General features: G+C 45.6%; 2 protein-coding genes and 1 long non-coding RNA gene across 8 annotated transcripts; 2 read left to right on the forward strand and 1 right to left on the reverse strand.

The window, feature by feature from the left end:
• The first annotated feature begins 7,011 nt into the window (after window positions 1–7,011).
• Window positions 7,012–340,806, forward strand: LOC117005044 (BDNF/NT-3 growth factors receptor-like). 6 transcript variants are annotated; one of them, XM_033076269.1, is made up of 19 exons: window positions 7,012–7,385; window positions 7,474–7,862; window positions 47,861–48,004; window positions 49,006–49,080; window positions 49,292–49,363; window positions 54,792–54,860; window positions 60,295–60,449; window positions 86,399–86,535; window positions 90,273–90,405; window positions 91,760–92,059; window positions 96,419–96,451; window positions 126,587–126,687; window positions 132,048–132,147; window positions 152,196–152,384; window positions 175,888–176,018; window positions 245,211–245,383; window positions 287,306–287,540; window positions 331,712–331,870; window positions 339,516–340,806. In XM_033076269.1, the coding sequence occupies exons 2-19, from the start codon at window positions 7,540–7,542 to the stop codon at window positions 339,699–339,701; spliced, it is 2,715 nt and encodes a 904-aa protein (XP_032932160.1). In that variant the 5' UTR covers window positions 7,012–7,385; window positions 7,474–7,539; the 3' UTR covers window positions 339,702–340,806. The 6 variants fall into 6 exon arrangements, with proteins under 6 accessions (XP_032932160.1, XP_032932161.1, XP_032932162.1 ...); XM_033076270.1 differs by having other exon boundaries at window positions 7,012–7,274; XM_033076271.1 differs by having other exon boundaries at window positions 7,012–7,274; window positions 7,477–7,862.
• On the reverse strand, window positions 316,578–322,068 carry LOC122149479. The gene is made up of 2 exons (XR_006163146.1): window positions 321,844–322,068; window positions 316,578–316,663 (listed from the first exon to the last, which is right to left on the reverse strand). It is a non-coding gene; the product is annotated as an uncharacterized LOC122149479 (long non-coding RNA).
• Window positions 340,807–433,977: 93,171 nt separating the features above from the next.
• Window positions 433,978–450,012, forward strand: LOC117005036 (ras guanine nucleotide exchange factor K-like). Its single transcript, XM_033076259.1, has 3 exons — window positions 433,978–434,438; window positions 448,955–449,072; window positions 449,503–450,012. Exons 1-3 carry the CDS (start codon window positions 433,978–433,980, stop codon window positions 449,548–449,550), a joined length of 627 nt encoding a protein of 208 aa, XP_032932150.1. The 3' UTR covers window positions 449,551–450,012.
• Window positions 450,013–576,716: the final 126,704 nt, after the last annotated feature.

The raw sequence follows: 576,716 nt of genomic DNA on the forward strand, positions 1-576,716 counted from the left end.
CCTTCCCTTTGGTCCTGGGGCTCCCTGCATTTTTTCCCATCGGGGGTTGTAAAAACTCATTATTCTTGCCTGTACTTTCACCTTTTCTTCATCCCTTCTTTCATATCTTTTTAACCAATTCATCCAGGGACTTATTCTGCCCTTCCTCTAGTCCCCTTGCTATTGCCTGTGGGTACTCATTCTCCCACAGCTAAAAATCACTCATTTCTCCAGTGACCTAAACAAATGCCTTCGTGTATCAGGCCAGGCTTTGGTGACACATTGTCTCTTACACCATATACCAAAGTTGGTCACAGTACCTTACAGTGCACTTCAAAGCCACTCCCTGTCCAGTCGCAGCGTCCAGACACCCCTGCAGCACACCAGTCTGGGCCCTGGGCCACTCTTGCAGCACCACAAGCTCTGAAAAGCACCAGGTCCTGATGGGTTGGCACAGGCGACAGTGCTACAGGGACAGGCAGGCGGCTGGGGCGTCCTGCAACCTCATGGGGTCAGGGAGTCACTGCAGCCTCTGCCCGCGGGGGTGGTGTCATTGGGCACCACCCAGCACCCATCCCCCGGGTGTCCCAGAACCTCGGCTCGGTCCTGCATCTCCCCCACTGGTCCCCAGCCCGTGCTACCAGTCGCACCTGGCCTCGGACAGAAACCCCTTTTAAGTCCCGAATGGCAAGTGGACAAACCCAAATCCTCCACCTTGGCTAATGACCTGGGGAAGGGTGGGGGTGTAGGAGCAATACTTCCCTGTTTTTCCCTATCCTGGAAGCCAGGAATACAAAAGACTTGCAGCTGGCCCTGTATTAGACTGCAGATTTTGAAGATAACGCAGAGAACTTCCCAATCTTTCCTTATCACATAGCCTCCTGCTGCTATCTGCCTCAGCCATATTTCTCCACGCTCCCCTTTGACCAATCCTTTCCCAAACCAACACCACATTGCCCTCTCTGGGCTTGGGTTGCCGAGACCCTTTCTCAGTTCCTCTCTCTTATTGCCCGCTCTGGACGTCCATGTCCTTGTAACTACCTCTGGGAGAATGTGCAAACCCGCTCAACATTCTCCTAAAGGACCCTTTGGCGGTATTTTGGGAGTGTCGTCCATATAGTTGAGACCCTTTTTTCGACTTTTTTTGTTGCCCACCCTGAGTGTCCTGCCATGTTTTACTCCCCGAAGTTGTACTCACCAGTGAGATTTGCCAAGACCCTTCCTGACTTTCCCTTACTGCCCCCTCTGGGCATCCATGTCCAGTGGTCCTTTCCTATGGACTCTTCATGGAACCCTCTGGTCCACCTCTCCCTGTGGACCCCTTCATGGACACCCCTGGTCCACCTCTTGTCTGTCTCTCGGAGAGTCTCGGGTACCCAATCAAACACCCGGTGCCGGCCAGCACTGAAGGGAGCTGATCACCAAATCTGGGTGAGGCACACCTCCAGCTCCTCTTGCTGCACACCAGACCTAGACGGTCGAAGGATACCAGATGGAATCCCCAACTGTCAGGAAAATCCACCAACACCAGAGGTTTATGTCCAAAAGGGAGATAGAGGAGTCCTTCAACTTTATTCAAATAAGGGGAGAGAGTTCACCGGGTATCCTGGTTTAGGGGAAAAAACTGTTTATTTAACAAGCAAGTACTCACAAGCATAAAAAAATTAGTAATATTAAGCAATAAAACTGAGAGGAATGTTGGATTTGTCTTTACAAACAAGCTGTGAGTCTGCTGGTAGATAAGACTTGCACTGAGAGATAAAAGAAACAATGGGATGGATTCCACTGATTGATGAATGGAAAAAGATATTTGCCTTTACAAACAAACTGTAGGTTTACTGATAAATGAAATTGGATATTGAAAGATGAAAGAAGCAATGGGGAAAAACCATGAATTCTATAAGAATTAAAAATTAAAAGGGAGGGTTATATTTTAGAGGGGAATCTCAGGTATCAGGTATTCCGGGAAGTCTATACCTCTCAAGTACCTCAGCCAATGAGGAAAGACAGAGGGAAATTCAGCCAGGAAATTAGGATAAAAGGAGGCTGCGTCCTCCAAAAATTTGAGAGATCCCAGGGGAATGCCCCATGACCTCTCCCTTTATTCGAATAAAGCAAAAAGGACTCCTCTGTCTCCTTTTTGGACATAAACCTCTAGTGTTTGTGGATTAATTTTCCTGAAAAAACGTCTTGCTATTCTGAAGAGATGGCAAATTCAGAAAGAGTCCTTCTGTGGGTGTGGCTCAGTCTCTCTGGGACTCGGGCCCAGCGTGCCAGGCTTGGCATGGAGCTTGGGGGGCCCCCAGGTGATTCTCCTGATGTCCTGGACTGGAGTGTGAGAAACAACACTCACTTTTAGAATTTCAAAGGTTTAGTAAACCTTAACAAAACTACAATAAAAGACTGAATAAGGAGCAAGCGCAGCGCTAGGAGTCCCTGTGACTGGCAGCCACATGGTCATTTACAAAATGAATGCTGTGCTTTTTATACCCTTAGCCCCTCCCAAAGTCTTGTCAGTCAACTCTTTCTCTGCTGTCCATTGGTGGATATTACTTTCTTATATCTTGATTGGAGGTCAGGTGTCATTTTGCCATGCCTCCTAGTAACAAGCCAGCCCTCCCCAAATGCCCCAATTACCAAGGCTATTACAAGGGGGAGGGGAAAGAGGACTATGGGAGGACATATTATAATAACATAACTATACATTTACAAAACTTCTCTTAATATATACATAATATTCATCTCTTAATTGTGAGGGCCAACCATCACGTCACACATCTATAACAGGAGAGAAGCTGAACAGTCCTAGAAAAAGAAGGCACAGTCCAGGGAAAACCTTTCTTGCCATAGCTAAGGAGGAAAACCAGCAAAAAAAGCAAAGAAAAACTCCCTGTCTCTCTCTCTCTGCAAAAGCTGAGCACTCGGAGATCACTGCTGCCAGCTCAGAGAGAGCTGAAATCTTATCTGTGTGTTTTGAATACAGCACGAAAAAAATTCCACCGTTACCCCCTTAGTCTTCACCCTACACCCTCTTGGAGTTTATATCTGGACGCCACTGGTAACCAGGAGTTGGTAGCTATATGTGTGCTTTTCTATATATTTTCTGTCTCTCTCTCCTTCTTCTAATTCCCTCTTGGAACATTTTGAGTAACTTAATATCAAATGTGTTTAAAGTTTGCTAAGTTGAATAGGCCAAATTAATGCTGTGAGAAGAGTTTTATGTTGATTGGATGTTGTACTAAATATTTTGCCAATTTTCCCTGATTTTCTATAGTTTACCAGTACTTTTGTGTTTTTTTGACCTCTTGAGAATATCTGGTCGGTATTTCTCCCATGCATTTAACCCAGAGTACATGAACCACTGTAAAGCTCTTTCAGTGAGTTGATTGGGGCCTTACAGAGAGGGAGACTTGATGCTGTGCCACCGCTACTCAGCAGTAGCTAAAATATCAGTGTGTTATCAACACTTATCTAGCTACAACTACAAAGCATAACAATATGAAGGCTAACTCCATCCCAACCGGACTCAATATAGTCAAGCATGACTTCCCTTGGGTTAATCCATGCTGACTACTCCTGATGATTCTGGAACCTTTGGTTGGAGCTAGATGATCTTTAAGGTCCCTTCCAACCCAAACCATTCTATGATTATATGATTCCATAATTAAAGATTATCAAGAGTGGTCTTGCAATGACATCTGCTAGCTCCCTCAGCACTTGTGGGTGCATCCCATCAGGGCCTCTGGACTTGTCTGCATCCAGTTAGCATTACAGTAATTTCACGAATACAAGCCGCACTGAGTACAGTAAATTCACGAATACAAGCCGCACTGAGTATAAGCCGCATCGCCGGGTGTTGGCAAACATTTCGGTTTTTGTCCATAAATAAGCTGCACCCGAGTATAAGCCGCTCTGTGTTCGCAGCGAGGACCCGCGTGCAACAAAGTTGCCAATTAGTAACAGAATCGCGGCAGGGCGGGGTTTACTGGCTCGGCTCGGGCCATGAGGGCTCAGGGCTGCCGACAGGGCTGGGTGGCCCAGCTCGGCGCTGCCGCTCAGCAGGGATGCTCGGGGCCGGCCGCCGCTGCCACTGGGTTTGGTCACCCCGGCCCGGCGCTACCCCACGGCGGCAGGGGGGGCACAGAGCCCGCCGGCACCTGCAGCGGCCATGGGAGCCGGGGATGGAGCCTGCCTGTTCCTGCGGCGGCGGCACGCGGGGACGGGAGCCCCCCGAGCCGCGGGGCCAAGCGGAGAAAGTTGCCCGCCTTCCCCCCAGCCGCGGGGCCAAGCGGAGAGAGCTGCCCGCCTTCCCCCGAGCTGCGGGGCCAAGCGGAGAGAGCCCCTGCCTCCTCCGAGCCGCGGGGCCAAGCAGGAGAGAACCCCGCCTTCCCCCGAGCCGCGGGGCCAGCAGGAGAGAGCTGCCCGCCTTCCCCCGAGCCGCGGGGCCAAGCGGAGAGAGCTGCCCGCCTTCCCCCGAGCCACGGGGCCAAGCAGGAGAGAGCCCCTGCCTCCTCCGAGCTGCGGGGTCAAGCAGGAGAGAGCTGCCCCTGCTTTCCCCGAGCTGTGGGGCCAAGCAGAGAGAGCTGTCCCTGCCTCCCCCGAGCCGTGGGGCCAGCAGGAGGGAGCTGTCCCTGCCTTCCCCACCCCCTGTGCTGCCTGCACAGAGCAGCTCCACCTGCCGCGCAACAGAGTATCAATTTGTAACAACCGCGTAAATGCAGGGTTTTACTGGCAGGAGCTCGACTTTGCAGTTTGCACTGACTTGGTTTGCACTCCCAGGGTTGAAAATGTCAGAAAATTATTCACATATTGGCCGCACCTGAATATTAGCCACTTTCACGGTATGAGAGCAAAATTTTGGTCAAAACAGTGCGGCTTGTATTCGTGAAATTACTGTATAAGCCGCATCTCTGGGTGTTGGTAAATATTTCGTTCTTTGTCCATAAATAAGCCGCACCTGAGTATAAGCCGCTCTGTCGTTCGCAGTGAGGACCCGCATGCAACAAAGTTGCCAAATAGTAACAGAACCGTGGCATGGCGGGGGGTTTACTGGCTCAGCTAAGGCTGTGCAGGCTCGGCCCGCTCGGGGCTGCTGACGGGGCCAGGTGGCCCAGCTCGGTGGGGCCGCTCGGGGCTGGCCGCTGCCTCTGGGCTCGCTCGCCCCGGCCCTGCTCCTGCCGCGGCGGCGAAGGGCGGGGGCGGAGCCCTCCGCCTCCTCCCCGAGCCGTGGGGATGTCAGCACAGAGCCCCCTGCCTCTCCCCTGCCTGAAGTAGGGAACTCCCCTGCCTTCCTCCCTCCCCCCACGCTGCCAGCGCTGAGCTGGCCCCACCCGCCATGCAACACAGTAACCAATTTGTAACAATAGCGAAATCCTGGATTTTACTGGCAGGTGCTCGGCTCGGCACCCTGGCTGGCACTTCTGGGGTTGTAAATGTCAGAAAATTATTCACATATTAGCCGCTCCTGAGTATAAGCCGCATTTCCGGTTTGGGAGCAAAATCTTAGTCAAAATGGTGCGGTTTGTATTCGTGAAATTACTGTAGTCTTCCATTACCTGATCCTGTTCCACCAAGGGTACATCTGCCTTGCCCCAACCTTTTCCCCCTGGCCTCAGGGGCCTGGTATTCTTGAAGGTTGGTCTTGCTAGTAAAGACTGAGGGCAAAGTAGACATTCAGTATTTCAATCTTTCCATATCCTGTAGAACCAGAACATGTAACATTAGACAAGCCTTTTTTGTTTTCTTTCACATCCCTGGCCAGACTAGATTCCATTTTGGCTTTAATTTTCTTGACTTCATCACTGGAGGATAGGACAATGTCTCTGTATTCCTCTTAGGTTACCTCTCTCTGCTTCCACCCTCAGGTTGTGAACCTGCTTTTTACCCTGGTTCCTCCTATCAGGATCCTGAACTCCACCATCTCATGGACACTGCAGCCAAGACTGCCTTCAGCCTCCAAATTCTCAATGAGCCCCTCCTTTTTTTGCCAGTATGAGGTTCTGCAGAGCATCTCTCTGTCTTAACCCTTCTATCATTTGTGTCAGAGTACGGTCATTGATGCTCTTCAGGAAACTCCTTGATTGTTTCTGCCCTGCTGTGTTGTCCCTTCACTTTTAGGGATCCTGACTGGGAGACCACTGTACATGGAGGAGTTAATGATCACCATAACAGTTAACCTGAATAGACCCAGACCTGTGTTGTACTCCATGTATAGTGTGGCCATCAGGTTAGCATTTTTCTATAGATTCCTTGGCCAAATGACAAACATAGCCAACTTGTTTTAACAGAGAAACCTTCAGTGAGTTCCCACTTGGTACTGGTAATTGCACTACATGCATGGTTTTGTGTTTATCTAAAAATGTAGTAAAAAGTTATCATGCAAACATTATTTTATGAATAGAGTTGTTTTCTTGTTAGAAAATTATATGATAACTGGAATGACCAAAAAGGAAGAACCTCTCTCCATGGACAGAATTTGCCCATGTCATGTGAGAAATCCATACAGAGTCTGTCCAACTCTGCATGAACATGGAGTTCCATGTGTTATTTATATTCCTCTTCTTATTCTGTCTTATTTAAACAACTATTTTATTAAGCCATTTATTGTTGGGACTTTCTTATTGAGACAGAGAAAGAACTCCTCACCATCTGTCTTTCTCTCACCCTCCCCCAGTGTAGAACACCAGCAAATATTGGGGTGGCTGAAGTTCCTCATGAGGAACAGGGCCTGCAAATATGAGGTTACTTCTAGTTGTTTGTAGAAGGCCTCATCTACTTGTTCTTACTGATCAGTCAGTCTAAAGCAGACATCCACTACAATATTGACTGTATTGGTTTGCTTTTTAATCCTTAGTCATAAATTCTCAGTTGGTTCATCATCCATCCCTAGACAGAACTCCATACATTCCAGCAGCTCTTTCACATAAAGGATAACTCTCCTTCTTGCTCCTCACTTCTGCCTCTATCTCTCCCTGTCTCCCTCTCTCACGTGTGTTCTCCTCAGTCTGTCCCCATCTCTCTCGCGCGCTCTCTAGGTCTCTGTCTCTCTCTGTCATTGCTTTCCCTGTGTTTCACTTTCTCTTTCCCCGTCTGTTCGCCCCTCTATTCTCCCCCTTTCTGCCCCTGTGTCTCTCCTGGTCTATATTCTTCTTTGTCTCTCTTGTCATCTGGAGGAAGGAGGATACAGTGTGCTTAAAGTGACAAGCACAGCTCTCTGTCTTCCGCTTCCGCCGTGACTTGCATTGTTTCTTCCATTTCTTCTCTACTGCGGACAGCGGTCGGCTGAGCCCTCGCAGGTAGAAGCGTTGCCTCTGCCACCTGTCTCGGCCGCTCCGCGCGTTTTGCAGCATCATCAGGGACCGCCACGAGTCAGGCGCCGTCGCTGCCCGCCAACGGGGCCAGGGCAGGTACTAGGGAGGGCCGCGCCATGACGTGCCGTGCGGTGTCGGCGTTCCCTCTCGCTTCTCATCACCCTTTTCTGTCTCTGTTCCACAGCAGCACCTGATCCTGCCCCCCCGCAAAGCCTCCCAGGCGGCTGCGGTGCGTCCATGAGAACCCTGGATGCGGGGTACTCGTCCGCGGTTCCGAAAGCTGCGCACCCTCCAATCGTGCTTCTCGGCAGTGGCAGTAGGTGGAAGACGTCGAGGCAGCGCTGGAGTGAGTGGGGGCGGCATGGCGTCCTGGCGGCGAAGATGGCCGGGGCCCGACTTGCCCTGGCTGTGGGGCTTGTGCTGCCTGGTTCTGGGGTCCTGGTGGAGCGCGCTGGGCTGCCCCGTGTCCTGCCGCTGCAGCTCCTTTCGGATGTGGTGCACGGAGCCGGCGCCAGGTATTATCTCCTTCCCTGTCCCGCAGCGGAACGCCGAGGGCTTAAATGTCACCGAAATGTGAGTACGACTTGGACCCAGCCCCGGGAGAGTGGGTGGCGGGGATGGAGCCGCCGGAGCGACTTGGGGACGACCGGCAGAGGGGAAGTTCACTGCACTGAAATTCACTTGCTCCGCAAACTGATGTTCTAGCTGGAAGCTTAAAAGTCCGATGTGATTTAATTAGGACTTGACTTCCCAGATATATAATTTCGAACCCATTTAGATGATAATGCTAGTTGCTCGCGGTACGATTTCCTGGGAAAGTCGGCGTGGAGGTCGGGGGTCCGCGGAAATATCTGGGATTGCAAAAGCACGCAGTCAAGTACCGTCCCCGGCTCTTGTATCTGCTGGGGCGTGGTGTGTGGGTGGGTGAAGTGTGCATCATCCAAAACTCCCTTCTGCGTCCGTGGCAGTTTTGGAACTGTTTTACATTTCTCTTTTTAAAATATTTGTCCCCTCCGTTTATTCCTGTGAATGGAGAGTACAGTGAATGCTCTGTCCATAGGCACGTGAACCTTCTTTGCCCGTCCCTATAAGGTCGCTGAAAGGAGAAAAGACTGTCTGCAGGAGAATGAGCATTGCAATGTCTCTCAGCAAGTGTTGGAGCAGTAGGAAACCCTCATTAATAGTGAAGAAAGTGGAAGGGTTTTTTTGATTGTTTTTTCCCCTTTTACCCATGTGTCATTACTTTGACTGCAAATGATTTCAGTAAAGGAACCCAGTAGCTTTTAGTGTTCAGTCCTTCACCCTCTTTACAGATCTGTGAAATCTACATACATTGTCTGAGAAAAGCTGCAGAAACATGCTAAGCAAAAGTTTTGCATACCATATTTTAGATGATAGACATGGTGAAAAAAACCCTCTGTTTTGTCCATTTTCATCTTCCTCAGCACCTGCTGTTTCTGCATTATTTCCTATGACACTTTCAATAAAAAAAGATAACAGAACATTTCCCTCCAAAATATATTCAGATTTCTAACTTTCCCTTCTCTTTATTTCTCCTCTTTTTCAGTTTTCTTTAGAAACAATGTGAAAATGCCATTAAATTTGGTGGGACTTCAGATTAGTTCTAGCTCTTGGGCTACCTTTCTGCAGTTTCTTATAGTCAGTTTACTGCATTTCTTTATGTATGTGCGGTACATGGGGGAAAAACTGGAGACATTAATTTCTTCTACTCATATAGGGCCTACCTTGGGTAAATTTTTAGGACCTAAGAGAGTGAAGTAATATTTTTAAGTTGTTGCAACAGTTATTGTTTCAGATTTTGTTTAATATTCTGTGAATTGCTTAATTAAAAGAAAATCTTGTTATGCATGATTGCTCATTTTTATAACTTTTGCTGGCATGGTTATTCAATTTGCAGGTAACTCAGCAATTTCCCCCTAGAACTTAAGCTCTGTTTAAAAGATCAGAGAAGAAATGCATATGTAAATATATATGCTAGATGTGACCAACTGTCCAGGTTTAAAGGGACAGTATTGTCAGGAAAAGAAAAAGGCGAGAGTTTTTTTCTTTCAAAAATGGATAGTGAAAAATTCCCTCCCTCCCAGTTTACTACAATTTGGAAATTCAGGAACTCTCAGGCAAAAGGTATGGGTTTGGAATAACAGTTCTTTACTGATAGATCTACAAGACAAACAAAAAACAACATCAGCTATGAAAAAAAAAAAAATCAGTGACAGAACAGAACGAAACTCAGTCTCAGTCCCTTTTTTCAGTCACAGATGCCCTCCTCCGCACAGTCCCGATGGAGCAGGGCAGGGCAGCCTCTCATTCGCGGCTACTGCAGGAGCAGGGGATCGAGGTGACAGAGCCATCCCAGGTGGGAGAAAAGGTGCAGGAAAAGAACTCCGCTCACCGTCGGCGTTCCAGTTCTCAGCACTGTTCTCAGAAGCAGGAAGCTGTAGCAGTCGGAGTGCAGGGGCCTGGTCCCACCACGGAGAGCAACCTCTCTTCCCGAGTTTGGGCCGGTGAACTTCGAGTGTCCCCCCACCCCCAGAAGGACAAAACAGCACTCCACCATCCACCCCCACCCCTCAAACCCCCCTCCGCAATTGAGCAAATCGGGCCAGCCCAGCTATTCCTTTTGTCTTGAGCACTTAACAGCTAAAGGGGAGCCGCCCTGGCCAGCTTAACATAATAATGGGAAAAATTTCTAAAACTCCCCCAACCCCCAACACCAACTTAAAACATGTCCAGTCATTTTCCATTGATATTTTTTGGTTTCATTATTTTCTGTGTTTTTTTTCAGCATCACTGTTAAATTTCATATTTCTTTGCAATTTTTACCATATCATTCTGTAACACTACATGTTGTATTTGGTGAGCTAAAAATAATTGGGACTACTGAATTTATCAGGAGATGCTATTGCCCGTATCAAAGATGCTATTGTTTTAACATAAATCATGAACACCCTTTAATTCATTTGTAGTGTCCTAGTTTGGAGGACAGGTGTCTGCTAAGAAAGGCAGGAGCCTCTCTTTGAAAATGGAGAATGTAAACCCCCTCCCTCCAAATTATTATAATTTTGAAATCAAACAGCTCTCAGGCAAAGATATGGGAATTAGGAATAACAGTTCTTTACTAGGGAAATTAAAACAGAAATACAATACTACAAAGAAAACAGACCCCAAACCCTGATAAAGTCAGAGTACAACCTGACACCCCGTCAGGCAGGGTGTTGGTAGCAGTTCGATTAAATGATGACTGCAGTCCTTTTGTAGTGACAGATGTGATTCAGTTGAAGCAGTGGTCCTGTAGAAGGTGCAGTTTCCTTTCAGAAGTCCAATAGTGATGTGGAGAAATCCAGCTTCCCTCTGGAGTCCAGTGGAGAAGGGGGCTACCTTAGTGTCCCAAAACCTCTGTTTTATCTTGGTAAGAAATGTTGAGCCCTTCCCCCTGGCTGGAGCCACTTCCAGTGGGATGAAGTAATTTTATCAGTCACACAGTGGGACTCAATGGGACATTAGCAGAAAATGACTTGCTGGAGGTAGGATGGGTTGTGAAAAGATAAAGAACAATGCCCTGCCTGGTTTCAATGGATGGCCCATTAGCAGAACATCTCCCACAGAGATAAGCATCAACAGATGGTGATAGAATAGACCTTTTATCACACCCTGTATTGTAACACAAGACATGTAGACATAAATTAAAAGTTGAACTTCCTATCCTCAAGCAGATGAACACTCCCTCCCAACTTGGTGCCATCTGCAGACTTGCTGAGAATGCGTTCAGTCCTCTAAAGTAGATCACTGATAAAGATATACTGAGCTCTGGGGTGTTATGAATGGATGTGAGGGTTTAGATAAGTTCTTGCCTTTTGCCCAGGCCTCCGACAGGAGACAGTAGCTTTATTGAGTTAGTCAGCACCCTAAAAGCCACTCTAATTTGCAAGTTCTTTAATAATGGCTTATCCAGTCTATTATAGAATGAATTATTTATTTAATAGACATAAAACTAACAGATATAAGACTTAAAAAACTACACAGGAATAAAGACAAAAAGAGACTATTAGTAGGTATATACAGCATGAGGTTAAAGGTACCTATTAATGTTTCAACTAGCGAAGAAATAATATAACCTGGGATTCAATGTATCTTACCATCCAATGGTTGGTGGGGCACACATCAAGATCCTTTCCCTCAATCCCCAGGAAAATAACAATGGAATTTGAGTCCAAACTGGGGAGAAGTCCTGAATGCTTGTCAGGGTGTGTGTCAGAGATTTCTGCCTTTGTGATAATTTATGTGTCCTTTATAGTTTGTAAAATAGTGTCTTTCAGTCAAGAATATTTCTTTTATCTCTTCCCACATCTGCTGTCCAGACTAAGATATTGATTCTTAGCTGAGACCTGAGCCCTTTTGGTACCAGAGATGACCCTGTGCTAGGCCTTTCATCCCCTGGGTTATTTCTTTATGCACCAACTATCTGTGGTGTGGGGGTAGACATCCTACCATATGGGGAACACCACTAGTGACCATCTGCCAGCTGGCTTTAACTCTATTCACCACCACTCTCTGGGCCCGGTCATCCAGACAGTTTTTTACCAAGCCAACAGCATATCTGTCCAAGCCACGAGCAACCAATAAGAGTAGATTTTTGTCTTGTTGCTTAAGGTGCTGACATATGCTGATCTTAGTCTGGAAAGCATGTGCCCATGCCAAAATTGTTTTATCATAGCACAGCTTCATCATAATAATTGTTTTGTAGAATTGATTTATTAGAGATAAAATGAATTCCAAAGTGAGACCTGAATTAAAATAATAAAATCAGCAACTGAAGCTCAAATGAAGAACTAAGGAGCACGAATGCTGAGAGTAAAATTAATATATAAATATTATTAAATCCATACACTATAGGTACAATGGCACACAAGTAATTCTTGACCAGATCACTTGAACAAAAATATTAATATGATAATGAGTCACTTTAAAAGTTTCAATGATTTTTTGTAAAAAACCTGATTTAATATTTTCTCTTTAAGTAAAATGTACTGTTAATATATATCAGTATACATGACTCTTTATAGTTCTTGCTATCAAAGTATCTTCTTGCAGTGCAAGTATGTTCCTGGTCTAGTTTAGGAGCTGTAGTATGATATCATTAATATGTTGCCTTATGATTATTCAGATGAATGAGGTTTGAAATTATTTGGTGCATTTCAGGAAGAACTACTCAACAAAACACTAGGTGACTTTAGCATTTCCCCTGTAAAAGAGATGTGATTGTGTAGTGTATACATTTCAAAACCACAAAGTAAATTTCTTATGCAGCTCTACAAAACAGTCTAGAATTGCTAATAAATAAGAGAGGATAATTTATAGAGGTAATTATTTAACAAGTCATATGCCTGTGGTAAAGATACTTATGTCTGTGAAGGATGGCATGGCTTGACTTGATTTAATGTTTATTTCTGCTGTTTTGAAATGATAAAGTAAAATGCAAAGCATTAGGCTGCAAACTATTGAAGGGATTTTGGACAGTTGAGATATAATAGGTCCTTTTAGTAATTTTGCTAATTAGTAATTTTAGTAAGTGTTTTTTCATCTTCCTTTAAAATTCTTGCTTATGGTGAGTTGAAAGTAAGCATTATGAAAATCAGTTTTGTAATTTCCAGGCTCCAAAAATACCCGAACTATCACAAACCCTAAGGTTTTATATATGCCGGGTTTTTTTTGCTCTCAGGTAACCTTTTGCATCCCTTGTTTTAAACCTTGTTCTTCCAGTCAGTGAGGGTCTCCTTGGGAACTTATCTGGGGTTGTCTCTGGCATGCTGAGACAGTACAAGCTGGATTTTTCTGGAGGATGGCAACATTCTTCAGGTGTTCAATGTTGTGCAGGATTGGGCTAGCAAGATACTACCTTTAGTTCTGTTGCGTTGGCCCGGGCACCCAAAACAGAGACACGGGCACTCCGTGATTCTTGCAACAAAAGCCCTTTATTATTCAGAACTGCTCTTTTAATAACCTCTTAAATGTTTCTCAGCAAGCACTCCTGATTGGTCCAAAGTTCAGGCTGTCCAGCCCCCTGAAACCAGGCAGAAACCCATCGGGCCAACCCCCTGTCTGGTTCTAGATCTTTCCCCTGGTGGGCTGTCTGTCCCACCAGAGTGCATTTTCCATATATGGCAAATTTAAATGCCCAGTACAAGCCAGCTTGTACTGCCACATAGTTCTATGGCCTCAGTCGCTGGAGTTTTAAGACAGTTTGGGATTATATACAAAAATGAAAGTACAGTACAGTAATTTCACGATTATAAGCTGCACCCTTTTGACTAAAATTTTGGTCCCAACCCAGAAGTGCGGCTTATACTCCCGAGCAGCCAATATATGGATGAGGTTTAGAAATCTGCCAACCCAGAAGTGCGAACCCGCAGCAGCCCTGAGCCAAGCTGGAGGCCGCCTGGCTCCGGCAGGACTGGGGCCGCCCCCAGCGGCCATGGGGGAGCGGGACCAGGGACACCGCCTGCAGAGGAGCCGGGCTGGGGCCACTCTCTGGCGGGGGTACCGGGTCAGGGCCGCTCCTCGGCGGCGGTGGGGCAGCGCTGAGCCGAGCCAGTAAACCCCGCGATCCTGCGATTCTGTTACTAATTGGCAACTTTGTGAAAGTTGCACGCAGATCCTCACTGCGAACAAAAGTGCGGTTTACAATCAGGTGCGGCTTATAATTGTGAAGTTACTGTAATTTCACAATTATAAGCCGCACCATTTTTACTAAAATTTTGGTCTTAACACGGAAGTGTGGCATATACTCCGGAGCGGCCAATATACGAACAAAGTTCAGAAATTTGCCAACCTGGAAGTGCGAGTCTGCAGCAGCCCCGAACTGAACCGGAGGCCGCCTGGCCCTGGCAGCAGCGGGGCAATGCCAAGCCGAGTCCGCCTGGCCCCGAACCGAGCCAGTAAACTCCGTGATCCCACGATTCTGTTACTAATTGGCAACTTTGTGAAAGTTGCACGTGGATCCTCGCTGCGAATGAAAGTGCGGCTTATAATCCAGTGCGGCTTATATATGGTAAAAGAACGAAACGTTGCCGACACCCAGAAGTGCGGCTTATAATCAGGTGTGGCTTATAATCGTGAAATTACTGTAATTTGCATAAATTTGAGGCCATGGTCTAGACGATGTTTTCATGAAGCTTCCCCTTCTTTCCAAACTAATGAGAAAAGAGAAGGCCCAGGAATCCAGCTTCCAATATCTTTAGAAAAAATTTACCAGATGTTTTCTATTCTATTTTTCCTTTATGATTTTTATGTTGAAAATATAAGATCTCAAATCACTTTAATATGAAAACTTTTTCATAAGTACAGTAATTTCACGAATACAAGCCGCACCAATTTGACCAAAATTTTGGTGGAAACCTGGAAGTGCGGCTAATATTCGAGGGCGGCTAATACATGAACAATATTCTAAAAGCTGCCAAAATGGAAGTGAGAGCCCGCGGCAGCCCCAAGCCAAACTGGAGCCCGGCCGGCCCCGGCTGAGGTGGGAAAGCCTGGCAGAGGCGGGGCCAGCAGTGTGGGGGGCGGGCGGCTGAGCCTGAACCAGCAGGGCGGGGCAGGGGGGGCGGCAGAGCCCGGGCCAGCAGGGCGGGGGAGCCCGGGAGAACTGGGGTTAGCAGTGCAGGGGAGCATGGCAGAAGCAGGAAGGCCGGCGGGTGGGGCTGCCTGGCAGCGGGGGAAGCCCAGCAGGATCGGGGCCAGCAGCGTGGGGGAGCCCGGCGGTGCGGGGGCCTGCAGTGCCGGCCAGGGCGAGCAAACGCGGCGGCGGTGCAGACGGGAGGGGGCGGCCGGCGAGCCTGGCGGCGGCGGCTGCCCCGCCAGCAGGGCGAGCAAACGTGGCGCAGGGCGGCCGGCGTGCCTGGCAGCAGCGGCGGCGGCAGCCCTCCGACCGGGCGAGCAAATGCGGCAGCGGGGCGGCCGGCGTGTCTGGCAGCGGCGGCGGTGGCTGGCCCGCCGGCAGGGCGAGCAAACGCGGCAGCGGGGTGGCCAGAGCGAGCCTGGCAGCGGCGGCGGCGGCTGGCCCACCGGCAGGGCGAGCAAACGCGGCAGCGGGACGGTGCTGACGGGAGAGGGGGGCCAGCGAGCCCGGCGGTGGCGGCAGCCCTCCGGCCGGGCGAGCAAACGCGGCAGCGGGGCAGCCGGCGTGCCTGGCAGCGGCGGCGGCGGCTGGCCCGCTGGCAGGGCGAGCAAACGCGGCAGCGGGGCGGCCGGTGTGCCTGGCAGCGGTGTCGGCGGCTGGCCCGCCGGCAGGGTGAGCAAACGCGGCAGCGGGGCGGTGCTGACGGGAGAGGGGGGCCAGTGAGCCCGGCGGCAGCTGCAGCACCACCCGGCCGGCCCCGTTGGCAACCATGAGCGGGCCGAGCCTTCCTGGCCCCGCCCCGAGCCAGTAAACCCCGCTATGCCGCAATCCTGTTACTAATTGGCCAATTTGTGAAAGCTGCGCACGGATTCTCGCTACGAACGAAAGTGCGGCTAATATTCGGGGTGCGGCTTATCTATTGACAAAGACACCAACATTGTCGAGGCACCGGAAGTGCGGCTTATACTCCGTGCGGCTTGTATTCATGAAACTACTGTAAATAAAGGTTTTATTTCTCCATTTTTAATTACAGTAATTTCACGATTGCAAACCACACCTGATTATAAGCTGCAGCTCCGGGTGTCGGCAACGTTTAGGTCTTTGTTCATATATAAGCTGCAGTGGATTATCAGCCGCACTTTCGTTCGCAGAGAGGATCCACGTGCAACTTTCACAAAGTTACCAATTAGTAACAGAATTGCGGGATCACAGGGTTTACTGGCTCGGTCCCGCTCGGGGTGGCCACCAGGGAGCGGCCCCGGCCCCGCTTGCTGCGGCCACCAGGAAATGGGAGTGCAGCGTGCCCAGCCGCTGCTGCCAGGAAGAGGGAGAGCGGCATGCCCGGCTGCTGCCGCCGGGAAGAGGGAGAGGGGCGTGCTCGGCCGCTGCTGCTGGGAAGCGGGGGTACGGCGTGCCGGGCCGCTGCCACGCTTCCTGGGGCTGCAGAGCGCTGCCGCACTTCCCGGGGCCGCGGAGTGCCGCCACAATTGCTGGGGTCGGGCGGCGCCGCCGCGATTTCCGGGGCTGGGTGACACCGCCATGCCCCCCTGGGCCCTGGCAGCACTGCCACTGCGCCACCGCTGCCCCACTGCCCGGGGCCAGGCGGGCTCCGGCTCGGCTCGGGGCTGCTGTGGGTTCGTACTTCCGGGTTGGGAAATTTCCAAAATTTGTTCATATATTGGCTGCTCCTGAATGTAATCCGCACTTTCGGTTTGGGAGCAAAATTTTAGTCAAAATAGTGCAGCTTATAATCATGAAATTACTGTAGTTTTAAAGTAAGAGGGGAAAAATAATGTACTTTTTGGATTGCAGTTCTCTCTCTAGTGTTTCTCAGCTGTCACTGCAGCAACTTCTAACATGTCAATACAGGTGGCTAGTAGAATTTCTTTGCCCAAGTTGGATGAATACAGTAAGTAGTGAATATTAAAAATATGAAAAACTAAGCAGAGAACTTCAAAAACCCTCTCAATACCTTATTGATTTTAAATGCATCTTTAGCTTACTCTATTTGGAAAATCTCTCATTGAAAACTGTCCTTTAAGAAATGAAACACTCCTAAGTTATAATTTATGTGAATTTAAAATGGAGAAATAAATTCTTAGGTTTGAAAACCATATGCCTATGCTGCATGGGATGAAAATATAATCTATTACTGGACATTGTTTGCATTTGCAAAGATCTACTTATATAAATGCATGTAGACACATAGCTCCTGTTGAAATGTAATATATTGGGGATGCACTTTAATTTTTTTTTGATTGTGAGCCTAAGTTTTCAGAAACTGCATAAAACCAATCAAACCAAACTAACATCCCCTGAAATATGCATATAGAGATCTTGTTTCTTGTATAGCTATTATTAAACATATGTAGTGGTTTTACCTTGGCTGGATGCCAGGTGCTCACCAAAGCTGCTTTATCACTCCCCTCCTCAACTGGAAAGGGGGAGAAAATATAATGAAAGGATCATGAGTTGAGATAACAAGGAGAGGTCATTCACCAATTACCGTCATAGGCAAAACAGGCTTGACTTGGGGATAATTATTGAATTTATTGCCAATCATATCAGAGCAGGATAATGAGAAGTAAACCCAAATCTTAAAAAATCCTTCCCTCACCCCTCCCTCCTTCCTGGGCTTAACTTCATTCCTTGTTCTCTACCTCCTTCCCCAGCAGTGCAGGGAGATGGGAATTGGGGTTATGGTCAGCTCATCACGGTTCTGTCACTGCTTTCTCCTCATGGGGAGGACTCCTTCCCCTGCTTCAGCGTGGAGTCCCTCCCACAGAAGACAGTCCTCCACAAACTTCTCCAATATGAAACCTCACAGGCTACATTTTGTCATAAACTGCTCCCATATGTGTCCCTTCCATGAGGCACAGTCCTTCAGGAACAGACTGCTTCAGCATGGATCCCCCATGGGGTCATAAGTCCTACTAGGAAAGCTGCTCCAGCATGGACTCCTCTCTCCATGGGACCATAGGTCCTGCCAGGATTCTGCTCCGCTGTGGGCTTCACACGGGGTCATAGACTCCTTCAGACACTGACCTGCTCCAGTGTGGGACCCTCCACAGGCTGTTGGAGGATCTCTGTACCCCCCGTGGTCCTCCATGGGCTGCAGGGACACAGCTGCCTCACCATGGTCTTCACTACAGGCTGCAGGGAAATCTCAGCTCCAGTGCCTGGAGCACCTCCTACTCCTCCTTCACCACTGACCTTGCTGCCTGCATAAGTGTTTCTCTCACATATTCTCACTCCTCTGGCTGTAATTTGCTTCTTCCCAATACCTTTTTTTCCTTCTTAAATATCACATAAGTGTTACTACTGTGTTAATTGGCTCAGACTTGGCCAGCAGTGGGTCCATCCTGGAGCCGCCTGGCATTGGATCTGTCAGACATAGGGGAATCTTTCAGCAACTTCTTACAGAAGCCACCCCTGTAGCCCCTGCTGCTACCTAAAACCTTGCCAATGCAAACCAAATACACCATAACATTACAGAATCATAATACACTTATGGGAAAGGAGCCATGCCATGAAAATTCTTTTGCAAATATGTATATTTTAAATTTTTTTCCTGGAAGAAAATGACCTGTATTGACTGATGATTATCAACAGCTCATATAGCTGAAATTATTAAATATATTTAATACCTGGTCAACTACTTTTGTTTCTGACATTCTTGAAGATATTTCAGATCAAAATTCCTTAGTTCTAAGCAGGACCTGAAGAAAGAATTTTTTTCTATAGAACTAAGAGAAAGTAGAACAAGGCAGACACAAGACCTAAGACATTTGAAAAGCAGTTTAAAAGATTGCAATGTCTAAATGGTGTCACTTGATCGAGCTTTTTGCTAAGCCTACTGGTCCTGATCCAGCAATATACATAGATGCCTTTTATTATAAAGGGAAGCCATGGCTCAGATTCTGGCCTTGTTAAAATTGGTATCAAAACATCAATGCAAGTGAAACATTTCAACAATGTAGAGTAGTTTAGAGGGCATATGCTAAGGATGAAAATAACTTTTGTTCAAACATTTTTTTTGCTTTTAATAAATTTCAAAATGAGATTTTTTAAATAAATTTGGAAGAGAAGGGATATTCTTGTAGCTTATTAGCCCTTCGTGACTTTTTTTTGGATGGGGGTTTCTTGGATACCAAGTGTTTTCCTACTGTGTAAAGACTGAATATGCTGAACTAAGAGGAAGTAGAGATTGAGTATTTTAGAGGGGTGTTTTACAAATTTTCAAATACCACATTTAAATGAACCTGCACAGTAGTTTCATGAGCAAAACAGTGGCAGTTGCACTACCTACAGAAGCTTGTACTAGATTTGCTAGTTCACTATATACATTTGCCCGATGTATGAAGAAGGACAAGCAATTAATCAAAGTTTGTTCATTGCCAAAGCATAGTGAAATGGTAGTGCTTCTAAGCTTCTTATGGGAGAATCTCTTAATAGACCATTAACTGGGGCTAGATAATTTATTTATTTTTCATCTTGGTTTGGCAGTTAAGACAACAGAAATCTTTTGCATTTAGAGTTAAACAAAATAATTATCTTTTTCATTTCTGAAGCACACATAAAAATAATTAGGACTGTATTAAGCAGATATCCTTTGTAACATGGATAGCCTCTTGTAGTGGGCTGACCTTGGCTGGATGCCAGGTACCCACTAAGCTGCTCTATTACTCCCTTTCCCAATGGGACAGGGGAGAGGATAAGATGGAGAACAACCAGCAGGTGAGAGATAAGGCAGTTTTATTACAGTGAAAGAAATAAATAAGCGAGAGTCTATGCACTTATAAGTAAAGGGAAAAAAAGTCAATCTCTAGTTCCCATCAGCGAGAGATGTTCAGATGCTTCCTGGGAAACAGGGCTTCAGCATGCGTAATGGTTCCTCTGGGAGGCAAACACTGAAGAATCACAAATAGCCTTCCTCCCCTTCCCCCTCTCTCCCTTAGCTTTTATATCTGAACTGACATCATATGGTATGGAATATCCCTTGGTTAATTTGGGTCAGCTGGCCTGGTTGTGTCCCTTCCCAGGATCTTGCCCACTCCTGTCCTTTTGGTGGGGGAAGGAACGTCAGAGGGATAGCGCTGCTCGGCAGTAGCCAAAACACTGGTGTGTTATCAACAGCCCTCCAGATACTGTCTCTGGAGACAAATCTAAAGACAAGGTCTCCAGTAATCCCTTCTTTCTAATGAAATAAATGAATACTAGTGGGTAAGAGTGAAAAAAACCAAAACTGTTTTTATTAACAAATAAATGGGGTGCCCGCAACGCACATAAAAAGATTGAATAAATGCTAGATATTGAACTTTCATAACCTTACCTCACACACCTCCACACACCCACCCACAGTAGAACACAAAAAAACTGGCTGGCCACATGGCAGGGAAGCAAAAAATGTCAGCTGGCCCCTTTGTCTCAGGGAAGGGAAAAAAAGAGTTCATGCACCAGCTCAGGCAAAGTAGATGGGAACCTATTGAACTTCTGGAGTTGTTCTCCTCCTCACAGCAGATGAAGCTGGTGGATTTTTGCTGTCCTTTCTCTTGCTGGTTCAGTTTTTTTCCGAGGTCTCGGGCTCAGAGCGGCCCTCCCACTGGTCCCCACAGGCTCTCAGTCTGCCGCCTCGGTGACTGTCTGATCTCAGACCAAAAAAAAGAAACCTAAACAGTTCGAGGAAAAAAAACATGACATAAAAACCCTGAAGGATCTCTGCTGCAGTCCAGGGGGAAAAAAAATAAGAAAAAAGAAACTTCTTACTTTAACTACCAAAACCCCTGAGTTAGTTAAGCAACAAAGTAACCGCCAATCTCCAGGCACCTGAGCATGCCTTGGAGTGAGTCTTTGAATAATACCTGTGCAGGAGCCCGAGGGTCCCCATCCCTTCCCTGTGAAGCATGGAAAAACACTCTATAACCTACAAAATACAGTAATTTCACGATTATAAACCGCACCATTTTGACTAAAATTTTGGTCCAAACCCGAAGTGGAGCTTATAATCAGGTGCGGCTTATATATGGGCAAAGAACAAGAAGTTGCTGTTTTAGTTTGGAGGACAGGTGTCTGCTAAGAAAGGCAGGAGCTTCTCTTTGAAATGGAGAATGTAAACCCCCTCCCTCCAAATTATTATAATTTTGAAATCAAGGGGCTTTCAGGTAAAAATATGGGAATTAGGAATAACAGTTCTTTTCTAGGGAAATTTAAATAGAAATACAGTACTAAAAAGAAACAAACTCCAAACCCTGAAAAAGTCAGAGTACAACCTGACACCCTGTCAGACAGGGTGTTGGTAGCAGTCCCATTAAATGATGGTTGCAGTCCTCTTGCAGTGACAGATGTGATTCAGTTGAAGCAGTGGTCCTGTAGAAGGTGCAGTTTCCCTCCAGAGGTCCAGTGGTGGTGTGGAGAAATCCGGTTTTCCTCTGGAGTCCAGTGGAGAAAGGGGCTCCCTTAGTGTCCCAAAACCTCTGTTTTATTTTGGTAAGAAATGTTGGGCTCTTCCCCCTGGCTGGAGCAACTTCCAATGGGATGAAGTAATTTTATCAGTCCCACAGTGGGACTCAATGGGCCATTAGCAGAAAATGACTTGCTGAAGGAAGGATGGGTTGTGAAAAGATAAAAAACAATGCCCCACCTGGTTTCAATGGATGGCCCATTAGCAGATAATATCTCCCATGGAGATAAGGATCACTGCCCCCACCCTCAACAGATGGTGACAGAATAGATACCTTTTATCACACTCTGTATTGTAACCTGCGGCTTATAATCAGGTGCGGCTTATATATGGACAAAGAACGAAAAGTTGCCAACACCTGGAGATGCGGCTTATAGTCAGTGCGGCTTATAATCGTGAAATTACTGTAAGTTATAAGAGTAGGTATGTATTTATTCAGTGCTGAGGTGCAAAAACATGCACACCTTTGGCGACCTGCGCCTCTCTTTTTATTCTCTACAAACTAGGAATAAACAATTTGCCTAATACATATTCATTGCCTATCCCCATTTCATATTGAAATTAGTTTCACGCCTCTTTTTGACTGTGCATTGTTCCTTTTAGGTTGCTCTGGTGGTCTCCGGGGGTCTTTGGGATGAAGTAAATAGTCTTCCTCTCAGTTTGAACTTTTCACCTTGCCTCCTTGCGCATGCTCTCTCTTTAGTCCTTTGGTCATTTTCCGGACATTGATATCCGTTTTCCTGGTCTCAGGGGACTGAGGACCCCCTTATCCTGTGGTGTCTTTGTCCTTGCATCCTGTTTGAACATTCTAGCCCTTGACTGCACCTTGTAGCCTTGCTCTCCTCCTGTTATTGTAAGCACCATAAATTATAACAAACGTTGCAGTTTTGTCAGTCCCCCTTTTAGTCAAAGCATTTATTGATGCTTGATTCTTAATTCTCAATTTCTCTCTTTCACCCGGGTCCATCTTTAAGCTACAGGAGCCATTTCTGGGCATAAAGAAGACTATGAGGGAATAGAGTATCATCGTAAAATCACCCCAAGACCACTACAAATGCAAAACACAACACTGTGAGAGCTGTGAACTTTACCTCAGTTAGAGCCAATACACCTATATTACAGTCAGATGTTGTATTCTGTATGAAGAGCATATAAGATGCAAATTTTCCCCATACTTCTGCAATAACTGATTTTTCAAGTGCCAGACTGCGCAGCAAACATATGTAGATAAATCATGTGTGCATACTGGGCATATCAGACTTACTGGACATGTATGGGGGACTTTTAACAGCATATGCTGTTAGTGTCATATGCTGAACTTGCTAAGCGTGTCTGTGACTATCCCAAACTTCATATTTTAAAATCTGTCAGGTCTCTGTGAACTGCATAGGAAAGACAACTCAGTTGGTTACTCTTCAGCCAGCAATGGTGTCCTGGTTTGGAGGACAGGTGTCTGCTAAGAAAGGCAGGAGCTTCTCTTTGAAATGGAGAATGTAAACCCCCTCCCTCCAAATTATTATAATTTTGAAATTAAGGGGCTCTCAGGCAAAGATATGGGAAATAGGAATAACAGTTCTTTACTAGGAAAATTAAAATAGAAATACAGTACTACAAAGAACAAACCCCAAACACTGACAAAGTTGGAATACAACCTGATACCCCGTCAGTCAGGGTATTGATAGCAGTCCAATCAAATGGTGGCTGCAGTCCTCCTGGAGCGACAGATGTGGTTCAGTTGAAGCTGTGGTCCTGTAGAAGGGTGCAGTTTTCCTGCGAAGGTCCAGTGATGATGTGGAAAAGTCCAGTTTTCCTCTGGCATCCAATGGAGAAAAGGCTACCCTGATGTTTCAAATCTCAGTTTTTATCTTGGTAGGAAAGGCTTGGCTCTTCCCCCTGGCTGGAGCATCTCCCAATGGGATGATGTAATTTTATCAGCCATACAGTGGGACTCAATGGGCCATTAGCAGAAGATGACTCCCTGGGGGAAGGATGGGTTTTAAAAAGATAAAGAGCAATGCCCCACCTGGTTTCAATGGATGACCTATTAGCAGAATATCTCCCATGGAGATAAGGATCACTGCCCCATCTGGTCTCAACAGATGGTGATAGAATAGATACTTTGATCACACTTTTGGTCACATCCTGTATTGCAACCCAAGACAAATGGAGAGTCTGCCTCTTCCAGGAAAGGATTCAGAAGGCCTTCATTAGATTAGTACTGCAAATCTACTTACTTGTCTCATATAAGCATTCCCTTCTCTCCACTGACTACAAGAAAAATTTGTTCACTTAGTTCAATGAGTGGAAAAAGCAAGACCTCCTAGAAAACAGCGTCATGCTGTGGAATAAGATGTTCGTGTGGTCCAAACCAAATCATTTCCTCAGAGTATTATATAGGGTTGCTCTGCTTGATTCAGAGCATGGGTTTGAACCAAGGTCTTGCATGTCAGCATCTTAACTGCCATTCTGTATGGCATACAGATGTGGATTTGTCTTGATTCTTCCTGTCAGTATTGCCTAAGTTTATGCGGAATACTTAAACATGCTTTTGGGACAGAAAGCAGAACTGTCTGTTTAGCATAGTGACTGTGATCACTATTTGTATAGTGAGACAGCCGAATCTTGTTCCTGCTCCACTGAATGTCCAATTATGACAAAAAATATCGCAACATGAACAGGTAAGGCTGAGGGTCATCTCTGATTGCTTTATAGTATGAAATCTTTTGGGAGACTGGGATTGCATTCCTTCAGGAAAATGGAAGATTTGAACCTGATATTCCTGGATAATAGTTGAAAATTATTTTCAACATTTCCTCCAAAACTGTGGTCTTCTATTCTACCTCACTTTTCTCACTTTTTTTCCTTCTTTTTTTTTTTTTTTTTTCATCTGAATCTTTTTTGGTGAATATGGGTCTGTTTTAGGAAAGTAAAATTCCCTTTGTGGATAGGGACGTGAATAATCTGTAGCTTTTTAATTTCTTACTCTCTCTTCAAGTCTTGTTTTCTCCTAATTTTTTAAAAATTATGTTTGGAATACAGTATGCATGTAGTGATCTTCAACTTGTAAACACATATATTAAACTCTCCTAGTAGGAACAGTTCTGTTAACTTCTCTGTGGCTAATCATTCAGTATACTTAAGTGTATGCCAAAGTATTTTCAATTTTAGGGTGGTAGCAATGTAAATATATTTTGAATACTCTATATGCCTCATGTATTTATATGTGTACAAAAAAGTTTTAACTTTTCACCTTAGGTTCATATAGATTTGCAAACATTTTGAATTGGCACAAATACATATGTGACATGAAGATACCAAAGCACCAACAAATACTGATACCCCCCTTTTCTCAGAAATTTTGAAAAATCAATTTGCTATTATTGGCCAGGCTCTTGGCTTTTTCCAGTTTTGCTAAGTTTTGGTTTGGGGATGTTTTTGGGTTTAGTCTGGAGGCAAAGATCACACTTCTGAGTCACTTGAGTGACAGTGGCATATAATTTCTTAGTAACAATTTTTAAAATTAAGTAGTTATATAAGACTTTATTCTTTAGTGTGTTTTTTTATGTTCTTTTTTTACTAGTGACTACAATAAATTAGAGGGGATGACTAGCCTGTTTTTTCTTTTTTTGGTAACAGCCTATCCTTTTTGGTTATATTTTCATTTTTGATTTTTAATTAGTTTCTTATCTTCTTTATTATATGCTGGCTTACTTTTAAGGGAAATTTGTCCATTTGGAATCAAGGCTTCCTTAGTTGCTACTTGCCTTTTGTTGCTTCTTTTGCCTTTCTGTTCGCTAGTTTGTTTCCTTCCTTAAATTCTGAGCTCACCTTCTGGTGTGCCTTAATATGCATGATTGCTACCTTTTTAGGTAGCTGAACTGCTTTTAATAGTTGTATTATTTTTTGTGCTTGTTTGATGCTTTTTCTTTGCGAATTCAACAGTCCTCTTTCCTTCTCAATGGCTTTATGTGTGTGTACAATCCCAAATGCATATTTTGAGTTTGTATAAATGTTTATTTTCTTTTTTTCTTTTTTTTTTTTCTATTTGCAAGGCACCAGTTAGAGCAATTAGTTTCGCCTTTTGTGTAGAGGTATTTACTGGTAAAGGCCTGATTCTATTACCTCTTTGCAGGTGGTAACTGCATACTCGGCATGTTGCTTTCCACTTATGACATAACTGCTCCTATTAGTAAGCTAGGTTTTTGCATTACTAAGGGGGGTGTTCTTCAGGTTTGGACGGTTGGAGTAGGTGACTTCGATGGTTTCTAGGTAGTCATGGTGTACTAGTTTTCTTTGGTTTTTACTGAGGAAAGAAGCTGGGTTGACAATGTTAGTTACTACTATTTCTACATCATCTAGTTTTGCTATAATGGTTTGGTATTTCAGGAATCTTTGCGGGGAAAGCCAATGGTCACCTTTCACCTTTAGTACTCAGGATACTGTGTGAGACACTAGCACAGTCATTTTTTAGCCCAAGGTGAATTTGCATGTTTCTTGGATGTTTAGCACAATTGCTGCTATTGCTCGGAGGCATCTTGGCCAGCCCTTGGCTTTTGTGTTTAGCTGCTTAGAAAAGTAAACAACTGCTCTTCAATATGGGCCTAAATCTTGGGCTAGTATCCTTAGGGCAATTCCTTGTTTTTTATGGGAAAATAGGAAGAATGGTTTACTTACATTTGGCAGTCCCAGAGCTGGAGCCAGTATAAGAGCCTTAAGTTGGTTGAAGGCTTGTGTGGCCTCGTTTGTCTACTGAAGGTCCTTGTTCCTAGTTGCAATGAGAGCATACAGTGGTTTTACAAGTAGTCTATAATTATAGATTTACAATTTGCACCACTTTGTCATTTTTAAAAAGGTTCACAGTTTTTTGATTATCTTAGGTTTTGGAGTTTGGCATATCGCTTCTTTATGATTTTGCCCTAAGGTTTGTTGTCTAGCAGTGATTTTGTATCCTAGGTAGATCACTTTTTGTTTCACTACTTGAACATTCTTCTTTGATACTTTGTACCTCTGGAGTCCTAGAAGATTTAGGAGGCTTATCTTTAGGCCACACATGGTTCTTTTGTTTGGGTGTCTATTAGGAGGTCATTTGTGTATTGCAACAGCCTTCCTTTTTTTGGTGGGGCTTCCTAAGCCTCTAGGTTTTTTGCAAGTTGTTCTCTCTACAAGGTAGGTGAGTTTTTAAAACCTTGAGGCAACTGTGTCTAAGTGAGCTTTGTTTTGCTATCGCTCTTAGGGCTTTACCATTGAAAGGTAAAAATTTTTTGGCTGACTTCATGGAGAGGGAGGCAAAAGAAGGCATCTTTCAAATCTAAAATGGTAAACTAGGTTAGTTTAGGTGCCAAGCATGTTAATAGAGTATATGGTTTGGCCACTACAGAGTAAAGACCTTCAGTTATCTTATTGATAGCTTATAGATCTTGTACTATTCGATATGAGCCATCAGGTTTTTGAACAGGTAGAATGGGAGTGTTAAAATTAGATTGACAGTCTTTTAACAATCCTAATTGCAGAAACTTTACAATTGTTTAGCTAATTATTTTTCTATCTTACTTTTTCAAGGGGTACTGTTTAACTTTGACTTACTGTTTTCCTTCCTTTAGTTTGATTAATATAGGAGGTACATTTTTCGTCTTCTTTGGAATATCAGAGGCCCATACTCCAGGAAATACTTGGCTCTTTATTTCTTCACTAATTTCTTTTTCAGTTTCAATCATTGTTAGTATTAAACTTAACACTTCTACATATTTTTGATAATTTACTTTCAGAGTAATTTCCCCCTTTTCTTTAAATGTAATGGTTGCTTGTAATTGTGCCAATAAATTCTTCCCCAGGAATGGATTTGGGGAGTTGGGCATATATAGAAACGTATGACTGCCCCATTGTTTTCTATATTTATACTTTAAAGGCTTACAGAAATATGCTTTTTTTAGTTTGGCCAGTTACCCTTTTTACCACTACATACTTATCTTTTACAGGCATTAAAACTTCATTTGAAACTGAATATGTAGCCTTCGTGTCAACCAAAAATTCCACTTCTTTTCTTCTTCCCCTGGCTTCGTTTTTATAGCTAGTGGATCTGCTGGGGAATGATTTAACAGTTTTCTTCAGTCTTTTTCCACATGCGTGACTACCACCCACTTATTTCCCTGGTTCCCCTTTCCTTGGTGCCTTCGTTTTGGGCAGTGACTTTTTTAGTGACCAAATTTTTTGCAAATTGCACACTGGTCTCTGTCCAGCTGGGGCAGCCCCTGCCTGCGTTTTTTGTTCACCTTTCCTTTTTTCCTATTTTACAATTGCTACTAGTTTTTTCACTCTTTGCTTATATTCTTCTTCTTGGTCACTAAAAACTCTCCATGCTTCATCTAAGAGGGCTTCTAAATTCCTCTCATTTGGTGCTCGGAGCTTTTAAAGTTTATGTCTGATGTCTCTTGTAGACTGTCCTAAAAACAAATTTACCAGCTATTGTATTTCTACCTCCGACTTAGGGTCCAATGATGTATGGTGACACATCGCATCTCTTAAGCGATCTAGTAATTCGGATGGAGACTCAGAAGGACCCCATTTGATTGCATATATAGCTGACCAATTTACTGTTTTACTGTTTACTCTATTACTTGTACTATCCACTCTTGGTAACTTTCTAGTTTCTTTATTTTTGCTGTTCTATCTGGGTTCCATTTTGGATCTTGGAGTGGAAAGTACAGTAATTTCACGATTATAAGCCGCACTTTTGGGTGTCGGCAACGTTTCGTTCTTAGTCCATATATAAGCCACACCGGATTATAAGCTGCACTTTCGGTCACAACGAGGAAACTCGCGCAACAAAGTAACCAATTTGTAACAATCACACGATTGCGAGTTTTACTGGCAGGTTCTCAGTTCACGAACTCCACTCCTCCCGTGCTGCCGGCGGGAGAGGAAGCCCAGCCCGCTGCTGGCAGCAGGGGGAGCCCAACCCACTGCTGGCGGGAGCCCGCCTCCCTCCGCCACGCAACAGAGTAACCAATTTTTAACAATTGCACAATCGCGGGTTTTACTGGCAGGTGCTCAATTCCTGAGCTTGGCTCGGCCCGAGGCTCGCATTTCTGGGTTGGCAAATTTCAGAACTTCATCCATATATCGGCCGCTCCGGAGTATAAGCTGCACTTCTGTGTTGGGACCAAAATTTTAGTCAAAAGGGTGCGGCTTATATTCGTGAAATTACTGTACTCTTTTACATCTTCTTGTTGGGCCCTATAGAATTTTTTGCTAAATTTTTAGCCTTTTTCAAAACTAGTTGTTTCTCTGTTTCAATTAGAGTATCTAACAGTAACTGCATATTACTCCAGTCAGGGTTATGCTGTTTTATTATGTATTGTAAATATTTGGCAGTGTTAACTGAATCACTGTGATAATTCTTAGCAACCTTTTCCCATGCCTTCAGATCGATAGTTGGGAAGAGTACCTTAACTAGCATTTTTTCCCCTTTTGGCCCTAATGTTTGCAACAGAGGTGCTTGCACTGTTTGTTTTCTAGTTTTGGATTAAATTGGGCTACTAGGGGGTGTTTTAGGGGGCATTCTTTCTGAGCTCCCATCCTCTTTCTGTCTCCTAGAGGGAGATTTAAATTGATCTGTTAGATCTTGTTCTTGTGCGGCTGTGAGATAGACTTTATTAGATTTTGTGCATCTCTGGTCGATGCTGCAGGTGGAGCAGCACCATTTTAGTTTACCTTTATTAGCCCCCTTATAATCCTTTTCAAGGGCTAATACTAGAGGATCAGAGGAGGGTATAATCCCACAGTCTCTGTCATTCAGGGTGATCCCCAAAAGTAAAGAACATATTTGCATAGGAAACTTCTTCCCACTTCCCTTCTCTTCTTAAAAACAACATTAACTGTAGCAAGGTGTTATAATTCAAAGTTCTAGTAGGTGACCACCTTACTCCATCATCCAATTTATATAGTGGCCACCACTGGCCACAGTATTTTAAGCGTTTTTTTTGTCCTTCGTACTTCTTATACTTGCTATCTTTCCCCAATGGGCTAAAACACACCCTAGTGGACTAGTTTAGATATCTCTTTACAGTTTCTCATCCCCATATCGGGACTTTCAATATTTTCTCTTTTTTTTTTTTTAAACCACTTTTTTTCCCTTATCTAGGGATGTCCCGGGATCCGAGTAGATCGGGCACACTAAGTCCTAGTTATTTCTGGAGGTTTTTCTGACACAGCCAATGTGAGGGTAACCTCCTCCATAACGCAGCACCCTAAGTTCACGAATTCCCAGGAGTCAAGCCCAAACCACTCAAGAAGGACTTCTTTTTCTCATTTAGGCAAAATATACACACACACGCGCAGCATCCCTCATACAGCATCCCTCACACCCTAGCCAATTAGCATTCACTGCACGCGACACTCACTTTGGGCATAATGCTTTTACAGTAATTTCACTACTATAAGGTGCACTGGATTATAACGCGCACCTCCAGGAGTCGGCAAATTTCCGAACTTTGTCCATACATAAGGCACACCAGACTATAAGGCGCTCTTTTTTTTGTGCAACGAGGATCCGCGCGCAACAAAGTAATGAATTAGTAACAATCGTGCCAACCGTGCTGTCTTCGGTTACAATACAGGATGTGATCAAAGTATCTATTCTATCACCATTTGGGTACGTCAGTCTATAAGGCAATTTATTACACCTATCCTCCAAACTAAAACAGCAACTTTTCATTCTTTTTCCATATATAAGCCGCACTTCTGGGTTCAGACCAAAATTTTAGTCAAAATGGCTTATAATCCTGAAATTACTGTAATAAATTGCCTTATAGACTGACGTACCCATTTGCGTGGAGTAATTTATTAGACCTTGTTATATGTACTACTAAAGAATTGTTATTCCCTTTTCCATATCTTTGCCTGAAGGCCCCTTAATTTCAAAGTTATAATTATTCAGAGTGAAGGGGGTCATATTCTCTATTCCAAGGGAGGTTCCTGCCTTCCTTGGCAGACACCTCTTTCCAACCAAAACATGGTGAAATATGGATATATATGTGTTATTATTCAATCATTAATTTGTTGAAGTTTGTTAAGATTAACATGTTATTGTAGGTTACAATGTGCAGTTGGTAGGTGTACGATTCTGAATGCTTTTACAAGGGAGTCAGTAATTTTTGGAGGGGACATTAAAGGCATGAAAAAAGTTTTCTGATGACTCATTGAATGAGACACAAAATGATACAGCATAATCAAGTGATTAGTACTGTATATAGCTGAGGGGTTGGGTTAGACGCAATAATTGGTATTTGTGAGCTGATAAATGTGATTAGTTTTTGTAATATCCTGACAGATTTTAGTGGTGCTGCACTGTGTGGTGTGTAGTGGGAGCTTCTCATGTGTGTTCAGCCAGACATGAGTCAGGATGTTTTTCTTCTGTGCTACAGTAAAAAAATGTTCAAGTAAAGAACAGGATGGATATTTTTAAGGACAGGCATGCAAATTGCATTTGGCATCACCCACTGCAAGTTTGAGCTTTTAGAGTATTACAGTAATTTCATTACTATAAGGCGCACTCTTTTGACTAAAATTTTTGTCCAAACCCGGAAGTGCGCTTTATAGTCTGGTGCGCCTTATATAATTTACAAAGTTGCGACATTTGCCAATCCGGAAGAGTGAGCTGCAAGCTGAACTGGGACTCGTGGGAACCGCGGCCGCGGGGACGAACCGGGACGAACCGGGAGGGAGCCGGGACCCGCTGGGAGACAGTTGGCAGAGAACCAGGACACAACCGGCAAAGAGACGGCAGAGAACCGTCAGAGAGCAGGGACAGAGCAGGGACAGAGCTGGCAGAGAGTCGGGACAGAGCCGGGAGACAGCCAGGAGACAACCGGGACAGAGTGGGGACAGAGTCGACAGAGAACCGGCAGAGAGCTGGGAAACAACTGGGACACAGTCGGGAGCTGCAGCCGCGGGGAGGGACCCAGACTGCCCATGGTTTGGGACTGCTCGCCCACGGCTGGGATCTGTTGTGGTCGTCCTTCTCAGCATGTCCTCTGGTATTGTTCTTTCTCTGTAGTCTCCTGGGAACTGCTCTTCGTTTACTCAGCAGGAAGACGTGCTAACAAGTATTGCATTCAGCGTCTGTAAGCACTTAATTAGCAGGATTAGATAACAAAGGACATTTCATTACACGCACAGACCCCTCAGGCATAGCAGCCACTGGAGTAGTGAAGCAAGATGGCAACGCCAGGTTAGAGAAGGGTTTATCGTGGTCAGAAACGCGGGAATTCTCTAAATCTCCACGCCCAAATAATCCCAGGGGGAAGCCAGGACCCGTGTTTCTGACCACGATAAACCAATCAGAGAAAAACTTCTTGCCTACCCGTGGGTGAAGGCGTTACTGAGGGTGGTCTGTCCCGACTCTCTGTCCCGGCTCTGTCCCTGCTCTCTGCCGGCTCTGTTCCCGCTCTGTCCCTGTTCTCTGCCGGCTCTCTGCCGACTGTGTCCCGGTTCCCGCCCGGCGGCCACGGGCAGTCCCCAACCACGCCAACCGGTGTCAGCGGCGTGCAGGAGTGCCGGGGCCCGCCCGCGCACTGGGAGGGTGCCTGGGGCTGCATTTAAAGGCTACACCAATCTGTTAAAATGTTTCCAATTTGAGCACGTACCAGTAAACCTGCAATCGCACGATTCTGTTACTAATTCGTTACTTTGTTGCGCGCGGCATGGATCTTTGCTGCAAAAATAAAGTGCACCTTATAGTCCAGTGCGCCTTATATAATGTACAAAGTTGCGAAATTTGCTGACTCCCGGAGGTGCGCCTTATAGTCCAGTGCACCTTATGGTAGTGAAATTACTGTAATGTTTGGTGATAAATAACGTCAAGGTAGAGTAGTTGAGAAGAAGGTAAAAATAGACTTCACTTAAGATTTTTTAATTTCAAACCTCTCTTTAAGTAAACAAAAGAACAGCTTCCCTTTGAAGTGTACATCCACATTCATTGTACTTCTTTCTCACTGATGTGGAATAGCTGCAAAGATTTACCTTTAGAAAAGATTTTTTAAGCAAGTAAGGAATCATAGGAGAGCCTGAGTTGCTTGTGGTAATTTACATCTGTCTACTCTTCAGGGATTTCCAACTGTGTAAAATTTCCTTTACTGTCATGTGCTATACTAAGTGGATGGTATACAAATGTATTGAATAACAGTTATTATTTTGAGGAATTTGCATTTACACTTAGACAAAATTTCTTCCGACTCCTTATTTGAAGTACAATTATGGAAAGCCAGAAATCATTCAGCATAGGCAACCTAGTACCAGCTCAGAGTAAAGTGTGAAACTTTTTTAAAATTGTTTTTTAAGCAAGGCAATACGAGAAAGATGGGGGAAAAAGATTATGAATTTATGTTGCTTCATAATTCCAAATTCCTTTTCTTTGTTTGGTTCCCTAATGAATGGATACTGATTTTTTTTTAATTTAATAGATGCTTTGCTACCACTCATATCTTAATTTGGTGCAAATTGTGGTTGCTTCATTAACTTCAGTGGAGCTGAGCTCTTTTACACTGCTTTAGTCTGTCCTGGGTAACCCAAAATGTTGTTGAATTCCATATCTATCTGTGCCCAAAATTGTTACTGTCTCTTTAAGACCCAGTGATGCATCCAGAAATGGGGGGCTGGGGGAGCACCGGTCTTTTTAAGGTCAGGCCACTCAGGCAGAGCTCTCTTACCTCTTGGCTGTTGCTCTTTTCCCTTTCATTCTTGCAGGGAGAGGGCTGAGGCAGCACAAGGCAGAAACCTTCTTTCATTTCTATTTGGGCTCCAGAGTGGATTGCTTCAGGCGGCTCTTTGGAAGGGCAACAGTAGCAACCCAAGAAGCTGCATTTCGCAATTCAAAACTGTTTAAGAGTAAATTTGGGAACACCTGTCTGCAGTGCGAAGCCAAAGCCATGCAGGGTTGGGCCATCATTCTTTGGTGTTCGGTAGTCTGTTTTCTTCCTCTCCCCATCAGAACAGGGACTCGAGACAGCAGCACTGGCACCAGTGGCATGGAGGCTGCAGTGCTGACACTGGCTGGATTCAGCCAACCAAAAAACAGGCAGAGAGGGAGAGAGATGAAGCCTGCTGAGCCACCACATGAGAGCCTGCATCAGCTCCTCAGCAGCATTGACTCTTTTTGGATAGAAATAGTTTTTCCAGGTTTTCCCCTGCTCCCCTTGTATGATTTTTTGGAGGGACATGATTCACGAAAGGCAAGGACAAAATACAGTAATTTCACGAATACAAGCCGCACGGACTATAAGCCACATCTCTGGGTGTTGGCAAACATTTCGTTCTTTGTCCATAAATAAGCCGCACCTGAGTATAAGCTGCTCTGTCGTTCGCAGCGAGGACCTGCGTGCAACAAAGTTGCCAATTAGTAACAGAACCGCGGCATGGCGGGGTTTACTGACTCGACTCGGGCTGTGCAGGCTCGGCCCACTCGGGGCTGCCAATGGGGCCAGGTGGCCCAGCCCGGCGCTGCCGCTCAACGGGGCCGCTCGGGGCCGGCCGTCGCCTCTGGGCTCGCTTGCCCCTGCCCGGCGCTGCCCCCCAGTGGCAGGCAGGGACGGAGCCCCCCGCCTCCTCCCTGAGCCACAGCGATGGCGGCACGGGGCCCCCGCCTTCCCCCCGGGCCGGGGCGATGGCAGCACGGGGCCCCCCCCGTCTCTCCCCCGGGCTGCGGCAGAGGAGGGAAGGAGGGAGCTCTCCCGCCTCTCTCCCCGCCCCCCGTGCTGCCTGCAGGGAACCAGGCTCCACCCGCAGAGCAACAGAGTAACAATTTGTAACAATCGCAAAATGCTGACTTTTACTGGCAGGTACTTGGCTCGGCACCCTGGCTGGCACTTCTGAGGTTGTAAATGTCAGAAAATTATTCACGTTAGCCACTCCTGAGTATAAGCCGCATTTCCGGTGTGGGAGCAAAATTTTAGTCAAAATGGTGCGGCTTGTATTCGTGAAATTACTGTACCTTTCAACCAGTTTAGTCAAAAGGATATGTTTATTTCAGCGCTGGGCAGGCACGCGGGATCTCTTCCAAAAGCATGTGTGCCCTTTGGCAGCTTTTAGCTCTCTATTCGCAAAAGTCTTGCATATTCTAAGATGCCTATACATATTTATTATCTGTCACCGCCCATTCCCTGCTCGGTATTAAAATTAGTTACATACTCATTGCTGTTGCATAATGTTCCCTCGGTATTGAGTCGGTGGTCTTTTAAATGAGTTGGAGGGTTTCAGGGGAGGAAGTAAGGACCGTCTACCTCACTATAAACTTTTTACCTCTGTCCTGTTGCTATGACTGCCTAACCTGCCGATTCCTCCATTCTGGTCTTCATTAATTTCAGTGTCAAAATTTATGATGTATAGGTGTGTTATAGATAATAAACAAATCAGGCCGAATTAAAAAGATTTAAGAAGCAATTTTTATTTTTGCAACCGAAACACAGTCTTCAACAGCCACAATCAAAAAGGACAGCACCGAGCCCGGGTTCGGTGCTGGGTGAACACATACGTTGATTTGACCTCTATCGCATCAGATTCCCCCGTGTTTACAAATGCCGTCCTGGGTAGTACATTTTTATACAGTTTTTTTGGCCTGGGGCAAAAGTCCCTTTGTTTCTGCCATGGATTCCCATATTCATGTAGTTTCCTTTCTCCACCATGGACTGGACAAAAACAGTTTTGGTGCAGCGATGAATTTTGATGTGTGCAGATTTTGGTTTACTGGAACTGGGTATTGAAATGTAGGTTTTCCTGAGAACCCTGGTTATCTTGATTGGTGGTGATTATCAAATCCTCATGGCTGGGGAGTTTCCTGGACTTTTTCATAACAAGTTACCTTCTGTTGGGGCTGGTTCTATTAACTTGCTAATTGCGACTTTGTTACCATCTGCAGTGCTGGAATCCAGTGAAGCAACCTTTCTCCTCTCTGTGGCTCAGCGTACCTTAAGTTCCTTTATTAAATTCTTTATTTCTACAAACATGATTTGTCTTTCACAAAACATGAATTACTTTATAACATATATAACAATCCCTCCCCTTTTACATAAACATATTGATTTGTGTTTCCTTTATATTTTTTTCCCATAATCATCTTCTGATTCTTCACTACTATTCCATTCTTTTAGTGATTCTTCTCGACAGTCGATAAGTGGACTTATTCCTTTTAAGTTTTTTTTCAAAATTTACTAGTGCTTCTACTGCATTGGTTTTTACTTCTTTTTCTCTCAATTTCATTATTTTGGATGTTCTAGAACTTCCTAGTCTTGTGGCAAGTTCTGGATCCATGGGCATGGCTTCTGTTTGCATATCTTGCACTATGGAGTGTATTAATCTAATAAAACATGGTATCAGACAAGGTAAAAAGATTATTCCAGTTACTGAGCAGAGTACAAAAAACACTACCTTTTTCCACCATGCTTCCTCGAATAACTGGTTCCACCAAGGGACCTGAAGAATGGAGTTCCATTTTTGTACAGGCATATGTGCTACCTTTTTTATTTCAGCAGCCAGTCCCCTGATAGTTTATCCATAATCGTCAATTTCTATACAACATTCTGATTCATTGAACTTTTCACAGACTCCCCCTTCTTCGACTAACAAATAATCCAATGCTATTCTGTTCTGGTACACAAAGGCCCGCATCTGGGAATGCTGTTTGGCCAATAACTCGAGGGCATCTGAAGTATGGTTTGACACAATTCCTACTACTGCCTGAAGGCCTATCAATCTGTTTAACAGGTAAACCGGAGTTCTGTATCCCCAACTCCCATCTTCTGCCCATGTTGCAGGGCCATAATATTCTATTATTTTCTCAGCAGACCATTCCTCCCCCCCTAAGTTTGGCTACCACCTACATCAGGAAGTTTCCTTTTTAACTCCCTTTTTTCCCTGTTCAAGGTCTCATATAGAGGTGCCCCTAACAACCCACTGTCAGATCTCGGCAGAGTAAACAGGCTGAATCATCCCTAGAGTGCATGATCCCTTCTATTTTTGTGGTAACTCACTGTATGCTTTCTTTCCACATACCCAGTATATTTTATCGGGGGCTCTCCATGGTATTTCTATGTTCCCTGGTTCAGCCCAGTAAGTACTTAGTTCTCCCAGTGATTGGTAAGGATTAGCTCCAGAGCCTTAGTTCTAGCAAAGTCTAATCTTGTCACTCTATTCACAGTTGTTCCTTTTTTCGAGACTCCAGTACTCGGCAGGGGGTCTGGTTGCTAGATCTTACTTCTGTTATTTGAATTTACTGCTAGGGTGTATATACATACCCTACCACCTCTGTATACTCTATTCCCTCCCGACTGATACAAATTGTTCCAATTACTCTTTTTTCTAAAATACAACCCTCAGGTCTTTGGAGTGTTTTTGAGATATGTATACTATCCCCTCTTAAGAGCTGCTCTGGAGTTAAACTCTCACCTTTCCAGGGCCACTTTTCCACTGATTTAAGTCGTTCACGGATCCAGCAATTGGACAATACCAATTCTGTTGCAATTTCTTGCATGAGGTCTATAAACAAGTTCTTGTCTGAGCCCGGCAATCCCCAATCGTTATATTGTTTTTCTAGTTGATCATATTGCTCATTTAGGTCCTTAATCTTTCCTGTTCTAGTATCTTTTTTCTTATTTCTGATTCTTGTTTTTTTATTTCTAAGGCCACTTGTTTCATTTTGCTTTCGGGATCCATGCCTTCCCTGTCTCTTGAAAAACAGAAAGTGTCATCAAATTGTGCACAGATCTGGTTGTCATTTTCCTCAAGGAGGTCAATGATGACAGGTTCACTGTTAGTGATTATCCCATTTTCATACCTTAAATTCTTGCCCACCCAGTACATCTTGCTCCACGTGATACATATTTTTAATAGAGTATGGTCATAACACAATTGATTTACTTGGAAGTAAACCGCAAACACTGACTTCTTCTTTCCCCCTACCCATACTGTACAGTTACATTGATCACATGTGGGAATGGGTACTTGGTTTGCATTTCTTTTCTGGATGTTGTGAGCAACTGTCTCTGACTGCCCGTTCCCATATCTTACTTCGATGTTATAACATGCTATTTTCACGTCTAATTCACAATTTGCATATCAAGTGCAGTTAAAGGTACAATACCCGTCTTTCCCCCTGTTGGTGGAATTGGTTGGGGCAGGGTGTGCTGGGGTGTAAATCCGTGGGCATTCCCCGCACTCATTGTTGGGGCTTTGTTCCACAGGGCTTGTGGAACTCTTTGGGTATGCGTTAATCGGTTGGTAGGCGACTAGGCTCAGGTTCACTAGGATTCTCTATAGTCGTACTTCTCTGCCTTTGCCTACGCCCACTGGGTTGCATCCAGTGGTGAGGTAAGCCATCTTCTTGGCAGCAGTATTCTTCTGGGGACCAACGCCCAAGTCGAGCTGCATGCTACCTCTTAAAAACACCCTACCTAGATAATTTGACTGTGTCTGCCCCGCAGGGTGCTTTATTCGACTTTTGACACTCGACTGCTAAAATTTGAGCCCCGCACTCTAGTTTTCTATTAACCCCGTGATGGTACAAGACTATCCACACTGGAGAGTCTAATTCAATGAGATTCAAATTAGTGGCAAGTATGAGGAGTTCGTCAGTCAGAGACAATTCTTCGAGACACTTAGTACACAAGCCCCTAGGTCTAGTTCTTTCAATACAACGTGTGACCCAAACCCCACGACAAATTTCACACCTGAAATAGACAAATGGAAAACATGCACATCCGGGTATTACACACCTTATTTAATCTCTATTTATTTACTTGATTGGCGCAACTTTATCTTGAGATCCCCTGGAGAGGAAACAACTTTCCACTCGTGTGTCTCCTCCCTTGTCTTGATCTTTTTCACCCGAGAAGCCTGTGTCCAGCCCTTTTCTGCCATCCAGACTGCTGTGTCTGTGGTCAAAAGGACAAGAAAAGGACCTTCCCAGTGAGGAGAGAGGGGGACCTCTTTCCAGGTTTTTATAAGGACCCGATCTTCCGGTTTGATTTTGTGTATGGCGAACCCCAAAGGAGCATTTTGTGTTATAATTCCCTGTTTCCACAATGTCTGCAAATTTTTATTTATTGCTATTAGATAGGGTTGTATTTGTCCATCCTCTATTCTAGGATGTCCCACCAGCATTCCATGGTCATAAGGCATTCTATATAACATTTTAAAGGGAGACAACCCTGTTTCAGAGTGGGGCATAGTTCTGATATTTAATAATGCTAAGGGAAGACATTTCAAAGGGACATTTTTGTCTCTATCATTAATTTTGATAATTGTGCTTTTAATGTCTGATTCATTCTCTCGACTTGTCCCGTACTCTGGGGATGCCACAGGGTATGATATTCCCACTGAATTCCCAAAGCTTCAGCCAATTTTATAATAATTTTTGAGGTGACATGCACTCCTTGATCTGAGTTTATATAATTGATTATTCCATATCAGGGAATAATTTCCTCCAGAAGAAATTTCGATACGGTCTGGGCCGTAGCTCTAGAGCTCTGGAAAGCCTCCACCTAATGAGTCAATTTGTCTACTAGTACTAGCAAATCTTTATATCTTACCACCTTTGGCAATTCAGTAAAATCCACTTGGATCCTTTCAAATGGACAGTATGCCATAGGGTAACTTCCCCAGATTACCTGTTCTGTCTTGGCTTTATTAACCTTTTTGCATACTAGGCATCCTTGTACTTTTTGTCTAGCCAGTTTATAAATCCCTTTACACCCAAAAAACCTCAGAAACTGCTCTGCCAGGGCCTGGGATCCCCAGTGAGTCTGCAGACGTAGTCTCCTTAGAATCTTTCTAGTGTAGTCCTTAGATATTAACTCCCTGCCGTCTGGTAATCTCTACTTACCTTCTTCCAATGTTCCCCCTATCTTTTTGTACTCCTCAATCTCTTTCTGGGAGGGACAAGAGGGGTATTCCAAAGTCCCGTCCTCTTTGAATTCTGGGGTACTTATCTGTAATAGTGTTGCGCTTTTGGTTTTCTTATCTGCTAAATTGTTTTCTCATGTCCGAAACTGTATTCCAGCTTGATGCCCCTTTACATGCACAATTGAGATAGCCTCTGGCTCCCAGATAGCCTCTAAGATTTGCTTTATTATTTCCCCATGAATTAATCCTCGTCCTTGAGTATTTATTAATCCTCTTTTTTCCCAAATTTTCCCAAAAGTATGGACTACTCCAAATGCATATCTCGAATCTGTAAAGATCATTCCTTTTTTCCCTTTTAATCTTTTTAATACCTGCAATACTAATTCACATGCCTGAGCTGACCAGCTCGCAGAGAGGTCCTGATTCCCCCATCTTGCCATCCACAATTGCATATCCCAACCTTCTTTTTCCCTCTACCACTCTCACTGACCCATCCACAAACCATTTTTCTCTTCCCTTCTTCTTTTACCTTCTCACTATACCCTTCACTTCACTGTTTGCAATAACTCAAAAGGCCCAGTAGCTGCCTTATTTCCCCTTTTTGTTCGTGGGGAGGGCAGAGCAACGATCCCTGCTACCCTTTCAGTGTCTAATTTCTTTTTCCCCTTTATTAGCTAACGTCCCATAAGTTTAACCTCAGGTTCAGTAAACTGTAATTTTGATTTGGAAACCTTTAATTCTTTGTCCCTTAAGAAATTTAATAATTTTTTGGAACTGGTTCTTACGTCCTCTCCTCTTGGACCTGCTACCAGTAGATCATCTATATATCATAATAACTTGACTCCTGAGGGTGGAGTAAATTTTTTTAGTATTTTCTGCAAAGCTTGCCTAAACAAAACTGGTGACTCAGTATATCCCTGAGGGAGGACTATCAGCACTTCCGGATTTATTTCAGCATAAACCTTCTCAGACATTTTACACAAAGATATCAGTTTTGGACTCTGTTATTTATCATTATATTAATTTGCAATTCCGGTAGTAGCCATCAAATATCTTCCCAGTAAATTACAATCACAATGAGAAATCAGAAACTCATGCTTTTCAAACCCATCTCACACATTCAGCAAAACTCTCACGGCCTTCCCCGTATTACTTTTATTTTCTAAAACTCACACAAAAAACTGTTTACCAGAGCCAGTCGCTGTCTTGTCACAGTCTAAACGCAGCTCCTCCCCCACTGGTGCTCCCAGCAGGCATGGCCAGCAGCATCACAGGCAGCCAGCTGGGGCATCCTGCAGCCTCACAGGGCCAGGGCATCCTGCAGCATCACGGGGTTGGGGCATCACACAGACTCACAGGGACTAGCAGCCACTGCCGCACCTGCTTGGGGGTGGCGGGATCAGGCACTGCCCGGTACTGAGTTCCCGCAGCCCCACAACCCCCACCAGCCCCCACAGGCCATGATCCTTGGCCCGCACCTTCGTGCTTGGACTTGCTGCTCATTGCCTCACTCATACCTCTGCACCCTCCCTTTCAACCAATTCTGTTTCAACACACAAACACTATCCGTCTACCTGCTGTTATCGAGACCCCTTCTCGACTGCCTTTATTGCCTCCTTTGCTCTGGAAGTGGAGGACACAGGGGACCTGCAGCTGGCCCTTGGGTCAGCTGACAACACTGGAGGACAAGACGGGGGAAGGTGCTGAAAAACATCCCAATCCTCACCATTTTCCTCTGTCACATTCTCCTAAAAGGTTACCACATGCTATCCTTGTATGTTTCCTTACCATGTTTTCATGCCGGGATCCTCTAATTCTGAGCGGTACCGTACTTGAGTCTTAATTTCTTTATTCGAATTTTACCAATCTACTCACTTCGCACAGAGAACCATTCCGTGGGGTTTTTGAAGGGTCTTGAGTTCTCTTTTCCCTTCCTGGACTTACCTAGTCCTGGATCTAAAAGGTTTACCAGCTCCCACTTCCTGGGGAACGTACCCTCCCTTTTGGTCCTCCCGTGACCAACCCCCAAAACATCTTTAGTTTCAGGCTTAACACATGAGAAAGAGTTCTACCACGTTACGTTCGCTTCCCCTGCGACCGACCACGTCCCTTGCCGGATAGTGGAACTGCGATCTTGCGGTCCACAATCGCTCTGTGATAAGATCACATATCACACATGCACTCAGTCACACCTCACTCAACCACGTGATACTTACGGTTCCTTTTCCTGCGTGGATTCTTCGTGCATGTCAAGTTTTATGAGAGAAAAAAATTTGCCGCAGTTATGCGAGAGTTCAGATCCCCCTGTGTTTACAAATGCCGTCCTGGGCACTCCGTTTTTATACAGTTTTTCTGGCCTGGGGCAAAAGTCCCTTTGTTTCTGCCATGGATTCCCAAATTCATGTAGTTTCCTTTTTCTGCCGTGGACTGGACAAAAACAGGTTCGGTGCAGCGATGAATTTTGATGTGTGCAGATTTTGGTTTACTGGAACTGGGTATTGAAATGTAGGTTTTCCTGAGGACCCTGGTTATCTTGATTGGTGGTGATTATCAAATCCTCATGGCTGGGGAGTTTCCTGGACTGTTTCATAACGAGTTACCTCTGTTGAGGCTGGTTCTATTAACTTGCTAATTGCGACTTTGTTACCATCTGCAGTGCTGGAATCCAGTGAAGCAACCTTTCTCCTCTCTGTGGCTCAGCGTACCTTAAGTTCCTTTATTAAATTCTTTATTTCTACAAACATGATTTATCTTTCACAAAACACGAATTACTTTATAACATATATCACAGGTGTCTCCTGGCTGGCTCTAAGTATTTTCTGATGTATATCGATTTCACTTAAATGATTCCATATGTGTATTTTAACTATTTCTGAATGTTAAGCAATCAATCTTTGTCAACTTCTAATCCTTCTACTAAGCTATCTACCTTTATCGGTTACATTCCTAACCTCTAGCTTCTAAGCTCTCTAAGATATCCCCTAACTTGTTTCCCAAACATACAATTCTCTAGGTTGTAACAGAATACTATGGTTCAGAGGGAGTTTTGGAACTGGGGAGGCTGGTTTCCCGTGTTGTTTCCTTTGTTCTCTCTCTGTGCTGTGTGGTCCAGAGGGGAGTCTCCACCATTTTTGTCTGTGCTCCCCAGTACAATTAGGGGGACCTCCTCCACATTTGTGGGTGGGGATTGAACTGTTTTCTTTTTGTCTCTAAGAACATGTGGTCGTCTGCAGAGGGCAGCATCTTGAGGGGAGGGCTTGTCTGCTATTTTCCTTTTGTCTTTTGAGCCACATGGTCATCTGCAAAGGGCACCATGTTAGGGGAGGTGTTTCTCCACCATTTTAAGTTTCTCCTTGTTCCTGGGGAATCTGTGAGACCTTAGCAACTTTGTAAATAGTGATTATTACTGTGTTTTTTCCTGCCTGTTGCTATTTCGTTTTTTTAAAAATAAACTGGTATGTTTTCATTTGTATCTACTTGTATTTGTTTCTCCTTATTGGTGGAAAGAGATTGGTTAAAACTAAAGGGGAAGTAATTCATTTTGAAGTGTCTACCCCCTTAGGTTGTCTTAATTAAAGACATCGGCTTACCACAGAATGTAAAGCACAGATATATTCCAATGTGACACTGTAACTCATGTCAGTTTTGTTGCTTCTCATAGCTGGAGGTTCTGGTTAAATGTTTTTATGATTTAAATTGCAATGTCAGATCTGGAGTTGTGATAAATGTGTTTAGGTGATGGAACTGGGTTATGGTAGTTCTTGTCAGAAAATTGTTGCTCAGTTTCTTCTTTTACTCTTCTCAGTCCCTTCTCCCTCTGTGTTTCTCTGTCCATTTTCTTTCATTTCTGCTGTTCTGCATTTGCCCTGTCTCCTGGTCTTAAAGGGTGCTTTTTTATTCAGTGTTGAGAAGAGATTGAGGAAGATACCTTTGATATTTCTTGCTTTTATCATGTTGAGGTCTAAGTCTTAAGGCTGAGTTTAAGTTCTGAGTCTTGAGTCTCATAAGGTAAGAATTAAATCCTCTGTTCTTTTTCAAGGAAAATTCAGAGGCAGTAAGATCATCTACTTACAGCACTTTCAAATGGAAGGACTGATAGCCTTTACTAAACTTTTCATAGATTTTAATTGGCAAAATGCATAAATCAATGAACAAATAAAAATAGATTAATAAACCCCAAGGGATGAAATCAGATTAATTTAAAAATCCCCACAAAGGCACAAGATATATAGGAAAAATACCTTAAAATGGGTGCATCGTGTTAATCTTATCCTAAGAAACACTGAAGAGAAAATATTGATATAATATTTTTACCAAAAAGAGGTAAAAATAAAAATCTCCTTAACACCAATGTAGCATTACTGTGAAAAATGAGGTTCACTTTAATGATAGATTTTTAAAAGTTTAATAAAAGACAATAAGAGACAAACAATAAAGCAAAAGGTTATAAGGTTATAACGGCTGGGTGCTTGCCATTCAGCCAAGAGCACACAATAACTCAGAAAACACTTTTTTAAATGCATCAACCTGTTGTATATTCATAAACCTTCATGCATTATTCAAAATCACCCCCCAACCTGTAAATAAACTTTTTTTTTTTTTTCCTTGTGGCCCCTTGTCTGCCCACTCCCTGATAATGGAGATCAATAAATTCCTTCCCTGGAGTTCTGGTGTTCATCACTCCTATCTTCATCCAGATAGGATAATCCAAAAATGTGAAGAATTTTCTGATTATCTTTTTACCATTCTTTGAGTTAGTTACATGAACAAAAGCTTTTTACATCACCATGTTATAGTCCAAGAAAAATATATATTTATCACACTACTATTTCTAAGTTTTGTTACAGTAATTTCACGAATACAAGCCGCACGGAGTATAAGCCGCATACCCAGTGTGTTGGCAATATTGATGTCTTTGTCAATAAATAAGCCGCACCTGGAATATTAGCCGCACTTTAGTTCGCGGCGAACTTTCACAAAGTCGTCATTTAGTAACACAATCGCGGGATCGCCGGGGCTTACTGGCTTACTGCTGACCTTGGAAACATCGTTTCCAAGTGAAAAAAGACACAGACCATAGCTGCGGCAGCACCCTTTATTTACAAGCCGAAAAAGACACGAACAATAGTGTGGTCATTTTGCGAGCATTCCCAATGGATCTGCATTGCCTTTAAACAGCTGCTCAGCCGCGCGGGCAGGCAGCTGAGCTCCGAGCGGAGCCACATCTCCGTGCTGGCATAGCCACCCCACTCAGCCCCGCGGGCGAGCGGCCGCTCTCCCCCTCTCCCTGCGGGGCGAGCGGCCGCTCTCCCCCTCTCCCTGCGAGCCAAGTGCCCGCTTCATCCCTCTCCCTGCGAGCCGAGCAGCTCCCCCACCCCTCTCTGTGTGAGCCCAGCCAACCCCGCAGCTGCACAAGACTGAAAACAGTTTAAAAAGTACAGAGAAATATCACACACTTTTATCGAACTGCCGAGGTAACTCGCCGAGGTAACTCACCCAGATAACAACCCCCACCCCTCAGTAACGCCGCCATCCACAGGCAGGCAATAAGCTGTTATCTGATTGGTTCATCGTCGGAACAACGGGAAACCATGGATTTCAAACTGTTTCGGCTCGGGACTGGACTGGTATGATACTAGGTAAGGGCAGATATCACATTTTTGTTCATAAATTAGCCCCACCCAAATATTAGCCGCACTTTCGGGTTTCCACCAAAATTTTTGTCTAATTGTTGCGGCTTGTATTCGTGAAATTACTGTAATAGCAAAACTAAAAGAAACTGTATTCATTCAGCAAAGTTTTCCAACATTATGCATATAGTATTCATTTCAATATTTGCGAAAAGCCAATAATATAATATGTACTTATAACAATTAAGAAGTAGGCATTCTTTATTTGGCCAGATGCAAGAGGGGATATTTCCTCTGAGATATTGTGCATGCTGAATACAGAAAAGCTCCTGATTATATACTATATTTTACATACAGATTCATTGATTTTCCGAGAATAAACATATGTGTAATAATCATCTCCCTAAAATCATTAACATATTTTCCCTCCCCTTTATGCATGCGTTCTGTCACGGGGGTGTCTTTGGTGGTCCCTCGTGGTCAGTGGCCTCAAAGTCATACATGGCCACCCAGTGAACTGGTAAAAGTTGGCACAACTGGACTGGTTGCTTTCCAGTTCTTTTTCTTACAGAATGGATGCTGTGCAGCTCCATAGGCCAGTGGTTTTTGAAGAATAAGCATTGTGTTAGCTCACCAAGTGCAGACAGTTTTTCATCTGGCAACAGTATGATGCTGTGGTAATGTGTTCTGTCCAGTATCACATCTTTTGTCTGCCTTTATTTTTCCAAGAGGCAATGAATCCCATTAGGAGATTTTTTTTTTTGCTTTTCCTGATGCTTTTCAAGACTGCAGCCCAACTCATCTTTGCAGCTTACAGGAAAGTCCAGCCTTTTAAGATTCTCAAACTTCTGTTGGAAAGTGGGTTGTGGTGGGTTGACCTTGGTTGGACATCAGGTGACCACCAAGCTGCTCTATCACTCCCCAGCTGGACAGGGGAGAGATAATAAGATGGAGAATGACTTGAGGGTTGAGATAAGGCAGTTTACTAAAGCAAAAGTAAAAGGTTGTACACACACAAGCAAAGAGGAAACAAAAAGATTTGTTCTTTACTTTCCATCAGCAAGCGCTGTCCAGCCATTTCCCAGGAAGCAGGGCTTCAGCATGTGTAGCAGTTGCTCTTTAAGGCAAACACTGTTAATAACAAATACTCCCCCTTCCTCCTCCTTCTCTTAGCTTTTATATCTGAGTTGACATCATATGGCATGGAATATCCCTTTGGTTAATTTGGATCAGCTGTCCTGTTTGTGTCTCCTCACAAGATCTTGCCCTCCCCCAGCCCATTGATGGGGAAAATGTTGGAGACAGTGGTGATGCTGTTCCAGCACTGCTCAGCAGTAGCCAAAACACTAGTGTGTTCTCAACACCTTTCCAGCTCCCGGTGCAAAGTGCAGTACTGGGAGAGCTGCTGTGGGGAAATGAACTCCAGCTCAGTCAGACCCAATACATGGGCACACAAAACATTTCTCTAAAACAGCAGCTATGGTGGAGTTTATTGTCTTTGGGAAAGCAAAACACTTTCTTCTCCAATTCATCAGTTCCTTTAAATACAAGAAACACTTAAAGTGAAAACAAGTTTTATTCTAGCAAAATAAATACTCCTGTTTATGAAAATGTACTGTATTATAGCTTTGCTTAATTCTGGATACTTATGAAAATACAAATGAAACTCAGTTTCAATTTGTCTGTGACTGGGATTATCTTTTGAAATGCATGGACTCTCTGACAAGGTGATTTCCCACATCAGAATTATGTTTCTGTTCATAATGTCAGTTGAATTGCACTTTCCTCTGATTCTTCCTTCCCAGAGAGCATGATTTGCACTGTGAAACTTTTTTCTTTTTGCAAAACAGAGAAGCTATGTATCATCCCCTGTATTATTTGTACAGCATTTTCATTTCCAATCTGTGGGATATCACTGGTCATTCATAGATCTCGCATGGTAATCATGCAAAATATTAGATTGCATTCCCACATTTTTTTGGGGTTCAAACAGAAATTCACAATATATGAGAGGACTGGCAGTACTTTGGTCTATTATGACAGTTTCTCTTCTCTTAATTCCATCTGTGTATATAATATAATGAAGTGTAGCCTCCCTTTTTTCTCTTTTCCTATTGCCACACCTTAAAAAACAAACCTGCAACTACTTTGGGAAAGGAAGAAAATGAATTTAACAAGTGATTAAGAACAACATGAGGGAAGTAAGACTAGGACAGTCTGCCCCAAATGTAAGTGTGAGCAACTGTACTACTACCATGAAAGTTGGCCATTTTCCTGTTGTAAAACCCATGAAGCAGTATCCTGGAAAACATCATGATGCAGCTTTATTGTGTCTTCAGGGTGACTTCTTTCCTTAATGGATTCATTTCCCATGTGCAAAACTCAATTCATCCTCTAACAGCCCCATATTACAATAATAAAAGATAGAGAAGATTTTTCTGAGCACATTTGCTTTGCAGGTGCTTTAACTAGAGCTCAGGGTTAATTGCATGTGGTGGGTTGACCTTGGCTGGCTGTTAGATGCCCACCAAGCTGCTCTATCACTCCATCTCCTCAACTGGACAAGGTGAAAAAGTATGATGAAAAGTTCATGGGTCGAGCCAAGTGCAGGGACATCACCCAGCAATTACTGCCATTGGCAAAACAGACCTGACTTTGGGAAATTAATTTAAATTATTGCCAATAATATCAGTATAGGATAATTAGAAATAAATCCAAATCTAAAATACGGCTTCCCTCCACCCCTCCCTTCTTCCCAGATTCAATTTCACTCCCCACTTGTGTACCTCCTCTCCCTGAGTGGTGCACAAGGATGGGGAGTGAGGGCTATGGTCAATTCATAACCCTTTGTCTTAGTTGCTTATCCCTCCTCATGCTCTTCCCCTGCTCCAGCATGGGGTCCCTTCCATAACATACAGTCCTTCATGAACTGTTCCAGCATGGGTCATTTCCACAGGGTACAGTCCTCCAGGAATGGACTACTCCAGCATAGGTGCTCTCCAGGGTCACAGGTCCTGCCAGAAGACCTGCTCCTGCAGGGTCACACTTTCCTTCAGGAAACATCCACCTGCTCCAGAGTGGGGCTCTCCATGGGTTGCAGGTAGGTATATGCTCCACTATGGTCTTCCATGGGCTGCAGGGGGAACAACCTGCTTCATCGTGGTATTACCAGAAATTGGTAAAAATGAAACTCCTTAATACCAATGTAGCATTAAGAAACAGGCATACTTTATTTGGTTGGATGCAGGAGGGGATATCTCCTCCAAAATATTGTGCATGCTGAATACAGAAAAAGCTCCTGTTTATATACCATATTTTACATGCATATTCATTGATTTTCCCACAATAAACACATGATAATCATTTCCCCAAAATCATTAACATATGTCCCCTCCCATTGGCTCATACATTCTTCTGTCATGGGGGTTTCTTTGGTGGTCCCTGGTGGTCGGCAACCCCATATTCATACTTGACCACCTGATGAACTGCTGAAAAGTTGGCATAACTGGACTGGTTACTCTCCAGTTCTTCTTGGTCAATGTTTACCATGATCCTACAGAATAAGCATTGTACAGTTCCATAGGCCAGTGGTTTTTGAAGAATAAGCATTGTATTAACCCACTAGGTGCAAACAATTCTTCATCTGGCAACAATGGTCTTCACCATGTACCGCAGGGGAATCTCTGCTTTGGCACCTGGAATACCTCCTCTACTTCATTCTCTGGCCTTGGTATCTGCAGAGTTGTTTTTCTCACATTTTTCTTGCTTGTCTCCCAGCTGCTGTTGTGCAGCAGTTTTTGCTCTTTCTTAAATGTTATCAGTGTTGCCATCAGTATCACTGATTTGCTCAGCTTTGGCCAGAGGTGAGTCTGTCTTGGAGCCATCTGGAACTGGCTCTGTTCAACATGGGGGAAGTTTCTGGCATCTCCTCACATAAGCCACCCATGCTGCCCCTCCTGCTACCAAAACTTGCCATGTAAACCAAACATAGTGTAATAGATCAGCAACCACTTTTGGCTTTCAGACTTCATAGCTGACTTCTCATCAATCAAAGCCATGGAAGGAGCCACTTCCTTACCTTTTTTTTGTCTTTTTCAACAGTTACATTGCAAACCAGCAGAAATTAGAACGTATCAATGACAATGAAGCTGGATTTTATGTTGGACTTAAAAATTTGTGAGTATATGGAATAATTATATTTTTTTATTTCTCATGCAGAAACATTTACATACCTCATGAAAGAGTAGGGCTAACATTTTGCATTATAGAAGACAGCTGTAGAGCTTGCAGTTCAGCCTAGTTATTTCATCCACATTCTTATTTTTAAAATTATCATTATTCTTTTCATTGTATTTTAAATTATTCTAAGTTTTATATATTTTCACAGGACTGTGGTGGATTCAGGCTTAAGGTTTGTGTCCCATCAGGCATTTGTGAAAAACGTCAATCTACAATATATGTGAGTAAGGATAGCTTGTCTTCTAAGTTAAAACTCTCCAAACCTTGTTAACTCCCTTCTGTCTCTCTTCCTGTTTCCTTAATATAAAATGTTTTTACTTCTTATGGCTTCCTGTCATTATGGGCATGAAATAGTACATGTATGGTAAGGAATCAGTAGATCATAAGAACATAATGTGGAATGGCAAAAAGACCCATTCAGCTTATTATCCTGCCTCTAACAGCGGTCACTGGCCGTGTCTGTTTCAGTAACTAGCAGAGCACAAAGGAGTGCGTATCTCTACTGAAAGGAGTGCATCTCTCTACCGAGTCATTTGGTGGTGAGAGTATAATGTCCATACTAAATGCATCATGCTTAGTGACCTGGGTTTGACTTTGGACTTGCTCTTGTCTGATTTTGTGGGCTGAACATGTTTTAGCAGCTAGAAGTGCATTTGGTCCATGCATTGGGTACATCTAATATATTTTGACAAGTTCATGCTCATTCCTGCTACTCATATGGAAAATTGTGGTTCTAGTCCTAGAAAACACTGAGATCATGTGTAGGGCTCACTGTTTTAGCCAAGTATTCAAGTGTCCTTAAGTCCGTCCATCTTTATTAGATACATTTATAATTTAATTACAGTAGTTTCACGAATACAAGCCGCACGGATTATAAGCCGCACCCCCGGTGCCTCGACAATGTTGCTGTCTTTGTCAATAGATAAGCCGCACCCCGAATATTAGCCGCACTTTCGTTCGTCGCGAGAATCCGTGCGCAGCTTTCACAAATTGGCCAATTAGTAACAGGATCGCGGCATAGCGGGCTTTACTGGCTCGGGGCGGGGCCAGGAAGGCTCGGCCCGCTCATGGTTGCCGACGGGGCCGGGTGGCCCAGCTCAGCGCCACGGCTCGGCGGGGCTGGCCGGGTGGTGCTGCCGCCGCCGCCGGGCTCGCTGGCCCCCCTCTCCCGTCAGCACCGCCCCGCTGCCGCGTTCGCTCGCCCGGCTGGCAGGGCTGCCGCCGCCGGGCTCGCCGCCCGCCCCGCTGCCGCTTTCGCTCGCCCCGCGCCTCGCGAGCGCCGCGCCCGCCCCGCGCCGCGCCGCTTTCGCGAGCGGCGGCGCTTTCGCGAGCGCCGCTTTCGCTCGCCGAGCGCCGCTTTCGCGAGCGCCGCTTTCGCTCGCCCCGCCGGCAGGGCTGCCGCCGCCGCCACCAGGCTCGCCGGCCGCCCCCTCCCGTCTGCACCGCCGCCGCGTTTCCTCGCCCTGGCCGGCACTGCAGGCCCCCGCACCGCCGGGCTCCCCCACGCTGCTGGCCCCGATTATGCTGGGCTTCCCCCGCTGCCAGGCAGCCCCACCCGCCGGCCTTCCTGCTTCTGCCATGCTCCCCTGCACTGCTAGCCCCAGTTCTCCCGGGCTCCCCCGCCATGCTGGCTCAGGCTCTGCCGCCCTCCCTGCCCCGCCCTGCTGGCTCAGGCTCTGCCGCCCGCCCCCCACACTGCTGGCCCCGCCTCTGCCAGGCTTTCCCACCTCAGCCGGGGCCGGCCGGGCTCCAGCTTGGCTTGGGGCTGCCGCGGGCTCTCACTTCCGTGTTGGCAGCTTTTAGAATTTTGTTAATAGATTAGCCGCCCCGGAATATTAGCCGCACTTCCGGGTTTCCACCAAAATTTTGGTCAAATTGGTGCGGCTTGTATTCGTGAAATTACTGTAAGTCTTTGTGTTTAATAAAGTTCTAATGAGATCAAGAAGATGTAAGGCCAAGCCTCAGTCTTGTAAGATGACTAAATGCTTTCTTGTAATATGGAAGAATTGTTAAATTTGGCTTAGGACTTATTACTTTGTAAATAAAATGGACTGACTTTCTGTATCTGTGTTTTCCAAGGAGTAGGAATTAGTTTATGCAAAGAAGTGGGCATGAATATGTGAATTCCCTTATACAGTAATTGCTGTCCTTAATGTGGAACAAACACTGGAAGAGTATGAACCATATTTTGCTGGCCTCTGAGGGTTTTACTTCATATACACCCTAATAAAGTAAATTGCTTTGGTGAATTGCACTTGGTGAATAAGGGAGGTATGTTCCAGAATGTGTTTGTGTGTCTACCTGTGTGTCAATTTCCCAGTGAATTATGATTGTATAAGATGAAATTCCATGAAGTCAAGTGCATATGCACTATGAAAATGCACGAGAAATCATTGTCTAAGTGTCACAGTTGCAGAGAAATGTTTAGTGGCTATATTGAAACAGAATCTCAACATGATGCAGCAGAACAAAGCAAATTCAGTCTATGATGAGAAGCAATTTTGTGTTAGACTTTTGCATCTTTACTATTACTATTTACTATTACTTTAGCTGCTGGTAAGGCATCATTGAAATACTATATACACATTAGGACACCAAATCTACTCATCTAGAAAGATATTTGAAAAGAGCAACAGAGCTATAAGGAGTTTGTAAAGAAAATAATTTCAGAATAGGATGAGAAGTCTGAGTTTGTTCAATTTAGCAAAGAAAAGAGTGAAAAAGTATATGCATCTTCAGATTTTTAAAAGGAAGGTGATTATGAAGAGGAGAAGAACCAGTTTTCTCCATAATGATGAGGATAGGAAACAATGAGTTTAATTTGTAACAAGGAAGATAGATATTTGGAAAACCTTCCCAGTTGTATGGGCAAGTAGACACTGCAAAAAATAACTGAGAGAGTTGCCTGGATCCTCTTCATAGTCTTTTTTTGCCTCTTTCTTTAAGAAAATGAGGCTCATGCAGTCAGAAAGTGTCGTTGTCCCCAGTGGTTGATTATAACCAAAACTGATATAGGTGAATATGTTTTGTGAAAATTTGCCACTAGGCAGAACATAGAGATTCTATTAGGCATCCAGTTTAAGGGAAAAATATCGTTGTGCTTATATGTCCTGTTGGGAACTAGACAATCCATGTGGACAAGATGTCTTTAACATATTTAAGTTACAAGAAAAGCTTCAACTGGAGCACACAATAAAACATGGAATACATATCTGTTGGTATGCAGAGTTTATTAGAACTCTAGTTTATGAAACTGCTTGTTAGAAACAAATTAATCTGACAGCTGTTATGTTGATGTACATGAAGTTCTGAATCGGGTTGTTATGAACTAGGAGCTTGTTCAGTCTGACACTGTGGTTTCTTTGTTGGAGAATTAGTAATCTTAGCAGACACAGGATAACCCAAATAAGACTGAAAATAGTAAATGGTGCCATCTTCTCTATATATACATATCAAAGCAGTTAATATAGATATATTTTTTGTCTAGGCTGATCTATTATCCCATTAAAAAATGCATTTGTTTGTTCTCACTGGGAGGCCTTCATGCATGTTAAAATGTTTCTGGAAATCCTGGTGAATCATTGCTTGTTATCAGCAATAAAACTCCTGTTGACTGCACTGGGAATGAAATGCAGATGCAGTTGTGATTGTGATAGTGAAAACTATTAAATGCTAAAATAATTTTGCTTTGCCAGAGTGATTTCTGAGCACAGGACTTTGAAAAGTCTTACATTTTATTTTAAAACATAATTTTGTCATTATTTCATAAAGAAGACAAACTCCAGTCACTTTTCTGAGAACTGATATCTGTATGAGCTTTAATTTTGCTAGTCATAGTACTATAATTTTCTTTTTCTTACATGAGAAGCCTTTTAATGTAGTTAAGAAGCTTTATTATAAGAATATAACATTTATTTTATGAATCATATAAGAATGTAGAATTATAACAAACTTATTAACACATATTTTCTTTAGCCTTTTCTTTGTCATCACTTTCTTTTGTCTTCCAAACTTCCATAGCCCAAATATCTTTCTAGAGTTATGTATGATGACAGGACGTGAATAAAATATAAAAAATAGAAAGAGAAATATTCCAATAGATACAACTTAAATGTAATAACCATTTTTATCTAATTCTGTTATTCTTAGTGACTTCTGACTCAAATTATAAACAGTCACATTTAGCAAGCTATTCACAGAATATGCTGAGTTGGAAGGGACCCCCAAGGATCATCAAAGTCCAAGTCCTGGTCCTGAACAGGACCATCCCCAAGAGTCACATCATGTGCCCAAGAGTATTGTCCAAATGCTTCTTGAAGTCTGTCAGACTTGGTGCTGTGACCACTTCCCTGGGGAGCCTGTTCCAATGCCCAACCACCCTCTCGGGGAAGAACCTTTTCCTAATATCCAACCTAACCCTCCCCTGGCACAACTTCAGGCCATTCCCCTGGGTCCTGTCCCTGGGCACCAGAGAGGAGAGATCAGTGTCTGCTCCTCCTCTTCCTCTCACAAGGAAGTTGTAGACTGCAATGAGGTCTCCCCTTAGTCTCGTCTCTCGGGCACATGATGTAACTCTTGGGGATGGTCCTGTTCAGGGCCAGGACTTGGACTTTGAGGATCCTTGGGGGTCCCTTCCAACTCCGCATATTCTATGATTCTGTGATTCCATTCTAAATGCCTATAAAAGGTGCAACTTTTACCCCCATAATTTCTTCAAAAATGATCTTGTACTCAGAGATCAAGGGCTGAAACTAGGGAGACTAAATGCTGTGTATTTAGTCAGAGGGTAGGGAGAAGAGATTTACTCTCTGTTTTAAATGCTATGTAACTTCAAAAATGGAGCCCCTATGGCACATCTATAATATCACATAAAACTCATGGTATTTTGGCTCATAATGCTGGTTTGCACTACACTACTGTCAGTTTTGCAGTTTACTACTCTCACTATCTTAAATTTGTGGACTCATAAAACTATAGAAAATAAGCATTATTTTGATTTGGCAAAAACATTTTTGTAGTCTTGGAAAGGGGAGCATTTATGATTCAGATGAGCATTTCTTTGCTCTGCATAACAGGAGAGGACTTTTCACTTAATTACCACTGGAAAATGCAAATGCTTAATTGACATAAAAAAAAGCAAAATACAGGCATTTTAAATTTTTGCTTTTGATCTTTCCTCTGGATGCATATTGCACATTTAATTTGAATACAATCACTAAAAGCCTCTGATATCAATGTCTGCTGTTATATGAGTATGGAGTTTGGCACAGTATCAAAGAAAGGAATACAATAATTTCACTTATAAATAAATTAAGCATATAATTAACACCTGGACTTTACATAATACCTGTGGAACACAATTAAATCTACTGCTTTTCTTTAATGAACACAAGTGCTTTAAGTGAAAATATTGACCCCTTGTTGAATTTGATTTTAAAGAATGTATTTAGACAGAGGTTGGATTCAAATCCTTGAAACTCATCAAACTGTAAAAAAAGACTGGGCACTATCCCTTTCCAGCTGAAGTTAAAGGAATAAGAGTCTTTTAGAGACGGTTTGGGGTATTCTTTTTTTTTTTGAGAGACATAAACTCTATTGGGAGTCTTAGAAGCATCCCTAATTAATACGATTTTTCTGGTTTTCCATAGCAATTTATCCAGAAACAAGCTCTCTAGTTTGTCCAAGAAGCCTTTTCGCCATCTGGGTTTGTCTGATCTGTAAGTTGTAACTTTTCAAAACAAAGTTTATACTTAGAAGTTTGTTCTTTTGAAGTTACAGGTCCATCAAATATTCGAAATTACATTCTGATCCACAGAAGGCAGTAAATATGTAGCCAGTGACATAAGTGCAGAGAGATTTTAATTTCAGGCTTTCAGAAAAGATCAAGTGTATGTTTTAACAGCAGTTTAAAAACCAGTGCCATCATCATTTCAGTGAAGTCTCCAAGGCAAACTGCTCTGGAAGATGTGCTCTGAAGTGGAGAATTGCTCAGGGAGCTTTCTGAAAACTGGCAAGCCTGTGAAGCTAGTGCAGAGTGAGGGTGCCCCAGCCTCTGCCCAAAGCAGGAAGTGTTGAGACCCTGACAAGCGGCAGCTCTGCCTCAGCATAGGCAGGAGCAGGAGTGAAGGCAGCCAACTCCCACACAAAAGCAGCCCTCAGGCAACCAGAGTGGATAAATGGCACAACGCAGCAGCAACTCGTGGCATGATCACCCTACCAGCTCAAGAGGCAAGCTCAATTAATGGTGTCAGAAGAAACAAAGCTATGGTTTCCACTTGCCACAAAGCCATCGCCAGAAGGCATGTGGAGACCCAGAGAGAGTTCTCATGTAAACATGCAGCTATCCAGGTCTCAGGCTGCAGGGAGTGCCAGATCCTGTCCTTGGTATCCAAGGGCAGCAGACACAACACTTGTCTGTGAGGTGTGACCAGATGGATGATCTGCCTGGTGGCAGAGCTGAAAGAGGAAGTAGAAAGGTTAAGGATTATCAGGAAGTGGGAAAGGGAGATGGACTGGTAGAGCCACTCTCTCCCATCCCTGAGACAAATGGACACATCATAAGAAGCAGAGGATCCCATACGCCCTTGCCACCAGGCAGCAGGAGGGGACCAAAGAGACAAGGGAGAATGGAAATGGGTCCCTGCTTGGGGCAGCAGTCGAATTGCCTCCTGGCCTACCTCGCCTTCACAGGTACCCCTATACAATATGTATGAAACTCTGGAACTTGAGGGCCAGGACTATCATGATTTGGATGAAGGTCCATCCAGGTTGGAGGGGTTGCCTAGGGTGAGACAGTCAACCCCATGCATCATGACTACCTCTGCTAAGAAAAAAAAATAGTGGTTGTCATTGGTGACTCCACTCTGAGAGGAACACAGGGCCCAATAAGCTGACCAGACCCAACCCATAAGGAAGTCTGCTGCCTCCCTGGGACCCAGGTAAGAGATGTCCCTAGAAAGCTCTCTAGTGTGACATGGTCCTCTGATTATTATTATTATCTGCTACTGGTTTTTCAGGTGGGCAGTGATTATGTCACAACAACAGGAAGTCAATCAAGAGAGACCTCAGGGCCTTGGGGTGACCAGTTAAAGGATCTGAAGCACAAGTAGCATTCTCCTCTATCCTGCCCGTTGCAGGGGATGATGGTGGAAGCAATGGGAAGATCACACAGGTCAAACCTGACTCTGAGTCTGGTCTCATGGAAAGAATTTTGGGGTTCATGATCATGGGTTGGTTTACATGGCACCAGGCCTGCTGGTGACAGATGGGCTTCACCTGTCTCAAAAGGGGAAAAGGATCTTTGCACAGGAGTTAGTAGGGCTCACTGAGAGAGCTTTAAACTAGATTCAGAGGGGGAAGGGGAAAAAATTAAACTTGCTAGAGATAAGCCTGGGGACAGCACACTAGTACTGAGGGCAAAATCAAAAGCCCAAATTAGGTGCATCTATGCCAGTGTCCACAGCATGGGCAACAAAGAGGAGAAACTGGAAGCCATTGTGCAGCAGGAAAACTATGACATAGTTGCCATCACAGAAACACGGTGGGGTAACTCTCATGACTGGAGTGCTGCAATGGATGGCTATAAACTCTTCAGAAGGGACACGCAAGGAAGGAGAGGCAGTGGGCTAGCTCTGTATGTTAGGGAGTATCTTGATTGTCTGGAGCTTGATGATGGTAGTGATAAGGTTGAATGTTTATGGGGAAGGATCAGGGGGAAGGCCAAAGAGGCAGATATCATGGTAGAAGTCTCTTATGAACCACCCAACTAGGATGAAGAGGCAGATGAAACATTTTACAAGTGGCTGGGAGAAATATCATGATTGCTGGCCCTTGCTCTCCTGGGGGACTTTACCTTACCACGTCTGCTGGAAATACAACACAGTGGAGAGGAGACAGTCTAGGAGGTTCCTGGAATGTGTGGAAGAGAACTTCCTGATGCGACTGGGTGAGTGCGCCAACCAGGGAGGTGCCCCACTGGACCTGCTGTTTGTGAACAGAGAAGGACTGGTGGGTGATGTAGTGGTCAGAGGCTGTCTTGATCACAGAGATCACAAAATTATAGTTTTTATTCTTGGGGAAGTGAGGAAATGGGTCAGCAAAATTGCTGCCTTGGACTTACAGAAGGTAGACTTTAGCCTGTTTAGGAGACTGGCTGACAGTCCCTTGAGAGGCAGTCCTTTGAGAGGGTGTTGTGGGCTGAGGGCAAAGGAATCCAGGAAGGTTGGACATTGTTCAAGAAGGAAATCTTAAGGACAGGCTGTCCCCATGTGCCAAAAGGTGAGCCAGCAGGGAAGAATGGCCTAGCTGAACAGAGAGCTTTGGCTGAAGCTCAGGAAGAAAAGAGAGTTTATGACCTTTGGAAGAAAGAGCAGGCAACTGAGGGGGACTAAAGGGATGTCATGAGGTTATGTAGGGAGAAAGTTAAAAAGGCGAAAGCCTAGCTAGACCATAATTTGGCCACTGCTGTAAGAGATAATAAAAGTTTTTTTACAAATACATTAACAACAAAAAGAGGGTCAAGGAGAATCTTCATCTTTATTGGATGCCACAAAGGATGAGGAAAAGGCTGAGGTACTTAATGCATTCTTTGCCTCAGTTTTTAATAGTCAGACCAGTTGTACTTGGGGTACTCATCCTCCTGAGCTGGAAGACAGAGATGAGAGGCAGAATGAAGCCCCCATAATACAGGAGGAAATAGTGACCTGCTGCTCCATTTACATACACAAGTCTGGGAATCCACCCGAGGGTGCTGAGGGAGGTGGCAGAAGAGCTCACCAAGCCACTCTCCACCATTTATCAGCAGTCCTGGTTAAGCAGGGAGGTTCCAGATGACTGGAGTTTGGCCAATGTGATGCCCATCTACAAGAAGGGCAGAAAGGAGGATCCAGGGAACTATGGGCCTGTCAGCCTGACCTTGGTGCCAGGGAAGGTCATGGAGCAGATCATATCGAGTGTGATCACAGCATGAGCAGGACAAATGGGATGAGCCAGCATGGGTTTATGATCCTGCACAAGTTCAGGGTCAACTGGGAGTTTTATCATTTTCACAGGCATGGTTCTCCAGCTCAGGGCACTGAGACCACCCTGGCCCATCACCAGTGTTGAAGACAGAGGCAATGAATGCCATAAACACGTCCGCCTTGTCTATGTCCCTGTTTGTGAGGTGACCATCCTCATCCTGTAAAGGGCCGATGTTATTTCTACATTGCCTTTTACCATTAATGTATTTGAAAAAACTCTTTTTATTGTTCCCAACAGTTCTGGCAGCTTCAGCTTTAGTCGAGCTTTGTCCCTACAGTGGTGAGCAGCATCTCTGCATTCTTCCCATGTCACCTTACCTTGCTTCCACTGGGCATACATCTTCCTTTTTTGTCTTATCTCCAAGAGAAGATCCCTGTTCAGCCAAGACAGCCTTCTGCCTTGTCTGCTTGACTTCCAACATTTGGGAATTCCCTGCTCCTGTGCCCTTAGGAGGGGATGTTTAAAAAGTGACCAGCACTGATGGACCCCAAGACCTGCAAAAACATTTTCCCAGGGGACCTTACTAACCCTGACCATCCTGAAGTCAGCTCTCCTCATGTCCAGGGTTGAATGGAGGTTCAAGACTCCTGAGTTGAGACTGTAGCATCTCTAAAAATAACTGGTCAATCTCTTGCTTGTTTGCTCGAATACTGTGTAGCCTACTGACTTTCTCCTATAGCCACTTCACCTGGTGACACAGCTCCTCAACCACAGCACATCTGTAAAAGAACTCTTTGTCAGCCCCAGCCTCACAGAGAGGCATCAGGCACTCCTGGCAACCTGTGGCCTGGAGAGCTGCATGCACCATCAGTAGGTCTGGCTGGCTGGAGGCCTCTGACCTGGCTGGTTCAGCGACTCCCACAACTGCAGGGGAACGAGCTCTACAGTGTGTTAATAACTCAATTGAAGAAGCTTACCCTAGTACACTAAGAGTGGGGATGAAAGGATCTGTTTGTGCTCTTTTTCACCAGCTATTGTGTCTGTCTGCTGCCTCTATTTGATGCTCCCAGAGTCAGACAGAAGCCCTTTCTGCTTGCCTTGCCTGCACAAACTGCCCTGCAAACTGCCATGCCGCACCCCTGTTTGCCCACTCCTGTTTGCCGCTCTCCTTAGAGACATTTAAATATCCCGCGCTGCTTCCTGCAATGATCCCTCTGCGTCTGATTGGATTCTGAAGGCTTCCGGGTCCTGACGGAGTTCAAGGCTGCTGCTTGGATGTCCCTGAGCTTGAGAATTCCCCTGTACAGTTCGATCTAACCCTAACCCCCAGACTAACCTCAGTCACTGCTGCTATTGCTACTGCTGCCTGCTGGGAGAGAGAAGAATAAAATGCAAGAAACAAGTGATGCACAACACAGTTGCTTGCCACCCACTGACTGATACGCAGCCCATTCCGGAGCAGTGATCTGCCCCTCCCAGCCAACTCCCCCCAGTTTATGTACTGAGCATAATGTACTAGGATATGGAATATCCCTTGGGTCAGTTGAGATCAGCTGTCCAGGTCATGCTCCCTCCCCACTGGCAGAGCAGGAGACACTGAAAAGTGTGAGACTCAGGGTAAACACTGCTTAGCAACAACTAAAACATAAGTGTGTTATCAACATTATTCTCATCCTAAATCCAAAATGTACCACTGTACCAGCTACAGAGAAGAAAATTAACACTATCCCAGCCAAACCCAGGACAATTTGCCTATAATCCATAACTGTTTAGCTCTATAAAGAATTTATCCACTTAACAGCAATAAAACCTTTTCTGGAGTAGTATTTCTGAGATAGGTGCAGAGTTTATCATACAAGAAAAGAATTTCTGATGTGTTTGTCTGCCATAAAATAAAAGGGATCTTAGAGGAAAGCCCAATTCTCAAGGCATTACTGATTTACCCCGATGAATTGGAGACCAGAATTAAGTCCACTGTGTGATCTCTCTCATCTGTGGCAGGATGGATTCTCAGTGCAGGCAGGGCTTAATTTTCTACAAAGAACATTATCTACTTACAGTTTGCACTGCACTGGGGTCTTTGATCTATACCTTTTTAAAGTTCAACTTTTAGTTTTACCCACAAGTGCTGTGAAACTTTTTAAAATATGCATAATATGTTCTTAAGAAATCATTTGATCTTTGCTGTAGGATATTGCTGGGCAATCCATTCAAGTGTTCCTGTGAAATTATGTGGATCAAGAAATTTCAAGAGACCAAGTTCTACAGAGAAACTCTGGATTTATATTGCATAGATGACACCACCAAGAGGATATCCTTGCTGGATATGAAGGTTCCAAATTGCGGTAATACTCTTCAAAGTTATTACTAAGATATTATGAAAAAGGAAAAATAAGCATGCTTTTTGACAAGATTACAACGGTACTGCTAAAGGAAAAGGTTTGAGTGGGGCAAATATTAACCATTCACTGGTCTTTCATGCCACATTTAATAATTTTGAGAGCTTTATATAAAGCTTTTTTTTTTTCCCTTGAATCTTTAAACACATATTCAAATGCAGGAAAACATAAAATCAATTACAGACAGCACACAAGAATTATATAAAAGGCATGTGCCTTTATTTAACAAAATAGTAGTATTTCCAAGCTGAACAGACACAAAATTTTTCTTCCTTTTAATTTTTTCAGATATCGGAGGTTAATGAAATCCTTTTTTTCCTTCAGAAATACAAACTCTAATGCTAGGACTACGGGAAAGAAATTAAAAACACAAACATGCTGACTGAAAAAGTTAACAAATATCCAGTTTTCACACAGATAAAACTCTTTCCATAGCCTATGCAAAAGAGATATTGCAAGCTTAAGTTTGTAGCATTTTGCAGGATATTATTTTCAATTATCTTATAAGGAGTTGGAAATGGTGGAAAAATGGTCGGTATGGCCAACAGTAAGGCCACTCCCTTTGGGTTTTATATGCAACTTTGATTCCTGTATATAGTTCTTGGACAACTAGTAAAATATTTCACCTGATACTTGAAGAGATCTTGTTCCTCTGTGGGTGGGGGCAGAGCTCAGGTGTTTCTGATATGATGTGAAGTCTACTGAAGTCTGGAGTTTTCTTGATGGGATGGGATGATTGGGAGTTCAGCAGTAGGCAGATAAGAAGAGTAGGGTTTCCTTGTGGAGGACTGATTTGGATTGAAAAAGCTGTAAGCAAAAGGTGGCTGTCAGGAGGAACAAACAAATTCTACTTTTCTTCCTTCTGTCATCGCCTACTGAGTGCCCTTCTCTCCACTGGCTATACAGAGGGTGCAACACTGATTGCAGCCACCGGCAGGTTAGAGCCATGGAGGGGACCTGCTGTGGACCCAATGTGTGCTGCATTTAATGACACTAATACATACAGTAATTTCACGAATACAAGCCGCACCAATTTGACTAAGATTTTGCTCCTAAACCGGAAATGCGGCTAATAATCAGGAGCGGCTAATACAACCTCAGAAGTGCCTGCCAGAGTGCTGAGCCGAGCAGCTGCAAAGTCGGCATTTTGCGATTGTTACAAATCGCTACTTTGTTGCGCCGCAGGTGGAGCCTGGCTCCCTGTAGGCAGCACGGGGGGCGGGGAGAGAGGCGGGAGAGCTCTCTTTCCTCCTCTGCCACAGCCCAGGGGAGAGACGGGGGGGGGGCCCGGCGCCGCCATTGCTGCGGCCCGGGGAGGAGAGGGGGGACCAGGGCCGCCCCTACCGCGGCCCGGGGAGGAGAGGGGGGACCCGGGCCGCCCCTACCGCGGCCCGGGGAGGGGGGGGGAAGCCCGCGCCGCCATTGCTGCGGCCCGGGGAGGAGGGGGGAGACCCGGGCCGCCATTGCCGCGGCCCGGGGAGGGGGGAGGAAGCCGGCGCCGCCATTGCTGCGGCCCGGGGAGGGGGGGGAAGCGCGCGCCGCCATTGCCGGGGCCCGGGGAGGGGGGGGGGAAGCCGGCGCCGCCATTGCTGCGGCTCGGGGAGCCGACGGGAGCCCCGCGGAAGCCATTGCTGTGGCCCGGGGAGCCGACGGGAGCCCCGCGCAGCCATTGCCGTGGCCCGGGGAGGGGGGGGAAGCGCGCGCCGCCATTGCCGCGGCTCGGGGAGCCGACGGGGTGCTTTGTCCCCGCCCGCCGCCGCCGCGGCAGGAGCGGGAAAACGCCGTCCCTGCCCGCCGCCGGCGCCACGGGCGCGGGAAAGCTCCGTCCCCGCCCGCCGCCGCTGCCGTAGGAGCGGGGGAAGCTCCGTCCCTGCCTCCCACCGCGGGGCAGCGCCGACCCGGGGTGACCGAGCCCAGGGGCAGCGGCGGCCGGCCCCGAGCGGCAGCACCGGGCTGGGCCATCTGGCCCTGTCAGCGGCCCCTAGCGGGCCGAGCCTGCACAGCCTTAGCTCAGCCAGTAAACCCCGCCCTCCCGCGGTTCTGTTACTAATTGCACGCAGGTCCTCGCTGCGAACGACAAAGCGGCTTATATTCGGGTGCGTCTTATCTATGGACAAAAACCGAAATGTTTGCCAAGACCCAGAGATGCGGCTTATAATCAGTGCGGCTTGTATTCGTGAATTTACTGTAACCTGTTTTGGTGGTCTTATGTACTGCAGGGTCTGATCTACCTGAAATGAGAGATTATACTGAGTTGAGCTAAATTGACCTGACCAGCTGTTCTGGCTGAATGGACTAGAAGGTAGATTCATCTGCCAGGTGTTGAAAAGTCTCCTGGTGGACTGAAATCAATTGATTCAAAATTGGAGTGACAGCATAGCCTCTCTTAATGTCCTTGCCTGGCATGTCTAGAAACTACTAGGTAACTAAGATTTTCCTTTGAAAACTCTCAGTGTTAAATTCCCAGAACTAAATGTGTAAGACATTATTTCTCTCTTGAACTATTTAGAATCTGCAGCCCCAGAACATTTGTTTCTGACTTCTTGATGCTATGTAGATGCATATGTGTACATGTGTACATTCTGTGGACATTTAAATATTTGTCATGAGTCAGGAAGGTGGCACTACAAACTAGAGGGGAAGAGGAGGAGGAAAGGTGCCCTTGACTCTGAAAATACATGACATTCATACTGAAGCATCAGAATGTGGAATTTTGCTTATGAGGAATGAATGTGGCTTGTGTTCTGGAAGATATCTAGTGGGTGACATCCCTGTCCATGGCAGGGGGCTTGGAACTAGGTGATCTTTAACACCCCTTCAAACCTAAGCCATTCTATGATTCTATGATCCAGTGCATGGCTGGTATTGGCTGTTGCTCTCAGCATTTCTGCACATATTTTTCTTTGTATAAAAGCACAAGACAGTTTCCAGAAAAAGCACCAATGTAGTTGGTGAATTTAATTTCTAGCATGGTCTGAGAGGCTAGTAAGTATAATGGAAATTGAGGAAGAAACCCCTTTTAGATCCTTTGGATGTCAGGAGAAGTTTTAGGCCTGCAGGCCTTTGTGAATTTTGTTCATGAAACATTTTCTAATTTTCTCTTCAGATGAAATGGTCAATCCTATGTCTGATTTGTTGATTTTTAAAATTGTTTTTTTAGGAACTAAACAAACATACTCTTTTTTCTTTTCTTTCAGATGTTAATTGCTTCATAATGTAGTGAGTAGCCTGTACAGTATGTGGTAAAAGTCTTGATAATAGGACAACTCATTAATAAATCTCTTCCTGTGAAGCTGGAAGAGACCACTGTGGTTTCTTGGTCATAAGGCTCTGCTTTGTAGATAATTATGGCTATCTGCCTCTGGCAGATTTCAGCCACAAGTCTGCAAGCAAATGCCTGTCTAAGCAGTCAGCTCTTTTTGTGATATCATCTTCGCTTACAGCCTTCTCAGCTGACAGAAAGAGATCGGGAAAGCAGCACAGACGATTTCCATAGGCTTTATTTCTTCTGTGAAAGGGGGTCACGCAGCAGTCCAAATACATGGGGAACTACAGGTATTTTTATAGGGTTTGGGTGGCTTGACAATAGGACCACTAGGGTACAGGATTGAAAATCTATCCAACTACATATAAGTTCTATGTGTAATATAACCAATTACAAAGATTCAATTCTGACCAATTATCTTCTAGAAAGATAAGCAAGGGTCTAACACTTTTCTAGCATTAGTCATTCTAAGTAAGTATTCTTCCTTATCTCAAAGAGAATACCAAGGAGGCCTCACTGGGGTATCCACAGAGGAATCTGTCTCCTCCACAAATAATTAATGTGAAAATTAGGAAGGTAATTTAATTACTCTTTATAACTCCCCCTGCAATGAGCAGGGACCTTTCACTAGACCAGGCTGCTTAAAGCCCCATCCAACCAGGCCTTGAACACTTCCAATGATGGGACATAGACAACTTCTGTGGGCAACCTGTTCCAGCGTCTCATAACCTCATTGTAAAGAATTTCTTCTTTAGAAACAATCTTAATCTACACTTTTTCAGTTTAAAACCATTGTCCCTTGACTTGTCACTACAAGCCCTGGCAAAAAGTGTCTTTCTACAGCCCCTTTAAGTATTGAAAGGCCACAATAATATCTCCCCTAGAGACTTCTCTAGGCTGAACAACCCCAACTCTCTCAGTCTTTCTTCATAGGAGAGGTGTTCCAGTCCTCTGATAATTTTTGTGACCCTTCTCTGGAGCTGCTCTAACAGGTCTTTCTTTCTTCTGCTGGAGACCCAAGAACTGGATACAGTATTGTTTTGGTTTAAGACAATATTAAGAGGTAGACATTCTAAAATTAGTTACCTCCTCTTTAGTTTTAACCAATCCCTTTCCACCAAAAAGGAGAAATGAATATGAGTAGATATAAGTGAAAAAAATAAGTTTACTAAAAAAACTAAATAGCAACAGGCAAAAAATAAGAACAATAGTCACTAGCTACAAAATTGCTGAAATCTTGCAGACTCCCTGGGAACAAAGAGAAACTCAAAATGGAGTGTCCCCTTCTCCAAGATGGTGCCTGCCACAGGGGAAGGTGCAGTCTCGATGACAAAAGGGAGATGATGGACAAACCCCACTCAGCTCAATCTTCCCCAGCAACAAAATTAACCCCAGGAAGGTAGAGGCTTATGAAGCAGTTCTGGTGGCAGATGGGAATTGCCGGCATGTGTGGGGTCAGTGCTGCTGCTCACTGCTCCCTCCTGCCACCCACTAGATTCCACTGGTGTTGGTGCTGCTGTTTCCAAACTGTTGGTGTTTTGGGGGGGGAAACGGTCTCCTCAAGCACTGAAAACAGCACCTCCCCAGCCCCGACCAACTCTGCCTTTGCACTGATGACAGATGTTGCAAAATTAATTCGGAAACAGTTTTTGATTGTGAAATGCAGCTTTCTCGAGTTGCTACTGTTGCCACTAGAAAAGAACATTAAGGGGAGCCTCCATCTGCACTGTCTCAGCTCTCCCGGAGAGAGCAACAGGGAAAGGCAAAAGCCAAGAGCCAAGAGGAAAACAAAAAACCTAAGCAGAGCCTCTGCCTTGAGTAAAAGACATGAGGCAAGAGAGAGGTCTCCCTGCATACTCTGACTTTAAAAAGACCAGAGCACTTATTAAGATGCCTCTTATCGCAGGTGAGAGTGGGAGCTTCAGACAAAGTTTATTAGAGCTGTTTATTAGCTACTGTTGAGCCATGAGGTGCAGAAAGGACCCTCTCACTTTCTAAAGGCCTCAGAGAGGAGTCTGGGTGCGGCCAAATCCAGTCTTAGCCCCAGACTAACAATGGTTTAAGAACTTTGTCCCACAGGATTAAAGGTGTTAAATCAGATATATTTATATTAAATGAATTACTTATTATGACTAATGATTAGACAAAAGATCAGAATTATTTACAACACAGTATAAAAGCTAAAACTACTAGTAATGTATAGTATAGTATAGTATAGTATAGTATAGTATAGTATAGTATAGTATAGTATAGTATAGAAAAGCAATTATATTAAAGCTATCAAAAAACAATTATTAAGTAGAGATTGATGAAACTCACCACACTCATGGACAGATCTGTTTCACTCAACCTCGAGGAGTATCCTTGGGGGGTGTCCCCTACCCAAGGGAGGAATCTCCACACACTCCAAGACGGAATATATTAGAAGAACCTAATGTATGAGACTGGACTGGACTTTTAGAGCATAAAGTGATTGCCAGTCACATCTCCAATTCGCTCATTATCAGGGGTTAATTTGTTAATTTGGGGTTGGTGAGCAGACTGGTTTTATCAAAATTCAACACCAAAACAGCACATGCCTGCACCCTCTTGATCCACTACTGATAGCCTTGCAAAATAGGGCATTGTCCAAGTTGCTTGACCACATTCCAGGGCAGAGCATCTTACTACACCTCTGGATAGTATCCCTTCCCTCTAGTGAATCAACTGCACAACTCATCTTGGTGTCATCCACAAATTTGCTGAGGGTGCATTCAATCCAACAGTTTGTTATTGATAAAGTATGAAATAATATTCATCCCAGTACCATCCCTTGAGGGACAACACTTGCTACTGGTTTCTACTTGGACATTGAGCCATTGACTGTAACTTTTTGGATGCAGCTATCCAAGCAATTCCTTATCCATCCAATAGTCCATCTATAATATTCAAATCTTGCCAAATTAGTGACTAGAAGACTGTGGGGGGACAATAACAAAGACCTTACACCAGTTGAGGTAGATGACATCAATACCTTTTCCCTTGTCCACTGATGCAGTCACTTCATCATAGAAGGCCACTAGATGTCTTGAGTTGCAATACAGGATGTGACCAAAAGTATCTATTTTATCACCATCTGTTGAAACTAGGTGGGGCAGTGATCCTTATCTCTGTGTGAGATATTCTGCTAATGGTCCATCCATTGAAACCAGGTGGGGAAGTGTTATTTTTTTTTTTCACAACCCATCCTTCCTCCAGGGAGGTATCTTCTGCTAATGGCCCATTGAGTCCCACTGTATGGTTGATAAAATTACATCATCCCATTGGGAGATGCTCCAGCCAGTGGGAGGAGCCAAGCCTTTCCTACCACAATAAAAACTAAGATTTGGAACACCAAGGGAGCCCTTTTTCCACTGGATTCCAGAGGAAATCCAGACCTTTCCACATTATCACTGGACCTTCGCAGGAAAACTGCACCCTTTACAGGACCACAGCTTCAACTGAACCACATCTGTTGCTCCAGGAGGACTGCAGCCACCATTTAATTGGACTGCTACCAACACCCTGCCTGATGGGGTGTCAGGTGGTATTCTGACTCTGTCAGCATTTTGGGTTTGTTCTTTGCAATACTGTACGTTGCGCCTGGCACCAGGGTCCCTGAGACAGAGACACGAATACTCTGAGGTTCTTGCGACAAAAACCCTCTTTATTGTTCAGAGCTGCTCTTTTATAACCTCTTTAATGTTTCTCAGCAAGCACCTGTGATTGGTCCAAAGTTCAGGCTGCCCAACTCTCTGACCAATAGCCTCTGCAGTCCAGGCAAGAACCATAGGTCCGAATCCTTGTCTGTTTCAGATTCTGTCCTATCCCTGTTCCCTGGAGGACTGTCTGTCCCACCAGAGTACTTTTCCCATATATAGAGAATCAATTTGCCCAGTATAAGCCAGCTTGTACTGTAACAATTCCCCATTTTTTTAAATTAATTTGAAGAAAAAAATTTAAATGCAAATATGCAGCTTATTCTTTGTCATCTTACCTGCAAGGATCCTTTTGCATGCAAGATGACATTGACAGCATAAATTCAATTTTAATGAGGCTTTAACCTAGTTTACTAAATTTGGCTTTTTTAGATGGTGATGGGTTCAACATACCTGGGGTTGCAGTGCTTATGTTCAGGAGCGGTTATGTATTTAGCTGCTTTCTGGTTTCACATATCACAGTTTAACTGCTTAACAATAGAATTATAACTTTATTTTAAAGACAAAAGACCATTTAACTTAAAACCATTTCAAATAAGAACATACATATTTCTTTTATTCCTTATTCCCCTTTCCTTGTTTTATTTAAACAATAGACCATTTAACTTAAAATTGTTTCAATTAAGAAAACAAATGTTTCTATTTCTCCTTTCTCCACCTTTCTTTGTTTTTAGAAAATAGAATAGGGAAAAAACTTGCACTTTTGAATTATCTTAATTTGGTGAGAATTATAGTTGGTGATATGTTACAATCCAACTTTAGTGTTTAATACTGTTGAGGAGTTTTCCTTTGAGTGATAACTTAGGAGAATCTTCTGCAGATAAGATTATTCATGTTTATCCAAAGGAAAAAAATTTCGTTGTTGTTAGGCTTAATCAACTAGTCAAAATTACTTGTTTTCATTTTTAACTCAGAAATATCTGCATTTTATAATTTTCTCCCCTTATCAGTCAAATTTCAATCTGACCACAATTGAAACAGACTGAGAAGGCTTTGATGGCAAACATTTCCCTTGCTTAGACAAAATCTCAACCTGACCCGGGTTGAGACTTTAGACCAGGCAAAAAAAAATTTTTTTCCATTGTATTTTAAAACCAAACCTTTACCAAACCCTGAACACTATAAACAAAAGTGACAAGAGGTAGGTATTCTAGAACACTGTGCAACTGTAATTTGACAATTAAATATTCCCCAGTAAACCAATCCATATAAATTTGATTTGTTAAACTTATGTTAGAGGAAGCAAGATCTTAAAAATTTTCAGGATGGCTGATTAAATATGATGCTAATGCAATGTATATAAATGACATTAATAAGCATTCTAGTGTGAACTTCAACATACACTTAAAAAATAGTAGACTATATTTGCAGCATTGATAAAACACCTTTTCAGCAACTGTTAAAGAACAGGTTAACAAGGCAAATATTGACTTAGTAAAGTTTGTAAAATATACAGGCTTTGACAAAGTTAGATTGGAGATGGGTAAAGCAGCTGTTGAGATCTGCCGAAGGCGAACATTACTGTTTGCATTGCCTGGATCGGTGTCCTTAAGTTCTCCAATTTTTATCTTCACTGTCTTAACACATGAAGCAAGCAACATTTTGCCACATTTGTTAAGAAGATGGTTTGTTCTCTTTCGCTGTATTCTAGCTTTTCTATATGTTTGGTGATATCTTTTCAGGTTGGTTTGCTTGTTATTGTTTCTATGAATCTTTATTTTGGTAATTCTTTTCTTGCTGCTTTTCGCTTGGTGGGCATTTTGCAAGGATTTTTCCCACACTTTGATTTCTGGTTCAAATGGTAGTGTAGGTATTTGGGTCCCACCCCCTAATTGGGATGGTGGCTTTTCATGTGATTGGGGCTGTTTGAAAATGCTACATGGTTGCAAACATTCTCTTTTTATATCTATGTGTTTCTCTCCCCTATAGCTTAGTGAAAGGTTAGTGTGTAAGTGTTTATTTATTGGGGAGAAATTTCCCTGTTCCCATGGATGCTGAGTGTTAATTAAACTAGGGACTTGCAAATTTCCTCCCTCTACCCTTACAAACTTGCAGTTTTCAGTTGGAAATGTAGATAGACTTGCAGGTGTGGTTGCAGCCTTGGCTTTGGAGATCACAGTAGGACCGGATGGGGCTGGAGCTGCTGATGGCATTGTAGTAACGTCAGGGTGGCTTGTTTTTCTTTTTTGCATGTCTTGATTATTTTTCTGTGCTATGGTCTCTTGGAGCTGTTCCACTCTCAGCTTCTAAAACAAAGAAGCTGTGGGTGCTGTGGTCGCAGCAGTATCAGAGCTGAAACTCGGGGCCGGATTGATTTTCGGAGTTTCGGTGTTTTAACTTCCTGGTTTTTCTCCTGTTGCTCCTAGTGTGATGTCATCATGGCATGCCTTCTCTTTGCAGTCGGCAGGAGTTTCCATGGCTACTCGGGGCGGAGCTACGCCTTCTTTCTCGGCCGACGACACGCCCTCCAGAGGCTGGGCTGGGGCTGGGACCCCTCCCCTCTGAGGCTGGACTGGGTCCGTGGATACCACCCACCAAGGCTGGGCCGGAGCAGGGGGTACCTCCCACCAGGGCATGGTCGAAACAGGAGCCACGCCCCACCAGGGCTGGGCTTGGGGTGAAGCCGCGCCCCACCAGGGCTGGCCTGGGGGCGGAGCCACGCCTCACGAGGCATGTCTGCTTTGTTCTTTTCCCCCGGTGACCATCAGGTCACCGCCATCTTGGGGTTTTTCTTTGTTCTCTTTTTTCCCCTCTTTTTCTATTTGGGATGGTGCAGGGTGCCCCGCTCCCTCTTTTTCTCCAGCTGCTAAGGTTTTACTGGTTTGTGGAGTCGCTCCAACAGCGGCAGACTGTTCACCAGTTGCCAGGATTGTCTCCATGGCTTTACAACCCCCTGGAATTGCCTCGCACTGAGAAGGTATTTTTTTTCTCTGTGCTGCCGCCATTAGGAGATCTGCGACTTTTCTCCATGCCTCCCTTTTCACTCTGCACTTCTGATTTCATCTGTTTTATCAATTTTATAATTGTTCTCCATGGTTTTACCACTTTAACTGCTTCAGGATAATTTTTTAAAGCTCTAGCTATTATTTCTTCCCCTAATTGAAACCAATAGTCCATATCTAAAGCAATCTCTGCAGTCGGTTCCTCTCCTTTTTGTTCACAATATTAAATCAATTTACAATTAATCACCAATACTTTATACCCACTTTACACCGAGCAGTTTTCCCTTCACCAATCCCGAGTTGGCATCCTGACCCAGAAGATGGATGCCATGAAGAAGAAGAATTTCTTACTACGCCACAAATCCTCCATCTTGTGTCCAAAACCCCCTAATATAAACAATCTTTAAAACCTTACTTTTCTACCTTTTAACACACCAATTTACACTCTACTTATTTCTGTGACTCTGTAATTCTGTATATAAAGATGGTAATTTCTCCCAGGGACTTAGATCGAACTCACAGGGATTTTTGGCACCTTTGATGCGCGGAAAGCACTCTATAACTCACAGAAATAAGTTATAAGAGTAGGTATGTATTTATTCAGCGCTGGGTGCATGGGGGATCGCTCCTCCAAAAGCATGCACACCTTTGGCGACCTGCGCCTCGCCTTTTATTCTCTACAAACTAGGAATATACAATTCGCCTAATACATATTCATTGCCTATCCCCGCTTCATATGGAAATTAGTTTCACGCCTCTTTGCGACTGAGCATTATTCCTTTTTGGGTCGCTCTGGTGGTCTTGGGGGTCTTTTTAGATGAAGTAAGTAGTCTTCCAGTTTGAACTTTTCACCTTGTATTCCTGCGCATGCTCTCTTCTTAGTCCTTTGGTCATTTTCCGGACTTAGGTATCAGTTTTCTCTTCCCAGGGACCCCCTCATCCTGTGGGTCTTTGTTCTTCTATTTTAATCTGCCAACTTCATCCTGCAGCTTGGCTGCTCTTCCTGTTTTGCAAGCACCATAAATTATAGCTGACACTATAGTTTCGTCAGTCCCCTTTTCAATCAAAATCTTTCTAAATATTTAATTCTTAAATCTGAATTTCTCTATTTCACCTTGCCAAGGCTTCTGAGCCCCCTGTACAGGCTCCAGGGAAGCCAGGGGAATATCCTGGGTTCCCACAGTCACTCATAAGTCCATTAGCCTTCTGGAGATCACCTGGAGCTCACTTAATCCCAGGGATGCAGGATCAGTGTTACAACCCACCCCAGAAGGTGAGGGTAACCCAGGTTCTTGTTAAATAGATCCCTTGGGGCAGATTAGAGCAAAATGACACTGAATGATCAGTGTTTATAAATATGTATATGTAGGGTTTATTTTAGAACCATTTGGTTGCACAGGAAAACAGGTATGTAACCACTTTGGTTTCTACTATCTATAGTAATATAGCAATATAAAAGTATCAAAATAACATTTAAGAAAATGTATATGGAAAAAAAAGGATGAACATAGAAACATAGCCACCACGCGTTGGATCTAGCAACAAGATTGTTGCAATTTTGATGTCTGTTGATCAAAGTGAAGGTCACAGCCCTGTCAAAGGGATCTTGATCCATCAGAGGTGGGGGAAATCCACAGAACTCGGCCATTTCATGAGTTCTATATGCTCAAATTCAGGTGGGAACACCCAGTATCTCCTCTGGGGTGGAGAGTTTTACACCTTAAGTCTTTACAGCAACCTTGAGTCCATTATGACTCATTATAGCCCATCAGCAAAGGTGAATACCTTCAGGTTACATGTGAATGTCTCTGATACTTCCCCAGCAGGGGAGTTATCACAGCTAAATTCACTTGAGTAAGGACAAAGAGACAGTACCTGCCTCACAGGGTTTCTCTCTATCTACTTCAACACCCAGCTGTAGGCTGAGGTGGCAGGTGTGCACACCCTCTGCACCTGGGTGGTTACTTTGCACATTGGCAGCTTGCCCCCTGATTGTTTGGGCCATCGACCATTCCAGTCTCTCTTCCAGTATCACTTATGGATACATTCTTCTCCCCCAGACCTGGGATGACTGGACAATAGTACCCCCCTTTATCTTATTTCAAGTTCCCATCACAGTCCAATCTCCAGTTAGTAGGCATATTTGAGGAGGGGTGGGATTCAGTGGTCAAAGATGAACAGCTGTTTCTTTGCAGTTTGCTATAATGGGCAAAAGTCCTTTGATGATTTTAGCAATGTTTAAGTCATTAATCATTTCAGTCTTTTACACTGCCCCATGGCTTAATCAATAATTTATCTTCTGATGCTCACTCCTAGTCTTCTTCATGGGTGGTAGTTTTCATATAGCGGACAGAAGGAGAAAAGAGAAGAAAAAGAAAGAAGAGAGGTGGTACAAATCATCGTCCAATAGAATCTGATTACCAAAATGAAAAGTAAAACAGTAAGCATCAAGTGAATAATCACAGGGTGATATTGATGGGCTACAACAGAATCTGAATAGCTAAAATCACATCCCTCAATATTAGCAAAGGAACAAACCCAAAAATCAGGATATAATATTGATGCAAAACAAAAATTATGGCTTTACTGTTGGTGGAGTCATAAGTGAACACGTTTGGTTCCAGGTAGAGTTACATCAAAGCTGATAAAAGGCTTTCTTTTATTCTCTTATTGTGATATTTTGGTTTTGTCCAGATTATTTAGTTCACCTGTGTTGCAGTAGACCTCTCATTAGGGGTAGAAATGAGCCAAGACACAGACTCTTGTTTACCAACACAAAAAGGGTCCCAGTTTATTCTTTTACAGATTCACCATCCTGACTCTAACTAATCACAGACTTTGCAGCAAACTCCCACCGTAGGTTTCCTTTGCAGACTCTGAAGGCGGGTTATTTCTTGCTGGAATATGGCTGCAAGTATTTTCCTTGCCGCATCTGACCACAAGCTTTCACCTCGCTCGACTGACTGTGTGCACCCACGGCAGGGTCTAGCTGCAGACACAGACCTCATAGCATTCCTTCAGTTCCTCAGGGCTCCTCTACCTCCTTCAAGTGCTCTGCCTCCAAGCTCCCTTAACCAGCCAACCCACCCCTTTTGTCTAACTTATTTTTATTTGTCACAGCTGTGACCCATTAAGGGCAAGGCTATTCTTTGGTAATTAGTACAGCTGTGACTTATCAGGGGCAAAGTCGCCTGTTATCTCTTCTTTTACACCTACACACCTGTTAATAACTTTGAGAAATTTAGCCAAACTATAATAAATTAAAAGTCTTCAAAGACAGAACATGGAAGGTTAATACATATAATACATATTTGTATGATTCCAAATATGCATAAATTCTTGTATTAAATCCCAGGCTAAATTTGGTTGAGTTCCTTGATTCTCGATTGGTTGAAATAAAATTATTACATACATAAAAATTTTTCTCACATCATTTTTTTAGTAAAAAGACAAAATAAACTTGGCAAAAATCAGCAATGCATAAAATGATTTGATTAAATTTGGTGTCCCAACAAGTCACTTGTGATAAAAACAGAAATCACAAGTATTAATAAACTGATAATACAAACAATTATGGGGGAAATTAAAAGTTTTATTGATACCATGAAGCTTCATCTCACCTGTTGGTCAGTTCCTGTAAAAAGAAAAGAGAAAATTTGGCCCACTTCTGACTGATTATTATAAGAAGGAAAAATCCCTTGAGTGTTCAGTGGTCCTTTCCATGACCACGAGTAGCTACCAATGCATTACAGTTGACAGAGGTTTTTAGAGTGAGTTGCACCTGTCCCACAAGAGGGTAGGTTCACTAATACAGGTTGACCTGGATAATGGAGTGGGTTTGCAGGAATGTTATCTTCCCTTTTGTCTGGTAGAATAATGGGATATTCAGGGAAAATGCTGTAATTCAGGGGCAACCATTGATTCCCCACCAACTATTAATTTTGGTTACTGCATCAGAGACTCGGGAGGCCTATCCAGAGTTATGAGGCTTTATGGTTTGCTTTAGGAGACCATTGGTGTGTTCCACAATGCTATTTGCTTGTGGATAACATGGAATGTGAATTCCTTCCTCCTGAGCCCAGTCAGGTACCACCTCAGCAGTGAAATGGCTTTGATTGTCTGATTGGATAGATTTCAGTTTGGGCAGGCAACTGAACCATAACTAGGGTCTTTACAGTATTTTTTCCCATATCTCATTACACAGCTTCAGCCAGAGTTACTCCTGGTATTAGCTCAACCCCAACCAGGACAGTAATTTCACGACTATAAGGCGCACCCTTTTGACTAAACTTTTGGCTCGAACCTGGAAGTGCGCCTTATAGTCCGGTGCGCCTTATATATGGACAAAGTTCGGAAATTTACCAACCCGGAAGTGCGAACCGCGAGCCGAGCCGGGACCTGCAGGAACCGCGGCCGCTGGGCGGGGGAAACCGGGAACTGGCGCGACCGCCAGGTGGGGGAATGCCGGGATGCGGCGCGGCTACCGGCTGGGGGGGAACGCTGCGCACCCGCCAGCTAGGGAGAAACGGGGAGAAGCGGCGTGGTGGCCGCTGGCCAGGGAGAAAAGGGGAAGGAGGGAGCCGCCGCCACTGACCTGGCACTAACCGCATGGGGAGGCAGGGAGGGAACCGCCACCGCTGGCTCCAGACCAGCGCTAACCGTGCGGAGAGGCAGGCAGGGAGCCACCGCCGCCAGCTCTGGACCAGCGCTAACTGCGCGGGGAGGCATGGAGGGAACCACCGCCGCCGGCTCCGGACCGGCACTAACTGCGCGGGGAGGCATGGAGGGAACCACCGCCGCCGGCTCCGGACCGGCGCTAACCGCGCGGGGACGGAAGGAGCCGACGGCTCCAACCCGATGCAAATTGCGCGGGGAGGGAGGGAGCTGCCACTGCCAGCTCCGGACCAGTGCTAACTGCGTGGGGACGGAGGAAGCCGCTGCCACTGGCCCAGTGTGAGCCGCGCGGGGAGGGAGGGAGGGAGCCGCCAGCCCGGCGCGCGCTGCAGCCACCCTGAGCCAACCCAGACTGCCACGAGCCGCGACCGCCCTGAACTGCACCTCGCCAGCCGGCACCGCGGGCAGGTGAGAGTGCCGAGGGCCCCGGCACGGGGAGGGTGCCTGGGACTGCGTTTAAAGACTACGCCAATCTGTGAAAAATGTTTATAATTTGAGCACCTGCCAGTAAACCCTTCAATTGCACGATTCTGTTACTATTTTGTTACTTTTTTACTCGCAGCACAACTCCTCTCTGCAAAAAAAAAAAGTGTGCCTTATAGTCCAGTGCACCTTATATAATGTACAAAGTTGCAAAATTTGCCGGCTTCCGGAGGTGCGCCTTATAGTCCGGTGCGTCTTATGGTCGTGAAATTACTGTACATGCTGTTTTCCACCAGAAATTTGGAAGGGACCAATGTAGTCTACCTCCCAATTATTGTACAATCCTTAGTTATCTCTCAGTTGCAGTGGTGGATCCTTCAGTGAATCATGATCTCAGCCAAGTATGGCACAGGGTACAAGCAGAGGTCACTGTGTTGCATAGTTCCCTGGTCACTGGCCACCTTCTACTGACTGTTCTTTAAATAGATCTCAGCTTCCTGAGTAGCGTCTTTTTACATATAACCATTCCAACAGATGCTCCCACTTTTCCTCTTCTCCCCTGTTATGAGCAAGTGTTTAAGATCACTTTAAAAAATCACCAGCAGGGGTATCAGCAAAAACCAGATTTAATATTAAGTGACAGCACAGCCAAGTTTGTTGGCAAGATTCACTCTACTACTTACTAGACAGTTAAGGCACACCAAGGAAAAATAAGCAACAACAAAACAAACAAAATTCAGGCAATCAAACCAGAAATTAACTGAGAACTATCTGTGTGTGTGTGTGTGTGTGTGTGTGTGTGTGTTTGTATGCACGTGTGCGTTTAGGTGCGTGTCACAAAAGAATAGTGAAGGTGTGCTGGTTTGATAGTAAACTAGTGGGAGAAATGACCCCCACACAAATACCTTGAGAGACATTTCAGGTCAGAGTTACAACTTAATAGAAATATTACAATAAATGCAACAATAAAGAAAAACTGGCTTAAAGCTGTGGGATACTGGTGAAAGCCAGAAGCGGCTTGGATTTTCTCGAAGCTGCTCAGAAGGAAAACAGAAGAGAAAGAATTAATAACAAAGATTAACACCTGGTGTTGTGCACAGAACAGTGCGTGAGAAACATGATGTTTGGTAAAGGCATGGTTTCAAGAGGTGTTACCTTCTTTGGACCAATGAGTTTGTTTCTATCCTTGCTCTACAATCTAGTCTATAAAAACATGTCATATTTTTAATAAACTGCTTTTCTTCTGCCTCAGAAGGAAGCCGTGTGTTGCTATTCTCTTCGCCGCATCCTAGTCTGTAGTGACATAAAGCCACAAAGTCAGAGTACAATCTAGCACCCTGTTGTTCAGGGTGGTGGTTGCAGTCTAATTAAGCAGTGTTTGCAGTCCTGTTGAAATGTTGGTTGCAGTCTCGTCAAAAGCAGTGGTTCTGTGGAGGGTCTGGTCCTCCTCTGGGTTTGTTGAGTGATGACGGTGGTGTCTCAAGTCCCCCATTATATACAGTCAGGTCCAGGCAGGGATGTTCAGTACCTCCCCCAGGGTGGGGAGTTTCACAATGGGATGATGCAATCCTATGAGTCATAGGACATTTTTGGGAGTCCTTGATGGCCTAGGTTGTTACAATTGCCTATTATGCTGGTGCCTTGGGCCATTATTGCCCATTAGCAGAGATGACCCCCTCATGGTGGGTCAGTATCAGCGATGGTACTTCCCTGGAGGGAGTTATCACAGCTGAGTCATTTGTGAAGAGAAAGAAACTCTACCCCACTGTGGGGTTAAGAACTCCAGGCGCTCTTGACATGCCTCTTCATGCTGGGTTATCTCTAAATGATTAAAGCAGCTAGTAGTTGCTAAAAAGGTTATTTATTGTAAAAGTGCATTAGTCTTCTAAGGCACGGTCATAGACATTAAAGTCCATGCTAAGTTTTAGCATAAAGTCTTGAACAAATGCAGGAGCCATCCCCAGGGGTCCCGGAGAGGGCTGGTGTTTCTACCGGAGCTCCTATCTTCTTGGGTGTTAGAGATGCTGATAGGCACAGCAAAGCGATGGCGAAAAAGGAAAAGGCAAAGGCAATAGCAAAAGCAAAAAGCAATAGCACTAACTTTCTCTAATACATAATCTTATATAAGATTTTTTAAACAACCTAACATGTAAATTCAAACCACCTTCTCTCAACCTATAAAAATTCTAATTTCTTAGCATGCTAAGATATGTATCAACTATGTATACAATCTATCTTGTTCTATCTAAAAAATGTAAACAATATTCTCACTAAAGTTCTATTTTGTCTAAGTAGTGTCTAAAAAAAATCTTCTAAAACCTTTACTAAAAACATTAGTGTATTTTTTAACCTTCACTAAAACCTGTTCTTCTATTCTAGCATCTTAAACCTTTTACTTACTAAAAACACTACAGCTCTCACTAAAACTTACTAACTTACAGTAGTTTCACGAATACAAGCCGCATGGAGTATAAGCCGCACTTCCGGTGCGTCGACAATGTTGCTGTCTTTGTCAATAAATAAGCCGCACCCCAAATATTAGCCGCACTTTCGTTCGTAGCGAGAATCCGTGTGCAGCTTTCACAAATTTGCCAATTAGTAACAGGATCACGGCATAGCAGGGTTTACTGGTTCGGGGCGGGGCCAGGCAGGCTCAGCCCACTCATGGTTACTGACAGGGCCGGGTGGCCCAGCTCGGCGCTACGGCTCGACGGGGCCGCTCGGGGCCGGCCGGGCGGTGCTGACGCTTTCACCGCCACCGGGCTCATTGGCCCCCCGCTCCCGTCTGCACCACCACTGCCGCGTTTGCTCGCCCTGGCCGGCACTGCAGGCCCCCGCACTGCCGGGCTCCCCCACGCTGCTGGCCCCAGTTCTCCTGGGCTCCAGTGGACTGCTAGCCCCGCTTCTGCTGGGCTTCTCCCCGCTGCCGGGCAGCCCCGCCCGTCGGGCTTCCTGCTTCTGCCATCCTCCCCCGCACCGCCGGGCTCCCCCACGCTGCTGGCCCCGGTTCTCCTGGGCTCCGGTGGACTGTTAGCCCCGCTTCTGCTGGGCTTCTCCCCGCCGCCAGGCAGCCCCGCCCGCCGGGCTTCTTGCTTCTGCTATCCTCCCCTGCGCAGCCGGGCTCCCGTGCGCTGCTAGCCCCGCTTCTGCTGGGCTCCCCCGCCCTGCTGGCCCGGGCTCAGCCGCCCGCCCCCCGCACTGCTGACCCCGCCTCTGCCAGGCTTTCCCACCTCTGCCGGGGCCGACCGGACTCCAGCTTGGCTTGGGGCTGCCGCGGGCTCTCACTTCCGTGTTGGCAGCTTTTAGAATATTGTTCATATATTAGCTGCCCCCAAGTATTAACCGCACTTCTGGGTTTCCACCAAAATTTTGGTCAAATTGCTGCGGCTTGTATTCATGAAATTACTGTATTACTTATTTATCCTAAAACTCAAACCTACATCTAAACTTATTCCTCTACTTAAACTCCCATTCTATGTGTGAGTATCTTAACATATTTCAATCAATTAAAAAGTTTTAACTCATATCCTGCACTCTAGCTTCTGCCTAGAAAATTCAAACAAACACTTAACTCACTAAGTCCAACATCCCACCTTGCAGGGTTTACCTTTTCTCATTTAACACCTAGCTTGTAGCCTGGACTGGTAGGGCAGTGCACTGGGCAGCTACTGCTAACGACCCATCATTAACAGTTCATCAGAAATTATGTAGATGGGAGTAGAATATTCCATTTGGTTGCACCCATATTGGCACTCTTTCTCCTGCAACCATGACAGAGGGCAAGGATAAAAAGGAATACGGCCTAAAAGATTAACAGCACTCAAACTTAATAGTATTTTATCTTAACTTATACCTTAAACCTAACAATTTAATAAAGGAACAACGCTTAACTTATACCTAACTTAACTTATAACTTAACCTTTACAATTTAACACCGGAATAACACTTAACAGCATTTAACTTAACTTATAACTTCGAAGTTAAACTTAGCAACTTAGTGAAATAACACTTAGCAACATTTAACTTAGCTTATAACTTATTATTTAACCTTACTTCCAGGCCTAACCGACTTAGATATCTAAGGTACTTAAATGTCTAAGAAAGTAGCATTTCTCCCAGATTTGCTATAGCATACGCGCACATTTATGCACACAGACAGAAAGAGTCAGTGCAAGCAAGGTACCTGTGAAAAATTCCCCTCGAAGGTAAGTGAAATACTCACTTTGTATGCCTTTGCATCTCTTCAAAAAGCAAATGGTTGAGCCTTGAGGAGTGGGGGTATCAACCCAGGACTCATCATTGTTTAGCAATCCTCTGAGTATAGCAAACTTGAGAGCTCGCTGGCTCTAAGAGGCATCCCACTCAGAGGGAGGTTGCTGTCGCAACCTGCTGTGGCCCAGGAGAACTCCAAGGGTCTCATTTTGGACCATTGTTTATAGGGTCGCAAGAGAGTGGGCTTTAGTCATAACAGTGTTTCATCCTGGCCACAGTTGGCGTCGGCACTTTCTTTGAAAGTGTGAAAACAAGGATGTGATACCATTCAAGGAAGAAAATTAGTCAAGGCTGTTCATAAAGAAAACAGGAACTCATTAAACAGCACCAGTTTCTGGGAGCAGTGTTTCTGATAAGCTCAAGGAGAACTGAGCCCAGGTTCTGGTCAGTAAGGCCGAGGGCTAATGCGCATTTCTCACATCACAGTGCAGCCTGGACAAAGGGGGGTGGGGGGTACCACCACATCCCCCTATTCTTATTTTAGCTAATCGTGTCAGTGAATCTACTTGATTATGCAACAGGTATGCAGGATTATTCCCTGTCTGGTGTGCAGTAACCCACCCCACAAGGAATATTTTTTGTTTGGTAATATTTAGGATGTTTTCCCATTTTTCACCTTGACGCACTAATATTCAATTTAGTTCCCATTGATTCTGTTCCCAAAAGGGCAGCCATTCTGTACATCCTTTGAATACTGCTTAAGAATCTGTAAATGTAGGTGTCTTCCTCAGTGTCTGATTCCCTGGTAAATACACTCAATACTGCTATTAATTCCCCCACCCGGGCATTCCCTTCTCCTGTCACCACCCTGTACCCCAAATCAACATGTAGACCCAATGTTCAATATTGCCACACAATTTAGTCTCTCACAATCAGTTTCTTTGGGACAGGTTATATTGAGTTACTAGTTGCTACTTCTGGTAAGCATTTGATCACTGAACTGCTATCACTGAACTCATTGAAACTGAAGATATCTTTTTCTTCTGGTATTTTTTGGAAAAGCCTGTCTTCTACAGTTATCTCTGCAGCCCTGTGTGGATTTTTTTGTTGTTGTGCATCTCAGTCTAGTAATGCTGATAAATGTAGTCAATCTAGTCAATTTAATTAATCCAATAAGCTGTTTTGTGTATTTTGGTGTGGTGCTTGACCTGTCTTTCAGTTTTGTTTATCCTCTCAACTTTGTATGCTTATTTTTCATGCATTGTTTCTGCAGCTCTTCTCTGTCTTGACATTGGTCATATATGCCAAAGCAACAAAAAGTACATGAGACTAATTTTTTCTAGTTTGCATTTCATCTGTCTGGAATGGAGTTAACTTCAGCATAGCAGCCTATATAGTGCTGTGCTTTGTAACTAGAAGGGATGTTGATGACACACCAGTGTTTTGGCTACTGCCTAGCAGCGCTGGCACAGCATCAGTGCTGTCTCTCCAACCTCTCTCTGCCCACCCAAAGGCCAGTAGGCTCAGGGTGAGCAAGAGGTTGAGAGGGGACATAGCCAAGACCATAGTTGACTCAAAGTGGCTAAAGGGATATTTCATACCATATGATGTCATGCTCAGTGTAAAAGATAAGAGAAAGAAGACGGAGAGTGAATTAGTTATTAAGACACTTGTCTTTCCAATGCAACTGCTACATGTACCAAGGCCTTACTTCCCAGGAAATAACTGGACATTGCCTGCTGATGACAAGTAGACAATATTTATTTTTGTTTCTTTACTTTTGCATGCAGCCTTTGCTTTTCTTTATTAAACTGCCTTTATCTCAACCCATGAGTTTTTCATTGTATTTTCTCCCCCCTGTCCTGCTGAGGAGGGGGAATGATAGAGTAGCTTGGTGGGCACCTGGTATCCAGCCAAGGTTGACACACTGCCATAACCTTGGTGCATAACCCAATAAATTCCACCTCTCACTTCTGTGAATCACATATTTAAGAATTATCATTAAAATATACATTATCACACAATCTACAATCTTCATGAACTTCACTTGCATCAACAAAAATAATTCCCCACACCAAAATAGAAAGAATATCCTCACAATACAGACAGAAGTGAACAATTTACTCACACCCTAACACTTGTCCCTTTACCATAATTACAACAAGAAAAATTCCCCACAATTATTCTACTCTGTCGAGTTTTTCGTGGGTGTGGAACTTCAAAGAGACAAGAGTAGTTCTTCTTCTTCTTCTTCTTCTTCTTCTTCTTCTTCTTCTTCTTCTTCTTCTTCTTCTCCTTCCTCCTTTTCTTTTTCTTCTTCATCTTCTTCTTTCACCCCAATACAGGGGATTTTATTCATTAATCATCCAATCAGCTAAAAACATGAATCTAAAACATTCTTCCTACACCTATCAGAGCTCAGTTCTAAAGTACAAAAGTAGTGTCAATCCTTATACATAATTTACACATATAGTTCTATCTATCCACGTAAATGGTTCTATCTGTTTTATCTAGAAATGCAAGCAATGTTCTACTATGTTTTCATTATGGCTGGAGCTAAGTTACTGAACTTTAAGCTTTAGGGCTTTTTACTCTCTTAAGGCACTTAAGGTATATTCCTACTTACTTAAAACTAAAACTTACACTTCTACTTCATGTCTGTGTGGCTTAATATATTTTAATTTCTCTAAAGGCTTTAATTCAATCCCTGCATTCTTTTATCTCTCTGAGGGACTCAGAGAGGCTTTGATTTTATACACTCCAATACTACTCTCTAACAGTGTTCAGTCCATGTTTTGCTCATTACCTCTCCCAATCACTCTCCTTATCCTGAATTCCTCACGATTCAGGTGGAGTGCCACAAAGGACTGTGGTGAGTTGACCTTTGGTGGCTACCAGGTACCCACCAAATCACTTTATCACTCCTACTCCTCAACAGGACAAAGAGAAAAAATACAATGAAAAAACTTGTGGGTTAAGATAAGGAGAGGGAGATCACTCTGCAGTTACGATCACAGGCAAAACGGGCTTAACTTGGGGAAATTAGTTTAATTTGTTGCCAATCATATGAGAGTGGGATACTGAGAAATAAAAAATATCCAAAAAATCTTTTCCCATCACCTCTCCCTCCTTTCCAGGCTCAATTTCACTCCCCACTTCTCTACCTCCTCCCTACAAGTGACAGAGGGGCATGGGGAATGGGACTTGAAGTCAGTTCATTACCCATTGTCTTTGCTCCTCCTTCCTCCTCATACTTTTCCCCCTCCATCACTGAGTTCCCTCCCAAGAGAGGCAGTCCTTCATGAACTTCCCCAAACCTGTGGGTCCTTCCCATGGAATGCAGTTCTTCAAGAACTGGTCAGGCATGGGTCCTTTCCACAGGGTGCAGTCCTTCAGGAGTGGACTGCTCCAACATAGGTCTGCCATGGGGCCACAGGTCCTGCAAGAAAGCCTGCTCTGATGTGATCTTGTCTTCATGGGCTGAAGCATACCTGCAAGAACACCTGCTCCAGTGTGGGGTCCTCCATGGGCTATAAGTGGATATGTGCTGCAGCATGGTCCTCCATGGGCTGCAGGGAACAACCTGCGTCACCATGGTCTTCACCATGAACTGCAGGGGCATCTGTTCTGGTGCCTGGAGCACGTCTTCCTTCTTCACTGACCTTGGTGTCTGCAGGGATGTTTCTCTGACATTTTTTTTTCTCAGTCCTCTCTCAGTTGCTAAACAGCTTTTTTTACCCTTTTCTTAAATATGTTATCATGGAGGCACCACCAATGTCACTATTTGGCTCAGCTTTGGCCAGCAGCAGGTCTGTCTGACATGGGGGCAGCTTCTGGTGTCTTCTCCTAAAACCCACCTCTATAGTCTCCCAATGCCAAAACTTTTCAAAGCCAATGCATACACACGTATCCAGTACAGCAAATAAGTTCTTCTATTTGAGAGGATAAATTGCAAGTCAAACTTGCCTGTAGTTGTTGATGAGAAATGCCTCATAATTGGGGGTAAGGATTCTTATAATGTGTAGGTGTTGTGGTTTAGGAATGGTATTCTCCAATTTAGTGTTCCCACTGAAAACACATACTGCTCACTCCCTCCTCTCCCCCTCTTCTGTGGTGACTGGAGAGGAGAATTGGAGGCACAGAAGGTAAAGATCATGGGTTGAGACAAGAACAATTTACTGGAAATAGCAATGAGATAAGAAAATGCACAGTAACAGCAACAATATTAATGACAGAGGGTGCAAGAAAGGCAAACCATTCACATGGAAACAATACCTGACCTCTTCCTCCACAACGCTACACTGACCTGGAAGGAACCCCTTCTCCTTGGAAGACAGTCCCTTGTCCTCACCTCCAGCAATGATGTGAGGTGCTCTAGAATAACCTCTGGGTCCTGGCCATGCTCCCTTCTGGCTACTGCAAAAATTAACCCTGTCCTGGCCAGAACCACAACAGTAAAAGCTCCAAATGATGGTACAGTATGTCTGAAGAAATATCCAACATGTTATGTAATTATTATGCTCTGAGTTCTTGCATACCTAAAGTCTTTTGACATTCCTGGAAATATTTTGAAGAGGGTCAGGTCCAAAGTGTTGGATATCAATATCAACGTGTTAGTCTTTTGAAAGTTTTCATTGTTTTGGGCACTGAAAAATGAGAATAATGAGATATGAAGTAGTTTATGCCTTTTTGAGATGGTGGGAGAGTCCTGGATCTTGCAAAAGTTAGGCTGACTTACTGGTGAGTGGCACCACCTTTCAACTTTTCTTCTTTCCCTCTTTTATGAAGTTTATAGCTAAGTCTGCTTAAATGTCCTGTATAGCAGCTCTGTGCAGTTGCTGATCCTCTTTCCTGTCCCTTCTCTCCTCCAGTGTGGTGGTTTAACACCAGCAGTAAATTAAACTACAAATAAACCATTCCCTTTCCTCTGCCCCTTCTGGAGGGACAAAAGCAAAGATTATGGCTTGAGATAACAATTTACTGAAAGAACAAAGCAATGGAATAAGAAATGCACAGTAACAACTGGAATAGTAATAGCAAAAGTATACAAAAAAAAGACTGTGATTTACCCACAAAATGGTGTTCAACACTGGGAACAAAAATAAGATGGTGGACTCTCCCCAGAATTCACGTCCATGTGGCTTCCCCAGACAAAGATAAGATGGACACGCCATATGGCCATTGGGAACAAAGGCAAGATGGTGAGGGGTTCCTGTGGTTAGCATTTCCTCCTGAAACCATGCCCTCCAGTGATGACACAAGTGGTATAGAATAACATCTTAGCCACACCCACACAGCGCTAAGCTCTGCCCCCTCTCTGCAACTAGGACAACTGGTTTGATCTCTTCAGGGCTTTGTTCCCTTCTAGTGCACTTTGTACTTGAAGATCTAGGTTATTCTCTCCTGTCTATGAGGAAGGTGTGAGAAACAAGATTTGCAATTTGGAAGTTTCTTTTTTTTTTAGACGTTTAATAAGGGATAAAAAAATTAACCAGCACTGCGGTGCCCTTGGCTTTTGACCAAAAAGCGCACTGATAAAGTCAGAGCATGATCTACATACTGTTACATTACTGAGGTACATACATATTCATGTGCTTCATACATTATTCAGAAATTCTTGTGAGCTTTTGATGTTTCAGGAACTTTTAGGTTTGCTTTCTTGGCACTCTAACCTTTCTGCATGACATCCTGTGAGATATGTTTTATTTCTTCTTGTGTCTCCATCCTGTTGTTCCACATCCTCTGATAAGGGGTTAACAAATTCTTCCATGATTTTTCCCCAGTACTCTACTTTGTCACTGTTTTCTCATATCTTGGAGATGTCAGTCAGCAGATGTGGGATCCAACATAATTATTTTCCACCATTCTTTCAGTCACATAAACGCATTCTAAACATTTCATGTTTTTGTTAAGGCCTACAATATAATACATTAATCACATCACTATTTCTATAAACTATATGGTACATACTTAAACTAACAGATTATGTTACACTAACGAACAACTAAATAGAATTATATGTTGTACTATATCCAAATATTTATGGTCAATATCAGCATTCATAAACTAATACATAAATGCGAAAGCCAATATTACATTCTAATTTTTAACAAAGGGTTTTAATCTCTTATGTGATACCATCGGTTAATGAGATTTTCATGTTAACTGTAGTGGAGAATAGTGGGAGTACCACAATGTGAATTAGTCCCTGGAAAATAGAGATTTCATTGCAACTGCTACAACAGAAAGAGGTTAAATCTATTTTGTTAAAAAATTGAGGGATTTTTTTGGAAGTTAAAACCTAAGTTAAAATAACTACTATTTGCCCACCTGAAACATTTTCCTCTATAATTAGCTTTATGTATTTCCACATGCTAAAATGTTTCCTTTAAATGTGAAATGAAGGAGGCACAAAAATTATATGTAGCAGTCTAAGGATTATATCTCTATATCTCCAACAATGCTGTTTGTACCCCCTTCCTGAGAAATAAGTGATCACAGTGAATTTTAAGTAAGCAATATTCTTCATTCAATTCGTGTTTCCCATAGGATTGAGCAATATCTATTTCTGACAAAGACAAATATTCACATGGGAGTGGTTTCTTGGGTGTATTTTTGTTTCTTTTTTTGCTTGTGTCATAGACTTGCCCTCAGCAAACTTAAGCAATTACAACATCACCGTGGTGGAAGGAAAGAGCATCACATTGTACTGTGACACTACTGGAAGGCCGGGCCCTAATGTATCCTGGGTACTCACTAATCTTGTTTCAAACCATGAGGTAAGTTTCATATTCAAATATGTGGCAATTCAGAGACAAGAGATCTGCCAAAGAATGAAATAAAACCTTGTCTCTAACTTTTAATAAAAAATATTAAATACTAAAGTAATGTTAGGGATTACATTTATTTCTAATTTCTTTCAATACATGGTGACTGATGTGGTGCTTTTGGAAAATGGCAAACATTTATTCCTTGAGAAACTGGTTTGGATTTCAGTTTTTTCAATGTTCTTTTGTAAACGAGAGTGCTGTAATTTCATGCAAGTAATGTAGTGAATCAGGATACTGAAGCTTAAGTACTTTCTTATCACTAATACCTGCATAGAGAGAACAAATTCAATCTACTCTAATTGTGAGAAAAGCTTTGTCTCTAATTTTATTACAGTTTTAGACCAAAAGCTTGGTATGCTGAAATGTTAGTTGTAAATATTAATTACTTTGTGATTTGTTTAATTTTCCTTTAACAAAACAAAATAATACAAGTCATCAAAGTCAGTGTCAAGGTTTTGCTATTGCAAAATTTTCTTATGAATTATGAAAACGTTTTCTCAATAAACCCACCCAGAGGGGGAATTTTGTTTCCTGAGATCCTGGTATTCTGTGCACCTGCCTTAGGCTGTGTATGCACTGGAGCTATACTGATTCTTTCTGATGGAGATGTTGATAAGGAGAAACATTTAAGCAGATCTTCAATGTGGAGCTGTTGACCTCTGTTATTTACAGTGTGCAAGACCCTTCATTGTTTACAATTTTATGGCATTGGCTCCTCTGCATTCATGAGAGTGCAGACAATCTAAAATCTTTTGAGTCTGTACAAAGCATTTGATGTGTACTTCCAAAAATGTTGCTGCAGTATGGAAGAGACAAGGCCTCTTAAACTGCACTTTCTTCACTGAGGTCATTACATTAGGCTTATGTAAAATTTGACTAGTCTTCCAACTTTCCTAAGAGCTTTTCAGAGCTCTAGTTTTATTTTTAAACTTTTCTCTAATGTACAAAAAGGCCTAAATGCATCAGTTATCAGCAAAAATTTAAAACAGTTTGAGGAATTTCTGCAGTTGTGGTGTGGGGTTTTTTTTGAGCCAAGCAACGAGACAAATCTAGGATACTGTTCAAAAGGTAAGATCGCTTCAATTTGTAACCTTCCCATCTCTCAAATGCCATGCTCAGTTTTCTTTGAGGTTTCCTGAAAAGCTTTTTTATCCTGACATAACTTTGTGAGACAGGGTTATAATATATCTCTGGAGCACAGTAATCTTTCCAGTAGCAGAAGAATGAACACCTTTAAAAGCTCATTTGCCATTTACAGTTTTCCTTTTCTGTGAGAGTTGGTTCTGGTTACCTTTTTCTTACTTCCATATTTTTGTTTCTGCCTCCCTTTTCTTAACTTCCTGTGCTTCTTCTGCCTGTTCTGCAAGGAGAAATGTTAGGAAAGTGAAAACCAACCCTCAGTCCTGCAACATTAACCACATTCTCAGCTTTCATGCTGCTATATAAGTTGGTTAATGTCAGTTAGACTTCCTGCTATGTTTCAGCCTGAGCCTGCAATTTGAAGCCCTGTGATTTAGTTCCTGCTTTGAGGACTGTTCACCTCTGAGAGTTGCACATGGAGACAAATGCATCAAAGTGTAGGCTTTTCCCCTCCTCCTGCCCCAATGGAACATTTAACTGGATTTAAAGTGTCATATCGATGTTTAGAATTCTGGTTCTGCAATCCTGTATGCAGTAGTGTTCTCACATGTCCCCATTGTCTACCATTGGAAGTCAGTGTGGTTTTACAGGTGTACCATACCATTTAATAGAATCACAGAATATTCTGAATTAGAAAGGATCCACAAGGATCATCAGGTCCAACTCTTAAGTGAATATCCCATATGGAGATCAAACCCACAACCTTGGCAACATTAGCACCATGCTCCAACCAACTGAGCTAATCTCAGTGTTGGTATTTGCTCGTGCTCTGTGTAGCATCAAAACATATGTGTACAATAAGTACTCCAAAAGGCTTTTTTAAAAAGTCATCCTAATTCTTGCTTACTTTCTAAATTTGTTTGGTTCCTTTCTGTCCTGGTTTGAAAGGACAGGTGTGTGCTAGGGAAAAAAGCAGGGCCTTCCCTTGAAATGGAGAAAGTAAAATCCCTCTGAATTAGTATAATTTTGAAATTAAGGGGCTCTCAGGCAAAGATATAGGGATAAGAATAACAGTTCTTTACTAACATATATAACAAGGTAAAACAAAACAACAACTATAAAATCAGCAACAAACAGAACAGGAACCCAGTAACGGTTCTCTTGGCCGTGAGCACTTTCCCCTGTGGTGCAGTTACCGTCACCGCTGGCAGTGAGCGCTGGCAGATTCCTGGTGGACAGGGGCAGATGCGATGGCCCCTACGCAGCTGCAGGGGTGCTGAGGGTGATGGCGGCTGTGTCCCAGATGGGAAGAGATGGAGGAGAGGTGGGATGCTCAGAAAACAGCAAGCTGAAGCAGAAGGACGTCCAAGCAGGGGTGCTGGGTCCAGCAACAGAAGAGGCAGCTCCTGGCATTGGGATGGTGGGGAGTGTAGCAACAACCTTTCTCCTCTGAAGCCAAAAGCGAGAGAGCAAACAACTGCCCCCCACCCTCCTTTACCTGCTTCGAATCTCAAGGTGTTCCCCCCCCTTCCCCCCTCCCTCCAAGAGAAACTCCCAAAGAAATAGGGAGGTTCTCCCTCCCCCCATTTCAAGGTCTGAAGGACCTAGCCATCAGTGCTCCTTAGCATGTTAGTGGGAAAAAATTCCACAGGCAGAGAGGAAAGGAAAAAACCAACCCCCAACACTTTCCTTTTTTAATAATCTTGCATTTTATGAAAAAAATGAAGTATGGAAATAGTAATTATTTGGCTGTCATTTTAAGGACCACATTTGAGATAACAGAGGCTTTAATATCTAGCTTTGCTAGCTGTTATAATTTTAAAAAAATCATTGCAATTGCTTTTTGCTTTGATTTTGTAACTTTTTTTTTTTTTTGCAAATTGTTTTATGCAGTGTAGCATTGCTGCATATTTAATATAACATTTAATGCATGGAACTTTCTGTAAATTATAATTCTTACCTCAATTAGCCTGTGCTCAAGCACAGTAAAACAGCACTTGGGCAGTAATTCAGTTAGTAGAAGGAACATATTTTCTTGTGGAAGGTTCCATGATAGCAAGAAGCTTTTAAGAGGCACTTGGCTAAGGAGGAGAGGCAAGATATTGTCAAGGTGCAGTAGAGCTCAGAAGGCAGTAATAGAAGAGATGTCAAGCTAAGTGTAAATGAAAGAGAGAAAAAGAAGAGTAAAGCGAGGACTGAACAGAATAGAAGAGGGAATAAAAAGATTAAAGACATTAACAGTGGACCATATAAATCAATAATGAAACTGAAAAGAGAGATAAGCAAGGGAATGGATGCAGAAAAAAACATTTATGTAGAGGGAAAGAGATGTCAAAAGAAGGAAGAAACAGAAAATGGCATAATAGAAAATGAATGAGTTTTTGGAGCTTTGAATCCATCCCTACCAATGATTACAATTTGTTCTGCAGGTGTTTTGCATCTGTTTGCATAAGATACCAAAGTAATGCTTTGATTATTTCCAATCTGATACAGCTAAAAGGAAGGAAAAATGGAAAATGCTGTTAAACTGTGACCAAGGGTTCCTCCCCTTTTCATTGTTTCTTTATGCCATATTTAGCACATTCATATTTTTTGATCATTTGTAGAGTGACACAAGTAAAAATCCTGCCTCACTAACCATAAAGAACGTTTCATCTGTGGACAACGGACTGTGGATTTCTTGCATAGCAGAGAATATTGTGGGAGAGGACCAAGCCTCTGCTGAGCTCACAGTATTCTGTACGTAAGCAGACTAAACCACATTTGAGACAGCTATTTTGGGTATCAATATTTGTTGGACACAGGTTGTTGAAACAAACACACTTTAGGCATGTGAACTGTCTATTGCAGTTCATTATGGGAATAGCCCAATAATCAGTTGTTATTTTTCACCTTTTTTGGCTCTGACTTCTTCAGCAAAAATTATGTTTCCAAATGCTATGTTCCTTCCAGTCTGAGCAATCTGTAAGTAAATGTCTGAAACCCCAAATGCTCAGTGATACTGTCGATGTGAACAGGTTTGTAATGGTCTGCATATACATACATACTATCTTAGGAATTAAAAAACATGTATACATCAAGTAATAGAAATTATTTATAATAAACTACAAATTTTAATTTTTTAAAAAACTAAACCAGCAATTGCTTTGTTCAAAAATTGGCACACTTGCTTAATCATTAGCTTCTTAGACCTGAGATTCCAACCTGAATTAATTTTCTGTGAAATATGTTTTCACAAGTTGCAACCCTCTGCTTAACTGAAGATGGGAATGGAACATTTTTTTCAGCATGTGCTCATGACAGCAAACTTGAGAAATCACTCTAGAAGCACTTAAAATGTTTTGTAGGTGGGAATTAGATATGTAATAACCATAGAAAGGGACATAAACTAGAAATGTTTGAACAGTGTAACCAAGATTTTGAGATTGGGACTGTTATGAAATGAAACTGGATGCAGTTAAGAATAAATATCAAGGAAAATTTCCTAACAGTGAAATAACATGCAAGGTGTTGGAATAGTCTCCTGAGGGAAACAGAAGTCTGTAAACTTGAGGCATTTAGCATGTTTGAACAAAAAAATAAGAAAATATATAGCAGAAAATGGTCCTTCCCTGACAGAAAAATCCAAGGAATGAAATGAGCTGTTCTTGTTTTGTTTCTTTTAAAGAAGTCACCTGAAAGCTTAGATTCCTAGCTGAATATATTTCCAGTGTACTTGCTTTTTGCTGAATCTTAAATATTTTTAATACTGTTTTGTTCCTTCAACACTCCTCTGTGTGATTTTTCCAACACACTAAAGCTAAAATTTCTCTATTTTCCTTCTCAGTGATCTGGTAACTGAATTTTCCACACCTTGCAAATTGACTTAATGGGGGTTCACACTTTGTCTGAAACTACTTTGTTTTGTTTCTTTCTAAAGAATTGCTTCATTTCAGTTGTCAGCACAGTACCCAAGGCAGAACAGGTGGGCTTTCTGTATATCTTCCAAATAGGTATAATTCCTTCAAGTAATATGTTTTAGCACTGATAACCAGAGGGAAAAAAATACCTTGGGGATATTCTGATGTTCTTCACTTTTTTTTCTCCAATACAGTTGCACCAAATATCACATTTATTGAATCTCCAACTCCAGACCACCACTGGTGTATTCCATTCACTGTGAAGGGGAAACCTAAGCCCACATTGCAGTGGTTCTATGAAGGAGCTATACTGAATGAGTCTGAATACATCTGCACTAAAATACATGTTATCAATCAAAGTGAATACCATGGCTGCCTTCAGCTGGACAACCCTACCCATCTGAACAACGGTGCTTATACCTTACTAGCAAAGAATGAGTATGGAGAGGATGAAAAACAGGTTAATGCTCATTTCATGTCAGTGCCTGGAGATGGTGAGTAAAACTATTTTTATGTTAGTAATTGCAAATTGGCAAAAATGTGGAGACAGTGCTCTTGACCAGATTAGTTATTTTGGAGGAAGTTTCTTAAACATTTTTTTTCTCTGAATGAATGTATTCAAGATTAGTTGCAAAACAATCATTTTTTAAAAATGTTTTCTTCTTTTTTATTGCTTTTCAGGGGAGGCCATTCTAGTGCTCTTTAAATTCTCCCTTTGAGTAACCATGCTTAGTGACAGTTAAGGCTAGTAAAAGATTCCTCTTTCTGAAGTGTTTTCTTTAGCTTCAGTTCTGATCCTGGAAAGCACTGAGTACCAATTCAGTCACTGCAAGTTTTCTACACTATGTACAAGTATGGAGTGTATGCAAGCGCACAGTGAATATGCCTATGTAGCATCTAGTGCATTGATGTGAAATCATTAATGCAGTCCAGTGAGATGATGATAATATATTGTGTAGGACACTAGAGGGAGCTGGACAGAAAACAAGTATCACAGAGGCAGGATGGACCAGCTCTCAGGTCCTTATATGCATTTAGACATACAATTCCCATTCATTTTGGTGGAGGTAGGAAATCTGCATGCCTAGGAATACCTGCACTCAGGATGGTTATCTTCAAATCTATGCATTTTATCCTGCTCTAAAGACTCCAGGTCAGATCTCCTAAATGCTTATGTGAGCAGTTTCAAGGTGGACTAATTCACTGAACTGAAATGACTACTGTAAGTAATTAATGTACATTTTGGTTTGATCTTTTCCCACATCTTCAAAACTGTATTTGAAGTGATTGTAAGAATACGAAGACATTGCTGTATGTAAAAAAACTGTGTGGACCATGAGTGGAAATATAGGTGTAGTTTTGTGCAAATAATTTCAGAATCATATCTGAAAATATGAGCATGTGTATATATTTGACTTTTTAACCATAGGATAGAAATAACCTCCCTCTTTTTTGAAAGAGCAATATGCAGTGCCAATGTTATGTGATAAAAAAAAAATCTGAATATCTAAATTCCCTCTCCTACATTATAGGCTACAGACAGTAAAAATATGGTTAAAAATATGGTTTATATTTAACATTTGTTCCTATCAACTCAGCCTGCTACAGGGATAGAGATGGCAAGTCTTTTTCTTTCCCACCCTTAGAAAGATAAGGTGAAGAGCTGATATAATCAGGTTCTATTTTCTCCTCCTGTTCTTAGTAGCTCCTCTCTTCTTTTTTCTCTACAGCCCTTCCTTAAATAAACCAATTACAGAAACAGGTCGTTTCAGCTACTGGGATCCTTTAATACTACAATTAAACAGTTAACCATATAGATATTCTGCATACAGTGAAAGTTCTCTTGAGCTCTGATGATTTAATATGAATCTGGTTTCATTTTTTTAAGAGAATAGCAGTTCCTCTAATACATTTATATTAATTTATTGGTTTTCTCCTTTAATGTTCTTTTTTATGCTTGTCCCCTGTAAGCTGAAAATTTTCCAGTTGTGGCCTTTTAAATTAAAGATATCCTCCCAATTATAAAGACACCATTATTTATTTGTTCCTTCCTTTTTATCAACATATACATTACAAGTCTGCAAAATAATCTATGTTGTGTTCAAACTTGACTACATATAGTCTGGAAGTAACTGCATTAAAAATCAGTTTGTATGTGGGGATGGCACCAAACCAGTCTTAAAAATTAAGAGCAGGAGAAATGACTTATCTAGTTAGCCTCCTCAGCCTTGATTTTACTAACATGTGGCTGTGTTGCACAAGTATTTTTGGGGGTTGAGCCTTTTGCTTCTGCTTTATTTTGAAAATGTCAATTTATAAAGAGAGAAGCAAACGAACCCAATGTAGTTGAAGCAGTTTATAAAGATGAGTGAATAGGATATGTCTGTAATATTTTATTTGCACAACACCCTCTTCTAACAGGGACCAAACAACAATGCTGTTCTTTGCATTAAAATAATTGCATGTTAACACCAAAATTACTGTGGTAAACTTTTGCAATGAAATAGATTCAACCAACATTTTAATGATGTTTTTATGTATGGAATACTACATAGAAGTTTGGGGCTGGTCCAACTTCTCAATTTTTTCAACTTTATTTCAAGTGAAGTACAGTAATTTCACGACCATAAGGCACACCGGATTATAAGGCACACTTCCGGGTGTCGGTAAATTTCCAAACTTTTGCCGATATATAAGGCGCACCGAACTATAAGGTGCACTTTTTTTTTTGCAGCGAGGATCCGCCCCCAGCTCCCCCTGCGCGGTTGCTGGCCGAGGCCCCACCTCAACCCGGCAGCCATGGGCCCCCGGGCCCCACTGCACCCAACAGGAGCGGCGCCGCGGGCCCCCGGGCCCGCCTGTACCCAGCAGCCACGGGGCCCCGAGCCCGCCTGTACCCGGCAGGGGCGGCGCTGCAGGCCCCCGGGCCCGCCTGTACCCAACAACCACGGGTCCCTGGGCCCGCCTGTACCCGGCAGCCACGGGCCCCCCGGGCTCACCTGCACCTGGCAACCGCAACCCCACGGCCCTGCCTCCACCCGGCAGCCACAGCCCCGCGGCCCCACCTCCACCTGGCAGCCGTGGCCCTGCCAGCTCCCCCCGCGGCTTGCGGTTCGTACTTCCGGGTTGGCAAATTTCCGAACTTTGTCCATATATAAGGCGCACCGGACTATAAGGCACACGTCCAGGTTCGGGCCAAGATTTTAGTCAAAAGGATGCACCTTATAGTCGTGAAATTACTGTATTTAGTTATATAAAAGACATTTGAATGGAATAGATGAGTTCCTGTTTTATATACCCCTAGCAGGAATTACAGGTTAAACCAATCTGATTCTGTGATCCCATTTTCAGTAGAGAGTAATAAAAATGTTTTCATTTAACTCCAGAATAAAGGCCTAGGAATTTTGTTCGTGGTTTTTTTTCTTCAGATTATGAGAAGTAAGACTCATATAGAAAGTAAACTGGTTCTTTAATCAGCTGAACGTTTTATACTGGAAAAACTGAATCCATAAAGGTTTATGGACAAAAAACCCTGCTCAGAACTTACTTGAGGACAGATAGTAGCACACACTTACTTAACTTGTTATTCATTTCTGCAGATTGACATGACCATTCTCATGGGGCCTCTTTATATCTCTGGGTACTAGAATATCATCAAATGCATTTGCAAATGAACCTTATTGTCTGCTGTCATTTTGCAAATAGTTTGTAACTCTTATATTTTCAGCACAGATTCTCATGTTGTTGAAGCAGGCAGAAACAACTGTGTTCTGGTCATACTTCACAGTGACTTTATGCCAGTGTAATGTCAGTGACATGGAATTACTGTATGCTACTATAAATGGAATTATGGTTTTTTCAGTTTGAGTCACCTTTAAAGGTTCTAACTATTAATTTTATTAACAACAACAACAACAAAACCATACATAAGGCATGCTATAAATACATTATAGACCAGGATGAATGGGCATGTTGAAATATGTTGGACTTTGATGATCCTTGTGGGTCCTTGACAACTCAGGATATTCTATGATTCTATAATAACACAAGTATCTTTCAAAGCACGAATAGACTAATAGTATACTAACTTCAGTGTGTGTTATACTCACACATGTATTTAGCCTTACATATGTGCAGTAATTGGTAAAAGCTGCAAACTGTAACTAGTAAAATTTAGAAAACTATGTAGTAGACAGGTATCCACTTTGCTTGTGCAGTCTGCTTCTCTGGTTTCTTTTCATAAAGGAAATCTCTTTGCATATAGGAAATCTTATTCTTTTCAGTAAGACTTCTGTTTGTGGATCAGGTATGCAGCTGGCTTCTTGGGAACATCCTCTTAACAGCATCCTCTAGCCTTTAATTTTTCACAACGCTGCAGCTCTAAACCAGTTTGCTCTCATTGATTTAACTGCAAATTTTCTGACCAGGTAAAAGTCAGTTGTTGTAACTCCCACTGAAGTCTACTTCCGCATAATGTCAGGGAAAATTTTACCATTTATTTTCAATGAGAGCAATTACTGTTGCATTTATTCCAGATAGGCATTAGCAGCAGAGAGCAGAATTTTACCCATTTGGTAAATATGCCTGCTTTTACTAGAACAAATGCCTTGTGCATTATCTGTTTCGCACGAAGCAAAATGTTAATATTTGGGATATATCTAAAATAATTGTAAATTACAATGCAATATATTGATGCTGCTTTGAAATTGTATAGGTATTGACCAATGCTCTTGCAAATAACATGCAAACTCTTAAAAATATCCTAAAGAAGTTTATTCTTCTAGCATTTGCAATCTATTTACAAGGGCTTTTCTTTCTATCTTTTTTTTCTTCTTTTCTCTTTCCATGCACAGGTAGTGGCCTAATTGTGGATCCGGATGTTTATGGTATATATTTGCTTTTTTATTTCTTTTAATTATAGAAATAAAGAAACTCAAACCACTAAAAGACTGAATGTCAGTTTCAGTTAAAGTGAAATGGCATATATTATAACACAATTCTAAAAGGCACTGTGTATTGTTAGTTCTTTTCCTGACATTATTTAAAATAAATTAGGGCAATTTTTACTTATGCTGCTTCTTTTGATTCAAATTATCATAAATCCACTCTTATTTATGCTTACAATTGGTACTGTAGGGTGACAAGTGTTTGATGTAGCAGACAGGCATGAGATTTTGTGAACCTTCCAGAGGCATTTCCTGGAGAAAAGAGAGTTCATTATTTCTCCTTATATAACTTTTTTTTCCAGGAATAATTCCATACTTGTTTTGCCTCCAAAAATGCACCCATAAATTCCCTTTAAAAATTAATTTGGCAGAAGTGAGTTTTCCTGTTGTGGTGGTTTGACCTTGGTTGGATGCCAGACACCCATCAAAGCTGCTCTATCACTCCCACAGCTGGACAGGGGAAGAGTGAAAATATAACTAAGGGTTAATGGGTAGAGATAAGGACAGGGAGTAATCACTAAGTAATTACTGTCATGGGCAAAACAGACTCAACCTAGCAAAATTAGTTTACTTTATTACCAATCAAATCAGAGTAGGATGATGAAAAATAAAACCAAATCTTAAAAACACCTTCCCCCACCCCTCCCTTCTTCCAGGGCTTAATTTTACTCTTAAGTTCTCTACCTCCTCCTCCCTGAATGGCACAGGGTACAAGGAACAGGGGTTGCAGTCAGTTCATCCCACATGGTTTCTGCCAGTCCTTCCTCCTCAGGGTGAGGACTCCACACTCTTGCCCTACTCCATCATGGGTCCTTTCCATGGTATGCAGTCCTTCAGGAACAGGTTGCTCCAGCCTGGGTCCCCCACAGGGTCACTGTGACAGTCGGTGATCTCTTTTATGGTCTGAGATCACTCACTGAACAGTAGTGGTGGTTTGAGAATTCCTGTTTTGCAGCCAGGGCACGAAGGAAGAGTCAGAAGCTGTTTTTTCTTAGGTTTCCAAGGTTGTTTATTCTTTCTTATCTAAGGAATTTTCTCTCTGGCTTACAGCGGTTCACCCTGCAACTCGTTCAAGGCTTTCTCTCTGCCCTACAGGGCTGGACTTATCTTTTATACTCTAAATTACGCATACATTGTTTACAATTAATCTCCAATACATGACACCTACATTGCATTGTCCAGTTTTCCCTTAAACCAATCCAGAATTGACATCCTAACCCAAAAGATGGATGACATGAAGAAGAAGAAAGACATACCACGCCCTAAACCCTCCATCTTGTGTTCAGACCCCTAATATAAACAATTTTAAAACTTTACTTTTCTACCTTTTAGTACTCTAATTTATACTCTACTTATTTTTGTGACTTTAATTCTTCCTATAAAGATGGTAATTTCTCCCAGGGACTTAGATCGAACTCACAGGGGTTTTGGGCACCTTGCCAAGGCTTCTGAGCCCCCTGCCCAGATTCCAGGGAAGCCAGGGGAATATCCTGGGTTCCCACAGGTCACAAGTCCTGCCAGCAAACCTGCTCCAGTGTGAACTCCTCTCTTCATAGGTACACAGGTCCTGTCAGAATCCTGCTCCAGTGCCAGTTTCCCACAGGGTCACAGCCTCCTTTGGGCATTCACCTGCACCGGCATGGGGTCCTTCACAGGCTGCAGGTGGATCTCCGCTCCACTGTGGACCTCCATGGGCTGCAGGGGCACAGCTGCCTCACCATGGTCTTCACCACAGGTTGCAGGGGAAACAGCTCCAGTACCTGGAGCACCTCCTGCCCCTCCTTCTGCACTGATGTATTGGTCTACATAGGTGTTTCTTTCACATATTCTCACTCCTCTCTTCTGGCTGAAGTTCCTGTTGTATTTTTTTCCCCTTCTTAAATATGCTATCAGAGAGGTTCTACCACCATCTCTGATTGGCTCAGCCTTGGCCAGTGGTGGGTCTGTCTTGGAACCAGCTGGCTTTGGCTGTTGGACATAGGGGAAAATTCCAGCAGTTTCTCACAAAAGAAGCCCCCTCCCACTACCAAAATCTGACCATGCAAACTGAATACACCTGTAGGTATTATTTCTCTGTCCTTTCATTTGTACCTTCCTTTATTCTTGCATAAGCAGAACATCCACTCAGTGATATCTGAGAGAAGATTTGATTACACAGTGTTCAAGATATTTTTTTAATTAGGTAAAATAATTTGGGCTGTGACTATTGAAAGCCAGTGTGCATTATAATAGAAGCTGCAAACTGAATAACAACTGACTAGTTTTACATAGTACTTCTACTATACTTCTACTGAGTATGAAAGTGCATCCCAATCAACCCTGCCAAAAAATCCTTTAGCTTCCAGCAGAAGCTGTATCCTGTCTGGAGTACAGTAATTTCACGAATACAAGCCGCACTGTTTTGACCAAAATTTTGCTCTCATACCGTGAAAGCGGCTAATATTCAGGTGCGACCAATATGTGAATAATTTTCTGACATTTTCAACCCTGGGAGTGCAAACCAAGTCAGTGCAAACTGCAAAGTCGAGCTCCTGCCAGTAAAACCCTGCATTTACGCGGTTGTTACAAATTGATACTCTGTTGCACGGCAGGTGGAGCTGCTCTGTACGGGCAGCACAGGGGATGGGGAAGGCGGGGCAGCTCTCTCCTGCTTGGCCCCACGGCTCGGAGGAGGCAGGGGCAGCTCTTTTCTGCTGGCCCCGCGGCTCGGGGGGGGCAGGGACAGCTCTCTAGGCTTGGCCCTGCGGCTCGAGGGAGGCAGGGACAGCTCTCTCCGCTTGACCCCGCGGCTTGGAGGAGGCAGGGGCAACTCTCTCTGCTTGACCCCGCAACTCGGGGGAAGGCAGGGACAGCTCTCTCCGCTTGGCCCCACGGCTCGGGGAAAGCAGGGGCAGCTCTCTCTGCTTGGCCCCGTGGCTCGGGGGAAGGTGGGGCAGCTCTCTCCGGCTGGCCCCGCGGCTCGGGGGAAGGCGGGCAGCTCTCTCCGCTTGGCCCCGCGGCTCGGGGGACTCCCGTCCCCGCGTGCCGCCGCCGCAGGAGCAGGCAGGCTCCGTCCCCGGCTCCCATCGCCGCCGCAGGTGCCAGCAGGCTCTGTGCCCCCCCTGCCACCGCGGGGCAGCGCCGGGCCAGGGTGACCGAGCCCAGCGGTGGCGGCAGCCGGCCCTGAGCGGCCCCGCCGAGCAGCAGCGCCGAGCTGGGCCACCCAGCCCTGTCGGCAGCCCTGAGCCCTCATGGCCCGAGCCGAGCCAGTAAACCCCGTCCTGCCGCGATTCTGTTACTAATTGGCAACTTTGTTGCACGCGGGTCCTCGCTGCGAACACAGAGCGGCTTATACTCGGGTGCGGCTTATTTACGGACAAAAAACGAAATGTTTGCCAACACCCAGCCATGCGGCTTATACTCAGTGCGGCTTGTATTCGTGAATTTACTGTACTTTTATTTGGACAAAATGGCCAATTTAAGTGCTATTACTCTTATTTCATGTCATTAAACCTTAGCAAATGTGCATTTCAAACATCAATTTGGCTTTAAGTGCTTTGACATACTAAATCATAGCTTCCCCTCCCTCTCTTTCCTTTTTTTTTTTTCAGAAGGGGAGGAAGAGTTGATGGTTTTTAGTTTCCTTCGTGGGTTATGTTATAGATGTTTGTCCTGGTTTTGGAAAAGGACAGGGTTAATATTTTTTTGCAGTAGCCATGAGGGGGTAGAGCCTGGAGCTATGTGGGCGTGGCCAAGACACATATGTTATTTTATACTGTCTGGGGTGAGAGTGGGAGCTTCAGACAAAGTTTATTAAAGAAACCTTATGATTGAGTCACAAGGTGCAGAAAGGACCCCCTTGCTTTCTAAACTTCTTCTCAGAGAGGAGTCTGGGTGTGGCTGAATCCAGTCTTAGCCCCAGCTTTTGTAAATCGTTTAAGTAACTTTGTCCCACAGGATTAAAGATGACAAATCAGATATATTTATATTAAATGAATTATTTATTATGACTGATGATTAGACAAAAGATATTAATCAGAATTATTTATAACACAGTATAAAAGCTAAAACTACTAGTATAGTGTAGTATAGTACAGTGCATTATATCAAAGCAATTATATTGAAGCAATTATATAAAAGCTATCAAAAAGAAACAATTATTAAGTAGAGATTGATGTAACTCACCATACCAACAACACTCGTGGGTAGATCTCTTTCACTCAACCTTGAGGAGTATCCTTGAAGGGGCATCCTCCCTTTAAGGGAGGAAACTTCATACACATACTCCAAGAAGGAATATGTTAGAAGAACCTACTGTATGAAAGTGGACTGGACTTTTATAGTGCAATGTGATATGACTGTCAGTCATATGTCTCCAGGTCAGCTTGGCAGCTTATCTACCAAATCTTTGACTCATTACCAGGATGTTAATTTGAGGATGATGAGCCAGACTGCTTTTAGAATAATTCAACACCAAAACAGCAAGACACCCCCACTCAGCCCACCACTGATAGCTTGCAAAATAGGGAATTCTTTGTGTTGTTTGACCACATTCCAAGGGCAGAGTCCTGCTACAGAAACCATCTTAAGTCATTGACACGGGTGGGAGAAAGGGACTCTCTCAGGCATTTCTTTCTAGTGGAGCAAAACACTGGGATAGCATTGACCCCGACCAAAGGGAGTGATCTGGGTGGCATGGTTGCAGTCAGGTCGAGTTCTGTACTCTCTTTTTTGTACTTTTGTGTTGGGTTGAAATAACAGATCTGCCCAGAGCAGGTTGGAAACAAATTTGATCTAAGCATTTCTTGTGTTAGGTACAGAGCCACCAGTCACAATGTTGCTTGATCTGTTTATGTGGTTGTGATACTTAACCCTGTATATACTCACAAATATGCACTACGTGCTCTTTGCAATGCTCTTTTTCAGAGCAGGGAGCCAGATCAGGATTGCATTGTTGCTGTACTGTGGGATATCAGTTTATGACATGATAATATCAACAGCAATGGATGTAATTTGGGATGTGTATTCAGTGTTGCTCTCCTACCCTTACCTTGGATGCAACCTCTGGAAGTCCATTAATAATTGAGCTCAGTCTGTGGGGGGAACAGGAGAGGATAGTTTTACCCAGCTTTTCATCCCCTTTGTCTTCTTCAGGCCTGTTACAACAGCTTTTGAGAATTTTGAATTCCCATTGGATGTTAATGAAAGCATGTTCTTGTTGCTAAGTCTGCCAGGTTTCCTCAGTGCAGTCTGCACTACATTTAGAGTCAAGAGATTTCTCGGAAGATCATTCAGAGATCTACCTCAAGGGTGGATAGTCATGAATGGCATGGAATGTGGGAAAAAATGGGCTAGATTTTGAGGAAATTCTCTGCTCCGGTTGTTTGGAAGTACACCCCTGAACAACTACAGGACCCTGAAAAAAATGATAGAATATTTGCAAGGAGAATCCTGTGGCAACTCCAGAGAGGAACAACTTACTGCAGTCTGCTGGGCCCTGGCTACTATTTATTGAACACTGATCATCACTAGACAGCACCCTCATCAGAAGGAGGAGGAAAGCAGAGCAACTGCCACCGTGGCCACTCAAACTGCAGCTGAACCAGAGGAACAACCTGTGCTGGTAGCAGTTGCCCCTATACAGAAAAAAAAGCAGGTGAAACACCATGAACACCATGGAGCAGTGTATCCAGTACCTGAGAGAATTATCTGTACTGGAGGTACTCTATAGGGGTTCAAATAAGGAACAGTCCCCTGTGACCAGTGGCAACCTCTTTTATGGTGAGAGATCACTCACCAGCACATAAAAGGTGGTCTGAGAGTTCTTGTCTCACATCCAGGGCACAGCAGGGCACGAAAGGAGACTCGAAAGCTGGTGTTCTGAGGTTTCCAAGGTTGTTTGTTCTTTCTTATCTAAGGAATTTTCTCTCTACCTTACAGCGATCCACTCTGCAACTCATTCAAGGCTCTTCTCCCGCCCTCTGGGGCTGGAGTTATCTTTTATACTCTAAATTACGTATACTTTATTTACAATTAATTCTCAATACATGACGCCTACATTACATTGTCCAGTTTTCCCTTAACCAATCCCAAATTGGCATCCTAACCCAGAAGATGGATGCCATGAAGAAGATGAAAGAAATTCTTACTACGCCACAAATCCTCCATCTTGTGTTCAGAACTCTAATATAAACAATTTTTAAAACTTTACTTTTCTACCCTTTAATACACCAATTTACACTCTACTTATTTTTGTGACTTTTTAATTCTTCCTATAAAGATGGTAATTTCTCCCAGGGACTTAGATCGAACTCACAGGGGTTTTGGGCACTTTGCCAAGGCTTCTGAGCCCCCTGCCCAGATTCCAGGGAAGCCAGGGGAATATCCTGGGTTCCCACAGTCCCCTATAGATCTAGAGATCCGGTGCAGACAATCCATGTGGCAAAAGTTTGTACAGAGTACACCATCACCATACACCATCTTGCTGGCATTGGTGTAAATGAAAGAAGGAGAATGAAGAGTGCTTCAGGTGACTACCCCACTCTGGCAATATGAAGATCATCTTTTTTCTTCCCTACTGACCTACACCTCACCTGTGGAAAGACTGTCCAAGACTGTGGGCAGGTTTGAAAGACTTGAGCAAACTAGAGAGGAAATGTTCCCATGCCCTGCCAATACAGACCAGAGTCTCTGCTATTGGGAGCAAGCATCCCCCTCCTTGAGAGAGAGGGTCCATACCACAAGGTAACCTGCAGTTTTACCTTCATGACCACAGAGAGGACATGAAGAAGTAGGACCTTCAAACATTGGGATCTATGTTTAATGAAGGCCACCTGGTTACTTAAAACTAGAGGCTCCACCAATCGAGCTGGCCTTGCCCAATCAAAACCTCCATGTCCCATAGAAGGGGATAAAGTCCCAGTGGCACATATGAGAAATGTGTTAGGGAAGGCAATTTTGATTAGTCCTCTTTCAAGCAAGGGAAAACCCATCTGTGGGATTATTTTTGCTCAAGGACCTGTGTTCACCTGGTGGGTAATGCAGAGTGATGGGGAAACACAATGTGTACCTTAAGGGGATTTGATTTTTGGGTGAGAACAGACTGCAATGTTGAACTGTATAATATTGGTTGCTCAATGACACTGACAGTGTGCCATAACTCCCATGGACAATGAGGATGGATTGCTCCACATACACCAGTTATGCGCTCCTGATGCAGTTTGCAACCAGTCAACAGCACACCATTCCTCCTGTCCTGGAAGACATCTAGGTTGGGTAGAACCCACAGTCATGGACTAAATGAACTCAGACAACTTGGAGGGATAGTCATTGACTATGGAAATTATACCTGAGCTTATGTATATTTATGGTAAATGAGACTGATAGTACTGCAGATTGAAATAGCATATGCAGCCTGATAATGAGGATGCCATGGCAAGAGCAAACAGAGCTCTGACTGCAAGAAGATTGAATCAAGTCTGGTTTATGGGAAATAAGATTTTACTAAGTCAAAATGTAAAGGTAAGTCCCGTTACCCTGCAACACTGCAATGGAGGGAAGGTGAGGACGTGGTCGGCATCTTGGTCAATAAACTAAGAATTTACGAGGACACTGTCACCGCCCTATTTTGTACCCATGTCTCGTTCATGGAAACAAGGCTGATTGAGCAAGTCCGGAGCTTGATTGAAGAGGGCCATCAGAAACTAAAAAAGGAATTTAAAGATGAAAACTACCACATCTCTCCAGAACCAACAAAATTCTCTGCCATTAGGAGCTGGCGTTCCCCAGCCAGGGAGAGGGGATATGCTCCACGAGGTAACCTCTATTTTTTTTCTTCAGGAGTATGGAAAAAAAATGAAGAAGTGGGATGAAAATTCTACCTCCTTCTTATCAGTCTGAGTACATGAACTGAAAAGAAGGACACCTAACACAAAAAACTCATCTAAAATCAACGCTGCTCCAGTCTCTCACACACAGATCTCCAAACAATATCAAAATGATAATATAACTGATCCTCTTGAAGGGACCACAATAACTTATTTGCAGGAAAAGAGCAACGTGTACCAAGACCAAGAATAGAAGGGCCCTACCTCTAGCCAGGTAGAGGAGAGGGATAATCGGATCTATTGGACTGTGTGGATCCAATAGCCTGGCACATCTGACCCAAAAAGATATAAGGCTTTGGTTGGAACCAGCGCCCAATGTACGCTGATGTCATCAAGGTATGTAAGAGCAAAATCCATTTCTATTTCTGGGGTAACAGGAAAATCCCAGCAACTGACTGTATTGGAGGCCGAAGTGAGTTGAACTAGGAACGGGTGGCAGAAACACTCCATCGTGACTGGCCCAAAGGCCCCATGCATCCTTGACATAAACTCAAAAGTAGATATTTCAAAGACCCAAAAGGATATCATTAGGCTTTTGAGATAGCTGCTCTAGAGACAGAAGACATCAGAAAACTGAATACCTTGCCTGGTCTCTCAGACCACACCTCTGCTGTGGGACTGATGAAAGCTGAAGAACAAAAGGTACCAATCACCACAGCAACAGTACACTGTCAGCAATACCGTAACGACAAAGACTCTGTGATTCCCATCCATGAGATGATTTGTAAACTAGAGAACCAAGGGGTAGTCAGCAAGGCTCGTTCACCTTTCAACAGCCCTAAATAGCCAGTGCATAAATCCTGCAAAAAATAGGAACTGATGGTGGATTAAGGTTGCCTGAATGAGGTCACACCACCAATGAGCACTGCCATCCCAGACATGTTGGAGTTTCAGTACAAGCTAGAGTCCAAGGCAGCAAAGTAGTACACGACCATCGATATTGCCAACGCCTTCTCCATTCCTTTGGCAGCAGCGTGCAGGCCCCAGTTTGCCTTCACCTGGAAGGGAGTGCAGTACACCTGCAATCAACAGCCCCAGGGGTGGAAGCACAATTCCACCATCTGCCATGGATTGATCCCGACCACACTGGAAAAGGGCAAAGCTCCCGAACATCTACAGTGTATCAATGACATCATTGTATGGGGGAGCACAGCAGAAAAAGTCTTTAAAAAAGGAGGGAAGATTATCCAGATTCTGCTGAAAGTTGGTTTTGCCATCAAGTGAAGTAAAGTTAAAGGACCGGCTCAAGAAATTCAGTTTCTAAGAGTCAAGTGGCAAAATAAATGTTGTCAGACCCCAACAGAGGTAATCAACAAGATCACCGCTATGTCTCAAGCGACGAGCAAGAAGGAAACACAAGCTTTCCTAAGTGCCATAGGCTTTTGGAAAATGCGCATTCCCAAGCACAGCCAGATGGTGAGCACTCTCGACCTAGTCACCCACAAGAAGAACGATTACTACTAAGGCCCAGAACAGCAACAAGTCTTCACCCAGATCAAGCAAGAAATCACTCATGCAGTAGCCCTTAGTCCAGTCAGGACGAGATAAGAGGTAAAGAATGTGCTCTACTCTACAGTCGGGAACCATGGTCTGTCCTGGAGCCTTTGGCAGAAGGTGCCTGGTGAGACTCAAGGTCAACCACTAGATATCTGGAGCCAAAGCTACAAAGGGTTTTGTGGATATGGGTAATGCAAATGAGACTGATAGTACTGCAGATTTAAACAGCATATGCAGCTTGATAACGAGGATGCCATGGCAAAAGCAAACAGAGCTCTGACTGCAAGAAGATTGAATCTAGTCTGGCTTATGGGAAATAAGATTTTACTAAGTCAAAATGTAAAGTTTTTCTATGTGATGGTTAACTAGATGATTGTAGTAAAATATTACCAGCCTTCCTGTAAATGGTATATAAGCACATGTATTGCTCAGTAAAAATTGGATTCTGATCACCATTCAGTGTTCTCGTCTCTCTCTCATCATCAATAATTGTTGCTCCCATGTGAGGAGAAGAACCGACCTAACTGGCATCAATTGGCGAGCCCCTGGAACTGAGAAGTGTCGGTGAAAGAACCGTGTTTGGGCCCACAATCATCTGTTCCACGCACAGGACATGACAGGTGAGCCAGGGGAACTTTAGTATGGGACAGGATATGTCCACCCAGAGAGACGTCTATAAAACCATGCTCACTGTTTTAGGCAGGCATGGTTCCCCCATCCCCAAGCAAGACCTTAAATCACTTCTACAATGGGTGTCACACATGATTCCTGAGACTACCCCTTCTTCCATCCTCACCCTCTGCTATTGGGACAAGGTTGGCATTAAGCTCTACGACCTGGCCACACTGCCTGGCCACCAACCAGAGCTGCAAATGCTTCCTGCATGGAGGGCGGTTATTGACACGACTAAGAAGCAAGAGGGGAGTGAGGCTGCCTGTAAAACTACCTCTGAGGTGGCTGTAAGAACCGTGCTGGACAGAGACGTGCCCAGGTCACCCTCCCCGTCCCCCATCCTCACGCCCTCCCTGATGAGTGCCAGGGTTAGAGTCCAGTCACTGCCCACAGTCCTACCGCTATATCACCAGCGACCCCAGATCTGCCAAACGCCTACCGCTTACACGGTGGACACTGACTCTAGCAGTGAAGGAGAATTCAATCCTTTCAACCCCGACCCCATAAAAGATCCGGACTTATTCTCTATGGGTATGCATAATAATTGGTTATGGATAAAAAAGAAAGCCCTTAAGGACAGAGACTTTGATACTGCTGCTGAAATCTTTGCTGCCTTCGTGCGACTCAGCCCGAGGGGGGAACCCACAATGGGAGCCTTTGGGACACTCAGAAATCAAGGAACTGCACCGTACCGTGGTAGAATATGTCTTAGGGTCTCCTTACTTCAGTAATTTATTAAGAGCAAATTTTACTACTCACCTCATGAGTCCTCGTGATGTTAAGTCTTTAGCAAATCTTTTGCTTACACCGACGCAATATGCAATATTCATGGTGCAATGGAAAAAAGACAGGAAAATTTACTTGGAACTTACGCAGGACATGTTAACCAAGCCCTGGCCACTTTAACTGCTGACCACCTAGCAGGGGAGGGGCTGCATACTGATCCTAATGCCCAAGCTGCTTTACCTAGAGAAGCAATTGAGGATATCACGGAGGCAGCTGACCCGGCTTTTCTTAAAATTCCTGATGCCAGAACCCCACAACTGTAGACACTGTCTTGAGGCCTAGGAGAATCCAGCCAGGATTCTTTCCCAGGCTGGATGAGCTTTGCTTTCATGCTGTCAAGGACACAAACCCAAAACAAAGATTATAACACCTGTGGTGTACGTGACTAGTCTGTCAGACTGTGTTTCTAGGGGTGTCTTCTCCTCTGTCCAATGAAATGTCTGTAAATTGTTTTCCACGATGTACACTATTTAAATCCATGACTTCTTTCAATAAATGCTCTTTCTTGCTCATGTAACAAAGTCGCCATGTTACTGTGACTATCACCGCTCCAGGAACCACACACGGTAACACACAACAGTCTTTCATAAATATTAAACAGGGTCCCCAGGAGCCCTATATGCAATTTGTGGACAGATTAAAACAAACACTGGAGAGACAAATTGATAATGGCCAAGCAAGGGAGGTTATGCTCCTTAAGCTGGCCATAGAAAATTCGAATTAAGACTCTAAGCATCTCTTGAAATCCCTGCCCCCTGAGCCTGAGCCCACATTGCTTCAAATGATAGAAGCCTGTAATCACCTGGGAACCCTGCAGCATACCACAGCAGTCACCTACCAGGCTGTGGGCAGGGCAGAGCTGATGCTTTTGCTGCCCTCAAATTAGTCCCTGGAAAGCAGTTGGTTTGTTTTGGTTGCGGGGAACCCGGGCGTGTTAAAAGAGACTGCAAAAAAGCACGAATACGGAAACCCAAGACCTGGGAGATGTGCCCTTGCTGTCAAAAAGGCCCTCATTTTGCTAACCAATGCCGCTCTAAGTTTCACCAGAATGGCCAGCCTTTGCAGCAGGGAAAATTCATTCGGAGCGCAGGGCTACAATGATTGGAGATAGAAATCCCACAGCCGACACAGCAACCAGGAGCAACTTTCAGCTTTCAACCTGCCCAACCCCCATCCGCCAGACTGTTGCAGAACTACGTGCTGTCACCCCAGGCAGCGCAGGACTGAACATATCAACAAATGACACAGTAACATAGTCTAACAGCACAGTTTTTTCTCTCCCTACGGATATCTATGGACCCCTGGTACCCGGTTACCACACACTGCTCATAGGTAGATCATCTACCTCGATAACAGGATTGTTTGTGCTGCCAGCAGTCGTTGACTTGGCTGGGGAGATAAAGATCATAGCTTGGACCCCCCAGCCGCCCTGTGTGGTCCCAGCCAGGACCAAAATAGCCCAACTTGTACCTTTCGCAGCAGCATCCCTTTCTGCTCCCCCGATAGCTGAAAAGAGGGGAGGTGGATTTGGTTCAACAGGGGTTCCACAAATTCTTTGGGTACAGCATATTAGATTTCAGCGTCCCACATGCCAATGCAAAGTATCTCTGAAAGGCAAGGACATAGTCTTAACAGGCCTTATTGATACTGGTGCAGATGTAACTGTTATCTCTAAAAGCCAATGGCCTAGTCATTGACCATTAACGACTGTGTCCCAGATGCTCTCAGGCGCGGGGGTATAGTCAAAGTCTGCAGAGCCAACACTTGGTACAGATAACAGGACCCGAGGGGCGGGTTGCTACAATTAAACCTTTTGTATTGCCTGTCCGCCTGGTTTTGTGGGGGAGGAATGTATTAGCTCAGTGGGGAATTGAAACAGCACCCTGTGGGCCTGGTCTGCTCCCCAAATACCCTGCAGAGCCGGCCTGGGATGCTGTTTCATGTAGAACAGAAAGATATTAGAGGCTCTTTATCCCAGGGTTGGTATCCTGTTTTATTCTTAGGCTTCCATGTGGTCAGAGCGGGAGATGAGGATAAAGAAGAAGTTTCAAAACCGGGCACAGGTTTTTCTATGGGTCAGGAAAGGGGAGGGGTCAGCCTTGGCTTCAGGCCAATCCCATCGCAGGGGTCAGTCCATTGGTCTTGCAGGGGTTATAGGGTTAAATGGATGTACCATTCTTAAAACAGTAGGGTATTGGGTTACAACATCTCACCCTTTTTTTGTTTAAAAGAAGAGAGAAGGTTATTCTGGATACAACTTAAGATCTTTCCCACCACTTGGGGTTAGTAGGGGCTTTAGATTGTTTCAGGGTTTTCATCTCTATGTGATTTACCATGGCAACAGAGGGCATGAGACCACTAATGGCCTTGAGAACCAAGTGACGAAGGATTCCAAATGCCAGTATTACAAGGAAAAGAATAACAAAGAGTAACAAAATAGTTTTGACTATTGAAGTCCACCACCCTGTGAATCCTCAGCCCTTGAACAGTTCGTTGAACCAGTCTTCAGATTCTTGCTTCACTTGTCCGATCAAGGTTTTCATGTCTCGGAGGGCAGCATGGACGTTAGGAGCTTTCGAGGTCAGGTTCATGCAGCAAAGTCCTTCAAATTCCTGGCACTCATGTCCATGTAGCAGCAGGAGAAAATCTATGGCAGCACGATTTTGGAGTGTGGCCTGCCTGGTAATTTGTTCGTCTTCTAGGAGGGAGCTGATGGCAGTGGATGTCAAATTTGCCTGTTTGACTACCCAACACTCTAGGTGGCCCAATTCACCCAGAGCCTTGGCTGCTGATGCCCATGGAAGAAACAGGGATACAGCAACTCTTTTAGATTTGGCCCAATGGAAAATTTCAGAGTCACAATCTTTGTCCACATTGTCCGCACTTCTCTTTTGGATTTTATTTACTGATTTGTTTTTATGAGTCCAATCTTTAATTAAGGTTTCATTGGGTGCCAACAGGGACAACCGCCCAAAGGTACATGGTCCTCCTAAAAGCTTAGAGGGAATTCCTGCCCATGCCCGATCTCCACAAATCAAGAACAACCCCTTAGGGAGGCTTTTGGGACTTGTGAGAGATGGGGAGTTTGATGCAAGGTGACTTAAAACCCCGCACCACTTTTTGGCCGTGAATTCCTCTCTATATTGTATTACATTGTGGAATTCTTTGGTGTCAGAAGGTTTTGGATAAATTACAAGCTGAATGCAGTATTGTGCCGGATAGGAACCTAACAGCTCTAATTCCTGAGGTTCCTGAGCTGCTTTTGGTAAATTGGGCAGCAGTTCCTCCATAGGGTTCTCTTCTGTTTTCTGCCTTTTAGTTTTGTATACTGAAATTGTGTTTATCCCGGGAATTTCATTGTGCATCTCCATTGCAAAGCTGGCTGAATATTCTCCAGCTTTCAAGGGAACTCCTACCAGGCAGGTGGACATAGGATTTTCTGCTACTGCCGAGGACAGGCATATGTTTTCCTGTTGGAGTGTCTTTGCCAGGGTCACCCAGACGTTTTGACGCGGCTGAGGGACGATCCATGCAGCTACCTGACTGTTCAGTGTTAACAGGATGACAACTTGGATGGGGTTCATCACGAGTTGAGTGGAAGGGAGGTATTCTCTAAAAAGAAAACAAACATTTTAAAACATGTTAAAAGTCTCTGAGTCTGCCGGGAGGTCGTCTTCTGTGTTGGTTCTCTCTCCTCTCCGGCGGCGTCTTCTTTTCGAAGCAACTGCGACTTGCTTCTCTTCCTCTTCAGCTGGAGCTGGCTGTTTGGGGACATAAGGCTTCACCCATTTCTGGGGAATCCACCGAGGGCCTGAGGGAGTGGATACGCACGCATAACCACGTCCCCAGGTAACAAGCTCATAGGGACCTTTGGTTTCCCAGGTTTCTGGATCCCTAATCAAAACTGGTGGATGCTGAGACAGCTTGAACTGTTTGCCACTGTTAAAATAACGAACCATAGGAGGATTCATGTTTTCAAATGAACAGTTCAAGAAATTGATAGTGAACAGGGCTTTACACAGCTTCTGCTGTGGAGACATCCACACAGTTGAACTACTCTGTCTAGCCAGAACATGCTTGAGCGTCTGATGTGCACGCTCAATCACAGCTTGGCCTGTGGGGGAGTGGGGGATGCCTGTCTTATGTTCCACTCCCCACTGCTGGACAAATTCCAGGAACTCCTTGGACACATACGCTGGGCCATTATCTGTTTTGATTTCCTTAGGGATCCCCAATACTGAAAAAGCTTGCACTAGGTGTTGTTTGGCATGCACAGCTCTTTCTCCTGCGTGGGCAGAGGCATAAACCGCACCTGAATATGTGTCAATGCTTACATGAACATATTTGAGGCGACCAAAACTGGGAATGTGTGTGATGTCTGTCTGCCACACCTCACAGCTGCCAAGGCCTCGGGGGTTAATCCCTGCACCTAGCGATGGCATGGCCTGGAGCTGGCAGCTGGGACAGGTGGCCACAATGGCTCGAGCCTGACTCCGTGTTAGCTTGAACTGACGGATCAGACCTGGCACATTCTGATGGTATTGCTGGTGGCTCAGCTTTGCCTGTTGGAAGATGTCTGGGAGGCGTGCTTGTTCTGCTGGGGTGGCAAGGGAGTCTGCCTGACGATTCCCTTCTGCGATCTCACCTGGCAAATCGGTGTGTGACCTCACATGCATCACATAGAACGGATGTTCTCTATGAGAAATCAGATAGATTAGTTTTGACAGCAACCTGAAAAGCTGCTCATTGTCAACCTCTTTGAGCACTGCCTGCTCCGCCCTGGACACTACTCCCGCTACATAAGCTGAGTCTGTTACCAAGTTGATTGGCTCTGAGAACTTCTCAAAAGCTCTTACCACTGCAGCCAGTTCAACTACCTGAGGCGAACCCTCCACAAACTCAACATCAGCTTCCCAATGCTGAGTCTGAGGATTTCTCCAAGTCATCACCGACTTGTGGGAAGCCCCAGAAGCGTCTGTGAACACTGTGAGAGCTTTGAGTGGTCTCCGACTCCTTTTCTCACGAGGAATGAGGTGGAATTCCTCATTGAACAGCTTGTGAGACGGGGCATGGACTGATATTTGTCTACTGTAGCTGTCCAGAGACAACTGGAGACTGGCATTGCTCTGGAGCAAGTGCTCGAACATCTCCTTTGTCAGCTTCTCAGGAGAGTTCCTTCCCTCCTCGGAGAGTTTGACTGGAAGGTGAATACATGTAAAGTCACAAGCTGCCAGCTCATACAGTCTCATCCTTGCCTTACGAATCAGCTGAGCTATGAGTTCTTGTGGCTTAGTGATGGTTTTGGATCTTTGGTGGGAGAGGAAGACCCACTCTATGATTAAGAGCGAATCTCTCTGCCCCTCGATCCACTGGAATATCAAACCGTGTAAGTGTGGTAGTTTTCCCAGAATTATGAATTTGAAAGGCAGTTCAGGCTTGTAGCAATGAGCCTGCCTCTCTGCTAGAGCTTTCTGTACCTTTGTGATTGCAGCTTTTGCCTCTGGGGTCAGTTCCCTGGGAGAAATCAGCTCTCTCTCCCCCTTCAATAAATTGAAAAGGGGCTCTAGGTCCTCATTAGTGAGGCCTAGCCAGGGCCTAACCTAATTCAAAGACCCACACAAGGAATGGAGATCTGCTAAGGTCTTTGGGTTACAATTAATGTCCAATTTCTGAGGAACAATGGTCCTTGCAGTGATTTCCAGGCCCAGGTACTTCCAAGGTGGCATCCTTTGGACTTTATCCTCCTGCAATTGAAATCCAGCAGAGGTTAAAACCTTAACCACTAGGTCAAGCGTGTGTTGGAGTATAGAGTCATCGGGGGCACACACAAGCAAGTCATCTACATAATGTAGGATGATAGCTTCCTTTCTCTGAGCACGCACTGGAGACAGCAATGAGGCCACATACCACTGGCATATGAAAGGACTACACTTCATCCCTTGAGGGAGCACCTTCCAGTGGTAGCGCTTCATTGGGGCTTCTCTGTTGATGGTAGGAACAGAGAAGGCAAACCGTGGAGCATCTGCTGGGTGTAAAGGGATTTGAAAGAAACAGTCCTTAATATCTAAAACTGCCAATTTCCAATTTTGAGGGAGCATCGTTGGAGAGGGCATCCCTGGTTGAAGTGATCCCATGTCTGCTATAATTTTGTTTATTTCCCGGAGATCATGTAACAATCTCCATTTGTCCTTCCCTGGTTTCTTAATTACAAATACCGGGGAATTCCAAGGACTTGTAGTTTCTTCTATGTGTCCTTTTGCCAATTGTTCTGCTACAAGCTCCTCCATCGCCTTAAGTTTTTCTTTACCCATCGACCACTGAGCTGTCCAGATTGGAGAATCATCTAACCATGTCAATTTGTGGGCAGGGCGCTCCTCAGTGGTCGCCTTTAAAAATCCTGAGAACTTTTGGGAATCACCATTTTCATTCCCCACTGAGACATGGTATCTCTTCCCCACAGGGGGCACTTATAGTCTGTAACAAATGGACGGACACTAGCTATTTTTCCATCCGGCCCCTCAATTTGCACGATGCTTTTTGATATTTTTGCCAATTTGATTCCCCCTATACCTTGGATTTTGCCTGCCACGGGTTGCAATTCCCATTGTGACAGCCACATCCTTTCGGGTATGATCGTCACATCTGCCCCTGTGTCCAGCACCCCCTCCACATGGAGATGGTCTGAACCATGGGTCAGATTGCATGCCACAGAGGGTTTTTCCTCACCCACCACCTCTGCCCAATAGACTTCAGGTGATTTTCCTTCTGCTGTGATTTCCTTTGGAACAGGGATGGCCTGGGCGAGGATTTGCCCCTCGTTCAGGTAATAAGGTGGTTGTGAGCAGCGTGCTAAGAGAACGAAACCTGAGACATTTTCCTTCTTGGATAATGGAAGTAATTCCATCTCCAAGGGTGTGTGTGCTGTGTCCCCCATAACTAAATACTCACAGCGCAGTTCCAAATGCAACAGCGTCAGGTCCAGTGAAGTGCTAGACAGATCCACTGTAATTGCTGTCCACTCTGTTGACATAAAACAAACACCTTTAGTGGTCTTAAGATTGAGACGACCAAAAGGCGTCCAACCCTTGCTAATTGAATGTTTAACATTAATGCTATCATTAATCCCCACACCATTTGTCCCGTCCTCCCCCTTAGTTTTAAAGAGAGAGGTTTTTTCCCGTGTGGAACCCGCAGTATTTATATCTTTGCGCGTTATGGTATTTATGGCGGGTACCCGCTGTACACCTAGTTTTTTTGTTTGTTGGTCTTCTTCTGTTTCTGGTTGTGTGGGCAGTCCCTTGCATAGTGTCCTGTTTTCTTGCACTGGAAGCAGGTGATGTGCTGCAGCTGCTGTGGTGGTACCGGTTGCTTCCTTGGTCCTGGTGTCATAGCTGCTGCAGATCGTGAGTGTGTTGGTCCTGGATTCCTCTCTGGTGCACTGAACAGTTCTGCTTTTCTGGTGCAGGCTTCTATCATCTGTGCTAAACTAGGTGGTGGGTCGAGGGGAAGACTAAGTATGACCCTGCGACATGATTCATTAGCGTTTTTCTGAGCCATCTCCTTTAGTAACTCTGCCTGCACCTTTGGGTCCGAGACTTGTTTCTCCACCTGTGCACGGAGGCGATCCAGAAACTGCAAGAAACTTTCTGAAGGAAACTGTTTAATATTAACATAACTACCTGTAACTTCAGCAGTAGGTAATTGATGGAAAGCTTTTTCTGCTGCTAGAGAGATCTTATCCAAAACAAATTTAGTTAATAAACGTGCCTGTTTATCAGGGTTCTCAAATTGTCCCTCTCCTGTTAGGTGTTCCTGTGTAATATCATTATCATCCTCATCTTTTGCACTTTCTGGGCTTTGTTGTAGTTCCTGCAAAAGTACTCTTAAAGATCTTTTCCAAATACTTTCCCACAATTCGAATTCCGAAGCTGAAAGTAAACATCTGAATAAATCCTTAATATCATTAGGTACCATCTCATGAGAACTAAATGTTGCTCTTAAAAATCCTTTAAACATTTCACTGTGTCTGTCAAATTCTCTTTGAACCTTACAAATTTCCTTTTTATCTTGGTATGGTAGTGGCTGATATGTTCTCCTGCCATTTCTCTTACCCATATAAATGACAGGAGCCACAGACGGTATCTGAGTTTCCAGAATCGAGGTTTTAGGGATGGGCTCTATTCTGGGCTGTGTTATCTGTTGATAATGTGCCTCCACCAGGACAGTGTCCTGCGTGATGGGCGGTGCCGAGGCCGAGGCCCTTATCTCAGAAGGAGGTTGTGTAGAAGCTGTAGAACCAGTCCTCCCACACCCACTCCCACCCCCCTCTGTGGTAGCCTGATAGCTTGGGGGAGGGGAACAGTCCTGAATACCCAGAGGCGAGGATGAGTTTGGAGAGGGGTCTGAGGGTGTTAGCAAGGGAGAAGGAGTATTATGGGAAGAAGAAGAATTTAATGCCATGTGGCTGGAGCCATTTTGGGGTCTGCTTTCAGCCTCAGTAGTAAAAGACACGTGGCTGTCAGCATGAGTTAGAGAGACAGAGGAGTCAGATTTCTTAGGTGAAGAGGGAACAACACATATAGAGGGACAGATACAAGAACTGGTTGTCTCTGAAGCAGTTTGCTGTGACTGGCTGTTATTTTCTGTTTGGAGTAACAGTTTTCTAATTTGCAAAAATATTGGGATGAACATTAAGGCTTTTTTATCCCCATTTTCGACTTTTAAAGTTAATAAATCTCCAATTTCATTCCAAAATAAAACCGAATTCATATCTTCCAAATTAAGATCAGATCTTTCTACAGACAGCCACCTAGCAAACCTATGTAGTTCTCTGTTAGTAATAATCACATTTGCAATTTTTAAAAGTTCTCTAATTTGTGAAGCCACGCTCTGTTGCAAAGTAGATTGCTGTGTACCCATATTTTTCACAGCAATTTACTCTAATATCTCACTACAAAGCACAGTTAAAACACAGTAAGAGAAGACTGCTAGTTGCCGGCAAAACTGGCACCTCCCCCCACAGAGAATCACAGGCTGCAGCAAAAACGGCGCCTCTCTTTGAAATCAGCTGTCTGGCGTGATACTGTACACACGGCAGAAACTGTTTCAAGGCGGCCTTGCTACCCCCACCAGTGTCTCCGGCTGCATACAGCTCCAAAACCCCCAGGGCAGATGCTGTGCAGCCCAGCTCCTGGCACCTTGATGTAACAGAAAAAGCACCTCAAAATCCCCCTCCCCACGGAGGAAAATTTATACTTACCACTCTGTGCGAAGTACCAAGGAGCTGAAGAACTGTACTTTGTAACTGTTCCTGAAAACCGACCACCCTATTGCTGGATGGTTTACCGGTTTCGTCCCCTTAAGCTAGACCTGCTAGAAAGCAAGTTTCGCCCGCAGGGTAGTTGGGCTTCCCGTCGGCTTTTTAACCCTCTAAGGGCACAGCCTCTCACGTGGATTTTAATTAAAAAAAGACCACATTCCGGGCGTTAACTGAAACAGCACCCTGGGGCCTGGCCTGCTCCCCAAATACCTGCAGAGCCGGCCTGGGATGCTTTTTCATGTAAAACAGAAAGATATTAGAGGCTCTTTATCCCAGGGTTGGTATCCTGTTTTATTCTTAGGCTTCCATGTGGTCAGAGCGGGAGATGAGGATAAAGAAGAAGTTTCAAAACCGGGCACAGGTTTTTCTATGGGTCAGGAAAGGGGAGGGGTCAGCCTTGGCTTCAGGCCAATCCCATCGCAGGGGTCAATCCATTGGTCTTGTAGGGGTTACAGGGTTAAAGGGATGTACCATTCTTAAAGCAGTAGGGTATTGGGTTACAACAATAGATAATAACCAAATCAAGTCGAATTAAGTAGCAAAACAGCAATTTTTATTTTTGCGACCGAAAATACGGTCCTGGGAAGCCACAAGCGAAAACACGACAGCGTCGAGCCCGGGGTCGGCACTGGGTGGACACACACACTGGTCTGACCTTTATCGCATCAGATCCCCCTGTGTTCACACCCTGCCATTTCAGAGAGTCCAGCTTTATACAGTTTTTCCTGGCCTGAGGCGAGAATTTCCTTTGTTTCTGCTGCAGATTCTCATATTTAGATTAAATCTTTTTTTCTGGTGCTGCCCTGGAAAAAGGTCCTTCCTGCGTGTTGATGAAGGCTTTGTCTGCTCTGCATTGATGTGTAATTTTCCTTGGGAGTGCTTACGGGAACCAGTGGAGGTGATCGACTGTCTGATATGTGGTACTTGACAGGTCCTTTTCCCGTCCATTGTGGAGAACTCCGGGCCAGGTCTTTTGATATGCTAATTATGGCCGTTGTCTATGGCCCCGGGTGCTTGGTGTTTTAAGAGGTTCTTTTTACTTTATTTTATTTCATACAATCCGTTTATATAAACACGAATTATAACATATATCACACATATTTCAGGAATCTGAGGCTATTCAGATGGCCTCTACTGAATTCAGTGGGCAAATTTCAATACACCCGCCAAAACATAAGTTTTTAATCCCTTTATTTCAATTGATACAAAAACCAAAGAGAAGTGAGGTTCCACATAAATCCTTAATAGCATTCACAGTGGTTCTTATCGCTCTCATAAATCACTGGTTGTATGGAAAGATCTCTTATCTGGTACTTGGAAATCAGATGTGTCCACAGTTGAGGGGTCTCCCAAAATTGTTGAACTAGCTGCTGTTGTCAGAGCTTTTTAAAAAGTTTTTGATCCCTTTAATTTGGTAACAGATTCAGCTTATGTTGCAAGAATTGTGATGAGAGCTGAAGCATCAGTTTTGAAAGAGGTTGAAAATTCACAACTCTTTTAGTGGTTGCAGCTCCTTGTTTTTTCCTTAGAAAATAGAACATCTCCTTACTTTGTTATGTATATTCGATCTCATACAGACCTTCCCGGATTTTTGGCTGAAGGGAACAGGCAGGTTGATCTCTTAGCAATGCCTGTACTAAATTCTGTCCTACCTAATAAGATGGAGCAAGCTAAATTGAGTCATTCCTTTTTTCACCAGAATGCTGCTACTTTGATTCTAAACATTAGCATTACTAAAGCCCAAGCTTCAGCAATTATGGCTGTTTGTCCTGATTGTCAAAGGTGTTCTTTTCTCTCTATTGCAGGAGGTGTTAATTCCCTGAGGGCTTCAAAGCCTTCAAATCTGGCAAACAGACCTTACCCATTTTACTGAGTATGGCCATTTAAAATGCATTCATTCCTCTATTGACACCTTTTCTGGTGCTCTTTTTGCATCAGCCCATTCAGGGGAAACAACTAAAGATGTCTGTAGACACTTTACTGCCACTTTTGCAACTCTTGGTATACCTTCTGAGGTGAAAACAGATAAGGGTCCAGTTTACACTTCCCATCGAGCTCTTGCCATATTTGCTCTATGAGGAATTGCTAAACCTCCCTGTGGCTAGCCCTGCTCCCTATGTACCCGGCAGAGCTAGCCTGAGGTGCTATCGTGTAGAACAGGATAAGATATATAGAGGTTCTTCATTTCAGGGTTTTCCTCAGTTTATTTCTTCATCGCTTCCGAAGGGAAAAAGAGACCGATCCTCAAGGTCTGAGGTCTTTTCAAGGGTCAGGAAAGGGGAGGAGGGAACCTTTGACTTCTTACCAATCCCATTGCAGATGGTCAATCCATAGGTTTTACAGGGGTTACAGGGATTACAGGGACATACCATTCTTAAAGCATCTGGGTACAGGGTCACAACAGGGAATTACTCACAAAACAGGCATTCCTCATTCCCTAACAGGCCAATTTATCATTGACTGAGCTCATGGCTCTCTCAAAGGATCTTTTAATACTACAGAAAGGGAGAGCTGGAGATGGCACCCCTGCCTAGCGACTGCAGAAAGCTCTTTGTGTTTTTAACTTTTTGAATTGTTCTTCTATGGATCACAATCCACCAATTGACATTTTAATTGTATTTCACAATTGCAACATCAGGAAAGGCCCCTTCTTTTAATAAAGGATCCAGAAAACAGTAAAAGATTGGAACCTTTTCCTTTGATCACCTGGGGTCGAGGTTTTTCATGTGTCCTTACAGAGAATCGTTCCAAGTGAAGCCGTTTTGAGAACCCCTGAATGCAGCACTAGGGGATTCACCCTTGACAGCACCTGAGGACCCATCTGTAATACCAGCATCGGAGGAGGACACCCGAGAACAGGACCAAGCCACCACATCAACAGCTGTTTAACTACTAACTGACTTATGCCCTTGGGAAAATGGCTTGGATTACCTAAGGGTACCAGGGTTTACAAGGTGAGGGTGTCCCATCTGGGAGAACCAGTACTCCACACATGACGGGGAGGTTTGTACAGTGCACAATTCCCATTTCAGGAATCTATTCTTGTTTTGAACTGGGAACACCAAGACCCTAGCCAAATAGTTACTGCCTTTGGTTTACCTGAACAATTGGATTTTTGTGTAAGGTTTAATTACTCTGGGAAAAAACAGTCTAAGGCATGGGATGTTTCCCCTCACCACCCTGTGTACAAAAATGTGAGTTCTTGGTGTAATTATACATCTGGAATAATTTCTCGCTCCACCAGCGCTCCTTTACTTTTACCTCCTTGAGTCTTTTTACTCTGCGAGGACAGGGCCTGGCCTGAAATACCATTGCTTATTAAAGGACCATGTAGCCTTGGATGATTATCCCTTTTAACCCCAAACACGTCCATGATTTTTCAAAATAAATATCCCTCTAGAATTAAGAGAACCTTACAAGCTTTTGACAAAGATTGCAATGACCAGCTTGATTTTTGGTCTAAGGGACAGCGATGGGCAGCATTATTTTTCACCCCTGGTATAGCAGCAGGAAAAGCCTTAGGTTTACTTAACCTATTAGGCTGTTGGCTGACTAAACAAACTAATGCTGCATCCTTAGCACTAACAGGACTTTTCACTGATGTTGATTTTGATTCTGTTAGACATGCTACTCTGCAAAATAGAGCAGCAATAGATTTTTTTGCTTTTTGCACAAGGACATGGGTGTTTCGAATTTGATGGGATGTGTTGCCTTAACCTTTCTAACCACTCCCAGTCCATCTATGCCAGCATTCAAGCCCTGAATGATGGGTGTAAATTAACTTCTGGTAGATAATGGGTATGACTGACTGATCCGGCTGTTAGGGAAATGGTGACTCACTGGCTGGCTTAGGAATTTAGTTAAAGTCGGTTTGTATGTATTAGGCATCACATTATGCATTGTAGTAGTTATTCCTTGTGTTTTATAGTGTGTTAGAAATTTCATAGACAAATCGCTTAAGAGTGTATTTTTAGTTGAAACAAAGGGGGGAGATATGATAAATGAGACTGATAGTACTGCAGATTTAATCAGCATATGCAATCTGATAATGAGGATGCCCTGGCAAGAGCAAACAGAGCTCTCACTGCAAGAAGACTGAATCAAGTCTGGCTTATGGGAAATAGGATTTTACTAAGTCGAAACGTAAATTTGTCTATGTGATGTTTAACTAGATGATTGTAGTAAAATATTACCAGTCTTCCTGTTAATGGTATATAAGCACATGTAGCACTCTGTAAAAATTGGATTCTGATCATCATTCAGTGTCCCAGTCTCTCTCTCATTGTTGATATATATTTTCATATATATATATATATGTATATTGCTCTAAGGTGTAGGATCTGAGCATGAACTAAATCATATAGAATAAAGGGTGGATAATGTCCTGGGTTTGTCCAAGGATGGGGTGAATTTTTTTTGCAGTATCTGTGAGGGAGTGGGGCCTGGAGCGAGCGTGTGGTCATGGTCAAGACCCAGATGTTAATCAATACCATCTTACATAATTTCCAGGGATGGAGGAAAGGGACTTTTGCTTCTGAAAAGAACATCCTTTTCTGGTGGATCAATTGTGGTAGATGGATCAGTGCAGGTATCACTGGTCCCAACCGGAGGGAGGCATTTGGGTAGTATGGCTACAGTCAGGCCAATCTCTGCACTCTCTTCCTTGTACACTTTTGTTTTTTATATCGTAGCTGTTGCTCTTAGATTTATTAACTCATTGCTCTTTCCAGTAAATTGTTCTGATCTCAACCTGTGATCTTTGCCTTTTGTGGCTCCAATTTTCTCTCAATCCACCCGTGAGGGGAAGGGAAGTGAGTGGGCAGAGTATGGTTTTGGAGTCTCAGTGGGAGGACACACTAAATGGGGGAATTACAATCCTAAACCATGACACTGTTGTATACATAAAGATTTTGAATTTGAGCTGCTTGTCAAGGTCCTGATGCATGTGTACGAATACTGTAATTCAGTTGACTGATAAACTCAACTAAAATGTGTGTTGTGAGTTGTGCAAGTGAATCACAACCTAGAAGATCTTGTTCTGATGAAAATATTTCTTTTTATTTCTATATTTTCTTTCTCCTTTTTGAAACTGTTGCCTTTGATCTTTGTTTAATGGATTTAGTGCTTACTTTGTGCAACATTTGGCAGTCCAGAGTATTTCCAAAATGACTCCGAATTCACAATTCCTGTGGGTGACATGGATAAATAAGGCCTAGAAATCTATAAATTGCTATAGGTCTTGGGAAAACCACTGCATGATTTCTATGCCAATATCCAGAAATTAGCTCCTCTTGGAGACTGAGAAGTTTTCATTACTTCTCCTAAGACCATCCAAACTTAATTCACACCCTTCAAGCTTCATTTCAGACCCTTCAAAATTAATGTCTTTTTATGACAAGGTAACTCACCTAGTGGATCAAGGGAAGCCATTGGATGTAACCTTCTTTGCTTTCACAAAAGCTTGCAATACTATCACTCATAGTATTATTCAGGACAAAATGTCCTCGCCATAGCTGGATAAACGCGTCATGCGATGGGTAAGCAACTGACTGACAGGTCAGGCGCAAAGGGTTATAGTGAATGGGGTGACGTCAAACTGGTGACCTGTCACTAGTGGTGTTCCACAGGGCTCCATTTTAGGCCCCGTGCTCTTCAACATCTTCATAAATGACTTGGACACAGCACTGGAAAGGATACTAAGCAAGGTTGCAGACGATACAAAACTGGGAGGAGCTGCTGACTGCCTCAAAGGCAGAGAGGCCCTGCAGAGAGACCTTGACAAATTAGAGGGCTGGGCAATCACCAACCATATGAAGATTAACAAGGGAAAGTGCCGGATTCTGCAGCTGGGACGGAGTAACCCGGAATATACAGACATACTGGGGAATGAGACTCTGAAAAGCAGTGCCACAGAAGAGGATGTGGAGGTCGTTCTCAATGGCAAGTTGAGTATGAGTCAGCAGTGCCCTGGCAGCCAGGAGAGCCAACCGTGTCCTGGGGGGAATCAGGCCCAGCATTGCCAGCTGATCAAGGGAGGGGGTTGTCTCACTCTGATCTGCACTGATGCGGCCTCACCTTGAATATTGTGAGCAGATTTGGTCACCACAATACAAGAAAGATACTAAACTATTAGAGAGCATCCAAAGGAGGGCTGTGAAGATGAAGAAAGGCCTTGAGAGGAAGCAACTGAGGTCACTTGGTCTGTTCAGCCTGGAGAAGAGGAGACAGGGGAGACTTCATCTCAGTCTACAACTTCCCTGTGAGGGGAAGAGAAGGGGTAGACACTGATCTCTTCTCTCTGGAGCCCAGTGACAGGACTCGAGGGAATGGCTTGGACTTATGTCAGACGAGGTTTGGGTTGGATATTAGAACGAGGTTCTTCTTCCAGAGGGTGGTTGGGCGCTGGAACGAGCTCCGCAGGGAAGTGGTCACAGCACCAAGCCTGACAGAGTTCAAGAAGCATTTGGACAGTACTCTCGGGCACACGGTCTGACTCTTGGGGATGGTCTTGTTCAGGGTCAGGAGTTGGCCTTGATGATCCTTGGGGGTCTCTTCTGACTCAGCATATTCTGGGATTCTGTGAAACTTTCCTTTTGTGCCTAAAGAGCTTGAGCACGGTTGGAGTTCAGAGCTGAAACTAACTAGTGTTCCCAGAAAGAGATGTGGAGCAGGTAGTTTTGGTCTGAACTATTCTATATTAGAATTGGCCGTACCTGAAAGCACATGCTCTGCAGCTGAAGAACTGCAGAGACTGCCACAGAGTTCACATACCTCCATTGTCTTCTTTCCATGACTGTACCTGAGCTGAAGAGTCTAATTTACACAATAGGGAGCACCTGGTCCTCTGAGGGCTTCCAATGTGTTTGCTGTACCTTTGCATCAATCTCTTATCTAGATGTATTGAAGAGTTGAGTAAAGATATTTTTCCATCTCTTTTGGCTTCTCTCTTCATTTTGTATATCTAATATGAGGGATATGTTAATTTCACATTGTTACCTTTTGAAATTACAGTAAGATAGTGCTTTTGCAGGTAAAGAAGACAAACAAATCAGTTCACTCCCAGTAACAAACTAAAGCATTTTGTTTATTTTATTTGTGATATCTTGGATTCTGGTTGAAGTTGGGTTGCACCATACATGACAATTCTTGTCCATATTTTTTGCAAAAACACCCTTAAATAGGCTTTTATGAAGCGCTTCCTTTAATACATCTGAAAATGTCTTTGTTTCCATAGTATTAAATTCTCACAGCATTACACTCCTTGAATCTTGATGTTTGGAAGACAACATAAAAAAATAGACTCTTTTTTTGCATGTTCTATGATGTTTTATTTTTTTCTGAATGAACAAGAAAAGCTATAAAGCCATTTTTGTAGTAGCAGTGCTGTTCTTGCTTAGGAAGAAATTGGGACGTACAAAATTTTACAGGAATTAAGAATAAATTAAGGCCAAAGGTAGCCAAGCTGTTTCAAGGTCTTATAAAATGAACACTCCAGATTTTTTTTCAATTTTGGTCAAAAATTCAAATAATATTGTATTATTTGAATGAATGGCCCCTTTTTTTAATACATTCTGATTCACATTTATCTTCTCCCTACAACCTGGGAAGCAGTTTTTTCCTCCTCCCCCCATTAGCACCTTTCCTTCTTGCCTACTCTGAACATTATTTGTATAATAATACAGAGCTGGCACCTCTGAGAATGCAGAATTTAACCTCTCCCCTCATATTGTTTTTGCATTTTAAATGCATCATCCTCATAAAGTACAAGGAGGGAAGAAGATAGTCACAGTTGTGGCACTTAGCTCAGCTGGGCCCAATCTTTACACAGCCATAACTTTTCCTGGTGCAAAATCACAGATCTTTTACTTGTTCCATGCTTCCGTTTCCCTATCACTGGAAAATAAATATTAGCATTTTACTTTCTGTTAATTGCTTAGTCTTATAATACTGCTGCAACTGTGAGGTGCTCAGAGGCTGTGGTGCGTGGTGTAAATAATACTTAATGGTACAGCTAGTTGCAAATTTGGAAGTCAGTTTGATTGTATATAAATGCCTGCAGAGATTATATGGAAACTTCTGCAACTAGAGGAGTTCATTCATAACAATAGTGAGGAATGCCTATGTTCATGGACCCAACACTTATTCCCATATTTGACAGGGCCAGCCCCTGTATGGACACACGATATGGTTTTTTTAAAGGAGGACAAATTTTTACTTTGGTTCCTGTCAGAAAACATTGTCAGTAATTGAACTTTGGAGAGATATACTCTTATAATGAGTGAATTGATTTATTAGAGCCTTCTTTCACCTCAGAGTACTGTTATGATCCTGTTACTGAAAGATGCCTCTGCCTGAATTAAGGTGCAAATGAGACCATATGCCTAACTCAATAATATGGATTTTATTTAAAAGTAAATTTGAGGTAGATAGAGATAAAGAAATAGAAAAGAGGCCAAGGGGAGAGAGAGATATATCAAGCAGAAGATACTCATCGCCTGTGGATCCAGTGGCATCCTGTTGGTCCTTCTTCACCCTGGACCTCTTGGTGGTGAGGGTCCCGGAGTTGTTCTTCTGGGGGGTACTGCCTTTATATAGTCCAGGTTCAGGGTATCCACAGGGTGGTCACAGTCCAGGTTCGGTGTATCCACAGGGTGGTCACAGATGTTCCCATACTTTGTGGTGCTGTTCAAGCAGTGATCCTGTAGAAGGGTCTGGTCTTTCTCTGGACATCCAGTGGTTGTTATTGATAGGTCTTGTCCTCTGGGAATCCAGTGGTAGTGGTATCGTGGTGTTCCCAGTCTCAGATTATATACAGGTAGGAATATTCGGTTCCTCCCCTCCAGGGCAGAGCATCTCAGTATGGGATGATGTAATTCTGTGAGTCATTCTGTGATGCCCTGATGGCCCATTAGCAGAGATAGCCCCCACAGAGTGGCTGCTGGTTCCCTGGAGGGAGTTATCAGGTTAGAGTTGTGAAGAAGATAAAGAACACTCTCCCACCTATTTTAACAGCTTATGTAGATGGTAGTAGAACACATACTTTTGGTTACACCTTTTTTTTCTAACCCAAGACAATAATTTTGACAGAAAATCATGGACCGTATATATCTGTGTTTAATTTTTAAATAATTATAAATAATTAAGCCATATTAATTTTTTTTGCTAGAATTGTCCTGGATTCACCCCTGCAGGCCTATGGGTAGTATTGTTTTGATAAATCATAATTCTTCACACCATCTCAGGCACTTAAATTTTTTAAAGTTTACGTATATTACAATTTAGCATTGTAGACTGTAGTCTCTTTGCACACATGGTGCTAATTACACCAAGGTTGTGGGTTCAATTGCCATATGGGCCATTTACTTAAGGATTGGACTTGATGATCATTGTGGGTTTCTTCCAACTCAGAATATTCTGTCATCTTTGATCAGCATTTTACTCTTTTTTTTTTACCTAGGAAAACCAGCTATTTTACATTATATCAATAAAGTTGCTAAAAGTTCAACTGTCAAGTTCTTCACAGAGAAAAAAATCCCCCAGCTAATTTCTAAGTCAGTCCTATATTTGGCTGAATATAAGGCTAGGGATGTTCATTGTAGAGGGCAGTCATTACCTTTTAATGGGATGTCAGAGGCATATAAAAATAACCTTATGAATGGAGTTCTTATTTAACTCTATTTTTTCTAATATAAATATATTTTGTGATGTAGATTCCTCCTCTATAAAGCTGAATAAAGAAACAGTTTATTTTTTCAAGTCTGTCAGCCACAACACATTCTTTCAACATTATCTGTTACAAGGTTCCCTGATAAATACCAGGTACCATAGAAATAATGTAAAATTTTTAAAGTCATAAGAATTCTGATAAGTGTTACTGTCATTATGGCATAACAAAGCTAAAATAATAAAGACAACCCTTTCCCCTCCTTTCCTAAGAGTATGAAACCATGCCTAATGATCTTGGAGACACCATGAATAATAGTAATCGAATCACTTCTGCAGATGTTTCCAACAAAGAGAATGAAAATAACATCACTGTAAGTATATACATTGTTTCCCTATCTATAATCTTGGAAGATTTTTTTGACTATACAACTAATCAAACTGCAAAGATTGTAATGGCATTCTAAGCTATCAGAACACAAGAGCTATTACAGTACAGTAATTTCACGACCATAAGGCGCACCGGACTATAAGGCGCACCCCCCGGGAGTCGGTAAATTTTGCAACTTTGCAGATCAGATAAGGCGCACCGGACTATAAGGCGAACTTTTTTTTTTTTTTTTTTTTTTTTTTTTTTAGCGAGGCTCCGCCCCCAGCTCCCCCCGCGTGGTTGCTGGCCAAGGCCCCGCCCCAACCCGGCAGCCATTGGCCCCCGGGCCTGCCTGTATCCGCCATTCCGTGCGGCGTCCCCGGGGCCGGAAAATGCCCGCCGCCGCTCCGTGCGGTGTCCCCAGGGCCGGAAAATGCCCGCCGCCGCTCCGTGTGGCGTCCCCGGGGCCGGAGAAAGCCCTCCGCCGCTCCGTGCGGCGTCCCCAGGGCCCCGCTGCTCCAGAGTTCCCTGGTGCTACGGGTGCCCCCATGTCGGCGGGCTTGCCCCGCGCCGCCACTGCCCTGCCTCCCATCCCTCGCTCGGCTCGGCGCACTGCGGCCCCGTCGGCCCCTATTGGGCTGTGGCCCCGCTGCCTCCAGCACCGCAGCCCCGCTGGCTGCGCCTGCCCCTATCAGCTGTGGCGCCGCTGCCCCCAGCACTGTGGTCCCGTCGGCCCCTATCGGCCTGTGGCCCCGCTGCTGCCAGCACTGCAGCCCCGCTGGCTGCGCCTGCCCCTATCAGCTGTGGCGCCGCTGCCCCCAGCACTGTGGTCCCGTCGGCCCCTATCGGCCTGTGGCGCCGCTGCCGCCAGCACCGCAGCCCCGCTGGCTGCGCCTGCCCCTATCAGCTGTGGCGCCGCTGCCCCCAGCACTGTGGTCCCGTCGGCCCCTATCGGCCTGTGGCCCCGCTGCCGCCAGCACCGCAGCCCCGCTGGCTGCGCCTGCCCCTATCAGCTGTGGCGCCGCTGCCCCCAGCACTGTGGTCCCGTCGGCCCCTATCGGCCTGTGGCCCCGCTGCCGCCAGCACCGCAGCCCCGCTGGCTGCGCCTGCCCCTATCAGCTGTGGCGCCGCTGCCCCCAGCACTGTGGTCCCGTCGGCCCCTATCAGCTGTGGCGCCGCTGCCGCCAGCACCGCAGCCCCGCTGGCTGCGCCTGCCCCTATCAGCTGTGGCGCCGCTGCCCCCAGCACTGTGGTCCCGTCGGCCCCTATCAGCTGTGGCGCCGCTGCCCCCAGCACTGTGGTCCCGTCGGCTCAGGCCGCTGCGCACAACAAAGTTACAAAGTAGTAACACCTCCCTGCCCGCGCTGCTCCCGGTACCTGGGGCACCCAGGGCCGCCCCCTGCCTTCCAGCCCGCACTGCTCCCCGTGCCCGGGGCTGCCCGGGGCCACGCCCCGCCTTCCAGTCCACGCTGCTCCCTGTGCCTGGGGCTGCCCGGGGCCACGCCCCGCCTTCCAGTCCACGCTGCTCCCCGTGCCCGGGGCTGCCCGGGGCCACGCCCCGCCTTCCAGTCCACGCTGCTCCCTGTGCCTGGGGCTGCCCGGGGCCACGCCCCGCCTTCCAGTCCACGCTGCTCCCTGTGCCCGGAGCCGCCGGGGGCCGTCCCCCGCCTTCCAGCCCGCACTGCTCCCCGTGCCCGGGGCTGCCCGGGGCCACGCCCCGCCTTCCAGTCCACGCTGCTCCCTGTGCCTGGGGCTGCCCGGGGCCACGCCCCGCCTTCCAGTCCACGCTGCTCCCTGTGCCCGGAGCCGCCGGGGGCCGTCCCCCGCCTTCCAGCCCGCACTGCTCCCCGTGCCCGGGGCTGCCCGGGGCCACGCCCCGCCTTCCAGTCCACGCTGCTCCCTGTGCCCGGAGCCGCCGGGGCCACGCCCCGCCTTCCAGCCCGCACTGCTCCCCGTGCCCGGGGCTGCCCGGGGCCACGCCCTGCCTTCCAGTCCACGCTGCTCCCTGTGCCTGGGGCTGCCCGGGGCCACGCCCCGCCTTCCAGTCCACGCTGTTCCCCGTGCCCGGGGCTGCCCGGGGCCACGCCCCGCCTTCCAGTCCACGCTGCTCCCTGTGCCTGGGGCTGCCCGGGGCCACGCCCCGCCTTCCAGTCCACGCTGCTCCCTGTGCCCGGAGCCGCCGGGGGCCGTCCCCCGCCTTCCAGCCCGCACTGCTCCCCGTGCCCGGGGCTGCCCGGGGCCACGCCCCGCCTTCCAGTCCACGCTGCTCCCTGTGCCCGGGGCTGCCCGGGGCCACGCCCCGCCTTCCAGCCCGCGCTGCTCCCCATGCCTGGGGCTGCCCGGGGCCGCCCTCTGCCTTCCAGCCCGCGCTGCTCCCTGTGCCTGGGACTGCCCGCGGCTGCCCCACCATGGCTACTCGGCGCTCCCGCGGCGCCGCCCCCCCTCGCGGCTCTCACTTCCGGGGTGGAAAATTTTGCAACTTTGTAGATCAGATAAGGCGCACCGGACTATAAGGCGCACTTCCGGGTTTAGGGAAAAATTTTAGTCATAAGGGTGCGCCTTATAGTCGTGAAATTACTGTAATTTCACGAATACAAGTCGCACCATTTTGACTAAGATTTTTCTCCCAAACCGGAAATGCGGCTAATACTCAGGAGCGGCTAATATGTGAATAATTTTCTGACATTTACAACCTCAGAAGTGCCAGCCAGAGTGCCGAGCCGAGCAGCTGCAAAGCCAGCATTTCGCAATTGTTACAAATTGTTACTCTGTTGCACTGCGGATGGAGCCTGGCTCCCTGCAGGCAGCACGGGGGGCGGGGAGAGAGGAGGGAGAGCTCTCTCCTTCCCTCCTCTGCCGCAACCCGGGGGAGAGACGGGGGGGTTTCGCGCCGCCATTGCCGTGGCCCGGGGAGGTGGCGGGGTGCTCCGTCCCCGCCCACCTCCGCCGCTGTGGGAGCGGGGGGGGGCTCTGTCCCTGCCTGCCACCGCGAGGCAGCGCCGGGCTGTGGTGACCGAGCCCAGTGGCAGCGGTGGCTGGCCCCGAGCGGCCCTGCCGAGCGGCAGCGTCGGGCTGGGCCACCTGGCCCCGTCAGCAGCCCCGAGCGGGCCGAGCCTGCACAGCCCGAACCAAGCCAGTAAACCCCGCCCTGCCGCGGTTCTGTTACTATTTGGTGACTTTGTTGCACCCGGGTCCTCGCTGCAAACGACAGAGCGGCTTATACTCAGGTGTGGCTTATTTATGGACAAAAAACGAAATATTTGCCAACACCCAGAGATGCGGCTTATACTCAGTGCAGCTTGTATTCGTGAAATTACTGTAATATGTAGTGATCAAACTCAAGAGGGAAAAAAAAATCAATGCAGGCCTCACTCTTCCCTCACCCTGTTTTTTGAGAGTGGATGACTTTTCATTCTAAAGTTGCTAATTTGTTACATGCTTTTTTGAGCAACAACCTGTAATTTGTTAACCTAAGATTTACAAAGAAGGCATGGTGTAATGAACTTTCAAATTCTATGGTTTTAATGTGTGATTTCATGTAGCTTTTTGATAAGATAATTAGTAGTGGATCTTAGTACAGGCAGCTGAATTGGTGGGTCTGCTGCCTCACCTATCATGATGTTGGAAACTGAGTATTAAATATCATGAATTGTTGGAAACTGGTAGCAGGCGGCTGGTCTGGTTAGTAATGCTGCCTCTCTGATGCAGGCATTGATCAGTCTGCAAGGCAATGCACACATTTGTTTCAAATTGTGAGTTGGGAGACAGTGAAAAAGGAAAGTATGAAGACTAGGTTTTTTCTCAATACATCTGAAAGTGATGACAGAGAAATGTGTCTTGTGCAGATGGGAGAAAGGCTACCCAGTGGCTGTCTCCAGTGCTAATGGTTGGGAAGTGAAAATGTATAAGACCAGTGAGGAAGGCTCCTAAAACTTCAAGTTTGTTCTGTTTCTATTTGTTAAGTGCAGTAGGAGCATTAACTTTGATAGCTTCCAGTCCCTGACATTGACAGTGGTTGCTTCATGGAGACATACTTTGCTAAAAAATCCGGAAGATCCCAGACAGTTTTATCTTTTCTGATAACAGAATCACAGAATAACTGAGACTGGAAGGTATCTCTGCATATCATCTAGTCTAAGTTCCCTGCTCAAAGCAGAGCTAGCTACGGGACGTTGTCCAGGACTGTATCTAGTCAGGTTTCGAGTATCTCCAAGGATAAATGTTTCCAATTTCCACAACCTTTGCCAATGTTCAACTACCCTCAGAGTAAAAAAAAAAAAGTGTTCCCTTATGTGCCTTTCTTATGTGTTTTCTCAAAGTGTGACATTCTTCTGGAAGGGAAAGGGATGATGTGCATTCTCTTCCATCTGCCTTGAATGTGTGTTTCTCAGAAGTGTCAGTCTCTATTCTCTGCAGGATAGAAAAAACTTCAGGAAACAACTCATTTCTGTACTCTGATCTGAGTGCAAATGTTTCCTATTTGAAATTAATGTCTACATACATCATAAAATCATAGATGGTTTGGGTTGGAAGGGGCCTTTAAAGATCATCTAGTCCAACCCCTCCTGCTATGAGTAGGGACATTTTTCATGAGAGCAGGTTGCTTAAAGCCCTGTCCAACCTGCCCTCAAACACTTCCAATGATGTGGCATCCACAACTTCTCTGGGAAATATGTTCCAGTGTTTCACCATCCTCACAGTAAAGAATTTCTTCCTAATATCTAATCTAAACCTACCTTCCTTCAGTTTAAAGCCAGTTCCCCTTCTCCTGTTACTGCAGGCCCTGGGAAAAAGTCTGTCTCTTTCTAAAACCCCCTTTAAGTATTGAAAAACTTCAATAAGGTCTCCCCTGGTGCCTTCTCCAGGTTGATCAACCCCAACTCTCCCAGCCTGTCTTCATAGCAGAGGTGCTTCAGCCCTCTAACCATTTTCATAGCCCTCCTCTTAATTTGCTCTAACTCCATGCCTTTCTTCTACTGGGGGTGCCAGAAGTGGACACAGTACTCCAAGTGGGGTCTCCTGAAAATGGAGTAGAAATGGATAATCACCTCCCTTGACCTGCTGTTCACACTGCTTTTGATGCAGCCCAGGATGTGGTTGCCTTTCCGGGCTGTGAGCACACATTGCCAGTTCACATACAGTTTTTCATCCACCAGTATCCCGAAGTCCTTCTCCGCAGGGTTGCTCTCAATTCATTCATCCCCCAGTCTGTATCAATATTGGGGATTGCCCCAACACAGATGCAGCACCTTGCAGTTTGCCTTGTTGAACTTCATGAGGTTGAGTTAATGGGTAAATCTGAATGTATGCTGAACATGTTTGAAGATGATTAATGAAAAAATCTGTTTGCGTCTTCTTTTTTAGGTGTATATTATGGTGGGAAGTGCAACACTGGTGTGCACAGGCTTAGTAATAACACTTATAATTCTGAAGTTTGGAAAACATTCTAAGTTTGGAATGAAAGGTAAGCAGGTTCATTTTTTATATCTCCTGTAATTGTTATGGGTTGTACAAGTTTATGCCATAGGTATCTGCAGCAAGAACAGTCAAGATAGCTAGATAAAGTGCCATCACATTTTGTGCTTCATTTATTTGTCAGGTAAGAGCAGAGACAAATGTAGATAAGAATATATAATTTTGTTTTGAATATTCTGCTCTGTTTTTTCTTATCACAAATCCTATTTCTTTCTCTTCAGCTGCACAGCCCCATGCAACACTTCCTGGAATAAAATGCCACTTGTGTCACTGTAGGGAAGTAGAAGATAAGAAATTAAAATTATTATTATAAGGTTTTGATTACAAATATTTGGCAACAATCTATGCTAGAGGTACTTCAGACAGTACTATAAATGCTGCCTTGATGTGATAAACTGTATTTGGTCTGGTTGTGATGTGTTTAACTTTCTCCATAGCAGCCCTCACAGTGCTGTGTTTTGCATTTGTAGCTAGAAAGATGTTGAGAACACACCAACGTTTTGGCTACTGCTGAGCTGCACTGACACAGCATCAGCGTGCTCTCTCTAATCCCCCCCCAAAAGGCCAGTAGGCTCAGGGTGGTCAAGAGGATTGAAGGGAAGATAACCAGGCCAACTGACCCAAACTGGTCACAGGGATATTCCATACCATATTATGTTGTGGTCAGCAATAAAAGCCAAGAGAAAGGATGAGGAAGGATCAGCAGAGATGAAGTATTGTGAATGGACTGTAACTCTCATTCCCCATCCTCCCATGCTTCGCAGGGGCTGGGAGGGAAAGCATATTGAAGATTTGTGAGTGAAGTTGAGCCTGGGAAGAAAGGGGGCAAGGGGGAAAAGATGTTTTTAGTTTTATTTCTCACTCTCCTATTCTGTTATTAATTAGCAATCTTCCTCAAGCTGAGTTGGTAAAGCAGCTTGGTGGGTACCTGACAGACAGCCTGCCAACATTAATCCACCACATGTTCTGGAGAGGCAGAAATTCAAGATAGGGACAGTAATTGGGAGAGGCAACGGGCAAAACATGGACTGGACAGTTGCAGAGCAGGGAATAATTGTGGAGAATTATTTTTTTTATAAATGTGGTAAGGGGACAAGGAGTGGAGTGTCCATAAATTGTCCACTTTTGTCGATGTTGCAATGATGTTCTTCTGATTTTGGTGTAGGAAATTCTTTATTTTGATATAACTGAAGTTTTCAAAGATTGTAGATTGGGTAATGAATGCATATTTTAATCATAATTTTTAAATGTGTTTCACAGAAGCCATCCCTGCAACCTCCTTCACTACCCAAACTTTGCCCTTTGAACCCAATACATAGATTCAATGGCAAGAGGGGAACATGCATTTACAGTGCTTTCTTATGGATATATTATCTTGAGTTTATGTATTTGTCTTGGGAAATGGCAGTTGGAGAGAATAGCTAATGCTCAAGCCCTTATGGAAAGGGAACTAACAACTGTTAATTAATTAATCCATTTAATTTACAGCAAGATGGAGACACAGGAAACACAGAGGTACTTGTAACAACTACAGTATGGTATTACTGTACTGATCTCGTCAGTCTGTGTCTAGAGATATTGGTGAAATTGTATGTTAGAAAATAAACAGCTTTCTGTCCCAACCCAAAAGAAAAAAAGCACACACACACACACACTCAGTTATCTTGTTGAGATGCCCAGAATATGCCTTTCTGTGTGCTAAAGGAGATGAGCTTTTGATCTGGAGATGTGTAGATGAAAATCTGTGGAGACAGTGGTAAGGGATTTTTTTGGTAGGTTCCTGTTAACCTGTCCTTCCTCTTTCTTGTGCTTATGACATGGTACTACACAAATTTTTTCTCCATAGTAGTATATTTTGATGATTTTGACTTGTTCTTGACCGTGGTCTTTTCAGAGATATCTACTGTATATTTAGTATTTGTATAATCTGTGTAGAAGAGAGTTCCTGTTACAACCCTCCCTAGAAGGCCATGGTGACCCAGATTCTTGTTAATAGATCCCTTAGGGGAGATTAGAGTGAAACTATGCCAAATGATCAGTGCTTGTAAATATACATATGTAGGGTTTATTGTAGAACAATTTGGTTCCACAGGAAAACAGATATGTAGCAGTTTTGGTTGTAGTTAACTATAGTAATATGACAATATAAAAGCATAAAAATATCATTTAAGAAAATGTATGAGAAGGAAAGGATAAAAGTAGAAAGATCTCACCACTGGTAGGCCTCACAATGAGACTTGGTTGTTACAATTTGAGTGTTTGTTGGCCAAAGTGAGAATCTCAGCCTTCGTTGTATTGGTGGTTGTAGATTTTCCAGGTGGTGGTGGTGGAAATCCCAAAGAAGGGGTGGGAAGAAATCCCCAAAACACAACCTCTATCGAGTTTACATTCACTCAGATTCAGGTAGGAACACCCAGGTACTTCCCCTGGGGCAGGGAGTTTCAACTGGATGATGTAATATTGTGGATCACAGGTTTAGTCACCTGGAAGGCATAGGGGATCACTCCTCTTAACATGCCCCCCAATTTCTACAAGTGTGTTGCTAATATACAGTCACTACATGCATGTTTTAATTTTTCTATTACAATGAAACCCCTCCGCATGCTCCCTAAGTTGTCAGACTCAGTCCTTGTTTTGGCTATAGCCCCATTCCTGAGCCAGATGCCTCCTCTTTATCTTCTAACATCCTTGCACGGGGAATAAATTTCTGCATGACTTCTTTCTCTGCTAAAGGCCTTCAGACACTGTCTTCTCTGCTAAAAGTTCACAGTCACAGTGTCTTTCTACTAAAAGCTCACAGTTACAGTAGAAATTGAATTAACCTTTTTGGTATCAGCATGACAGAGAAGAGTAAGCAGACAGCAAAACCCAAGGACCCCAAAGGCTGTGGGATGTCCCATCCCCGCAGAGCCTGGTACCTCCCTTGAGATACCAGCGACATCTGGTTACCTGTGAGGCTCTTCCACCATGATAGAAGCCAAATGACGCTGCTACACACTGATGGTTCCTGGAATCTCTTTTCTGAGGTGCCTTATCTCTGTTGATACAGAGCACAATGCTTCAGAGGCACAGATATGATGGATGGTTTCAGCAGATCTTTGTGCTGATGAGCATGCTGCCCTGTCTCCAGTTAGGGCTGATTTTCCAAAGATATGGGCTTGCTTATTTACCTTTTTCCTGCTTCTTTTTGGGCCCTAAAGAGAAGAAGGGAGAGAAGATAGTTGTTGTAGACAGAATGGAAGCTTTGAACGAGGTTTATAAGGAAGACCCTCCCGTTGAGTCACAGGGTTCAGAAAGCACCAATTTGCTTTCTAAACTTTTTGGAGAGAAGTCTGGGTGCAGTCCCATACTTCTTCAATAGTTTTATGTCTAAAGGATTATACAGGTATAACTGAGCCTTTATATAACTTTGTTCCACAAGATAAAGGATGGAAAACCAAACATATTTATGTGGATAAAATAAATGATTAATTTAAATTGATTATGATAATGATTAGACTAAAAATCTTTAATCATAATTATTTACCACACCGTATAGATAGCTATAATTACTAGTATAGTGCACAGTTTATTAAATCAATAATTTCAAAACTAGCTTAATAATTATTAAGTACAGATTGATGTTACCCATACCAATGGCTATGGGCAAATCTGTTTTGCTCAACCTCGAGGAGTGACCTTGAGGGATGTTGCCTCTCAAGGGAGAGATCGCCATGCACACTCCTGGAAGGGGTGTATTAAAAGTCCCTGCAATTAAAAAGTGGAGCTGAGCTTTTATAGCATAAAGTGTTTGACTATCAGTCATATGTTTCTGGGCCAGTTGTGTAAGCACAGCAGCTTTAGAGAAGCTATCAGTACTATCACTTGTTGGTTCCTTTATCAGGAACTTTTCCACATCCTCACCAGTGCCAGTTTCTGCGAGGAAACATTCTTTTTCACACACTCAGAATATTTAACTTTGGAATTATTGAATCAGGATAGTCTCAGCACTCTTTGACACCAAAAGCAGCATGATCCCCACTTCCATCAGTCACTGATAACTTTTTCTAATAGGGCAGGGTTTGAGCTATTTTACCCCCACTTAGGTAGAACATGTAACGTTGGCTGGTGCCAGGTCAGAGACAAATGATATGACACTCTATGATCCATGTGACAAAAGCGTTTTATTCTTGTGAACTCTCCTTAAATAGAGAGTTTGGAGTTCCCGGGCAAACACATATGATTGGTTGGGCGTTTGGATTGCTCAGCTCTCTGACCAATGGGCATCTGCAGCTTAGGATGGAACTCATTGGGTGAAATCCCTGTTTGGGTTTGAATCTATCCTATCATTGTTCACCTAGGGGCCTGTTTATCAAAACAGGCTACTTGAACCAAATGTCTTATCTATGGCCGAATTAATTGAATATTGAATATTGAAAATTGAATAGTTTGTGGCTGTATGGTCTGATTCATTATTTTGAGTCCCAAATATTTCCAGGGTGCTTGCTGCTGCACCTTTTCAGGTGCTACTTGCAGCCCAAATGTTTTCAATGCTAGCAACAAGCTTGGCTGAATCTCTGGAAGTTTTCTTTTTGTTCGAGTTGCTACCAGAATATCATCCATATAATGGTAACAGTATGCCCCTGGAAATTGTCGTCTCATGGATGAGAGTGCTTGTGCCACATACCACTGACAGATCATAGGACTGTTTTTCATGCCCTGTGGAAGAACACACCATTGATAACGTTGCACTGGTGCAGCATTATTAATGGAGGGCATAGTAAAAGCAAACCTTGGGCATCATCTGGATGTAACAGAATGGTGAAAAAACAATCTTTCAAGTCCATAATCAGGATGTCACAGGAAGCAGGTATCATTGTAGGAGATGGCATACCAGGCTGCAAAGCACCCATGCTTTCCATTACAGAATTAATTTTTCTTAGGTCATAGAATAATGTCCACTTACTAGATTTCTTTTTTATGACAAATACTGGAGTGTTCCAAGGGCTCATAGATGGTTCTATGTGCCCTTGAACCAGTTGTTCTTGAACCAGGGTTTTGAGGGCTTCTAATTTCTTTTTCACAAGGGGCCCCTGTGAAACCCACACTCGCCGAGTTGTAAGCCATTTCAGAGAGAATGTGGGACACTGTTCGCCCTCTAATACAATGGCCCCTGTCAAAAATCCATCCCTACCCAGACTCCCCATGTAGACAACACATCCCTCCCCCATAAGTTCATACATTCTGCAATAAATTATGGTTTAATTGTAGCTGTTTGTCCTTTATCATTTTTGATCAACACAGGATTAACGCTTAAATGGCTTTGTGTGGTCCCTTTGATGCCAGCAACGGTAGATCTTGCAAGTATAGTAGGCCATGATGGCTGCCATTTGCAGACAGAAATGACAGTGACATTGGATCCTGTGTTAATCAACCCCTTGACCTCTATCTACGAGGGCTTAGCCTTAGGCATAGTAACAGTACACTCTATAATAGGTCCATTATTACCTATGACATGAGTCCAGTATACCTGGGGCTGTCCTGTTGATCCCAAGCCTTGGTCTCCTTGTTCCCTTGAATCTGCTTTGGGGACACAAGACTTAAAAAGGATAAGTTAAGCAATCCTGTTTTTTTTCAGGGATAGTTACAGGTGGAGTAGGGGTTGATACCATGGCATGTATTTGTCCTGTAAAATTTGCATTTATAACACTGGGGTACACAAAGATACCTTGTAGGGGGGTACTGGATCTCTCCAGAAGGAGGATACTTAGTCCTTTCCCTATGGGCCCCTGGGCCTTGAGGGGGACTTTATGTATGTCTAATGAGTCTATGGTTATTGGGACTGAGGTGTAAACATCCAGACCAGCTGATCCCCTTGTTCTTGCTGTGAGCTGGTCACACAGGCTTGTGCTAGAGGATGAGAAAGTACTTGTGTCATCATATGTTTTTCCTTTTGCCTCAGCTTCTCGTTTCCCTGGTTCTTAAGCAATTGACCATTAATATGATATACCTTGCATACCTTGATTGCATGTCTGGGTTTTCCACATTGGTCACAGGTTGAATTTGCATTACTCTGTCCTTGAGCTTTCTTCTGTGGGGCAGATTTTTTGAGGTAGTTCGCTTTCACGTGGTCTTGTCATCCACAATTGTAGCAATGTAGTGTCAGCTTTACCGCAGTTGCAAAAGAATCGGCTAACATATCCATGTTATATGATCCAGTTCCAACCTTAGCACATGCATTAATAATTTCTTCTAGGGATGGATTTTCTTTGGGTAATGCATTTATAATCTTTCTACAGTCCTTGACTGTATTATTTTGTGCTAGTTGCAGTATTAGTTGATTCTTTGTTTTACTATTTGCAATTTGTTTTTTCATAGCATCCTGCAAACATTCCATGAACTTCATGTATAATTCATTGGTGTTTCTTCTTATTTTTTAATATCTTTGGGTTGGCACAGACAGGTTTGTGACCTTGTTTAGGGTTTATATCCCTAATTCTTTTGCTCAGGCTAATATTGAAGGGTTTAAGGGGGCTTGGGTTTGTGGATCCACCATGGCATGTAGTCCCATGGGTTGTGGGACTTCTGCTCCAAAGCATGGATCTTGCTGTGAAAGTCTTGAGGTTTTTTAGTCCTTGTTCCTCTGCATATGATCTCCAGGTTGATTCAAACATCACATATTGCACTGGACCACAGAGTAATTTTGCAATTTGTTTTATATTATAGGGTGCCAGTTCATTAGCAGTTATGAATCGAAGCATATTTGCAGCAACAGGGGACCCCAATCTGTGTTTAGCAGCCAGCTGGCATAATTCTGAGAGAACTTGCCAATTAAATGGCATATATTTATCAGGGGTAGTTCCATTACCTCATATTACTGGGAATGTCATAATTGTCCCCCCTCCATCTCCCTCCTTTTGCTAGTCCTCTTGTGGTGATGAAGACATAGGCACAGTAATTAGTCCAGCTCCCTCCACATCCCCACTTTCCATCTCCTTTTGTTTTACTTCCATCCAGAAGATAACTGAGATAACTGGGTAGAGATGTCATGTGATCGAAACATCTTTGGGGCTGGAGCTGATGCCAGCATTACTGTAGGTGTTTCCTCCCAGGGGTTGGCAGCAGGGTGGAGACGTGTGTTCCCTTCCTGGGTGTCTTGTGTGTCCATCAGTGATGTGGTTTCTTGGGGCTGTTCCAGTCATGGTTGCTGATGCGATGAGGCTGTAGGTGCTGTGGTAACAGCAGTATCAGGGCTGAGGTTCAGAGTAGGAGTGGGGTCCAAGCTTTGGTGTTGGTATTTCCTGGTTCCAGTGCACTTTTGGGTGTGTCGCAGGCTTGGTATCTGAGCACTCGTAGTGAGGTCTTATTGGGGCCCACCCCCGTGTGGCAGTTGTAAGCAGATGTTTCCATGGCGACTTGAGGCAGAAGCACGCCCCCTCGAGGCTGGACTGGGGCTGGAGCCGCACCCCACAAAGGCTGGGTTGTTGCCGGGGCTTCAACCCACAAAGGCTGGGTTGGGGCCGGAGCCATGGCCAATGGAGGCTGGATCGGAACTGGAGCCCTACCCCACGGAGGCTGGATCAGAGGCGAAGGCATGCCCCACAAAAGCTGGACTGGGGCCAGAGCCACACCCCACAAAGGCTGGGTTGGAGACAGAGCCACACCCCACAAAGGCTGGATCAGAGGGGGAGCCACGCCCCATGGAGGAGGCACGGCTTCTTCTTCCCCACTGGTGGCCATGCAGTTGCCGCCATCTTGGGGCTTTTCCACTTGTCCCAGCACATTACCAGGCACCTCCATAGCAACTTGGGATGGTGCAGGGCACTGAGTCAGCACAGCAGTCTGGCTGCTCTGGCACAGGCTCTTTTTTGCCAGCTGTCAAGGGTTTGCTGGTCAGAGGAGTCTCTCCGGTGATGGTGGGCTGTTTACCCACTGTCAGGAGTGACTCTGCTGTTCCCCCACGCGCCAGAGCGTCCCCTTCAGCACTGCTGCCTGCTGGAGTCACTGCGCATGGAGGAAGTACACAATCTACCATGCCAGTGCCCGTTGGGGATCGGCTGTGCTCCCTGCTGCTGCCTCTCATCTATGTCCAGCTACCACCCTCCGTTCTACTCCGCAAGTCAGATTTTATCTGTTTTATCAATTTTAAGATGAGCCTCCAAGGTTTGAAAACCTTGATGGCACTTTGATCGCCTTTTAAAGCAGCATCTATTTGTTCCCCAATTCTAGTCCAATTATTTATATCTAATGCAATCTTTTTATTTGGTTCTACACCTTGGTTTTTTGTCCATGATATTAAATATAAAGGTGTTTCTTCCTCATAATCTATGCCTCATTCATTTAAAAACTCAGTCCATACCTGGACGACTGGGTGTTGATCCACAGAGATATATCCTCCCATATCTTTGGTTGATTTTTCTTCTAGTTTTCAGCTTTTCCGCTGTAGGTTAGGGTCTCCTCACCTCATTTTTTGCTGTCTTTCCAGCTGTCTGGTTTTCCCTGTTTCTTTTGGACGTGAATGGATTCCTGGCTCTCGGCTGTTTTTCCCGCAACTCTCAACTGTTGCTTCCCCCTCTCTTCAGATGTGAATGCTTCCTGGGTCTTGGCCATTTTTGTCTCTCCTGCTTTGTGTGCAGGGTATGGCTACGTCAGATCTCGTCAGGGTCATCAGATGTAATGTTGGCTGGTGCCAGGTTGGAGACAAAGGACACAACACTCTATCATCCATGTGGCAAAAGCGTTTTATTCTTCTGAACTCTCCTTAAATAGAGAGTTTGGAGTTCCCGGGCAAACACATATGATTGGTTGAGCATTTGGATTGCTCAACTCTCTGACCAATGGGCATCTACAGCTTAGGATGGAACTCATTGGGTGAAATCCCTGTTTGGGTTTGAATCTATCCTATCATTGTTCACCTAGGGGCCTGTTTATCAAAACAGGCTACTTGAACCAAATGTCTTATCTATGGCCAAATTAATTGCCCAGCTACAAACCAGCTTGTGCTGTGACAGAACATCCTGCTACAATACTGAAGGAAAAAGTCACTTCTGCTGGCTCCCAGCCCAGCAATAAGCAATGTCTGGCATACTAGCTTGTCACCATCACATCCATCCCTCCTCTGCAAGATTGCATGAGTGAAAGGTTAAAAGATCAAATTTATGCTAATTTTAATAGCCTCAGCAGCACTGGCATTAAAAAATAACTAGATAGCTTTTGCAACTGTGGTAGAATGCAAACAATTGTACTATCTTAAATCCTCTCCCTGGAAAAAATTCCATTGAATTGAATGGGAGTTTTGTCTGTGCATGATCAGAATAAGCATTTCAGGTTTTGGTCCTATATTAATTTCTCAACAGCAAAGAGAATTAGATTTTACAGATTTTCAGTTAACCCTTAGGACCACCTGATATTCTCACTTTCTATAACATAGTGATATGAATAGGGACCATTGCTTTTTTGGCACTGCATATTGGAAATAGTATGGATTTATTCCTTTAACCCATTCTTAACATAATTCATATATAACTATATATTAGAGATACTGCCTTCCAATGAGAGAACTAAGTGCTACAGCACTCAAACCTTCATTTATCAAAAAGGATGTCATCATTCTTAATACAAATACAAGAATCCTAATTCCAACAGTGAGCCAACAATCTACGCTCGCAGCCAAAAAGGCTGACCACGTCCTGGGCTGCTTCAAAAGAGGTTGTTCTAGAGTGACTTTATGATGCTTGTATCCCCAATCGTCTGTTCTGTTTATGCTGGATATTAAGTTTTGCACCTTTAAGACTGGTTCCAAGAGCATAGTTGGAAGGAAAAGAAGCACACAGTTTGTTTGCAGAAACTGCACTTACTCCCCCACATTCTTGCTCACGGACTGTGTTGTCTGCAGCATGGACAGCAGGAGAGCCCTCTCCTTTGCTTTTAGTTAGGTTTTTTTGCTAGCTGAGGCAGAGAAGTTTCACAGATTGTGACTTTTCTTTTTCTTGGAACTGATTGACCCTGCTCTGGACTGAAAACCCAGAAAAACACCAGGAGCTCATGCCTGTGGCCTACCGGGGCCCCATCCCTGGAAGTGTTTAAGGCCAGGTTGGATGAGGCTTGGAGCAACCTGGACTAGTGGAGGGTGTCCTTGCCCATGACAGGTGAGTTGGAACTAGATGATCTTTAAGGTACCTTCTAACCCAAACCATTCTATGATTCTATGATTCCATGATTCCACTATACTTCATAGGGAGTTTGCACCATTGTGAATTTAATAAATTCCCAGTTGAGATTAACATGAAGAGAATTAGTCTCCTGGTATTGCTATTTCATGTTTTCTGTTCATAGGATTTCATACTTCACATTTTGTTTAACTTTTTCACCACATCCCGAAATTTGATTTCATTTGCATTTTTTATTGACTAGCTAGTTGGAGCTCAGCACACTATTTTGGCATTAAAAAAAACCAGCAAAGCCAAACATAACATAACAAAAACAAACAAACAACCCAAGCTGAAAATCCGCATGCGAAAAAATGAGTGAGCAGTAGAAAAATCTTTAGAGAAAACGAGTCCTTTCTAAAGACTGTGAAAATGGAATGTGTGCATCATTCTTAGGATGACTTTATTATGCTTGTATCCCCAATCATCTGTTCTGTTAATGCTGTATATTAAGTTCTGCACCTTTAAGACTGGTTCCAACAGCAAAGAGTAGGGGAAAAAAGAAGCACATTTTGTTTGCAGAAATTGCAATTGCTCCCCCACATTCTTGCTCATGGACTGTGTTGTCTGCAGCATGGGCAGCAGGAGAGAGCTCTTCTTTGCTTTTTAGTTAGTTTTTTTAGCTAGTTGAGGCAGAGAAGTTCCCTGGACTCTGATTTTTCTTTTTCTTAAAGCTGATCAGCCCTGCTCTTGACTGAAAACCCAGAAAAACACTGGGAGCTCATGCCTGTGGCCCACCAGGACCCAGGACGTGGCATTTTCCAGCACAGGAGGGACTGATAAGAGACTGAGCCAGCCAAGCTACAACCCATGAAAAGGACTTCCTGAATTTGCCATCTCTTCAGAATAGCGAAAGGTTTTATTGTTTAATGTTATTCATTTTTTATGCCTATGAGTACTTTGTTTGTTAAATGAACAGCTTTTTTCTACTTTTCTCCAAGGAAATCTTTTCCCAAACCAGTTGGGGAAGGGACCACTTGAATCTGCTTTCTAGAGGACCCCTTTGAAAGTTTCCTCCCAAATTTGCTCTAAACCAGGACTCCAGAATAGGGAGTACTAAGTGGCTATGTTCCTGCACTGTATATTTAGTATGGGTATTTTTTCATGCACGTGCGAAGTGCGTGTCTTCCTTTCACAGTCTAGTATTTTGTGACCCATTTGTATGTGTTGCAGACTCCAGTTTTGAATTGAGTCCAATGCAAGAGAATGCTGGCTGAGTACTGTTTGTTTTGGTTTGCAGTTTGAAGACAAGATTATTCTTTAAGATCAACTCAGATATACACTAATTAGAAGAGTGTTTTGCATGAGTCAGTGCTAATGCTCTGCATGTGTTCCTTAGATTCATATTGCATTGCAAAACTCTGCATTATAGTATTTGCTTCTAATAGCCAGGAATAAAGCTGTATTATCAGCTTCCTTTAGCATTTCCTTGTTGAGAGTGTTTGACTTCCATGTAAGTCTGTTCTAATAAAGTTGTTGCTGAGAAGCAGCTATAACCGAATTTTTTGTAAAAGAAAAAGATGCTTTGAAAACAAATTAGTGTCACCCTAAAATACTTGAGTACAATAAGTACTAATGCTGCATAATGTGAATCGATTGATAAGTTGCAACATCACAGGAAGCCATGCCCAGAATTGTGACCTGAATGTACTAGGTGTTGCAAATCCAGGGAGATGTTAGAAAAAGACAAGACAGAAGTGGTCAAGAGAGAAGTTATTAAGGAGAGAGGTAACACTCTTCAGAAAAGAAGGTAGTAAATAAGCAGAAGGGACACATCAGATAAAAAGTCAAGTGAGAACACTTGCTAAAGGTCTCAGGCAATGTCAAAATTATTTATGAAAATAGTTCATATATCATCTTGAAAAAATTGAAACATTGCTTTACTTAGTGCATTGATATCCTGGACCTCCTCCTGGCTCCCAGGCTAGCTCAGTACCAGGAGGAAGCCCTGATTCCTGCAAGAACGAGGCAAAAGATCAAAAGAGGCTCTTCTTCCAGGAATATGCCAAGGTTTATTCTCAAAGGCTTCCAGGGGAAAAAGAGACCGAACACAAGGAGACCGGGCATATTCAAACCTCGGCAAGGGGGCATAGGGAACCCGGACTTCAGCCATTCAGGTCTGGCCGGAGGGAAAGGGGAGGGGGAAGGATTAAACTATGAGACAGACTACAGGGGGTCTAGGGAAAAACCATAAAAATAAAAACTGGAATGGTGAATTACAACAACTTAGAACTCTGCAAAATTGAAACAATGATATTTCCAATATTTTATCCAAACATTGTAGTTTTGTGACTGGTTTTATAATAAATGCATCCATTTTCAAATCTGCTTTGGCAAAACTTCCAGAGCTTGGTTTGTAGTGTGACTATCTCCAGGATGGCTGACCTGCCTGGTATGGTACAAGCAGCATTTTGTCTAGGGTATTTTCATGCTTGCTATGAAGATGATTGCAAGGAAAACTGGAGAAGACAGGTGGCAGGATGGCATCTCCAGGAGATGAGTCATCATGTGGCAGGGAGGAGGTGGCTGTGAACAGCTGTAAAGGACCAACATCTAGAGGGAAATCAGCCAACTTGTGGAGTTAATCTTATAGCTTGTGAGTGACACTGCTGGGACATGCTGAAATCTGAAGTGATGCCTTTATATTCACAGTTGCCCTTTGCTGCAGTAATTTTTAGGTCTACATTTGAAGAGGATTTTGAATATTTGAGGCTTCACTGCTTCAGGAATAGGCTTGGGAAAGAAGTGTGCTGTTCTGAGGCAATTCTGTATCTTTGATCTGATGATGTATTAGCAGCAATATTCTTTCAAACAGTCCATCCAGCTTCCTTCTTCAAAGCTGAGTTGTTTTTAAACAACATCCCAAAAGACCTAGTTGAGCATTATGCTAAAAAGCTATATCCATGTTAAAGCAAAGTACAGTAATTTCACGAGTATAAGGTGCACTGGCGTATAAGGCGCACTTCTTTTTTTTTTTAGCAAGGATCCATACGCAACAAAGTAATGAATTAGTAACGGAATTGTGCAATCGCGAGGTTTACTGGCTCGGCCCAGGGCCGGGTGGGCTCAGCCCCGCTCGGAGCTGCGGCGGAGAGCGGTCCCGGTCCTGCTCAGGGCTGCGGCGGGCTCGCACTTCCGGGTTGGCAAATTTCCAAACTTTGTCCATATATAAGGTGCTCCAGGGTATAAGGCGCACTTCCAGGTTTGGACCAAAATTTTAGTCAAAAGGGTGCACCTTATACGTGTGAAATTACTGTAATTGCTTTTCTTCCCTTTATGATTTCTTATAGATGCAGACAACCACAAAATCTTGCAGTGAACCTGTCATTAAGGCTACTCTATGTTGTAGGATATGAGGATTTTGGTTTCAAAGCCTGTTTTCAAGCCTGAGGAATGCTTGGAGATAAAGAGGAACCAGGCTGGGACTCAATGCAAGTCCAAGCAATTTTTTGTTGGGTTGCAAGATCGTCAATAATGTTCCCTTCCTTATGCAATGGTCTTGAAGACTGATGTTGTGTATCTCCTCAGACATCTCTTCTTTAGGATAAAATGCAACTCATTACTTCCAGTTTTTCCTCATGTCTCTGAGCATTATTGTAGCTTTCCATGTCATTTTTTCAGTTGATTTGCTTGTATGGGAGACTCCTGTAGATAGTGCCTCTGAACTCTAAGATATAAATCAGGGAGGGTTTAAAAGAGAGAAATAGTTTCATTAGTAAAGGAATTTTTTTGTTTGTTTGTTCTTGTTTGTATGTTTTTAAGCAAATGTAAGTTAAATATCAGGGAGAAATTCTCCATGATCTGCCATATCTACCTATCTTCTAACTATGTCTAACCATACTGATCTAAACAGATTTTGCAAAATTGTTCCAGTTGACTACTCCAAGTAGCTTTGCTGTTCTCAGATAAAGACTGTCTAAGAAGCATAGAGAAACTTATGTTTCTTCTTTATACGTTGTATTTATCTTCTAGACAGCACAGGAATTAATTCCCAACCCTAGAAATGGGACTGTTAAGTGCATTTGCAATGCTCTGGTGCAGGGTCTGGGGACTCCTTCAAGGGGCCTTTTGATAGGCCATGACACCCGCTCTGCTGCCACTCACATTAATGTAGATGTGGCTTTCCTGGGGTAGGTAGATTTGGGTATAATGTTTCTTGGGGTGATCTTATTCTTGTGGTTTTTTCATCATCAGTGGTGGAATAGTAACTCCATAATACATTTTTGGCAACTTAGTGTAACAGTGAATATTGAATTTTGATGGCACTAAGGCTAACACCAACAGCTATGTTCTCAGGAGCTGGCAGGGATGGGGACATAGGACAAGGGATCAGTTGGAAGGTGGAGGGAGGCAAGAAATACAGTAATTTCACGACTACAAGGCACACCCTTTTGACTAAGATTTTCCCTAGAACCCAGAAGTGCGCCTTATAGTCCGGTGCGCCTTATCTGATGGACAAAGTTCAAAAAATTTGCCTACCCGGAAGTGAGAGCTGCGAGCCACGGGGGGAGCCGGCAGGGCCATGGCTGCCAGGTGGAGGCGGGGCGGAGTGGTGGCGGGCATGCCCCGGCCCCGTGGAGGCAGAGCTGCCCCTCCAGAGGCACCCCCCGGCCCCGTGGAGGTGGCACGGCCCCTACACAGGCACCCCCCGGCCCCGTGGAGGCGGAGCTGCCCCTCCAGAGGCACGCCCTGGCCCCGTGGAGGAGGGACGGCCCCTCTACAGGCACCCCCCGGCCCCGTGGAGGCGGAGCTGCCCCTCCAGAGGCACGTCCCGGCCCCGTGGAGGCGGGACGGCGCCTCCAGAGGCGCCCCCTGGCCCCGTGGAGGCGGCACAGCCCCTACACAGGCACCCCCGGCCCCGTGGAGGCGGCACAGCCCCTACACAGGCACCCCCCGGCCCCGTGGAGGTGCCACTGAGGGGCAGCGGCCATAGCCCGGCCCTGGAGAGGCGGCAGGGAGCAGCGGAGGGCATGCCCTGGCCCCGCCAGATACAGGCAGGCCTGGGGGCCCGCGGCACCGCCTCTACCAGGTACAGGCAGGCCCAGGTGCCAATGGCTGCCAGGTTGAGGCGGGGCCTTGTTCAGCAACTGCGCGGAGGGAGCTGGGGGCGGAGCCTCCCTACAAAAAAAAGTGCGCCCTATAGTCCGGTGCGCCTTATAGTCGTGAAATTACTGTACTATTGCTCCACACAGCCAAACTGCTGGGGAAGCATAGTAGCACCATGCCTTGAGCTTTCCCACATTAAAAGAATCAACAGCTGCAAAGGAAAGAGCATCACTTTAATAAGCTCACTCTGAATTAATTTGCAGAATAATCTAAAATTACAGTAATTTCACGATTATAAACCGCACCATTTTGACTAAAATTTTGGTCTGAACCCGGAAGTGTGGCTTATAATCAGGTGTGGCCAATATATTGATGAGGTTCAGAAATTTACCAACCCGGAAGTGCGAGCCTGCATGGCCCCGAGCTGGAGCCCACCCAGCCCCGGCGGGAGAAAAGTGGGACCAATCCGAGCCTGCACGGCCCTGGAGGGGGGACTGCAGGGGCGATCCGAGCCCACACGGCCCCGGCGGGGGAAAAGCAGGACCGATCCAAGTTCACCCGGTCCCAGCAGGGGAAAAGCAGGGCTGATCCAAGCCCGCCCAGCCCCGGCGGGGGGGTAGCGGGGCTGATCCAAGCCCACACGACCCGATCCAAGCCCACACGGCCCTGGCGGGGGAAAAGCGGGGTCAATCCGAGCCCGCATGGCCCTGGCAGGGGAAAAGCGGGACCGATCTGAGCCCTCACGGCCCCAGTGGGGGAAAAGCGAGACTGATCCGAACCCGCATGGCCCCGGCAGGGGAAAAGTGGGGTGGATCCGTGCCTGCACGGCCCCGAGCCAAGCCAGTAAACTCTGCGATCCCGCGATTCTGTTGCTAATTGGCAACTTGATGAAAGTTGTGCAAGCATTCTCGCTGCGAACAAAAGTGCGGCTTATAATCAGGTGCGGCTTGTAATCGTGAAATTACTGTACTTTGAGTAAGTCCACCAGCTGAAAATTTATCTTTGGGAAGCTTATTCAGCTAGCTTTGAATTTATTTTCCTTTGTGTTTTGTTTATGCCTTTTCATTCAACACCCTGTATTCAGCATGCAACAAATAAGAGATAGATAATATAAAATAATGGTGGTAAAATTGCATTACTTTCTATTAGTCTGGACTGTCTTGGTATTAATAATCTGCAATTGCATATTGCAGTCTTAATATGTAATTGCATAAACATTTAATATCACAGTTACCTATAGTTCTTGAATTTAGGATAAATATGAGTGTTCAAAGCAAAGCTTGTAGTGAGATGCTAAAAATCAGAAAAAAAATGTGTCATGCCATGGCTGATTAGTTTTCTTCTAGAGGAAGTGGAAGATAGGCAGGGATTCAAAAGATGAGCTAAAAAGGAGATGTATATTCCATTAAGAAACTTGTATCTTTGCTTCATAACAAGAAATTTTGAGTCTCTGATCTTGCTGAAGTATAAAACTTGCCTTTTAATCATGCAGAAAACAATAATTTCTTGGAATCTATAGCAAATATGTGAATCTCATGGGGAAAGAAGTCTCATGTAAGTGCTTCTTGAGAACAACATATTCAACTAGTGAAAAAATACATCCATCCCAAGAGGAAAAAGAGATTCGGTATAAACTCAAAATCCAGCAGAGCTAATGCTGACTAGTGATGTGCATGCACTGTCCTGCTTTTGACTGATGGCACGCCTGTCACGTGAAAAGGAGAAGCTTCCTGTTCTGGTTATGCATTGAAGGCACCTGGGGGGAGGGCACACTCAGGAGTTTTTCTCCATGAGAACTTCCTCTGTGAATTGATGGGACCAATTGGAGGCTGGTTTGGTTGTTGACAGCCTGAGAAACCAATTAGAGAAATTAGTTCGTTCTGTGAATCCACATTTTTGAAGCAAGTAAAGCCCAGGGAAAGCCTTCTTTCATTTCCGGCCTTTCACAAGGTAACACTGACTGGTCTGGACCCCTTCCCATGCGGCTCCGGCCAGGCAGGGGTGGGCTTGAGAGGCCGCCGGGCCTCATTTTTCAACCAGGGGCCCCGATAGCCAGGGGGAGGAGAAGCCCCTTGCTAAGATCCTAGCCCCCCCTCCCCCGGCATGGCCGCAGCTCGGCGGGGCTCTGCCCCGCCGCCGGCTCGGAGCAGCCGTGGGGTGGCAGAGCCCGTCCAGCCGCCCATACGGCCTGGGCGGGGGAGGTAGCTGGGCCCCATTTTGGTGGAGTCCCTCCACGCCCTTGCTTGCTGGGCAAGGTGAAAACGGGTGCTGGCGGGCAGCCCTCGCCCAGCTCCCCAGTGCGGCCCGAGTGTCCTGGGATCCTGGCACTGCTCCAGCATGCGCCGCAGCCCCCTGGATCTTCTGTGTAAGATTTTAACCCTTCTAATGCTCAGATAAGACTTGCAGACCTTCAATCCTCCCTTGAGTGAGAGAAAAAAGAACAGAGAGGATACACTAAAGTCAGTGAAGTAGGAGCCAAGTTTCCAGATGGAAGGAGAATGAGGAGACACTGTGAAGGTTGGCTGAAAAATCTTTTTGTAAGCTATAGGGGTGGACTGTACTACACTAAAAATTCCTATAAACCGGGGAAAAAGACGGGGAGGGGGTTTGAAGTGTTCGGAAGATCCTTTGCCCCGAGGGAAAAAGGGGATCTCTGTTCCTGGGAATGAAGTATGAACAGAGAAAAGAGAGATGAAGAAAACTTTTCCCCTTGAAGAGCTCATCCTTAAAAGTAATACCCCATGAGTTTGACATGGCCCACAAGCACAGCTCTGGAAAGGTTGTGAAGATGGGAGGAGTTTCACGATTGCAGATTCCCGGGTGGCTGCTATCCGTGAAAAATAAAGTCACGAGAGAACTGGTTTTTTTTGTCGTGGAAAAAAAAATCCCTATAGCAGAAGAAGAAGAATTTCCTCTTCCTAAAGTGAACTGAGAAAGATTATTTAAGTTGGGAACTATCTAAAGTGTCTCTGTATGTCGTTGTTAAGAAGATGTGAGGGGGGGAGGAGGGAGTGGTCTGAAGATCTTATTCTGAATTTATTATTTTCTTTGTGTTGTTTTCTTTATACCCTTTTAAGTTTTAGGCCTGATTTGCTTTTGCTCCTAATTCTCTCTCACAACAACAACAAAAAAAAAGTATATTGAAATTTGCAAACCTTAACTATAACACTTCCTCAACCTTTAGTCTGGGGAGATTTACTGAACCCTTAGTATTTGTCTATAAGTGTTCCAGGAAAATCGAGACCCATGTGCCCAACCAGTCTGTCAGCATCCCATTAGGGGGACCCTTACTGATCAGTCCTACCGGATTGGAGGGTGTTTGACTGACTTAGGGAAACACACCAAGAGCGTAAGGGAGACCCCTTATCAGGTCTTCCCCTTTGAGTACATTCCCTGCTGCCGATGACCGCCAGTGTCCTCACAGGATTCACACTAACAGTTTATGGAATAACACTCATCATTAATATAAAATTGTGAAAGGCTAAGGTTCAAAGGTTGTTGGTCATAGTGTCTGACTGCAAAAATTTACTTGAAGGAATATACAGATAAGCTCTAATCACTAGTAAAATATTCAGTGTGTAGAGTATGATTCTTACCCAATGGGCATCCCTATAGGGGACAAGACAGGTTAAGCCTGTAGAGTGAGCCCAGCAGCTTCCACAGTCTTCCCTAACTTTTCCCCCAGTCTTGATTTATTTTTATTCTATTTCTTCATGTTTAGGTGGAGTTTGAGTGACTCTAGTCATACATACCTTTGTTACTGATTGCTTTTAAAGACACAGTCAAAAAGATCACAGAGCACATGCCCAGTAAGGGGTGGTTGTACCTTGGGAGTGAGTAACTTTGGGATGGAGGGGTGTGTTATTATTATTATTAGGCTTTAATGAAGCAAGTTCATCTAAGGAGAGGGATTTTACCACAGTCACTGGCTCAGCAGTAGGGCATCTTCCCCTATCTCCCCGGTTGACAGATGCAAAGTACCACTGAGCTCCCTTCCCTGCACTCTGCACCACCTTTCATTCCAGCCCCCTCAGGAGGTGTGTGTGGATGGGCAATCAGCGTGGAATAGGTTTCAAGTCCTGCCAACTGCATTCCATCCAGGAAGTGGCAACTGTGATTTACCCTATAATTTCTGTACTTTTATAACTCCTGTTAAGATGCCAATACAACTCCTCAGTTTCTTCTAATTGTATCCCCAGTTACCTGTCCACAGGATCCTTAGTCATTTTCCCACTGCACCATTACCATGTCTCTGCATAAACTGGTCTTTTTTTTTATCTGGGAACAAGGACTCGAAGCAATTCAAGCCAATTCAGCCATTCTGTTCTTCAGGAATCATACAGCTTCCCATGTTACAATGACCCCATCTCCTCCACATCTGTTGTCATGTTATGATACCACCTCAAATGGAAGGCGGATGTTTGCCAGATTTTTTGGAAAAGATATTATTGCATGTGGTCAGAGTAGGGCATAAGGCAAAAAAGTTAATGTGTGTATTTCATAGATTATTTCTGAAAATGATAGGAGTTCATAAAATCTGGAGATCTTTGCCAGTGACACAGTATACTAGACCCTGATGTATTTAGTCTACATGATCTCCAGTACAAAAATCTATGACATTCCCACTCCTAATGGCCAGGCATATAAAATTCTTGAGGTAAGATCAGCAAGGGACATAAAGAGAGCTCTTGACTAATGGGATGGAAGACAAATTGGTCCAAAAACACCTCCAAAAAACCAAAAGAATTGTCTGAGGGAAGGAAAATGTTCTGAGTTACAAGATAATCTTTTTTTCTAACTCTAGGTCCTTCTTCAGTTATCAGCACTGCTGACGATTTTGGAAGTCCCCTTCATCACATCTCAAATGGCAGTAACACTCCATCTTCTTCTGAGGGGGGTCCTGATGCAGTCATCATTGGAATGACAAAGATTCCCATAATTGAAGATCCCCAGTACTTTGGAATTGCCAAAAGTCAGCTCAAGACAGACAACTGTAAGTACAAATGCTTATATGTAGTATGTAGTTCATTCTTTTTTTTTGAGGGGGGATGAAAGGACTGGGCTCCTTAGCAGTGCTAACAGAAAAATGGTGTAAATTCCTGGGAGTAGAAGGGTGGAGTTAAAATGTATGCAATTTGTTAAGGAGTACTTTGGTACATGGGATAAACTGCTTTACATCTGTCAAAACTAAATTCAGCCCTTGTGATGAACCAATGAACTCAGCAGTGCTAGGCTTAAAGCCCAATCTGTATTCCATCAGTCACCAGTAGTTTTTTCACTAATTTCAGTGGTCTTTGGCCAGTCCTGTGCACCTAATGTATTCTTGGGATAAAACACATCCTGGATCAGAACTAGAAGTCAATTTTTGCATTTGTGGCTAAAACAGGGTTGATCACACAAGTGTTTTGGCTATTGCTGAACAGTGTTTGCTCCTTCCCCCACCTCCCCCAGCAAGTAGGTTGGAAGCAGAAAAAAGGCTCACCTGAACTGACCAAAGGGACGTTTCATACCATATGACATGCTCAACAATAAAAACTCAATGAAAGGAGGAAAAAGAAAGAATGCTTGTGGTTATGGTGCTTGTCTTCTCAAGAATCTGCTATGCATGCTCAGTCCCTGACTCCCAGGAAATGGCTAAATGCCTGCTGATGGGTAGCAGTGAATGAATTCCTCTTTTTGTTTTGCTTGCACACACAGTTTTTGCTTTCCCTTTTAAAATCTTATTATCTCTATCCATGAGTCTTCTTGCCATTCTTCTATTTTCTCCCTGTCCCAGGAGTGATCAAATGTCTGTTGGCTGGGTTTAACACACCACAATATGAAACACTGATTTTTGAAGCAGTAATCAACCCTGAAGTAAATAACTGAAAAAAAATCTGTATAATATCTAACTGCACTACTTACAATGTTTCATACATTTAGATCTTTAACTGTTTCAGAGAAGGTTATTTCTATCTCTCTATGCTGTGAACTTGTACATACATTTCTGAAGTATTGCTGGAAGCCTGATCAGTTTCTCTGAGAAGTCATTCTAAAGATTGCCAGTGTAGTTGGCAAATGTTGGATGTGCAACTAAGTGATATCCGTATCCTGACTGATTTAGTTTCACAGTACAAACTGTAGTTTAAGGGAATGGATCTAGGTCAGAAATCTTTGCCTTGTTTTGCATAGCTTAAATACTGTAATAGGTGCCTTCCTAGATATGGACATTGGTGCATGCATGCATATGCGTGTGCAGGACTTCAAAGGGTGTAAAGACTGATGTCAGGCTACCTTTTCTTTTGAACGCTAACAGTAATCCACAGTTCGATATTTACACTAAATATAAACCACATAAGAATCTTCCTGCAGTGCAACAGGAGGCATTTTCCTGCATTTTTATTATATATTCCTAATGTTCTTGCTTGACATAATTTTGTTGTGGGGCACTATTTTGTAATTAGAAATAACTCCTAATCTTTTCTACCAGAGGACATTTGAATAATCTGGCATAGCATAAGTAATGGAATGCATTATATACTCACCAAATTGCTGATACTTGATTAGCACAAGAAAGATGCTATATAGATGCATTAATTCCCGTGAAAAACAGAAGATAGTAAGGAATCACATATGGGCAATGTCCACTAGAGCCTTCCAATGTTATATAAAAGGACATGCTTTTAAATGGGGCTCGCTACTCTAAGCTACATTAAATATAAACAAGCAAACATCAGTGACTACACAGTACTTCACTTTCGCCATTAATGCTGAAACAACATACATGGTGTTATGTGAAATAAAACCCAAAAACAAACCCTTAAACTGTACCAAACGGGATTCTCCCACATTTAGTAAACTGCATATTAACTAGAGAAGCATTAACTCACATCTGACTAGTGCTAACTAGGTCCTGATCCTGAAAATACATAAACCTGTGTTTGGTTTCGTGTGCTGCAATGAAGTCTACATGGTGTCGAGGAAACTAATCATGGTACATAAGTTCAGCTTATGCATAAATATTTGCAGTATGCAGGCTTGAGACTTCACTATGGTGCTCTTGGGAGATGTGCAGAGATGATGCTCTGCATTCTGCTACATTGACATGGTGGTCCAAATCTTTGTGAGAATCAGATAATTGGCAGTACTGTAAAAACTGAGGCAGATATCTTCTGCCACACAGAATCTGTCCAATAAAGGATATTTGTCTAGGACAAAAAAAAAAGGTCTTCTCATAAATAATTTCACATACTTTGTCTCTTACATCATAGAATCATAGAATATGATGAGTTTGAAGGGATCCCCAAGGATCATCAAGTCTGACTCCCAGTCCTGCACAGGACAACCCCAATAATCCCACCATGTGCCTGAGAGTATTGTCCAATTGCTTCTTGAACTCTGGAAGGCTTGATGCTTTGACCACTTCCCTGGGGAACCTGTTCCAGTGCCCGACCACCCTCTGGGGGAAAAATCTTTTCCTAGTAGTCAACCTAATGCTCCCCTGACGCAGCTTCAGGCCATTCCCTCAGATCCTGTCACTGGACACTACAGAGAAGAGATCAGTGTCTGCTCCTCTGCTTCCCCTTGTGAGGAAGCTGTAGACAACTATGAGGTCTCCCCTCAGTCTCCTCTTCTCTAGGCTGAACAGACCAAGTGACCTCAGCCACTTCTTGTGTGGCTTTCTCTCTAGACTCTTCACCACCTTCACAGCCCTCCTTTTGTTGCTTTCTAATAGCTTTATATCCTTCTAATATTGTGGTACCCAAAACTATTCACAGTATTCAAGGTGAAGCTGCACCAGTGCAGAGCAGAGCAGGACAATCACCTCCCTTGACTGGATGGTGATGCTGGACCCGATGCCCCCCAGGACACAGCTAACCCTCCTGGCTACCAGAACACACTGTTGACCCATATTCAACTTGATGTTGACCAGGATTCCCAGGTCCTTTTCCACAGCTCTGCTTTCCAGCATCTCATTCCCCAGTCTGTCCATATATTCAGGGTTTCCCAGTTCCAGGTGCAGAATCTGGCACTTGTCCTTGTTAAACTTCCCACAACTGATGATTGCTCAGATGTCTAATTTGTCGAGGTCTCTCATCAGGGCATCCCTGCCTTCAAGGGAGTCAACATCTCCTCCCAATTTAGTGTTGTCAGCAAATTTACTTAGTACATCTTCCAATCCTGCATCCAAGTTCTTTATGAAGAATGTTGAAAAGCCCTAAGATAGAGGCCCTAAGGTAGAAGGTTGAAGGGCCTAAGATAGAGCCCTGTGGAACCCCACCAGTGATCAGTTGTCAGCCTGATGTCACTCGATTCACTATAACCCTTTGTGTCCAACCTGTGAGCCAGTTGCTCACCCATCACATGATGTGTTTATCCATCTCTGTGCTGGACATTTTGTTCAGAAGGCTCCTGTGACAGGAAAGCTTTACTGAAATCCAAAAATATCACATCAACTGGCTTCCCTTGATCAACTGGGTGAGTTACCTTGTCATAAAAGAAAACTAAGTTTGTCAAGCAAGACCTTCCCTTCATGAAGCTGTGCTGTGATCGATGACTGCATTGTCCTTCATGTGAGAGGCTTGCAGTTACGAGGGTTATCCTTTTTGCCCTTCTTGAAAATTGGGGCCTTTGCCAGCTTTCAGTTGACTTAGACCTCTCCAGATTCCCAAGACCATTCAAAATTCATTGAGAGAGGTCTCACTATGACATCAGTCAGCTCTTTGAGCACTTTTGGATGAATCCCATCAGGGCCCATAGACTTATAGGGATCCAGCAGGAGCAGCACATCCTGCACAAGTTCAGGGATGACTGGGACTTGATCATTCTCACAACCATGGTCCTTGATCTCAGGGCACTGGGACCCCCAGAGCCCATCATCAGTGTTGAAGACTGAAATGAAGAAAGCATTAAACATCTCTGCCTTTTCTGTCCCTGTTTGTGAGGTGACCATTGTCATCAAGTCATGGATCAATATTGTTTACAATCTGCCTTTTGCTATTGACATATTTTTAAAATCTCTTTTTATTGTCCCCCACACTTCTGGCAGGTTCAACTCCAGTTGAGCTTTGGCCACATAAATTTTCTCCCAACAATGACAAGTAGCATGTCTGTATTTCTCCTGTGTCACCTGACCTTGCTTCCACTTAGCATACATCTTCTTTTTTTTTTGCCTTAACTCCAAAAGAATCCAAGCTGTACTTCTGCCTCCCCTGCTTAACTTAAAACATTTGAGATTTACCTGCTCCTGTGCCCTTAGGCAGTGATGCTCAAAAAGTGACCAGCACTGATGTACCGCAGCATTAATGTACATCAGCACCCTCCAAAGCCTTTTCCCAGAGGACCTTGCTAGCTAGCTACCTGAGCAACCTGAAGTCTGCTTTCCTCATGTCCAGGACTGAAGTTTTACAGGCACTTTTCCTCTTGACCTCTTACCAGATATCTGTACCTGAATATAGTATTTCAGGTTTCATTGCAAAGGATTTGAAATGCATCTGTTTAAAAAGAAATTAAAAAAAAAATTAAATTAATTAAAAATTTAAATTTAAAAAATTCTCACAATAATTTCCATTTGAAATTCCATCAGTGTATCAATAAACCAGTACTTTTCACAGAGTCACAGAATGACTGAGGTTGGAAAAGAGCACTTGGTCCAACTTTCCTGCTGAAGCAGGGCCACCTAGAGCTGGTTTCCCAGGACTATGTCCAGATGAATTTTTAATGTCTTCAAGGAGAGACAATCCACAAGCTCTCTGTGCAATATGTTCCAGAGCTCAGTAACCGTCACAGTAAAAAACTATGCCCTGATCATAGAATCATAGAATAGTTTGTGTGGAAAGGGACCTTTTAAAGGTCATTTAGTACAACCCTCCTGCAATGAGCAGGTGAAACAGCACTCTGGGGGCCTCGCCCTGTACCTCAAATATCCTGCAGAGCTAGCCTGGGGTGCTGTTTCATGTAGAACAGACGAGATATTAGAGGCTCTTATCCCAGGGTTGATATTCTGTTTTATTCTTAGGCTTCCATGTGGGCAGAGCGGGAGATGAGGATAAAGAGGAAGTTCCAATGGAGGGCTCAGGTTTTTAAGGGTCAGGAAAGGGGAGGGGTCAGCCTTGGCTTCAGGCCAATCCCATCGCAGGGGTCAGTCCATTGGTCTTGCAGGGGTTACAGGGTTAAAGGGACATACCATTCTATAAGCAGTAGGGTATTGGGTTACAACAAGCAGGGACATCTTTAACTAGATCAGGTTGCTCAAAGCCCTGTTCAACTTGGCCTTGAATGTTTCTAGAAATTGAGTGTCAACCACCTCTCTGGGAAACCTGTTTCAGTGTTTTACCACTCTCATTGTAAAAAACCTTCTTTCATATATCTAATCTAAATTGAATCGCCTTTAGTTTAAAACCATTATCCCTTGTTCTATCACAATAGGCCCTGATAAAATATTTACCACAATTTTTCTTATATCCTGATGTTCTAACGAGAAAAAACAACAGGCAAAAAAAAAAAAAAAAAGGACTAAATAATCACTAGATGCAAAATTGCTAAATATCCTGAACTCCCTGGGAACAAAGAGAAACCCAAAATCCCAAAATGGCAGAGTACCACCCCTTTCCCAAGATGATGCCCTCCATAGATGACTGTGCAGTCTGTAAGACAAAAGGGAAATGGCAGACATACCCACTCAGGAAGGTAGGCACTTACAAAGCAGTTTTAGTGGCACATGAAAATTGCTGGTGTGTGTGAGGTCAGTGCTACCACTCGCTGCTTCCTTCTGCCACCCACTGGACTCCACCAGTGTTGGTGCTGCTGCCTCAGGTCCCTCTTCCAATGGGGGTGGGAAGAATGGAGCCTGGACTGGCTCAGTCTTTGCACTGCCAACAGGTGTTGCAAAATTCACTCCAAAGCAGCTTCTGACTTCAAAATGCAGCCTCTCTGTTGGCAATTGACAAGACAGGACTTCACAGAATGCTGATGCAGAAGTCAATTTGTTGATTACAGAGCTTAGTTCATATAGCCTTACAGCTTTTAATAGAATATTCTACTGCCAAGCAATGATCACACTGTTCATGTTTCTTATCAATATGCTTAACCACAATCTTTTCAGGTGCAGTTTCACATGGCTACCTAAAAACAAAACACAACATTCATTTCCTATGTCCCTCAAATCTGTTTGAATTTCCCATGGTTTCTGGCCTACCAAAGCCAAGATATCTGCACCATTGATCAACTCCCCAGTACTTTCTGCTCTCTCTGCTCCACTGCTCAGCTGCCTCCCCATACTTCTAGAGTTGGTACTGTTGTGAGTCCAGAAAACCCATGGGAAACAGCCTCTGCCTTGAACAAATGCAACAAAGCTAAAGTGAACTCTGCTTTGGTGACCCAGCTTTAAAAAGACCTGCACCTGCCAAGCCTGTGATTCCATTTCTCGCTCCAGGGTCTTAAAGAGACAGTAACAATTTTTGAGCACAAATAGATATGGAATACAGTAACATTCAAGGCCAAGGATGATGTTCCAGGCAGTGGTGTGAAGAACAGGGTACATCTCCAGCCATCCAGTGGTTGCTTCTACCATTGTCAGCATGTAATGATTGCCTTGGCAGGTTTGTGGCAGTGTGATGTAATCGTTCTGACAGGCCTCTCCATTCTTTTAGCTGGACCACCATTACCAATACCACAGGGACTTTACCCACTTGTCCTGCATGATCACAGAGCATGTTTCACAATCATGGATTACCTGAGATATAGTGTCCATGGTTAAGTCCACCCCTCGATCAAAAGCCCATTTGTTTGTTGCATCTCTTTCCTGATGACTTGAGGCATCATGCGCCCACCTAGCTAGAAATAACTCTCCCTTATGTTGCCAGACGAGATCTACCTGCAACACCTTGATCTTGGCAGCCCAATCTACCCGTTCATTGCTGCAATGCTCCTCATTAGCCCTACTCTTAGGCACATGTGCATCCACAAGATGGACTTTCACAGTCAACTTCTCTAGCCAGGCTGTGATGCCTTGCCACAATTCAGCAGCCAAGATGAGCTTTCTCTGCATCACCAATTAGCCTTTTCCCAGTTTTACAACCACCCCCACAGAGCATTCTCTACTATCCACAAGTCATTGTAGAGGTAGAGTGTTGGCCACTTCTCTTGCTTGGAGATGTCCAAAGCCAACTGGACAGCTTTATACTTTGCAAACTGACTCGATCCACTTTGTCCTTCAGTAGCTTCCACGACTCACTGCATAGGGCTCCATACCACTGCTTTCCATTTCCTATTGGTATCTATGATACAGCAGGATTGTCAGTGAAGAGAGCATACCTCCTCTCAATCTCCAGTAGCTGGCTATATGGTGGAGCCTCCTCAGCATGTCACCTGCTCTTCCTCTTTTGATGATAGTCCAAAACTCTCACCTTCAGGGCAGTTCGTGATCATTTCCAGGATCCCTGGGAAATTCTGATTTTCTATGCAAGCTTGCTGTGTGATGAAAGCAATCCACTAACTCCACATTACACCAGTGGCATGATGTATTGCAGTGACTTTTTCTTTAAACACCCAGCCCATCTCTGGCAGCTGGGGCGCCGGAAGAAGCTGCGTTTTGGAACCAATTTCTTCTGAGGCAGCTTGAACTCCTTCATAGGCTGCTAAGATCTCTTTTTTATTTAGGGTGTAGCTGGCCTCAGATCCTCTTTACTCCCAACTCTGGAACCCCAGAGGTCATCCTGGAGTCTCTCCAGGTACATTCTGTCAGAGGGTCCAGGAAGGACTCATCTCCCCAGCTGTGGTGTAGAGCATGTTCTTCACATCCTGTCCTGACTGGCCCAAGGGCTACTGCGTGGACAGTCTCTTGTTTGATATGTTTAAAGACTTGTTTTTTGGGGTCACACTTGAAATCCTTCTTTTGTGTCACGAGGTAGAGAGGAGTTAAAATCTGACTGTACTCTGGGATGTGCATCCTCAAAAATCCACAACATCTAGGAAAGCTTGTGTTCCCTTCTTGCTGGCTGGTGGGGATATGGCAGCTATCTTATTAATCACCTCAGTTGGAATGTCTCAGTCTCTGTCTTGCCACCTCACCCCTAGGAAATGAATTTCCTGGGCAAGTCCCTTTACTTTACTTAGTTTAATGGCAAAACCCACTTTCAGGAGAATCTGGATTATTTCCCCTCCTTTCTCAAAACCTTCCTATGCTATGTTTCTCCATATGATGATGTCATTGATGTACTGTAAGTGTTCTGGAACCTTACCCTTTTCCAGTGCAGTCTGCATCAGTCCATGGCAAATGGTGGGACTGTGCTTCCACACTTGGGGCAGTTGTTTCCAGGTGTCCTGCATGCCCCTCTGGGTGAAAGCACACTGTGGCCTACACTCTGATGATAGAGGAATGAAGAAAAACACATTGATAATGTCGATAGCCACACCATTTTGCGGCCTTGTACTCCACACTGAAGTTCCAGCATGTCCAGCACAGCAGCACTCAGTGATGGTATGACTTCATTAAAGCTACAATAATCCACTGTCAGTCTCCACTCTCCATCAGATTTACTCACAGGCTATATACAGCTATTGAAGGGGGAGTCAGTCTTACTAATCATTCCCTGACTCTCCAGTTCACAGATCATCTTATGGATGGGAATCACAGAGTCTCAGTGTGCCATTGCTGGCGATGCACTGTTGTGGTGGCAATCGGTACCTGTTGTTCTTCGACCCTCAGGAGTCCTACTGCAGAAAGGTCCTCTGAGAGACCAGGCAAGGTGTTAAACTGTCTAATACCTTCTGTCTCCACAGCAGCTATCCCAAAACCCACCAATGTTCTTTTCAGTCTTTGAACTACCCACTCTTGATGTAATCTATGCCAATAATACATGGGGCCTCTGGACCAGTCACAATGGGGTGTTTTATTCCACTCCTTCCCAGTCAAGCTCGCCTCAGCTTCCATCAGTCAACTGCTGAGACCCTCCCTGTCACCCCACCAATGGAAACAGGCTCTGCCCCACATCCCAGTGGCATCAGAGTACATTAAGCACCAGTGTCAACTGAAGCTTTCAATTTTTGTGGTTCTGATGTGCCAGGCCATTGGATCCACACAGTCCAAAAGACACAATTTTCCCTGACCTCTACCTGGCTACAGGCAGGACCTCTCTAGTTCTCACTATTGTTTCCTCCCTGGGCATACATTCTGGACTTCTCTTCAAGGGGATCAGACATGTCATCCTCCTTTCTTTTGTACCTAGCAACTGAGTTGCAGGAAATTGGAGCTACATTAATTCTTGCAGAATTTACCCTGTTAATAGTTTCCTCTTTTAGCTTACACAACTTTGCTGCTAGGACAGAAGTGGATTTTCCATTCCATCTTCTCATCTCTTCCCCATGCTCACACAGGAAGAATCACAGATCAACTTATGGAGTGTACCCCCTCTCCCTAGCTGGGGGACATCTGCTTCTGATAACAGGGCCTCTGAGCTGTATGGATGAGACTTGGAGAAAATCTTCTTTTAACTCCTTCCGGAGTTTCTGGTGGCTCTCTTCAATCCTCTCTTCCAATTTCCACATATGCTCAGTAAAGTCTCTTTCCACAGCCAAGATGGGCTTGTGTCAGTGCATGGAAAGTGTCTTCATTTGTTCGGAACCTTCTTGTCAGAGCCCACTATCTCGTGTCCCTGATTCCATTCACTAGGAAGTAGGAGTACACTTGTGTCCCTAGTTGAGCAAGTTTGAGCCTCATCAGTATTGTACATTTTACTGTATCTGGACTTTTAGTTGTTTGGTCGTCTTTTGAGAAAGGCATCTCTATCACAACCAGTTCCTGCAATTGTTGGATTCATTCCTCCATGGCCTTCCAAGGGCCTTGCTACAGCTGGAGGTCTTCTGGGCAAAGGTATCTCTCCTTTACACTTGCTAAGAGTTCCATCCAAGGCTGAGGGGTTCTGGCCTCCTCGTGATCCCCTGTCAATATGCACATCATGTAAAAGAGATCCCGAGTGCCTTGCTTCACTACTGTCCAAAATTGTACCATCACCTGCAGTGTCCCAGACTTGGATCAACCTGCTCAATACAGACTAATTGGGTCATCGAGTAAGGTATCTTCTGAGTTTGCAGAGACTTTCTAAGGACAAAGATTCAGTGATTATTTCTGGTTCTGATTCCTCTGCTGACTGTGAGGGTCCTGCCTCCCCATTGTCATCCACTGGGCGAATGGGTTTGGTCATATACTTTTTGCTCTGGACAGGGGCAATTGCTATTGGCTTAGGCTGCCATTCTGATTTAACTGCAGCCTGAGTGACCAGGGTGTTTGCTGATTTGTTCTCCTCTGGCTGTAACTGCTGCTGTACAGTAACAACCAGTGCAATAACTGCCTCTCTTTGGAGCTGCCACTGCAATTTTATTTTAGATTTTCTGCTTCCTTATCTGGGTTCTGAATTTGTTCAGTGGGGAAATTTAAAACTATTGGGTCAGAGTATTTCTTTGGGACCTGGCCTATATCCTCCAACATGCCATACCACTCAGGATTTTCCTCCACTGGGGCAAATTTCTGGGCAACCTCCCCGGAAATCTCAACCCTGATTCTAAATGTGCTGTAGAGCATACAGGGGAGACATAGGAGAACTAGTAACACAAATATGGTATCTTTAACATCCATAGGGAATTCAACATTCTCAAAAGGTGATGTGGCAGACCTGAAGGAGGAGAAGGAGGTAAAAGGCTGGAGAGGATCATTCCCTACTGTTCCCTTAGACTGGGTGTGATTATTAACAAACCTCCAGAAGTAGCAGCCAAGACCAGGACAGGCAAACAGCAATGAATACACATCCCATATAAGCCTCACTGCTTCTGATGTTATCTCTACATAAGCTGATATCACAGAGTATATCAACAAAGCAATCTTGGTTTGTGTCCCTGATTCAAAAAAGAGCCATATCTCATGCAAATTGTCCCACATATATGGAGAAGTATACAGGCTTCGGTGCCACACCCTCATGATTAGACTGAACAACATGGTGGCCAGTGAGTTCTGTACCCAATACACAAATGTTTTGGACAAAATTTATTTTTTAACTTTCTCTCTTGTCCCCCTTCAGTTGGGGTCCAAATTTGTCTTGGTTAAAGACAGTTTAAGAGGCAGACTCTGGAATGAGTTACCTCCATTTATAGTTTTTACCAATCCCCTTCCACCAATAAGGAGTGTAGTGGTTTTGGTTTGCCGATTTGAGATTTCCCAGCCAATGCATCAATTTATGTGGTGGGTTTAGTGCTGGCCAAATCATCAGTGCATCCACTAGAATTATTCACTCATTTTCTGCTGTGAGATAGGGTTAGGAGGAAGGCAAAACAGGCTCAAACTTTAAAAGGTATAAATAAAAACTTTATTTACAGAAACTAAAAGAAAAAATAATAAGAATCAGAATAAAACTTTCAGAACACTTTCTCCTCCCCCCACACCCTCTTTTCTTTCACACTGACAATGTACAGAAATAAGTCAGTTTACCATCTCTAAAATACTCTTCCTCCAATTTACTTAGGGAGAGGAGTGTCTCGTCAGTCTATGGCAACTTCTCTACAAGAAAAGTTCTCTTGTGGCTTAAATGTCACAGTGAATCAGCCGCCCAGGAGAATGGAATCTGATCACTGTGTAGAAGTCCCTCCCCTCGACTTGCAGTTTTCCCCACAACTGTTTTCGAGGACCATGTCAACTTATGGGGTACACTTTTTAAGGATGAGCAGTTCAGAAAGCAAAGGTTCTCTTCATCTAAGTCTGAAATCATCTCTGGGAACAGAGGTCTTCTTTCCCTGGGGGCGAAGAGTCTTCATCACTCTTCTCTCTCTCTCTGTTCAAACTTCTCATGGGATCACAACTATTTCAATATCTGCTTGCTTTAGCATAGATACCTTTGCTCATATCTACAATTTGAATGCTTCAACCACCCCATACTTCTCAATGATTTACAGGGAAAAAGAGTCTGATGTATCAATCATATCTTCTCCATAGCTTTACAAGAGAATTTCAGCCCAAGAGTGAGCCATCTGCATCAATCCCTCTCATCTGGGACCTTCTACTTCACTGATCTTGGTGTCTTCATACTGTTTCTGTGTGTCTTCACTCTGTTACTTTTCTTTCACTCGAGAGAGAATTGAAGGTCTGCAAGTCTTATTTGTGCACTGAAAGAGTTAATATTTTGTCCGAGGCATACAGATGGTCATGTGATCCCTGCCGAGTCATGCCCGGAGCTGTTTACCATGCAGAATTTTTCGGCAGCCGTGCTGGGGGGAAACTAAGATCTCAGCAGCCAGGCTAGAACACAGCAGCAGCACCCGCGGGCCGATGGCTTCCCCTCCCCTTTGCCCGGTGGTTTCTGGTGAAACTTACCAACGGCAGCTGCTTCCCTCCTCACCAAATGTCATATGTGCAAAACCAGCACAGGAGAAATGAATACCAGTAGATATAAGTGAAAAGATAACAGTTTACTAACAAGCCAAACAGCAACAGACGAAAAAACCCCAATCCAGTAAATAATCATTAGATACAAAATTGCTAAATATCACGAACTCCCCAGGAACAAAGAGAAACCCCAAATGGTGGGCTACCCCCCTGTTTCCCAATATGGTGCCTGCTACAGGCAACCACATGTGGGAGGACAAAAATAAAATAGCAGGCAAACCCTCCCTCTAAGATGGCACACTGCAGATGACCGTGTGGTCCAGGAGACTTAAGAGACATTGTGAAAAACAAAGTTCACGATTTAGAATTTTAAAAGTTTAATAAGGGATAAAACAAGGCACAAGATAGCTGGCGCTGGGGTGCTTTTGGCGATTAGCCAAAGAACACACCGTCAATGTAAAACATTGCTCTCTATATACTGTTACATTGCTCGGGGTACATGCATATTCATGAGTTTATACATTATTCAAACATTCCTTTGAGTTTTTGATGTTCCAGCAACTCTCTTGTTTGATTTTCACCTCTGACTTGTCTGCAGGACATTCTGTAGATTTGGTCAATATATTTTATTTCTTCCTGTGTTTCCATCCTGTTCTTTCACACTCCCTGATAGCAAGGAGTCGATAAATCCTTCCTGGATGCTTATGCTCTGGTTTCTATCACTGTTATCACTTGGAGAGGCCAGTGCGCAGATGTACTAAAAATAATTGCTTTATACCATTCTCTAAGTCGATTACATAGAGGAATTTTAGTCTCTATTTTAACATTTTGCTAAAGCCTACAATATATTTATCACACTACTATAATATAAACTATACAGCGCATACATAAACTGACAGATTATACTATACAAAAGCAGTTAAAAGTAAGTATAAATTTAACATATCAAAATACTTATGATGCAAAAAGCTAATCTATGACTACGAAAGCCAATATTATATTGTCATCTATAACAGACATGGTAGATAAACCCTCCTGGGAAAGAAGGAGCTTCAAAAGCAATTCTAGTCGCAGATGAGATCTGCTGGCATGTGTGAGGTCAGTGCTGCCACTCACTGCTTCCTCCTGCCACCCACTGGACTCTGCCAGTATTGGTGCTGCTGCCTCGGGTCCCTGCTCTTATGGGAGAAGAAAAGAATGGGATCCTGGGCTCTGGCAAGCAGTGGCCCGACCCAAGACCAGCTCAGTCTTCGCTGAAACAAAAAACTTTAACTCCAACAACAAATGGTTGTTGGACAGAACATTGCTAATAACAACATTGACCAAGGTTGGGGACACATGGGAATTTATTAGCCAAAAAATATGTTCCACAAGGGACGATTTCCAGAGTTTTAAATATAATGTGATACTTGGTATTCCACTCAGCCACCCCAAGTTCCACCCAGTTCGTACTACATCAGAAGTGCCTCGAGTTTTGCTTGGATGTTCTTCTGTGGAGCAAGACTACCATCTAGTGTCCCTTTTTGGTATTTTTGGGTAGGGAGTTTACTTCATCAGAAAGTCCTCTTTGTCACTGTCCTTTAGGTGACCTCTTGAGGCTGGCAACTTTCAGCACATATGTGGTCTGTATCTGCTGAGCCCGAGTTTTTTGTCTTATTGTTTTAATTACTACATTGACATTTCATTTATCTTTGATTAAAGGATAACCTGGAGCTTATCCAGCTAAAACAATACCTTGTTAAATTTGCTGCTTTAGCTAAACAATTACTATTAATTGAGTTTTCTGGGGTGTATAGGTCTATGGAGTGAATTCCTCACTGCAGGTGCAGGAGGTATTTTCTTTATTTTCTCTGGATAATTTATCTTTTTCTACTAAAGCTAAACCAAACACAGATTTAAACCTTAAATAGATAAAATAACAAAACATAAATTCCTTATCTAACTGATACAGATCCTTGTAAAATTCAGAGGCCCGCAAGATTCCTGGCTAAATATGATATGACTCTTTTTCATCGTGCTGCCAACAGGTCTTGCAAAATTCACTCCAAAACAGTTTCTGATGACAAAATGAAACTTCTCAAGTTGGTACTATTGCGAGCCCAGAAAACCTGCCCGAAACAGCCTCTGCCTTGAACAAATGCCACAAGGCTAAAGCGAGCTTTAAAAAGACCTGTACCCACCAAACCTGTGATTTCATTTCTGGCTACAGGGTCTTAAAGAGACACTAACAACTTTTGGGCACAGATAGATATGGAATACAATAACAGTTTGGGTTACCCAGGACAACAGGTGCTGGTATGTCCTAGTTTAGGGCAAATTTAAGGAAAAACTCCAAGAGCAGCCCCCAGAAAAAAACAAACCCCCCAAGACTCCTCCCCCACCACCGGGTTCGGGAAGAATTTCCTCAGAGGAAAAAGTGGAAAAAACCTGTTTATTAATCAAACCAAACACTCCCCAACACAAGAAAAGAAAATGAGCAACCCCGGATGACAAAAACAAAGCTCTTTCACCGGTGTGAGAGGGTGACAAACTCAGAAAAATCTCTCCTGTGGGTAGTGTCAGTCTTCGGCGCTGAGAGTGACTGCTGCAGATCTCAAATTGCAGGGTCCCGGTGTTCCTTGGTGTTCCAGGTCCGGTCCAAACAGGTTCAGAAGGTATACAGAAAGGAAAGGGGGGAAAGAACAAAAAAACAGTCCAGGAAAAGAGATTGGACTGCCTAACTAATAAGCAAAAACAAAACTAAAGCTAGCAAGCGAAGCAAAGCTAAGCAAAAGCAAAGCCAGCAAGCAGCCAGAGCCAGCCTGAGCCAGCAGAGCTAACCTCCCAAGCACAGACATGGGGGAGGGGAGCCAACTGATAAGTAGACAAAACAGACTTTTCGCTTAAACAGAACACACGATTGGGGATACAAGCCACCATAACGTCACCCCAGGACATGGTATCTATGCTTTTTTATCTGTTTATTTTTAATGGGCCTATTCTCTATGTTCTATTGTATATGGTTCCATTATTGATCACACCTAAAACAATGAGGATGAATATCATATACTTACTTTTAAGCATAATCAATATAAAGGCTGTAGCTGTATTTTTAAGAGTATTGTAGGTAAAATTGCTAAGTGCCACCAAGACTGAAGGTTTCTTTTGAATACAGTAGTGTTATCACAGATTACTTTTCTAATTTCAGCAGGGAGGATACTGTCTTCCCATTCTCAAATGATGGCAGCTGTTACTGACTGTGCCCATAACCAAACTTGTACACAATTTAGAGCTAGGGATACATTATTCTCTAATGCATCAATGTTATTTACAATTAATTGGTGATCCTTTTCATCATTTTCTTACAGTCTGGTAATATATTTCCAGTGAGCCATTGATTTGCTCCTAGAGCTAGAAGGAGGAGCATAGAGGATGATGTAGTTTATTTAAGTCACTAGTGGTGGCAGCCAATTTTTAGAAACCAGGATGGATTTAATAGAATTTGTTGTTTCCCTACTTCCTTAATCACATATGGGACTATTTCCCAGACTTGAGGTGCTTTGGGAGGCTGATTTGCTGTTAAGGGTAAGGGTTTTTATTATATTTTTATTTGTATCCAATGTCCTTCCCATAATTCCAGTCCATCCCTTGCATGCTTGGGACCAGAAATTCCCCTGGCAATTCCCATGTTCCCCTGTGACTGCAATCAGTATTTACAGTAATGTTGGTTGCATATTATTGAAACACCAATAAAAATAATCACTGCAATAAGAAATGCTACTAACCCTTGAAGGTATTCAAGTTCTACATAAGATAGGCCTTCTTCCGAGGTACAGTTCATGAAACCACGTTTTAGTCCCAAAGATCCAGAGAGGGGTGGCTTCTCACTTATTTGTTTCTGTGTTTTTCTTCATTTGTGTATGATGGATCCATGGCTCTAGTCCCTGGAATTTCACAGCTGTGTATGTGGTGAAAAGGACTTGGTATAGTCCTTCCCCACATTCTTTCAGTGGCTTATCTTTCCATGATCTTAGACCCAATCTCCTGGATGAATGCAGTGGACAGGGAGCTCCAATCCAACCGGGTTTCTGCACTGAAGGTTGTCCTGGGCACAGAAATGAGTGGTGGAGCTTTCAGAGCTGTGTATTCGATACCATTTATGTCACTGCTGGGAGATGTGGTTTCGGCAGGGAAAATGCCGCGGCCAGAAAAGGAAGGATGGCCATTTTGTCTGGCTTGCTTCAGTGAAGGAACCTGCAGACTCCAGCACCCTATGCCCTGCCACTCCCTCCCTCCCCACCCCCTTTCCATTCCTCCAGGACGTTTTTGCAGGACAGGGGGATGAGAAGAGGCAGCAGCACCATTCCCAGGGGTTGGTGCTGAAGGAATAGGTCCAAGTAGCAGCAGAACCCAACAGGGCCAGGGCAATGTGACTTTGGCTCCCAGTGGTACCATTTCTTCCCCTGCCCCAAGCGCATCAAGGTGACCCGGACCGCCCATGCTGATATCAACAGAGTCCAACCCATCTCAAAAGGAGCCCAGCTGGATTGTAGGAAGCAGCAGCAAAGAGGCATCAGCGATGCCCACACACCCCCAGCACAACAGAGCAGTGGTAGCAACACTTCAGGAATCTGGCACCAAACTGAATTCAGTGAAGAGAGAGGTGACCTGGCTTGGATAACAGAGCCTCTGGGTGTGAGAAACAAAGCCCACTACTCAGTTAAAATTTAAAGAAAATTTAATAAGGGACAATAGGGGACAAAGTCAATAAAGCAAAAGGAACAGCTCTGGGTGCTTAGCTGCAGCCAGAGGCACACCAGTCAACACAGCAACATCCCTTTACATACCCTGGGTATTGCATTAGCCTAATACATATTCATAAATGGTTGTACATATTCAAACATTTTAACATAGTTCCTCCACCTTTTTGGAGCACGTGCAGGTGTCCTAATCATGGTTATTTGTTACTTTTCAACATATTCAACAGGTTTTGATTCCTTCATTGGTTAAATGTTAACATTACAACTCTTCACCAACATTGGTATCACAGTATAACATTTGCATTAAAAGAACTCTAAACTTTAGCAAAACTTCTCTTACAAAAGTCAATATTATAAAATACATAGCATTCACTCTAACAATTGTGAAAACCAAGACTGTAATATTTTTATCACATGGGGGGTTGCTTTGTCAGTTTTTTCATTGGGTTTTTTTTCCTGGCTTGGGGTGGGGGCATTAAACCATGTAACCTTCTGCCATATCGCCTTTGTTCTCAGGGGACCCACATAGTGGTCTGATGAAGGAACAGCAGTCATCTCATTTATCTCCTGAAGAGTCTGTCTTCATATCACCTTTGTTGGTCAAACCAGTCTCTTTTTTTTTGCAATCGTTTATTATATTGTTGTGTTTATTGTGAGTCTCTTTAGTAAATTGTGACTGACTTCAGTCTCCCTTAGTATTTATTTCTCCATTATGGAAAGGGGGAAGCTTGAGCGGTCTTAATTTCCTTTTTGAACTTCTAAAACCAGGAGAAAGGCACCTGTTGATAGAGGAGAAAATGTTCCCTACAGAGATAACATAATTACACAATATTCTTGGCCCAAGATATTCACAGAATGTGGTTTGTAAGAGATTGCCTGCTAAGGCCTACCAAAATAAGATTTCAAAGGGACTAAGTTTATCCCTGGATCTGGGTGTTATTCTGACTCTCAGTAGTGCTAGTGGGAACATTTTGGGCCACTTTATTTGAGACTCCTGGCAAATTTTACTCAGTTGTCTTTTTATGGATTGATTAATTCACTTTACCTTTCCACTAGACAGGTCTCCATGGTTTGTGTTGTCGGGAAAATTTATCGACAAACACCAGAGTTTTATGTCAAAAAAGGAGACAGAGGAGGCCTGTAACTTTATTAGACTAAAAGTAGAGGCCATGGGGCATTTCCCCTGGGATCTCAAATTTTTGGAGGATGCAGCCTCCTTTTTATCCTAATTTCCCGACTGCAGGTCTCTCTCTCCCTATTGGCTGAGGTACTTGAGAGAGACAGACTTCCCGAAACGCTTAAGACCCCTTTCTAATGTATACCCCCCCTTTGTCTTTTCCTTGTCTCACTCAGTGGGATTCCTTATGGAATTTATGATTCTTCCCATTGTTTCTTTCATCTCTCAGTATCCAATTTTATTTATCAGCAGACCTACAGTTTGTAAAGTCAAATCTCTCATTCCATTTATCAGTCAGTGTAATCTTTCCCATTGTTTCTTTTATCTCAGTGGTAGTTTTATCTAGCAGCAGACCCACAGTTTGTAAAGACAAGTCTTTCATTCCTTTCAGTGTAAATTCCATTTAATTTACAATGTTCTGGATAGTTCTTTGATAACATTAGCTAAAAAATGAGGTCCCCTGTCTGATGACGTACCTATAGGTATCCCATAACAAGGAATGACCTCTTTAGCCTGGTTGGTTTGACAAGGAAAAGCTTCAGTCCACCCAGAAAATGCATCCACTAGTACCAGTAAGTATTGATATCCATTTTGTTCTTTTTGGTTTGTCCTCGGGGAAGCCAAGGCTAGATCTGTAGACACTGTTCACATTTCTTCACTATACTTTTTGTGATGCCTCTCATTCCAATCCCAAGGATACACAACTTTATACTGTTTTCCAAAAATCATAGAGCTGTTCTTAAATCCCTGTGGTAAAACAGTCCAGCATAATTGAGTCTTTCACCCTGTTCATGGATTCTCCCATTCAAATGCAAATAGCTCCTGACTTCTGGTGTCCAGTGGGATACAAAAGAAAGCATCTTTCAAGTCCAATACTGTAAACCATTGATTAGTCCCTTTTAACGTGTAGCTATTAGTTTTTAAGTAATATTTAAGCTGCTAGCTTTGTCTATTCTATTATTAATATCCAGGTTGTTACCTTCAAGTTTCACTACAACACATCTTTACTATTATTAATGATCAGATTATTAGTTCCAGGTTTCACTATAATCCATCTTTGACTTGCACAACATAGCCATGTAGTTCAGATAAAGTTCATATTTCAGCCTAACAATTCTAGCTACTTATGTCAAGTGAACACTTAGCTACTTTCAAATAATATAAAATTTCAAACAATACAAAATTTTAACAAATATCTGAAGGGAACTTTGCTGAGCAGCAGATTTGGATTTCAGTTGTCTGCTGTGGAACTGAGGATTGCTCTGCTCCTATTTTATGTCTTCTGCTTACCTGTGTTTGGGTTGCTAGCTGAACAGACAGGTTATGTGCTAATTAGATGGCTGGTGCCTGGTGGTCTGCAGCCATGGTGGCATGGTGGTGCTGTTGTCCTGAAACAGGTTCATTCACCTGTTGTGCAAGAGGCCAATACACACACAGAGTCAAGGTATCTGATTTATTTGCAGTTCTGCACAGAAAAGGGTGCTGGGTGGCTGTCTTCGGTTACAATACAGGGTGTGATAAAAGACCTATTCTATCACCATCTGTTGAGGGTGGGGGCAGTGATCCTTATCTCCGCAGGAGATGTTCTGCTGATGGGCCATCCATTGAAGTCAGGCGGGCATTGTTCTTTATCTTTTCACAACTCACCCTTCCTCCAGGGAGGTATCTTCTACTAATGGCCCATTGAGTCCCACTGTGTGACTGATAAAATTACTTCATCCCATTGGAAGTTGCTCCAGCCGAGGGGAAGAGCCCAACATTTCTTACCAAGATAAAACAAGTGTGGGAGACACCAAGCTAGCGCCCCTTCTCCACTGGACTCCAGAAGGAAGCTGGATTTTCTCCACATCACCACTGGACCTCCGGAAGGAAACTGCACCTTCTACAGAACCACTGCTTCAACTTAACCACATCTGTCACTACAAAAGGACTACAGCCACCATTTAATCAAACTGCTGCCAACACCCTGCCTGACGGGGTGTCAGGTTGTACTCTGACTTTGTCAGGGCTTAGGGTCTGTTTCTTTGTAGTATTGTATTTCTATTTTAATTTCCCTAGTAAAGAACTGTTATTCCTAATTCCCATATCTTTGCCTGAGAGCCGTTTGATTTCAAAATTATAATAATTTGGAGGGAGGGAGTTTACATTCTCCATTTCAAAGAGAGGCTCCTGCCTTTCTTAGCAGACACCTGTCCTCCAAACTAAGACAGTGGCAAATCCACAAAGCCAGCACAACTATAAAAAATTTTCACTATACATTTTAGCAAACAAGGGCATTAATGTTAATTGGCTACAAGTTACAAAGTTCTCTCATTAATTAGTATTCTATCTTCTATTGGTTAAATTATTGTCTTGCTTCTTAGGCTAATTAGTTCACATGCTCAGTCTTCTTTGAGATGGTGGGTTTCTTGAGTCAGTGGACCATGAGTTGGTAGTCATGATCTCCCCCTGCCGGAATAACCCTTTATTTAGTTTGGTTAGTGGACCTTTTTTTGTTCCTTGTAATCTGGCCTCATCTTAGTTGTTTTACCATGTGTCACTGATCTATTTGGTGCAGACCAGGGCTGTATGTTGTTTATACTATTGTTTCCTTGTCAAACTTATTTGACATTGTCCAACAGACTCAAAAAGGGAAAGCTGTGCAGACAGTATCATTATATAAGCTTCTCCACTTCAGGAATCTGTTGTGGTTTAGGAATAGCACTCCAAACCACAAGTGTTACTACACCCCCTCCCTCTCTGTTGGAAGACAAAAAGAAGACATTATGGGTTCAGATAAGAAAAATTTACTGGAAACAGCAATAAGATAAGAAAACTAATATTAACACCAAAATATTAATAACAAAAGGGTACAAAAGAGGGTGATTTACATGCAAAAATACTCACCAAGCCCGGGACAATGAAAAACAATTTTGGATGGACCCTCCAAGCCCACATTTGTCGCTATAAGACTAGGATGCGCCAAAAAGGATAGCAACACACGGCTTCCTTCTGAGGCAGAAAAAAGCAGTTTGTTACAAATATGACATGTTTTTATAGACTAGATCACAGAGCAAGGATAGAAACAAGCTCATTGGTCCAAAGAAGGCAACACCTCTTGAAACCATGCCTTTATCAACATCACGTTTCTCATGCACTGTTCTGTGCTCAACACCAGGTGCCAAATTACGCTCGAACTGAGCTTTGGCCTCTCTAAACTTTTTTCCTACATGCCCTAGCAACCCTCTTAAATACATCCTGAGAGATCTGATACAGCCTCTTTTTATTCCTAAGTTCCTTCAAAACCTCATTCCCCATCCAGGCTGGACGTTTGCCTCATTGACTCATCTTTCTGCACACATAGTCTGTTCCTGTGTCCTCAAGATCTCTATTTTGAAGCAGGCCCATCTTTCCTGGACTCCTTTGTTTTTAAGGGCTGCTTCCCAAGGAACTCTCTGAATAAATCTCCTAAATAGGCCACAGTTTGCCCACCGGAAGTCCAATGTAAAAGCCTTATTGATGTTCCTCCTCATTTCACCAAATATCAAGAATTCTATAATTTCATGATCACTATGCCCCAAGTGGCCTCCAACCACCACATCTCCTACCAGCCCATCTCTACATCTCCTACCAGCCCATCTCTATTTGTAAACAACAGGTCTAACATAGTTCCTACCCTGGTGGGCTCATTCACCAGCTGTGACAAAAAGTTGTCCTCCACACACACTGAGAACCTCCTGGACTGCCTCTTATCTGCTGTATTAAGTTCCCAGCAGATATCTGGTAGGTTAAAATCACCTACAAGAAGCTGGTGATCCTGAAACATTCTCCATCTGCTTATAGAATAAGTTTTCCACCTCTTCTTCCTGGTTGGGTGGACAGTAACAGACTCCCAGCAGGATGTCAGTCTCGTTGGCCTTCCCTTTAAGTCTTACCCATAGGCATTCAACTTCATTGTCATTAGCTTCAATACCCATGGCATCAAAAGCCTCCCTAATATAAAGAGCCATCCCTCTACCTCCTCTCCCTTTCCTGGCTTTTCTGAAGATGTAGCCATTCAGCTCAGCGCTCCAGCTATATGAGTTGTCCCACGACGTTTCTGTGATGGTAACATCATAGTTGTGCTGCTGTACCATGTCTTCCAGCTCTTCTTATTTGTTACTCATGCTGTATGCATTAGTACACATACACTTCAGCTGGGCTGCTGATTTCACCCCTAACTCTGGCCTACCATCCTTGAGGATGCTTCCAGAGAGCCCAGCTGCATCCTCTTCCCCCTTCAAACCTAGTTTGAAGCCCTCTCAATGAGCCCAGCCAGTTCATGAGCTAAAATCCTTCTACCCTTAACAGAGAGATGGAGCCCATCTGGTTCCAGCAGGCCAGATGCTGCAAAAGTTGCCCCATGATCAAAGAACCCAAAATTCTGCTGATGACACCAACCCTTGAGCCACTTGTTGATAATGTGGGCTCTCCTATTCCTTTCATCATTTGTCTCTGCCACCAAAGGGAGCGAGCAGAACATTATCTATGCTCCTGCCCTATCAACCACTTGACCCATTGCCCTGAAGTCCCTTTTAATATCCCTGGTACTCCTTTTTTCATTCTCACCACTGCCAGCCCAGAGTATCAGCAGTGGATAATAATCAGAGGGTCGAATCAGCCCAGGGAGTTTCCTGGTAATATTCCATATGTGGGCCCCAGGGAGGCAGCAAATCTCTCTGTGGGATGGGTCCAGTCGACATATGGGCTGCTCTCTTCCCCTCAGAAGGGAGTCTCCCACTAAGACTACCCTTCTTTTCTTTTTAATGCTAGAGGTGGTGATCTGTCTGACACATGAAGTATAATTGGGAGGGTCTCCAGCCAGATCATTTTCTTTGATGTCATCCAGCTGACCCTCTGGATCCACAGCTTCATACCTATTCTGAAGTGGCACTTGGATAGGTGATGGGGTCAGGAGGAATTTCCATTACCTCCCCAAATAGGAACCCATTTCTACTCCCCTTTATCCACTGGATGTCCTCCTATCACCTAATTCTTCTTATCAAGAAAATGCACTATATTTCAAATATAAATATATTAACATTCTTTTTGGATAAAGTGCTAATGAATGACATATAGGGACATAGATTCTTTTCATTATATGCACTGGACTGTACAGACAAATCTGTCTCCATGTGACTGTAAGCACAGACCCCTTCCTGTTGAGGCCTTGAAGTTCACTTTTGACCTCCATTTTATGTTCTGTTCATAGTTGTTCAGCACATCAAGCGCCACAACATTGTTCTTAAAACAGAACTTGGAGAAGGAGCCTTTGGGAAAGTCTTTCTGGCTGAATGCTATAACCTCTGTCCCAAGCAGGACAAGATCTTGGTGGCAGTGAAGGTAAGAGACTCTAGGGTTTCCATTATTAATTCATGGTTGCAGCTAATGCTATTGTATTTGTAAATCATCATGTTTATCTATTCTGTAGCCCCATGTAACTTCTGTAATATGTTTGGAGGGGTTCAAAAGGCTAACAGAGCATTAAGAGAACATGAAATTTGTTCTTGCTGTGGATTACAAAATGAGAGCTGAAATTTGTAAGGAAAAGGAAAAGACTGAATGTCACAAAGGGGCAAAATTTTTTATGTTCTGAAATATGATTAGTGAAAAATAATATTTAAGTACAGTAATTTCATGTGTATAAGGCGCACCCTTTTGACTAAAATTTTGGTCCAAACCCGGAAGTGCACCTTATACATGGACAAAGTTTGGAAACTTGCCAACCCACAATTGCAAGCCGTGAGCCAAGCCACGAGGGGAGGCGGCGCCATGGGAACCCCGAGCTGCGAGCTGCTCCAGCCGCGCCAGCCAGTGTCAGGGGCAGGTGGGAGTGCCAGCACCCACGGCACGGGGAGGGCATCTGGGACTGCGTTTAAAGGCTACGCCAATCTGTGAAAAAATGTTTGCAAATTGAGCACCTGCCAGTAAACCCCACGATCACGCAATTCCGTTACTAATTCGTTACTTTGTTGCGCGCAGATGCTCGCTGCAAAAAAAAAAGTGCTCCTCTGGTGCTCCTTAGATATTGACAAAGTTTGGAAATTTACCAACACCCGGAAGTGCATGTTGTACTCCAGTGTGCCTTATACTCGTGGAATCACTGTAATTAAAAATGTATGTGATGTTTGTCTAAACAGAATAATCCATAACTAGTTAAGTGAATAGGCTATATGTATATCTACTAGTCAAATAAGGCCTATTTTTCCATGAACTGGGCAATACTTTTGTCAACCTTTGGAATTATCTGTGGGTAATTGTCATTAATATGGCTGTCAGGAATGTTATAAAAAACTTGTAGATAATATTGTCATGTGCTGTATGGGAATCCAGAAGTCATGATATTTTGGACCATGAGTAATGATTCTTGATTATTCTCCATTCAACCCTCCCAAAATGAAGCCCAAATGTTACAACAACCATAACCTTGGGCTTACCAATATTCAGAATAATTCTCATGTTTCTGAGGGGGAAAAAATGATTTCTTTGAAAACCTGGAAGAACACAAACTATATAGTACATTGGGAATCTACGAAGAAGTAAGAATATTTCCATCATGATCATAGAGCTTGCACACCAGACTTGCTTCACCATTCCAAGCGTTTTTGTTTCTCAAAATGGAATCACTGAGGTCAATTGTCATCCTCAGCTATGCATGCACACTAGAAAACAATATCAATGAAACCATACTCAACTAGAATTTGACAATTCCCCCTGCCAACAGTCTTCTGCCTCTATATGTGTTCTGGTGAAAGCTGAACAATGTGTTCAATATTTTAATTATCTCATCTAGGGCAGTAAGAAAATATATTTTAGAATCTGGGCTGTAGTTAAAGATCAGAAAATTGTTCATTCACAATTAGGCAACCTGTGTGTACATTTTGGATCAAACCATATGTTGTGGTTTGACACTGGCCAAACTCCAGGCACCCATGAAAGTTACTCACTCACCCTCCCGTGCTGCAGCTGAGCAGAGGAGAGAAAAAATTAATGAAGGCTTCATGAGTTGAGATAAGGACCAGGAAAAAAGACTTCAAGGGCAAAACAGGCTCAACTTAGAGGTACAAAGTGAGTTTATTACTAACAAAATGAGAGGAGGATATTGAGAAGTAAAATAAGCCCTTAAAAAACCTTTTTTTCCCCTAGCCCTACCCTCCTTCCCACTGACAGTGCAGGAGACAGGGCATAGGGGTTTTGGTCAATTCATCACCTGAGGTTTTCTTCCGCTGCTCAGGGAGAGGAGTCCTTCCCCTGTGAGAACGTGGCTCCGCACACTTTGCCACCATGACTCCAAATCTCATGAGCAGCAGTCCTGCCAAAACCACTGCAATGTGAGTCCCTTCCATGGGCAAACAGTCCTTCCAAAACTGCTGTGGTGTGGGTCACTTTCATGGGGTGCAGTCCTCCAAGGACAGGTTGCTCCAGACTGTAAGCAGGGACTCCTCTCTCTACCAGGTCTCCCACTGGATCACAGCCTCCTCTAGGCATCTACCTTCTTTGGCATGGGCACCTCCCCCACAGGCTGTGGGTGGATCTCTGCATCCCCTGTGGACCTCCACAGGCTGCAGGGGGACAACCTGCTTCACCATGGTCCTCACCACAACCTGCAGAGGAACCTCGGCTCTGATGACTGGAGCATCTCCTCCCCCTCCTTCACTGACCTTGGTGTCTCCATGTTGTTTCCCTCACATGTTCTCACCTGCTCCTGTTCTCTGACTAGAAGAAAAATATGTGCCCCTTTGTTTTGATTTTCTTCTTAAATATGTTATAATAGAGGCATTACCATAATCTCTATTTGGCCCAGGCTTGGTCAGTGGCATGTCCATCTTCAGAGACATCAGGGATTGGCTCTGCCCGTCATGGTTGAAGCTTCTAGCATCTTCTCACAGAAGCCACCTCTGTGGCCCTCCCACTACCAAAAAACCAGGCCATGCCAAACCAACATGCCATACAGTAAAAGAATTCCAGCAGATCATCTTTTTGAAATTGTAAACAAGAAACAGAATTTTGTCTCTGATGATGAGAGAACACAAAAAGAGGACGGATTTGTTCAGAGAATTTCTTGGTAGCAAAATAAAAGCCTTTCTATTCACTTACTCCCTTTGAAAATCCTGACTAAATGGAGCCTAGCACTTCATCTGTAAAACACTATAACTTCATTATATGCTTATCTTTTTTACTATAATTCACAATGAAGATCATTCAACATTTAAAGGGAGAGATGTCTCCATGGGTTTAGATGACAAATCCATAATTCTTCTGGAACAGTATATTTTTTTCAAATGCATTCTTTACAGGGTCCTTAATAAGCAACTTTCATGTAGCCCTGGAAGGACAAGAAGGAAGAATTATGCTTGTGAACAAGTTATGGTTGTTTAGTAATGCAAGAAGTACATCTGTCTTTTCCAGCTGCTTCAGCCCAGAACCTCTCCTGCCTGGTCCCTGGAGTCCAGCACAGTGCCCAGGGACTCAAGGTCTCTATCCAGACTGAGGGAAGCAACTACTGCTTTCCTAGTTTCAGATTCAACTAATAACAAAGCTTCACAGATATTCCAAAGACACAGACACAGATGTACAAACAGGCACACACATCCACACACACAGAGGACACTGACACAGATGGTCACAGAGTGCCACAGATAAGGAACTGCTTTCAACAGTGCCTACATACAGTCCCAGAGATTTGACATCATTGGCATGAGTGAAACATGATGGGATGAGTCCTGTGACTGGAGTGCCATGTTAGATGGTTATAGGGTCTTTAGGAGGGACAGGCAGAGCAGAAGAGGTCAGGGGTGGCATTGTATGTAATGGAGGAGCTAGAATGTGTGGAGCTTACATTTGGTAGTGGCATGGTTGAGATCCTCTGGGTAAGGAATAAGGGACAAACAAATAATGCAGATGTCATTGTGGGAATCTACTATAGACCATCTAGCCAGGACAATGGCACCAATGAATTATTCTTCAAGGAACTAAGAGACATCACCAAATCAACTGCCCTTGTCCTTATGGGGGACTTAAATTTGCTGTATACTAACTGGAACACCACACAGCTGGCACAAATTGGTCCAGAAGATTCCTAAAAAACCTGGTTGCACTTGGATAATGCAGAGGGATGGAGAAACGCATACCTCAGGGGGATTTGGTTTGGGTTGAGAACAGCTTCAAAGACCCAAAGGGACATCGATGGGCTTTTGGAATTGCTACTGTGGAGACAGAAGGAATTAAGCAACTGAACACCTTTCCTGGACTGTCAGAAAACCCTTCTGCAGTAGGGCTCTTGAAGGTAGAACAGCAAGTACCAATTGCCACCTTGACAATGCATTGCTGACAGTACCGAGCGAATCAGGATGCTGTGATCCCCATTCACAAGATGATCCATGAGCTGGAGAGCCAAGGAATGGTCAACAAGACTCACTCACCCTTCAACAGCGACATTTGGCCTGTGTGCAAGTCTGATGGAGAATGGAGATTGACAGTGGACTATTGTGGCTTGAATGAAGTTACCTCACCACTGAGTGCCACTCTGCTAGACTTGCTGGAACTTCAGTATGAACCGAAGTCCAAGACCGTGAAGTGGTATGCCACTATGGACATTGCTAATGCATTTTTCTCCATCCCTTTATCAATGTAGGCCACAGTTCTCCATCCCTTTAGCTGTGTAGGCCACAGTTTGCTTTCACCTGGAGGCACATGCAGTACATGTGGAACTGATTGCCTGAGGGGTGGTGAAACAGCACTCTGGGGGCCTGGCCCTGTACCTCAAATATCCTGCAGAGCTGACCTGGAGTGCTGTTTCATGTAGAACAGAAGAGATATTAGAGGCTCTTATCCCAGGGTTGATATTCTGTTTTATTCTTAGGCTTCCATGTGGGCAGAGCGGGAGATGAGGATAAAGAGGAGGTTTCAAACCTGGGCACAGGTTTTTCTATGGGTCAGGAAAGGGGAGGGGTCAGCCTTGGCTTCAGGCCAATCCCATCGCAGGGGTCAGTCCATTGGTCTTGCAGGGGTTACAGGGTTAAAGGGACATACCATTCTTAAAACAGTAGGGTATTGGCTTACAACAGGGTGAAAACACAGTCCCACCATCTGTCATGGACTGATCCAGGCTGCATTAGAAAAGGGTGAAACTCCAGAAGATCTTCAATATATTGATGACATCATCATGTGGAGGAACACATCAGCAGAAGTTTTTGAGACAGGAGAAAAAATCATCCAGATTCTCCTGAAACCAGTTTTGCCATCAAAGAGTAAGGTTGAGGGACCTGCCTGAGAGATCTAGTTCCTGGGAGTGAAATGCCAAGACAGAAAATGTCAGATACCTACTGAAGTCATCAACAAGGTCACAGCGATGTCTCCATCCACTGACAAGAAGGAAACCCAAGCTTTCCTAGGTGCCATGTGTTTTTGGAGAATGCACATCCCAGACTACAGTCAAATTGTAAGCCCTCTTTACCTTGTAACCCACAAGAACGATTTCCACTGGGGCCCTGAACAACAAGAAGCCTTTGCCCAGATCAAGCAGGAGATCACTCATGTGGTAGCCCTTGGCCCAGTCAGCAGAGGACCAGAGGTGAAGAATGTGCTCTACTCTGCAGTCAGGAGCCATGGTCTGTCCTGGAGCCTTTGGCAGAAGGTGCCTGGTGAGACTTGAGGCCAACCACTTGGGTTCTGGAGCCAAAGTTACAGAGGATCTGAAGTCAAATACACCCCAACAGAGAAGATCCTGGCAGCTTATGAAGGAGTCCAAGCCACCTCAGAGGTGATTGACACAGAAGTACAACTTCTCCTGGCACCCCGACTACCTGTGCTGGGGTGGATGTTCAAAGGAAAAGTTCCCTCTACACATCACTCCATTGATGTTACATGGAGTAAGTGGATTGCCTTGATTAAACAGCACAAACATATTGGAAACACGAATTGCCCCGGGATCTTGGAAATAATCACAAATTGGCCTAAAGGTAAGAACTTTCATCTGACAGATGAAGAGGAACAGGACAGATGATGCATGTTGAGGAAGTTCCCCCATATAATCAACTGTCAAGAGAAGAAGCATGCTACACTCTTTTCAGTGATGGTTTCTGTTGCATTGTAGGGACAAACCAAAATGGAACACAGTGGTATGGAGCCCCACACAACAAGTCACAGAAACTACCAAAGGAGAAGGTGAATTGAGTCAATTTGCAGAACTCAGAGCCATCCAGTTAGCCCTACATTGCTGAAAGAGAGAAGTGGCCAAAGATTTACCTCTACACTGAGTTGTGGATGGTAGCTAATACTCTGTGGGGGTTGTTGGAAAGGTGGAAAAAGGCCAACTGGCAGCATGGAGGAAAACCAATCTGGGCTGCTGAAGAATGGCAAAACATTGCCACTTGGGTAGAGAAGCTACCTGTGAAAGTCTGTCATGGATACCCACGTGCTAAAGGGTTGGGCTAATGAGGAGCACCGCAACAACGAACAGGTAGATCAGGCTGCAAAAATCAAGGTGTCACAGATAGATTTGGATTGGCAACACAAGGGGTAGTTGTGCCTAGCTTGATGGGCCCATGATGCCTCAGGACATCAGGACAGAGATGCCACCTATATGCACAAGACCGAAGGGTGGATTTAACCATGGATACTATCTCCCAGGTTATCCATGATTATGAGACGTGCACTGTGATCAAGCAGGCCAATCGAGTAAAGCCCCTTGTAGTGGTTTTGCTTTGCCAATTTGAGTTTCCCGGCCAATGTAACAATTTAATATAGTGGGTCTAGCACTGGGCCAAATCGCCAGTGCACCCACTAGCATTATTTACTCATTTCCTGCTGTGACATAGGATTAGGAAGAAGGCAAAACAGGCTCCAACTTTATTAACATAATTAAAAGAAAAATAATAAGAAAAATCAGAATAAATATTCAGAACACTTCTCCCCCACCCCCCCCAATCCCTCTTTTCTTTCCCACTGACAACACAAAGAGACAAAATCTGGGACTTTCAGTCAGTTTACCACCTCTAGGATAGTCTTTCTTCAGTTCACTTAGGGAGAGGAGTCTCTCTTGCTATGCCACGGAGACTTTTCCACAAGAAACAGTTCTCTCACGGCTTCAATGTCACAGTGAATCAGCTGCCCAGGAATGGAAAATCTGTTCACAGTGAAAGTCCCTCCCCTTGACTTATAGCTTTCCCAACAACTGTTTTTGAGGGCTCAGTCTTTGGCTAATGGGGTACACTTTTAAGGATGAACTGTTCACAAGTCTGTTCAAATCTGTAGATTCAACTTTCCTGCCTTGTTTCTTCAAAATCTGGTCCAGCGTCTCTGTGACTTTCTTTTGTTCCTGGGATACACCATCCCCCATAGTTCTCAGCTGCTACCCTCCATCCTGGGGAAAGGTCGATTGATGCCACGAGCTTCATTTCAGCTCCCAGGCTTCATTTCAACCCTTCTGTAAAGTTCAGCCAAGCGCCGTTACCAGTGCAACCACAAGTTGCCTTTCAGTCCCTGATGCAGGGAGCCATTTGTAATGCCTGAGGCACGGATCCAGACCGGCAGTGAATCTGAATCATTTATTCAAAAAAATGAACTGGTTTTATACACTTCTTCAAGGCACAATATTTCCTTTTATCATAATTCTCACTAAGTGATCTATCACACATTGCAACATCAGCAACACACTTTCTTAATGTCCTTTTATGGGATGATCATGCACTATTCAGGGGTTTGTCAGTTTCCTGCAGGCTCGTCTCCATAGGGCTCTGCTGTGTGGCACCTCCTCTCCCCAAGGTCAGGCAGAGACAAGCTTCTCTTTACTGCCATGGCATTCTGCAGGCACATCTCACAACCTGCAACTCAATTCTATCCTATCTCTTCCCACACCAAACAGAATGCCCACAAGGCAAGGGAAAAAAGGGTAAATAAATGCTAGGTATTAAACTGTTTGACCTTACCCCCTGTCCTGGGGTGACTGTATGGTCTGTTTTTTGTTTTTCTCCTGCTCAGAAATGGTCCTGTGACTTTAATCTAGGCACAGAGAGACAGAGAGAGTGAAGGGGGGGAGAAGGAAAAGCGGTGGAATTTTTTGGTGATTGTATTCAAAACATAGAGATAAGCAGTGCTCTTTGAGTTGTCCGCTCTGCAGACAGATGGAGAGTTTTCCCTTGCTTTTTTCACTGTTTTTTCTCTTGTTAGTCTTGTTAGCTGAGGCCAGAAGGGGTTTTTTTGGAACTGTTCAGTTATTCTTCAATCCAGGAACACCAGGACAAAATCGCCCGGGGGGCCCCAAAGCTGTACTGCAGCTGGGGTGCTGGACCTGAGCTCCTGGAGAGACAGAGAGACTGAGCCACACCCACAGAAGGACTCTTTCTGAATTTGCCTTCTCTCGAGAACAGTGAGAGGTTCCATTGTTTAATATTATTCATTTTTTCATGTTTGTGAGTGTGGAAGATCAGACACCTACAGAAGCTAAGCTGGTTAGTGCCGCAAACCTCCTGTCCCTGGTACAGTGGAAGCCATGGGAAAGATAAACTCAAGGCAAGAACAAAAGTGAAGGCATCATGTCTGGTCACTCTGCTCTGATGAGAGAAGATGTAAGAAGGACATTGCTGGTGCAAAAGAATGTAACAGGGAGTGGATAACTGAAAATATTGTATTTCTAGGGGAACAGGGACAAAGGGGTCTGAGTGGAAAGTTTTGTACAGATGTTAGAGAACTATAAATACTGGTGATTAGTGTAATAAACTAACTTTGCTTGAATAGCATGGTCCATGTCCCTCAATCCCCACAAATGGTGACCAGTGTGAGGAGTGACAATTCGCCTAGCTGGCATCCAGCAGGGAGCCCCACGGAACTGAAGTGCTGCTGAAAAGAAGCAGGAGCTGGGTGGCCAGAATCCATTCTGGTTTTGAAGGTGAGCTGTGGGGAACATGGGCAGTAATATATCCTGAGAAGAAAAACATGGTTTTGAACTTCTGTCTAAACTTTTAGAGACATGGCAAATTGGTTGCTTCTCACTCTCTTAAGCTGATTTTCATGCTGGGAGGAATCACATGTTAGAGTTAAATGCCAGCGCTGCTTTCACCCTGGAATTATGGGATGAAGTGGGGGTGAAGCTCTGGGATTTGGTGATTAGAGAAGATCACGTCTGGTTTCGTACTCCTGTGGCGAGCTATTTTAGAAACTCTTAAAGCCCAAGGAGGTGCCGGGAAAGGATCGTCTCCCACTGCAGAAGAGTCTGTAATGCTCCCCGCACCCCCAGAACAAAAATTGCCAGGACAAAATCGCCCGTGGACCCTACAAGCTGCACTGCAGCCGGGGGGCTCAACCCGAGCCCCTGGAGAGACTGAGCCACACCCACAGAAGGACTCTTTCTGAATTTGCCATCTCTTGAGAACAGCGAGAGGATCTATTGTTTAGTATTATTCATTTTTTCATGATACGCAGTCTAAGACGGCACCGACATCGGCCTTGGGAATAAAAAAAACCAAACAGGAGCTTCATGCAGCAGTTTGGGCAACAGATGAAAATTTGGTGACTCTTTGGCATCAACCTCCTCTTCACAGCAGATTAAGCAGCTGGGCTGGAGCCTCTGGGTGTGCTTTCTCTCCCCGGCTGAGCTTTCCTGAGGTTTGGGGCCAAAACGGAGTGGCCCCTCTCCCACCAATTCTGAGCAAACCCTCTCTTGCAGATCCTGTTTTCTCTGGTCTCAGACTAACAAACTGTCCAGTTCACCTGAAAAGGTTGCTGAAGGATTGCTGCTACAGCTTCTCCAAGGTCAGGAAAGGGAAAAACTTCTTGTCTGGGCTAACAAAACCAAGCTAGCCAAGCAAAACCCAGACCGCACTGCACCCTGGGAAGTGAGGCTTTGAAAAAGCCTACCAAAGAGCCCAAGGCTCCCCTCTCCACTGACCAGACCTTAAAGATACAGCAACCATTTTTGGACATAAAGTGGAGGATCAGGGAATAGACTATCATCATAAATCACCCCAAGACAAGTTACCATATTGATTAGCATAAATAAAAAAAAGTGATGGTCTCCACCTTGTGGGTTGAACTTGTTGATGTGTGTCCTGGTTTGAGACAAATATAGGAGGAAACGTCCCGAAAGGGTGTTGCCTCTAATAAAGGTTTAGTAGCCCCTTCCCCATGAGTTCGAAAGGAAATCCTTTGGAGAAAGTGGAAAAAAACTGTTTCTTTAACAAGCGGACTACTCACAAGCATTATAAAAAAAAAAGAATAATGCTAAATAATAAAACCTCTCACTGCCAGGAAAGCTGGTAAATCAGAGTCCTTTCTGTGGGTGTGGCTTGGTTCTCTCTCCGGTGCTGGGATGCAACGTGGGCCTTCCAGGCCATGGCATGAGCAGGGCCCCCCGGCAATGGTGTTCCATACTGGAGAAGAGCTGAACAGTTCCAGAAGAAGAAGTCACAGTCCTGGGAAAACTTAAGCCTAAGCTCACAGATGAGAAACTAGCTGAAAAAGCACATCTCCCTCTGTCCGCACTGCAGACAACACAAGAGACTGCAACTGCAATGAACTTTGAGGAGGATATATGAAAACAGCATCGAAAGCATTCCATCACTTCTCCCCCCCTTTGCGCTTAAAGGCATGGGATTCATATCTGGAGTAAAGCAGATGGTAGGGGATACAATACAGCATCATAAAGTCACCCTAGGACAATGTGTGAACCAAATTTGCTTCATGCTGGCAATGATTGCTCCTGAAAAAGGGATAAACTGCAGTAATTTCACGACCATAAGACGCACCGGACTATAAGGCGCACCCCCTGGGAGTCGGTAAATTTCGCAAGTTTGCAGATCATATAAGGCGCACCGGACTATAAGGCGCACTTTTCTTTTGCAGTGAAGATCCGCGCCACGTGCAACAAAGTAACTCATTAGTAACGGAATCTTGCGATCGTGGAGTTTACTGGTATGTGCTCAAATTGGAAACATTTTAACAGATTGGTGTAGCCTTTAAACACAACCCCAAGTGCCCTCCCCGTGAGGAGGCGGGCCCCAGCACTCCTGCCCGCCCTCGGCTGGAAAGGCGGGGCTTGGGGCGTCCGCGGCTCGCGGCTGCCGTGGTTCGGGGCGACCAGGGCTCACACCTCGGGGTTGCTGCGGTTCAGGGCAGCTCGGGGCCGACCGCAGCTTGGGGCGGCGCAGCGCTGCCCGCTCCCTCTCTCCCTGTGCAGCTGCTGCTGGCCGGGGGCTGGCCGCACCCACCCCCCCTAACAGCTCGGCGCTCCCGTGGTGCCGCCCCCCCTCGCGGCTTGGCTCATGGCTCGCACTATTTTTTTGCAGCGAGGAGCTGCGCCGCGTGCAACAAAGTAACAAATTACTGGTAGGTACTCAGTTTGCAAACATTTTTCACAGATTGGTGTAGCCTTTAAACGCAGCCCCAGGTGCCCTCCCTGTGCCACGGACCCCGGCGCTCCCGCCCGCCCCTGGCACCGGCTGGCACGGCTCGCAGCTCCTGGCTACCACCACGCAGCCGCGGGTCCCGGCTTCCCCTGCCTGGCGACCGCAGTTGCCACGGGCCCAGGCACTCCCACCGGTGCTCGGCTTGCGGCTCCGCCGCCACGGCCGCTGGCAGCTCCTTCCCCCCATGCCCGGGCTGAGGATGCTGGCGGTTCCTCATTCCCCCTGTGACCGGGCCGCGGCCGCCGCCGCCCAGCGGTTTGTCATTCCCCCCAGGCCTGGGCTGCAGCCGGCGCCGCCCAGGGGCTCCCCGTTCTCCCTGCACCCAGGCCACGGCTGCCACCGCCCGGTGGCTCCTCGTTCCCCCCGCGCCGGAGCCGGGGCCAGGGGCAGCTCCCTCCCTCCTCGCGCAGCTCCTGCCAGCTGCAACTGCCCGCTCCCGCCCCAGCTTGCGACTCAGCCCTCCCGCGGCACCACCTCCCCATTGCGGCTCACACTTCTGGGTTTGCGAATTTCACAACTTTGTCCATTATATAAGGCGCACCGGACTATAAGGCGTACTTCCGGGTTCGGGGGAAAATTTTAGTCAAAAGGGTGCGCCTTATAGTCGTGAAATTACTGTATCCTTCAATGTGTTATAAATGAGAAACAAAAATCTCAATTTGTAGCAAAATGTAGATTGCTTTATTTTATATAGACAGAGCAAAGCAGCGCTGGGGAGGTATGAGTCGTCACCGCCTACTCCATGCTCCACCGAATCTTGGTTTGCAGCTTCTTATAGTGTGGTCCCTCGTGGTAATCAATAATTTGTGTTTTCTTGCTGCCATAATTTTGTCAGGCAAGCAGTGGTAGCTGAAATAAACATCTGTGTGAAAGTCTCTTGGAGTCATTCTCATAGATAACCATATGGTCTTGGTAGATAAAACGGGCAGAAATCGGGAAGTTTTGGTCTTCGTAGATAGGCAGTCATTGATAAAACAAAGGCAGTAAGTCTGATTTTGCAAAATCGATCAGACTACTGGAAAGTCTGATTTTGCAAACTTGTAGTAGATACAAATTACAGTAATTTCACGAATACAAGCCGCACCAATTTTACTAAGATTTTGCTCCTAAACCGGAAATGCGGCTAATACTCAGGAGCGGCTAATATGTGAATAATTTTCTGACATTTACAACCTCAGAAGTGCCAGCCAGAGTGCCGAGCCGAGCTGCTGCAAAGTCGGCATTTTGCAATTGTTACAAATTGCTACTCTGTTGCACCGCGGGTGGAGCCTGGCTGCCTGCAGGCAGCACGGGGGGCGGGGAGAGAGGCGGGAGAGCTCCCTCCTTCCTGCCTCTACCACAGCCCGGGGGAGAGACGGGAGGGCCCCGCGCCGCCATTGCCGCAGCTCGGGGAGGAGAGGGGGGACCCGGGCCGCCCCTGCTGCAGCTCGGGGAAGCAGCGGGGGACCCGGGTTACCACTGCCGCGGCTCTGGGAGGCGGCGGGGTGCTCCGTCCCCGCCCGCTGCCACGGGAGCGGGGGGGACTCCGTCCCTGCCTGCCACCACAGGGCAGCGCCGGGCCGTGGTGACCGAGCCCAGTGGCAGTGGCGGGCTGGCCCCCAGTGGCCCCGCTGAGCGGCACCACTGAGCTGGGCTACCTGGCCCCATCAGCAGCCCCTAGCGGGCCGAGCCTGCACAGCCTTAGCTGAGCCAGTAAACCCCGCCCTGTCGCCGTTCTGTTACTATTTGGCAACTTTGTTGCACGCGGGTCCTCGCTGCGAATGACTGAGCGGCTTATATTCAGGTGCGGCTTATTTATGGACAAAAACCGAAATATTTGCCAACACCCAGAGATGTGGCTTATACTCAGTGCGGCTTGTATTCGTGAATTTACTGTATTTAGAAACATAATATTCATAACAGGGGATTTAAAACAATGATTTAATCACATTTTTCCTCTATCAAGTGTCACTTCAGACCTTAGTATTCTGGTTTATACAAACCTCAATACTTTTATGATTATCACAAATGGTTAACTTGATCCTCTGTGGAGGTGTGCTGGCATCATTCCTGATATCATTCCTGGAGGAAAAAAAAGAGAAAACAATACAAGTATGTGGTAATTTGTAAAGATTTCCTGAAATTTTTACCTGCTAAGACCTTTACAGCCTCCCTTGTACCTGAGAAGGACCAATCAGTGTCTAATTTTTAATACTGACACATTATTACACCAATAAGAAATTTTATGCACCTTTGTGAAACACACATCTAAAACCAAAAATCCCCGGGAAAGCTCTTTCCCTTCTGGCCTCTCGGAAGGTAACACCAGCCTGGGCCCCCTGTGTGTGGCCATGGCCAGGTCGGGGTGGGGTGGGCGGGCTCTGACTCAGGGCTTAGGAACCCCGCCGAGCCCCTTTTTCAACCAAAAACCCCAATAGAAATGGGGAGGGGAGGCCCGTTACTAAAATCCTAACCCTCTTCCCCCCCGGCACGGCCAGGGAGCCTGCGGTTTGGCAGAACCCTGCTATGCCGCCAGTCCAGAGTGGCTCCAGGCAACTGGGTCCTCCCTGCTGCCCATGCAGTCTGAGGGAGAGAAAGCTGAACTCCAATCAAGTAAGACCCCCCCACCCCACCCTTGCCTGCTAGGCAGGGTAGAGAGAAAGACCACCAGTCTGTGGTTGGAATTGAATATAGCAAACACCAGGAAACAGCCATAGAGCCAAAAAACTGATCACCATTTTCTGGCTGGGCCCTTACAATCCTAACCCAGCCCCAGTGTAGCCTTAAAACCTTTTTATTGAAAATAACTCCGGCTACCCCACCTGGAAAAAAATCACAGAACCCTCTGCTACCCAAAGTATTAACTCTTTCACTACCCAGAATAAGACTTTGCAAATACTTTGTTCTCTCTCCTAAGTAAAAGAAAAAAAAAATGATAATACACACAAAAGTAACATAAAAACACCAAAGTCAAACAGAAGGAATAGTCAAGTCCCAGATGAGGGAAGGAAAAAGTCATGGACTAAAATTTCTCTTTTTTTTATGCTATGAAAAAGAGACTCTTGTTTACCTATAACACATAAAAATATATTATAGGCTAAATTGAATGTTCTAACTGCAAATATAAGTAAAAACATCTGTGTTAGAGTAAGTAGATGTTAAAATGGCTATAATTCCCTAAGTTTAAATAGTAAAAAAATAAAAATCCCTGCTGTTCTCCAGGGAAGAAGAAAATCCTCTGTTTTTCAAAGATAAAGAAAACTTTCGTTTAAACTGTTATAATCTTTAAAGTGTGCCTCATAAATTAATATAATCCTCAACAGTGGTTGTGAAAAAACTGTTAATCAAAGAAAGGATTTTTACATAGTACAGTAATTTCACGACTATAAGGCGCATCCTTTTGACTAAAATTTTCCCTCGAACCTGGAAGTGTACCTTATAGTCCGGTGCATCTTATCTGATGTACAAAGTTGCGAAATTTGCCAAACCGGAGGTGTGAGCTGTGAGCCGTGGGAGGAGCCAGGAGTGCCACGGCAGTTGGCTGTAGGCGGGCCCAGGGGCCCATGGCACCGCCCCTACCGGGTGAAGGTGGGCCAGGGGGCCCGTGGCCCCGCCCCTGCTGGGTACAGGCGGGCCTGGGGGCCCATGGCTGCCAGGTTGACGTGGGGCCTCATCCAGCAACCGCTCGGGGGGAGCTGGGGGCGGAGCCTCTCTGCAAAAAAAAACGTGCCCCTTATACTCCGGTGCGCCTTATCTGATCTACAAAGTTGCGAATTTTGCCGACTCCCAGGAGGTGCGCCTTATAGTCCGGTGCGCCTTATGGTAATGAAATTACTGTAATCAGATTTCCATTCTTCCAGGTGACTTATCACTGTGACATCAAAGCCACAGAAAACCTGTTTTCTTGTGTAAAAATCTCCATAGACTGAGGGAAAAACTCTCCCAAGTAAATTGGTAAAAAACTTCTTTAAAAAAATAGTAAACTGATTGATTAGTTTTCTGTACATTATCAGTGTAAGAAAAAGAAAGTATGTGGGGGGGGGAAAGAGTGTGCTAAGAATTTTATTCTAAGTTTTATTCTTTTTCCTTATAGTTCCTAGCAATAAAATTCTTCTCTATACCATTTAAAGTTGTCTCGGGGTGACTTTATGATGCTTGTATCCCCAATCATCTGTTCTGTTGGTGTTGAATATTGAATTCTGCAGCTTTAAGACTGGTTCCAGGAGTGAAGAGGTAGAGAAGAGGTGCAGAGTTTCTTATCAGAGACTGCACTTGCTCCCCCGCATCCTTCACACAGACTGTGTTGTCTGCAGTAGACAGCAGGAGAGAGCTCTCCTTTGCTCTTGGTTAGTTTTTCTGTCTAGCTGAGGAGCTCCCTGGACTGTGCTTTTTTTTTTTTTTTTCCTTTTTCTTGGAATTGTTTGAACCTGCTCTGGACTGAAAACCCAGAAGAGCACCAGGAGCTCACACCTGTGGCCCACCAGGCCTGGCCTGGGCTGTGGCATTTCCCAGTGCCGGAGGGACTGAGAACAGGCTGAGTGAGCCAGGCTGCAACCCACGAAAGGGACTCTTCTGAATTTGTCATCTCTTTGGAGTGGCGAGAGGTTTTGCTGTTTAGTATTGCTCATTATTTTTTCTGGAAAGTGCTTTGCCTGTTAAATAAACAGGGTTTTTATCCACTTCTCTCTGAGGAAATATTTCCCCAAATCAGTTGGGGGAGCGACTGCTTGAATCTGTTTCCTAAAGGGACCCCATTCAGAGGTTTTCTCCATAAATTTTCCCTAAACCAGGACAAAAGTTAAGCCTGTTTTGCCTTCCTCCTAATCCTATCTCACAGCAGGGAAATTTTAAATTAGCAAACCAAAACCACTACAAAGTATCAGAGGGGTTAGTCTGGACAGGTTACCCCTTAGTGCCTCAAGTTGTTTAGCAGCTCGGATTAATGACAAGAGTTCTTTTTCCCCACTCAGACTATCTCTGTTCTGTCTCTTTAAATGCAGTTGAGCTGAAAAATGACTATACCTTTGGTCTGTCAGGGGCCAGTTTGGCCTCGAAATTCCTCAGATGGAAACTCAACCTCTACTTCATGTACTTGCTGTACTGATATTGCTGCTCCCCCCACCTTTTTGGGGGAGATCCCTGCTGCAATTAGTTTTCATCCACAAGTGATATACTTACTGAATTTGAGTTATCAGTTCTGCAAAATTTAGCACTGCAGCAGTTAAAGGTATTGCCATTCAGTTGCCTGTAATAAACCATAAACCATGACTATCTGTTCAACGCTTTCACCATACAGACAGGAGAATTAGAAGGGGAATGTGAGTGAGTGATAATACCTCTTTTCTCCAAATCTGTCACCACCCCATCAATGCCCAAGCATGCAGCTGCTTGTGGCTGTTTGGTTTGCAGTATTGGGTACTGCAGCTTTTAATTGGCCAGAATTTCAGCAATTCCACTCCATGACACAGCAAAAATCCAACACTGTGATTCACCAACAATCCCTGAATCAGGGAGGGCAGGCACTGTAGTCTCTGGACTCCTTTTAGGGTTTGAGTTAACGTTTAAGCCGAATGACCACACACTGCTGTCAAGAAGACACCAGATTTGATCATTCAGAACATTGAAACCCACAATATTTTCATTGTGATCTTTGTTTTCAAAGTAAATAGCTCACATCCACTTCTCACACAGAAGCCATAAATTAACCATAGCAGCATGGCAGATAACACTTGCTCTGTTTACTCCAGTGCTTTTAAATCTTTGCCATCTGAGTCATACACACCTTCTTGGCATCTTGCTGCACTAAAATGGAGTGTTCTGCTCCTGTATCTTTTAAAAATGTTATTAATGGTTGACAAGAATTAACTGGAATCCAAATATTTGGACGATTACATATGCATTGACAGGATTGCACGTGCTGCATTTCAGTATCACCTGGTTTATGGCCATAATGCTCTTGTAAATCAGCCGCCTGAATTGGAATCTGTACAGTGTTGGGTGAATTGGCAGCTTGCTTAAGTATCACCTCTGCTTTTTCTTCTAATGTTTGTTTTCTCTCATTTCCTTCCTCTAACTTTCTACAACTGCTCAATTTTCAGTAATAGTAACAATTCATCAGCCTTCCTCCTGTCAGGAAAATTAATCCACAAACACCAGAGGTTTATGTCCAAAGAGGAGACAGAGGAGTCCCTTTTGCTTTATTCGAATAAAGGGAGAGGCCATGGGGCATTTCCCTGGGATCTCTCAAATTTTTGGAGGACGTAGCCTCCTTTTTATCCTATTTTCGCAGTCGCATTTCCCTCACTCTTTCCCCATTGGCAGAGGTACTTGAGACGCACAGACTTCCTGGAATGCCTGATACCTGAGATTCCCTCTAATGTATAACCGTCCCTTTTAATTTTTAATTCTTATAGAATTCATAGTTTTCCCGCCCATTGTTTCTTTCATTTCTCAATATCCAGTTTCATTTATCAGCAAACCTACAGTTTGTGTGTAAAGGCAAATGTCTTTTCCCATTCATCAATCAGTGCTATCAATCCTATTGTTTCTTCTATCTCTCAGTGCTAGTCTTATCTATCAGCAGACCCACAGTTTGTTTGCAAAGACAAATCCAACATTCCTCTCAGTCCCTCCTCTTTTATATTTTTAATAATTGTCTTCACAAACTTTAGCTATCATTGACTTAATTTCTTGTTCCTGGGTCCTTTTTGATTTTGCAATTGTTTGCAGTGACATCAATTTCTGTCCTCCTGTAGCCATCTCCGGATCAGTAGGCATGGCTATTACCTGCATCCCTATGATCACATGTTGAATAAGTTGTACTAAGCAAGGGATCATGCATGGTAAAAAGATTAGAGTTGCTACAGCACATAAGAGGAAGAAAAGCAGTTGTTTAACCCACAGTCCACCAGGTAGCCATGAAAACATGTCCCATTCCCATCCTTTCCATGTTTGGACTGGTACATGAGCTAACTTTCTTATTCCTTTTGCTATTTCTTTCACCAACTTTCCATTGTCATCTATTTGCAAACAGCAGTTTGAGTCATTTAATTTGCCACACACTCCCCCTTCTTCTGCTTATAAATAGTCTAAGACCATCCGGTGTTGGAATATTGCATTTCTCATCTGAGTAGACTGGTCAGCAAGAAGGTCAAGAGCTGTAGCTGTCTGGTTACTTATTATTTCAAAGACAGCATGTAACCTAATACTCCAATTTAAATTATAATGGGTTCTCTGGTACCTGATATTAATTCATTAGGATTCCAAGTGGCTGGTCCATAGTGTTGTATGATTCGTTCAGGTGGCCATTCATCTTCACCCCACTTTTGGGCGCTCCCTCCAGCCAGGGATACATCAATTGACCACTTTTCTCTAATTAGATCATCATATACCTTGATTCCTAAGTGATTTCCCTGAACTTGTGGCAGCAGAAAGAACAGTGGTCTGATATACCCCACATAACATATCCCTGACCAGTTTGGGGGTAACCTGCGATAGGCATTTTGGCCACAAATCCAGTAATGTCCCTTTAAAGTCCAGGTCCCATTAGCAAAGCGACCTTTCCAATTTTCATGAACAATTGGGGGGGTCAAAATACAGCTTGCTTCCTGGGCCTAGTGGTCCCCCAACAATAGTTGCTCCACCATGAGAATCACAGTACTTGCATTTCCATACTCCCACATGAGGTTTCCAGGTGCAGTTACACCCCAGATCTGTTTTGTTAGATTCGGACCAGAACCTTCTAAAAGGGTTTGAGTTCCATTCTGGTGTTGCCACTTCCACTGATAGTCATGGACAATATGTGTCCTACTTGTGGAATTATCTCGGGGGCAGCTTAAAAATAAGTGGCCAAAAAACTTATCATTCCCCACTGCTTTACAGCCTTCAAAATCCTTCTGGTAATTATGGTAGGAACACTTTACCCAGCTACCATTAGTGAGCTTAACATGCATTTGATTCCATCTCCCTTGATATCTGGAACAATCATAAGGAGGGCAGTTGGGTGTCCAACAATGTAAACCCAAAGATAAAGTCCAGTCACAAACACTTTTTCCCACGTATGTGCTTCCTGTTCTATTTAGACAACAAGTGCCTCTTTCAGAAGAATGAAGCTGCCATGGACTTCCTTCTTCATCCCAAAATCCTGTTCCATTAAGGACCTCACCATTTAGGTTCGACTGGGCTGGCCACCCATGGACAGTTTTCAGATCCCCCTGGTCCTCCACAGACCCAACAATTGCTAAGGTTAAAGGTTTTTGCTACTTCTTCTGCTAAGGTTAAAAAGTTATTTTCCCATTCTTGGCCCCAATCTAACTGACAATATAAAGGTAAGTTTATTAAGAGAAACATTTTAATGGTGCAATCTAATCTCTTAACTTAATTTTCACTTTCATGTTGTCTTTTGCATCACCTGTGGCCAGTGAAGGCACAGAAACAGTTTAACATAAAGAAAACAGTGACAGCAAGTGTTGGCCCCCAATGGTTGGAGATCTGAGAGGAGGGATACTCACACTATTTCAGCAGGCAGTCTGTGGGTAGGCACATGAGGCTTCCCCCGATGTCGACGCACTGGTTACTGCTCCAGTGTGTCAGTCGTGGCTTTCCGTCCCTCTCCTCCAGCTGAGATGTCCAAATCTCTGGGGCTGCAGAGACCTTGACACAAGTGTGATGGGTCCTGTAAGCTTTATTTTTGTCTCTGGTGGTTGTTTCACCAGGACCTAAAAGTGCTGATATTGATCAGCGATTTCTCAGTAGCTTACATTAGCCAGCAGAGAAAGTCCGCAGGCCCTTACTAGACGCGTTCCACAAGAATCTTTACTTCATGAGAAGGGTGGTCAAGCAGGGATCCTGAGAGACAAAGGGCAGACAGTCATATTTAATGGTTCAAGAGGGATTCAAAATACAACCAATAGAAAGTTATACAAAGAACAGCATCCAATCTAAATCAGAAGTTCTAAAGATAAACTGACCAATTACACAAACTAATTTCTAACCGATTATCTTCCAAGGTGTTAGGAGAGTGACCAAATTTTTAAGGAATTTGGCTCAGTGCTGGTATCTAGGAGACCTTATCTATTAAACTACATGCCAGGGGCCTGAAGCAGACAATTTGGGGGGAATTGTATCATCCACAATTCCTCTCTCTGTATTTACTAAAAAGACGTTTTCTGCAACTTTCTTGAAGCCTTGAACAAAGCATGCAAACATAACTAACACAATAACAACTACGATCAAAATCCACAAAATTCCCTTGACCAAAGATGCAGCCCATCCCGTTAGTCCCCATCAACCAAAAAGGTCATCGACCCAATCAGGGATGGTTTCCATTTTCATGTCCTTCACGAGTTCATGCAGCTTCTGGATGTTGGCGTGGATGGATGTGGAACGTGATGAGAGGTTGCAGCAGCACATCCCTTCAAAGTCCTGGCAGACATGTCCGTGGGCGAGCAGCAGGAAGTCGATTGCGGCACGGTTCTGCAGAGAGGCATGTCTTGTGGTTTCTTCATCCTTCAAGAGATCACTCAGGGCAGCAGATGTAGCGTTGGCCTGCTTACTAAGCCAGCACCCCAAACGATCAATTTCGCCAAGGGCTTTTGCTACTGCTACCCAGGGTAGAAACAGGGAGACAGCAACTCTTTTGGGTTTGTTCCAATTGTACAATTTAGGGTCACAACTTTCCTCATATTCAGTGTAGGATCTTTTTCGCTTTTTGATTCACTACCTTTTCTCCAATTGTGCAACAGTAATGTTTGGGATGAGGGTAGAAAGCCTGCCAAGGCTACAGGGTCCTCCCTGAAGGCGGGAGGGGATTCTAGCCCAAACTCGATCACCACAGAAAAGAAACATTCCTGTGGCTAAAGTTTTGGGGTGGAGAGAGGATTCTGAAAGTGTGTGAGCAGTGTAATTGCACCAATCCAAACAATTTTAAGCTTTGTTGATGGGTGAGATATTTTTTCTGTATGTGTTTTTTGTCAAATCCAAATCTGGAAAATTTTGTTTTGGACGTTTAAAATAAAATTTGATATAAAATGTTGCCTTGGATGACCCCAGTAAATCTAATTTTTGGGGTTCCTCCTGTGCATTTGACAGGATTTTTGTCCACACATCCCAATTATCCAGTGCATTGGGTCTCTTACCTGTGGTGCGAAGGAGTTCTGAGTTATAAACGGGTCAATCATCTGCTACCAAATGAATTCCTACTAAACAGGTGGAAAGTGGGTTATCAAGGTTGTCCATGGATAAACACAGATTATCTTGTTTTAGCGTCTTTGCTAAAGTCACCCAGACATTTTGGTTGGGCTGTGGGGCGATCCAGTCGCAGGCATGCAGTGCGGTGAGAAGCATCCAGGCAGCAGTGAGGGCAATGCCAACGGAGATGCTTTTCATCCCTGGACAAGGGTGTGGCTTCTGACAGGAACATAAGCAAAATTATTTAACTTTAGGTTGGGGGAGGAGGAATAGGGTTCCTTCATCCCTACCCCCCCCCTTTTTTTTTTACTTAACTCTAAGGATAGGGGAATGGGTATAGTGGGTATAGGGCTAGGAGCTTGCTAAGGGTTATAAGGAGGGAGCAATGGGGTTTTCAGCAGGGTTAACAACATCTAAGCATCTGTTCTGTTGCCAGGCTAAGTCTGGCCTATGATTTGACTGAAACAGCAGAAGGTTGTTTAGTTTTCTGTTTCATCTGCTGTCGTGTGACAGGACGATTTATTTTCTGTTGTATGGGAGCTCTGCGACGTCTCGGTCTCCAGGTCGAATTGGTCTGGTTTTGACGAGGTTTGTTGTTTGACTCAGGAGAGCTTTTGTTGGTATTTTTTGGTGTGATTTTTGCAGTACCTAGGTATGGTTTTACATTTTTCCCTGGGAACCACCTGGGGCATGAATGTAGGGACACACATGCGTATCCCCGTCCCCAGGTGATCAATTGAAAAGGTCCAGAAACTTGGTGTGTTTCTGGGTCTTTTACCAACACTGGTGGTTTTTCTGTGAGCTTAGCTTGGGTTGAGTTTGCAAAGTGTCGGAGGATAGGAGGATCAGGCTCTGACGCTGAGCAATTGAGGAAGTTGATGACATAGAGAGCTTTGCAGAGTCTTTCAACCGGAGACAAAATTACTGTGTCTCTGTGCTGCTGGTTGAGGACTCTTTTGAGAGTTTCGTGGGTTCTTTCTACAATGGATTGTCCTGTGGAGTTTTCTGGAATTCCCCTAGTGTGTTCAATTCCCCATTCATTGAGGAACCTTTTTAGTTCTTGGGATTTGTAAGCGGGCCCGTTATCAGTTTTAATCTCTTTTGGAACTCCCAGAGTATCAAATGCAAGGAGGAAATGCTTGATAAGATGAGTGGCCTTTTCCCCTGCATAAGCTGATGCAAAAATTGCTCCAGAAAATGTGTCAACTGACACATGCACATATTTTGACTTCCTAAAGGATGGGAAATGTGTCACGTCAGTCTGCCACAGTTACCAGCTGTTCACTCCTCTGGGATTGACTCCTGTACCCATAGAGGGTATCTGGTAATTTTGGCAATTTGGGAATGCTGCCACAATAGCTTTTGCCTGATCTTTTGAAAGTTTGAACATTCTGATGAGAGCAGGTACATTTTGGTGAAAGAATGCATGCGACAACTTTGCCTGGGCAAAGATGTCAGGAACATTTGCAGATTCTGCTGGCATGGTCAGTGCATCTGCTTTCCAGTTTCCTTCTGTGATGAAACCAGGGGAATCAGTGTGGGATCTCACATGCATAACATGGTAGGGTTGTTTTCTGCTAGAAATCAATTGAGTCAATTCAGAAATCAATTGTAGTAATTTGGGATTGGAAACTTCTTTGATGAAAGCATGTTCTGCCCTCATGGCTATACCAGGAACATAGGTAGAATCTGTGACCAGATTGAAGGGTTCATTGAATTTCTCAAAAGCTCTGACAACAGCTGCCAGCTCAGCAATTTGTGGGGACCCATCCACTATCTGGACATCAGATTCCCATTTCTGGGTTTTGGGATCTTTCCAAGTCATCACCAATTTGTGAGAGGAGCCTGAGCCGTCTGTGAAAACTGTCAGAGCTTTGAGGGGTGTTCTGCTGTGGACTAACTTTGGGACTAAATGAAAAACTGCATTTTGATTGAAAAGTTTGTGTTTTGGTAAATGGATGGAAATTTGACCTGTGTAACTATCTAGAGCAAACTGGAGACTTTCATTGGTTTGGAGCAAGTGCTCCAGATCTCCAGTGGTGAGTGGCAGATAAATGCAGGTGAACTCACACCCCACAAGGGAGTGTAGGCGAGTTCAGGCTTTTCTGATCAAGTGTGCCATGATTTCTTGGAATGTGGTAATTGTCTTTGTGGACTGGTTACTTTTGAGAACCCATTCAAGGATTAACAGAGGGTCTGTGAGTTGAGAGTCCCACTGAAAAATCAGTCCATGGAAACGAGGGGCCTTTCCTAGGATGGCAAACTGGAAAGGTAGGCTGGGCTTGTAATGATAGGTTTGACGTGAGGACAGGGTTTCTTGGACCTTGGTGATGGTTTCTCTGGCTTCAGGTGTGATGGTGCGTGGAGAGTCTAGGTCCTCGTTGCCACGGAGGAGGTTGAACAGGGGAGCGAGGTCTTCTGTTGTGATTCCCAGAAGGGGGCGTATCCAGTTGATGGATCCGCACAGGCTGTGTAGGTCTCTCAGGGTTTTTGGGTCATCTCGAATGGTGAGTTGATGAGGTGACTGCTTTGTCCAGGTAATTCTTGTCTGATGCACAAATCAGGATGTCATCCATGTAGTGGTATATGACTGCTTCTGGGAATTCTTCTCGGACAGGAGAGAGGACGTGAGACACATACCATTGGCATATGGTGGGGGAGTTTTTGCGTCCTTGAGGGAGGAAAAGCCTGTGGTACCTTTTAAGGGGAGCCTCTCTGTTAAGAGAGGGAACAGAGAAGGCGAAACGCAGTGCATCTTGAGGGTGCAGTGGAATGCTGAAAAAACAGTCCTTGATGTCAATGACAACAAGAGTCCAATCTTGAGGCAGCATTGATGGTGAGGGAAGGCCAGGCTGAAGGGGACCCATTTCTTCGAGGATATTATTTATCTTGCGAAGGTCATGCAGAAGTCTCCACCTGTTGGTCCCAGGTTTTCGCAGAACAAAGACTGGAGAATTCAAAGGGCTTGTGGTTTTGGTGATGTGGCCTTTGGCAAGTTGTTCTTGTACCAGGGGGTGCAGAAAGCGTAATTTGACCTTAGAAAGGGACCATTGTTCTGTCCAGACAGGCTGATCACTTTTCCAGTAAGGGGTGGAGTTTTAGGAAGCACGCATTCGACAATGGTCCCAACTAAAAATCCCGGTAATGAACTCTGAGAGAAGCCCCCCATTGGAATAGGGCATCCCTGCCCCATAGGGTGATGGGGGCCCTCACCACAAATGGGCGGATGGTGGCCAACTTGCCTTCAGGGCGTTCAAAGATGACCTTGTGCTTGCTCTGCATTGACACAGCAATACCACCAATGCCTGAGATCATGCCTGCTACTGGTTGCAATGGCCAGTTCGCTGGCCACTCGAAGCGAGCAATGATGGCAACATTAGCACCAGTGTCCAGCATTCCTGGTTGGGTAATCTTTTCTCCTTTTCAGAAAATGTTGCATTCGAGGATGGGCTTGTTCATTCCCATGATTTGTGTGCACATTATTGTGGGGTTGAGCAGAATCTGTTCCATGTAGTTTTTCTGGCAGCGGGAAAGCTTGTGCGACTGGAGTTTTCTGTGGGAGATAGAAAGGGAATGTCCACATATATAAGTTGAACAAATATCTCTTGTCCAGGTGAAAAAGACTGTATTTCAGGCAAAACAAAAACTTGTGATGGATCATGGAAAGTGTCACCTAGAATCAAAATGTCCCAGGGACCATCGGCTGGTTCTTGCTTTCCTGTGGGAACACGGTAAAAGTTCTTATCTGTAAAGTTCAAACATAAATTGTTTACCAACTGGCGTATTGAGCCCATCTGTAATGCTCCATATGTTGGATCCTCTTGAGGTAATCTGGAATCTCCTGTGTCGGTGGGTTGGAGTGTCCCCTGTTTTTTACAGGAGGGTTGGAGTGGGAAGCAGTTTTTGATTTGTTGTCGTTGCGCAGAGCTGCTGCCGCGCTCTTGGAGGAGTTTTTTTGGTACTGTTGGTTCTTCTGTTGTTTCTGGGGTTTTTGGAAATTATTATTAGGGTTTGGGGAAGCTGTTTTTTCTGGGCAGTCTTTTACAAACTGTCCAAGTTCTCCACAGTAAAAGCAACGAGCATTTTCTTTGGAATTCACCACTGCAAAAACATCTGAGACTCCCTGTTAAATCCCTTTAGAAACTTCCTGGGCTACTGTGTTTTTGGTGGGCGTGTGTTTTGTGCAGCTTTCCACCATCTGTTCAATGGTTGACTCTGTGTCTATGGGCAGAGTTCTTAAAATAGATTTACATTGTTCATTTGCATTGCACAAGGCAAGTTTTCGCAGCAATTCTTTTTGTGCCTCGGAACTATCAATCTGTTTTTCAAGGTCATCTTTATTAAGTCTGTCCACAAATTTTATGAAACTCTCATCCACACCTTGTTTTATAGTAGAGAAATGCAAGGTAGGTGTTAGAAGGAATAAGGTTTTTGCTGCATTAGCTATTTCTTGCAGAACCTCTTCAGGGAGTGTATCAATTTGTTTTGAAGGTTTCTCAAATTCACCTTCACTAGCAAGTTGTTGAATGGTGTATTTTGTTCCATTTGGATTTTTGTCATATTTATCAACTAATGTTAGTAAATATTTTGTCCAGTGTCTTTCCCACAACATTATTTCAGCTGAAGTGAGGAGACATCTGGATAGGTTTTTCAGATCATGTGGAATTAGGGTGTGTCCAGAAAAGGTAGCATCTAAAGAATTTTTAAAAATCTGGGACGATCTTGCGTTCTCTGAAGCTAATTTTGACAGGTCATTAATATATTTTGGGTTGAAATTGTGCCACTCTGCGTCTGGTTGAGCCCTAGGATTCCCGTTTCTCTTATGAGTAACTGGAAAAGCATAAATTATTTGGGCTAATTTCCACTGATCTGAATTGGCATCTTGAAGTTGTACTTCAGTCCAGGGGTCAAGTCTATTTGCATTTAAAGCATTTGGTTCAGAACCGGTGTGTTCTGAATAGGAAATGATCTGTTGGCAACAATGTTTGTGACTTGTAGAGGATGTGGGGAAGTGGTTGAGTCGGGGAGCAGTTGGTTGTATGTTTTCAGGGGAATATGTGGTTTGTGGGACGAGATGGGTAAGGTTGGTGATATGACATGGTTTGACCAGTAGGTGGCACTGCCTTGGGAGAGAAGCTAGGACCCAGAGGCTGCTCCTGGTGTTCATTGCGCATGCGCAGTGGAGCGGTGGTGATGCTTTGCGGTGCAGGCGGGGAGGGACCTTGGGGGCCCGAGGTTTGGGTTGTGGGGCATAGAGGGGCTTGGTAGGGAGGGTAAAAGGCAAAGGCACCCGTGGCTTGGGGCTGGAGGGGACAGAAAGGTAAGGGAGCAGGCTGGGTGAGGGGGAATCACGTTACCGTTCTGCGTGGCTGGAACTGCGCGTGCGTGCGTCTCAGCAATGGCGGCATCCGGTCTTCACCGCTGCGCGGGACCGGGCACGGATTGCGCATTTGCCCCGGTGGGGGGCAACGCGCTCGGTTCGGTCGCCGCGGGGGTGGGAGGGAATGTGGCAGAGACGGGTGCGGTGGCGGTGGGGGGAAGCGGGCTTGGGACACGCGCAGTGGCGGCAGGCGGGACAGTCGCAGGGGGGGCTGCCGGGGGGATGGGGCACGAGACGGGAGCTGCGGTTGGCTCCGTGGAGGGGCGAACTGGACTGGGAAGGGCGCGGGAGTGCGCGAGCTGTACGAAACCCCGCGAACCACGGTGGGAGTGGGGTCGGGGCAGACGGGGAGCTGGACAGGGGAAGCGGCGAGGGGCCCGGGGGGAGCAGGGCTGGCAGCCACAGGCAGCGACGGCACGAATTGTGTGTGCGGGGGGTGGGTGGTGTCGGCGGCTGCACCGGGCAGCGGGAGTGGCTCAGGGGAAGCGAGGATTACATTCCCGAGTGCGCAGAAAGTGGGGATGGGGGGGGGGCGCAGCTTTGCAGGGCAGGCACGGTTGGCATTGTGCTGGGAAAGCCGGCAGTGGTTGTCGTGGCGGGGACTGGAGTGGCGGGAGGGGCTGGTGCTACCGAGGGGGAGGGGAGCGGCGCAGGGGGTACCGGGGTGGTGGGGCGGGGGGGCGCAGGGGGAGGAGGGAGCGTAGGCACCGAGGAGGGGGCCGGGAGCTCTGTGGAGTTCGAGGGAGCAGAGGATGATGCTGCAGCTGCTGGGGGAGGGGGGAAGAGGCGGGGGGGGGGAGTGAGCTTTTTGAGCTGGCTGCCCTGGGGGAGGGGTGATTGTAGAGGTGGTAAGGGAGGGGGAAGGCTCTTTTTCTTGGTCAGGACGCGGGGGGGGGGAGAGACGGGCTGGGACACAGAGTGGGATTATTTTGAGTGGGAGGAATCTGATTTTTCACTGCATGTACGATATGTTGGAATAAAGGAATAGAAGAATAAACACGAAAATTGCCTTGAGTTTAAAAAATAAATGTGGGTACCGATAGTGTCTAAAAAGAAGGATGAAGTGATAGTTTCAGTGTTACAGTGAGGAAATTCAGCAGAAAACCATTTAATGAAATGTTTTAAGTTAGATTTAGAAAGATGCCCTCTTGAGAAGGTGAAATTGTTAGAAGAAAGGAGATTTGAGGTTTTTAGGAATAGATCTTTCTCAATGTGGGAAAGCTTGGGTTTTGTGAGTTTGTTCCCCATATTTTGGCAAACCAGCAGAAAAAAAGAGAAAAACAAAAAAAAAATCCCAGAAAGTGACCCAAAGTTTCCCGCGCGGGTGTTAGAATGGGCAGACTGAGATATTCATGGGTTCTTCAGTCAACAGGGTTGAAGGCTGCTGGTTTGTGCTGATTGCGTCGGGTCTCAGAGTCAGATTTCTAAGGTTGTCCGATGTTCGCTCAGGGGATGCTGCTCTTTTGATGTTCCCTCAGGGGATGCTGCTCTTTTTAGAGCGGACTCTGAATGATGCTGAAGACGGAACAGTTCACAGAAGTGCCATTTGTCAGTGTGAAAAGCAAGTTTTCAGGCACTGTTTGGGTCACCACAATGTAAGATTTATTTTTGTCTCTGGTGGTTGTTTCACCAGGACTTGAAAGTGCTTATATCGATCAGCGATTTCTCAGTAGCTTACATTAGCCAGCAGAGAAAGTCCGCAGGCCCTTACTAGACGCGTTCCACAAGAATCTTTACTTCATGAGAAGGGTGGTCAAGCAGGGATCCTGAGAGACAAAGGGCAGACAGTCATATTTAAAGGTTCAAGGGAGATTCAAAATACAACCAATAGCAAGTTATACAAAGAACAGCATCCAATCTAAGTCAGAAGTTCTAAAGGGAAACTGACCAATTACACAAACTAATTTCTAACCAATTATCTTCCAAGGTGTTAGGAGAGTGACCAAATTTTTAAGGAATTTGGCTCAGTGCTGGTATCTAGGAGACCTTATCTATTAAACTACATGCCAGGGGCCTGAAGCAGACAATTTGGGGGGAATTGTATCATCCACACGTCCAACCGTGTTCAGCTGCCTTGACAGCAATGTCTGTGGTCAGCAACACCTGGAAAGGTCCACGCCACTTCACCACCAGTGGTGCTTCTTTCCACTCCTTAATTAGGACCCAGTCTCCTGGCTGGATGTTGTGAACAGCAAAGTCCAAAGGCAGGGTCTGTGCCAGCTGAGCTTCCTGTCGAAGAGATTTCACAAGAGACAGTATCTGAGCCACATACAGTTTGAAATATACATCACTTATCTCTACCCCCCCACGAGGCTGAGAATTACAAAGGTAAGGAATTCCAAACATCAATTCAGAGGGAGATAATTGAATATCTCCCCTGGGTCTGGCCCTTATTCTTGCCAAAGCCAGGGGCAGAAGACGTACCCATGGCATCTTAGTTTCTATCACCAGCCTCAGAAGTTGTTTCTTTTTTCTTGGTTCATCCTTTCAACCTGACCTGAACTCTGGGGGTGCCAGGGGGTACGGAGGTTCCACTGTATTCCCAAAGCAGTCATAACTCCTTTAAGAATTTTTCCTGTAAAATGAGTTCCCCTGTCTGAGTCTATTGCTTCCACAATCCCATATCCTGGAATTATTTGTTCCAAAAAAACTTTAACAACTAATCCTGTAGTTCCTGAAACAGTTGGAAATGCTTCTGGCCACGCTGTTAATTGACATACTATTACCAGAAGATATTTAAATTTTGCCACTCGGGGCATTTCAATAAAATCCACCTGGCATCTCTGAAAGGGACGTACAGCCCAAGGCCTCCGTCCCCTGGCACGTTTCTTTGGAACCTTGTTATTTGTTTTAGCACAAATTAAACAACCCTCAATAGCTCGGTTTGCCAGAGTAAAAAGACCCACAGCAGCATACATTTTGAGGAAGGCTTCTGCTAGTCCTTGGAAGCCCCAATGGCTCCCTTCATTAAGTTGTTTTAACAATTGTAAGGCCAGAGTTTTTGGTATCCACTGTTTACCATCCTTTGTAAACTGTTATAGATAATAACCGAATGAAGCCGAATTAAATAGTAAAACAGTAATTTTTATTTTTGCGACCGAAAATATGGTCTTGGGAAGCCACAAGCGAAAAAACAACAGTGCCAAGCCCGGGATTGGCGCTGGGTGACACACATGCTGATCTGACCTCTATCGCATCAGATCTCCCTGTGTTCACAACCCCATCCCGGGGAGCCCAGCTTTTATACAGTTTTTCTGGCCTGAGGCGACAGTTTCCTTTGTTTCTGCTGCAGATTCTCATATTTAGATTACAGTAATTTCACGACTATAAGGCGCACCCTTTTGACTAAAATCTCCCCCCAAAACCGGAAGTGCGCCTTATAGTCCGGTGCGCCTTATCTGATCTACAAAGTTGCGACATTTGCCACCCCGGAAGTGAGAGCCCGCGCGGGGCGGACCCGCCGGCATCGGGGCCACCCTCGCGCGGGGCGGGGCGGACCGTCCCCGCCGGCATCGGGGCCTCCCCCGCCGGCATCGGGGCCTCCCTCGCGCGGGGCGGGGCGGGCCGTCCCCGCCGGCATCGGGGCCTCCCTCGCGCGGGGCGGGGCGGGCCGTCCCCGCCGGCATCGGGGCCTCCCTCGCGCGGGGCGGGGCGGGCCGTCCCCGCCGGCATCGGGGCCTCCCTCGCGCGGGGCGGGGCGGGCCGTCCCCGCCGGCATCGGGGCCTCCCTCGCGCGGGGCGGGGCAAGCCGTCCCCGCCGGCATCGGGGCCTCCCTCGCGCGGGGCGGGGCGGGCCGTCCCCGCCGGCATCGGGGCCTCCCTCGCGCGGGGCGGGGCGAGCCGTCCCCGCCGGCATCGGGGCCTCCCCCGCCGGCATCGGGGCCTCCCTCGCGCGGGGCAGGGCGGGCCGTCCCCGCCGGCATCGAGGCCTCCCTCGCGCGGGGCGGGGCGGGCCGTCCCCGCCGGCATCGGGGCCTCCCTCGCGCGGGGCGGGGCGGGCCGTCCCCGCCGGCATCGGGGCCTCCCCCGCCGGCATCGGGGCCTCCCTCGCGCGGGGCGGGGCGGGCCGTCCCCGCCGGCATCGGGGCCTCCCTCGCGCGGGGCGGGGCGGGCCGTCCCCGCTGGCATCGGGGCCTCCCTCGCGCGGGGCGGGGCGGGCCGTCCCCGCCGGCATCGGGGCCTCCCTCGCGCGGGGCGGGGCGGGCCGTCCCCGCCGGCATCGGGGCCTCCCTCGCGCGGGGCGGGGCGGGCCGGGCCGTCCCCACCGGCATCGGGGCCACCCTCGCACGAGGCGGGGCGGGCCGTCCCCGCCAGCATCGGGGCCTCCCCCGCTGGCATCGGGGCCTCCCTCGCGCGGGGCCGGCCCGCCGACATTGGGACGGCTCCCTTGCGGGGGGTGTGAAAGCCGCTGGAATCGGATCGGCCGCCGCGCGGGGGGGGGGGGCGAAAGCCCCCGGAATCACGGCGGCCGCCGCGGGGGGGGGGGCGAAAGCCGCTGGAAGCACCGCGGCCGCCGCGCGGGGGGGGGCGAAAACCGCCGGAAGCACGGCAGCCGCCGCGCAAGGGGGGCGAAAGCCGCCGGAATCGGAGCGGCTGCCGCGCGGGGAGGGGGCAAGCAGCTGGAATCGGGGCAGCGGCGGCACGGGGCAAGCCTGCCGGCATTGGGTCACCCGGAGCGCCAGGGAACTCCCAGAACAGCGGGGCCCTGGGGATGCTGCACGGAGCGGCGGTGGGCATAGCTTGGCCCTGCCGGGTACAGGCAGGCCCGGGAGCCAATGGCTGCCGGATTGAGGCGGGGCCTCTGCCAGCAAGCGCGCGGGAGGAGCTGGGGGCGGAGCCTCGCTGCAAAAAAAAACCCGGTGCGCCTTATAGACCGGTGCGCCTTATCTGATCTACAAAGTTGCAAAATGTGCCGGCTCCCGGGGGGTGCGCCTTATAGTCCGGTGCGCCTTATGGTCGTGAAATTACTGTAAATCCTTTTTCTGGTGCTGCCCTGGACAAAGGTCCTTCCTGCGTGCTGATGAAGGCTGTGTCTGCTCCGCATTGTTGTGTAATTTTCCTTGGGAGTGCTGTCTCTCCTTAAGGGAACCAGTGGAGGTGATTGGCTGTCTGATATGTGGTACTTAACAAGTTCTTTATCGATGATCTTTTCCCTTTCATGTTCGAGATCTCCGGGCTAGGTCTGTTGATATGCTAATTACGGCCATTGTCTATGGCCCTGGGTTCAGTGGCAGTGTCTGAAAAGTTTTCTTACTTTATTTATTTTATACAACCATTTTATATATAAACACGAATTAAAACAACATATATCACAATCCCTCCCCTTCTATATAACCAAATTAATTAGTGTTTCTTTTTTAACACTGACTTTTGTTTTCCCCTTTCCCACACTGAGCAATTGCATTGTTCACAAGTGGGAGGAGGTGTTTGACTGGCATTTCTCTTCTGGATATTGTGAGCAAAAGTCTCTGACTGCCCTTTCCCATGGCTTGCCTTGAGATCATAGCATATTATTTTCTTTCCCCATTTACACTTCACATACTGCGTGCCGTTAAAGGTACAGTACTCCTCCTTTCCTTTATGGGTGCAGTTGGCCAGGACAGAGTGAGTCGGGGTGCTAATTAGTGGACATCCCCCACACTCGTTGTTATGGCTTTGTGCCGCAGGGCTTGCAGAATTCTTTGGGTATGTGTTAATCGGTGGGAACATGACTAGGCTCAGGCTCACCAGGATTCCCCACAGGCGTACCTCTCTGCCTCTGCCTATGCCCACTAGTTTGCTGCTAGCGGCGAGGGAAACCATCTTCTTGGCAGCAGAGGTATTCTTCAGGGGACCAATGCAAAGTCCGAGCTGCATATTGCTTCTTAAAGACATCCCACCTCGATAATTTTATCGTGTCCGTCCAACAAGGTACCTTATTTGTTCTTCGGCACTCTTAAAATTTCAGTTCTGCAATTTAGTTTCCCACTAATCCCGTGTTGGTATAAGAGAAACCGCTCTACAGAATCTACTTCAACGATATTCAATTCAGTGGCAAGTACTAGAATTTGGTCAGAGACAGCTCTTTTCAAAACACTTAGTACAGAGCCCTCTAGGTTGGATCCCCCGTACACAATGTGTAACCCAAATCCCACGACAGATCTGGCACCTGAAATGAACAAAAGGAAAACACCTGCACCCGAAAGCTATACACTATATTCAATCTAGGTTGCTTATCGGCTTGTTCAGCGCAATTTTATCTTGAGGTCTCCAGGGGAGGAAGGCACTTTCCACTTGGGTGTTTCCTCGGTTGTCTCTATCTTTTTCACTCTGGAGGCGTGTGTCCAGCCTTTTTCTGCTGTCCAGACTGCTGTGTCTGTGGTTAAAAGGACAAGAAAAGGACCTTCCCAGTGAGGAGAGAGAGAAACCTCTTTCCAGGTTTTAAGGAGGACCTGATTTTTCAGTTGTATTTTGTGTATGGCGAACCCCAAAGGAGCATTTTGTGTGACAATTCCCTGTTTTCGCAATTCCTGTAAATTTTTATTTATTGTTATCAGGTAGGGTTGTATTTGTCCATCTTCTATTTTTGGATGTCCTACTGGCATCCCATGATCATATGGCATCCCATATAACATTTCAAAAGGAGATAGCCCTGTCACAGAGTGAGGCATCGTTCTTATATTTAATAATGCTAAGAGGAGGCGTTTTGGCCAGGACATTTTTGTTTCTATTATTAATTTTGATAGTTGAGCTTTTAAAGTCTGATTCATTCTCTCAACTTGTCCAGAACTCTGGGGATGTCATGGTGTATGATATTCCCACCAAATTCCTAGGGCTTCAGCCAGGTGTTTAATAACCTTTGAGGTGAAATGTGTTTCTTGGTCTGAGTCTATATAGTTGATTATACCATACCGGGAGATGATTTCTTCCAGAAGAAATTTAGATACTGTCTGGGCTGTAGCCCTCGAGCTCGGGTAAGCTTCTACCCAATGAGGTAGTTTGTCTACTAGTACCAGCAAGAATTTATACCTCCCAACCTTTGGTAATTCAGTGAAATCCTCTTGGATTCTTTCAAATAGACGATAGGCTATAGGGCGACTACCCCAAATTACAGTAATTTCACAATTACAAGCCGCACTGACTATAAGCTGCATCTCTGGGTGTTGGCAAACATTTTGTTCTTTGTTCATACACAAGCCGCACCCAATTATAAGCCGCTCTGTCATTCGCAGCGAGGAGCCATGTGCAACAAAGTTGCCAAATAGTAACAGAATCGCGGGATAGGGGGGGTTTGCTGGGTCGGCACGGGCCGTGAGGGCTCGGCCCGCTCGGGGCTGCTGACGGGGCCAGGTGGCCCAGCTCGGCACTGCCGCTCGGCGGGGCCGCTCGGGGCTGGCTGCCACTGCCGCTGGGCTCGCTTACCCTGGCCCGGCACTGCGCCACGGTGGCAGGGGGGCACGGAGCCCGCCGGCACCCACGGCGGCGGCGGCAGGAGGGGAAGGAGCCCCCCCGCTCATGCGGCAGGCGGGGACGGGAGCTTGCTGGCACCCATGGCGACGGCGGCAGGAGTGGATGGGAGCCCGCTGGCACCCATGGTGGCAGTGGCAGGAGGGGACGGAAGCCTGCTGGCACCCATGGCGGCGGCAGCAGCAGGAGGGGAAGGAGCCCCCCCACTCCCGTGGCGGCAGGAGGGGAAGGAGCCCTCCTGCTCCCACGGCGGCGGGCGGGGACGGAGCCTGCTGGCACCTATGGCAGCGGCAGCAGGAGGGGAAGGAGCCCCCCCACTCCCGCGGCGGCAGGCAGGGACGGGAGCCCTCCGCCCCCCCCCCCCGAGCCACGGGGCCAACAGGAGGGAGCCCCCTGCCTCCCTCCCAAGCCGCGGGGATGGCAGCATGGAGCCCCTGCCTCCCCCGGGATGCAGGAGAGGAGAGAAGGAGGAAGCTCCCTTGCCTCCCTCCCCCTCCTGCGCTGCCAGCAGGGATCCCGGCTCCACCTGCTGCGCAACAGACTAACCAATTTCTAACAATCGCGTAAACCCGGGTTTTACTGGCTGCCGCTCGGCTCAGCACCTCGGTTTCACTTCTGGGGTTGGAAATGTCAGAAAATTATTCACATATTAGCCACCCCTGAGTGTAAGCCGCATTTCCAGTGTGGGAGCAAAATTTTAGTCAAAATGGTGTGGCTTGTAATCGTGAAATTACTGTACCTGTTGAGTCCTGGCTTTGTTAACCTTTTTGCATATCAGGCACGCCTGCACTTCCTGTTTAGCTAATTCATAAATCCCCTTACACCCGAATAATCTCAGAAATCGTTCTGCCAGAGCCTGTGATCCCCAATGTGTTTGCAAATGTAGTCTCTTTAGAATTTTTCTGGTATAATCCTTAGATATTAATTCCCTCCCATCTGGTAATTTCCACTTACCTTCTTCTAATATACCTCCTATCTTTTTGTATTCTTCAATCTCTTTTTGGGAGGGACAAGGGGGATATCTCTGAGTCCCGGTTTCCCCGAATTCTGGGGTACTTACCGTTAGTAGTGCTGCACTTTTTGCTTCCTTATCTGTTAAATTGTTTCCTCAAATTTGAAATTGTATTCCTGTTTGATGTCCCTTCACATGCACGACCGCGATTGCTTCTGCTCTTGGACAGCCTCTAGGATTTGTTTTATTATTTCTCCATGGACCAGTCCCCGTCCCCGAGTATTTATTAGTCCTCTTACTTCCCAAATTTTCCCAAAAGTATGAACCACCCCAAAGGCATATTTTGAGTCTGTAAATATCGTTCCTCTCTTTCCATTTAATCTTTTTAATGCCCGTAAAACTGCATACAATTCACATGCTTGAGCTGACCAACTCGCATAGAGGGGCTCTGATTTAAATACTTCCCGTTTTCCCATCTATGTTTGCATATCCCGATTTTCTCTTCATGAAACTTCTTCTCCACTTCTACACAGACACTCTCTGCTCCCACAGGGACACTCTGCTGCAGCCAGAGTGATCCAAAGGACAATACATCCTCTCCCAGGTCCAAACATCTCATTTCTGACCTCTGCCCCCCCAGATCCTTTCCTGGGCCATTTTTTCTTACCCTACTAAAATGTACATTTCTTCTCAACTTAAACAGGTTAAAGAAAAGGAAAAACCAAAGTACAGGCTTTTGAGAAGGGAAAATCCACATACCAATAGCTCCTGTAAAACCTTTAGCTCTACAACTTGCTTTGCACCTGCCACACATCACATCCAGACAGTTCTGGATTTAAGATGAAATTTTTTCAGGATGGTGGGAAGAAGTAGACACAGAGCAGGATGCTCTTTTCTACACCCTTTTTACACATATCAAAAAAACGTGCAACTTCATTGGTTTAGGGATAGCTACACATGTTAAACACTCCTAAGATCATCTTAATTCAGCTTTTGCCAATGAACAGGGTTAATTCAACTAAACCATATTAGAAATCTAAGTGTCCCACTGGCCCTTACGGTCTTGGGGAGTACAAGGACACTAGTGTCACTACCAGCATTGCACACACAGCTCCAGAGGGCTGGGAAGAGCCGTTGGAACTGGGACCCTGCACTCACACAGCACCTGGGAAGGAGGTTTCATCTCTACACTTGGTCACAGTGGAACAGCACCATCGGTTTTCACTTTAAATGCCAGAACATCTCCCAGCACTATCCGTGAGGAAGCCTCTCTCCTCAAAAGGGGCTTAGTTTCTCTGAGAGGAGCAAAATATAACAGTAACACCCTTTTCAGCTGCTCTGCTCACAACTTTAAATCAGTTCAGTGCTGTCCCTGCACATCTTCCAGCAACAGCTAAAGCACCAGCATACATTCCCTGGGAAGGAACAGGTCTCTCCCTTTTCCCCCAGGCATTTCTCTCTACGCATGCCGGGGAGCAGGATTGATTTATAGAGAATAGCACACATGAGGAGTGTGAATTCTGCATCATCTTCCCAGTTTGCCCCGACTACTCTTTTAAGCATTTAAATTTCAATTTGGAATAAAGGAAGGGGGCTGTCCAAGCCCTGAATTCTTCTTTCTTAAGGGTTAAACAAACAGTAGCTGCTGCTAAAAAGAAAGAAGCAAAATCCAAAGCAGTTCGTGCTGGCACGTGGAAGCTTTAATTCACAAACCATTTTTCTCTTCCTTTTTTCTTTAACCTTTTTACTATAGTCTTAAATGTACTGTTAAATACCTTCTTAGTAAATTACAAACACAATCAGAAACTCATGCTTTTTAAACTCATTTCACACATTCAGCAAACCTTCACGGCCTTTTCTGTATTACAGTAAATTCACGAATAAAAGCCGCACTGAGTATAAGCTGCATCTCTGTGTGTTGGCAAATATTTCGTTTTTTGTCCATAAATAAGCCGCACCTGAATATAAGCCGCTCTGTCGTTCGCAGCGAGGACCCGCGTGCAACAAAGTTGCCAAATACTAACAGAACCACGGCATGGCGGGGGGTTTACTGGCTCAACTAAGGCTGTGCAGGCTCGGCCCGCTAGGGGCTGCTGATGGGGCCAGGTGGCCTGAAACAGCACCCTGTGCCTCGCCTGCTCCCAAATACCCTGCAGAGCTGGCCTGGGATGCTGTTTCATGTAGAACGGTAGAGATATTGAGGCTCTTTATCCCAGGGTTGATATCCTGTTTTATTCTTAGGCTTCCATGTGAGCAGAGCGGGAGAGGAGGATAAAAAGAGGAAGTCCACACGTGGGCTCAGGTTTTTCTATGGGTCAGGAAAGGGGAGGGGTCAGCCTTGGCTTCAGGCCAATCCCATCGCAGGGGTCAATCCATTGGTCTTGCAGGGGTTACAGGGTTAAAGGATTTACCATTCTTAAAGCAGTAGGGTATTGGGTTACAACAGTGGCCCAGCTCAGTGGTGCCGCTCAGGGCTGGCCGCCGCCTCTGGGTTCGCTCGCCCTGGCCTTGCTCCCGCCGCGGCGCCAGCCGGGCACGAAGAGCGTGCCCCGCACCCGCCGCGGCTCCGGCTGGGCACGGAGAGCGCGCCCCGCTCCCGCCATGGCAGCACAGGGCGGGGGCAGAGCCCCCCTCTCCTCCCCGAGCCGCGGCAATGGCGGCGCGGGCTCCCCCCCCTCCTCCCCGAACCGCAGCAATGGCGGCGCGGGCTCCCCCCCTACTCCCTGAGCCGTGGCAATGGTGGCGCTGGGCCCCCGTCGGCTCCCCGAGCCGCGGCAATGGCGGCGCGGGCTCCCCCCCCTCCTTCCCGAGCCGCGGCAATGGCGGCGCTGGGCCCCCTGTTGGCTCCCTGAGCCGCGGCAATGGCGGCGCGGGCTCCCCCTGTCTCTCCCCCGGGCTGCGGCAGAGAAGGGAAGAAGAGAGCTCTCCTGCCTCTCTCCCCGCCCCCCGTGCTGCCTGCAGGGAGCCAGGGCAACAGAGTAACACTTTGTAGCAATCGCAAAATGCCGGCTTTTACAGGCAGGTGCTTGGCTCGGTGCCCTGGCTGGCACGTCTGGGGTTGTAAATGTCAGAAAATTATTCACATATTAGCCGCCCCCAAGTATTAGCCGCACTTCCGGGTTTCCACCAAAATTTTTGTCAAATTGCTGCGGCTTGTATTCATGAAATTACTGTACTTTTATTTTCTAGTAGAATTTACAAGAAAACAGAAGCTTAATTTTTCTGCATACAATTTGCATTTCCCAGATATTTATCTATCCTTGTTCTCCCCCTCTCTATCAGACACTATATCCGAGGGCCAGTCACTGACTTGTTACAGTTTAAACACCGCTCCTCCCCCACCAGTGCTCTCAGCGGCACGGCCCCGGCAGCAGCACGGGCAACCAGCGGGTGTCCCGCAGCCTCACAGAGATCAGAGGTCACTGACGCTCCTGCTCAGACACTGAGTCCCCGTGGCCCTTTAGCCCCCCCCAGCCCCCACAGGCCACGCTCCCAGACCCGCACCTCTGTGCTCGATCTGGTTGTTTATTCTCTCACTCATATCTTTGCACACTCTCCCTTCTACCAACCCTGCCGTAACACACAGACAACCACTCGCCCTCCCTGCCGCCGTCAATACTCCCTCCCGACCGCTTTTACTGTCCGCCCCCCCCGCTCTGGAAGTGGAGGACCCAGGGGACTCGCAGCTGCACCCCCCCTTCTCCAAATCTCTATGCAATAATGGATTACTTTTTCTTTAGACTTATTTCTCTTATTGGGACTCCCATCCCAGTGTTCTATTATCCAACCCAGAGGGCTGTCCTTTGTTATTTCAGTCAATTTACCTTTTATTTTTCTTTTTTAATCTTTTTCGGTTTCTCCAGGGTTTTCCTGGGGTTTGCTCTTTTTCTGTTCTATTTCTTTTACAAATAAAAATCCCAAGCTACCTTAGTATACCTTTTTTTTTCCACCGTGTTTCACGCCGGGACCTTCAGAATCTGAGAAGTATTGAACTGCAGTTTAAACTTCATTTATTTCAATTTTTCCAATCTACTCATCTGACACATAGAACTGTTCCGTGGAGCTTTTCGAAAGGAGACGAGCTCTCTTTTCCTGGGCTTGAACTAACCCCTGGACCGAGAGTTTTACCAGTTTTCCAAATCCTAGGAAACGTACCTCCCTCCCGATTCCGCCCCCCCCCCCATGACCGACCCCCAAAACACCCTTAGTTTTAGGTTTGACACGCAAGAAAGAGTTCTTACACATAACGTTCGCTTCCCCCTCAACCGACCACATCCCTTGCGGGATGGTGGAACTGCGATTTAGGGGTACACTATCGCTTCATGATCAGATCACGTCTCACTCGCGCGTTCAGTCACACCTCACTCAACCACGCAATACTTATGGTTCCTTTTCCTGCGTGGATTCTTCGTGCACGTCGAGTTTTATGAGTGAAACAAAGTTACCGCAGTTATCCAAGTGCTCTGGGCCCATTTCCCCCCTTTTTGATTGTGGTTTCTGGTTTTAGTTCCGGTTCCTGAATGGTGCTGGGTAGTTTCCTGATCCCGCCAGGTCGCTGAAATCAGCGAGGCGCCTCCTGGACGGAAATGGGGTCCCCCCGAACCCCAAATCAGGATCATGTCCGGGTCACCAGATTGTTATAGATAATAACCGAATGAAGCCGAATTAAATAGTAAAACAGTAATTTTTATTTTTGCGATCGAAAATACGGTCTTGGGAAGCCACAAGTGAAAACACGACAGTGCCAAGCCCGGGGTTGGCGCTGGGTGATTACACACGCTGATCTGACCTCTATCACATCAGATCTCCCTGTGTTCACAGCCCCATCCCGGGGAGCCCAGCTTTTATACAGTTTTTCTGGCCTGAGGTGAGAGTTTCCTTTGTTTCTGCTGCAGATTCTCATATTTAGATTAAATCCTTTTTCTGGTGCTGCCCTGGACAAAGGTCCTTCCTGCGTGCTGATGAAGGCTGTGTCTGCTCCGCATTGTTGTGTAATTTTCCTTGGGAGTGCTGTCTCTCCTTAAGGGAACCAGTGGAGGTGATCAGCTGTCTGATATGTGGTACTTAACAAGTTCTTTATCGATGATCTTTTCCCTTTCGTGTTCGAGATCGCCGGGCTAGGTCTGTTGATATGCTAATTACGGCCATTGTCTATGGCCCTGGGTGCGTTGGCAGTGGCTGAAAAGCTTTCTTACTTTATTTATTTTATACAACCATTTTATATATAAACACGAATTAAAACAACATATATCACACAAACCAATTATTTTCTCTTTCCTCTGCCCCACTCTTTTTAATTATTTCAAGTTCCTCTGGTGGAAAAGACAGTTTCTCTGGCAGCGGTGCAGTTACTGGGAGCAAGGGAAGGATCTTAGAGATTTCTGGTAATAATACGTCTTTCCGAGCTTCTTTATCAGCCAGTCGGTTTCCTATTGCCTCCTCCAAGCACCCTGCCTGGTGCCCCTTAATGTGGATTATTGCCACCTTTTTGGTAAATTCACCTCTTCCAACAGGTGAGAGATTAGGTTCTGGTGAGCTATCGTCTTTCCCCTGCAGGTTAATAAACCTCTTTCTTCCCATAGTTTCCCAAATGCACGTATCACCCCATATGCATATTTAAGATCAGTAAAAACATTCACTATCTTGTCCCAATATAATTCACAGGGTCTCACAAGGGCATACACCTCAACTGTCTGAGCTGACCAGGTGGATGGTAACCTCCCCCCTTCCTTTAATTGCCTCCCATTCATGACAGAGTATCCTGTCAATCTTTTCCCTTCTGTCACTCTTGAAGACCCATCAATGAACACATTCTGTCCCTTGTAAATCTTTCCTAGCCCGCATTTGGAGATTTATAACCTGAATACAGTTATGGGTTTCTTCCTGCCCCCCCCTTTTCTTCAGGGCCATTCAAACAGGAAACTGGATTAAAATTTTTCCCACTTTTAAATTCTAAATCCTCCTGCTCCATTAAACAAGATTCATACTATAATAATCGAGCGCTCATCATCCACTTAGAGGCTCTCTCAGTTAACAAAACTTTAATCTGATGTGAAACTTTAACAATCAGATACCCTCCCCTTGTCAGCTTTCCATTTTCAACCACCATCAGAGCTGTGGCTGCACAGTTTTGCAGGCAATGGGGCCAGTCTCTGGCCACCGGGTCTAACAGCTTAGAAAAATAGGCAGCAGGCCTCCGTGTTCCCCCATGCTCTTTCACCAAAATCCCTTTAGCATGACCAAATTTAACATCCATATATAGTCGAAACTCCTTCTCTGCGTCTGGAAGAGCTAAGACTGGTGCATTTACCAATTTGTCTTTTAGTTTTCTAAAGCTTTGCTCCCCTTCTGGTGTCCATACCAAGACATTAGGACTGCTTTGGGTTAAAAAGTTATATAAAGGTTTGACCACAACAGAGAAATCCTCGATCCATGCTCTGCAGTATCCCACCAACCCTAAAAACTGCCGTAACTCCTTTTTAGTCTGGGGTAATGGTACTTCTAAAATCCCTTGTATTCCTTCTGGATCAATACACTGTAACCCTTCAGTCACAATGTGTCCTAAATATTTGACCTTCCTTTCTACTAACTGAACTTTCTTTTCAGACACTTTAAGTCCCTTTTTCGCAAGAAAATTAAGCAGCTTTACAGTAGCTTCTTCAACCACCTTTTCCTGTTCCCCTGATAAGAGCAAATCATTCACATACTGCAACAATTTACAGTAATTTCATGAATACAAGCCGCACCATTTTGACTAAAATGTTGCTCCCACACCGGAAATGCGGCTAATACACAGGAGCGGCTAATATGTGAATAATTTTCTGACATTTAAAACCCCAGAAGTGCCAGCCAGGGTGCCGAGCCGAGCACCTGCCGGTAAAAGCCGGCATTTCGCGATTGTTACAAATTGTTACTCTGTTGTGCCACGGGTGGAGCCTGGCTCCCTGCAGGCAGCACTGGGGGCGGGGAGAGAGGAGGGAGAGCTCCCTCCTTCCCTCCTCTGCCGCAGCCCGGGGGAGAGACGGGGGGCAGGCCCGTGCCGCCATTGCCGCGGCTCGGGGAGGTGGCGGAGGGCTCCGTCCCCGTCCACCACCGCGGGAGCGGGGGGGAACTCCGTCCCTGCCTGCCACCACGGGGCAGCGCCAGGCCAGGGCGAGCGAGCCCAGAGGCGGCGGCCGGCCCCGAGAGGCCCCGCCGAGCGACAGCGCCGGGCTGGGCCACCTGGTCCCATTGGCAGCCCCGAGCGGGCCGAGTCTGCACAGCCCGAGCTGAGCCAGTAAACCCCGCCCTGCCGTGGTTCTGTTACTAATTGGCAACTTTGTTGCACGCGGGCCCTCGCTGCGAACGACAGATCAGCTTAACTCAGGTGCGGCTTATTTATGGACAAAGAACGAAATGTTTGCCAACACCCAGAGATGCGGGTTATAGTCCGTGCGACTTGTATTCGTGAAATTACTGTAACTCCTGAGGGTGGAGTAAACTCTCTTAGTATTTTCTGCAAAGCTTGCCCAAACAAAACCGGTGACTCAGTATATCCCTGAGGGAGGACTGTCCATGTCAATTGTTGTTTTATCATTTTCCCTCCTTCCTCCTGTTCCCACTCAAAGGCAAAATACTGTTTACTATCTTCAGTAATCGGACACCCCCAGAAAGCATCCTTCAAATCCAGTACAGAATAATACTGATGTGAAGAAGGGATCTGATTCAGGATAGTATATGGATCCGGAACTGTAGGATGCTTTGGTTTCATAATTTCATTTATTATTCTTAAATCCTGCACCATTCTGTAGGTTCCATCTGGTTTCTTAACCGGCAGGATAGGAATGTTATAGGGAGAGATACACGGCTCCAAAAGAACTGCTTTTAGCAGGAACTCAATGACAGGCTGCAACCCCTTCTTTCCCTCCCTTGAAAGAGGGTACAGTAATTTCACGACTATAAGGCGCACCCTTTTGAGTAAAATTTTGGCCCGAAGCCGGATGTGCGCCGGGAAGAAGGGGAGTGGCGATCCCTGGCGGTCCCCGCGCCAGGAGTGAGGGGAGTGGCGGACCCTGCCGTCATGTCGGGAATGAGGGGGAGCAACGGCCCCTTCTGCCGCACCGAGAAGGCGGGGAGCGGCAAACCCTGCCGCCGCCCCGGGAGTGAGGGGAGCGGCGAACCCTGCCGCGGTGTCGGGAGTGAGGGGAGCGGCGAACCGTGCTGCCGCCCCGGGAGTGAGGGGAGTGGCAAACCCCGTCGGCCCCCACGCCGGGAGCGAGGGGAGCGGTGAAGCCTGGCGGCCCTCGCGCCAGGAGTGATGGGAGTGGCGAACCCTGCCGTCATGTCGGGAGTGAGGGGGATCAACGGCCCCTGCTGCCGCACCGAAAAGGCAGGGAGCGGCGAACCCTGTCGCCGTGCCGGGAGTGAGGGGAGCGGCAAACCCTGCCGCCGTATCGGGAGTGAGGGGAGCAACGGCCCCTGCCACCATGTCTGGAGTGAGGGTGTGATATATGTTGTTATAATTCATGTTTATATAAAAGGTTGTAGGAAATAAAATAAAATAAAAAGAACCTCTTAAACACCAAGCACCCGGGACCATAGACAACGGCCGTAATTAGCATATCAACAGACCTAGCCCGGTGATCTCCACAACGGATGGGAAGAGATCGTCGATAAAATACCTGCCAAAGTACCAATCACCTCTGATGGCTCCCATAAGGGAGAAGACAGCACTTCATTACACATCAATATGGAGCAGACACAGCCTTCATCAGCATGCAGGAAGGACTTTTGTCCAGGGCAGCACCAGAAAAGGATTTAATTTAAATATGAGAATTTGCAGCAGAAACAAAGGAAACTCTCGCCTCAGGCCAGAAAAAACTGTATAAAGCTGGACTCTCTGAGATGGCAGTGTGTGAACACAGGGGGGTCTGATGTGATAGAGGTCAGATCAGCGTGTGTGTCCACCCAGTACCGACCCTGGGCTCGGCGCTGTCGTGTTTTCGCTTGTGGCTTCCCAGGACCGTATTTTCAGTCGCAAAAATAAAAATTGCTGTTTTGCTATTTAATTCGACTTGATTTGGTTATTATCTATAACAATCTGGTGACCCCGACGTGATCCTGATTTGGGGTTCGGGTGGGACCCGCTTTCCGTCCAGGAGGCGCCTCGCTGATTTCAGTGACCTGGCAGGACCGGGAAACTCCCCAGCACCATTCAGGAACCCGAACTAAAACCAGAAACCACAATCGAAAAGGGGGAAACGGACCCAGAGCTCTCGGATAGCCGCAGCAACTTTTCACTCATAAAACTCGACGTGCACGAAGAATCCACGCAGGAAAAGGAACCATAAGTATTGCGTGGTTGAGTGAGGTGTGACTGAACGCATGGGTGAGACGTGATCTGATCATGAAGTGATAGTGAACCCCGAAATCACAGTTCCACCATCCCGCATAGGACGTGGTCAGTTGAGGGGGAAGCGAACGTTACGTATAAGAACTCTTTCTCGCGTGTCAAGCCTAAAACTAAGGGTGTTTTGGGGGTTGGTCACGGGGGGGATCGGGAGGGAGGTACGTTTCCTAGGATTTGGAAAACTGGTAAACCTCTCGGTCCAGGGGCTAGTTCAAGCCCAGGAAAAGAGAGCTCGTCTCCTTTCGAAAAGCTCCACGGAACAGTTCTCTGTGTGAGGTGAGTAGATTGGAAAAATTGAAATAAATAAAGTTTAAACTGCAGTTCAATATTTCTCAGATTCAGAAAGTCCCGGCGTGAAACACGGTAAGAAGGTATACTAAGGTAGCTTGGGATTTTTTTATTTGTAAAAGAAATGGGACAGAAAAAGAGCTATCCCCAGGGAAAAACCCTGGAGAAACTGAAGAAGAAGAAAAAAAAAGGTAAGAAGGTAAGTTGTCCGAAATAACACGGGACAGCCCGCTGGGTTGGATGATAGAACACTGGGAGGGGAGTCCCGATAAGAAAAATAAGTCTAAAGAAAAATTAATCCATTATTGCATAGAGATTTAGGGAACGGAGGGAGCAGCTGCGGGTCCCCTGTATCCTCCACTTCCAGAGCGAGTGCGGGCGGGCAGTAAAGGCGATTGGGAGGGAGAATCGACGGCGGCAGGGGAGGTGAGTGGTGTCTGTGTGTTACGGAAGAGTGTGCAAAGATATAAGTGAAAAAAATAAACATCCTGACCGAGCGCGGAGGTGCGGGTCTGGGAGCGTGGCCTGTGGGGTCTGAGGGGGACTGAAAGGCCCCGGGGACTCAGCGTCCGAGCAGGAGCGGCAGTGACCGATGGTCCCTGTGAGGCTGCGGGATGCCCTGGCCCTGTGCTGCTGCCGGGGCCGTGCCGCTGGGAGCACCTGTGGGGGAGGAGCGATGTTTAAACTGTAACAGGACAGAGACTGGCCCTCGGATACCATGTGTGATAGAGAGAGAACAAGGGTAAAGAAATATTTGGGAAATGCAAATTGTATGTAGAAAAATTAAGCTTCTGTTTTCTTGTGAATTCTGCTAGAAAATGAGAGTAATACAGAAAAAGCCGTGAAAGTTTTCTGAATTTATGAAATTAGTTTGAAAAGCATGAGTTTCTGATTGTGTTTGTAATTTACTGGGAAAGTATTTAACGGAACATTGAAGAGTGTGGTGAGGAGGTAGAAGAAAGGGGGAAGAGAAAGATTCCTTTGTTCCAGGTTGGGATTTTGAGTGCTTGGGAGAGCAGTCGAGGCAATCTGGGGAGATGATGTGGAGTTCGCGCTTCTCATGTGTACTGTTCTCTGTGAATCAATCCTGTTCCCTAGCACGCGTAAAGAGAAATGCCTGAAAGAAAAGAGAGAGAGACCTGGCCCTTCCCAGGAAATGTGTGCTGGTGCTTTAGCTGTTGCTAGAAGATGTGCAGGGACAGCGCTGAAGTGATTTTAAGGTTGTGAGCAGAGTAGCTGGAAAAGGGTGTTACTGTTTTATTTTGCCCCTCTCAGAAAAACTCAGCCCCTTTGAGGAGAGGGGCGTCCTCACGGATGGTGCTCGGAAATGTCCTGGTATTTAAAGTGAAAACCAATAGTGCTGCTCCACTGTGACCAAGTGTGGGGATGAAACCTCATTCCCAGGTGCTGTGTGAGTGCAGGGTCCCAGCTCCAGCAGCTCTTCCCAGCCCTCTGGAGCTGTGTGTGCAATGCTGGTAGTGACACTAGTGTCCCTGTACTCCCCAGGACTGTCAGAGCCAGTGGGACACCTGGATTTCTAATATGGTCTAGTTGAATTAACCTTGTTCATAAACAAAAGCTGAATTAAGATGTTCTTAAGAGTGTTTCACATGTGTAGCTATCCCTAAACCAATGAAGTTGCAGTTGTTTTTGATATGTGTGAAAAGGGTGTAGAAAAGAGCATTCTGCTCTGTGTCTACTTCCTCCCACCATCCTGAAGGAATTTCATCTTAAATCCAGAACTGTCTGGATGTGATGTGTGGCAGGTGCAAAGCAAGTTGTAGAGCTAAAGGCTTTGCAGGAGCTGTTGGTGTGTGAATTTGCCCTTCTCAAAAGCCTGTGCTTTGGTTTTTCCTTTTCTTTAACCTGTATAAGTTAAGAAGAGATGTACATTTTAGTAAAGTAAGATGGCCCAGGAAAAGATCTGGGGGGGCAGAGGTCAGAAATAGGATGTTTGGGCCTGGGAGAGGATGTAGTGTCTGTGTAAAAGTAGAGAAGTTTCATCGAGATATGCAAACATAGATGGGAAAACAAGAGAAGTAATTAAATCAAGACCCTTAAATGCGAGTTGGTCAGCTCAGGCATGTGAATTGTATGCAGTTTTACGAGCATTAAAAGGATTAAAAGGAAAGAGAGGAACAATATTTACAGATTCAAAATATGCCTTTGGGGTGGTTCATACTTTTGGGAAAATTTGGGAAGAATAAATAATCGGGGACGGGGACTGGTCCATGGAGAAATAACAAAAGAAATCCTAGAGGCTGTCCGAGAGCCAGAAGCAATCGCGGTCGTGCATGTGAAGGGACATCAAACAGGAATACAATTTCAAATTTGAGGAAACAATTTAGCAGATAAGGAAGCAAAAAGTGCAGCACTACTAACGGTAAGTACCCCATAATTCGAGACTTGGGATATCGCCCTTGTCCCTCCCAAAAAGAGATTGAAGAATACAAAAAGATAGGAGGTATATTAGAAGAAGGTAAGTGGAAATTACCAGATGGGAGGGAATTAATATCTAAGGATTATACCAGAAAAATTCTAAAGAGACTACATTTGCAAACACATTGGGGATCACAGGCTCTGGCAGAACAATTTCTGAGATTCTTCGGGTGTAAGGGGATTTATGAATTAGCTAAACAGGAAGTGCAGGGGTGCCTGATATGCAAAAAGGTTAACAAAGCCAGGACATGACAGGTAATTTGGGGTAGTCGCTTTATAACCTATCGTCCATTTGAAAGAATCCAAGTGGATTTCACTGAATTACCAAAGTTTGGGAGGTATAAGTTCTTGCTAGTACTAGTAGACAAATCAACTCATTGGGTAGAAGCTTACCCAAGCTCAAGGGCTACAGCCCAGACAGTATCTAAATTTCTTCTGGAAGAAATCATCCCCCGGTATGGTATAATCAGCTATATAGACTCAGACCAAGGAACACATTTCACCTCAAAGGTTATTAAACAACTGGCTGAAGCCCTAGGAATTTGGTGGGAATATCATACACCATGGCATCCCCAGAATTCTGTACAATTTGAAAAAGAGATTTGTCACACAAAAAGCTTTTTTGGGCTTCGCCATACACAAAATACAGCCAAAAAAAAAAAAAAATCCTCATTAAAACCTGGAAAGAAGTTTCTCTTCTCTGGGAAGGTTTTTTTTTGTCCTTTTAACCACAGACACAGCAGTCCGGACAGCAGAAAAAGGCTGGACACACGCCTCCAGAGTGAAGAGGATAGAGACAACCGAGGAAACACCCAAGTGGAAAGTGCCTTCCTCCCCTGGAGACCTCAAGATAAAATTGTGCTGAACAAGCCGATGAACAACCTAGATCAAATACGGTGTATAGCTTCCAGGTGCAGGTGTTTCCTTTTGTTCATTTCAGGTGCCAGATCTGTCGTGGGGTTTGGGTTACACATTGTGTATGGGGGTCCAACCTAGAGGGCTCTGTACTAAGTGTTTTGAAAAAGAGGTGTCTCTGACTGACCGAATTCTAGTACTTGCCAGTGAATTGGATATCATTGAACTAGATTCTGTAGAGTGGTTTCTCTTATACCAACACGGGATTAGTGGGAAACTAAATTGCAGAACTGAAATTTTAAGAGTGCCAGAGAACAAATAAGGTACCTTGTTGGACGGACACGATAAAATTATCTAGGTGGGATGTCTTTAACAGGCAACATGCTACTCGGACTTTGCGTTGGTCCCCTGAAGAATACCTCTGCTGCCAAGAAGATGGTTTCCCTCGCCGCTAGCAGCAAACTAGTGGGCGTAGGCAGAGGCAGAGTGGTACGCCTGTGGGGAATCCTGGTGAGCCTGAGCCTAGTCATGTTCCCACCGATTAACGCATACCCAAGGAACTCTGCAAGCCCTGTGGCACAAAGCCGTAACAATGAGTGTGGGGAATGCCCACTAATTAGCACCCCGACTTGCTCTGTCCTGGCCAACTGCACCCATAAAGGAAAGGAGGAGTACTGAACATTTAACGGCACTCAGTATGTGAGGTGTAAATGGGGAAAGAAAATGGTATGTTATGATCTCAAGGCAAGACACGGGAAAGGGCAGTCAGAGACATTTGCTCAAAATATCCAGAAGAGAAATGCCAATCAAACACCTCTTCCCACTTGTGGACAATGTAATCCCTCAGTGTGGGTAGGGGGAAAACAAAAGTCGGTATTTGTGGCTTATTTTCAGGTGAATGAGTTATGCTATGACAATACCCGATTAGGTATGTGCGTCATGGAAGGGAAAGCATATTGGGTGGGCAAGAATCTTAAGTTTGAGAATGGGTTGATCTCAGACAGTAAACCAATCATCATCGACCTACTTGAAGAAAATGACGAACGGGTTTGTGCCCAATTAGATAACAATTTTTTTTTCTCCAGAAATAAGGAAGGCATGGATCCTGAAAGCAAGATAGAACAAATTGCCTTAGAAATGAAAAGACAGGAGTCAGAAATGAGAAAGAGGAGACTAGAACAGGAAAGATTAAGAACTTTAAGTGAGCAATATGATTTACTCGAAAAACAGTACGACAATTTTGGTCTGCCAAGATCGGAAAAAAATTTGTTTATTGATTTGATGTAAGAAATCGCAACTGAATTAGGATTGTCCAACTGCTGGATTTGTGGAGGACTCAAGTCAGCAGAAAAATGGCCCTGGAAAGGTGAGAGTTTAACTCCAGAGCAGCTCCTAAAGTGGGACAAAACGTAAATCTCAAAGTCACTCCGAAGCCCCGAGGGTTGGGTCTTAAATAAAAGAGCAATTGGGACTATTTGTATCATTCGGGAGGGCAAGGAATATACAGAGGTGGTGGGATACACCCTGTGCATCTCCACCCTAGCAGTAAACTCAAACAACAAAAGCAAAACTTGGCAACCAGACACCCCTGTTGGATACCGGAGCCTAGAAAGAGGGAATAATTGTGAATGGAGTGACAAAATTGGACTTTGTCAGAACAAAGGCTCTGGAGCTAACCCTTACCAATCACTAGGGGAATTAAGTACTTATGGACCAAACCAGAAAGCACAGAAATCACCTGGAAAGCTCCAGATGGGATATACTGGGTATGTGGAAAGAAAGCATACGGTGAATTACCACAAAGGTGGAAAGAGTCATGTACTTTGGTGATAATTCAGCCTGTTTTCTTTACCTTGCCAAGATCTGACAGTGGGATGTTGGGGGCACCCCTCTACGAGACACTGAAAAGGGAAAAAAGAGAATTGAAAAAGATACTCCCTGATGTGGGTGGTAGCCAAACTTGGGGAGGGGAAGAGTGGCCAGCTGAGAGAATAATAGAGTATTATGGTCCTGCAACTTGGGCACAGGATGGGAGTTGGGGTTATCGGACTCCAGTGTACCTGCTAAATAGGCTGATAAGGCTGCAGGCAGTGGTACAAATTGTGTCCAATTACACTTCAGATGCTCTCGAATTATTGGCTAAACAGCACTCCCAGATGTGAGCTTTTGTATATCAAAATAGAATAGCCCTGGACTACTTGTTAGCCGAGGAAGGAGGGGTTTGTGGCAAGTTTAATGAATCCGAATGTTGTGTGGAGATTGATGACTATGGAGAAACTATAAGGGATCTTGCTACAGAGATAAAAAGGGTGGCACATGTCCCTGTCCAAAAGTGGAATTCCATTCTCCAGGCATCTTGGTGGGAACAGTTTTCTCAGGAGCATGGTGGAAAAAGGTTGTGTTCTTTATCCTGTGCTCAGTAGCTGGAGTCATCTTCCTACCATGCTTGATACCTTGTTTCATCAGATTAATACACTCAGTGGTGCAGGGCATGCAAATAGCTGCTATGCCCATGGACCCAGAAATTGCATCTGGGAGAGCGAATGGCAAGGCATCCAAATTGCTGAAATTGGGAGAACGGGAGGTAGATACTAGTGCAGTAGAGGCACTTGCAAAATTTGAAGAGCAAATGAGGAAAAATAATCTCCCTTACATAGATTATCGAGAAGAGTCAATAGAGGAATGGGATAGCAGTGATGAGTCTAAAGAAAACTGAGAGGGGAACACTAATTAATTTGGTTATATAGAAGGGGAGGGATTGTGATATATGTTGTTATAATTCGTGTTTATATAAAAGGTTGTATGAAATAAAATAAAATAAAAAGAACCTCTTAAACACCAAGCACCCGGGACCATAGACAATGGCCGTAATTAGCATATCAACAGACCTAGCCCGGTGATCTCCACAACGGATGGGAAGAGATCGTCGATAAAATACCTGCCAAAGTACCAATCACCTCTGATGGCTCCCATAAGGGAGAAGACAGCACTTCATTACACATCAATATGGAGCAGACACAGCCTTCATCAGCATGCAGGAAGGACTTTTGTCCAGGGCAGCACCAGAAAAGGACTTAGTTTAAATATGAGAATTTGCAGCAGAAACAAAGGAAACTCTTGCCTCAGGCCAGAAAAAACTGTATAAAGCTGGACTCTCTGAGATGGCAGTGTGTGAACACAGGGGGGTCTGATGTGATAGAGGTCAGATCAGCGTGTGTGTCCACCCAGTACCGACCCTGGGCTCGGCGCTGTCGTGTTTTCGCTTGTGGCTTCCCAGGACCGTATTTTCAGTCGCAAAAATAAAAATTGCTGTTTTGCTATTTAATTCGACTTGATTTGGTTATTATCTATAACAAGGGTAACGGCAAACCCCAGCGGCCCACGCACCAGGAGTGAGGGGCGTGACGAACCCTGTCACCATGCCGGGAGTGAGGGGGAGAGATGGCCCCAGCTGCCGCGCCGGGAAGGGAGGGATCGGCGAACCCTGCTGCCGTGCTTGGAGTGAGGGGAGCGGCAAACCCCGGTGGCCCCCGTGCTGGGAGTGAGGGGAGCGGCGAACCCTGCCGCCATGCCAGGAGTGAGGGGAGTGACGGCCCCTGCTTCCGCGCCGGGAGTGAGGGGAGTGGCCGATCCTGCCGCCCCACCGCTGTATCGGGAGCAAGGGGAGTGGCAGCCCTTGCTGCCGCATCGGGAACTAGGGGAGTGGCGGACTCCACCCCTGCGCCGCCGCTCCGGGAGGGAGGGAGCCGGTGGCCAGCCTGAGCCAACCTGGAAGTGCGAGCCGCGGCCGCGCCACGGCAGCCCTGAGCCACCCCGAACCACGGGTAGCCCCGAGCTGCCCCAGACCGCGGGCAGCTCTGAGCCACGCCTCGCCAGCCGGCGCCGGGCGGGAGTATCGGGGCCCGCGGCACAGGAAGGGCACTTAGGGCTGCGTTTAAAGGCTACGCCAATCTGTGAAAAATGTTTGCAAATTGAGCATCTGCCAGTAAACCCCCCGATCACGCAATTCCGTTACTAATTAGTTACTTTCTTGCGCGCGGCGCGGATCTTCGCTGCAAAAAAAAATTGCGCCTTATAGTCCAGTGCGCCTTATGGTTGTGAAATTACTGTATTGCTTTTTAGACACCACTTGTCCTGGTTGCTTCAAGGTAATTTGAAGAGGCTCTATGTCTAGTTTTCCATATTTCCCTGGAGTTGCCCACACTTCTGGATTTATTTCAGCATGAGCCTTCTCAGACATTTTACACAAAGATACCACAGTTTTGGACTACATGTCACTTTTTATAATATGAATTTGCATTCCTATTCTAGCCATCAAATCCCTTCCCAATAAATTATAGTCACAGTTAGGAACAAACAGAAATTCATGCATTTCAAACCTATCCCACATCGATTAACAGTGGTTGAACAAAATACACTCGCTCATCCTTTCCACTCACTCCTTGAATAACCAAGGATCTTTTTGATAATTTCCCGCCCACTTAACTACAAAATTTAAGGTGTATTGAGAGGCCCCTGTGTCTACCAGAAAACAAACCTTTTCTTGATCCGGACCCACCTTAAAAGTTATCAAGGGCTCCTGAGTGGTGGGTCCTTGATATAATAGGAGCCCCTGACACCCCTAACAATCAATTTCCATTATCCTATGGACTTCCTCCTCCTGAGGGTCCAGTTGTTTCTGCGGGCACTCATTTTTCCAATGCCCTTCTGCCTTGCAGATAGCGCACTGGTTCTTCCCCAACTGCTGTTTTGGTCGGCTCTCCCCTGCTGAGGAAGAAATGCCTCTGACACATCCTTGTGGCTGACCCCGTCCCCTCTGTCCAAGGGGACCCCTTGGACCCCTCCAGGGGTGCAAAAACTGCCATCATCTTCGCCTTAGTCTTTGCCTTTTCCTCATCCCTTCTTACATATATCTGCTGTGTTTTTCTAACCAATTCCTCCAAAGGTTTATTCTGCCGCTTTTCATCTTTCTGTACTCCTTTCCTTATATCAGGCCAGGCCTTAGGAACAAATTGTACCTTCAACAATGTGTCAGAGGCTAGCCCCTCAGGATCCATCCCCCCATGTTTCCTCAATCCTCTCCAACCAATGAGAGGGGCTTTCCTGTTTCTCCTGTTCTAACGACATAGCCTTAGCTATGTTGTTAGTTTTGGGAGTAGCTGACTTGATTGCCCTGATCAGATAAGCATGGTAATCACGGAGGTGAGCCAGACTGGCTTGATTATTTGGGTCCCACTGGGGGTCTGCCTGGGGGATGGCATCATCCACTGTAAGTGCATTGGGTCCGGCCCCCCCTGCTGCTTGTGGGTGTTCATCCTCCCACAGCTGCCGAGCTTTCTGTAAAATCATTCATTTCTGTGATGATGCAAACAAAATTCCCAAAAGAAAATCCCAGTCCTTCCATGTATAATCTGCATTTCCCAAATATTCCTCTATCTTTTCCCCCACCCCTATGGGATCATCCAAATATGAGGGTAATTCTTTTTTCAACCCTCTTATATCCTGGGTAGTAAGTGGTACAATTACAAACCCAAATCCTCTCCCTTGACTCCCCAAAGGAACTTGATGAAGTGCCATCTGGTGTATCCCTGTTTCTTGGGGGGCTTCTGATGTCCTAAATTGAGTTCCTCTTCTATTTCTAGGGGGTGATACAACATGCTGCTCCCCTCCCCCTATACCATCATTAATCTCAGGTGGGGCCATAGGAATAACATTTTCCTGCCCCCTTTGCCCTGGAAGTGGAGGATACAGGGGGCCTGCAGCTGGCCCTGGGTCAGATGGCAACACTGGAGGACAAGACAGGGGAAGGTGCTGAAAAACATCCCAATCCTGACCATTTTCCTCTTCCTCCCCTTTTTCCTCTTCTCCCTTTTTTCTTAACACATAGATTTCTCCTGTTGCTTGTCTAACCCATATTAATCCACATTCCCTTTCAGTCCATCCTTTCCAATTCTCCTCTAAATACCGCCACAGAATTCGACACAAATGAATTTTATCTCTTCCATTACGTGGCCATATAAGCCCCTTTGCCAACTTATACTATGGCCACACAAAATAACACTATTTTACCATTATTTCCATAGTTACCTCTGGGTGAATATACAATCTATACCAAGACCTCAGCATTCTCCCCAAGGGACTCTCCAGGGGTATTATGGGATTGTCATCCCTTTTGCTGGGGTCCCTTCCTGGCTTTACCCTTGCAACCCTCCCTGGGTGCCCTGTTTTACCTGTGCTACCCTCCCTGGGTGCCTTCTCAGGTTTGCTCCCCGAAGATCCCATTTTACTCACCAGTGAGATTTTCAGAAGTCCTTCCCTGTGGACTTTTCATGGACCCCTCTGGTCCGCAACTCGTCTGTCTCCTGGACAGTCTCAGGAACCCAATCGATCGCCCAGTGCCAGCTGGTACCAAGGGGAGCTGATCACCGAAAGTGAGTGAGGCACGCTGTCAGATCCACTCACCCTGGACGGTGGAAATATCCTGGATGAGCCCCCAGAATGGTCAGGAAAATTAATCCACAAACACCAGAGGTTTATGTCCAAAGAGGAGACAGAGGAGTCCCTTTTGCTTTATTCGAATAAAGGAGAGGCCATAGGGCATTCCTGTGGGATCTCAAATTTTTGGAGGACGCAGCCTCTTTTTTACCCTATTTTCCTGACCACATTTCCCTCTCTCTTTCCCAACGGGCTGAGGTACGTGAGAGGCACAGACTTCCTGGAACGCCTGATACTTGAGATTCCCCTCTAATGTGTAACCGTCCCTTTGAATTTTTAATTCTTATAGAATTCATAGTTTTCCCGCCCATTGTTTCTTTCATTTCTCAATATCCAGTTTCATTTATCAGCAAACCTACAGTTTGTGTGTAAAGGCAAATGTCTTTTCCCATTCATCAATCAGTGCTATCAATCCCATTGTTTCTTCTATCTCAGTGCTAGTCTTATCTACCAGCAGACCCACAGTTTGTTTGTAAAGACAAATCCAACATTCCTCTCACTCCCTTCTATTTCCTCTCTCAGATCTTGTTTCTCTCTACTGTGCTTTTCCCTAACCAAATTCTCCAATAACTCTTTCCTTGCACTCTGCCAAAACAAGTAGAGTATTAAGATGATTATTCTCAGTCATAAGTTTATCAACTTGGATTCTCAGTTTTCTCCTGTCTCCTTCTCAGAAGCCAATGATGACTTTAATACCACATTTTCTGTCAGTCTTTTTTGTTTTTGTGAGCCTCCTTAAATGTTTCCAGCTGCCATCCCTCAGTTATCTTACTGAGTACAGGGAGAGTTGTTTCCCAACTCACAATGAACAACATTAGCCTGTGTAGTCATGGGATTGATAGGTCTCTCAGGACACTGCTGTGGAGTTCTAATTCCATATCAACCTGTTTAGCCTGCTTGTGACAAGGGAGTCAAATTTTCCTGTTTCCCAGGCACCATACTCCCTTCTCAAGAACAGCAATAGATAACTTATTCATCACTTCCCGAGAAATTCCCTTCTGCAAACAACACATTTTGTCGGGCACTGGGACCCTGCTGCTCCCTTTTGAGCGGTCTGCTTTCCTGTTTCGATTCCAATCTCCTGATTGCTGTTATCTGTTTACTAACCGTTCTGGTAAAATGCATCCTTCTGCCATAGCTAATTAGCTCGGGAGCTCTCTCTCCCCATGTTAATGGTCTTTCCTGGATCCTTTAACTAGCTCCTCTTCTTCCCTGCAGGGTTAGCCCTTGCCTCAAGCCATCATGCAATTCTGCTGCATAATGTTTTAATGCAAATGTGTTGAAAGTTAGGATTTTTTCCTTTTATTTTTTTAATTTTTCTCAGGGAAATTTGTCGCATTTGTTGCATAAGAGATGATAACGACTGGTACTTAAGTGTGGGAATCCAGGACATCCCTCTGGGTGTCCTGGGTGGCTTGAGACCCTGGCAGGGGGCTCAGGAGCCTTGGCACAGTGCCCAAAACCCCTGTGCCTTGGATTTCTCTCCCTGGGAAAAACTACCACCCTTACATGAAGAATTACAAGTCACAAAAAATAAGTAGAGTGTAAGTTAGATTATTATAAGGTGAAAAAGTAGGTTTTTAAGATTGTTTATAATAAGGGTCTGGGGTCAAGATGGAGGAATTTGGGTGTGTTCTGTCCTTCCTCCTTCTTCCTAGCATCCATCTTTTAGATGATGTTGGCATTTCTGGATTGGTTTAGAATAGAACCAGACTGTACAATATAAGTGATAGGTATTGGAAGATAATTGTAAATAATGTTTGCGTAGTTTTTAGTATAAAAGATAGTGCCCACCCCAGGGGCGGGCAGTGCGCCTGGGCTGACTAGCTGGAAGGACTGTGGCTAGTCAGGGAAAGAACTTTTTGATTAGATAAAATAAACCATCTCTGGAAACACCAGAAGACGCCTCCTGACTCTTTCTCCGGTGCTCGGGCTGGAACACAGAGACTCTAAAAAATACACAAGTGGTCGGCTCAGGTCCCAAAGACACCTCTGGCCACACTTAAGAGACAAAAGAAGTGGCCAAGGAGGAGAAAGGGTGCAGCTGGCTACTCTCTTAGCCGGGTTTTTTTTCCTTGGGAAGGGCAGAGATACCTTGAGATTTCGGCTGGAGGGTGAGGGTCTGGGCTCAGCTCTGAGCTCGTTCTCTCGCTTTCGGATCGGAGGCGAACAGTCGAGCTGCTGCTACGGCAGGGACAATTCGCTGCCACTGCTGAGTCCAGCCCGTACTGCTTCTTCCTTACCCTAAGTGAGCCTTAGGGCTCGTAAGGGCAGCCATTGAACTGGGACCTTATTAACACCCGATCTGCCTGGAAAGGACCTTCACCATCTACTCGGGTACCTCAGGGGAAAACCCGGGACCTCGATCCCCTCCTCCTTCCTTGAGAGTCTTCAGGCTGCGTGCAGCTGCCGCTGCCCAGCCCCGCTACTTTCTGCTGCTGCCTCGGGCTTTTTCACTACACTATAACCTAACACCCCATGCCTGCTGAGACACCGTGCGGCTCCTGCTATGGCTCCAGAGTTTCTGCTGCATTTTTTTTTCTACCCTGGTTGTGCCCGCCTCTGTTGTTACAGCTGCTGCTCTGAGGTTCCTGCTATGGCTCATTTCCCCATCTGGAGGAGCACTGAGTTTTAAAGGAAGGCCCTTTTCTATCTCTTCCACCAGCTTGCCCACCATTACTGTGTGGAGAGAGACGGTTGAGCTCATGCGACAGCACCCCCTGCAGCTATAGGGGAAACATCACACCTGCCCTGCCTGGCCAGGAGCCAACACCGCCCTGCCAGCTGTGACCATAACTACACCAAAGGGGAAAGTGCTTGACAGCCGAGAGAAGGCTGCTATTGGGTTTCTGTTTTTGTTTGTTGTTGCTACCATTTTGGTTCTTTGTTTGCCTTGTTTTTTATATCTATATTCTAGTAAAGAACTGCTATTTCATTTTCCCATATCTTTGCCTGAAAGCCCTGTAATTTCAAAATTATAATAATTTGGAGGGAAGGGGGTCACATTTTCTATTCCAAGGGAGGTTCCCACCTTCCTTGGCAGACACCTGTCTTTCGAATCAAGACAGATTGGCAAACCTCTAATCATGGGAGCCATCATATTTGGACAGGCAATCAGCAACATAGGTAAGGGCTGTCCCAGAACCAACCACCTATTATTCATCAGCTGCAAACCTACTGCCTTCTGTACACTCTCCATCACATGATCTCTAGTTGAGGTCTCAATCCTAAGGGGATCACCCCTCTCCAATGGACCCAAATCTCTTGTCCAGTAGGTGGACCTCTGCGTTAAAGACCATGATTCTCTCTGGTCATCAACTGATAAAAACATTATTGGGCCCCAGAATCTCTGGGCCTCTGCCTCAGGCAACATGATTTGATCACCACCTGTTAGAGACACTCTCCAAACATATTCAGTTTCCGATTCCCATAAAAGTCTGCTATACTTCTTCTGGAACTTTACTGTCTCATCCACCATATATAGCATCCTTTTAGAATCAGTTTGCAGACCCTGACCATCATCAAAGGTTTCAGCTTTAATTAGGGATTGTAATGTTACTTCATCAGATGATGATGGTAATGTGAATGGTGTGTCTCACTTTTTGTGAGACCCATGTATTATCTTCCAAATCCTTCATTGGATACAAAGTCAGAATTGTGCGACCATATTCCTGCAAATGGTCCAGATTCTAAAACCTGCAATTTATCCTCTAAGATTTTTTTCTCTCTCATACTTATCCCAAAGCTTTGCCTGAAGCCTCCTAATATGGTCTCACTTGGCAGCAAGGAATGCCTCCACCTGCAGCTTACTCTCCTTTTCACGATCACACTGAGCTGGAAGCAGCCCTCTGCCTGAAGCCTCTCATCACATTCACTGGCAAATGCCTCTTCCTGCAGCCTGCTCTCCCTTTCATGATTGTGATCATCAACAAGCAGCCCCTTCATTTGCTTGTTGGCATACCTCTCCTTTTGGGCAGTGGTTAAAGCAGCTCTCAAAACTGCACACAACATTGCTTTGCCTTTCCCCTTCCATACCTTTTGTTCACTTAACACTACATTTATCTGTTTAACCATAGCCTCGGGGTTATACCAATTTCCATTTACCCAGTCCATGCCTGGGGGAGTCAGGCAGATCTTTCAACATTTCCAAAATCAAGGACCAAACACTGACATTTCCTGAACAGTTTTAGCCTGCACCTGCTCACATCCCTCCTGGCTATTAACAGCCAATGGATTACTTCCCAACACTCCCTGCCTGGAACTCATGGGTAGAGTGGTGATACCCCAAAGGGACCCCTTTGACCATGGTATCCTGTCAGTGACACCAAAAATGTGATGACCCTCCCTTAAGGGGAAGGAAGCACCTAAGATTCACAGATGCTCTTTGGTCGAAAAGAACATCAAAAGTCAGAGGGTCTACAAGCAATCAGAAAGTTTTATTAGGTATCTTAGTCCCTGACCTACTGTCAGATGTGGGATGCTGTTCTCTGACCTGAAGTGCCTTTGACAAAAGTACATGTCCCTCTGAGGAAATTTTGTATGTTAACTTCTGAAAACTTTGGCACAGCATTCCCTCTGAGGGAATTCTGTGGAGGAGGTTGTATAGTTCCTTCTGCAGGAGCTTTTGGAAACTTTGCTATTAATTCCCTCTGTGGGAATTTTTGGAGACAATTACTATCCTGAGTGGTCACTGTAAAGAAAATATCTTTGCTGTCCTTCCTTGGAAAATTTCATAGTTGGCCTTCTACCCCTGGGGTAGAGTTGGCAGGAGAAAATTGGAATAATGAGCCATTGGTTACTCAAAAGTCTGAAAATTAATACTATCTTTACAAGATTCAGTGAAAGAATTGTACTATCAGTTAAATGAGGAAAAGGAAAAAAATATGCAGGCAGAGGTGATGCTGCTGAACTTGCAAAAAAGCTGCAAACAAAGATGTTGCTTGCTGCCCAGTGCAGTTGTGTTAGTAAGCTTCAAATGGAGCTTTGTAATGCACATGAAAGAGATGAAAGAGAACTTTACAGGAAAAATGTTGCAGTTGCTGAGACAGACACTACTGGTACCATCACCAGTCCTTTATTAAAAACTTCTCATGCCTTCTCTCAGTGGACTTCTCTCAGGAAACTCCACACACTACTGACTCCTTTCCTTACAGGCAGCTCCACACAACACTGGTTCCTTCTCTCTGCAAGTTTCCTTCTTCCTTCTGCATGACCAGCTAACCCCAAGCTGTCCCTTACCTGGCTGCCTAACCCTGTCTGTCCCTCACACAGCATCTTCTTACCTTGTTTGTCCCTTGCACAACTGCATGTCCCTTCCTCCTCACAGCACAGCCAGCAGACTCCATCCTGAACTGCAGCAGACTCCAACTCTAACTTTCTCTTGACCTGCTAACCCACTCTTCTATAACATCCACCCTCATTGGACAAGCAAGGCTGTCTCCACTTCTCAGCAATCAGTATAGCTGTAATTCATTGAGAAAAATTGCCTTCTGCACTATCCTTATAAACTATCTTCCCATAGAAAAATTGCAGGATGTAGAACCTGTAGCATTCTCAGTAACAGTCTCAGTAACATTCTCAGACATATGGTCTTGTAATTCAGACCTTTTGTTGTGTTTGGTAGAGAATTTGGGAGACAGTGAGCAAATCTGTTGTTTTGATAAAGAGCAAGATGTGGTGTTTGCATTGGCATCGATGATAAGGAAGTAGCATTACGACCCTTAATTACAATTGAAACCAGAAATTATTGTCAAGGTCAGCAAATTGCTACTAAAATGGTGCCATGTATGATATTAAAGTCTGGCCATAAATCAGGTGAGATTGAAATCCAGTCAATATTAATGCAGTGGCATGCCAAGAAACTGGGTGGACTGCAAAGAGTTAAAATTACTGGAGTGAACAGAGCAAATGGTATCTTCAAAACTGACAACGTTCATCCATGGCTCCTGGATGAGAAGAGGAAATCTGTTAACATTAAAAAAACCCCAGAGACTCCATTCCCTAATTCTAGTATATCACAATACTGGGTTTTTACTACAATGCAAAATAAAATTTCTGAAGTTATAGCTAATTTTGCTTTACTAACAGCTGCAGTATTAAATATTACAAACCTATCAGTCAAAATACTAACAGCTGCAGTTGGCAGTGATGAAATGGTTTTACGCTACTCTTCTAATTCTCTTATCTGGCCAGTTTCCTATAGGCAACCGAATAACAATACTTTGCCTTTAACTGCTGCTGTGCTTGCCAGAGGAGACCCCCCTGAAAAAAATTGGGGAACTTTGTGCTGTTTTCTTTTTCCAAGAATGCCAGCACATCCCCTCCCACCTCACATACACCCCCTTCCCCCAAAAAATCAAAGGAAAGAGTTTATAGTGGAGGAGCTACCAGCAAATTTACATGAGAAAACTCATTACCAGCCAAGATGTGATAATCACTTTTCTCTTAAGCTCTTTTAACTTTTGGCTACTTTTGTTCTATATGCAGGAACTGAATCAACACTCAATGGATTGTTCCTTTTTATTTTTAATAATGATTGATCTATAGTAGTCTGAAACTTCATTTTCCTTTTTATAGGAATCTGCTAATAGATGAAATTGAGTTGCATGAAACTGATGGAACTTTTAACTGCCCGCATAATTACTTTTAATATCGATTTGTTGATTCTTGTGATTTGTTTTTGTTTTTATCAAGAGCAATTCATTGGGAGACCAAATATGTTATCAATCATTAGACATTCCAAAGTAAATCAGACTCGTATACTCACATGAACATATCTAATGTACTATTGAGTTTCCTACAATGTGTCCTAAGAAAGTATTTTAACTTTAGCTCACTTTTTATTTATGCTAATAGGTAGGGTAATTCTAGTACATTCTGCACCATGCGCACCTCTCGGTTGAAGTTGCAATTTACTGTAAAGCAATTGTAAAGTAATGTGATGAGGGAAATTTGCCCACTGAAATAATAATAAAAAAAAAAAGATAAAATCAACATGGGATAATAAAACTACAGTAATTTCATGATTACAAACCCCACTGTTTTGACTAAAATTTTGCTCCCACACCGGAAATGCGGCTTACACTCAGGAACGGCTAATATGTGAATAATTTTCTGACATTTCCAACCCCGGAAGTGCAAACGGAGGTGCCGAGTCAAGCAACCTGCCAGTAAAACCCGGGACTGTGTGATTGTTACAAATTGGTTACTCTGTTGCGCTGCGGGTGGAGCCGGGTTCTGTGCAGGCAGCGCGGGGAGGGGGGGAAGGTGGGGGACTCCCTCCTTCAGGCAACGCAGCCTGGGGGAGAGGCGGGGGAGCTCCCTCCTGCTGGCCCCGCGGCTCGGGGGGAGGCAGGGGGCTCCCTCCTGCTGGCTCCGCGGCTCAAGGGGAGTCAGGGGGCTCCCTCCTGCTGACCCCGCAGCTCAGGGGGAGGCGGAGGGCTCCCGTCCCCGCCTGCCGCCACCATGGGTGCCAGCGGGCTACATCCCCGCCACCCACCACTGCCACGGGTGCCGGTGTGCTCCGTGCCCCCCTGCCACCACGACGCAGTGCCAGACCGGGGCAGGTGAGCCCAGCGGCAGCGGTGGCCAGCCCCGAGTGGCCCCGCCAAGTGGCGGCGCCGAGCTGGGCCACCTGGCCCCGTTGGCAGCCCCGAACCCTCATGACCCAAGGCGAGCCAGCAAACCCCGCCATCCCGCGATTCTGTTACTATCCAGGAACTTTGTTGCACGCGGGTCCTCGCTGCGAATGACAGAGTGGCTTATAATTGGGTGTGGCTTGTGTATGGACAAAGAATGAAATGTTTGCCAACACCCGGAGATGCGACTTATAGTCAGTGCAACTTGTAATCGTGAAATTACTGTAATTTGAAGGGGAAATAATTTTACTTATAACCCCATGTTGGGGATTGGGGGAGTTTTTTACTCTTTCCCTCAGTGGAGAGAATTTTTCCCATTAGCATGTCAAAGTAACCTGGTCGAGCAACTCCCTGGTTTCTAATTGCTCAAGACAAAAGAGAGGGTAGAGATGAATAGCTCTAAGTTGCTTTATCCTTGCGATGAACCACTCGCGCTGGCCAGCCCGAACGTGGAGGAGAAAACTTCTTTCTTTCTCTGTGGTGCGACCAGGCCCTGCACTCTGACACTGCTACAGCTTCCTGCTTCTGAGAAAAGCACTGAGAACTGGAACGCAAACAGTGAGCAGAAGTTTCTTTTCCTTCACCCGTCTCCCACCTGAGACGACCCTGTCGCTACCGCCTGCCTGCTCCCGCAGTTCCTGCGACTGAGAAAAAAAACCACTCCTCCCCCGCTCCACTGGGACCGTGTGGCCTGACCGGACAAAAGGACTAAAACTGAGTTTCATTCTGTTTTGTCACTGATCTGTTCATAGCTGTTGTTGTTCTTGTTTGTCTTATAGATATATCAGTAAAGAACTGTTATTCCTAAAACCCATACCTTTTACCTGAGAGTTCCTTAATTTCCAAATTATAGTAAACTGGGAAAGAGGGAATTTTTCACTATCCATTTTGAGAAAAAACTCTTGCCTTTTTCTTTTCTGGCAATACTGTCCCCTAAATCAAGACACCCCACCAACAGTAAAGGCACAGTTTTTGTTTTGTGTCAATATTAAATCACAATGGAGCTGTACTCTATCCCCTAGAGAATATAGACATGATGTAAAGATGTGTTTGTATGACAACCTCTTATATGAGAACCTTTTTGTATTTTGTATGAGAAATTTGTATGTAAAAGTTGCATATTGGGCCCACATCCAAATGGCACAGTATTGTGAAATGCCTCACATCTACTACTCATTAAGACAACAAAACACCATATGTGTGCTAAAAGTTAATTTTTCATGGTGTGTAGAATTACCCAGTGGGACAAGAACATTACCTATAAATTCCTCGAAGTATATGTGAATGTCGTCAAGAGACAACCCCATTTTATATGAACATACCTCTTCAACAAATCCATCCACACTTGATCTGGAGATCCCCTTGACTCTTGGCTGATTGAAAAACTAAATTTCTTAATACATGATGTGTATTTGTTGGGGATACCCCTATATGCGATTCAAAAATCAAAACCTGCTGTGTCATTCTATGGTTATTTTCAAGCCTCAAATTTACTTTATAAACACCTGGATTTGCAAGGCAAGTGGCTATACTGCACCACTTAGATTAGCTTAAGGATGTTCTGATAGAAAGTTTTACTCACGGCTGAGCCTAACTTAGCATGCTAGTCTAAGGTGTGGGATAGAGTTCCCATCCATTTTCCCAAATCATGTCTTTCATTATTCATCAGCAGGAAGGACACAACTGGAACTAAGTTCTCCTATCACACAACACCAATGGAGTTTGGAAAATATTATGTGGCAGGAACATGCCCTCAGTAATTGGACTAAGTATGTGTTCAGAGAGCTTAACTTGCAAGTCCAACAAGTGTTGAAAATAGGTTTACAAATCACTTAGCCTTAGATATGCTATTATTAAAGGAACAAGGGATATGTGGAATGTTAAATCTTATTGAAATGGAATGTTGTATTACCATTTACAATGCAACATCACCAATTAAAAGGGTCTGAGATAAAATTTAAAAAATGGTTTATCAAACATCAGAACTCCAGCCCAAAAACTGGCTTCAAGGAGTTAACCCCACTACCTGGCTGAAGTCTATATTCTAATCCTTGGGACTCACGGGGTGGGGTCAGTAGCTAATGAATATTGGGTTGCTGATTGCAATTGGATTTGTATTTTTAATGACTGGAATACCTATTGTATGCTGTATGATTGTTGCTATAAAAGGTTAGGATGCGGCGAAAAGATAGCAACAATACTTCCTTCTGAGGCAGAAGAAAGCAAAAGCCCTTTATTAAAGAAACAACCACACTTTTATAGACTAGATCGTGGAACTGAGAATAGACTTGATTTCATTGGTGCAAGGAAGGTAACACCCCTTGTCATGTCTCTCATGCACTCTCCTGTGCCAACAACAGGTACTAATCATTGTTATTACAGTAATTTCACGATTATAAGCCGCACCTGATTATAAACCGCACTTCCGGGTGTCGGCAACTGTCTTGGGTTGCAATACAGAGTGTGATAAAAGGTATCACCATCTGTTGAGGGTGGGGGCAGTGATCCTTATCTCCATGGGAGATATTCTGCTAATGGGCCATCCATTGAAACCAGGTGGGGCAGTGTTCTTTATCTTTTCACAATTCATCCTTCCTGAAGGGAGGTATCTTCTGCTAATGGCCCATTGAGTCCCACTGTGTGATTGATAAAATTACTTCATCCCATTGGAAGTTGCTCCAACCAGGGGGAAGAGCCCAACATTTCTTACCAAGATAAAAACAGAGGTTTTGGGACACTAAGGGAACCCCTCTCTCCACTGGACTCCAGAGGAAAGCTGGATTTCTCCACATCACCACTGGACCTCCGGAGGGAAACTGCACCTTCTACAGGAACACTACTCCAACTGAACCACATCTGTCACTGCAGGAGGATGCAGCCACCATTTAATCGGACTGCTACCAACACCCTGCCTGACGGGGCATCAGGTTGTACTCTGACTTTGTCAGGGTTTGGAGTTTGTTTCTTTGTAGTACTGTATTTCTATTTTAATTTCTCTAGTAAAGAACTGTTATTGCTAATTCCCATATCTTTGCCTGAAAGCCCCTTGATTTCAAAATTATAATAATTTGGAGGGAGGGGGTTTACATTCTCCATTTCAAAGAGAAGCTCCTGCCTTTCTCAACAGACACCTGTCCTCCAAACTAAAACAGCAACTTCTCGTTCTTTGTCCATATATAAGCCGCACCTGATTATAAGCCGCACTTCTGGGTTCGGACCAAAATTTTAGACAAAATGGTGCGGCTTATAATCGTGAAATTACTGTAATTCTTTCTCTCCTGTTTTCCTTTGAGCAGCCTGAGAAAATACAAGTTGCATCTTTCCTTGGCTTTCACCAGTATCCACATATGATTACTCATTGTTTCTGTTGTTTCTGTATTTTCTCCTATTATCCACTATCTCCATCACCCCTGTGGACAACCAGTGAACTGAGGAAAGGTCCCTGAGACAGTGTGTGAGCCATGGGGTGGTACGAGGACATAAAGAATGCAGTTGCATATCTCAAAACACTGTCCCCATGAGGTTAAACCACCACAATGGAACTTGAGATAAGTACAGACAGCACAGCAGGAAGGAGCTAATTTCAGACCTAATGCAGGTGAAGGTTTGGTTAGCATCCATACAAGTATCCCCACCATGGAAAACTGTTGGAAAGGAAGCAGATGCTTACACACATGCCAACCCAAGTTGTGGGAACAACATCTATGCTCTGTGGATACCTGGGACTTGGACTGTTTAAAAGTGGTACCTGCAGAAGAACACTTCAGGACTCCCACCACCAAGAAGACCAGAAGAATGGCCAACAAGATGCCACAGGAGTATATTTTGCTTGATCTCTCTTTCTCTCTCTTTTTCTCTTCCTCCACTCCCTCTATTCCTATTTCTCTCTCTCTCCCTTACACTTACTCTTAAACAAAATCTGTAATATTGACTTTGGCATATGGTCTCTTTTTCACTTTAATTCAGGCAGAGGTATCTCTTAATAATTGGATCCTACCGTTATTTTGGTGTCAGAAGTGGGATCATAGCATCCTTGAAGGACTCACGCTAACAGTTTATGGAATAATACTCTTTATTTATATAATAGAAAACTGTGACGGGTTAAGGTTCGAGGATTGTTGGTGATAGTATCTGGCTGCAAAAACACATTCAAAGCAATATATGGGTAATCTCTAATCCCTAACAAAAGTTGGCTTGAGTTACTCTATGGCACACACAGAGTATGAGTCTTACCCTAAAGGCATCCATATAGGGGAGAAAACAGGTTCAGCCCATCATCAACTGATCCCAGCAGTTGCAATGGAGTCTTTCCTACTTCTCCTAATTCTTAATTTTATACTATTTATTTACATTTAGATGGAGCTTGAGTGATTCTAGTCATATATACCTTTGTCACTGATTTATGTACAATTCTAAGGTATAGTCAATGAAATAAATGCTCTGTGAGGGGTGGCCATACCTTGGAGGTGAGTAATTTTGGAATGGAGGTGTGTCAGTTATTACATCTGTGAGCTTGCCATGGCTACTGGTTCAACAGGAAGACATCTTCTTTCTTCTCCCTTAATTGACAGCTGTTATGTAGCTTATCAGATACAAGATATCACTGAGTTCCCTCCCTTGCAAGGATTTTGAATAACATTAGGGTCTGGCGATGCCCCCTTCCCAGCTACTGTAAAAAATTAACTTTATCCTGGCTGGAACTAGAACATGCACATACAGGTCTCATGAGAACTGTCACTTAGTCCTTGTAAGCACATACACATATGGGATAGTGAGATTATGCAGACAAATAGTTAAGAAAACATTTAACAAGAAAATATAAAAACAAAATGATAGGACAGAATGTGGTGATCAGGCATAGGCAAGCCTTTTCTCTGACTTTTAGCCCTTTATTCACACATGAATGCATATAATACTAGAAAAGTGGATAAAATTGTGTCTGTTGAAGGCAAACCTTGAACAAACCATGACTGTTGCAGCTAAGAACTGGGTTTGTTGTCAGAATCATTGCATTGTATAAACTTGTTCAGTGTCTGTTATCATGAGTGTGGTTGGGTCCCATGATCTGTATATAAATTGGGGACAGAAAATAATGGGACTAGATACCCAGGGAAAACCATCCTTAGTTAAAGGAAAGCAACTTCTTTTTTGCCTCATCTTCCTTCTCATTGGGTCTAATTGTAAAGTACAGAGGTAGAGAGCCCAGGTTTCACTTCCTCTGAGCATTGACAACCTGTTACCATTCCCTGCTGTATCTTCTGAAGGTAGAGCACAGCAGCGGTTTATTGCTATTTATGATTATTCTTTACTCAACTGGTGTCAGAATTTGAGAGTTTTGGAGCATGACAGCATTTCTTTGCTTTTGAAGCATAGTTCTTGAAGAAGGATCTAAAACTGCCAGTGGGGTTGAGTTAAATTAGCATTATTTCATTATGCATTTGAGCCTCCCATTTGATCCAGTGTTGATATATTTCCTGTAAAATCAAAATACACAATAGTTTCAAGCTGTATAAATGTGAAAAAATTCAAATCAACTCCCCTGTCTTGGTTTAGGGCAAATTTGGGAGGAAACCTCGAATGAGGTCCCTTTAGAAAGCAAATTTAAGTGGCATTTTTCTTTATTGCTTCTGGAGACATAAACTTCCTTCAAGAGAGGTGGGAAAAGCTGTTTATTTAACAAGTAAAGTACTCACAAACAGGGCAAAGTGAATAATATTTAACAATGGAACCTCTCGTTGTTCTGAAGATATGGCAAATTCTGAGAGAGTCCCTTTTTGTGGGGTGTAGCTTGACTCACTCAGTCTCTTATCAGTCCCTCCTGTGCTGGAAAATGCCATGTCCTGGGCCCCGGTGGGCCACAGGCGTGAGCTCCCGGTGTTCTTCTGGATTTTCAGTCCAAAACAAGGCTGATCAGTTTCAAGAAAAAGCGAAGTCACAGTATGGGAAACTTCTTTGCCTCAGCTAGCAAAAAACCTAACTAAAAACAAAGGAGAGTTCTGTCCTGCTGTCCGTACCACAGACAATAAAGTCCGTGAGAGAGAGTGAGAGCTGAAGCTCTTTTCTATATGTTTTTTAATACAGCTTCCTCAGACATTCCACCACTTCTTCTTCTCCCCCCCCCCCTTTACTCTCAGATCTAGTTTTAAAGGTGCAAAAGTTATTTCTGGGCTAAACAAATGAATGGGGATACAATTCGGCATCATAAAGTTACCCTAAGACATCCCCAAAATTCTCTTCTGCAACTACTTCCTCTCTTCCTCCAATTTAAGATTATGCTCCAGTTGCTTATGCATATGCTTGATCTTAGACATATGAATAGATTTACTGAATTCCAAAGGAGGTTCTGACTGAGGTCTCAGATTATAAATCCTTGTCCAGGGATGTATCCTTATATAAATCTATCTAAGGGGCGAGCCTGGCGGCATTGGGGTAGCACCGGTGCAGGGGGAAAACCGACGGCATCGGGGCAACAGCGGTGCGGGGCGTCGCAGCACGGGGCTCCCGGAGCGCCAGGGGGGCGCGGGACTGCTGGAGCACTGGGGGGGCGCGGGGAGGGCGGGAGTGGGCTATCGCAGAAACCACAAGCCACTGCCCCAAAAGCAGCGCCGCTGCGGCCCCGAGCCGCCCCGAACCACCGCCGCCCCGAGCCCCACCTTGCCAACCGGCGCCGAAGGTGGGCGAGAGTGCCGGGCCCCGCACACGGGGAGGAAACTTGGGGCTGCATTTAAAGGCTGCACCAATCTGTGAAAAATGTTTGTAAATTGAGCACCTGCCAGTAAACTCCACGATCGTGGGATTCCATTACTAATTCGTTACTTTGTTGCGTGCGGTACGGATCTTCGCAGCAAAAAAACGTGCGCCTTATAGTCCAGTGCACCTTATATAATGTTCAAAGTTGCGAAATTTGCCAACTCCCAGGGGGGTGCACCTTATAGTCCGGTGCACCTTATGGTCATGAAATTACTGTACTATGAATTCACTTTATTCATCCTTTACACAGTAGTATCTTTATCTTACAGTGCTTCCTCACATTTGTGCTGCCTTCTGTGAGCATCTCTTCCTTATATATTTCCTTCCTCCACCAGACACTGAAGGATGCCAGTGAAAATGCCTGCAGGGACTTCCACCGTGAGGCAGAGCTGCTGATTAACCTGAAACATGAGCACATCATCAAGTTCTATGGTGTCTGTGTCGAGGGTGATCCACTCATCATGGTCTTTGAGTATATGAAGAATGGAGATCTTAACAAATTCCTCAGGTAAATCCACCAATATGTGTCATGTTGGAAAGTGAGAAGTGGGCAGAGAAGGTAGGCATGACTGCAACTTAATGTCAAATTAGCTGTTCTCACTGAAAAATGCAGAGACCTAGAAGTGAAAATCTGTGTAACACTGCTGATTTATCTTATCTACTGTTATGTGGGCCTTATTGTTTCTTTATGTTATACATAATAACCGAATTAAGCCGAATTAAGAAGTAAAACAACAATTTTTATTTTTGCGACCGAAAATATGGTCCTGGGAAGCCACAAACGAAAAGAACAACACCGACCCCGGGAATCAGTGCCGGGTCAACAAGCCACGGTGATCTGGCCTCTATTGCACCAGATCTCTCCCGTGTTCACAAATGCCATCCTGGGGAGCCCAGTTTTTATACAATTTTTCTGGCCTGAGGTGAGAGTCCCCTTTGTTTCTGCTGCGGATTCTCATATTCAGATTAAATCCTTTTCTTGGTGCTACCCTGGACAAAAGTCCTTCCTGCGTGTCGATGAATCCTGATGAGGACTGTGTCTACTCCATATTGATGTGTAATTTTCCTTGGGAGGGTTGTTTTTTGCTTACGGGAATCGAAGCTTTGGAATGTAATTTTTCCTGGTGGAGATGATTGGATTTACAGGAACTGACATTGGTATGGGGGAACTCCCAGGAACCTCCTGACTGTCTGATATGTGGTACTTGACATGATCTTTATCGATGATCTTTTCCTCTTAGGTTGTCGAGTGGTTTCAGGTTCGTTGAGCTAGGTTTGTTGATATGCTAATTAAGGCCTTTGTCTATGGTTCCGGGTGCTGGTGGAAGTGGCTGAAAAGTTCTCTTATTTTATTTCTTTATTTTATACAACCTTCTTATATCATATAAACACGAATTATAACAACATATATCACAATCCCTCCCCTTCTATATAATCAAATTAATTAGTGTTCCCTTCTCAGTTTTCTTCAGATTCATCATGGTTATCCCATCCCTCCATTGACTTATCTCTATAATCTATGTAAGGGAGATTATTTTTCCCCGTTTGTTCTTCAAATTTTGCAAGTGCCTCTACTGTACTGGTATCCACTTCCCCTTCTCCCAATTTCAGTAATTTGGATGCCTTACCATCTACTCTCCCAGATGCAAGTTCTGGGTCCATTGGCATAGCAGCTATTTGCATGCCCTGCACGACTGAGTGTATTAATCTGATGAAAGAAGGTATCAAGCATGGTAGGAAGATGACTCCAGTTACTGAGCACAGGATAAAGAATACAATGTTTTTCCACCATGCTCCCGAGAATAACTGTTCCCACCAAGATGCCTGGAGAATGGCATTCCATTTTTGCACCGGGACATGTGCCACCCTTTTTATCACTGTAGCAAGATCCCTTATAGTTTCTCCATAATCATCAATCTCAACACAGCATTTTGATTCATTAAACTTGCCACAAACCCCTCCTTCCTCGGCTAACAAGTAGTCCAGGGTTATTCTATTTTGATACACAAAAGCTCACATTTGGAAATGCTGTTTTACTAACAATTCGAGAGCATCTGAAGTGTAATTGGACACAATTTGTACCACTGCCTGCAGGCTTATTAGCCTATTTAACAGGTATACCGGGGTCCGATAATCCCAATTCCCATCCCGTGCTCATGTTGCAGGACCATAATATTTAATTATTCTCTCAGCCGGGCATTCTTCCTCTCCACAAGTTTGGCTACCACCAACATCAGAGAGTATCTTTCTCAATCCTCTTTTTTCCCTTTTCAGTGTCTCATAGAGGGGTGCCCCCAACATCCCACTGTCAGATCTTGGCAAGGTAAAGAAAACAGGCTGAATTATCCCCAGAGTGCATGACCTCTTCCACCTTTGTGGTAATTCACCGTATGCTTTCCTTCCACACACCCAGTATATCCCATCTGGAACTTTCCAGGTGATTTCTGTGCTTTCTGGTTTGGTCTAATAAGTACTTAACTCTCCTAGTGATTGGTAAGGGTTAGCTCCAGAGCCTTTGTTCTAACAAAGTCCAGTTCTGTCACTCCATTCACAATTATTCCTTTTTTCTATACTTCAGTACCCAGCAGGGGTGTCTGGTTGCCAAGTTTTGCTTTTGTTGTTTGAGTTTACTGCTAGGGTGGAGATGCACGGGGTGTATCCCACCATCTCTGTATATTCCTTGCCCTCCCGACTGATACAAATGGTCCCAATTACTCTTTTATCTAAGACCCAACCCTCGGGTCTTCGGAGTGACTTTGAAATTCACGTTTTGTCCCACCTTAGGAGCTGCTCTGGAATTAAACTTTCACCTTTCCAGGGCCATTTTTCTGCTGACTTGAGTCCTCCACAAATACAGCAGTTGGACAATCCTAATTCAGTTGCAATTTCTTGCATCAAATCAATAAACAAATTTTTTTCCGATCTTGGTAGACCAAAATTGTCGTACTTTTTCTGTAGTAAATCATATTGCTCACTTAAGGTTTTCAACCTTTCCTGTTCTAGTCTCCTCTTTCTCATTTCTGACTCCTGTCTTTTCATTTCTAAGGCTATTTGTTCTATCTTGCTTTCAGGATCTATGCCTTTCTTGTTTGTGGAGAAACAAAAAGTGTTATTAAACTGGGCACAAACCTGTTTGCCATTTTCTTCAAGTAGGTCAATGATGATTGGTTTAGTGTCTGAGATCAATCCATTCTCAAACCTCAGATTTTTGCTCACCCAATATGTTTTCCATTCCATGACACACATATCTTATTGGGTATTGTCATAACACAACTCATTCACTTGAAAATAAGCTACAAATACCGACTTTTGTTTTCCCTCCACCCACACCGAGCGATTGCATTGTTCACATGTGGGAAGAGGTGTTTGATTGGCATTTCTCTTCTGGATATTGTGAACAAATATTTTTGACTGCCCTTTCCCATATCTTGCCTTGAGATCATAGCATATTATTTTCTTTCTCCATTTACACTTTACATACTGAGTACCATTAAAGGTACAGTACTCCTCCTTTCCTTTATGGGTGCAGTTGGCTAGGACAGAGTGAGTAGGGGTGCTAATTAGTGGGTATCCCCCACACTCATTGTCATGGCTTTGCAGAATTCCTTGGGTATGCGTTAATCGGTGGGAATATGACTAGGTTCAGGTTCACCAGGATTCCCCATAAGGGTATCTCTCTGCCTCTGCCTATGCCCACTAATTTACTGTCAGCGGAGAGGGAAACCATCTTCTTGGCAGCAGAGGTATTATTCAGGGGACCAACGCAAAGTCCGAGCTGCATATTGCCTCTTAAAGACATCCCACCTCGATAATTTTATCGTGTCCATCCAACAAGGTACCTTATTTGTTCTCCGGCACTCTACTCTTAAAATTTCAGTCTTGCAATTTAGTTTTTCACTAATCCTGTGTTGGTATAAGAGATACCACTCTACAGAATTTAATTCAATGATATTCAATTCAGTGGCAAGTACTAGAATTCGGTCAGTCAGAGAGAGCTCTTTTTCAAAACACTTAGTACAGAGCCCTCTAGGTTGGAGCCCCCGTACACAATGTGTAACCCAAACCCCACGACAGATCTGGCACCTGAAATGAACACAAGGAAAACACCTGCACTCGGAAACTATGCACCGTATCCGATCTAGGTTGCTCATTAGCTTGTTCGGCGCAATTTTATCTTGAGGTCTCCAGGGAAGGAAGCCACTTTCTACTTGGGTGTTTCTTCGGTTGTCTCTATCTTATTCACTCTGGAGGCATGCGTCCAGCCTTTCTCTGCTCCCCGGACTGCTGTGTCTGTGGTTAAAAGGACAAGAAAAGGACCTTCCCAGTGAGGAGAGAGAGAAACCTCTTTCCAGGTTTTAAGGAGGACCTGATTTTTCAGTTGTATTTTCTGTATGGCGAACCTCAAAGGAGCATTTTGTGTGACAATTCCCTGTTTTTGCAATTCCTGTAAATTTTTATTTATTGTTATCAGGTAGGGTTGTATTATTCCATCTTCTATTTTTGGATGTCCCAGTGGCATCCCATGGTCATATGGTATCCCATATAACATTTCAAAAGGAGATAGCCCTGTCACAGAGTGAGGCATCGTTCTTATATTTAATAATGCTAAGGGGAGACATTTTGGCCAGGACATTTTTGTTTCTATCATTAATTTTGATAGTTGAGCTTTTAAAGTCTGATTCATTGTCTCAACTTGTTCAGAACTCTGGGGATGCCATGGTGTATGATATTCCCACCAAATTCTTAGGGCTTCAGCCAGGTGTTTAATAACCTTTGAGGTGAAATGTGTTTCTTGGTCTGAGTTTATATAGTTGATTATACCATACCGGGAGATGATTTCTTCCAGAAGAAATTTAGATACTGTCTGTGCTGTAGCCCTCTGTCACGGTCCGTACAACCTGAGCGGGGCTAATGATGGTGCGTTCTACTGCAAGGTGCAAAGGACAACAAGAAGAGACTAAGGTTTTGTTCAGCAACAAGCAACAAAGCAATTTATTGAGGTCCAACAATTCAGTTTTTGGGGTAATGGTGAGGAGGAGAGGGAAAAAAGGATGATGGAGTAGGGAGAGAGAGAGAGAGAGAGAGAATGAGAATGAGAGAGAGAGAGAGTGAATTAGAGAAAGAAACAGAGAAAGAGACAGAGGAGAGACAAAGAGCGGCAGAGAGACAAAGAAACAGAGAAAAGAGAGACAAAGAGACAGAGAAAAAGAAGGGAGGAGAAGAGAGGAGGGGGAATAGCTACCAACAGATGGGACGTTCTCGGATCATCCGGCGATGTCTTCTGTCCGTGGGGAGAAGGAAGTCTCCAAAAGTCTCTCCTGAGGGTGATAACTTTATAGTCCATTTCAAGGCGAGGGGCCGCTGGCCAAAAGGTGGGAAAATTTATGGACCATTGTGAGACTGAGGCCTGTTGATTCAACTGCAGAGAGTACGGTTCAGCCTGCACCTGCTAGGGCACAGTGCACCGTAACGAATACAGCACACAACCAGACTCAGTCCATTAGAACATCCGCCTTGGCGTAGCTTCAGCGACTCCGGCCTGGAACGAGTGGTGGGGGTCTCAGGGTCTCAGTCTCTGATGATGATTGTGAGGCAGAATCAGGCAATCTTCAGGCCAACCCTTATACCACCTCGTGACTCACGACCATTGTCAGGTGCGCTTCTTCGTGGTCTTATTCCAACGTCTTCAGGACTCGTCCGAGTTGGTAGCACATCCCAAGGAAAACAAAGATAGGAAAATTGATAGGATAGAAGAGTAAGAGAGACAAGGGGAAAGAAAAAGAGGAAGGAAAACAAACAAATGATCAATCTTTTCAATTATTCAATTATTTTCATTCCATAGAAACAATTTCTGCTTACAGAGAAAAAATGGTCAATTTCAATGTGAAATACAATGCAACAATCAATTTTAACCAAAAATTCAAAATGCAATTCGATTAAGCAATTTGTAAACTGATAATCAAAAGTTAAGATAATCAAAAAATAACCCATTTCAACTATGATTCAAATTACAGGACGGTCAAAAGAAAGTGATCTTTTAATCAAGGACATGTTTTGTTTTATATTAAGATCAAACAGTACTCCTTACATCAATAACCTTAGGGATGTCAATGGTGACATATTTGTGTAAATTTAGTGTGGATGTCAAGTGTGTCAACCGTTTCATAAATTTCCAATTCATAATATAGAGAATTGCTGATAAAACAAAACCAATCAAGACCAGGATCAGGAGAACGATGATGGGATGACTCAGTTTGTTTAGGACCTCTGTGGCAGTAGGCGACCACCCAAAAAGTGTATCCCACCATCGGTATTCAGCAACTCTTTTTACCCTTTCCAGAACATGATGAATTTCTTTCACATTATGGAAAACAGTTATTAAAGTTTTTTGTCCATTTCTTTTAATTCTTTCTAAGATACCAATTAGGTCTTGGTGAAGCAGCAATTGCTTTACCAAAGAGAGATTCATTCCAATGGGAGTAGGCAATAAATCAGAGATCAGTGTATAATTGGACTGTAGAAGGTGATGAGAGATAACTGGAGTTACAAAAGAAAAGTCACATCCTCTAATTTTAGTAAAGTTACAAACACAAAAATTTGAATGATTTTTAGTGCTTATTACTAAATTTTCCACAGAGATACTATCGCAAGCAGTTCTCAAACATGCACAGCCATTGTATATATATACCAGTACTGTCTCAGGAGTCTCGTTTGGGTGAATTTCAAAATTGCAGATGTTCTGTTCAGTATCTAAACAAATATCTTGAGTTCTGATCGCATTACTTTCACAGATAAACCCCTGTTGTTCTCAAGTAATTCAAGTTTCCAGACTGACAGTTTACTACTTCCCACCAATTTGATGGACCCATTCCCTATGCTTGGAAGGATAGAGAACAGCTCCGTCATGATTCAGTCCCAATGCAATGATAGGGAATATTGAATGCACTGAAGCATTGCGTATTGTTAGCACAAAGGCTGTGGTCATGTTTGTGCTGGGATCGTAGGTAAAATTTACCAGATTCCACCAGGATTGGAATTCTTTGTCAAAGTCAGTGGTGCTATCCCAAATAATTTTACGAATTTCAGTAGGAAGAATGCCTTCCTCGCCTTCCCTTATGATGGAGGCAGCAACTGACTGTATCCATAATTGAGCCTGGATACAGCTGAGGGCAAGAGAAAAGTTACTTTGTGTAGCACGGAGTGCATTAACTATCAATTTGTGATCATTCACATCTACCTTTTCCCAATTTGGTAATATGTTTGACAACAACCACTGTTGGGTTCCCAAAGCCGTTAGGGAGGACTGCAGTGGTTGCCGCAATTTGGTTAAATCCTCGGTTGTGGTAGCCAATTTATTCATTAGTGTTTCCGAATCAATGCTATTCAAAATTCCCAGTCCTGTTCCCACAACACCGGTTATGTCTCTAGTAATTCGTTTTTTAGAGGGGTCCCGCTTTCACAACCAGGTGATCCATCCTTCAAAAGAGGTTTGTAAGAAAGAGGAACAAGCGGGCTGGACTTCTGAGACATTGTTTTTCATTAACAATTTGACTTGTTTAAGGGACCACGCTGGATTGAGCAAAATTTGTTGTCGCCCAGTTTTCCTAATTACGTATGGTCCAATTTCAGAAAATTTTGGAGTTAGCATAACCGACAGTTGGGTAGTAGGTGTTACAACATTGACATCAAGTTCTGCCCAGTATTTGGTATTATTTTTACCACACATGACTTTATGGGAGGATTGTACAGCAGTTAGGTTTAACCAACATTCCTGGTTTCGAATTTCACAATGTAGGGTACGGTCCTATGCCATAGCTGTACACAGATTCGCTGAGGAATCCATCAGTTAATTTACACCTTATCACGACATCATCACCTCGCATTGTCACGAAGGAAGGGAAAACATTGTGTTCATTCCGCACTAGGGACGTGCTAATGCCATGGTATGTAATTATTGCAGTAAGTGTAGGTTTAGTCATAGCATAAATTTTGAATGTAAAAATTAGACCCTTCAGACCGGACTTATCAGCTGGATCATTCTGCCAACTACAGGTTGCATAGGTAGAGTTAGTCAAAGTGAAATTATACCTGCAGTCAGCGGGTTCATCTCTACAAAGCTTGGTGATTTCAATGTTGTTGGTACTGGGGTCTAAAATGTAATTACCAACATTGTGCTGGCGACAACACAATATGAGAGGGGTCTGTTTATTACAGGACCATGCTGTGGTGGGACAGAGTTTTGCTGTGATGTTAGGATGCAAGTTGCTTGTCACGTCTGCTTCTAGCAGATTACCGGCAATTGCAATGGTGGAAGCTTTTCACATGAAGGGACTTTTCCACTTTCCTGCATCCTACCTTAATTTCCTCACCAATTGTTCCAGTTAATGCTCTAGCCCAGTCATCTCTGTCGCAGACCCAGTCACTAGCATGGTATACCTCAGAGTCATGCAGCACCACGGTTGCTAGGTTTGGGCGACGATCTCTGGGATAGGATCCTAGAGCGCTGGTGTACCTGATGGTTGCTTCAGACCAAGGCCAGTCAGTTGAAATTTGACTGAGGAGTTGAGGTAGGATGCAGAGAAGGATCAACAGTGTTATCATGGTTTTCCTGGTTTTCATGTCCAACGACGTTCTTTCTGTGAAAATAGACACAACAGAGTCTGCCACCAAGCGGCAGGAGATTAAACTGATGGAACAATCCAGTTGGTGCTTATTCTAAGTTCCTTTCCCATGGCATTGGTAGCAACCCATGATTTTTCATTCAGGGGGGGTTTTAGTACTAGAGGTACCTCTCCAACGGTGGGGAGGTCCACTAGAACAGGTTGCCCAGGATAGTGTGCTGGATTCTTGGGGTCATTTGTTCCTCGTAGTACATGAATTAGGTTAGGAGCTTTTGGACAAAAGGCAGTCATTTTGGGACAACCGTTAACTCCTCATCTGTCATTAATACCTTTTACAGCTTTCCAAAGCCGTAAGTCCCAGCCAGTCTCTTGGGGTCTAAGGAGTCATTTCAAGAGACCATTTGTTCTTTCTACAATCCTGTTAGCTTGGGGATAGTAAGGGGATGTGAAAAACCCATTTTATTCCTTCATTCTTTTCCCAATCTTGTACCACTTTAACAGTGAAATGGGACCCATTGTCAGATTGAATTTCCTGCGGTTTTGGAAAAGTTCCAAACCATTCCTGCAATGCTTTAACAGTATTTTCTCCTGTAGCTCTTTTGAAAGCCTCGGCTTGGACTAACCCAGATATTATCTCTACTCCTACCAATACAAAGTTCTTATCACTTGATTTCCTAAAAGGACCAATATAGTCTACCTGCCACGCGTCCCATAAACCTTTATCATCTCTTAAGTGCAGAGGGTCATCTTCCAAAGGATGCCTTTCTAAGCATTTGCGACATTGCTCGCAGGCTGATATACATGTTTTACACATTTCTCTGGTGACAGGCCAACCTCGGGCAAGAGTTTCTTTGTACAGATCTTTTGCTCCTGTGTGCTGTCTTTTTACATGCAACCATTCTAACAAATGCTCCCAATCCTCTGTGATCTGCTCTTTTTAAAAGTGGGCTCAATCTAGCAAGTTCATCGACTACGTTGTTCCAGTCCCCAGCTAGATTACCATCTGTTTGATGAGAAGCTACCCACCCTACAGAAAAATTTCCTTGATCTGCAATGTCTATAATTTCCTGCCATTTTTCCTTTTACCATACTGGAATTCTGTTAACTTCCCAGTTATTTTGTTGCCAGAAAGGAAACCACTCAGTACATCCCTTAAACACGACATAAGAGTCGGTATAAATACACACAGGAGAGGTATTCTGCTTTTCACGTTGGAAAACACTCCAGACAGCTATTAGCTCACCAACCTGAGCACTGCCTTCTCCTTCTGTGATGATTCATTCACAGGAGGAAGTGTGGAGGGAAACTGCTCTGTATTTCCTCAGCTTTCCCTCTCTTTTAGTAGAAGCATCGGTGAACCAAGAATTTGTTGACTGTTCGGGGGAGAAGGGTGGAGCAACCTTAATTGATGAGATGGGTTTGTCTTGGTTGCTAACCAAACTCTCAGTCTCTTGTATTGCCAAATTTTTTACCGCTCCTTCTGTTACCATGAAGATGTTACAGTAATGCTCTATCTGGGCATACCATTTCCTAACTGTGGCCCTCTGGGCCACCCTGTCAGGAGGAGGGTTTCCAGTAGTAACCATTTTAATGACTTTGAAAGGGTCTTGCAATACAATGGGTTGCTGTCATGTAATTTTTTCAACTTCTATGAGAGCTAAGCTAACCACAAAAAACCCTTTTTCCCAGGTAGTATATCTTTTTTCAGCATCTTTAAAACCATGGGAATAAAAACCAACGGGCCTTGTAGGGCCTTCTGGACCCCGTTGTCATATGTGTACTGACAATCCTGAGATGGCAAATCCCCATTATACCTGGAAAGGATCTGTGGGATGAATAGGACCCAAGGCTTGGTGAGCTGTAGCTTCAAATATCAGTAACTGCAGTGTTTCTTCCTGTGAAGGAGACCAATCCCATTTTACCCCTTTCCTCAGCAAGTCGTAAAGAGGTCTAGCAATAATTAAAAAATCAGGGATATGTTTTCTCCAAAAGACTAACAATCCTAAAGCTTGTTGAAGATCTTTTCTGGATTCAGGCATTTTAATATGATCTAAAGATGTTAGGGTATCAGGTGGAATGCATGTCATGCCTCCTTTCCACCAAATTCCTAGAAATTTTACTTCGTGAGAGGGCTTCTGAATTTTTTCTGAGGGAATTTGTAAGTCCAGGCTTTCTAAATGGGAGATTATTTTCTGTTGGGTATCCCCCACTACTTCTATTTCATCTCCTCCCACGAGAATATCATCAATGTATTGGTATACAGCTACATTGTCAGGTGTGGGTATTTTTTCTAGTTCTTGAACTAGAGCGTGATGGGCTAAAGTGGAAGAGTGTTTATACCCTTGGGGAAGCCTCGTGAATGTGTACTTCTGACCTTCCCAAGTGTAAGCAAAGCGGTCCCTATCTTCTTCTTGTAAAGGTATCATGAAAAACATGTCTTTGACATCAATAGTGGCCATGATAGAGTGGGCTTTTTCTTGGATGGAAGTTATTAATTCAGCTAAATTAGGGACTGCTGCTGTGAGAGGTTCTGTGTTAGCATTAAGCCTGCAAAAGTCTACAGTTAACCTCCACTTCCCATTAGGTTTTCGGACAGGTCATACAGGAGAATTGAAAGGAAAATGTGCATTTATTACTACTCCTTGGTCTCGTAATTCCTGTATTACAGGTTTGATCCCTTCTTTGGCACCAGACGGAAGGGGGTATTGTTTTACATTAGTGATTTTACTGAATGGTAAATGAGGAGCAACTTGTAGTAGTCTAATATCGAGACATGGTGTGCCAAAAGACCAAAGACAACCGTTATCATCTTCCCACTGTCTACCGGCAAGAACATCCATTCCTAGTAGGTTATTTGGGATGTCACCAATTACTAGTTTGATAACTAACTGATTCTCTTCCCCAGGCAGAAAAATTTTTACTAAAGCAATATCCATAACTTCTGTGGTACCTAAGGCTTTGAGGACAAAACATCGTTTTCTGTTTGGAAAGATTCCACATTTCTGGGCAGTTATGTTTGTTAGTGCTGAAATTTGGGTTCCAGTATCAACTACAAAAGTAATAAACAACCTTTTAGGACCAACAATTGCTGTTATTAATAAATCTCCATTTTCAGGATTTCGAGTGAGCGATCTTAGAAAAAACCAATTACCCCCGCCCCTCTGCCCACCTAAGAGAGACGGAGATTTTAGTTTCCCTGGTTCGGGAGTTGTTTTGGCTCTAGTCCCACAGGTTGTAATGAAGAAAGCTTTGACTCACTGCCCAGAGTCTGGGGGGAACAATTATTTGACTCAGTGCCTGGAGCTTGTGGAGAAGAATTTTTAGGCTCCACTGCAAAATTTTGTATAACTGGGGGAGCACTAGGCTGAACAGTTAGATCAGATGCAGTAGTTTTGGAGCAAGGTCAATTTAAAACTATTTTTGTGAGTTTATCTAGAGTTAAACCATCCATAATTTCTTTGGGAACTCCTTTCTTTATCCCCACACCCCACCAATATTGTCTAGAAGAGAGTTGTTTCACTTTATCTGATGTGGCGTGTGAAGGAGAAAAGAATCAAACTCCCTTTATTTTTTTCTAATTTTTCTTCAGGGAATTTTACAGGTCCGTATTTTCTACTATAATTTAGTAGTTCTTCAACAACTTTCCTCCATGTCCAAACTCTACATTCACTATTAGGAGAATTTAATTGCGAACCAGGAAGTTGCTGTGGAAAAGTATTATATGGGGAAGAGTCAACAGAACTAAGTGGTTCGCTTGAATTACCCAAAAACCTTTCAAATCTTTCGACAGGGGAAATGGCTGCAATGGTTTTTTGGAGGAGAATTGCTGTGGGTTTAAGTGATTCAGGGAGACCACGGATTAAGGGGGTCATGATTTCAGATTTTACCGGTAATTGCATAGGAGATTCAGAACCAATAATTAATTTTCTTTAGTGAATCATTTGCAAACAAGCAGCCTTTTGGATGTTTTCTAGAAGTTGGTCAGAGGTACCAGTTAAAGCTATAGGGTCTCCTCTTTCTAAGGGGTTGAGTCCGCCCGTCCAATAGGCGGTACGCTGAGTTAAAGACCATGGGTAGCGTTTATCTCCCCTTGTCAAGAAAACTCTGTGACCCCAGTACCCACTAGCTTCTTGTTCTGATAGTTGAATATAATCTCCCCCTGAGAGAGACACTTGGAAATATATATTCAGTCTCAGACTCATGAGGGAGTCACCCATACTCCTTTTTTAATTTAGCTAGTTCGGTGGCAGTGTACGGGGTTTCTTTGGAAGATATATGTGGGTCAGTGTCGTCACGGTTGAGATAATCGTATTATGTTTTAATTACAGGTCTCAGTTTAGGACAACAATATTCTCCACAGTTTTTCATAAAAGTTAGTTCCTTTTGAGGATAAATTTGGTTGATATGAACAGTTTCCTTCTCCTCTATTTCTTGAGGTGAATCATTATGTTTAGTAGTGCTGGTGTGTTCCCTATTTAGAGCAAATTTTAGAGAACGAATTTCGTTCCTCAAAGTGTGATTCTCGCTCTTCTCCTCATTTAATTGTTTCTGTAATATTTCTACTAAATCAGTAGCAGTTTGTTCCTGATTATTTTGCTTAAGACGGGTTTCTACCGTAGCAGTAAGACATGTCCCCAAAACCGAGCAGAGGATGGTTTTATTCCTGCCCAGTTTAAGTTTTGTATTATGTTCTAAAGAGTTTATTCTATCAATCACATTTTCTAAATTGAACCAGTTGTTGTATGCCCATTCTTCCCCCCCTTTTGATGGTTTGGAATTGTATTTAGCTAGCAAAGTATAAAATGCAGTTTTAACTTCTGAACTATGATTTTCACTCATTTTTTTGAGTTAGTGAAGTAGAACTACTATAAGAAAACTAGTAATTTAAATCACACTCAGGCTTAAACTATCTGGAGAAAAGGAAAGAAGTAGAAATTGCACACACATACAAGTTACGCAGGAAGCACTCTTTCCTCAAGCAAAGTCAAAACAAAACATATAACAACAGGAAAAACTTGCACCACTTAAACCCTCACCCTGAGTGGAATAGTTAGTGCAGCACCCTTCTCGACTTCAAGGAAGGCTCAAAGACAATACAAACATAGCTAGACGCTTACTCTGAGTCGGATAGCCTCCACAACACCCTTCCTAACTTCACGGAAGGCTAAAATCACAATAACTGGCACTACCAAACCCTCACTCTGAGTGGAATGGCTAGTGTATCAACAAAAGACAATGGAAAACACATTCATACACATCCTGCGTAGTACCCTTCCTACTAGCATTTAGCAAGAGGGGTAATATTACTTTCAAACAAGAATAAAGAGGGGGAATGATACAGTCATGCCGTTAGCACTAAGTGGTCTTTTGTGATTTTCTGCAGACAGAGCCCTCAAACAAGTGTAGGGATACTTTGATCACCTAGGCGTGTGCAGTCTGTGGGAAATCTGAAATGCCCCCCTTGCTTTCTAGACAAGCTCACCCCTTTCGAGGTGACCAGCTAGGTGCAGCTGGAGCAAGACGTCCTTCCTCTATTACAGACTGCACACAACCAGCAACCCTTCTGTCTGTCAGAAAACCTGTCTGACTATGCCAATTAATGTCACGGTCTGCACAACCTGAGCGGGGCTAATGATGGTGCGTTCGACCGCGAGCTGCAGAGGACAACAAGAAGAGACTAAGGTTTTGTTCAGCAACAAGCAGCAAAGCAATTTATTGAGGGCCAACAATTCAGTTTTTGGGGTAATGGTGAGGAGGAGAGGGAAAAAAGGATGATGGAGTAGAGAGAGAGAGAGAGAGAGAGAGAGAAAATGAGAGAGAGAGAGAGGGAGAATTAGAGACAGAAACAGAGGAAGAGACAGAGAAGAGACAAAGAGAGGCAGAGAGACAAAGAAACAGAGAAAAAGAAGGGAGGAGAAGAGAGGAGGGGGAATAGCTACCAACAGATGGGACGTTCTCGGATCATCCGGCGATGTCTTCTGTCCGTGGGGAGAAGGAAGTCTCCAAAAGTCTCTCCTGAGGGTGATAACTTTATAGTCCATTTCAAGGCGAGGGGTCGCTGGCCAAAAGGTGGGAAAATTTATGGACCATTGTGAGACTGAGGCCTGTTGATTCAACTGCAGAGAGTACGGTTCAACCGGCACCTGCTAGGGCACAGTGCACCGTAACGAATACAGCACACAACCAGGCTCAGTCCATTAGAACATCCGCCTTGGCGTAGCTTCAGCGGCTCCGGCCTGGAACGAGTGGTGGGGGTCTCAGGGTCTCAGTCTCTGATGATGATTGTGAGGCAGAATCAGGCAATCTTCAGGCTGACCCTTACACCCTCGAGCTTGGGTAAGCTTCTACCCAATGAGTTAGTTTGTCTACCTAGTACCAGCAAGAATTTATACCTTCCAACCTTTGATAACTCGGTGAAATCCACTTGGATTCTTTCGAATGGATGATAGGCTATAGGGCGACTACCCCAAATTACCTGTTGTGTCCTGGCTTTGTTAACCTTTTTGCATATCAGGCACTCCTGTACTTCCTGTTTAGTTAATTCATAAATTCCCTTACACCCGAAGAATCTCAGAAATTGTTCTACCAGAGCCTGTGATCTCCAGTGTGTTTGCAAATGTAGTCTCTTTAGAATTTTTCTGGTATAATCCTTAGATATTAATTCCCTCCCATCTGGTAATTTCCACTTACCTTCTTCTAATGTACCTCCTATCTTTTTGTATTCTTCAATCTTTTTTTGGGAGGGACAAGGGGGATATCCCTGAGTCCTGCCTTCCCCGAATTCTGGGGTACGCACCATTAGTAGTGCTGCACTTTTTGCTTCCTTATCTGCTAAATTTTTTCCTCTAATCCGAAATTGTATTCCTGTTTGATGTCCTTTCACATGCGCGACTGAGATTGCTTCTCGCTTCTGGACAGTCTTTAGGATTTGTTTTATTATTTCTCCATGGACCAGTCCCCATCCCCGAGTATTTATTAGTCTTCTTTCTTCCCAAATTTTCTCAAAAGTATGAACCACCCCAAAGGCATATTTTGAGTCTTTAAATATTGTTCCTTTCTTTCTTTTTAATCTTTTTAATGCCCATAAAACTGCATACAATTCACACGCCTGAGCTGACCAACTCGCATTTAAGGGTCCTGATTCAACTACTCCTGTTTTCCCATCTGTAATTGCATATTCTGATTTTCTTTTTCCCTCTATCACTCTTGCCGAACCATCCATGAACCATTTTTCCCCCGCTTCAAGTTCTTCTTCTTCTAAGTCCATTCTGATTTTTGTCTGTAACTCCACTATTTCAGCACACCTATGGGTTGGTCCCGCCAATGCTTCCCCATACAGAAATTGTGCTGGATTTAATGCAGTGGTTGTCCATAGTTCTAAATCATGTGATTTTATTAGTATAACCTCATATTTTAACAGCTTAGCGTCCGTGAGCCACGTATCCACTTTTTGTTGCAATATACCCCTTACATTATGTCGGGTATACACCACCAGTGAGACCCCGAATGTTACTTTCTTCGCTTCTTCCACTAACAATGCTACTGCTACAATTGCTTGTAGGCAAGTGGGCCAACTCCGGCTTACCGGGTCTAGAAGTTTTGACACATACTCCACCGACTTCTTAGCTGCTGCCCACTCCTGTGTTAAAACTTCGTAGGCAGTATGGTTATTAACATCTACAAACAACTGAAATGGCTTTTTAACATCTGGGAGATTTAACACAGGATCAGTTAAGAGAGTTTCTTTCACCTCTTTGAACTCCTCCTCATCTTGTTCTGTCTACCTTATCCGTAGTCAATTTCTCATATAAGAACTTTACTTTCTTACTGTATCCCTCAATCCACTGCCTTCAATAGCCCAGGAGTCCAAATAATTGCCTTACCTCTCTTTTTTACCGTGGGGAGGGTAAAGATATAATCCCTGCTATCCTCTCCGGGTCCAGTTTCTTCCTTCCCTTTACTAACCAATGCCCCAAATATTTAACCTCTGGTTCAACAAACTGTAGCTTTGATTTAGAGACCTTTAATCCTTTTTCTCCCAAAAAATTTAGCAACTTTATGGAGGTTGTCCTGACGTCCTCTTCCTTTTGACCGATCACCAGTAAATCATCTACATACTGTAGCAATTTAGTCCCTTCCCCCGGCACAAATTGGCTTAGCAGCTGTTCCAGGACCTGACCAAACAGATTTGGTGAGTCCACAAATCCCTGAGGCAAGGAGGTCCATCTGTATTGTTGCTTATGATTGGTGTCTGGGTCCTCCCATTGAAAGGCAAAATAGTCTTTACTGTCCTCAACCAGGGGACAAGATCAAAATGCATCCTTTAAATCCATTACACTATACCAAGTGTCCTCTGAAAAAACTTTATTTAATAGATTATATGGGTTTGGGACTGTGGGAAACAAGATCTTAGTTCTCATATTTACTGCTCTAAGATCTTGGACTAACCTGCAGCAACCATCAGCTTTCCGGACTGCTAGGATAGGAGTGTTATGCCTGGACATGCAAGGTTTCAAAGTTCCTTTGTCTAGGAGGTCCTCTATGACAGGTTTCAACCCTTTTCTTCCTTCCATAGGGATGGGGTACTGTTTGACTCTAATGGGTTCATCTGGTTTATCAATTTCTATGTGTATTGGTTCCATTTCTAATTTCCCCACCTCCCCTTGCTTGTGCCAAATCTTTGAATTAATTTTTTTTTCATCTTCTATTGTTAATCTAAATAAACGCACCATAAGCCTGGAACCTTCCACAATCAAGTTTATCTCTAATGATACCATCAAATCCCTCCCCAATAAATTATAATCAGCTTCTTCAACTAATAGCAGATTCCCTAAACAAAACCTATTTTCCGATTCTATTTCAACATCTTTAATAACAGGCACCTTGAAAGGTTCCCCCTTTGCTCCAATAACCTTCACAGTTTCTTTACTTTTTACACATCCTGAGGGCAACTGCTGAATGGTGCTGCACTCCAAGCCAGATTCTACTAAAAATACCAAAATTAATTTCTGGGGTCTTATTCTTAGCTTTACCAGGGGCTCCTGGGATGTTCTGGACCCTAAGTGAAAGAGCCCCTGACACCTCTAATCCTCCTGAAACATCTTCTCATCTTTGATTCGCTTTTTACAGTTTCTTTTAAAATGACTCCTTTTATTGCAGTAAAAGAACTCCAGAACTTCTCCCTGGCCATCCGCCTATTTCTTCTGGGGAGGACTTCATTTCTTCTGGGTCTACTGATTCGGCACTGGTCTCGGGTTACCTTGGGTCTGCTCCTGTCTCTGGGCTTCTCTCATGGCGGCCACTAATACTTTCGCGTTTGTCTTTTGTTGCTCTATTTCCCTTTTCATATAAACCCTCTGGACCTCCTTTAGTAATTCCTGCAATTCCTTCTCCTGTCAACCCTCTATTTTCTCAAGTTTCCTCCATATATCCTCCCACGATTTTGCAACAAACTGGGATTTCAGGAGAATTTCTCCTATAGGGGAGTCAGGATCTGTCCCTGAATACATTCAGATACTTTTTTTCAATCTCTCCAACCGCTCAATTGGGGACTCCTCCCTCTTCTGACATTCCCCCAGCGCTTTACTCATGTTCTGCCCTTTCGGCACCGCCTCCTGCACGCCTTGTATCACTGTGCTCCTTAACTCTATCATTCTTAGCCTGCCTTCTTCCGTCTGAGTTTCCCATGACGGTCTCATGCTGGGCCACCTCTGGTCCCCTCGCCCTCCCAGTGGGTTTCTGTGCTCCCATTCCCGAATCGCGGCTTGCCTAATCATTTCCCATTCCTCAATACTAAACAACGACCTCAGTATGGCATTAATGTCATCATACGTGTATATGCTAGTCCCTAAAAATTTGTCCAAGTGGTCAATGACCCTTATTGGGTAATCCATCAAATTACCCATTTCCCTCTTAAAGGCTCTCACATCCCCGGTATTTATCAGTACATGCACAAAACCAATAACTCTTGGGGCGGTGGGTACCTCCCTTAAAGGGAGGATTTTATGTCTGTCTTCTTCCTCTTCACTATCATCATTACATACCTTTCTCATTTTGTGCAGTGTCCTGCTGGTGGGTGGAGATCCGATTTTCCCAGCGACAGGGATTGTTCCTCTGTGTTCGAGGGGAGGAGGAGGGGGAGGAGGTGGTGGTACTGTGGGTGCCTGTTCCTGGGCTCCCAGGGTTGCCTGGGTTGACACGGATTGGTACGGGAAATCCGTGGGTCCAGAGAAAGGTGTCGAGGTAGGGAGGGTTTGGGGTGCGGGAAAAGGGACCGGAGCCAGGAGAGGTTGGGGTGCAGGGAAAGGGGCTGGAGCCAGGAGAGGTTGGGGTGCAGGGAAAGGGGCTGGAGCCAGGAGAGGTTGGGGTGCGGGATTTAGGTATAGGGGTGGAAGACTATCGAGGGGTTCCCATGCCTCATCTGGAGATGTAACATCCTTGCAAGTTTTGACCAGATATAACCCAGTACTGGTGTGTTTTCATAATTTGGCATAATCTTTCTCCTCTCTTACCTGTGGGTATTTTTTGCTCACGTGGTTGATTTAGACCAGGCAAACCCATCTCTCAAATGTACCAAAAATGGGCCAAATTACGTGCTCCCTGATTTCCTTTCCCCCCCCAAACCTCCATGCAATAGTGAATCAACTTTTCCTTAGATTTATTTCTCCTATCAGGGCTCCCTTCCCCATGTTCTATCATCCAACCCAGCGGGCTGTCTCTTGGGATCTTGGGCAACTTACAGTAAATTCACGAATACAAGCCGCACTGAGTATAAGCCGCATCTCTGGGTGTTGGCAAATATTTCGGTTTTTGTCCATAAATAAGCCGCACCTGAATATAAACCGCTCTGTCATTCGCAGTGAGGACCCGCATGCAACAAAGTTGCCAAATACTAACAGAACCACGGCATGACGGGGGGTTTACTGGCTCAACTAAGGCTGTGCAGGCTCGACCCGCTAGGGGTTGCTGACGGGGCCAGGTGACCCAGCTGCCACTCGGGGCTGGCCGCCGCCTCTGGGTTCGTTCGCGCCGACCGGGCACGGAGAGAGCGCCCCGTTCACACCGCGGCGTCGGCCAGGCAAGGAGTACCCCCTGTTCCCGCCATGGCAGCGGAGGGCGGAGGCAGAGCAGCCCCCTCCTCCCCGGACCGCGGCAATGGCGGCGCAGGGCCCCCGTCGGCTCCCCGAGCCACGGCAATGGTGGCGCAGGGACCCCGTCGGCTCCCCGGGCCGCGGCAATGGTGGCGCAGGGCCCCCGTCCTCCCCAGGTCACAGCAATGGCGGCGCAGGGCCCCCGTCGACTCCCTGGGCCGCGGCAATGGCGGCGCGGCCCCCACCTCTCCTCCCCAGGCCGCGGCAATGGCGGCGCAGGGCCCCCGTCGGCTCCCCGGGCCGCGGCAATGGCGGCGCGCTCCCCCCGTCCTCCCCGGGTCACGGTAATGGCGGTGCAGGGCCCCCGTCGGCTCCCTGGGCCGCAGCAATGGCGACGCACCCCCCCCGTCCTCCCCGGGCCGCGGCAATGATGGCGCAGCCCCCACCTCTCCTCCCCGGGCCGCGGCAATGGCGGCGCGCTCCCCCCGTCCTCCCCGGGTCACGGTAATGGCGGTGCAGGGCCCTCGTCGGCTCCCCGAGCCGCGGCAATGGCGGTGCGCCCCCCCCGTCCTCCCCGAACCGCGGCAATGGCGGCGCGCCCCCCCCACCCGTCCTCCCCTGGGCTGCGGCAGAGGAGGGAAGAAGAGAGCTCTCCCGCCTCTCTCCCCGCCCCCCGTGCTGCCTGCAGGGAGCCAGGGCAACACAGTAACACTGTAACAATCGCGGAATGCCGGCTTTTACTGGCAGGTGCTTGGCTCGGTGCCCTGGCTGGCACGTCTGGGGTTGTAAATGTCAGAAAATTATTCACATATTAGCCGCCCCCGACTATTAGCCGCACTTCCAGGTTTCCACCAAAATTTTTGTCAAATTGCTGCGGCTTGTATTCGTGAAATTACTGTATCTTTTTTTATCTTTTTCGGTTTCTCCAGGGTTTTTCCCTGGGGTTTACTCTTTTTCTGTCCCATTCCCTTTTTAAAAAAAAAAAAAAAAAAAAATTCCAAGTTACCTTAGTATACCTTTTTACCATGTTTCACGCCGGGACCTTCCAAATCTGAGAGGTACCGAACTGCAGTTTAAACTTTATTTATTTATTTATTTCAATTTTCCAATCTACTCACTTTCCGCAGAGAACCGTTCCATGGAGTTTTCGAAAGGAGATGAGCTGTCTTCTTTTCCTGGGCTTGAACTAGCCCCTGGACCGAGAGGTTTACCAGTTCCCAAATCCTAGGAAACGTACCTTCCCTCCCAACCCCCCCTGTGACCGACCCCTAAAACACCCTTAGTTTTAGGCTTGACATGCGAGAGTTTTAACACGTAACGTTCTCTTCCCCCGCAACCGACCACATCTCTCGTGGGATGGTGGAACTGCGATATTGTGGTCCACTATCGCTCCGTGATCAGATCACGTCTCACCCACGCTCTCAGTCACACCTCACTCAACCACACAATACTTATGGTTCCTATTCCTGCGTGGATTCTTCGTGCACGTCGAGTTTTATGAGTGAAACAAAGTTACCGTGGTTATCCGAGACCTCTGGGCCCATCTTCCCCCTTTTCGATTGTGGCTCTGGTTTTAGTTCGGGTTCCTGACTGGTTCTGGGGAGTTCCCCGATTCTGCCAGGTCGTTGAAATCAGCCAGGCACCTCCTGGACAGAAAAGGGGGTCCCCCCCAAACCCCAAATCAGGATCACATTGGGGTCACCAGATAGTTATAGATAATAACCAAATTAAGCCGAATTAAGTAGTAAAACAATTTTTATTTTTGTGACCGAAAATACGGTCCTGGGAAACCACAAATGAAAAGAACAACACCAAGTCCGGGAATCAGTGCCGGGTCAACAAGCCACGGTGATCTGGCCTCTATAGCAACAGATCTCCCCCGTGTTCACAAATGCCATCCTGGGGAGCCCAGTTTTTATACAGTTTTTCTGGCCTGAGGTGAGAGTCCCCTTTGTTTCTGCTGCGGATTCTCATATTCAGATTAAATCCTTTTCTTGGTGCTGCCCTGGACAAAAGTCCTTCCTGCGTGTCGATGAATTCTGATGAGGACTGTGTCTGCTCCATATTGATGTGTAATTTTCCTTGGGAGGGTTGTTTTTTGCTTATGGGAACCGAAGCTTTGGAATGTAATTTTTCCTGGTGGAGATGATTGGATTTACAGGAACTAGCATTGGTATGGGGGAACTCCCAGGAACCTCCTGGCTGTCTGATATGTGGTACTTGACATGTTTTTTTATCAATGATCTTTTCCTGTTCGGTTGTTGAGTGGTTTCAGGATCATTGAGCTAGGTTTATTGATATGCTAATTAAGGTTTTTGTCTATGGCTTCAGGTGCTGGTGGCAGTGGCTGAAAAGTTCTCTTATTTTATTTCTTTATTTTATACAACCTTCTTATATTATATAAATACGAATTATAACAGTATATATCACATTTACATATTTGGAAGTACCCGATTTTTACACTTTCCACCAAAAGAATGATAATCAAAGGAATAGTGTTTTCAGTATATTTTATCATATTCTGAAATGTTTGCTTATAAAACTTGCAGTAGCAATGACTTCCTTGCCTCTTTTCTGCTGGCACTTGAGAAGATCCCACTCTGCAAACTATCTCTGTCTGTAGATGTCGAAAAGCTTTTGAGAATCTACTTTTCTCAGTGTTTTGAAAGGATACCATTAATCTGCAACAAGTTAACTTTGAGTCTTGAATATTTCAGTGAAATGTAAATTACTACATTTTGGAAGCTAGTTTGGGGCTTTAAATAAAAACTGTTCAGGAATGCATATCTGAAATTGAAATTTGGTGTTGAAGCAGTCCTAAATAGATGATACTTAACATTCACAAGAATAGATAACTCATGAACCACTAAGTTATGTCCAGTGGCCTCATGCATGTACAATTTCTTCTATCTTAGACTTGTTGACACAAAAAAAACAGTTAAGAGACAATGTTAGCACCTACATAAAACATTTGCATAAGGGACTGTTGATTCAACATCTCCTCTACTGTTTCCATCAAAGAGTATTTGCTGGCTTTGCCTGGGACACAAAGGTGATTCTATGTCACCTCACATCATTGCCAGGGGAAGGGAAAAGGGACTCTCTTCTGGGAAATAAAGGTGTTCTTCAGTTCCTCCCAGTTGAGTAAATGTATTGGGGGAACCATCTGATATTGTCTATTGTCAGGGACCATTTCTGTGTGAATTGTTTCTTTTATTGTACCCTGTGTCATTAGTATTCTAGCTGTTACCGTACATTTTTTTATCTAATGGTTGTTTCCAGTATATTATTCTTATCTCAACCTGTGATCTTTCCCTTTTGTGCCTCCAATTCTCTTCTGCATCTCTCCACAGCATGGGGCATGTGGGGGGGGGAGGGGAGAGCAGGAAAAGTGAGGAAAAGTGGCACATGGATCTGAGAGTCTCGGTGGGGACCCTGAATGGGGGAAAACCATTCCTAAACCAGGACAGCCTTATTTGGGACCCAGTGTGTGACTTGAAGGGCTGAAATAATGATAGATCTGCCCAGAATGTGTTAGAAACAAATTTGATCTAAACATTTGTTATATTATGTATGGAGTCACTGGTCACAATGTTGCTTGGTGTGTTTATGTGGGTGTGGTACCTACCCCTGAATATATTCCTGCACGCGCCCCTTGTGGTGCTCTTTCTCAGAGTATGGAGAGGGTTCAGGATTGATTTGTTGCTGTACTGTGGGATATCAGTTTATCATATGATAACATCAAGGGCAATGAGGTCCATTTGAGATGTGCATTCAGTGTTGCACTCCTACCCTTAACTGGAGCACTACATTTGGGAGTCCATTAATAATCATACTCAGCCTTGAGGGAAGAACAGAGGAAGGTGATTTTCCCCAGGTTTTTCTTCCTTTTCCTCCTTCAGACCTGTTACAATACCTTTTCAGAATTCTGAACTCCCTTTGGATGCTATGGAAAACATTTTCTTGTTGCTAGGTTTGCCAGGTCCCCTCACTGTGACCCAAACCATGTCTAGAGGCAAGAAAGAGATTTCTAGGGAAGTTGTTAAGAGATCTGCACTGAGGGTGGATAGTCATGAGTGGCATGGAATGTGGGAGAAAATGAGCTAGCTTTTGAAGGACTAATCTGCTCCAAAGGTTTGGAAGTTCATCCCTGAACAACTACAGGACCTTGATAAAGTGCCAGAAGATTTAAATGAAAAGTGCTGTGGCAGTTCCAGAGGGGCACGAAGTTATGCAACAACAAACTATTGAACAAATCAAACAGGAGATTGTTCATGCAGTAACACTGGGGACAGTCAGGACAGACCAGGATGTAAGAAAGGTGCCCTATGCTGCAGCCGGGGAGAATGGTCATCCTGGAGCCTCTGGCAAAAAGTATCTGGGGAGACTTGAGGATGACCCCTGGGATTATGGGGTTGGGGATACAAAGGAGATGAGGCCTTTTACACCCTGTGTTGTTTTTGCATGGCCTGGTTCTTGGTAGCGGGAGGGACACAGAGGTGGCTTCTGTAAGAAGCTGCTAGAAGCTTCGACCATGACTGGCAGAGCCAATCCCTGATGTCTCTGAAGATGGACATGCTACTGACCAAGCCTGGGCCAAATAGAGATTATGGTAATGCCTCTGTTATAACATATTTAAAAAGTCAAAACAAAGGTGGGTGCACAGTTTTAATTCCAGCTAGAGAAGAGGAGGAGGTGAGAACATGTGAGGGAAACAATATGGAGACACCAAGGTCAGTGGAGAAGGAAGGGAGGGAGGTGCTCCAGTTGTCAGAGCCAAGGTTCCTCTGCAGGCTGTGGTGAGGACCATGGTGAAGCAGGTTGTCCCCCTGCAGCCCATGGGGATCCACAGGGGATGCAGAGATCCACTGGGAATCTGTGCGGGAGGTGCCCACACTGGAGCAGATGGATGCCTAGAGGAAGCTGTGATACAGTGAGAGAACTGGTGGAGAGAGGGGCCCCTGCTTACAGGCTGGAGTAGCCTTTCCTTGGAGGACCAGAGCCCGTGGAAGAATGACTCACATTGCAGCAGTTTTGGAAGGACTGTTTGCCTGTGGGAGGAAATCATGTCACAGCAGTTTTGAGAGGACTGCTGATCATGAGATTGGAACCACATTGGAGAAGTTCATGGAGAACTGTCTTCAGTGGGAAGTTACCCCACAGTGTAGCAGGGGAAGGACTCCTCTCCCTGTGCAGTGGAAGAAAACCTCTGGTTTCAAACTGACCAAAAACCCCTTTGCCGTGTCTCCTGCACTGTCAGTGGGCAGGAGGGTGGGACTAGCAGGAAAAAGGCGTTTTAAGGGCTTATTTTATTTCCCAATATCCTCCTCTGATTTTTTTAGTAATAAATTCACTTTGTACTTCTAAGTTGAGCCTGTTTTGCCCTTGGTGTGTTTTGTCTTGGTCCTTATCTCAACTCATGAACCCTTTGTCAATTTTTGACCTCCTCTGTCCAGATGTAGCAGGGGAGGGTGAGTGAATGGCTTCTCGTGGGTGCCTGGCATTTGGCCAGTGTCAAACCACGACACAAACCAACTGAAAAGGAGATACTGGCACCTTATGAAGAGGTTCAAGCTGATTCAGAAATGCTTGACACCAAAGCACAGCTCCTCCTTGTCAGGATCCAATCACTAAGGTTCTTAGAAATGCCCCAGCCTGAATATAGGTGCAAACAAGGCCATATGCCAGTGACAATTGTGTGGGTTTTATTTGATAGCAAATATGGGGGACAGAGAGAAAGAAAGAAATAGGAAATAGGCGGGGGGGGGGACAGAAAGAGAGTAATAGGGACAGAATAAGGAAAATATCACCACTCCTTTGTTCTCAACGATGTTCTGTTGATCCTCTCCAGCTGGTCTTCTTGGTGGTGAAGGTCCCCTCAAAAAGCATAGAATCTGATGAGCTAATATATGCTCAGACCAGGTAGGAAAATCCAGGCACCTTCCTGGGCAGGGGGAAGTTTGCCATTGTCTCTTACAACAGACTCTGGGTTTGTTGTGTCACATACAGTCCTGTGGTACAAGGTTTCAGGAATTACTCTAGGAGGCACTTCAGGGGGCCTTTGATGGGTTAAAGCACCCCCTCCACTGCATCTCACGTGAATGTCCCGTGGATATGTCCTTCCCAGGGTTGGGGGTTCCATGGGCAGTTTGTGTAAGGGAGGATGGGTTCACCGCCCCTGAGCAGAGGTTACAACAAACCAAAACTTCCTCCCCCCACCTCGGTTGGGGGGAAATCTGTGCAAACCTGCTCCCAGCAAATGGGTCTGTGGGCTACAGCCTCCCCAACCCCGAAGCAAGCCAAAGATGATTTTTAGCATGGCTTCTGGGTTTGGCTCACATTCTTCTCCTTGTTTACTTGTTTGTTTCAGGTGATTGAAAAATGAGTTTCCCTTTATCTAATCTCAGCAGTTTGACTTTTAGTACAAAGTCTCAGTCAGGTATCTTCAGGGACACTTCTTTGGTTGTAGCTTCTTTATATACTTTTTGTTATAATGAGCAAAACATTATATCAGTGTTTGAGGCATGAATCATTTCAGTCTCTGACAGTCCTGGCAGTCCTGGCACCACGACTGCCAGTGCTGGTCTGGGTGTTCAAAAGCAAAATCCCTGCCACACATCATGCCAGTGATGCTACCTAGAGTAAGTAAGTTGCACTGATCACACAACAAGATCACATAGGAAATAACAATTGCCCAGGAATCTTTGAAGTCTTTATGAACTGGCACAAATTATCATCATCAGAAGAGGAGAAAAGGGTGATGTGCTGAGGAACTTTCATCCTATAATCAACTACCTGAAAATGAAAAGCGATATGTTCTCTTCACTGATGGTTCCTGCCGTATCATAGGGAAACACCAAACATGGAAAACTGATGTATGGAGACCTACATGGTGAGTTGCAGAAGTTGTTGAGGGACAAGGTGGATCAAGTCAGGTTGCAGAGCTGAAAGTCATCCAGCTGACTTTAGTTATTACTGAACAAGAGAAATGGCAAATGCTCTACCTCTTCAGTGACTTGTGTATGGTTAAAAATGCCCTGTGGGGCTGTGTCTTGGTTTGAAAGACAGGTGTCTGCCAAGGGAGGCAGGAACCTCCCTTGGAATGGAAAATATGACCCCTTTCCCTCTAAATTATAACTTTGAAATTAAGGGGCTTTCAGGCAAAGATATGGGAAAAGGAATAACAGTTCTTTACTAGTATGTATAAGTGCAACAAGGAAAACAAACAGCAACAACAGTAGCAACAACAAACAAAACCAGAAACCCAGTAACAGCCTTCTCTTGGCTGTCGAGCACCTTCCCCTTGGTGTAGTTACAGTCACAGCCAGCAGGGGTGCTGTTGGCTCCCAGCCAGGCAGTTGCAATAATTTCCCCACAGCTACAGGGGGCGTTGTGGTGCAAGCTCAGTCACCTCGCTCACTTGGGTAATGGTGGGTGTAGAGAAATGAACTGTAGCAGGAACCTCGGAAGCAGCAAGCAGGAATGGCAGAGATGAGCAGACCCCAGAGTGGGAAACAAAATGTAACAAAAACTGGAACCATAGCAGGATCTGCAGGGTGTCCCGGCAGGCACAGGATGCTGGGTTACAGTGTAATGAAGAATCCAGAGCAGTGGCAGAAAAACAGTGGGGCCAGGCTCTGAAACCCAGCCAGAAGAGGCTCCTGCAGAGGGCGAGGGGCTTGGGGTCCCGAGTTTTCTCCTGAGGCATCCAGGTAGATGGTGAGGGTCCTTTTCAGTGAGATAGGGTGTTAATAAGGTCCCAGTGCAATGGCTGCTCATATCAGCAAAAGCTCACCCACAGTAAGGAAGAAGCAGTACAAGGCTGGACTCCACAGTGGCAGTGAATTCTCCTGGCAGTACGCAGCAGCTCAACTGTTCGCTCCCCACCCCAAGAGTGAGAGAGTTAGCAGCTAAGCCCAACCCCTCACCTCCCAGCCAAAATCTTGCTGTATCTCTGTCCTTCCAAAAAGAAAGCCCCTCAGGTAGGAGAGTAGCCAGCTGCCCCCTTCCCCCCACCTTGGCAATTTCTTTTGTCTCCTAAGTATTGGTAGTTAACATATCTTAGCAACAAATACAACAAAATTCAGTGAGATAGAAAAAAAAAAGGAAAAATCCTAACCTCCAACAGGGTGGCTAGATTAATGAAAAAAGATCAATTTACAGTGTAGAGGGAAATCCATCTAGGCTGCTGAATGCATCAAGTCATTACTGCCTGGGTAGAGAAGTTGGCTATAAAAATACACCATGTAGATGCACATGTACCCAAGAGTAGGGCTAGTGAAGAACATCGCAACAGCAAACAGGTGGATTACGCTGCCAAGATTAAAGTGTCTGAGGTGGATCTGGACTGGCAACATAAGGGTGATTTATTTCGGGCTCAGTGGGCCCATGATGCCTCAGGTCATCAGCGAGGAGATGCAACAAACAGATGGACTCATGATCAAGAGCTGAACTTAACCATGAACATGATCTCCCAGGTTATCCAAAACTGTGAAACATGCACTGTAATCAAGCAGGACAAATGGCTACAGTCTCGCTGGTATGGGCGATGATGGTCAAAATATAAATATGGGGAGGCCTGGCAGATTGATTACATCACACTGCCACAAACCCCTCAAGGCAAGCACTGCATGCTGACAATGGTGGAAAAAAACACTACATGGCTCAAGACTTCCCTGGGCCTCCCATCACTGTCTGGAACACCATCTTGGGCCTTGAAAAGCAAGTCCTATGGTGACATGGTAACCCTGAAAGAACTGAGTCGAACAATGGGGCTCATTTCAAAAACATCCTCATAGACACCTGGAACAGAGAATTGGGGATTGAGTAGGTGTATCATATTCCTTATCATGCACCAGCCTCTGGGAAAATTGAACGATACAATAGACTGTTGAAAACTGCATTGAACCCAGTGGATGCTGGGATATTCATACACTGGGATCTACATTTAGTGAAGGCCATAAGGTTAGTTAACACTAGAAGCTCTACCAATTGAGCTAGCCCTGCCAAATCAAAACCTCCACATACTACAGAAGGGGATAAAGTCTCTGGTGCATATGAGGTACATGGTAGGGAAGACAGTTTAGATTAGTCCTGCCTCAAGAAAAGGCAAAACTTCTGCGGGATTGTTTTTGTGCAAGGACCTAGTTTCCCATCCCACTGTAAAAGGGGAGTTGGGGAGGATTCTTTTTGATTGATTTCTTGGAAAGACTCAGGTGGATTTTGGAATAGCTACTGTAGTCACAGAGGGCATTAAGCAGTTGAACACCTTGCCTGGACTGTCAGAAAACCCATCTGCAGTAGGACTCCTGAAGCTGGAAGAGCAACAAGCACAAATCGCCACCTTGACAGTGCACCACCAGCAGTATTGGACAAATCGAGATGCCGTGATCCCCATCCACGAGATGATCCCTGAGCTGGAGAGCCAAGAGGTGGTCAGCAAAACCCACTCACCCTTCAACAGCCCCATCTGGCCCGTGCGCAACCCTGACGGAGAATGGAAATTGATTGTGTGTGGTCGATTGTCTGAGGCCTAGGAGAAAGCAGCCAGGACTCTTTCCCAGGCTGGATGAGCTTTGCTCTCAGGCTCGTCAAGGACACAAATACAAAACAAAGATATAACACCTGTGCTGTACGCGACTAGTCTCAAAGACTGTATTTCTAAGGGGTGTCTTCTCCTCTGTCCAATAAAATGTCTGTAAATTGTTTATCACAATGTACACTATTTAAATCCATGATTTCTTTCAATAAATGCTCTTTCTTGCTCATCTAAGAAAGTTACCATGTTACTGTGACTGTCACCGCTCCAGGAACCACACATGGTGTCCAGGTTTAAAGGGACAGTATTACCAGGAAAAGGGAATTCAGGAACTCGCAGGCACAAAAAAGGTATAGGTTGGGAATAACAGTTCTTTACTGAAATATTTATAAGACAAACAAAAACAGCATCAGCTATACGAAAGAAAAAAAAACAGTGACAGAACAGAATGGAATTCAGTCCCAGTCCCTTTTTTCAGTCACCGATGACTCTCCGATGGACCAGGGCGGGCGACTTCTCGGTCGCGGCTGCTGCAGGGGCAGGGGAGGGGGCCAGGTGGCCTCCCCGCCCCAGGTGGAAGAAAAAGGGTGAGGAAGGAAATTCTGCTCACCGTGGGCGTCCCAGTTCCCAGTTGTTCAGAGGAAGGCAGGAAGCTTTAGCAGTCCAAATCCAAGAAGCCTGATCCCAACAGGAGAAACGGAACCTCTCTCCACCAGTTCGGCCGGCGAGCTGTACCAGTTCTCCTACGCCCAGTGTCCTCTTACTTGCCGAAAACAAAAGCAGGACTCCACCTTTCCCTAATGGGCCATCATTGCTTCAGCTAGTCCTTTGTCTCCAGCTCTTAACGGCTAATAGGAGAACCATCCCGGCTAGTTTAACATAATAATGGGAAAAATTTCTAAACCTCGCCAACCCACAACACATGGTAACAACTGTGGACTATCGTGCCCTGAATAAAGTAACTCCACCACTCAGCACTGCCATGCCGGATGTGCTGGAACTCCAGTACGAGCTGGAGTCCAAATCAACAAAGTGGTATGCCACCACTGACATTGCAAATGCATTTTTTCTCCATTCCTCTGGTAGCAGAGTGCCAGTTTCAGTTTGCTTTCACCTGGAGGGGCGTGCTGTACACCTGGAACCAAATGCCCCAGAGGTAAAAACACAGCCCCACCATCTGCCATGAACTGAACCAGGTTGCACTGGAAAAGGGTGAAGCTCCAGAACATCTGCAGTACATCGATGACATCATTGTGTGGGGGAACACGGCAGTGGAGGTATTTGAGAAAGGAGAGAAGATCATCCAGATTCTACTGGGAGCCGGTTTCTCCATTAAAAAGAGCAAAGTCAAAGGACCAGCTCGTGAGATCCAGTTCCTAGGAGTAAAGTGGCATGACGGACAGCACCAGATCCCCACTGACATCATCAATAAAATAATCACAATGCCTCCACCTACCAGCAAGAAGGAAATACAAGCTTTCCTAGGTTCCATAGGTTTTTAGAAAATGCACATTCCTGAGTACAGCCAAATTGTGAACCCTCTCTACCTGGTTACCCGCAAGAAGAACGATTTTCACTGGGACCCTGAGCAGCAGCAAGCCTTCACCCAAATCAAGTAGGAGATGGTTCATGCAGTAGCCCTTAGCCCAGTCAGGACGGGACCAGAAGTGAGGAATGTGCTTTACTCTGCAGCTGGGAACCATGGACTGTCCTGGAGTCTTTGGCAGAAGGTGCCTGGTGAGACTCAAGGTCAACATCTGGGATTCTGGAGCCGGAGTTACAGAAGGTCCAAAGTCAACTACACTCCAACAGAAAAAGAAAATCTTGGCCACCTATGAAGGACTTCAATCTGCCTCAGAGGTGATTGGCACAGAAACACAACTTCTGGCACCCCAACTACCAGTGCTAGGGTGGCTGTTCAAAGGAAAAGTTCCCTCTCCCCACTATGCCACTGGCACTACATGGACCAAATGGATTGCCCTCATTATGCAGCGTGCCCATATTGGAAACTCAAATCACCCTGGGATTTTGGAGATAATTACAAACTGTCCAGAAGGTGAAAATTTTGGTCTTACTGACAAAGAGGAGCAGGAACAAGTGACCCGGGCTGAAGAAACCCCACCGTATAACTAACTGCTAGCAGATGAGGCATGCTATGCTCTTTTCACTGACAGTTCCTGCTGCATCATGTGGATGAACCAGAAATGGAAAGCAGCTGTATGGAACCCCATGACAGATTGCACAAGCTACTGAAGGAGAAGGTGGATCAAGTCACCTTGCTAAACTCAAAGCTGTTCAGCTGGCCCTGGACATTGCTGAAAGAGAGAAGTAAACAAAGCTCTACCTTTATTCCGATTCATAGATGGTAACCAATGCTCTGTAAAGTTGGCTGATGAGTGAAAAAAGGCTAACTGGCAATGTAAAAAAAAAAAAACAATTTGAGTTGCTGATGAGTGGAAAGACATTGCCACTTGGGTAGAGAAGCTACCTGTGAAAGTCTGTCATGTAGATGCCCATGTCCCAAAGAGTCGGGCTAATGAAGAGCACCGACACAACGAGCAGGTAGATAAGGCTGCACAGATAGAGGTGTCAAAGATAGACTTAGATTGGTAACATAAATGAGAGTTGTTCCTGGTTCGATGGGCCCATGATGCCTCAGGTCATGAGGACAGAGACGCCACCTATAAGTGGGCACAAGACCGAAAGGTAGATTTAACCATAGACATTATTTCTCAGGTTATCCATGACTGTGAGACGTGTGCTGCCATCAAGCAGACAAAGTGGGTCAAGACCTTCTAGTATGGTGGGCAATGGTCCAAATATAAGTATGGAGAGGCCTGGAAATTGACTACATCACACTGCCTCAAACCTGTCAAGGCAAGCACTACATGCTGACCATAGTGGAAGCCACCACCGGATGGTTGGAGACATACCCTGTGCTTCATGCTACTGCTTTGAACACCATCTTGAGCCTGGAAAAGTACGTCCTTTGGAGGCATGGTACCCCTGAGAGAATCGAGTCAGACAACAGGATCCATTTCCAAAATGGCCTTATCAACACCTGGGCCAGAGAACATGGTATTGAATGGATATATCATATCCCTTACCATGCACCAACTGCTGGAAAAGTTGAATGGTGCAACAGGCTACTCAAGACTACCCTGAAGGCACTTAGTGGGAGAACTTTCAAGAATTGGAAAACGAACTTAGCAAAGACCACCTGGATAGTCAACACCCGAGAGTCCATCAACTGAGCTGCTCTGACCCAGTCTGAACCCTTGCACACAGTAGATGGAGATAAAGTCCCTGTGGTACACATGAAAGGTATTTTAAGAAAGACTGTTTGGATTAGTCCCACCTCGGGCAAAGACAAACCCATCTGTGGAATTGTCTTTGCTCAAGGACGTGGTTACACTTGGTGGGTAATGCAGAAAGATGAGGAAACCCATTGTGTACTGCAGGGAAACCTAATCTTAAGTGAGAACTTTGTGTAAGGTTTCATTATGCAAATGGTAATAGAATGAAGAGTGGATAATGTCTTAGGTTGCAATACAGGATGTGATAAAAGGTATCTATTCTATCACCATCTGTTGAAACCAGGTGGGGCAATGATCCTCATCTCCATGGGAGATATGCTCTGCTAATGGGTCATCTGTTAAAACCAGGTGGGGCAGTCATCTTTATCTTTTCCACAACCCATCCTTCCTCCAGGAAGATATTGGCTGTTAATCGGTCATTGAGTCCCACTGTATGACTAATAAAATTACATCATCCCATTGGGAGATGGTCCAGCCAGGGAAAAGAGCCCAACATTTCTTACCAAGATAAAAACTGGACACCAAAGCAGTCTTTTGTCACTGGATTCCAGAGGGAAACTGGACCTTTACACATCATCACTGGACCTTTGGAGGAAAACTGCACCTTCTACGGGAACCCTGCTTCAACTGAACCACATCTGTCGCTCCAGGAGGACTGCAGCCACCATTTAATTGGACTGCTACCAACACTCTGACTGATGGGGTACCAGGTTGTATTCTGACTTTCTCAGTGTTTTGGGTTTGGAGTTTGTAATACTGTATTTCTATTTTAATTTTCCTAGTAAAGAACTGTTTTTTCCTTTTTCCCATATCTTTGCCTGAGAGCCCCTTAATTTCAAAATTATAATAATTTGGAGGGAGGGGATTTACATTCTCCATTTCAAAGAAAGGCTCCTGCCTTTCTTAACAGACACCTGTCTTTCAAACCAGGACACCAATCCATGTAATAAAAAATTACTAGCCTTCCTTGAATGGTATATAAGCATATGTAGCTCACAGTAAATTCAGTTTCTGATCACCAGTCAGTATTTCCCATCTCTCTCTCAATCATTGACAGAAAAGCAGCAAAGTAACAGGCACCATGTCTATGCAAACTGTCACAGAGAGAAAAGGAACCAAAAGAGCAGTCAACATCTCCACACAAACCATCACTGAGCCAGGACAGCCTAAGCCGGTAGCAGTTGTCCCCGTTCAGAAAAAGAAATCCAAGAGCAAATTAGTCGGCATAGTGTTTGACAAGGAGGCGGCTGGACCTTTGCTCCTAGCAGAAGAGACAGAGCCGGAGATCATCACTCAGTCTCTATCCCTGGCTGAGATGCGTGACCTGTGGAGGGACTTTACCTTTCAGATGAATGAGTCCATCCTGACCCAGTTGCTCTGCACCAGGGACGCCATGACACCATTCTAGATGGAAGTGAGGCCAGGCAACTGGGACCCCTGTCCTGGGATGTGGTCATTGACCAGGGGATCAGGAGAACCCAGGAAACTCTCAGCCTCTGGTGGTACTGCTGGCGAGTGTAAGGGACAAATACCTTTGTGAAGAAGACCTCTATGTGCAACATGAGAAATAGAGCACAATGGAACAAGGTATCTGATGCCTAAGGGAATTGGTTGTGCTGGAGATCATTTGCTCAGAAGACAAGAGTTTTCTAAGAGCCCACATGGTGTCCAATGCACATCGCAAATATGGTTGAGATTCGCATGGCTTGGACCAGACATATACTCCTGTTACCTAGTGACGCTGCAATGGAGGGAAGGAGAGGACAGGGTGGGCACATTGGTCAACAAACTAAGAATTTACGAGGACGCTTACTGCACCATTACGCACCCATGTCTCATCCCTGGAAACAAAGTTGGCAGAGCATATCTGGAGTTTGACTGAAGAGGGCCATCAGAAACTGAGAAAGGAGTTTAAGGAAGGAATTTATCACATCTCGCTAGAACCAACAAGTGTCTCTGCCATTAGGAGGAGACCTGCAACCAGGGAGAGAGGATACACTCCACAAGCCAACCTCTGGTTTTTCTTTCAGGAACATGAAGAAGACATGAGGAAGTCGGATGGGAAACCCACCTCCTCCTTAGAAGCCCAGGAGGATGAATTGAAAAGAGGATCATCTACCACAAGAAACTCATCTAGGGTCAACACTGCTCTGGTCTCTCATGGAGAGAATTCCAGACTGTATAGGAGCAATAATGTGACCAATTCTCTTGAAGGGACCTCAGGAACACATTTACAGGAGGAGAGCAATGTGTACCATGACCAGGATTAGAGGAGCCCTGCCTCTAGCCAGGTAGAGGAAAGAGGAAAGGGACAATTGGATCTGGAGTGACAGAAGTATCCTAGCAGCTGGACATACTGGAAGTTGAAGTGAGTTTAACTGGGTACGAGTGGCAGAAACACCCCATCGTGACTGGCCCAGAGGCCCCATGCATCCTCAGCATAGACTATCTCAGAACTGGGTATTTCAAAGACCCAAAAGGGCATCACTGGGCTTTTGAAATAGCTGCTCTAGAGACAAAAGACATCAGACAACTGAGTACAGTAAATTCACGAATACAAACCGCACTGAGTATAAGCCGCATCTCTGGGTGTTGGCAAATATTTCGGTTTTTGTCCATAAATAAGCCGCACCCGAATATAAGCCGCTCTGTCGTTCGCAGCGAGGACCCGCGTGCAATTAGTAACAGAACCGCGGGAGGGCGAGGTTTACTGACTGAGCTAAGGCTGTGCAGGTTCGGCTCGCTAGGGGCTGCTGACAGGGCCAGGTGGCCCAGTCCGGTGCTGCCGCTCGGGGCCGACCGCCGCTGCCACTGGGCTCGGTCACCCCGGGTTGACGCTGCCCCGCGGTGGCAGGCAGGGACGGAGCTTCCCCCGCTCCTACGGCAGCGGCGGCGGGCGGGGACGGAGCTTTCCCGCGCCCGTGGCGCCGGCGGCGGGCGTGGACAAAGTACCCCGCCTCCTCCCCAAGCCGCGGCAATGGCTGCGCGGGGCTCCCATCGGCTCCCTGAGCCGCGGCAATGGCGGTGCGCCCCTCCCCCGTCCTCCCCAGGCCGCGGCAATGGCGGCGCAGGGCCCTCGTCGGCTCCCCGAGCCGCGGCAATGGCGGCGCCCCCCCCGTCCTCCCCGAACCGCGGCAATGGCGGCGTGCCCCCCCACCCGTCCTCCCCTGGGCTGCGGCAGAGGAGGGAAGAAGAGAGCTCTCCCGCCTCTCTCCCCGCCCCCCGTGCTGCCTGCAGGGAGCCAGGGCAACACAGTAACACTGTAACAATCGCAGAATGCCAGCTTTTACTGGCAGGTGCTTGGCTCGGCGCCCTGGCTGGCACGTCTGGGGTTGTAAATGTCAGAAAATTATTCACATATTAGCCGCCCCCGACTATTAGCCGCACTTCCGGGTTTCCACCAAAATTTTTGTCAAATTGCTGCGGCTTGTATTCGTGAAATTACTGTACTCTGCATGGTCTCTCAGATGACCCCTGTGCTATAAGACTGCCGAAAGTGGAAGAACAAGTACTAATCGTCACAGTAACAGTGCACTATCGGCAATACCACATTGACAGAGGTTCTGTGATTCCCATCCATAAGATGATTGGTGAACTGGAGAGGCAAGGGGTGGTCAACAAGGTTCGTTCACCCTTTAACAGCCCTATATGGCCAGTGTGTAAGTCCAGCAGAGAATGGAGACTGATGGTGGATTACCGTGGCCTGAATGAGGTCACACCACCACTGAGCACTGCCATACCAAACAGTCTGGAGCTTCACTACAAGCTGGAATCCAAGGCAGCAAAATGGTACACGACCATCGATATTGCCAATACTTTCTTCTCCATTCCTTTGGCAGCAGAGTGCAGGGTCCAATTTACCTTCACCAGGAGTGGCATGCAGTAAACCTGGAACCATTTGCCCCAGGGGTGGAAGCACAGTCCCATCATCTGCCATGGACTGATCCAGACTGCAGTAGAAAATGGTGAGGTTATGGAACATCTATATATATAGACGACATCATTGTATGAGGGAACACAGCAGGGGAAGTCTTCAAGAAAGAAGATTATCCATATTCTTCTGAAAGCTGGTTTTGCCATTAAGCGAAGTAAGGTTTAGGGACTTGCTCATGAAATTCAGTTTCTAGGAGTCAAGTGGCAAGATGGACATTGCCAGATCCCAACGGATGTAATCAAAATCACTGCTATTTCCCCATCTACCAACAAGAAGGAAACCCAGGCTTCTCTAGGAGCTGTGGGCTTTTGGAGTCTGTTGGTTTGGCACTAAAGACAACTCACAGAAATGATTTTTTGAGAGGAGCAACTAGGCTTCCAGCCTGTGGCTAGAATTGAATGCAACAAAAGCCAAAAAAGAGTCATGCAGCCAGAGCAGCAACCACCATTTCTCGTTAGGTCCCTACTATCTTAGTCCAGCCCCCAGCGTGGCCTGAAATACTCCACTCCAACTGCTCCAACCACTACCCAAACAAAATATTAACTCTTTCACTGCCCAGAATGAGACTTGCAGACACTTTGTTCTAGCTCCTAAGTGAAAGAAAAGGACCAAGATAAAAATACTCACAAAAACAACATAAAAACACCAAAGTCAGACAGAAGGAAAAAAGTCAAGTCCTAGATAGAAGGGATTGATGGAGATGCCTCACTCTTTGTTGGGGGTTGTTTTTTTCTTTTTTATCCCTCTCCTTTCTGTCTAGAATTTTTTCTCATTGACAAGTTAACATGGCTAGTGATAGGAGCAGGGGGAGGCTCCCTGTCCCTGTCCCTTTTTGGAGTTTCTCTTGCAGGGTGGGGGGAAGGGAAGAAGGAGATACACCGCAAGATCAGGGGCAGGTAAAGGAGAGGTGTGGGCAGTTGCTCGCTCTCTCACTCGTTTTGGTTCTTGGAGGAGGATGGTCACTGGAAAACCTCGCCCTGCCATCCCAACACCAGGAGCTGCCTTTTCTGATGTGGGACCCCACACCCCTGCTCAGACAGTCTCCTGCTTCAGTCTGCCATCTCCAAGCATCCTGTTGGAGCACCAGGACCAACACTGCCCCCAAGGATCCGTGAGCAGCGTCTCTCCTCCACCCTTCCCATATGGGACACAGTTGTCATCTCCCGCAGCTCCCCTGCAGCTGTGTGGGACCTGCCCTACCACCAGTAACTGCAGCACAGGGAAGGGTGCCTGCAGTCGAGAAGGACTGGAACAGGGTTACTGTTCTGTTTGTTGTTAATTTCATAGTTGTTGTTGTTTTGCTTGTCGTGTTAGATATACTAGTAAAGAACTGTTATTCATATCCCCATATCTTTGCCTGAGAACCCCTTAATTCCAAATTATACTAATTCAGAGGGAGGGATTTATTGGCTCCATTTCAAGGGAAGGCCCTGCTCTTCCCTATCACATACTTGTCTTTTTAAACCGGGACACACTTAAACTAAAATTTCTCTTTTTTAAGCTACAAAAAGAGACTCTTGTTTCCCTATAACACCTAAAAATGTATTATGGAGCGGATAAATGTTCTAACTGTAGACATGAGCAGAGGCATTTGTGCTAAAGAAAGGAGATGTTGAAATTACTGTAATCTCATAAGTTTAAATAAAGAAGAGAGAAGAAAACTCCTTCTACCCCCCAAAAAAGAGAAAAAGAAAGACCTCTGTTTTGAAAGACAAAGACAGGTTTTGTTTAAACTTTTATAATCTTTAAAGTGTGCCCCATAAGTTGATACAGTCCTCAATAAGTGTTGTGGGAAAACTGTAAGTTGAGAAAAAGATTTTTACACAATAATCAAATTTCCATTCTCCCAAACAGCTAATTCACTGTGATACCAAAACCACAAAAAAACTGTTTCTTGTGAAAAAATATCCATAAATTAAAGACAAAACCTCCTCTCCTAAGTAAATTAGTAAAAAACTATTTTTAGAAATAGTAAATTGACTGATTTGTTTCCATACATTGTCAGTGTGAAAGAAAAGTTGTGGAGGGAAGAGAAGTGTTCTGAAAGTTTTATTCTAATTCCTAATATTTTTCCTTATAGTTTCTAGCAATAAAGTTTTCTTTGTACCCTTTAAAGTTTAAGTCTATTTTACCTTCCTCCTAATCTTATCTCACAGCAAAAAATGAGTAAATAATTCTAGTAAGTACACTAGCAATTCGGCCAACGCTAAACCGCAACATTAATTAGTGCATTGGCCGAAAAATCTCAAATTAGTAAACCAAAGTCACTTCATGGAGGATGCATATCCCGGAGTACAGCACTATTGTAAGACCTCTTTATCTCATGACACAAAAGAGAAATGATTTGCAGTGGGCCCCCGAACAACAAGTGTTCAAGCAAATTAAGCAGGAGATTGCCGATGCAGTAGCCTTTGGGTCAGTCAGAATGGAGCAGGATGTGAAGAATGTCCTCTAAACTGCAGTCAGGGAGAATGGTCCTTCATGGAGCCTGTGGCAGAAGGGACCTGGAGAGACGCAAGGACGACCACTCGGGTTCTTGAGTCGGGGATACAAAGTATATGAGGCCGGCTATAGCCCAACCGAGAAAGAGATTTTTCTGGCTTATGAAGGGGTTTGAGCTACCTCAGAAGTAATTGGCACCAAAGTGCAGCTGCTTCTGGCACCCCAACAACCAGTGCTGGGTGGGATGTTCAAGGGAAAGGTTCCTTCCATGCATCATGCCACCAATGCCATGTGGAGCAAGTGGACTGTGCTGATGACACAACGAGCCTGGATAGGACATCCCAATCACCCTGGGATTGTGGAAATTATAACACACTGACGTGAAGGTGAGACTTTTGGATCATCTTCTGGAGAAGAGGAGGAGCAAGTGACATGTGCCGTGGAAGCCCCACCAAATACCAAGATATGGGAGAGTAAAAGATTATATGCTCTCTTCACTGATGGTTCCTGCCAAATTGCAGGTGCTAATCAGAAATGGAAAGTTGCTGTATGGAGCCCCACATGACAAGTTGCGCAAGTTACTGAGGGACAAGGTGTATTGAGCCAGGTCACAGTTGAGAAAAACAAGATTTGCAATTTGGAATTTTTTTTTTTAAGTTTAATAAGGGATAAAAAAAATTACCCAGCACTGGGGTGCCCTTGGAGTTTGACCAAAAAGCACATGGTAAAGTCAGACAGTGTGATTTATATACTGTTACATTACTGAGGTACATGCATATTCATGTGCTTCATACATTATGCAGACATTCTTTTGAGTTTTTGATGTTTCAGGAACTCTGGTTTGTTTTCTTTACACTCTAACTTTTCTGCATGACATCCTGTGAGATATGTTTTATTTCTTCTTGTGTCTCCATCCTGTTGTTCCACATTCTCCAGTAAGGGCTTAACTAATTCTTCTACGATTCTACTCAGGTGCTCTGCTTTTGTCACTGTTTTCTTATCTCTTGGAGATGCCAGTCAGCAGATGTGGGAATCAACATAATTGCTTCCCAAAATTCTTTCAGTCACATAGAAGCATTTTAAACATTTTGTGGTTTTGCTAAGGCCTACGATATAATGCATTCATCACATCACTATTTCTATAAACTATGTGGTACATACTTGAACTAACAGATTATGTTACACTAACTAACAGCTAAATAGAATTATACATTGTACTATATCCAAATATTTATGGTCAATACCAGCATGGAAAAGCTAATACATAAATGTGAAAGCCAACATTACATCGTAGTTTTTAACACAGTGCTTAAAGCTGTCCAGTTGGCATTGGAAATTGCTGAATGAGAGAAGAGGCCGAGGCTCTAGTTCTACACTGACTCGTGAATGGTAGCTAATGCTCTGTGGGGATGGCTGGATTGCTGGAGAAAGGCCAACTGGCAGTGCAGAGGGAAACCCATCTGGGTTGCTGAGATTTGGCAGGACATCACTGCCCGGGTGGAGAACCTGACTGTGAAGGTTTGACATATGGATGTACACATGCCTAAGAGTTGGGTTAATGAAGAGCATTTTAACGATGAACAGGTGAATGGAGCTGCCAAGGTGAAAGTATCACAGGTGGATCTGGACTGGTAGCACAAGGGAGAATTATTTCTAGCTCGTTTGACCCATGATGTCTCTGGAAATCAGGGGAGAGATGCAACATACCAATGGACTCATGACCGAGGGGTGGACCTAACTATGGACAGTATCTCATAGGTCATCCACAGTTGCAAGACCTGTGCTGCAATCAAACAGACCAAGCCAGTGAAACCTTTGTGGTATGGTGGACAGTGGTCAGAGTATAGGTACAGGGAAACATGGCAAGTTGACTACATCACCCTTCCCCAAACCTGCCAAGGCAAGCACTATGTGCTTACCATGGTGGAAGCCACCACTGAATGGTTGGAGACCAACCCTGTGCCTCATGCTACTGCTCAGAACACCATCTTGAGCCTGGAAAAGCAAGTCCTGTGGAGACATGGCACTCCTGAGAGAATCGAGTCGGACAATGGGACCCATTTTGGAACAGTCTCATAAACACCTGGGGCAAAGAACATGGTACTGAATGGATGTATCATATCCCTTATCATGCACCAGTTGCTTGGAAAGTTGAACAGTGCAATGGACTACTTAAGACCACCCTGAAGGCACTTGACTGGGAGACCTTCAAAAATTGTGAACTGAATTTAGCAACTGACACCTTGATGGTCAAAACTCGAGGGTCCATCAATCGAACTGGTCCTGCCCAGTCTGAACCATTTGCACTCAGTGAATGGAGATAAAGTCTCTGTGGTACACAAGAGGTATTTAAGAGAGTGTTTGGATTAGTCCCACCTCAGGCAAAGGCAAACTTATCTGTGGGACTGGTTTTGCTCAAGGACCTGGTTGCACTTGGTGGGTAATGCAGAAAGATGAGGAAACCTGTTGTGAACCACAAGGAGACCTAATGTTAAGTGAGAACCATGTGTAAGGTTTCATTGTAGAGTTTAAAAAGGGTATTGATTTGGGTATGACGTAGATGGTAATAGACTAAGGGGTGGATAATGTCTCAGGTTACATTGTAAGATGTAACCAAAAATATGTATTCTATTACCATCTATGTAAGCTGTTAAAAACGGGTGGGGCAGTGTTCCTTATCTCTTCCATGACTCATCCCTGAAAACCCCCTCTCCGGGCTATCTTCTGTTAATGGGCCATCAAGTCTCACTGCATAACTCATAAAATTACATCATCCCATTATGAAATGCTCCCCCCAGGGGGAGGAACCAAGCATTCCTACCTGGATATAATCTGAGGTTTGGAATACCACAAGTAGCCTTACCTGTTGGATTTTCAGAGGACAAGAGCTACATAACTACCACTGGACCTTCAGAGGAAGACCACATCCTTCTACAGGAGCACTGCTTCAACAGAACCACATCGATCACTTCAACAGGACTGCAGTTACCATTTAAACAGACTGCTGCCACCACCCTGACCAACAGAGTGTCAGGTTGTATCCTGACTGTCATTTTAAGCCTGTGTACTGCCTTTATTTCAATTTTCCTATTTAATTGTAGTTCTGACTTGGAATCTCCCACTGCTTTGTTTTCAAACTAGTACAGTGACTGAGAAGAAATTTAGCTAGGAAGTTACTGGAACAGAACAGGAGAAAGGTGATGGTTTAGGATGGAAATATATTGTTATAAACCACCTGCCTTATTTTCCTAAACAATTTTACCCATCGTGTAGCATTTTTTAAATCACCTGTCTTTCTCGCCATGAAAGAAAACAGTTAAGGAAAAAAATTCAGGTGGTAAATTCTCTCCTATTTCATCAATTAATTTATAGTCCTTTTTTTCATTATATTTGAGTGAGAAAAATTTGTGGTTTAGAGTCCACTGATGCCTTTCACTTCTCTAGCTTACAAGTGGCCTATTACCTCATTGGTTTGTATTTTGGTGCAGGACACATGGACCAGATGCAGTACTGATGGCAGAAGGCAACCATCCTGCTGAGTTGACTCAATCTCAGATGATTCACATTGCCCAGCAAATTGCAGCTGGTATGGTTTACTTGGCATCACAGCACTTCGTGCATCGGGATCTTGCTACCCGGAATTGCCTGGTTGCTGAGAACCTGCTAGTGAAGATTGGGGATTTTGGGATGTCTAGATATGTGTACAGCAGAGACTACTATAGGGTAAGTGAACTGCTATAATCAGTAATAATGAAGATTTTGTTCAGTCATTTTACTGCATTCATGTGACTGATTCTACTTTTACACTGGACAGTCTCTGAGATGATTTAGGGGCTGGCATATGGAAAAACTGGTTCTGAGTAAACATCAATGGTATTTAACTCAGTTTGGTATTAGTTTTGGTAACTTTGGATTGAGTTGAATCAGAATAAGATTGGCATGCCCTGTTGTTTACATGTGTTAGTTTTCTTTTCTAATAATAAATCATACAACAGTCTCTAGGCAGAAATTTGGCATGTTTGGCTGTAGTAAAGAAGCAACAGAAAAAAGGTACTCAAATTTGGCTCAACACCCAGATTTAAAATATTTTCTTACACATTTCTAAAACAAATGTAAATTGCAACTTGATTTTTGTATGTTTCAGTTTACCTAAATAGATATAATGGTCAGCAGCACTGGATGGAACAGGAATTTTACTTGTTGACAGCAAGCATTTATTGCTTTAAGCCAATTCATTAGTCTTAATGTTTATGGCACTGTTTGTGTCACTCTAGTGAGGACTGTAACTCAGTGGTGAATAAGACCATGGTGCTTGGTCATATTCTGGCCCTGGCCATTTTCCCTGAGCTCAGTTGTCATAAAATGATATGTAAAGTTTGCAAAAGGCTTCTAGGATCCCTAGGATAGACAGGACTGTATACACTGATTATTGTTGCTAATGTTGTCTGTACTATGTGGTAAGTCATGTAGTTTACAGCATTTGCTGTTCAATACCATGTGTGCAACTTCATGATTGGAACTGGAGTAATAGCGGCAGCTATGAGGTTTTTGTAGCATGGGGGAGGCAATCCATGGCCAAGCTATTAGTTTATAAATGCTAGAGCTGTATCCTGTAACAAGCTATCCAGACTCTTTAAACACATTCTCTGTACCTGCCTTCCACATCACTTGTTACTAATTGTTGTGGGTTGGTGAGGTTTAGAAATTTTTCCCATTATTATGTTAAGCTAGCCGGGATGGCTCTCCTATTAGCCATTAAGAGCTGGAGACAAAGGAATAACTGAAGTAACCTCCTGACCCCATTAGGGAAAGGTGGAGGCCTGCTTTTGTTTTCGGCAAGTAAGAGGACACTGGGGGTAGGGGAACTCTTACAACTCGCCGGCCGAACTCGAGGAGAGAGGTTCCTTTTCTCCTGTTGGGATCAGGCTTCTTGGATTTGGACTGCTAAAGCTTCCTGCTTCCTCTGAACAACTGGGAACTGGGACGCCCACGGTGAGCAGAGTTCCTTCCTCACCCTTTCTTCTACCTGGGGCGGGGAGGCCACCTCGCCCCTGCCCCTGCCCCTGCAGCAGCCGCGACTGAGAAGTCACCTGCCCTGCTCCATCGGAGAGCCATCGGTGACTGAAAAAGGGACTGGGACTGAATTCCGTTCTGTTCTGTCACTGGTTTTTTCTTTCATATAGCTGATACTGTTTTTGTTTGTCTTATAAATATATCAGTAAAGAACTGTTATTCCCAACCTATACCTTTTTTGTGCCTGAGAGTTCCTGAATTTCCTTTCCCTGGTAATACTGTCCCTTTAAACCGGGACAGATCTTGGTGCCCAACGTGGGGCACGAGGTTAAGGAATAACAGTTCTTCAGTTGCCTGAGATTGTCTTTTTTGTGTGCTAGCAACATGTGGTCCAGTTTAATCTGGTTTGGGCTGCACGTGTTCATACATGTATATCTCCCATTTGCAAACCCTTACATAAGCATGGGCCCTATAACTAAGGCTACTGTGACTGTTATCGAACTTGCTTTATGGGTTGATAAGGTGAGGAATTCATGGATTTTTAACTTCCTTTGGATGGCGGGTACATGGATTCAGGGATACCACACACTAAATGCATGTTTTTGGGATTACTTTAATAATGGCACCTACTGTGAGGGAATAACACCAGGGGAAATTTTCTCCCAACCCCTCACCCAAATTTTTTGGGTCTACCCCACCAGTTTCTGAAGGGTTCAGATTTCCTCTGAATGCTAATGATATTGTACAGTGGCTGGTGTTACTGATAGGCTTGTCCTATTTAACATTAACAGATAACGGGGGATTGAGCTGGATAACAACTCTGATACCTACTCCAGGAAATAGGGATGCTGCCACAGAGCCTGACCCTGCCCCAGAGACTAGGGATGCGGCCACAGAGACTGACCCTGCCCCAGAGATTAGAGATGCTGCCACAGAGCCTGACCCTGCCCCAGAGACTAGGGATGCTGCCACAGAGCCTGACCCTGCCCCAGGGACTAGGGATGCTGCCACAGAGCCTGACCCTGCCCCAGAGACTAGGGATGCTGCCCCAGAGCCTGACCCTGCCCCAAAGACTAGGGATGCTGCCCCAGAGCCTGACCCTGCCCCACAGCCCATCTCAGAAAGAAACCACCCGGAGTGAGTGGGGCTTCTAGTGAAGGAGATACGTGAGATGGGCCAGATGATGAAGGAGTACCTCTCCCCAGCTGGTGAGAAGCCCTGCCATAAAGGGGGAGAATCCAGTGATGCTGTAGTGGAACCCATAGGTGTTACATCTGCCCAGGGTCCAGCTGAATTGCAAGGGCACTCACAGCCAGCAGCAGTCGCCCCTGTAGAAACTAGGAAGTCTAAAATGAAAACAAGGCACCTAGACAAAGAGGACCAGAGAGGAGGGCCCTCACAACCAGCAGGGGAGCCAGAGGTTGAAATCATCACCGAGTCCCTGTCTTATGAAAATCTCCGCAATCTGCGGAAAGATATTGCACGACGGGGCCGGGAGGCTTTGACAACTTGGTTACTTCGGGTCTGGGACCTTATGGGTACAGGTGTGCACTTGGATGGTACAGAGGCAAGGAATTTGGGATCCTTGTCCGAGGACTCAGGTGTGGACCAAATATTCGTAAGGGAGCCAGGCCCACTTCCCCTCTGGGAGCGACTTTTAATGAGTGTAAGAGAGAGGTTTGTCAACAAAGAAAGAATGCAGGAGTACCATAATAGAATGCATTGGAAAACCGTTGAGGAAGGGATTCAACAGCTGAGAGAGGTGGCGGTACTGGAGGTACTCTTTGGGAGGGATGGACAGCATGACAATGACCCTGACAAGGTCAGGTGCACAGGTCACATGCTGTGGAACCTGGCAAACCGAGGGCCATCTCAATACACCACCTTCATTGCAATGATTAATGCTGATGAGCACCGAGAAACAGTGAACTCTGTTGCTAACAAGCTTAGGGATTTTCACAGTATGATGAATGACGTAGTGCAGGCCCAGGTTTCTTCCGTGGTCCAGGAGATGAGGGGGATGAGGGAAGAGATGAAGGAGGTGAGGGGGATGAGAGGTGACATAAGTGAGATGAGGGAGGAGATCAGGAAGATCAAGGCAGCACCAGTGCGAGCCTCATACCCCAAGGTTACAGCCCAACGCCCCCCAGCTAGTGGAAGAGGGTACACCCCACGAACTGACCTATGGTTTTTCCTGCGTGACCATGGGGAAGACATGGGAAAATGGGATGGGAAACCCACTTCTGTCTTGGCAGCACGGGTGCGTCAACTCAGGGAGGGAAATGCTAACCGAGGGAGCTACACTAAAGTGAAGGTAGCCTCAACTTCCCATGACCAAGGTGCTGGGCATTACAGAAGGGAGGATGATCTGTCAGACCCACTTGAAGGAACCTCCACTATGTATGTTCAGGAAAGGAATAATAGCCAGGGCTAGAGGGGCCCTGCCTCTAGCCAGGGAGAGGCACGGGATAACAGAGTCTATTGGATGGTGTGGGTCCGATGGCCTGGAACATCAGAACCACAAGAATACAGGATATTAGTTGATACTGGTTCACAATGCACTCTAATACCATCAGAACATGTGGGGGAAGAGCGTGTTTCCATTGTTGGGGTGACGAGGGGATCACAGGAATTGCCTTTGCTGGAAGCTGAGGTGAGCCTGACAGGGGAGGGGTGGCAGAAACATCCGATTGTAACTGGCCCAGAAGCACCGCCCATTCTAGGCATAGATTTTCTCAGGAGTGGCTACTACAAAGACCCAAAGGGATACAGATGGGCTTTTGGAATAGCTGCTGTAGTGGCAGAGGGCATTAAGCAGTTGAACACCTTGCCTGGACTGTCAGAAAACCCATCTGCAGTGGGACTCCTGAAAGTGGAAGAGCAACAAGTGCCAATTGCCACCTCAACAGTGCACCGCCGGCAGTACCGGACAAATCGAGATGCCGTGATCCCCATTCACAAGATGATCCGTGAGCTGGAGAGCCAAGGGGTGGTCAGCAAAACCCACTCACCCTTCAACAGCCCCATCTGGCCCGTGCGCAAGTCTGATGGAGAATGGAGATTGACTGTGGACTATCGTGCGTTGAACGAAGTGACTCCACCGCTGAGCGCTGCTGCGCCGGACATACTGGAGCTCCAGTACGAGCTGGAGTCCAAGGCAGCAAGGTGATATGCCACCATTGACATTGCCAACGCATTTTTCTCCATTTCCCTGGCAGCAGAGTGCAGGCCTCAGTTTGCCTTTACATGGAGGGGCGTGCAGTACACGTGGAATCGTCTGCCCCAGGGGTGGAAACACAGCCCCACCATCTGCCATGGATTGATCCAGGCTGCACTGGAAAAGGGTGAGGCTCCAGAACACCTGCAATACATAGATGACATCATTGTGTGGGGGAACACGGCAGTGGAGGTATTTGAGAAAGGAGAAAAGATCATACAGATTCTACTGAGAGCCAGTTTTGCCATTAAAAAGAGCAAAGTCAAAGGACCTGCCCGAGAGATCCAGTTCCTGGGAGTAAAGTGGCAAGATGGACGGCGCCAGATCCCCACTGAGGTCATCAATAAGATCACCGCAATGTCTCCACCAACCAGCAAGAAGGAAACACAAGCTTTCCTAGGTGCCATAGGCTTTTGGAGAATGCACATTCCTGAGTACAGCCAGATTGTGAGCCCTCTCTACCTGGTCACCTGTAAGAAGAACGATTTCCACTGGGGTGCTGAGCAACAGCAAGCCTTTGCCCAGATCAAGCAGGAGATCGTTCATGCAGTGGCCCTTGACCCAGTCAGGACGGGACCAGAGGTGAAGAATGTGCTTTATTCTGCAGCCAGGAACCATGGTCTGTCCTGGAGCCTTTGTCAGAAGGTGCCTGGGGAGACTCGAGGCCGACCTCTGGGATTCTGGAGCCGGAGTTACAGAGGGTCTGAAGCCAACTACACTCCCACAGAGAAGGAGATCTTGGCTGCCTCTGAAGGAGTCCAAGCTGCCTCAGAGGTGATTGGGACAGAAGCACAACTCCTCCTGGCACCCCGACTACCAGTGCTGGGGTGGATGTTCAAAGGAAAGGTTCCCTCTACCCACCACGCCACCGACGCCACATGGAGGAAGTGGATTGCCCTCATCATGCAACGCGCCCGCATCGGAAACCCGAATCGCCCTGGGATTTTGGAGATAACTACGAACTGGCCAGAAGGTGAAAATTTTGGTCGCGCCGATGACGAGGAGCAAGAACAAGTGAGCCGCGCTGAGGAAGCCCCACCGTATAACCAACTGCCAGCAGATGAAACATGCTATGCTCTTTTCACCGACGGCTCCTGCCGCGTTGTGGGGATGAACCGGAAGTGGAAAGCAGCCGTATGGAGCCCCACACGACAGGTTGCACAAACTACTGAAGGAGAAGGTGGATCAAGTCAATTTGCTGAACTCAAAGCTGTTCAGCTGGCCCTGGACATTGCTGAAAGAGAGAAGTGGCCAAAGCTCTACCTTTATACTGACTCGTGGATGGTAGCCAATGCTCTGTGGGGTTGGCTGGAAAGGTGGAAAAAGGCAAACTGGCAACATAGGGGAAAACCAATCTGGGCTACTGACGAGTGGAAAGACATTGCCACCCGGGTAGAGAAGCTACCTGTGAAAGTTCGTCATGTGGATGCCCATGTCCCAAAGAGTCGGGCTAATGAGGAACACCAACACAAGGAGCAGGTTGATCAGGTCTCAAAGATAGAGGTGTCACAAATAGACCTGGATTGGCAACACAAGGGAGAATTGTTCCTGGCTCGATGGGCCCATGATGCCTCAGGTCATCAGGGCAGAGATGCCACGTATAAGTGGGCACGAGACCGAGGGGTGGATCTAACCATGGACAGTATCTCTCAGGTTATCCATGATTGTGATACGTGCGCTGCCATCAAACAGACCAAACGAGTGAAGCCCCTCTGGTATGGTGGGCGTTGGTCCAAATATAAGTACGAAGAGGCCTGGCAGATTGACTACATCACACTGCCTCAGACCCGCCAAGGCAAGCGCTACGTGCTGACCATGGTGGAAGCCACCACCGGATGGTTGGAGACCTACCCTGTGCCTCACTCCACTGCTCAGAATACCATCCTGGGCCTTGAGAAACAGCTCCTTTGGAGGCATGGCACCCCTGAGAGAATTGAGTCAGACAACGGGACTCATTTCAAGAACAGCCTCATAAACAGCTGGGCTAGGGAACACGGCATTGAGTGGGTGTACCATATCCCCTACCATGCACCAGCAGCTGGGAAGGTCAAACGGTGCAATGGCCTGCTTAAAAGCACCTTGAAGGCACTTGGTGGGGGGACTTTCAAGAACTGGGAAAGTAATCTACCAAAGGCCACATGGTTAGTGAATACCCAAGGTTCCACTAACCGAGCAGGCCCTGCCCAATCTGAGCTCTTGGGAACACCAGATGGGGATAAGGTTCCAGTGGTACACATGAGAGGTATGCTAGGGAAAACTGTTTGGGTGAACTCTGCCTCCAGCAAAGACAATCCTGTCCGTGGGGTGGTTTTTGCTCAAGGACCAGGTTGTACCTGGTGAGTGATGCAAAAGGATGGAGAAACCCGATGCATACCCCAAGGAGACCTTGTTCTAGGGTGAACTACCTATGATACTGTGTCTGTAACTGCATGTATGTATGTAATTTAAAGGTTCCAATTTAACGTAGTATGTTAGCATGGAAAAAATTTGGGGTGGATAATGTTGTGGGTTGGCGAGGTTTAGAAATTTTTCCCATTATTATGTTAAACTAGCCGGGATGGTTCTCCTATTAGCCGTTAAGAGCTGGAGACAAAGGAATAACTGAAGTAACCTCCTGGCCCCATTAGGGAAAGGTGGAGCCCTGCTTTTGTTTTTCAGCAAGTAAGAGGACACTGGGGGTAGGGGAACTCTTACAACTCGCCGGCCGAACTCGAGGAGAGAGGTTCCTTTTCTCCTGTTGGGATCAGGTTTCTTGGATTTGGACTGCTAAAGCTTCCTGCTTCCTCTGAGCAACTGGGAACTGGGACGCCCACGGTGAGCAGAGTTCCTTCCTCACCCTTTCTTCCACCTGGGGCGGGGAGGCCACCTCGCCCCCGCCCCTGCCCCTGCAGCAGCCGCGACTGAGAAGCCGCCTGCCCTGCTCCATCGGAGAGCCATCGGTGACTGAAAAAGGGACTGGGACTGAATTCCGTTCTGTTCTGTCACTGTTTTTTTCTTTCATATAGCTGATGCTGTTTTTGTTTGTCTTATAAATATATCAGTAAAGAACTGTTATTCCCAACCTATACCTTTTTTGTGCCTGAGAGTTCCTGAATTTCCTTTTCCTGGTAATACTGTCCCTTTAAACCGGGACACTAATGAACTCCTTAAAGATAAAATGAAAGTCCCTTCCTTAGCCACCTTAATTACTCTGTTGTATCTATCAAAGAACAGTGTCCCCTTGGCACCAGTGTTTCTGTGATCCCTGAAAAGAGATTGTCTTTTGTGGTTGTTGACCTTAGCTAGCTGTCAGACACCCACCCAGTCACTCTCTCACTCCCCTTTCTCAACAGGATGAGGGAGAAAATAAGATGAAAACGTTTACAGCTCAAAATAAAGACAGGGAGATCCCTTACCAATTACCATCATGGGGAAAACAGACTCAACTTGGGGAAAAATATTTTATTTATTGACAAGTAAAAATAGCTCAAGATTGTAGGAAACAAAGACAAAAAATGGAAAAACCTTCCTTACACTCCTTTTTTTCTGAGCCTCAACTTCAGTCCTTCATTTCCAATTCCTCTACCTCCCCTCCTCCCCAAACCCTGAGCAGAGCAGGGCAGGGGGTGTAGGTAATGGGCGGTTGTGGCCAGTACATACCAGTTCTTCTCTGATAGTTGTTCCTTCTCATACTTTTCCCCTGATGCATCGTCAGTCCTTCTCACAGGTTGAAGTCCTTCAGGATAAACCTGTTCCAACATGAGGCCCTCCATGGAGTGTGGATATCTGCTCCAGCATAGCTGTTTCCACAGGGAAATACTTGCTCCGCCATAGTGTCTTCCACAGGTTGCAGGGGAATATCTGCTCTGGCATCTGGATCACATTTAGCTTCAGTCTGTGAAACCAGAAACTATGTAGATGGATGAAAAGGAAAATCTAATGACCAGGGTAAAAAACAAAATCTAGAGCAGAGTGAATTTCCTTCTGTGACCAATTACTTGATAATCCATTGAATTTGGGTGTGGATTTATTCCTTTGGAAAACTCCCCCACAAGACTTAGACCAACATGATTCTCGTGAAGGATATCAAGATAGTCACTAAAAACCAGTTCACCTTCAGAATGGAAGCAGTACCCAGAAACAGTTGCTAGGAAATTCAGACCTCTCATTGATCCACAATATAGCTAAAAGCTCTGATTATACCTCAGTCAGAAGCTTAAAAATATGTTTGGAAATTTTTCAATGGAAATTTTCCTATTGTGTTTTTGCTGTTAAAACCTTTGATAATTTGCTGGTATTTGAAACCAATTTGGTTAAAGAGCCTTAGGTTCCATATGCATGCATATAAAATACCATGAAGTCTACAGTCAACATCACCCACAGCTGACACGAGTTTTCCTGTTGAAAAAACTCTTATCACAGATGTTCATTAACTTTAAAAATCCTTTTAAAATTACATACATAAAACCAAATCATTCTTAAAAATAGCCCCACATATAGATATAAATTGCAGGAAACTACTGAAATTACTTTGAGCAGTGACAGCAGCATCAGTTGTTTTTGCATGCTGTGAGGAGTGCGAGGCTTGTGAGGTTCCTAAGTATTATGTTAGGGGTCATTGGTTGGAGACAGAGACAACATGAACTCACTGAGCATCCTCAACAAACAGCGTGTTTTATTGTTCGGAACTTCTTTTTATAGGGTATTTGAATTTCCCGGGTTTAGATGGCTGATTGGTTGGGGATCTCTCTCTGCCCAGATCTCTGGCCAGTGGTGTGCCTGCATCTAAGCTTGAACAGGGTTGGCTGAGGGTCCCCTGTATAGGTTTGAATCTGACCTATCCAGGGACTTGTTTATCTGTTTTCTGGAACGAACCAGGCTAGCCAAACTGGATTTGTGTTATGGTTAGATTTACCTTGTCCAGTTACAGACTGGCTGTACTGTTACAGCCAAAGAGGTGTCTGAGGAGGTTTCTAGGCCCCTGACACCCTTGGGCTGTGTGTGTGGAGGGACCAGCCAGCAGACAACATATCTTGTGAGAGGGATGGGTGAGAGTTGAGCAGTGCCAGCATTCCCTACAGGCAGTTCAAACCAGGAGAAACCACATATAATTTACCCCTAAAAAGCACCCATGAACAGGGTGCCCAAAGAAGGAGTGGTAACTGTTGGGAGCACTAATGGCAGGGGAAGGGAAGCGTTCTCAGTTATTGGGCTGCTGCCTACTTTATTAGACTGCATTCACAATCATCACACCAGCTAGCTGGTGGCTGTGCAAGCCTACGTGGAAGCTTGAGGTGTCCTGGGAATTGGAATTAGTAAAATGGCATCTTTCAAAAGAATTACCAATTTATAAGTGAACCTTTTTTTTTTTTTCCTGAGAACTACAAGGAATCTGTGACGTACTGAAAGAAAAAATTATCCACTTCCTGCAACTGCAAGGCTGAGGTAGAAACCCAAACAGGAGCATTACAGCCTACCTATGCTGACATCTCCACCCAAACCTCCCTAGGACTAAAATAGCTGTCCAGACCTTAGATTGCATGGAGCTACAGCACCTGGAAGTCCCCTTGGCACCTGAACATAGCAGTGGTTGTCATAACAATTATGTCTAACTAGAAGATTTCTTCAAACAAGTAGCTATGTTGAAAGAGGAGTTCAACAGGCAGTGCAATATTTGGGAATGTGAGATCAATACATGTTATTGTGTGCTGTCCCAGGATGAATGATAGCCCTGTTCTACAGTTATGCAAGAAGATAAACCTGATTTCAACAACAATTTGACAGACACAAATAATTAAGGAGATGAAGGAGACTGGACCATTGTCTCTGCTCAGGGCAAAAGGAAGAATCTTCCCCCTTTCCATAAAGTGCCTCTATGTAACAGATTCTGTGCTCTGGGGGATGAAGAATGAAAAGCACATGAGTAATAGACAGAATCCAGGGGAAGATGTGCAAAGTGGATCCAATGGCCCACCTGCATTAGAACCAGTGCCACCAGAAAAGCATGTGGAATATTAGTAATTTGAGATTCCTTACTGAGAGGTACCAAGGTACCCAATTGCTGTCCAGACAATTTCTCTGTAGAAGTCTGATGCCTACTGGGAGCTCATATGCATGACATCACTGAGAGGCTGCTGAGCCTCATGAACCATACAAATTATCATCCACTCAACTATTCCAGGTAGGGTCTAATGATACTGCAAAGAGGCAACATAGAACCATCAAAAGATTCTATATATCTGTCTTAGTTTGGAGGACAGGTGTCTGCTAAGAAAGGCAGCAGCCTCTCTTTGAAATGAAGAATGTAAACCCCCTCCTTCCAAATTATTATAATTTTGAAATTAAGGGGTTCTCAGGCAAAGATATGGGAATTAGGAATAACAGTTCTTTACTAGGGAAATTAAAATAGAAATACAGTACTACAAAGAAACAGACCCCAAACCTGACAAAGTCAGAGTACAACCTGACACCCCATCAGGCAGGGCGTCAGTAGCAGTCCGATTAAATGGTGGCTGCAGTCCTCTTGTAGTGACAGATGTGGTTCAGTTGAAGCAGTGGTCGTGTAGAAGGTGCAGTTTCCTTCCGGAGGTCTAGTGGTGATGTGGAGAAAATCCAGCTTCCCTCTGGAGTCCAGTGGAGAAGGGGCTAGCCTGGTGTCCCCCACACCTCTGTTTTATCTTGGTAAGAAATGTTGGGCCCTTCCCCCTGGCTGGGGCAACTTCCAATGGGATGAAGTAATTTTATCAGTCACACAGTGGGACTCAATGGGACATTAGCAGAAGATACCTCCCTGGAGGAAGGGTGAGTTGTGAAAAGATAAAGAACAATGCCCTGTCTGGTTTCAATGGATGGCCCATTAGCAGAACATCTCCTGCAGAGATAAGGATCACTGCCCCCACCCTCAACAGATGGTGATAGAATAGATCTTTTATCACACCCTGTATTGTAACCCAAGATATTATCCATCCCTTATTCTATTACCATCTGCATAATGACAACTTACACACAGTTCTCACTTAAGATTAGGTTTCCCTGCGGTACACAATGGGTTTCTCCATCTTTCTGCATTACCCACCAAGTGTAACCAGGTCCTTGAGCAAAAACAATCCCACGGATGGGTTTGTCCTTGCCTGTTCTGGGACTAATCCAAACAGTCTTTCCTAAAATACCTTTCATGCGTACTACAGGGACTTTATCTCCATCCACTGTGTGCAAGGGTTCAGACTAGGCAGGACCAGCTCGATTTATGGACCCTCGGGTGTTGACCATCCAGGAGGCCTTTGCCAAGTTCGTTTCCCAATTCTTGAAGGTTCCCCCACCAAGTGTTTTCAGTGTGGTCTTCAGTAACCCGTTGCATCGTTCAACTTTCCCGGCAGCTGGTGGATGGTAAGGGATATGAGATATATTCATTCGATGCCATGTTCTCTGGTCCAGGTGTTGATAAGGTCGTTTTTGAAATGAGGCCCATTGTCTGACTCAATTCTCTCAGGGGTACCATGCCTCCAAAGGACCTGTTTCTCAAGGCCCAGGATGGTGTTTTGGGCAGTGGCATGGGGCACAGGGTAGGTCTCCAACCATCCGGTGGTGGCTTCCACCATGGTCAGCACGTAGCGCTTGCCTTGGCAGGTTTGAGGCAGTGTGATGTAGTCAATCTGCCAGGTCTCCCCGTATTTATATTTAGACCAACGCCCAACATACCAGAGAGGTTTGGCTTGCTTGACTTGCTTGATGGCAGCGCACGTATCACAGTCATGGATAACCTGAGAGATACTGTCCATGGTTAGATTCACCCCTCGGTCTCGTGCCCACTTATACGTGGCATCTCTGCCCTGATGACCTGAGGCATCATGGGCCCATCGAACCAGGAACAATTCTCCATTGTGTTTCCAATCCAAGTCTATTTTTGACACCTCTATCTTTGAGGCCTGATCTACCTGCTCGTTGTGTCGGTGCTCCTCATTAGCCCGACTCTTGAGGACATGGGCATCCACATGACGCACTTTCACAGGCAGCTTCTCCTCCCGGGTGGCAATGTCTTTCCACTCATCAGCAGCCCAGATTGGTTTTCCCCTACGTTGCCAGTTTGCCTTTTTCCACCTTTCCAGCCAACCCCACAGAGCATTGGCTACCATCCACGAGTCAGTATAAAGGTAGAGCTTTGGCCACTTCTCTCTTTCAGCAATGTCCAGGGCCAGCTGAACAACTTTGAGTTCAGCAAGTTGACTTGATCCACCTTCTCCTTCGGTAGTTTGTGCAACGTTTCATGTGGGGCTCCATACGGCTGCTTTCCACTTCCGGTTCATCCCCACGATGCAGCAGGAGCCGTCGGTGAAAAGAGCGTAGCATGTTTCATCTGCTGGCAGCTGGTTATATGGTGGGGCTTCTTCAGCCCGGCTCACTTGTTCCTGCTCCTCTTTGTCAGTGAGACCAAAATTTTCACCTTCTCGCCAGTTCGTAATTACAGTAATTTCACGAATACAAGCCGCAGCAATTTGACAAAAATTTTGGTGGAAACCTGGAAGTGCGGCTAATAGTCGGGTGCGGCTAATATATTAATAATTTTCTGACATTTACAACCCCAGACGTGCCAGCCAGAGTGCCGAGCCAAGCACCGGTCAGTAAAAGCCGGCATTTCGCAATTGTTACAGTGTTACTGTGTTGCCCTGGATCCCTGCAGGCAGCACGGGGGGCGGGGAGAGAGGCAGGAGAGCTCTCTTCTTCCCTCCTCTGCTGCAGCCCAGGGGAGGAGGGGGGGGGGGGCGCCGCCATTGCCGCGGTCCGGGGAGGAGAGGTGGGGGGGGGGGGGGGAGCGGGGGGCGCCGCCATTGCCGTGGCCCGGGGAGCCGACGCGGGGGGGGGGGGCGCCGCCATTGCCGCGGCTCGGGGAGGACGCGGGGGGGCCGCACCGCCATTGCCGCGGTCCGGGGAGCCGACGGGGGGGAAGCGCCGCCATTGCCGCGGCTCGGGGAGGACGCGGGGGGGCCGCGCCGCCATTGCCGCGGCCCGGGGAGCCGACGGGGGGGGGCGCCGCCATTGCCACGGCTCGGGGGGGCCGCGCCGCCATTGCCGCGGCCCGGGGAGCCGACGGGGGGGGGGGGGGCGCCACCATTGCCGCGGCTCCGGGAGCCGACGGGAGCCCTGCGCAGCCATTGCCGCGGCCCGGGGAGGGGGGGGAAGTGCGCGTCGCCATTGCCGTGTCTCGGGGAGCCGGCGGGAGCCCCGCGCCGCCATTGCCGTGGCCCGGGGGGGGCGGGAAGTGCGCGCCGCCATTGCCGCGGCTCGGGGAGGAGGCGGGGTGCTTTGTCCGCGCCCGCCGCCGGCGCCACGGGCGCGGGAAAGCTCCGTCCCCGCCCGCCGCCGCTGCCGTAGGAGCGGGGGAAGCTCCGTCCCTGCCTGCCACCGCGGGGCAGCGCCGACCCGGGGTGACCGAGCCCACTGGCAGCGGCGGCCGGCCCCGAGCGGCAGCACCGGGCTGGGCCACCTGGCCCCGTCAGCGGCCCCTAGCGGGCCGAGCCTGCACAGCCTTAGCTCAGCCAGTAAACCCCGCCCTCCCGCGGTTCTGTTACTAATTGCACGCGGGTCCTCGCTGCGAACGACAGAGCGGCTTATATTCGTGTGCGGCTTATCTATGGACAAAAACCGAAATATTTGCCAACACCCAGAGATGCGGCTTATACTCGGTGCGGCTTGTATTCGTGAATTTACTGTATCTCCAAAATCCCAGGGTGATTTGGGTTTCCAATACGGGTGCGTTGCGTGATGAGGGCAATCCACTTGCTCCATGTGGCGTCGGTGGCGTGGTGGGTAGAGGAAACCTTTCCTTTGAACATCCACTCCATCACTGGTAGTCGGGGTGCCAGGAGGAGTTGTGCGTCCGTCCCAATCACTTCTGAGCAGCTTGGACTCCCTCATAGGCAGCCAAGATCTCCTTCTCTGTGGGAGTGTAGTTGGTTTCAGACCCTCTGTAGCTTCGGTTCCAGAATCCCAGAGGTCGGCCTCGAGTCTCCCCAGGCACCTTCTGCCAAAGGCTCCAGGACAGACCATGGTTCCCGGCTGCAGTGTAAAGCACGTTCTTCACTTCTGGTCCCGTCCTGACTGGGCCAAGGGCTACCGCATGAGCGATCTCCTGTTTGATCTGGGCAAAGGTTTGCTGTTGCTCAGTACCCCAGTGAAAATTGTTTTTCTTGCGGGTGACCAGGTAGAGAGGGCTCACAATCTGGCTGTACTCGGGAATGTGCATTCTCCAAAAGCCTATGGCACCTAGGAAAGCTTGTGTTTCCTTCTTGCTGGTTGGTGGAGACATTGCGGTGATCTTATTGATGACCTCAGTGGGGATCTGGCGCCGTCCATCTTGCCACTTTACTCCCAGGAACTGGATCTCTCGGGCAGGTCCTTTGACTTTGCTCTTTTTAATAGCAAAGCCAGCTCCCAGCAGAATCTGGATGATTTTATCTCCTTTCTCAAATACCTCCACTGCCGTGTTCCCCCACACAATGATGTCATCGATGTACTGAAGGTGTTCTGGAGCTTCACCCTTTTCCAGTGCAACCTGGATCAGTCCATGGCAGATGGTGGGGCTGTGTTTTCATCCCTGGGGCAGATGATTCCAGGTGTACTGCATGCCCCTCCAGGTGAAAGTAAACTGAGGCCTGCACTCTGCTGCTAGAGGAATGGAGAAAAATGTGTTAGCAATGTCAATGGTGGCATGCCACCTTGCTGCCTTGGACTCCAGCTCGTACTGGAGTTCCAGCATGTCCGGCACTGATACAACACCCGGCCTCACCCCGCTCCTCAAATATCCTGCAGAGCTGGCCTGGGGTCGTATCATGTAGAACAGATGAGATATTAGAGGTTCTTTATCTCACGGATGGTTTAATTCTTAGGCTTCCATGAGGGCAGAGCGGGAGAGAAGGAGAGCAAGAGAAAAAAAGGAAGAGCAACGAGGGGCTCAGGTTTTTCTATGGGTCAGGAAAGGGGGAGGGGATATTCTTCGCTTCTTGCCAATCCCGTCTCAGAGGTCAGTCCATCGGTCTTGCAGGGGTTACAGGGTTAAAGGGACATACCATTCTTAAAGCACCAGGGTATAGGGTTACAACATCTCACCCTTTTTTTGTTTAAAAGAAGAAAGAAGGATATTAGGTTATTCTGGATACAAATTATGATCTTTCCCACCACTTGGAGTTAGTAGAAGCCTTAGATTGTTTCAGGGTTTTCATCTCTATGTGATCAGCCACTGCGACAGAGGGCATGAGACCACTAATGGCCTTGAGAACTAAGTGACGAAGGATTCCGAATGCCAGTATTACAAGAAAAAGAATAACAAAATAGTTTTGACTATAGAAGTCCACCACCCCGTGAATCCCCAGCCCTTGAACAGTTCATTGAACCATTCTTCAGATTCTTGCTTCACTTGTCCGATCAAGCGGTTCATGTCTCGGAGGGCAGCATGGATGTTAGGAGCTTTCGAGGTCAGGTTCATGCAGCAAAGTCCTTCAAATTCCTGGCACTCATGTCCATGTAGCAGCAGGAGAAAATCTATGGCAGCACGATTTTGGAGTGTGGTCTGCCTGGTAATTTGTTCGTCTTCTAGGAGGGAGCTGATGGCAGTGGATGTCAAATTTGCCTGTTTGACTACCCAACACTCTAGGTGGCCCAATTCACCCAGAGCCTTGGCTGCTGCTACCCATGGAAGAAACAGGGATACAGCAACTCTTTTTGACTTGGCCCAATGGAAAATTTCAGAGTCACAATCTTTGTCCAAATTGTCTGCACTTCTCTTTTGGATTTTATTCACTGATTTGTTTTTATGAGTCCAATCTTTAATTAAGGTTTCGTTGGGTGCCAACAGGGACAACCGCCCAAAGGTACATGGTCCTCCTAAAAGCTGAGAGGGAATTCCTGCCCGTGCCTGATCTCCACAAATCAAGAACAACCCCTTAGGGAGGCTCTTGGGACTTGTTAGAGATGGGGAGTCTGCTGCAAGGTGACTCAAAACCCTGCACCACTTTTTGGCCATGAATTCCTCTCTATATTGTATTACATTGTGGAATTCTTTGGTGTCAGAAGGTTTTGGATAAATTACAAGCTGAATGCAGTATTGTGCCGGATAGGAACCTAACAGCTCTAATTCCTGAGGTTCCTGAGCTGCTTTTGGCAAATTGGGCAGCAGTTCCTCCATAGGATTCTCTTCTGTTTGCTGCCTACTAGTTTTGTATACTGAAATTGTGTGTATCCCGGGAATTTCATTTTGCATCTCCATTGCAAAACTGGCTGAATATTCTCTAGCCTTCAAGGGAACTCCTACCAGGCAGGTGGACATAGGATTTTCTGCTGCTGCCGAGGACAGGCATATGATTTCCTGTTGGAGTGTCTTTGCCAGGGTCACCCAGACATTTTGACGTGGCTGAGGGACGATCCATGCAGCTGCCTGACTGTTCAATGTTAACAGGATGACAACTTGGATGGGGTTCATCACGGGGTTGAGTGGAAGGAAGGTATTCTCTAAAAAGAAAACAAACATTTTAAAACATGTTAAGAGTCTCTGAGTCTGCCGGAAGGTCGTCTTCTTTGTAGGTTTTCTTTCCTCTCTGGCGGCGTCTTCTTTTCGAAGCAACTGCGACTTGCTTCTCTTCCCCTTCAGCTGGAGCTGGCTGTTTGGGGACAAAAGGCTTCACCCATTTCTGGGGAATCCACCGAGGGCCTGAGGGAGTGGATACGCACGCATAACCACGTCCCCAGGTAACAAGCTCATAGGGACCTTTGGTTTCCCAGGTTTCTGGATCCCTAATCAAAACTGGTGGATGCTGAGACAACTTGAACTGTTTACCACTGTTAAAATGATGAACCACAGGAGGATTCATGTTTTCAAATGAACAGTTCAAGAAATTGATAGTGAACAGGGCTTTACACAGCTTCTGCTGTGGAGACATCCACACAGTTGAACTGCTCTGTCTAGCCATAACATGCTTGAGTGTCTGGTGTGCACGCTCAATCACAGCTTGGCCTGTGGGGGAGTGGGGGATGCCGGTCTTATGTTCCACTCCCCACTGCTGGACAAATTCCAGGAACTCCTTGGACACATACGCTGGGCCATTATCTGTTTTGATTTCCTTAGGGATCCCCAATACTGAAAAGGCTTGCACTAGATGTTGTTTGGCATGCACAGCTCTTTCTCCTGCATGGGCAGAGGCATAAATCGCACCTGAATATGTGTCAATGCTTACATGAACGTATTTGAGGCGACCAAAACTGGGAATGTGTGTGATGTCTGTCTGCCACACCTCACAGCTGCCAAGGCCTCGGGGGTTAACCCCTGCACCTAGCGATGGCATGGCCTGGAGCTGGCAGCTGGGACAGGTGGCCACAATGGCTCGAGCCTGACTCCGTGTTAGCTTGAACTGACGGATCAGACCTGGCACATTCTGATGGTATTGCTGGTGGCTCAGTTTTGCCTGTTGGAAGATGTCTGGGAGGCGTGCTTGTTCAGCTGGGGTGGCAAGGGAGTCTGCCTGACGATTCCCTTCTGCGATCTCACCTGGCAAATCGGTGTGTGACCTCACATGCATCACATAGAACGGATGTTCTCTATGAGAAATTAGATAGATTAGTTTTGACAGCAACCTGAAAAGCTGCTCATTGTCAACCTCCTTGAGCACTGCCTGCTCCACCCTGGACACTACTCCCGCTACATAAGCTGAGTCTGTTACCAAGTTGATTGGCTCTGAGAACTTCTCAAAAGCTCTTACCACTGCAGCCAGTTCAGTTACCTGAGGCGATCCCTCCACAAACTCAACATCAGCTTCCCAATGCTGAGTCTGAGGATTTCTCCAAGTCATCACCGACTTGTGGGAAGCCCCAGAAGTGTCTGTGAACACTGTGAGAGCTTTGAGTGGTCTCTGACTCCTCATGAGGAATGAGGTGGAATTCCTCATTGAACAGCTTGTGAGATGGGGCATGGACTGATATTTGTCCACTGTAGCTGTCCAGAGACAACTGGAGACTGGCATTGCTCTGGAGCAAGTGCTCGAACATCTCCTTTGTCAGCCTCTCAGGAGAGTTCCTTCCCTCCTCAGAGTTTGACTGGAAGGTGAATACATGTAAAGTCACAACCTGCCAGCTCATACAGTCTCATCCTTGCCTTACGAATCAGTTGAGCTATGAGTTCTTGTGGCTTTGTGATGGTTTTGGATCTTTGGTGGGAGAGGAAGACCCACTCTATGATTAAGAGCGAATCTCTCTGCCCCTCGATCCACTGGAATATCAAACCGTGTAAGTGTGGTAGTTTTCCCAGAATTATGAATTTGAAAGGCAGTTCAGGTTTGTAGCGATGAGCCTGCCTCTCGGCTAAAGCTTTCTGTACCTTTTCGATTGCATCTTTTGCCTCTGGGGTCAGTTCCCTGGGAGAAACCAGCTCTCTTTCCCCCTTCAATAAATTGAAAAGGGACTCTAGGTCCTCATTAGTGAGGCCTAGCCAGAGCCTAACCCAATTCAAAGACCCATCCAAGGAATGGAGATCTGCTAATGTCTTTGGATTACAATTAATGTCCAATTTTTGAGGAACAATGGTCCTTGCAGTGATTTCCAAGCCCAGGTACTTCCAAGGTGGCATCCTTTGGACTTTATCATCCTGCAATTGAAATCCAGCAGAGGTTAAAACCTTAACCACTAGGTCAAGCGTGTGTTGGAGTATAGAGTCATCGGGGGCACACACAAGCAAATCATCTACATAATGTAGGATGATAGCTTCCTTTCTCTGAGCACGCACTGGGCACAGCAATGAGGCCGCATACCACTGGCATATGAAAGGACTACACATCATCCCTTGAGGGAGCACCTTCCAGTGGTAGCGCTTCATTGGGGCTTCTCTGTTGATAGTAGGAACAGAGAAGGCAAACCATGGAGCATCTGCTGGGTGTAAAGGGATTTGAAAGAAACAGTCCTTAATATCTAAAACTGCCAATTTCCAATTTTGAGGAAGCATCGTTGGAGAGGGCATCCCTGGTTGAAGTGATCCCATGTCTGCTATAATTTTGTTTATTTCCCGGAGATCATGTAACAATCTCCATTTGTCCTTCCCTGGTTTCTTAATTACAAACACCGGGGAATTCCAAGGGCTTGTAGTTTCTTCTATGTGTCCTTTTGCCAATTGCTCTGCTACAAGCTCCTCCAGCGCCTTAAGTTTTTCTTTACTCATCGACCACTGAGCTGTCCAGATTGGAGAATCATCTAACCATGTCAATTTGTGGGCAGGGCGCTCCTCAATGGCCGCCTTTAAAAATCCTGGGAACTTTTGGGGATCACCATTTTCATTCCCCACTGGGACATGGTATCTCTTCCCCACAGGGGGCACTTATAGTCTGTAACAAATGGACGGGCACTAGCTATTTTTCCATCCGGCCCCTCAATTTGCACGATGCTTTTTGATATTTTTGCCAATTTGATTCCTCCTATACCTTGGATTTTTCCTATCACGGGTTGCAATTCCCATTGTGACGGCCACATCCTTTCGGGTATGATCGTCACATCTGCCCCTGTATCCAGCACCCCCTCCACATGGAGATGGTCTGAACCATGGGTCAGATTGCATGCCAGAGAGGGTTTTTCCTCACCCACCACCTCTGCCCAATAGACTTCAGGTGATTTTCCTTCTGCTGTGATTTCCTTTGGAACAGGAATGGCCTGGGCGAGGATTTGCCCCTCGTTCAGGTAATAAGGTGGTTGAGAGCAGTGTGCTAAGAGAACGAAACCTGAAACATTTTCCTTCTTGGATATGGGAAGTAACTCCATCTCCAAGGGTGTGTGTGCTGTGTCCCCCATAACTAAATACTCACAACGCAGTTCCAAATGCAACAACGTCAGGTCCAGTGAATTGCTAGACAGGTCCACTGTAATCGCTGTCCACTCTGTTGACATAAAATAAACACCTTTAGTAGTCTTGAGACAACCAAAAGGCATCCAACCCTTACTGATTGAATATTTAACAATTATGCTATCTTTAATCCCCATACCATTTGTCCTGTCCTCCCCCTTAGTTTTAAAGAGATAGGTTTTTTCCCGTGTGGAACCCGCTCTATTTATATCTTTGCGCGTTATGATATTTATGGCGGGTACGCGCTGTACACCTAGTTTTTTTGTTTGTTGACCTTCTGTTTCTGGTTGCATAGTGTCCTGTTTTCTTGCACTGGAAGCAGGTGATATGCTGCAGCTGTTGCGGTGGTACCGGTTGCTTCCTTGGTCCTGGTGTCACAGCTGCTGCAGACCTTGATTGTGCTGGTCCTGGATTCCTCTCTGGTGCACTGAACAGTTCTGCTTTTCTGGTGCAGGCTTCTATCATCTGTGCTAAGCTAGGTGGTGGCTCGAGGGGAAGACTAAGAATGACCCTGCGACAGGATTCATTCGCGTTTCTCTGAGCCATCTCCTTTATTATCTCAGCCTGCACCCTTGGGTCCGATATTTGTCTCTCCACCTGTGTGCGGAGGCCATCCAGAAACTGCAAGAAATTTTCTGAAGGAAACTGTTTAATATTAACATAACTACCTGTAACTTCAACAGTAGGTAATTGATTGAAGGTTTTTTCTGTTGCTAGGCATATCTTATCCAAAAGAAACCTAGTTAATAAGTGTGCCTGTTTATCAGGGGATTGATATTCCCCTTCACCTGTGATGTGTTCCTGTGTAATATCATTATTATCCTCATCTTTTGCACTTTCTGGGCTTTGTTGAAGTTCCTGCAAAAGCACTCTTAATGATCTTTTCCAAATGCTTTCCCATAAATCAAATTCGGAAGGGGATAATAAACATCTGAATAAATCCTTAATATCATTGGGTACCATCTCATTAGAACTAAATGTTACTTTTAAAAATCCTTTAAACATTTCACTGTGTCTACCAAATTCTCTTTGAACCTTACAAATTTCCTTTTTATCTTGATATGTTAGTGGTTGATATGTTCTTCTGCCATTTCTCCTACCCATATAAATGACAGGAGCCACAGACGGAATCTGAGTTTGCAGATTAGAAGTTTTAGGGATAGGCACTGCCCCTCCCTCTTCTCTGGGCTGTGTTATCTGTTGATTCTGTCCCTCTGCAGAGACAGTGTCCTGAGGAATGGGAGGTGCAGAGGCCTGTATCTCAGAGGGAGGTCGTGTAGAACCTGTAGAGCCACCGCCCTCCTCCCCCTCTGTGCTGGCCTGATAGCTTGGAGGAATGGGTTGTGAGACCTGAACTGGGGGGGAGTAGCCCTGAAAACCCAGGGGCCAGGATGGCTTTAGAGAGGGGTTTAAGGGTGCTACCAGGGGATAAGGGGTATTATGGGAAGAAGAAGCGTTAAATGCCACATGGCTGGAGCCATGTTGGGGTTTGCATTTGGCCTCAGCAGTACGAGACACGTGGCTGATAGCCTGAGTCAGAGGGACAGGGGGATCAGAACTATTAGATGAAGAGGGACAGATAGAAGAACTGGTGAACTCTGAGGTAGTTTGCTGTGACTGGCTGTTATTTTCTGTTTGAAGTAAAGGTTTTCTAATTTGCAAAAATATTGGGAGGAATATTGAGGCTTTTTCATCTCCATTTTTGACTTTTAAAGTTAATAAATCTCCAATTTCATTCCAAAATAAAACCGAATTCATATCTTCCAAATTAAGATCTGATCTTTCCACAGACAGCCACTTAGCCAACCGTTCTAGTTTTTTGTTAGTAATATTCACATGTGCAATTCTTAGAAGTTCTTTAAGCTGTGAAGTCACGCTCTGTTTTAAACTAGATTGCTGCGAGCCCATTTTTGAATTTTTTTCCACAGCAAGTAACTCTAAAATCTCACTACAATGCACAGTTAAAACACAGTAAGATGACACTGAAAAGGAGAGGAAACAGCTGCCGGCTTCTGATCCCTCCCACCACGGAGACTGGCTGGCTGCAGAGAGTGGCACCTGTGTTTGAAACCGGCTGGCTGGCGTGTTACTCCACACACGGCAGAAAACGGCTTCTAGGTTGCCACCACCACCCCCACCAGCATCTCCAGCCGTGCACAGATTCCCCCCCAGGGCGGACGCTGTGCCTAGCCTGTCCCCGGCACTCCGTTAACACAGAAACACCCTCCGAACCCTCCCCCCACGGAGGGAACTTACTTACGAGTCTCTGCGAGTGCCAAGGAGCTGGAAGGCTGTGCTTTGCAACCTGTCTATTCTGAGGTCGCTCACCTCGGGCCCGATGAGTTACCGACCTCGTCCCCATAAGCTAAACCTGCTACAAAAGTAGGTTTTGCCCGCAGGGTAGTTGGCTTACCCGTCGGCTTCTTAACCCTTTAAGGGTCACAGCCTCTCACATGGATTTTAATAAAAAAGCTACGTTCGGGTGCCAGCTGATACCACACCCGGCCTCGCCCCGCTCCTCAAATATCCTGCAGAGCTGGCCTGGGGTCGTATCATGTAGAACAGATGAGATATCAGAGGCTCTTTATCTCAGGGATGGTTTAATTCTTAGGCTTTCATGAGGGCAGAGCGAGAGAGAAGGAGAGCAAGAGAAAAAAATGAAGAGCAAAGAGGGGTTCAGGTTTTTCTATGGGTCAGGAAAGGGGGAGGGGATATTCTTGGCTTCTTGCAATCCCGTCACAGAGGTCAGTCCATCAGTCTTGCAGGGGTTACAGGGTTAAAGGGACATACCATTCTTAAAGTAGCAGGGTATAGGGTTACAACACGGCACGGTAGCGCTCAGCGGTGGAGTCACTTCGTTCAACGCACAATAGTCCACAGTCAATCTCCATTCTCCATCAGACTTTTGCATGGGCCAGATGGGGCTGTTGAAGGGTGAGTGGGTTTTGCTGACCACCCCTTGGCTCTCCAGTTCACGGATCATCTTGTGGATGGGGTTCACGGCATCTCGATTCGTCCGGTACTGCCGGCGGTACACTGTTGAGGTGGCAACTGGCACTCATTGCTCTTCCACCTTCAGGAGTCCCACTGCAGATGGGTTTTCTGACAGTCCAGGCAAGGTGTTCAACTGCTTAATGCCCTCTACCGCTACAACAGTTATTCCAAAAGCCCATCTGTATCCCTTTGGGTCTTTGTAATAGCTGCTTTGGACGAAGTCTATGCCTAAAATGCGCGGTGCCTCTGGGCCAGTCACAACTGGATGTTTCTGCCACCCCTTCCCAGTCAAGTTCACCTCAGCCTCCAGCAAAGTCAATTCCTGTGATCCTCCCGTCACCCCAACAATGGAAACAGGTTCTTCCCCCACATATCCTGATTGTATCAGAGTACACTGTGAACCAGTATCAACTAACGCCCTGTGTTTTTGTGGTTCTGATGTGCCAGGTCATCGGATCCACACCGTCCAATAGACCCTGTTATCTCATGCCTCTCCCTGGTTAGAGGCAGGGCCCCTCTAGCACTGGTTATTATTTCCTTCCTGGGCATACATAGTGGAGGTTCCTTCAAGTGGGTCTGACAGATTATCATCTCTTCTGTAATACCCTGCACCTTGATTATGAGAGGTTGAGGCTACCTTCACTTTAGTAGACCTTCCTTGCTTAGTGTTTCCCTCCCTGAGTTGACGCACTTGTGCTGCCAAGACAGAAGTGGGTTTCCCATCCCATTTTCCCATGTCCTCCCCATGGTCACGCAAAAAGAACCACAGATCAGCTCGTAGGGTGTACCCTCTCTCCTAAGCTGGGGGGTGTTGGGCTCTGACTTTGGGGCCTGTGACTCGCACTGGTGCTGCATTGACCTTCCTTACCTCTTCCCTTATTTCCCTCATCTCCTCTTTGAGTCCTTTAACCACAGCAGAGACATGAGCCTGCATTGGGCCATTGACCATTCTCTCAAAATTTCTGAGCTTGCTAGTAACAGATCCCACTGTCTCTTGGTTGTTGTCGGCATTAATTGTTGCAATGAAGGTGGTGTATTGAGATGGCCCCAGGTTTGCCAGGTTCCACAGCATCTGCCCTGTGCACCTGACCTTGTCAGGGTCATTGTCATGCTGTCCACCCCTCCCAAAGAGTACCTCCAATACTGTCACTTCCCTCAGCTGTTGGATCCCTTCTTCAAGGGTCTTCCAGCGTATTCTATGGTGATACTCCTGCATTCTTTCCCTGTGGACGAACCTCTCTCTCACACTCATTAAAGGCTGCTCCCAGAGGGAAAGGGGGACTGTCTCTCTTACAAATACCTGATCTACACCTGAGTCCTGGGTCAAAGGTCCCAAATTCCTTGCTTCAGTACCATCCAGTTGCACACCTGCACCCATAAGGTCCCAGACCCGAAGTAACCAAGTTGTAAAAGCCTCCTGGCCCCGTCGTACAATGTCTTTTCGCAGATTACGGAGACTTTCATACGACAGGGACTCAGTGACGATCTCAACCTCTGGTTCCCCTGCTGGTTGTGAGGGCCCTCCTTTATTATCCTTATTGTCTAGGTGCTTTTTTTTTGTCTTAGACTTTCTAGTTTCCACAGGGGCGACTGATGCTGGCTGTGAGTGCCCCTGTAGTTTACTTGGAAGCTGGACAGATGTAACGTTAGTAGATTCCACTGCAGCATCATTGGGTTCTCCCTTTTTAGGGCAGGGGGAGGGTTTCTCACTAGCTGGGGAAAGGTACTTCTCCATCATCTGGCTCATCTTACTCATTTGCTTCATTAGAACCCCCACCCACTCCGGGTGGCTACTTTCTGAGGCGGGCTGTGGGGCAGGGTCAATGTCTGCAGCACCATCTCTGTTTCCTGGAGTAGGTATCAGGATTGTTATCCCGCTCAATCCCCCCTTATCTCAAAATGTTAAATAGGACAAGCCTATCAGTAACACCAGCCATTGTATAATGTCATTAGCATTTAGAGGAGATTTCAACCCTTTAAAAAGTGATGGGGTAGACCCAAAAATCTGGGTGAAGGGTTGGGAGAAAATTTCCCCTGGTGTCATTCCCTCACAGTAAGTACCATTATTAGAGTAACCCCAGAAATATACAGTGAGTGTGTGATAGCCCTGAATCCATGTACCCGCCTTCCAAAGGAAGGTAAAAATCCATGAATCCCTCACCTTGTTAACCCATAAAGCAAACTGGATAACAGCCACAGTAGCCTTAGTTATAGGGCCCGTGTTGAGATAAGGGCCTGCAAATGGGAGAAATTCAGCCACAACTACGTGCCACCCAAACCAGGGTAAACTAGACAACATATTGCCACCTAATGAGGTTTCTGTATCAGCACACAAAAAAAATAGATAACTTAAGAACTGTTATTCCTTTTATCCCTTGATGCCCTCGAGCCCCACGTTGGGCGCCAAAATCTGTCCTAGTTTGGAGGACAGGTGTCTGCTAAGAAAGACAGCAGCCTCTCTTTGAAATGGTGAATGTAAACCCCCTCCTTCCAAATTATTATAACTTTGAAATCAAACGGCTCTCAGGCAAAGATATGGGAATTAGGAATAACAGTTCTTTACTAGGGAAATTAAAATAGAAATACAATACTACAAAGAAACAGACCCCAAGCCCTGACAAAGCCAGAGTACAACCTGACACCCCGTCAGGCAGGGTGTTGGCAGCAGTTCGATTAAATGGTGGCTGTAGTCCTTTTGTAGTGACAGATGTGGTTCAGTTGAAGCAGTGGTCGTGTAGAAGGTGTAGTTTCCTTCCGGAGGTCTAGTGGTGATGTGGAGAAAATCCAGCTTCCCTCTGGAGTCCAGTGGAGAAGGGGCTAGCCTGGTGTCCCCCACACCTCTGTTTTATCTTGGTAAGAAATGTTGGGCCCTTCCTCCTGGCTGGAGTAACTTCCACTGGGATGAAGTAATTTTATCAGTCATGTTGCCCGACAGAGAGACACGAAACAACTAGGTTGTTTAGTGCGGTGCTTTATTGAGGGCCCTGGGGTCTGAGGACTAGCATCCAAAGTCAGAGCCCAACCGTCCCCTTTTTCGTCAGGTTTTTATATCCTTTTACAAAGTGATTTACATACAATGGTACACATTCTTTAAGACGATTCAGTTACAATTCAGTTATATTTCAGTTACATAAATCTCGTAGATATTATTTCTAAAAGTCATTAATTCCACACGCTTGTCTACTCTAAACTATAGATCACCCCCCTTTAATCCCCCTTGCCTGTCATCCCACCACCAGAACCCTTTATCATTGATTATACATTAACCTTTATCATCTATTACTTCACTATGTTCTGCATGCTCTACTAGTTTGTGATTCTTAGTAGCATTCCAGGCCTGTCCAGGCCTGCCTGTCAGGGCCTGCTTGTGAACTGCTGCTTTCTAAGCCTTAGCATAACTACTGCTATTCCTATATCTACATTAGTTCTTTTTCTCGTTATTTCGGTATCAACTCCCCCCTTTTGAGCATTCTTCAGATTTTCTGCAAGGATGCTCAATTCTTCAAGTAATGGTTTCTAAGTAGGATGGTGGGTCTTCTCTTTGACTTGGTAGGATTACTTCTTTCCGGGTTAGTGCTCTCATGACACGTCGAGTATGAGTTCCTTCTCTGGCAATCATTCCTAAAAGACATCTGTACATAATCAGTGCAGACTACAATAATTAACACAATCATTATTACATATTGTACAATTGATGATATCCAACCAGAGACCTGGATTCCTAGGGAGCTAAATAGTGCTCCTACCCAATTATGTTCAGCTTCCTCCTGGACTTCATGCACTTTTGTTTCGATTTGTTTCAATTGACTTATGTCCTTTTCTACTTCTTCTGTGACATTTGGGATATGTACACAGCAATGATCAACCTTTCCTTGGAGGTATCCACAGACTCCGTGTTCTTTTAATAAGAGCATATCTAATGCCATCCTATTTTGGACTGTCATTCTTGTTGTTGCTTGCAACTGTAAGTTTAGATCCCTAAATCCTTTCTTTGTAACTGCGGCTAACCTCTCAGTTTGTCCCAATAATTTGTACAGCATCTCCCGGTTTCTATATGTAGAAATTGGTGCAAACAGGGATTCCAGTACCCATCCAAATTTAACTCCTGATGAGGGTTCATGCCACTCATCTTCATCTCCCAGTTCTAGTTCTTCTGCCACCTCATTTGTTTCTCTCTTTGTTCGTGACTGTATCTCTCTTTGTGTTAATTTAGACTGTTTCCAGAGAGGGCAGAGCGTAGGGACCCCTAACGTAATCTGCGTGACTGGGCCGTTAATGGGCATATGGGTAGTCCATTGTCCGTGCCCCATTACCCACACCGAATGCCCTGGACTCCTGACGGTAGTTGTCTGACAATCTTTCCAAGCCCCCTTTATTTCACTTGTTATTGTATGATTATATCTTTGACATTCACAGCCCCATTTTAGTAGTATCCGGACTGGCACTAAACCAATTTGGGATTCAGGGGTATCACATGTGATGATTTTGCTACAATTCCAGCTAGGTGTGGGGGTCATTCGATCCCGTCTTACTACTTCGGTCCCTAACATTCTTAAATGTTTTTGTTCCCTTTGGCCTGACCATTCAATACACCAATGTACTGGTCCTATGTAGCTGTAAGATTCTAACAAGCTGGGACCCCAAATCGTTTTCCACTCTTCCCAGGATGTAGATTGACTTGTAACATTCTGGCAACTAAATTCCATCACTTGGGTGGGCACCGACCTTTCTCCTTTCTTTGCTATTGAACATCGTCCTTTCCCTCTAGTGAGCCAGACATTTGCTAATACTCCCGTTAATGGAGTCCATCCATCATAATTAGGTCTCTTCCTGCACTCCTCCCATGTTAGTGGGAGAGGTAAAGTTTCCCTTCCTATGATTACTTGTTGCTTTTTCATAATTGTCCTGCTCACTGGAATACATTTTTCCTGGGTGCTCTTATTCACAGGTGGTTCAGGCATGGGAATTATTCCCCATGGTATTGGTTCTCCTGCCGCTTTAGGTAAAGGTAAACATGCAGTGATGGACGTAGCATTTTGTACTTGCCCAAAATCTCTAACTAATCCCACTATTAAGTTTTCTTGTCCCAATTCTTGTTGTGTTTTTCCAACTTCTGTCACCTGTCGTGCTCTCCTATTCCTTTTTAGAATATTTACATTTATTTTTCCATAGTCAAAGCTTTCTCTAATCCACACAACACATGAGAATTGTCCTACCTGATCAGCTTGCATATAAGATATCATCAATGTGGTGCTACCTCTTTGCTGTTCCATATCCCAAAGTGTCACGATCCCTTCTGTAAATACTTCGTCTGTGGTGATTTGTCTCCAAGCTGCATTTACTTCTTTTAATCCAGCTCTCTGGTTGCTAGAAAACAGACAGGTTAAATTTACTTCCGCACCTTCTGGCACTATTACATCTGGCTCCGGAACTATGATTTTAACAAACGCTTCTCCCACCTGCATTATGCAGACTAATGTTAAAAGAACTAAGGCCTTGCCCTGAACACCATCTTTGTTGCTGACAGAGGCTGTACTTCCCATCTTGACGGGACCTTCTTGATTCGAGTGTAGTGAATCCAATTCTCGATCCCTTGGACTTTCACTGCCGTGTAGGTAGTCATGATCACCTGGTGAGGACCGTCCCATACTTCTCTCAAGGGTTCCGTATTCCAGTTCTTCACATATACTTGATCTCCTGGCTGGATGTCATGGACAGGATTTTCCAAGGGCAGAGGCCGGTTCCACTGCAATGCTCCTCGCAGCGCTGTAAGGACTTTATTTAGAGACAAAACGTAACTTAGCAATACTTGATCTCCTACTAAGTGAGGGTCCCCTTTGTAGGTTGCAGCATGATATGGCTTGCCATACAAAATTTCGTATGGACTTACTCCTATCCTTTCTCTGGGTTTAATCCTGATTCTTAGCAAGGCTAAAGGTAGTGCCTGAGGCCACTGTATCTTCGCTTCCTGACAAATTTTCTTAATCTGCCCTTTTAATGTCTGATTCATCCGTTCTACCTGGCCGCTAGATTGTGGTCTCCAGGGCGTATGGAGATCCCAAGCTATCCCTAATACTCTGGCTACCTCTTGGACTACTCCAGCTACAAAGTGAGGTCCCCTATCTGAGGACATTCCTAATGGGATCCCAAATCTAGGAATAATCTCTCGTAGTAAGGTTTTAATTACTTCCTTTGCCTGGTTAGTCCTGCATGGGAAAGCTTCCGGCCACCCTGAAAAGGTACACACATACACCAGTAAATAACGGTACCCTTGTGCTTTTGGTAGCTCTGAGAAATCTATTTGCCAATAGTCTCCTGGTTGCGGCCCTACTCGTAGCTTTCCTAGTTGTATTTGCCTTCGTGTCACTGGATTGTTTTTAATACAGACTGGACACGTGGCATTAATCCGTTTTGCCATTGTTAACATCTGGTTGGAAATCACCTCATGTTTTAAGAATTGTACTAATGCGTCTGCCCCCCAATGGCACTTGTTATGTTCGATTTCTAAAATTGTTTTCATTACCTTTGTTGGCAACACAACTTGACCTACAGCTGTGACATACCATCCTTTTTCATTCTTCTGGGCCTGGAGAAATTGAGCAAGTTTCTCATCTTCATGTGTATAGCATGGTTTCTGCTCAAGAAAGGAAGTGGCAGGGTTAAATCGTGCTGGTAATAAAGCTAACTGTGTCCATACCTCTCGGGCAACCTGTTTGGCAACTCTGTCAGCCAACTGGTTTCCTTGGAACGCCTTTCCTTCTTCGTTTTGATGTCCTCTTACATGCATCACTGCTACTGCCTGAGGTTTATGCACTGCTTCCAATAGTGCTAATATTTGTTCTTTGTGCTTAATTTCTGATCCTTGAGAATTTAACAGTCCTCTTTCTTTCCACAGAGCTCCATGTACATGTACTACTCCAAAGGCATATTTTGAATCAGTCCAAATATTTACTCTTTTCCCTTGACTCAATTCTAAGGCTCTTACCAGAGCTTGTATCTCGGCCTTCTGGGCTGAAGTTCCCGGGGTTAAGGCTCGAGCTTCTATTATTTGTGTCAAAGTCACTACTGCGTATCCCGCATACCTGGTTCCGTTTTCCACAAAGCTGGATCCATCTGTAAACAGTTCCCATTCCGGATTTTCCAAAGGCTCATCTTTCAGGTCTTTCCGGCTGGCATACACCTGTTCAATGATTTCCACGCAATCGTGCGTCAATTCGCCTCCTTCTCCCTGGCTGCTGCTCCTAAGAAATTCTGCTGGATTAAGATGATTAGTTGTTTTTAATTCAATGTCATCCTGTTCTCGGAGAAGTGCCTGGTATTGTAACATGCGGCTTGACGAGAGCCAATGCCCCCCTTTTTGTTCCAAAACTGCAATGACCATGTGGGGAACAAATACTTCCATCCTTTTTCCCAGAGTCAATTTTCTGGCTTCCCGAATTAGGAGCACTGTTGCTGCCACAGCTCTAAGACAACCAGGCCATCCGGCGCTTACAGTGTCTAGCTGTTTTGAGAAGTACCCTACCGGGCGCTTCCATGAACCCAGTTTTTGGGTGAGAACCCCTATTGCCAGTCTCTGTCTCTCATTTACATATAGTTGAAAAGGTTTTGTAAGATCTGGCAATCCTAGTGCTGGGGCTTCCTTTAAGGCTTGTTTCAAACTCTGGAATGCCTTTTCTTGCGTTTGTCCCCACTGAAACACAGGGCTTTTGGCTGCCTCATACAGGGGTTTTGCTTTTAGTCCAAATTCCGGGATCCACAAGCGGCACCACCCTACCATGCCCAAAAAGGATCTTAACTCTTGCGGATTTCGTGGTGTGGGTATGGTGCAAATTGCTTGTATTCGATTAACTCCTAACTTTCGCACCCCTTGTGAAATTTCGCAGCCTAGGTAAATTACCTGAGTTCTTACCAGCTGAGCTTTTTCTTTCGATACTCGGTATCCAGCTTGTCCCAGCATATTAAGTAATCCAATAGTGAGTCTGAGGCAAACATCCTTTTCTGTGGAAGCTATAAAGATGTCATCAACATATTGTAGGAGAGCAAATAAGAAAGGTGGTTCTTTTACCTGAGTCGTCTTCCATTCTTCTAACTCTCGAGCCAATTGATTTCCAAAAATAGTTGGTGAGTTTTTGAATCCTTGTGGTAGACGCGTCCAGGTGAGCTGCTTCTTGCGTCCTGTGTCTGGGTTCTCCCACTCAAAGGCAAAGTATTTCCTACTTTCAAGTGCCAAGGGGATACAGAAAAATGCATCTTTCAAATCAATCACTGTGAACCACTTAAACTTTTCCGACACAGCTGTCAACAATGTATATGGATTAGCTACAACTGGGTGTATATCTTTAGTGATGTTATTAATTGCTCTTAAATCTTGAACTAATCTATACTTACCATTTGGCTTTCTGACTGGGAATATCGGAGTATTGAATTCTGACTCACATTCCTGTAAAATTCCCAAGCTAAGAAATTGTTCAATCATGGGTGCTATTCCTATCCGTGCTTCCAATTTCAAAGGATATTGTCTTACCCTTACTGGGGAGGCTCCTTCCTTTAGTTCTATTACAACCGGTTGTGCCGCTTTTGATTTTCCAGGTACTCCTGTTTCCCATACCCATGGTACTACAGCTTGCTCTATTTCCTGTGGTATTTCTGCTGCCTCAACTTCTTTTATTACAAACAACTTAGCAATATTCTCCTCGGGAAATTCCAATCTTACTCTACCCTTTTCAAATATTATCTTTGCCTGTAACAATGACAATAGATCCCTCCCGAATAGCGATTCTGGGCTATTTGGCATATATAAAAATTGATGGTCAAATTCTTTCCCCCCAAATTTTATATCTAATGGTCGCAAAAACGTTCGTTCCTCAACTTGTCCCGTAACCCCCACTACTTGGATAGTAGAATCACTCAAAGGTCCTAGCTTAGTGTTAACAGCTGAGTATGATGCCCCCGTATCTACTCTAAATTCTAACGGTTCCCCATCTACTTCCATTACTACTTTCAGGTCCTCATCTAGTCAGCTTGAATTTTGATAATTCCTCATCATAAAGGCTTGGGCGACACCTTGTGGATTTCCCGGGAAAGCACCTGTATTATTCATCATTCCCTGATTTCCATCCCCACTAGCTACAATTCCTCCCCCAGAATTCATTCCTTGGTTGAGAGGACACTCATTTTTCCAGTGCCCTCTGTTTTTACATATAGCACATTGATCTATCCCTAGCTGCATTCTTCCTCTTCCCATATTCAATTGACCCATAAGTCCTCCCGTACCCATCAGCCTCCCCCCCCTTGCTATCCCTCTTCCCCCTCTTAGTCCACGTCCTCGGCTCCCTCCTCTCATATTGTTTCCAGCCACTTGCTGTAACACTGCTAACATAGTAGCCTGCTGTTTCCTAGCCGTTTCTTTTTCCCTATTATTATATACCTTCCACGCAACTTCCAATAGCTTATCTAAATTCCGAGTATCTTCTCCCTCCAATTTCTGTAGTTTCTTTCTAATATCTTCCTGGGACTGCCCCATAAAAATTAATGCTAGCTGTAATTTTCCCGACTCTCCTTCAACTTCTAAATTAGTGTATCTACGAGCTGTCTCCTTAAGCCGCTCTAAAAAGGTTGATGGAGACTCATTCTTTTCCTGCCTGACCGAATACAACTTAGACCAATTCAAAGTTTTTGGTATTCCATTCCGTATCCCTTCCGTTAACAATTCCTGATAAGCTTTAAGTCTCCGAGACCCGCCCGTCGAGTTGGGATCCCACTCCGGATCTTCCCTAGGTACTAAATCATTTACTGTGCCATCCTCAAGCCGTAACCTAATCATTTCTCGTGCTTTCTCTGTCATAGCTTTAAACACCATTTCCTTTTCAGTAGAATCCATTATTGTGTCTAACAAAACTTGTAAATCATTCCAGTCCGGGTTCTGAGTCTTAATTACCATCTTTACCACCCGCGCAGTCCGTTCAGGATCCTCCCGATACGCCCCCGCTGATTGTTTCCAGATTAGCAAATCATTCGGAGAAAAGGGAACTTTCACTATGACCCGTTCCCCCTGCGGTCCGACTGCTTCACGCAGTGGGACCATCAAATGAGCACCCTCCTCCTTCTTCTTTCTTTCTACCTCCCACCGCCCTCTCCGAGTTCTTTCACTTAAGGGGGTTCGTGGTATATCTGTGATTTCTACTTTTGCTTCCCGACCCTCCCTTTCTACCTCTGGCCTACTTTCTTCAAAATCACGTTCCTCCACTGGAGGGGTACTAGGGGCTACCAACAAAGAAACATCCTCCTCAGGTTCCGAAAACCTAACCGAGCATTCCTTCTCTTTCTGCCATCCCTTACATCCTTCACAATTCACCTTTAATGTTTTCAAAACCATGATTCCGCACTCCCTTTGCCACTCTGGTTTGTCTTTCAAATAATAAAAGAGGTCTAAATACGGTATTTCATCCCATTTTTCATTACTTTGTAAGAAATGCATCAAAGGTGTAATAATGTCAGGATTCAGTGTACCATTTCTAGGCCATTGCATACCATCGGGTTCATATAAAGGCCACACATTATTACAAAAATCAATCAATTTCCTTTTACTTAGTTCTTGACCAAAATTCCCCGCATTCCAATGTTGTAATAAACAGCCCAAAGGCGAATCGTCCGGGATTTCTATCCCGGAACTTGCTAGAGTTTTAAACGTTTTCAAAGGCATCATTCCCAAACAGAATAAAACAGGAAAAGAAAGAAAATCTATGCAAATAGGAGGATAGACCAACCAACCAACCAACTTGTCACCCTCCGACGCCGCGGGGGAACAAGTGCCGGACCAGCGAAGCTTTCGCTGCGTCTTACAGCCGGCGCCTAGGCTTTACCCAAGACGTCTTTAGCCCAACCCAGCGGAGCCGATGCTTCGTCTTACGGGCAGGCACCCAATACCACAAAAAATAAAGCACCTTCGGGCTTACCTCCTGCAGTTGTCCGACAGGCGCGGGGTCGGGCACGAACCGATGACTCCCCGAGAATCACTCGGTGCCGGCGTGGAGTGGATCAGGACGCGAACCGCCCCAGCAGCCCTCGGAGTCCTGCCGCGGTCGCCAGAAAACTGTTGCCCGACAGAGAGACACGAAACAACTAGGTTGTTTAGTGCGGTGCTTTATTGAGGGCCCTGGGGTCTGAGGACTAGCGTCCAAAGTCAGAGCCCACCGTCCCCTTTTTCGTCAGGTTTTTATATCCTTTTACAAAGTGATTTACATACAATGGTACACATTCTTTAAGACGATTCAGTTACAATTCAGTTACAATTCAGTTACATAAATCTCGTAGATACTATTTCTAACAGTCATCAATTCTACACGCTTGTCTACTCAAAACTATAGGTTACCCCCCTTTAATCCCCCTTGCTTGTCATCCCACCACCAGAACCCTTTATCATTGATTATACATTAACCTTTATCATTTATTACTTCACTACGTTCTGCATGCTCTACTAGTTTGTGATTCTTAGTGCATTCCAGGCCTGTCCAGGCCTGCTTGTCAGGGCCTGCTTGTGAACTGCTGCTTTCTTAAGCCTTAGCATAACTACTGCTATTCCTATATCTACATTAGTTCTTTTTCTCGTTATTTCGGTATCAGTCACACAGTGGGACTCAATGGGACATTAGCAGAAGATACCTCCCTGGAGGAAGGGTGAGTTGTGAAAGATAAAGAACAATGCCCTGCCTGGCTTCAATGGATGGCCCATCAGCAGAACATCTCCTGTGGAGATAAGGGTCGCTGCCCCCACCCTCAACAGATGGTGATAGATCTTTTATCACACCCTGTATTGTAACCCAAGACAATGATCACAGATTTACTTTTGAAAAATCAGACCTATTGGGAGCTGATGGGATTCACCTGACTAAGTGGGGCAAGAGTGTCTTTTCCAAGAATCTGGCCAGAATTATAAGGAGAGCTTTAAAAAATTCAGGAGAGAAAGGGATGGAGTTCTGAGCAACAGAGAAGAGTCAGGGGATGCAGATGTATTGGGCACCAACAGGGAAACAGATGTCAAATGCCTCAAAGGAATTAAGGTTGTTCCTCTAAAAAGATATCATGGTCAATATACCAGATGAAGTGCCTCTACCAATGCACACAGCATGGGTAACAAACAGGAGGAGCTAGAAGCCACTGTGGAGCTAGAATGCTGCAACCTAATTGCTACTACTTGTACATTGAGCTGTTGACTATTGTTGCTTTAGTTCCTCACACGGGGCACCATTTGTTGCTTTGTGTACCCGAGCCCCCCGAGAGAGAGAGACACAGGCACGCATGATTCTTTTGATCAAAAGCCCTTTATTGTTCTAAACAACTCTTTTTATAACCTCCTTAATGTTTCTCTCTAAGCTCTCCTCTGACTAATAGCCTCTGCAGCCCAGGCAGGAACCATAGGTCCAAATCCTTGTCTGTTTCTGATTCTGTTCTATCCCTGGGCCCTGGAGGGCTGTCTGTCCCACCAGACTGTTTTTCCCATATTTGGCCAATTCAGATGTCCAGTACAAGCCAGTTTGTACTGCCATAGACTATAACTCTTTGGACATGGCCATCCATTCTTATTTAACTAACAGTCCATCCATCAAATACATATCTCTGATTTAATGACAAGAATGTTGTGGAGGACTGTGTCAAAGTCCTTGGTGAAGCCCTGTTGGCTGTCTCTAATCACCCCCCTGTGTTCCATGTTTCCACATGTCTTCCAGGAGGATCTGCTCCATGATCTTACCAGGCATGAAGATGAGGCTAATGGGTTGGTAGTTCCTAGGGTCTACCTTTTTACCCTTTTTTAATGAGCGGGATATTCCCCTTTTCTCCAGTCACTGTGGACTTTGTCTGACATCAAATATGATGGAGAGTGGCTTAGCAACTACATCAGTCAATTCCCCCAGGACCCTGAGATACATATTGCCAGGTCCCATGGACTTGAGTACATTTCAGTTCCTAGAGTGGTCTTGAAGCTGGTCTACTCTTAGGATGGGAGTGACTTCTTTCTCTCAGTACCTGCTTTGAGATTCAGGGACTTGAGAAATGTTGGAAAGATGATTGGCATTGAAAACTGAGGCAAAAAAAAAAAAAAAAAAAAAAAAAAGCTGAGTACCTCAGCCTTCTCCATGTTGATTTTTCTAATGCTTCTGTTTTATCAGGTAATCGTACATTTTCTTTAATATTGGTTTTTTTTCAACATACCTATAGAAGCCCTTATTATTTCTCTTATCCCTTGTCATATTCAGCTCCAACTGTGCCTTAACTTTCTCGATCACATACTTACGCAACTAGGCAGTGGTCCTATATTTTTTTCTAGGATACATGTTATGAATGAGTGTTTTAAGATCGCTTAAAAATCACTGGCAAAGGTATCAGTAAAAACAGGTTTAATATAAAACTGACAGCATGTCAGTTCATTTGCAAGGTTCGCTCTACTACTTACTAGATGGTTAAGGCATGTGATAAATTTTGAAGCAAATCGGCAGTAGTCAATTAAAGATAATTTATTATAATTAGAGCAAGCAATAACAAGTGAGCAAACAGATCTGGGTGTTGCTGAGAAAAACTGTTACAATTCCGTTTTTCTCCAGCAATTCACATGCTTCTTTGTCTTCCAGCCTCTTTTATATGGATTTCGTTTCCTGGATTTGTTATCTCTTTCAGCTTCTTTGTTCGCATGCGTGGTCTTATTGCTAGGTAGTATTCCTTCAGGTGGTTGGGGGAGGCTGGATCTTGGGTCTCACTGGCCTGGTAACCTTGAAATAACTTTACCATATATGGTTAGGGATAATTACTCTACATTCCTATCTATTCCCTGTTTGATAAGCTTTGGGGCCTTAGTTATACTGAGTAGCAAAAAAAATGAACTTCTAAAGCTATATGGTTTAAGCAACTTAAAGCTTTTACTTTATTAGCAAACAAACTAAGCTTTGTTAGTAAACAGAGTTTTGTTAGTAAAAAAGAAACTAAGTTTCTAAGGTTGCGTAAAAACTTATACTAAGTTTGATGAACAAACTATGTTTTACCCTTATTACCAGGCAGACCGAGGAAAACCAAACAAAAATCCAGTCAATCAATCCAAACCAAAATAAACCCAAAGCTATCTATGTGGAGGCAGGGGAGGGGGGACACATAAGGATAGAAAGCACAAGGATAAAAAGGAATATAGCCTAAACATGCAGGAGCACTTAAACCTGACAGCACTTAAATATAACATTAACAGCTTTTAAACTTAACAGTACTTAACAGCATTTAACTTAACTTATAACTTAAGTCAAACAATTTATCAAAAAATTAATATAGGATTTCCTCTACCACAACAGTAATTTACTTACAAATCTGGAGTACTTAAGAATCCATGTGAGAAATTATACTCACTTTTTAGAATTTCAAAGGTTTATTAAACCTTAACAAAAGTACAACAAAAGACTGAATAAGGAGAAAGAGCAGTGCTGAGACCACAGGACTAAACTACCATGTGCTCGCCCACACAATGGATGCTCTGACTTTTATGCCCCTAGGCCCTCCCAAAGTCTTGTCGGTTAACTCCTTCTCTTCCGTCCATTGGTGGAGACTACTTTCTTGCATCTTGATTGGAGGTTAGCTGTAGTGTCAAGCCAGCCCTCCCCAAATGCCCTGATTACCCAGCTATCCCATGACCACAATACAAGGGGGAAGAGTGCTAGGGGGGATATATTACAATAACATATGCATCCACAAAACTTATCTTAATACACACAGAGTATTTATCCTTTAATTGTGAGAGCCAACCATTACAGGACTTATCTATAACATCCAGGAGAGCAACATTTCTGGTACATTTGCTATAGCATACTCAGACTTGCATTCACACAGATATGGAGTCTGCACAAGGTACCTGCGAAAAATTCTCCTCGAAGGTAGTGAAATACTCACTTCAGATACATTTGCATCTTCTCAATGGGTGAAGGGTTGAACCTCAAGGAGTGAGGGTATGAGCCCAGAATCCATAATTTTCTGGAAATCCTACAAGTATAGCAAACTTGAGAGTTCACTGGCTCTGAGAGGCCTCACTCAGAGGGAGGTTGTTGGTCACACAGTCTGCTGCAGTCCAGGAGAGCTCAAAGGGTCTCACTTTGGACTGCTGTTTACAGAGTTGCAAGAGAGTAAGCTTTAGTCACAGTAATTTTTCATCCTGGACACACTTTGGATCAAAAACTTTCTTTGAAAGTTTGAGAATAAAAATATTATCTCACTAGGTTTGTTATTCAGGCAAAAAAAAATGTTTCCAAGGCTGTTCATTAAAAAAAAAATTTAAAAATTGGGAGCTCTTTAGCCAGCACTAGATCCTAGGAGCAGACAGTGCTTCTGATAAGCTCAAGAGGTGCTCAGTCCAGGTGCTGCTCATCAAGGCCTAGGCCTAATGAGCATTTCTCAGACCGTAGTGGGGCTTGGGGGAGGGAGGGAATGCACCAGCACAGGCTTCTACTTCAACTGTCTGTGCATTTCCTTCTTACACTGTACTTTTAGCAAGAGGTCTTTACTGAACCATGCTGGTATGCTGCCTTCTTTGGCTGACTTCTTACACATGAGAATTGAGAGCTCTTGCGCTTAAAGAAAAATTACAGCAATTTCACGATTATAAGCCGCACCATTTTGACTAAAATTTTGGTCCCAACACAGAAGTGCGGCTTACACTCAGGAGCGGCCAATATATGAACAAAGTTCGGAAATTTGCCAACCCGGAAGTGCGAGCCGTGGGCCAAGCCGAGCTCGCAAATTGAGCACCTGCCAGTAAAACCCACGATTGCATGATTGTTACAAATTGGTTACTCTGTTGCACAGCGGGGGGAGTGGGCTCCTGCTGGCACCGTGGGGCACCGCCGGGCTGCGGCAAGCCCAGCAGCGGCGGTGCAGGCGGTGGGCTGGGGCGAGGGAGTCCGGCGGCAGTGGTGCAGACGGCGGGCAGGAGCGAGCGAACCCGGCGGTGGCAGGGGCTGGCCGGGCGGCTCTGCTGAGCGGCGGCGGCAGTGACGGCCAGCCAAGCAGCCCCGCCGAGCCGTAGCGCCGAGCTGGGCCACCTGGCCCCATTGGCAGCCCTGAGCAGGGCTGAGCCCGCCCGGCCCCGAGCTGAGCCAGTAAAACCCGCAATCACGTGAGTCCTTTACTAATTCGCTACTTTGTTGCGCGCGGATCCTCGCTGGGAACGAAAGTGCGGCTTATAATCCGGTGCGGCTTATATGTGGACAAAGAACGAAAAGTTGCCGACACCCGGACGTGCGGCTTATAATCAGGTGCTGCTTATAATCGTGAAATTACTGTACAGTAATTTCACGAATACAAGCTGCACCAATTTGACCAAAATTTTGGTGGAAACCCGGAAGTGCGGCCAATATTCCGGGGCGGCTAATACATTAACAAAATTCTAAAAGCTGCCAACACGGAAGTGAGAGCCCGCGGCAGCCCCAAGCCAAGCTGGAGCCCGGCCGGCCCCGGCAGAGGTGGGAAAGCCTGGCAGAGGCGGGGCCAGCAGTGTAGGGGGCGGGCGGCAGAGCCTGAGCCAGCAGGGCGGGGCAGGGGGGCGGCAGAGCCCGGGCCAGCAGGGCGGGGGAGCCCGGGAGAACTGGGGCTAGCAGTGCAGGGGAGCATGGCAGAAGCAGGAAGGCCGACGGGTGGGGCTGCCTGGCAGCGGGGGAAGCCCAGCAGAATCGGGGCCAGCAGCGTGGGGGAGCCCGGCGGTGCGGGGGCCTGCAGTGCCGGCCAGGGCGAGGAAACGCGGCGGCGGTGCAGACGGGAGGGGGCGGCCAGCGAGCCTGGCGGCAGCGGCAGCCCTGCCGGCCGGGCGAGCAAACGCGGCGCGGTGCGAGCGAACGCGGCACGGGGCAGGCGGCGAGCCCGGCGGCGGCGGCGGCAGCCCTCCGGCCAGGCGAGCGAACGCGGCGCGGGGCGGCCGGCGAGCCCGGCGGCGGCGGCGGCAGCCCTGCCAGCCGGGCGAGCGAACGCGGCAGCGGGGCAGTGCCGACGGGAGAGGGGGGCCAGCGAGCCCGGCGGCGGCGGCAGCCCTGCCGGCAGGGCGAGCGAACGCGGCGCGGGGCGGTGCTGACGGGAGAGGGGGGCCAGCGAGCCCGGCGGCGGCGGCAGCACCACCCGGCCAGCCCTGCCGAGCCGTGGCGCTGAGCTGGGCCACCCGGCCCCGTCGGCAACCATGAGCGGGCCGAGCCTGCCTGGCCCCGCCCCGAGCCAGTAAACCCCGCTATGCCGTGATCCTGTTACTAATTGGCCAATTTGTGAAAGCTGCGCACGGATTCTCGCGACGAACGAAAGTGCGGCTAATATTCGGGGTGCGGCTTATCTATTGACAAAGACAGCAACATTGTCGAGGCACCGGGGGTGCGGCTTATAATCCGTGCGGCTTGTATTCGTGAAACTACTGTACTTTAAAGAGCTGCCAAGTGTCTTCTGCTCCTTTATCCCTGAGGGCTGTTTCCCGGGGGTCTGATCCACTAATTCCTTAAACAACTGAAAGTTTGCTCTCCTCAAATTCAGCATCTTGGCTCTCTTCACCTGGCTCAAATCCCTCAAGATTGAATTCCAGTGGGGCATGATTACCATCATTTGTAATTGTCCCAGCCTTGGCCGGCAGTACGTTCATCTTTGGAGCCACCAGGGATTGACTCTGCTGGACACAGAAGAAGCTTCTAGCAGTTTCTCAGAGAAGCCACCCCTGTAGCCCCCACACCCCCCCACTGCCAAAAACCAGGGTATGCAAAACCAATACATTCATTTGGTTAGGCTATTTTAAAAGTACTTGAATGGATATATTCATTGATCTGATCCAGTCACAGTCTGACATATTATGAACAGTAGAGTTATTTGGAAACTAGAATGAAAAGGAAGAGAGATTTTTATTATTTACATTCAGTTTAAGTAACTCAGTTTTAGGAGTACAGTAATTTCACGACTATAAGGCGCACTGGATTATAAGGCGCACTTCCGGGTGTTGGCAAATTTCCGAACTTTTGCCGATATATAACGCGCACCGGACTATAAGGTGCACTTTTTTTTGCAGCGAGGATCTGCCCCCAGCTCCCCCCGTATGGTTGCTGGAAGAGGCCCCGCCTCCACCTGGCAGCCACGGGCCCCCGGGCCCGCCTGTCCCCGGCAGGAGTGGCGCCGTGGGCCCCCAGGCTCGCCTGTACCCTGCAGCCACGGGCCCCCGGGCTCGCCTGTACCCGGCAGGAGCGGCGCCGCGGGCCCCCAGCCCTGCCTCCACCCAGCAGCCGCGGCCCCACGGCCCTGCCTCCACCTGGCAGCCACAGCCTTACAGCCCCGCCTCCACCTGGCAGCCGTGGCCCTGCCGGCTTCCCCCGCGGCTCGCGGCTCTCACTTCCGGGTTGGCAAATTTCCAAACTTTGCCCATATATAAGGCACACCGGACTATAAGGTGCACTTCCGGGTTCAGGCCAAAATTTTAGTCAAAAGGGTGCACCTTATAGTTGTGAAATTACTGTATATGGCAGTTTGGGGAAAACAAAACATGTGTTAGAGGCTTTCACACAGGTATTAAGGAAAAGATTCCTGGGGAATCTCAGAGACAGAGTCTATAGTTTGCAAGTTATTTATTATCAAGTGTATATAAACAAAGAACTGAAAATTTGGAACGCTGTGTAGAACTAGATAGATAATTTTTAACAAAATTGTTTGATGCATTTATTAACTTTGGAAACTGTCCACAGACATAAGCATTGCTTTAATTCAATAATAATAAATTTATTAAACCATATACAGTAATTTCACGACCATAAGGCCCACCAGACTATAAGGCGCACCCTCCCGGGAGTTGGCAAATTTCGCAACTTTCTGGAACATATAACGCGCACCCCACTATAAGGCGCACCCCCCCAGGAGTTGGCAAATTTCGCAACTTTGTAGATCTTATAAGGCGCACTGGACTATATGGCGCACTTTTTTTTTGCAGCGAGGAGCCGCGCGGTGCGCAACAAAGTAACGAATTACTGGCAGGGGCTCAATTTGCAAACATTTTTCAAAGATTGATGTAGCCTTTAAACGCAGCCCCAGGTGCCCTCCCCGTGCAGTGGGCCCCGGCACACCCGCCCACGCCTGGCACCGGCTGGCACGGCTCACGGCTCCCAGCTCCCACCGCGCAGCCGCACTGCGTCCCGGCTTCACCCCAGCCGGCGGCGGCGGCGCTTGTTGTCGCTTCCACAGGGCCGGCGGTGGCGCCGCCGCTTCTCACCGCTTTCTCGCGGCGGCGGTGGCAGCCGCGCCACTTCTCCCCGCTTCTCCGCGGCTGTGCCACTTGTCACCACTTTGCCGCGGCCGCAGGGGCTGCACCACCACTGCTCCGATGCCACTGCCGGGCGGGCTCTGCTCGGGGCTGTTGCGGGCTCGCACTTCTTGTTTCCCCCGCGCCCGGGCCAGGGCCGCCCAGGTTCTCGTTTCCCCTGCACCCGGGCCAGGACCGGCACTGCTTGGCTTCTTGTTCCCCCCGCCCCCGCACCCGGGGTGGCACTGCCTGGCTTCTTGTTCCACCTGGGCCGGCGGCAGCTCCCTCCCTCCCCTTGCAGCTCCTGCCGGCCTTGGCCGCCCGCTCCCGCTCCCCCCCTCATGACTCAGAGCTCCCGCGGCACCGCCCCCCCATTGTGGCTCGCACTTCCGGTTTGGCAAATTTCACATCTTTGTCCATCATATAAGGCACACCGGACTATAAGGCGCACTTCCAGGTTTGGGGGGAAAATTTGGTCAAAAGGGTATGCCTTATAGTCGTGAAATTACTGTACTCCTGATCCTTCTGTGTCATGCAGTCATCTGAGATTTCATTGCCTGAATATTTTAGTTTTCTCAGTCTTAAAATGGAAAGTAATACTGGCCGAATTTATAATTGGTTGATAGATTTGGTTAACTATTAATTTTATAAAGCATTTAATTCCTTTATATAGGGGTTGCAAAATAGGTGTAGATGGTGAGTTTATACTTCAGAAACAATTTCTTTGGAGATTCTGAGAAATCTATCATGGTAGTGATTGTCATTCAGGAGAGAGAAGACCGGATTACAGCTCCCTAGTTCTTGTGAGCTTTTTAAAGGGAATTGCAGCAGATGGGAAAAAAAGAAAATGTGGGTTTCCCTGCATCTCAGTTTGAGACAAATTAGGAGGAAACATCCAGAAAGGGTGTCTCCTCTAAATAAAGGTAGGTTTCAGTAGCCCCTTCCCCACAGCTTCAAAAGGAATTTCTTGGAGGAAAATGAAAAAAATCGTGTTTATTTAACAAGCAGAGTGCACACAGGCATGGGAAAAAGAATGAATAATGGTAGATAATAAAACCTTCTCACTGTGGAGAAAGCTGGTGGATTTCAGAGTCCTGCTTGGCTTCTCCCGAGGTCTGGAGCTGGGATGTGGCATCCCTGAAACCCCCCTCCCTGCTGGGCCGTGGCATGGGTCTCCTGGTGATGGTTTGGTTTTAGGATCGGAGCAAAGCTGAACAGTTCCAGAAGAAGAAGACACAGTCCTGGGAAAAACTTTTTATCTCAGCTAACAAACAAAAAGCTAGCTAAAAAGCAAAGATGTACTCCCTCTGTGTGTGCTGACAACACAGCCGAGCAAACCTGGGGGAGGATGTGTGAAAACTGCACTGAAAGAATTTTACCGGCTTCCCCTCTCTCTCTCAGACCTAGTTTAAAGTTACAGGACCCATGTCTGGGCATAAAGCAGATGATAAGAGATACAGTATCATAGTCACCCCAAAACACCCTGGTTTAGCATCTCAGTACTCTTCCTGGAGGTCTGGAGGAATTGTTTCTAAATCTTTTTTCCTCAGGTTGGAGATCACACGATGCTGCCTATTCGTTGGATGCCTCCTGAAAGTATCATGTACAGGAAGTTCACCACAGAAAGTGATGTCTGGAGCCTTGGGATCATATTGTGGGAAATCTTTACCTATGGCAAACAGCCATGGTATCAGCTCTCAAACAATGAGGTATGTGTATTATATTTTCAAACAAGAGTGGCATTTTGACTGATGATATGGCTTCTCTGGGGAAATGAAAATAGCAAATTTATTTAATAAAAGCAATAACCTTGATATCATGTATTTATGGTATTGTCACAAACTTTGTGGTTGAAGTTCTTCCTTTTCACCTTTTTCTCCCCATGGTTGATGGAAGTTATCCAAGTTGGAATATACCAAGTTGGGATGTATCTTCTTCCTTTGTATAGGGTAGTCTGCTCTGGGTGTTAAGAAAGATTGTGAGGCAATAAAAAGGAGCTTACCTGTCTCCCAAACTGGCACTGGGTGATTTCAGTTACATATCAGGAAATGTCATTGTCATTAAATGGTTCTCTGTCACAGTTGCAGCTGGCCTGTAGCTGTCAGATAAATTTGGCCATATCGGACCCCCAAACTCAACCAGCCTAGAAGAAAAACAAGTCCTTTATTCCAACCATATTTCTAATATAGTAATACTTCAATTCCAACCATATTACAAATATTTCCCAGTTATGGACTTTTTATAAACTGCTATCCTGTGTTGCAAAGGTATAGCCCTTTATTATAAATCTACTTTCAGTGACCCAATCAATTCCCAGTAAAAAAAAGTGGCATACATAGTATTGCCAATCCCTTTGTGACAATCTCCTGCTACCTTCCTATATCAGACAAAAGGCAACTTCACTGAAACATAGACTTTCTTAATATTTGTAACAATTTAGAATTCAAAAACACTGTTTGTTTTAAAGGTTCTATAAAGAACATTCTAAGTTCATGAAAGCAAACATAGAAGTACTAATTTGTTGTAGAAGTGTTTCATTAGCAAATTTCAGTTGCAGAGTTTTCCAGCTGAAGATTTGCCACCTGTCATTTCTATTTACAATATCTATAAAATAATTTTCAAGCTGAAAATAATTTTCAACCACCTTTCATATTTCACTCATGCCAACTGTTGAAGTCAATAGCAAGTTTCTAAATAAAACAGGTTTTTCACTGTTTTCACTAAAATACTAATTTACATGTTTTCTTATTTTTGAACCAAAATATAAGTATAGTTTTTAATGTTTGGTTTTTGCAACTAAGTATACAGATACAATAATCACAGAACTGAGGTAATTTGAAGTTAGAGAAAAATTAAAAACTATACATCAAAAGTATTTACAAGAATTTCTAATTTGCAAAAATAATTTATACTGCAAGAAACATATTAATCAAAGATGCATAATCATCAAAAAAAGCCATGTTTAATTATAATTGTTAATTAGCCCATGTGTACTGTAAATTAGCACATTCCTTTTTATTCTGACTCAATTTCAAAACGCTAAACAAAAGGAAAAGGTTCATTATTTACACTGCTGCCATTAAGCAATGATGTTAGGTATACTGATAATGCATTTGCAAAGTTTTAGTGCAACTAACAAAATTGAAATTCCTGATACACACAGAGATCCAGCCGTAAGATATTATTTAATAATTACTTGTTTATATTTCTTTGATTATTCATAAGTTGTTTATTGTGGGAAGAGAGGTTGTAAGCATAGTGCAGGAGGCAATCTTTCCCAATGAATTACAGCTGTACTGATTACCAAGGAGTAAAAACAACCTTGCCTGCCCAATGAGGTTGGGTGTTATAAAAGAGTGGGCTAGCTGGCTATAAGATGAGGTTGCAGTTACAGTTGGAGCTTGAGACTCAGAGTCTGCCACAGTTTGAGATAGAGTCTGCTGGCTGTGCTGTGAGGAGGTAAGGGACGTGTGGTCATGCAAGGGGCAGAAAAGGTGAGATGTGTGAGGGACAGACAGGATTAGGCAGCTGGGTAACGGACATCTTGGGGTTTAGGCAGTTATGCAGAAGGAAGAAGGAAACTTGCAGAGAAGGAGAGGAGTCAGTGCTGTGTGAAGCAGCTAATGAGGAAGGGAGTCACTGCTGTGTGGAGCTGCCTGTGAGGAAAGGAGTCAGAGTTGCCTGAAAGAAGTCCACTGAGAGAAGGCATGCAAAGTTTTTAATAAAGGACTGGTGATGGTACCAGTCGTGTCCTTCTCAACATAATTGCAACGGTTTGTTGAAGAATTTTTTCAGTAAATATCAATAAAAGTTTGTTTTTAAAATATGTTAAGGGAAACCTTCCCAACCATGTTCCTGGACCTGGCTGGTAAGGGAAGTATGCCATAAACCCCAAGTGTTTCTGTACTAAAATGGAAAACAAGTAATTTTGACTAGCTAATTTGGCTCTGCAGAAGCTAAACTCCTTTCCTTTGAGGTAAACATGGAAGTCTCATTCGGAAGAGGCTCTCCAAGTCCTCACTGTGAAAAGAAAGCTCCTCAGCAGACCCTGGGTGATGGTAAAGCATATAGGCAGTTGTAAGTTTCACCTTGTTAATCTACTTAAAAGTGCATATTTTGTTCCTGTTATACTTCTTAAAACAAAGAAGGGGGGGGAAGTGTGGGGTGGATGTACATCCCCCTCAAAAGTCTTGGGTACTCTCATTTTCTTATTGCTTTTTTCTGTTTTTCAATCAATTCACAACATAACCTACCAAGCCGACAGTTTGTCGGAAGCAGCAATGGTAAGACAATCTGCCCGTCACCCTAGTCGAATTCCAAGACTCAAATATTTGCAAGCCATCAGTGGTAGAAATATGTGAGTCTTTAATTGAAATAGTTTGGAGTTCAATTGTTTATTATTTGTAGTGTTAAGTTGTAAAATTGTAACTTCTGAGTAATAAGCCTGCGGCATGCCATCTTAAAAACTTGTATTTCTGGTAATCCCCTTTAACGACTCCTGAATGTGAATATTGCAACTCCAATGATAGAGGAGATACATCACTGGCTGAGGGATACTAGGCTTGTCGAGTTGAATGGAAAGTCTTATTCAAACTAGGTTTATTATCTGTGTCATCATGTTGTCTTTGTTATCCTATCTGCAAGGCACGTGCAGAGGAAGACAACACTTTGCATTTTTTTAATAAAACAATGTATTGGTTTAGTTTAGGTTTGCCAATTTTAATATAATCAATTTCTGTTGTAAGATAGGATTAGGAGCAAAACCAAGGCAGACTTAAAACTTAAAAGGGTATAAAGAAAAATTTTATTGACAACACAGAGAAAATAAGAAATTCAGGATAAGATTTTCAGACCACTCCCTCCTCCCCCCACCTCCCACATTTTCTTAACAACATACAGAGACACTTCAGTCAGTCCTTCACTTAAGTATTCTTTTCAGTTTGCTTCAGGGCAAAGAGTTCCTTCTTGTTCAGCTATAGGTACTTTTTCCAAGAGAAAAAATAAAGTTCTCTCTTCACTTTTCACAAATAGCAGCCGCCCGAGAAAAAAAATCTGCAAATTGTCAAACTCCCATGTTCACAGCCTTCCCAGAGCTGTGTTTGTGGGCCATGTAAAACTCATGGAATATTACTTTTAAGGGTAAACTGTTCAAAAGCAAAAGTTCCCTTCATCTCTCTTTTCTCTGTTCATTCTTCAATCTCAGGAACAGAGGTTCCTCCCCTCTCCCTTGGGACAAAGGATCTTTTTCTCAAGCACTTGAACCCCTCCCCATGTTTTCTCCACGATTTATAGGAATCTGCAGTGCAATACAGTCAACCACATAGCTTACAAAAAGATTTTTCAGCCAACTTTCACGGCGTCTCCTCAATCTCTTCCCATCTGGAAACTTGGCTCTTATTTCACTAACTTTGGTGTATTCTTTCTGCTTTTTCACTTACTCAGTGGAGGACAGGAGGTCTGCAAGTGTTATCGGAGCATTGGAAGGGTTAAAATTTCACACAGAAGATGCAGGGGGCTGGGCCAGGCCATGCTGTAGCCGTGCCAGGATCTCAGGCCGTGCAAGCCGCGCTGGAGGGGCTGGAAGAAAGTGCAAAGTCCAGCAAGTGTGTGGAGGGGGCTCCACCAAAATGGAGCCCAGTTGCCTTCCCCCAAGCCATGTGGGCAGCTGGGGGGGCTTTGCCTCCCCACGGCTGCTCCAAGATGGCGGCAGGGCCACACTGAGCTGGGGGGGAGGGGCGGGGAGGGCTAGGATCTTAGCAAAGGGGGTGTCTCTGGCCCCTGGTTGTGAACAGGGACCTGTCCGGCCCCGGCTGCATGGAGTGGGGCCTGGGCCAGGCTGATGTTACCTGCTGAAAAGCCAAAAATTAGACTTTTCCAGAGTTTGCTTGCTTCAAAACGTGAGTCACGGATTGAACTAACTTCTCCAATTGGTTTCCCAGACTGTCAAAAACCAAAATGGCCTCTAATTGGTTGCATCAACTCACAGAGGAAGCTCTCATAGAGAAAAACTTTTGAGCGTCTTCCTCTTAGGTCCCTCTGAGTGTGTCCTCCTCTTAGGTGCCTTCAATGCAAAACCAGCACAAACAAAAAGGGAGAATTGTCACGGCTGCAGCTGGCATGTAGCTTCCAGATAAATTTGGCCCTATCAGATCCCCAAACTCGACCATCCTAGAAGAAAAACAAGTCCCTGGGTATGGTAAAGATAGGTTAGATTCAAACCTAAACACGGGGAACTTTTCTTGGGGTGACTTTATGATACTTGTATCCCGAAATCATCTATTGGTGTTGAATATTGAATTCTGCAGCTTTAAGACCGCTTCCAGGAGTTAAGCGGAGAGGGAAGAGGTGAAGAGTTGTAATCAGAGACTGCACTTGCTCCCCTGCATTCTTCACACAGACTACAGTAAATTCACGAATACAAGCTGCACTGAGTATAAGCCGCATCTCTGGGTGTTGGCAAATATTTCGGTTTTTGTCCATAGATAAGCCGCACCCGAATATAAGCCGCTCTGTCGTTCGTAGCGAGGACCCGCGTGCAATTAGTAACAGAACCGCGGGAGGGCGGGGTTTACTGGCTGAGCTAAGGCTGTGCAGGCTCAGCTCGCTAGGGGCCACTGACGGGGCCAGGTGGCCCAGCCCGGTGCTGCTACTCGGGGCCGGCCGCCGCTGCCACTGGGCTCGGTCACCCCGGGTCGGCGCTGCCCCGCGGTGGCAGGCAGGGACAGAGGTTCCCCCGCTCCTATGGCAGCGGCAGCGGGTGGGGACGGAGCTTTCCCGCGCCCGTGGCGCCAGCGACGGGCGCGGACAAAGCACCCCGCCTCCTCCCCAAGCCGCGGCAATGGCTGCGCGGGGCTCCCGTCGGCTCCCCGAGACGCGGCAATGGCGGCGCGCACTTTCCCCCCCCTCCCTGGGCCGCGGCAATGGCGACGCGCACTTCCCCCCCCCTCCCCGGGCCGCGGCAATGGCTGCGCAGGGCTCCCGTCGGCTCCCGGAGCCGTGGCAACGGCGGCGCCCCCCCCCCCGTCGGCTCCCTGGGCCGCGGCAACGGCGGCGCGGCCCCCCCCCTCCTCCCCGGGCCGCGGCAATGGCGGCGCCCCCCCCCTCCTCCCCTGTGCTGCGGCAGAGGAGGGAAGAAGAGAGCTCTCCCGCCTTTCTCCCCACCCCCCGTGCTGCCTGCAGGGAGCCAGGGCAACACAGTAACACTGTAACAATCGCAGAATGCCGGCTTTTACTGGCAGGTGCTTGGCTCGGCACTCTGGCTGGCACGTCTGGGGTTGTAAATGTCAGAAAATTATTCACATATTATCCGCCCCCGACTATTAGCCGCACTTCCAGGTTTCCACCAAAATTTTTGTCAAATTGCTGCGGCTTGTATTCGTGAAATTACTGTATGTTGTCTGCAGTGGACAAGTGGGAGAGAACTCTTTGCTTTTAGTTAGTTTTTCTGGCTAGCTGAGGCAAAAAGGGGTCCCCTGGACTGTGGTTTTTTTCCCCTTCTTGGAACTGTTTGAACCTGCTCTGGACTGAAAACCCAGGAGGAGCACCGGGAGCTCACACCTGTGACCCACCAGGCCTGGCCTGGGCCACGGCATTTCCCAGCACCGGAGGGACTGAAAACAGACTGAGTGAGCTGGGCTGCAACCCACAGAAGGGACTCTTCCGAATTTGTCATCTCTTCAGAGCAGTGAGAGATTTTGCTGTTTGATATTGTTCAATTTTGTGCTGGGAAGTGCTTTGTCAGTTAAAAAAACAGGGGTTTTTTTTCCCACTTCTCTCTGAGGAAAATATTTTTTCTCCAAACTAGTTGAGGGCCCCCATTCGGAGGTTTCCTCCTAAATTTGCCCTAAACCAGGACAGGACCCCCAGCCAATTCCATTTAATCCTAATTGCAGACATATCACTGACCAGAGATCTGGGTGGTGCAGAGATCCCAACTATCAGTTGTCCAAGCCTGAGAAATTTGAACCCCCTATATAAGAAGGTTCTGAACAATAAAACACACTGTTGATGACCCTTGGTGAGTCCTGTTGTGTGTCTGTCTCCAACAGCTGACCCTACATAATAGTTCTCCTAACACATTGTTTAATAAATGGAAGGTATCTGGAGAGCTCTTCATACCTGGGAAATCAAAATAATCCCTTTTTAGAGATTAGCCATGATGGTACTCATAAATTGGAAGGAGGGAGGGAGAGGTGCTCTATGTGAAATGATTGAAATAGCTTACTTCTGAGACAAGGTGAGATTGATAGACAGGTATGGAAGATAAGGTATTGCTTTCCTACCACCATTCCCTCGTGAATGGAAGGCATAACGTGGATTAACATCACGTCACATCAGTCAAGACTGTTAGGGGTTTTTTCAGATCATAACTGCCAATACACCTACAGCATTTTTGCAGAAATGGCCAGGTGATTGTCCCCCAATGAGACTGCTGTGGCTATTAACAGCTAACTCTTCCATGGATGAGGTCTACCTACAGTAATTTCATGATTGCAAGCTGCACTGACTATAAGCCGCATCTCCGGGTGTTGGCAACATTTTGTTCTTTGTCCATACATAAACCGCACCTGATTATAAACTGCTCTGTTGTTCGCAGCGAGGACCCGCATGCAACAAAATAGCCAAGTAGTAACAGAATCGCGGGCTCGTGGGGTTTACTGACTCGGCTCGGGCCGTGCGAACTCGACCCGCTCAGGGCTGCCGACGGGGCCAGGTGTCCCAGCTCGGCGCTGCCGCTTGGTGGGACCACTCGGGACCGGCCACCACTGCCGCCGGGCTTGCTCGCCCCGGCCCGGCGCTGCCCCGCAGTGACAGGCGGGGATGGAGCCAGCCGGCACCCGCGGCAGCAGGAGGGGAAGGAGCCCCCATGCTCCCATGGTGGCAGGCGGGGGCAGAACCTGCCTGCTCTGGTGGGGGTGGGCGCCCCCCGCTTCCCCCCCGGGTCGTGGGGATGGCAGCACGGAGCCCCCCTCCTCCCCCCTGCACTGTGGGGATGGCAGCACGGAGTCCCCGCCTTTCCCCTGGGCTACGCTGCCTGAAGGAGGGAGCCCCCCGCCTCCCCCCCCCTCCCCGCGCTGCTGGCATGGAGCCTACCTCCACCCGCCGTGCAACAGAGTAACCAATTTGTAACAATCACGCAATCCCGGGTTTTACAGGCAGGTGCTCAGCTCGGCACCTCGGCAGCACTTCCGGGGTTGGAAATTTCAGAAAATTTTTCACATATTAGCTGCTCCTTAGTGTAAGCTGCATTTCTGGGGTGGGAGCAAAATTTTAGTCAAAATGGTGCGGCTTATAACTGTGAAATTACTGTAATTGGAATGGCTACATTGATCCTTTGCTTGTGATTTCTTGTAGGTGATTGAGTGCATCACTCAGGGCCGAGTGCTGCAGCGACCTCGCACATGCCCCAAGGAAATATATGAGCTGATGCTGGGCTGCTGGCAAAGGGACCCTCACATGAGGCTCAACATCAAAGAAATCCATTCCCTCCTCCAGAACTTGGCTAAAGCATCTCCAGACTACCTGGATATTCTAGGCTAAAACATCCAAGCATTTCTTCTAATGGTCTGCATGAATGAATGTGCTCAACTGCCACTGAACTCCATTAAAATGTGTTCTTAACTTTACAGTATTAATGGCAAAGATATAGAGAAGCTTTCAAAGGGCAAACAATGTGTGCTTCTGCATTTATAGACACAGTATTGGCTTTTTAGATATTACTGAAACATATCTTCACTCTCAGTTTCTATATTTTTTTCTCTCTTATCTATTTGGCTTCTGCATTATTCTAAATCTACACAGACAATGACCTTAAAAACTTGATCTATTATATCAGATTCTCCAATTTGCCCACCACAACTAACAATGTCATCTTGTATTCATGCATTTCATATGGATGAGAAAAGGGGAAAATAGATTTGACTTGAACTTTGTGATTTCTGCTGTACAGATGTTGTGAGTCTTTTTGCATTCACCTCAATTTTTTTGCTTCAGCATATGTGTGGAAAAAGACTAATACTCTCTACATGTAGCATATTTTGTGCAGAGACAAAGCTAGATGAAATGAAAACAGCACTTCTCAGCTTCACTATCTGAAGGAACTATGGGATCAGATGGCATCCAATCCCACTAAAAACACCAAAAGAGTTAAATGGAAGGAAAGAGGCGATTTAACACTCCTTCAACAGTCTTTTTGAGGAGTAAAGGGATTGTTTGAGGAGGTGCATGGCTAGCATTTTTCATTGTGAGATAAAGTCTATGGTAAAAGGGAAGAAGATATTGTCAGTGCTGCATAAAATGACGTTACAAAATTATGAACAAGCCATATGCCCTTGTTTTGTCTTCTTGTAGGATATTGGCATGCCACTGGTAAAAAATGTTCTCCAGATAGTCTTTGGCAATAAAGGCTGAAGCTAGGCTTATTAATGTACAGGAGTAATTTCAGGCTCAAGTCATAAAACTAAAGGTTTTGTTAAGATAGGGCAAGATACAGATGGTGGAACAGATGTATCTTATATGGTGCTTGTCCAGCACCATATTCCTTCCTTCCTCAATACATTTTTTTTTTAACTGTGCAAGCAAAACTGTGCATGATGTTTGTTGATTAATGCCCCTTGTGCAGAAATAAATGTCTCAATTTATAGTACACCCTTGTACAAAATCATTTATGTCAATGCTAGTGCTGTCATTGCCAACATCCACTTTTTAAAAAATTATTGGGATGGGCATTGTACATCTGCAATATTTGCATGGCCACTGTGTTGATGATAAATGCATGACTATATCTGTTGTTTTTAAAACCAGAAGTTGAAGATTTCAAATTTAGAGGTAGCATTATTTTTAATATGAATTCTTACAAATTAAAACCTACCTTACCTAGTCTTCAAGACTTTTGCCTCGCCCCTACAAGGGGATTTTTCTCTATTTTTTTTTTGCTTATTGACATGAGCCAGATCAAAATAGTCATTCATCTGTGTTTGGAGTATTGTATTTAATAAATTGAACTTTTTATTTTTAAAATTATAGAATCATAGAATATCCTGAGTTGGAAGGGAATCACAAGGATCATCAAGTTCAACTCCTGTCCCTGCACAGGACACCGCAACAATCCCATCCTGTGCCTGAGAGGGTTGTCCAAACACTCCTTGAACTCTGTTAGGTTTGGGGAGCCTGTTCCAGTGCCCCACAACCCTCTGGGGGAACAACCTTTTCCTAATATCCAGATAAAGGTCCCCTGATACAGCTCCATGCTGTGAAGTTGCAAGTGTTCCCATAATATTCTTAATGTATAATTTGTTTGCATATATTATTTATTAAAGCACTTTAGATGTTTTATTTCTTCAGAAACTTTTAGAGATATTTTGAACATTTTCAAAAGAAAACACTTCACTGGACAGTGGTGGATTTTTTACCCTTCTCAGTCTCATTGATAATTCAACCTTATAAATAAACATGAGACTATAACTATAAAGCCATACTTGGTTTTTCTTTAATAAACTAGATGTTATTTCTTAAACCAGTACTGAACTGGAAACACAAAAAGTCTAAGGAAATTACTGCAAAATTGGCCTTAAAATTTTATTTGACTGTCTTAGAAATTCACATAGAAAGCTAGATAAAGCCTGAGCATGCAATGAAACCCATTCTCTTGAAAATCTTATTTTTATGTTTTGAAGGAATTTGCAAATAATTTTTGGCATAACAGCAGTGGAGAAGTAAGGTGTCAGTGTCTACTGATACTGTTCAGTGGGAAAGGGTTGCAGGTGGTGGGAGATGTTAAATTTCTGCCTGCTGTATTAGTTTCTTATGAGTTTAAGAAAAAGGCACCTGAGATACTTCTGTTGCAAGAGACTCCAGCCTGAAAGCAAACACGCATCTTTTGTAAACACTGAAAAAAATGTATGGTCCCAAAAAAACCAACAAAAAACAGACCAAACTCCTGAAATTGTACTCAGTGTCATCTTATTTTTTATTTTCTAGTGAGACTATTTTGGAGAATAGCTAATGCATTGTGCATTACCGTAGCAGTATGTTAAAGTTCTAAAGGACCAAATGGTCTACAAAGCCACCAGTATGGATTACCTTAAGCTATATCATTACTCTTCTTGATCATGCATAAAAGATATAGAGTAGACAAGCTGTAGTTATACATATTTTACATTTTTTCATGGACAGGTAATATATATATATAAATTTATATACATCTGCATCACTAAAAAATAGAATTAGTGCAATTACAGTAGTTTCACGAATACAAGCCGCACGGATTATAAGCCGCACCCCCGGTGCCTCGACAATGTTGCTGTCTTTGTCAATAGATAAGCCGCACCCCGAATATTAGCCGCACTTTCGTTCGTCGCGAGAATCCGTGCGCAGCTTTCACAAATTGGCCAATTAGTAACAGGATCGCGGCATAGCGGGCTTTACTGGCTCGGGGCGGGGCCAGGCAGGCTCGGCCCGCTCATGGTTGCCGACGGGGCCGGGTGGCCCAGCTCAGCGCCACGGCTCGGCGGGGCTGGCCGGGTGGTGCTGCCGCCGCCGCCGGGCTCGCTGGCCCCCCTCTCCCGTCAGCACCGCCCCGCTGCCGCGTTCGCTCGCCCGGCTGGCAGGGCTGCCGCCGCCGGGCTCGCCGTCCGCCCCGCTGCCGCTTTCGCTCGCCCCGCGCCGCGCCTCGCGAGCGCCGCGCCCGCCCCGCGCCGCGCCCGCCCCGCGGCGCTTTCGCGCCCGCCCCGCGGCGCTTTCGCGGCTCGCGGCGGCGCTTTCGCGGCTCGCGGTTCGCGGCTCGCGGCGGCGCTTTCGCGGCTCGCGGTTCGCGGCTCGCGGCGGCGCTTTCGCGGCTCGCGGTTCGCGGCTCGCGGCGGCGCTTTCGCGGCTCGCGGCTCGCGGCGGCGCTTTCGCGGCTCGCGGTTCGCGGCTCGCGGCGGCGCTTTCGCGGCTCGCGGTTCGCGGCTCGCGGCGGCGCTTTCGCGGCTCGCGGTTCGCGGCTCGCGGCTCGCGGCGGCGCTTTCGCGGCTCGCGGTTCGCGGCTCGCGGCGGCGCTTTCGCGGTTCGCGGTTCGCGGCTCGCGGTTCGCGGCTCGCGGCTCGCGGTTCGCGGCTCGCGGCTCGCGGCTCGCGGCTCGCGGCTCGCGGCTCGCGGCTCGCGGTTCGCGGCTCGCGGCTCGCGGCTCGCGGCGGCGCTTTCGCGGCTCGCGGCTCGCGGCGGCGCTTTCGCGGCTCGCGGTTCGCGGCGGCGCTTTCGCGGCTCGCGGTTCGCGGCTCGCGGCGGCGCTTTCGCGGCTCGCGGCTCGCGGCGGCGCTTTCGCGGCTCGCGGTTCGCGGCTCGCGGTTCGCGGCTCGCGGTTCGCGGCTCGCGGTTCGCGGCTCGCGGCTCGCGGCTCGCGGCTCGCGGTTCGCGGCTCGCGGTTCGCGGCTCGCGGCGGCGCTTTCGCTCGCCCCGCCGGCAGGGCTGCCGCCGCCGCCACCACGCTCGCCGGCCGCCCCCTCCCGTCTGCACCGCCGCCGCGTTTCCTCGCCCTGGCCGGCACTGCAGGCCCCCGCACCGCCGGGCTCCCCCACGCTGCTGGCCCCGATTATGCTGGGCTTCCCCCGCTGCCAGGCAGCCCCACCCGCCGGCCTTCCTGCTTCTGCCATGCTGCCCTGCACTGCTAGCCCCAGTTCTCCCGGGCTCCCCCGCCCTGCTGGCTCAGGCTCTGCCGCCCGCCCCCGACACTGCTGGCCCCGCCTCTGCCAGGCTTTCCCACCTCTGCCGGGGCCGGCCGGGCTCCAGCTTGGCTTGGGGCTGCCGCGGGCTCTCACTTCCGTGTTGGCAGCTTTTAGAATTTTGTTAATAGATTAGCCGCCCCGGAATATTAGCCGCACTTCCGGGTTTCCACCAAAATTTTGGTCAAATTGGTGCGGCTTGTATTCGTGAAATTACTGTAATGAATTAATAAAGTCTGGTGAGTGACTTTTTTTTAATTTATATTTATTTTTCTATGTTTGTGAAATTCAACTTAAGCGGTGTGCAGTAGAGGAAATGCTAGAATGCTGGAAATATAACAATGAGCACTTTTTCCCCCAAATGAGTGCTTAAAAACATTTCTTCCATTCTCATCTCACTTGCTGATTGCTCACAAGGAAATGAACTAAGGTCCAAAAGCAGTTTGATTAACTGTAATTTCTGGGTTTGTGCTGTCGCTTTCTTATTTTCCTAGAATAACAGTGCAGCTTCATTAGCAGGTACAGTGGGAATGTGTTAGAACAAGACTATCTCTGGGTTGCTGCAGCCTGACAATTAAGTGAAATGCTGCAATAAAATGTGAGAGAGGGAAGAGGGGAAAGGCAGGGGAACACATCAGGGATTTCAATAAAACATGAATATTTTGATAGCAAAAGGAAGGTTGCCTTTTCTTCTCCTCAGGGTTGGGATGAACCACTGCTGCTTTGAATCAAGAGGTCCTTGAAGAGCCTTAGTTAAAAAATTTGTGGGTTGGATTTTTTTGTGGGGGGGTGGTGTTAGTATAATTGATCACAATGTGAAGAAAAAAAAAAAAGAGTATTTTACCATCTTTAAAGCATATATCTCAGAAGAAAAAGGAAATTCTGTGTACGTTATTTTACCCTCTATGCATTCTAGACCAGGTCTATTCTATGTGGCTTTTTTTTTTTTTTTTTACTTGTAAAAGGCTCTGAGTGACAACCAGCTGGTATTTTATTAACACTGAATATTTTGGGCAAGGATAATAGAGGCTACTAGTAGTGGGGCTGTTTGATAGAAATATGTAAGAAAACAGAGATCAAAATAAATCTTTACAGAGGTCTATATCTTGCAGTTTATATGTATCATTCTGTAACATTAAAAAAGCAGCTAAGAATGTTTTATAAACAAGCAATTTATTTGAGCAATGATCTTTAATTGCATCACCAATAGAGACAGAAGCCATTCATTATGAAATATTTGTCCCAGTCCTGCTCTTCACATATGATTTATGTAAATGCATATATTTCTAGATCTTTCTTGCTTTGTCACTTGAGATAGATATCTACATATATAGATCTCTATATTGCCACCAAACTATGATGTGTTATCTTTCTCCTTTTTTTTTTTCTTAATGTGATTTCTCTGTGCAAATATTCACTGGTTCTTGTTTTACAGCTTACTATAGCAAGGCTGATTTTAAAGTAATGCCTACATATCAGTGTTAAAAGTTTTGTTTGTGAATCATGTGACCAGCTTCTCTAGACATTACATGGAAAGTCTTTTGTGATATAGTGTATTTATTAAAATTAATGTCTTACAATAAAGTGTCATAAAAAAAAAAGATGCATTTTTAACCTTAAATTTAATGTCTTTGTTTACTTCCATGCCTTTTCAAAAGGTTAATATATTTTAATATGTTTAGAAGCATGATATATTTGCACTCTAAAACCCTGGATAAAAATGAGATCACTAAATTCCTAGGTAAGAAGAGAATAATAATAATAATAATAATTATTATCTAATATGAATTTAATCTTTGGTTTTTAAGTTCTTTTTCTCCAAAATTAAGATCCTATTTGAACACCAGTTCATTTGGAGAGCTGGCTTTACAAATACAGTAATTTCACGAATACAAGCCGCACCAATTTGACTAAGATTTTGCTCCTAAACCACAAATGCGGCTAATACTCAGGAGCGGCTAATATGTGAGTAATTTTCTGACATTTACAACCTCAGAAGTGCCAGCCAGAGTGCCGAGCCGAGCTGCTGCATTTTGCGATTGTTACAAATTGCTACTCTGTTGCACCGCGGGTGGAGCCTGGCTGCCTGCAGGCAGCACGGGGGGCGGGGAGAGAGGCGGGAGAGCTCCCTCCTTCCCTCCTCTACCACAGCCTGGGGGAGAGACAGGGGGGCCCTGTGCCGCCATTGCCGTGGCTCGGGGAGGAGAGGGGGGACCCGGGCCGCCACTGCTGTGGCTCTGGGAGGCGGCGGGGGACCCGGGCCGCCACTGCTGTGGCTCTGGGAGGCGGCGGGGGACCCGGGCCACCACTGCCGCGGCTTGGGGAGGCGGCGGGGGACCCGGGCCGCCACTGCCACGGCTCTGGGAGGCGACGGGGGGCTCCGTCCCTGCCCGCCGCCGCGGGAGCGGGGTGGGCTCCGTCCCTGCCTGCCACCATGGGGCAGCGCCGGGCCGTGGTGACCGAGCCCAGTGGCAGTGGCGGCTGGCCCCCAGTGGCCCCGCCGAGCGGCAGCGCCGGGCTGGGCTACCTGGCCCCGTCAGCAGCCCCTAGCGGGCCGAACCTGCACAGCCTTACCTGAGCCAGTAAACCCCACCCTGCCGCCGTTCTGTTACTATTTGGCAACTTTGTTGCATGCAGGTCCTCGCTGCGAACGACAGAGCGGCTTATATTCAAGTGCGGCTTATTTATGGACAAAAAACGAAATATTTGCCAACACCCAGAGATGTGGCTTATACTCAGTGCGGCTTGTATTCGTGAATTTACTGTAGCTTGTTTCAGGCCATTTGCTTTTCTTTCAGTGTGTCTAACCTGCTCAATCCAAGCATAGTTCCCTTTGCCATTCAACAACAGGGCCTGCTACAGTCTAATAACAAAATCCCATCAGCTCTTCCTGCATCTTTTGCATAAAAGTCATAGAGACCTATGAAACACTAAAAAGGCCAGTAGGGGATATTAATTTCAAGTCCTGCTAAGGCTCAACAAACTCAAATTTGATTTCATGATGAAGTAGTCTTTTTACAGGGGTTGGTGGATCCATTCTCTTGTGGGTGCAGCTCATCACTGCTTCTGGCAGCCCATCTTTGGTAGCCAAAGAGGGCTGATGTCTAGGCTGCCCCTATCTCTTCTTCTTGGCCCTTTTCCAGGTGCCTTGTGCAACTGTTCATCTTGTCCCCAGCCAGGAGGCCTAGTAACAGGAGCCAGGACTGGGTTTAACCCCCTTAGACCCTGCCACTTGCCTCCTCTCTTATAGAAACGGTCTAGCCTTTGCTTGACATGGCAACTAATAAATCACCCAGTGAAATACTTTTATTGTTTTAATAATCTTGATATTATAACACTCAAATATCTGTCCTGCACTGATTAAATCTTCTCACAAAAGAAGAGTCAATCTGCATTGTTCCAGAGACTATTTAAATACTTCTTGGAGACATACACATTCACATCACTTTTAACTCATTAGCGATGATTGAACAAGAGATGGGGACTACTGAATGGTGATCAGAATCCAATTTTTACTGAAAGCTACATGTGCTTATATACCATTTACAGGAAGGCTAGTAATTTTTTCTGTAATCATTTAACTAAACATCACACAGACAAACTTTGCATTTCTACTTAGTAAAATCTTATTTCCCGTCAGCCAGACTTGATCCAATCTTCTTGCAATCTTCAGAGCTCTGTTTGCTCTTGCCAAGGTATGGATGATACAATTCCTCCAAAGCCATCTTCCCCTGGCCCCTGGAACTTGCTAAAATAGTTAAGGTCTCCTAGATACCAAGGCTGAGCCAAATTCCTTAAGAATTAGGTCACTCTCTAACACCTTGAAAGATAATTGGTTAGAAATTAGTTTGTGTAATTGGTCAGTTCACCATTAAAACTTTTCACTTAGACTGGATGCTGTTCTTTGTATAAACTTTTTATCGACTGTAGTTGCAATCTCCCTTGAACCTATAAATATGACTGTTTCCCCTTTGTCTCTGAGAGAATCCTGCTTGACCACATTTCACATGAAATAAAGATTCTTGTGGAACGCGTCAAGTAAGGCCTCCGGTCTTTCTCTGCTGGCTAATGTAAGCTCCTGAGAGATGGCTGATCAATATTAGCACTCTCAGGTCCTGGTAAAACAACTACCAGAGAAAAAAAGATGGCTTACACCAAGGCATCCTGGTGTTATAGATAATAACCAAATCAAGTCAAATTAAATAACCAAACAGCAATTTTTATTTTTGCGACCGAAAATACGGTCCTGGGAAGCCACAAGCGAAAACACGACAGCGCCAAGCCCGGGGTCGGCACTGGGTGGACACACACGCTGATCTGATCTCTACCGCATCAGATCCCCCTGTGTTCACACCCTGCCATCTCAGAGAGTCCAGCTTTATACAGTTTTTTCTGGCCTGAGGTGAAAATTTCCTTTGTTTCTGCAGCAAATTCTCATATTTGAATTAAATCCTTTTCTGGTGCTACCCTGGACAAAAGTCCTTCCTGCATGCTGATGAAGGCTGTGTCTGCTCCGTATTGATGTGTAATGAAGTACTGTCTTCTCGCTTATGGGAGCCATCGGAGGTGATTGGTACTTTGGCAGGTATTTTATCGATGATCTCTTCCGGTCTGATGATGATGATGATGATGATCTCTTCCCGTCCTTAGTCCTTGTGGAGATCACCGGGCTAGGTCTGTTGATATGCTAATTACGGTCGTTGTCTATGGCCCCGGGTGCTTGGTGTTTAAGATGTTCTTTTTACTTTATTTCATACAATCCTTTTATATAAACACGAATTATAACATATATCACACTGGTTATCAAACCGCATATGCTGATTAAATCTACAGTACTATCAGTCTCATTTACATTTACCACATCCACAGATAGGGTTAAACATCACACAAACTTACAAATTTTGCAACATTTCTACTTGGTTCAGTCTTCTTCCCTGTTGCCAGTCTTGATCCAATCTTCTCGCAATCTTCAAAGCTCTGTTTGTTCTTGCCAAGACATCTTGGTTATCAAAATGCTTATGCTGATTAAATCCACAGTACTCTCTGTCTTAGCTCCCATATCCCCCCCATTTCTTTCAACTAAAAATATACTCTTAAGTGACATGCCTATTTTTTCACACACTGTAATATACAAGGAATAATTATAACAATACATAATATAATGCCTAATACATATAAGCTTATTTTAAATAAATTTCTAAACCACCCATTGAGTCCCCAATCTCCCAGGAATCGATTAAGCCAATCAAACCCATCATCTACTTGCAGTTTGTTTACACACTCCTTCAGGGCTTGAATGCTGGCATAGATGGACTGGGAGTGTTCGGAAAGGTTAAGGCAACACATTCCATCTAATTCGTCACACCCATGTCCTTGTGCCAAAAGCAAAAATCTATTACTGCTCTATTTTGCAAAGAAACATGTCTAATAGAATCAACATCAGTTAGAAGTCCTGTTAATGCTAAGGACATAGCATTAGTTTGCTTAGCTAGCCAACAGCCTAATTGGTTAAGTAAACTTAAAGCTTTTGCTGCTGCTACACCAGAGATAAAAAACGATGCTGCCCATTGCTCTCCCCTAGACCAAAAAATCATGGACGTGTGTTGGGGGTTGGGGGAGTTTTTTACTCTTTCCCTCAGTGGAGAGAATTTTTCCCAATTAGCATGTCAAAGTAACCTAGCCGGGCAACTCCCTGGTTTCTGATTACTCAAGACAAAAGAGAGGGATGGGGATGAATAGCTGTAAGTGGCTTTGTCCTTTCGAGGAGCCACTCGGAGCCACTCGAGCTGGCTGGCTGGAACGCGGAGGAGAGAACTTCTTTCTTGCTCCATGGTGCGACCAGGCCCTGCACTCCGACACTGCTACAACTTCCTGCTTCTGAAAACAGCGCTGAGAACCGGGACGCAAACGGTGAGTGGAGGTTTTTTTTTCCTTCACCCGTCTTCCACCTGGGACGGTCTTGCTGTGGCCGCCTGCCTGCTCCTGCAGTTCCCGTGACTGAGAAAAAAAAAAAAAAAAGCCACTCCACCCCCACTCCACCGGGACCGTGTGGCCTGACCAGACAAAAGGACTGAGACTGAGTTTCGTTCTGTTTTGTCACTGATCTGTTCATAGCTGATGTTGTTCTTGTTTGTCTTGTAGATATATCAGTAAAGAACTGTTATTCCAAAACCCATACCTTTTGCCAGAGAGTTCCTTAATTTCCAAATTATAGTAAACTGGGAGGGAGGGAATTTTTCACTATCCATTTTGAGAAAAAACTCTCGCCTTTTTCTTTTTCTGGCAGTACTGTCCCTTAAACCAGGACAACGTGTTTGGGGTTAAAAGGGATAATCTCCCAAGGCTACATGGTCCTCCTTTAATATGTGATGGGATGGCTGGCCAAGTCCTATCCCCACAAATTAAAAATACTTCGGGACGTAAAAGTAAAGGAAACTTGGTTGAGCGAGAAATTATCCCAGATGTATAATTATACCAAGCGCTCTCATTTTTATACATAGGGTGATGAGGGGAAACATCCCATGCCTTATACTGGTTTTTCCCAGAATAATTAAACCTTACACAAAGATCCATTTTCACTGAGCCCAGAAGTTCAAATTTTTGAGGCTCAAGGGATGCCAGGGAAAGATAAGGGGTCCACTGGTCCCAGGTGTCAGCATGATTGCTGTTTTGCAACACTGTATTCACCAGAGGCCGGCAAGGCCAATTGTCTAGGGGCAGAGCAACAAGGCAGGTTGAAAAGGGATTATCAGGGGATGCAGTGGCCAAACACAACGTATCTTGTCCTGTAACATTTGTTAAGGTTGCCCAGACATTTGCTTTTGGTTGGTTAACAGACCAGGTCTGAGCACTAGAAACAATTCCCAGTAAATACCATAATATTTGGGAAGTCATTGTTTTTCCTTATTCTCAGTAGCAGTAAGCCACTGCTCTGGAGTAATTTCTAGTTGTTCAGGTAGACCAAATTTATACCCACACTCTAGCTGTTGATTTTGTGTGTTGTCTCTGCTGCGTCTCATTGACAGCAAGCACCTCGTCTTTTATGAGATGCACAATACCACAGTATCCCACATTTAACACATTTGCATTCAACCCAGGCTTGATGATGACCACTGTGACAGACTAAACAATGAAAGAGGAGGAGTAGTCCTGCACCAAATTCCCGCTCAAAAGCAGTAACTATTTGGCTAGAGTCTCAGTGTTCCCATTCCAAAGCATGAATTGACTCCTGAAATGGGAACTGTGCACTGTATAGAGCTCCTTGTGATGTATGAAGTACCAGTTCTCCTAGATGGGACAACCTATCCCTGTATACAGTAATACCTTTGGGTAATCCAAACCATTTTCCCAAGGGCATAAGTCAGTTAGAAGTTAAATAGGTGCTGATGTGGTGGTGATGTCCTGTTCACAAGGGTTATCCTCTGATGTTGGTAGTAAAGGTGAATCCTCAGGTGATGCAGTCAAGGGTTCTCAAAACAACTCCACATTCTTTGCTGGAATCCACTTGGGACCATTCTCTGTGGAGACACAAGCAAAATCTTTACCCCAGGTGACCAAAGGATAAGGCCCCAATAACTTACCAGGTTCTGGATCCTTTACTAAACCAGGGGTGTCCTGGATTGAAAAGACAGGTGTGCGCTAGGGAAGAGCAGGGCCTTCCCTCAAAATGGAGCTAATAAATCCCTCCCTCTGAATTAGTATAATTTTGAAATTAAGGGGTTCTCAGGCAAAGATATGGGGATAGGAATAGCACTTCTTTACTAGTATATCTAACAAGACAAACAAAACAAAAACAACTATGAAATTAACAACAAACAGAACAGTAACCCTGTTCCAGTCCTTCTCGACCGCAGGCACTCTTCCCTGTGCTGCAGTTACCGGTGGTAGGGCAGGTCCCGCGCAGCTGCAGGGGCACTGGGGGGTGATGGCAGAGGTGTCCCAGATGGGAAAGAGATGGAGGGGAGACTTTGCTCAGAGCATCGGACCCAGTGCTCCAACAGGATGCTTGGAGATAGCAAGCTGAATCGAGAAGGTGTCCAATCAGGGCAGCGGTGTGGGGTCCAACAACAGAAGAGGCAGCTCCTGGCACTGGGATGGTGGGGGAGGGGTAGCAGTAGCGATCTTCCTCCTCTGACTCCAAGAGTGAGAGAGTGAGCAACTATCTCCCAGCCTCCTTTACCTGCTTCTAATCTTCTAACCCCCCTTTCCCCCCACCCTCCTAGAGAAACTCTGTAAAAAGCAGGGAGGCTCTCCCTCCCCCCATCTCAAGGTCTCAAGGACCCAGCCATCAGTGTCCCTTAGCATCTCAACTAGAAAAAATTCCAGAGAGGATAAACCAACCCCCAACAAGGGGTCTTTTCCTTTTGTTGCAATTGTGAATTACAATTAAAATGTTGAACAATTGGGGGGTTGGGGTCCATGAAAGAACAATTCAAAAAGTTGAAAATGTAATATATGTTGTTATAATTCGTGTTTATATAATATAACAAGGTTATATGAAATAAAATAAAATAAAAAGAACCACTGCCACCAGCACCCAGAGCCATAGACAAAGGCCTTAATTAGCATATCAACAAACCTAGCTCAACGATCCTGAAACCACTCGACAACCAAACAGGAAAAGATCATCGATAAAGAACATGTCAAGTACCACATATCAGACAGCCAGGAGGTTCCTGGGAGTTCCCCCATATCAATGCCAGTTCCCATAAATCCAATCACCTCCACCAGGAAAAATTACATTCCAAAGCTTCGGTTCCCTAAGCCAGAAACAGCACTCTCAAGGAAAATTACACCTCAATACGGAGCAGACACAGCCCTCATCAGGATTCATCGACGCGCAGGAAGGACCTTTGTCCAGAGCAGCACCAAGAAAAGGATTTAATCTGAATATGAGAATCCGCAGCAGAAACAAAGGAAACTCTCGCCTCAGGCCAGAAAAAACTGTATAAAAACTAGACTCCCTGGGATGGCAGTGTGAACACAGGGGGGATCTGATGCAGAAGAGGTCAGATCAGCGTGTGTGTCCACCCAGTGCTGACCCCGGGCTCAGTGCTGTCGTGTTTTCGCTTGTGGCTTCCCAGGACCGTATTTTCAGTCGCAAAAATAAAAAATGCTATTTTGCTATTTAATTCGGCTTGATTCGGTTATTATCTATAACAATCTGGTGACCCCCGACGTGATCCTGATTTGGGGTTCGTGTGGGACCCGCTTTCCGTCCAGGAGACGCCTCGCTGATTTCAGTGACCTGGCGGGATCAGGAAACTCCCCAGAACCAGTCAGGAACCCAAACTAAAACCAGAAACCACAAACGAAAAGGGGGGAAACGGGCTCAGAGCTCTCGGATAATCGCTGCAACTTTTCACTCATAAAACTCAACGTGCACGAAGAATCCACGCAGGAAAAGGAACTGTAAGTATTGCGTGGATGAGTGAGGTGTGACTGAGCGCGTGAGTGAGACATGATTTGATCACGGAGCGAGTCCGGACCCCAAGATCGCAGTTCCACCATCCCGCGAGGGACGTGGTCAGTCGCAGGGGAAGCAAACGTTACGTGTAAAAACTCTTTCTCGCATGTCAAACCTAAAACTTAGGGTGTTTTAGGAGTCGATCATGGGGGGATCGGGAGGGAGGTACATTTCCTAGGATTTGGAAAACTGGTAAACCTCTCGGTCCAGGGGCTAGTTCAAGCCCAGGAAAAGAGAACTCGTCTCCTTTCAAAAAGCTCCACGGAACCGTTCTCTTTGTGAGGTGAGTACATTGGAAAAATTGAAATAAATGAAGTTTAAAACTGCAGTTCAATACTTCTCAGATTCGGAAGGTCCCGGCATGAAACACGGTAAAAAGGTATACTAAGATAACTTGAGATTTTTTAATTTTTTTGTTTGTAAAAGAAATGGGACAGAAAAAGAGCAAACCCCAGGGAAAAACCCTGGATAAACAGAAAAAGATAAAAAAAGGTAAGTTACCTGAGATCCCACGAGACAGCCTGCTGGGTTGGATGATAGAACATTGGGAAAGGAGCCCCGATAGGAGAAATAAATCTAAGGAAAAGTTGATTCACTATTGCATGGAGGTTTGGAGAGGCAAGGAGATCAGGGAGCATGTAATTTGGTCCGTTTTTGGTACGTTCGAGAGATGAGTTTGCCTGGCCTTTATTAGCCATGTGAGTGAAAAATACCCACAGGTAAGAGAGGAGAAAGATTATGCCAAATTATCGAAGCACACCAGTACTGGGTTATATCTGGTCAAAACTTGCAAGGATGTTGCATCTCCAGGTGAGGTATGGGAACCCCTTGATAGTCTACCACCTCCATACCTAAATCCCCCACCCCAACCTCTCCCTGCCTCAGCACCCCAACCTCTCCCGGCTCTGACACCTTTTCCTGCACCCACAGATTTCCCATGCCAACCCGTGCCAGCCCAGGCAATCCTGGGAGCCCCACTCTCCCAGGAGCAGGCACCCGTGGCACCACCCCCTCCTCCCCCTCCTCCCCCTCCTCCCCCCGAACACAAAGGAACAATCCCTGCCGCTGGGAAAATCGGGTCCCCACCAGCCAGCAGGACAAGGCACAAAATGAGGAAGGTATGTAATAACGATAGTGAGAAAGAAGAAGACAGACGTAAAATCCTCCCTTTAAGAGAGGTACCTACCGCCCCGGGAGTTATTGGGTTTGTGCATGTACCGATAAATACCGGAGATGTGAGAACCTTTAAGAGGGAAATGGGTAATTTGATGGATGACTCAATAGGGGTTGCTGACCGATTGGACGAATTTTTAGGGACCAGCATATACACATATGATGATATTAATGCCATACCGAGGTTGTTGTTTAGTATCGAGGAACGGGAAATGATTAGGCAAGCCGCGATTCGGGATTGGGAGCGCAGAAACCCACTGGGAGGGCAAGGGGACCAGAGGTGGCCCAGCATGAGACCGTCGTGGGACGCTCAGACGGAAGAAGGCAGGCTAAGAATGATAGAGCTAAGGGGCATGGTGATGCAAGGCGTGCGGGAGGCGGTGCCGAAAGGGCAGAACTTGAGTAAAGCGCTGGGGGAATGTCAGAAGAGGGAGGAGTCCCCAGCTGAGTGGCTAGAGAGATTGAGAAAAAGTATCCGAATGTATTCAGGGACGGATCCTGACTCCCCTATAGGAGAAATCCTCCTGAAAACTTAGTTTGTTGCAAAATCGTGAGAGGATATACAGAGGAAGCTTGAGAAGATAGAGGGTTGGCAGGAGAAGGGGTTGCAGGAATTACTAAAGGAGGCCCAGAGGGTTTAGATGAAAAGGGAAGTAGAGCACCAGAAGACAAAGGCGAAAGTATTCGTGACCGCCGTGAGAGAAGCCCAGAAACAGGAGCAGACCCAAGGCAACCCGAGACCGGCGCCGAATCAGCAGTCCCAGAAGAAACGAAGCCCCATCCAGAAGAAACAGGCGACCGGCAAGGGAGAAGCACCCAAGTGCTTTTACTGCAAGAAAAGGGGGCATTTCAAAAGGGAGTGTAAAAAGCGAATAAAAGAGGAGAAGATGTTTCAGGAGGATTAGAGGTGTCAGGGCTCTTTCACTTAGGGTCCAGAACATCCCAGGAGCCCCTGGTAAAGCTAAGAATAGGACCCCAGAAAATAATTTTGGTATTTTTAGTAGACTCTGCCACAGAGTGCAGCACTGTTCAGCAGTTGCCTTCAGGATGTGTAAAAAGTAAAGAAACTGTGAAGGTTATTGGAGCAAAGGGGGAACCTTTCAAGGTGCCTGTTATTAAAGATGTTGAAATAGAATCGGAAAATAGGTTTTGTTTAGGGAATCTGCTATTAGTTGAAGAAGCTGATTATAATTTATTGGGGAGGGATTTGATGGTATCATTAGAGATAAACTTGATTGTGGAAGGTTCCAGGCTTATGGTGCGTTTATTTAGATTAACAATAGAAGATGAAAAAAGAATTGATTCAAAGGTTTGGCACAAGCAAGGGGAGGCAGGGAAATTAGAAATGGAACCAATACACATAGAAATTGATAAACCAGATGAACCCATTAGAATCAAACAGTATTCCATCCCTATGGAAGGAAGAAAGGGGTTGAAACCTGTCGTAGAGGGCCTCCTAGACAAAGGAACTTTGGAACCTTGTATGTCCAGGCATAACACTCCTATCCTAGCAGTCCGGAAAGCTGATGGCAGCTACAGGTTAGTCCAAGATCTTAGAGCAGTAAATATGAGAACTAAGATCTTGTTTCCCACAGTCCCAAACCCATATACTCTATTAAATAAAGTTTCTCCAGAAGACACCTGGTATAGTGTAATAGATTTAAAGGATGCATTTTGGTCTTGTCCCCTGGCTGAGGACAGTAAAGACTATTTTGCCTTTCAATGGGAGGACCCAGACACCAATTGTAAGCAACAATACAGATGGACCTCCTTGCCTCAGGGATTTGTGGACTCACCCAACCTGTATGGTCAGGCCCTGGAACAGCTACTAAGCCAATTTGTGCCGGGGGAAGGGACTAAATTGCTGCAATATGTAGACGATTTACTGGTGGCCGGTCAAAAGGAAGAGGACGTCAGGACAACCTCCATAAAGTTGCTAAATTTTTTGAGAGAAAAAGGATTAAAGGTCTCTAAATCAAAGCTACAGTTTGTTGAACCAGAGGTTAAATATTTGGGGCATTGGTTAGTAAAGGGAAGGAAGAAACTGGACCCAGAAAGGATAGCAGGGATTATATCTTTACCCTCCCCATGGACAAAAAGGGAGGTAAGGCAATTATTGGGACTCCTGGGCTATTGAAGGCAGTGGATTGAGGGATACAGTGAAAAAGTAAAGTTCTTATATGAGAAATTGACTACGGATAAGGTAAAGTGGACAGAACAAGATGAGGAGGTGTTCGAGGAGGTGAAAAAAACTCTCCTAACTGCTCCCATGTTAAACCTCCCAGATGTTAAAAGGCCATTTCAGTTGTTTGTGGATGTTAATAACCATACTGCCTACGGGGTTTTAACACAGGAGTGGGCAGGAGCTAGGAAGCTGGTGGGGTATGTGTCAAAGCTTCTGGACCCGGTAAGCAGGGGTTGGCTCACTTGCCTATAAGCAATTGTAGCAGTAGCATTGTTAGTGGAAGAAGCAAAGAAAGTAACATTTGGGACCTCACTGGTGGTGTATACTCCACATGATGTAAGGAGTATATTGCAACAAAAAGTGGATAAATGGCTCACGGATGCTAGGCTGTTAAAATATGAGGCTATACTAATAAATTCACATGATTTCAAACTACGAACAACCACTGCAGTAAATCCAGCACAATTTTTGTATGGGGAAGCATCGGAGGGACCAACCCATAAGTGTGCTGAAATAGTAGAATTACAGAGAAAAATCCGAATGGACTTAGAGGAAGAAGAACTCAAAGGGGGGGAAAATGGTTTGTGGATTGTTCAGCAAGACTGGTAGAGGGAAAAAAAAATCAGGATATGCAATTATAGATGGGAAAACAGGAGAAGTAGTTGAATCAGGACCCTTAAATGCGAGTTGGTCAGCTCAGACGTGTGAATTGTATGCAGTTTTACGAGCATTAAAAGGATTAAAAGGAAAGAGAGGAACAATATTTACAGATTCAAAATATGCCTTTGGGGTGGTTCACACTTTTGGGAAAATTTGGGAAGAAAGAGGACTAATAAATACTCAGGGACGGGGACTGGTCCATGGAGAAATAATAAAACAAATCCTAGAGGCTGTCTGAGAATCAGAAGCAATCGCGGTTGTGCATGTGAAGGGACATCAAACAGGAATACAATTTTGGATTAGAGGAAACAATTTAGCAGATAAGGAAGCAAAAAGTGCAGCACTACTAACGGTAAGTACCCCAGAATTCGGGGAAACCGGGACTTAGGGATATCCTCCTTGTCCCTCCCAAAAAGAGATTGAAGAATACAAAAAGATAGGAGGTATATTAGAAGAAGGTAAGTGGAAATTACCAGATGGGAGGGAATTAATATCTAAGGATTATACCAGAAAAATTCTAGTGAGATTACATTTGCAAACACATTGGGGATCACAGGCTCTGGCAGAACAATTTCTGAGATTCTTTGGGTGTAAGGGGATTTATGAATTAGCTAAACAGGAAGTGCAGGGGTGCCTGATATGCAAAAAGGTTAACAAAGCCAGGACATGACAGGTAATTTGGGGTAGTCGCCCTATAGCCTATCGTCCATTTGAAAGAATCCAAGTGGATTTCACTGAACTACCAAAGGTTGGGAGGTATAAATTCTTGCTAGTACTAGTAGACAAATTAACTCATTTGGCAGAAGCTTACCCAAGCTCAAGGGCTACAGCCCAGACAGTATCTAAATTTCTTCTGGAAGAAATCATCCCCCGGTATGGTATAATCAACTATATAGACTCAGACCAAGGAACACATTTCACCTCAAAGGTTATTAAACAACTGGCTGAAACCCTAGGAATTTGGTGGGAATATCATACACCATGACATCCCCAGAGTTCTGGACAAGTTGAGAGAATGAATCAGACTTTAAAGGCGCAACTATCAAAATTAATAATAGAAATGAAAATGTCCTGGCCAAAATGCCTCCCCTTAGCATTATTAAATATTAGGACAATGCCTCACTCTGAGACAGGGCTATCTCCTTTTGAAATGTTATATGGGATGCCGTATGATCATGGGATGCCAGTAGGACATCCAAAAATAGAAGATGGACAAATACAACCCTACCTGATAACAATAAATAAAAATTTACAGGAATTGCGAAAACAGGGAATTGTCACACAAAATGCTCCTTTGGGGTTTGCCATACACAAAATACAGCTGGGAGATCGGGTCCTCATTAAAACCTGGCAAGAAGTTTCTCCTCACTGGGAAGGTCCTTTTCTTGTCCTTTTAACCACAGACACAGCAGTCTGGACAGCAGAAAAAGGCTGGACACAAGCCTCCAGAGTGAAAAAGATAGAGACAACTGAGGAAACACCCAAGTGGAAAGTGACTTCCTCCCCTGGAGACCTCAAGATAAAATTGCGCCGAACAAGCTGATAAGCAACTTAGATCAAATACGGTGTATAGCTTTCGGGTGCAGGTGTTTTCCTTTTGTTCATTTCAGGTGCCAGATCTGTCGTGGGGTTTGGGTTACACATTGTGTACGGGGGATCCAACCCGGAGGGCTCTGTACTAAGTGTTTTGAAAAAGAGCTGTCTCTGACTGACCGAATTCTAGTACTTGCCACTGAATTGAATATCGTTGAACTAGATTCTGTAAAGCGGTTTCTCTTATACCAACACAGGATTAGTGGGAAACTAAATTGCAGAACTGAAATTTTAAGAGTGCCAGAGAACAAATAAGGTACCTTGTTGGACGGACACGATAAAATTATCTAGGTGGGATGTCTTTAACAGGCAACATGCTACTCGGACTTTGCGTTGGTCCCCTGAAGAATACCTCTGCTGCCAAGAAGATGGTTTCCCTCGCCGCTAGCAGCAAACTAGTGGGCGTAGGCAGAGGCAGAGAGGTACGCCTATGGGGAATCCTGGTGAGCCTGAGCCTAGTCATGTTCCCACCGATTAACGCATACCCAAGGAACTCTGTAAGCCCTGTGGCACAAAGTCGTAAAAATGACTGTGGGGGATGCCCACTAATTAGCACCCCGACTCGTTCTGTCCTGACCAACTGCACCCATAAAGGAAAGGAGGAGTACTGTACCTTTAACGGAACTCAGTATGTGAAATGTAAAAGGGGAAAGAAAATGATATGCTATGATCTCAAGGCAAGACATGGGAAAGGGCAGTCAGAGACATTTGTTCACAATATCCAGAAGAGAAATGCCAATCAAACACCTCTTCCCACTTGTGGACAATGCAATCGCTCGGTGTGGGTAGGGGGAAAACAAAAGTCAGTATTTGTGGCTTATTTTCAGGTGAATGAGTTATGCTATGACAATACCCAAATAGGTATGTGTGTCATGGAAGGGAAAACATATTGGATGGGCAAAAATCTTAAGTTTGAGAATGGGTTGATATCGGATGGTAAACCAATCATCATCGACCTACTTGAAGAAAATGATGAACGGGTTTGTGCCCAATTCGATAACACTTTTTGTTTCTCCAGAAATAAGGAAGGCATGGATCCTGAAAGTAAGATAGAACAAATAGCCTTAGAAATGAAAAGACAGGAGTCAGAAATGAGAAAGAGGAGACTAGAACAGGAAAGGTTAAGAACCTTAAGTGAGCAATATGATTTACTAGAAAAACAGTACGACAATTTTGGTCTGCCAAGATCAGACAAAAATTTTCTTTATTGATTTGATGCAAGAAATTGCAACTGAATTAGGATTGTCCAACTGCTGGATTTGTGGAGGACTCAACTCAGCAGAAAAATGGCCCTGGAAAGGTGAGAGTTTAACTCCAGGGCAGCTGCTAAGGTGGGACAAAACACGAATCTCAAAGTCACTCCGAAGACCCGAGGGTTGGGTCTTAGATAAAAGAGTAATTGTGACCATTTGTATCAGTCGGGAGGGCAAGGAATATACAGAGGTGGTGGGATACACCCTGTGCATCTCCACCCTAGCAGTAAACTCAAACAACAAAAGCAAAACTTGGCAACCAGACACCCCTGCTGGGTACTGGAGCCTAGAAAGAGGGAATAATTGTGAATGGAGTGACAAAATTGGACTTTGTTGGAACAAAGGCTCTGGAGCTAACCTTTACCAATCACTAGGGGAGTTAAATACTTATTGGACCAAACCAGAAAGCACAGAAATCACCTGGAAAGCTCCAGATGGGATATACTGGGTGTGTGGAAGGAAAGCATACGGTGAATTACCACAAAGGTGGAAGGGGTCATGTACTTTGGGGATAATTCAACCTGTTTTCTTTACCTTGCCAAGATCTGACAGTGGGATGTTGGGGGCACCCCTCTATGAGACACTGAAAAGGGAAAAAAGAGAATTGAAAAAGATACTCCCTGATGTGGGTGGTAGCCAAACTTGGGGAGGGGAAGAGTGGCCAACTGAGAGAATAATAGAGTATTATGGTCCTGCAACTTGGGCACAGGATGGGAGTTGGGGTTATCGGACTCCAGTGTACCTTCTAAATAGGCTAATAAGGCTGCAGGCAGTGGTGGAAATTGTCCAATTACACTTCAGATGCTCTTGAATTATTAGCCAAACAGCACTCCCAGATGCAAGCTTTTGTATATCAAAATAGAATAGCCCTGGACTACTTGTTAGCCAAGGAAGGAGGGGTTTGTGGGAAGTTTAATGAATCCGAATGTTGTGTGGAGATTGATGACTATGGAGAAACTATAAGGGATCTTGCTACAGAGATAAAAAGGGTGGCACATGTCCCTGTCCAAAAGTGGAATTCCATTCTCCAGGCATCTTGGTGGGAACAGTTATTCTCGGGAGCATGGTGGAAAAAGATTGTGTTCTTTATCCTGTGCTCAGTAGCTGGAGTCATCTTCCTACCATGCTTGATACCTTGTTTCATCAGATTAATACACTCAGTGGTGCAGGGCATGCAAATAGCCACTATGCCCAATGGACCCAGAAATTGCATCTGGGAGAGTGAATGGCAAGGCATCCAAATTGCTAAAATTGGGAGAACGGGAGGTGGATACTAGTGCAGTAGAGGCACTCGCAAAATTTGAAGAGCAAATGGGGAAAAATAAATGCCCTTACATAGATTATCGAGAAGAGTCAATGGAGGAATGAGATAACAGTGATGAATCTGAAGAAAACTGAGACGGGAACACGAATTAATTTGGTTATATAGAAGGGGAGGGATTGTAATACATGTTGTTATAATTCGTGTTTATATAATTGTCCTGGGGTGACATTATGGTGGCTTGTATCCCCAATCGTTTGTCCTTTTTAAGCGAACGTTTGTTTAGTCTACTTATCAGTTGGCTCCCCTCCCCCATGTCTGTGCTTGGGAGGCTTGCTACTGCTGCCGCTGCTGCCACTGCTGCTGCATGCTGCTGCTGCCAGCCGCTCCCGCTTGCTTTGCTTACTTTTGCTAGCTTTAGTTTGTTTTTGCTTATTAGTTAGGCAGTCCAATCTCTTTCTGTGGACTGTTCTTTGTTCTTTTCCTCTTTTCCTTTCTGTATACTCTTTGAACCTGTTTGGACCGGACTTGGATCACCGAGGGACACCGGTACCCTGCAAAACTGAGACCTGGAGCAGTCATCCCAGCCCGGAGACTGACACTACCCACAGGAGAGATTTTCCTGAGCTTGTCACCCTCCTACACCGGTGAAAAAGTTTTTTTATCATCCGGGGTTGTTAATTTTCCTCTCTTGTGTTGGGAGTGTTTTGTTTAATTAATAAACAGTTTTTTTCCACTTTTATTCCTCTGAGGAAATTCTTCCCGAACCCGGTGGTGGGGGAGGAGTCTTGGGGGATTGGTTTGTTTGTTTTTTTTTAAATTTGCCCTAAACTAGGACAGGTTGTATGAAATAAAATAAAATAAAAAGAACCACTGCCACTAGCACCCAGAGCCATAGACAAAGGCCTTAATTAGCATATCAACAAACCTAGCTCAACGATCCTGAAACCACTCGACAACCAAACAGGAAAAGATCATCGATAAAGAACATGTCAAGTACCACATATCAGACAGCCAGGAGGTTCCTGGGAGTTCCCTCATATCAATGCCAGTTCCCATAAATCCAGTCACCTCCACCAGGAAAAATTACATTCCAAAGCTTCGGTTCCCGTAAGCGAGAAACAGCACTCCCAAGGAAAATTACACCTCAATACGGAGCAGACACAGCCCTCATCAGGATTCATCGACGCACAGGAAGGACCTTTGTCCAGAGCAGCACCAAGAAAAGGATTTAATCTGAATATGAGAATCCTCAGCAGAAACAAAGGAAACTCTCGCCTCAGGCCAGAAAAACTGTATAAAAACTAGGCTCCCTGGGATGGCAGTGTGAACACAGGGGGATCTGATGCGGTAGAGGTCAGTTCAGTGTGTGTGTCCACCCAGTGCCGACCCCAGGCTCGTCGCTGTCGTGTTTTCGCTTGTGACTTGATTCGGTTATTATCTATAACAAAAACATAAAGGGCTTTCTGCAGTCTTTCATCAGGGGTGCCATCCCACCCTCACCACCCCCCCTTGTTGTTGTACTAAGAGATGCTTGAGGGAGCCATGAACATGAGTCTGTTCTATGATAGATTGGCCTGTTGAGGAATGATGAATACCTGTTTTGTGAGTAATTTCTCATAGGGCAAAAAAAAGTAGCAGCTTGATGGGAAGTGCAAGCTGGGCCCTTATCTCTTTTCACCTCACAAGTTATACCAAAAGTTGCAAAAGCAGCAGTAAAGTGTCTACAGACATCTTTAACTGTTTTCCCTGAATGGGCTGATGCAAAAAGAGCACTAGAAAAGGTGTCAATAGAGAAATGAATGTATTTCAAAAGGTCAAACTCATAAAAATGGGTAACATCTGTTTGCCAGATTTGAAGGCTTTGAAGCCCTCTGGGATGAACACCTCCTGCAACAGAGGAAAAAGAGTACTTTTGGGAATCAGGACAAACAGCGATAATTGCTGAAACTTGGGCTTTAGTAATGCCAAAGTGTCAAATCATAGCGACAGCATCCTGGTGAAAAAAGGAATGACTAAATTTAGCCTGCTCCATCTTATTAGGTAGGACAGGATTTTGTACAGGCATTGCTAAGAGATCAGCCGGCCTTTTCCCTTCAGCCAAAAATCCAGGAAGGTCTGTATGCAATCGAATATGCATAACAAAGCAAGGAGATATTCTGTTTTCTAAGGAAAAAACAAGGAGCTGCAACCAATAAAAAAGTTGTGAATTTTAAACCTCTTTCAAAACTGATGCTTCGGCTCTCATCATGATTCCTGCAACATAAGATGCAAGTGTTACCAGATTAAAAGAAACAGAACATTTTTGAAAAGCTCTGACAACAGCAGCTAGTTCAACAATTTGGGGGAACTCGTCATAGTACATGCTGGCTTGCTGCTGGGCAATTGATTCGACCATAAATGGGAGAAGCAGCTTGGTCTGATAGACAGTCCTCTAGGGAACAATGATAGGATAGAGATTTGGAACCAGAGATTTTACCCCACGAGTTCCAGCCTAAACTGCAGAAACTATTGGTCAGAGAGCTGAGCAGCCTAAACTTTCAACCAAACATAAGTGCTTGCCCAGGAACATTAAGATGGGTATTTAAGGTGAAGTTGAGAACAATAAAGTGCTTTTTATCAAATGGATCATAGAGTGCCATGTCTTTGTCTCGGACTCAGCACCAGTTGACATTGCAACTGGTGACAACTAACGTGATTTGACATTAACCATAACCTGCGAAAAGCAGGGGGAGACAAAAAATGCCCAGAAAGAGAGGTGGGGAACAATTGGCTGAGAGCCAGGAAAGTACGTCCAGAGAGACGAGAAGAAACAATTGGCCCAGAGCCCGGGAAAACTCATCCGAAAAAACAGATGAGAAGAAAACTTTGGCCATGAGCCAGGAAAAACATGGGAGGAAACATCTCCACAGATAAACGCCCAGTCATTTAGGTATGGTCTGAGTTTTTGAATGAGTGGGAGATAGATTATGAGGAACAATTGCTTTTTGATTTAATATCATAAACAAAAAGCCAAGGGGTAGAACCAACTAGATAAACTGCATTAGATATAGACAACTGGAATAAAATTAAAGAACAAATCATAGATGGAGCTTTACAAAATGATCCAGAAGTGGTCAAGGAGGTAGAACCTTGGAGGCTCATTCTAAAATTGATAAAACAGATAAAATCTGAAGTGCAGAGTAAAAAGGAGGGTGGTAACCAGACATAGGCAATGAGAGGCATACAGAAATGCAGACAATCCTCTACAGGCAGCAGTACGGAGGAAAAAAATACCTTCTCAGTGTGCAGCAATTCCGGTGGGCTACAGAGCTGAAAGGGTTAAGTAGTGCCCGGTGGAACAACAGAGACAATCACGATGACTTGCCTCCTTTATCTGAGGCTTCCCCCACGCCCAAGCTAGCTCAGTAGCAGGGGAAAGCCTGACATCCCAGCATGAACAAGGGTAAAAGACATAAAAGAGGCTCTCTCCTCCTGAAGAAACTCTAAAGTTTATTTCTGGAGGGATTCCAGAGGGAAAGAGAGCGAGGTCAGAGGACAGGAGTCTTTTCTAGGGTCAAGGAGGGGGGGCGGGGGAAAATTGGATCCCTGCCAGTTAGGTATGGCCAGAAGGGAAAGGGGTCAGACCGAGGGACATTTACAGGGGTCAAGGAATCTACAATTTTCAAGACATCTAAGAGAGTGAATTACAACATCTCCCCGTTTTTTTGTTTAATAAAGTTGAAGGAAAGATATTAGGTTCCTCTTGATTCAAGTTATGATCTTGCCCACCACTTGCAGTTAGTGGGAGAGTTAAATTGTTTTAGATTTTTCATCTCTATGTGATTGACTACTGAGGTAGAAGGAATGAGACCATTAATGGCCTTGATAACTAAGTGACGTAGGATCCCGAACGCCATAACTACAAGTGTCGCCTTCTCAAGGCGTAGCGACCTGTTTTTTGGCCCGGCACGGTGACCCAACCTCAGAGTCACTCGGTCCAAATGCTCCTGACACCAATGTGGTGGAAAACAAATGGCGTTTATTGGGGGGTTTCAAGGGTTCTTATAGCCTGGGTAGTTACTGTCACTTCCTCTTGCTTACGTCAGCAAGGTACATCCAGGTACAGGGCAGGGGTCTGGTTGTAGAGGGGGGGTGTGTCCTAACTAACCGTACAGCACGATATCTTCCGTACGCATGTCCCTAACTCTCTACATTTCTCCCCTCTCTCATGGTTAGTAAAAATGTGTAAAAGGTAAATGTTATAAAAATTTCGTGGGTTAGTAAGGTTAGTACACAAAATTATAAGTGTGTTAGTAACAGGAACGCTTCAAAGTAATTGTCGGCGTTCAACAAACATAATGTTAACCGCTTCTAGACGTTTTTTAACAAACAACACTAATTTGTTTAAAATGCAAGGCCCGAAGGTTAGTGTTAGTAAGATCATGGCGAATGGGCTTATTAGGGAAGAGATTAGGGAGGTGAGCCATGGGGACCAGTTGATCTCTGACTCGAACCAGCCTCGTTGAGCTTCTCTGTCCATTTTTCTCCGGTTCAGTCGGTATCTCAACTCGGCCATGGAGTCTCTAACGACTCCGGTGTGGTCCACATAAAAGCAACATTCCTCTTTCAAGGCGGCGCACAGGCCTCTTTGCTGCATAAACAAAAGGTCCAGTCCTCGCCTGTTTTGGAGGGCGACCCCCGCGAGTGAGGAAAGGGATTCTCTCAGGGCAGTAATGGAATTCTGGATCTTCTGCAAGTCCTCGTCGACAGTCATCTGCAGTTGGGCCAGTCCTTGATGTTGTGTTGCGAGGGCCGAGATGCCTGTGGCCGCGCCGGTAGCTCCTAAACCGAGGAGCATTGCGATGGTGATGCCCGTTATCACTTCTCGCTTTTGGAGCCGTTCGGGTTCTTCGAAAAAGCGGTACACCTCGTCTTCCTGGCGATACAGGACTCTGGGGACAATTAAAACTTGGACACAAAAGTCAGTAGAATGATTGAATTTATCAAGGAGTATGCATGGGTTCACCCCGGATTGATGACAGACCCACATTCCCGATGCAGCTGGGATCACCCACTGGAACTTCCTCCTTTTAAGTTTGACGAACTCCCGACAGACGTTGCCCATTTGCTTTGCCAAGGTTGCATTGCCAAAGCATTTGCCTTGGCCCGCAACCTGACTTAGGGTGATGCCTCTCCGGAGGGTGTCCCATTTGCATTGGCTTGGGTTGTCTAACTTTGAAAAGGTGAGTGGGAGATCGAGGGCAACACCTTCGTAATAGGGGGTTTGTGCATCATAGCATAACCAGCATGATTCTGTGAGGTTCGGGTTGGATTGGTTTAGCGATAAAAAGGTAGCATTTAACACACTGAAAAATGGATTGGAAAGGGTAGGTTTGGCTAAAGGATCGGATGGGGAAGAGGTAGATTTTGGCGTCTGTGTTTTGCGGCTAGGGCTACGGTTAGCCGCGATTTCCTTCCTGGGTCTACTCTTTGCCAGAACCGGGTTAGGTCCGACTGATTGGGATATTGGAGGTGGGAACCTGATAATTTGTACATTCACCCAGACGCTGCGAGTGATATGAGCGTACACAGTCCACACTTTGCCTGTGGCTCAATCGTCATGGGTCGGTTGCAAAACTGTCATCCTGTAGCTCGTGCAAGTGTGCCATACCCCGTCTCGAGGCAAGGTAACGTATCTGTCCATATCAAATTTCGGTTCACGACAGCCGTGGGGAGCGTATTTAACTTGCAAGAACTTATCAGGCTGTTGTGGTTTTCATCTATTGCTTGTCACAATAGTTTCACACCCCCAAAATCCACAATGCCCATACCTTGGGTAATTACAGTAACTTTTTCCTGGGTTGGAAGCAGGGCACCAATAGGTCTGAAATACTGATGTCTCTTTAATTCTGGGGAACCCTGTATGTGAGGGAAAAATGTCTTTTAGCCTGAACTCGAAAGATGGGGTATCAGCTGTGACAGTTTCTTTGATGACCCCCTCGCCTGAGAGATGGCGTAGAACCCACCTGAACGGCTGGTGGGGGTAATGTTTAGTGTCCGCCTGTCTTCCACCGATTAACCCTAGAAACAAGATCACACAGAGATACCGTTGCTGCATTGATTTTGATGATGCGGGCTTCTCAGGTGATGCCGGGTTGCTCGGTGGTCTCTCTCTCTTTCCCGGTAGCAGGACGTACGGGCTGCGAGGGTGTCCGATGATCAAGTCCTGCAAACAAAGTCTCACAATTCTCATTATCCCTACTCTGAAGGTCCGGTTTGATAGATTTGAGTGGACACCATTTAATGTCCCCATCTTTTTTAACAGTCGCATAACCCCGCCCCGTGAGCACTAGTCTCCAACCCTGTTCCCACTCTCCTAGTTCATTTTTGATCACGACTCGTGGGTCTTTCTCTAGTGCTCGAGTGGCCCAGTGTTTCTGGGCAGGACTGTCTGATTCATCTCCCCTAGGGAATTGATTAAACGCTAGCAGCGCGGTTGATAGTATGTGTGCCAGGTCACCCGGGGGAATGGTATTGGTGAAGCCTTCTGTCTTTGCCAGCACTTCTAGTTTAGTTTTCAGAGTCAGATTTGCTCTTTCAACGATGGCTTGTCCGGTGCTGTTGTATGGGATGCCGTGTACCAAGGCGATGTTCCATTTTGAGACGAATGCTTTGACCATCTTTGAGATGAAGTTTGTGCCGTTGTCTGTTTTGATTTGTTTTGGGACTCCAAGCCATGCCATGGCTGTCAGCCAATGTTGGATGGTCACTTTGGAATCGGTCTTGGGATGCTGTGTGACCACGATCATGCCGCTGTATGTGTCCACGGTAACTGCGAGCCACACTCGGGGTTTTAACAGTTGGCATTGTGTAAAGTCTGTCTGCCATATTTCTGAGGCTTTGAGGCCTCTGGGGTTGACGCCACTTGACCACAGCGGTGACTTCTGGCAGTGAGGGCACGTGGCGACGACGTGCTTCGCGTCCGCGGTTGAAATTCCGCACTTTTTCGCAAGTGTTTTTGCTCCGATGTGAAGGGATTCATGCAACTGACGGGCGTCTCTCAGCATCCATATGCCTTTTGCGGCGGTGTCCGCCTTGTCGTTGCCGATTTGGTAGAATCCTTTGATCGGGTCATGGTTGTTGACGTGGATGACTGATATGGTGCCTTTCCGTGAATAGAGCGCTTCTTCCAGCATCGTTACCACTGTGGACACTGACACACCTGGTCCAGACATGGCAAGGCAGAGCTTGGCAACAAATATGGAGTCAGTCACAATGTTAAGGTGTTCTTCTGGGAACAGTCCGCACGCTAGCACAACGGCTGCTGCTTGAAGCTGTTGGACTGAAAGTGCGGGGTCGGTTGTCTTGACACATTGCCATTGTTCTCCTGACTGCCATACTGCTGCTGCGGTGGAGGTCAGCGATGATGCGTCTGTGAAGATGGTTGGTCCTGCTTGAGGTCGGTCAATTATCTTGGGTGGGAGGTTGATGTCGACGACTGTGAGCAGCCGAGTCCAAGGGGGTTTTGCCGCGTAGCGAATCTCTCCTCCGAAACCTGCAAGAGCCATGGCTAGGTCTTCGGATATGGTTGTTGACTGTGCGGAGAGCTGTTTGCGGAAGGGCAGGTATATCTTGGCAGGTTCGATGCCCAGATGTCTTAGGGCGAGCTTTCTGCCTTTCATGATGAGGCTGCTGAGGCACTCGACTCCCGGGGAAAAGGCACGTGACGGTTTCCCCGAGACCACCCATTGTATCGGTTGGGCTTTGTCGGGGGGTCCTTGGGCTAAGGCACCCACTCCCCCCTTTTTTGTAAAGTGAACGTACAGATCGATCGGTGCACTTGAATCCCATCTGGTGAGTGCGCCCACTGACATCTGGTGTTCGATGAAGTTGAGCGAGTTTATCGCTTCTGGTGTCAGGGTTTTCTGCTCCCATGGGTTCTTTCTTCTCAAGAGGTCGTTTAGAGGGTTCATGACCTCAGGAGGAATCAGGACGATGTTGCGGAGCCACTGTAAGGACCCTACAAGCTTCTGCACGTCGTGGAGCGTCTTGATGTCTCGGCGGATCTTCATCTGGGGGGGAGTTATGTAGGAGCTTGTGATCCCCACTCCTAGGAAGGTGACACATGGTCCCTTTTTTATTTTTGCACTCGCTATCTCGAAGTCGTTTGTCTTTAAGGTCTTGGAGATGGTTGATACCAGCTGGTCTACTTGTCTCGTCGATGGTGCGGCGATCAGGATGTCGTCCATGTACTGCATGATGGTAGCGGTCGGGTTGCTCTGCCGGACTGGTGCTAGTGCTCGGTCTACTGTGATCTGGCAGATGGTAGGGGAGTTGATCATTCCTTGGGGTAACATTCTTTACTGGAAGCGTAGGTTGGGCCATTGGCTGTTCGGAAAGACGATGGAAAAGGCGAACCGCTCCTTGTCATCCTCGTGCAGGGGAATAGAAAAGAAACAGTCTTTGATGTCGAGCACTGCACAGGGTTGTCCTTTCGGTATCATCGAGTTCATGGGCAGCAATGTTTGCACGGGGCCCATAGGCTGGATTCTCTTGTTCACTTCTCGCAGGTCGTGCAAGAGACGAAAGCTTTCACCAGACTGTTTAGGTATTACAAAGATTGGGGTGTTCCATGGGCTTGTGGAGGGTTCTATATGATTCTTGTGCAGCTCATGGCTAACTAGCTCAAGGAGGGCAGTCATTCGAGGCTTGGACAAGGGCCACTGCTCGATCCACACCGGATCGACTGATTTCCAGGTCAGCTTGATGGGCAGTGGTGGGTATGCGACAGTGGCCCTTAGAATAAATTTGTTACCCTAACGTCCAGTAGGGCTAGGGCATCTCTCCTTAACAAGGGTGGGCAATCCGACATAACATATGTAATAAGGGTGATAGTCCTTCCTGGTCCTCTCTCAGTGCAGAGTGTTATTGCTATTGGCTGGGTGCTTTTGCGGGCCCGGGACATTCCTCCAACTCCGCCCACCATGGGGGCTTCTTCTAGCTTCCATGGAAGAGGCCAGTGTATGTCTGGGATGACGGTGATGTCTGATCCTGTGTCCACCCAAAAGGGAAGGCAGATGGCTGGGTCGCCGGAGCTGTTGTGGAGACGGCACGTTGCCCACACGATCAGTGGGTGCCTGCCCACCTTCACGGCGACGGCCACCCATGGGTCTCGTTCCCACGCTTTCATGGCCAGGGCCACCCAGGGGCCTCGCCCCCAGGGAGCTGTTCTTGGTATTCCTGAGGTGCAGATGGGTTTGATTGGGCCATTGGCTGGGTGACGAAGTTGGAGATTTCTTGAGGGGGTGGTGGGCATGGAAGCCCTGTGCCCCATTGGGGGTTGCAGTTGCTGGGTCGCTTCATGTTCCAGGAGGGAGGAGGCTGGGTACGGCCCGGCTGCCCCCTCCCCTTCCCGTTTCCCTGAGGCTTGGATCTGCATTCTTTAGCTAGATGCCCCTTCTTTCCACAAGCCCAGCATGGTCCCCTAGGTTTCCCTCGGTGTGGTGGAGCAGCTGCTGGTGGGTGCCCCATCTGGGGGCAGTTGACTGCCACGTGGCCTGCCTGACCACACTTAAAGCATGCCATAACACTGGTTATTGCAGTGCGAACTGCTGCTTGGATGGGAGCTAGGTGCTCTTCCTTTGCAACATGTCTGATCATGGCAGCAACATTGGACCCAGGTGGCAGTGATCTTAAAATGTCCTTGGTGGCTGAATTGCATTGCTGACGCAGGCAGTCTGCAAGCACAGGACCCTTCGCCTCTGAGGGCAATACTGAGGAATCCAGTGCTGCCTGAAGGCGGTCCACAAACTGAGTGAAGCTCTCACTCTCACTCTGCTTTATGGTGGACCATGGCGATGGCCTGGCTATTACTTTGGAAGCAGCACGGATGGCTTCCCGGGCAGCACGGGTCGTTGTCATAACCTCATGGGCCCGCAAGCCCTCTGCCTGTGCTTGGGGGGTTATCATAGTGGGGTCTGTGCCCATTAGCCTCTGTACGCTGGAGCCATGCAGTGGGTGGTCTGCCCCTGTTACTAAGGCTAGTTGCTTTGCACAATTGTCCTCCCATTCCTGTTTAAAAACGATCATCCCCGCCCCATCGAAAATCAGCCTGCACGTCTGTTTGATATCAAAGGGAAGCATATCATCGCCTCTAAAAACGCTATCGATGAGTGTGGAAACCATGGCAGAATTAATCCCCCTGTCCGCAACTGCCTTAACAGTTGCCTGCACGTCTTTCGGGTTTACCGGCGAGTAGGTTCTTTGGTTTCCGCCCGCGCCACCCACGCGGACCGGGAACACCAGCTTGGCGGACGGAGTCCACTCCGCACAAGCTATCTTTATTTTTCTCCAGTCTGTAAGCGGAGTTCGATCTTTCTCTAATATCTCCTTAACCCATGCAGGAGCGTTGCAGCTAGTGATCTTATATGCCGCCGCTCCCTGTTATTTAACGCCCGATCCGGTATCAGACTCGTCCTCCGACCAGCTCTCCAGCTCGTCGGAGCTCGAGTCAGTGTCCGAGCCGGAAGTCGACTGACTGGGCGCTTCCGGAGAGCCCAGCCGTTTTCTCGGGCTCCGACCCCGCCCCATCTTGCGGGGGTCAGGCCGTTCCCTCCCCCTGGGCTCCCTCCGCCTCCTGCTGGGGGAGGTTCTTGCCCTATAAGGACTTGATTTAAAATGAGCGCTTTGATTGGTCCTGGGCACCTTCACAGGGGCCGTCCCTCCGCCCCCCTCGCCCGCGCTTGCGCTGTTCGCTGCGCTCCCGGCATTTCCGCCCCCCGCATCATAGACACGCGGTCCGGCGCCATTTTTAAACCTATATGGCGGCGGTTTTCCCTTTAATTCCGCGGCCATTTCGGGCTCCGATACTATGTCCGCAACCCGCGCCTCCTCCGTGAGCCCCTGCCAAAACGCCCGCGCGTGTTCCCCCCCCTCCGATGGTGGTGAGTTCTCTCCCGGGTGTAACGGAGCCGGTTCCAGAGCTCCGTAGTCTCCGCGCCCGACCGGTTCCAGTTCCTCCACAGTTTGCGTCGCGGCCCCAATACCCAACTGCGGTGTGGCTAACAAACAAGTTTGCGCGGCTTTCCAGGTCTCCTGTTCCTCCCGAGCTTTTCGCAAAGCTTGCATTACCCTCCCCCACGATTTCAGAGTTTTTCCCGAGCCCGAGGACATGGTGTCCTCAGCCAGCACCTTTGTGCACTGGTCTCATATCTCCAGATGGAGAACGTCCACTGGGCTTTCTATCGCCCCCAGCTTAATCAATCTCGGCACGGTGAGAATAAAATCTTTAAGCTGACACTGTATACCATACTGCGTACGAATCTGACTTACGACCTTCGCGATGGCGTCCATGATCGCTGGTCCGGGGACGTCTCCCCCGCCGTTCTAGCCCAGCTGAACGGCCGCCGGCGCCTCGTCCAGGCGAACCCCGAATTCCGGGCGTAAATTCTTCCCGGGTTTCGGCACCAGATGTCGCCTTCTCAAGGCGTAGCGACCTGGTTTTTGGCCCGGCACGGTGACCCAACCTCAGAGTCACTCGGTCCAAATGCTCCTGACACCAATGTGGTGGAAAACAAATGGCGTTTATTGGGGGGTTTCAAGGGTTCTTATAGCCTGGGTAGTTACTGTCACTTCCTCTTGCTTACGTCAGCAAGGTACATCCAGGTACAGGGCAGGGGTCTGGTTGCAGAGGGGGGGTGTATCCTAACTAACCGTACAGCACGATATCTTCCGTACGCATGTCCCTAACTCTCTACACTACAAGGAAAAGAATAGCAAAAAATAACAAAATAGTTTTAACTATAGAAGTCCACCACCCTGTGAGTCCCCAGCCTTTGAACTGTTCATTGAACCAATCTTCCACTTCCTGCTTCACTTGTCCTAACAAGCTATTCATGTTTCGGAGGGTAGTGTGGATGTTAGGAGCTTTTGAAGTCAGGTTCATGCAAAAAGTCCTTCAAATTCCTGGCATTCATGCCCATGCAGCAGCAGGAGGAAATCTATAGCAGCACAATTTTGGAGTGTGGCCTGCCTGGTAACTTCCTCATCTTCCAGGAGGGAGCTGATGGTGGTGGATGTTAAATTTGCCTGTTTGACTACCCAACACTCTAGGTGGCCTAATTCACCCAGAGCTTTGACTGCTGCAACCCATGGAAGGAACAGGGATAAAGCAATCCTTTTTGACTTGGACCAATAAAAAAATTCAGAATCACAGTTTGAGTCCAAATTGTCTGCACTCCTTTTTTGGATTTAATTAGCCGAATTGTTTTTGTCAGTCCAATCGCTAATAAAGATTTCATTGGGTGTCAACAGGGACAACCGCCCGAAGGTGCGTGGCCTTCCTAATAGCCAAGAAGGAATCCCTGATCATGCTCAATCTCCACAAATCAAGAACAATCCCTTAGGGAGGCTTTTGGGACTTGATTGGGATGGGCTGTCTGCTACAGTACGACTTAGAATATTACACCACCTTTTGGCAATGAATTCCTGCCGGTGTTGCCGTATGTTGTAGAACTCTTTGGTGTCAGAAGGTTTTGGAAGGACCATAAAATGAATGCAGTATTGTGCTGGGGAGGAACCCAACAACTCTAATTCTTGGGGTTCCTGAACTACTTTGGGCAAACTTGGCAACAACTCCTCTATGGGATTCTTACTCATTACAGCTTGCTGCCTACGAGGTTTGTATAATGAAATGGTGTGTGACTCAGGAAGTTCATTGGGCATCTGTGTTTCAAAGCTGGATGAATATTCTCCAGCCTTCAAGGGAACTCCTACCAGGCAGGTGGAAATAGGGTTTTCTGCTGCTGCAGTGGACAGGCATATGTTTTCCTGTTGGAGTGTCTTTACCAGGGTCACCCAGACGTTTTGACGCGGCTGAGGGACGATCCATGCAGTTGCCAGACTGCAAGGGCTCCACCCTCCCTGCCGGCTACCACAGTAGCTTGGAGGGCAGGCATGTGAAACCAGAGCCAGAGTAGGGGAGGGGAAACTGTGAGAACCAGGTTTGTAACACACGGGGGCGGGATTGCAGGGTGATGTCATGCAGGTCAGGCTCTTGGAGGAGGGAGGGGGCAAGGCGGTTGAGGGCAGGAATGGGTTAAGGGAGGGGAAAGGATTGGGGGTAGGGATGAGAGGATAGAAGGGATTCTGGGATGAAGAAGCTAACGTGTTCGCCACCATATTCGCTCCTCACCACGCCGTCTACAGTCACCCGGGGACAAGCCACATGGCCAGCGCCATCTTGGATCTTGCCCCCGCCCCTTCAGGCCTAGCCACGTGGCCGGTGCCCTGAGAGGAAGTCATTTTTAGAGCTTTCTGAATGATCTTCCTGAGGGAATGCAATTGGTAGAGATGGGTATAGGGATGATTCTCTGACAATCTGTGCACAGTTGTCAGAGCCAGGGTATTGGGCGGGACTAGGGGGCCCAGAACAACTGCGGTTGTGCCGGGTGCTCTGCATCTCCTGGTTAGACCTGCGGGTCCCCTCCAGTCTCAGGGTAGAGGGTGAGGGAAGAAGGGAAAGGAAAATCGGGGAATCTTGCTGCTGTTTCCCATTGTTCTGTTCCTGTAATAACTATTTCCTAATTTGTAAAAATATGGGGATGAACAAAGAAGCTGTTTCATCCCCATTCTCCACTTTTAATGTTAGTAATTCTCGTATTTCATCCCAAAATAAAACCGAATTTATATCTTGCAATTCAAGGTCCGATTTTTCAACAGACAGCCAGCTTGTAATGTGTGCTAATATTTTCTTAGAGATTAAAACATCTCCAGCACTTAATATTTCCTTTAGCTGGGAAAATACACTCTTTTGCTGAGCAGAAAGCTGTGCGCCCATGTTTTAAAGCGATCTGCCCAGTTTATCTACCCTTAATCCACAGTTAAAACACAGAAAAATGCGGTTGTTGTTATTTTCCCGACCAGTGCCTGCACTGGGGAAGCTCTTCTGCTTTTTGCCCCTCCCTCCCCCCTCCCTCCCCCGGTGGACCATGCTTGCCGTGGGGATTCGCGCAGGCAGCCGATGTTACTGCCGCCGCGCGCTGCCAGCAAAAGCTGCGGGATCACCGTCGGCACCGCTTCTGAGCAGCGGCTCAGAGTAAAGCCGCCGCAAACCGCCGAGGCGCGCCCGCACCACTATTGAGGCAGCACTGCGCCATTCCAAGCCACGGCTTGCCGGCGCCGCACAGCCGCGCGTGCCTGCCGTGCCACTCCACGCCGCTCTCGCTGCCATGCAGGCAAACACGTGTGACCTCCCCCCGCAGAGGGAGCTGCACGTGTTCCACCGCGTGGACTCCAAGGACCCTCCCCGCCTTAACCAGGGGCTGTACTCACTCCTTTCCAGCGCGCACCGACGTCTGTGTAGCTGTGGGTAAGGTCCGTGTTCAGAAACCTACTCGCTCCAGGGCTGAACGAGTTGCCAATTCCATCCCTGTGAGCTGAAACTACGCAAAAAGTAACTTCTTGCCCCCAGGGGAGTTGAACAGACCCTTAGGCTTATTGAATCCCTGTAATGGGACTTCCAGCCACGCAGCCACGCGCAAGGCTCTCAAAATTTGCAGGAAAGCCCCACGTTTAGGGTCGCCAACTGCCGCGTTTATCTGAGGCTTCCCCTGCTCCCCAGCTAGTTCAGCAGCAGGGGAAAGCCTGACATCCCAGCATGAACAAGGGTAAAAGACATAAAAGAGGCTCTCTCCTCCTGAAGAAACTCCAAGGTTTATTTCTGGAGGGATTCCAGGGGGAAAGAGAGCGAGATCAGAGGACAGGAGTCTTTTCTAGGGTCAAGGAGGGGGCGGGGGAAAATTGGATCCCTGCCAGCTAGGTATGGCCAGAAGGGAAAGGGGTCAGACCGAGGGACATTTACAGGGGTCAAGGAATCTACAATTTTCAAGACATCTAGGATAGTGAATTACAACAGTGACTGGTAAACAGCCTGCCGCTGTTAGAGCGACTCCAAAGACCAGCAAACCCTCGGCAGCTGGAAACAAAGAGCCAGCAGAGCGCCCCGCACCATCCCAAAGCGGGGGAGTGGAAGTAAAAAGAAAAAAGAAAGCTCATAAGATAGCAGCGACTGCACGGCCACCGGCCACCGTTGGAAAAAGAGAAACCCAGCCTCCTTGATGGTGTGTGGCTCCGCCCCAAGTCCAGCCATTGTGGGGTGTGCCTCCTACTCCGACCACACCCTGCTGGGCTGTAACCCCCAGTTCGATCCAGCCTTGGTGGGTGGTACCCCTGGTACAGCCTCCGGGGAGTGGGGTCTCGACTCTGGGCCAGCCCCAAGGGGGCATGCCTCCACCTCAAGTGGCCTTGGAAACCTCTGCCGATGACTTCTGAGAAAGGGCGAACCCCAATGATGTCATACTAGGAGCGACTTGTGACTGACCCGGAAGTGCATCGGAATCAAGAAATACCAACATCAAAGCTCGGAATCCCACTCCTGCTCCGAGCATAAGCCCCGATCCTTCTGAGGAGGTCATCTCTTCCTGGGACCTGGCTCTCCTCTGGATGAAGGTAAAGCAAAAGGCTTTGGAATCTGGTGATTTGGAGGGAACTGAACTAATTGCTGTGCCTGCATCTTCATCAACAGAAGACGACTGGCAAAAAGGGAGGGGAACAATGACATTCCCAGTAATAAGAAGAAATGGAACTGTCCCTGATAAACATGTACCATTTAATTGGCAAATTCTCACAGAATTAGGCCAACTAGCTGCTAAACATGGGTTGGGATCTCCTGCTGTTGCAAATATGCTCAGATTCATAACTACTAATGAACTGACACCCTATGATATAAAACAGATTGTGAAATTAATCTGTGCTCCAGTGCAGTATATGATGTTTGAATCAGCTTGGAGAGCATATGCAGAGGAACAAGAACTAAGAAACTCAAGACTCTCACAGCAGGATCCGTACTTTGGAGCAGGGGTCCCACAGCTCATGGGGTTGCATCCCATGGAAGACCCACAAACCCAAGCATGCTTAAATTCTGCAATATTAAAGCAAGCAAAAGAATTAGGAAAACGGGCCCTGAATAAGGTCACAAACATGTCTATGCCAACCCAGAGATATATAAACATAAGACAAACCCCCAATTAACTATACATGCAATTCATAGAACGATTGCAGGATGCCACGGAAAAACAGATAGCTAATAGTGATGCAAGGAATCAAGTATTGCTGCAACTACCACAAGATAATGCAAATGAGGACTGTAAAAAGATTATAAATGCATTACCCAAAGAAAAACCATCTCTAGAAAAAATGATTAATGCACATGCTAAGGTTGTAACTGCATCGCATAACATGGATATTTTAGCCAATTCTTTTGCAGCTGCAGTAAGGCTGAGAGTACATTGCTTCAATTGGGGACAGCAAGGCCATGTGAAGGCGAACTGTCCCAAAAAATCTGCCTCACAGAAGAAAGCTCAAGGACAGAGTAATGTGAAGTCACCCTGTGACCGATGTGGAAAACCCGGACATGAAACCAAGGTATGCAAATCCAAATATCATATTAATGGTCAACTTCTTAAAGATCAGGGAAACCCAAAGCTGAGCACGGTAGAGGAATGCGTGAAGTTAGAAGTACAGTAATTTCACGAATACAAGCCGCACGGGGTATAAGCCGCATTTCTGGTGTGTTGGCAACGTTGATGTCTTTGTCAATAAAAAAGCCGCACTCAAATATTAGCCGCACTTTCGTTCGCAGCGAACTTTCACAAAGTCATCATTTAGTAACAGAATCGTGGATCGCCGGGGCTTACTGGCTTACTGCCAACCTTGGAAACATTATTTCCAAGTGAAAAAAGACACAGACAATAACTGCGGCAGTGTACCCTGCAAGTTTTATTTACAAGCTGAAAAAGACACGAACAATAGTGTGGTCATTTTGCGAGCATTCCCAACGGATCTGTGTTGCCTTTAAACAGCTGCTCAGCTGCACGGGTGAGCGGCTGAGCTCTGAGCGGAGCTGCATCTCCGTGCTGGCACAGCACACCCCGCTCATCCACGCGGGCGAGCGGCCGAGTTCCGAGAGGAGCTGCATCTCCGTGCTGGCACAGCCACCCCGCTCATCCGCGCGAGCCCAGCGCCCCCCCCCACCCCTCTCTGCATGAGCTCAACGCCCCACTCTGCTCCACGTGAGCCCAGCCAACCGTGCAACTGCACAAGGACAGCCAACCGCGCAACCACACAAGACTGAAAACACTTAAAAAAGTACAGAGAAATATCACACAGTTTTATCAAACTGCCGAGGTAACTCGCCAAGGTAACTCACCGAGGTAACTCACCCCGATAATACCCCCTTCCCCTCAGTAAAGCTGTCATCCACAGGCAGGCAATAAACTGTTCTCTGATTGGTTCATTGTCAGAACAACGGGAAACCATGGATTTCAAACCATTTTTGCTCGGGACAGGACCGGCACAGTACCAGGTAAGGGCAGATATCACATTTTTGTTAATATATTAACCGCCCTGGAGTACTAGCCGCACTTCTGGGTTTCCACCAAAATTTTGGTCAAAACAGTGCGGCTTGTATTTGGGAAATTACTGTACTTCCTCAACCCCTGGAACAAGCCTTTGTGACCAGCTCACATCAAGGACAAGGGGATCAGTTGGCCCGGATGTTTACACCTCAACCACAGTAACCATAGACTCGTTAGAGGTGCATAGGGTCCCCCTCGAGGCCCAGGGGCCCATAGGGAAAGGACTAAGTGCCCTTCTTTTGGGAAGATCTAGTGCTACTTTACAAGTTATTTTTGTACATCCTGATGAAATAGATGCAGATTTTACAGGACAAATATATGCTATGGTATCCACTCCTTCTCCACCTGTAACTATCCCTGAAAAAAACTGAATTGCACAACTTATCCTTTTTAAGTCTTGTGTCCCCAATGCAAATTCTAAGGAGCGAGGAGACTAAGGCTTCGGAGCAACAGGACAACCAGAGGTATTTTGGGCTCAAATCATAGGTAAAGACAGACCTATTATAAAATGTACTGTTACTATGCCTAAAGCCAAGCCTTCACAAATTGTGATCAAAGGTTTGATTGACATAGGATCTGATTTCACTATCATTGCTGCTTAGAAATGGCCTTCATCATGGCCTACTACACTTACAAAAACTACTATTGCTGGTGTTGGAGGGACCACACAAAGCTATTTAAGCGATAATCCTGTGCTGATCAAAAGTGATAAAGGATAAACAGCCAGAGTTTGGCCATACGTGGTTGCAGGATATATGAGCGTATGGAGGAGGGATGTGTTATCAGCATGGGGAGTCTGGGTGGGGGCGAATTTTTGACAGGGACCATTGTAATAGAGGGCAAACAGCGTCTCACATTTGGTTTGAAATGATTCACTACTCAGCCAGTGTGGGTTCCAGTAGCCCCTTTTCAAAGACAAATTAGAAACTCTCAAAACCCTGGTTCAAGAACAACTGGTTCAAGGGCACATAGAACCATCTATGAGCCCTTGGAACACTCCAGTATTTGTCATAAAAAAGAAATCTGGAAAGTGGAGGTTACTCCATGATCGAAGAAAAATTAATTCTGTAATGGAAAGCATGGGTGCTTTGCAACCAGATATGCTATCCCCCACAATGATACCTGCCTCCTGGGACATTCTGATTGCTGACTTGAAAGATTATTTTTTCACCATTCCGTTACACCCAGATGATGCCCCAAAGTTTGCTTTAACAGTGCCTTCCATTAATAACGCTGCACCAGGGCAACGTTATCAATGGTGTGTACTCCCACAAGGCATGCAAAACAGTCCAATGATCTGTCAATGATATGTGGCACAAGCACTCTCATCCTGAGAGAGCAATTTGCGTGGCATATTGCTACCATTATATGGATGATATTTTGGTAGCAACCCAAGCAAAAGAAGAACTTACAGCAATTCAGCCAAGCTTATCTAAATAATTGAAAACATTTGGGCTGCAAGTAGCTCCTGAAAAGGTACAGTAGCAAGCACTCTGGAAATATTTAGGACTCAGAATTTTACATCAGACCATAAAGCCACAAACCATTCAATTTTCAACTAAAATTGAAACCCTAAATGATGCACAGAAATTTTTGGACTCTGTCAACTGGGTCAAACAGTAGTTAGGATTAACTGATTCATAATTAACACCCTTATTTACCCTTTTAAAAGGTGATCCAGAGTTGACTTTGTCCAGAAAGCTGAATCCAGAGGCAAAAACTGCTCATGAGACAGTAGAGCAAGCAATAACAAACAAACAAGTCCACCGGATATGCCCAGAGGTGTATATCACTGTGTTTATCATCATTGTTAAGTTTCATCCTACTGGAATTACTGGGAAGTGGAATTCACATTGACCTGATCCTTTGCACATACTAGAATGGATGTTTTTGCCTCACCAGCCCAAAAAAACGACTCCCACCGTCTTTGAGTTAATTGCACAGTTAATTATGAAATGTCGTCACTGATGTTTACAATTAAATACTAGAGACCCCTCAAAAATTGTTATTCTTGTGACGCAAGAACAGTTTGAATGGTGTTTTGCAAACAGCACAGCCTTGCAAAGTGCCTTGCAAGATTTCTCAGGTCAGATTTCTTACCATTTACCAAGCCATAGACTGCTTTAAACTAAGTGGGGAGACTGCATTATCTCTTAAACCTCTCAGTAGCCGCACACTCCTAAAAGGTGCTACAGTGTTCACAGAAGGCTCTGGGAGAACAGGAAAAACCATTGTAACATTAAAAGAGGGAAGTTATTGGCAAACCCTAGAGGGATATGAGAGTGGATCACCTCAAATCGTAGAGCTATGAGCTGTAGCTATGGCTTTTCAACATTTTCCTCACACTCTTCTAAATGTGGTAATGGATTCTGCATATGTAGCCGATATCACTCAAAGATTAGATCTAGCACTGTTAAAGGAAGTTGATAATGCACAGCTATTTAAGTTGCTTAAAACTCTATGCCTTGCTATCCAAGCCAGAAATTGCCCTTACTACATATTACACATTAGAAGTCACATAAATTTACCAGGTTTCATCACAGAAGGCAATGCTCGAGCAGATAAGCTAGCTGCTCCTGCCTGGACAGCACCACAGCCAGATATGCTAACACAAGCCAGAATGTCACATGATTTCTTCCACCAAGGTGTTTGAACCTTGCAACAGCAATTTCAGTTGTCAAACACAGAGGCTCATAACATTGTTAACACCTGCACTGACTGCCAAGACCACACCGTACCACTGCAGATGGGGATAAACCCTCGTGGACTGCATGCTTTGCAAATCTGGCAAACTGATATAACACACATACCTGAATTTGGTTATTTAAAGTATGTACATGTCTCAATTGACACATTCTCATCAGCAATATGGGCTAGAGTTCACACAAGAGAAAAGGGTTGGTATGGCATTGCACATTTGCCCTCTACCTTTGCTGCTTTAGGTATTCCCCATATCATCAAAACTGAGAGGAACGCTGGATTTGTCTTTACAAACAAACTGTGGGTCTACTGGTAGATAAGACTAGCACTGAGAGATAGAAGAAACAATGGGATTGATTGCACTGATTGATGAATGGAAAAAGACATTTGCCTTTACAAACTGTCGAAATGAAACCGGGTATTGGAAGATGAAAGAAACAATGGGGGGGGGGGGGGAAACTATGAATTCTGTAAGAATTAAAAATTAAAAGGGAGGGTTATACATTAGAGGGGAATCTCAGGTCTCAGGCATTCTGGGAAGACTGTGCCTCTCAAGTACCTCAGCCAATGGGGAAAGAGAGAGGGAAATGCGGCCGGGAAAATAGGATAAAAAGGAGGCTGTGTCCTCCAAAAATCTGAGAGACTCCAGGGGTATGCCCCATGGCCTCTCCCTTTATTCGAATAAAGCAAAAGGGACTCCTCTGTCTCCTTTTTGGACATAAACCTTTAGTGTTTGTGGATTAATTTTCCTGACAAAACCGATAATGGTCCTGCATACATTTCACAGAAAACAAGACATTTCTTACAGCTCTGGTGTGTATCACACCACACTGGCATTGCAAAAATAGCAACAGGACAAACCATCGTGGAAATAACACATGGCACCTTAAAAATTACACTTGAAAAACAAAAGGGAGGAATGTGTGGTGAGACCCCACAGAGCAGAATTACAAAGGCTGTTTACACACTAAATCATATGAAAGTAATAGAAAACTCCCAGAACACGGTTATTTTAAATCACTTCCTATCATTAAAATCATCTGGTGATGAACAGTCACCTAAACCCAAGGTGATGGTGCGAGACCTTGACACCAATAAGTGGGGGGGTCTGTGGAATCTCATCACCTGGGGACAAGGGTACGCTTGTGTAACCACAGACACAGGTATGCATTGGGTGCCTGCTAGATGTGTTCGTCCTGCACAGAACCATAGATAGTGTCCTCCTGAAAGCTCCTCTATGGATGTGGTGGACCAAGATGCAGAACAATAATTGGAACAATTTACTCACGTACCTCACAGAATTACAGGACATTGAAATAACAGAGTTGTTTATTTAAAAAAATACTTTCCTGTTCACAAATTGTCTGTTTTGCTAAGTTGGAATTTTTCACAATTTTAAAGCTGAATGTTTTATTAAATAATAATTTCAAAAGAAGACACTTAAATTTTTATGTCTATAGAGAGTTGGGGTTTTTTTTTTTTTCCCTTCTTCTCTCTGTGGAATTTTCCCCATTGTGATGTTAAGAATACTTGTTGGCGACACCCTAGCACGGGTGGCTAGAGACAAAAGGGGGGGAGGGGGAACACCTCTAGACCAATGGTGGGGAGGGAGAAGGAGGTGGGGCATAACTGCACTCTCTTGCTCGCTCTCTCGCCCATGGTCGCCGGAGGAAGACGACCGGAGCTGCTACCTACCACTCCCTCACCATGCCAACACCAGGAGCCACATTCGCTGCTGTCGGCTACTGCACTGCTGCTTTCCCTGCTCCAACCTGCCACCTCTGAGCACCCAACCAAGCACCATGAGCCACACGGTGAGCGGGGAAGTCCCTCCTCAATCCTTCTCCCACCTGGGCCACTGTCACCATCATCCCAGCCCTCCTCAACTGCATGGGACCTGCCCTGCCCCCCCACCACAGGTACTGAGCGCAGGGAGAGGGTGTCTGTGGTCAAAAAGGAATGGAACTGGGTGACTGTTCTGTTTTGTCATTAAGTTTCATAGCTGTTGTTGTTTTTGTTTGTCTTCTAGATATATTAGTAAAGAACTGTTATTCCTAACCCCATATCTTTGCCTGAGAGCCCCTTAATTTCAAAATTATAATAAATTGGAGGAAAGAGGATTTTTCACTCTCCATCTCAGAGAGGGATTTTTGCCTTTCTTGGCAAATACCTGTCTTTCAAACCAGGACATAGAGTTAAGTTATAATTCTATTTTCAGGCAGTTAAATTGTGATATGTGAAACCAGAAGGTAGTAATTTTACCCAACCGCTCCTGAACATAAGCACTGCAGCTTCAGATACATGGAACTCATCACCATCTAAGAAAACCAAATTTATTTAGCTAGGTAAAAGCCTCATTCAAATTGACTTTATGCTGTCTATGTCATCTTGTATGCAAAAGGGCCCTTGCAGGTAAGATAACAGAGAACAAGTTGCATATTTGCATTTTGAAATTTTTTCAAATTAATAAAAAAGAAACAGAATTGTCACAGTACATGCTGACTTGTTGCTGGGCAATTGATTCGGCCATAAATGGGAGAAGTAGCCTGGTCTGATAGACAGGCCTCTAGGGAACAATGATAGGATAGATTTGGAACCAGGTAGGGATTTTACCCAATTGGTTCCAGGCTAAGCTGCAGAAACTATTGGTCAGAGATCTGAGCAGCCTAAACTTTCAACCAATCATAAGTTCTTGCCCAGGGATGTTGTAACCCAATACCCTACTGCTTTAAGAATGGTACATTCCTTTAACCCTGTAACCCCTGCAAGACCAATGGATTGACCCCTGCGATGGGATTGGCCTGAAGCCAAGACTGACCCCTCCCCTTTCCTGACCCATAGAAAAACCTGAGCCCACGTGTGGACTTCCTCTCTCTTTATCCTCCTCTCCCGCTCTGCTCACATGGAAGCCTAAGAATAAAACAGTATATCAACCCTGGGATAAAGAGCCTAATATCTCTACCATTCTACATGAAACAGCATCCCAGGCCAACTCTGCAGGGTATTTGGGAAGCAGGCGAGGCACAGGGTGCTGTTTCACAGGAACATTAAGATGGGTATTTAAGGCGAAGTTGAGAACAATAAAGTGCTTTTTGTCACATGGATCATAGAGTGCTGTGTCTGTCTTGGACTCAGCACCAGTTGACGTTACAGGACCCCTCAACTGTGGACACATATGATCTCCAGGCACTAGAAGAAGGCTTTCTCCATGCTACTACTGATTTATGAGAGTGACCAGAACCATCTGTGAATACTGTTAAGCTTTTAAGTGGAACTTTACTTCTCTCTGTTTTTTCTATCAATTGAAAAAAAGGTGTTAAAAGTTTATGTTTTGGAGGATGTATTGAGATTTGTCCGCTGAATTCAGCACAGGCCATCTGAATAGCCTCAGATTCCTGAAATATCCAATTCAAATAAAAGGTGGTAAGAGGCAGGAAAAATAATGGAAAATTCCACTCCTGGAAGAGAAGTGAGTCTCTGTCGGACTCTAACAACCATTTGGACCATCATTTCATGTTGGGTACTGATGGTTTTGGTCATTTGGTGGGGTAAAATAAATCCATTCAATGACAAAGGGTCTGGTGCATTGGAGTCCCATTGAAATAACAAAGTGTTGGGCTATTTTACTGGGTGCAAAATTATTAAAAGGAAAGGCAGGTCAGGTGTCCAGCGTGGAGCTTGCCGACTTACTAAGGCATCAAGTACACCTTGCAGACCCTGCTGAGCTTGTAAATTAAGTCGTCTAGGTGATAAAAGGTATGAGTCTCCTTTTAGCAGTTCAAACAAAGGGCTTAGTTATGCATTTGAAATCCCTAATAGGGAACGCACCCAGTTAATTGTACCCAAATGTTTTTGTGCATCATGTAAGGTGCAAATATTTGTCTGAATTTTCAGAGCTTGGGGAGAAATTTAATGGACTCCAATGCGCCACCCCAAATACCTCCACGGAGGGTGTTTTTGTACCTTTTCAAGAGCTATGCGAAGTCCTGCCTGACTCACAGATTTGGTGACAAGGGCTAAGACTTTCTCCATGACTTCCTGTTGTTCAGCTGCTACAAGAATATCATCCATGTAATGATACAAAAAACATTGGGCATTTTTTGACGAGCAGGTGAGGACCTTAGCAACATACCACTGGCAAATAGTAGAGCTGTTTTTCATGCCCTGAGGTTAACATATCCAGTGATATTGCTGTAAGAGTGTCTGCAGGTTTGTGCTTGGAACTGAAAAAACAAATATAGGAGCATCATCAGGATGCAAAGGAATGTCAAAAAAGCAATCCTGTAAATCAATCACTGTCAAAAACCAATTTTGAGGGATCATGATAGGAGAGGGAAATCCAGGCTACAAAGGTCCCATTTCCTCCATTACAGAATTCATTTTTCGGAGGTCTTGGAGCAAACGCATCTTGCCAGTTTGTTTTTTAATAACAAACACGGGAGAATCCCAAGAACTGGTAGAAGGGATGATATGCCCTTTCAGGAGTTGCTGTTGGACTAACTCCATTAATGAACACAGTTTTTGCAATGGTAGGGGCCATTGATCTGCCAAAAACAATTTTTCTGTTTTCCAGGTTAGTTTTCAAGTGTCGCACACCTCAGTGGCCCCCATTAAAAATCTGTTTGAATTCTAAAACCCCATTGGGAGAGAACATCCTTCCCCCATAGTACCATCAGCACTGGTAATGCAAACGGTTTGACTGAGGCAAGGTGTCCCTCGGGGCCTCTGATCTGTATCAAGTGGCGGCTTTGATAGCTACAGTTGCTTCCTCCAATGCCTGAAAGCGCCTAAGGCCCTTCAGCAAGGCACCATTGTGAGGGCCATTTGGCTTGAGAGATAACTGTAACATCAGCCCCTGTGTCTATGAGACCGACAAGTGGTTTGTTTGTCCTTTTAATGTCAGGGCACATTGGCATGGGGGGCATTGTTCTAATATAGGTTGTACCCAGCACACTTGGGGTGTTCCCATAGACCCAACCTCCCCTTTTCAGGTTATGGCTGTGAAGGGTACACTCATGGTTTGGGGAAATAAGATCAACTGAACTATTTGAGTTCCTTTGGGGACAGTGCAAGATGGTCAAGGTGTCCAGGCCATGATCATAATCTCATTTTCAGTCAGAGTCTATAATCCCAGGGAGAACAAACAGTCCCATCAAAGAGGTGGATGACCAATCTAAAAGCAATGCATGCATATGATGCTCTGGTGGTTTGAAAAATCCTGTGGGAAACAAATGACTAGATGAATCAAATAACATTACTGTGCTGGAGGTTGCAAAGTGGAGTCTAGTGCTCCCTGATGTGACGGGATGTAAATTGGTGACAGTCCGGTGAAGGCTGATTGTGGCGGCTGGGCTGGGGCGTGCTGCAGTCTGCTCTGAGGCATCATTTGAGGCATTTGTATCCTCACGCAAAACTGCCCCACACTCCAGCTCCAGCTTCCCCATATCGGATGCCCATCAAAATCATTCTTGGAAAGACATTGATTAGCATAATGCCTCCCTTTTCCACACCAAGGGCAAATACCAGGAGCTTTGGATCTGGTCTCCCCCTTTCCGAAACAGTGTCTTTTCAAATGCCCAGGTTTCCCACACTCAAAACACGTTCGGGAGTCCCCAGGCGTAATCTTCAAAGCTGCAAGAGCATTAGCTATAACAGCCCCCACAGCTTCATAGGTAACTGTTGCAGTATGCTGAAGTGTTCCCAGGCGATTATAAGCCTCTACCATTTCCAGCAGGGTGGGTTCCTCCTTAGGTAAGGATTTTAGCAGTTTTTTACAGGCGTCATTAGCATTTTCAACTTCTGATTTTAAAAGCAACACCTCTCTGGCAATGTCATTCTCAATTTGTCTTTCAAGAGCTTGCTTTAACCGGTCAATGAATTGCATAAAAGGCTCAACCAGTCCATGCTTTACATTAGTAAATACAGTAATTTCACGAATACAAGCCGCAGCAATTTGACAAAAATTTTGGTGGAAACCCGGAAGTGCGGCTAATAGTTGGGGGCGGCTAATATGTGAATAATTTTCTGACATTTACAACCCCAGACGTGCCAGCCAGGGCACCGAGCCAAGCACCTGCCAGTAAAAGCCGGCATTCTGTGATTGTTACAGTGTTACTGTGTTGCCCTGGCTCCCTGCAGGCAGCACGGGGGGCGGGGAGAGAGGCGGGAGAGCTCTCTTTCCTCCTCTGCCGCAGCCCAGGGGAGGACGAGTGGGGGGGCGCGCCGCCATTGCCGCGGCTCGGGGAGCCGACGGGGGCCCTGCGCCGCCATTGCCGCGGCCCGGGGAGGACGGGGGGGAGGGGACGCCGCCATTGCCGTGGCTCCGGGAGCCGATGGGAGCCCCACGCAGCCATTACCGCGGCTCGGGGAGGAGGCGGGGTGCTTTGTCCGCGCCCGCCGCCGACGCCACGGGCGCGGGAAAGCTCCGTCCCTGCCCACCGCCGCTGCCGTAGGAGCGGGGGAAGCTCCGTCCCTGCCTGCCACCGCGGGGCAGAGCCGACCCGGGGTGACTGAGCCCAGTGGCAGCGGCGGCCGGCCCCGAGCGGCAGCACCGGGCTGGGCCACCTGGCCCCGTCAGCAGCCCCTAACAGGCTGAGCCTGCACAGCCTTAACTCAACCAGTAAACCCCGCCCTCCCGCGGTTCTGTTACTAATTGCACGCGGGTCCTCGCTGCGAACGACAGAGCGGCTTATATTCGGGTGCGGCTTATTTATGGACAAAAACCGAAATATTTGCCAACACCTAGAGATGCGGCTTATACTCAGTGCGGCTTGTATTCGTGAATTTACTGTACTTTTTTGGGGGGTTTGCAGCATCAGGGACCTTTAAAAACACGACATGAGAAGTTTCAGTAATACCCTCAAGGACCTCTCTAGGAATGTGGGCTTGCCCTGCAGGGTCTGAGTGAGCCTTTTTCTCCAGTCAGATGGTCCATCATGAGACCTGCGATATTCTGGTTTGCATGCCCCACAAACTTCAGAAGCAAAGCTTCTAACCCCTTTTTCCGCTGAGCATCAAAAATGGCATACTGAGTTGGGGTTAAGTTCACCAGTCCCTTTAAATCATGAGGGGTAATAAGACTAGTTTGTTATAGATGGGTAATTTGGTGGTTGACTCTCGCAATTAAGAGATGATTATGTATATGTTAAAGAAAGTTTTATTGAGGTATAGTTATGTTATTGTGATTTGTTATATAGATGCCCCCTCTTCGCCCCATAGCTCCCCTTTCTCCCTGTGTGATTAACCTGTGCCCCTGGCATAAGGCATTTTGGAATGAGGGAAGGCTTATTACTAGGAGGCGCAGCATGACAACACCTGACCTCCAATCAAGTTGCAAAAAAGAAGCCTCCACCAATAGGTAGCAAAGGAGTTGACTGACAAGACTTTAAGAGGGGCCAAGGTGTCCTAGTTTGGAGGACAGGTGTCTGCTAAGAAAGGCAGGATCCTCTCTTTGAAAATGGAGAATGTAAACTCCCTCCCTCTAAATTATTATAACTTTGAAATCAAATGGCTCTCAGGCAAAGATTTGGGAATTAGGAATAACAGTTCTTTACTAGGGAAATGAAAACAGAAATACAGTACTACAAAGAAACAGACTCCAAGCCTTGATAAAGTCAGAGTAAAACCTGACACCCCGTCAGGCAGGGTGTGAGTAGCAGTCTGATTAAATGGTGGCTGTAGTCCTTTTGTAGTGACAGATGTGATTCAGTTGAAACAGTGGTCCTGTAGAAGGTGCAGTTTCGTTCCGGAGGTCCAGCGATTATGTGGAGAAATCCAACTTCCCTCTGGAGTCCAGTGGAGAAGGGGGTTACCTTAGTTTCCTAAAACCTCTGTTTTATCTTGGTAAGAAATGTTGGGCCCTTCCCCCTGGCTGGAGCAACTTCCACTGGGATGAAGTAATTTTATCAGTCATACAGTGGGACTCAATGGGCCATTAGCAGAAGATACCTCCCTGGAGGTAGCATGGGTTGTGAAAAGATAACAACAATGCCCTGCCTGGTTTCAATGGATGACCCATCAGCAGAACATCTCCCACGGAGATAAGCATCATCACCCCCATCCTCAACAGATGGTGATAGAATAGACCTTTTATCACACCCTATATTGTAACCCAAGACACAAGGGTATAAAAAGTAGAGTATCCATTTTGTAGATGAGCGCATGGCAGTTTAGTACTATGCTCCCAGCGCTGGAATTTTTCCTTATTCAGTCCTTTGATGTATTTTGTTAAGGTTTTTAATAACCCTTTGAAATTTTTAAAAGCAAACGTCATTTCTCACAAACTGAAAATGTAGACTGTAAAAGATTAGCAAAATAGGGAGATTCCAGCCCATGTTCTGTAGACGTGTGACGTAGTTGCTTAATTTCCAAATAAGCGAGGGGTTCCCACTGCAGATTATTTCCCCTGGCACCGCGAAACATGACTGGCACGACTATTTTTGCTGTGATATCAAAATCCCCCTCCTTAATACGGTAATTTCACGACTATAAGGCACACCCTTTTGACTAAAATTTTCCCCCGAACCCGGAAGTGCGCCTTATAGTCCGGTGCGCCTTATATGATGTACAAAGTTGCGACATTTGCCAACCTGGAAGTGCGAACCGCAATGGGGGGGCAGTGCCGCGGGAGCGCCGAGTTGCAAGGGGGGGCATCACCGGCCAGCCCCCTCTGCGCAGACTGGGCGTCACCGGCCAGCCCCCTGCGAGCCCTCTCTGCGCGGACTGTGCGTCACTGACCGACCCCTTGCTAGCCCCTGCCGTGTGGGCTGGATGACACTGGCCAATCCCCTCCGTGCGGGCTGAGCGGCGCCAGCCAGCCTTAGGCCAGCAGCAGCCGCACAGGGAGAGAGGGAGTGGCCAGCCCCCTGCCAGCCCCCTCCGCACGGGCTGGGCGTCACCGGCCAGCCCCCTGCTAGCCCCCACAGCGTGGGCTGGGCGTCACCGGCCAGGCACTGACCAACCCCCAGCCAGCCCCCACCGCACGGACTGGGCGGCGCTGGCCAGCCTTAGACCAGCAGTAGCCGCACAGGGAGAGAGGGGGCGGCCAACCCCCAGCCAGCCCTCGACCAGCCCCCGCCGCACAGGCTTGGCGGCACCGACCAGGCACCGGCCAGCCCCCGGCCAGCCCCCGGCCAGCAGGAGCCGCACAGGGAGAGAGGAAGCAGGCAGCGCCACGCCGCCCTGAGCCGCGAATGGTCCCGAACCGTGGTGGCCCCGAGCCACCCTGAACCACAGCAACCCCGAGGTGTGAGCCTTGACCGCCCCGAACCGCGGCCACCCTGAGCCCCGCCTCGCCAGCCGGGGGCGGACGGGAGTGCCGGGCCTCGTGCACGGGGAGGGCGCTTGGGGCTGCGTTTAAAGGCTACACCAATCTGTGAAAAATGTTTGCAAATTGAGCACATGCCAGTAAACTCCACCATTGTGGGATTCCATTACTAATTCGTTACTTTGTTGCCCACGTCATGGATCTTCGTGGCAAAAAAAAAAGTGCGCCTTATAGTCCAGTGCGCCTTATATGATCTACAAAGTTGCGAAATTTACCAACTCCCAGGGAGGGAGTGCGTCTTATAGTCTGGTGCGCCTTATGGTCGTGAAATTACTGTAGCTTTTTTCTTTAATCCCACACAGTTTTCATGGGGGTCAGGAAGGAATAGGTCAGGCTCAGCATCTGGATCTGTTACTCCCTGGTCAAAGGGGTCCGCCTCTTCCTTGTTGCTAGAGCTGCAGTCAGCAATATAGGCTGCTAATGACCATGAGACAGAATGCATTTCCCCCCTTTGACTGAACAGAGGGGGAGGTTGATAGGTGCGGTTGCTCTCCAGTATCAGGGGCGTCAGTTATAAGCGGGCAGGCGGAGTCAGAGAGGGGTAGGGACCAGCGGTATCTGCAGATGATATAGCCTGAGGCTGCTCCTGCTTTTTCAATGTCTCAAAGATCATCCTCTGGGATGGGAGCATAGGCTTGTGTCCTGTAGTAGCTAAAACATAGAGTTTAACCCCCACATCATCCCAAACAGCAGTTTTAAAAATAGAGGATGCAGTGACATTGGGATGCTTAACAGACACTCATTTAAGAATAAGCTTCAAGTCCAGCTTTGGCAAGGATTTTCCATGTTTCTCAAGCACAGCCAGCATTAGTTCAAAAACGCCTCTCTCTTCTTTTGTCATATTTTGTTCCATGTTCCCCTTGGTTCACCTCCTTCTCTGTGGAGGGATTGGTCCAGGCTCACTCCTGGTTCTCTCAGCAGCACTTCCAGTTCCACGGGGCTCACGGATTGCAGCGCAGATAGGCTGTTCCTTGTTCCTCACACAGGGCACCAATTATCGGTGACAGAGAGACAGGGACATTCCGAGTTGTGATCAGAAGCCAAATTTATTGAATATACAGAGAGTTTTAAAAGGTTTTACTTGTATGGCGCTTATATAGGGTTCTACTTTTGGTAACAATTTTCCATTGGTTACACATTCTTCATGACATCACATCACCTGGTAACATTATCTTATCACAGAGTTTCACAAAATGTTTCTTGGCCACTTCTTGCACAGAGAACACTTATCTTGTGTCTGTCTCTCCCATGGTTTCTGCTTGATAAGGTCTAAGATATCAGGCCCCGTTATCAGTTCTATTGTACTCTCTGTCTCACCATTAAAAATTTCTTTTTGTTCTGCACTCACTGTCCTTGTCCCATGTGATAGTTCAAAGACAAAATAAGTCACAGTCTTTTTCATTGACTGGGTTTTCTTCTGTAAGACTCAATATCTGGCTAATCCCAAGAAAATGAGCAAGGTTATTGTGGCCCTCTTGCGTTCTAGTTCAGTGCCTAGTCTCAACAGTATATCATCCACATACTGTAGCAAAGTAGTATTACAATTCTTACCTTGCCATTCTTCCAACTCTTTAACCAATACATTGCTGTCCCGGTTTAGGGCAAATTTGTTAGAAAACCCCCAAAGGGCCCCCCCCCAGGTAGCAAACGCAAGCGGCCCCTCCCCCAACCGGTTCAGGAAGAAATTTCTTCAGAGAGAAGTGGAAAACACCTATTTATTCAACAGGCAAAGCACTGCCCAGAACAAAAAAAAAAAAAAAAGAACAATACATTCCACCACTTCTCCCTCCCCCCCTTCACTCTCAAATCCAACCTTAAAGGTACAAAACTTATTTCTGGGATGAACAGACGAATGGGGATACAATTCAATATCACAGAGTCACCCCAGGACATTCCACCCCTTATCCCGGTATTGTCAACTCACTAACAAAACTAATATATATATTCTTACTCTGTGCACACATGGATTATGCATACACATATATATGGTATACAGGTATGTACACATAATAACAGTAACATTCAGCAAACAGTGATATTTGCATATGGTTCTCACCCAACAATCAGATCTCCCTGAGGTACACATCGTGTTGTTCCATCTTTCTGCATTATCCACCACGTGCAACCTGGTCCCTGTGCAAAGACAACCCCACAAATGGGTTTGTGTGTACTCGAAGCAGAATTGATCCAAACTGTCTTCCCCAACAATCCTCTGGCATACACCACTGGGACTTTGTCTCCATCTACTATATGCAGGGGCTCAGATTGGGCAGGGCCTGCTCGGTTGGTGGAGCCTCAGGTGTTAACTGACCAGGTAGCCTTTGCTAGATGCTGCTCCCAATTTTGAAAGATCCCCCTGCCAATGCTTTCAAGGTGTTTTTTAACAGTCCATTGTACCTCTCTACTTTCCCTGCAGTTGGTGCATGGTAGGGAATATGGTACATCCACTCAATGCCGTGTTCCCTAGCCCAGGTGTTTATGAAACTGTTCTTTAAATGAGTCCCATTGTCTGACTCAATTCTCTCAGGGGTACCATGCCTCCAAAGGACTTGTTTTTCAAGGTCCAAGATGGTGTTCCGAGCAGTGGCGTAAGGCACAGGGTCTGTCTCCAACCATCCAGTCAGTGGTGGCTTCTACCATTGTGAGCACATAGCACTTACCTTGACGTGTCTGGGCCATTTTTATGTAATCAATCTGCCAGGCTTCCCCATACTTATATCTGGAATTCTGCCCACTATACCACAGGGGTTTCACCCACTTGGTTTGCTTGATGGCAGCATACGCCTCACAGTCATGGATAACCTGAGAAATACTGTCCATGGTTAGATCCATCCCTCAGTCTCGTGCCCACTTATAGGTGGAATCTCTACCCTGATGACCTGAGGCATCATGGGCCCATCGAACTAGGAACAACTCTCCCTTATATTGCCAATCTAGATCTATCTTTCACACCTCTATCTTTGCAGCCTGATCTAACTGCTTATTATTTTGGTGCTCCTCATTAGCTTTACTCTTGGGGACATGGGCATCTACATGGTGGACTTTCACAGATAGTCTCCCTACCCTGGTAACGATGTCTTTCCACTCTTCAGCAGCCCAGATTGGCTTTCCTCTCCGCTGCCAATTAGCCTCTTTCCACCTCTCCAGCCATCCCCACAGAGCATTGGCTACCATCCATGAATTAGTATAGAGGTAGAGCTTTGGACACTTCTCTCTTTCGGCAATGTCCACGACCAGTTGAACAGTTTTGAGTTCAGCAAGTTGACTTGATCCACCTTCTCCTTCAGTGGCATCTGCAACCTGTCGTGTGGGGTTCCATACAGCTGCTTTTCACTTCCAGTTTCATCCCTACAATGTGGTAAGAACCATCAGTAAAAAGAGCGCAGCATGATTCTCCTACTGACAGTTGGTTGTACTGTGGAGCTTCTTCAGCACGTCACTTGCTCTTGTTCTTCTTCATCTCTGACACCAAAATTTTCACCTTTGGGACAATTTATAATTACCTCCAAAATTCCAGGGTGATTCAGTTTACCAATAGGGGTGTGCTGTGTGATAAGGGCAATCCACTTGCTCCACGTGGCATTGGTGGCATGGTGGCTGTAGGGAACCTTTGCTTTGAACAACCACTCCAGCACTGGTAGTCGAGGTGTCAGGAGGAGTTGTGCTTCCATATCAATCACCTCCGAAGCGGCTTGGACTCCTTCATAGGCTGCTAAAATTTCTTTCTCTGTTGGGGTAGACTTGACTTCAGACCCTCTGTATCTCCGACTCCAAAATCCTAGTGGTTGGCCTTGAGTGTCACCAGGCATCTTCTGCCAAAGGCTCCAGGATAGATCATGGTTCCCTGCTGCAGAGCAGAGGACGTTCTTCACCTCTGGTCCCGTCCTGACTGGGCCAAGGGCTACCATATGAGTGAACTCCTGCTTGATCTGGGCAAAGGCTTGCTACTGCTCAGTGCCCCACTGGAAATTGTTCTTCCTGCAGGTGACCTGGTAAAGAGGTCTCACGATCTGACTGTACTCAGGAATATGCATCCTCCAAAAGCCTATGGCACCTAGGGAAGCTTGTGTTTCCTTCTTATTGGTTGGTGGAGACATTGCTGTAATCTTGTTGATGATATCGGTGGGAATCTGACGCTGTCCATCTTGCCACTTTATTCCCAGAAACTGGATCCCACGAGCTGGTCCCTTAACTTTGCTCTTCTTGATGGCGAAACCAGTTTCTGGATGATTTTCTCTCCTTTCTTGAACACTTCTGCTGCTGTGTTTCCCCACACAGTGATATCATTGATATACTGCAGATGTTCTGGAGATTCACCCTTTTCTAGTGCAGTCTGGATCAGTCCATGGCAGACAGTAGAACTGTGTTTCCACCCCTGGGGCATTCAATTCCAGGTGTACTGCATGCCCCTCCAGGTGAAAACAAACTGAGGCCTGCATTCTGCTGCTAGAGGAATGGAGAAAAATGCATTGGCAATGTTGATAGTGGCATACCACTTTGCTGCCTTGTACTCCAGCTCGTACTAGAGCTCTAACATGTCCAGCACAGCAACTCTCAGTGGTGGAGTCATTTCATTCAATGCATGATAGTCCACAGTCTATCTCCATTCTCCTTCAGATTTATGCACAGGCGAAATGGGGCTGTTGAAGTATAACTGGGTTTTACTGACCACACTTGGCTCTCCAGCTCACAGATCATCTTAAGAATGGGAATCACAGCATCTCGATTTGTTCTGTATTGTCGGTGATGCAGTGTCAAAATGGTAATTGGTACCTGTTGCGCTTCCACCTTCAGAAGTCCTACTGCAGATGGGTTCTCTCACAGTCCAGGCAAGGTGTTCAATTGCTTGATGCCCTCTGTCTCTGCAGCTGCTATCCCAAATGCCCACCTGAGTCTCTTTGGGTCTTTGAAATACCCACTTCAGAGGAAATCTATGCTCAAAATTCATGGGGCCTCTGAACCAGTCACAATAGGGTGTTTCTTCCATCCATTTCCAGTTAGAATCACCTCAACTTCCACCAAAGTAAAATCTTGAGATCCCCCTGTCATTCCAGTGATAGAAACAGATTCTGCCCCCACATCTTGATGGAATTAATGTACACTGTGAACCAGTGTAGACCAAGACCTCATATTTTTGTGGTTCAGATGTGCCAGGCAAACAAATCCACACAGTCCAAAAACTGCTGTTTTCCCTAGCCACTACCTGGCTAGAGGCAGGGCCCCTCTAGGCCTGGTTATCCTTCTTTCCCTGGACATGTGTCTTGTAGGTTCCTTCAAGGGGATCGGACATGTCATCATCATCATCATACCTGGCAGTTCGGCTATGGGGGACTGGAGCTGCTTCCCTTTTGGTGGAACTTCCTCTCTGAGTCTTGCCTTCCTTCAATTCACTTACTTGATGTGTCAGAGCAGCAGTAGATTTTCCATCCCATGTTTTCTCTGCAATCACGCAGGAAGAACCACAGCTCAACTTGTGGGGTGTACCTTCTCTCCTTATCTGGGGAATATCTGCTTTGGGTACCAGAACCTCTTATCTGTACAGTTGAGATTTGGAGAAGGTGCTCTTTATTCTCCACTCTGAGTTTCTTGTGATTCTCCTGTATCTTATCTTCTAATTGCTGCAGATGTGCTTCTACAGCTGCTATTCTGGCATGTGTTGGGTCATGCATAGCATCTGCATATGCTCAGAGCTTCTTTGACATATCATGCAGAGTCTCCTCCCTTCCATCCCACTTCATTATTTCTAAAGCAGAAGAGCATTCTTGTGGCCCAAGTCGTACAAGTTTTCGCCACATCATGGATGTACATGGTACCAAGTCTGGATTTTCAGTTGTTCGGTCATCTGAGAAGACAATCTCTGCCACCACCATTCTTCTCAAGTGTTGAATCCCTTGTTCTATGGTCTTCCACTGGGTTTGCTGCATATAGAGATCATCTGCACACAGATATCTTTGTGCCACACTTCCCAGGACCCGTGCCCAGAGACTGTGAGGGTTAGCCCATCTCATCATTCCTTGGTCAATAACCGGATCATGTGACAAGGATCTGAAATGCCATGCTGCAGTACCATCCATAATTGTAACCTTGCCTGCAACATCCCAAAGACGAACTAAACAACTTAATATAGATTCATCAGGTAGTCGAGTGTAATACTTTCTTAGGCCACAAAGGCCTTTCAGGGATAAGGACCCAATAGTCCTTTCAGGGGAAGGGACTTCTGATCTTGTGTCAGTTACTTTGACTTCTAATCTTGTATTGGGAGCCTGCATTGAGGTTCCTTCCCCCGGATCATCATCGTCCACTGGCCGATCGATTTTGCTGGTGTGCTTCCTTCCCGCAGCAACTGCCAGTGGCTTAGGATCACTGTCTGGATTAGATACAACCTGAGTAGCTGGAGTGTTGGCTGTAGTCTGAGTGACTGGGGTAGCTGCTGATTTATCTCCCTGCCCCCCTGTCTCACTCTTCTCTCCTAAAGTATCTAGCAGTGTGTGATAAGCATATGCCAGGGCCCAGCTTACTGCAATGATCTTTTTCTCCTTAGACTCATCATGGCACTTCTCTTTCAGGTATTTCGCCACCTCAGCTGGGTTCTGCATTTGGTCACATGGACAGTTCCTTACCATTGGGTCAGAAAATTCCTTCAGGATTTGGCCCATATGTTCCCATTCTCCACACCACTCAGGATTTTCCACACCTGGGTCTACTCCTGGGTCAGGGGTCTCATCTAGAAATCTGTCCTGGTTTAAAGGGACAGTATTGCCAGGAAAGGAAATTCAGGAACTCTCAGGCAAAAGGTATGGGTTTGGAATAACAGTTCTTTACTGATATATTTACAAGACAAACAAAAACAACATCAGCTATATGAAAGAAAAAAAAAACAGTGACAGAACAGAAGGAAACTCAGTCTCAGTCCCTTTTTCCAGTCACCGATGCCCCTCCTCGTCTGCACAGTCCTGATGGAGCAGGGCAGGCAGCCTCTCAGTCGCAGCTGCTGCAGGAGCAGGGGAGCGATGCGGCAGAGTCATCCCAGGTGGGAGAAGGGTGAGGAAAACACTCTGCTCACCGTGGACGTCCCAGTTCTTAGCGTTGTTCTCAGAAGCAGGAAGCTTTAGCAGTCCAAGTCCAAGGAGCCTGATCCCACCACGGAGAAAGCAATCTCTCTCCTTGAGTTCGGCCGGCGAGCTGCCAGTGTCCCCCCACCCGCCGAAGGACAAAAGCAGCACTCCACTTTCGGCAATCAAGAAAATCAGGGCCCGCCCAGCCGTCCTTTTGTCTTGAACACTTAACAGCTAAAAGGGGAGCCACCTTGGCCAGCTTAACATAATAATGGGAAAAATTTCTACACCTCCCTCAGTTCACAACAAAATCTCAGCCTTCATTCTAGAGAAGCTGAAAACTGTATAGAGGAAGCTTACCAGATTAAATACAAGGAAGGTGGTATCTTTAACATTCAGGGTGTCTTGGGTTACAATACAGGGTGTGATAAAAGATCTATTCTATCACCATCTGTTGAGGGTGGGGACAGTGATCCTTATCTCCGCAGGAGATGTTCTGCTGATGGGCCATCCATTGAAGCCAGGCGGAGCATTGTTCTTTATCTTTTCACAACTCATCCTTTCCTCCAGGGAGGTATCTTCTGCTAATGGCCCATTGAGTCCCACTGTGTGACTGATAAAATTACTTCATCCCATTGGAAGTTGCTCCAGCCAGGGGGAAGGGTCCAACATTTCTTACCAAGATAAAACAGAGGTGTGGGGGACACCAAGGTAACTCCCCTTCTCCACTGGACTCCAGAGGGAAGCTGGATTTTCTCCACATCACCACTGGACCTCTGGAAGGAAACTGCACCTTCTACAGGACCACTGCTTCAACTTAACCACATCTGTCACTACAAAAGGACTACAGCCACCATTTAATTGAACTGCTGCCAACACCCTGCCTGACGGGGTGTCAGGTTGTACTCTGACTTTGTCAGGGCTTGGGGTCTATTTCTTTGTAGTATTGTATTTCTATTTTAATTTCCCTAGTAAAGAACTGTTATTCCTAATTCCCATATCTTTGCCTGAGAGCCGTTTGATTTCAAAGTTATAATAATTTGGAGGGAGGGGGTTTACATTCACCATTTCAAAGAGAGGCTCCTGCCTTTCTTAGCAGACACCTGTCCTCCAAACTAGGACAGATTTTGGTGCCCAACGTGGGGCTCGAGGGCATCGAGAGATAAAAGGAATAACAGTTCTTAAGTTATCTAATTTTTTGTGTGCTGATACAGAAACCTCATTAGGTGGCAATATGTTGTCTAGTTTACCCTGGTTTGGGTGACACGTGGTTGTGGCTGAATTTCTCCCATTTGCAGACCCTTATCTCAACATGGGCCCTATAACTAAGGCTACTGTGGCTATTATCCAGTTTGCTTTATGGGTTAACAAGGTGAGGGATTCATGGATTTTTAACTTCCTTTGGAAGGCGAGTACATGGATTCAGGGCTATCACACACTCACTGTATATTTCTGGGGTTACTCTAATAATGGTACTTACTGTGAGGGAATGACACCAGGGGAAATTTTCTCACAACCCTTCACCCAGATTTTTGGGTCTACCCCATCACTTTTTAAAGGGTTGAAATCTCCTCTAAATGCTAATGACATTATACAATGGCTGGTGTTACTGATAGGCTTGTCCTATTTAATATTTTGAGATAAGGGGGGATTGAGCGGGATAACAACCCTGATACCTACTCCGGGAAACAGAGATGGTGCTGCAGACATTGACCCTGCCCCACAGTCCACCTCAGAAAGGAACCACTCGGAGTGGGTGGGGATTCTAGTGAAGAAAATGAGTAAGATGAGGCAGATGATGGAGGAGTACCTTTCCCCAGCTAGTGAGAAACCCTCCCCGTGCCCTAAAAAGGGAGAACCCAATGATGCTGCAGTGGAACCTACTAACGTTACATCTGTCCGGGTTCCAATTAACTACAGGGGCACTCACAGCCAGCATCAGTCGCCCCTGTGGAAACTAGAAAGTCTAAGACAAAAAAAAAGCACCTAGACAATAAGGATAATAAAGGAGGGCCCTCACAACCAGCAGGGGAACCAGAGGTTGAGATCGTCACTGAGTCCCTGTTGTATGAAAGTCTCCATAATCTGTGAAAAGACATTGTACGGCGGGACCGTGAGGCTTTTACAACTTGGTTACTTTGGTTCTGGGACCTTATGGGTGCAGGTGTGTAGCTGGATGGTACTGAGGCAAGGAATTTGGGACCTTTGACCCAGGACTCAGGTGTAGATCAGGTATTTGTAAGAGAGACAGGCCCCCTTTCCCTCTGGGAGCGGCTTTTAACGAGTGTGAGAGAGAGGTTCATCCACAGGGAAAGAATGCAGAAGCATCACCAAAGAATGTGCTGGAAGACCCTTGAAGAAGGGATCCAACAGCTGAGGGAAGTGGCAGGTACTCTTTGGGAGGGGTGGACAGCATGACAATGACCCTGACAAGGTCAGGTGCACAGGGCAGATGCTGTGGAACCTGGCAAACCTGGGGCTATCTCAATACACCACCTTCGTTGCAATGATTAATGCCGACAACAACAAGAGACCGTGGGTTCTGTTACTAGATAGCTCAGAAATTTTGAGAGCATGATCAATGGCCCAATGCAGGCTCATGTCTCTGCTGTGGTTAAGGAATTCAAAGAGGAGATGAGGGAAATAAGGCAAGAGGTAAGGAAGGTCAATGCAGCACCAGTGCGAGTCACAGGCCCCAAAGTCAGAGCCCAACACTCCCCAGCTAAGGAGAGATGGTACACCCCACGAGTTGATCTGTGGTGCTTTTTGCATGACCATGGGGAGGACATGGGAAAATGGGATGGGAAACCCACTTCTGTCTTGGCAGCACAAGTGCGTCAACTCAGGGAGGGAAACACTAAGCAAGGAAGGTCTACTAAAGTGAAGGTAGCCTCAACCTCTCATAATCAAGGTGCAGGGTATTACAGAAGAGAGGATAATCTGTCAGACCCACTTGAAGGAACCTCTACTATGTATGCCCAGGAAGGAAATAATAACCAGTGCTAGAGGGGCCCTGCCTCTAGCCAGGGAGAGGCATGGGATAACAGGGTCTATTGGACGGTGTGGATCCGATTGCCTGGCACATCAGAGCCACAAAAACACAGGGCGTTAGTTGATACTGGTTCACAGTGTACTCTGATACCATCAGGATATGTGGGGGAAGAACCTGTTTCCATTGTTGGGGTGACGGGAGGATCACAGGAATTGACTTTGCTGGAGGCTGAGGTGAGCTTGACTGGGAAGGGGTGGCAGAAACATCCGGTTGTGACTGGCCCAGAGGCACCGCGCATTTTAGGCATAGACTTCCTCAGGAGTGGCTATTACAAAGACCCAAAGGGATACAGATGGGCTTTTGGAATAGCTGCTGTAGCGGTAGAGGGCATTAAGCAGTTGAACACCTTGCCTGGACTGTCAGAAAACCCATCTGCAGTGGGACTCCTGAAGGTGGAAGAGCAATGAGTGCCAGTTGCCACCTCAACAGTTCACCGCCAACAGTACCGGACAAATCGAGATGCCGTGATCCCCATCCATAAGATGATCCGTGAGCTGGGAGCCAAGGGGTGGTCAGCAAAACCCACTCACCCTTCAACAGCCTCATCTGGTCCGTGCACAAGTCTGATGGAGAATGGAGATTGACTGTGGACTATCGTGCGTTGAACGAAAGTGACTCCACTGCTGAGCGCTGCCGTGCCGGACATGCTGGAACTCCAGTACGAGTTGGAGTCCAAGGCAGCAAGGTGGTATGCCACCATTGACATTGCCAATGCCTTTTTCTCCATTCCTCTAGCAGCAGAGTGCAGGCCTCAGTTTGCTTTCACCTGGAGGGGCGTGCAGTACACCTGGAATTGTCTGCCCCAGGGGTGGAAACACAGCCCCATTATCTGCCATGGACTGATCCAGGCTGCACTGGAAAAGGGTGAAGCTCCAGAACACCTTCAGTACATCGATGACATCATTGTGTGGGGGAACATGGCAGTGGAGGTATTTGAGAAAGGAGAGAAAATCATCCAGATTCTGCTGGGAGCCGGCTTTGCCATTAAAAAGAGCAAAGTCAAAGGACCTGTCTGAGAGATCCAGTTCCTGGGAGTAAAGTGGCAAGATGGACGGCGCCAGATCCCCACTGAGGTCATCAACAAGATCACCGCAATGTCTCCACCAACCAACAAGAAGGAAACACACGTTTTCCTAGGTACCATAGGCTTTTGGAGAATGCACATTCCCAAGTACAGTCAGATTGTGAGCCCTCTCTACCTGGTCACCCGCAAGAGAAACGATTTCCACTGGGGTGCTGAGCAGCAGCAAACCTTTGCCCAGATCAAACAGGAGATCGCTCATGCGGTAGCTCTTGGCCCAGTCAGGATGGGATCAGAAGTGAAGAACGTGCTGTACACTGCAGCCGGGAACCATGGTCTGTCCTGGAGCCTTTGGCAGAAGGTGCCTGGGGAGACTCGAGGCCGACCTCTGGGATTCTGGAGCCGAAGCTACAGAGGGTCTGAAGCCAATTACACTCCCACAGAGAAGGAGATCTTGGCTGCCTATGAGGGAGTCCAAGCTTCCTCAGAGGTGATTGGGATGGAAGCAGAACTACTCCTGTCACCCCGACTACCAGTGCTGGAGTGGATGTTCAAAGGAAAGGTTTCCTCTACCCACCACGCCACTGACACCACATGGAGGAAGTGGATTGCCCTCATCACGCAACGCGCCCGCATTGGAAACCCAAATTGCCCTGGGATTTTGGAGATAATTACGAACTAACCAGAAGGTGAAAATTTTGGTCTCACTGACGAAGAGGAGCAGGAACAAGTGAAACGGGCTGAAGAAGCCCCACCATGTAACCAACTGCCAGCAGATGAAACATGCTACGCTCTTTTAACTGACGGCTCCTGCCGCATTGTGGGGATGAACCGGAAGTGGAAAGCAGCCATATGGAGCCCCACACAACAGGTTGCACAAGCTACCGAAGGAGAAGGTGGATCAAGTCAACTTGCTGAACTCAAAGTTGTTCAGCTGGCCCTGGACATTGCTGAAAGAGAAAAGTGGCCAAAGCTCTACCTTTATACTGACTCGTGGATGGTAGCCAATGCTCTGTGGGGTTGGCTGGAAAGGTGGCAAAAGGCAAACTGGCAATGTAGGGGAAAACCAATTTGGGCTGCTGATGAGTGGAAAGACATTGTCACCTAGGTAGAGAAACTAGTTTTGAAAGTTTATCATGTGGATGCCCATGTCCCAAAGAGTCGAGCTAATGAGGAACACCAACACAACGAGCAGGTAGATTAGGCCTCAAAGATAGAGGTGTCAAAAATAGACTTGGATTGGCAACACAAGGGAGAATTGTTCCTAGCTCGATGGGCCCATGATGCCTCAGGTCATCAGGGCAGAGATGCCATGTATAAGTGGGCACGAGACCGAGGGGTGGATCTAACCATGGACAGTATCTCTCAGGTTATCCATGACTGTGATACGTGCGCTGCCATCACGCAAACCAAGCGGGTCAAGCCTCTCTGGTATGGTGGGCGTTGGTCTAAATATAAATACGGGAAGGCCTGGCAGATTGACTACAGGACACTGCTTCAAACCCTCCAAGGGAAGCGCTACGTACTGACCATGGTGGAAGCCACCACCAGATGGTTGGAGACCTACCCTGTGCCCCACGCCACAGCCCGAAACACCATCCTGGGCCTTGAGAAACAGCTCCTTTGGAGGCATGGTACCCCTGAGAGAATTGAGTCAGACAATGGGACTCATTTCAAAAATGGCCTTATCAACACCTCGGCCAGAGAACATGGCATTGAATGGATATCTCATATCCCTTACTACCCACCAGCTACCGGGAAGGTTGAACGGTGCAACCGGCTGCTTAAGACCACACTGAAAGCACTTGGTGGGGGAACCTTCAAGAATTGGGAAACGAACTTAGCAAAGGCCACCTGGATGGTCAACACCCGAGGGTCCATAAATCGATCTGGTCCTGCCCAGTCTGAAGCCTCGCACACAGTGGATGGAGATAAAGTCCCTGTAGTACGCATGAAAGGTATTTTAGGAAAGACTGTTTGGATTAGTCCCACCACGGGCAAGGACAAACCCATCTGTGAGATTGTTTTTGCTCAAGGACCTGGTTACACTTGGTGGGTAATGCAGAAAAATGGAGAAACCCATTGTGTACCACAGGGAAACCTAATCTTAAGTGAGAACGGTGTGTAAGTTGTCATTATGCAGATGGTAATAGAATAAGGGGTGGATAATGTCTTGAGTTGCAATACAGGGTGTGATAAAAGATCTATTCTATCACCATCTGTTGAGGGTGGGGGCAGCGATCCTTATCTCCGCAAGAGATGTTCTGCTGATGGGCCATCCATTGAAGCCAGGCGGGCATTGTTCTTTATCTTTTCACAACCTATCCTACCTCCAGGGAGGTATTTTCTGCTAATGGCCCATTGAGTCCCACTGTGTGACTGATAAAATTACTTCGTCCCATTGGAAGTTGCTCCAGCCAGGAGGAAGGGCCCAACATTTCTTACCAGGATAAAACAGAGGTGTGGGGGACACCAAGGTAGCACCCCTTCTCCACTGGACTTCAGAGGGAAGTTGGATTTTCTCCACATCACCACTGGACCTCTGGAAGGAATCTGCACCTTCTACAGGACCACTGCTTCAACTTAACTGCATCTGTCACTACAAAAGGACTACAACCACCATTTAATCGAACTGCTCCCAACAACCTGCCTGACGGGGTGTCAGGTTGTACTCTGGCTTTGTCAGGGCTTGGGGTCTGCTTCTTTGTAGTATTGTATTTCTATTTTAATTTCCCTAGTAAAGAACTGTTATTCCTTATTCCCATATCTTTACCTGCGATCCGTTTGATTTCAAAGTTATTATAATTTGGAGGGAGGGGGTTTACATTCACCATTTCAAAGAGAGGCTTCTGCCTTTCTTAGCAGACACCTGTCCTCTAAACTAGGACACAGGGGAAACTGAACATTCTTCAAAAGTGATGTAACAGTTTCAAAGGAGAAGGAAAGGAAATGATGAAAAACCTCATTCTCTGCTCCTCCTCTAACAAACTGGGTGCATTACCATAACCATGATCCATACATACCTTGAACTGATTCCAATATCTTTTCCTCCTTTCTATAAATCATTATCACCAAGCCCAGCACAATAGCTATTCTAATCCGTGCCCCTCTATTGTACAAACTGCATATTAGGGACACTACTGGAGCTAGTTCTGGGTAAGAAAATAAACCTAGAGACCATAAAAGTATTACAACCTCAAAAAAACCTAGGGAGCGCAGACACATGAAGGCCTCCACTGCAAGAGACATTTTGAATCAAAACAACATGGCTACTGATTGCTTTGTCCCAATACAGAGTAATTACAACCAAAATGCAATCAGTACAGGTTTTTTCCACTTTCTCAAGCCACGCATTGTGCACCAGTTGAATGTATTTGCCCTGGTTTATGGAAAACTTGGGAGAAAATCTCCAAAGGAACCCCCCCCCAGGTAGTAAACGCAAGCGGCTCCTCCCCCAACTGGTTCAGGAAGAAATTTCCTCAGAGAGAAGTGGAAAACACCTGTTTATTCAACAGGCAAAGCACTGCCCAGAACAAAAAAATGAACAATACCGAACAACAAAACCTCTTGCCCCTCTGAAGAGATGACAAATTCAAAAAGTCTCTCTCCTGTGGGTGGTCGCTTGACTCAGTCTGTTATCAGTCCCTCCGGTGCTGGAAAATGCCGCTGCCCAGGCCAGGCCCCGGTGGGCCTATAAGGGTCAGTCCAAAGATTCCCTGATCTACCTCACGACCCATCATCAGAGACTGAGACCCTGGGACCCCACCACTTGCTCTGGAGAGGAGTTTCTGGCCTGCCCAAGGTGGATGCTTGCTGAGGGACTGTTCTGTAGGTGCGTGCTGTACTGTCACGTTACGCTGCGTTTGAGCAGGTATGGGCTGGGAGAACCGTACTTTCTACACCTGCTTCTCAGAACAACGAGCCTCTGCACACAATAGTCCATAAATCTCCCCACCTTTTGGGCAGAGGCCACTCACCTTGGAAAAGGACTATAAAATGATGATTTTCTGAAGAGACTTTGAGAGATCTCTTTCTCCCCACGGACGGAAGACGCATCTATTGGCTGAAGACCAAGAGGACATCGTCCCATCTGTTGGTAGCTATTCCCCATCCCTCTTTTTCCTTCTATCTCTCTCCCTCTCCCCTTTTACTTTGTTTCCCTTTTATTTCTCTCTCCTCTATCATAAACTAAGTTGTTGACATTCAATAAAGTGCATTGTTGCTTGCTGCAGAATAAAACTTGAGTCCCTTGTTGTTTGTCTTTTGCACCCTAGGGTCGAACGAACCATCATGACCCCCGCTCAGGTTGAGCGGGTTGTGACAGGGCCGCAGGTGCAAGCTCCCGGTCCTCCCCCAGGTCCCCAGTTCAGAGCAGGTTCAAATAATTCCAGGGAAAAAACGAAAAACTGTTCAGGGAACTTCTCTGCTTCAGTTAGTCAAAAACTAACTAAAAGCAAAGGAGAGCTGTCTCCTGCTGTCCACCACAGCGACATAGTCCAGGATGCAAAGCGATGAAACTCCTATCTCTATGTTTTGAAAACAACTGCCTCAGACATTCTGTTGTAACCCAATACCCTACTGCTTTAAGAATGGTATGTCCCTTTAACCCTGTAACCCCTGCAAGACCAATGGACTGACCCCTGCGATGGGATTGACCTGAAGCCAAGGCTGACCCCTCCCCTTTCCTGACCCTTAAAAACCTGAGCCCTCAAATAGAACTTTCTCTTTATCCTCATCTCCCGCTCTGACCACATGGAAGCCTAAGAATAAAACAGATTATCAACCCTGGGATAAAGAACCTCTAATATCTCGACTGTTCTACATGAAACAGCATCCCAGACCAGCTCGACAGGATATTTGAGGTACAGGGCCAGGCCCCCAGAGTGCTGTTTTAGTTGATGCCCGGTCCGTGGTGCTTTTTTAAATTAAAACCCACGTGAGAGGCTGTGACCTTAGAGGGTTAGGAAGCCGACAGCAACTCAACTGCCCTGTGGGTGAAACTTGCTTTCTAGCAGGTCTAGCTTACAGGGGGGGAATTTACAACTCATCCAGCCCAAGGGTGAACAGATTTCGGAACAGATTACAAAGTACAGTTTTTCAGCTCCTTGGTACTTTGCAGAGATTGGTAAGTATAAATTTTCCTCCGTGGGGAGGGGGATTTTGAGGTGCTTTCTCTGTAACATCGAGGTGCCGGGAGCTGGGCTGCACAGCGTCCGCCCTGGGGGTTAGGAGCTGTGAACAGCCGGAGACGCTGGTGGGGGTAGCAAGGCCGCCTTGAAACAGTTTCTGCCGTGTGTACAGTATCACGCCAGACAGCTGATTTCAAAGAGAGGCGCCGTTTTTGCTGCAACCTGTGAGTCTCTGTGGGGGAGGTGTTAGCTTTGCCGGCAGCTAGTAGCCTTCTCTTACTGTGTTTTAACTGTGCATTGTAGTGAGATATTAGAGTAACTTGCTGTGGAAATATGGGCTCCCAGCATTCTAATTTGAAAAAGAGCGTGGCTTCACAAATTAGAGAACTTTTAAAGATTGCAAATGTGCATATTACTAACAGAAAACTAGAACGCTTTGCTAAGTGGTTGTCTATGGAAAGATCTGATCTTAATTTGGAAGATATGAATTCGGTTTTATTTTGGAATGAAATTGGAGATTTATTAACGTTAAAAGTCGAAAATGGAGATAAAAAAGCCTTAATATTCATCCCAATATTTTTGCAAATTAGAAAACTTTTACTTCAAACAGAAAATAACAGCCAGCCACAGTAAACTGCTTCAGAGTCAACCAGTTCTTCTATCTGTCCCTCTGCATGTAATATTCCCTCTTCACCTAAGAAATCTGACTCCTCTGTCTCTCTAACTCAGGCTATCAGCCACGTGTCTCCTGCTGAAAGCAGACCCAAAAATGGCTTCAGCCACATGGCTCTCAACTCTTCTTCTTCCCATAATACTCCTTCTCCCCTGCTAACACCCTTAAACCCCTCCCCAAACCCATCATTGCCCCTGGGTATTCAGGGCAATTCTCACTCTATTAAGGTTTGGCCATCCCCTCCCCCAAGCTATCAAGCTAGCACAGATGGGGGTGGGGGTGGGGGTGGGTGTGGGAGAACTGGTTCTACAAGTTTTACAAGACCTCCCTCTGAGATAAGGTCCTCGGCTCCGCCCATACCTCAGGACACTGTCTCTGCAAAGGGACAGAATACACAGATAACACAGTCCACAGCAGAGGGAGGGGTAGTGCCTATCCCTAAAACCCTGGATCTGGAAACCCAGATTCCGTCTGTGGCTCCTGTCATTTATATGGGCAGGAGAAATGGTAGGAGAACATATCAACCACTGACATACCAAGATAAAAAGGAAATTTGTAAGGTTCAAAGAGAATTTGGCAGACACAGTGAATTGTTTAAAGGATTTTTAAGAGCAACATTTAGTTCTAATGAGATGGTACCCAATGATATTAAGGATTTATTCAGATGTTTACTTTCAACTTCGGAATTCGAATTGTGGGAAAACATTTGGAAAAGATCAATAAGAGTGCTTTTGCAGGAACTACAACAAAACCCAGAAAGTGCAAAAGATGAGGATAATAATGATATTACACAGGAACTTCTCTTAGGTGAGGGAGAATTTGAGAACCCTGATAAACAGGCACGCTTATTAACTAAATTTGTTTTGGATAAGATCTCTCTAGCAGCAGAAAAAGCTTTCCATCAATTACCTACTGTTGAAGTTACAGGTAGTTATGTTAATATTAAACAGTTTCCTTCAGAAAGTTTCTTGCAGTTTCTGGATCGCCTCCGTGCACAGGTAAAGAGACAAGTCTCGGACCCAAAGGTGCAGGCAGAGATATTAAAGGAAATGGCTCAGAAAAACGCTAATGAATCATGTCGCAGGGTCATACTTAGTCTTCCCCTCGACCCACCACCTAGCTTAGCACAGATGATAGAAGCCTGCACCAGAAAAGCAGAATTGTTCAGTGCACCAGAGAGAAATCCAGGACCAGCACAATCAAGGTCTGCAGCAGCTGTGACACCAGGAACAAGGAAGCAACCGGTACCACCACACCAGCTGCAGCACATCACCTGCTTCCAGTGCAAGGAAACAGGACACTATGCAAGGGACTGCCCACACAACCAGAAACAGAAGAAGACCAACAAACAAAAAAACTAGGTGTACAGCGCGTACCCGCCATAAATACCATAACGCGCAAAGATATAAATACTGCGGGTTCCACACGGGAAAAAACCTCTCTCTTTAAAACTAAGGGGGAGGACGGGACAAATGGTGTGGGGGTTAATGATAGCATTAATGTTAAATATTCAATTAGCAAGGGTTGGATGCCTTTTGGTCGTCTCAATCTTAAGACCACTAAAGGTGTTTATTTTATGTCAACAGAGTGGACAGCAATTACAGTGGACCTGTCTAGCAATTCACTGGACCTGACATTGTTGCATTTGGAACTGCGCTGTGAGTATTTAGTTATGGGGGACACAGCACACACACCCTTGGAGATGGAATTACTTCCATTATCCAAGAAGGAAAACGTCTCAGGTTTCGTTCTCTTAGCACGCTGCTCACAACCACCTTATTACCTGAACGAGGGGCAAATCCTCACCCAGGCCATTCCTGTTCCAAAGGAAATCACAGCAGAAGGAAAATCACCTGAAGTCTATTGGGCAGAGGTGGTGGGTGAGGAAAAACCCTCTGTGGCATGCAATCTGACCCATGGTTCAGACCATCTCCATGTGGAGGGGGTGCTGGACACAGGGGCAGATGTGACGATCATACCCGAAAGGATGTGGCCGTCACAATGGGAATTGCAACACGTGGCAGGCAAAATCCAAGGTATAGGAGGAATCAAATTGGCAAAAATATCAAAAAACATCGTGCAAATTGAGGGGCCGGATGGAAAAATAGCTAGTGTCCGTCCGTTTGTTACAGACTATAAGTGCCCCCTGTGGGGAAGAGATACCATGTCCCAGTGGGGAATGAAAATGGTAAACCCCAAAAGTCCTCAGGATTTTTAAAGGTGACCACTGAGGAGCACCCTGCCCACAAATTGACATGGTTAGATGATTCTCCAATCTGGACAGCTCAGTGGTCGATGAGTAAAGAAAAACTTAAGGCGCTGGAGAAGCTTGTAGCAGAGCAATTGGCAAAAGGACACATAGAAGAAACTACAAACCCTTGGAATTCTCCGGTATTTGTAATTAAGAAACCAGGGAAGGACAAATGGAGATTTACACCCAGCAGATACTCCACGATTTGCCTTCTCTGTTCCTACCATCAACAGAGAAGCCCCAATGAAGCGCTACCACTGGAAAGTGCTCCCTCAAGGGATGAAGTGTAGTCCTTTCATATGCCAGTGGTACGTGGCCTCATTGCTGTCTCCAGTGCGTGCTCAGAGAAAGGAAGCTATCATCCTACATTATGTAGATGACTTGCTTGTGTGTGCCTCCGATGACTCTATACTCCAACACACGCTTGACCTAGTGGTTAAGGTTTTAACCTCTGCTGGATTTCAATTGCAGGAGTATAAAATACAAAGGATGCCACCTTGGAAGTACCTGGGTTTGGAAATCACTGCAAGGACCATTGTTCCTCAGAAATTGGACATTAATTGTAATCCAAAGACCTTAGCAGATCTCCATTCCTTGTGTGGGTCTTTGAATTGGGTTAGGCCCTGGCTAGGCCTCACTAATCAGGACCTAGAGCCCCTTTTCAATTTATTGAATGGGGAGAGAGAGGTGATTTCTCCCAGGGAACTGACCCCAGAGGCAAAAACTGCAATCGAAAAGGTACAGAAAGCTCTAGCAGAGAGGCAGGCTCATCGCTACAAGCCTGAACTGCCTTTCAAATTCATAATTCTGGGAAAACTACCACACTTACACGGTTTGATATTCCAGTGGATCGAGGGGCAGAGAGATTCGCTCTTAATCATAGAGTGGGTCTTCCTCTCCTACCAAAGATCCAAAACCATCACAAAGCCACAAGAACTCATAGCTCAGCTGATTCGTAAGGCAAGGATGAGACTGTATGAGCTGGCAGGTTGTGACTTTACATGTATTCACCTTCCAGTCAAACTCTCTGAGGAGGGAAGGAACTCTCCTGAGAGGCTGACAAAGGAGATGTTCGAGCACTTACTCCAGAGCAATGCCAGTCTCCAGTTGTCTCTGGACAGCTACAGTAGACAAATATCAGTCCATGCCCCGTCTCACAAGCTGTTCAATGAGGAATTCCACCTCATTCCTCATGAGAAAAGGAGTCGGAGACCACTCAAAGCTCTCACAGTGTTCACAGACGCTTCTGGGGCTTCCCACAAGTCGGTGATGACTTGGAGAAATCCTCAGACTCAGCATTGGGAAGCTGATGTTGAGTTTGTGGAGGATTCGCCTCAGGTAGCTGAACTGGCTGCAGTGGTAAGAGCTTTTGAGAAGTTCTCAGAGCCAATCAACTTGGTAACAGACTCAGCTTATGTAGCGGGAGTAGTGTCCAGGGCGGAGCAGGCAGTGCTCAAAGAGGTTGACAATGAGCAGCTTTTCAGGTTGCTGTCAAAACTAATCTATCTGATTTCTCATAGAGAACATCCGTTCTATGTGATGCATGTGAGGTCACACACCAATTTGCCAGGTGAGATCGCAGAAGGGAATCGTAAGGCAGACTCCCTTGCCACCCCAGCAGAACAAGCACGCCTCCTAGACATCTTCCAACAGGCAAAGCTGAGCCACCAGCAGTACCATCAGAATGTGCCAGGTCTGATCCGTCAGTTCAAGCTAACACGGAGTCAGGTTCGAGCCATTGTGGCCACCTGTCCCAGCTGCCAGCTCCAGGCCATGCCATCGCTAGGTGCAGGGGTTAACCCCCGAGGCCTTGGCAGCTGTGAGGTGTGGCAGACAGACATCACACACATTCCCAGTTTTGGTCTCCTCAAATATGTTCATGTAAGCATTGACACATATTCAGGTGCGGTTTATGCCTCTGCCCACGCAGGAGAAAGAGCTGTGCATGCCAAACAACACCTAGTGCAAGCTTTTTCAGTATTGGGGATCCCTAAGGAAATCAAAACAGATAATGGCCCAGCATATGTGTCCAGGGAGTTCCTGGAATTTGTCCAGCAGTGGGGAGTGGAACATAAAACTGGCATCCCCCACTCCCCCACAAGCCAAGCTGTGATTGAGTGTGCACACCAACCACTCAAGCATGTTCTGGCTAGACAGAGCAGTTCAAATGTGTGAATGTCTCCACAGCAGAAGCTCTGCAAAGCCCTGTTCACTATCAATTTCTTGAACTGTTCATTTGAAAACATGAATCCTCCTGTGGTTCGTCATTTTAACAGTGGCAAACAGTTCAAGCTGTCTGAGCATCCACCAGTTTTGATTAGGGATCCAGAAACCTGGGAAACCAAAGGTCCCTATGAGCTTGTTACCTGGGGACGTGGTTATGCGTGTGTATCCACTCCCTCAGGCCCTCGGTGGATTCCCCAGAAATGGGTGAAGCCTTTTGTCCACAAACAACCAGCTCCAGCTGAAGAGGAAGAGAAGCAATTCGCAGTTGCTTCGAAAAGAAGACGCCGCCGGAGAGAAGAGAGAACTGACATACAAGACAACCTTCCGGCAGACTCAGAGACTTTTAACATGTTTTAAAATGTTTGTTTTCCTTTTAACAACCTAATACCCTTCTCTCTTCTTTTAAACAAAAAAAGGGTGAGATGTTGTAACCCAATACCCTACTGCTTTAAGAATGGTATGTCCCTTTAACCCTGTAACCCCTGCAAGACCCATGGACTGACCCTTGCGATGAGATTGACCTGAAGCCAAGGCTGACCCCTCCCCTTTCCTGACCCTTAAAAACCTGAGCCCTCCATTGGAACTTCCTCTTTATCCTCATCTCCTGCTCTGCCCACATGGAAGCCTAAGAATAAAACAGAATATCAACCCTGGGATAAGAGCCTCTAATATCTCGTCTGTTCTACATGAAACAGCATCCCAGACCAGCTCTTCAGGATATTTGAGGTACAGGGTCAGGCCCCCAGAGTGTTGTTTCAACATTCTACCACTTTTCCTTCCCCCCTCTTCACTTTTAAATCAAACCTTAAAGGTTCAAATCTTAATTTTTGGCTGAATAGATGACTGGGGATACAATTCAACATCACAGAGTCACTCCAGGACAATTGTCAAAGAGGACTGGGCTTTTCTTAAATCCTTGAGGCAACTAGGTCCAACAAGATTGTGTTTTTGTCCTGGTAGTTGTACTTTTCCACTCAAAGGTGATAGTTTCTGAGTACTGCATTCTTGACTTGTCACAATGTCTTTGAAACCCATACTAGAGGGATAAGAGCATTCAGAATTTCATCCAAGATCTCAGCCGTTTCCTCTTAATTTTTGTTAATATGCATAATTGCACTTTTCAGAATATGCCAGGTTTGATCCGTCAGTTCCAGCTAACTCGGAGTCAGGCTCGAGCCATTGTGCTCACCTGTCCCAGCTGCCAGCTCCAGGCCATGACATCGCTAGGCACAGGGGTTAACCCCTGAGGCCTTGGTAGCTATGATGTATGGTAAACAGACATCACACACATGCCCGGTTTCGGTCGCCTCAAATATGTTCATGTACAGTAATTTCACGACCATAAGGCGCATTGGACTATAAGGCGCACTATTTTTTTTCAGCAAGGATCCGCCCCCAGCTCCCCTGCGCGGTTGCTGGCCAAGGCCCTGCCTCAACCCACCAGCCATGGGCTCCCGGGCCCGCCTGTACCCGGCAGGAGAGGCGCTGCGGGCCCACCTGTACCCAGTAGCCATGGGGCCCAAGGCCCGCCTGTACCCGGTTGCCATGGAATCTCGGCCCTGCAGGCCCACCTGTACCCAGAAACCACGGCTCTGCAGGCCCCCTGCACCCAGCAACCACGGTTCTGCCTCCAGTCGGACTCGTCTGTACCCAGGAATCGTGACTGCGCCGCCCCCCTGCACCCAGCAACCATGGCTCTGCCTCCACTCGGGCTCGCCTGTACGCAGGAACCACGGCTCCGCAGGCCCCCTGCACCCAGCAGCCATGGTTCTGCCTCCACCCGGGCTTGTCTGTACCCAGGACCCATGGCTCAGCCGGCTCCCTGCACCCAGCAGCCATGACTCTGCCTCCACTCGGGCTCGTCTGTACCCAGGACCCGTGGCTCAGCCGGTTCCCTGCACACAGCAGCCACGGTTCTGCCTCCACTCGGGCTCGCCTGTACGCAGGAGCCACGGCTCCACCGGCCCCCGGGCCTGCCTGTACCCAGCAGGAGGGGCACCGCGGGCCCGCCTGTACCCAGGACCCATGGCTCCGTCGTCCGCCTGCACCCAGTAGCCACGGTTCCACCTCCACTCGGGCTCGCCTGTACCCAGCAGCCGGGACACCATGGGCCCCGGGACTCACCTCCACCCGTCAGCCGCGGCCCCGCCTTCACCCAACAGCCACAGTCCTGCCTCCACCCCGCTCCCGCGGCCCTTACAGTTCCCCCCGCGGCTCGTGGTTCACACTTCCGAGTTGGCAAATTTCCGAAATTTACCCACATATAAGGTGCACCGGACTATAAGGCGCACTTCCGGGTTTGAGCGAAAATTTTAGTCAAAACGGTGCGCCTTATAGTCGTGAAATTACTGTAAGCATTGACACATATTTAGGTGCAGTTTATGCCTCTGCCCATGCAGGAGAAAGAGCTGTGCATACCAAACAACACCTAGTGCAAGCCTTTTCAGTATTGGGGATCCCTAAGGAAATGAAAACTGATAATGGCCCAGCGTACGTGTCCAAGGAGTTCCTGGAATTTGTCCAGCAGTGGGGAGTGGAACATAAAACTGGCATCCCCCACTCCCCCACAAGCCAAGCTGTGATTGAGCGTGGACACCAGCCACTCAAGCAGGTTATGGCTAGACAGAGCAGTTCAAATGTGTGAATGTCTCCACAGCAGAAGCTCTGCAAAGTCTTGTTCACTATCAATTTTCTGAACTGTTCATTTTAAAGCATGAGTCCTCCTGTGGTGCGTCATTTTAACAGTGGTAAACAGTTCAAGTTGTCTCAGCATCCACCAGTTTTGATTAGGGATCCAGAAACCTGGGAAACCAAAGGTCCCTATGAGCTTGTTACCTGGGAATGTGGTTATGTATGTGTATCCACTCCCTCAGGCCCTCGGTGGATTCCTCAGAAGTGGGTGAAGCCTTTTGTCCCCAGACATCCAGCTCCAGCTGAAGGGGAACGAGAAGCAAGTGGCAGTTGCTTCAAAAAGAATACATCGCCGGAAAGAGGAAAGAGAACCTTCATAGAGGACTACATTCTGGCAGATACCAGAGACTTTTAACATGTTTTTAAAAATGTTTGGTTTTTTTTAGAGAATACCTTCCTTCCACTCAACCCCGTGATGAGCCCCATCCAAGTTGTCTTCTTGTTAACAATGAACAGTCTGGCAGCTGCATGGATCGTCCCTCAGCCGCGTCAAAACGTCTGGGTGACCCTGGTAAAGACACTCCAACAGGAAAACATATGCCTGTCCACTGCAGCAGCAGAAAACCCTATGTCCACTTGCCTGGTAGGAGTTCCCTTGAAGGCTGGAGAATATTCAGCCAACTTTGACACACAGATGCCAAATGAACTTCCCGAGTCACACACCATTTCATTATACAAACCTCGTAGGCAGCAAGCTGTAATGAGTAAGAATCCTATAGAGGAACTGCTGCCAAGTTTGCCAAAAGCATCTCAGAAGCCCAGGAATTAGAGTTATTAGGTTCCTACCCAGCACAATACTGCACTCATTTTGTAATTTATCCAAAACCTTCTGACACCAAGGAATTCCACAACATAAAGCAATACAGACAGGAATTTATAGCCAAAAAGGTGGTGCAATATTCTGAGTCATATTGCAGCAGACACCCCATCTCTATCAAGTCCCAAAAACCTCCCTAAGGGATTGTTCTTGATTTGTGGAGATCAGACATGGGCAAGGATTCCCTCTCGGTTACTAGGAGGGCTGTGCACCTTCGGGCGGCTGTCCCTGTTGGTACCCAATGAAACCTTAATTAGTGATTGAACTCATAAAAACATATAGGTTGATAAAATCCAAAAAAGAAGTGCAGACAATGTAGACAAAGACTGTGATTCTAAAATTTTTAATTGGGCCATGTCGAAAAGAGTTGCTGTAGCCCTGTTCGTTCCATGAGTTTCAGCAGTCAAAGCTCTGGGTGAATTGGGCCACCTAAAGTGTTGAATAGTCAAGCAAGAAAATTTGACACCCACTGCCATCAGTTCCCTCCTAAAAAATGAAAAAATCAGCTCCCTCTTAGAAGACAAGGAAGTTACCAGGGAGACCACACTCCAAAGCCGTGCTGCCATAAATTTTCTCCTCCTGCTGCATGGACATGATTCCAGGAGTTTGGAGGACTTTGTTGCATGAACCTAACCACAAAAACTCCTAGCATCCATGCTGCCCTCTGAAACATGAACAGCTTGATCGGACAAGTGAAGCAAGAATCTGAAGATTGGTTCAATGAACTGTTCAAAGGTTGGGGACTCACAGAGTGGTAGACTTCTATAGTTAAAACTATTTTGTTATTTTTTGTTATTCTTTTCCTTGTAATAATAGCATTCAAAATCCTTCATCACTTAGTTTTCAAGACCATTAATGGTCTCATTCCTGCTACCTCAGTAGTTAATCACATAGCGATGAAAACCCTAAAACAATCTAACATTCCAACTTACTTTAAGTGGTGGGAAAGATCATAATTTGTGAACGGTGGCATCTCTTTTTGAGTCAGAGATCACTCACCGCACAGTAGTTGGTGTTTTTAGAGTCTCTGTTTTCCAGCTCGAGCACCGAAGGAAGAGTCAGAAGCCGTTTTCTGAGGTTTCCAAGGTTGTTTATTCTTTCTTATCTAAGGAATTCTTTCTCTGACTTGCAGAGGTCTGTCCTGCAGGTCAGTTGGAGGCACACTACCTGCCCTCTGGGCAGGTCTTATCTTTTATACTATAAATTACGTACATGCTGTTTACAATTACTTTCCAATACATTACACCTACATTACACTGTCCAGCGTTCTCCCAAACCAATCCTAAAGTGCCATCCTAACCCAAAAGATGGATGCCATGAAGAAGGAGAAAGAAAGACATACCATGCCCAAATTCCTCCATCTTGTGTTCAGACCCTTAATATAAACAATTTTAAAAATTCACTTTTCTACCTTCTAACAATCTAATTTATGCTCTACTTATTTTTTGTGACTTGTAATTCTTCATATAAGGATGGTAATTTTTCCCAGGGACTGAAATCAAACCCACAGGGGTCTTGGGCACTGTGCCAAGGCATCTGAGCCCCCTGCCCAGGTTCCAAGGAAGTCAGGGAAATGTCCTGGATTCCCACATCTCCCCCCACTGTTTGCACTAAAAAGACCTCTTTTCCAGCCCTGTTCATGGCCTGCCGTATGCATTGAATAATGCATGGCAAAACAAGCAGAAGAATTACAAGTCCTACTAATATATAAAATCCTACAGTAATTTCACGAATACAAGCCGCAGCAAGAAGACTAAAATTTTGGTGGAAACCCGGAAATGCGGCCAATATTCCGGTGCGGCTAATCTATGGACAAAAATGTGATATCTGCCCTTACCTAGTATCATGCTGGTCCAGTCCCGAGCCAAAACAGTCTGAAATCCATGGTTTCCCGTTGTTCCGACGATGAACCAATCAGAGAACAGCTTATTGTCTGCCTGTGGATGGCGGCGTTACTGAGGGGCGGGGGTTGTTATCGGGGTGAGTTACCTCGGCAGTTCGATAAAAGTGTGTGATATTTCTCTGTACTTTTTAAAGTGTTTTCAGTCTTGTGCGGCTACGGGGCTGGCTGGGCTCGCAGGGAGAGGGCTGGGGGAGCCTCTCTCCCCTCAGGGAGAGGGGTAGAACGACCACTCGGCTCGCAGGGAGAGGGCTACAACGGCCGCTCCCCCCGCGGGCTGCGAGGGCTACAACGACCGCTCGGCCACGGGGCTGCGAGGGCTACAACGGCCGCTCCCCCCGCCCGGCTGCGAGGGCTACAACGGCCGCTTCCCCCCGCCCGGCTGCGAGGGCTACAACGGCCCCTCCCCCCGCGGGCTGCAAGGGCTACAATGGCCGCTCCCCCCGCCCGGCTACGAGGGCTACAACGGCCGCTCCCCCCGCCCGGCTACGAGGGCTACAATGGCCGCGCGCCCCGCGGGCTGCGAGGGCTACAACGGCCGCTCCCCCCGCCCGGCTGCGAGGGCTACAACGGCCGCTTCCCCCCACGGGCTGCGAGGGCTACAACGGCCGCTCCCCCCATGGGCTGCGAGGGCTACAACGGCCGCTCCCCCCGCCCGGCTGCGAGGGCTACAACGGCCCCTCCCCCCGCGGGCTGCAAGGGCTACAACGGCCGCTCCCCCCGCGGGGCTGCAAGGGCTACAACGGCCGCTCCCCCCGTGGGCTGCGAGGGCTACAACGGCCGCTCCCCCCGTGGGCTGCGAGGGCTACAACGGCCGCTCCCCCCGCCCGGCTGCGAGGGCTACAACGGCCACTCCCCCCGCCCGGCTGCGAGGGCTACAACGGCCGCTCCCCCCGCCCGGCTGCGAGGGCTACAACGGCCGCTTCCCCCCGCCCGGCTGCGAGGGCTACAACGGCCCCTCCCCCCGCGGGCTGCAAGGGCTACAACGGCCGCTCCCCCCGCGGGCCACGAGGGCTACAACGGCCGCTCCTGTGCCAGCACGGAGATGTGGCTCCGCTCGGAGCTCAGCTGCCTGCCTGCGTGGCTAAGTGGCTGTTTAAAGGCAACACGGATCCATTGGGAATGCTCACAAAATGACCACACTATTGTTCCTGTCTTTTTCGGCTTGTAAATAAAGGGTGTGTCTTTTTTCACTTGGAAACAATGTTTCCGAGGTCGGCAGTAAGCCAGTAAGCCCCGGCAATCCCGCGATTGTGTTACTAAATGACGACTTTGTGAAAGTTCGCTGCAAACTAAAGTGCGGCTAATATTCCGGGTGCGGCTTATCTATTAACAAAGGCAACAATGTTGCCAACACACCAGCAGTGCGGCTTATATTCCGTGCGGCTTGTATTCGTGAATTTACTGTACTCTTAAAAGTTCCTTCCACAGTGGTGAAAGATTGAAAAAATCAAACACACCATCCAACCACGATCCAGTGACTTCTCCAAGCTTTGCCACACCCTCTTGCAACTACCTTATATCTTCATGAATTGGTTTTGAATGATCAGACAAGTTCATGAAGCACATTCCTTCGAATTCTTCGCACCCATGCCCATGAGTCAGCAATAGATAATCAATTGCTGCTCTGTTCTGCAGAGTGGCTCTCCTTACACTGTCAACATTGGTTAACATGTCACTTAGTGCAAGTGAAACTGCTTTAGCATGTTTGCTCAACCAACATCCAATATGATCCAATTGAGTCAAGGCTTCCCCTGAGGCTGCCTGGGGTGAGAATATCGCCACTGTGATTCTCTGCGCCTTGTTCCATGTGTAAACACTATCATCACAATCTGGATCATATTGTTTGATTGCTGTCTTCTCTCTATGCTTCTGCTTTCTCAAAATTTTTAAATCTGATGTTAACAATGAAAGTCTTCCAATGTTGCATGGACCTCCCTTGATGTTTGCAGGGATAGCAGGCCAAATTCTGTCCCCACAAATGAAAAATGTTCCTTGTGGCAATTGCGCAGGAACTTGGAAGGATGGTTTACTTGAAACCTTAGTATAATTACACCAAAGCAAAGCACTTTTATACATATCATGATTCGGAGTAACATCTATTGTTTTGTTCTCTGTCACTCCCGGAAAACTAAATTTGATGCAGACATTCAGTCTTGTTGATCCCAAAATTTCAAGTTCTTGAGGTTCAAAATGAGCCACAGGGAGAAATTGAACCCACAGATGCCATCCGTCCACAGGAGTTGACATGACCTGCAACACCTTTGGAGGGATGTTCTTTGGAATTGGCCATTCTTTTATTGGCAATCCCACCAAGCATGTTGAAAATGGCTTTGTTGTCCTGGAATATGTTAGACATATAGTATCTAAACCTGCTGCATGAGCTAAATTTTCCCAAACATTTTTCCTTGGTTGCATCATTGGTAAATCTGCCCCATTGCTTAATGCAATTAACAAAAGAATTAAATATAAAACCATCTGAATGAACATGTTCACTCTCAGTTCTTGAACTCCTTATGTGTTGCCCAAAGAGGAGTTCACGATCTCTGCTTCTGATTCTTTCCGTGAGCTCTCCACTTCCAGGGTTTATATCTGCTTGCGTGTGAGCCCAATATGGCTTCACGTGTCTTGCTGGCACCCACTTTGGCCCTCTCTCTGTGGAGACACAAGCAAAACCCTTCCCCCAAGTAATTACAGTAATTTCACGATTATAAGCCACACCATTTTGACTAAAATTTTGGTCCCAACCCAGAAGTGCAGCTTACACTCAGGAGCAGCCAATATATGGACAAAGTTCTGAAATTTCCCAACCCGGAAGTGCGAGCCGCATTGCCGAACCGAGCCAGCGAATGGAGCATCTGCCAGTAAAACCCATGATTGCACGATTGTTACAAATTGGTTACTCTGTTGCTCGGCAGGGGAGGCAGGTTCCCGCTGGCAGCATGGGGGAAGGCAGAGGTTCCCTCCTGAATTGAGAGGTTCTTGAATTGAGCACCTGCCAGTAAAACCCGTGACCATGTGATTGTTACAAATTGGTTACTTCGCTGCAAATGAAAGTGCGGCTTACAATCCGGTGCAGGTTATATATGGAAAAAGAATGAAATGTTGCTGACACCCGGAAGTACGGCTTACAATCAGGTGCGGCTTATAATCGTGAAATTACTGTAATTTAAAAGGCCCTTCAATCTGACCTGTTTCCGGATTTCTGATTAGGACTAAAGGATTCTCCTTTAGCTTCGCCCTTGTATTATTTGTAAAATGTCTTATAATCCGCGGAGTTGGCTCTGAAAAGGAACCGTTCAAGATATTCAATACATATAAACCACATGTGAGGTGTAGCCTCTGCCTCCCCCCTTTTCTGTTTATCTAAAAGTGTTTTTAGGGTTTGATGCGTCCTTTCTATAATTGCCTGACCTGTGGGAGAGTGTGGAATGCCAAAGGTATGCCTGGCACACCACTATTTTTGAAATTTGTCTAGCATTTTCCCAATATGTGTTGGACCGTTATCTGTTTTGATTTCCTGTGGTACTCCTAGTGATGCAAATGCCTGTAAAAAATGCCTACACACATGTTGCACTGTCTCTCCTGGATGTAATGATGCAAAAATTGCCCCTGAAAAAGTATCTACTGAAACATGAATGTTTTTCAGTTTTCCAAAAGATGGATATTTTGTTACATCTGTTTGCCATAATTGAAGACTCTGCAATCCTCTCGGTTTAACTGCTCCCGTAGAGGCTGGTGGCTGCTCAAGCTGACAATGCGGACAGGACTGAATAATTTCTCTTGCTTGGCTTTTTGAAATGCGAAAAGACTCCATCAATGCTTGTGCATTTTGATGAAAAAATGCATGGCTTAATTTTGCCTGCTCAAAGATGTCTGGTAATGTTTGCAAGACAGACATGGTTAATTTATCTGCTTAAGCATTCCCTTCTGCTAAAAGGCCTGGGAGTGATGAATGTGCTCTAATGTGTGTGATGAAATATTGTTACCTCTATCCAAGGTTTCCCTGCTACCTGGCAATTCTGTAGCAAGGCAACCCTGGGATGGATAACATGAACAGGATAAAAGATACAAAGAGGCTCTTTCTCCCAGGGTTTTCCTTGGTTTATTTCTTCATAGTTTCCAGGGGACAAAGAGGAAGTTTCCCAAAGTCTGGGGTCTTTTCTAGGGTCAGGAAAGGGGAGGGGAAACTTGGCTTCCTGCCAGTAGGATAACAGAGGGCCATACAGGGACAGTCCATAGATTTATAAGGGTAACACAAATTAAGGGACATACCATTCTTAATACATCTTGGGTGCAGGGTTACAACAAAATATCTATGCGTTCTCCAGCAGTGTTTTCATACATGATAAGTATGAATACAGAATTTAATTGTTTGTTTCTCTTAAAAGTGATCCTTCCAATCTTTTGACCACGTTAGCTACATAATGCTGAATCTGTGATCAAATTGAGAGTCTGCTGAAACAATTCAAAAACTCTGACCACTGTTGCTAATTCCACAATCTATGGTGAATCTTGCACTATTTTCACATCTGACTCCCATTCTCCTGTAGCAGAATTTTGCCATGTAATGACCGATTTGTGGGTCTTTCCTGAACCATCAGTGAATACTGTGATTCCATCCAATGGTTCCTCACTTATTTTTAGTTTCTCTCTGAAACTCAATTTTGCCTTTAGCATCCTATGGCTTGGATAATTAATTGTACAAATACCTGTATAATCTAACAATGCACTTGTTAAATCCTGTGACTTTTGATTTGCCCAATCAAAGTATTGCTTTTTAGAGGTAGATAAATTGTTGAGAAATCTTTGCCTGCCATTGTCAGCAACCTGGTTCTTGCTTTCATTATGATCTGAGCTGCCGTCTCTAGACTTGTGAGGATTGTTTTTGGGGACCTGTAAGATAAAAAAATCCACTCTATAATCAAAAGAGGGTCTCTTTGATACACGTCCCATTGAAAAATCAAGCCATATAACTGTGTCTCTTCTCCCAACACCACTAAACAAAAAGGTAGTGAGTCTATATAACGATGTGCCTTTGTTGTATGATTTCTGAAACTCTCTCTAGAATTTTTCGTGCTTCCAGTGTAAGAGCCCTGGGAGATTTGATATTACTGTCTCCTCTCAGAAGATTGAACAGAGATGAGAGAACCTCATTTGTGATTCCTAAAATTGGCCTCATCCGGTTTATCTCTCCAAGAAGTTGTTGTAGATCTTGTAAATTGTTGATTCTTGAACTGATTTTTATTTTTTCAGGTTTTATTGTCTGCTCTGTGATTTTCCATCTGAGGTATTTCCAGGGTGCGATCTCTTGGATCTTCGAAGTGCTGATTTCCAGTCCAGCCTTCTGCACTTCTGCAATCACACAATCACGAGTTTTCTGTAGTTCTTGTTGTGCTGATGCCGCAATGAGCAAATCATCCATGTAATGAATGATTCTTGCTTCTGGATATTTTTTCATCGCTGGAACTAAAGCTCATGCCACATACCATTGGCAAATCGTTGGCGAATTTTTGAGGCCTTGTGGTAAAACCACCCAATTATAGCTTTCCAAAGGTACTACTCTGTTTAGACTTGGAACAGAGAATGCCATTCTGTGAGCAACATCTGGATGAAGTGGTATGCTAAAGAAACAATCCTTGAGATCAATGATCACAAGTGGCCCATCTCTCAGAATCATCGTGAGAGAAGGAAGTCCTTGTTGAAGTGGTCCCATTTCTTCTATAATTTAATTCAGTTTCCTGAGATCATGAAGCAATCTCCATTGTCCAGAAGTCTTCTTCTGAATGACAAACATTGGAAAATTCCAGGGACTATTTGTCGGCTTGATATGTCCTTTTTGTAACTGTTCTTTGACTAAACTCTTCAAAGCACTCAGTTTCTTCCTTTCCAGGGGCTACTGATCCACCCAAAGGGGTTTATCAGTCTTCCAGGTCAATTTCGGAGTGGTGAGTGCCACAGTGACCCCCACTAAAAATTCAGTTCAAGTCTCAGGCCCCATTGTGACAAAAGGTCTCTTCCCCTTACTGTGATTGGCTTTTGCGCTATGAAAGGACGAGTGACAGCTTGTTTTCATCCTGGTCCTGAGACTACTATTGCATTTTCACTTTGCAGACATACGGAGTTTCCTCCTATGCCTGTGATTTGACCTAAAGGTACTACCAAAGTCCATTCTCTTGGCCAGAAAATATATGAGACGAGTGTGACGTCTGCTCCTGTATCAACCATCCCTCTGATGACTAATATTTTGTCACCATATGTCAATTGACAAGTAATGATTGGTCAATCCCGACTTATGTGTTTCAACCATGTGGCATGAACCTCTACATGATTATTATATGAAGGATCATCTTGATCAAACACCGCCATCACCTGTTGTTCCAATGGATGAGGTGGTAAAGCCATTGCTTTTGCTATCTGAGGATTTTCTGGGATAGTTAATGGTGGTCGAAGAGCTTTAGTTAAAACTGTCAGCTCTTCATTGCAATTTGTTGAAATGATTGTAGGATAAATGATCAATCCAAAAATACTATTTCTGTCTCTGTCTATTATCAGAAATTCTTGCCTTTTCCAGGAAGTTCCTCTGACTCCTGTAGGTATCAATGTGTGATCTTCACTCAGGAAGCATATCACTTTGGAAGTTGCCAGGATGGATTGTGCTCTGGGTGACAATAATTCTGGGTTGCAGGGGATACCTGCAATTGTCCTGCTGAGGAAGTCTGATTGACGTTCCCTGACAATTGTCCTGTCTGTGGTGTTGTTGTTCCCTGTGTCATCTCCATTACAGCAATTTCATGACCATAAGGTGCACCGGACTATAAGGCACATCCCCTGGGAGTTGGTAAATTTCGCAACTTTGTAGATCATATAAGGCGCACTGGACTATAAGGTGTACTTGTTTTTTGCCGCGAAGATCCATGCCGTGCGCAACAAAGTAACGAATTAGTAATGGAATCCCGCAATGGTGGAGTTTACTGGCATATGCTCAATTTGCAAACATTTTTCACAGATTGGTGTAGCCTTTAAACGCAGTCCCAAGCACCCTCCCCGTGCACAGGGCCCGGCACTCCTGTCCGCCCCCGGCTGGCAAGGCGGGACTCAGGGTGGCCGCGGTTCGGGGTGGCCAAGGCTCACACCTCGGAGTTGCTGCGGTTCAGGGTGGTTCGGGGCCGCCACGGCTCGGGACCATTCGCGGCTCGGGGCGGCGCGGCGCTGCCTGCTTCCTCTCTCCCTGTGCGGCTCCTGCTGGCCAGGGGCTGGCCGGTGCCTGGCCGGTGCCACCAAGTCCACACGGCGAGGGCCGGCCAGGGGTTGGCCGGTGCCTGGCCGGTGCCTCCCAGCCCGCGCTGTGGGGGTTGGCTGGGGGCGGGCCGCTCCCTCTCTCCCTGTGCGACTGCTGCTGGCTGGAGGTTGGTTGTTCCCTCTCTCCCTGTGTGACTGCTACTGGCTGGGGGTTGGCTGATCCCTCTCTCCCTGTGTGGTTGCTGCCGGCCTAAGGCTGGCTGGCGCCGCCCAGCCCATGCGGTGGGGGCTGGCCGGTGCCTGGTCGGCTCCATCCAGCCCGCATTGCAGGGGCTAGAAGGGGACCGGCCGGTGATGCCCAGCCCGCGCAGAGGGGGCTCGCAGGGGGCTGGCCGGTGACACCCAGCCCGCGCGGCACCACCCCCCTATTGCGGCTCTCACTTCCGGGTTGGCAAATGTCGCAACTTTGTACATCATATAAGGCGCACCGGACTATAAGGCGCACTTCCCGGTTCGGGGGAAAATTTTAGTCAAATTGTGCGCCTTATAGTAGTGAAATTACTGTAATTCTGTCATTGTGCATTGATGATTGGCGTTCTTTTTTGTAGTTTCCCGGAATATGTAATGGTTTTCCATCAATATCTGTTTGAGAGTAACACTCGCTTGCAGGATGCTTTCCTCTCCTGCATCTTGAACAAAGCTCTGGTGACTTACCAGTCTTTGCAAACTGAGTACAATTCCTCTTAAAATGTCCAAAACTCCCACATTTATAGCATTGTCCTTCAGGGGAGTTATTCCGCTTTTTAAAATTTGCAAGAACCTTCTCCAGGTTTTCATTTTGTCCTTGGAGTACTGTTGTGGGTTGGGGGAGGTTTAGGAAATTTTTCCCATTATTATGTTAAGCTAGCCAGGATGGCTCCCCTTTTAGCCGGTTAAGCGCTCAAAGGAGTGGCTGGGCGGGCCCTGATTTTCTCGATGGCCGAAAGTGGAGTGCTGCTTTTGTCCTTCGGCGGGTGGGGGGACACTCGCAGCTCGCCAGCGGAGGAGAGAGGTTGTTTCTTCTCTGTGGTGAGATCAGGCTCCTTGGACTCGGACTGAAAAAGCTTCCTGCTTCTGAGAAACAACGCCGAGAACCCACGGGAAACCTACGGTGAGCAAGTTCTTCCCTCACCCTTTCTCCCACCTGGGACGGCCGGTGCCACCTTGCTCCCCTGTTCCTGCAGCAGCCGCGACTGAGGCTGCCTGCCCTGCTCCATCTCGACTGTGCGACGAGGAGCATCGGTGACTGGAAAAAGGGACTGAGACTGTTTCGTTCTGCTCTGTCACTGTTTTTTTTTTTGTTCTCTTTCATATAGCTGATGTTGTTTTTGTTTGTCTAGTAAATATATCAGTAAAGAACTGTTATTCCCAACCCATACCTTTTTTTTGTCTGAGAGTTCCTGAATTTCCTTTTCCTGGCAATACTGTCCCTTTAAACCAGGACAGATCTTGGTGCCCAACGTGGGGCACGAGGTTAAGGAATAACAGTTCTTCAGTTGCCTGAGATTGTCTTTTTGTGTGCTAGTAACATGTGGTCCAGCAACATGTGGTCCAGTTTAATCTGGTTTGGGCTGCACGTGTTCATACATGTATATCTCCCATTTGCAAACCCTTACATAAGCATGGGCCCTATAACTAAGGCTACTGTGACTGTTATCGAACTTGCTTTATGGGTTGATAAGGTGAGGAATTCATGGATTTTTAACTTCTTTTGGACGGTGGGTACATGGATTCAGGGATACCACACACTCAATGCATGTTTTTGGGATTACTTTAATAATGGCACCTACTGTGAGGGAATAACACCATGGGAAATTTTCTCCCAACCTCTCACCCAAATTTTTGGGTCTACCCCACCAGTTCTTGAAGGGTTCAGATTTCCTCTGAATGCTAATGATATCATAGAGTGGCTGGTGTTGCTGATAGCCTTGTCCTATTTAACATTAAGAGATAAGGGGGGATTGAGCTGGATAACAACTCTGATAACTACTCCAGGAAATAGGGATGGTGCTGCAGACATTGACCCTGCCCCAGAGACTAGGGATGCTGCCCCAGAGCCTGACCCTGCCCCACAGCCCACCTCAGAAAGAAACCACCTGGAGTGGGTGGGGCTTCTAGTGAAGGAGATGAGTGAGATGGGCCAGATGATGAAGGAGTACCTCTCCCCAGCTGGTGAGAAGCCCTGCCATAAAGGGGGAGAATCCAGTGATGCTGTAGTGGAACCCATAGGTGTTACATCTGCCCAGGGTCCAGCTGAATTGCAAGGGCACTCACAGCCAGCAGCAGTCGCCCCTGTAGAAACTAGGAAGTCTAAAATGAAAACAAGGCACCTAGACAAAGAGGACCAGAGAGGAGGGCCCTCACAACCAGCAGGGGAGCCAGAGGTTGAAATCATCACTGAGTCCCTGTCTTATGAAAATCTCCGCAATCTGCGGAAAGATATTGCACGACGGGGCCGGGAGGCTTTGACAACTTGGTTACTTTGGGTCTGGGACCTTATGGGTACAGGTGTGCACTTGGATGGTACAGAGGCAAGGAATTTGGGATCCTTGTCCCAGGACTCAGGTGTGGACCAGATATTCGTAAGGGAGCCAGGCCCACTTCCCCTCTGGGAGCGGCTTTTAATGAGTGTAAGAGAGAGATTTGTCAACAGAGAAAGAATGCAGGAGTACCGTAATAGAATGCATTGGAAAACCATTGAGGAAGGGATCCAACAGCTGAGAGAGGTGGTGGTACTGGAGGTACTCTTTGGGAGGGATGGACAGCATGACAATGACCCTGACAAGGTCAGGTGCACAGGGTACATGCTGTGGAATCTGGCAAACCGAGGGCCATCTCAATATACCATCTTCATTGCAATGATTAATGCTGATGAACACCGAGAAACAGTGAGCTCTGTTGCTAACAAGCTTAGGGATTTTCACAGTATGATGAATGACGTAGTGCAGACCTAGGTTTCTTCCGTGGTCCAGGAGGTGTGAGGGATGAGGGAGGAGATGAAGGAGGTGAGGGGGATGAGAGGTGACAGAAGTGAGATGAGGGAGGAGATCAGGAAGATCAAGGCAGCACCAGTGCGAGCCTCATACCCCAAGGTTACAGCACAACGCCCCCCAGCTAGTGGAAGAGGGTACACCCCACGAGCTGACCTATGGTTTTTCCTGCGTGACCATGGGGAAGACATGGGAAAATGGGATGGGAAACCCACTTCTGTCTTGCCAGCACGGATGCGTCAACTCAGGGAGGGAAATGCTAACCGAGGGAGCTACACTAAAGTGAAGGTAGCCTCAACTTCCCATGACCAAGGTGCTGGGCATTACAGAAGGGAGGATGATCTGTCAGACCCACTTGAAGGAACCTCCACTATGTATGTTCAGGAAAGGAATAATAGCCAGGGCTAGAGGGGCCCTGCCTCTAGCCAGGGAGAGGCAAGGGATAACAGAGTCTATTGGATGGTGTGGGTCCGATGGCCTGGAACATCAGGACCACAAGAATACAGGGTATTAGTTGATACTGGTTCACAATGCACCCTAATACCATCAGAACATGTGGGGGAAGAGCGTGTTTCCATTGTTGGGGTGACGAGGGGATCACAGGAATTGTCTTTGCCGGAAGTTGAGGTGAGCCTGACAGGGGAGGGGTGGCAGAAACATCCGATTGTAACTGGCCCAGAGGCTCTGCACATTCTAGGCATAGACTTTCTCAGGAGTGGCTATTACAAAGACTCAAAGGGATACAGATGGGCTTTTGGAATAACTGTTGTAGCGGTAGAGGGCATTAAGCAGTTGAACACCTTGCCTGGACTGTCAGAAAACCCATCTGCAGTGGGACTCCTGAAGGTGGAAGAGCAACAAGTGCCAATTGCCACCTCAACAGTGCACCGCCAGCAGTACCAGACTAATCGAGATGCCGTGATCCCCATCCATAAGATGATCCGTGAGCTGGAGAGACAAGGGGTGGTCAGCAAGACCCACTCACCCTTCAACAGCCCCATCTGGCCCATGCGCAAGTCTGATGGAGAATGGAGATTGACTGTGGACTATCGTGCGTTGAATGAAGTGACTCCACCGCTGAGCGCTGCCGTGCCAGACATGCTGGAGCTCCAGTACGAGTTGGAGTCCAAGGCAGCAAGGTGGTATGCCACCATTGACATTGCCAACGCATTTTTCTCCATTCCCCTGGCAGCAGAGTGCAGGCCTCAGTTTGCCTTTACATGGAGGGGTGTGCAGTACACGTGGAATCGTCTGCCCCAGGGGTGGAAACACAGCCCCACCATCTGTCATGGACTGATCCAGGCTGCACTGGAAAAGGGTGAGGCTCCAGAACACCTGCAATACATCGATGACATCATTGTGTGGGGGAACATGGCAGTGGAGGTATTTGAGAAAGGAGAAAAGATCATCCAGATTCTGCTGGGAGCTGGCTTTGCTATTAAAAAGAGCAAAGTCAAAGGACCTGTCCAAGAGATCCAGTTCCTGGGAGTAAAATGGCAAGATGGACGGCGCCAGATTCCCACTGAGGTCATCAATAAGATCACCGCAATGTCTCCACAAAGCAGCAAGAAGGAAACACAAGCTTTCCTAGGTGCCATAGGCTTTTGGAGAATGCACATTCCTGAGTACAGCCAGATTGTGAGCCCTCTCTACCTGGTCACCCGTAAGAAGAACGATTTCCTCTGGGGTGCTGAGCAGCAGCAAGCCTTTGCCCAGATCAAGCAGGAGATCGCTCATGCCGTAGCCCTTGGCCTAGTCAGGACGGGATCAGAGGTGAAGAATGTGCTTTATTCTGCATCTGGGAACCATGGCTTGTCCTGGAGCCTTTGGCAGAAGGTGCCTGGGGAGACTCGAGGCCGACCTCTGGGATTCTGGAGCCGAAGCTACAGAGGGTCTGAAGCCAATTACACTCCCTACAGAGAAGGAGATCTTGGCTGCCTATGAGGGAGTCCAAGCTTCCTCAGAGGTGATTGGGACGGAAGCACAACTCCTCCTGGCACCCCGACTACCAGTGCTGGAGTGGATGTTCAAAGGAAAGGTTTCCTCTACCCACCACGCCACTGACACCACATGGAGGAAGTGGATTGCCCTCATCACGCAACGTGCCCGCATTGGAAACCCAAATTGCCCTGGGATTTTGGAGATAATTACGAACTAACCAGAAGGTGAAAATTTTGGTCTCACTGACGAAGAGGAGCAGGAACAAGTGAAACGGGCTGAAGAAGCCCCACCATGTAACCAACTGCCAGCAGATGAAACATGCTACGCTCTTTTAACTGACGGCTCCTGCCGCATTGTGGGGATGAACCGGAAGTGGAAAGCAGCCATATGGAGCCCCACACAACAGGTTGCACAAGCTACCGAAGGAGAAGGTGGATCAAGTCAACTTGCTGAACTCAAAGTTGTTCAGCTGGCCCTGGACATTGCTGAAAGAGAAAAGTGGCCAAAGCTCTACCTTTATACTGACTCGTGGATGGTAGCCAATGCTCTGTGGGGTTGGCTGGAAAGGTGGCAAAAGGCAAACTGGCAATGTAGGGGAAAACCAATTTGGGCTGCTGATGAGTGGAAAGACATTGCCACCCGGGTAGAGAAACTAGTTTTGAAAGTTTATCATGTGGATGCCCATGTCCCAAAGAGTCGAGCTAATGAGGAACACCAACACAACGAGCAAGTAGATTAGGCCTCAAAGATAGAGGTGTCAAAAATAGACTTGGATTGGCAACACAAGGGAGAATTGTTCCTAGCTCGATGGGCCCATGATGCCTCAGGTCATCAGGGCAGAGATGCCACTTATAAGTGGGCACGAGACCGAGGGGTGGATCTAACCATGGACAGTATCTCTCAGGTTATCCATGACTGTGATACGTGCGCTGCCATCACGCAAACCAAGCGGGTCAAGCCTCTCTGGTATGGTGGGCGTTGGTCTAAATATAAATACGGGAAGGCTGTTTCGTTCTGTTCTTTCACTGGTTTTTTTTTTTGTTCTCTTTCATATAGCTGATGCTGTTTTTGTTTGTCTAGTAAATATATCAGTAAAGAACTGTTATTCCCAACTCATACCTTTTTTTTGTCCGAGAGTTCCTTAATTTCCTTTTCCTGGCAATATTGTCCCTTTAAACCAGGACAAGTACCCTTTCCATATGTTCTTCTACTATCGATGCTATATGCTGTGGTGTGCCTACTTTGCTGCAGGCTTCAACCATCTCTGCTAAAGAGGGCTGACCATGAATTGCACTAATAACTCTTTTGCATTCTTGATTTTCGTTTGCAAATGCAAGCCTCTTTAACAAATGCGGTTTGGCTGCCTCATCAGTCACTTGCCTATCCACGGCCTGTGTGAGTATGTCTGGGAATGAGGAAAAGGATTCCAAAGCGCCCTGCCTGATATCTGTGTAAATTGTGTCCTGCATGCCTGCCAGTGCAGTTTGCAGAATCGCCTTGCGTGCTGTTTCTTTTACGTCTGCTAACACCTCACGTGGAAGTCTTGCTTGCTGGGCTGAATTGTCCCCTGGTGGATCACCTGCTAATTGAGCCAAGGTGAGAGCTGCATTTGGCCCACCTTGATATTTGGTTCTCAGCTCTGCAAGTGTCCTCCATCTGCTGTCCCAGATGAGTGTCTGTGTGTCTGTAAGGATCAGTGACACAAGAGACCTGACATCATATGGTGTTAAATCATATATATTAAAAGTACCTTTCAAAAGCTGTTTAAAATATGAAGATCCCAGTCCATTATCTCTGATTGCCTCAATTAAATCTTTAACTACTTCATGATTCAACCTTTCCCATCTTGGGTTCTGTCCTTGGGCATCATAATTAACTGGCATTGCAATGTCTCCTGTACTAATCACAGGACATCCCTTATCTCTTGCTAGATTCATCCTTATATTTGCCCAATCTATTAATGTCTGTGTTGTAGATGTCTGTGCTTCCATGGGCACTGGCTTGTAGAGAGGAGTCATCTGTTGTATTTGTGTCCACGCTGCAGCTTCACTCACCGGCATTGCTGGTACCTGCACTCTTTGTGCTGTTCCTGGTCCTGGTTAAGGAATGAGGATCTGTGACTCTTGAGTCGTCCAAAAAATCTGTGGAAACTCAGCCCTTATTTCTGGATGAGATTCCAAGCTTGCTTTCATGTGCTGCAAGAAAGCTTTAATAATATCTTTTGATATTGTGACTGATTGTCCTTGACTTGATGCACTAGCATCTGCTGCCCACGCCGGAATCCCCTCTGACGCTGTAATATATACTGTGTCATCTCGTTGCTCATCAGGAATTTCTTGTACAGTAATTTCACGAATACAAGCCGCACCAATTTGACTAAGATTTTGCTCCTAAACCGGAAATGCGGCTAATAATCAGGAGCGGCTAATACAACCTCAGAAGTGCCTGCCAGAGTGCTGAGCCGAGCAGCTGCAAAGTCGGCATTTTGCGATTGTTACAAATCGCTACTTTGTTGCACCGCGGGTGGAGCCTGGCTCCCTGTAGGCAGCACGGGGGGCGGGGAGAGAGGCGGGAGAGCTCTCTTTCCTCCTCTGCCACAGCCCAGGGGAGAGACGGGGGGGGGCCCGGCGCCGCCATTGCCGCGGCCCGGGGAGGAGAGGGGGGACCCGGGCCGCCCCTACCGCGGCCCGGGGAGGGGGGGGGAAGCCCGCGCCGCCATTGCCGCAGCCCAGGGAGGAGAGGGGGGACCCGGGCCGCCCCTACCGCGGCCCGGGGAGGGGGGGGGGGAAGCCCGCGCCGCCATTGCCGCGGCACGGGGAGGGGGGTGGAAGCCCGCGCCACCATTGCTGCGGCCCGGGGAGGGGGGGGGAAGCCCGCGCCGCCATTGCTGCAGCCCGGGGAGCCGACAGGAGCCCCGCGCAGCCATTGCTGCGGCCCAGGGAGGGGGGGGAAGCGCGCGCCGCCATTGCTGTGGCCCGGGGAGCCGACAGGAGCCCCACACAAGCCATTGCTGTGGCCCGGGGAGCCGACGGGAGCCGCGCGCAGCCATTGCCGTGTCTCGGGGAGCCGACGGGGTGCTTTGTCCCCACCCGCCGCCGCCGCGGCAGGAGCGGGGAAACTCCGTCCCTGCCCGCCGCCGGCGCCACGGGCGCGGGAAAGCTCCGTCCCCGCCCGCCGCCGCTGCCGTAGGAGCAGGGGAAGCTCCGTCCCTGCCTGCCACCGCGGGGCAGCGCCGACCCGGGGTGACCGAGCCCAGTGGCAGCGGCGGCCGGCCCCGAGCTGCAACACCGTGCTGGACCACCTGGCCCCGTCAGCAGCCCCTAGCGGGCCGAGCCTGCACAGCCTTAGCTCAGCCAGTAAACCCCGCCCTCCCGCGGTTCTGTTACTAATTGCACGCGGGTCCTCGCTGCGAACGACAAAGCGGCTTATATTCGGGTGCGGCTTATCTATGGACAAAAAACGAAATATTTGCCAACACCCAGAGATGCGGCTTATAGTCAGTGCGGCTTGTATTCGTGAATTTACTGTATCTTTTTCTTAAAAGAGTATTTTTTATAAGAAATTGGAAAAAAGTCTTGTAATGTTAAGGTTCCGCCACTAGAAGGCGCTGCCGTCTGCCCCGTCAGGGTCGGCTGTGCTTTTTGCTTGGTCTATTTGCTACCTATCTTTTCTTGTGATTCTGGAAAACTTTTCAGAACCTCACACAATTCTTGTAACTTTTGTGAAAGGCTTTCAGCCCTTGTCTTCGTTTGTAACTGTCTGTTAGGTTGCTATGGAAACTGAGACCCGACTGTGTCGGTGTCTGTGTCAAGGGAAACGCCTCCTGTCTGGGCATGCCCCGTCTCCAATCGCAGAACCCCGGGGGTGTGGCCGCTTCTGTCTCGACCACGCCTCCTTTCTGCTCGGACCGATGTAGCCCTGCTCTCGGACACGCCTCCTCTCCTATCGTAATCATCTTCACTGTCACTAAATCCATGGCCTTCCGAGCTTGACCCGCCTATTTCACTCTCCTCTGAGATGTCCCTTTGTTTTCGGCCTCGCCTAACCCGGCGCCTGTTTCCGGACTCCCCGTCCCTATTACCGAAAGTTCCGGGTTTTGTGTTCCCCGCGCATGCCCGCCGTGTTTTGCCACCACCGCGCACGCGCCTGACGCTGCCCCTGTTGCTGTCATCACGCTTGCGCTGCTCGCTGCCTCGCTTGCGCGTCTCGCTGCTGCCGCCATTGCCCCCGCGCCGGCTTTGCCCATCACGGTCTGAGCCGTCGCTGCTGCGCATGCTGTGTCTGGCGTTCCCACTATCGGCACGGAGACTCCCGCCTCCCCCGCTGTCGCACCTGGGGTCGGTGCAGCCGCTGCCGCACTTGGAATTGGGGCCGGCCCGCGCTCTCCGGCCGCCCCGGTCGCTGTCGCGGATGGCTGATTTCCGACTATCCCTGCGATCGTGCGCACCGAGCCCGCGCTGTTCCCCGCTATTTCCGCGGTAACTTCTGCCTCTCCTGTTTCTTCCTCTATCACCCCCGCCCCCCCCCCCCCTCCCCCCGTCTCCGGGGGAGTTGCCTGTACCGACCCCTGCGTTCTGGGGACAAGGTATCTGAGAGGCTAAAGAAACAGAAATCTAGGTCTTCTAGTTCGCTCGGGAAAATTTCTAACTTGAGTTTTCCTGACTTTGGATGGGGTATTTTAGGTGTTCCAGGGGAAATAGGTGATTCTGGGGATCCTGATATTTCAGGGGATTCACTTTGACCTTCTTCAGGCCCTTCAGCTATATCTAATGCACCTTGCTGGTACCAAGAGAAATGTTCCTCCACTGGCTGCTGACCAAGTGGCAAAGACCTTTGTTCCTCCACTTGCTGATAGCAAAGCGGCCCTCCCCCCAGCGGCTGGCTAGGTAGGAATTCTTCCTCAACTTCTGAGGGACCCTGAATTGCCCTCTGACAACCGGTTAAACCTGCATTTCTGCGTGATATAACTTCCAGCATTACCCTTGCTGGAGACAAAAGCCCTAATGCCTCTTTGTCTCTCTGGGTTGCTAAGTGGTATAAACATCTATTAATTTTCTGCCAAAAACCTGGCTCAAATAATAAATTTGTTTCGGCATTCGGAAACCTAAGTCTGACCCATAAAAGCAGGCTTTTAAGTTCTTTATCTGGGATGGCCATGGGGTGAGTAGATGCCACACCTTTTAAGGTGGCTAGGAGATTAATTTGTTCCTGGCTGAATCCGCCGCCCATGTTCTGAATTTTGACCTGTCTTACCAAAAGCAAGTCCTCAAAGTCGAGCCGGACGGTTTTTTCCTGATCGCCAACCAGCAGGTCACAGGTGAGGATTCCTGGGTTTCCTCCCTTCCGAGTCTGGCTTGGAGCTGGCTTTCTCTCAGCAGAGGTCAAAATTTCTTCCCTCCAGTCTTCTCTGGTGGTGTGCCTCTCTAGAGCTGTTATTCAGGCTGATGGCTCTCCACACCTTGGTGCAGCCCACCTCTTGCCCAGGTGTTGCTCACTCAGTGCGTGCCTGCCTCTGGGATGCCCTTGGGGTGCCCAGTTGTTGCCAACCCAGGGACGCCAGTTGTGAATGGTGGTGTCTGAGTCAGAGATCACTCACCGCACAGTAGTTGGTGTTTTTAGAGTCTCTGTTTTCCAGCTCGAGCACCGAAGGAAGAGTCAGAAGCCGTTTTCTGAGGTTTCCAAGGTTGTTTATTCTTTCTTATCTAAGGAATTCTTTCTCTGACTTGCAGAGGTCTGTCCTGCAGGTCAGTTGGAGGCACACTACCTGCCCTCTGGGCAGGTCTTATCTTTTATACTATAAATTACGTACATGCTGTTTACAATTACTTTCCAATACATTACACCTACATTGCACTGTCCGACTTTCTCCCAAACCAATCCTAAAGTGCCATCCTAACCCAAAAGATGGATGCCATGAAGAAGGAGAAAGAAAGAAAGACATACCATGCCCAAATTCCTCCATCTTGTGTTCAGACCCTTAATATAAACAATTTTAAAAATTCACTTTTCTACCTTCTAACAATCTAATTTATGTTCTACTTATTTTTTGTGACTTGTAATTCTTCATATAAGGATGGTAATTTTTCCCAGGGACTGAAATCAAACCCACAGGTGTCTTGGGCACTGTGCCAAGGCATCTGAGCCCCCTGCCCAGGTTCCAGGGAAGCCAGTGAAATGTCCTGGATTCCCACAATAATTTGAATCAAGATGAACCTAATATCTTTCCTTCAACTTTATTAAACAAAAAAATGGGGAGATGTTGTAATCCACTATCCAACATGTGTTAAGAATGGTATGTCCCTTGACTACTGTGACCCCTCTAATACCTGTGGTCTGACCCTATCCCCTCTGCCTTTGTCTTATTGGCAGGATGCCAATTCCCCCCACCCCTTCCTGACCCTAGAAAACCCTCCTGTCCTTTGGGGTTGTCCTCTTTGCCTCCTGGAAACCATGAAGAAATAAACGTCAGAACTCCCAGGAAGAAAAGAGCCTCTTTTGTGTCTTTTACCCTTGTTCATGCTGGTATCTCAGGCTTTCCCTGCTACTGAGCTAACAGAGAACGGGCTAAGCCTCAGACAACGGCAGTTAAAAGCAAGGTTGTTAAGTTAAAACCATTAACAATGTTGTTTATCTCCCCCTAACTGCACTGGGTGCTTATATTCTCCAAGAAGTGTGACCTTTTAAAAGAGTTTTTAATAAGGCTTTGTTATATTTTGCTGCAGATCGTGGTTGCCATTCCTGGTTGGTCTGCTAAGCACTGCAGGCCACAGGAGAAAGATCTCATGAGGTCAGGACACTCTGCACTAAGCCAGGCAGAGGGAACTCAGATTTCCTTTCCTGAGATGGGAAGCATTCCAAAGCAACTAGAAGAAACAGCTAGGATTTACGCAAATGTGAGACCAAGACTGTGACACTGTGTGACATAGGCGCAATCCCCAGATGCATATCTGATCAAGACATGGATCTACCTCTTCTGGGTTCCGCACATCAACTCAGTGATGACTGTTGTGGTTTAACCCCAGTAAAAGTGAGAAAACTTATGGGTTGAAATAAGTGCAATTTAATAGGTAAAGCAAAACCTGTTCACACAAGCAAAACCTGTTCACACAAGCAAAACCAAACAAGGAATTAATACACTGCTTCCCATGGGCAGACAGGTGTTCAATCATCACCAGGAAAACAGCACCTCATCATGTGTTACAGTTACTAGGGAAGACAAATGTCATCTCTCAAAACATCCCCCTCCTTCCTTCTTCTTCTCCCAGGTTTATATATAGAGCATGACATCATATGGGCTGGAATATCCCTTTGGTCAGTTGGGGTCAGCTGTCCCAGCTGTCCTCTTCCAACTTCTTGTGCACCCCCAACCTATTCACTGGTAGGGTGGTATGAAAAGCAGAAAAGGCCTTAATTCTGTGCAAGCCCTGCTCAAAAATAACAAAAACATCCCTGTATTATTGACAGTTTCCAGCACAAATACAAATCTTACTCGCCCATACTAGCTGCTATGAAGAAAATTAACTCTACCCTAGTCCAAACCAGGACACTGACCAATAAGAATCAACAGGCAAATAAAAAGGATTATTAGTATGGCAAAAAAACCCATGAACTGCAGGAAAACCAAGGAAAAGTTTGAAAAAGTGATGATAGTTTTGAAACAAGTGCTGCTGAAGTGGGGAAGCAGCTGATCTATACTCTATGATGCAGCTCAGAAATGTCATTTTACATGGGCTGAACCTAGGGACAGAGTTAAATATCCATCTCTGGTTAATTCTTAGATTAAGGTGACCAGACATGCTATGAATAACATAGCTACAGATATTTTGCATGGGTGTCTCAAGTTGGACTTCATGAACCGGTGAGGACTTCTCTAGTTCTGTTATTCAGTGTTAGGAAGCACTTATGTGGTTTCTAAAGAAACTGCCAGACAAAAGATAATGCCTGCACGAGACAGCAATTTGTAGATAATCATGGCTGCATAATGACCTGTCCTGGTTTCAGCTCTTCTTGGCCACCTGTCCGGCCTATATGATGCTCTCACTTTAACTTAATGACACTACTCCCAGAATACATTGGGTCTTAACATGAGCTGGCTTACCCAAAACCTACACGGCAGTTGAATGAACAGTCACAACAGAACTCAGTATCGGGGTTGGTTCTGTTTAATAAAGGGTTTATGAAATGTGGGTCCTGCTTGACTAACCAGATCTCTTTCTATGACAAGGTGACCAACTAATGGATGAGGAAAAGACTGTGGATGTTGTCTACCTGGACTTTAGTAAAGCCTTTGACACTGTCTCCTACCATATTCTTTTTGAGAAATTGGCTGCTTATGGCTTGGATGGGTGCACTGTTCACAGGGTAGAAAACTGTCTGGATGGCCAGGCCCAAAGAGTGGTGGGGAATGGAGTTAAATCCAACTGGAGACCAGTCACAAGTACTGTTCCCCCAGGCTCAGCATTTGGGCCAGCCCTGTTTAATATCTTTATTGATGACCCAGATAAGGGGATTGAGTGTAGTAAGCTTACTAACAATACCAAGTTGGGTGGGAGTGTTGCTCTACTTGAGGTTAAGAAGGCTCTACAGAGGGTTCTGGACAAGCTGTATTAATGGGCCGAGGCCAGTGAGGTTGAATAAGTCAAAGTGCTGGGACCTGCACTGTGGTCACAACAACACCCTGCAATACTACAGGCTGAGGCAAGAGCGACTGGCAAGCTACTCATCAGATGCTGGTCATCAGCTGGCTAAACAAGTCAGTGTGTGCAGAGGTTACCAAGAAGGCCAATGGCATCCTGACCTGGATCAGAAATAGTGTGGCCTTCAGGACTAGGGAAGGGATTGTCCCTTTTTAAGTGGCACTGGTGAGACTGCAACTGTGTTCAGTTTTTGGCCTCTCACTACAGGAAAGACATTGAGATGCTGGAGTAGAGTAATTTCACGACCATAAGGCGCACCGGACTATAAGGCGCACCCCCCGGGAGTCGGCAAATTTCGCAACTTTGTAGATCATATAAGGCGCACTGGACTATAAGGCGCACTTTTTTTTTGCAGCAAGGAGCCGTGCGGCGCGCGACAAAGTAACGAATTACTGGCGGGTGCTCAATTTGCAAACATTTTTCAAAGATTGATGTAGCCTTTAAACGCAGCCCCAGGCGCCCTCCCTGTGCAGTGGGCCCCGGCACTCCTGCCCGCCCCCGGCACTGTCTGGCATGGCTCACGGCTCTCACTGCGTGGCCGTGCTGCGTCCCGGCTTCCACTCAGCCAGCGGCGGCAGTGCTTCTCCCCGCTTTCCCGTGGCGGCGGCCGCGCCGCTTCTCCCCGCTTCCCCGGGGCTGCGCCGCCTGTTACCGCTTTTCCACGGCAGCGCCGGTGACCACGCCGCCTGTCGCCGCTTTTCCGTGCTGGCGGCGGTGGCCGCGCCACCTCTTGCCGCCTCTCGCTGCTTTTCCGCGCCGGCGCCGGTGGCGGCTGTGCCGCCTCTCACCGCTTTGCCGAAGCCGCAGGGGCTGCGCCGCCGCCACTGCCACTTTCCCCCAGCTGCAGGGGCTGTGCGGCCGCCGCTTTCCCCCGGCCGCCTGGGCCGCACCGCCGCTGCTCCGATGCTGCCGCCGATCGGGCTCTGCTTGGGGCTGTTGCGGGCTCGCACTTCTCATTCCCCTCGCGCCCGGGCTGGGGCCGGCGGCAGCTCCCTCCCTCCCCTCGCGACTTCTACCGGCTGCGACCACGCACTCCCGCCCCCCGCCTTGCGACTCGGCGCTCCCGTGGCACCGCTCCCCCATTGCAGCTCGCACTTCCGGTTTGGCAAATTTCACAACTTTGTCCATGATATAAGGTGCACCGGACTATAAGGCGCACTTCCGGGTTCGGGGGAAAAATTTAGTCAAAAGGGTGCGCCTTATAGTCGTGAAATTACTGTACATCCAAAGAAGACAAATGAAGCTAGTAAAGGGTCTCGAAAAGAAAGCCTATGATAAGTGGCTGAGGGAACTGGGTTTGTTTAGCCTGGAGAAAATTATGCTGAAGGGAGACCTTATCAGTCTCTACAAATACCTGGACAGTGGTTGTAGCAAGGTGGGTTTTGGTCTCTTAAGTAGCAATTTATAGGATGAGAGGAAATGGCCTCAAGTTGTGGCAGGTGAGGTTCAGATTGTCATCAGATAGGGGACCACACTTCGTTGCAACAGTAGTTAAAGAAGTTAACCAGATTTTGGGAATCACTTGGGATCTGAATACACCTTATAGACCCCAAGCGAGTGGTAAAGTTGAATGTATGAATGGGACTCTCAAAACACCAATTAGCAAAACTTGTCAGGAAACATCCATGACGGGTTCAGGCCTAGCCTATAACTTTACTGAGAATCCACATACAACCAAGGCAGATGGATAACATCAGTCCCTATGAAATATTGTATGGCAGACCATATCAGACTCTATATATTCCAGGTGAAATTCACATGAAGAGGAAACTTGATTTACAGAGATATCTAATTGAAACAGCACCCTGGGGCCTGGCCTGCTCCCCAAATACCTGCAGAGCTGGCCTTGGATGCTGTTTCATGTAAAACAGAAAGATATTAGAGGCTCTTTCTCCCAGGGTTGGTATTCTGCTTTATTCTTAGGCTTCCATGTGGTCAGAGCGGGAGATGGGGATAAAGAGAGAGAGCCTCCACACGTGGGCTCAGGGTTTTCTATAGGTCAGGAAAGGGGAGGGGTCAGCCTTGGCTTCAGGCCAATCCCATCGCAGGGGTCAGTCCATTGGTTTTGCAGGGGTTACGGGGTTAAAGGGATGTACCATTGTTAAAGCAGTAGGGTATTGGGTTACAACATCTCACCCTTTTTTTGTTTAAAAGAAGAGAGAAGGTTATTCTGGATACAACTTAAGATCTTTCCCACCACTTGGGGTTCGTAGGGGCTTTAGATTGTTTCAGGGTTTTCATCTCTATGTGATTTACCATGGCAACAGAGGGCATGAGACCACTAATGGCCTTGAGAACCAAGTGACGAAGGATTCCAAATGCCAGTATTACAAGGAAAAGAATAACAAAGAGTAACAAAATAGTTTTGACTATTGAAGTCCACCACCCCGTGAATCCTCAGCCCTTGAACAGTTCGTTGAACCAGTCTTCAGATTCTTGCTTCACTTGTCCGATCAAGGTTTTCATGTCTCGGAGGGCAGCATGGACGTTAGGAGCTTTCGAGGTCAGGTTCATGCAGCAAAGTCCTTCAAATTCCTGGCACTCATGTCCATGTAGCAGCAGGAGAAAATCTATGGCAGCACGATTTTGGAGTGTGGCCTGCCTGGTAATTTGTTCGTCTTCTAGGAGGGAGCTGATGGCAGTGGATGTCAAATTTGCCTGTTTGACTACCCAACACTCTAGGTGGCCCAATTCACCCAGAGCCTTGGCTGCTGCTGCCCATGGAAGAAACAGGGATACAGCAACTCTTTTGGATTTGGCCCAATGGAAAATTTCAGAGTCACAATCTTTGTCCACATTGTCCGCACTTCTCTTTTGGATTTTATTTACTGATTTGTTTTTATGAGTCCAATCTTTAATTAAGGTTTCATTGGGTGCCAACAGGGACAACCGCCCAAAGGTACATGGTCCTCCTAAAAGCTTAGAGGGAATTCCTGCCCATGCCCGATCTCCACAAATCAAGAACAACCCCTTAGGGAGGCTTTTGGGACTTGTGAGAGATGGGGAGTTTGCTGCAAGGTGACTTAGAACCCCGCACCACTTTTTGGCTGTGAATTCCTCTCTATATTGTATTACATTGTGGAATTCTTTGGTGTCAGAAGGTTTTGGATAAATTACAAGCTGAATGCAATATTGTGCCGGATAGGAACCTAACAGTTCTAATTCCTGAGGTTCCTGAGCTGCTTTTGGTAAATTGGGCAGCAGTTCCTCCATAGGGTTCTCTTCTGTTTTCTGCTTACGAGTTTTGTATACTGAAATTGTGTGTATCCCGGGAATTTCATTGTGCATCTCCATTGCAAAGCTGGCTGAATATTCTCCAGCCTTCAAGGGAACTCCTACCAGGCAGGTGGACATAGGATTTTCTGCTGCTGCCGAGGACAGGCATATGTTTTCCTGTTGGAGTGTCTTTGCCAGGGTCACCCAGACGTTTTGACGCGGCTGAGGGACGATCCATGCAGCTGCCTGACTGTTCAGTGTTAACAGGATGACAACTTGGATGGGGTTCATCACGAGTTGAGTGGAAGGGAGGTATTCTCTAAAAATAAAACAAACATTTTAAAACATGTTAAAAGTCTCTAAGTCTGCCGGGAGGTCGTCTTCTGTGTCAGTTCTCTTTCCTCTTTCCGGCGATGTATTCTTTTCGAAGCAACTGCGACTTGCTTCTCTTCCTCTTCAACTGGAGCTGGCTGTTTGGGGACAAAAGGCTTCACCCATTTCTGGGGAATCCACCGAGGGCCTGAGGGAGTGGATACACACGCATAACCACGTCCCCAGGTAACAAGCTCATAGGGACCTTTGGTTTCCCAGGTTTCTGGATCCCTAATCAAAACTGGTGGATGCTCAGACAGCTTGAACTGTTTGCCACTGTTAAAATGACGAACCACAGGAGGATTCATGTTTTCAAATGAACAGTTCAAGAAATTGATAGTGAACAGGGCTTTACACAGCTTCTGCTGTGGAGACATCCACACAGTTGAATTACTCTGTCTAGCCAGAACATGCTTGAGCGTCTGATGTGCACGCTCAATCACAGCTTGGCCTGTGGGGGAGTGGGGGATGCCGGTCTTATGTTCCACTCCCCACTGCTGGACAAATTCCAGGAACTCCTTGGACACATACGCTGGGCCATTATCTGTTTTGATTTCCTTAGGGATCAACAATACTGAAAAAACTTGCCCTAGGTGTTGTTTGGCATGCACAACTCTTTCTCCTGCATGGGCAGAGGCATAAACTGCACCTGAATATGTGTCAATGCTTACATGAACATATTTGAGGCGACCAAAACTGGGAATGTTTGTGATGTCTGTCTGCCACACCTCACAGCTGCCAAGGCCTCGGGGGTTAACCCCTGCACCTAGCGATGGCATGGCCTGGAGCTGGCAGCTGGGACAGGTGGCCACAATGGCTCGAGCCTGACTCCGTGTTAGCTTGAACTGACGGATCAGACCTGGCACATTCTGATGGTATTGCTGGTGGCTCAGCTTTGCCTGTTGGAAGATGTCTGGGAGGCGTACTTGTTCTGCTGGGGTGGCAAGGGAGTCTGCCTGACGATTCCCTTCTGCGATCTCACCTGGCAAATCGGTGTGTGACCTCACATGCATCACATAGAACGGATGTTCTCTATGAGAAATCAGATAGATTAGTTTTGACAGCAACCTGAAAAGCTGCTCATTGTCAACCTCTTTGAGCACTGCCTGCTCCGCCCTGGACACTACTCCCGCTACATAAGCTGAGTCTGTTACCAAGTTGATTGGCTCTGAGAACTTCTCAAAAGCTCTTACCACTGCAGCCAGTTCAGCTACCTGAGGCGAATCCTCCACAAACTCAACATCAGTTTCCCAATGCTGAGTCTGAGGATTTCTCCAAGTCATCACCGACTTGTGGGAAGCCCCAGAAGCGTCTGTGAACACTGTGAGAGCTTTGAGTGGTCTCTGACTCCTTTTCTCATGAGGAATGAGGTGGAATTCCTCATTGAACAGCTTGTGAGACAGGGCATGGACTGATATTTGTCCACTGTAGCTGTCCAGAGACAACTGGAGACTGGCATTGCTCTGGAGCAAGTGCTCGAACATCTCCTTTGTCAGCCTCTCAGGAGAGTTCCTTCCCTCCTCGGAGAGTTTGACTGGAAGGTGAATACATGTAAAGTCACAAGCTGCCAGCTCATACAGTCTCATCCTTGCCTTACGAATCAGCTGAGCTATGAGTTCTTGTGGCTTAGTGATGGTTTTGGATCTTTGGTGGGAGAGGAAGACCCACTCTATGATTAAGAGCGAATCTCTCTGCCCCTCGATCCACTGGAATATCAAACCGTGTAAGTGTGGTAGTTTTCCCAGAATTATGAATTTGAAAGGCAGTTCAGGCTTGTAGCGATGAGCCTGCCTCTCTGCTAGAGCTTTCTGTACCTTTTCGATTGCAGTTTTTGCCTCTGGGGTCAGTTCCCTGGGAGAAATCAGCTCTCTCTCCCCCTTCAATAAATTGAAAAGGGGCTCTAGGTCCTCGTTAGTGAGGCCTAGCCAGGGCCTAACCTAGTTCAAAGACCCACACAAGGAATGGAGATCTGCTAAGGTCTTTGGGTTACAATTAATGTCCAATTTCTGAGGAACAATGGTCCTTGCAGTGATTTCCAGGCCCAGGTACTTCCAAGGTGGCATCCTTTGGACTTTATCCTCCTGCAATTGAAATCCAGCAGAGGTTAAAACCTTAACCACTAGGTCAAGCGTGTGTTGGAGTATAGAGTCATCGGGGGCACACACAAGCAAGTCATCTACATAATGTAGGATGATAGCTTCCTTTCTCTGAGCACGCACTGGAGACAGCAATGAGGCCACGTACCACTGGCATATGAAAGGACTACACTTCATCCCTTGAGGGAGCACCTTCCAGTGGTAGCGCTTCATCGGGGCTTCTCTGTTGATGGTAGGAACAGAGAAGGCAAACCGTGGAGCATCTGCTGGGTGTAAAGGGATTTGAAAGAAACAGTCCTTAATATCTAAAACTGCCAATTTCCAATTTTGAGGGAGCATCGTTGGAGAGGGCATCCCTGGTTGAAGTGATCCCATGTCTGCTATAATTTCGTTTATTTACCGGAGATCATGTAACAATCTCCATTTGTCCTTCCCTGGTTTCTTAATTACAAATACCGGGGAATTCCAAGGACTTGTAGTTTCTTCTATGTGTCCTTTTGCCAATTGTTCTGCTACAAGCTCCTCCAGCGCCTTAAGTTTTTCTTTACTCATCGACCACTGAGCTGTCCAGATTGGAGAATCATCTAACCATGTCAATTTGTGGGCAGGGCGCTCCTCAGTGGTCGCCTTTAAAAATCCTGAGAACTTTTGGGAATTACCATTTTCATTCCCCACTGAGACATGGTATCTCTTCCCCACAGGGGGCACTTATAGTCTGTAACAAACAGACGGGCACTAGCTATTTTTCCATCCGGCCCCTCAATTTGCACGATGCTTTTTGATATTTTAGCCAATTTGCTTCCCCCTATACCTTGGATTTTGCCTGCCACGGGTTGCAATTCCCATTGTGACGGCCATATCCTTTCGGGTATGATCGTCACATCTGCCCCTGTGTCCAGCACCCCCTCCACATGGAGATGGTCTGAACCATGGGTCAGATTGCATGCCAGAGAGGGTTTTTCCTCACCCACCACCTCTGCCCAATAGACTTCAGGTGATTTTCCTTCTGCTGTGATTTCCTTTGGAACAGGGATGGCCTGGGCGAGGATTTGCCCCTCGTTCAGGTAATAAGGTGGTTGTGAGCAGCGTGCTAAGAGAACGAAACCTGAGACATTTTCCTTCTTGGATAATGGAAGTAATTCCATCTCCAAGGGTGTGTGTGCTGTGTCCCCCATAACTAAATACTCACAGCGCAGTTCCAAATGCAACAGCGTCAGGCCTAGTGAAGTGCTAGACAGATCCACTGTAATTGCTGTCCACTCTGTTGACATAAAACAAACACCTTTAGTGGTCTTAAGATTGAGACGACCAAAAGGCGTCCAACCCTTGCTAATTGAATGTTTAACATTAATGCTATCATTAATCCCCACACCATTTGTCCCGTCCTCCCCCTTAGTTTTAAAGAGAGAGGTTTTTTCCCGTGTGGAACCCGCAGTATTTATATCTTTGCGCGTTGTGGTATTTATGGCGGGTACGCGCTGTACACCTAGTTTTTTTGTTTGTTGGTCTTCTTCTGTTTCTGACTGTGTGGGCAGTCCCTTGCATAGTGTCCTGTTTCCTTGCACTGGAAGCAGGTGATGTGCTGCAGCTGCTGTGGTGGTACCGGTTGCTTCCTTGGTCCTGGTGTCATAGCTGCTGCAGATCGTGAGTGTGCTGGTCCTGGATTCCTCTCTGGTGCACTGAACAGTTCTGCTTTTCTGGTGCAGGCTTCTATCATCTGTGCTAAGCTAGGTGGTGGGTCGAGGGGAAGACTAAGTATGACCCTGCGACATGATTCATTAGCGTTTTTCTGAGCCATCTCCTTTAGTAGCTCTGCCTGCACCTTTGGGTCCGAGACTTGTCTCTCCACCTGTGCACGGAGGCGATCCAGGAACTGCAAGAAACATTCTGAAGGAAACTGTTTAATATTAACATAACTACCTGTGACTTCAGCAGTAGGTAATTGATGGAAAGCTTTTTCTGCTGCTAGAGAGATCTTATCCAAAACAAATTTAGTTAATAAACGTGCCTGTTTATCAGGGTTTTCAAATTGTCCCTCTCCTGTTAGGTGTTCCTGTGTAATATCATTATCATCCTCATCTTTTGCACTTTCTGGGCTTTGTTGTAGTTCCTGCAAAAGTACTCTTAAAGATCTTTTCCAAATGCTTTCCCACAATTCGAATTCCGAAACTGAAAGTAAACATCTGAATAAATCCTTAATATCATTAGGTACCATCTCATGAGAACTAAATGTTGCTCTTAAAAATCCTTTAAACATTTCACTGTGTCTGCCAAATTCTCTTTGAACCTTACAAATTTCCTTTTTATCTTGGTATGGTAGTGGCTGATATGTTCTCCTGCCATTTCTCTTACCCATATAAATGACAGGAGCCACAGACGGTATCTGAGTTTCCAGAATCGGGGTTTTAGGGATGGGCTCTATTCTGGGCTGTGTTATCTGTTGATAATGTGCCTCCACCGGGACAGTGTCCTGAGCGATGGGCGGTGCCGAGGCCGAGGCCCTTATCTCAGAAGGAGGTTGTGTAGAAGCTGTAGAACCAGTCCTTCCACACCCACCCCCACCCCCATCTGTGCTAGCCTGATAGCTTGGGGGAGGGGATGGCAAAGCTCGGGTACAGGGAGAACAGTCCTGAATACCCAGAGGCGAGGATGAGTTTGGAGAGGGGTCTGAGGGTGTTAGCAAGGGAGAAGGAGTATTATGGGAAGAAGAAGAGTTTAATGCCATGTGGCTGGAACCATTTTGGGTTTTGCCTTCAGCCTCAGTAGTAAAAGACACGTGGCTGTCAGCATGAGTTAGAGAGACAGAGGAGTCAGATTTCTTAGGTGAAGAGGGAACAACACATGTAGAGGGACAGATACAAGAACTGGTTGTCTCTGAAGCAGTTTGCTGTGGCTGCCTGTTATTTCCTGTTTGAAGTAACAGTTTTCTAATTTGCAAAAATATTGGGATGAACATTAAGGCTTTTTTATCCCCATGTTCGACTTTTAAAGTTAATAAATCTCCAATTTCATTCCAAAATAAAACCGAATTCATATCTTCCAAATTAAGATCAGATCTTTCTACAGACAGCCACCTAGCAAACCTATGTAGTTCTCTGTTAGTAATAATCACATTTGCAATTTTTAAAAGTTCTCTAATTTGTGAAGCCACCCTCTGTTGCAAAGTAGATTGCTGTGTACCCATATTTTTCACAGCAATTTACTCTAATATCTCACTACAAAGCACAGTTAAAACACAGTAAGAGAAGACTGCTAGTTGCCGGCAAAACTGGCACCTCCCCCCACAGAGAATCACAGGCTGCAGCAAAAACGGCGCCTCTCTTTCAAATCAACTGTCTGGCGTGATACTGTACACACGGCAGAAACTGTTTCAAGGCGGCCTTGCTACCCCCACCAGTGTCTCCGGCTGCAGACAGCTCCAAAACCCCCAGGGCAGATGCTGTGCAGCCCAGCTCCCGGCACCTCGATGCTACAGAGAAAGCACTTCAAAATCCCCCTCCCCACGGAGGAAAATTTATACTTACCACTCTCTGCGAAGTACCAAGGAGCTGAAGAACTGTACTTTGTAACTGTTCCTGATACCGACCTCCCTTGGGCTGAATGGTTTACCGGTTTCGTCCCCTTAAGCTAGATCTGCTAGAAAGCAAGTTTCGCCCGCAGGGTAGTTGGGCTTCCCGTCGGCTTTTTAACCCTCTAAGGGCACAGCCTCTCATGTGGATTTTAATTCAAAAAAAGACCACGTTCCGGGCGTTAACTTAAACAGCACCCTGTGGACCTGGCCTGCTCCCCAAATACCTGCAGAGCTGGCCTTGGTGCTGTTTCATGTAAAACAGAAAGATATTAGAGGCTCTTTCTCCCAGGGTTGGTATTCTGCTTTATTCTTAGGCTTCCATGTGGTCAGAGCGGGAGATGGGGATAAAGAGAGAGAGCCTCCACACGTGGGCTCAGGGTTTTCTATAGGTCAGGAAAGGGGAGGGGTCAGCCTTGGCTTCAGGCCAATCCCATCGCAGGGGTCAGTCCATTGGTCTTGCAGGGGTTACAGGGTTAAAGGGATGTACCATTCTTAAAGCAGTAGGGTATTGGGTTACAACATCTAATGGTCTTAGGTTCCCCTTTGTAGAATCTCCAGACTTATGTCGTGCTATCCAGACCTATAGGACTGGACACACCTGCAAATCTCTTTCAACCTGGAGACTGGGTCTATGTTAAGTGTTGGTGATGCCTTGGGTTTTAGCTTTTATATTTTTCAGATTCTCTGCTGCTTGGTGTGTAACTCTGAAACTTCATATTAGGTGTTAGTAAGTTCTCTTCACAGGGCAGTTAGACAAAACAATCCCTTTCTAGCTAGAGAATCAAGGACAACCAGTATCCAGAAAAAGTGTGAACAACGGTGAGAAATAGGGGGTAAGCCAGGGGGGTGAGACTTTATGGCCTGAGGCTGTGATTGGACAATTGACCCCAATATGTAGAGGAACCAAAACTTATAAAAGTGTAAAAACTCGTGATCAAGATCCATCTTAGATTCAACTTGGGCGTAGCCCCGGCCATGGTCTTGCACTGCCCAAGGTGTACCCTTTCAATAAATACCTATTTTATTCCTTTTTCTCTGTCTAGTCTCTGTTCCAGGTCAGTCTTTCCAGGCATCAGTATTAGGAAACATTTCTTCACTGAAAGAGTGGTGAAGCATTGGAACATGCTGCCCAATGAAGTGGTTGAGTTATCATCCCCAGAGGTATTTAATCATCTGTAGACATGGTGCTTAGGGACATGGTTTAGTGGTGGGCTTGTGTGGGAATACAGCTAGAGAGCATAACTGAGCACTGCTCAGCTTGTCACAACCTACAAGGATGTGGTACCCATAGTAGACCATAAGCCTTGGCAAGAGTAAGTGGGATTTTGAAGAAGGAATGTAAGAGATAAGAAAGTGCTTGGTATGAGGTGCTTAGTATGCTGTTTTGTGGGGAATCATGCGAAGGACTGTACGTACCTGGCTAACTTAGAGCGAGGCATTGATAAAACAATGTTACTTACAATTAACCAATATAGCCTAGTTACATGAATATTATTGGTGCGCTATTTTTAACAATAACTGAAAAAGTATATAAACTCTACTTTGTGTATTAATAAACAACTTCATTCCTTCATGCATGCAAATCATGAAGACCCCATCTCTTCATTACAACCACCGTCAAATGGCGCTCACCGTGTGAGGAATTGACTGCCGGATGGCAGATTCCCCATAGGATGAGACTCCACTCAGAGAAAAAAGAGAGACACTCTTCTTGGGAGAAGTGGGAAACACTGACCAGAGACAATCAACCCCTCTGGAAAGAGGTGAACTACAGGGGCTGGTTCCCCTGAATTCTAATTTGCTATAGGGAAAAATGGGACGGGCAATATCCAGACAGAAAAGAGACGTTTTCGAACTTATGCAAAAGCTGATACAACAGCATGCCAAACCTTTGCCTTCACATCATTTAAAGATTTTATTGAAATGGACATCACTTAAACTCCTGGATGTTATGGGAGGGGGCTTACAACTGGTCTGTGAGCCAGAGAGGGTTAATGGATAAGGTTTATTTCTGAAAGGAGTTTTATCAAGGTCATTGGCATGGAGACAGAAAAGAGAAAAGAGAAGAGAGAAGAGAGAAGAGAGAAGAGAAGAGAAGAGAAGAGAAGAGAAGAGAAGAGAAGAGAAGAGAAGAGAAGAGAAGAGAAGAGAAGAGAAGAGAAGGAGAAAGAGATAAGTGGAAGAAACCTGAAACTGGGAAAAGTATTTTTAGAAAAGTTTTGTGAAAAACGGAGGTGGAGATGGTTTTCCACCAATGAACGTTATGTTAATCCATTGTAACCAATGAATAAAGTGTAAACTTTGTAGAGTGTATAAAAGCTGGCTGTTGTAATAAATGGGATATTAGCCTTCTGAAATGTAGTGCATCCTTTCATATGTTGTGTCCGCCCCAACAGCAACATCTGGTGACGCCAGACATGATTTGCATTTGGGCTGCAGGGTGGCCTGCAGAGGGGCCGGAACAAGCAAGTCCAGATCTAATTGATTTTGGCATTTGGAACACAGGTGAGCTGCTGGGAAAAAATGGGAAGTAATTTACCACGTGAAGAAAATGTTTCCCTGTCAACATGGAAAGCTTTAATGGAAAGAAGAGGTGTTGAAACCAACAACTATGCCCTCTGTAGCATGTTAGTGTGGACTATGTTGCATGACTTTAAAACCAACACAATCACTGCCTTTAGTGCTTGAATAGACATTGAAAAAAAAAAAATTATGGGATGTGATACCTAAAGGGGAGAAGAGCTGCAGAAGTTCGATAAAATATGATAGACATTGCAAACTTTGTTGCTACACACTACTTTTTTTTTTCGAAATGTGGGAGGAGGTAGAGTGAGCATACGGGTGGCAGCTACAAAGGGAGACAAAATAACCAAAAAATCACAAACTACATGGTATCTACTTTGAAATTTATTGCTGCAATTAAAAGCTAATAGTGAAGTTGTGCTGGCTGCTGCTGCTGCTACCACCCAGCTCATAGTGGCCCTCCGCTTAACACCACCTGTTTTCGTAAAATCGTTTCTTTTTCCTCTCCCTAGGGACAATGAGAGATAAGACTATAATGAGAAGGACTGAAAGCAAAATGTCAGTACAGCTAAAAGAGTCAAGTTTCTGGTGTTTACTGGACAAAGAAAGAAAAAAAAAACAAAAAATCCCACAGAACTGTGTTGGTCCCTGGGGCTGGGAGGCCCCCTTGGCTCATCAGAACTCTTTTGCCTACCCCTGAGCCCTGTGCCACTAGGCTCCCTCCAGCACCGTGAGGGTTCCCCCCCATCCCCTTCCCTTCCCCCCCTTTTCCCCCCTCTGGGTCCTGCTGGAGAGCAGCTGACCAGCTCTGTTTGCTGGAGTTATGGCATGCTGTTATCAGACTGTCTAAAAGACGCATTGAAATATGTTTGTTAAAGTTAACTTTGTCTTTTTAATGATTTGTGATTTTAATAGAGTTACTGGAGAGATTTAAAGTTATCTGTGTGTATGTAACAAGGTAAGGTCTACCCTTTCTAACAGGAATGTTGATGAAATTTACCATATAGAGTTACACTAAATTGATACTGGGTTCTTTATTAGGTTATGATTTGGAAACTTATATACTTAAAAATATTTATAGGTGGATTATGTTTATGTACCTTTAGTTTTTGGGAATCCTTTTCACAAATGTTTTACTTACATGCGAGTAGAAGAGCAATTAATTTTTGAGGTCAGACAGAAGGCAAATTATTTAGGTTCTGTAACCTTGAATTTTATCTACCACACTTATTTGAAGCTTAGGTATAATTGGTACATGGAATTCCACAGCATGGGCAGACAATATTGTGTTAATTTTGCTTGTTTGCTTGCTTTTTGCTTCACAAATTTAATAAGATAATTTCATTATGTATTTTGCTATGATTTTTTTCCAACCGGTAAAATATAGTGTATTTCAGAACACCTGGAGGTAGTTAACCAAGTGAAAGGTTTTAGAGAACATGTAATTGCCTAAGGTGGGATCTTTTAGTCTTGGCACACGCTCAACAGTTAGGCATGAATGCTTTAATTAAAACAATGGAAATGGCATCTCCGAAAGAGAGATATGTTATTATACAGCAAGGTAGCACAGAACCTTTTTAGCAGTTTGTTGAAAAGATTGCTGTAGCTGTTGAGAAATAAGTAGATGCTGAAAATTTGAGGCAAATTTTATGTAAACAATTGGCTGGAGACAATGAGAATGAAGATTGCCAAAAAATTATTGAGTCTTTGCCAGGGGATCCCTCGTTAGCTGATATTGTAACTGTTCGCTCGAAAACCGGTACTGTTAAGCATAAGATGACTGCTTTGGCAGCAGTCCTAAAACCCTCACAGAGATGCTTTACTTGTGGAGAGCCAGGGCATTTGATGCCATAGGCACACATAATTATGAACAAAAAGTAAAGCCTAAGATAAATCCAGGCAATAAACTGAATTGTAAGGCTATGCAATCGGTTAGTGACCTTCTTGTTGTTATAACTGGCTAAATGTTCTGTTTACCTGCTAGATCAAATGTTTTCTTTTATTGTGCTGTTTTTCTGAAGATAAATATGAAATGAATAGAAAAGGAATTTTTATGGCTCAACTTATTCCTTTTGTGAGTTGTGTTTCAATTGTAGTTGGCCGGAGTCGTGGCACAGGACATTTTGGATCTACAGGAGCATCTCTGGTATTTTGGACTTAAATGACAGATCATCGTCTGGAACAACAGTGTATTATCACGGCTGAGGGGCGTCATCCAGAGGCTATAGTTATCGCAGGTTTGATTGACATGGGAGCAGATTCGACTGCCATTTCACAGGTTTTTTGGCCTTTGTCGTGGCCCCTCATTTGAGCAGATTTTGGAATCATAGGTTTGGATGGTGCAACTGTAGGTAGTATATCTGCTATTGTAATTAATGTGAAACATCCTGAGGGCCAACAAAGCTAACATCAGACCTTATGTTACCACTGCCCCGTATAATTTATGGGGTCAAGGTTGTTTATCTCAATGGGATGTAGAAATCACTATGGGCTTTTAGAAAGGGCCACTGTGCTGCAGGGTCTTAAGCATCGAGTCGTGACCTTGACATGGTTAACAGATAAACCTATCTGGATTGATTAGTGACCCCTCTCTATTGAAAAACTTACTGCCCTGCAAAATTCAGTAGCAGAACAGCTGCAAGGTGGGCATGTTGAAGAATAATTCAGCCCATGAAATACCCCTGGTTTTTTGTGATAAAAAAGAAATCAGGAAAATGGAGACTTTTGCATGATTTACGGAAGATAAATACTGTGATGGCCACAATGGGAGCTTTACAACCAGGTCTTCCAACACCTACAATGATGCCAAAGGGATGGAAAATAATTATCATTGATTTAAAAGATTGCTTTTTTACTATTCCATTAACTGAACAGGATAAGGAAAAATTTGCTTTTACTGTGCCTTCTTTAAATCATGCTGAATTTAGAAAATCATTACATGGATGATAACTTGTTGGCATCTGAAAATGAACAACAATTTTCAGCTCTTGAACAATGTGCTGTCACAAATTTGGAAAATTTTGGTTTAATTATTGCCCCAGAGAAAGTAAAGAAACAAATGTCTTGGAGATATTTGGGGTTGATAATAACCAATACTCAGATTGTGCCTCAACCTGTCACCTCAAACATTAAAGTTAAAACTGTTACTGATATACAGAAATTGGTAGGTGTAATAGCTTGGATTAGGTCATATTTTGGGATAACTAATAATCAACTGCAACCTTTATTTGATTTACTATCAGGGACTACTTCTTCTACTGATAAGAGATGCTTGACTGCCACAGCAGAAAAAGCTATAGTGGAAATTGAACTGGGTTTGACATGTAAATTTGTTAACAGGATAGATCCTTCTGTTGGAGTGCAATTGTTTATCTTAAAAGATCATGAAATGCCATGTGGAATATTGTGTCAATGGAATGATGAGTGGGAAGATAAATTGCATATTTTGGAATGGATATTTTTATCTTTCAGATCCCGGAAATCAGCTCCAGGACTGTATAAAACTTTTTGCAGACATCATCATCAAAGGTCGCAGGCATTCTCATGAGATCTTAGGCCATGATCCTGTAATTATCATGACACCTGTACAGCAATTGTATTTTGAATGGGGTTTTCAATATCATCATGAACTGTAATCTGCTTTGTCTTATTTTACAGGTCAAATAACATATTATTTGCTTTTTCAATTTATTTTGACTTTAACCCCAGATATTCCTTTTCAGGGGAAAAAAACAATTATTGCAGTAATTTCATGGGTATAAGGCGCACCGGTATATAAGGCACACTTCCGGGTGTCGGCAAATTTTTGAACTTTGTCCATATATAAGGTGCACTGGAGTATAAGACACACTTTTTTTTTTGCAGCGAGGATCCACTAACAACAAAGTAACGAATTAGTAACGGAATCGCAATCGCGGGGTTTACTGGCAGGTGCTCAATTTGCAAACATTTTTCACAGATTGGCGTAACCTTTAAATGCAGCCCCAGGCGCCCTCCCCGTACCGTGGGCCCCAGTACTCCTGCCTGCCTCGGCACCAGCTGGCGCGGCTGAAGCAGCTCGGCTCAACTCCCGTGGCACTGCTGCAGCTCGCGGCTCAGCACTCCCATGGCGCCATCCCCCCTAGAGGCTCAACGCTCCCACAGGGCCACCCCCCCTCGCGACTCGGCGCTCCCGCGGCGCCGCCCCCCCCTCGCAGTTCGGCTTGCAGCTCGCACTTCCAGGTTGGCAAATTTCCGAACTTTGTCCATATATAAGGCGCTACAGGGTATAAGGCGCACTTCCGGGTTCGGACCAAAATTTTAGTCAAAAGGGTGCACCTTATACGCGTGAAATTACTGTACTTCTTGTCCTGATTGTCATATGATTTATATTTCCCATTATTATGGTGCCAATCTTAGGGATTTACTCCCTTTGCAAGAATAGTAAACTGATGTTGAAAAATGCCTGAATTTGGTTGTTTAAAGTATGTTCATGTTACAACTGATGCTTTTTCTCATACTATAGTTGCATCAGCATTTGCAGGTGAACAGCTCGAGATGCTATTCATAATTTTTACCATGCTTTTTCTATTTTACGTGTTCCCTTACATATAAAAACACATAATGGCCCAGCATATGTTTCACAGAAATTGCAAACATTTTTTCATGCCTGGGGGGTTAAACATTCTACCAGTATCCCCCATAACCCGTCAGGCCAAGCAATTATTGTTCGTGCTCATGGTGTTTTGAAGCACCAGATTCAAGGACAAAAAAGGGGGAATGCAAGGGGAACCACCTCAAGTGAGATTGGATAAAACTGTTTATGTGTTAAACTTCTTGCGTCCTTAACCTGATTTACAGTTGTCTCCTACATTTCATAATTTTTCTTCTCTAAATTCTAAACATCCAAATTTTCGTAAGGATGTTAAGGTATGGATTGAGGATTTAATTACTGGAATGTGCATAAGCCCAGTGGAATTAATAATATGGGGAAGAGAGATATGCTTGCGTTTTGACAGAGAATGGCCCTCGTTGGGTTGCTGCTCATCGTGTTAAGCCGTACTTGGAGCACACTGGAAGGAACAGGATGGATGGTTCCATAACCGAAGCAGAATGCGTGGGAGACACAGACCACTACGTGGATTAAAGTATGGACCCTTAAAGAACATGCTTTGAAGATGATCACTCAGGGCAAAGTAAATGGGGATACTGACTCAGGTTGAAAACCCAAATTTAAATTGGTAGATGTTACCTTGACTTTGGTTTTTGTTCTCTACGAAAGGTTGGCAGTACTGAGTAATGTGTCTTGTACCATTTCCCTTCACATAGCATTTACTGCCCCAAAATAGAGGAACTTAATGTACCTTGGGGAGAGGTATTGCTTTTGCATAAGGATGTTCAATTAGTAGCTGAAAGTCCACACCTTAAGCAACTAGGTTGGTTGCCCATTATGATAGCACCTGCCAACTGTAAAATTAAGTGGATGCTGCTTAGTTCTAATTGGTGACTGGACAGATGACTTGGTCTTTTGGCCACAAAATGTAACTCTCTGTGGAGGAAAATTTATTTAACTAGAAGTGAAGGTATCATTCTGCCACAAATGTGTCATCAAGGGATTGTGGAGTCTGTAATGGTATTTGAAAATCCATCTTTTATGTGCCTTGTTAATGTACTTTTTTATTGTTAGCGCATGGTTATGGATGCCAGGAGTTTTAGAGTATGTATTGTAAGGACTTGTTAGATCGCAATGGGGCAGTTTACAGGAATATTTTAAGTTTGAAGATGAGAATAATTGAATAGATTTTTTTGTAAGTTGAATTATTGTTTTGTCCCCCTGCTGTCTGCTTGGATTTCTGCAAGGGCCTTGCAAAATCCTTTGCAACTGCATTCTTGGTTCAAATAACAAAAAAAGGGAAATTGTGGAGAGGCTTACAGCTGGTCTGTGGGCCAGAGAGTGTTAATAGACCAGGTTTTATTTCTGAAAGGAATCTTATCAAGGCTGTTGGCCTGGGGACCAAGAAGAGAAGGAGAAGGAGATAAGTGGGAAAGGAAAGCTGCAACTGGGAAAAGTATTTTTAGAAAAGTCTTGGGAAAAACACAGGCGTAGATGTTTTACACCAATGAATGTTATGTTGATTTATTGTAACCAATGAAGAAAGTGTAAACTTTGTAGAGTGTATAAAAGACAGTTGACTGTTGTAATAAATGGGATATTAGCCTTCTGAAATGTAGTGTGTCTATTAGCATGTAGTGCCCGCCTCAACAGCGACAAGTAATCATTGTCATAATCTCTCCTCGGACTTCTGCCAATACTAGTTCATCAAATTCTGGAATTTTTAATGAGTATAGTCTTGTACTGACATTGTATTGTGCATCACTCCAGGGGGTCCTTTTACTTTGCATAAAAAAGGGCACTGGGACCTGTGGCACCTGCGAGGTGACCGGACACTCAGGGAGACAGAAGGAGCCAATGACTCAGCAGGATGACCCTAGACTATCACACACATAGAGTGGAAGATTATTGTAGCGAGTTGACCTCAGCTGGATGTCAGCTACCCACTAAGTCATTCTATCACTCCCTTTCCCAATGGGACAGGGGAGACAGTAAGATGGAGAACAACAAGTGAGTGACATAAGGCAGTTTTATTACAGTGAAAGAAAGAAATGAGCAAGAGTCTATGCATGCATAAGCTAAAGAAACAAAAGTCAATTTCTACTTCCTATCAGCAGCGATATTCAGACACTTCCTAGGAAGCAGGACTTCAGCACACATAATGGTTCCTCTGGAAGGCAAACACTGAAGAATCATGAATGTGTTCCCCCTTCCTCGTCTCTCCCTTAGCTTTATAGATCTGAGCTGATGTCATATGGTATGGAATATCCATTTGGCTAATTTGGGTCAGCTGGCCTGGTTGCATCCCCTCCCAGGATCTTGCCTACTCCCAGCCCTTTGATGGGGGAAAGAATATCAGAGGGACGGCACTGCTCAGCAACAGCCAAAACACTGGTCTGTTATCAACACCTGCCCAGCTAGTAATGCAAAGCACAACGTTGTGAGGGCTGTGAACTTTACCTCAGTGTCTTAGGTTGCAATGCAGGATGCAAACAAAAGTATGTATTTTATCACTATCTGTTAAAACCAGATGGGGCAGTGATCTTTATCTCTTCCATGACCCATCCTCCCTTCAGGGGGATATCTCCTGTTAATAGGCCATTAGGTCTCGCTGCATGAATGATAAAATTACATCCTCCCATTGTGAGATGCTCCACCCAGGGGGAGGAGCCAAGCATTCCTACCTGGATATAATCTGAGATTTAGAACATCAGAGCAGCCTTTTTCCACTAGATTCCCTGAGGAAGACCAGACCCTTCTACACCACCGCTGGACCTTCAGAAGAAAACTACACCCTTCTACAGGATCACTGTTTCAACAGAACCACATCTGCCACTCCAGGAGGACTGCAGCCACCATTTAATCGGACTGCAACCAACACCCTGACCAAGGTGTCAGGTTATATTCTGACTCTCTCAGTATTTTTGTACTACTGCATTTTATCCAGTTTCTTCTCTGCCTCCCTGAGACTACACAACCTTTTCACTGACTCCTGTAGCTCAGTCACTTGCTGCAGGAGGTCGTCCACCTGGACAGACCTTTTGCAAGCAGGTCTGATGCCTATCCATGCACCAGGAGAAAGGTCTAGGTGTTTCCTGCAGTCTGAGGTCTGCACAGCAGCCTCTTCCTTTAGCAGACCACTGCCAGGGTAAATGGTACACACCACCAGGTGGGAGCTACAACCTTTGCTCTCAGTTGAGTACCTGATGTACCAAAAATCATTCTATGAAAAACCAGTGTCCATAAAGGAGACACAGAAGTCCTTCAACTTTATTTGAATAAAGGGAGAGAGTTCCCAGGGGCACACACTGGCAGGGTTTTCTCTCTACACACAAGCCTGAACTTCTGAACATTGGGGTAAAATGACAGGGTCAAGGCAGGATATGTGGTAGGCAGTTCAGGAGGGCTGTACCTTCCTAGTACCTCCGCCAGTGGGGAAAGAAAGAGGGCAACATGCAGCTGTGAGTTTATGATAAAAGGAGGCTGCGCCCTCTGGAACCTGGAGACAGAAAACCCCATGGGTGTGTGCCCTGGTGGACTCTCTCCCTTTAGTCTAATAAAGTTGCACGACTCCTCTGTCTCCTTTTTGGACATAAACCTCTGGTGTTTTTGTATTTTCCTGACAGCACCAAAAGAGAGAATGATGTTATACCCACAAAAAGTATATTCAGATATTCCCCATCAATCAAACAAAAACACTTCTTGAATACAGTGCCCAGCATGGTTTTCCCAGACAAAGACATGATGGCAACTGGCCCCCTGGGACAAAGAAAAGATGGCAACTGTTCCACCATTGTTTGCTCCACATGGTTTCCCCAAAGACAAGATGGTGGCCATTCCCATGGACCCTGGGAAAAAAGGTAGCATGTGGGAGAGACTCTTGCAGCTCAACCTCCTCCCCTTAGGCTGGAAACAATGGAAAATGTACAAAACAAAACTGATAAAGTGTACAGAAAATCACAGAATGAAAAACCAGTGTCCACAAAGGAGACAAAGGAGTCATACTGTTTGGGTTCTGTAACAAACCTGTGGCTTGAGGTTGGTAGAGGTATTAAGACCCATTTCAAAGACAAACATCCATACCTTCACCCATCAACTTGTTTGTAAAAACATTAGCACACACCTTTCCCATTAAAAACTATTTCTGAATAAGGGGTTGTGCAGCTGCTGGTTGAGCTCAGTTCTTACAGTTTCTTGAACTGCCACCTCCTACTCTCTGCCGCCATGTATTGGGAAGGTTGGTTTCACAGGTTGCTGCCACTTCTCCTCCCATCCCACTCTGCTCATTTCGGCTCGACTGGACTCCCTCTTGGCTCAACTAGGCGCAGTTGCTAAAGGTGCTCCCACTCTTGATCATCTCGCTGTGCTGGAGAAGGGAACTCTGTCCTGTCGGGATGCTGAAGATGTATCCGCCTTTCAAAGGAAGTTAAAAATCCATGAATTCCACATCTTATGAACCCATAAAGCAAACTGGATAACAGCCACAGTAACCTTAGTTATAGGGAGCATGTTTAGATAAGGGCTTGCAAATGGGAGAAATACAGCCACAACCACGTGCCACCCAAACCAGGGCAAGTTAGACCACATATTGCCACCTAATGAGGTTTCTGTATCAGCACACAAAAAATTAGGTTACTCAAGAACTGTTATTCCTTTTATCTCTCGATGCCCTTGAGCTCCACGTTGGGTGCCAAAAATCTGTCCTAGTTTGGAGGACAGATGTCTGCTAAGAAAGGCAGGAACCTCTCTTTAAAATGGAGAATGTAAACTCCTTCCCTCCAAATTATTATAATTTTGAAATTAAGGGGTTCTCAGGCAAAGATATGGGAATAACAGTTCTTTACTAGGGAAATTAAAATAGAAATACAGTTCTACAAAGAACAAACCCCAAACATTGACAAAGTCAGAATACAACCTGACCCCCCATCAGTCAGGGTGTTGGTAGCAGTCCCATTAAATGGTGACTGCAGTCCTCTTACAGTGACAGATGTGGTTCACTTGAAGCAGTGGTCCTGTAGAAGGATGCAGTTTCCCTCCGAAAGTCCAGTGATGATGTGGAAAAGTCCAGTTTTCCTCTGGAATCCAGGGGAAAAAGGAATCCCTTGGTGTCCCAAATCTCAGTTTTTATCTTGGTAGGAAAGGCTTGGCTTCTCCCCCTGGGTGGAGCATCTTCCAATGGGATGAAGTAATTTTATCAGTCATACAGTGGGACTCAATGGGCCATTAGCAGAAGATAACTCCCTGGGGGAAGGATGGGTTGTGAAAAGATAAAGAACACTGCCCCACCTGGTTACAACGGATGGCCCATTAGCAGAATATCTCCCATGGAGATAAGGATCACTGCTCCCCCCGGTCTCAACAGATGGTGATAGAATAGATACTTTTGGTCACATCCTGTATTGCAATCCAAGACATCTGGTCTTAAAGGTGAAGGCCAGGGGGCAATGTCCAGGTACGTCCCTCGGGGAGGGAGGCCAGTCCCTTGCAACAAACTGGATCTGTTACATCATGTGCAGTCCTATGGTGCAAGGCCTCTGGGTAGCACTTGGGAGGTCTGATGGATTATGACACCCCTTCAGCTGCCTCTAACGTGAACGTCCCATGGACGTGACCTGTGAGGTTGGGGATTCCACAGCTGGGCCAGTTTGTGAAAGGGAGGATGGGTGTTCAGTGCTTCTGACCAGAGGTCACACCTGAAATCTGCTCCCTCTCACTCTCATTTTGTGGTCTGTGTAAAACTGGCTTCTGCGGGCTGTGGTCACCCCCACCCCAAATCCAGCCAGATGTGGCTCTTAGCATGGGTACTGGGTTTGGTTCTCTTCTGGATGCATTCCTTTGCGTCAACCTTGTTTGTTTTTCCTAGACCTGATCAGTGAAGAATGGGTTTCCATTTATCTAATTGGTAGTCTGACTTTCAGTCCAAAGTTCCAGTCAGGCATCCTTTAGGGAGGGATGGTCTTCTTTATACAGTTTAAAACTTTATATCAGTGTTTGAGGCATGAGTTATTTCAGTCTCTGACAGCATGGTGTGGAATAAACAAGACTAAAACTTTGCTTCCTATCTCTGTAACCAGGACAAATAAATATGTTGCTGTTTGTTGCAGTTGCTGGTGATTACACTTGCTAAGAGAGCTCAAATATGGTGTCAGCCTGGCAGAGTGCCTGACCCTCTAACCTCACCAAAAAAAGATACATCGACCCAAAAAACCCTGCAAAAGATTCAAAAAAACATGTAGTTGACCAGACTTCAGGTTGCAGGGAATATGCCTCTCGGTGGATTGTAACAACATCAGATGTGACCAAGTGGATGACCTGTTCAACCTAGTAGCAGAGTTTTGAGATGAAGTAGGCTGAGAAGCATCAGGGAATCAGAGAGGGAGATAGACTGGTGGGACCATATTCTGGCCTCTCTAAGACAGAAGCAACCACCAGAAACAAAGACCAAGAGATTCTCTATCCATCCCCCAGGTACCAGTTCTGAAGCAAGAGGCAAATGGAGGGAAGTCCATGTAAGAGCCTGAAAATAAGAGAAAGGCTTCCAAAAGTTCTTTGTCATTATGTCTGCTTATCATAATCACTCGGGAAGAGATGGAAAAAGTCTTCCTTTACAAACCTAGGGGGGATAATGAGTCCCAGTGCCCCTCTGGATAAAGAAATGAGCTGTAACAGGAACCTCGGAATAACAGGAACCTCGGAAACGGCAAGCTGGAACGACAGAGGCGAGTAGACCCGAGGTGACAAACACAGTGTAGCAGAGACTCCGGGGTTGTGCCAGAAACCACGGGGTGGCCAATTGTCGGGTTACAGTATAGCAGGAGGCCCTGAAGCAGTGACAGAGAACAGCAGGGCTGGGAGGGGAATCACTACCCTGGGTAGCTCACGGGCGATGGCTGATCCCTGGGTCAGGCTATGCACAGAGGGAGGGGCCCTCAGTAGGGGACAGGCTGCTCCCCATCCTGGGTCCCAACACGGCATGCACTAGCTTTGGTCTCCCAAGCAGCAGAGAAGCAGAGAAGCAAGCCAGCAAGCAGTGCCGAAGGAGAAGAATAAAAAAGGAACAGGCAAAACCCACAAGACAATAGTATCTCTGATCAGAGACAGTGTGCTGCATGTCCGTCTAGCTGAATTGCCCACCTGGAAGGACTCAACTACCCTTTGCCCCCCCCCAACTCTCACAGGAAATCCTGGGCTGGCTCTCGCCCATCCTGATACTCCCAGAGCTGTGGACTGGGGGGGGGGGGGGAGGGGAGGGGCAGGGGAGACGGGGGGTAGCGACTACTCCAGACACAAAACAAAACCAACAAAGATAGTATGGGAAAAAATATCCCCAACACAGTGTGTTTGTTTGTTTGTTTGCTTGTTTTTAAGAAAAGTGCCCATTTTACTTTTGTTTTTAAATTTTAAGTGAGAGAAATAGAATCCACTCCTCAGCTGAATTTTTAAAAATTTAATAAGGGACAATAGGGGGCAAAATCAATAAAGTAAAAGTTACAGCACTGAGTGGTTAACCATAGCCAGAGCACCCCAACTAACCATAGCAACTCTTCTTATATACCCTTCCTATTTCATTGGTCAAATACATATTCATAAACAATTATACATATTTAAACATTTCTTTGAACTCATTTACATGTTACAGAAATTTTTTGCATGGTCCTTCCTCTCATCTGCCTTTTTAGAGCATGTGCAGTAATCTTGGATGTGGTTTTGAGGGTTATGTGTCACCTCCTCACAATGGTCCCCTGTTCCATGGCTTCAGCAGGTGACAATTGTTGATAGACAAAGTGTCAATAGCAGGGGTCCTTATCACGCCTGTTCCTCAAATGTTCTCCAACCACACAGATGGTTTACTATTTCAGTTATTGCAAAATAACCACAAGTACTCTAAATCAACATCAGCTACTTCACAAATGTGTCTGATTACAGTAATTTCACGACCATAAGGTGCACCAGACTATAAGGCGCACTCCCCGGGAGTCGGCAACTTTCGCAACTTTGTTGATCATATAAGGCGCACCGGACTATAAGGCGCACAATTTTTTTGCAGTGAGGAGCCGTGTGGCGCACAACAAAGTAACGAATTACTGGCAGGTGCTCAATTTGCAAACATTTTTCAAAGATCAGTGTAGCCTTTAAACGCAGCCCCAGGCGCCCTCCCCGTGCAGCGGGTCCCTGCACTCCCGCCCACCCCCGGGGCCAGTTGGCAGGGCTCACGGCTCCTGGCTCCCACTGCGCGGCCACGCTGCATCCTGGTTTCCCCTCGGCCAGCGGCGGTGGCGCCACTTCTCAGTGCTTTCCTGCAAGGATTTTTCGCCGCTTTTCGGTGCTTTCCCGCAGTGCTTTTTCACTGCTTTTTGGTGTTTTCCCGTGGCGCTTTATCGCTGCTTTCCCGCGGCGCTTTTTTGCCGCTTCTCGGCACTTTCCCGCAGCACTTCTTGGCACTTCCCCGCAGCTGCTCTGCTTCCCCCTGCTTCTCCCCAGCCGGCAGCCGCGGCTCCCACAGTTCCCGACTCCCCCTGCATGGTTGCAGCTCCCACAGGCCCCGGCTCAGCTCACAGATCGCACTTCCGGGTTTGCAAATTTCTGAACTTTGCACATCAGATAAGGCGCATCGGACTATAAGGTGCACTTCCGGGTTTGGGGGAAAATTTTAGTCAAAAGGCTACGCCTTATAGTCGTGAAATTACTGTAATTGAATTATTGCCACTTAGCTACAAAAATAAAAGCATTAGTTATTATTTCACAACTATAGCAACTTCTGTAAAAGTTAGCGTTACATTGTAATGCATAACACATAGCATCCACTTTAATATTTGCAAAAGCCAAAACTATAATGTGTTTATCACAATCTGTCTTCTTTTTCATAAACCATTTGGCTTGAGAAATAATTCTTGTTTTGTATTTTCATTATTTGCTGATTTTTTTTCAAAAATAAATTTTGCTTCTTCAAAGGAGTCTTTCATATGGTTTAGTTTCTTTAACACCATTATCTTTTTTGCTGTTCCAGATGTAGCCATAGGCATTGCTACTACTTGCATACCTTGGACTACACTAGTGATTAACCAAATAAAACAGGGAATCAGGCAAGGAAGAAATAATAAACCAGCTGTTGCACATAAAAGGAAGAAGACTAGCTTTTTCCACCATTCCATTCCCAATAAATTGTCCCACCAGTTGGATTTTAGCATTGATTCCCATGTTTGTATCAGTACATGAGCTATTTTTCTGATATCCTTGGCTATATCCAGGACAGCATCCCGGTTACCATGTATTTTCAAACAGCAATCAGATGTATTAAATTTTCCACAGACACCCCCTTCTTCAGCTAATAAGTAGTCTAAAGCCAACCTATTTTGATACACTGCAGTTCTTGTTTGTCCTTGTTGGTTTGCTATTAATTGCAGTGCCATAGTGTCCCGGTTTAGGGTAAATTTTGGGAGGAAACATCCAAAAGGGTATAAGTAAAGCAATTGGTAGCATTTGTGACGCAAATTTGCTTGAATCCCAAAAGAGGAAAGCCAAAAAAGGAGTGACAGATGAAAAAGGAACATCAGAGGTCTGGAATGGCTTATAGCCCCACCTCCCGTGCCTATGGGGTTGCCACCCATAGCAGGTGTATATGATCTTCTTGGAAGTGAGTAAACTGACCAATCTGGTCTTGCCCACTATTTCCCTGTCACTTCCTTTTTTTTACCTTCCAGGCAAATAGTTTTTGACACTTCTTAACTGTGGTCTCCCACCGTTCCTCTGGCACTTCCCACTCAACTGGTATCAGTAATTCCCACACACAAAGTAAATTAAATATTTCTGCATCTGATAGCTGCTGTCTGTTTAAAATTGGTGACACATGTTTGCGACATATCATACAACGTGAGTGTCTTTTATGAGAACTACAGTAACATTTTCGTTCACCATCTCTACATTTACATATAATCCAGCTAGCATGTCCTGTCTTGGGGTGTATAAGGCACGGTATATGCTTTGGTACAGAGGGTGGCTGCAATTCGACCCTTAGATAGGTATATAAGCGTTTGTCTTCTTTATATGAATCACAAGTTATAGCAAATATTCTCTGGGTTTGCGATCTATATAAACTAGATCCTCTAGTTTGAAGAGGAAGTATCTCTCCCCAGAGAGGGTATTTAAGTTTTCTTAGAGTTTCTCCAGGGGATACTTGAAACCACTCATATAAGCTTCTCCTTACTTCCCAGTTGTCTGTTATCCTTGGGAGATTATTTGGGTTGTCCCAGTTAATTACCACCAGATCCCGCTTAAGAGTCAATCTTGTATCACCCTGCGCTGATGCTATCATCTACTCCTTAGGTTCTTCCACAGGTCCTTTGATTCTGCTGGCATGGATCCACCCTCTTTCCTTGGTCCCGATCGCTGCTTCAGTCATCAGCAGTACCTGAAAAGGACTTTCCCATTGTGGAGTTAAAGACTGTTCTTTCTGTCTTTTAACCAATCCCCATTCTCTGGGGTGGACACTATAAATCTTAAATTCTAAGGGTGTGGTTTGAGGGATTGTCCCTTTCAACTCCAAATTTTCAAGAGTTCCCACAGTTGTGGTGACATATTTTCTAACCCTCACTTCCTCTTCTTCTTAAGTAGGACTTTCATGTTGGGTGGTCAAAAAGGGCAACCCAAACATCGTTTTATAGGGTGACACTCCTGGGTCTGATCTGGGTTGTGTTCAGACCCTTAGTAGGACCAAAGGTAAACACTTTACCCATGACATCTGGTCTTCAATCATCAGTTTAGTTAAAGTCCTTTTTAAAGTCTGGTTCATCGTCTCTATCCGACCTGAACTCTGTGAGTGCCATGGGGTATGCAATTCCCATTCTATTCCCAGGGCCTGAGTTTTTTGCTGTAAGACTCTTGAGGTGAAATGTGTTCCTCTATGCAAGTCTATCTTGTTTACCATTCCATACCTGGGAATAATTTGTTCCAAAAGGGTTTTACATACCACATTGGTTGTAGCTCTAACAGTTGGGACAGCTTCTACCCAATGAGTTAAATGGTCTATTATTACTAATAAAAACTTCCATCTCTGCACTTGGGGAAGTTCAGTAAAGTCCACTTGGATGCTTTGAAATGGTTGCAGAGCTCACTCATGACCTCCTGGCATTGTTATTTTTTTAAACCTTTTTATTTAACCATTGGCAAATTATACATCTCTCAGTTACTTGCTTTTCTAATCCAAAAATCCCGATGCACCCATAATTCCTTAAAAAGTGATCGCACAAAGCTTGAGTACCCCAATGAGTCTTTTGTCGTATGTCTTCTAGTATTTTCCTAGTAAGGGGCTTATTAAGTAATTGCCTCCTGTCAGGGAGATTCCATTTCCCAGACTGATCTCACTCTCCCCCAGTCTTGTTTAAGTCCTCCTCTTCTGCTTCACTGAATTTTGGAATTTCCAATTCTTCCTTACTTGGAGTCAAAATTAGCATAACTTTTTCACTCCCATTTTCTGCTGCATTTTCAACCTCTTGATCTGCCAAATTATTCTCTCTTATTTCTGGAGTCATTCCTTTTTGTTGTCCTTTAACATATTTACAGTTATTTCTTCAGACAATTTTAATGTTTCTAAAACTTCTAGAGTGTGTCCCTCATGAATCAATCCTCTTCTTTTTGAATTTAGTAGCTCCCTTTCTTCCCAAATTTTTCCAAAAGTGCATACTACCCCAAAGGCATATTTCAAATCAGTATATATGGTTTCTTTCTTATGTGCTAAATATTCCAGTGCTCTCTTTAGAGCATATAATTCACAAGATTAAGCAGACCAATTTGAAAGTAATTTCCCTTTTTCAATAGTCTGCATATTCTTCCCATTGACTAAAGCATATCCTGACATCCTTTTTCCCTGTAAGCATCTAGATGAACCATCAATATATATTCTTTCCCCTTTTGGGAGGGCCTGTTCTGCTTTAGTTTGGTACTGTATAACTTCTAAACAATTATGTGTTAAGTCACTCTTTGGTTCTCCATTTAAAAATCGTGCTGAGTTCAGACTTTTGTCTACCTCCACTGTCAAGCCATCACTGTTTATCAGAATTGCTTAATATTTTAACATCCTGGAATCTGTTAACCATTTTTCAGCTTTTTGATTTAGCACAGTTCAGACTGCATGGGGTGTGTACACAATTAGTTTTCTTCCAAAACTAAGTTTATGGCTCTCATCTACTAGGATGGCAGTAGTTGCTATGGCTTGAATACATATTGGCCAGCCATGACTCACTGGATCCAGAAATTTAGATAAATAGGCTACCAGCCTCTCTACTCCTCCCCATTCCTGAACTAACACTCCATGAGCTACTCCATCTTCCACATTCACATACAGATAAAAGGGCTTTTCTAATGAGGGTAGACTCAAAACTGGTACTGAGGCTAGTTTAAACTTTAGTTCCTCTGATTTATTGTCATCCTCTCTGGTCCACTTTACCTTGTTTTCCTCTGTCAACTTTTCATATAAAAACTTCACTGCTTGAGTATATCTTTCAATCCACGGGTAACAATACCCCAATAATCCAAGCAGTTTTCTAACTTCTTTCTTTAAAGAAGAGGGGGAAGGGATAAAATTCCTGTGATCCTCTCAGGATTTAGTTTTCGGTTACCTTTACTTATTAAGTGACTGAGATATTTCACCTCTGACTCCCCAAATTGTAATTTCCCTTTTGATACTCAATCATTTTTCCCCAAGAAAATACAAAAGTTTCATAGTAGCCTCCCTAACTTCAACTTCAGTTTCTCCTGATAATAAAAGGTCATCTACACATTGTGCAATCTGTATTCCAGGAGGAGTAAGGAAGTTCTGTAATATTTCTTCTAAAGTTTGCCGAAATAAATTTGGAGACTCAGTGAATCCCTGTGGCAGTTTTGTCCATCTTAATTGTTGTTTTCATCCAGTACTTGGATCCTCCCATTCAAAAGCAAAAATATTTTTACTACCTTTTGCTGACGGACAAGCCCAAAATGCATCTTTAAGATCCACCACACTAAACCACTGATGTTGAGGTGGGACTTTACTTAAAAGGGTATAGGGATAGGGTGATGTCTCTTATAGTGTCCCTTTTCTCCACAATAAAAACAGACATTTCTGGTTTGCTCCTGAGATTTTGATCATGCCAGGGTTCTGTTTCCTCCCCTTTCCCTATCTCTAAAGCCAGACTATCTGGGAATGGTACCTGGGGGCTTCAGATCCCTTGAGGAGTTACTCTCTCGCATGGTAGCTATCATAATTTTAGTTTTTATCTTGGCTTTTTCTTCATCCCTGCATACATAAACTTTCTGGGCTTCTTTCAATAATTAATTTAATCCCTTATGTTACCAATCCTCAGTTTTTTCCAATTTCTTCCTAATATCTGGCCAGGCATGGGTGACAAAGTCAACCCTTAATAGGGATTGTCCTGATATACTATCTGGGTCTAGCCTGGAGTACTGCTGCATGTTCTTCTGGAGCCTCTCTAACCATTCAGTTGGAGTTTCTTCCTTTCCTTGCTACCCATCAAAAACCTGTCTAATATTGTGCCCTTGGGGTGCTGTCTCCTTTGATTATCAGATTACAATAATCATTCCTATTTCCTTGTCCTACTGCATCATTATTAGTCCAGTTAGGAGATGCTATTGTCATTTTTTGGTCTCCCAGTGGGTCTTGTTGATTTTCTCTTTCCCAAATTCTTATTCCAGCAGCCCAAATCATTTGCCTCTCCTCTTGGGAAAATATAATTCCCATTATTGACTGCATTTCTTTCCAAGTAAAAATTTTGGGGTTTAAAAATTGGTCTAATTGTTTGGCTAAACCTATGGGATCTTCTAATAATCCTTTTATTTCCTTTTTTAAATTTCTGACTTCTGAAGAGGTCAAAGGAGCATTCACAAATCCTATACCCCCTTGAACCTCTCCCATAGGTACTTCCCTTGAAGGAAATAAGCCGATTTCTCAATCAATATTTTGCGAAAGCCTAAAGTATAATTTATGTTTATCACACTAAAATACGCAAGCTACACAGTGGCCAGGGAACTGGCCACAAAAGTTGACAAATTATACTATATCAAAAGCAGTTAAAAGTGATTAAAAACTGTAGTATGTAAAAGTCGTTGTGATTAAAAATAATTTGCAAAAACCAATACATGATAGCGAAAGCCAACAACTACATAAATATTTATAACAGAGAGCAATGCCTCCAGTGGTTCCCACCTCTTTTTCTTCTTTTCCTCTGCTTGCTTTGTCTCTGAGGTTCCTGATACCTTAAAAAGGTTTACTTCCAGGGACCAAATTTCTCCAGTCCAGCAGGAGGCATATTGGCTTTCCTCTGGATCGAAAGGATATTTCGCATTTACAAATATGCTTAAAGCTTGACAAATCCAACTTTCAAAAGACACATACCTAGACCAATAGAGATGATCGGACCTCATTTCCTTTTTTGTCCACTCGAACATACAATACTGAATCATTTCGACTTTATCTTTTCCTTTTGTACATGGATTGTTATCCCAGATAGCTAACTTACAGTAATTTCACGATTATAAGCCGCACCATTTTGACTAAAATTTTGGTCCGAATCCAAAGTGCGGCTTATAATCAGGTGCGGCTTATATATGGACAAAGAACGAAAAGTTGCTGTTTTAGTTTGGAGGACAGATGTCTGCTGAGAAAGGCAGGAACTTCTCTTTGAAATGGAGAATGTAAACCCCCTCCCTCTAAATTATTATAATTTTGAAATCAAAGGGCTCTCAAGCAAAAATATGGGAATTAGGAATAACAGTTCTTTTCTAGGGAAATAAAAATAGAAATACAATACTACAAAGAAACAAACTCCAAACCCTGACAAAGTCAGAGTACAACCTGGCACTCCATCAGGCAGGGTGTTGGTAGCAGTCCGATTAAATGGTGGTTGCATCCTCCTGCAGTGACAGATGTGATTCAGTTGAAGCAGTGCTCCTGTAGAAGGTGCAGTTTCCCTCCGGAGGTCCAGTGGTGATGTGGAGAAATTTGGTTTTCCTCTGGAGTTCAGCGGAGAAAGGGGGTCGCCTTAGTGACCCAAAACCTCTGTTTTTATCTTGGTAAGAAATGTTGGGCTCTTCCCCCTGGCTGGAACAACTTCCAATGGGATGGAGTAATTTTATCAGTCCCACAGTGGGACTCAGTGGGCCATTAGCAGAAAATGACTCACTACTGGAGGAAGGATGGGTTGTGAAAAGATAAAGAACAATGCCCCGCCTGGTTTCAATGGATGACCCATTAGCAGAATATCTGCCGTTGAGATAAGGATCACTGCTCCCACCCTCAACAGATTGTGATAGAATAGATACCTTTTATCACACTCTGTATTGTAATGTGCGGCTTATAATCATGTGCGGCTTATATATGGACAAAGAATGAAAAGTTGCTGGCACCCAGAAGTGCGGCTTATACTCAGTGCGGCTTATAATTGTGAAATTACTGTAATTCCTAGTGGACTATCCTTTCTGCTCCCCTTTTTCCTTGGACCTGACTTACTTATTCCTTGTTCCATCTTCCCATGACCTGACCTGCTTGTCCTTGATCCCTATTTCTTTGCTCTAACTCACTCCTCCAGCAACTTGGATACCATCCATTCCTCATAGTTGTTTCTCACACTAAGCACAGAAAATCTTTCCTCTCCAAAAATACAATCCACCTCTTTCCAATCAACAATTGATATAACGTATACTCAGTCACTCATAATCACTCACTTCGTGTCTACTACACGTTTCACTAACTCTCATTCCATTACCATAATAAAGTGACAACACAACAATAAGGTACTTTTAGTTTCAAATCTCTTGTTAACATTCACCTTAATTTGGGTCATATGATCTCTGTCTGCCCCTTCTATGTGCTTAAGGACAGCAGAACTCCTCCTAAACTTTTAGGGTCGCTATCTAGAGATCTGCTTTTCCCCAGATCTGGCAGAAAGTCTTATCAATAAAACATCAAATGTTGTTGACCAAACCGAGACGTTCTTGGGTATAGGATCCCTAAGATATTTTCCTCTTAACCACCATGTTGTTATGGGATCCGTGGGTTGGAGACAGAAACAACACACACTTTCAGAGATCCAGGTGACAACAACCTGTTTCATTGTTCAGATCCTCCTTAAATAGGAGATTCAAAACTCCCTTTTCTAGACAGCTGATTGGTCTGGCTTTAACACTGCCCAGCCCCCTGGCCAATGATACATCTGCATTTAGAGCTGAATTAGATTGGCTGAGGGTCCCCGTGTAGATTTGAATCCAAGCTATTCTTTTTCACCCAGAGATTTGTTTATTTCTAGGTTGGTTGACTTTAGGGGACAGCTTCAGACCAGCTGCACTGTGACAATTCACCCTTTCAGTTATATTAAAAAATGCAAGTGTTCTCTGTTATTTTCTGCAGGTGCCTTGCAGATAAGATGACAAAGACAGTATGATGACACAAATGATGAGCCTAGTTTGAATAAGGCTTTTCAACCAACTCAACAAACCTAGTTTCCCTCAGCCAGTGAAGTATCTTGTATATCACTGGATTTATGATGTTCACATCCAGAAGCTGTCAGGCAAAACTACCATCACAATCCTTCAGCCAAGCATGTCACAGGCTCAATGCTTAGAAGTTAGAAAACTACAACTTAACACTACAAACAATAAACAATTTAGCTCAAAACTATTTCAATTATCAAGCCACATATTTCTACCACTGATGTTTTCTAAATATTTGAGTCTTGGAGTTCGAGTAAGGGGATGGCAAATCATTGACAATCTTCTGCTTCTGACGAGATGTTGGTTTGCTAGGTTATGTTATGATTTGATTGAAAAATATGAGAGAATCATGAGAACATGAGACCACCTAAGACTTTTGGGGGGGGGTGTACATCTATCCTACATTTTTCTTCACCCCCTTTCTTTGTTTTAAGAACTATAACAGGGAAAAAACATGCACTTTTGAACGAAATTAACAAGGTGAAACGTACAATTACCTATATGCTTTACTATCACCCAGGATCTGCCATTACTGAGGAGCCTCCTTTACACAATGAGGACTTAGAGCACCTTCTCCAGATAAAGGTCCCCTATGTATGTCAAAGGAAAGTGTTCTAGTTTCTGCAAAGCCAAATCAGCTAGTCAAAATGACTTGCTTTCATCTTTAGCACAGAAACACCTGGGTTCAATAACTTTCCCTGCCATTCAAGGTCATAGTTTGTCCAGAACTAAGACCTAGACTGGGAGAGCTTGATAGCACACCTGTCCTGCCAAAGCCACAGCTTGACCAGAGCTGAAACCGAGACTGGGCGGGGTTCCCTATCATATCTTTAAAAGAAATCTTTTAGTAATAACTTTAGAATAGTTGGCTTTGTTATTGATGCTTAGCAAAATAACCAGTGATATTATAAACAAGTTGTACATAACTATAACTATGCAAATATATATATAGCTATTTTGAAAGTACTATTTACCTTTTGGTTACAAACAAACCAATTTAAAACTATGAAAGGAAACATCTCTTTGTCTCAGGTTTTGCATGTTACATCTTGGTATATAACTATAAATGACATGTCTTTGTGTTCTAAGGGTCTCATATATGGTTTAAGATGTATATTTGGAGTTTTTGGATTACGAGGGTCCACAGAAGAAAGGAATTCAGGTTGTTGTAGAAGCGGTGGGCTGGGACGGGCTGCAGTAGCTGGGAGGGTGCCCGCCGCTCCCCGTGGCTACCCTGCTCATGCCTCACTCCCCGGTTCCAGTGTGGGGGCAGTCGCTTGGGGATTCCCCCAGGGTGGTGCGTTTCAGCGAGCTGCAGGGGGCTGCGAGTGGGCATGTCAAGTGAAGACCGGGCTCCAAGACTGAACTAATCAACTGGAGGCAGAGGCAGGACGAGTGCTTCCATGGCAACACGGGGCGTGGAAGAAATGGTGAATGACTCCGGTTGGCATGGCAACGGGGGCCCTGAACACCGTGCAGCCAGCTTTTGCTGCTGCGTGGGCACTGCAGGGGCTTCTGACGCTTGCAGTGGAGGGGCTCCGGCCCAATAACTGTTGGTCCCCCTCCTCTCAGTTTTGCTGCTGTTTTGCTTTGTTTTACAGTTTCTTGCGGTTTTGTACTCTCCTCCCTGTTATAAATTACCACAATCGGCTAGGTCAATCAATAAGGCAGTTTATTTATTCATTAATAAGGAATGGACAAGCAGCCCTGGGGACGCGGGGAGTCTGCGCTCTACCAACACGTTCGTCCTACCCCCGGTCTCTTCCTTTTATAGGCAGTTTCTGGTGGGGCCGTGTCATGCCTACTGTGCTGGGGTACAAGTCTGAACAAGCCCAAACATGTTGGCTAGCACTCAAGTAGCAGTGGCTACAAGCCCCCACCAGGTCTGGACAAGGCTCAAACATGTTCTTAGGTTACACTCCCAGCAAGCAGGTAACAGCAGTAACAAGTCTTTTCATGTTTGCACAAGCCCACGTTTTCCTTATACATAAAGAGTGGGTACAAGTCATAATTATAGTGGTAAAATATACATAGCAGCAAAAAACCAGCAATTCACAGCAAAGTGATTTTAACTAATATAATGAAATTATTAAATTTTCCTTTGTCTCATGTCTATGCTTTACTTTAAGTTCAGTATTCTTGTTTATATTGATTCCATGGTGTGTTTCAATAATGACACGATTCACTATGTAACATCTCACACTTCCCTCGCTGCTTCTGTCACTCCGCTTTTGCAGATGACAGGTAGAGGGTAAACCTGCTGCTAGGAGCCCCACCCCCGTTAGCTTTAGTAGATTTACTAGCACTTGCAAATGGTGCCGAAACTGCTGACATAGTTGTCGCTAGGCAATGCGATCCATCAGCGGTTGACAGTTCCTTTTAGGTTGCTCTGGTGGTTCTCTGGGGGTCTTTGGGATGAAGTAAATAGTCTTCCTGTCAGTTTGAACTTTTCCCCTTGCCTCCTTGCGCATGGTCTCTTTTTAGTCCTTTGGTAATTTTCCGGACTTTGATATCAGTTTTCCTGGTCTAAGGGGTCTGAGGACCCCCTTATCCTGTGTTGTCTTTGTCCTTGCATCCTGTTTTCACATTCTAGCTCTTGACCCCACCTTGTAGCCTTGCTCTCCTCCTGTTCTTGTAAGCACCGTAATTACAGCAAACATAGTTTTGTCAGTCCTCCTTTTAGTCAAAGCATTTCTTGATGGTTGATTCTTAATTCTCAATTTCTCTATTTCAACTTCTCCAGCCAATTTGAAATAAACATAAAGAGTTTTATAATGTCCATAATGACTTTCAGAGCTTGTTGGTCATGCTTTAATCCTTGTTGAAGTAAAAGAAAAGTTCATATCTTAATGACTGGATGTTCCTTTATGGAGAAAAATCTACTTATATCTTCAGTGGGGTTTTTTCTTCTATTTTTCAGTTTTTTTGCTGTAGGTCAGGCTCTCCTCACATCGTTTTTTTTCTTTTCCAGCTTTTCGCTATAGGGACAGGCTCTGAATGCTGCTATATTTTTATACACCCTGATCGGCTGTTCTGTCTCTCCCTGGTTTGCTTGCGGGATGGTTGTAGTCCTCACATGGGGTCACCAAGTGTAATGGGATTTGTGGCTTGGAGACAGAGAAGACAACATTTCAGAATTCCAGGTGACAAACAGCCTGTTTTATTGTTCAGAAATTCTTTTTATAGGGCATTTGAATCTGCTGGGCCTAGACGACCAATTGGTCAGGACCTCTCTCCACCCAGCTCTGTGACCAGTGATACATCTGCATTTAGGGCCGAATTAGATTGACTGAGAGACCCTGTGCAGATTTGAATCCAAGCTATTCTTTTTCACCCAGGGATTTATTTACTTCTAGACTGGTTGAATTTAGGGGACAGTTTCAGACCAGCTGCACTGTGACAGTCTCCAAGGAATATGTCAATCCCATTTTATTCCTTTTCCTTTGGACAATTTTTTGCACAATTCCTGTACAAAATGAGACCCCCTATTAGGATGCTTTTCCCTACCATTCCCCAGCAGTTTTATCTGCCAGTCCATTCCCTACATTAGTTGGGTTCTTCCCAGATTTCTGAGCTTCACAAAGCAGGAGATTGACTTGCCTTGGGAACTAAACACTCCTGAAGAATTGTCTGGTAACATCTCCACGTCTGACAGTTGATCCTTGTGCTGAAATGATCCCTTTCTTCCCTTCAGGCAATTCCAAGGCTTGCTGCTCCCATCTGGGAACAGTCCCTAGTCTGGATCTTCTTGTGGTGTATCCTTCCAGTCTTCCCTGTTGGGATCCTGCTCAGGAATCCATGGCAAATGGTTTCCTGAGCAGGAATTTAGCAATTAATTCTTCTAAAAATTTTAGCAATTAATTCTTCTTACCCCTGCCCAGTTCTAATTCCAAAGGATTTTGTGTCTGCCTTACTCAGCTGGAATCTGGTTCCAACTCTCTTCTTACTGCTTCTGCTGCTTTCCATTTCCCAGGAATTCCACTAAAGGAGTTAGAGTGTTTTCCACCTCCTCTAGGATTTCCTCTGTTGCATTTGGTTGCTGGAAGAATATCAAAACTCGGGCCTCCATGACTTTACTATCAGGAATTACATCTTTGGGTTTGTTCATTTCCAAATATTACCTCTTCCCAACAAAGCACAGGACATCCAAGGAATGTAGAAATGTATGTGCTAACTACTGTTTACCCCTCTGGAATGTCACAGTTTGGAAAAATGGGTAGTTTGGGCTTTTCCTGGTGGCACCCATGAGGTATATTTTATCTAAGAGCTCCTTCCCATGTCTTTCCCTGCATCCACCAAAAATCCACCTGTTCATTCCCCAGCTGCTTCCTCCCTCTTTTTCTTTATCCAACAGAATATTAATGGGTCAATATTCTCCTCTGGAATAGCACCGTTCATTCCTAATGACAAAGGAATCATTTGACCTTTATTATTAGGATTCCACCGAGAGCCAGTGGATGGAAAATGATCCTCTCCTGGCCCCTGCTGGATTCCTGGAACAGGGATTCTTTCCCTCTTTCCCCCACAGTACCCTCCCCCCACCCCCGTCCCCTTTTCAGGTTTTGTTCCACAGCTTATGCTTCCAATCCTTGGACCCTTTCCCTCACTCGAGGAGATCCCAGCAGTTCCACACCCTCTTTTCTCCCATCGTGATCATTTCTCCAAGAATGGAGCTGTGCATTTTAATTCCCTTGTCTTTTCTCCAACAAATTCCACCAATCCAAACCTAAAGCTGACACCAGGAGTGCTCGGTGCCCACAAATCCAAATCCGGACTTTGCCATCCCTAAATCAGCAACTCTGAACACACAATCCTGGACAATTTGTATTAATTCAAACTAAACATTTAGGACACACTGAATACTTCAAAACTCCCAAGAAACAGCCCATTGCCTTCAACTCCCAGGGATTTCTGCTTTCAACTCACATGGATGTGGGGTCAAGGGATTTCTCTGGAAAAACCTGTGCAGTGATCAAGGGATTTCCCTGAAAAAAACCTGTGTGGTGCAAGCTGGAATCCCTGATCCCATGAATCCATGGAGTGTTAAAAGCTTAGTCCTACCTGGACCACCATAAATTTTTGCCAAATACCCCCAAATCCTCAGGATAACAGAACCCTCTGGGACTGCATTTTTAATGTTGGAAAGCCAGGAATTACTTTATTCCCAGCGCTGGGCTGTGGATATGGGCTTTGGGGGAACAATACCTTACCAAGTTACAGAGCCAGGGGATGACATCTGGGAACAAACCTGGCTGCCTGGAGGCAATTAAGGCTCCATGACTCAGGCAGCACCACAAAGTCAATGCAGACAAATGATCCAGAGAAACCATGGGATTTTCTGCTCTTCCTGCAATGAGATTTATGGCTGAGCAGTTCAGAACAAGGCCTGAGCAGACAGGACTGGAGAATAAACTCCAAGCAACAATCCCTGTACCTACCAGGTTCCTGGGGCATTCCAGTCCAGGCTATTGTCTTCTTTTCCCTTTTTTCACTGCAATTAACCTGGTGTCCTAGTTTGAAGACAGGTGTCTGCTAAAAAAACCAGGATCCTCTCTTGAAATGGAAAATACAAAGCCCTCTCCCTCCAAATTATTATAATTTTGAAATTAAGGGGTTCTCAGGCAAAGATATGGGAATAGGAATAGCAGTTCTTTACTATGAAAATTAAAATAAATATATAGTAATATGTAAACAACAAAAACACTGACAGAGTCAGAATATAACCTGACACCCAGTCAGTCCAGATGTTGGTAGCAGTCCCATTAAATGGTGGCTGCAGTCCTCCTGGAGTGACAGATGTGGTTCACTTGAAGCAGTGGTCCTATAGAAGGGTGCAGTTTTCCTCTGAAGTGCCAGTGATGATGTGGAAAAGGTTTGGTTTTCCTCTGGAATCAAGTGGAAAAGAAGGTTGCCTTGGTGTTCAAAATCTCATTTTTTATCTAGGTAGGAAATGCTTGGCTTCTCCCCCTGGGTGGAACATCTCCCAATGGGATGATGTAATTTTATCAGTCATGCAGTGGGACTCAATGGGCCATTAACAGACAATAGCTTCCTGGAGGAAGGATGGGTTGTGGAAAAGATAAAGATGACTGCCCTACCTGGTTTTAACAGATGGTGATAGAATACATACTTTTGGTCACATCCTGTATGGCAACCTAAGACACCTGGCAAGAGGACTTTTGAATCCATCCAGACAATAAGACACATTTCCTGAAGCAGATCCTCCATATAAATGGGAAGTACAGAAAAGTTCACTGCCACATTCTGAAACCCTTCTGCAAAACACTTGGAAAAGCAAAGTTGGTGTGGGATTTCCTGGAGTGCCAGGGACCCAAAGTGAAAGTGGCAAACCAGCACACAGCAAACAGCTGCCACTGCTTCTCACTCTAGTGGTTACAGCAAGTGCAGCTTCCCTGGAATTTCATGGTCAGCGTCTCTTTCAAGCTAAACAGGTGAACAAACTGGTACTCCAACATCTCCTTCTTTTGTACTTTGGGCAACACAGATCCACCAGGAGGAACTGTAAGCCAAGGGTGGCTCTAAACATGGGACTCCTGCTTGCCACTCTCTCAAACTTTTCTCTAGCTTAGCCCTAGGCTGGGAAACAAAAGACAACAAACATTTAAAAAACATCCTTGAGGTGTCTTGAGGATGCCCAGGCCTGGGTGAAAGCTCTTCCCACCACCCTCTTGGCCTTTTCCCACTCTGAGGAACTGTGCAAAGTCAAATCCAGACATGACCCAGACAACCTGGGATGCTTTCTGCACACCAAACACCACAGTCCTGAGCACCAGGAGCCTAAAGGTGCTCTGGATGCAATTCACAACCTCAGTGAACCCTAGAGAGTCAGACTCAGCAGAGAGGTAAAGAGAAAACCTGTGTCCCTCTGACCTTGATGCTCTGGGCCCTTTACTTATAAAGAAGGGGGTGGCAGTTGCCCAGGAATGCTGCTCAGATACATGGCCTTGGCACAGAGAGCACATAAGGGAAGCTGTGAGGAGACAACTGGAGAGAGCAAAGAAATAGAACCCGTTTCCCTTGTTTCTGTTCCTCAGTCATGGCAACTTGGAAAACACAGGATGCTGGACAGATCCAGGCTGTGAGCACTGCCCTGGCTTTGATGGATCATTTCTCCCTTTGCTCAGGGCGCTCAGCTCCATCCTTTCCTGAGAGCAGCAGAGAACCGCTGCAGGACAAGAGTTGTTAGTTGCAATCCAGGGATGCATCCATTCTAGAAGGGGAGCAGTTGAGAGCAATTGACAGGGACTTTTGTCACACACAAAAGAAGTCCCACACAATAAACACTGAACTGGACTTCACTAAAATGCAGCACAAAGGTGCTCTCAGCAGGCAAAGGCAAGAGGTGCACAGAGCACCACTAATACAGCACCTGGGCTTGGAGGAACACGCATCCATCAATCAAGGGATGGTCTTTGGGAACAATCCTTGTTGTCTGGATATGATTCAGGCACCAGGGCTCAATCTACAGCAACAAGTCCTGCCCAGCCAGCAAGTCCCTGCAGACAGTTTAGCCCCAGCAGCAACATTTTCTGCCCCTTGCTTCAAGATTATAGTAATTTCACGATTACAAGCCACACGGAGTATAAGCCGCATTTCCAGTGTGTCGGCAACGTTGATGTCTTTGTCAATAAAAAAACTGCACCCGATTATTAGCTGCACTTTTGTTCCTGGCGAACTTTCACAAAGTCGTCATTTAGTAACAGAATCTCGGGATCGTCGGGGTTTACTGGCACCTCCCGACCTTGGAAACATTATTTCCAAGTGAAAAAAGACACAGACAATAGCTGCGGAGCGTACCCTGCAAGTTTTATTTACAAGTCGAAAAAGACACGAACAATAGTGTGGTCATTTTGCAAGCATTCCCAATGCATCCGCGTTGCCTTTAAACAGCCGCTCAACCCCGCGGGCACGGCCCGGCCCGGCCCAGCCCCTCCCCTGATCTGCGCGAGCACGACACGACCCGACCCGACCCGACCCAACCCAGCCCCTCCCCTGATCCGCGCGAGCACAGCCAGCCGCGCAGCCGCACAAGACTGAAAGCACTTAAGAAAGTACAGAGAAATATCACACACTTTTATCAAACTGCTGAGGTAACTCACCCCGATAACACCCCCCGCCTCTCAGTAACGCCACCATCCACAGGCAGGCAATAAGTTGTTCTCTGATTGGTTCATCGTCGGAACAATGGGAAACCATGGATTTCAAACTATTTTTGCTAGGGACAGGACCGGCACAGTACCAGGTAAGGGCAGATATCACATTTTTGTTAATATTTTAGCCGCCCCGGAGTACTAACCGCACTTCTGGGTTTCCACCAAAACTTTGGTCAAAATGGTGCGACTTGTAATGGTGAAATTACGGTAATTGGGAACGAACAGGGATGAACATACCCTGAGCCAACACTGCAGGACTGGCACTGCGGATAATCAACACCAAGCAGCAACACCTGGGCTTGGAAGGGGCCTGGGGCATCCCAGTCCAGTCACTTGGCTTCATTTTCCTGCTTCTACTGCAATTAAGCTGGTATGGGAACTGGTAAATCAAAGACCATATAATGAGACACTTCGTGAAACAGAAATAAATTCTAGCTGCAGCAAAGCCTATGACCACATTCAGAAATCCTTCAGTAAAAAAAACCTTGGAAAAGCAAAGGTGACATGTAGTGACCAGGAGCTCCAGGAGACTAAGGTGAAGGTAAGCAACAAGCAGTCAGCAAACAGCTTCCATGCTTCTTACTCCAACCACTACAGCAGAGGCAACTTCTCTGGAATTTCTCATCCAATGTGTCACTTCCAAGCTCAGGCCTGCACTCTGCTGCCAGAGGAATGGAGAAAAAAGCATTGACAACATCAATGGTGGTGTAACACTTTGCTACCTTGGACTCCAGCTCGTAGTGGAGCTCCAACATGTCCGGGACGGCAGCGCTTAGCGGTGGAGTCACTTCATTCAATGCATGATAATCCACAGTCAATCTCCATTCTCCATGAGACTTGCGCACAGGCCAGATGGGACTGTTGAAGGGTGAATGGGTTTTACTGACCACTCCTTGGCTCTCTAGCTCATGGATCATCTTATGGATGGGGATCATGGCATCTCAATTTGTCCAGTACTGCTGGTGGTGCACTGTTGAGGTGGCAATTTGTACTTGCTGTTCTTGCACCTTCAGGAGTCCCACTGCAGATGGTTTTTTTCATAGTCCAAACAAGATGTTCAACTGCTTAATGCCCTCTGCCTCTACAGCAACTATTCCAAAAGCCTACCAGAGTCCCTTTGGGTCTTTGTAATAGCCATTCCTGAGAAAGTCTATGCCTAGAATGTGCGGTGCCTGTGGGCCAGTCACAATAGGATGTTTCTGCCACTCCTTCCCAGTCAGGTTCACCTCAGCCTCCAACAGAGTCAATTCCTGCGATCCCTCCGTCACCCCAGCAATGGAAACAGGTTCTTCCCCCACATGTCCTGATTCTATTAGGGTACACTGTGAATCAGAGTCAACTAATGCCTCATGTTTCTGTGGCTCTGATGTGCCAGACCATCGGATCCACACCATCCAAAAGACCTGGATTTCCCGTGGGCCTCCCTGGCTAGAGGCAGGGCCCCTCTAGCCCTGGTTATTATTTCCTTCCTGGGCATACATAGTGGAGGTTCCTTCAAGGGGATCTGACAGATCATCCTCTCTTCTGTAATACCCAGCACCTTGGTCATGGGAGGTTGAGGGTACCTTCACTTTAGTGGAGCTCCCTTGGTTAGTGTTTCCCTCCTTGAGTTGAGGCACTGATGCTGCCAGGACAGAAGTGGGTTTCCCATCCCATTTTCCCATGTCTTCCCTATGGTCATGCAGAAAGAACTACAAGTCAGCTTGTGGAATGTGCCCTCTCTCCCTAGCTGGGGGACATTGGGCTTTAACTTTGGGGCCTGTGACTCACATTGATACTGCACTGATCTTCCTCATCTCCTCCCTCATCTCCCTCATCTCCTCTTGGAGGCTCTTGATCATGGCAGAGACATGAGCCTGCATCTGACCATTGATCATACTCTCAAAATTTCTAAGCTTGTTAGCAAGAGAGTCCACTGTTTCTCAGTTGTCATCAGCATTAATTGTTGCAATAAAGGTGATATACTGAGATGGCCCTAGGTTTGCCAGATTTCACAACATCTGCCCTAGACACCTGACCTTGTTAGGGTCATTATCATGTTGTCCATCCCTCCCAAAGGGTACCTCCAATACTGCCAGTTCTCTCAGGTGTTGGATCCCTTCCTCAAGGGTCTTCCAGCATATTCTATGATGGTGCTCCTGCATTCTCTCTGTGGACAAACCTCTCTCTTACACTCATTAAAAACCACTCCCAGAGGGAAAGGAGGCCTGACTCCCTTACGAATATCTGGTCCACACCTGAGTCCTGGGTCAAGGATCTCAAATTCCTTTCCTCAGTACCATCTAGTTGCACATCTGTACTCATAAAGTCCCAGACTCAAAGTAACCAAGTTGTAAAAGCCTCACTGCCCCGTCGTACAATGTCTTTTGGCAGTTTACACAGACTTTCATACAACAGGGGTTCAGTGATGATTTCAAACTCTGACTCCCTTGATAGTTGTGAGGGCCCTCCTTTCTGATTCTCATTATCTAGCTGCCTTGTTTTCATCTTAGATTTTCTAGTTTCCACAGGGGTGACTGTTGCTGGCTGTGACTGCCTCTGCTCTCTCACCAGCTGCGGAAAGGTACTCCTGCATCTGGCCCATCTCACGTATCTCCTTCACCAGAACTCCTACCTGTTGTAACCCACTACCCTACTGTTTTAAGAATGGTATGTCCCTTTAACCCTGTAACCCCTGCAAGACCAATGGACTGACCCCTGCGATGGGATTGGCCTGAAGCCAAGGCTGACCCTTCCCCTTTCCTGACCCTTAAAAACCTGAGCCCTCCACTGGAACTTCCTCTTTATCCTCATCTCCCGCTCTGACCACATGGAAGCCTAAGAATAAAACAGGATACCAACCCTGGGATAAAGAGCCTCTAATATCTTTCTGTTCTACATGAAACAGTATCCCAGGCTAGCTCTGCAGGGTATTTGGGAAGCAGGCAGGCCCATAGGGTGCTGTTTCAGTTGGCACCCGGTCCGTGGTGCTTTTTAAATTAAAACCCACGTGAGAGGCTGTGACCCTTGAAGGGTTAGGAAGCCAACGGGAAGTCAACTGCCCTGTGGGTGAAACTTGCTTTCTAGTAGGTCTAGCTTACAGGGGGAAAATCTACAACTCATCCAGCCCAAGGCTGAGCAGATTTCGGAACAGATTACAAAGTACAGTTTTTCAGCTCCTTGGTGCTTCGCACAGATTGGTAAGTATAAATTTTCCTCCGTGGGGAGGGGGATTTTGAGGTGCTTTCTCTGTAGCATCGAGGTACCGGGAGCTGGGCTGCACAGCATCTGCCCTGGGGGTTTTGGAGCTGTACGCAGCCGGAGACGCTGGTGGGGGTAGCGAAGGTAGCCTTGAAACAGTTTCTGCCGTGTGTACAGTATCACGCCAGACAGCTGATTTCAAAGAGAGGCGCCGTTTTTGCTGCAGCCTGTGATTCTCTGTGGGGGGAGGTGCCAGCTTTGCCGGCAGCTAGCAGCCTTCTCTTACTGTGTTTTAACTGTGCATTGTAGTGACATATTAGAGTACAGTAAATTCACGAATACAAGCCGCACTGAGTATAAGCCGCATCTCTGAGTGTTGGCAAACATTTCGGTTTTTGTCCATAGATAAGCCGCACACGAATATAAGCCGCTTTGTCGCTCGCAGCGAGGACCCGCGTGCAATTAGTAACAGAACCGCGGGAGGGCGGGGTTTACTGGCTGAGCTAAGGCTGTGCAGGCTCGGCCCGCTAGGGGCCGCTGACGGGGCCAGGTGGCCCAACCCGGTGCTGCCGCTCGGGGCCGGCCGCTGCTGCCAATGGGCTCGGTCACCCCGGGTCGGCGCTGCCCCGCGGTGGCAGGCAGGGACGGAGCTTCCCCTGCTCCTACGGCAGTGGCGGCGGGCGGGGACAGAGCTTTCCCGCGCCCGTGGCACCGGCGGCGGGCAGGGACGGAGTTTCCCCGCTCCTGCCGCGGCGGCGGCGGGTGGGGACAAAGCACCCCGTCGACTCCCTGAGCCGCGGCAATGGCTGCGCGGGGCTCCTGTCGGCTCCCCGAGCCGCAGCAATGGCGGCGCGTGCTTCCCCCCCCCCCGGGCCGCAGCAATGGCGGCGCGCGCTTCCCCCCCCCTCCCTGGGCCGCAGCAATGGCAGTGCGGGGCTCCCGTCGGCTCCCCGAGCCGCAGCAATGGCGGCGCGGGCTTCCCCCCTCCTCCCCGGGCTGCAGCAATGGCGGCGCGGGGCTCCTGTCGGCTCCCCGGGCTGCAGCAATGGCGGCGCGGGCTTCCCCCCCCCTCCCCGGGCCGCGGTAGGGGCGGCCCGGGTCCCCCCTCTCCTCCCCGGGCCGCAGCAATGGCGGCGCGGGCTTCCACCCCCCTCCCCGGGCCGCAGCAATGGCGGCGCGGGCTTCCACCCCCCTCCCCGGGCCGCGGTAGGGGCGGCCCGAGTCCCCCCTCTCCTCCCCGGGCCGCGGCAATGGCGGCGCCGGGCCCCCCCCCGTCTCTCCCCTGGGCTGTGGCAGGGGAGGAAAGAGAGCTCTCCTGCCTCTCTCCCCGCCCCCCGTGCTGCCTACAGGGAGCCAGGCTCCACCCGCGGTGCAACAGAGTAGCGATTTGTAACAATCGCAAAATGCCGACTTTGCAGCTGCTCGGCTCAGCACTCTGGCAGGCACTTCTGAGGTTGTATTAGCCGCACCTGATTATTAGCCGCATTTCCGGTTTAGGAGCAAAATCTTAGTCAAATTGGTGCGGCTTGTATTCGTGAAATTACTGTAACTTGCTGTGGAAATATGGGTTCCCAGCATTCTAATTTGAAAAAGAGCGTGGCTTCACAAATTAGAGAACTTTTAAAGATTGCAAATGTGCATATTACTAACAGAAAACTAGAACGCTTTGCTAAGTGGCTGTCTGTAGAAAGATCTGATCTTAATTTGGCAGATATGAATTCGGTTTTCTTTTGGAATGAAATTGGAGATTTATTAACTTTAAAAGTCGAACATGGAGATAAAAAAGCCTTAATGTTCATCCCAATATTTTTGCAAATTAGAAAACTTTTACTTCAAACAGAAAATAACAGGCAGCCACAGCAAACTGCTTCAGAGACAACCAGTTCTTGTATCTGTCCCTCTACATGTGTTGTTCCCTCTTCACCTAAGAAATCTGACTCCTCTGTCTCTCTAACTCATGCTGACAGCCACGTGTCTTTTACTACTGAGGCTGAAAGCAAACCCCAAAATGGCTCCAGCCACATGGCATTCAACTCTTCTTCTTCCCATAATACTCCTTCTCCCCTGCTAACACCATCAAATCCACCCCTAAACTCATCCTGGCCCCTGGGTTTTCAGGGCAATTCTCACTCTATTCAGATTTCGCCATCCCTTCCCCCAAGCTATCAAGCTAGCACAGATGGGGGTGGGGGTGGGGGTGGGAATACTGGTTCTACAGGTTCTACGGGACCTCCCTCTGAGATAAGGACCTCGGCTCCGCCCATTCCTCAGGACACTGTCTCTGTAGAGGCACATAACCAACAGATAACACAGCCCAGAGCAGAGGGAGGAATAGAGCCCATCCCTAAAACCCCGAATCTGAAAACCCAGACACCATCTGTGGCTCCTGTCATTTATATGGGTAGGAGAAATGGCAGGAGAACACATCAACCACTGACATACCAAGATAAAAAGGAAATTTGTAAGGTTCAAAGAGAATTTGGCAGACACAGTGAAATGTTTAAAGGATTTTTAAGAGCAACATTTAGTTCTCATGAGATGGTACCTAATGATATTAAGGATTTATTCAGATGTTTACTTTCAGCTTCGGAATTCGAATTGTGGGAAAGTATTTGGAAAAGATCTTTAAGAGTACTTTTGCAGTAACTACAACAAAGCCCAGAAAGTGCAAAAGATGAGGATGATAATGATATTACACAGGAACACCTAACAGGAGAGGGACAATTTGAGAACCCTGATAAACAGGCACGTTTATTAACTAAATTTGTTTTGGATAAGATCTCTCTAGCAGCAGAAAAAGCTTTCCATCAATTACCTACTGCTGAAGTTACAGGTAGTTATGTTAATATTAAACAGTTTCCTTCAGAAAGTTTCTTGCAGTTTCTGGATCGCCTCCGTGCACAGGTGGAGAGACAAGTCTCGGACCCAAAGGTGCAGGCAGAGTTATTGAAGGAGATGGCTCAGAAAAACGCTAATGAATCATGTCGCAGGGTCATACTTAGTCTTCCCCTCGACCCACCACCTAGCTTAGCACAGATGATAGAAGCCTGCACCAGAAAAGCAGAACTGTTCAGTGCACCAGAGAGGAATCCAGGACCAGCACACTCACGATCTGCAGCAGCTATGACACCAGGACCAAGGAAGCAACCGGTACCACCACAGCAGCTGCAGCATATCACCTGCTTCCAGTGCAAGAAAACAGGACACTATGCAAGGGACTGCCCACACAACCAGAAACAGAAGAAGACCAACAAACAAAAAAACTAGGTGTACAGCGCGTACCCGCCATAAATACCATAACGCGCAAAGATATAAATACTGCGGGTTCCACACGGGAAAAAACCTCTCTCTTTAAAACTAAGGGGGAGGACGGGACAAATGGTGTGGGGAGTAATGATAGCATTAATGTTAAACATTCAATTAGCAAGGGTTGGACGCCTTTTGGTCGTCTCAATCTTAAGACCACTAAAGGTGTTTATTTTATGTCAACAGAGTGGACAGCAATTACAGTGGATCTGTCTAGCACTTCACTGGACCTGACGCTGTTGCATTTGGAACTGCGCTGTGAGTATTTAGTTATGGGGGACACAGCACACACACCCTTGGAGATGGAATTACTTCCATTATCCAAGAAGGAAAATGTCTCAGGTTTCGTTCTCTTAGCACGCTGCTCACAACCACCTTATTACCTGAACGAGGGGCAAATCCTCGCCCAGGCCATCCCTGTTCCAAAGGAAATCACAGCAGAAGGAAAATCACCTGAAGTCTATTGGGCAGAGGTGGTGGGTGAGGAAAAACCCTCTGTGGCATGCAATCTGACCCATGGTTCAGACCATCTCCATGTGGAGGGGGTGCTGGACACAGGGGCAGATGTGACGATCATACCCGAAAGGATGTGGCCGTCACAATGGGAATTGCAACCCGTGGCAGGCAAAATCCAAGGTATAGGGGGAAGCAAATTGGCAAAAATATCAAAAAGCATCGTGCAAATTGAGGGACCGGATGGAAAAATAACTAGTGTCTGTCCGTTTGTTACAGACTATAAGTGCCCCCTGTGGGGAAGAGATACCATGTCTCAGTGGGGAATGAAAATGGTGATCCCCAAAAATTCTCAGGATTTTTAAAGGCGACCACTGAGGAGCGCCCTGCCCACAATATGACATGGTTAGATGATTCTCCAATCTGGACAGCTCAGTGGTCGATGAGTAAAGAAAAACTTAAGGCACTGGAGGGGCTCTTAGCAGAACAATTGACAAAAGGACACATAGAAGAAACTACAAGTCCTTGGAATTCCCCGGTATTTGTAATTAAGAAACCAGGGAAGGACAAATGGAGATTGTTACATGATCTCCGGGAAATAAACAAAATTATAGCAGACATGGGATCACTTCAACCAGGGATGCCCTCTCCAACGATGCTCCCTCAAAATTGGAAATTGGCAGTTTTAGATATTAAAGACTGTTTCTTTCAAATCCCTTTACACCCAGCAGATGCTCCACGGTTTGCCTTCTCTGTTCCTACCATCAACAGAGAAGCCCCAATGAAGCGCTACCACTGGAAAGTGCTCCCTCAAGGGATGAAGTGTAGTCCTTTCATATGCCAGTGGTATGTGGCCTCATTGCTGTCTCCAGTGCGTGCTCAGAGAAAGGAAGCTATCATCCTACATTATGTAGATGACTTGCTTGTGTGTGCCCCCGATGACTCTATACTCCAACACACACTTGACCTAGTGGTTAAGGTTTTAACCTCTGCTGGATTTCAATTGCAGGATGATAAAGTCCAAAGGATGCCACCTTGGAAGTACCTGGGCCTGGAAATCACTGCAAGGACCATTGTTCCTCAGAAATTGGACATTAATTGTAATCCAAAGACCTTAGCAGATCTCCATTCCTTGTGTGGGTCTTTGAATTGGGTTAGGCCCTGGCTAGGCCTCACAAATGAGGACCTAGAGCCCCTTTTCAATTTATTGAAGGGGGAGAGAGAGCTGATTTCTCCCAGGGAACTGACCCCAGAGGCAAAAACTACAATCGAAAAGGTACAGAAAGCTCTAGCAGAGAGGCAGGCTCATCGCTACAAGCGTGAACTGCCTTTCAAATTCATAATTCTGGGAAAACTGCCACACTTACACGGTTTGACATTCCAGTGGATCGAGGGGCAGAGAGATTCGCTCTTAATCATAGAGTGGGTCTTTCTCTCCCACCAAAGATCCAAAACCATCACTAAGCCACAAGAACTCATAGCTCAGCTGATTCGTAAGGCAAGGATGAGACTGTATGAGCTGGCAGGTTGTGACTTCACATGTATTCACCTTCCAGTCAAACTCTCTGAGGAGGGAAGGAACTCTCCTGAGAGGTTGACAAAGGAGATGTTCGAGCACTTGCTCCAGAGCAATGCCAGTCTCCAGTTGTCTCTGGACAGCTACAGTGGACCAATATCAGTCCATGCCCCGTCTCACAAGCTGTTCAATGAGGAATTCCACCTCATTCCTCGTGAGGAGTCGGAGACCACTCAAAGCTCTCACAGTGTTCACAGACGCTTCTGGGGCTTCCCACAAGTCGGTGATGACTTGGAGAAATCCTCAGACTCAGCATTGGGAAGCTGATGTTGAGTTTGTGGAGGGTTCGCCTCAGGTAGCTGAACTGGCTGCAGTGGTAAGAGCTTTTGAGAAGTTCTCAGAGCCAATCAACTTGGTAACAGACTCAGCTTACATAGCGGGAGTAGTGTCCAGGGCGGAGCAGGCAGTGCTCAAAGAGGTTGACAATGAGCAGCTTTTCAGGTTGCTGTCAAAACTAATCTATCTGATTTCTCATAGAGAACATCCCTTCTATGTGATGCATGTGAGGTCACACACCGATTTGCCAGGTGAGATCGCAGAAGGGAATCGTCAGGCAGACTCCCTTGCCACCCCAGCAGAACAAGCACGCCTCCCAGACATCTTCCAACAGGCAAAGCTGAGCCACCAGCAATACCATCAGAATGTGCCAGGTCTGATCCATCAGTTCAAACTAACACGGAGTCAGGCTCGAGCCATTGTGGCCACCTGTTCCAGCTGCCAGCTCCAGGCCATGCCATCGCCAGGTGCAGGGGTTAACCCCCGAGGCCTTGGCAGCTGTGAGGTGTGGCAGACAGACATCACACACATTCCCACTTTTGGTCACCTCAAATACGTTCATGTAAGCATTGACACATATTCAGGTGCGGTTTATGCCTCTGCCCATGCAGGAGAAAGAGCTGTGCATGCCAAACAACACCTAGTGCAAGCTTTTTCAGTATTGGGGATCCCTAAGGAAATCAAAACAGATAATGGCCCAGCGTATGTGTTCAAGGAGTTCCTAGAATTTGTCCAGCAGTGGGGAGTGGAACATAAGACAGGCATCCCCCACTCCCCCACAGGCCAAGCTGTGATTGAGTGTGCACATCAGACGCTCAAGCATGTTCTGGCTAGACAGAGCAATTCAACTGTGTGGATGTCTCCACAGCAGAAGCTGTGCAAAGCCCTGTTCACTATCAATTTCTCGAACTGTTCATTTGAAAACATGAATCCTCCTGTGGTTCGTCATTTTAACAGTGGCAAACAGTTCAAGCTGTCTGAGCATCCACCAGTTTTGATTAGGGATCCAGAAACATGGGAAACCAAAGGTCCCTATGAGCTTGTTACCTGGGGACGTGGTTATGCGTGCGTATCCACTCCCTCAGGCCCTCGGTGGATTCCCCAGAAATGGGTGAAGTCTTATGTCCCTAAACAGCCAGCTCCAGCTGAGGAGGAAGAGAAACAAGTCGCAGTTGCTTCGAAAAGAAGACGCCGCCGGAGAGGAGAGAGAACTGACACAGAAGACGACCTTCCGGCAGACTCAGAGACTTTTAACACGTTTTAAAATGTTTGTTTTCCTTTTAACAACCTAATACCTTTCTCTCTTCTTTTAAACAAAAAAAGGGTGAGATGTTGTAACCCAATACCTTACTGTTTTGGGAATGGTATGTCCCTTTAGCCCTGTGACCCCTGCAGGACCGGTGGACTGGCCCCTGCGGTGGGATTGGCCTGAGACCAGGGCTGACCCCTCCCCTTTCCTGACCCTTAAAAACCTGTGCCCCGGTTTGGAACTTCCTCTTTTTATCCTGCTCTCCCACTCTGACCACATGGAAGCATAAGAATAAAACAGGATACCAACCCTGGGAGAAAGAGCCTCTAATATCCTTCTGTTCTACATGAAACAGCATCCCAGGCCAGCTCTGCAGGGTATTTGGGAAGCAGGCAGGCCCATAGGGTGCTATTTCATATTACCTCTGTGCTCAAACCACTGTATGAAAACTTGTTACCATATTGCAGTTTTATAGTATTCCATAGGAAACCTCTCTTTAGGTGGCTCCAATATCCTTTCAGTTCTAAAATAGGTGAGTATACATTGCAAGTACCCCTGAAGTTGTTGAGTAGGCAGATTTCAGAGGAAACGATTTCATCACTTTCCTTCTTTCTTGTTCTGAGAGAACAAAGAACTTTTAAAAAATCTGATATCACTGATGGTCAACACTCCTCCAATTAGACTACACTCAATTACATTGTGCTGCTGAAGGACAATGCAGTCCAGTGCTTTGGATATGCTCCACTTCTGACCTATGAATTTCTTCCAGTGCTGCAGCTTTGCTCCAGCTGTAAAACCAAACCAATGGAACCAAGGCAGTTCTGTTAGAATGAACCAAAGAACACAGTGCTAAACCTGGCCCATTTCTCTTGAAGGACACAACAACAGTCATGGCAATGAACACTGCTCTTCATTGGGCCATTACTCTGAAAAAAACGTGCACCACCTCTCAATCTAAACCATTAAGTCTCCTAGTGATGCTGACTGATAAAGTGTCAAACCACAATTAGATTACAACAGCTACTTCCAATGACCTGTCAACAGAGCTTTGCATAGTTGAAACAGTCCAAAACTAAAGGGACTATTTTTTGTCTGCTTTTCAAATATAATAGACTTATGTTCCTTTGCTGAGTTAAGTGAAGGTGGCCTGTCCACCTTGGTCAAAATAGGTAGAATTGTGGCCCAATTTGATGTCATGCAACACATCATGACACCATCTCCTGGTGTTGATGTGAAATTCCCACTGAAGTGTCAGTCATTACATGACTTAAGGCTACCTACTCACAGTGTCCACTGCTACACTCATTTTTTGGTCAGCTTGAAATGACTAAGTGGTCTTACTGTTTCAAACATTCCTTAGGGGTACCTGACCACCATCTCCTCCTTTCTGAAGTTTAGGAACCTAATCTAAAAGTAGTACCAGTAATACCGGTTTATCTGAAAGCCATTTGCTCCATCAACAAACTCAGAGCAAGCTCTGATAATTAGTCTGAAGATTTGTACATATTTTTACAGTGGGTTTTTTGTTTGCTTGTTTGTTTTTGAAGGAGATGGAGTAGTGTGCTGTTTCCCTGAGGCTACCGGGGGTGGGAGGGAGGTAGGCCAAACTCTGGTGGGGTGACACAGGGGACCCTGGATGCTGATGGCTGCCACCTGTGGGTGCCAGGTAGTGACCAGCGAGCAGGGCTGCACTCTGCCTCTGCCACACCAGCTACAGCTTCTGCAGCCTGAAACACGGCTGGCTCAGGGGTGTAAATCAAGAGCCAAAATATTTCGCTGGTCAATTTTGGGCAGAGAAAGGTCTTCACTTCTAGTACGGTATGAGCCTGCCACTATATTTCTGTGAAGGACAATCACTTTGTTGGAGTGAAACATCTGAGTAAATACTGAAGCATTTTCAAATTCATATTATCCTACATTTCTGTCACCTTCTTTTGCACGTGCATTGTTTCATAGTGCTGGGTTTGGACACAAGTTCTTTATACACTATTCTGGAAATAAAAAAGTCAACATCAACACCCTTCCCCATCACTGCTTCCCTGACCAAAAAGAACCAATCCTAATAAAACCAACTTGCAGAATGTTCAGTATATCAAATGAGAACAAGCATAGAGGGGACATAAAAAGATGGATCCTTTTGAACCATTTACGCATGCAGTGTTCTGCAATCAACTCCTAAATTCTACTTCTTGTACACCAAATATTTGTCTTCAGAACTTGTTGTCCAATCAAACCCTTCTGGAGAAGGAGATACTGTACATATTTTTAGCACATGCTTCACTAGTCAATTAAGTCCAATGCACAGGATAATTCAACTAAACCATCAGTCGTAACTGAGGTGATGAAATGTCATGGTTTGACACTGGCCAAATGCCAGGCATCCATGAAAGCCACTTGCTCACCCTCCCCTGCCACAGCTGGACAGAGGAGAGGAAAAAAAAATTTAAGAAAAGTTCATGAGTTAAGGACTGGTAGAAAATACTCCAAGGGCAAAACAGGTTCATCTTGGAAGTACAAAGTGAAATTAATACTAACAGAGTTAGAGGAGGATAATTATAAATAAGCCCTTAAAAAACACCTTTTCTTCACCCAACCCCTCCCTCCTTCCCACTGACAGTGCAGGGAGACAGGGTGTAGGGGATTTGGTCAATTTGTCACCCGAGTTGTTCTTCTGCTGCTCAGGGAGAGGAGTCCTTCCCCTGTGTAACTGCGGGGTCCCTTGCACAGGAGACAGTTCATGGTGAACTTCTCTAGCGTGACTCCAATCTCACACATTGCAGTTCTTCCAAACCTGCTGCAATGTGAATCTCTCCCACAGGCACACAGTCCTCACAAAACTGTTGTGGTGTGGGTCACTCTTCCAGGAGGTGCAGTCCTTCAAGGACAGGTTGCGCCAGCCTAGAAGCAGGGTCCCTCTTTCTCCACTGCGTCTCTCACTGAATCACAGCCTCTTCCAAGCATCCACCCACTCCAGCACGAGCACCTTCCACATAGGCTGCAGGTGGATCTCTGCATCCTCCGTGGATCCCCATGGGTTGCAGAGGAATCTCAGCTCTGGTGCCTGGAGCACCTCCTCCTCCTCATTCTCCACTGACCATGGTGTCTCCATGTTGTTTCCCTCATGTGTTCTCACCTCCTCTTCTCTGGGTAGAAGAAAAAACTGCCCCACTTTGTTTTGATTTTCTTCTTAAATATGTTATAACAGAGGCGTTACCACCATCTCTAATTGACCCAACCTTGGTCAGTAACATGTCCATCTTCACAACCATCAAGAATTGACTCAGACATGGTGGAAGTTTCTAGCAGCTTCTCACAGAAGCCACCTCTGTGGACCCCCTGCTACCAAAAATCAGGCCATGCAGAATGAACACATTAAAAAACAAGTACATGTTCATGTCTTAATTTGGAGCTTTTCAAACTCCTTGAAAATGGAAGTCTTGGATAAGGTTTAGACAAAGGAAAATCCCAAATGTGGACAGCATCTCCCTTCTGCTGGACGCCTTGAAGTCCAACACTATAGTCTACAGCCTACACAGATCATCTGGGTATTGTAAAATTCTCCAGGGAAGACAGGAACAAGGTTAATGCATGCACACAAAGGTTGATCAAAAGCACTTGATGGTGTTGGAGAAAAATATATAACCTTTACTATCTTAAAGGCAAGGTGACTATGCACGTCTCTAGTACTAGTAGGAAAAAAATCCAATGTTTTGCAAAAGCTGTTTTCAGGGTTTTAACCTCACAGGATTGAGGAACGCAGAAAGACTTACCACTTTTTTGCAGAATGCCATATATACTGTTACACTTACTTCACCAACAACCCATGTAACTTCATCTGCAAATACTGACCACATGCAGTTCTGGTTGATACAAAACCCCATAACCTAAGAAAGGAACAACTCTGCAAGCAACTTAGCATTACTGTGGTTGGTTACATGTTCTGACCTTTTCCCCTTCAACTATGGATGCCATATCCTCCTACCCTCGCACATGCCACTGAAAGCTCCTTGTGTTGAACTCTTGCACTACCTCTGCCAGCATGTGCCAAGCCACCCCTCTTCATCATCACCGCACCTACCACAAGGTAGTTGAATCTGGTGAGAAAAAGAGGTCGCCAAGGGGAGGAAGTTACTCCCCTCGACAGCCAACCTCCAGATTCAGTGTCCTTTACGTGTCTTTCCCAAGATGAATGGGAAAATGCCTCGGGGGAGCACAGTGCTGGGTGGGAGCAGCTGGCACGGCACTGAGCATGCTTCCCTCACCTGCCACGTGTGCTGCTGGGGGGACCCTGGGTTCTCTGGAATCTGGCATGTGAGGCAGGGAAGGCAGCGGTGCAACGGCAGTCACCCCTTGTTGCTTTGAGTGCCGAGCCCCCTGAGAGACACAGTAGACACGTGTGATTCTTTCGACCAAAAAACCCTTTATTGTTCTCAAGAGTTCTTTTTATAACCTCTTAAATGTATCTCTCCAAGCTCCTGTGATTGGTTTAAAGTCTGACTGTCCAGCCTCTTTTTGACCAATTTTGGCTTCTTACAGTCAGGCAGGGACCATCGTACCAACCCCCTAACTTTTCTCGAATTTTCCCCTGATAGGTTGTGTCCCACCAGTGTGTTTTTCCATATTTGGTTCAGTACAAGCCAGCTTGTACTGCTATAATTCCTGGTTTCTTTTTTATTAATTTGAAAAAAAAATTTAGAAAGTGCAAATATGCAGCGTGCTCTTTGTTATCTTACCTACAAGGATCCTTTTGCATGCAAGATGATACTGACAGCATAAATTCAATTTTAACTAAATTTGTTTTTCTTAGTTGGTGATGGATTCCATATACTTGAGGCTACAGTGTCTATATTCAGAAACAATTTGGTCTTTTTAACAATAGAATTATAACTTAGAACATTTAACTTTAGAACTGTGCAAAATTTCAACTTAGCAAAACAATTTATAAACAGGAAAATATTCTATGAACAAACAACTCTGTTATTTCAATGTCCTTTAACTCTGCAGTAGGAGATGTGACAGGTGAATTGGGATCTGCTGTTGTGCTCTTTGTAGATTTTATACATCCCAACTTTTCTTGCTCTGTGAAACCAGAGGTCCAGTTTAAGTTCCAATGTCTCTTCTTGTTATCTTCACAAACAAGTGTGGAAGATATATCCTCCTTTTGATTACTGACATGTGCTATGTCATTGAAATCTAAAGTGTCAGTTATCAACAATTTCTGAGATATGTACTATCTCTGTTACTCATATTACAGGTTCAATTACTTAGTAATTATAACATTGCAATTCAACATTAAGCATGAACTATATTAACATTTTATAAGCAAAATACCCTTTAAATTGAAACCATTTCTAATATGAACATTCATCTTTCTTTTATTCCTTACTCTCCTATGTTTTATTTAACCAATAAACCTTTTAACTTAAAACTATTTCAATTAAGAACATGAATGTTTCCAATTCTCCCTTCTCCCCCTTTCTTTGTTTTTTGAAATTAGAACAGAGAAAAACATGTATTTTGAATTACCTAAATTTGGTGAAAATAGTTGTTGATATTTTACAATCCAATTTGAGTGTTTAATATTGTTTAAGAATTTTCCTTTAAATGATAACTTAGGAGAATCTTTTCTGGATAAGATTCTTTATGTTTATCTCAAAGGAAAAGATTTTAGTTTTTGCAAGGCTAAATCAACTAGTCCAAATTACAGTAATTTCACGACTATAAGGCGCACCCTTTTGACTAAAATTTTCCCTGGAACCCGGAAGTGCGTCTTATAGTCCGGTGCGCCTTATCTGATGGACAAAGTTCAAAAAAATTGCCTACCCGGAAGTGCGAACTGTGAGCCACAGGGGGAGCCGGCAGGGCTATGGTTGCCAGGTGGAGGCGGGGCGGAGCAGCGAGGGGGAACGCCGCAGCCCTGTGGAGGCAAAACTGCCCCTCCAGAGGCACGTCTGGGCCCTGTGGAGGCGGAGCTGTGCCTACACAGGCACCCCCCGGACCCGTGCAGGCGGAGCCGTCCCTCCAGAGGTACGCCCGAGCCCCGTGCAGGCGGAGCCGCCCCTACACAGGTACCCCCCGGCCCCGTGCAGGCAGCACGGCCCCTCTAGAGGCACCCCCCCCGGCCCCGTGCAGGTGGAGCCGCCCCTACACAGGCACCCCCCGGCCCCGTGCAGGCAACACGGCCCCTCTAGAGGCACGCCCCGGCCCCGTGCAGGCGGAGCCGCCCGTCCAGAGGCACCCCCCGGCCCCGTACAGGCAGCATGGCCCCATGCAGGCGGAGCCGCCTTTACAAAGGCACCCCCCGGCCCCGTGCAGGCAGCACGGCCCCTCTAGAGACACCCCCCGTCCCCGTGCAGGCGGAGTCGTCCCTCTAGAGGCACCTCCCGGTCCCGTGCAGGCGGGACGGCCCCTCTAGAGGCACCCCCCAGCCCCGTGCAAGCGGGACGGCCCCTCTAGAGGCACCCCCCCGTCCCCATGCAGGTGGAACCGCCTCTACACAGGCACCCCCCGGCCCCATGCAGGCAGCACAGCCCCTCTAGAGGCACGCCCCGGCCCCGTGCAGGTGGAGCCGCCCGTCCAGAGGCACGCCCTGGCCCCGTGCAGGCGGCATGGCCCCTACAGAGGCACGCTCGGGCCCCGTGCAGGCAGGACAGCCCCTACACAGGCACCCCCCGGTCACGTGCAGGCGACACGGAGGGGCGACGGCCATAGCCCGGCCCCGGAGAGGCAGCACGGAGGGGTGGCGACCATGCCCCGGCCCCGCCGGATGCAGGCGGGTCTGGGGCCCCGTGGCACCACCCCTGCCAGGTACAGGCAGGCCCGGGACCAATGGTTGCCGGGTTGAGGCAGGGCCTCGGTCAACAACCGCGCGGAGGGAGCTGGGGGCGGAGCCTCGCTGCAAAAAAAAAAAGTGCGCCCTATAGTCCGGTGCGCCTTATCTGATCTACAAAGTTGAGAATTTTGCCGACTCCCGCCGGGTGCACCTTATAGTCCAGTGCGCCTTATGGTCATGAAATTACTGTACTTGTTTTCAATTTTAACTCAGAAATATCTGAATTTTATAATTTTCTCCCTTTGTCAGTCAAATTCCAATCTGACCCCAATTGAAATAGACTGAAAAGGTTTTGATGATAAACATTATTTTGCTTAGCTAATATTCCAACCTGGCCAGGGCTGAAATATTAGACTAGGCAAAATTTTTTTTTCTATTATATTTTAAAACCAAACCTTTACTAAATTTTGAAAAGTGATAAGAGGCAAGTATTTTAGAAAACCACGCAATTTTAATTTGACAATGAAATACCCCCCACTAAACTAATTCACATAATTTTGATTCATTAAACTTATAATGTTAAAGGAAGTAACATCCTAAAGTTTTTCTGGATGGCTAATAATATATAATGCTAGTGCAATGTATACAAAAACATTAACAAACATTATAGTGTAAATTTCAACACGCACTTAAAAAATAATAGACCATATTTGCAGCATTGATAACACACCCTTTTAGCAACTGTAAATGAACAGGTGAACAAGGCAAATATTAACTTAGTAAAGTTTTCAAAATATACAGACCTTGACAAATTTAGATGGGTAAAGCAGTTGTTGAACCTTCCTGAGGGTAAACATTGCTGTATACATCACTTGGATTAATGTCTTTAAGTTTTCCACTTTTTATTTTCACTGTCTCAAGACATGAGGCAGGTAACATCCTGCTACATATATTGAGAAGATAGTTTATTCTCTGTCACTGTGTTCTAGCTTTTCTATGTGTCTTGTGGTATCTTTTTAGGTTGACTTGCTTGTTATTCTTTCTATGAAGCTTAATTTTGATAACTCTTTTTTTGCTGATTTTCACTTGGTGGGTATTTTTTAAGGGTTTTCCCCACATGCTAATTTATGTAGGCGTTTGAATCCCACTCCCTACTTGAGACGGTGACTTTTCATTTGATTGAGGTTGTTTGGAAATGCTACATTACCCTTTTATATCTATGTGTTTCTCCCCTCTATAGCTTAATGAAAGGTTAGTATGTACATGTTTATTTCCCGGGGAGAAATTTCCCTGTCCCCATGGACACTGGGTGTTAATTAAACTACGCAGTTTTTCTCCTTCTTCCCTTAGCAACTTACATTTTTCAGTTGGAGATGTAAATGAATTTGAAAGTGTGGTGACTGCCTTGGCTTCGGAGGTCACAACAGGATCAGATGGAGTTGGAGTTGCAGTAATTTCAGGATTACAAGCCGCACCCGATTATAAACTACACGTCCGGGTGTCGGCAACATTTAGGTCTTCATCCATACATAAGCCGCACCTGATTATAAGCCGCACTTTCTTTCTCAGCGAGGATGCTTGCACAATTTTCACAAATTTGACAATTAGTAACAGAATCGCGGGATTGCTGCGTTTACTGGCTTGGCTCAGGGTCGTGCGGGCTCGGATCGGCCCCACTTTTCCCCTGCCGGGGTCGTGCAGGCTCGGATCGGCCCCGCTTTTCCCCGGCACTTCCAGGTTAGCAAATTTCTGAACCTCATCAATATGTTGACCTCACCTGATTATAAGCCGCACTTTGGGTTCGTACCAAAATTTTAGTCAAAATGGTGCAGCTTATAATCTTGAAATTACAGTAATTTCACAATTACAAGCCGCACGGATTATAAGCTGCATCTCTGGGTGTTGGCAAACATTTCGTTCTTTGTCCATACACAAACCGCACCCAATTATAAGCTGTTCTGTCATTTGCAGCGAGGACCCGAGTGTAACAAAGTTATCAAATAGTAACAGAATCACGGCATGGCGGGGTTTACTGGCTCGGCTCGGGCCATGAGGGCTCGGGGCTGCCGACGGGGCCGGGTGGTCCAGCTCAGCGCTGCCGCTTGGCGAGGCCACTCGGGGCTGGCCACGGCTGCCGCTGGGCTCGCTCGCCCTGGCCCGGCGCTGCGCCGCGGTGGCAGGTGGGCATGGAGCCCACCGGCACCTGCGGCGGTGGTGGGAGGCGGGGATGGAGTCCACTGGCACCCACGACGGCGGCGGCAGGAGGGGATGGGAGCCCCCTGCCTCCCCCCGGGCCAGGGGGCCAGCAGGAGGGGGCCCCCCGTCTCTCCCCCAGGCTGCTCTGCCTGAAGGAAGGAGCTCCCCCACCTTCCCCACCCCCCGCGCTGTCTGCACGGAGCCGGTTCCACCCGTGGCACAACAGAGTAACCAATGTGTAACAATTGGGTAAAGCCGGGTTTTACTGGCAGGTTGCTCGACTCAGCACCTCGGTTTGCACTTCCGGGGTTGAAAAATGTCAGAAAATTATTCACATATTAGCCGCTCCTGAGTGTAAACCACATTTCGGGTGTGAGAGCAAAATTTTAGTCAAAACGGTGTGACTTGTAATCGTGAAATTACTGTACTGTACTTCTGGCTTCGTAATATCAGCAGGATAGTTTGTGTTCTTTTCTTGGATGTTTTGAGCGTTCTATGCTGTTATCTCTTGAAATTCATCCACCCTTGGCTTTTGATACAAAGAAACAATTGCAGTAGAATCTTAGCTAGAAGTTTTCTGAACTTGAGAGGTTTTTGGAGCTCCGATGTTTTCACTTCCTGGATCCGGTGGGCTTCTGAAGGTGCTCCTGGGTATTCCTAGAGTGACATCATCAGGGATTTCCTTCTCCGGGCAGTTGTGGGCAGCAGTGTCCATGGTGATTCAGGGCAGAACCACGCCTTCTTTCTCGACCAACAACACGCCCTCCAGAGGCTGTGTCGAGGTTGGGAACCCTCCCCTCTGAGGTTGGGCCATGACCGGGAGAACCACACAGTTGAGTTGGGTCGGAGCAAGAGGTAACTCCAACCAGAGCTGGCCCGGGGGAGGACCCATGCTCCACGAGGCAGTTTTTGTTTCCTTTTCCCCATCGGCTGCCATGTGTTTGGCGCCATTTTGGAGTTTTTTCTCTCCCCCCTCTGCAGTGGTTTGGGATGGATTAGGGGTTTCTGACCCGGATACTAAAGTTTTGCCGATTAGAAAAGTCTCTTTACATAAAGTAGGTACATTTTCTTCCATGCTACTACTAGACACATCGGTTTTTATTTCTTTTAGCAACTTGAAGATAACTTTCCAAGGTTTTAAAGCATTAATTGCGTTTTTATCATCTTTTAAAGCAGCATTTAACATTTGTTCTCCAATATTAATCCAATTATTTATATTAAATGCAGTTTCATTAGTTAGTTCTATCCCTTTGCAATTTACCCATAATATTAAATCAAAAAGCTGTTGCTCCAAATAATTATTTTTCCATTCTTCTAGAAATATCTTCCATACCTGGATTATCAGGTGTTTTTGTCTGGAATATGCTCCTCCCATATTTCAGCTGTTTTCCCTGGCTCCAGCTAAAATTTTCTTCAAGCCTCTGGACACCTTTTCTAGAGTCTCTGGACTTGCTATTTTCCCTGACTCCAGTCAAAATTTTCTTCAAGCCTCTGGACTTGTTTTCTAAAGTTTCTGGACTCTCCTGACTCTTTTCCCAACTTCCCTCATCTCTGGGGCGTCCTGGATTTTTGCCAGTTTTTTCTCCTGCCTCTTAGGGCAGACTCCCTTGCTCGGGGACCAGCTAATTTCAATTCCCTGTCTCTTATTTTGGACATATTCCCTAGCTCAAAGGCTATACTGTGTCTGTCCTGGATGGTTTGGCTTTGTCCTTATCACATCGGTTAGGTCACCAGTTGTTGCTTTAGTTCCTCACACGGGGCACCCCTTGTTGCTTTGAGTGCCGAGCCCCCCGAGAGAGACTAGGCACGCCTGATTCTTTTGACCAAAAAGCCCTTTATTGTTCTCAAGAGTTCTTTTTATAACCTCTTAAATGTATCTCTCTAAGCTCCTGTGATTGGTTTAAAGTCTGGCTGTCCAGCCTCTTTTTGACCAATTTTGGCTTCTTACAACCAGGCAGGGACCATCGTACTAACCCCCTAACTTTTCTCGAATTTTCCCCTGGTGGGTTGTGTCCCACCAGTGTGCTTTTCCATATTTGGTTCAGTACAAGCTAGTTTGTACTGCTATAACCCCTCATCACCCTGGGAACGTTGGCCTCGGTTGCCCGCTCTCACCACTGGCATGGGCAGTGCCAGCAATTCCTAGCTGCGGCCAAGGCTGACTCTACATTGGCCCAGCCCTGTCATTCCGTGAGGTCACACAGCACCTGCTGGGACGCTGCCAAGGGCGGCCACCAAGCAACAGGATGCATAAGTGCACACCGCTGAACCAGGGGAGGTCCTCTCTTCACACTACCACGACAGCATGGGCCCACCTGCCTTCCCTGTCACCGGTCGCGCAATGTGTGTGTTCCACTACGCTCATCAAGCGTGGTCCTGCTGGGAGAGCTGCCTGTGAGTGCGCCAGGCGGGGTCTAGATGGTGGTGACATGGAGAGATGGAGGTGGCAGCCCCATGTGGTGTAAAATGGTTGATGTTACTGTAGTCGCTCTCTCTGCACCCCCTCAGTTGCTCTCGAGAGGAGATCCTGGCCCTGCTGTCACTGGTAGCAAGGCTGTTCTGCAACCAATGGGCAGTCCTTGGGCAGGGGGGAGCGCTGTGGCCAGCCCCAGGGCAACACAGCAGTACAGAATGCGAGGGGCAAGCCACTGGTAATCATTTTACACTTCCCCGAGGGCTGGGGAGGTGCACGGAGACTCCGCGGCAGGTCACTTCTGTTAGGAAAATTAATCCACAATGCCAGAAGTTTATGCCCAAAAAGGAGACAGAGGAGCCTGGTAACTTTATGCGAAAAAAGGGAGAGGCCATTGTGATAAATTTGAAGTGAATTGGCAGTAGTCAATTAAAGGTAATTTATTATAATTAGAGTAAGCAATAACAAGTGAGCAAACAGATCTGGGTGCTGCGGAGAAAACCATTACAATTCCGTTTTTCTCCAGCAATTTACACACTTCTTTTTCTTCCAGTCCCTTTTATCTGGATTCCGTTTTCAGGATTTGTTATCTCTTTCGACTTCTTTGTTCGCATGCGTGGTCTTATTGCTAGGTAGTAGTAGTACTCCAGGTGGTTGGGGGAGGCTGGATCTTGGGTCTTGCTGTCCTGGTAGACTTGAAATAACTTTACCATATATGGCTAAGGATAATTCCTCTACATTCTTATCTATTCCTTGTTTGATAAGTTTTGGGGCCCTGGTTATCCTGAATAACAAAAAAAAAATAAACTTCTAAAGCTATATAGTTTAAGCAACTTAAAACTTTTAATTTATTAGCAAACAAACTAAGCTTTGTTACTAAACAGAATTTTGTTAGCAAAAGAAACTAAGTTTCTAAGGCTGCAGTAAAAACTTACAGTAATTTCACAAATACAAGCCGCACCATTTTGACTAAAATTTTGCTTCCCACACCGGAAATGCGGCTTATACCCAGAAGCGACTAATGCGTGAATAATTTTCTGACATTTACAACCCCAGAAGTGCCAGCCAGGGTGCCGAGCTGAGCACCTGCCAGTAAAAGCCGGCATTTCGCGATTGTTACAAATTGTTTCTCTGTTGCATCGCGGGTGGAGTCTGGTTCCCTGCAGACAGCACGGGGGGTGGGGACAGAGGCAGGAGAGCTCTCTCCTTCCCTCCTCTGCCGCAGCCTGGGGGAGAGATGGGGGGGCCCCGTGCCGCCATCACCACGGCTCGGGGAGGAGGCGGGGGCCCCGTGCCGCCATCGTCGCCTCTCGGGGAGGACCCGGAGGCCCCGTGCCGCCATCACCGCGGCTCGGGGAGGACACGGGGGCCCCGTGCCACCATCCCAGTGGCCCGTGGGGTAAACGCGAGGCTCCTGTCCCCGCCTACCGCGGCAGAAGCAGGCAGACTCCGTCCCCGCTCGCTGCTGCCGCGGGAGCGGGGGGTGCTCCGTCCCTGCCTGCCACCACAGGGCAGCGCCGGGCCAGGACGAGTGAGCCCAGAGGCGGTGGCCATCCACGAGCAACCCCGCCGAGCGGCAACGTCGGGCTGAGCCACCTGACCCCGTCGGCAGACCCGAGCGGGCCGAGCCTGCACAGCCCGAGCCGAGACAGTAAACTCCGCCAAGGTCCGGTTCTGTTACTAATTGGCAACTTTGTTGCACGCGGGTCCTCGCTGCGAACAACAGAGTGGCTTATACTCAGGTGCGGTTTATTTATGGACAAAGAATGAAATGTTTGCCAACACCCAGAGATGCGGCTTATACTCAGTGCGGCTTGTATTCATGAATTTACTGTACATTTCCTATACATTTTCTTCTTCCCTTCACACTTGTAAGTGTGATACCTGATGATTTAGTCTCTCGCCAACTGAACTCTGGTAGGTCTGTTAAACTGGATAACTGGAACCTCTACGGTATGCCTATTGCTTCGTAAAATGGGGGTCTTACATCATAGCATAACTAACAGTGTTCGGTGATTTCCGGATTGGTTCTGTTCAGCATAGAGTAAACGCCTTTTAGTAAGTCCCAGAGGGGATTTGTCGGAATCTCACCTTCTAGATTTCCGATATAATTTATTTTTTTGGGCAAATCAGTATCCTGAATAATCACTTCAGGAGGTCTAGTTATAAGGATTATGGAGTTACTGAGTATGGAGTTAGGTCCTACTGCTTGGGAGATTTGGGGTACAGGTTGTTTCTGAATAGTAAACATATTTCTTTGGTCTGAACCAGACTCCTAGAACCTAACACCCCATGTTTTCCCTACTATCCACCCTTGGTCAGTGGGATTTGATATGTTTATGTAAATATACTGACAAAGGTCTGCCATCTAGCTATCATCCCAGTCATCTTCAGGTACTTTACTTGAAGGGGGGGTACACCCACTAGGACCATATGCTACCTGTAAGAATTTATCCTTTCCTTTTTTCCCAAACCAAGCAGGTGCAATAGTTTCACATCCCCAGTATCTACAGAAGTATTCTTCTGGATAGTTACAATAGCTTTTACCAGGATTTGAAGCAGGACACATATAAAACCACTTGTACGGACATGGTTTAGTGGGAATTAACTGACATCCTGTAAGACAAAAACTGGGGGATCTTGACCCTACCCATTCTTGGAGTATTTCACCATCAGCTCGTGCCAGTGTCCATTTAAAAGGCTGGTGGTCTATCACCTCCGACGACCCTTGTCCCCACAAAATTACATGGACTAAGATAGTTTACCAACAAGGGTGGAGTCCGAATCGCCCAGTATTCAATTTTCCTCTACCCTGTTGTCCCTTGGATGTTCTTGATTGATTCCTGTTTCCACTTTTCCTTTTTCCTTCACCAATTACTCCTTGGCAAGGCTCAATAGTCAGTTGTTAGTTGTTGGAGCATCTGGAGCCTTTCTGGCTCGACTGGGTAAGTACCCCTGCTTTCCCTCCTCTGCCTTGCCCGTCAACTTGGTTGCCTCATGCCGCGGGGTGTACCATCTTCTTGGCAGCAGGAGTACTCGCTATCGGGTCTCTCTTTCAGCTCCTGCCTCACCCTGTATTGTTCCTAATTCTTGTCCTTTACAGGAGGAACATTAAAGGGAACTCTCGGTACTCTGTGCCGACAGCAGCTCTTTACCAGATGAACTACGAAAGGGGAAGGTTCATTTGAGTGGAAACAGAAGTTCTCCGGATTTACTCCTTTAGTAAATATTTCCCACCATTTAGAGGATCTTTTTTCCCACTTCCCAAAAATTTCTCCAATCCTCAAAGCAGCTTCTGTCTGTTTCCTTTCCTTTCTATAACACTCTCTACACACCCCAACTGGTGGTTTCCCTTTATGGCAATGGACCCACCACCGTTCTTGGCAAACCTTACAGACAAAACACACAAATGGGTAACAGTTGCATCTCTTGGTTCCACAATATATAATGTAATCTCTAACTAGCGAATAGGGGTATCCGTTTCTCTCTCCCCTGTGAGCTATTTGAATAGCCAATACTGAGTTCATGAGTCAATTAAGTTCGAGTGATCCTGAGTTTCAGATTTTCGGGGTCGCCCTCTACTCTCCACGGGTTGTCAGCTTCAACGGGTCCTTTCACTCGGCTGGCGTGCGTCCACCCCTTCTCTGCTGTCCGGATCGCAGTTTCTGTAGTGAGTAGCACAACATAAGGGCCCTCCCAACGAGGGGTTAAAGAGGTTTCTTTCCAGGATTTAATTAGTACCTTATCTCTAGGCTTAAGTTGATGGATTGCCACATCTAAGGACGGTCTTTGCACTGTTAACCCCTTCTTATGGAGTTCCTTCCTCCAGTTCATTAATTGTATGATATACCCTTTTATTTGGTCATTTTCTAACATTGGATGATCCCCAGGAACCTCAATATCATAGGGAACCACATACAACATTTCAAAAGAGGAGATTCCCCCATTTGTTCAGGATTGGGTGCGAATGTTTAGCAAAGCCAGTGGCAGACACTTTACCCATGACATTTTAGTTTCTAACATTAATTTAGTGAGGTGTTTCTTTAGTTCCCCATTCATTCATACTACCCTTCCAGAGTTCTGAGGATGCCAAGGAGTGTGATATTGCCATACTATGTCCAAGGTTGAGAACACTTCTTTAATTACTTTTGATGTGAAGTGAGGTCCTTGATCAGAGTTAATGGTCTCTATTAGCCCATATCTGGGAATTATTTCTTCCAGGATTTTTCTGACTACCACCTGAGTTGTAGCTCTGGCTAGAGGAAATGCTTCCACATAATGCGTCAAGTGATCTACTAGAACTAATAGGTATTTGTATCTACCCACCTTTGGGAGTTTTGTGAAATCAACTTGTGTGTGAGAAAAAGGCCTATGTGCCAGTGGCCACCCGCCCAGGGGTTGTTTTCTCATTTATCTTCTGTTAACTTTTTGACAAGTTAAACAATGTTGAGTAATTTGTTTTGCCAAATCACACACCCAAATGCACATGTATTTAATAGTAAATTGATCTACTAAGGTTTGTGTGCCCCAATGTGTTTTATCATGTATATTTTGTAGTATTCTGAGCGCAAGAGATTTCGGAAGCATTTCCTGTCCATCTGGTAGTACCCACTTGCTTGCCTCAGTTTCCTTAATTCCCATCTGTCTCAACTTCTCTTTTTCTTGAATTGTGAAGGACAGAATATATTTTGGACCGTGATGCCAGCATCTGGTCTTAGAGGGAGTGTCACAAGCACATTGTATAGCATCTACCCTAAAAACCTTCCAACACCCATAGCAGGGGTCTTCTAAATCCTTCCCACAAGTTGCACAGTTCTCTCTTTTAGTTTCTATCTGTTAAATTTTCGGTCCTTTTCTCAAGGCTGCTGCTTTGGCTTCCAGATCTGCTTGGTTATTTCCTCTAATTACCATTCCTACCCCCTTCTGATGTCCTTTCACATGAACTACTGCTATTTCCTTAGGGTATCTGATGGCTTTTAGGATTTCCCTTATGAGTTTCTCATGTATTAAACCTTTCCCCTGGGAATTGATTAAGCTTCTTTCTTCCCATATCTTGCCAAAGGTATGCACAACCCCATAAGCATATTTCGAGTCTGTGTACAGTAATTTCACGAATACAAGCCGCAGCAATTTGACAAAAATTTTGGTGGAAACCCGGAAGTGAGGCTAATAGTCGGGGGCGGCTAATATGTGAATAATTTTCTGACATTTACAACCCCAGACGTGTCAACCAGGGTGCCGAGCCAAACACCTGCCAGTAAAAACCGGCATTCCGCGATTGTTACAGTGTTATTGTGTTGCCCTGACTCCCTGCAGGCAGCACGGGGGGGCGGGGAGAGAGGCGGAAGAGCTCTCTTCTTCCCTCCTCTGCCGCAGCCCAGGGGAGGACGGGGGGGGGGGGGGGCACCGCCATTGCCGCGGCTCCGGGAACCGACGGGAGCCTTGCGCAGCCATTACCGCGGCCCGGGGAGGAAGGGGGAAGTGCACACCGCCATTGCCGCGGCCCGGGGAGGACGGGGGGGGAGGTACCGCCATTGTCGCGGCCCGGGGAGGACGGGGGGGGGCGCCGCCATTGCCGCGACTCCGGGAGCCGACGGGAGCCCCGCGCAACCATTGCCGCGGCCCGGGGAGGGGGGGGAAGTGCGCGCCGCCATTGCCGCGGCCCAGGGACGGGGGGGGAAGTGCGCGCCGCCATTGCCGCGTCTCGGGGAGGAGGCGGGGTGCTTTGTCCGTGCCCGCCGCTGGCGCCACGGGTGCGGGAAAGCTCCATCCCTGCCCGCCGCTGGTGCCACGGGCGCGGGAAAGCTCCGTCCCCGCCCGCCGCCGCTGCCGTAGGAGCGGGGGAAGCTTCGTCCCTGCCTGCCACCGCGGGACAGTGCCGACCCGGGGTGACCGAGCCCAGTGGCAGCGGCGACCGGCCCCGAGTGGCAGCACCAGGCTGGGCCACCTGACCCCGTCGGCAACCCCTAGCAGGCCGAGCCTGCACAGACTTAGCTCAGCCAGTAAACCCCGCCCTCCCGCGGTTCTGTTACTAATTGCACGCGGGTCCTCGCTGCGAACGACAGAGCGGCTTATATTCGGGTGCGGTTTATTTATGGACAAAAACCGAAATATTTGCCAACACCCAGAGATGCGGCTTATACTCAGTGCGGCTTGTATTCGTGAATTTACTGTAAATTGTTCCTGCTTTTCCCTTTAACAACACCAAAGTCCTTAATACTGCATAGAGTTCACACGCTTGGGTTGACCAGTTGGGACTTAAAGGCCCAGATTCTATTAGAGACAATGTCTTTCCCTCTACTATTGCATACCCAGACCATCTCCTGCCTTCAATTACTCTTGAGAAGCCATTTACAAATAGTCTGTTCCCATCTTCTAATTCTTCTTCCTCCAAGTCTGGTCGAATTTTTGTCTGTTCCTCTATTTGCCGAAGGCAATTATGCGTGTTTTCTGTTAAAGGTTTTCCATACAGAAACTGAGCAGGGTTCTGTATTGAGGTTACCTCCAATTTCAACTTCGGAGATTCTAGCAAAATACCCTCATATTTCAAAAGTCGAGCATCTGTGATCTGTTTTTCTGCCTTTTGTTGCAAAACTCCCCTAATATTGTGAGGTGATTTTACCTGAATCTCTCCCCCAAATGTAATTTTTCTCACATCTTCCACCAGTAATGCTGCTGCCACCACTGCCTGCAAACAGATGGGCCACCCCCTACTGACTGGGTCTAGGAATTTTGATAGATATGCTACTGGTTTCTTGCTTCCGGCCCAGTCTTGAGCCAAGACTCTGTAAGCCACCCCTTGTTCCACATTAATAAATAAACAAAAGGATCTTTTCAAATCGGGAAGGCTCAACACGAGTGCATTTGCCAATTCACCCTTTAATTCTTCCAATGGATCTTCATCCTCTTTGGACCACTTTATTAATCTCTCCTTAGTAAGTTTGTCATGTAGGAACTTTGTTTTTCTACTAAAATTCTCTATCCACTGTCTACAATAACCAAGGAGTGTCAATAATTGTCTAATTTGCCTTTTATTTCTTGGCAATGATAAAGAGAGAATTCCCTGGACCCTCTCGGGGTCCAGTTTCTTAGTCCCTTTAGTTAACCGATGTCTCAGATATTTTACTTCCCTCTCCACAAACTGCAATTTAGACTTGGACACTTTCAGTCCCTTCTGAGCCAAGAAATTTAGAAGAACTATACTTCCTCTCCTTACTGACTCTTCTTCTTTTCCCACAATTAGCAAGTCATCCACATATTGCACTAGAGTCATCCCCTTTTCAGGTTGATAATCCTGTAAAATTTACTCTAGGGTCTGACCAAATAAGTTGGGGGATTTTGTAAACCCCTGCGGGAGTACTGTCCATCTGAGTTGCTGTTTTCTATGGGTATCCGGATCTTCCCATTCAAAAGCAAAATAATTTCTGGAGGTTTCCTTAAGGGAGCAGGCCCAGAATGCATCTTTAAGATCTATTACGCTATAGAATTTGTCCTCCAGTCCCAGTTGGCTTAGCAATGTGTGTGGATTAGTTACCACTGGGAATCTTTCAATGGTCCTTTTATTAATTTCCCTGAGGTCACGGACAAGCCTATAACTTCCATCTGCCTTTTTAACAGGCAGTATCGGTGTATTGAAAGGTGACATAGAGGGTTCTAATAACCCTTGTTGTAACAACCTGTTAATTTCAGGCTTTAGTCCCTGCCTACCCTCCTTGGACAAGGGGTATTGGTCTACTCGAGTTGGAAGGTCCGGATCCTTAATGTTTACTTCAAAAGGTTCAATATCTAATTTCCCAGCCTGATCAGGTGTATACCACACTTCAGGGTTTATTTGTTCTTCGTCCACTGTCCGCAGTGGACATAACCTAATAGTTAACTTATTTTCTATAATTTCCAATCCAATTCTCAATTGGACCATCAGATTTCTTCCCAGCAGGTTATAATCTACCTCTGGGACTAACAACAGAGATCCTATATCTATCTTGGATTGTGTTTCAATCAAAACATCTTTAATCACAGGAACCCCGAAAGGTTCACCTTTAGCTCCAATTACCTGTACCATTTCTGCTGAGATTTTGCAACCTTGGGGAAGGGTCTGGATTGTTGACCTTTCAGCTCTGGAATCCACAAGAAACTCGTACACCTCCCCTTGGGTACCTACTTTAAGTTTTATCAAGGGCTCTGTTTCCACTCTGGTCCCCAATAAATAGAGCCCCTGACACCCCTAATCACTAAATTGTTTCTCATCCTCCCTCCTTCTCCTACATTCCCTCCTCATGTGTCCTTTCTTTCCACAATAATAACATACCACCCCTCGGTCCCTTTCTCCTCTCCCCGCTGTTTCCCTTCCTCGAGAACCAGAAACCTCATCCCGCTTAGGGAATGTTTTCCTTTGTCCCTCCTGGATAGCAACCACCATTATTCTCATCTGTCGCTTGTGTCTCTCATCTTGCCTCTTCTCCTCTTCCTCAGGCCTTCTAATATACACCCTCTGAACCTCTTTCAGCAATTCATCCAGTCCCTTATCCTGCCAATCATTCTGTTTCTCCAACTTCTTTCTAATATCCGGTCATGATTTAGCTACAAACTGCGTTTTGAGTAAAGCCTGTCCTATCTCCAAATTAGGGTTCACTCCTGAATATAGTTGAAAACTTTTCTTTAGCCTCTCTAACCATTCAGTAGGATTTTCCTCTTGCTTCTGTTGTTCACTGAAGGCCTTCCCCACATTTCTCCCCCTGGGAACTGAGTCCTTAACCCCTTGGATTATCATTGCCCTCAAATCTGCCATGTGAGCCTGATGTTCTGGGTTCTGATTATCCCAGTTGGGCTTTTGTATAGACCACTTAACATCTGCCTGTGGGCCTGCTTGATGATCTCTGTCCCAGATTCTCATTCCCGCTGTCCGAATCATTCCCTGTTCTTCTGGGGTGAATAATATGCTCAGGATAGTTTGCAATTCATCCTAAGTATATATGTTAGACCCTAAAAACTGATCTAGCCAATCTCCAACTCCTGAGGGATCCTCTAGGAGATGCCCCATCTCCTTCTTAAAGTCCCTCACGTCCCCCAAATTCAGGGGCGAAGCTATATAGCCCACCCCTGGGATTTGTGTAGGTTGCCCCACCTGTCCTGCATTGGGATTTGGGATCATTCCCATGGGAACTTTCTTTAGTGGAAATAACCGGATGTTATCCTGCCTCCCTCTCAACTGACTCCGGGTAATCCTCCTAATTTCTGCCGGCGAATTCGGCCTGGACCCCAATCCTAATTCCTTTTCTGGGTCTGAATGTGGCAAAGCTGGGCAGATTGAGTTCACAGGAGGATCTAGAGGTAGGGCAGGAGCTCTATCTAGTGGAGGCAGTTGATAAGGAGGTGGAGAATATTCAGAATATTCCTTATCTTCCCTATTCTTCTTTTTCTTTTCCATCTCTTTCAAAACAAACAACCGAACTCTAGCTTCATTTACTACCCATAGAACTGCATATTCTCTTTCTTCCCGACTAAAGGGTTCTTTAGAATTAACATATAAATTTAAAACCTGACAGATCCAATCCTCCGATGATCCAAACACCGACCAATAAATATTATCTGCTCTTATTTTCTGTCCTCCCCAAATTTCCATACAATAATGAATCATTTTTGCTCTATCCTTCCCCTTTCGGGACGGGAAGTCATTCCAGTGTTTAATCATCAATCCTAATGGACTATCTGGTGGAATGAGGGGAAGTTGAATACGACCCCCCCCTTTCCCCATGAGATCAAAGGGTTTGCTGTTCCTTTGGCCCATCTTCCAGAGTGCCTTCAGTCACACACACACAAAAAGCACTTCCCCCGTTTCGTGACCTAGTCCCTCGCGGGATCGTAGGAACCGCACTACTCCGGGGTCCTTACTTGCTTCGTCTCTTTGAGACATCTCGTACACTACACTCCGGGGTACTCACTTGACCGGACGGTTTCCCGTTTTTAATATACTCATGTCTGTGTCTTTCTTCGCACGGGACCATGAACAAAGATTAAGGGGTTGCCGGCCTTTCCTCTCACTTGTTATTGAATTTAGGTTCGTCAGTGAAGGTGGGGGGGAAAGGAGACCACCCTGGGGCCACCTTAACTCCAGGTGGGGTGCCCTCCCTGAGGATCCCTTTACCTTCACACACCGCAATCCGAGTCATGGCACCAAATTGTGATAAATTTGAAGCAAATTGGCAGTAGTCAATTAAAGGAAATTTATTATAATTAGAGTAAGCAATAACAAGTGAGCAAACAGATCTGGGTGCTGCTGAGAAAAACCGTTACAATTCCATTTTTCTCCAGCAATTCACACACTTCTTTTTCTTCCAGTCCCTTTTATCTGGATTCCATTTCCTGGATTTGTTATCTCTTTCAGCTTCTTTGTTCGCATGCGTGGTCTCATTGCTAGGTAGTAGTAGTCCTCCAGGTGGTTGGGGGAGATTGGATCTTGGGTCTCACTGTCCTGGTAGACTTGAAATAACTTTGCCATATATGACTAAGGGTAATTGCTCTACATTCTTATCTATTCCCTGTTTGATAAGCTTTGGGGCCCTAGTTATACTGAATAGCAAAAAAAAATAAACTTCTAAAGCTATATAGTTTAAGCAACTTAAAGCTTTTACTTTATTAGCAATCAAACTAAGCTTTGTTAGTAAACAGAATTTTGTTAGTAAAAGAAACTAAGTTTCTAAGGCTGCAGTAAAAACTTATACTAAGTTTGATGAACAAACTATGTTTTACCCTTATTACAGCCATGGGGCATTTCCCATGGGGTCTCTCAAATGGTTGGGGGACTCAGACCCTTTTTTATCCTAAGTTGTCAACCACATCACCCTCTTCCTTTTCCCCACTGGATGAGGTAATCAGAAGGTACAGACTTCCCAAACCACCTACTCTATACCTCACTCTAATGTGCACCCATCTTTTGTTATGTAAAAGAAAGAAAAATAAATTATTCCTAATTCTATTTGTCTCTGTTTTCTTGCTCCAGGTTCAGGAATTTAACACAGCCTTGGTTGAGAAACAGTCTCTGTTGATTAGTAACAGTTTCTAGAACTAAGAGTTTCTTCTGCTACTTCACTATCCATACGTTCCTAGCCTTGTCTACAAGCACATTCACATGGTCTGTTTGTAAAGACACATTCATCTTACTTCTTTCACTCCCACACCTCCTTGGCAGTGGAGCAGTTACCCCTGGCACCATACCTTGCCCACAACCCCGCCTCCCACACACCCTCTGCATACACACGTAGACATACCCCGCACATCCCAGCAGCACACACAGACCCCATGCACCCACACACATGTACTTTGCACACCCCTGCACACAACCCCCTCCCATGTCGCTATCACACGAGGACAGGCAATGACAGTAACACAGGCTTCTTCCACAAGAAGAGGCGGTTTATTGAACAAACTCGGTCATTTTATAGCATGGAGTGCAAAGTTCAGGCAGAACAGAAAGTTATTGGACAGAATAAGAAAACAACCTCTGTCATGTACTCACAGTACACTTGCGTGAAAAACAACAGCTGTCTAATCCGTGTTTTTCTCCTGTTATATTGTCTCATAGAACTATATGCCTGGGAAACTCTGTTGGATGTCCGCAGCCCAAAGCTGTGTATCCAAACAGCCTGGGAAAGATTCTAACTATCTATGAGAAACTGAAGTTGTGTCTTTTCACAGCCTGAGAAAATCCTACTGGAAATTTTTCTAGGCCACTAGCAGTGTCCACACCCTCGCAGAATTCAAGTTATCAATCTCAAGTGGGAAAGTCCACTACAGTTACCTGGACTGGTACATATTCCTATCTGAGCCCTAGTGGACAAAATTCCATTTAGCTTTACACTGAGATACAAAAAATATTATGTCAGAAGTTGCTGAGAAGGTAAGTACATAGTGCAGAAGTGTGTTTGTTGTGGGTTACATGCAGCAAAGGGAAGGTGCAGACCAGCACTGGCTTTTTTTTTCTCTAACCTTTTCTTTGAGAGAAACTGCTGGGCATTTGCAACAGACCTGCAAGAGTCAAAAGCATCACAGCATATATATGTCAAAAGGAAGGTACAGAGCTGCAGCGTGCAGGTTTAAAGACTGCTAAGAGAATAGGGTAACTAAGGAACATATTTTCTGCTGCTCTGCAATTTTTTGCACAGATTTAGGTAAGGTCAAGCACTTTAAAGATTGCAGAGACCAATATATCCATGTACCTCCCCACACAAAGATGTGCCAGAACAGAAGGAGTTGCTGGGTATGTCTTTTGTTACGACAGCATTTCAACAACATGCAACTCAATGGAGGGTATGCACCTTCTTCCACAGCTACATGTATTCTTATATTTTTCACACTCGCTGAGCCAAACTGTAAAAATAAGACATCTAGGAGCTGTTGCCATAGGAATGGACTAAGAGCAAAATCCCAGGACTGACTTACACATTCCCCTTGCGATCTATAAACCACACCAAACACACTGCTGTTCTTCACTTCTCAAGCAATCACATCACATTCAGTCGCACAGAGTCCGAAGCTAAACCAAATACCTTCCAACTTGAGCCAGCATAAGAAATTGTGCCAACACAGCAAACTTTCGCAGATCTTCCCCCTTACAATTGCTAGCTTCCACATGGACCGCATTCAAGTGGTATTCATGGCTTTTTACCATCTGTAAACTGCACACTCCTAGTGGTGTGCTGCATGTTCATGCTCAGTTTAGTACCATCCTGTACTTTCAACCTTGCAAAGAGCCCATTTTGGGCAGAGAAAAAGATGTCAGGACAAAAGCACTTGCTGGATGACCCCTTCTCATGGCAACCTTTTGAGTACTCACCATGCACTGGGGCTATTCACCTTCCTTTGAAGCTATAGAGAATGTCACATTTTTCACTCTTGCAGATCCCAGATTCAAACTTTGAAACAGCCAGCAACTCTTCTGAGACAACAGGTCTAAGAACTGAAATCTACTGATGGTATTCAACTTTGCCTGTTTTCAGCATGTATACTGCACACACGCACAGTGTGCTGTGCATGGTTTTTCTTTAGGTATATGTACTGTCATGCTCCTTCAGTCTTGTAAAGTCCAAAGTGTCCATGTATCTCTCACTCAGAGAAATGAACCAGGAGAGAAGCAGTTGATGGATTAATCTTTCTATATCCAAGCCTTTCAAAAAACCACCACAATCTGGGTGATGACAAGGGGTAATCCAGAAAATGTTTTTCTGGGCACATTTTTCTGTGCAAGAAATATATCCTGATCTTTAGTCACTGTGAATCTGTAAGGTTCATGATGATACAGTTGAGAGGGAAGGTACAGAGCACAGTAATCTGATGGCAGTTTGCAGGTTGTAAAGGAAAGAGGACTGTCACTTGATTGTGGAGCGAACACAAGTTCCCACTTGAAACAGCACTCTGGGGCCTGGCCTGCTCCCCAGATACCTGCAGAGTTGGCCTTGGATGCTGTTTCATGTAAAACAGAAATATATTAGAGGCTCTTTCTCCCAGGGTTGGTATTCTGCTTTATTCTTAGGCTTCCATGTGGTCAGAGCGGAAGATGGGGATAAAGAGAGAGAGTCCACACGTGGGCTCAGGGTTTTCCAAGGGTCAGGAAAGGGGAGGGGTCAGCCTTGGCTTCAGGCCAATCCCTTTGCAGGGGTCAATCCATTGGTCTTGTAGGGGTTACAGGGTTAAAGGGATGTACCATTCTTAAAGCAGTAGGGTATTGGGTTACAACACCCACTTGCCTAAGGAGCAAGGTCTGAGCAGGTCTGTTTAGGTTGAAACTACAAGACTGATGGAATGTTGTTCTTGTTTTAGTTCAAAACCAGGCAGAAACACCAATTTTTGTGTAGTGGTTTTGATTCACCAATTTGAGATTTTGAGCCAATGAACCAATTTATGTGGTGGGTTTAGTGCTGGCCAAATCACCAGTGCACCCACTAGAATTACAGTAATTTCACAAGTATAAGGCGCACCGGAGTATAAACCACACTTCTGGGTATCGGCAACTTTTCGTTCTTTGTCCATATATAAGCCGCACTTTCGTTCGCAGCCAGGATCCGCGTCTAACTTTCACAAACTTGCCAATTAGTAACAGAATCGCAGGATCGCTGGGTTTACTGGCAGGTGCCAACCTTGGAAACATTATTTTCAAGTGAAAAAAGATACAGACAATAGCTACGGCAGTGCACCATGCAAGCTTTATTTACAAGCGGAAAAAGATACGAACAATAGTGTGGTCATTTTGCAAGCATTTCCAACGGATCCGCGTTGCCTTTAAACAGTCGCTCAACCGCGCAGTCGCTTAGCCGCGCAACCGCACAACCACTCAACTGCTCAGCCACTCAGCCACGCAGCCGCACAAGACTGAAAACGCCGAAAAAAATACAGAGAAATATCACGCACTTTGATCAAACTTTTAAACAGCTTCATTTTTCATTCATCAGCAGCTGCATCAGTGGTTTCATCTTCCATGAAACTTTCGAAGTCTTCATCCTCCGTATTGGAAATCAGCAGTTGGGCAATGGTGGCATGCAGCAAACCCGAACCCGTATTGCCTGGGTCATCAGTTTCAGTACTCTCGATGCCGTTGCTGGTCAGTCCAGGAATGATGTCGGCCCTCACGAACCCTCGGATGATAGTTGTGGAGGATACTTTACGCCAGGCATCCAGTATCCACTGCCAGACAGTAGCATAACTTACTCGGCGCAGTCTCCCGGTCTTTGTGAAGGAGTGGTCTCCTTCCACCATCCAGTTTTCCCACAGAAGTAGCAGTTTTGCCTTGAAGGAATTAATAAAACTTATGTCCAGTGGTTGCACTTCTTTGGTCAAACCACCCAGTATTACAGCAAGTTTCCAGTTCATCGTTTTCACCATGGCTTTCATGCTTTCGGTTTTGTGGGCATGCATGGAATCGAAAAACAACAGTCCTGGCAACTGATGAAAGAAGTCATCCGGTCTGCGAGCATAAACTTCTGTTAGCCAAGTCCTCATTATCTGTTCATCCATCCAGCCTTTTGGATTCACTGCAACAAATATTCCATCTGGAAATTTGTCTTTAGGCAACGTCTTTCTTTTAAAGATTACCAGTTGGTGTAATTTCTGCCGATTTGACAAAACACCGAGGACAACTGTAAACAATGTCTTTTCGTTCCCTGTGGTTCAGATTGGTACCGTGGAAGTGCCCGTTGTCTCCACGGTTCTCATCAGCAGCATATCGAAGGTGAGGGGGACTTCGTCCATGTTGATTATGCAATGTGACTGTATATTTTTTTCAGAGATCTTGCTTTTGCAGTAACTCCAGAAGGTGGTTAACTTTTCCTCGTAGTCCACCAGCAACTGCTGAGAAACCATCTGTTGGGGGTTGGGGGAGTTTTAGAAATTTTTCTCATTATTATATTAAGCTGGTTGGGGCGGCTTCCCTTTAGCTGTTAAGTGCTCAAGACAAAAAGAATAGTTGGGTTGGCCCAATGGCTCGATTGCGGAGGGGGGTTTGAGGGGTGTGGGGTGGATGGTCGGGGGCTGTTTTGTCCTTCCGGGGGTGGGGGGACACTACTTCTCTCCGACCCAAAAGCGGAGGAGAGAGGTTGCTTTTTCTTCGTGGTGGAACCAGGCTCTGCACTCCGACTGCTAAAGCTTTCTGCTTCTGAGAACAGCGCTGAGAACCGGGACGCCCACAATGAGCGGAGTTTTTTCCTGCACCCTTTCTCCCACCTGAGACGGCCGGTGCCACCTCGCTCCCCTGCTCCTTCAGCAGCCGCGACCGAGAGGTTACCCTGCCCTGCTCCATCGGGACTGTGCGGAGGAGGAGAGCATCTGTGACTGGAAAAAGGGACTAAAACTGAGTTTCGTTCTGTTCTGTCACTGATTTTTTTTTTCATAACTGATGTTGGTTTTGTTTGTCTTGTAGATATATCAGTAAAGAACTGTTATTCCAAACCCATACCTTTTTCCTGAGAGCTCCTTAATTTGCAAATTATAGTAAACTGGGAAGGAAGGAATTTTTTCACTATCCATTTTTGAAAAAAACTCTCGCCTTTTTCTTTTTCTGGCAATACTGTCCCTTTAAACCAGGACACCATCGTCCTTGTACGAAAAGAGAGCTGCCGTCATTTCATGAAACGGAAGCACCAAGAAGGTCCTGCTTTAAATTCTTCGATATGCAATTCATTTGCAATCGCTTTGGCTTGTATTCGAACGGCAACAGTTGATAAGCTTCGACCAGCTGCCCTTTGCTAAGAGGTCCAGTGGTCAAGTCTGTCTTCCAGCTCTGACCACTTTGCTTTGCTGCTGCAGAAACTCTTAGTCTTTCTTGTAAGACAAAGTTTGTCTTCCTGCTTTCTCCATCTGCTACCCTGGATTCATTAATGCTGAATTCTCTAGCTGCAGATCTATTCCCATGTTTTTTTGCATGGTCGATTGCTTTCAATTTAAACTCTGCATTGTAAGCAAGTCTTTGTGCAACCATTTCGGAGTAACTCACCCCGTTAACACCCCTCTGCCCCGCCAGTAACGTCTTCATCCACGGGCAGGCAAGAAGCTTTTCTCTGATTGGTTTATTGTCTGAACAACGGAAGCCAATGGATTTCAACCCATTTTTGCTCGGGACAGGAGCGGCGCGATATCAGGTAAGGGCAGATCTCTGAACTTTGTCCATATATTGGATGCTCCAGAGTATAAGTCGCACTTCTGGTTTCAGACCAAAATTTTAGTCAAAAGGGTGCGACTTTTTCGCGTGAAATTACTGTACTTACTCATTCCTACTGTGACATAGGATTACAAGGAAGACCAAAGGAGGTTCAAACTTTGAAGGGTAAAAAGAAAAATTTTATTAACAGAAACTAAAAGAAAAAAAATAATAGGAATCAGAATAAAACTTTCAAAGTAACTCTCCTCCCCCCACACCCTCTTTTTTTTCACACTGACAACATACAGAAACAAATCAGTCAGTTTATAATTTCTAAAATAGTCTTTCTCTAATTTACTTATGGAGAGGAGTCTCACTCTTCAGTCTATGACGATTTCTCCACAAGAGACAGTTCTCGCATGGCTTTTAATTTTCACGACTAGTAACCACCTGGAAATCTGCTATTGCAGATTCCCATTTTACAGCCTGCCCACAGCTGAATTCATGGGCATTGTCAACTTATGGAGTTTTATTTTAAAGGTGAGCAGTTCAGAGCAAAGTTTTCTTTATTTAACTTTGAAATTATCTTCAACTCTGGGAACAGAGATCTCTTCATCCCTGGAGGAAAAGGGTCTTCACTCTCCTCTCTCTGTTCAAATTTCTTATCAGATCACATCTACTTCATCATCTGCTTACTTCAGCACAAATGCCTTTGCTCATGTCTACAATGTAAATGCATTATCCACCCCATAGGCATTCCACAATCTACAGGGAAAGAGTCGGATTTACTAAATATATCTTCTCCATAGCTTACAAAAGAATTTCAGTCCAAGACATCTCATCATCCCCTCTCATCAGGGACCTGACTCTTCCTTCTTGTCTGACCTCGGTGTCTCCATGCTGTTTCTGTCTGTCTTCATCTCTGTCCTTTTCTTCCACTCAAGAGAGAAAATCGATGTTTGCAGGTTTCATCTGTGCAGTGACAGAGTTAATATCTTCCCTGAGACCTACAAATGGTCACATGATCCCTGCTGGGTGGTGACCCAAAACTGTTTACAGTGGAGAATTTTTTGGCAGTCACGCTGAGGGTGGGGGGAGGGGGTGGGAGGCTAGGATCTTAGCAACCAGAGTACAGTAATTTCATGACCATTAGGCGCACCAGAATATAAGACGCACCCCCCGGGAGTCAGTAAATTTCTCAATTTTGTAGATCATATAAGGCGCACCGGACTATAAGGCGCACTTTTTCTTTGCAGCGAAGATCCACGCAAAGTAACTAATTAGTAACGGAATCCCCCGATCGTGGAGTTTACTGGCATGTGTTCAAATTGGAAACATTTTAACAGATTGGTGTAGCCTTTAAACGCAGCCCCAAGCGCCCTCCCCGTCTGCGGGCAGGCCCTGCCACTCCTGTCCTCCCCCAGTTGGCAAGGCGGAGTTCGGGGCAGTTGTGGCTTGCGGCTGCCACTGTTCAGGGTTGCCACGGTTCACACCTCCGGGTTGTTGCGGTTCAGGGCGGCTCGGGGCCGCCCGCAGCTCGGGGCGGCGCAATGCTGTCCTCTCCCTCTCTCCCTGTGCAGCTGCTGCTGACCGGTGGCTACCCGCTCCCGCCCCCCCTCGCGACTAGGCTCACTTTTTTTTTGCGGAACTGCACTGCGTGCAACAAAGTAACAAATTACTGGCAGGTACTCAGTTTGCAAACATGTTTCACAGATTGGCGCAGCCTTTAAACACAGCCCCAGGTGCCCTCCCTGTACCGGGGGCCCCGGCACTCCCACCTGCTCCTGGCACCGGCTGGCGTGGTTCGCAGCTCCTGGTTACCACCATGCAGTTGCGGGTTCTGGCTTCCCCTGCCCTGTGGTTGCAGTTACCGCGGGCCCAGACACTCCTGCCCGGCGCTGGCTGGAGCAGCTCGGCTTGTGGCTCGGCCACCGAGGCCACTGGGGGTTCCTTCCCCCCCACACCCGGGTCGCTGCCGCCCGGCGGCTCCTCGTTCCCCCCTCGCCCAGTGACACCCAGTGGTTCCTCATTCTCCCCGCTCCCAGGCCGCAGCCACCGCCGCCCCGCGGCTTCTAGTTCCCCCTGCGCCAGAGCCCAGGATGGGGACAGCTCCCTCCCTCCCTGCGCAGCTCCTACTGGTTGCGGCTGCGGCAACTTTGTCAATTATATAAGGCGCACCAGACTATAAGGCGCACTTCCGGGTTCAGGGGAAAATTTTAGTCAAAAGGGTGCGCCTTATAGTCATGAAATTACTGTATCACACTGCACCAGTATCCGTGGGTCAACAGCACTCCCTCCCCCTGCCCAGCGGTTTCTGGTGAAACTTAGCACCAACAGCATTCTAGCCAAGCCGCAGGGCCGGTCTGGGGGAAGGGGGGGAACCTGCTCAGCCAGCGCTGCATTGGTGCAGGAGGGGGGGCCAGTGGGCTCTCTGAGAAGGGGGTCGACCCTGCAGCAGAGCCCGCGCAGCCCTGCGCGGCCCCACCCGACCTGGCCTGGCCACATGGATGGGTCGGACCATGGTGGTACCTGTACTTGGGAAAGAAAGAAGAGACCTTCCTGGGCTTTGTTCGTGTTGAAATGTGTGTTCACAAAGGCGCATCTAACCTTTTCATTAGTGTAACAATGTGTCAATATTAAAAATTAGACACTGATTGGTTTTTGTCAGGTCTTAAGGAATATGCCAAGGTCCTTACAGGAAATTATTTCCATAACTGGTTCCTTTCCTTCCTTACCAAAAAAAAATAAAATTAATACAAACCACCACAAATGTGATGGTAGGTAGACTTGAGAAGGAAAGTGCACGGCACCAGAATGTTTTGCCAGAAGCAATGCACTGGTGACTTTGATGTGGCTTACTTGCAGCACGGGGAAGCTGCTGACCAGCATTGGCTTTTTCTTCTAGAATCTTATTTATGGGAACAGCTGCTCAGCATCTGAAAGGGACCTGCAGGAGTGGAAAAATGTGATGGCATGTATATGACACAATGAAGGTGCATAGCCCCAGTACGCTCTCAGCAGTTTAAAGGCTACTAGGAAAGAAGACCGGAATTTAGGAACGTCTTCTCTCCTGACACTGCTCTGTGAGACACATCTGGTAGGACTCTGTGACACTGAAGGTGTGTGAAAGTGATTGCACTGCAAATATCAGTTTTCACAGGTAAGAGGGAAGTTCAGAGAATGGTTTCTTTCCTGTCTCATCTATCAGTCCGAAGTGCAGTTGGAAGTGCTTCACTTTAGTGATTTACTCTGTCACATTGAGAGACTGTGATGCTATATACATAGTGGAGAAGGAAAGTTCCAATCACTGGTGTGTATGGCCTAGTTTCCAGACTGCAAGGGAAAGATGAAGGTCAACACTGTCTTTTTTTTTTTTTTAGGATATTTTCTTTAGGAGCAGCTACTGGACATTTTGAAGGTGTTTGGGATCCGTGAGACTGAGAAAGTAGGATGGTATATAGAGTTTGTGGGAAGGTTAATATCTCCAGAGAGTTTGATGCCCTTCAACTGGTGCGAGTGGCATATTGAACCAGTAAGACCATTCTCAGTTGACACTAGCTGTGACAGAGTTTTTTGTTGGACTTTTGAAATTTTGTTCCTGGTCTTCCAGTGTGAATGTAAAAATAACTGAGAAATGTCTCGGTTTGAAAGACAGGTGTCTGCTAGGGAAGGCAGGACCCTCCCTTGGAAAGGAGAATGTAAACCCCCTCCCTCCGAATTATTATAATTTTGAAATTAAGGGGTTCTCAGGCAAAGATATGAGGTTAGGAATAACAATTCTTTACTAGTATGTATAAAAAGGCAAACAAAACAAAAACAACTATGGAATTGATAACAAACAGAACCAGGGACTCTGTGACAGCCATCTTGGCCAAGACAGGAAGGGATGAAGGAGAGGGTTTGCTTTCCAAAGCACTGGGGCAGTCAATCCCAGTGCCCCTGCAAGACTCTGAAGAGCACTAAGCTGGAATGGCAGGAACGAGCAAAAGATACCGGACTGGTGGATGAGATGCATCAGAAACTCCATGGCAGTAGTTGCAACTGTGGGACGTCCCAGCAGGGCAGAGTGGTGTGGGGTTACAGCACAGAGAAACCCAGATCAGTGTTGAAGAAGTAGCAACCTGACTCTAAGCAGGGCAGGGAGAGGTGGGTTCAGGATTCCCAGGAACCTGAGTAGATGGTGATAGGTCCCTCTTTTAGTAAGGCAGGTGTTAATAAGGTCTCAGGTCAGTGGTAGCATTCAGAGTAGAGGAAGAAGAAGTGGAAGAAAAAGAAGAGGAAGAAGTAGAAGAAGAAGACCAAGACCAAGAAGAACCAGAAGAAGAACACGAAAAACAAGAACAAGAAGGAAAAAAACCAAGAACAAGAAAAACAAGAGAGCAAGAAGAACAACGACAAGAACAAGAAGAACAAGAACAAAAAGAACAACAACAAGAAGAACAAGAAGAAGTTGAAGAAGGAGTAGAACAAGAAGAACAAGAAAAAGAACAAGAAGAAGAACAAGAACAAGAAGAACACGAAAAGGTAGAACAATAAGAAGATTCGAAGAATAAGAAGAACAAGTAGAAGAAGAAGAAGAAGATAAACAAGAAGAAGAAAAGAAGTGTTGGATTGCACTAAGAAGTTGTTTTGTGTGTTGCACTGAATGGCTTGTTCTGTACTCCTCTGAGTTTATAATGTTGGTTCAGTCCTCCCTGGCCCCTCCCCTTTGGCTATATCGCATTGGTTGTGGCTCTGTTCCTCCCCTCCCATCTCCCTGAGTTTAAAACCTCTAACCATCTTCAGTTCTCTCTCTTTTTCTCTTCCCCGCCCCCCCCCCCCCCCCCCGGACATTGTTCCACAATAAACTGTGGGACCATAGTCCCGGGAGAAAGAGCCTCCTTGTCTTTCACCTTTGCCCTTGTCGTCTCTTCTCATCTCCAGCAGTCCAGAGCTAACCACTGGACCCAGAGAGAGAAGAAACCAATAACTGGCGTCCATCGTGAGGTCTTCCACGAGGTAGAGACCCCATGCAGCAGCTGGAGATCCACGTGTGGATTATACGAGTTTTTGGACTATCAGTTACTTTGACGGCAGAGGTCTGATTTTTGTGCAGCAAGCACCTACATAGATGGGGCTGGCAACCTGTCTCAACCAATGACAGGTTGCCCTGGACAAAGGATTTTCTTTGCAGGGGTTCCAACCAGTCAAGGTCCCCAGGAGGGGGGTGAGTAGCCCTCGCAAGGGTTAGCGGGGACCCCGAGGTAGCCCCCAGTTGCAGTGGGCTTTTGTTTTCCCCTACCAAAACAAAAAAGAGATTTGCAAAACCCAAAGTGAGTTTGACCAAAACAGAGAGATCTTTCAAGGAGTGATGAAAGCTACTTTAACATCACATGAATTAGTTCCGACCGATGTCCGAGATAATTTCCAGTGTCTCCTAACCTCCTCAGAGTTCTGTGGGAAAGCATGTGGAAAAGATCTCTGAAGGGACTCCTAGGGGAGCTTAAGCAAAGCACCCAGGGTATGACAGATGAAGATGGAAATGATATCACCTATGAACATCTATGTGGTGAGGGGGAGCGGGCTGACCCCGAGGACAAGAAGAAGAACAGTAAGAAGAAAAACAAAAAGAAAAACAAGAACAAGAAGAAAAAAAATGAAGAAGAACAAGAAAAACAAGAAGAACAACAAGAATAAAAAGAAAACGAAGCAAAGAAAAAAAGAACAGGAGGAACAAGAAGAACAAGGAGAAGAAGAAGATCAAAAATAAGAAAAAAAGATAAAGAAGAAGAAGAAGAAGAACAAGAACAAGACGAAAAAGAACAAGAAGAACAAGAAGAACATGAACAAGAGTAAGAATAAGAACAGAACAGAAAGAAGAAGAAAAAGAACAAGAAGAACAAGAATATTTAAAAGAAGAACATGTAGAAGTAGTAGAACAAGATGAAGGAGAAAAACAACCACAAGAATGACAAGAACAAGAAGACGAACAAAAAGAACAAGCAGAAGAAGTATAAGAAGAGGAAGAAGAAAAACAAGTAGAAAAAGAAAAAGAACAAGAACAAGATAAACCAAAAGAAAAAACAAGAACAAGATGAAAAAGAAGAAGAAAAAAAAAAGAACAAGAAGAAGAAAAAGAAAAACAAGAACAGGAAGAACAAGCAGAAGATCATAAAGAAGAACAAGAAGAAAAAGAGGAACAAGAAGAATAAGAACAAGAGTAAGCAGAAGAAGAAGAAAAACAAAAAGAACAAGTACTCCAAGAAGAAGAACAACCAGAAAAAGCAGAACGAGAAGAAGAGAAAGAAGAAGAACCAGAACAAGAACAAGAAAAAGGAGAAGAACAAAAAGAAGAAGAGGAAGAAGAAAAAGAACAAAAACAAGAACAAGAAGAACAACCAGGAGAAACAGAACAAGAAGAACAGGAAGAAAAACAAAGACAACAGTGTTGTAACCCAATACCCTACTGTTTTAAGAATGGTATGTCCGTTTAACCCTGTAACCCCTGCAAGACCGGTGGACTGACCCCTGCGATGGGATTGGCCTGAAGCCAAGGCTGACCCCTCCCCTTTCCTGACCCTTAAAAACCTGTGCCCCGGTTTGGAACTTCCTCTTTATCCTCATCTCCCACTCTGACCACATGGAAGCCTAAGAATAAAACAGGATACCAACCCTGGGATAAAGAGCCTCTAATATCTTGTCTGTTCTACATGAAACAGCACCCCAGGCCAGCTCTGCAGGATATTTGAGGTACAGGACCAGGCCCCCAGAGTGTTGTTTCGCAACAGGAAGAACAAAAAAAAGAAGAAAAAGAAAAAGAAGAAGAAAAACAAAAAAATATTAAGAAGAAAAGGTGATTTACCAAAATATGAGTACTGGTCTAATACCGATACTCAACTGTGACGGGCAAAAGACTCTCTAACAATTTAAAGTTAGAAAGGGTATGTTTATTCAGTGCTGGGCAGCAGCATGGGGTAACCCCCTAATACGCACTGCAAAATTACAGGTGGTCACAGAGTTTATTTATTGACAAAAGGTTTAAATAAATACATATTCATAATACCAACCCCTCCCATCCCCTGCTTCCTATGGTAATTAGCTTGAATAGCTATTAAGTATGCATGGTTGGCTTCTTGAATTAAGTCTGGGGTCGTTTTTGTGGGGAGGGGTCTTAAAAGGAGGAAGTAAGGCGAGTCTTCCTCACCCTGAACTTTCGACCCTTTTCTATTAATGACAATACAAATGATTTCTGGGGACATTCCAATTTTTCAAAGAATGGGTTTCTGGTTGCGATTGATCGTGCTTCTTCAGGCCTGCTTACCAGTTTCGTCTTTTCCCATTGTAAGCACAGTTGAGCAAACATGAGATGACGGACGATCAATCAATTATTTAAGCTTAACTAAAATCTTAATTTTTCTAAGATTAGTGTTTCATTCCCCACTTCTCCTTTGAAATGAGTAAATTCTTTTACTCAATATGGGGATTCTTCCTCATCTATCCAAGGCGCATGGCGACAATCCCTTAAGACCAAGCAATATGCCTTCGATAGCGATGTCAAATTTGCCGCTTGCTGTAGTATCTTCCAATTCTAAACAAGCATTGCAATAGACAAAATCAAACTTATGCTAACTAAAATCAGCAACACCGTGATAGGATGAATTAAGGCATTAAGCAGACTGGTTGCAGTTGACGACCATCTAAACAGTGCATCCCACCAATGATGAGACAAGTGTTCTTCAAATTGTTTGAAAACTCCTTTTATGGTCTCCGTGTAGCAAAATTGCAAACACATAAATTGAATTGAGTCTTATCTACGATTTGATTGTCTATCATTATGATGGGACATGCTGTTCTGAGACAGACACAGTCTTGTCTTATATACATAAGTGAAGTTGTCTGGTTGGTTAGATGCATTTTAAAGTGGCAAATGCTTTGTTTTTTGTTCTGGCAAATATTTTGTCATATTCTAAAGTTCTTTCACATATATATCTGAATTGTTTCTTCATAGAACAGGGCTCTAGGTTAATGGTTTGCCATTTTCCCTTAATTTCTCATGCCTTGAACATTCTATGTTCAGAAGTGTACAATAGAGTCCCTTCATGATTTAGTCTTAGAACAGGGCTCTATTGGATGTATCAAGTTCACAGATGCATTGCGTATAGTTAAATTGAAGACTACTATCATATTTGTTACAGGGTCATAAGTAAAATTGACCAAGACCTACAAAGATTGAAGCTCTTTTTCATTTCAGAGGCATTATTCCAAACAATTTTGCAAATTTTATTAGGGAATGCTTTTTTTTACCTTCTTTGTTAACTGTGGCAGCAAATAACTGCATCCACATTTGTGCTTGAGTACATTTAAGAACTAGAGAAATGTTCACACTAGATATGTTTAGTGCTTTAATTATTACTTCTTGGTCTCGTGAAACTGCACCCTAGGGCCTGGCCCTGCTCCCCAAATACCTGCAGAGCTGGCCTTGGATGCTGTTTCATGTAGAACAGAAGGACATTAGAGGCTCTATCTCCCAGGGTTGGTATTCTGCTTTGTTCTTAGGCTTCCATGTGGTCAGAGCGAGAGATGGGGATAAAGAGAGAGAGTCCACGTGGGCTCAGGGTTTTTCTCTGGGTCAGGAAAGGGGAGGGGTCAGCCTTGGCTTCAGGCCAATCCCATCGCAGGGGTCAGTCCATTGGTCTTGTAGGGGTCACAGGGCTAAAGGGACATACCATCCCCAAAACAGTAGGGTATTGGGTTACAACAGTCTCGCTCTTCTATATTTTCCTATTCTGGTAATATTTTGGTTAATTCTAATAATTGTTACTTAATGCTAACAAAAAATATTGCAAAGGCTGCTATAATATAGCCAAATTACTTTCCATCACAACCAATTTGTTCATTAACACTTTTGAATCTATTGTATTTAAAACTCTCAATTTCATTTTTAATATCTCAGTGAAATGTCTCTTTTTCTTAAAACTAGAAGGCCTACAGCTTTGAAGTTAAGCAGTCTCATCAGTACAATCTATAAAAAGAGTTTTGAGAAATGGGGTACATTCTGGCCAAATGGCAGAAGCACTTACTTGCATTCCCATTTCTGGTTCAATTTTTGTTCTTTTTCTTTTGAAATAATCAGAGTTTACATTGTTACAATCTTCTTTGACACTGGTGGAGTTGTTTGGCTTTGATTTTTCAAACTCAATTCAGTGATGTTAAAATCAAGATTAAACCTTTTGCTGCACACTCTTCAATTTTAAGTCTAAATTTAGGACACGTGGTCAAGCATTTGTCACAGCATCTAGGACCAACTTGGATGAGTTCCGTAGATGGATGGTGAGCTTCATGGGACTCATTTTTACGAATGCACATTTACATACCTTAAACATTTTTTCCTTCCCACATACTTGCATTTGTGACCATTAACATTTTGCTAAAAGCCCTACGAGAGTAGGGATTGTATAGTAATGACCACAAGGGTCACAACTGTTCACATTATGTCCATGGTAACTTAAGTCCATTACTCGCTGTTCTCGGTGAATTTCAGCCTCAGGTCTCTGTCGTCTGGTGCAATCTTCTAAATTTCTTCAGGAGCTTTCTTCACTCAGGGGTGATGGATTCAAACTTTCTGTTCTTTGATCTTGACTGCTATGAAGGTGGCGAGGACTGGAATAGTCCTTCTCACTGTGGTTCTAAAGTTTTCTCTGCAAAAAACTTAACATATACTTAATTCCTAGGTTGTACATCATGTACTGGCTCATCTAATTATCTGCTTTGGGTTCCAGTCACATATTTTCCAATTTCTTTAAGTTGTTTATTTAGGGCCACCATGTAAAATGTGGCCCTCTATTGGAAGGTATAGTGACTGGGACTCTAAAGCATGGTATTATTTTTTGTAACAGCGCTTTGGTCACTTCTCATGCCTTAGATGTCCGGATAGGGAAGGCTTCTGGCCATCCTGAAAAGGTATTTGTTAATACTAATAGGTAGCATTACCCCCCTTTCCTGGGCAATTTCGTAAAATCAATTTGTCATTGCTGCCCAGATTCACAATCTTTCCCAATTTGTCCAACTTTAAGCTTTGGAAAGTTTTTAGGATTAGTTTGGAGGCAAAACCACACTGACGAGATACTTGTGCTACTGTGCCTTATAATTTTCTAGCTAGAATTCTATCTTTTAAATAATTGCATAGGCTTCTATATCTTAATGTGTTTTTTCATATTCTTTTAGCGCTAATGACCACAACAAGTAGAAAGGTACTACGATTTTCCTTTTTTGTTACAGCCCACCTCTCCTGGTTATACATTGCTTCTTCTCCTTAGTAAGTTTCTTATCCTTTTTTCTTATATATTGGCTTACCTTCAATAGAGATCTTTCCATCTGGAATTAATGTTGACTCGACCATTTCATTGGGTACCTCACCTTTGGCTGCGTCTTTTGCCTCTCTGTCAGCCAGCATATTTCCTTGTTCTATATCTGAGCTCACTTTTTGGTGTCCTTCTGTGTGAGTTCAGCAGGTTTTTTTCTTCAAAAAGTTTTGTGTGTATGGACCATTCTAAATGCATACCTTGAGTCTATATAAATGTTGATTTCTTTTCTTTTGCCAGCTCTAAGGTCTGGGTTAGGGAATTATTTCAGCTTTTGCACAGAGGTGTTTGTTGGCAATGGTCTGCATGTGGTGACCACATACCCAGCATGTCCTTTTCTACTGATGTTCAGTGAACCAGGTCTCAGCGTCTTCAAGAGGGGTGTTCTTCAGATCCGGGCACTGGAGTAGGTGGCTTCAGCGGTCTCCAGGCAGTCATGGATCACTGGTTCTCCCGCACTCCCACTGAGGAAAGAAGCTGTGTTCACAATGTTAGTTACCACAGTTTCAACATCATTTTGTTCTACCAGTATGGCCTGGTACTTTAAAAATCTTTGTGGGGAAAGCCAATGTCCCCCTTGTGCCTCCAGGACTGCAGACACTGTGTGGGATACTAACACGGTCATCTTCTGGCCTAGGGTGTACTTGCATGCCTCTTGGATGTTCACTGCTACAACAGCTCTTAGGCACCCTGGTCACCCCTTGGTTGCCGTATCCAGCTGTTTGGAGAGGTTGGCAACTGCCCTCCAGTACGGCCCCAGGTCTTGTGCTAGTACTCCCAGAGCAATCCTTTGTTTTTCATGAGAAAACAGAAAAAATGGCTTACTCACATCTTGAAGTCCCAGGGTTGCAACTGACATAAGAGCCTTCTTTAGTTGGTCAAAGGTTTGTGTTCCTTCTGTTGTCCACTGAAGATCCCTGCTCCCGTCCAATCCACACATGCCTCTTGGGTCCGGGTGGCTATTAAGAGGTCATCCACGTACTGAAGCAGTTGTCCTTCTCCTGGTGGGGGTTCCCAAGACTCCAAATCCTTTGCCAGCTGTCCTCCAAATATGGTAGGGGAGTTCTTGAACTCCTGGGGTAGTACACACCATGTGAGCTGAGTTTGACATTTAGTTTTGGGATTCTCCCATTCAAATGCAAAAAATTTTCTGACTGGCTTCATGGAGAGGGAGGCAAAAGAATGCATCCTTTAAATCTAAAACAGTAAACTAGGTTAATTAATGTGTCAGATGAGTTAACAAAATGTCAATTATTTTATTAACATCTCTTAAATCTTGTACTAACCTATTTGAATTTCATTTCTGTCTTTCCTTTTCAAGGGATATTGTTTAACCCTTACCGATTGTTTTCCTTCTTTAAGCCAAATTTGTGCTGGTAGAGCATTCTTTGCTCTCCCTGGTAAATTAGAGGCTCACACTCTAAGGAACACTTGATTCATATTTTCTTAATAATTTTTCTTTATATTCAGCTTCAATTTCTTTGGTTATTAACCTTAGGCTTAACAATTTTGATCTTTTGCCTCCAAACTAATTTCTCCATCTTTAAATATTCTTTTGCTTCCAGCTACTCCAGCAGATCCTTGCCCAAAAGTGCAGCTGGAGCTTTAGGCATATACAAAAATCGATGAATTCTCTACTGTTCCCCCAATTTATACTTTAGTAATTTGCAAAAATATGCTTTTTCAAACTGGCCGGTAGTTCCCTTTATTACAACATAACTGTTTATTATAGGTATTTTTAATTTAACATCAAATATGTTGCTTTTGTGTTTACTATAAATTCCATTTCCAGGTATCTTTGACATATATATTTATTAAACTTACAATTTTCAACAAACTGCACAACAAAACACAACTTACGGGTTAAAGTCACAGCTCTTTCTTGGAAAGGGAATTTCCTTTAGCTTGGGATAATTCTCTGAACTTTTTATTCTTTGACATATAATTATACCATCCACGAGAAAAGGAAAGAAATTAAAACAACCAACAAAAAAGGGGTTAACATGAAAAACCAGTGAACCAACTCACTTAAAATAACTCTTTTAAAACTCAGGTCACCGACTAAGACAAATGGTTATTTTTTTCAACACAAATTGGCAATCGTTTTTGTTTCGAAATGTTCACTACACACACTGCACAACTAAAGAGAAACTCTTTTTATTCACCTCTAAGCAAACTCATATCATAACCAAACACTCTCAAACACTTTCCTTACAAAACTTACATGGAATAACAAAGCAAAAATTTATTTTTTCTTTCCTTTAAATTGCCCATTACAGGTTGCTAGTAAACCAAACCTTTCTCGTTATACCTTGGGTTAAATATTCATAAAGATAAGCCAAAAAACTTTCAAATTTTGGCCAAGACACAGTTTCTCTGAGGTGGGGAGGGGGCAGCATTTTTGGACTCATGTCGCTGCCTCACCACTGCACTTAGAAACTAAACCTTTACATCAGCAATTTTAAAACTTCACAAATAACTAGCTATATTTTTCACTATTAAAACAAACAGCCAAAATTAAAACTTTTCAAGGTTGAGTAGAAACAAAGGTTTTGTCCCTGCAAAAAACTCAGATCATCCACTAATGTTTGTTGCCGGGATTACACTGGACTATGTTGGGCATAATTTTTAGATCGTCTCACACTGCTCACTTCTTTTAAACACAAAACACACAGCTCAATCACACACAAGTGCTGCTCTCGCTCAGTAATACGCTGTCCACAATTTTGCTGCTTACACACACACAGAGTTAAATTACACACACAGAGCTTAGCTCATGCAATTCACATAATGCAAGTGCTCCAAATTCCTCCACTTTTAAGGTGTCTACTACTCAGGTGTAAATTTCAAAATTCTTTCACAACTTACACATACAAAACTTTTGCCAACACACTCTCAAAACCACACAAAATAAAACACATACAGCGTGCCACTATCTCACCGTTGAAGCATACAAAGCTCACAAAAACAAGTTGCACACACACATTCTGCACGCACAAGCTGTAATCACTGCATTCTGCAAACCAATAATCAATCATCACACCCCAATGCCCACAGCCGGTGCCTCAAGCTGGAAAACACCACCGGGCTGCTTTAAACTACAAATAAAACTTCCACCGACTCACTGTTGCATGAGCTCTACCTCTGACAGTTGCCACTGGTCTGCCAATACACCCCCACTATGGGGCACTAGTTCCAGCCTCACCTGGAACACAAGCCAGCTCAAGCTCCGCGTAAACTTACAAACAAATCCACTTTAGTGTTGTAACCCAATACCTTACTGTTTTGGGAATGGTATGTCCCTTTAGCCCTGTGACCCCTGCAGGACCGGTGGACTGGCCCCTGCGGTGGGATTGGTCTGAGGCCGGGGCTGACCCCTCCCCTTTCCTGACCCTTAAAAACCTGTGCCCCGGTTTGGAACTTCCTCTTTTTATCCTGCTCTCCCGCTCTGACCACATGGAAGCCTAAGAATAAAGCAGAATACCAACCCTGGGAGAAAGAACCTCTAATATCCTTCTGTTCTACATGAAACAGCATCCCAGGCCAGCTCTGCAAGGTATTTGGGGAGCAGGGCGAGGCACAGGGTGCTGTTTCAGTTGGCGCCCCGAACGTGGTCTTTTTTTAAATTAAAACCCACGTGAGAGGCTGTGACCCTTAGAAGGGTTAGGAAGCCGACGGGAAGTCAACTGCCCTGTGGGCGAAACTTGCTTTCTAGCAGGTCTAGCTTACAGGGGGGGAATCTACAACTCATCCAGCCCAAGGGTGAGCAGATTTCGGAACAGATTACAAAGTACAGTTTTTCAGCTCCTCGGTACTTCGCAGAGAGTGGTAAGTATAAATTTTCCTCCGTGGGGAGGGGGATTTTGAGGTGCTTTCTCTGTAAAATCGAGGTGCAGGGGGCTGGGCTGCACAGCGTCCTCCCTGGGGGTTTTGGAGCTGTATGCAGCCGGAGACGCTGGTGGGGGTAGCAAGGCCGCCTTGAAACAGTTTCTGCCGTGTGTACAGTATCACGCCAGACAGCTGATTTCAAAGAGAGGCGCCGTTTTTGCTGCAGCCTGTGATTCTCTGTGGGGGGAGGTGCCAGCTTGGCCGGCAATTAGTAACCTTCTCTACTGTGTTTTAACTGTGCATTGTAGTGAGATATTAGACTAACTTGCTGTGGAAATATGGGCTCCCAGCATTCTAATTTGAAAAAGAGCGTGGCTTCACAAATTAGAGAACTTTTAAAGATTGCAAATGTGAATATTACTAACAGAAAACTAGAACGCTTTGCTAAGTGGTTGTCTGTAGAAAGATCTGATCTTAATTTGGAAGATATGAATTCGGTTTTCTTTTGGAATGAAATTGGAGATTTATTAACTTTAAAAGTCGAAAATGGAGATAAAAAAGCCTTAATGTTCATCCCAATATTTTTGCAAATTAGAAAACTGTTACTTCAAACAGAAAATAACAGCCAGCCACAGCAAACTGCTTCAGAGACAACCAGTTCTTGTATCTGTCCCTCTATGTGTGTTATCCCCTCTTCACCTAAGAAATCTGACTCCTCTGTCTCTCTAAGTCAGGCTGTCAGCCACGTGTCTCCTGCTGAAAGCAGACACCAACATGGCTCCAGCCACATCGCACTAAACTCTTCTTCTTCCCATAATACTCCTTGTCCTCTGCTAACACCCTCAAACCCCTCCCCAAACCCATCCTGGCCCCTGGGTATTCAGGGCAATTCTCACTCTATTCAGGTTTTGCCATCCCTTCCCCCAAGCTATCAAGCTAGCACAGATGGGGGTGGGGGTGGGGGTGGGTGTGGGAATACTGGTTCTACAGGTTCTACGGGACCTCTCTCTGAGATAAGGCCCTCGGCTCCGCCCATTCCTCAGGACGCTGTCTCTGCAAAGGGACAGAATACACAGATAACACAGCCCAGAGCAGGGGGAGGGGTAGTGCCTATCCCTAAAACCTTCGATCTGGAAACTCAGATTCCGTCTGTGGCTCCTGTCATTTATATGGGTAGGAGAAATGGCAGGAGAACATATCAGCCACTGACATACCAAGATAAAAAGGAAATTTGTAAAGTTCAAAGAGAATTTTGTAGGCACAGTGAAATGTTTAAAGGATTTTTAAGAGCAACATTTAGTTCTAATGAGATGGTACCTAATGATATTAAGGATTTATTCAGATGTTTGTTATCCCCTTCTGAATTTGATTTATGGGAAAGTATTTGGAAAAGATCTTTAAGAGTGCTTTTGCAGGAACTACAACAAAGCCCAGAAAGTGCAAAAGATGAGGATGATAATGATATTACACGGGAACACCTAACAGGAGAGGGACAATTTGAGAACCCTGATAAACAGGCATGTTTATTAACTAAATTTGTTTTGGATAAGATCTCTCTAGCAGCAGAAAAAGCTTTCCATCAATTACCTACTGCTGAAGTTACAGGTAGTTATGTTAATATTAAACAGTTTCCTTCAGAAAGTTTCTTGCAGTTTCTGGATCGCCTCCATGCACAGGTGGAGAGACAAGTCTCGGACCCAAAGGTGCAGGCAGAGCTATTGAAGGAGATGACTCAGAAAAATGCTAATGAATCATGTTGCAGGGTCATACTTAGTCTTCCCCTCGACCCACCACCTAGCTTAGCACAGATGATAGAAACCTGCACCAGAAAAGCAGAACTGTTCAGTGCACCAGAGAGGAATCCAGGACCAGCACACTCACGATCTGCAGCAGCTATGACACCAGGACCAAGGAAGCAACCGGTACCATCACAGCAGCTGCAGCACATCACCTGCTTCCAGTGCAAGAAAACAGGATACTATGCAAGGGACTACCCACACAACCAGAAACAGAAGAAGACCAACAAACAAAAAAACTAGGTGTACAGCGCGTACCCGCCATAAATATCATCACGCGCGAAGATATAAATACTGCGGGTTCCACACGGGAAAAAACCTCTCTCTTTAAAACTAAGGGGGAGGACGGGACAAATGGTGTGGGGATTAATGATAGCATTAATGTTAAACATTCAATTGGCAAGGGTTGGACGCCTTTTGGTCGTCTCAATCTTAAGACCACTAAAGGTGTTTGTTTTATGTCAACAGAGTGGACAGCAATTACAGTGGATCTGTCTAGCACTTCACTGGACCTGACGCCGTTGCATTTGGAACTGCACTGCGAGTATTTAGTTATGGGGGACACAGCACACACACCCTTGGAGATGGAATTACTTCCATTATCCAAGAAGGAAAATGTCTCAGGTTTCATTCTCTTAGCACGCTGCTCACAACCACCTTATTACCTGAACGAGGGGCAAATCCTCGCCCAGGCCATTCCTGTTCCAAAGGAAATCACAGCAGAAGGAAAATCACCTGAAGTCTATTGGGCAGAGGTGGTGGGTGAGGAAAAACCCTCTGTGGCATGCAATCTGACCCATGGTTCAGACCATCTCCATGTGGAGGGGGTGCTGGACACAGGGGCAGATGTGACGATCATACCCGAAAGGATGTGGCCGTCACAATGGGAATTGCAACCAGTGGCAGGCAAAATCCAAGGTATAGGGGGAATCAAATTGGCAAAAATATCAAAAAACATCGTGCAAATTGAGGGGCCGGATGGAAAAATAGCTAGTGTCCGTCCATTTGTTACAGACTATAAGTGCCCCCTGTGGGGAAGAGATACCATGTCTCAGTGGTGAATGAAAATGGTAATTCCCAAAAATTCTCAGGATTTTTAAAGGCGGCCACTGAGGAGCGCCCTGCCCACACATTGACATGGTTAGATGATTCTCCAATCTGGACAGCTCAGTGGTCGATGAGTAAAGAAAAACTTAAGGCGCTGGAGGAGCTTGTAGCAGAACAATTGGCAAAAGGACACATAGAAGAAACTACAAGTCCTTGGAATTCCCCGGTATTTGTAATAAAGAAACCAGGGAAGGACAAATGGAGATTGTTACATGATCTCCGGGAAATAAACAAAATTATAGCAGACATGGGATCACTTCAACCAGGGATGCCCTCTCCAACGATGCTCCCTCAAAATTGGAAATTGGCAGTTTTACATATTAAAGACTGTTTCTTTCAAATCCCTTTACACCCAGCAGATGCTCCACGGTTTGCCTTCTCTGTTCCCACTATCAACAGAGAAACCCCAATGAAGCGCTACCACTGGAAGGTGCTCCCTCAAGGGATGAAGTGTAGTCCTTTCATATGCCAGTGGTATGCGGCCTCATTGCTGTGCCCAGTGCGTGCTCAGAGAAAGGAAGCTATCATCCTACATTATGTAGATGATTTGCTTGTGTGTGCCCCCGATGACTCTATACTCCAACACACGCTTGACCTAGTGGTTAAGGTTTTAACCTCTGCTGGATTTCAATTTCAGGAGGATAAAGTCCAAAGGATGCCACCTTGGAAGTACCTGGGCCTGGAAATCACTGCAAGGACCATTGTTCCTCAGAAATTGGACATTAATTGTAATCCAAAGACCTTAGCAGATCTCCATTCCTTGTGTGGGTCTTTGAATTGGGTTAGGCCCTGGCTAGGCCTCACTAATGAGGACCTAGAGCCCCTTTTCAATTTATTGAAGGGGGAGAGAGAGCTGATTTCTCCCAGGGAACTGGCCCCAGAGGAAAAAACTGCAATCGAAAAGGTACAGAAAGCTCTAGCAGAAAGGCAGGCTCATCGCTTCAAGCCTGAATTGCCTTTCAAATTCATAATTCTGGGAAAACTACCACACTTACACGGTTTGATATTCCAGTGGATCGAGGGGCAGAGAGATTCGCTCTTAATCATAGAGTGGGTCTTCCTCTCCCACCAAAGATCCAAAACCATCACAAAGCCACAAGAACTCATAGCTCAGCTTATTCGTAAGGCAAGGATGAGACTGTATGAGCTGGCAGGTTGTGACTTCACATGTATTCACCTTCCAGTCAAATTCTCTGAGGAGGGAAGGAACTCTCCTGAGAGGCTGACAAAGGAGATGTTCGAGCACTTACTCCAGAGCAATGCCAGTCTCCAGTTGTCTCTGGACAGCTACAGTGGACCAATATCAGTCCATGCCCCGTCTCACAAGCTGTTCAATGAGGAATTCCACCTCATTCCTCGTGAGGAGTCGGGGACCACTCAAAGCTCTCACAGTGTTCACAGACGCTTCTGGGGCTTCCCACAAGTCGGTGATGACTTGGAGAAATCCTCAGACTCAGCATTGGGAAGCTGATGTTGAGTTTGTGGAGGGTTCGCCTCAGGTAGCTGAACTGGCTGCAGTGGTAAGAGCTTTTGAGAAGTTCTCAGAGCCAATCAACTTGGTAACAGACTCAGCTTATGAGGCGGGAGTAGTGTCCAGGGCGGAGCAGGCAGTGCTCAAAGAGGTTGACAATGAGCAACTTTTCAGGTTGCTGTCAAAACTAATCTATCTAATTTCTCATAGAGAACATCCGTTCTATGTGATGCATGTGAGGTCACACACCGATTTGCCAGGTGAGATCGCAGAAGGGAATCGTCAGGCAGACTCCCTTGCCACCCCAGCAGAACAAGCACGCCTCCCAGACATCTTCCAACAGGCAAAGCTGAGCCACCAGCAATACCATCAGAATGTGCCAGGTCTGATCCGTCAATTCAAGCTAACACGGAGTCAGGCTCGAGCCATTGTGACCACCTGTCCCAGCTGCCAGCTCCAGGCCATGCCATCGCTAGGTGCAGGGGTTAACCCCCGAGGCCTTGGCAGCTGTGAGGTGTGGCAGACAGACATCACACACATTCCCAGTTTTGGTCGCCTCAAATATGTTCATGTAAGCATTGACACATATTCAGGTGTGGTTTATGCCTCTGCCCATGCAGGAGAAAGAGCTGTGCATGCCAAACAACACCTAGTGCAAGCTTTTTCAGTATTGGGGATCCCTAAGGAAATCAAAACAGATAATGGCCCAGCGTATGTGTCCAAGGAGTTCCTAGAATTTGTCCAGCAGTGGGCAGTGGAACATAAGACAGGCATCCCCCACTCCCCCACAGGCCAAGCTGTGATTGAGCGTGCACATCAGACGCTCAAGCAGGTTCTGGCTAGACAGAGCAATTCAACTGTGTGGATGTCTCCACAGCAGAAGCTGTGCAAAGCCCTGTTTGCTATCAATTTCTCGAACTGTTCATTTGAAAACATGAATCCTCCTGTGGTTCGTCATTTTAACAGTGGCAAACAGTTCAAGCTGTCTGAGCATCCACCAGTTTTGATTAGGGATCCAGAAACCTGGGAAACCAAAGGTCCCTATGAGCTTGTTACCTGGGGACGTGGTTATGCGTGCGTATCCACTCCCTCAGGCCCTCGGTGGATTCCCCAGAAATGGGTGAAGCCTTATGTCCCTAAACAGCCAGCTCCAGCTGAGGAGGAAGAGAAGCAAGTCGCAGTTGCTTCGAAAAGAAGACGCCGCCGGAGAGGAGAGAGAACTGACACAGAAGACGACCTTCCGGCAGACTCAGAGACTTTTAACACGTTTTAAAATGTTTGTTTTCCTTTTAACAACCTAATACCTTTCTCTCTTCTTTTAAACAAAAAAAGGGTGAGATGTTGTAACCCAATACCTTACTGTTTTGGGAATGGTATGTCCCTTTAGCCCTGTGACCCCTGCAGGACCGGTAGACTGGCCCCTGCGGTGGGATTGACCTGAGGCCGGGATTGACCCCTCCCCTTTCCTGACCCTTAAAAACCTGTGCCCCGGTTTGGAACTTCCTCTTTTTATCCTGCTCTCCCACTCTGACCACATGGAAACCTAAGAATAAAGCAGAATACCAACCCTGGGAGAAAGAGCCTCTAATATCCTTCTGTTCTACATGAAACAGCATCCCAGGCCAGCTCTGCAAGGTATTTGGGGAGCAGGGCGAGGCACAGGGTGCTGTTTCACTTTAGGCCTTTCCACTGTGCTCACAATGTCTTGCAGTGTCCTATGAATTTGGTTCTCTTAAAGGTACCTATCTTTAATTTTTAAACATACGTTTTTGTCCATGTCTCCGGCAGTTCCAGTTCTGCTCCCCGGGGTGCTAGCGAGGAAAAGGAGCCCTCCTCCTAGGAAGATCCCAGGTGGGCGCCCTAGAGGGGTCCTGAACCTTGCTGGCCCCTCGACCAGAGAGAAGTGTCCCAGCAGAGTCGCCAAATGATTTACCAAAGTATGAGTATTGGTCTAATACCGACACTCAACTGTGACGGACAAAAGACTCTCTAACAATTTAAAGTTAGAAAGGGTATGTTTATTCAGTGCTGGGCAGCAGCGTGGGGTAGCCCCCTAATATGCACTGCAAAATTACAGGTGGTCACAGAGTCTATTTATTGATAAAAGGTTTAAATAAATACATATTCATAATACCAGCCCCTCCCATCCCCTGCTTCCTATGGTAATTAGCTTGAATGACTATTAAGCATGCGTGGTTGGCTTCTTGAATTAAGTCTGGGGTCGTTTTTGTGGGGAGGGGTCTTAAAAGGAGGAAGTAAGGCGAGTCTTCCTCACCCTGAACTTTCGACCCTTTTCTATTAATGACAATACAAATGATTTCTGGGGACATTCCAATTTTTCAAAGAATGGGTTTCTGGTTGCGATTGTTCGTGCTTCTTCAGGCCTACTTACCTGTTTCGTCTTTTCCCATTGTAAGCACAGTTGAGCAAACATGAGATGACGGACTATCAATCAATTATTTAAGTTTAACTAAAATCCTAATTTTTCTAAGATTAGTGTTTCAAAGGATGAAGAAAAATATCAAGAAGAAAGACAAGAATAACAAGAAGTACAACAAGATAAACAAGAACAGGTAGGCGAACAAGAAGACAAAAAATAAGAAGAACCAGAAGAACCAGAAGAACAAGAAAGGAAAGAACAAAAACCAAAACAAAAACCAGGGCAAGAATAAGATGAGCAAAAAGAAGAACAAGGACACTAATAAGAAGAAAAAGGATAGGAAGAATAAGAAGAAGGAGAACAAGAACAATATGAAGGAGAATAAGAAGAACAAGATGAACAAGAAATACAAGAAGAAGAACAAGAAGAAAAAAATTAGAATAAGGTGAATGAGAAGAACAAGAAGAACAACAAAAAGAAGGACAACCAGAAGAAGAACAAGAAGAACCAGAACACCAAGAAGAAGAAGTATATGAAGAACAAGTATGACACGAGTAAGAACAAGAACAGGAATAAAAAGAAGGAGAAGGAGAAGGAGAAGGAGAAGGAGAAGGAGAAGGACAAGGACAAGGACAAGGACAAGAAAAGAAGTAGACGACAAACAAGAAGAACACGAAGAAGAACAAGAAGCACAAGAACAAAATGTGAAGAAGAAGAAGGAGAACAAAAAGAAGAACAAGAAGAACAAGAAGTAGAACAAGAAGAAGAAGAACAAGAACAAGGAGATGAATAAGAAAAAGAAGCATAAGAACAAAAAGAATAATAAGAACAAAAAGAATAACAAGAAGAACAAGAACAAGAGGAAGAATAAGAACAAGAGTAAGAAAAGGAATAAGAACAAGAAGAACAAGAAATACAATTAGAAGAAGGACACGATCAAGAATAAGAACAAGAGTAAGAAGAACAAAAACAAGAAGAAAAAGAAGGACACCAAAAAAAGGTAGAAGAACAAAAAAGGAAAAAAAAAAACAAGAAGAATGTAGAAGTAGTAGAAGAAGAACATGCAGAAGAAGAGCAAGAAGAAGAAAAAGAAAAAGAAGAATAGGAAGAATATGAAGAACACTAAGAAGAAGAACATAATGAAGAACGAGAACAAAAAGAAGAACAAGAAGAACAAGAAGTAGAACAAGAAGAAGAAGAAGAAGAACAAGGAGATGAATAAGAAAAAGAAGCATAAGAACAAAAAGAATAATAAGAACAAAAAGAATAACAAGAAGAACAAGAACAAGAGGAAGAATAAGAACAAGAGTAAGAAAAGGAATAAGAACAAGAAGAACAAGAAATACAATTAGAAGAAGGACACGATCAAGAATAAGAACAAGAGTAAGAAGAACAAAAACAAGAAGAAAAAGAAGGACACCAAAAAAAGGTAGAAGAACAAAAAAGGAAAAAAAAAACAAGAAGAATGTAGAAGTAGTAGAAGAAGAACATGCAGAAGAAGAGCAAGAAGAAGAAAAAGAAAAAGAAGAATAGGAAGAATATGAAGAACACTAAGAAGAAGAACATAATGAAGAACAAGAACAACAAGAACAAAATGAAGAAAAAGAATAAAAAGTTTAAGGACAAGAAGGACAAGAAGAAAACAAGAAGAGCAAGAAGAAGAACAATGGGAAGAACACGAACAACAAGAACAAGAAGAAAGAATGAGAACAAGAACAAGAAGAAAAAGAAGAAAAAATGAGAACAAGAAGAAAAAGAACAAGAAGAACAAGAAGAAGCAAAGGAATGAGAACAAGAAGAATAAGAACAAGGAGAAAAAGAAGGACATGAATAAGAAGAACAAGAACAAGGAGAAGAGAAAGAAGAAAAAGAAGAACAAGAAGAAGAAAAAATAGAATAAGGACAACAAGAAGAAGAAGAAAAAGAAGAACAAGAAGAAAAAAATAGAACAAGAAGAATAAGAAGAACAATAAGAAGAATGACACAAAAAAGAATAAGAAAAAAAACGAGAATAAGAAGCAGGAAAAGAAGAAGTACAAGAACAAGAAGAACAAAAAGAACAAGAATGACACAAAGAAGAATAAGAAGTTCAAGACGAAGAAGAAAAGAAGAAAAGAAACAAGAAGAAGAAAGAAAAGTAGAAGAGCAAGAAGAAAAAGTAGAAGAACAAGGAAAAGAAGAACAAGAAAGACACAAACAAGAACAAGAAGAACAAGAAAAAGAAGAAAAACAACAAGCAACCGAAGATGAGAAGAAGCTCGAGAAAAGAAGAATAAGGAGAACAAGAACATGGAGAAGAATAAGAAGAAAAAGAAGGACACGAACAAGAGTAGGAAGAACAAGAAAAAGAAGAACAAGAATAAGAAGATGAAGGACAAGAACAAGTAAATAAAAAAGAAGAAGAATAAGAACAAGAACAAAGAGAAGAACGACAGAAACAAGAAGAAGTAGAAATAGCAGAAGAACCAGAAGAAGAAGAAGAAGAACACAAAAGAACAAGAAGAACACGAAAGAGGACAAGGAGAAGAACAAGAAGAAGAACAAGAAGAACAAGAAGAAGAACAAGAAGAAGAACAAGAAGAACACAAAAGAACAAGAAGAACACGAAAAAAATAACAATGTAGAAGAAAAAAAATACAAGAAGAACATTAAGAAGAAGAAGAAGAAGAAGAAGAAGAAGAAGAAGAAGAAGAAGAAGAAAGACATTAACAAGAATAAAAAGGACAAGAGGAAGAAGAAGAAGAAGGACACAAAAAAGAATGAGAAGAGCAAAAAAAGAAAAGAAAAAAAGACAAGAGGCACAAAAAGAAGAACAAAAAAAAGAATAGGAAGAAAAAGAAAAAGAAGAACAAGTAGAAGAAGAAGAAGAAGATCTAAAAGAAGAAGAAGAACGAGAAGAAAGAGAAGCAGAACACGTAGATCAAAAACAAGAAGAAAAAGAAGAACCAGAAGAACAAGGAGACCAACTAGAAGAAAAAGATAAACAAGAAGAGGACTAAGAACTAGAAAAATGAGAACAAGAAAAAGAACAAGAAGAACAAGAATGATAAATCACCCGAGGTTAGACCTGCACTCTTATAACTTTGCAGAGCTAACCTGAGATGATATCATGTAGAACAGGATAAGATATATAGAGGCTCTTTTTCCCAGGGTTTTCCTCAGTTTATTTCTTCATGGTTTCCAGGGGACAAAGAGGAGGTTCCTCAAAGTTTGGGGTCTTTTCTAGGGTCAGGAAAGGGGAGGGGAAACTTTGACTTCTTGTCAATCCGATTGCAGAAAGTCAGTCCATAGGTTTTACTGGGGTTACAGGGTTACAGGGACATACCATTCTTAGAGCATCTTGGGTACCGGGTTACAACACAAGAAGTAGAAGAAGTGCAAAAATAGGAACAAGAAGAAGAACAAGAAGAACAAGTGGGTCAAAAACAACAAAGAAGGAAAAAAGATAAAGAACAGGAAGAACAACAAGAACAAGAAGAATAACACAAACAAGAACAAGAACAACAAAATCAAGGAGAAGAAGTAGAAGTAATCAAAAGGAGAAGAAGAAGGAGGAGGAGGAGGAGGAGGAAAAGGACAATAACAAGAATAAGATGAACAAGAAGAAGAAGACGAATGAAAAGAATAATAATAAGAAGAAGACTAAGAAGAACAAGAAGAACAAGAATGACACGAACAAGAACAAGAAGTAAAATAAAAAGAAGAAGAAAAACAAGAAGAAGAAGAAGCAGGAAAAGGAGAAGAACCAGAATAACAAAAAGAAGAACAGGAAGAACACAAACAAGAAGGACAAGAAGAACAATAAGAACAAAAACAGGAAGAACAAGAAGTTGAAGGGGAAGAAGAACAAGAACAAGGAGGAGAAGAGGAAGAACAAGAACAAGAATAATGAGAAGAAGGAGAATTACAAGAAGAAAAAAAAGGAAGGACAAGAAGAACAAGAGGAAGAAGCAGGAAAAGGAGAAGTACAAGGACAAGAAAAAGAAGAACAAAAAGAACATGAACAAAACAAGAAGGACCAGAAGTATAAGAAGAAGAACCAGAAGTAAATGAACAAGAAGAACAATAAAGACACGAAAAAAATTTAGAACAAGAAGAACAAGAACCAGAAGAACAAGAAAAATACAAACATGTAGAAGAACCAGAAAGTGCAGAATAGGAAGAACAATAGGAAGAAGAAGAAGAACAACAACAACAACAACAACAAGGAAAAAAAAGAACAGGAATAGGAAGAACAGGAAAAACAAGGAGAAGAAAAAGAAGAATAGGGGAAGGAATAGACGAATAACGAAGAAAAAGAAGAAAAAGAAGAACAAGAAGAACGAGAGGAAGAAGAACAAGAAGTAGAACAAGAAGAACAAGAAATAAAAGAAGAAGAAGAAGAAGAAGATGAAGGCGAAGAAGATGAAGAAGAAGATCAAGAAGAAGAAGTAGAAGAAGTAGTAGAAGAAGAAGAAGATGAACAAGAAGAAGATCAAGAAGAAGAAGATCAAGATGAAGAAGAAGAAGATGAAGATGAAGAAGAAGATGAAGATGAAGGCGAAGAAGATGAAGAAGAAGATCAAGAAGAAGAAGAAGTAGAAGAAGAAGAAGAAGAAGAAGAAGAAGATTAACAAGATGAACAAGAAGAAGATGAAGAAGATGAAGAAAATGAAGAAGACGAGGAAGATGAAGAAGAAGATGGAAAAGACGAAGAAGAAGAAACATCCTATTGCGACTGACCCAGAGGTCCCATGCATTTTGGGCATAGACTTCCTCCAATGTGGGTATTTCAAAGACCCAAAGGGACTCAGGTGGGCATTTGGGATAGCAGCTTTAGAGACAAAGGGTGTCAAGCAATTGAAAATCTTGCCTGGACTGTCAGAGAACCCGTCTACAGTAGGACTTCTGAAGGGGGAAGCGCAACAAGTACCAATTGCCACTTCGACACTGCACCACCAACAATACAGAACAAATCGAGATGCTGTGATTCCCATTCTTAAGATTATTCATGAACTGGAGTGCCAAGTGTAGTCAGTAAAACCCAGGCATTCTTCAACAGCCCCATTTGGTCTGTGTGTAAATCTGAAGGAGAATAAAGATTGACTGCGGAATATCATGTTTTGAATGAAGTGACTCCACCACTGAATGCTACTGTGTCGGACATGTTAGAGCTCCGGTATGAGCTAGAGCTCAAGGCAGAAAAGTGGTATGCCACTGTCAACATTGCCAATGCATTTTTCACCATTCCTCTGGCAGAAGAATTCAGGCCTCAGGTTGCTTTCACCTGGAGGGGCATGCAGTACACCTGGAACCAACTGCCCCGGGGGTGGAAACACAGTCCTACCACCTCCATGGACTGGTCCAGGCTGCACTAGAAAAGGGTGAGGCACCAGAACATCTACAGTATATCAATGATATCATTGTGTGGGGATACACAGCAGCAGAAGTGTTCAAGAAAGGAGAGAAAATCATCCAGATTCCCTTGGAAGCTGGTTTTGCCATCAAGAAGAACAAAGTTAAGGGACCAGTTCATGAGATCCACTTTCTGGGAATAAAGTGGCAAGATGGACAGCGTCAGATTCCCACCGATATCATCAATGAGATTACAGCAATGTCTCCACCAATCAGCAAGAAGGAAGCACAAGCTTTCCTAGGTGCCATAGGCTTTTGGAGGATGCATATTCCTGAGTACAGTCAGATCGTGAGACCTCTTTACCAGGTCACCTGCAGGAAGAACAATTTCCAGTGGGGCACTGAGCAGCAGTAAGCCCAGATCAAGCAGGAGATCACTCATGTGGTAGCCCTTGGCCCAGTCAGGATGGGACCAGAGGTGAAGAATGTCCTCTGCTCTGCAGCCAGGAACTATGGTCTATCCTGGAGCCTTTGGCAGAAGGTGCCTGGTGACACTCAAGGCCAACCACTAGGATTTTGGAGTTGGAGACACAGAGGGTCTGAAGCCAACTATACTCCAACAGAAAAAGAAATTTTAGCAGCCTATGAAGGAGTCCAAGCCCTTCAGAGGTGATTGGTATGGAAGCACAACTCCTCCTGGCACCCCGACTACCAGTGCTGGGGTGGTTGTTCAAAGTAAAGGTTCCCTACAGCCACCATGCCACCAATGCCATGTGGAGCAAGTGGATTGCTCTTATCAGGTAGCACACCCCTACTGGTAAACTGAATCACCCTGGAATTTTGGAGGTAAGTACAAATTGCCCGAAGGTGAAAATTTTGGTGTCAGAGATGAAGAAGAACAAGAGTTAGTGACATGTGCTGAAGAAGTTCCACTGTACAACCAACTGACAGCAGATGAAACATGCTATGCTCTTTTTACTGATGGTTCTTGCAACATTGTAGGGATGAACTGCAAGTTGAAAGTATCGAGCCCCACACAGCAGGTTGCAGAAGCCATTGAAGGAGAAGGTGGATCAAGCCAACTTGCTGAACTCAAAGCCGTTCAGCTGGTCTTGGACATTGCCGAAAGAGAGAAGCAGCCAAAGTTCTGCCTCTACACTGATTTATGGATTGTAACCAATGCTCTGTGGGGATGGCTGGAGAGGTGGAAAAAGGCTAATTGGCAGCATAGAGGAAAACCAATTTGGGCTGCTGAAGAGTGGAAAGATATTGCTACCAGGATAGGGAGACTACCTGTACAAGTCTGCCATGTAGATGCCCATGTCCCTTAAGAATAGAGCTAATGAGCAGCACCAAAATAATAACAGGTAGATCAGACTGCACAGATAGAGGTGTCAAAGATAGACTTAGATTGACAATACAAGCGAGAGTTGTTCCCAACCTGATGGGTCCATGATGCCTTAGGCCATGAGGGTAGAGACGCCACCTGTAAGTGGGCACGAGACTGAGGGATGGATCTAACCATGGGCAGTATTTCTCAGGTTATCCATGACTGTGAGACGTGTGCTGCCATCAAGCAAGTCAAGCGGGTGAAGCCCCTCAGGTATGGGGGGGGGGTGGTGGTCGAAATATAATTATGGGGAGGCCTGGCAGATTGATTACATCACACTGCCCCAGACACGCCAAGGTAAGTGCTATGTGCTCACAATGGTAGAAGCCATCACTGGATGGTTGGAGACCCACCCTGTGCCTCATGCCACTTCTCCAAACACCATCTTGGGCCTTGAAAAACAAGTCCTTTGGAGGTATGGTACCCCTGAGACAATAGAGTCAGACAATGGGACTCATTTCAAGAACAACCTTATAAGCATCTGGGCTAGATAACATGGCATTGAGTTGATGTACCATATCCCCTATCATGCACCAACGGCTGGGAAGGCAAGCACTACGTGCTGACCACTGGATGGTTGGAAACCTACCCTGTGGCTCACGCCACTGCTTGGAACACCATCCTGGGCCTGGAAAAACAAGTCCTGTGGTGACATGGTACCCTTGAGAGAATTGAGTCAGACAACTGGACTCATTTAAAGAACAACCTCATAAAAACCTTGGCTAGGGAACACGGCATTGAGTGGGTGTCCCATAATCCCTACCATGCACCAGCGGCAGGGAAAGTGGAGAGGTACAATGGACTGTTAAAAACCACCTTGAAAGCATTGGGTAGGGGATCTTTCAAAAATTGGTTGCAGCATCTAGCAAAGGCCTCCTGGTTAGTTAACACCCAAGGCTCCACCAACTGAGCAGGTCCTGCCCAATCTGAGCCCCTGGATATAGCAGATGAGAAAAAGTCCGAGTGGTGCATGCCAGAGGATTGTTGGGGAAGACAGTTTGGATCAATTCTGCTTCAAGTACAGACAAACTCATTCGTGGGGTTGTCTTTGCTCAGGGACCAGGTTGCACATGGTGGATAATGCAGAAAAATGGAACAACACAATGTGTACCTCAGAAAGATCTGATTGTTGGGTGAGAACCATATGAAATATATCACTGTTTGTTGAGTGTAAATTCTATTGTGTATGCATAACTATATGTGTATGCATAATGTATGTGTCTACAGAGTTAGAATATATATTAGTTTTGCTAAAGAGCTCACATTATAGGGATAAGGGGTGGAATGTCCTAGAGTGACTTTGTCATGTTGAATCGTATCCCCATTTGTCTGTGTAGCCCAGAAATAATTTTGGCACCTTTAACGCTGGGTTTGAGAGTGAAAGGGGGAGGAAGGAGAAACGGTGGAATGTCTGAGGCGGTTGTTTTTCAAAACATGGAGATAGGAGTTCCATCGCTTCGTCTCTTGGACGGTTGCTGTGGTGGACAGCTCTCCTTTTCTTTTAGTTAATTTTTGACTGAATGAAGCAGAGAAGTTCCCTGGAAAGTTTTACTTCCTTTTTTTCCTGGAATTATTTGAACCTGCTCTGGACTGGGGAGCCGGGGAAGCACCAGGAGTTTCAACCTATGGACCACCAGGGCCTGGTCTGGGCAGTGGCATTTTCCAGCACTGGAGGGACTAATAACAGCGTGAGCCGAGTTACCACCCCCAGGAGAGAGACTTTCTGAATTTGTCATCTCTTCAGAGCAGCAAGAGGTTTCCTTGTTCAGTATTGGGTGGTTTTTTTTTTGTTTTGGTTTGGTTTTTGTTGGTTTTTTTTTTTTTTTTTTTTTTTTGTGCTGGGCAGTGCTTTGCCTGTTGAATAAAAAGGTTTTTTCCACTTCTCTTGGAAGAAATTTCTTCCCGAACCAGGTGGGGGAGGGGCCACTTGAATTTGCTTCCTGGGGGAACCCATTGGAGGCTTTCTCCCAAATTTGCACTAAACATGGACAGACATGAACAGGAAAAAGAAGAACAAGAAGAACAAGAACAAGAAGAGCAAGAAGTTAAGAAGAAGAAGAACAAGAAGAAAAAGTAGAACAAGAACAAGAAGTTAAAGAATAAAAAGAACAACAAGGACAAGAAGAAGAACAAGTAGAACAAGAAGAACAAGTAGAGGAAGAACAACAAGAAGAAGAACAAGAAGAAGAAAATGCAGAACAAGAAGACCAAGAAGAACGAAAACGTACAAGAACAAGAGCAAGAGCAAGAAGAACAAGACCAAGAAGAAAAAGAAAAATGAGAACAAGAAGAACATGAAGAACAGGAACAAGAAAAAGAACAAGAAGTACAAGAAGAAAAACAAGAAGAACAATAAAAAGAAAAGAAGAATAAGAACAAGAAGAAGAAGTACGAGAAGAAAAAGTAGAACAAGAATGAGCAAGAACAAGAAGAACAAGAAAATTAAGAACAAGAAGACCAAGAAACATTAAAAGAAGTACAAGAAGAAGAAGAATGGGAAAAAGAATGGGAACAGGAAGAACAAAAAGAAGAAGAAAAAGCAGAACAAGAAGAAGAAGAAGAACCTAAAGAAGAGCAACAAGTGGAAGAGAAAGAAGAACAAGTAGAACAAGAACAAGAAGAAGAACGAGAAGTATAAGAAGAACATGAAGAACAAGAAGAGGAAGAAAAAGAAGAAGAACAAGAAGAACAAGAAGAACAAGGAAAACAAGAAAAACCAGAAGAACAAGGAGAAGAACAAGGATAAGATGAACAATATGAAGAAAAAAAAGTAGAAGATGAAGAAGAACAAGAAGAAGAAACAGCTGCTCTGAGCTGGGTTATGGCAGATTCCTTACCCCAAGCAACGACACTGAACATCTCCCTCTGAAGCTGCAGAGCGAGGGACCTAGAAGCTACTCCCCATCCTCCTTTTACCTTGGCCCAGCCAACTCATTGTTTTCTCAAATACTCTGCTGCCAGAGTGTCCTGGTTTGGAGGACAGGCACTGCCAAGAAAAAGGCAGGAGCTCCTCCTGAAACGGAGAGTGAAAATCCCCTCCCTCCAATTTATTATAATTTGGAAATTAAGGGACTCTCAGGTAAAGGTATGTTTTTAGGAATAACAGTTCTTTACTGATATATCTACAAGACAAACAAGAACAACATCAGCTATGAAAATCAGTGACAAAATGTGACAGGTGGCGACCTCCTTTATGGTCAGAGATCACTCATCTGCACAGTAAAGGGTGGTCTAAGAGTTCTTATTTTGCAGGCAGGGCACAGCAGGGCACGAAAGAAGACTCGAGAGCTGTTGTTCTGAGGTTTCCAAGGTTGTTTATTCTTCCTTATCTAAGGAATTTTCTGTCTACCTTACAGCGGTCCACTCTGCAACTCATCCAAGGCTGTTCTCCTGCCCTCCGGGGCAGGACTTATCTTTTATACTCTAATTTACGTCTACTTTATTTACAATTAATCACCAATACTTTATACCCACTTTACACCGAGCAGTTTTCCCTTCACCAATCCCGAGTTGGCATCCCGATCCAGAAGATGGATGCCATGAAGAAGAAGAAGAATTTCTTACTACGCCACAAATCCTCCATCTTGTGTCCAAAAACCCCCTAATGTAAACAATCTTTAAAACCTTATTTTTCTACCTTTTAACACATCAATTTACACTCTACTTATTTCTGTGACTCTGTAATTCTGTATATAAAGATGGTAATTTCTCCCAGGGACTTAGATCGAACTCACAGGGATTTCTGGCACCTTGCCAAGGCTTCTGAGCCCCCTGTACAGGCTCCAGGGAAGCCAGGGGAATATCCTGGGTTCCCACATCTCCCCCCTCTGTTTGCACTAAAAGAACCTCTTTAGTTGCCCTGTCTATAGCCCGCCGTATGCATTGAATAACGCATGGCAAAACAAACAACAGAATTACGAGTCCTACTAATACATATAATCCTATCCTTAAAAGTTCTCTCCACATCGGTGAAAAGCTAAAGAAATCAAACACACCATCCAACAACGGTCCAGTGACTTCTCCAAGTTTGGTTACACCTTCTTGTAACTGTTTTATATCTTCATGAATTGATTTTGAATGATCGGATAGATTCATGCAGCACATTCCTTCAAATTCTTCACATCCATGTCCATGGGTTAACAACAAATAATCGATTGCCGCCCTGTTTTGAAGAGTGGCTCTCCTTACACTGTCGACATCTGTTAACAAGTCACTCAGTGCAAGTGAAACTGCTTTAGAATGTTTGCTGAGCCAACAACCTATATGATCCAATTGTGTCAAGGCCGCCCCTGAAGCTATCTGGGGTGAGAAAATCGCCGCTGCGATTCTCCGTGCCTTGTTCCATGTGTAGACATTATCATCACAATCCTGACCATATTGTTGAATTGCTCTCTTATTTCTATTTTTTAACTTTTTCAAAATTATCAAGTCTGGTGTTAAAAGCGAAAGCCTCCCAGTGCTGCATGGACCTCCCTTTATGTTTGCAGGGATACCCGGCCAAATTCTGTCCCCACATATGAAAAATGTTCCTCTTGGCAATTGTGCTGGAACTCGAAAGGATGGTTTGTTTGACACCCTAGTATAATTACACCAAAAAGAAGCATTCTTATATACATCGCGAATCGGAGTGACATCTAATGTCTTATTATCTGCTATTCTCGAAATGTTAAACTCTATACAAAAGTCCATCATTGTTGACCCCAGAATTTCCAATTCTTGAGGTTTGAAAGGAGCTACTGGAAGAAATCGAACCCACACATTCCATCCGTCCACAGTGTTGACACAGCCTGCAACACCTTTGGAGGAATGCCTTTTGGAATTGGCCATTCTTTCACTGGCAATCCCACCAAGCACGTTGTAAATGGCTTCTTTGGCTTGGAATGCGTTAAACATATGGTGTCTAAACCCGCCGCACGAGCTAAATTCTCCCAAACATTCTCCCTTGGTTGCATTATTGGCAAATCCGCCCCATTGCTTAATGCAATAGACAGCATCATTGGACATAAAACCATTGGAATGAACATTTTCAATTCCCAGTCCTTAAGTTCTTTATGTGTTGTCCGAAGAGGAGTTCACGATCTCTGCTTCTGGTTCTGTCCGTGAGCTCTCCTCTCCACGTCCAGGGACTGTATCTGCTTGTGTTTGAGCCCGATACGGTTTCACGTTTCTTGCTGGCACCCACTTCAGCCCTCTCTCTGTGGAGACACAAGCAAAACCCTTCCCCCAGGTAATTAGTTTGAAAGGTCCTCTCTACCTCGCATGGAAGTCTCGCTGCTTGCTGAGCTGGGTCATCCTCCGGTGGATCACCTGCTAGCTGCGCCAAAGTGAGAGCTGCATTTGGCCCACCTTGATATTTTGTTCTCAGCTCCTGCAGTGCCCTTCTCCATCTGCCGTCCCAGATGAGTGCCTGTGTGTCTGTAAGAATCAATGACACAAGAGACCTGAGATCAAATGGAGCTAAGTCATATATATTGAGGGTGCCCTTTAAAAGTTGTTTAAAATATGAAGATCCCAGTCCATTGTCTCTTATTGCTCTGATCAAATCTTTGATCACATCATGAGTTAATCTCTCCCATCTTGGGTTCTGCCCTTGGGTGTCGTAAGCCACTGGCATTGCAATGTCCCCTGTACCAATCACTGGACATGCTCTATCTCTTGCCAGGTTTCTTCTTATGTCTGCCCAATCTGTCACTGCCTGCGGTGCAGATGGTTGTGCTTCCATTGGCACTGACCTGTAGAGAGGAGCTATTTGCTGTGTCTGGGTCCATGCCGCTTCACTCACCGGTATTGCTGGTACCTGTACTCTCTGTGCTGTTTCTGGTCTTGGCTGTGGAATAACGATCTGCGACTCTTGAGTTGTCCGGAAAATCTGTGGAAATTCTGTCCTCATCTCTGGATAAGATTCCAAGCTTGTTCCCATGTGCTGCAAAAAAGCTTTGATAATTTCTTTTGGAGTCATAATTGATTGTCCTTGGCCTGATGCACTAGCACCTGCTGCCCACACCGGAATCCCCTCCGACGCTGTGATACACAATGTATCATCCTGTTGTTCTTTCGGACTTTTCTGTAACCTTTTCTTGGAAGAGGATTTTTTGTAAGAAGTTGGAAAAAAGTCTTGCATTGTTAAGGTTTTACCACTAGTTGTTTGCCCCGTTAGGGTTGACTGTGCTTTTTGTTTCACCCTTTTGCTGCTTATTTTTTCTGATGTATCTGGGAATCTCTTCAAAGTTTCACACAGTTCGTGCAAGTTGTGTGAGACACTTTCAGCTATTACCTTCATGAGAGACTGTCTACTTGGTTGCCATGAAAGTGGAGACCCACTGCTGAGACTAACCGTGTCTGCGCTGAGGGAAACGCCTCCTGCCTGGGCACGCCCCGTCTCCGCTTGCAGAGCCCCGGGGGTGTGGCCACTTCTATCCTGACCACGCCTCCCTACTGCTCGCACCGACGTAGCCCTGCCCTTGGACACGCCTCCTCTCGTATCCTGATCTCCCTCACTGTCGCTTGTCTCAGCCCCCTCTGAGCTAGACCCGCCTACTTCGCTCTCATTTGAGCTGTCACTTTGTTTTCTGCTCCGCCCCCTCTTCGCTTCCGGACTCTCCGCCCCTATAGCTGACACTTCCGTGTTTCGCGTTCCGCGTGCACGCCCACCGCGCTTCGTCGCCATCGCGCACGCGCCTGACGCTGTCCCTGTTACTATGGTCACCGCACTTGTTTTTTCTGTGTCCGCTACGGTTCGGACTGTTGCTCCCCCCGCCGCCGCCGCCGCGCCCGCGCTAACCGCGCATGCCGCGTCCGACGTTCCCGCGATCGGCATGGAGCTCGCCGCCCCGCCCACACCCGGGCTGGAGGTCAGCGCAGCCCTCCCCGCGCCTGGGATCGAGGCTGGCCCGCATACCCCGGCCGCCCCCCCCGTCCCGCGCGTCCCGGCCGCTGCCGCGATTGGCTGAGTCCCGCCTATCCCCGCGACTGCGCGCACCGAATCTGCGCTTTTCCCCGCTGTGTCCGCGGTAGTTTTTGACTTTCCCGTCTCCACTTTTGCCCCACCCGTCCCCCCTAGAGGTGCTTGTACCGCCCCTCCACGCTCTGGGGACAAGGTGTCCGAGAGGCTGTAAAAACAGAAATCTAAATCCTCCAATTCACTCGGAAAAATTTCTAGCTTAAGCTTTCCTTTCCTGGGATGGGGTGTTCTAGGTATTCTTGGGGATCCTGGGGTTTCTAGGGATACACCTTGACCTTCTTCGGGTCCTTCATCTGTATCTGAAGCCCCTTGCTGATAGCAAGATTCCTCCGCTGGCTGATGGCCAGACGGCAGAAGATCTCCCTTCCCCAGCTGCTGGCTAGAGTGGAATCCTCCCTCTGCTCCCGAGGGACCCAGAATTGCTCTCCGGCAACTCTGTAAACTTGCACTTCTGTGCGAAATAACTTCCAGCATCACCCGTGCCAGAGACAAGAGCTGTAAGGCCTCTTTATCTCTCTGAGTTGCTAAGTGGTACAAAGATCTATTGATCTGTTCCCAAAAATTTGGCTCGAATAATAAATCCGCCTCGGCACTTGGAAACTTGAGCTTCACCCATAAAAGCATGTTTTTAAGTTCCTTATCTGGGATGGGCATGGGATGAGCTGACATCTCCCCTTTTAAGGTGGCTAGGAGATTGATTTGTTCCTGGCTGAATCCACCCCCCATGTTCTGAATTTTGACCTGTCTTACCAAAAGCAAGTCCTCTAAGTCGAGCCGGATGGTTTTTCCTGGTCTCTGGCCAGCAGATCACAGGAGAGGAGTCCCGGGTTTCCTCCCTTCCGATTCTGGCTTGGAGCTGTCTCCCTCTCAGCGAAGGTCAAAATCTCTTCTCTGCAGCCTTCTCTGGCATGCCTGCCTCTGGGATATCTTCTGTCGACGGTGTTCACCTTTGTGAAGCCACCTCGAGCTCACTGCGCTCTCTTCGTGCTGGTCCTCTTCACGCCTGCTTCGTGAGCCCACTTCGTGTGCCCACTTCACGAGCCCACCCAGGGACGCCAAACTGTGACAGGCGGCGACCTCTTTTATGGTCAGAGATCACTCACCTGCACAGTAAAGGGTGGTCTGAGAGTTCTTATTTTGCAGTCAGGGCACAGCAGGGCATGAAAGAAGACTCGAGAGCTGATGTTCTGAGGTTTCCAAGGTTGTTTATTCTTCCTTATCTAAGGAATTTTCTGTCTACCTTACAGCGATCCACTCTGCAACTCATCCAAGGCTGTTCTCCTGCCCTCCGGGGCAGGACTTATCTTTTATACCCTAATTTACGTCTACTTTATTTACAATTAATCACCAATACTTTATACCCACTTTACACCGAGCAGTTTTCCCTTCACCAATCCCGAGTTGGCACGCTGACCCAGAAGATGGATGCCATGAAGAAGAAGAAGAATTTCTTATTATGCCACAAATCCTCCATCTTGTGTCCAAAACCCCCTAATGTAAACAATCTTTAAAACCTTACTTTTCTACCTTTTAACACATCAATTTACACTCTACTTATTTCTGTGACTCTGTAATTCTGTATATAAAGATGGTAATTTCTCCCAGGGACTTAGATCGAACTCACAGAGATTTCTGGCACCTTGCCAAGGCTTCTGAGCCCCCTGTACAGGCTCCAGGGAAGCCAGGGGAATATCCTGGGTTCCCACAACAAAACAGAACAAAAATCTCAGTTCCAGTCGCAGACACTCTTTTCCTCCGCACGGTCCCAGTGGAGACCAGGGCAGGGTCCTCGTAGCCGAGGCGGCAGCAGGTGGGAGCAGGGAGGTGGAGGCAGCAGCAGCAGGGCCGTGTCCCAGGTGGGAGAAGAGTGAAGGAAGGCTCCCTGCTCACCGTGTGGATCACGGTGCTCAGCGGTGGTCTCAGAGGCAGGAGGCTGTAGTAGAGCAGGGTGCAGGGCAAATCTGACTGCAGAGAACCTCACTCCTCCGCATTTCGGATGGCATCTGTCCCAAGGAAAAAAAAAAGACCAGTCTCTCAGACCCGCAAACCCCGTCAGCGATTGAGGGAGGGAGACAGCCCCCACCCATCCCTTTGTCTTGAGCAATCAAAAGCTGGGGAAGCCGCCTGGCCGACTTCCTTAGCATGATAATGGGGAAAAATTTTCCACAGAGGAGGAAGAGTAAAACACCCCCAATCCCCAACACGTAGACAGGAACACTGAATGATGATCAGAATCCAACTTTACTGAGCCCTACATGTGCTTATATACCATTTCAGGAAAGCTAGTAATATTTTACTACAATCATGTAGTTAAACATCACACAGACAAACTTTACATTTCTACATAGTAAAATCTTATTTCCTGTCAGTCAGACTTGATTCAATTTTTTTCAGTCAGAGCTCTGTTTTCTCTTGCCAGAGAACCCTCGTTAACAGGCTGCATATGCTGATTAAATCTGCATTACTATCAGTCTTGTTATACGCAATAAAGGAATCAAGCCAAATTAAAATGATCAAAGAGACGATATTTATTTCATGACCGAAAATATGGTCCTTGATAACCACAATCAAAAGGACAACACCCAGCCTGGGGTCGGCGCTGGGTGAACACACAAGCTGACCTCTATTGCGTCGGATCCCCCTGTGTTCACAAATGCCGTCCCGGTCAGTCCCGGTTTTATAGTTTTTCTGGTCTGGAGCAAAATTCCTCTTTTCCTGTTGTGGATTCACATATTCATGTAGTCTCCTTTCTCTGCAGTGAACTGGACAAAACTATTTCTGGGCAGCGATGAATTTTGATGTGTGCGGATTTTGGTTTACGGGAACTGGGTATTGAGATGTAGTTTTCCTGAAGACCCAGGTTATCTTGATTGATGGTGCTTATCGAGTGCTCATGGCCTGGGAGTTTCCTGGACTGCCTGGTAAGCAGTCACCTCCATTGGGGCTGGTTCTATTAACTTGCTAATCACGGCTTTGTCAACGGCTGCAGCACTGGAATTCTATGAGGCAATGTTTTTTCTTCGCTGTGGCTTAGTGTTCCTAAAGTTTGTTTATTGATTACTTTATTTATACAAACATGATTCGCCTCTCATAAATCACAAATGAACACGAATTACTTTATAACATATACCACAATCCCTCCCTTTCTACATAAACATATTAATTTGTGTTCCCTTATCCCTTTCCCGCAATCATCCTCTGATTCTCCACTGCTGTCCTACTCTTCTAATGATTCTTCCCGAAAATCTCAATAAGTGAATTTATCCCTCTTTATTTTTTCCTCAAATTTTGCCAGTGCCTCTACTGCGTTGGTCTTTACCTCTCTCTTTCCTAATTTCATTATCTAAGATGTTTTATTACGCATTAGTCTGGAAGCGCGTTCTGGGTCCATAGGCATAGCTGCTGTTTGCATTCCTTGCACTACTGAGTGTATCAACCTAATAAAGTATGGTATCAAACAAGGTAGGAAGGTGTTTCCAGTTACCGAGCATAGTACAAAGAATACTATCTTTTTCCACCACGCCCCCTCGAATAATTGATCCCACCAAGATGCCTGGAGGATGGAATTCCATTTTTGGATGGGAACGTGTGCTACCTGTTTTATCTCCGCAGCAAGGCCCCTGATAGTTTCTCCATAATAGTCATTTTCTATACAAAATTCTGATTCATTGAACTTTCCACAGATTCCCCCTTCTTCAACTAACAAATAATCCAATGTTATTCTGTTCTGATACACAAAGACCCGCATCAGGTGAAACACTAATCTTAAAGAAATTAGGATTTTAGTTAAAAGTTAGAAGAAACTGAACTTGAGATAGTTACCTGAAACTTAAATAATTGATTGCCTGTCAATTTATGTTTGCTTAGTTGTGCTTGCAATGGGAAAGGATGAAACTAGTAGTTAGGTCCAAAGAACATGAACAATTGCAACCAGAAACTCATTCTTTGCAAAACTGGACTTGCCCCAAAAACCATTTGTATTGTCATTAATAGAAAAGGTCAGGGCGAGGAAGACTCGTCTTACTTCCTCCTTCTAAGACCCCTCCCCACAAAAACGACCCCAGACTTAATTCAAGAAGCCAACCACGCATGCTTAATAGCTATTCAAGCTAATTACCATAGGAAGCAGGGAATGGGAGGGGCTGGTATTATGAATATGTATTTGTTTGAACCTTTTGTCAATAAATAGACTCTGTGACCACCTGTAATTTTGCAGTGCGTATTAGGGGGCTACCCCATGCTGCTGCCCAGCACTGAATAAACATACCCTTTCTAACTTTAAATTGTTAGAGAGTCTTTTGTCCGTCACAGTTGAGTATCGGTATTAGACCAATACTCATACTTTGGTAAATCACAGGGAATGCTACTTGGCCAATAATTCGAGGGCATCCGAAGTGTGGTTTGACACAATCTCCACCACTGCCTGCAACCTTATTAGTCTGTTTAACAGGTAAACCAGAGTTCTGCACCCCCAACTTCCATCCTGTGTCCATGTTGCAGGGCCATAATATTCTATTATCCTTTCAGAGGGCCATTCTTCCCCCCCCCCCCCCAAGTTTGACTGCCACCTACATCAGGAAGTTTCCTTTTTATTTCCCTCTTTTCCCTATTCGAGGTCTCGTAGAGAGGTGCCCCCAGTAAACCACTGACAGACCTTGGCAGGGTAAAGTAAACAGGCGGAGTCATCCCCAGAGTGCATGATCCCTTCTATTTTCGTGGTAACTCGCTGTATGCCTTCTTCCCACACACCCAGTATATTCCATCGGGGGCTTTCCATGTAATTTCTGTGTTCCCCGGTTTAGCCCAATAAGTACTTAATTCTCCCAGTGATTGGTAAGGATTAGTTCCAGAGTCTTTGTTCCAGCAAAGTCCCATCTTGTCACTCCATTCACAGTTGTTCTTTCTTTTGAGACTCTAGTACCCAGCAGGGGGTTCTGGTTGCCAGATCTTGCTTTTATTTGAATTTACTGCCAGAGTGGATATGCATGGGGTGTACCCCACCACCTCTGTATATTCCTTTCCTTCCCAACTGATACAAATTGTTCTAATTACTCTCTTATCCAAGACCCAACCCTCGGGTCTTTGGAGTGTTTTTGAGATTTGTGTATTATCCTCTCTTAGGAGCTGCTCTGGAGTTAAAATCTCACCTTTCCAGGGCCACTTTTCAGCTGATTTAAATCCTCTACAAATGCAACAATTAGATAATCCTAATTCAGTTGCAATTTCTTGCATTAGGTCTATAAACAATTTTTTTTCTGCACTCGGCAATCTCCAATCGTTATATTGTTTTTCTAGTTGATCATACTACTCACTCAGGGTCCTTAATCTTTCCTGCTCTAGCCTCTTTTTCTTCATTTCTGACTCTTGTTTTCTTATTTCTAGGGCTACTTGTTTCGTCTTCCTTTCTGTATCCATGCCCTCTCTGTCCCTTGAAAAACAGAAAGTGTTATCGAATTGTGCACAAATCCGGTCGTCATTTTCCTCAAGGAGGTCAATGATGACTGGTTCACTGTTTGTGGCTAACCTGTCCTCATATCTCAGATTCTTGCCCACCCAGTACTTTTTGACCCCCATGACAGACATTTTTAACTGAGTGTGGTCATAGCACAGTCGGTTTACTTGAAAGTAAGCCACAAACGCTGACTTCTTTTTCCCCCCTACCCACACCGTGTGATTATATTGATCACACGTGGGAATGGGTGCTTGGTTTGCATCTCTTTTCTGAACCTTGTGAGCGGATGTCTCTGCCCGTTCTCATATCTCACTTTAAAGTCACAGCATATTATTTCCCCATCTAATTCACATCTTGCATACCGATTGCTGTTAAAGGTACAATGCCCATTTTTTTTCCCTATTGGTGCAGTTGGTTGGGGCAGGGTATGCTGGGGTGTTAATTCATGGGCATTCCCCACACTCATCACTGAGGCTTAGTTTCACGGGGCTTGTGGAACTCCTTGGGTGCGCACTAATTGCTCAACACATGACTAGTCTCAGGCTCACTAGGATTCCCCATAGGTGTACTTCTCTGCCTTTGCCTACGTCCACTGGGTTGCGTCCAGCAGAGAGGTAAGCCATGTTCTTGGCAGCAGAAATATTCTTCTGTGGACCAACGCTCAGACCTAGCCGCATACCGCCTCTTAATGGCACCCCACCTCGATAATTTGACCGTGTCTGCCCCGCAGGGTACTTTATTTGACCTTCAACACTCAACTGCCAGAATTTCAACCCTGCAATCTAGTTTTCCACTAACCTGGTACTGGTATAAGAGAAACCACTCTGGAGAATCCAATGCAATGAGATTCAAGTCAGTGGCGAGTATTAGGACCCAGTCAGAGACAGCTCTTCTTGGAGACAGTGCACAGGTCCCTAGATCTAGCTCCCCTTATACAATGTGTGACCCAAACCTGATGACAAATTTCGCATCTGAAATGAATAAACGAAAAACATGCACACCTGGGTATTATACACCTTATTCAATCCCTGTTGGTCATTTACTTGATAGGCGCAACTTTATTTTGAGATTTTTGTCTCTATCATTAACTTTGATAATTGAGCCTTTAGTGTCTGATTCATTCTCTCGACTTGTCCTGAACTTTGGAGATGCCACGGGGTATGATATTCCCACCGAATTCCTAAGGCTTCAGCCAATTGTTTAATAATTTTTGAGGTGAAATGCGTTCCTTGGTCTGAGTCTATATAATTGATTATTCCATATTGAGGAATAATTTCCTGCAGAAGAAATTTCAATACTGTCTGGACTGTAACCCTAGAGCTCAGAAAAGCTTCTACCCAATGGGTCAATTTGTCTACCTGTACCAACAAAAATTTATATCTTCCATCCTTTGGTAATTCAGTAAAATCCATTTGGATCCTTTCAAATGGACGGTATGCTATAGGGCGACTTCCCCAGATTACCTGTCATGTCCTGGCCTTATTAACCTTTTTGGATATTAGGCATCCTTGTACTTCCTGTTTTGCCAATTCATAAATCCCTTTACACCCAAAAAATCTCAGAAACTGTTCCCCCAGGGCCTGGGATCCCCAGTGAGTTTGCAGATGTAGTTTCCTTAGAATCTTTCTAGTATAGTCCTTAGATATTAGCTCCCTCCTGTCTGGTAATCTCCACTTACTTTCTTCCAATGTTCCCCCTATCTTTTTGTACTCCTCAATCTCCTTCTGGGAGGGACAAGGGAGATATCCCCAAGTTCCACCCTCCTCGAATTCCGGGGTACTTTCCTTTAATAGTGCTGCATTGTTAACTTCTTTATCTGCTAAATTGTTTCCTCGAGTCCAAAACTATATTCCGGCTTGATGCCCTTTTTCATACACGAATGAAATTGTCTCTGGCTCCCAGATAGCCTCTAAGATTTGCTTTATTATTTCCCCATGAACTAATCCACGACCTCGAGTATTAATTACTCCTCTCTCTTCCCAAATTTTCCCAAAAGTATGGACTACCTCAAATGCATATTTCGAATCTGTAAAGATCGTTCCTCTTTTTCCTTTCAATCTTTTAATGCTCACAATATTGTATGCAATTCACATGCCTAAGCTGACCTACTCGCACTTAGGGGTCCTGATTCCACTACTTCCCCCGTCTTGCCATCCACAATCGCATATCCCAACTTTATTTTTCCTTCTACCACTCTTGCTGACCCATCCACACACCATTTTTCTCCTCCTTCTAGCGTCTCTTCCTCTAAGTCCGTTCTTATTTTTGTTTAAAATTCCACTACCTCAGCACACTCATGAGTAGGTCCCTCTGATGTTTCCCCATACAGAAATTGAGCTGGATTCAGTGCGGTGGTTGTTTGCAATTTCAAATCATATGAGTGTATTAGTATGGCCTAGTACTTCAAAAGCCTTGCATCAGTGAGTGATTTTTCTGCTTTTTGTTGTAATATACTCCTCGCCTTATGAGGGGTATATACAGTAATTTCACGAATACAAACCGCACCGTTTTGACCAAAATTTTGCTCCCACACCAGAAATGCGGCTTATACTCAGGAGCGACCAATATGTGAATAATTTTCTGACATTTTCAACCCCGGGAGTGCAAACCGAGTCAGTGCAAACTGCAAAGTCGAACACCTGCCAGTAAACCCGGCATTTACGTGGTTGTTACAAATTGGTTACTCTGTTGCACGGCGGGTGGAGTTGCTCTGTTCAGGCAGCACAGGGGATGGGGAAGGCGGGAAGCTCCCTCCTGCTGGCCCCGCAGCTCAGGGGGAGGCAGGGGCTCTCTCCTGCTGGCCCCGAGGCCCGGGGGGAAGGCAGGGGGCTCCGTGCTGCTGGCTCCGCGGCCCGGGGGGCTCGCGTCCACGCATGCCACCGCCGCAGGAGCGGGGTGGTTCCATCCCCGCCTCCCACCGCCGCCGCGGGTGCTGGCGGGCTCTGTGCCCCCCCTGCCACCACGGGGCAGCGTTGGGTCAGGGCAAGCGAGCCCAGTGGCAGTGGCAGCCAACCCCGAGCGACCCCACTGAGTGGCAGAGCCGAACTGGGCCACCCAACCCTGTCGGCAGACCCGAGTTCGCACGGCCGAAGGGAGACAGTAAACCCCACCCTGCCGCGATTCTGTTACCATTTGGCAACTTTGTTGCACGCGGGTCCTCGCTGCGAACGACAGAGCGGCTTATAGTCAGGTGTGGCTTATTTATGGACAAAGAACAAAATGTTTGTCAACCCCCGGCGATGCGGTTTATACTCAGTGCGGCTTGTATTCGTGAAATTACTGTACTCCCAGTGATGCCCCAAACCTTATTTTCTTCACTTCTTCTACCAATAATGATACTGCTACAATTGCTTGTAGGCAAGTCGGCCATCCCCTACTTACGGGGTCCAAAAGTTTTGATACATACCCCACTGGTTTCTTAGATCTGGTCCAATCCTGTGTTAAAACTCCATGGGCAGTATGGTTACTAACATCGACGAATAACTGGAATGGTCTTTTAACATTCAGAAGATTCAATAGAGGAGTGGTCATTGAAACACTAATCTTAGAAAAATTAAGATTTTAGTTAAACTTAAATAATTGATTGATCGTCTGTCATCTCATATTTGCTCAGGTGTGCTTACAATGGGAAAAGACGAAACTGGTAAGTAGGCCTGAAGAAGCACGAACAATCGCAACCAGAAACCCATTCTTTGAAAAATTGGAATATCCCCAGAAATCATTTGTATTGTCATTAATAGAGAAGGGTCGAAAGTTCAGGGTGAGGAAGACTCACCTTACTTCCTCCTTTTAAGACCCCTCCCCACAAAAACGACCCCAGACTTAATTCAAGAAGCCAACCACGCATGCTTAATAGCCATTCAAGCTAATTACCATAGGAAGCAGGGGATGGGAGGGGCTGGTATTATGAATATGTATTTATTTAAACTTTTTGTCAATAAGTAGACTCTGTGACCACCTGTAATTTTGCAGTGCGTATTAGGGGGCTACCCCACGCTGCTGCCCAGCACTGAATAAACATACCCGTTCTAATTTAAATTGTTAGAGAGTCTTTTGTCCGTCACAGTTGAGTATCGGTATTAGACCAATACTCATATTTTGGTAAATCATTTGACGACTCTGGTGGGACACTTCTTTCTGGTCGAGGGGCCAGCGGGGTTCAGGACCCCTCTAGGGCACCCACCTGGGATCTTCCTAGGAGGAGGGCTCCTTTTCCTTGTTGGCACCCCGGGGAGCAGAACTAGAACTGCCGGAGACATGGACAAAAAGGTATGTTTAAAAATTAAAGATAGGTACCTTTAAGAGAACCAAATTCATAGGACACTGCAAGACATTGTGAGCACAGTGGAAAGGCCTGAAGTGGATTTGTTTGTAAGTTTTCGCAGAACTTGAACTGGCTTGTGTTCCAGGTGAGGCTGGAACATGTGCCCAGTAGTGGGGGTGTATTGGCAAGCCAGTGGTAGCTGTCAAAGGTAGAACTCGTGCGCCAAGGGACCGGCCGAGCTCGAACTGACTTGTGTTCCAGGTGAGACTAGAACTTGTGCCCCATAGTGGGGTTGTAGTAGCAAGCCAGTGGCAGTTGTCAGAGGTAGAGCTCATGCGGTAGTGGATTGGCGGAGCTCGAGTTGGCTTGTGTTCCAAGTAAGGTCGGAACTTGTGCCCCGTAGTGGGGGTGTATTGGCAGACCAGTGGCAACTGTCAGAGGTAGAGCTCGTGCGGCAGTGGGTCGGCAGAGCTCGAGCTGGCTTGTGTTCCAGGTGAAGCTGGAACTTGTGCCCCGTAGTGGGGGTGTAGTGGCAGGCCAGTGGCAACTGTCAGAGGTAGAACTCATGCAGCAGTGGGTCGGTGGAAGTTTTATTTGTAGTTTAAAGCAGTGCGGTATTGATTTCCAGCTTGAGGCACCAGTTGCGGGCATTGGAGTGTGATGACTGTATTTTTGGTTTGCAAAATACAGCGATCGCAGTTTGTGCATGTCGAATGTGTGTGTGTGTTTGAGTGTGCAACTTGTTTTTGTGAGCTTTGTGTGCTTAAACTGTGAGTTAGTGGCGCGCTGTGTGTTTTGTGTGTTTATAAGAGCGTGTTAGCAAAAGTTTTGTATGTGTAAGTTGTGAAAAAATTTCGAAATTTACACCTGAGTAGTAAACACCTAAAAAGTGGAGAAATTTGGAGCACTTGTATTATGTGAATTGCATGAGCTAAGCTCTGTGTGTGTAATTTAACTCTGTGTGTGTATAAGCAGCAAAATTGTGGACAGCGTATTACTGAGCAAGAGCAGCAGTTGTGTGTGATTGAGCTGTTTGTTTTGTGTTTAAAAGAAGTGAGCAGTGTGAGACGATCTAAAAATTATGCCCAACATAATCCAGTGTAATCCTGGCAACAGACATTGGTGGGGTGATCCGAGTTTTTTGCATAGACAATACCTTTGTTTCTACTCAACCTTGAAAAGTTTTAATTTTGGCTGTTTGTTTTAAATGTGAAAAATATAGCTAGTTATTTGTGAAGTTTTAGAATTGCTAGTGTAAAGAGTTAGTTTCTAAGTGCAGAGGGGTGAAACAGTGACATGAGTCCAACGTTGCTGCCCCCCCCCCACCCCCCCTATGCAAAGAAAATGTGTCTTGGCAAAAAAAATTGACAGATTTTTGGCGTGACTTTATGAATATTTAACCCAAGGTATAAGGAAAAAAGTTTAGTTTACTAGCAACCTGTAATGAGTAATTTAAAAGAAAGAAAAAAAATAAATTTTTTCTTTGTTATTTCATGCGAGTTTTGTAAGGAAAGTGTTTGAGAGTGTTTGGTTGTGATCTGAGTTTGCTTAGAGGTGAATAAAAAGAGTTTCTCTTTAGTTGTGCAGTGTGTGTTGTGAACATTTTGAAACAAAAATGATTGCCAATTTGTGTTGAAAAAGAATAACCATTTGTCTTCGTCGGTGACCTGAGCTTTAAAAGAGTTGTTTTAAGTGAGTTGGTTCACTGATTTTTTACATTAACCCCTCTTTTGTTGGTTGTTTTAATTTCTTTCCTTTTCTCTTTGCTGGTATAGTTATATGTCAGAGAATAAAAAAATTCAGAGAATTATCCCAAGCTAAAGGAACTTCCCTGTCCAAGAAAGAACTGTGGCTTTAACCCGTAAGTTGTGTTTTGTTGTGCAGTTTGTTGAAAATTGTAAGTTTAATAAATATATACGTCAAAGATACCAAAAAATTGAATTTATAGTAAACACAAAAGCAACATATTTGATGTTAAATAAAGCCCTGATACCTATAATAAATAATTATGTTATAATAAAGGGGCTACCGGCCAGTTTGAAAAAGCATATTTTTGCAAAGTACTAAAGTATAAATTGGGGGAACAGTAGAGAATTCATCGATTTTTGTATATGCCTAACGCTCCAGCTGCACTTTTAGGCAAAGATCTGCTGGAGCAGCTGGAAGCAAAAATAATATTTAAAGATGAGGAAATTAGTTTGGTGGTAAAAGATCAACAATATGTAAAATTGTTAAGCCTAAGGTTAATAACCAAAGAAATTGAAGCTGAAAATAAAGAAAAATTATTAAGAAAATATGAATCAGGTGTTCCTTAGAGTGTGAACCTCTAATATACCAGGGAGAGCAAAGAATGCTCTACCAGCACAAATCTGGCTTAAAGAAAGAAAACAATCGATAAAGGTTGAACAATATCCCTTGAAAAGGGAAGACAGAAATGAAATTCAAACAGGTTAGTACAAAATTTAAGAGATGTTAATAAAATAATTGACATTTTGTTAACTTATCTGACACCTTAATTAACCTAGTTTACTGTTTTAGATTTGAAGGATGCTTTCTTTTGCCTCCCTCTCCATGAAGCCAGCCAGAAAATTTTTGCATTTGAATGGGAGAATCCCAAAACTAAATGTCAAACTCAGCTCACATGGTGTGTACTACCGCAGGAGTTCAAGAACTCCCCTACCATATTTAGAGAACAGCTGGCAAAGGATTTGAAGTCTTGGAAATCCCCACCAGGAGAAGGACAACTGCTTCAGTACGTAGATGACCTCTTAATAGCCACCCAGATCCAGAAGGCATGTGTGGATTGGACGGTAAGCCTCCTAAACTTTTGGGCCTGCAGGGGTACCGGGTATCCCAAAAGAAAGCCCAGATGGTGAAACAAACAGTTATTTACCTAGGTTATGAAGTGAGTGCTGGACAAAGGACCTTGAGGCAAGCCTGCAAGGAAACTATATGCCAAACCCCAAAACCCCAGACAGTAAGGAAACTGAGAACCTTTCTAGACATGATGGGGTGGTGCAGACTGTGGATTTATAACTGTAGATTGTTCATTAAAACCCTGTGTGCCTTAATCATAGAAGAGAGCAGGGATCTTCAGTGGACAACAGAAACAACACAAGCCTTTGACCAACTAAAGAAGGCTCTTATGTCAGTTCCAGCCCTGAAATTTCCAGATGTGAGTAAACCATTTTTTCTGTTTTTCTCATGAAAAACAAAGGATTGCTCTGAGAGTACTAGCACAAGACCTGGGGCCGTATCAGACGGCAGTTGCCAACTTCTCCAAACAGCTAGACATAGCAACCAAGGGGCGACCAGGGTGCCTCAGAGCTGTTGCAGCAGTAGCAGTGAACATCGAAGAAGCATGCAAGTTCACCCTAGGCCAGAAGATGACCGTGCTAGTATCCCACACAGTGTCTGCAGTCCTGGAAGCAAAAGGGAGACATTGGCTTTCCCCACAAAAATTTCTAAAGAACCAGGCCATACTAGTAGAACAAAATGATATTGAAACTGTTGTAACTAACATTGTGAACCCAGCTTCTTTCCTCTGCAGGAGTGAGGGAGAACCAGTGATCCATGACTGCCTGGAGACCACTGAAGCCACCTACTCCAGTGCCTGGATCTGAAGAACACCCCTCTTGAAGACGCTGAGACCTGGCTCAACAATCATCAGTGGAAAAGGACATGCTAGGTATGTGGTTACCACATGCAGAAAGCTAAAATAATTACCTAACCTGGGCCTTAGAGCTGGCAAAAAAAAAAGAAATCAACATTTATATAGGCTCAAGGTATGCATTTAAAATGGTCTATACACACAAAATTTTTGAAGGAAAAAAAAAAAAAGACTGCTGAACTCACAAGGGAAGACACTAAAAAGTGAGCTCAGAATTAGATCAAGGAAATATGCTGGCCGACAGAGAGGCAAACGACGCAGCCAAAGGTGAGGTCAACACTAACTCCAGATGGAAAGATCTCTATTGACTTTAAGCCAATATATAACAAAAAGAATAAGAAACTTACTAAAGAAGAAGAAGCAATTTATAACCAGGAGGGGTGGGCTGTAACAAAAGAAGAAAAATTGTAGTACCTTTCTACTTGTTGTGGTCATTAGTGCTAAAAGAATATGAGAAAACACATTAGGAGATAGATGCCCTATGCAATTATTTAAATGATAGAATTCTAGCTAGAAAATTATAAGGCACAGTAGCACAAGTATCTCGTCAGTGTGGTTTTGCCTCCAAACTAATCCTAAACTTTCCAAAGCCTACAGTTAGACAAATTGGGAAAGATTGTGGACCTAGGCAGCAATGACAAATTGATTTTACGAAATTGCCCAGGAAAGGGGGGTAATGCTACCTATTAGTATTAACAAATACCTTTTCAGGATGGCCAGAAGCCTTCCCTACCCAGACAGCTAAGGCATGAGAAGTGACCAAAGCACTGTTACAAAAAATAATACCATGCTTTAGAGTCCCAGTCACTATACCTTCCAATAGAGGGCCACATTTTACATGGTGGCCCTAAATAAACAACTTAAAGGAATTGGAAGATATGTGACTGGAGCCCAAAGTAGATAATTAGATGAACCGGTACATGATGTACAACCTAGGAATTAAGTATATGTTAAGTCTTTTGCAGAGAAAACTTTGGAACCACAGTGAGAAGGACTATTCCAGTCCTCGCCACCTTCATAGCAGTCAAGATCAAAGAACAGAAAGCTTGAATCCATCACCCCTGAGTGAAGAAAGCTCCTGAAGAAATTTAGAAGATTGCACCAGGTGACGGAGACCTGAGGCTGAAATTCACCAAGAACAGCGAGTAATGGACTTTAGTTTTCATGGACATAATGTGAACACTTGTGACCCTTGTGGTCATTGCTATAACTACAATCCCTACTCTCGTAGGGCTTTTAGCAGAATGTTAATGGTCACAAATGCAAGTATGTGGGAAAGGAAAAAATGTTTAAAGTCTGTGAATTTGAATTCATAAAAATGGGTTTCATGAAGCTCACCATCCACCTATGGAACTCATCCAAGTTAGTCCTAGATGCTGTGACAAATGCTTAACCATGTGTCCTAAATTTAGACTTAAAATTGAAAGATGCACAGCAAAAGTTTTTAATCTTAACATCACTAAATTGAGTTCGACAAATCAAAACCAAACAATTCCACCAGTGTCAAAGAGGACTATAACAATGTAAACTCTGATTATTTCAAAATAAAAAGAACAGAAATTGAGCGAAAAATGAGAATGCAAGTAAGTACTTCTGCCATTTGGTCAGAATGTGCCCCATTTCTCAAAACTCTTTTTATGGATTGTATTGATAAGACTGCTTAGCTTCAAAGCTGTAGGCCTTCTAGTTTTAAGAAAGAGACATTTCACTGAGATATTAAAAATGAAATTAAGAGTTTTAAATACAATAAATTCAAAAGTGTTAATGAACAAATTGGTTGTGATGGAAAGTACAGTAATTTCACGAATACAAGCCGCACCAATTTGACCAAAATTTTGGTGGAAACCCGGAAGTGCGGCTAATATTCCGGGGCGGCTAATCTATTAACAAAATTCTAAAAGCTGCCAACACGGAAGTGAGAGCCCGCGGCAGCCCCAAGCCAAGCTGGAGCCCGGCCGGCCCCGGCTGAGGTGGGAAAGCCTGGCAGAGGCGGGGCCAGCAGTGTCGGGGGCGGGCGGCAGAGCCTGAGCCAGCAGGGCGGGGGAGCCCGGGAGAACTGGGGCTAGCAGTGCAGGGGAGCATGGCAGAAGCAGGAAGGCCGGCGGGTGGGGCTGCCTGGCAGCGGGGGAAGCCCAGCATAATCGGGGCCAGCAGCGTGGGGGAGCCCGGCGGTGCGGGGGCCTGCAGTGCCGGCCAGGGCGAGGAAACGCGGCGGCGGTGCAGACGGGAGGGGGCGGCCGGCGAGCCTGGTGGCGGCGGCGGCAGCCCTGCCGGCGGGGCGAGCGAAAGCGGCGCTCGCGAAAGCGCCGCCCGGCGAGCGAAAGCGCCGCCGCGAGCCGCGAGCCGCGAGCCGCGAAAGCGCCGCCGCGAGCCGCGAGCCGCGAGCCGCGAGCCGCGAAAGCGCCGCCGCGAGCCGCGAGCCGCGAGCCGCGAAAGCGCCGCGGGGCGGGCGCGGCGCTCGCGAGGCGCGGCGCGGGGCGAGCGAAAGCGGCAACGGGGCGGACGGCGAGCCCGGCGGCCGCAGCCCTGCCAGCCGGGCGAGCGAACGCGGCAGCGGGGCGGTGCTGACGGGAGAGGGGTGCCAGCGAGCCCGGCGGCGGCGGCAGCACCACCCGACCAGCCCCGCCGAGCCGTGGCGCTGAGCTGGGCCACCCGGCCCCGTCGGCAACCATGAGCGGGCCGAGCCTTCCTGGCCCCGCCCCGATCCAGTAAAGCCCGCTATGCCGCGATCCTCTTACTAATTGGCCAATTTGTGAAAGCTGCGCACGGATTCTCGCGACGAACGAAAGTGCGGCTTATATTCGGGGTGCGGCTTATCTATTGACAAAGACAGCAACATTGTCGCGGCACCGGGGGTGCGGCTTATAATCCGTGCGGCTTGTATTCGTGAAACTACTGTAATTTGGCTATATTATAGCAGCTTTTGCAATATTTTTTGTTAGCATTAAGAAACAATTATTAAAATTAACCAAAATATTACCAGAATAGGAAAATATAGAAGAGCGAGACCAAGAAGTAATAATTAAAGCACTAAACACAGCTAGTGTGAACCTTTCTCTAGCTCTTAAATGCACTCAAGCACAAATGTGGATGCAGTTATTTGCTGCCACAGTTATCAAAGAAGATAATAAAAGAGCATTCCCTGATAAAATTTGCAAAATATTTTGGGATAATGCCTCTGAAATGAAAAAGAGCTTCAATCTTTGTAGATCTTGGTCAATTTTACTTATGACCCTGTAACAAATATGATAACAGTCTTCAATTTAACTATACACAATGCATCTGTGAACTTGTTACATCCAGTAGTCGCTCTAAAACTAAATCATGAAGGAACTGTATTGTACACTTCTGAACATAGAACGTTCAAGGCATGAGAAATTAAGAGAAAATGGCAAACCATTAACCTAGAACCCTGTTCTATGAAGAAACAATTGAGATATATATGTAAAAGAACTTTAAATATGAGAAAATATTTACCAGAACACAAAACAAAGCATTTGCCACTTTGAAATGCATCTAACCAACCAGACAACTTCACTTGTGTATATAAGACTGTGTCTGTCTCAAAACAGTATGTCCTATCATAATAATAGACAACCAAATCGTGGATGAGACTCAATTCAATTTATGTGTTTGCAATTTTGCTAAAATTAAAGGATGTGACTTTTCCTATCGGACACCTGTAATATCACATCAGTACATAAAGGCAAACCTAGTTACTCTGCAGAAAATATTGCCTGTGCCTATAAAAATGAACTTAACCCTAGTGACTCAACCATTGAAACATCAAGAATGAAGAGAAATTTTAAAGGAAATTCAAGATGCAAGGAAAATTACTGTAATCACGATACACCATGACACAGAGACCATAAAAGGAGTTTTCAACTGATTTTAGTTAGCATAAGTTTGATTTTGTCTATTGCAATGCTTGTTTGGAATTGGAAGATACTACAGCAAGTAGCAAATCTGGCATTGCTATCGAAGGCAGATGACTTGGTCTTAAGAGATCATCGCCATGTGTTGTAACCCAGTACCTTACTGCTTTAAGAATGGTATGTCCCTTTAACCCTGTAACCCCTGCAAGACCAATGGACTGACCCCTACAATGGGATTGGCAGGAAGCCAAGACTATCCCCTCCCCCTTTCCTGACCCATAGAAAAACCTGTGCCCGGGTTTGGACTTCCTCTTTTTATCCTCCTCTCCCGCTCTGCTCACATGGAAGCCTAAGAATAAAACAGGATATCAACCCTGGGATAAAGAGCCTCTAATATCTCGACAGTTCTACATGAAACAGCATCCCAGATCAGCTCTGCAGGGTATTTGGGAGCAGGCGAGGCACAGGGTGCTGTTTCAGCCATGCGCCTTAGATAGATTAGGAGGAATCCCCATATTGAGTAAAAGAATTTACTCATTTCAAAGGAGAAGTGGGGAATGAAACACTAATCTTAGAAAAATTAAGATTTTAGTAAACTTAAATAATTGATTGATCGTCTGTCATCGCATGTTTGCTCAGGTGTGCTTACAATGGGAAAAGACGAAACTGGTAAGTAGACCTGAAGAAGCACGAACAATCGCAACCAGAAACCCATTCTTTGAAAAATTGGAATGTCCCCAGAAATCATTTGTATTGTCATTAATAGAAAAGGGTCGAAAGTTCAGGGTGAGGAAGACTCGCCTTACTTCCTCCTTTTAAGACCCCTCCCCACAAAAACGACCCCAGACTTAATTCAAGAAGCCAACCACGCATGCTTAATAGCCATTCAAGCTAATTACCATAGGAAGCAGGGGATGGGAGGGGCTGGTATTATGAATATGTATTTATTTAAACCTTTTGTCAATAAATAAACTCTGTGACCACCTGTAATTTTGCAGTGCGTATTAGCGGGCTACCCCACGCTGCTGCCCAGCGCTGAATAAACATACCCTTTCTAACTTTAAATTGTTAGAGAGTTTTTTGTCCGTCACAGTTGAGTATTGGTACTAGACCAATACTCATATTTTGGTAAATCAGTCATGAACGTTTCCTTTATTTCTTTGAACTCCTTCTAATCTTGTTCTATCCATTTTAATCTATCAGTAGTGAGTATTTCGTATAGGAACTTTACCTTCTCACTATATCCTTCAATCCACTGTCTGAAATAACCCAAAAGTCCTAGTAGCTGCTCTATTTCCCTTTTTGTTCGTGGGAAGGGTAGAGCAACAATCCCTGCTACCTTTTCAGGGTCTAATTTCTTTTTCCCCTTTATTAGTCAATGTCCCAAATATTTAACCTCAGGTTCAGCAAACTGTAGCTTTGACTTAGAAACCTTTAATCCTTTGTCTCCCAAGAAATTTAGTAAATTTATGGAACTTGTTCTTACGTCCTTTTCCTTTTGAACTGCTACCAGTAGATCATCCACATATTGGAACAACTTGACTCCTGAGAGTGGAGTAAACTCTCTTAGTATTTTCTGCAAAGCTTGCCTAAACAAAACCACTGACTCAGTATATCCCTGAGGGAGGACTGTCAACACTTCCAGATTTATTTCAGCATAAACCTTCTCAGATATTTTACACAAAGATATCCCAGTTTTGGTCTCCGTGTTTGTTTTTTTTTTTTTTTTTACTATATTAATTTGCATTCCCATAGTAGCCATAAAATATCTTCTCCATAAATTACAATCACAATGAGAAATCAGAAACTCATGCTTTTCAACCCCATTTACACATTCAGCAAACTCTCATGACCTTCCTCGTATTACTTTTATTTTCTAGCAAAACTCACAAGATTTTTAAAACAGAATCCTTATCTTTTCACCTACAATCTGCATTTCCCCGATATTCCTTTATCCTTGTTCTCCCACTCTTTATCACACACTGTATACCAGAACCAGTCCCTGTCCTGTCACAGTCAAAACGCAGCTCCTACCCCACCGGTGCTCCCAGCGGGCACGACCAGCAGCATCACAGGCAGCCAACCGGGGCATCCCGCAACCTCACAGGGCTGAGGCATCCCACAGCACCACGGGGACCAGTGGCCACTGCCGCCCCTGCTCAGGGGTGGCGGGGTCAGGCACTGCCTGGTGCTGAGTCTCCACAGCCCCACAACCCCCACAGGCCCCCAGACCATGCTCCTGGACCGGCACCTCCATGCCCGGTCCTGCTGCTCATTGCCTCACCCATATCTCTGCACACTCCCCTTCAACCAATTCTGTTCCAACACACAAACACTATCCGTCCATCTGCTGTTGTCAAGACCCCTTCTCAACTGCCCTTATTGCCCCCTTTGCTCTGGAAGTGGAGGATACAGGGGACCTGCAGCTGACCCTGGGTCAGCTGACAACACTGGAGGACAAGGCAGGGGAAGGTGCTGAAAAACATCTCAATCCTCCCCATTTTCCTCTTTCTCCCCTTTTTTCTTAACACATAGATTTCTCCTGTTACTTGTCTAACCCATATTAATCCACATTCCCTTTCAGTCCATCGTTTCCAATTCTCCTCTAAATATCTCCACAGAATTCGACAAAAATTTATTTTATCTGTTTCATAACCTGACCATATGAACCTCTTTGCCAATTTATACTCTGGTCACACAAATTAACGATATTTTACCATCATTTCCATAGTTATCTCTGAGTGAATCTGAGGTTGATGGTTTGGCATGGGCTTCACATTATCTTGGACCCTGCCTTTGTGCTTTCCTCACAGCTACTACCAACACCTTTGCCTGTGCTTTCTGCTTCTCTTCTTCTGTCCTCATATGAACTTACTGCACTTCTCTAAGCAAGTCCTGTAACCTTTTTTCCTGCCATCCTTTTGTACCAAATATGGGCCAAACTAGATGTTCCCTTATTTCCTTATCTCCCCATACTTCTATGCAATAGTAAATTGTTTTCTCCTTGGACCTCCTTCTCCTCTTGGGACACTCCTCCCAATGTTCTAACACCCATCCCAACAGGTTGTTTCTTGGGATTTTGGGCAAATTGCCTCCTCGTGCCTTTACCAGTTTCTCCAGGGCTTTTCCGAGAAGTTTACTCTTCTTTTGTCCCATCCTTCTAAAAGTTTACTGCATACTACCTTTGTATATTTCCTTACTGTAATTTCACGTCGGGATCCTCCAACAGATATTTTCTAAATCTTGAGCAGTACCGTACTTGAGTCTAATTTCTTATTAGAATTTACCAATCTACTCACCTCACAGAGAACCATTCTATGGGGTTTTTCGAAAGGTAATGAGCTCTCTTTTCCTTCCCTGGACTTACCTAGTCCTTGGATCCAAAAGGTTTACCAGTTCCCAATTGCTGGGGAAAGTACCCTCCATTTTGATCCTCCGTGTGATGGACCCCCAAAATTTCCCAAGTTTTAGGTTTGATACACGAGGAAGAGTTCCACTACATTACGCTCGCTTCCCCCGTGACCGACCACGTCCCTCGGGGGATAGTGGAACTGCGATCTTGGGTCCGCACTCACTCCGTGATCAGATCACGTCTCACACACGCGCTCAGTCACACCTCACTCAACCACGCAATACTTGTGGTTCCTTTTCCTGCGTGAGTTCTTCGTGCACGTCGAGTTTTATGAGTGAAAAAAATTTGCCACGGTTGTCTGAGAAGTCTGGGCCTGTCTTATTCCCTTTTTCATTGTGGTTCTGGCTTTCAGTTCGAGATCCCGATTGTTTCCGAGAAATTCCCCAATTCCGTCAGGCCGCTGAAATAAGAGGGGCACCTCCTGAGTGGAAGGGGGGGCCCTCCCAGACCCCCAAATCAGGATCGCCTCAGGGTCACCAAGATTGTTATAGGTAATAACCGAATCAAACTGAATTAAGAATGATTAAAGAAACAATTTTTATTTCGAGACTGGAATAAGGTCCTCGGTAGCCACAATCAAAAAGGACAGCACCGAGCCAGGGGTCGGCGCTAGGTGAACACACAAGCTGATCCGAACTCTATTATGTTCACAAATGCTCTCTTGGTCAGTCCTGCTTTTTTACAGTTTTTCTGGCCTGGAGAAAAAGTTTTCTTTTACTGTCGTGGATTCACATATTCATGTAGTCTCCTTTCTCTGCAGTGAACTGGACAAAACTATTTCAGGGTAACAATGAATTTTGACGTGTGCGGATTTTGGTTTACCGGAATCGGGTATTGAGATGTACAGTAATTTCACGATTATAAGCGGCACCATTTTGACTAAAATTTTGGTCCGAATTAGGAATAACAGTTCTTTACTAGGGAAATTGAAATAGAAATACAGTACTACAAAGAAACAAACTGCCGTTGAGATAAGGATCACTGCCCCCACCCTCAAGAGATGGTGATATGTTGTAACCCAATACCCTACTGTTTTGGGAATGGTATGTCCCTTTAGCCCTGTGACCCCTGCAGGACCGGTGGACTGGCCCCTGCGGTGGGATTGGCCAGAGGCCAAGGCTGACCCCTCCCATTTCCTGACCCAGAGAAAAACCCTGAGCCCACGTGTGAACGCTCTTTTTATCCCCATCTCTCGCTCTGACCACATGGAAGCCTAAGAATAAAGCAGAATACCAACCCTGGGAGATAGAGCCTCTAATGTCCTTCTGTTCTACATGAAACAGCATCCAAGGCCAACTCTGCAAGGTATTTGGGGGGCAAGGCCTAGGGTGCAGTTTCAGTGGCGCCCCGAACGTGGTGCTTTTTAAATTAAAACCCACGTGAGAGGCTGTGACCCTTAGAAGGGTTAAAAAGCCGACGGGAAGCCAACTACCCTGTGGGCGAAACTTGCTTTCTAGCAGGTCTAGCTTAAGGGGACGAAACTGGTAAACTATCCAGTAATTGGGTGGTCGGTTTCAGGAACAGTTACAAAGTACAGTTCTTCAGCTCCTCGGTACTTCGCAGAGATTGGTAAGTATAAATTTTCCTCCGTGGGGAGGGGGATTTTGAGGTGCTTTCTCTGTAAAATCGAGGTGCCGGGGCTGGGCTGCACAGCGTCCTCCCTGGGGGTTTGGAACTGTGAACAGCCAGAGACACTGGTGGGGGTAGCAAGGCCGCCTTGAAACAGTTTCTGCCGTGTGTACAGTATCACGCCAGACAGCTGATTTCAAAGAGAGGCGCCGTTTTTGCTGCAGCCTGTGATTCTCTGTGGGGGGAGGTGCCAGTTAGCCGGCAACTAGCAGTCTTCTCTTACTGTGTTTTAACTGTGCTTTGTAGTGAGATATTAGAGTAAATTGCTGTGAAAAATATGGGTACACAGCAATCTACTTTGCAACAGAGCGTGGCTTCACAAATTAGAGAACTTTTAAAAATTGCAAATGTGATTATTACTAACAGAGAACTACATAGGTTTGCTAGGTGGCTGTCTGTAGAGAGATCAGATCTTAATTTGGCAGATATGAATTCGGTTTTCTTTTGGAATGAAATTGGAGATTTATTAACTTTAAAAGTCGAAAATGGAGATAAAAAAGCCTTAATGTTCATCCCTATATTTTTGCAAATTAGAAAACTGTTACTTCAAACAGGAAATAACAGGTAGCCACAGCAAACTGCTTCAGAGTCAACCAGTTCTTGTATCTGTCCCTCTACATGTGTTGTTCCCTTTTCACCTAAGAATTCTGACTCCTCTGTCTCTCTAACTCATGCTGACAACCACATGTCTTTTACTACTGAGGCTGAAAGCAGACACTAAAATGACTCCAGCCACATGGCATTAAACTCTTCTTCTTCCCATAATACTCCTTCTCCCTTGATAACACCCTCAGACCTCTCTCCAAACTCATCCTCGCCTCTGGGTATTCAGGACTGTTCTCCCTCTACCCGAGCTTTGCCATCCCCTCCCCCAAGCTATCAAACTAGCACAGATGGGGGTGGGGGTGGGGGTGGGTGTGGAAAAACTGGTTCTACAGGTTTTACACAACCTCCTTCTGAGATAAGGGCCTTGGCCTCGGCACCGCCCATTCCTCCGGACACTGTCTCTGTAGAGGCACATAACCAACAGATAAAACAGCCCAGAGCAGAGGGAGGAATACAGCCCATCCCTAAAACCCTCGATCTAGAAACTCAGATACCGTCTGTGGCTCCTGTCATTTATATGGGTAGGAGAAATGACAGGAGAACATATCAGCCACTACCATACCAAGATAAAAAGGAAATTCGTAAGATTCAAAGAGAATTTGGTAGACACAGTGAAATGTTTAAAGGATTTTTAAGAGCAACATTTAGTTCTCATGAGATGGTACCTAATGATATTAAGGATTTATTCAGATGTTTACTTTCAGCTTCTGAATTTGATTTGTGGGAAAGTATTTGGAAAAGATCTTTAAGAGTACTTTTGCAGGAACTACAACAAAGCTCAGAAAGTGCAAAAGATGAGGATGATAATGATATTACACAGGAACACCTAACAGGAGAAGGAGGGTACCAAAGCCCTGATAAAAAGGCACGTTTATTAACTAAATTTGTTTTGGATAAGATCTCTCTAGCAGCAGAAAAAGTTTTCCATCAGTTACCTACTGCTGAAGTTACAAGTAGTTATGTTAATATTAAACAGTTTCCTTCAGAAAGTTTCTTGCAGTTTCTGGATCACCTCCGTGCACAGGTGGAGAGACAAGTCTCGGACCCAAAGGTGCAGGCAGAGCTACTAAAGGAGATGACTCAGAAAAACGCTAATGAATCATGTCGCAGGGTCATACTTAGTCTTCCCCTCGACCCACCACCTAGCTTACCACAGATGATAGAAGCCTGCACCAGAAAAGCAGAACTGTTCAGTGCACCAGAGAGGAATCCAGGACCAGCACACTCACGATCTGCAGCAGCGATGACACCAGGACCAAGGAAGCAACCGGTACCACCACAGCAGCTGCAGCACATCACCTGCTTCCAGTGCAAGAAAACTGGACACTATGCAAGGGATTGCCCACACAGCCAGAAACAGAAGAAAACCAACAAACAAAAAAACTAGGTGTACAGCGCGTGCCCGCCATAAATACCATAACGCGCAAAGATATAAATACTGCGGGTTCCACACGGGAAAAAACCTCTCTCTTTAAAAC

The sequence above is a fragment of the Catharus ustulatus genome, chromosome W (assembly GCF_009819885.2).
Source record: "Catharus ustulatus isolate bCatUst1 chromosome W, bCatUst1.pri.v2, whole genome shotgun sequence".
Classification (NCBI taxonomy): domain Eukaryota; kingdom Metazoa; phylum Chordata; class Aves; order Passeriformes; family Turdidae; genus Catharus; species Catharus ustulatus.

What these genes read in the sequence shown, in the direction of transcription:
- LOC117005044 (XM_033076269.1), top strand. Translation starts at nt 7,540, where the DNA reads ATGCGGGGTACTCGTCCGCGGTTCCGAAAGCTGCGCACCCTCCAATCG. An exon ending in ATCTTGTTTCAAACCATGAG is followed by an intron (nt 86,536 to 90,272) that starts GTAAGTTTCATA and finishes GATCATTTGTAG; the next exon opens with AGTGACACAAGTAAAAATCC. An exon ending in TGCTGAGCTCACAGTATTCT is followed by an intron (nt 90,406 to 91,759) that starts GTACGTAAGCAG and finishes TCTCCAATACAG; the next exon opens with TTGCACCAAATATCACATTT.
- LOC117005036 (XM_033076259.1), top strand. Translation starts at nt 433,978, where the DNA reads ATGTCCCTTTGTTTTCGGCCTCGCCTAACCCGGCGCCTGTTTCCGGAC. An exon ending in TGTTCCCCGCTATTTCCGCG is followed by an intron (nt 434,439 to 448,954) that starts GTAACTTCTGCC and finishes TTCTCTGTCTAG; the next exon opens with TCTCTGTTCCAGGTCAGTCT. An exon ending in TTGAGTTATCATCCCCAGAG is followed by an intron (nt 449,073 to 449,502) that starts GTATTTAATCAT and finishes CAAATCATGAAG; the next exon opens with ACCCCATCTCTTCATTACAA.